Raw genomic sequence first — 576,716 nt, 5'->3', positions numbered from 1 at the left:
CGCACACGCACACCCACGCACACACACACACACTTATTACGAGTCTTTATCTCAGTGCAGGAGTGTAACCATTAGGAGTGTACAACCATTCCCCTCAGGAGCCTCACTCCTCCGTACACCCAAGCTGTTCCTCCTCTTCCTACATACACAGACAGATAGGCCCCGTAGCTGGGATGGGTTATGCCAAGAAAGATGATTCACACGTCGCTATAAACAACGTTGTTGTTTGGTTTGCATTTCTCTCAAGGCCTAGATGTTCTGAAAATGAATGTGCTGTATATTTAATGTGGTATTCAAACAATTGTAAATGATTGTGACATTTTGTATTATTTTCTGTCCTATTGTAACGGCGGTCCTCCTCCTCTTCGCCCGAAAAGGAGGAGTATTGATCGAACCAAGGCGCAGTGGAGTTTGAACACATATTTATTTAACGAAAACACGAACTTAACTAAACTAACAAAACAACAAACGGTGTAGACAGACCTAGACGACGAACTTACATGAAACAAGAAGAACGCACGAATAGGGAACAGACTACATAAACCGAACAAACCGTAAACAGTCCCGTATGGTGCAAACATATACACAGACACGGAAGACAATCACCCACAACGAACACTGTGACAACGCCTACCTAAATATGACTCTTAATTAGAGGAACGCCAAACACCTGCCTCTAATTAAGAGCCATACCAGGCAACCCAAAACCAACACAGAAACAGAAAACATAGAATGCCCACCCAACCTCACGTCCTGACCAACTAACACACATAACAAACTAACATAAATAGGTCAGGAACGTGACATAACCCCCCCCATAAGGTGCGAACTCCGGGCGCACCAGCACAAAGTCTAGGGGAGGGTCTGGGTGGGCATCTGACCACGGTGGTGGCTCAGGCTCCGGGCGAGGTCCCCACCCCACCATAGTCAATCCCAACCTCCATCTACCCCTAAAAATGTCCACCCATATCTTACCCCCACAAAATCCTCTTTGTAACATCCATGACAGGGACAGCACCGGGACAGAGGGATAAATCAAGACAGAGGGATAGATAAGAATAAAGAGGTAGATCAAGATAGAGAGGGAGATCATAATAGAGGGGCAACTCCGGACTGAAAGGCAGCTCCGGACAGAGAGACAGCTCTGGACTGAGGGGCAGTTCTGGGTATATAGCCATTTCTGGCTGAAGGGCAGCTCCTGGCTGACTGACGAATCTGGACGCTCATGGCAGGCTGACGGCTCTCGACGCTCATGGCCGGCTGACGGCTCTCGACGCTCATGGCCGGCTGACGGCTCTCGACGCTCATGGCCGGCTGACGGCTCTCGACGCTCATGGCTGGCTGACGGCTCTCGACGCTCATGGCAGGCTGACGGCTCTCGACGCTCATGGCAGGCTGACGGCTCTGGACGCTCATGGCTCTCTGACGGCTCTGGCCGCTCATGGCTCGCTGGCGGCTCTGGCAGATCCTGTCTGGTTGGCGGCTCTGGCAGATCCTGTCTGGTTGGCGGCTCTGGCAGATCCTGTCTGGTTGGCGGCTCTGGCAGATCCTGTCTGGTTGGCGGCTCTGGCAGATCCTGTCTGGTTGGCGGCTCTGGCGGATCCTGTCTGACGGACGGCTCTAGCGGCTCCTGTCTGGCGGGCGGCTCTAGCGGCTCCTGTCTGGCGGACGGCTCTGTAGGCTCATGGCAGACGGGCGGCTTTGCAGGCTCATGGCAGACGGGCGGCTTTGCAGGCTCATTGCAGACGGATGGCTCAGACGGCGCTGGGGAGACGGATGGCTCAGATGGCGCTGGGGAGACGGATGGCTCAGATGGCGCTGGGGAGACGGATGGCTCAGATGGCTCTGGGGAGACGGATGGCTCTGGCCGGATAAGGCACACTGTAGACCTGGTGCGTGGTGCCGGAACTGGAGGCACCGGGCTAAGGACACGCACCTTCATACTAGTGCGGGGAGCAGGGACAGGGCACACTGTACTCTCAAAGCCCACTCTATACCTGGTGCGTGGTACCGGCACTGGTGACACCGGGCTGAGGACAAGCACATCAGGATTAGTAGGGGGAGAAGAAACAGTGTGTACAGGGCTCTGGAGACGCACAGGAGGCTTAGTGCGTGGTGCCGGAACTGGAGGCACCGAACTGGATACACGCACTACAGGGAGAGTGCGTGGAGGAGGAACTGGGCTCAGGAGACGCACTGGTAGCCTAGTGCGTAGTGTAGGCACTGTAGGTACTAGGCTGGGGCGGAGTGGTGGCGCCGGAAATACCGGACCGTGGAGGCATACTGGCTCTCTTGAGCATTGAGCCTGCCCAACCTTACCTGGTTGAATGCTCCCGGTCGCCCGACCAGTGCGTGGAGGTGGAATAACCCTCACCGGGCTATGTAGGCGAACCGGGGAAACCATGCGTAAGGCAGGTGCCATGTATGCCGGCCCGAGGAGACGCACTGGAGACCAGACGCGTTGAGCCGGCCTCATGACACCTGGCTCAATGCCCAATCTAGCCCTACCAGTGCAGGGAGGTGGAATAACCCGCACTGGGCTATGCACTCCTACAGGAGACACCGTGCGCTCTACTGCGTAACACGGCGCCTGCCCGTACTCCCGCTCTCCACGGTAAGCCTGGGAAGTGGGCGCAGGTCTCCTACCTGCCCTTGGCCCACTACCTCTTAGCCTCCCCCCAAGAAATTTTTGGGTGTTACTCACGGGCTTTTTGGGCTTCCGTGCAAGGATCTCCTCCCATGTGTAGCAACCTTTCCCGTCCAATATATCGTCCCAAGTCCATTCCTCCTTCTTTTCCTGTCCCTTACTCCGTTTACTCCGCTGCTTGGTTCTGGAGATTTGGTGGGTGATTCTGTAACGATCGTCTTCTTGATAAACAGTGGACCAAGGCACAGCGTGTGGAAAATACATCTTCTTTTATTTTAGAAGAGAGAGAAAAAACAAGAAACGAACAACTATACACAAACTAACAAAACAACCGTGAAGCTAAATAACGTAAGTGCAAGGACAAGCAACAAACGTTCAAACATAGACACAGACACGGAAGACAATCACCCACAACGAACACTGTGACAACGCCTACCTAAATATGACTCTTAATTAGAGGAACGCCAAACACCTGCCTCTAATTAAGAGCCATACCAGGCAACCCAAAACCAACACAGAAACAGAAAACATAGAATGCCCACCCAACCTCACGTCCTGACCAACTAACACACATAACAAACTAACATAAATAGGTCAGGAACGTGACACCTATCCTGGAATCATGTGTCTGGGAGGGAAAAATACCTAGATTTTCATATTTCAACATCCACCTTCTGCACACAGTTATTTAATGTTTCAAGTTTTATTGTCACATGCACAGGATACAGCATGTGTAAAACAGTACAGTGAAATAAAAACGTACAGTGAAATGCTTAACTTGCGAGCGGTTTTCCAACAATACACAATAAAGGTAGTAATATAGATAAGAAATAAAACACGTGAAATGCAAGAAAATAAAAAAAGAATCAAGGTTAGTCAGTGCAGTGACATCACCATTATTACAATGTGCAGGGGTACTGCAGGGATTAAGGAAGGAACACACATGTAAATGGGTTCAAGTGGCTGGTAGCAGGATAAATACAAATAAACTCAGCAAAAAAGGAAACATCCTCTCACTGTCAACTGCGTTTATTTTCAGCAAACTTAACATGTGTAAATATTTGTACACATAACAAGATTCAACAACTGAGACATAAACTGAACAAGTTCCACAGACATGTGACTAACAGAAATTGAATAATGTGTCCCTGAACAAAGGGAGGGTTAAAATTAAAAGTAATAGTCAGTATCTGGTGTGGACACCAGCTGCATTAAGTACTGCAGTGCATGGACTGCACCAGATTTGCCAGTTCTTGCTGTGAGATGTTACCCCACTCTTCCACCAAGCCACCTGCAAAATCCTGGGGGGAATGGCCCTAGCCCTCACCCTCCAAACCAACAGGTCCCAGACGTGCTCAATTCAATGGGATTGAGATCCGGGCTCTTCGCTGGCCATGGCAGAAAACTGACATTCCTGTCTTACAGGATATCACGCACAGAATGAGCAGTATGGCTGGTGGCATTGTCATGCTAGAGGGTCATGTCAGGATGAGCCTGCAGGAAGGGTACCACATGAGGGAGGAGGATGTCTTCCCTGTAACGCACAGCGTTGAGTGTGCCTGCAATGACAACAAGTTCAGTCCGATGATGCTGTGACACACCGCCCCAGACCATGACAGACCCTCCACCTCCAAATCGATCCCGCTCCAGAGTACAGGCCTTGCTCATTCCTTCGACGATAAACTTGAATCCGACCATCACCCCTGGTGAGACAAAACTACGACTCATCAGTGAAGACCAGTCCTGTCTGGTCCAGCGACGGTGGGTTTGTGCCCATAGGCGATGTTGTTGCCGGTGATGTCTGGTGAGGACCTGCCTTACAACAGGCCTACAAGCCCTCAGTCCAGTCTCTCTCAGCCTATTGTGGACAGTCTGAGCACTGAGGGATTGTGCGTTCCTGGTGTAACTCGGGCAATTGTTGTTGCCATCCTGTACCTGTCCCGCAGGTCTGATGTTCGGATGTACCGATCCTGTGCAGGTGTTGTTACACGTGGTCTGCCACTGCGGGGGCCATCAGCTGTCCGTCCTGTCTTGCTGTAGCTCTGTCTTAGGCATCTCACAGTACGGACATTGCATTTTATTGCCCTGGCCACACCTGCAGTCCTCATGCCTCCTTGCAGCAAGCCTAAGGCATGTTCACCCAGATGAGCAGGGACCCTGGGCATCTTTCTTTTTGTGTTTTTAAGAGTCAGTTGAAAGGCCTCTTTAGTGTCCTAAGTTTTCATAACTGTGACCTTCATTGCCTACCGTTCTTAAGCTGTTAGTGTCTTAATGACCGTCCCACAGGTGCATGTTCATTAATTGTTTATGGTTCATTGAACAAGCATGGGAAACAGTGTTTAAACCCTTTATAATGAAGATCTGTGAAGTTATTTTGATTTTTATGAATCATCTTTGATAGACAGGGTCCTGAAAAAGGGACGTTTCTTTTTTGCTGAGTTGAGTAATAATAATCGTAATAAACATTAGAGCAACATCGAATGGTCATATGAATTACTATAATCAATCAATTATGGCGGCAGTGTATGTGGTACTTGCATGGTAATGAGTGAGTGTGAGTGTGTGTGATGTGTCAGTTGTGAGTGTGCGTGCATAGGTGCATTAGTGTGTCCGTATGTGGGTGTGTATACGTGAATGTGAAGAGTGTCAATGTAGGTGTGTGTAGCTATGGTATTAGAAACCTGAGGATGAGCAGGAAGTCAGTTGTGATAGTCTGTGAGAGAGAGGGAGGGCAGGGGTAGTTATCTATTCAACAATCTTACGGCCTGAGGAAAGAAGAGCTTTCAGAGCCTGTTGGTCCGCGACCCGATGCTCCGATACCGTCTGCTGGATGGGAGCAGAGAGAACAGTCCATGGCTCGGGTAGCTGTAGTCCTTGGCAGTGTTTCAGGCCTTACTCAGACAACACCTGGCATGAATGTCTTGGATGGCTGGGAGCTCGCCCCCAGTGATGCGCTGGGCCGTCCGCACCACCTACTGTAGGGCCTTGCGATTGTTGCCGGTGGAGAAATTGCCATACTAGGCGGTTATACAACCAGTCACGATGTTTTCGATGGTACATTTGATTTTGTCAGCCAAACATATTAGTTATTGTTCTGCTATGTGAGTCATGTTGACATTGACCAAGGAAAGATACAGAAATCCTGGAAAAGTGTCAGAAAACCCTTTATTTACTCCTCTATTAGTCTGTCACGGCTGTCAGCAAACAGCTGGCCATCACTGACAATAACTGCTTTCCAGTGGCTCACACCCCAAAATACATCTTGGCTTGGCTCAGGTCCCATGACAATTATGGCCAAATTGATGAGGTTGAGAGGTATAAAAATTCTGGCCTTCAACGAAATGGTCACAAGGGGTGGCTAGCTCTTGGAACAGCATTTAATTTAATTCAAGCAATACAATGTAATGCAACACTTTACAGACCATCTGCAGATACAGTATTTTGCATTCCATTCCACTCTGGGGATATTCAATCATCGGCTTGACTAAGGCTATTCTAAAAACACCAGTCTGTCGACCGCAAACCGCCTGGCTGATATACAGTATAAACCTTTTCAGCGGCTTTTTGAGGTCTGTAGACAGCTCATACTATTTCCACGGTCTATTGATGACCTGGGTCCTTTGGTTCATACACAGTAATGACTACTGTAAATAATCACACACACTCCGCAGGGCCAGTATGGTAATCAATCAGGTGCATGTCTGTGTGTGTGTGCCTGTTCCATGCATGTTGCAGTGTTTTGACACCACACATAGAGAGCCAGGCTGGATGTGGGAGGAGCACCATATGGGCTGGGACTTCATGGTCTGATCTGTTATCTCTGCTTCTTCTCCATAGGCTCCCTCCCTTGAATAGGAAACCGAGCATGAATGACCTTCAATGTGCCATGATCCTTTGTTTACAACACTAGCCTCCAACTGACAGAAACAACAAGAAATACCTGTATGTAAATGTAGATTAATCTGACCAACATGATAGAGGCCGGTGTTCAGTAAACAATCCCAACCAGTTCAACCCATTATGTTTTGATATATTTACTTGCTTTGATTCACCTCCAACACTACGTCACTCTTGAAGTTTAGGTGAGATGGTACAGGATCAAATGTTGATCGTGTCATTCAGATTTGAATGATTATTGTAAAGAGTCAATTTCAGATGGAAACAGTGTTGGAAAAAGTACCCAACTGCCATACTTGAGTAAAAGTAAAGATACCATCATAGAAAATAACTCAAGTAAAAGTGAAAGTCATCCAGTAAAATACTACTTGAGTAAAAGTCTAAAAGTATTTGATTTTAAATGTACTTAAGTATCAAAAGTAATGGTAATTTCAAAAATATACTTAAGTATCACAAGTAAAAGTATAAATCATTTCAAATGACTTATATTATGCAAACCAGACGGCACAATTTTCGTCTTTTTTTCTTTTACGGACATTCAAGGGCACACTCCAACACTCAGAAATAATTTACAAATGAAGCATTTGTGTTTAGTGAATCCGCCAGATCAGAGGCAGTAGGGATGACCAGGAAGGTTCTCTTGATAAGTGTGTGAATTGGACCATTTTCCTGTCCTGTTATAAATTCATAATGTAACAAGTACTTTTGGGTGTCAGGGAAAATGTATGGAGTAAAAAGTACGTCATTTTTCTTTAGGAATGTAGTGGAGTAAAAGTAAAAGTTGTCAAAAATAGAAATAGTAAAGTAAAGTAAAGTACAGATACACCCCCAAAAAACTTAAGTAGTAATTTAAAGTATTTTTACACCACTTGATGGAAAGATGTAATAATCTGAAAAACTGTTTATCACAACTCCTAAAAATAGAGAATCTAGAGAGCAGGAGATTCAATATTCAACACAGCTAATGAGCCATTCATTTTGCAAATAGGGATATTTACTTAATTACCTCAACTAATGATAATGACTTTAAGGATTCAGCATTTTGGTTAATTGATCTTGATTGATTGCACAACACCAAACAGGGAAAAAGGATAAACAAGGTAATTTGGATAAATGTTTGTCAGGCCTATTTAGCGTCTTTGATCTTATCTGTATAATAAATAGTGCTATATAAATTAAATTGATTATTATTCATGGGAATGCTAAAACATATATATTTCACATGTGAAGCTACTCCACCGCCCCTCTCATATTTTCATTGCGCTGTATTATTTGGACATTCTGAGCTATGCGGTCCCCATACTCTAGTCTAGCCCCTCTTGAAGGACACAATTGCTGTGAAAGCAACTAATCATCTACAACCTCTAATGAAACATCATTAAGGCCATTATCATTTCGTAATCATGAGCTTGTTCCACCCACATCAAAAGCAGTCAGGTTCTGATAAGAGTTAATAAATAATGTATTACCAAGTGGTTCTCATTCAAAACAATGTTGAATGCCCTTACCTTAAGCCCTATTCTATTTAACAAAGCTACAATATATCGACCTCCTGTAGCCTCTATCATGTCACCTCCCTGTAAAAAAAAACCTGGCTGCGGTAGTTTGTGTGCTGCTAAGTAAATATGTCTCAGTAGGTCCTGGCACAGGTCTCTCTCATGCCCCTCTGATGACACTTCTTCCCCTCTCTGAATACAGAGTACTAAGAACATTCATGCACACAACATGTATTGTATTGTATGGGAATAGCTATTGGCAGGGGGTAAATTATCTCATTTTACATAGCTCTGCCCATTTCTTTCTGCTCTTTATATTGTAATATTAGATAAGATCAATTAAAGTATTATGCATGTCTTTTCTTTAGTGCTTTTTCTATGAAAAGTATTAACATTACAAGATCGGAAAGTGTATGTGTAGCGGACATGAGTCAGGCTCGTGGTCGCATAATGAGGTACAGTAGCCCTGCCTGCGACTTCAAAATCAGTGTCCCCCTCGGCCCATAGGGAATTTCCTCTTGGTCTAAAGGTCAACACTTTGGTATCTTTAGTGAGAGGTCAGGGTTCAGACCCGCTGTGATATATGACCACTCTACAACACATTAAGAACACTTTCCATGAAATAGACTGACCAGGTGAAAGCTATGATCCCTTTTTAATGTCACTTGTTAAATCCACTTCAATCAATGTAGATGAAGGGGAGGAGACAGGTTAAAGAATGATGTTTAAGCCTTGAGAGAATTGAGACATAGATTGGGTATGTGTGCATTCAGAGGGTGAATGAGCAAGACAAAATATTGAAGTGCCTTTGAATGGGGTATGGTGGTAGGTACCAGGCGCATTGGTTTGAGTGTGTCAAGAACTGCAACGCTGCTGGGTTTTTCACACAACAGTTTTACGTGTTTGCCCCTGTGGAACTCTTTCGACACCTTGTGTGGGGGGGGGGGGGGGGGGGGGGGTTGGAACACCTTCCAAGTAAATATTAGGAAGGTGTTCCTAATGTTTGGTATACTCAGTGTATATGATCAAGCATTTCTCAGTTCATATAAATCAAGCAACTTGGTCGGTTGACAACTACACAATGACGATGCAATACTGACACCCTGTGTCAACTGTATTGTACTGCAACATACCTCAATATTTTACTCTCATTTTATTCATTAAAGAAAACTGCTGACTAAGTCACTCTGGAATGCAAGCAATATTTGGTAGTGTAGAGCTTGACATTCAGACAGAGGTAAGCTCCTGAATATAAGGGGGAAAAGTAGAGGCTTCCTTTTTTATTGTTCTTACAGTACGCATGGAGTGTGCTGCTGAATGCAGTTTGCCCATTGTTGCATTGTGAATAAAAGGCAGCGATGTTGATGATAGCGGGCAGATTCCCAAAGGGAATTCCATTGATACTTCTCTGCTGAGGTCACATGGGGCTTTGCTTCCTCTGCATTTTCATTGGGATTGTCAGTCAGTCACAGTCTGCCATATGACAACGGCAGCACTGCTATTTTCTGTCTGTATGTCTTGTGGCTGTCCTGTTTTCACCTCTACTTCAATAATATGCCAAACCTGTGGTAATACTAAACCTAGACTTGATGATGTATGGACATAGCTGTCTGGGAGTGCACGTTAACACATTTATCTTCCAGGCAGTTGAGCAGGTCACAAGAGCTGGGATTGCAGCAAAGATAAGTCTGTGGAAAGAACCGTAGCCTAAACCCAGCATAATTCTCATCCTGTTCTCCTCTACAGGGCCCCACTGGTTTCAAATGTGGGAGGTTGGACATTTTCCAAGCATATTGGGTCCAAAGTAATAGTGAGACGAGCATGCATTATGGGAAGGAGCTCAAAGACAAGGCCCTTTAGTAATGTCCCAGGGGAACAACATTCTGTTTCTCTTCACTTTTTGGGGAATTCAAACACAAGCAGATCATACAGAGGGAAGTCAAGCCAGTGGGAAAGAAAGTGAAACAGTCAGACACTTCTCGGTAATGTGTAAAAGACATCAGTTGTCACTAAAAGGGAAATTCATTCATTCATTGAAACCAAACCATGTTATATTGTGTACATTTTTAATTGTCATGTTGAACAAACTGTCATGTCCTCCATTCAAGGCAGTACCCTATCCCATCAGCATCAATAAAATGAACAATTGGACATTTCATATAATAACATTGTTTTTTAATATTCTTTTATATAACTCTTAGGAACATACAGCTCACTCACAATGGCCCATAACACTACAGACAAACTGACAGGCAGCAAACATCTCCGTGGTGTGCATACATACACACAGAACATTCCTCTGTGATTGGCGTTCATACATTATCGGTGGAAAGAAACAACAAACATAAATAGCTTGTAAATATTTCATCTTTGGGGGTTAAGCGAGTGATTAGACCGTGGATTATATGATAGAAATTTCACCTGAGTGGAATAAAGCCGGGAAACAAAAAGGCTGACCTGATTAATGTTAGTTGATCTAATAAATGGTTTCTGGGGGGAAAAAGCAAGTCAATAACAAGACAAAGATATTAACATATTTCTAGTGAATGACTTTGTTGGTAAACAATGCACATTGATTGAGTGTGAACAACTATACAGTATTTGCAAATAGGATGCATTCTGCCCTGGCATGACGGTCACAATCTAGTCAGGTGTGATTGTACGAGGTGGGAGAGTCTATAGGACATGTTAACGCAAGCAACACATACAAGGAGAAGACAACAGTACATTTCTAGAAAATTCTATACAATTATTTTCTCCCTCCACAGACAGAAAATGACATTTTCAAGAAACACTTGGCAGAAACTGAACTTTTCCTTGAGGCAGTGGGTGAACTTTAAAAAGGGATTGTCATCTGTACTATAGGTGGTCCAAACTGAAGACTTCTCATGTGGAGATTTACTTTGAACAGTAATAAGCTCAGCAAAAACATTTCCCATTCATACACTGTAACATGCACTGATAACATAACCATTTCAGAGGCTGGGCAATGGCAAGTGATCCATTATATTGAGCGAACAATCCAAAACATTCACTGTTCAACACTTACAGCTGACCCTGACAGAAAGCAGCACCCACATGAGCTCCTTTTAACCACAGGTTTAAGGACACTGCTGGCCAATCCATTTCCAATTCAAATCTAACAATGTGTATTTCAATCTACATATATTTAGAGAAAAATAATGTTAGGTTTAGCCTAATCTCAGTATGCCCAGAACTAAAATCTTGCGTAATTTGGTCAAATGCTCAACCATTAATGTTTATGTAGTCAATCTCTCAAAGACAATGTTTAGCCTTGTATTCTTTTTAACTATGCGCTAAATCATACAAGACATTGGGGAAAGGAATGTTGTTCCCAAAAAATGTCAGAGGCTGTACCTTAAAGAGGAACAATGCTCTTCCTTAGGAAATATATCCTAATATTGTTCTGTAATGAGTAATACTCAACATAAACCAAGCTAATAAAGCATGCCAGCACATTGTTCGAGAATACCACAGTGTTCAGACTGTGCAAAATATTCATGCTTTTACTGTAGATAAAACATCTCTTCTCCAACCAGCCAGCCACACAGTCCTTTAAACATTGCTCATAATCCTCCACATATATTTCATGAATGATTTAAGTTGGCATTGGAATTTAAAGAGTACCCACACGAGTTGATACAGTGTCTGCATCAGTAACCTTTGGTATATTAAAGTAAGGAGCCTTACAGGCTTCAGAACTAAAGCAGACAGTCAGTCATGCAAGGGTATCCATGTAAACAGAATGAAACGAAAGGCACGATAACTGGACACATGCTGATTACTGCATATTCTACAATACCCATTGAGAAAAGAGGGGAGGAGGTCTGTTATTGTTCAAAGATCGGTCAAAAAGACCCATAATGATTTCAGATCCTTCAAATCATTCTAACTACAGGAACTTCATTTTGTGGCAACGTTTCTGATGGATCAAGTCCTATTAATGTTGCCACAATAAAGCTCCTCACAATAAGACATTTTGGTTTTCAAATACATGGCCCCATTTACATTTGCAGAAAGAATAGTCTAGCTGTCAATCAAAACCCAAAAGATAAGAAATAAGAATCCATTCCGGAAGCCGGTCCTCTCCCTCAATGGCTTGGTGATTCTGTATGGTGCCAGGTGGGAGTGTGTGTAAGATTGTGGATGCGTGCATGTGTGTACTGCATACCGTTGGAATCATTTGTTGTTACACATTGCCTTTGGCAGTCCAGCTCTTTGGCAGCTGGGAGCCTGATTCTGTCTGAAGAGGTGTAAGTGGTCTGGGAGTCACCAGTAGAAAGAGCGGGACAGAAAGTTAGCAGCAGTGCCTAGCCAGCCTGCTCCGTCCTGCCCTGTGCCCACGCGGGTCACAGCCTTGTCTGGCTCCTGGGATGGGCTCTCCTCCTCTGGAAGATAGTCTGGAAGATCCACATTCTGCTTCACTGCTACAGAACCATCCTCTGGGAATGGGATGATTACCTATACAGCAAAAGGAAGAGCTCAATTCAATGTGCACTACAAGATAGATGATATTCCTGGCAAAAAAGGTCAAGGACCATGGTATTTGAATTTAGATTCTGATTAGATACCAAACTTCTTTTTGTAAGCTTTGTCCTTGAGAAAAGATCATTCCTTAATATTTGTAAAGACCTTCTCTGGGAATCAAATTGACAGACTAGAAAATAACAGAGATTCAACCAAGGCTCTGTTAAGACAACAGAAACATAAAACTGGAAATTAATTCAGAAAGACAAACCTCATTTCCATCCTCTCCCCTGACCACCTGTTGAGCTTTCATTACTTCAGTTGATGCGATGGCAGAACCCAGAGCCTACAGAGGAACCAGATATTTGATTTAACAACGACACACCTCAGCCATGATTCCCTCCTCAGCGAGTGTTACAGGGCCGCCGCAGGTTGTTTAACTCACTTTAAATCTCGTGGACATATGTTTAACATCTGTCCAAGGACTCTGGGATTTGATGAATAATGAGGAACAATTTTTCCAGTGCGCAGATTTTTCAAGGCTGGTTATTTGGATAAATCAAGATTTCTCAGGGTGTGCACCTACACCTGGCATCTTTCAACTTTGGGAAGGAGAGGGAACTTTTGCCCCATACACTTGCCCGAGACTTGCAGAGAGAGTTGGGTTGAGCTACCAAAGAGGATCCATCCAGGTTCTGACACTCAGTGTTATATCTCATATCTCCCCCTACCTAATCAAGCAGCTGCAAGATATTGGTTCTGGGTTGCTGAGATTAGACTCACCTCTGCCCTCCTCCATCTCCTCCCCAGAATATAATGTAATAGGACAGACAGAATGTGACTAACCTCTGCCTTCAGGTCTGAGCGGATTCTGATGATGCATCTCTTAACGGCCATCTGGAATGTGAAGCTGATGACACCTCGAATCTTCAACAGGGCCTCTTCACAAAGGCTCCTCCGGCTCTGGAGGAGATGAATGGGAATAACTGTATAAACTCAGCTTACATCAGGTAGTGGACTACCAGAACTGTCACCTTATCTAATAACTATAGCATAATGTATTACAGAACCCATCATTCTTTGTGTAACATATCAGGTTTATCTTAGTAAAGAAGTTACTGGAGCTAGCATGGTGTGCCGTTGATAATGGGATATATTTTAATAAATGATTAGAATATTACACTCTGAAACCATAACTCTGAAACCATATGATTGTATGAAATTGATTAGAATCATTAGATTATTTTAATGCTGTGTGTGGTTTTAGTCAGTAGAATAATATATCCTGGAGTGTAGTTCTTAGTCAGAATTAATGTTTTGGTGACAATATGTCTAGTATCTTGATAACAGACTGTCTGAGCCAGATTCGGTGCCGACCTTGGCTGGGGCACTGAGAACTTCCCAGGTCTCTCCCTATCTTGGGGGAGGGCGGAAAGAAGCTATTCTCACGGACTCCCCTAATCTGTCGGCTGGGTAGATACCTAATGTTGTGTGTGGAAGTATGTGTGTCACTATAAAATGAAGGTCTTTGTACTGTGCACGCCAGAACGTTCCCGTGAATAAACCTTTTTGACTATTTTAGCTGGGCCTCCGTCTGTTTCATTCGACCAGGATCTTACAAATTCTGGTTTGCAGACTGAGTAATATAATTAAATTGGATTATGTATATTGAGAACATAATTCTCATAACAGCCGTCTCCTTATCAATATACTTATTGATCAGTATATGGGCACTCACAGAGTCATCCAGGCCATCTATGTGGAGGACCACTGTTTTGGCCTGCTTGTTGGTGGAGCCCAGGAAGAACTGGGACTTGCGTCTGCAGAAGGGCTCCTCTGGCTTGTCTGCATCCTCACTGTTAGAGGCCTGGAGGAGTTCATAGATTTCTGAGGCCAGCAGTTTGGTCTCTCCCGGGGTGGTTGTCCTAAGGGGGAAAGGGATGGAAGATTTTAGTCATCATCTCAAAATAGTGTTAACGTACTGGCTCTTAAAGGCCCAATGCAGCCGTTTTTATCTCAATATCAACTCATTTCTAGGTAACAATTAAGTACTTTACTGTGAATGTTTTTATAAAAAAATAAATAAAGACAAACATATTCAAAATAAATTGCTCTCTGCATAGAAGTGATTTAAGTAACAATTTTCCTAGGACTGTCTGGGAGTGGTCTGAGTGGGGAAAACTAAAAACATAGCTGTTATTGATATAAACATGTTATTCCTGTATTATACTTAAGCTAAAATGTTTATTTTATTCTACTGAGCCATTTACTTTGTTGGTATTTTTATCTTTTTTTATTTCTTATTGTTTTTGCATTGTCAGAAGGAACCTGCAAGTTTTAAAATGTTTAAACCTTCAGACAATTGAGACATAGATTGTGCCTTTGAACAAGGTACGGTAGTAGGTGCCAGGCACACCAGTTTGAGTGTGTCAAGAATTGCAACGCTGCTGGGTTTTTCCATGCTCAACAGTTTCCTGTGTGTATCAAGAATGGTCCACCACCAAAAGGACATACAGCCAACTTGACAACTGTGGGAAGCTTTGGAGTCAACATGGGCCAGCATCTCTGTGGAACGATTTCGACACCTTGTAGAGTCCATGCTCTGACGAATTGAGGCTGTTCTGAGGGCAAAAGGTGGTGCCACTCAATATTAGGAAGGTGTTCCTAATGTTCTGTACACTGAGTGAACATTACAGCAAGTTATGATAGTCAATTGAAACAATTGCAAACTTCAGTGAACCCTCTCTAGGGTAGGGGGCAGCATTCAGAATTTTGGATGAAATGCATGCCCAAATTAAACTGCCTGCTTCTCGGGCCCAGAAGATATGATATGCATATAACTGGTAGATTTGGATAGAAAACACTAAAGTTTCCAAAACTGTTAAAATAGTGTCTGTGAGTGTAACAGAACTGATTTGGCAGGTGAAGACCTGAGAAAAATCCATTAGGGAAGTATTTTTTTTTGTTGGTTTTCTAGTTTTCTATTCAATGCCATTACAGTATCCATTGACTTAGGACTCAAATTGCAGTGTCTATACCTTCCACTAGATGTCAACGGTCTTTAGAAATTGTTTCAGGCTTGTATTCTGAAAAATGAGGAAGTAAGAGCAGTCTGAATGAGTGGACCCTAAAGTGTCACAGAGCTTTTTCATGCGCGAGACGGAGAGAGTGTGTTTCTTGTTTACCTTTTAAATTGACGACGTTATTGTCCGGTTGAAATATGATCGATTATTTAGGCTAAAAACAACCTGAGGATTGAATATAAACATCGCTTGACATGTTTCTATGAACTTTACGGATACAATTTTGATTATTTTTGTCTTCCTGTTTTGACTGCGTTTGAGCCTGTGGATTACTGAAGAAAACGCGAACAAAACGGAGGTTTTTGGATATAAAGAGACTATCGAACAAAAGGAACATTTTTTAAGTAAATTAATGTCTGCTGAGTGCAACCATATGAAGATCATCAAAGGTAAGGGATTAATTGTATCTCTATTTCTGACTTGTGTAACTGTTCTACTTGGCTGGTTACTGTTTGTAATGATTTGTCTAGTGGGCTATGTTCTCAAATAATCGTACGGTATGCTTTCGCCGTAAAGCATTTTTTACATCTGACACCGTGGTTGGATTCACAAGAAGTTCATCTTTAAACCCATAAAGGTGGTTTATGGTCAAGAAATTAACATTCAATTCTCTGGTAACAGCTCTGTTGGACGTTTCTGCAATCAGCATGCCAATTGCACGCTCCCTCAACTTGAGACGGTTGTGTGACAAAACTGCACATTTTAGAGTGGCCTTTTATTATCCCCATCACAAGGTGCACCTGTGTAATGATCACGCTGTTTAATCAGCTTCTTGATATTCCACACCTCGCAGGTGGCTGGATTACCGGGCAGATGGCAGATGCCGTCGTGTAGGCGAGCGGTTTGCTGATGTTAACATTGTGAACAGAGTGCCCCATGGTGGCAGTGGGGTTATGGTATGGGCAGGCATAAGCTATGGATAACGAACACAATTGCATTTTATCGATGGCAATTTGATCTGTAAACAATTCCTGAAAGCTGAAAATGTACCAGTTCTTCCATACTCACCAGACATGTCACCTATTGAGCATGTTTGGGATGCTCTGGATTTATGTGTACGACAGCGGGTTCCAGTTCCCGGCCAATATCCATCAATTTCGTCGGTTTTTAAACAACTTTGTTTCTATTGAACATGCCATACTAATAAAGGCATTTAAATTTATTATATGAAGAGTGCCTTGGTCCTCCTTTCTTTTTGATGACCTATTTACACCTGTTACCAAAGAGCACCTTCGATCTACCATAATATACTATAGTGTACCTCAGTAGCGCTTCCCTTCCTCCTCTTTCTACTAATTTCTCACAGCCATTGAAGATTGGGACAACATTCCACAATCAACGACCTGATCAACTATGTGAAGGAGATGTCTCACACTGCATGAGGCAAATGGTGGTCACACCAGATACTAACTGGTTTTCTGATACACTCCCTTACCTTTTTTTTAAGGCATCTGTGACCAACAGATGCATATCTGTATTCCCAGTCATGTGAAATCCATAGATTAGGGCCTAATTTATTTATTTCAATTGACTGAGTTCCTTAAATGATCTATAACTGTGAAATTCTGCATGTTTCATTCATATTTTTGTTCAGCATATAAAACACAGACTGCACTGGGCCTTTAACTGTGAGACCCAAGCAAAATTGCAAATGCGTTTTTGCAACAAAAATACCTCTAGCTCTTGCTCAGAATGTTTGTTTCTCTATTTATTTTATGCATACTCACTATGAGAAGACAGAACACACACAAAATGCTACTTAGAGAAACATCTGGGTCTAAGGAGATGAACTATGTAATGTTTGACATGAGTTTAGGACCTGTTGCATTTTGCAACTGTGCGTCTCACACGGAAAAAGAAGAGATGCAAAGAAACATTTGCAAATAATTAAAAATATTTTCTATTTGATAATGATATCAACAGAGAAGATGAGTGAGACAAGACCATCATGATTTGGGCTTCCACAAGGGCCATATACTCACTTTTGCATGACATTCTGAAGACTTAATATCATCCCAAGCTCTCCTCTCATTTTCTCCTTGTTTTGATGGCATTCTGCGAGGTAGCGCACAGCCTGAAGGAGACACAATCACAATTTAGGAACATAAGAAACGCATTCATCCCACAGCAAAATTACATTTCCACATCCAAGGTTAAGGAGCATGGTATTTGAATTAAGATTAGAAACAGACAAGTCACTTCAGTAACCAGGTCATTGACCAGCTCGGCCCGACTGTCTGCAGTGCACTACTACTTTTTCAGGCACATTTTTTTCACGAGAAGTACTGCACCAAATAGTTTAGCTAGATGTAAAATTGCACGACTAAGACATACCTGGCAAAAATGTCAAAGTTAATGATAGATTTCTTGATCTCATATTACTTCAGACTATTTTGAGGAAGTGTTGTTGCAACGGTGGCTCAAGAGGGACAGTAATATTGCAGCTTTTCTCTTGTTATTCAAGCGAAAGTCTTTAGGGAGTATGCCTAGCCGAGATCTGCTAGTAGCAAACCAAACGTATGTATGCAGACACTTTTAGAACGCAATGCGTCCGCTACTTGGGGCCTTACCAGGAGTGCTGAGTAGACAACCTGGGGGTTGGGGTGGTCCAGAAAAAGGATGAGTCCCGGTAAGCAACCTTGGTCCTGAACGATGGCTCTTCTGTTCATGGGATCTGCAGCAAGATCCCTCAGCTGGTTCACCACAGCCAAAGCGTCTGGCTCCCCACTCATGATGCTGCCTCTTACAGACCCATACAAGACTGAATCGACTGAGGGAGAGGAGAAGAGATGGAGGGGCTGACATTAGGAAACATGTCATCTGCTGCTGTTAAATGTCTTAGCTAACTCAATAGTAAATTCAATACTCTAGCTACTGTAACCCTAGTATGGAGCTAGATAGCTACCTTCCCCAGAACAACAGCGTATGACTTACTGCAATATAAATAATGTGTGTTTAGTAGACATACAGTGTCTTCAGAAAGTATTCTCACCCCTTGACTTTTTTCACATTTTGTTGTGTTACAGCCTGAATTTGAAATGGCTTAACTTGAGATTTAGCGTCACTGATCTACACACAATACCCCATAATGTCACAGTGGAATTATGTTTTTAGAAATGTTTACAAATTAAAAGCTGACATTTCTTGAGTCAATAAGTATTCAACCCTTCTGTTATGGCAAGCCTAAATAAATTCAGGAGAAAAAATGTGCTTCACAAGTTACATAATACGTTTCATGGACCGACTGTATGCAATAAATCAAATCAAATTTTATTAGTCACATACACATGGTTAGCAGATGTTAATGCGAGTGTAGCGAAATGCTTGTGCTTCTAGTTCCGACAATGCAGTAATAACAACAAGTAATCTAACCTAACAATTCCACAACTACTACCTTATACACGCAAGTGTAAAGGGATAAAGAATATGTACATAAAGATATATGAATGAGTGATGGTACAATAACAGTGTTTAACATTATTAAAAAAATGTATGACTACCCCCATCTCTGTACCTAAGACATATAATTATCTGTAAGCCGAGAAGTGAATTTCAAGCACAGATTCAACCAAAGAACAGGGAGATTTTCCAATGACTTGCAAAGGGCACCTATTGGTAGATGGGGGGGGGGGGGGGGGGGGGGGCAGACATTCCTTTGAGCATGGTGCAGTTATTAATTACACTTTGGATGGTGTACCCAGTCACAAGAAACCAAAAAAATACTGCCGCCCTTCTTAACTCAGTTTATGGAGGAATGAAATCATTCAGGGATTTAAAACAGAGTTTAATGGATGTGATAGGAGATTACAGTGGATGGATCAACAACATTCCACAATACTAACATGAATGACAGAGTGAAAAGAATAAAGCCTGTACATAAAAAAATATTCCAAAACATGCATCCTGTTTGCAATAAGGCACTAAAATAAAACTGCTAATAATGTGGCAAAGAAATTTACTTTTTGTTTGGAATACAAAAGCGGGGCAAATCTAGGACAACATATCACTGATTGTATCACTAAAATATTTTCAAGCATGGTGGTGGCTGCATCATGTTGGGCATGCTTGTGTAACAGTATAACTTTAGACCGTCCCCTCGCCCCGACACGGGCGCGAACCAGGAACCCTCTGCACACATCAACAACAGTCACCCACGAAGCGTCGTTACCCATCGCTCCACAAAAGCCGCGGCTATTGCAGAGCAAGGGGAAACCCTACTTCAAGTCTCAGAGCAAGTGACGTAACCGATTGAAACGCTATTAGCGCGTACCCGCTAAACTAGCTAGCCATTTCATATCAGTTACACTTGTCATCAGCAAGGACTAGGAAGTTTTTTAGGATAAAAAGTGACGAACTTGGTTAAGTCTGCTTTCCAACAGAAACTGGGAGACAAATTCACCTTTCAGCAGGACAATTACCTAAAACAATGCCAAATATACACTGGAGTTCCTTACCAAGATGACATTGAATGTTCCTAAGTGGCCTAGTTACAGTTTTGACTTAAAATCAGCATGAAAACCTATGTCAAGACTTAAACACGGGTGTCTATCAATGATGAACAACCAACTTAACAGAGCTTGAAGAATTAAAAAAAAAGAATAATGAGCAAATATTGTACAATCCAGGTCGTGGTCTTAAAGACTTAACGTTACCCAGAAAGACACAGTTGTAATCGCTGCCAAAGGTGATTCTAACTCAGGGGGTTGAATAAGATATATTAGTGTTTTATTTTCCATTAATAAAAAAAAAAATGTAAATCTGAATTTTTCTTCCACTTAGAGTATTTTGTGTAGATCATTGACAAAAAAAATGAAATCAAGTTTATTCCAACTTTGTAATAACAAAATCTGGGGGAAAAAATCAAGGGGTGTAAATAATTTCTGAAGGCACTATACCTATGTTAACTGTTACTGCCAGGATCAAAGTTAGACAAGAAGAGCTCTTGGTAGCTAGCTATCTACATAGCCCTCGACAACTAGGTGGCATTCTACATTCTCCCTACAGCTTTCAGCCATTGGTTCACCTTCTTCGATGAGGTTTAACGGCTTCCAATAAATGTTGCATTACTGCCACCTACTAGACTGGAGTATAACTCCCTTATATTTTCTTTGCTTAATTTTTTCTCTCAAAAGAAAATACAACAAATACCCTACCATCTAACACTACACTCACAAAAAAAATGTATAAATACCATACTATGCTATTTAAATGTATTTAGTCCTACTTCAGGCCAACAGCCTGAAAGGATGGGACACCACCACTTAACACACCCTGTAACTCTTCTGATTTTAAGTCTCGCATACCCAAATACCTCTCTGCAGCTGCCACCACAACCTCTATTTTCTGCGACTTACTACGTTCCATCCCTGCTGTGCAGTTGATAACTATTACTATAAATGCCAAAATTCCAATCTTACTGAAATATATCACTTGTTGGTTTATCCCTCTGTACTGGTACAGATCTACTACTCACCACTCCTCTCAGGATCCCTCCACCTTGACCCATCGTCTACTTTCTCAGCATATGACAACTTCTGCACTACTCTAACCCTGGAAACCTCAACCTGCCTCTCGCACGGGTCTGCCATTAGTTTCGCCCCCGACTACCTTATGTGAATTACAATCCCGAAGTTATGTTTTAACGTTTAGGAAACGTCAATAATCATTGCTTGGGTACAACATTCTAAACATATGGCCCTTATTTAAAAACAAAAACACTTACGTAGCCGTTTTGCACAGATCCATACAACTAGATGCCTCCATCTGATTAAACCTCCCATCCGCTACACTTGACGAGTTCATTAACACCCTCTTATATAAACAAGTACTGTAACATAGAGATATGGCCGTGTGTGAACACTAACCCATTTGAAAATAATTTCTCGCTGATATGAAAGATCGTTCCTAATAATAAATGTTAAGATTGAGCATCGGTGCTCCTAACAAAATTCCCCCCGTACAGAAGACGCCTTCGTCCAATGAGTCTTAGGGCTAGCTACGTGTTGAGGACAGGCGAGTGTATTTATAACATATTATTGTGGAAAATATATCTAGCTAACGTTAGTACATTTAGTTACCTAGATACTGTTAACTATTGGCTGAGTGTAACTTAATTGTTACCAAGCTTGCAAGATTATTCACCATTGTTCTGCATGCAATTCCAACAGTATTTAGCAAAACAAGAGCTCAAATCATTGAACACAGCCAGCTAGCTAACATTTTCTAGCAAAACAGCCGCATACCTTCAAATAAATGGCTCTTCCGACCAGCACAATGTGCACACAGCGTCCGAGAAAGACAGCATGAAGCAAATCCGACGGGTGAAATAACACATGTAGCCAAAAGCTTATTTTTTTGTACATGTTATTCCATTACAAAAATCTGGTATTCGGCAAGCCACAAACAGGACCTTTTTTCCTTGGTGAGCAGGGTCGTCAGTAGTTAACGCAACCACACAGTCATAAACCGTGCCTATTTTTTTTAAATGTATCTTCTTAAAATCAGATTTTAGAGCTAACATTAACCACACTGTTAACTTTAAATGAAGACCAAAAAGTACATTTTTGTTTTCATATTTTGTTTAAAGATATATACATTTTTACGGTATTTTGCCTTTGTTGATGTGTTGCTGAAGCGGCCACTCTCCACTATAAACGTCTCTGATTGGCGGTTGGAGGCGACATGCCATTCAGCTGCATTGTTCTTGAAGTGAAAAAGCCGACGCCCTGTGCTTGACGTCGGATGGTGGGCTTGTTGGAAGCGGATAGTGCAGCCGACTTCCGATGGACTAATCTGCGAATCACCTTCCATTATAAATAGCTACTAATTTTTATTTGTAGATCAGTCAGTCACATGATACATCTATATGCTCTCATTCAGTACTGTATGGTGCTGCCTGACAAAAATGCATACAGTTACACGTTTTTTAATGTTGTGACTATTGTAATCGGCTCAAGGAAAACAAGTGGGCTCAGACAGCGATTTTTTTTGGGGGGGGGTCCAAGGTTCCTTAAAGGATGTTAAAATCAAAGTTTATTTGTCGCGTGCGCCGAATACAACAGGTGTACTAGACCTTACAGTGAAACGCTTACTTACAGGCCCTAACCAACAGCGCAATTTTTAAGTAAAAAAATAGCTATTAGGTAAACAATAAATAAGTAAAGAAATAAAAAAAACAACAGTGAAAAGACTGATAAATAACAGTAGTGAGGCTATATACAGGCACCGGTTAGTCGGGCTAATTGAGGTAGTATGTACATGTAGGTATGGTTAAAGTGACTATGCATATGTGATAAACAGAGAGTAGCAGTATCGTAAAAGAGGGGTTGGTGGGTGGCGGGACACAATGCAGATAGTCTGGGTAGCCAATGTGCGGGGGCACCGGGTAGTCGGGCTAATTAAGGTAGTATGTACATGAATGTATAGTTAAAGTGACTGCAGATATGATCAAGAGAGAATAGCAGCAGCGTAAAAGAGGGTTGGGGGACACACACAATGCAAATAGTCCCGGTAGCCATTTGATTACCTGTTCAGGGGTCTTATGGCTTGGGGGTAAAAGCTGTTGTGAAGCCTTTTGGTCCTAGACTTGGCGCTCCGGTACCGCTTGCCATGCGGAAGTAGAGAGAACAGTCTATAACTGGGGTGGCTGGGGTCTTTGACACATTTTAGGGCCTTCCTCTGACATCGCCTGGTGTAGAGGTCCTGGATGGCAGGCAGCTTAGCCCCAGTGATGTACTGGGCCGTACTGACCCTCTGTAGTGCCTTGCGGTCGGAGGCCGAGCAGTTGCCGTACCAGGCAGTGATGCAACCAGTCAGGATGCTCTCTGTTGCAGCTGTAGAACCTTTAGAGGATCTGAGGACCCATGCCAAATCTTTTTAGTTTCCCGTGGGGGAATATGCTTTGTCGTTCCTCTTCACGACTGTCTTGGTGTGTTTGGACCATTCTAGTTTGTTGGTGATGTGGACACCAAGGTACTTGAAGCTCTCAACCTGCTCCACTACAGCCCTGTCGATGAGAATGGGGGGGGTGCTCGGTCCTCCTTTTCCTGTAGTCCACAATCATCTCCTTAGTCTTGGTTACGTTGTGGGATAGGTTGTTATTTTGGTACCACCCGGCCTCCTCCCTATAGGCTGTCTTGTCGTTGTCGGTGATCAGCCACTGTTGTGTCGTCTACAAACTTGATGATGGTGTTGGAGTCGTGCCTGGCCACGAGGTTGTGAGTGAACAGGGAGTACAGGATGGGACTGAGCACGCACCCCTGAGGGGCTCCAATGTTGAGGATCAGTGTGGCAGATGTGTTACTACCTACCCTCACCACCTGGGGCAGCCCGTCAGGAAGTCCAGGATCCAGTTGCAGAGGGAGGTGTTTAGTCCCAGGATCCTTAGCTTAGTGATGTATGTTGTATCCTTAGCCCCTAGTCTTGAAATAAAATCAGGGGGGCATCACATATTATCTTTATATTTTGCCTCAAACCGAATATGGCGTCAAAAGTCCTACATGGGTGCCATAACAACATTTGATGTCGGGTAAATGATCTGTAAGTAGGAATTGTGTACACAAGAGGCATTTTTACAGAATTGTGTACAAAACATTATACACTCTTGGTATATCTAGGACCAGGAATGGCACGGCCATGCCTCCCTTGTTTGAATAACCAAAGCCAACTGGTTTTTCAATGCGTGTTCATATTTTAATCTCATTCACACACTTACAGCATATCAACAATGGGCAATTGCACAAAATATAATAAGCCTGTCATGACACAAGTATCAATCAATCAATCAAATGCAATTTATAAAGCCCTGTTTACATCAGCCTGTCACAAGTGCTATACAGAAACCCAGCCTAAAACCCCAAACAGCAAGCAATGCAGATGTAGAAGTACGGTTGCTAGGAAAAACTCCCTAGAAATACAGGAACCTAGGAAGAAACCTAGAGAGGAACCAGGCTCTGAGGGGTGGCCAGTCGTCTTCTGGCTGTGCCGGGTGGAGATTATAACAGAACATGGCCAAGATGTTCAAACGTTCATAGATGACCAGCAGGGTCATATAATTATAATCACAGTGGTTGTAGAGGGTGCAACAGGTCAGCACCTCAGGAGTAAATGTCAGTTGGCTTTTCAAAGCTGATCATTCAGAGTTAGAGACAGCAGGTGCGGTAGAGAGAGATTCCAAAACAACAGGTCCGGGACAAGGTAGCACGCCCAGTGAACAAGTCAGGGTTCCATAGCCACAGGCAGAACAGTTGTAACTGGAGCAGCAGCATGACCAGGTGGACTGGGTGCAGAAAGGAGTCATCAGTACACAGTAGCGTAACCAAGTTACAGGAAAGCAGCCGTAATACAACAGTCAGCTACTCTAGTAGTGTATATGTACAGCCCTCTTTTAATCCACTAAGTGTGAAAGGCTGATTTAACGTCTTTGAGGTGACCAGGATATGACCCACTGGGAAAAAACGGATAAAATCAATGTTGTTTCCAAAGAATTTCATCCCCCAATATTAAATGTGATGACATTTACGTCATTTAGCAGACACTCTTATCCAGAGCAACTTACAAATTGGAAAGTTCATACATATTCATCCTGGTCCCCCCGTGGGAATTGAACCCTGGTCCCCCTGTGGGAATTGAACCCACAACCCTGGCTTTGCAAGCGCCATGCTCTACCAACTGAGCCACACGGGACCGTGTTGAAGCAACGTGTCCACGTTGAATCAACGTGGAAAACTGATTAGATTTTTTAAAAGTAATCAATGTATGGGAATTCCGTCTTTTTTAACCTACATCCAATGACATTGTGACATATTTTGTTGATTTCACATTGAATTCACGTTAGTTGACAACTTAACCAAATATAATCAAAACTAGATGTTGAACTGACATCTGTGCCAAGTGGGGAGTGTGTCCTATCAGGGTAGCCAGGGGTGGTTGTAGTTCTGGGGTTTGACCAGCTTGCACAGCTAACTGGTCATTCTGGGCAAGCTGCAGAAACAAGGGCAGTATCCTTCCTGTATGACTGGATGGGTATTGGGGCTGTGGGGTGATCAGTTTCCATTTTTATAGTTCGGTATAGGCAGTTAGTAGATGCAGCTTGCATGCCAATAAGACCCATTGACCAATTGGAATGTTATCACAGCCTTAATTATGCTGGGGATACTCCAGTTGTGGAATGGTTGGTTGTCTGTTTGTGAAGGAAATTCTATGAAATGGCTGTCACAAACATACTTGCTTTTAGATCTTTCCAATGCCTAATGTGTAGTAACCTTTATTTAACTAGGCAAGTCGGTTAAGAACAAATTCTTATTTACAATGACGGCCAAACCCGGCCAAACACAGACGGCGCTGGGCCAATTGTGCGCCGCCCTATGGGACACGCAATCAAAACCGGATGTGATACAGCCTGGATTCAAATCAGGGACTGTAGTGATGCCTCTTGCACTGAGATGCAGTGCCTCAGACCACTGTGCCACTCGGGAGCCCTTATTGGCCTGTGAGTGGAGTTTTTATGTTGAATGTGGCAAAAAGTCCTGCAGGTCACGTTCTACGTATTTCTTTATATTCCTTTGGAAGTCGGGTAGGATTATAATTTGGCCAATATTAATTGTGGGTGGTTGGCATTGATTACAGACTGGAGCACAACCAGCAGGAGATGTGGAGAGTGACAGAACATGTGAGGGTGACAACAGGTTACTTAGAGGTTAGTTAGTGTAGCGAGGTCATATACTATGACTAAGAAGTGTTGGTTGTGAGGGAAATAGCACAGCCCCACACACATATACACTACCGTTCAAAAGTTTGGGGTCACTTAGAAATGTCCTTGTTTTTGAAAGAAAAGCAATTTTTTTGTCCATTAAAATAACATCAAATTGATCAGAAATACAGTGTAGACATTGTTAATGTTGTAAATGACTATTGAAGCTGGAAACGGCAGATTTTTTATGGAATATCTACATAGGAGTACAGAGGCCCGTTATCAGCAACTATCACTGCTGTGTTCCAATGACACGTTGCGTTAGCTAATCCAAGTTTATCATTTTAAAAGGCTAATTGATCATTAGAAAACCCTTTTGCAATTATGTTAGCACAGATGAAAACTGTTCTGATTAAAGAAGCAATAAAACTAGTGTTCTTTAGACTAGTTGACTATCTGGAGCATCAGCATTTGTGGGTTCGATTACAGGCTCAAAAAGGCCAGAAACAAATCATTTAGCAAACTATTTTTTGAGGACTTGTGAGTTGAGGACTTGTGAGGCGTCTGTTTCTCAAACTAGACACTCTAATGTACTTGTTCTCTTGCTCAGTTGTGCACCGGGGCCTCCCACTCTTCTTTCTATTCTGGTTAGAGCCAGTTTGAACTGTTCTGTGAATGGAGTAGTACACAGCGTTGTACGAGATCTTCAGTTTCTTGGCAATTTCTTGCATGGAATAGTCTTCATTTCTCAGAACAAGAATAGACTGACGAGTTTCAGAGGAAAGCTTTTGTTTCTGGCCATTGTAGAGCTAGGGAGAGTGTCAGAGTCCAGGGTTGGATTATTTTTCCTTTCATTGGAGCCTCCCAGTTGCCTCATTGATCCTCAAAGAAGCTTGTGACATGAAATGCTTGGACTTGCCATGCCAAGCAGTCTGTTGCCTTTTTATATATCTAGACAAAGATGTTTTGAGTGTATATGGTGGCCATTTTGGATTCCTAACATAGTTGAAGTACACAAAAATATTGAGTACAGGTACACACAACAAAACAAATCTAATTTAAAACATTGAAACAACCATTTAACAGTATTGTAGCAGCCATATTGAATTTAGAGAAAAATCTAATGGGGGCTCCTAAGACTAGGGGCTGAACATGTAACAATCCAGAGGAACCTTAGAATGAATTTGTTTTAGTTTTCAGTGTCTGAGCCCACTTGCCTTAGAGCTGATTGCAATAGCCACAACATCAACACGTGTAACTGTATGCATTTGTTGTCAGGGAGGACCATACAGCATTGAATGAAAGCAAAGTTCATCATAAATATTCATAGTTGATATTTACACCTATTGTATCTGTGTGCTTACAGGTCTATAATCCTAAAATGATCCATATTCCCAAAATGCTATATCCTAATGCTGTGTGTATATCTATCAATTGAACCACTTTTGTAGTAAAATATTTGTTTACAACCATCCATTTCATATATATTCACAGTTCCTAGGCCATCATTGAAAATAAGAATTTGTTCTTAACTGACTTGCCTAGTTAAATAAAGGTCAAATAAAATTAAATAAAAATAGAAGTTAGATATGGGAAAAAGTCAGACAAAAACTAAAGTCCTTTTTGAGGATGGATATCTAGCCTACTAGATCTGTATTAATGGCAGACCTCTACAAAGTGATATGTCGATACAATAAAACCACAGATCAAAGGGAAACCTTTATCAGTATCTTTAATTAAAAAAAATCTATATCGACACTATCAAAAGCCAATCATGCCTTTGCACTCTTATTTATCCCTCTATGCAAAACCCCAGAGAGAATAGAACATTCTTTGTAGAACTGTAAAGAATGGCTGGGGCTTTAAACTGGACAGAGGAAAATAAATCAAAACACATAAGTGTGACAAGTTGTTTTATTAATGAAAATGTAACTGCAACTGGCATGTATCAAAATATCAATTTGTCAAAGCTTTTCACAAAATAGTTTGCCACAAAAGTTCCTACCCAAAAATGACTTACATCAAAATGGTAAACAGTTTTATCAAACAGTCTTGCAATAGTAACCAGAAAATACACATTTTTGCCATATGAAAAGCACCGGTTTTCATTCGATATACTGAAAGTCCAACCAGAGACACAATCGTGTCTTGTGTACAGAATCAAAAAACAATACCAAAAATAAATTAAATATGGAATGTTATGTTATGACTGGATCACTGTCCAATCTACTAATGCCAAGTCATTTCCTTTTCACACCAGAGGCAAACATTTGGACAATGCATTGAGAGAAGACGATCGACCTTATAAAAAAAAATATTTAAAAAATAACTGGTTTGGTCACTTATTTTTTTGCATAGTTTAAAAGGTATCTGTTGCCAGTCTGAAAAGTTGTCTGTTTGCATTCTAGAAAGGGCTTCGACTCTCTAAAATAACATTGTAGATCATGGCATAGCCCTACCTGAGGCAGACCACCTAATATCAACTTTAATAAGTAGTCATGCTGTTTCTACCCTCAACTCAGGTCATCTGTTACTAGTATGGAAGAGTGGTTATTCAAGTGTTGAAAGAATGTTAATGCCATAAAAATAGAATCTAGATTCTATGGTTAAGGCCACACGCATGCCCCGTTTCCCCATTACAAAACATTGTTATTAGGCTACGGTTAAATCCCCAACACTGTACACCATATCAGTAAAGAAATACATTGATTTCATACCACATCCAATGGCCTTTTTTCACACAAGTAGTCTCTGAGCTGACTGACTATTGGGTCATAAAACCCGTTATAGTTCACAGTGCAAGGAGCAACGAACGGACCATCACAGTCCTTTCAGGGCATTTGTGTTGTTCTGCAATCAGATGTTTGTTCAGTGTGTTGTCAATAGGACAAGTACTTCATGTGAGTGGTTATTCACATACAGTATGAGCTTTTCTTTACAGAACCAATGTTTAATATGTGAAATGCAGCACAAAAGACGCTTGTAAACAGTCTTCAGAGGCACCAGTGAAGTGGGCTCATCACATTTCTTGTACGAGGAAGTATTACTATTAGCCTGAAATGCAGCAACACACAGAAGCTTGTCTCATTCATTCAACATGAACCTCTCTCTTTGAATACAAGGTTTCCCCACTTTAAAAACATTAACAAAATGTTTGCAAATGGCACTTTAATCAGAAGGGTCTTGTTGAAAACATTCCCTTCAGGTCTCTGTTAAAAGGGTGACGTGTCAAATTAGTGATGTCAGAGCAGAACTACAGTACAAAATTAAATAAAAATACATACAGCAGAAGCAACATGAGGTATATATGTATTGCTCTATGTTAAAGTAAAAGGTCCAAATTCAATAAATTAAGTTAAATTACATAAAAAACAAAAACAGTGGTTAACCTAGATGCGGAGCGTGTGGCTGAGTTGCAGGGAGTGCTGGGTAATGTCATTTCTGTCGGATGCGGAGATTCATTTCACTCTTTCTCACCTCACCGTGGGCGCCAGTCATGCTTGGCATGTCATGACCCTTTGCTTCCCTGAGGTAATACTTTGGAGTTTGAGTCTTTGGTGGGAGGAGTCCTCTGTTCCTCTGAGGCCCTACTAGAGCTAACCTCCTGCTTGTCCCTCCCCTCCTTCCAGCCTTGCTTGTTCAGGCTCAGGTGGCTCATCATGGTCTGGGACAGCCGTGTGTTGGAGAAGCGTGACCATTCCACAAACAGAGGCTCTACCACGTACGCCATAAAGCCTACAGGAGAAGACATCTCTCATTCAGAGCAAGTTCTGACAATAAATCACACAATGCTGCTAAGGTCAGAAGCAGAAAAACCCAACCACAAGCAAATGTATAAATATTAAGTAGGAGCATATTTGAAATCATTGTCAGTAGCCTTATCTGAGCCAGAATCGGCCAGAGGCCAGGAGGATGACTGTAGCATGAGGCAGCTTGATGTACAAGTACACCCCTGGACAGGTCACTAAATCATAGTAAAATATAAATGAATTATATACTTAATCATATGCAGACTTAGATTAAGAGGGGTAACCTTACCAATCTGTATATTGGCAACCGAGTTGGATTGCCTGTCACAGAGTGGGGTTACTTCAAGATTATGTTTCCGCTCAATGTCACCTGATGAAAAGAAGGATTGGTTAATACTAGTATATAAACCGCACTGTCACGCTTGTGTGCACTCTTAATAAACACCTGGATTAAGATCAGAGAGGATTAGCCCAGTACAGAGTTTCGGGGTATAGTACCTTGGTGGAAGAACTCCTCTGTCACTTTCTCGCTCCACTGTTTGCTGAGTTTCCACGGTCGGCAGGGGTTGCAAATGTCCGCACACTTCAGAGCCATCTTACAAGGTCAATGAGGAAAACAGAGTGGAGACTCAGGAAAAGGACAACATATAACTCAGTTTGTCTCGGTCTCTCTCTTTCCTCTCCATCAGCCTCAACCCCATGGATGATTCACTTTTACTGTTTCAAGCTGCACATTTTGCAACACTTCAGTCCCTCAGAGATTCACATGATCTCTTAATGCCACAAATCACATCACAAAAGTTCAAAAGGGTGATGGATAGTACTGTGATTTATGCTGCTTTTGTTTGGTGGGAAACACCTTGCTCACCTGAAGGATAAAGTGTCGATGTCCTCCGTTAGTGAGGCAGAGGTCTCCCTTGTCCAAGTGTGTCCTGAACTCTGAAAGATAGTCATTCTGCCTGCTGATGTCTGTAGCCAGAATCAGGGATCCAAGCCGCTCCTCCATGTTCAATCTAAATGACAACAACATCCAATCAATATTTATTAGCATATACAGTAAAGAAACAGTTATTTTCATAAACAAACAAAAAGGCCTTTTTTACTGCAATGTTGCAATGGGTGATTACACAAGTCTGAAGATACATTTAAATGAGCTAAATCTGGGACCCCATAGTTAGTATTACACTACCGGTCAAAAGTTCCAGAACACCTACTGATTCAAGGGTTTTTCTTTATTTTTTAAACTATTTTCTACATTGTAGAATAATAGTGAAGATATCAAAACTATGAAATAACACATAGTAACCAAAAAAAGTGTTAAACAAATCAAAAGAGATACTTCAAATAGCCACCCTTTGCCTTGATGACAGCTTTGTACACTCTTGGTATTCTTCTCAACAAGCTTCATGAGGTAGTCACCTGGAATGCATTTCAATTAACAAGTGTGCCTTCTTAAAAGTTAATTTGTGGAATGTCTTTCCTTCTTAATGCGTTTGAGCCAATCAGTTGTGTTGTGACAAGGTAGGGGGTATACAGAAAGCCCTATTTGGTAAAAGACGAAGTCCATATTACAGTAAGAACATTGCAGCACAAATAAATGCTTCACAGAGTTCAAGTAACAGACACATCTCAACATCAACTGTTCAGAGGAGACTGTGAATCAGGACTTCATGGTCGTATTGCTGCAAAGAAACCACTACTAAAAGGACACCAATAATAAGAAGAGACATGCTTGGGCCAAGAAACACAAGCAATGGACATTAGACCGGTGGAAATGTGTCCCTTGGTCTGGAGTCCAAATTGGAGATTTTTGGTGTCTTTGTGAGACGTGGTATGGGTGAACGGATGATCTCCGCATGTGTGGTTCCCACTTTGAAGCATGGAGGAGAAGGTGTGATGGTGCTTTTCTGGTGACACTGTCTGTGATTGATTTAGAATTCAAGGCACACTTAACCAGCATGACTACCACAGCATTCTGCAGCGATACGCCATCCCATCTGGATTGGGCTTAGTGGGACTATCATTTGTTTTTCAACAGAACAATGAACTAACATACCTCCAGGCTGTGTAAGGGCTATTTGAACAAGGAGAGTGATGTGTTATTGACTGTACGTTTGTTTATCCCATGTGTAACTCTGTGTTGCTTGTGTTGCACTGCTTTGCTCCATCTTGGCCAAGTCACAGTTGTAAATGAGAACTTCTATTCAACTGGCCTTCCTGGTTAAATAAAAAATGCCCCGACCTCAACCAAATTGAGATGAGTCGGACCGCAGAGTGAAGGAAAAGCAGACAACAAGTGCTCAGCATATGTGGGAACTCCTTCAAGACTGTTGGAAAAGCATTCCAGGTGAAGCTGGTTGAAAGAATGCCAAGAGTGTGCAAAGCTGTCATCAAGGCAAAGGGTGGCTATTTGAAGAATCTCAAATATAAATACATTTTGATTTGTTTAACACTTTTTTGGTTACTACATGATTCCATGTGTTATTTCATAGTTTTGATGTCTTCACTATTATTCTACAAAGTAGGAAATAGTACAAATAAAGAAAAACCCTTGAATGAGTAGGTGTTCTAAAACTTTTGCCAGTAGTATACATAAACTAAATGTCTTAGTGGATGTAGATGTAGTTTTCAATAGACTAGATCTGATCACTGGCAGTAATCACATGCATCTCATATATCAAAATCAAGCACATTACATAGCGATCCTAATCCAATCAAACTTTTTTCACGGCACACATCAAAACACCAGATTTGAGGAAACTAAATTCAGAGGATGGCCTCTCATTCTCTGTATCCAGTAACAAAACAAAAATGTCTCTCTCCCCCTAAGGGGACAATTAAAGTTAATGTAATATAGCAGGTGCCCTGTCTGAACTGACCGGTCTTCAGTGGGGAGGTGGGACAGCAGGTCTGATTCGCGGAGCAGGCCCACCGCAGACTTCCAGTGGTGATTCTCCAAAACTGAGCTATTCTACAAAAGGGCAAACAGAACCCAAAAAATACTTGTATTACTCATTACAGAGGTCAATATATTGTACATGGGCTAGTTGATGTCTGATGCCAGCTATTAACATGTACTTCAAAGTCATTCAACATTTGATGGAAAACTACATCAGCATTTTATCCATCATCCATTTATCCACCATAATGAGTAGAGTAGTACTTTATTGACCCCAGTTTGGGAAATTGTTTAATCACCACAAGCATCAGCATTGAGCCCCTGTGTTATTTCCAGTATAGGGCCTTACCTTGTACAGTGCTGCTAGGTAATGGTCCGTTTTGATGAGGAAAGGCTGGTTGACACCTGGATGGTCCAGATCATGGGTGGCAGCAGCCAGCAGACCCAGCAGGAGATCACAGGAGGTCAGCGTCTCAGCAAGCTGCAAACACACAGAGCCCTCCTCATCAGACTCCTCACGAAGAGTCACAGTTGGAACAAACCTCTCCAGGTGTACTTGTAGAGTCATATTATTTTACTGAAGGATACAAGCTCAAATGTCTTACCAGAATCTACACATCCTTCTACAAAAACAAACAAACACAAAAACACATACAGGGTTTCGAGTATCGATATACTTTATGCCCTTATTCTCACAGAGTATATAATTCAGGTGAAGATGAGCAATTTGTTAGTGGTAAACCATGTCATTTTTTCTCACCTTGGGCTCCTGCAGGTAACAATACATGGCCTGAGTCACATCTGCAGCGTGGACTGCATTGTGGTAGGGGTTCTGGCAGCGGTAGTCCTCTTGAATCATGACTAATAACAACACAAACACATTGGTTATTCAGTTCATTTGCAGATGGTTTCAACTACGCATCACCACTTCATTCAAGTAGACAATATTGGGTTTAAATAAATCCATGTCCCAATGCAATATGGTGCATTTAATCATTTCAAAATGTATTTATTTCCTTACCTAAAAATCTTCTAAGTTTAACCATGTCCAACTGGAAGAGCTCAATTAACCCATAAGTGTTGAATAAGTGAAAGGTCAGGTTGACGAGGCTGTTCCCTGTCAGAAAGCAGAACAGAAACAATGAATGAACAAATGCACAATAACACTAGTCTGTAATAACAGACAAGGAACAGTCTTACTCTTCAATCTAAAGTTGAATTTCAACCACATATAATTAGTCTGACTAGCAAAACGCCATCCACAACAAAATCACATTTCATTCTCCAAATTTATACAAACTATTATGTTTCATGACTGAACATTCTCCAAATAGAGAATGGAGAGCAATGTGTCAAGGAGGAGCCATAAAGCCAAAATGTATTGCATCTGCTATTCTTAAACAGCAGAGGGCAACAATCACCTAGGAAAACACCGTACCGTTCGTAAGTCTGTCAAACAGGAAAATATCAAAGTTCCAGTTTCCAACCTTCTGCAGCATTAACTGAAACATATGAAATATTATACAGTTAGGCCTACTCAGGGATACTACAACACTAACATCTACAGAAAAGATGTACTGTTGCTAGAGAGATTGGCAGTGGCACTGACCTTGGCTTGACCTGTGAAGTCATCGTCAAGGATGTAGCCTAGAGGGTTGGAGGCTGGGATGCCGTGAAAGAACCGTGACGAGTGGAGGTACCTCTGAAAGCTCAGCAGCCTTCGGACATTCCTGGCAGACACAGGCCACGCAGCCTCAGGTCGGGCTATGGAAACATAAGTACAGAACCATTTACATTAGCTATGGTGAAATGAACCGACTCTCTTTTAAAGCTAAGCCAAGTTTATATAGCTAACAACTGAATCCATTTCAAGTTAGAGTAACATCATGCTTTGTTGCATTATCTTTCAAGAAGATTTCAGGAGATGTCCATATTTTCTTTCTTTTCCATAAAGTCTACTTTCAAGTTGCAGTTAGCTAGCTAGGTCACATGTTGTTAAAACAAACACCAGGATTTGTCTGTTGGCTTTTTGAGGTCTTGAACACTAAACAGTTTTCAAACAAAATTCTATCACAGAATTCCATACTCTTCATCTGCTTGTAAAACAAAGGAATGTACACTCTCTGTATTAAAAGCATAGCACTGCATATCATTCAGGACAACGTAAAATACACACCAATACAATAAGTCAATAACAAATCGGGCTAATACTGTTAGTTGGTTTATTGTACTAACATCAATATACAACAGATGCATTTGACAGAGTGTGAATAACCTATGTTTACTGTGAAACATGATGAAAAGACGAAGGAAGACTACCAAGCCAATTCAAACAGTGAGTAGCCCTAAAATTCCATCTGCACGGATAGAGGACAAACAGAGGATTTGAGCCTGCCATACCGTGGCCACCCCCACCACTGTGACTAGTGCAAAGGGGTGTGAGTGTGCAGACATGCTGCTGACACAACAGTCCATTCTCTAGCCAGCTGGCAGCCCACCAATCTCAGTCCTACATTGTCAACGCTCACTCACCAACCATGGCAGACTAGCAAGCCTCAAAAAGCTTTTTGCAGCAAACTAGCATTCTAGAAAATGATTCGAAAGATCAAGGCACCTACAGACAGAGCCAGAACAAATTAATGTCTAATGTCTAACAGGCGATGGTCCCCAACAATTCTAAAATGCAATATCGATTGCTGGAAAATGTTGCACAGTCAGCAAACACAATACATAAGATCACATCAATAGGACAGCCAGCTGGATGGCTTCCATTTATCAATTTGTTAGAGACACTTTGAACAATGGTATTTTTAGACCTTTTCAGACAATTCAATTTGACAAGTGACTAATATCATAAATGCTTTCATTTCATTAAATCAAGCAGATGACAGTTTAAAAGTAGCAAGAATAACACTCAAGTTTCATATCCATTAGATGCACTACCTACATTTACATGAGTGATGTTTAGTGTTTACTTCATACAATATCTGCCATTTAGTTCATACGTCTATGTATCAGACAAAGGGTTACTTCTATCATAAGAGCAACAAATCATGGATTGCAAAAAGGTTCAGCTTCTTTATTGATAGAAGAAATTTCAAGGGATGGTGGCACATTGAAATGGGAGTTTTTGGTTCTTACTTACAGTGCAAAGTTCGGAAATCGACATACAAGTAGGGATGAGACCCTCTTCGCTCTGGTTCAAACCCCACCTGGCTTCTGACTCTCACATCTCCTAGAAGGAATGGGAAAACATAGTCCTCAAGGTACTTGCAATAATGAGAGGTTTTATTTAGTAAATCATTGGGCCTGTTAAGACTGAGGCTCTGTCCCAAATGGCACCCTATTCCCTATGCAGTGCACTACTTCTGACCAGGGCCCCAAAGGCATCTGATCAAAGGTTGTGCACTTTATAGGGTGCCATTTGGGAAGCAAAGGCTGAGGCGACACAGACAAAAGCTAAGCAGGAAGCCTGGCTGTGACACAGTGCCAAAGTGACTATTAGTATTCACACTGGTGTCAGTGTAGAGCTGGAGAAGAGGCAGGCCTCTCTATTCAGACTAGATCAAAACAGACTCTGCAGTTTTACCAGATAAGAGTTATGTAGTTAATAGGTAATACAATATGTTATCTAGTTAGGAGACATCTTATATCTTACATTCCTCACCTGTGATATAACATATTTAAGTACTGTTATCCATACGGAATAAGAAAGAGTAAGTGTTTAAGAACCTGTATTCATAAGAGACCATGAATAAAGGATCTTAAAACAGAAACGCATACCTAGCTATACTGACTGAGAAAGGGTAAGAATACCCACAGATGTCTTTCATTTCCAATCTTTTGTGTACATTGCAGCAGCAGAGAGATTGCTTACAGGGGCTTGCGAAAGTTTTTACCCACCTTGGCATTTTTTCTATTTTGTTGCCTTACAGCCTGGAATTAAAATGTATTTTGGGGGGGGTTTGTATCATTTGATTTACACAACATGTCTACCACTTTGAAGGTGCAAAATATATATTTTTATTGTAAAACAAACAAGACCAAAAAAACTGAAAACTTGAGCGTGCATAACTATTCACCCCCCCAAAGTCAATACATTGTAGAGACACCTGTTGCAGCAATTACAGCTGCAAGTCTCTTGGGGTATGTCTCTATAAGCTTGGCACATCTAGCCACTGGGATATTTTTCCCATTCTTCAAGGCAAAACTGCTCCAGCTCTTTCAAGTTGGATGGGTTCCGCTGACGTACAGCAATCTTTAAGTCATACCACAGATTCTCAATTGGATTGAGTTCTGGGCTTTGACTAGGCCATTCCAAGACATTAAAATGTTTCCCCTTAAACCACTCGAGTGTTGCTTTAGCAGTATGCTCAAATCTCTGGAAGACTGAAACAGGTTTCCCCTCAAGAATTTCCCTGTATTTAGTGCCATCTATCATTCCTTCAATTCTGACTAGTTTCCCAGTCCTTGCCGATGAAAAACATGCTGCCACCACCATGCTTCACTGTGGGGATGGTGTTCTAAGGTGATGAGAGATATTGGGTTTGCGCCAGACATAGCGTTTTCCTTGATGGCCAAAAAGCTCAATTTTAGTCTCATCTAGCCAGAGTACCTTCTTCCATATGTTTGGGGAGTCTCCCACGTTTGCTTATTTTTTTCTTTAAGCAATGGCTTTTTTTCTGGCCACTCTTCCGTAAAGCCCAGCTCTATGGAGTGTACGGCTTAAAGTGGTCCTTTGGACAGATACTCCAATCTCCGCTGTGGAGCTTTGCAACGCCTTCAGGGGTATCTTTGGTCTCTTTGTTTCCTCTCTGGTTAATGTTCTCCTTGCCTGGTCCGTGAGTTTTGGTGGGCGGCCCTCTTTTGGCTGGTTTGTTGTGGTAACATATTCTTTAAATTTTTTAATAATGGATTTAAATCGTGCTCCATGGGATGTTCAAAGTTTTGGATATTTTTTTATAACCCAACACTGATCCGTACTCCTCCACAACTTTGTCACTGACCTGTTTGGAGAGCTCCTTGGTCTTCATGGTGCCGCTTGCTTGGTGGTGCCCCTTGCTTAGTGGTGTTGCAGACTCTGGGGCCTTTCAGAACAGGTGTATATATACACACTGAGATCATGTGACACTTAAATAAAGTCCACCTGTGTGCAATCTAACTAATTATGTGACTTCTGAAGATAATTGGTTGCACCAGATCTTATTTAGGGGCTTCATAGCAAAGGGGTTAATACATATGCACACACCACTTTTCCATTTTTCATTTTTTTTAAACAAGTAACTTTTTTCATTCCACTTCACCAATTTGCATTATTTTGTGTATGTCCATTACATTGAAATCCAAATAAAAATCTAGTTAAATTACAGGTTGTAATGCAACAAAATAGGAAAAACTCCAAGGGGGACGAATACTTTTGCAAGGCACTGTATCTACTGAATAACAAACACACATCAAACCATTTCTTAAATAATCAATATCCTTATGGATGGTGAAAAGGTAGGTGAAGGTCATACGATGTTAAAATATTAATGGAGTGCTAAAAAAATATCATACGTACCGAGCATCCGAATGTAGAGAGCCGTTTGATCCTCACTGTCATAGGAGATCGCCCCTCGTCTCTGCAAGAAAAGGATCATTTAGACAAAACTCTTAGAATAAAACAATTGTTGGGGTGTTTTGTTCCCCTCTAGGAAAAGGATGACGCAAACGTTGCAAATTCCCCTGTATTTCAAAAGCTCTCCAAATGAATTTACATAACTTAAATGACGTACATTTTAAACAGAGGGGTGGTGGTAAAATAAGCAGGTTAGCATTTTGTCACGAATCTTGTTCTTGCCAGTCACAAGCTGGCACAGCCAAAGTCATAATCAGATTTTAAACCTAACCTTAACCACACTGCGAACCTGCATGTCAATTAAGTCAGCCCCCTGCACCTCTCTGATTCAGAGGGGTTGGGTTAAATGCGGAAGACACATTTCGGTTGAATGCATTCAGTTGGACAACTGACTAGGTATCCCCCTTCCCCTTTAACCCTAATGCCTAACCCTAAAAGACCAAAAAGCATTTTTTTTTTTTTTTGCCAATTTGGACTTTTTGGCTGTGGAATCTGACTTTGTGGATGTGCTATCTAGTGAAAACCAGCACACCCCAGTCAGTTCCTCTCCGCTCTCCTCTCCCTCTGCAACAAATGCTGGCTCAGTGCCTCATCTGGGTGTCCCCAGATGGCATCAAATTCTAACTATGACGTCAATCTGCGCAACCTATTTGTATAAATGATATTCCTCCATCAGCCCATCCCTAGCCGCAAAAGTGTTGTTGAATGAAAAGGCATAAAACATAAATGCCATGCGGACTTCTTTGGCCAGTGGCTGTATTTATACCGCCTTGCATGTGACCTTGCATTGAAGTTAGATTACAAGACCTAATATCAAATTAACTGCTGGGCTATACCATACCAGTATACAACTGTAAGCCAAGTCAAAAAAGATCAGAGAGGGCTGACAGTGAGCAGGGGTGATTACAGAGTAATATGCTCCAGGGGGTGACCATGGAGGGAGGCCGAGGAAGGTTGACCTACAATATAGGAGCTGGGCCATTCAACACAAGATTGGCCCAAGGATAATTATGATGTTTTGGATCTTCCTGAAATGAAATCCATAGAAAGACCATTTGGGGGAAGGAGGTTTGGCATAACTTTGAAATCTGTATGCAAAATAATTATTGAGAAATAACTAATTCAAGTTGGGAGATGTGACAATTTGGCCTGCTTTCAGACACGACAACAATGAGTCTGTAGTTGCTTTAAAAATATCATTTTGGTGTCAAACTTACCGTGTGCTCTGAAATAGGATTAGTGTTTAGATTAAGAATACCATTTCTGTACAAACATTTGTCTAATAAAAACTACATATACAGTCGTGACCAAAGGTTTTGGCATGCTGTCAATTAACTTCTGAGCCACGTCCTGACTGGTGGCAGCCCATTCTTGCATAATCAACGCTTGGAGTTTGTCAGAATTTGTGGGTTTTTGTTTGTCCACCCGCCTCTTGAAGATTGACCACAAAATCTCTAATGGGATGGGGTCTGGGGAGTTTCCTGGCCATGGACCCAAAATATCAATGTTTTGTTCCCCGAGCCACTTAGTTATCACTTTTGCCTCATGGCAAGGTGCTCCATCATGCTGGAAAAGGCATTGTTCGTCACCAAACTGTTCCTGGATGGTTGGGAGAAGTTGCTCTCGGAGGATGTGTTGGTACCATTCTTTATTCATGGCTGTGTTCTTAGGCAAAATTGTGAGTGAGCCCACTCCCTTGGCTGAGAAGCAACCCCACACATGAATGGTCTCAGGATGCTTTACTGGTGGCATGACACAGGACTGATGGTAGCGCTCACCTTGTCTTCTCCGGACAAGCTTTTTTCGGAAAGGGGATTCATCAGAGAAAATGACTTTACCCCAGTCCTCAGCAGTCCAATCCCTGTACCTATAGCAGAATATCAGTATGTCCCTGATGTTTTTCCTGGAGAGAAGTGGCTTCTTTGCTGCCCTTCTTGACACCAGGCCTCTGTTCTGTTACCCATAGATAGACTGGCGATAAAAAAAAATTCAATTTAAGGAAGGCCAGCATCCTGGAGTCACCTCTTCACTGTTGACGTTGAGTGTTTTGGAGGTTACTATTTAATGAAGCTGCCAGTTGAGGACTTGAGGCGTCTGTTTCTCAAACTAGACACTCTAATGTACTTGTCCTCCTGCTCAGTTGTGCACCGGGGCCTCCCACTCCTCTTTCTATTCTGATTAGAATAGAAAGGGGGTATCTTCGGATGGGGCCACAGTGTCTCCTGACCGCTCCTGTCTCAGCCTCCAGTATTTATGCTGCAGTAGTTTGTGTCGGGGGGCTAGGGTCAGTTGGTTATACCTGGAGTACTTCTCCTGTCTTATCCAGTGTCCTGTGTGAATTTAAGTATGCTTTCTCTAATTCTCTCGTTCTCCCTTTCTTTCTCTCTCTCTGAGAACCTGAGCCCTAGGACCATACGTCAGGACTACCGGGCATGACGACTCCCTGCTGCCCCCAGTCCGCCTGGCCTTGCTGCTATTCCAGTTTCAACGGTTCTGCCTGCGGTTACGGAACCCCTACCTGTCCCAGACCTGCTGTTTTCAACTCTTAATGATCGGCTATGAAAAGCCAACAGATTTATTCCTGATTATTATTTGACCATGCTTGTCATTTATGAACATTTTGAAAATCTTGGCTCTCTCTAATTTTCTCCTTCTCTCTTTCTTTCTCTCGGAGGACCTGAGCCCTGGGACCATACGTCGGGACTGCCGGGCGTGGTGGCTCCTTGCTGTCCCCAGTCCGCCTGGCCTTGCTGCTGTTCTGCCTGCGGTTATGGAACCACCACCTGTCCCAGACCTGTTGTTTTTCAACTCTTAATGATCGGCTATGAAAAGCCAACTGAATATTATTCATGATTATTATTTGACCATGCTTGTCACTTATGAACATTTTTGAACATCTTGGCATAGTTCTGTTATAATCTCCACCCGGCACAGCCAGAAGAGGACTGGCCACCCCTCATAGCCTGGTTCCTCTCTAGGTTTCTTCCTAGGTTTTGGCCTTTCTAGGGAGTTTTTCCTAGCCACCGTGCTTCTACACCTGCATTCTAGCTGTTTGGGGTTTTAGGCTGGGTCTCTGTACAGCACTTCGAGACATTAGCTGATGTACGAAGGGCTATATAAAATAAACTTGATTGATTGATTGATTAGAGCCAGTTTGCGCTATTCTGTGAAGGGAGTAGTACACAGCGTTGTACAAGATCTTCAGTTTCTTGGCAACTTCTCACATGGAATAGCCTTAATTTCTAAGAACAAGAGTAGACTGACGAGTTTCAGAAGGAAGGTCTTTGTTAGCTAACACAACGTGCCATTGGAACACAGGAGTGATGGTTGCTGATAATAGGGCTCTATACACCTATATAGATATGTATTTTTTTATGGAATAAGAAAACCTGCCGTTTCCAGCAACAATAGTCATTTACAACATTAACAATGTCTACGCTGTATTTCTGATCAATTTGATGTTATTTTAATGGACAGAAATGTGCTTTTCTTTCAAAAACAAGGACATTTCTAAGTGACACCAAACTCTTTAATGGTAGTGTACATGTAGGTAGAGTTAGTGACTATGCATGGATAATAACAGAGAGTAGCAGCAGCGTAAAAGAGGGGGGAGGCTTATTCCCCCTCCCTGTTGCACACAACAAGCTTCCATTCCCTCTGTTACAAGGGGTCTTATGGCTAATTTAAGATGAACACGTCAACCCTGTTAAGGTCAACTCTATTACTTTATTTGGCAGCAATTACTATAGCAATTTAACGTCGATGGGAAAATTAGTTTTTTAATGAAGTTTAATTCTATGACAGAATGTTCAAATTAGTTGAAATTAAAAGTTCTATATGTCCAAGTTACACTTCTCAAAAGGCATCGAATTGGTGGAACAACCCGAATACTGGCTGCGACCCCTCTCTGTTTGCAGAGTTGTTTTCCTATTGTGTTTATGGAGCAGCTAATGACAAAGTATATACTGACATGGATTGGACATTGCGCTGCTTCTCTACTATTTTACTGAGTGAGAGTAATCTATTCCATTGTCTGACTCATCCTATCTCTAGTTTATCATCATCATTTCAAACCACATACTGCCAATTGCACAAGGTATTAGTTTATGGGCAGACAATACTATAACATTGCATATTGCCTAGGCTATAGTTTTAAAAAAGCTAATCTAATATGAACTAAAACAGACAAAGCAGTATATGAAGCCTTGGTTTGAAGGCAGTATTTGTAGTACCAACAACACCATTGTTAACACAAATCAGTTGTTTATGGCAGCCAGAGCCGGGGTATATCAGGCCCTCACACAAGGGCTGTAAGACATCCAAACTTGCTGTACCCAAATGTGCTTCAGACAAGCTATCCAGACAAGCAACTGGCATCTCCCTTTAAATGGCACTATGTGGGCTGTGTCGGCTTGCCTCGCTGTACTGCAAACACTGTGGCGTCTGTCAGGCTGGGACGGACATATGCCTCCATTCCTCACGCCACTCGCTCCTGTTAAAATGCTTGACCTTAGATGCTACATTCACAAGTCAACACACAACTGCTGCTCACGACTCTGCTCTCAGCGTAATCTCAATGCAAGTGGACTGGCTTCATCATTCAATAAATCTCAGTACGTCATCGTGATTGATTACTTTTGACAACAATGGAATCAGACACACACAACATCCTTTCAAACACAGGGGTACAGTTTCTTCCAAAAACCATCAGGTTTGGTGAATGAACAGAAATGCACTGTTATTCCTTACTACTATTTCTGTTACTACACATACTACCACTGTATTACTACTACTACCAGGGATCTAAAAATAAGAAATAAAAATTGTTGGTAACACTTAAAAAGTTAGGAGCACCAGAAAATATATTTTTTTTTAACTGATTGAGATACAGCCTATATTAATTCTAGCTACTTTTGAAGCACATGTTGTGCCCTAGAAACTAATATGTAACCCTGTAAAGGCATTTATTTATTATAAAAGGGTTTATTATTAAGGGTCCATGATTACAAGTTATCAAACCAGTTCACACAGTTGGTTAACTCTTGAGACACCTTTAGTGTCTTCAGAGTTAGGTAAATCAGCCTTTAGTTTTTATGCTCTATATGTTTGGAATAATCTCCCCAAAACAGTACTCAGAGGCCTTAGTGTCCCTGGGACAGTTTAGAAGGTGGACAGAAGAATTTGAATGAAGAATGTGTGTTAGTCGATTGTGTTTTGTACGAAAAGATTGTGCCGACAGATATTGCAGCTCTGCTTCTAGCCCCTAAGCAACGTTGCAGTGTTTTCTTGTGTGTGCTATTTCTTAAATCATTAGCCCAGAATGTTTTTGGTGTTATTACATACAGCCAGAATTAACTTTATATATTTTACAAGCATTTTATAACACCCGCAATAACATCTGCTAAATATGTGTATGTGATTTGATTTGATTCATTTATGTTTGTCTGTGCAATTTGTGTCGTGCTGTATTTTACATTGTATTCGATTTTTTTGTTATAAAATTGTATATGCAGGACTCTCTTGAAAAAGAGACACTGGTTTCAATGGTGACTCCTTGCTAAACGAAAATTAAAAAGAAAAGCTAAAATGTTGATACAAATACCTGTTCTTGAAATTCCGAAGTAATTTGTGGAATATTAGGTTTCTACATTGTGTAAAAAGCACTGTTTCCTATTGAGACGTACTACATTGACATTCTTAAATTGACAGTGTACAATTTTCAAGTTTGTGTGTGATCATTGATCTCCTGAAGAAGCTATCCCTTTTCCATTATTTCTGTGCCCCCAAATGTTTGGATATACTGGTCAATTTACCAGGTTGCTAGCTAGCCTAATGAGGTAATATGATGCAAGAAGGTGTTAAAGGCCTGCGAGTAATTTTAGAAAGGCTCACAACATGGTTTATAAATGTAAAATGTGGCCCACCAATGGAGATGCAAACAGCTCCAGCGCCAATGCGCAATAGAAGTAAAATAAAATACCTAGCGCCGGAATTATGGGACACAATTTTTGAACGGTTTGGGCTAGAAACAAGCGGTTTCCACACTGTAAACGAACGATATCCTTTAAGTTGAGCGTAATAGTGCGTCCCCTGTCTATCGAAAGTTGATGCTGTTGCTATGCAACTTCTTGCTACCTTGTTAACATAACAAATTCCTAGCTAGACATTTTATGACTTTGAGTGTGTTCTTAAATTCAAATCTGGAGTGCCAGCGTGTACTCTGGGCGTGCGTAAATTCAGAGTGTTGTCAGATTGTAAATTTGGAGCGTTCAGAGTGCACACTGGACGCTCTGGCTGAGGAGTAGGGTTGATTTGAGCATTCTGATCTTACAACGGCAGTCAAGCTAACTGGCTAACTTTGGCTAGCTACTTCCAGACACAAATGAGAGAACACCTCACTCTGACCATTTTACCTGCTCTAGCAGAGCTGGTTAGGTAGTTTTCATGTTAACCAGTGTTGGTGACTGTAACAACTGTGTTTTTTACCAACATTTATTGACACTAGCTATATTCAACTGGTGTTGAGCGTTTGTAAATTCATCAGTTATTCTACGCTCTGGTACACTCAGATGAGACGAGGTGAAAAATCGGGGTAGATAGCCAGTGCGAATTTACGAAAGCACCCAAATGTCCATTGAGAATGCACAACAAATATACCACTTAGCTAAACTAAGAATGACGGGAATAATCAAGTCAATAAACATTGGGTAGTGGGTTAGATATCATATAGTTAATATACATGCAAGTTTGATGTATTAGTAGCCAACTAACATTAGGTAGCTAGCTAACTTACCGGTACATACTGCGGTAATGATATGCTATGTGGTTTGTAACGATAGCATAGGTAGCCAATTGTCAGCCAACATAACGTGTAAGGTAACTTATTTGAAAAGTCATTACTTTATTACATTGCTCAACATTTTCTTAACATTTGTCATAATTAGTTAAAGCAATACATTTGTATCTGCTCTTGTTGGACTTCAGCTGCATATTTTCCACCATTTTCTTAAAATCTGAAAAAGATGTGAAGCCATGCCCATTTTCTGAAGAATGGCATTATGGGGCCTAAAAGCACAGAAATAGTGTATACTTGTATACTTCGTATTTTGGCGAATGTAGTATAACATCTGGGAACTAATGGCATACTAACTATATCAATACTATGACCAATAAGCATACAGTTCTGGACCTGTTAGTTGTTTAGCACCCCCTAGTGGAAGTTTAAGCGCAGCAGTGTAGCATTTACCCGTTTGTGTCATGTGACAGGAAGCAGTTTTCAGAAGTGAAGCAAAATGTAAGATGTGCAAGTGTGACAGAGTAGTTACAATTCTTCAACATCCTTCTTTATAAGCTTTGTATGACGCAATGTCTAAATACATTTGTTTATTAACACAAGGTAAATGTTTCACATAATTAATGTTTCTGTAAAAGACTAATAATCTAGTTAGCCGTTAGCTACTTTGCATTAGCTTCAATGCTATCTCTCTCTAGGGACACCTAGCTGAGCAATATCAAGCATACAGTTGCATTCTAGTAACTTTATTTTATATTTGGCTCTAGATTGAGTACTCGTATTCCTTATTTCATACAGTTATTGTGGAAGACATTCTGTGCTCTATACTACTGTAACTGAAAACATGTACTTTTGTGTTTGTTGCAGTTACAATGTGATTCAAGTAAACTTCCAAAACGGCACCCTGCTTCTCAGAGTTATTTGAATGAGTGTTTAGCTAACTGGATAAGGGCTACTGTACATTTAGCGAGTGCAGTATAGTGAAAAGACAAGCACGGCTACCCGTAAGAGAGGAACCTCCAAGTGCAGCAGCAAGGATTAAAGAGTTAACAGGCTGTCATCTCGGCGCAGAGCAAGCCATCACGACAACGCCAGCTTAAGTCTTCACCCTACATGCCACACTTACCTCACATCATCATGGCAGAAAGTAGTAAGGAAAATGCTACGCAGCAACCCGAAAACATTAAAGAGAAACATGGAGCATTCGATGCAGTCTATAAGTTCTCGCTCTTACAAAATCAGTCAGTCCGAGGTCGTCAGCCAGTTCAAGGGCTAGTATAGTGGTCGCCAAAGCGAGAGCCAAAGCAGAAGCAGCCCAAGCAACTTATGTGAAGAGAGAGATAGCCATTAAGGTTAAGAACGCCCGCCTCGAAGCTACCTTGGATGCCCTGCAGGAAGAGAAAAAGAAAGATGCTGCTCTAGCTGAAGCAGAAATCCTGGAGGCAGCTCTACAGAAAGTAGATATTTTTTCGGCCGGCAGGTTCTCACCCCCAGTCCCACGTCAGAAATGCCTCCTTGGAGCGCACCTTGGACTCTGTGATACACACTAGCCTTAGTTCAAGTCAGCAGTTCAACAGAGTGAGGGACAAAGAACCATGTGACTCTGCTGGCACAGTTACATCAGGTAACATGCAATGTGCCACCAACCAAACACACACAGATGAACAAACTACAGCAGGTCATACGACCCTCGCCAGCCCGAGTAAGGCCAACAACCAGAGGAATGGGGGGATAAAAGAAGAAAGTCACCAGCAGTTTCCTACTTATTCCCATGGGAACCCCTGCAGACCCTCTACTCAAGGTGAACATGGCCTAAGCCCCACCACCTATGACCTTGCCAAGTACCTTGCCAGCAGCCAGTTGGTCCCCACAGGGTTAACCACATTCGATGATGAACCTGAGAACTATTGGGCTTGGAAAGCATCATTCCGTAATACCACATCAGAGCTAGGCCTTTCAGCAGGAGAAGAGCTTGACCTGCTCATCAAATGGCTTGGCGCAGAGTCTTCCGAGCAGGCACGTAGGATAAAGGCAGTTCATGCCAGACATCCGCCAGCTGTGCTGATGATGCTCTGGAAGAGACTTGAGGAAAACTATGGTTCACCCTAAGCCATTGAAAGTGCTCTCTTTGCCAAGTTGGAGAACATCCCCAAGGTGGCAAATAAAGAACCACAGAGACTCTGACCTTAGAGATCTACCATTGGAGCTCAAAGCTGCGAAGCAAGATGGCTACTTACCTTGCCTATTGTACCTGGACACATCCAGAGGGGTAAGCCCTATTGTAGAGAAGCTCCCATATGGCCTGCAGGAAAAGTGGACATCATACAGGTCAAAATTCAAGCTAGAAAACAACGTCACCTTCCCTCCATTCTTGGTGTTCACCAACTTCATCCGTAGAGAAGCCAAAGTCAGGACAGACCCCAGCTTCAACCTCTTTTCCTCCCATGCAGCACCCGTCAGAAGAGACAAGCAAGACAGACACGGGAAGACATTATCTGTCCACAATACACAAGTATCTTCAACAAAGAACACGGGGGATCAGAAGAAACGAGTGGATTTGAATAAGCACTGCCCGATCCACAACAAGTTTCATCCGTTAAAGAAGTGTAGAGGTTTCAGAGAGAAGTCCCTGGAAGACCGCAAACAGTTCCTCAAAGAGAACTGTGTGTGTTTTCAGTGCTGAGCACCAAACGCTTTGAGCATTTCTCCAAATGGAACAGTCTCATAAGGACAGTAGCACGCTTAATCCACATGGCTTAGATCTTCTCTCAGACTGCACAAGAGAGCAGCTGCCATGGATGGCATATCTGTCTGAAGAATCGCACTGAAGAAGAGCAAGAAAGAGCCAAAGTCCTGTGATAGTGTGTCCAAGACAAGTGTTATGCAGAGGAATTTAGGTGCATAGCAGCAGAACGCAGTTTTCCTACCTGACAGCAGTCTACGAAGTCTGCATCCCATCATTGATCGTGACGGACTGCTCAGAGTTGGAGGCCGAATCTAGCAATCTTAATTAGGAACAAACGATGGCAACCACATCATCATTCTAGTTCGTCACCAGCTGGCAACCTTGCTTGTGCGTCACCCCCATGAGGCCGTGAAGCATCAAGGGAGATATTTCACAGAGGGTGCCATACGAGCAGATGGATTCTGGTTGGTTGGAGCTAAGAGATATCAGCGGTGCACTCTTCAAGTGTGTCACGTGCAAGAAGCTCCGCGGGAAGACAGAGCACCAGCAGATGGCAGAACTGCCAGCTGAGCGGCTACAGGTAGCACCACCTTTCACCTAAGTAGGCGCGGACGTTTTCGGCCCATGGGAGGTGGTCTCACGCCGCACCAGAGGAGGGCACGCCAATAGCAAAAGGTGGGCGGTGATATTCTCGTGCATGTGCACAAAAGCTGTACACATAGAAGTAATTGAATCACTAAGTGCTTCCAGCTTCATAAACGTCCTGAGAAGATTCTCCTCAATCAGACGCATAGCAAAGCAGATACGTTCAGATTGTGTTACAAACTTTGTTGGTGCTTGCCGAGACCTGAGGATAGATGGATCAAGCTCCAGTTCAGAAAGCGTGGAGAGGTACAGTTGAGGTCGGAAGTTTACATACACTTAGGTTGGAGTCATTAAAACTCGTTTTTCAAACACTCCACAAATTTCTTGTTAACAAACTATAGTTTTGGCAAGTCGGTTAGGACATCTACTTTGTGCATTACACAAGTAATTTTTCCAACAATTGTTTATAGACAGATTATTTAACTTATAACTCACTGTATTACAATTCCAGTGGGTCAGAAGTTAACATACACTAAGTTGACTGTGCCTTTAAACAGCTTGGAAAATTCCAGAAAATTATGTCATGGCTTTAGAAGCTTCTGATAGGCTAATTGTCAACATTTGAGTCAATTGGAGGTGTACCTGTGGATGTATTTCAAAGCCTACCTTCAAACTCAGTGCCTTTTTGCTTGACATCATGGGAAAATCAAAAGAAATCAGCCAATTTGTAGACCTCCACAAGTCTGGTTTATCCTTGGTAGCAATTTCCAAATGCCTGAAGGTACCACATTCATCTGTACAAACAATAGTACGCAAGCATAAACACCATGGGACCACGCAGCCGTCATACCCCTCAGGAAGGAGACACGTTCTGTCTCCTAGAGATGAACGTACTTTGGTGCGAAAAGTGCAAATCAATCCCAGAACAGCAGCAAAGGACCTTGTGAAGATGCTGGAGGAAACAGGTACAAAAGTATCTATATCCACAGTAAAACGAGTCCTATATCGACATAACCGGAAAGGCCGCTCAGTGAGTGGTGAGGAAAGTCAATGTGAGAGTCGTCAAGGAGGGAACTATGAAAGTCTTCTCTCGGCCTGCTCCAAAACTGCCATATATAAAGCCAGACTACGGTTTGCAACTGCACATGGGGACAAAGATCGTACTTTTTGGATAAATGTCCTCTGGTCTGATGAAACAAAAATAGGCCTGTTTGGCCATAATGACCATCAATATGTTTGGAGGAAAATGGGGGAGGCTTGCAAGCCGAAGAACATCATCCCAACCGTGAAGCACAGGGGTGGCAGCATCATGTTGTGGGGGTGCTTTGTTGCAGGAGGGACTGGTGCACTTCACAAAATAGATGGCATCATGAGGGTGGAAAATTGTGGACATATTGAAGCAACATCTCAAGACATCAGTCAGGAAGTTAAAGCTTGGTCACAAATGGGTCTTCCAAATGGACAATGACCCCAAGCATACTTCCAAAGTTGTGGCAAAATGGCTTAAGGACAACAAAGTCAAGGTAATGGAGTGGCCATCACAAAGCCCTGACCTCAATCCTATAGAACTTTGTGTGGGCAGAACTGAAAAAGTGTGTGTGAGCAAGGAGGCCTACAAGGCTGACTCAGTTACACCAGCTCCGTCAGGAGGAATGGGCCAAAATTCACCCAACTTATTGTGGGAAGCTTGTGGAAGGCTACCCAAAACATTTGACCCAAGTTATACAATTTAAAGGCAATGCTACGATGCATGTAAACTTCTGACCCACTGGGAATGTGATGAAAGAAATAAAAGCTCAAATAAATCTCTACTATTATTCTGACATTTCACATTCTTAAAATAAAGTGGTGATCCTAACTGACCTAAGACAGGGATTTTTTACTAGGATTAAAATGTAAGGAATTGTGAAAAACTGAGTTTAAATGTATTTGGCTAAGGTGTATGTAAATTTCCGACTTCAACTGTATCTCCAAGAACAGAAATGTATCTGGGTGTTCAACCCACCTCACTCATCCCATATGGGTGGTGCATGGAAGCGGATGATTGGCATTGCACGTCGTTTCCTCGACTGCATGCTCCTCCAATGTGGATCTTCCCGCCTTACACATGAAGTCCTGACAACACTGATGGCCGAGGTCACTGCAGTGATGAATGCCAGGCCTCTCATCCCAGTATCTTCAGACCCGGAATCACCCCTCATCCTCACTCTAGCTATGCTCTTGACCCAGAAGACTGGCGTCCCCCCTTCTCCACCAGGCAAGTTCGGGGAGGTTGAACTCTACAAGCAAGAGTGGAAGCAGGTACAAAGTCTAGCGGACACCTTTTGGAACAGGTGGCGGAGGGAGTATCTCTGCACGCTGCAGAGTCAACGCAAGTGGCAGGACAAGAGGCCAGATCTTAAAGAAGGGGATGTTGTCTTAATGAAGGACAGTCAGGGTAAAAGAAATTAATGGCCTATGGCCATCGTTGTGAAGACCCTTCCCAGCCGGGATGGGATAGTGAGGAAAGTCAACGTGAGTTGTCAAGGAGGGAACTATGAAAGTCTTCTCTCTGCCTATTTCAGAAGTGGTTCTCCTTCTTTCTTCGGAAGACCCCAGTGATCAGAGTTAGGTTTATGTGGGATCGTTAAAGACCCCAGGAGGGGAGTGTTCTGGACCTGTTAGATGTTTAGCACCCTTAGTGGCAGTTTACGTGCAGCAGTGTAGAATTTACCTGTTTGTGTCATGTGACAAGAAGCAGTTCAGAAGTGAAGCAATGTGTAAGATGTGCAAGTTCTCCCTAGGGACACCTAACTGAGCAATATCAAGCATACAGATGCATTCTAGTAACTTTATATTTGGCTCTAGATTGAGTACGCTTACTCCTATTTTCATACATTTAGTTCAGTTATTGTGGAACACATTCTGTGCTCTATTCTACTGTAAGTGAAAACATGTACTTTTGTGCTTGTTGAGGTTTCACAATGTGGTTCAAGTAAAACTCCAAAACGGCACCCTGCTTCTCACGGAGTTATTTGAATGAGTGTTTAGCTAACTGGATAGCTGGACAAGGGCTACTGTACATTTAATGAGTTCAGTATACAGTACATACTATATACTCAATTTTACATCACAAATAGTACGGTTAGTATGAGTATTCGAACACAGCTATAGTTTGATGCTCTTCCATTGGCTCCGTTTCAGCCATTATTATGAGCCGTCCTCCCCTCAGCAGCCTCCACTGCATGTGATACACCCTGGACTGAAGAGGTAGACAAATAGGAGAAATGTGTTAGACCATCTATTAAAATTACACATTTCTCGACATAGGAATATTGCAAAAATATTATCAAACGGCTCATTTGAGAGGAGACAACCTCCCGCGTTATGACATCGGTCAGTATTGAAATCTGACATGTATGATAGACGTTTTCACCATCTAAAAGTCATTTTCCTATTAACTTCCAGTTTAGTGAGAGTGGCTTTATCGCAATGCTACGTCATACCGGCCAAATTTCTGCCTGCTTGAACGGCAATAGCTGAGAAACACATGAAAACATGAAATTACCCAGGGAAGTGATAGAACATCGCCCAGAGATGCACAAAAACAATACAACATTCAAAATGGGTGAATTGTTACTTTAAGTAGCTGCTGGGATTTAAAGGGATCTGTGAAAGATTCCAGTACTGTTGGATAAACCCTTACCCAAGCTCAGTTTCAGCTAATGAAACAAAACACCGCTGGCCTGTGGGAAATTGCTTGCAGAGAGAAAGCTGTCTAATTAGCAGCAACAGGATTGGGTTTCAGGATTGTCCACTGGGAAAAATCACACAAACCACATGGAGCAAAGAGAACCACTCAAATGTCACCACTCACTTTCCCACCACCCAAAGAGTCAATGACACCTCAATGATTTTGGACATAGAGCTTTTGTCATTAAAGCCCCCATGCAGTATTTTTTAAATCATCACTGTGTATCTAATAAATCACTATGTATTTTTTATTGAAAATAACTCCAAATGTATTTTCAGCATTTATTTCCCTGAGCCTCCCTTTGCCATTGAAATGTTCAGTCTGATCATGTTGGCGAGTTGATACACATTTAAATATATTTACATACACAGCCCTGATTGGCAGATCGGTTCATCAACACTCTAGAGAGCCTACCCCCTTACCACTTCAAAGTAGGAGGACACATACGCAAATAAAAGATGACTTGTCATTGGTCAGAATAATCAGATCAAATTGTAATGTTATGCTCTGGACCAAAAACTCCATCCCACCTGAACAGGCTGAAATTCCAGACAAAATTCCTTACACCAAAATGGCATTATCATTATTTTCACAATTTCAGAGTATAATTTCAACCTCATAGTGTGGAAATATCAATAAATAAACAGGAAATCACTTCTGACAGCACTGCCCCATTAAATACTTAAATTATGACGGAACCCTAACATGTCCCCACTGGTGTACATAAAAGATAAACATCAAGCACTACAACATTTGACCATACTACTACGAAAACTATTTCACTAAAATACAATGTGGTATTCTGCTTATACTGTACCATTTGAAAGTCTCAACTGTTCCTGATGAAACTTGTCAAAATCAAAACAAAATATCAGTCCCTGAGAATAGCAGACGATCACAGTGTGAGCTCATAGTGACACACCCCACCTCCTTTCCCAGTAAGGAAGTAAACAGACACACAGTCCATCTGTCTGCGCTGGAGATATCCTTTTCAAAATCAAATCAGCTCAGTGTTGATAAAGAGGCAGCGATAGTTTACCTAGTAGTCCAAACTGACTGTCTGCTGGTGTCAGAGTCCCTACCGTACCTTGTGGGAAATCCACCTCATTAGAATCAAAACCAAGGACCAGATCAGTACAATTCCCATTGGACCTCGCGGCCGAGGATCATAGTCCCTCTCCCTGGCTGTACATGCGTGTGTTTCTGTGTCGTGGTTTCGGCCCTGATAAATATTAGCAGACACGCAGACGAAGGACAGCTCAAGGCCCAGGCAGGCAGGAGGGGACAGAGGGACAGACAGGGAGTAAGTGGAGCCTTGTGCAGCTGTCTTAACTCCAGTGCTAGCTATCACCTGACTGACTGCTCACTCCTAACACTCCTGGGACTGCCTGACTGGCTTGCTGTATAGGGGAATGCACCAGGTCACCCAGCTGCCAGCCAAGCAAAGGGCTGGTATGAGCGGCACACACCACGCTCTCTCCCTTCAGCCCTGGAAGGACTGTTCAGCACTTTGGCAATAGCCAAACAACATCATAAACACTGACACAGACAAGGGGTGGGGTAGAGGAGCCCGGTGTACATCACTCTTACACCTCTGTCACGTTATTCATGACGTAGGGGTTTGACAAACTAAAAAAGTGCCAAAGAGATGACTGCCTAGCCTGGCTTCTACAGTATGTGTGCCTTTCTGTAAGCATGGCAATTTTGGGAGTTGGTATACAATCATATGAATACTCAATATGAAACATGGAGCACATAATGAGAGCTATGCTTTTAGTCAAATCAATCCAGTGTTGATAAAGATAGATTTGACCTAGTAGTCAAAAATCCACCTTGTGGAAAATCCACTTTGTTAGAATCACAACCAAGTACCAGATCAGTACAATTCCCATTGGGCCATCTGGCAGAACATCATGAGTGTTCCCAGGCCTTACTGTACATGTACTTCATCTTGCCGCAGCAACATGAGTCCAAAATGATGTGCTGCCAAGGTTAAGACAAAAAGTTTATACTATGAGTATTTAACATGAGGGGAATGAGATCACTGACGTTCCCAAGTCTCTGTTTTACTATGCACTTAACGTCATCAGAACAATGTAGCTCCTTTCGCTACATAAAGAAAGATTCAGTTGTACTGTTAACATGTTACACAATACAAGTCAGTCTGGCAAGCTGTTGAAGAGAGAGAGACAAAAAGAGGGGAAAATTTCTCTGAGACGCTCTGGAGCTGTAGCCTTGAATAAGTTCAGTCCCAAAAGTGGAGGAGTTAGGTATGCCCTCATACCCAGGCAGTGCACAGCCCGAATTAGACTCCCAACCTACGTTGACATCACAGCTGATAAGTGTGGTGAACGGGAACCAGAATTAGAGCACCATCACAAGGCCTCTTCCATAAAGAGCATCAGACCAGGGCTGAGACCCACAGCACAGGAAGTCACATGTTCATGGCTTGGGAAACTGTCCTCCATGCAGCAGCAGAGTTCCTGCAAGGACAGCTATGCAAACATTCCACTCAAAAATAAAAAAGAGCTAACGGGACACTTGGGATGTTTCCTGATTATTCCCTCGACTTCAGCGTCATGGAGGGGCCACTAACACACGGGGATAGTAACGATTTCTCGACGATAAATGCTTATTCCTCGAAATGATTAATATGACAAACTCCAGACCTTAATGTTGAAAATGTCATATGTCAAAAGGTCAGTTGTTAGAAAAAGAAAAGTATAAAAGATGGCAGGCATTTGAAAGCAGGCCTAAATAGTAACCAAATGTCAGTTGTAACGTTAACTTCTTTTTCATATGTTGGGAATGGGAATACAAACACTACTTTTTCATAAGTGTGCTGTGTCCTACAAAAACAAACTGAGCAAGCTCTTTCAAAAGATAAAATGGAAATCCATTTAAGAGATAATAATCCACATAACACTTTCCAGGGTAATAATGTGACGACAACAAACAATCTTATACTGGACGGGTCTCCGAATGCGTCCCAAATGGCACACTATTTCCTATATAGTGCTTTACTTTTAAACAGGACACATAGTGCTTTGGTCAAAAGTAGTGCACTATATAGGAAATAGGGTGTCATTTGGGATGTAGCATCTGTCCCTATAGTCACGTGCGATGATGATAAAGCCATCCGAGTGCTGGAAACAGCATAACACAGGTGTGTTTGTTTTTCCAGCTCATCATGTTTCTGTCTATATGATGGGGCGGTTGGGGAAAGCTACAATAACAAGATTTTAATACACGTGCTAGGCCATTCATTTCAAAGATTTACAAGGTATTTCATTCTGAAAGCATGTGTGAGCTTTGAATACAAGACTTGTTTGAAAACACATGTGAGCTCGTTTTAAAGAAGACTTGTTTGAAAACACATGTGAGCTCGTTTTAAAGAAGACTTGTTTGAAAACACATGTGAGCTCGTTTTAAAGAAGACTTGTTTGAAAACACATGTGAGCTCGTTTTAAAGAAGACTTGTTTGAAAACACATGTGAGCTCGTTTTAAAGAAGACTTGTTTGAAAACACATGTGAGCTCGTTTTAAAGAAGACTTGTTTGAAAACACATGTGAGCTCGTTTTAAAGAAGACTTGTTTGAAAACACATGTGAGCTCGTTTTAAAGAAGACTTGTTTGAACTTTAATTCCAGTTTGGCAGGACACAAACATGCAAATGAAACTGGGTAAAAAATAAGGTCATAAGACAAACTTTTCTTTATAGTGCTGGATTTAGTCAAAAGACAGATTATTGTGACGCAACCTGGGCTTGTGTTTAGTCCCCCCTTAAGCTTAAGAAGCTGTCAAATATCATGCAAATTCAGACTTCATGCAAACCAAACTTGACCATATATTCAAATCTGATAGGACACTGGTCCGCGAACAGTGTGACAGGTAAATTTACCTGAAGCTTGAACAAGGCTATGCTATCAGCTACAGGCCCGTGGAATACTTAGGTATTGTATATTTGTAACAGACACATCACCATGTAGGGTACTGTCATCTCCCCCCTATTTTGCATAGAAGCTCAGGGTGTAGGCCACAACTGAAATGACCATTGCGCTGAAAGCTGAAATACGCTAAAAGCTGAAATGAATAATCACTTAACTAGAGACAGTACCTGTAGTCCAATAAAATAAAAAAATTGCTGCAGAGAACAGACAATGAAATATATGTTTTCAATGACTGTTTTTCATTCAGATCAAATGCCTTTGACATAGTTCAACTATGGACACATCACACAGTCACAGGGGCTTTGGCTCTAATGTCTCAACAGGCTCCCCAATTCTACACACGCCACTCAGACATCACTGGCCCTTCCCTACCCATTCAACAGCAGTCCCCTTATCTCCATCTGCATCATTCTTTATTATTCAAAGTTCTTAACACCTGAGCAAGGTTTAGTATACGCTTACCTTAGTTACAGACCTATCTGCAACTGTGCCCTTGACCAAGGCACTTAACCCTAATTGCTCCAGGTGCACTGTACAATGCTGAACCAGGCTGTGACCCCAGTCCCTCTGGGTGTCTCAGGGGAAGAAATACAAAGAAAAATTAAAAATCCATTACACATGTGTGTGTAACAGGACAAAAAAAGGCAAAATTATATATATATATATATATATATATATATATATATATATATATATATATATATATATATATATATATATATATATATATATATATATATATATATATATATATATATATATATATATATATATATATATATATATATGAAATATCAATTCTACTGGGCTGGCCAGCTTGAAAGATGTAACCAATAAAGCTGAGTGAGGAGAAGGACAGAATGGATTAACTCTCCCCTAGCCTCTATGTGTCCTGTCCCCAAAACACATGCTGTCTCTAAGCGGTAGAAGGGACAAAAGCTAAAACTGTTCTAAGGTGCTTCACAAATTCAAAGCCTCCCCATGAATTGTGGCACTTCAGTGTGGAAAGCAGTGTGAGAATCTCCATATTCCTCCCAGTGGGTTGCCTGTAGTAAATCATACTTCAGACGGTGTGGACTGGATGGACCCTTCTCTTAATGGAACAGACCCCGGGTCTGGCTCAGGGAGGGCCATAAAAGACAATCAGAGATATAGGGGGAAAGCAAACAGTCTTGATGGTAGCATTCTAGGGGTTCATAAAGTAATCACACAGCCTTACTGGCCTCTCAGATCCCAGAGTGATGCAGGCCTGTGAAGTCTGTGTGAGGTAAGGGCCGTCATGTCATGTCGGCCTCATGAATAGCTTCTATTTGGACTCTGTTATTATGTAAACATAAAACAAGTTAACATTCCTTTGAGTCATTACAATGAGGTCTTGAACAGTACAAAGTTATCTTAAAATGTTAAATACTATATCAGGTATTTCCAATATTCAATGCATTTCAGCAGCTCTGAATTTCAGCAGCAGAAACAGATAGATGTCAATGACCATAGCGGAAGCATTACAAGAGAATATCTAATTAACATCAGAAAACAACCCTATAAAATGTGTTAAACTGAAATATATAAACCCAAAGAAACTCCTGAGACCAGGCACCATACAGAATAATACAGTAGGCCTATGTTGTATTAATTACTGTGTTTAAAAAGTTGCCAAAATAGATTGCATGATGGCATCAAAACAACCCAAATCGCATAACGAGATTGAGTCACTCAACTCGGCCCCTAAGGCTCAGTCATTACCTCCTCTGACCAGAAATGCAAGGGTTAGGCTACACAAGTAAGTTGTGAAACACAAGTCACAAAGCATTCTTACCACATTGCACATTGACGACAGACTGACTAACTATCACAACCTTATCTAAACTCAAGAAAGATAATCAAACTAGAGTCTAGGGTTCTTTCAAAAGAAGTGAAACAACTGCTTGTTAAAATTATTTATCAACTACATATTACCTAATAATGAAGTCCCTATTAAAGGGATACTTCAGAATTTGGGCAATGAAGACATTTATCTACTTCCCTGGAGACTTGTGGATAGCATTTTCTTTGTCTGTGTCCAGTATGAAGGAAGTAAGTAAGTAGTTTTGCGAGCCAATGCTAACTAGCATTAGCACAATGACTAGAAGTCTATGGTAACAGCTAGCATAGCACTATGACAGAGATAGATGTCCAGTCATTGCGCTAACGCTAGTTAGCAACTTCCTTCAAACTGCACGCAGACAAAAGTGGTATCCACGAGTTCATTTGACTCTGGGGAAGACAAAGGGCTTCATTGCCAAATCCCAAAGTATCCCTTTAACTACTTACAGACCCTTTACAACCCCCTTAAAAAAAGAGTACCTTGAGGTAAAGTGTTACCCAATATTCTTTATCATGGCTACTTAGAACAAGCACCTTTGATTGAAATAATAGCTTTGTGTATACTGTGAGGTTATGCTGTGGTTATTATGTGTTTTTCCTTTTCTCTATGTTTGTTTGTTAAAGTGTCAGCAGGCTTCTACTACGGTATATCTGCCATATGCCTGCAAAGCATCCAGAGACATATGGGGCATAGAAACCTCCAGCGTACACCAGGCCATCCCAGCAAGCCTACCCAAGACATACCCCTTCTGCATGGATGGCTCAGCACTGATGATGGATGATGGACTTGTTCAGCAGTTTACCGTGTCATCCTTACAAGTTATCAGAGATGTTTGAGTTATACAGAAACTCTGTTCTCAAAAACTGTCTTGAAGGCATGAAAAACAAGGCCTCTACTATAAAATGTTGTCAACAGCCCAGACCAGACAGTACACTAAATATTGTGTATTTTTGGAGATAGATAAGCTGTTTTGGTTCACTACAATCAGGTTTAATGGCTCAATCTCTATGCATTACATATTAGGGGGGCTTAAAACATTAGTACAATAATATCACTAATGTTTTTCATTGGTCATATTATTATGGATGAGGGTTTTATCACACAGGTCAAGTCAGCCACCTCACTGATCTAAGAGACTTAATAACAAAGATTGATAAAGAATGTTAAAGAATAATAAATTAGTCCATTGTGAGCATTCCTGTGGAGGGGTCATATAGGTCAATATGAGGCTTAGTTGCTATAACACAATTGATTTGGTGGGCCACTCAAAATGTAAAAGAATAGCTACTTTGTTTCCATCAAAATATATCAATATTAAACTAATTATTGTAGAAATTTCCCAGCATCAAGCACTCCACAACCCCAACATTGATGTGATAGCTGAAAATTAAAACATCAAATTGCTTCCCCCCCCAGATTGCTCTTTGCATTGCGCTTACCTTGGACAGCTGTCTTGGGGCAGGTCCACCAAAAAGAGACGAACTGGAGCTGAAGCTAATGGCTCCCCTACGGCTGAGAACATGTTTAGGAACCGGCCTGTCTAGAGGCAAAACTGGTAACTGATAACATACTTCCATTGAACAGTCAAAGCTCGGTCCAGCTCAAATTGCAATAAAAAAGCAACATACAAATCATGTAAAAAAACCACCAAAAAAAGTGCATATATGCTGTTTGCACAACTGCAAATGTGCCAATTACAACAGCACCCCTTCCCTTAATTTGAGTCAAAAATATTTAGTGATTGTGACTACAATGGGCTGTTCTCTTTCTTGATGCTTCAAACTTGAACGAAACGTTATCGAAAGCAATCCCACTCCTCTAATATTATGTTCCAATAAGTCCCATGATATCCAGATTTTATCCATTTGGGTTGTTTACCATTTTCCCCTATTGAACTCAAATCCGGCCTTGAAAACGGAAAGGCCTCTTTCTTTTTGGTATCTCTGTAATAAATAGCTTCCTCATATAAAAAAAATCCTTATTTCCCGGAGACAGTGTAACGTCCAAGCAACCAAAAATCAGATGATGAAAACGATTCGGAGACGGAAAAAATATATTCAGAAAATAAGAGCGGTCATCTACAATGTTATATAAAACTTTCATTTACAACTAATCGTGTTTATTCTGTCCCTGCATGGAGCGGTGCCTTGGCGGTAGAGAAAGTAATCAGCTTGCATTCAGTCCATTTCCCCCTCATTGATAGCATAAATTACGGTAGCGCACAGACGGCAATCATTGTTCATATAGCATCACGGGGGAAATATGCGTTCTTCACCTCGAAACAAACAAGTAACCATGGGTCCAAAAATGAAAATTAAAGAAGCAAACGACAACAAAGGCTACAACGCCACCGTAGTCCGTCTATTTCGCTGTTCTACCCTCTTCCCAAACGTAAGTTCATACCAGAGATGGAGCTGTCGACTATCTGATGAGCCCTGTCTGAAGCATCCAATTGTATTTACTTACGTGATGTTACCCTCTTTGGGATTGGATGAAGATGAACTGCATGTATAATAGATAGAAGTCTATTGGCTGAATGGAAAGCACAGCACACTCCCGTTGCATTATTGGGCTATAGTTCATTGCACATCTGTATTTTATACAATCTTTTGGCATTGACCGACTATAAACCCTTTTGTCACTGAACTGGGCAAAGACGTCAGATCAACGCCCAAAGTTGGTTGATATTTGATTGAGTTGTCAACACGTGTAAATATAGCATATTTGAACTAAACCTTGATTGAACCTTGTATAGGCTATTGGGGTTAAAGCTGTATGAAAGAAAGAAAACTATATAATGTGGACGTTTTGAAGATTCAATCAAAAAGCCACGATGATGCAAGTGAGTGATTACGTCAATATGGTGAAACTGCTTAGAAATAATGTTGACTCAAACATTTTGGTCTATTTACTCCCCAAGACCATATCTGATTGAGTTTATCTTGATTGTTTACATTGCCCCAGCAGTAGGGTTTAGATTACCCCGTCACAGATGACCCTGTCACAAATATAATGTATTTGTATACTACATAGGCTTTTAAATGTTAAAATGCCAATTGTACAGTGTAAACTATAGGTAACATGATTGATGGATTATTGCAGAGATAACCTCTGCATCAATGGAGAACAGAATCATGTAATTGTGGCTTACTTTGTCATGATAGTAATAGGAGTACTTTGGAACAAATCCAGATCAGATATGTGTTATTCTGGACACATTTTAGTTGAAAACTATTGTTTTTACTTCATTGTACTGTTGTTCTACATTGTTCAGATTCTAAATGCATCAAGGTGGATGGCCTGAAAGGAGTAGGGCTAGGCAACCTTCCTAAACAAATATGTCATTTGGATGATACACAAAGTAATTTGACTAAAGCACTAAACAGGAAATACGCCTGACTGAGCATTAAAACTTTGCCTCCATTACAAATGGCACCCTATATCCCTTTTATGGGCCCTGAACCTTATCCTCCCTGGTCAAAATTAGTGCACATTTCAGGGTATCATTTGGGATGCAGATTTTGACTTTGAGAGAGAGAAAAAAAGTCCCTCATCCAACCATGAGGTCTGGTGTGTGTGTGTGTGTGTGTGTGTGTGTGTGTGTGTGTGTGTGTGTGTGTGTGTGTGTGTGTGTGTGTGTGTGTGTGTGTGTGTGTGTGTGTGTGTGTGTGTGTGTGTGTAAGAGTGTGAGAGTGCTCCAGTCCAAAAGTAGGCCATGTATGGGAGCTCCAGGCCAGAAAAAGCAGGATATGGGGCAAGGATTTACATCTGCAGCTACACTAAACACCGTTACAGTGCTGATAAAGTACAGGCCTACAATACGGATGCTGCATCATGAACTCACTGCATATTCTACAGCCCTATGGCAGCCAGCTCGTATTCACATAGAATAGATAAATATTCAGAGACAAGAGAAAAATAGCACAGGTCTTGTAGAATTAATAGAGGTACTCCATTTCACAAGCACAATTTTATGATTTAAAATAGTTTTAACGATTTTAATGGATTCAATTTAACGTTTTTTAATGGATACAATGTGTATTTACACATTTGGTTTCCCTGTGATTGTAATTTAAGCTTTACTACACCTGGTAAGGCCTACCACTGTGATGAGGCAAGTCAAAGGGCATCCATTTCAATTAATGATTTCCCCCAACAATGTCTACCCTGGGACACCACAGACTAGTCCCAGGGAAGACATTCTTATCATTGGCGGGACCCCTGAGGAGCCAGCCAGGAAGCCACTAATACAACACAGGTGAGCCTTTCCACCTGGGTGTTTCCTAGGAGACCCATGGCTGTGGTGTGTGTGTGTGTGTGTGTGTGTGTGTGTGTGTGTGTGTGTGTGTGTGTGTGTGTGTGTGTGTGTGTGTGTGTGTGTGTGTGTGTGTGTGTGTGTGTGTGTGTGTGTGTGTGTGTGTGTGTGTGTGTGTGTGTGTGTGCACTGTATGCTCAGTCACCACCACCACGTCATCCCACAGGGAGGAGTCCAAATAACAATTATGGCTCAGGGATTAGCAGAGGTGCACTGTAAACAGAATCAATGTTGTTGTTTTTTCCCCAAAGGAACATTTGCATTAACGTCAGAGGACATAGTTCATAAAACAGGAGGAACTAACTATTCACTCCTCCTGCCATATGTTCACTTTATCAGCCATATGCCCTATGTATTTTCATTTAAAATGTAATACTGTTCTAATTTAAAAAGTAATACTATATTTAAGCAATAAGGCCTGAGGAAGTGTGCTATATGGCCAATATACCATGGCTAAGGTCTGTTCTTAGGCACGACGCAACACGGCTATATACCACAAGCTCCACGGTTGTCTTATTGCTATTATAAACTGTTTACCAATGTAATTAGAACAGTAACATATATATTTTTTGTCATACCCATGGTAGATTGTCTGTTATAAACTGGGTGGTTTAAGCCCTGAATGCTGATTGGCTGACAGCCGTAGTATATCAGATCGTATACCACGGGTTTGACAAAACATTTATTTTTACTGTTCTAATTACATTTGTAACCAGTTTATAATAGAAATAAGGTACCTCGGGAGTTTGTGGTATATGGCCAATATACCACGGCTAAGAGCTGTATCCAGGCACTCCAGGCACTCGTGCTTAAGAACAGCCCTTAGCAATGATATATTGGCCATATACCACACCCCCTCGGGCCTTATTGCTTAAATATATATCAGCATTCAGAAGCCAAACTACCCAGTTTATAATCTAATTTAAAATGTGATACTGTATATGTAACTGGCATTACGTTATATGTACAACGTTATATTGGCATTACAATTTCATTTTGTCTATGTTATTCAGTCTCCTGACCTACTGTACTCTACTGCACTACAGTGACAGTGCACCAAAACATTCCTGTGTGTTTGTCACCACCCTGCGATGAAAATATGCTATTACATACAGTTATATTAAAAAAAGTGACAGTAAGTTACAACAAACCTTTGCACACTGGGAAAATGAGTTTTCACAACTATCCTCCACTACCCATGTCCATGTGCTAGGTGGCAGTATTTCCTTTGAAATTGTGAATATAAGCCTTAGCTAAAAATATTTTAATTTTGTAGTTAAATAATTATACATATATTCCTAATTTCCTCTTCATGCAAGTGCTGGATTTTCACCCACAATGGTCAATCCACCATTCATTCTGTTCTTGTCACGATCGTCAATGGGAGAGAGAGAGGACCAAGGCGCAGCGTGTGGAAAATACATCTTCTCTTTAATTGGAAGAAGGACAACGAAACAAAACAACAAAAAGACGAACGTGAAGCTATCAAAAGACTAAGTGCAAACATGCAACATAGACACAGACAATTACCCACAAAAACCTAGTGCCTATGGCTGCCTTAAATATGGCTCCCAATCAGAGACAATTAATGACATCTGTCTCTGATTGAGAACCATTCAGGCAACCATAGACACAGCTAGACTTCTATACTAAACATAAACCCAACTACTCTAATAAACCCCCTAAACCTTACAACCACCCTAGACACTACAAAAAACACATACATTCCCCATGTCACACCCTGACCTAACTAAAATAATAAAGAAAATAAAGAATACTAAGGCCAGGGTGTGACAGTTCTTAACTCCAACCCTCCGATGTCCACAGATAACCAATCTTTCCCAGTATAATACAATTGAGCTTTTTCATTTATCAAATCAAATCAAACGTTATTTGTCACATGCGCCGAATACAACAAGTGTAGACATTACCGTGAAATGCTAATTTAACCAACCCTTAACCAACAGTGCAGTTCAAGAAAGAGTTAAGAAAATATTTACCAAATAAACTAAAGTAAAAAATAATAAAAAGTAACACAATAAAATAACAATAACGAGGTTATATACTGGCGGTACCGAGTCAATGTGCGAGGATACAGGTCATTCGAGGTCATTTGTACATGTAGGTAGGGGTGAAGTGACAATGCATAGATAATAAACAGCGAGTAGCTACAGTGTACAAAACAAATGGGGGGGGGGGGGGCGGGGATCAATGTAAATAGTCTGGTGGCCATTTGATTAATTGTTCAGCAGTCTTATGGCTTGGGGGTAGAAGCTGTTAAGAAGCCTTTTGGACCTAGACTTGTCGCTCCGGTACTGCTTGCCTTGCGGTAGCAGAGAAAACAGTCAATGACTTGGGTGACTGGAGTCTCTGACAATTTTTTGGGCTTTCCTCTGACACCGCCTAGTATATAGGTCCTGGATGGCAGGAAGCTTGGCCCCAGTGATGTACTGGGCCGAACGCATTATAGTGCCTTACGGTCAGATGTCGAGCAGCTGCATACCAGGGGGTGATGCAACCCGGTCAGGATGCTCTCGATGGTGCAGCTGTAGAACTTTTTGAGGATCTGGAGACCCATGCCAAATCTTTTCAGTCTCCTGAAGGGGAAAAGTTGTTGTTGTGCCCTCTTCACAACTGTCTGGTGTGTTTGGACCATGATAGTTTGTTGGTGATGTGGACACCAAGGAACTTGAAACTATATACCCGCTCCATTACAGCCCTGTTGATGTTAATGGGGGCCTATTTGGCCAGCCTTTTCCTGTAGTCCACGATCAGCTCCTTTGTCTTGTTCACATTGACGGAGAGGTTGTTGTCCTGGCACCACAATGCCAGGTCTCTGACCTCCTCCCTATAGGCTGTCTCATCGTTGTCGGTGATCAAGCTTACCATTGTTGTGTCGTCAGCAACCTTAATGATGGTGTTGGAGTCGTGTTTGGCCACAGAGTCGTGGGTGAACAGGGAGTACAGGAGGGGACTAAGTACAGTCGTGGCCAAAAGTTTTGAGAATGACACAAATATTAATTTCCACAAAGTTTTCTGCTTCAGTGTCTTCAGATATTTTTGTCAGATGTTACTATGGAATACTGAAGTATCATTATAAGCATTTCAAAAGTGTCAAAGGCTTTTATTGACAATTACATGAAGTTGATGCAAAGAGTCAATATTTGCAGTGTTGACCCTTCTTTTTCAAGACCTCTGCAATCCGCCCTGGCATGCTGTCAATTAACTTCTGGGCCACATCCTGACTGATGGCAGTCCATTCTTGCATAATCAATGCTTGGAGTTTGTCAGAATTTGTGGGTTTTTGTTTGTCCACCCGCCTCTTGAGGATTGACCACAAGATCTCAATGGGATTAAGGTCTGGGGAGTTTCCTGGCCATGGACCCAAAATATCAATGTTTTGTTCCCCATGCCACTTCTTTATCACGTTTGCCTTATGGCAAGGTGCCTTTTGGCATCATGCTGGAAAAGGCATTGTTCGTCACCAAACTGTTCCTGGATGGTTGGGAGAAGTTGCTCTCGGAGGATGTGTTGGTACCATTCTTTATTCATGGCTGTGTTCTTAGGCAAAATTGTGAGTGAGCCCACTCCCTTGGCTGAGAAGCAACCCCACACATGAATGGTCTCAGGATGCTTTACTGTTGGCATGACACAGGACGGATGTTAGCGCTCACCTTGTCTTCTGCGGTCAAGCTTTTTTCCGGATGCCCCAAACAATCGGAAAGGGGATTCATCAGAGAAAATGACTTTACCCCAGTCCTCAGCAGTCCAATCCCTGTACCTTTTGCAGAATATCAGTCTGTCCCTGATGTTTTTCCTGGAGAGAAGTGGCTTCTTTGCTGCCCTTCTTGACACCAGGCCATCCTTCAAAAGTCTTCGCCTCACTGTGCGTGCAGATGCACTCACACCTGCATGCTGCCATTCTTGAGCAAGCTCTGTAATGGTGGTGCCGCGATCCCGCAGCTGTATCAACTTTAGGAGACGGTCCTGGTGCTTGCTGGACTTTCTTGGGCACCCTGAAGTCTTCTTCACAACAATTGAACCGCTCTCCTTGAAGTTCTTGATGATCCGATAAATGGTTGATTTAGGTGCAATCTTACTGGCAGCAATATCCTTGCCTGTGAAGCCCTTTTTGTGCAAAGCAATGATGACGGCATGTGTTTCCTTGCAGTTAACCATGATTGACAGAGGAAGAACAATGATTCCAAGCACCACCCTCCTTTTGAAGCTTCCAGTCTGTTATTCGATCTTAATCAGCATGACAGAGTGATCTCCAGCCTTGTCCTCGTCAACACTCACACCTGTGTTAACGAGAGAATCACTGACTTGATGTCAGCTGGTTCTTTTGTGGCAGGGCTGAAATGCAGTGGAAATGTTTTTTGGGGATTCAGTTAATTTGCATTGCAAAGAGGGACTTTGCAATTAATTGCAATTCATCTGATCACTCTTCATAACATTCTGGAGTATATGCAAATTGCCATCATACAAACTGAGGCAGCAGACTTTGTGAAAATATTCGTGTCATTCTCCAAACTTTTGGCCACGACTGTACACACCTCTGAGGGGCCCCAGTGTTGAGGATCAGCGTGGCAGACGTGTTGTTGTCTACTCTTACCACCTGGGGGCAGCCCGGTCAGGAATTCCAGGATCCAGTTGAAGAGGGAGGTGTTTAGTCACAGGGTCCTTAGCTTAGTGATGAGCTTCGTGTGCACTATGGTGTTGAACACTGAGCTGTAGTCAATGAACAGCATTCTCACATAGGTGTTCCTTTAGTCCAGGTGGGAAATGGCAGTGTGGAGTGTGATTGAGATTGCGTCATCTGTGGATCTGTTAGGGCGGTAGAGAATTGGAGTGGGTATTGGGTATCTGGGAGGATGCTGTTGATGTGAGCCATTACCAGCCTTTCAAAGCACTTTATGGTTACCAATGTGTGTGCTACGGGGCGGTAATCATTTAGGCAGGTTACCTTCGCTTCCTTGAGCACAGGGACTATGGTGGTCTGCTTGAAACATGTAGGTATTACAGACTTGGTCAGGGAGAGGTTGAAAATGTCAGTGAAGACACTTGCCAGTTTAGCAATATATCCCTCCATTTTACTGTGATGTCAAATGAGGGTCTTGAACCTCCCTATTTGTAACATTTATACCAATATTGGCTTAAAAATTAATACTTTACCTAATAGTATAATGTTGATTGACGGATTGTGGTTTTTCAGATCGCTTAACAATACAGTTTGCAGTTCAATCTGAACCCTGATATTATGACATGAAAACCATTCCTGGGCCTGGCTCCAAAAACGAGCCACCGATGGACAGTACCAGAAAAGATGCTCTATTGATTCTGTTTCCTCATGGCAGAGTCTGCACAGGACTGACTGTTCAATGCCTCTTATATATTGAGCATTCTTTTTGTAGCAAGTATTTTATACAACAGCTTCAATCGAAACAAATGGATTGATGTGTCAATTGTTGTTTTATCTACTATACCAGTTCATAGACCCGATGCCAAGGTATTAGGACATCAAAGACCTGTTCTCAACTCACTGGAATTGTATGCGGCATTGAGGTCAAACCTTTTGAGTTGAAGTGAAACTGATATATTTATACTAATCATTCTCCCAGACCCTTACCAAGGAGTTGTCATGCCTACCTTCAGTCTCACACAATACAAGCAGCAGACCATCTCAGCTGAAACCTGATCAAGCCTACACAGGCGTGTAGAGTAGACCCATTGGTGGCCTGGGAAACTCAAGACCTCTAGTTTATGAATGTTTCATTTCACCGCACCTCATGTCTGACAAACAGCTGCTAGCAGTCCAGTGCAAGTCCATCGCCACCATACACCTCAACAGGTAGGAAGAGGACTTAAACTGAGGACTTTGATACCATAAAGGAATAAGAAGGATAACTGCTGCATAAAATTAGGGAAGCCAGGTATTTATTTTGTCTCCTTGGATGATCATTTATTTTCTGTCAAAAGAGAGTTTCATGGTTTGACTGTTTTTTAATGGTTGTACTGGTATGAATCTAATTCCCCATTGTCCGCCCTCTTTCTCCAGCAGGTAATGGTGGTAGGATGTCTGAACCAAGGCAGCGCTCTCTGTCCACCTCTGGAGAGTCTCTGTATCAAGTGCTTGGGCTAGAAAAAGGGTGTACCCATGATGACATCAAGAAGTCCTACAGGTGGGAAATAAGGCACAAGCAATTCACATCTATCTATCTATCTATCTATCTATCTATCTATCTATCTATCTATCTATCATCTACCTACCTACCTATCTACCTACCTACCTACCTACCTACCTACCTACCTACCTACCTACCTACCTACCTACCTACCTATCTATCTATCTATCTATCTATCTATCTATCTATCTATCTATCTATCTATCTATCTATCTATCTATCTATCTATCTATAGAGGATTCAGAAAGTTTTCAGACCCCTTGACTTTCTCCACATTTGGTTACGCTACAGCCTTGTTCTAAAATCGATTAAATAAGTAAAAAATCCTCATCAATCGACACACAATACCCCATAATGACAAAGTGAAAACAAGTTTTTTGAAATGTTGCACATTTATTAAAATTAAAAAACAGAAATACCTTATTTACATAAGTATTCAGATCTTTTTCTATGAGACTTGAAATTGAGCTCAGATGCATCCTGTTTCCGTTGATCATCCTTGAGATGTTTCTACAACTTGAATGGAGTCCACCTGTGGTAAATTCAATTGATTGGACATGACTTGAAAAGGCACACACCTGTCTATATAAGGTCCCACAGTTGACAATGCATGTCAGAGCAAAAAAAAAGTCTACGGAATTGTCCGTAGAGCTCCGAGACAGGATTGTGTCGAGTCACAGATCTGGGGAAGGGTACCAAAACATTTCTGCAGCATTGAAGGTCCCCAAGAACACAATGGCCTCCATCATTCTTAAATGGAAGAAGTTTGGAACCACCAAGACTCTTCCTAGAGCTGGCCACCTGGCCAAACTGAGCAATCGGGTGAGAAGGGCATTGGTCAGGGAGGTGACCAAGAACCCGATGGTCACTCTGACAGTTCCTTTGTGGAGATGGGAAAACTTTCCAGAAGGACAACCATCTCTGCAGCACTCCACCAGTCAGGCCTTTATGGTAGAGTGACCAGATGTAAGCCAATCTTCAGTAAAAGGCACATGCCAGCCAGTCTCCCAGTCCCAGGCAGGGACTGGGAGACTAGTCAGGATCAAGGGAAAGATGAATGGAGCAAAGTACAGAGAGATCCTGGATGAAAACATGCTCCAGAGTGCTCAGGACCTTAGACTGGGGAGAAGATTGGAGAAGGTTCACCTTTCAACAGGACAATGACCCTAAACACACAGCAAAGACAATGCAAGAGTGGCTTCGGGACAAGTCTCTGAATGTCCTTGAGTGGCCCAGCAAGAGCCCAAACTTGAACCCGATTGACATCTCTGGAGAGACCTGAAAATAGCAGTGCAGTGACTCTCCCCATCCAACCTAACAGAGCTTGAGAGGATCTGCAGAGAAGAATGGGAGAAACTCCCCAAATACAGGTGTGCCAAGCTTGTAGCTTCATACCCAAGAAGACTTGAGGCTGTAATCGCTGCCAGAGGTGCTTCAACAAAGTACTGAGAAAAGGGTCTGAATACTTACATATGTAAATGTGAAATGTACGTTTTTTATCTTTTATAAATTCGCAAAAAAATATTGTCTGTAGATTGATGAGGGGGGAAAAAACTATTCAAACTATTTTAGAATAAGGCTGTAACGTAACAACATTTGGAAAAGGTGAAGGGGTCTGAATACTTTCCTGAATGCACTGTATATCTATCCCATCTACTGTACATCACTATCATATCTATTATCTATCACTATCTACATCATCTATATCTATCACTATCTATATCAACTATATATATCACTATCTATCACATCTATGTCTATCACTATCTATCACATCTATATCTAATCACATCTATATCATCACTATCTATCACATCTATATCTATCACTATCTATATCTATCACTATCTATCACATCTATATCTATCACATTTATATCTATCACCATCTATCACATACATGTGTATATCTAGCAATCACATCTACATGTGTATCTATCACTATCACATACTGTATACACTGACTATACCAAACATTAGGAACCCCTTCCTAATATTGAGTTTCATCCCCCCCATTTGCCCTCAAAACAGCCTCAATTCGTCGGGGCATGGACTCTACAAGGTGTCGAAAGCATTCCACAAGGATGCTGCCCCATGTTGTCTCCAATGCTTCCCACAGTTGGCTGGATGTCTTTTGGGTGGTGGACCATTCTTGAAAAACACGGGTAACTGTTGACCTTGAAAAACCCAGCAGCATTGCCCTTCTTGACACAAACCGATGCGCCCGAACTGGCACCTACTACCATACCCCGTTCAAAGGCACTTCAATCTTTTGTCTTGGCCATTCACCCTTTGAATGGCACACATACAAAATCCATGTCTCAATTGTCTCAAGGCTAGATCCATGGCTAGATCCAGACAAACAAGTGTGTGTCTAGATAAGTCAAATAAATGACCATAATGAAATCCATAGAGAACAGAGCTGTATGGTAAACACTAAACAGACAATACAGCCTTTATCTTTACACACCATCTCACCCAGTTTCTGAAACCACAAAGGAGAAATCCATATTTTTGTGTGTTCATTTATTTACTTTTGAATTACTTTCAGAAAATTAGCTCTGAGGTACCACCCGGACAAGAACCCTGACAACCCAGAGACGGCAGAGAAATTCAAGGAGCTCAACAGCGCCAATTCCATTCTGTCAGACGTCACCAAGAGAAACATTTATGACAGCTACGGCTCCCTTGGCCTTTATGTGGCCCAGCAGTTTGGAGAGGAGAATGTCAACACATACTTCATGCTGTCTACCTGGTGGGCTAAGGTGAGCTTTCCCAATCATCTGGAATCCCTGGATTGTTTTATTGTGCATGGAGGGGAAAGATTGGTGCGAGCTGCTGCGCTTGTGTTTGAGTCTGTCTGCGTGAGTGCGTGCATGTTTTTGTGTTGTGTTAACCTATAGTATATCTCTCTCCTGTCAGGGTCTCTTTGCCTTGTGTGGCGTGATAACGGGGTGCTACTGCTGCTGCTGCCTGTGCTGCTGCTGTAACTGCTGCTGTGGGAAGCTGAAGCCCATGCACCCTGCAGAGGGAACAGACAGCTTTGTCTCCCCTGAAGACCTGGAGGAGGAGATCCGCCACGACAAGGAGACTGGTGAGGGGACACAGTCAGTGGGTGAAGACACATATACAGAGACACACACACACACACACACACACACACACACACACACACACACACACACACACACACACACACACACACACACACACACACACACACACACACACACACATACACACACACACACACACACAGTTGAAGTCGGAAGTTTACATAAACTTAGGTTGGAGTCATTAAAACTCGTTTTTCAACCACTCCACAAATTTCTTGTTAACAAACTATAGTTTTGGCAAGTCGGTTAGGACATCTACTTTGTGCATGACACAAGTCATTTTTCCAACAATTGTTTACAGACGAGTATTTCACTTACAATTCACTGTATCACAATTCCAGTGGGTCAGAAGTTTACATATACTAAGATGACTGTGCCTTTAAACAGCTTGAAAAATTCCAGAAAATTATGTCATGGCTTTAGATACTGGAGGAAACAGGTACAAAAGTATCTATAGCCATAATAAAACGAGTCCTATATCAACATAACCTGAAAGGCCGCTCAGCAAGGAAGATGCCACTGCTCCAAAATCGCAATAAAAAAGCCAGACTACGGTTTGCAACTGCACATGGGTACAAATATCGTACTTTTTGGAGAAATGTCCTCTGGTCTGATGAAACAAAAATAGAACTGTTTGGCCATAATGACCATCGTTATGTTTGAAGGATAAACGGGGAGGCTTGCAAGCCGAAGAACACCATCCCAACCGTGAAGCACGGGGGTGGCAGCATCATGTTGTGGGGGTGCTTTGCTGCAGGAGGGACTGGTGCACTTCACAAAATAGATGGCATCATGAGGGGAAAAAATTATGTGGATATATTGAAGCAACATCTCAAGACATCAGTCAGGAAGTTACAGCTTGGTCGCAAATGGGTCTTCCAAATGGACAAAGACCCCAAGCATACTTTCAAAGTTGTGGCAAAATGGCTTAAGGACAACAAAGTCAAGGTATTGGAGTGGCCATCACAAAGCCCTGACCTCAATCCTATAGAACTTTGTGGGCAGAACTGAAAAAAGCGTGTGCGAGCATGGAGGCCTACAAACCTGACTCAGTTACACCAGCTCTGTCAGGAGGAATGGGCCAAAATTCACCCAACTTATTGTGGGAAGCTTGTGGAAGGCTACCCGAAACGTTTGACCAAAGTTAAACAATTTAAAGGCAATGCTACCAAATACTAATTGAGTGTATGTAAACTTCTGACCCACTGGGAACGTGATGAAAGAAATAAAAGCTTAAATAAATCATTCTCTCTACTATTATTCTGACATTTCACATTCTTAAAGTAAAGTGGTGATCCTAACTGACCTAAGACAGGGAATTTTTACTTGAATTAAATGTCAAGAATTGTGAAAAACCGAGTTTAAATGTATTTGGCTAAGGTGTATGTAAACTTCCGACTTCAACTGTACTAGCATGTTATCAGATACCCATAGACTTCCAGACTTTGCGCTAACGCTAGTTAGCATTGGATCGTGAAACTACCTCTAACATCCTTCATACTGGGACATACAAACGATATCCACGAGTTCTTTTGACTCTGGGGAAGTAGATAAAGGGCCTCATTTGACAAAATACGAAGTATCCCTTTAAGAAACACATAGGCTACTCTTGCCCTATGATTTCAACAGCACAATATTTATATAACATCCATGTTAGAAAAAAGATCCCTGCTTAAAAATTCACTGTTCACTTTGAATGGTAGTTAGAGGTTTATTACATGTTTGCAAATGTGTGGTAAGCAGTGTAGACAGATAAATAGCTAATTGTTTCTGCCAACGCATCAATTATGAGAAGTTGATGGGCAAATTTGTACAATGAGTTCATGTCTCTGGAGATTCAACAACAAGTAGTTGTGATGGCTTTGCGTTGATGTGATACATCATCTTTGTGCCATTCAGAAACATTTATTATAACATCTTGGTAGAATAATAGAAGATCAAATAATTTCTAAACATACCTTTACATCTTCTGCAAACAACAAACAAACTAACTATACCGTTAAGTAGTGAAAGCAAAGTGTAACATCAATGAATGGAACGAGCGAAAATACAACAATAAGGTTGACAAAGGTATCTATGTTGATCATTTGATATTGTAGGGAATTTTAGTGTCATTATTCACAATGTTGTTGTGTAATCCTAGATGTGGACACTCCGGTTGTGCACCAGCCAACTAATGCCAGTGAAAAGACACAGTTGATTGGGGATGGCCACCGAAGCTACACCTGAACCTGGACATCTACAAACCGTAGAGAGGCACTAGACTACATAAACACTACACAGTCCATTTCTATGTCAATGGATGTTCCCACACTCTAACGTCATTACATTCTCTGTAAATAAGTGCTTTTGGTAGTTTTTTTGTTTTTTTAAATCTTGATTTCTGTTTTCATTGGAGGTAGTTGATGTCATTGTTCTCCTGCAAACTAAATCCATCATCTCCTTTCACTTACCTAAACACTCTGGAGTGCATTGGCTTCACTTGTCACATAGTACAAATAGCTCAGTGTGTAAATATTAGAGTATGTGTATGTATAAAAATAGAACAAAAGTATTTTGTTGAAAATAAATGTATGATTTGATCTGTCTATACAATCAACATGAAATGGTATCTGATTTATTGGTATGAGTGTATATATATAGGGTATATTTGTTTTAATGCTGTAGGCTGATGACAGGTTCAGAATCAATGTGTGTCTGGGGCATTGCTTACAGTATCAGCATAGCGTAATTTATTCAAGGTCACATACTGGTATTTGCTTTTAAAATTAGGTGACCAATGTTTCGCAATAGATTATGTTTGTCATTGGGATATGGACTGGCGTCTTTTGACATTGATCCCAATCATTTCACAGATGTAGGCCAACTTGAATGTTTTCTACAAAAGCATTATTGCATTATAGGGCAATTATTGTTTATTGATTAACAACTCTAAACGAAACGGAGTTATAGCCCACTATTGTTCAAGAGTCAGAGCAGTGACTTGCCATCATGAGTTTGTTTGAAAGGCTCTGTCCGGGGGGAAGTCTAGGTACAGATCTAGGATCAGCTTCCCCTCCCCCAATCCTAACCTTAACTATTAGTGGGGAAATGCAAAACTGACCCAAGATCACTGTCTAGGGGCAACTTCAGCCCACTCTGTTTGATAGAGGTATGGGCTTACCCCTTCCTGTTTCAGAGGTGGTAACAGCTGGACCCCCTAACCCTTCTCGTGACATTTTCATATATGGGCAAGTAAGCATGGCAACCCTTGACGTGGGGGTTTCTAAAAACAGCCTGTGACACTCAGTGGATTGCCAGCTAGGGAGCAATGCGACCCGGTCGAAGGAACTTTGAGGACAGCAATGAGCGTCTAAGCAGGCCCAGTGACTCTGCATTGTTCTAAAGGAGTAGACATCTTTAATCTTTGCCAAGTCAGTTCTTTAGGGATTGAGGGACCGTTGGGGGACTGTTTGTTGGTATCCCTAAAGACAGCAGTAGTGGTTTTGTTTTTCCACTGTGCAATGAATATATCTCTGGGGTATCCACATTCCACAAAGCAAGACAGCACTATGGACAGCTTGGAGAAACAGCTAATTTGCCCCATCTGTTTGGAGATGTTTACCAAACCGGTGGTGATTCTCCCTTGTCAACACAACCTTTGTCGAAAATGTGCCCAAGATATTTTCCAGGTAGGTTGGTTATTTTACAGCTGAACTTTTAACCTTTAACCTTTACTGCTGTCTCTTAAAGGTTTATCCATTCATATACATTACATGTACAGAATTCTGACATTGTAGTGAAGGTATTGCTCATCCTTTAATTGTCAGTATTCAATTACCACTTATTCCATAATGCTGAAAAGAAACAACGTGTTTCCTCTTGACCCATGCCATTCCAGAATCAACTAACACACATTTTAACCAGTAAACAACGCAAATACTACTAACCAATATTAGACAACGGTAGGCCTATATTTAAACATTTCCACTGGCTTTATCTAACGCCATTGATACACTGATGTCCTGTGTAGGCCTCAAACCCTTATCTATCGACCAGAGGAACCACGGTATCTTCAGGGGGACGTTTCCGCTGCCCGTCCTGCCGACATGAGGTGGTCCTGGACAGACATGGAGTCTATGGCCTGCAGAGGAACCTGCTGGTGGAGAATATCATTGACATGTACAAACAAGAACAGGAGTCCTCAAGGTGAGACAATAAATGCCTAAAGGAAGACAGCAGGCCTAAGACAATTGGTCTGAGACAGACAGAATATCATTGATATGTACAAACAGGAGTCCTCAAGGTGAGACACTACAGGCCTTTTTAAAAAGATTGGCAGACAATTTAGTCCGAGGCACGCAGCAGCAGTCCTATGTAAATCTGGCCAATTAGACAAACAGCAAACCCTCACACCAACAAATCTGGACATCAAGAAGACTACATACTATCCTGAACAACACATAGAATGAATCGGAAAACTACTGATGAGAAATGGAAAATTGAATGAGAATATATATTTGTTTTTTTCATTGTGAAATTGGGTTTTACTCATGGGTGGCTGGACATATTGCCCATTAGTTAGATTTTGTTTTTATAATGTAGGCCAGTGAGGCAGCAGTGAGTTAAGAGAGTTCTATTTTTATTCCAATTTGAGCCGCACTACATTCTCTAGACATCAATATAGTATTTAGTCTGCTTTTAGGAGAGATAGACAGTACACAAGTAGTTGACAAAAATAGTTGACGTAGGAAAACCCAATGTTTTTAAAATACAACTTCTGTCATTAACTATCCATAGTAGATTATCTGCAACAGCTACATGTAAATTCACTTAACTACATCCTAATAAACCAAAACAGTAGATCTCTGAAAAGACGCCATCTGCTCCTGTCTTTTTAGCATATCATTTTTGCACAATCAATTTAAAGTTCTTGAGTAGATTACCGGGACAAGACAAATACAATTTTCACATGGACCTTTTGCTTGAATCTGGGAGCCAAGTGCAGAATGCGTTTTAGCCACAGTGGTGTGATAGGCTCATCAAGCAACTGTGGATTAGGCCTACGTTACGCAAGTGGACTATTAAAAACAGTTATTCAAAATGTTAGCATACTCTTGGTTGCCAAATAAACATAAATTATGGCTATTCTGAAATGCTAACATTCCATGAGGAGAAAGTATGGTTGTCTGTACTACATTTGTTCACTTACTTTGATGTTATAATATTATGGCTTGAACATTTTAGGCACTGTGGACACAAAGGTGTTTTTGTAACTTGCCAGTGTGACCGACATTACTGTGCTCGATTAACAGTATAGCTTCCTCGCTCACAAACTCTCACTGGTAACTCGATTTTTTTTAAAGGTCACCAGGAAGTCTTTGTCCAATATGTGGTGTAAACAGGATCCCTAAAGTATAACTGTCACCTGTTCTGTAGCAGCAAGCCTGAGCCTGAGCCTGCCAAGTGTGACCAGCCCATGTGTGAGGAGCATGAGGGTGAGAAGATCAACATCTACTGTGTGACGTGTGGCGTGCCCACCTGCTCTCTCTGCAAGGTGTTCGGAGCCCACAAAGACTGTGATGTGGCCCCACTCAACACTATATTCAATAAGCAAAAGGTTAACTTGTTTATTTCACATTTATATCTGTTTATTTCCTTTTTCATAATGATGCTTTACAGGTATATCAAATTGAAGTCAAACTTCCCCTTTTTCTAATGAACAGAGTATCAGAATTGGTACATAAAATCATAAAATGTCATTTAAAAAAAAAGTTATGCTGGACCTCTGTGTGTGCGTGTGTGTGTGTGTGTGTGTGTGTGTGTGTGTGTGTGTGTGTGTGTGTGTGTGTGTGTGTGTGTGTGTGTGTGTGTGTGTGTGTGTGTGTGTGTGTGTGTGTGTGTGTGTGTGTGTGTGTGTGTGTGTTCCAGACTGAGTTGACTGACTGTATAGCCATGCTAGTGGGGAACAACGACAGGATTCAAGGCGTCATGAGTCAACTGGATGAGACCTGTAAGACCGTTGAGGTAAAGCCTTCAACCTTTTCTCCTTTCTTATGTTTCGTCTATAACAGTATTTTCACATTGTATAAAACTTCAACAATATTGATGGTAAAAATGGTATGCTTAATTTTTATGCGCCCTCATTTTTGCTACTGACAATATCCATATGACCTAGTTATTTGTCAGTTTAACCTTACTGTACAATCATGGCTGTCTAACAGGAGAATGGCAGGAGGCAGAAATCCAGAGTGTGTGAAAGTTTCGATCACCTTTATGCCGTCCTGGAGGAGCGGAAAGGAGACATGACCCTGAAGATCAACGCAGAGCAACAGGAGAAACTGGACTATATAAACGGCCTCATGAGGAAGTATAGAGAGCACCTGGAGAACATGGCAAAGATCGTGGAGACAGGGATACAGACAATGGAGGAGTCAGAGATGGCTACTTTCCTGCAGGTGATGAAAAACATAGTTTTTGTCCAGAAAGGACAAATTACTACCACATAAAATAGCCATGTAAGCATCTGAAATTCTGTGTCAGTGATAAATCAATATCATAATTGGTTATGTACCATGTTAGAATAAAAAGTGTAACATGTTATTACAAACATGTTGCGCAATGTCTTCCGAGATGTTTTCTCAGAAGACATGTTGTGCAATGTCTACATCAGAGTTTTCTGAGAAGTAATTCCTTTCTCATCTTTGCTCCCACAGACTGCAAAGCCTCTTCTACAAAAGTGAGTACACATACCCTTTTTCCCAGTTTCAGACTATAGTTCTGGTCCTCAGAAACTACAGTGTAACTGTGATCTCTCTCTCGGTCTACCAGCCTCATTGCAGGCACTAACATCTCCCACCTGGACAAAGTGGAGCGTGGCTATGACAACATGGATCACTACACAGCTAACTTTGAGCGGGAGAGGAGGGTACTGCTCACTATAGACTTTGTGAAAGGTGGGGAGTATTGAGTATTGAGTGTGACGTTGGCATTTCAATGTTCTTTCACAATGTCCAAAATCACTTCTTCCAGTCCCACAAAAGAAACTATGCAAATAACAATTTCAAGATCAATGTAAAACTGAAGTCAAATTAAACAATTTACTATTTTTGTATTTTGAATTCTTGGTTGTTGTTCAGATGTTGAAGAAGATGAAGAATTTGAAGATGGAGAAGAGGAAGTAGAATTGAGGCGGATGACAGGGGAGACCCGTACAGATGTCTCCCCCTCTGCTGCAGGGCCCTCTGTCGTTAAGGCCAACCCTCCACAGCCCCAGCAGCAGATAGCAGCCCCACCCCTTCCTCAGAGACCTATTGAGACCCTAGGTGTCATGGCTACCCTGGCCAACCCACAGGGCCCCGCCCGTGCCACAACCCCAGTACAATTCCCATCCCTAACCCCAACACCAACTGCCACCGCACAGGCCAGCCCAGTCCACTTCCCAACCCCAACCACAACCCCTGTTCAGTTCCCAAACACAAATCTGGTTAACTTCCCATCAGCGGAGCCACCGACACAGGTGAGAGGAGCGTCTATGATACACTACAGTCTAGCCGTGAAATTGACTGAAAATGTCTATAATACATGATAGAATAATAACTCATGATCCCTGGCTAACTCCATCCCAGCAGCTGTCTAGTGCAGTGACAGTCAAGGTCACATTTGAGTTCACAAACCATATGGATATTTTTAAGTATAAAATGAAAATTATTATTGCTTGGCTTTTATCTCCCGCCCTCTGTATGTGGTTATTGAAACCAGTCAATATCCAATCTGTATCAGAATAGTTCAGTCATTGTTTAAAGCAGCTGTGCTCTGCTCAACTCAGAGTGGGCCTGCATGGGACCTGGCCTGTGTTACGTCAGTGGCTTTCACCTCAGCAGGAGGCTTTAATGATGAGACACCTGCCTGCTCTCTGGTTGCCGTAGCCCTGCGTGTGTTAGGGGTGAAGCAGGGAGGGGGACGCTGCTGTTTTCATAGGGATAATTATCAACCACTCTGTTACATGTCATCACCATTGAGTTTCATTTGCATGTGGAGTGCTAATTTGAATGAGCATAGAGTTTACACCAACATAATCATGTGGATTCAATTGAAAAGGGAAAAACCACCTGGAACAGTTTGTATTCATTCCAGAGGGAAAAAAATGAATGGCCTACAGATTCATAGAGGCGTTTACCAGAAAGGGTCTTCGTGTGTGTGTGTGTGTGTGTGTGTGTGTGTGTGTGTGTGTGTGTGTGTGTGTGTGTGTGTGTGTGTGTGTGTGTGTGTGTGTGTGTGTGTGTGTGTGTGTGTGTGTGTGTGTGTGTGTGTGTGTGTGTGTGTGTGTGTGTGTGTGTGTGCGTGGCATGTGCATAACCTAAAATCATCACTTGCATAACCTAAAATCATCTTGCTTACAAAAACTCTTATAATCCTGAAGAAATAAAGTTTGGTTGTTTTGTTTCCTCACAAGAAGTGGCTTTCTGTGTCACAGTTGTGGCTTTGTCTATTTTACTGCATCAGCTTTGGAGTCTGATAAAGTCTACCATTAGGATATGTTTATTTCTTCATTTGTGCACTGACTAATACTTAAGCACTCAGTCTATCACACTTAAAAGGTTACCCGCTTTAAATTGAAAACATGAGAAGTTTCAATTTAGTGCAATTTCAGGTCAAATTGCTGACTGATCTTGTATACTCTGAGGTTATTGTATGGATGTGGATATGGTAATTCAGGACATCATATTGATTGACACAGGACATATTGTGGGTGTGAGCAGGTGGGTATTAGTGTGGTGAGATAAATATGGTATACATTTCTTTTTATGTTAGAGTTATTTTGTATTTGGTATCTCAAAGAAGCTCTTTAGACTCTACAAAATATTTGATTTCCTTGTGTTAAATTAGTGCTTTGGAATATGTAAGCAACAATATTTTCTGTTGAGGCATGTCAGAATTCCTCCTTCATTTGACTTCTAATTTTGCATGGACCTGCTACAGATAACATAAATATTTCTTTATATTCTCTCTAAATTATACTTGACTTATTCAGTATGCATTGCGAGTTTTAATTTGATCCCATTTACAAACCCAATTCTGAACAATTTATACAACGAGTAGCTTTGCAATAGTTTGAGGGGACCTCTAATGTTTTTGCTCTTTGTTTTTCACAGATGACTTCTGATACGGCATCAAGTCAGCAAAACACAGATGACAAAGATGGAACCAAACACGTCTTCTCCTTTTCTTGGCTGAACAACCAGAAGTAGCTGTTAATTTTACCTCAAGACTATGACATTGTTGTAATACTAGGTATTGTTTTGGTTGAGTCAGCATCCCGCTGCAGGCACGGTTTAAATAATTACTATGTTACCGTTATATAACTGTAATTTATCTGTAAATCCTCTCGAGCATTTCTATACTACCGTAAAAACAAATGTTATTGGGCAGATTTCTGGCTTGAGAAATTCGTGCGTAATTTGGCACACCTTTTGGCAATAGATTTACGCGTGAGTCAGAAAAACGTCTCAATGTATCAAGACACTCAATTTAGTCTACACAGCAATGAAGCAATGAATATAACTTTGGAAACTTTTTTTATTACAAATATAAATATCAGACATTCTCTTGCACAACAAATATGATTGGTTGCTGATAGTCATATGATAGGCCTATTTTATTATCAAACTTGAAGCAGTTGTACAATGAGAGGGAATTCCAGAGAGAGAAGATGAAAGTTTGGACAATATATACAAAATACGTTATGCTTGAATACAAGTTAAGAACATTAAAGGATATTTGTGTTCACCATTTCAACTGGCCTTGCCTATTTCTCATCACACAATGTAATAACTACAAAGCGAATTACAACTCGATTTTACAAATCAATAAAAAATAATAACTGAAAGAACGAAACTTAACCAATTCAAGAGTAAAACAAAAATGGAATAGTAACGTACAGTTTATGTAAGATGTACACAACTTATTTGGTAAATGTATTTCTAACACTTTCATTTCCCGAATATGTCCATCATTTTCCGGTTACTATATGCCTGCTGAACTAATTGCTCGTCTCGAGCCATTTCTAGAACTTCCCTCAGCAGATGGAACGTCAGGTCCAATGAGATCGGTGGCTCTTCGCCCGGCCAGGTCCTCTTTCCTCTCTCCATGGAATCATCCATCTGGTTCGCGTAGCTGTTCAGAAACCGATTGCTGTTACCGACTTTACCTTGCAGAAGACGCTGCGTAAACTGAAGTAAAGCCCTGTTGACCGTTGTTGACCGCGCAGCAGCTCCAGGAGATGTATTCGACAATGAGGACTGGGGCGAATTTTGATTGGAGTTGTCAAGCCGAATGAAGTACTCCTCTCCTAGTCGCAGAAGAATAGGGAGTTGCTGTTGCAGCTCTGCCTGAAGATTGTGGAATGAATCAAGTGCTCCGGGGGTTTCAATAGCTCTACATTCATAGCGGGGTTGGAAGGCACCAAGTAGAGCCACAGCGGAAACGAAGACATTCACCTTCATCTCAGGAGAATGGGAGGAATCTGAGAAGGAAATGTAGGCTCATTTTCTCATGTTCATAATCACAATTAAATTAATTAAAGTGAAGATACATGTTGAGTAGCCTAGGATGTGGGTGACACTTTGACACATTTATTTTATTTTATCTGTATTGTATTTGCATTTATTGCCATTTGAAATCGAAAAACTAAATAAAAGCAGTTGCTTATGTTGTAATTGCTTATTTAATTACAATATTGTATTATTAACTTTTATGTTAACTATTACCACCTCATTGAATAATAGTTAATAGTGTATGAATCAACAGTTAAGTACTACAATTTATAGTAACTAGGATACATTTCTATCAATAATAAAATTATCTGCACACAACACCACAATTACTTCCCTAAAAGAAACAAACAATTCAAGTTTTTGTCAAATACCTGAGTTTAACTGTGACAGAAGATGTTCCTCTGAAGTTGTAACAAAAGTATATCCTATTCTACAGTTATTTTGCCTTCCAATGAGCCTGTAATAGTGCGTTTTTAAAAAAAGCATCGAAACAACACTTATATATCATAGACCTGAGGCCATGTCATCATGCTCTGACATGATGGTCTGCGCAAGCAGAGGCATCATGCCCGTAGGGGGCACAGTGGCATGTGCCCACTCATATTTGTCCTGTAAAAAATACAAATACAATATTTTTTTTATGTATTTTTTATTTTTGTTGTTTGTCTGTAATACTACTAGCCACCTAGCAATTTAATGAAGTTGGCTTTAGCCTTAGCTTTAGATAGGTTACCAATCTCCCAACCTCATAACTACTAAGAAGCCATTTCAGGCTATCAATCAAGTTAGAGTAGCTAGCTTGTCTAACTATCTTAGCTGTCATGCCTGCTAGCAAGGTTGGTAGTCAGGAGGATATAGACAGCTCAAGACATGCAGAAAAATAGACATATCTTTGTTTAAACATAGAATTAAGCATAATGACCATGGCTCTAGATTGCAGGAAAAAGCTGTTTCAGGTGTTTGAAAAATGTTCCAATTGATGGCCACAGTGGGGTTAATATCAGATGAGTCAAACAGTAGGTCTAATTGTGATGTGTTGTTTTCCGAAATCTAGAGTGCCATTGTTCAACTAACTATGGATGTGGCCTTGTTCCTGCATTAATTAATTAATTAATTAATTCATGTTATGGACAGTGGTACAGGGTGAATAGTAAAATACAATCTTCATCCTCTTCACCACCACCACCACCACGCTCTAGTAAGAGTCAACCAAACATCATACATTAGATGTCATGAATGTACATTTTCCCCCACAATAAAGTAAGGAATTTATTTTTAATTGGCTGCAGAGATCGATCAGAAATATTGTCTTTGCCCAATATTGTTTGATTCAAAATGGGTACCAAGTACCACTGTTATATTTAAACAACATGCAGTTTGGAAAGGGTCAACACAACGGCAAACGTCCAGATACACTTACCTGCCTGCCAAACTGGCAAGAGAGGTGGGTGGCCTGCACTTATGGAACACAGGAAAGACACCTGTGACCTTTTCCAACAGAAATTACTTGGATTGAATCACTAACATTTCAGACAGGACAACCTGAAATAGCAGAACAGATTACAAGGGAGAAGTAGCATTTCTGAGGGAGAAAATATTATATATATTTCACAGAATCATATTATCGCCCAGAGTAGGTTATGAATATAGTTCATTCATATACTATATAATGAAAGATATGAACTTGTAAGGCGTGCGTCCTGGCAGAAGAGAAGTCAGGCGCAGGAGAGCAAAGAATGTGTTACAACGGTGCAGTTTAATGATAAAAATCACAGTGAAAAAAAAACATATAAACAATGGGACAAAACCCCCAGACATAACGTGCACAAGCACTTACAATAAACAATACCGGACAAGGACATGTGGGGAACAGAGGGTTAAATACACAACATGGAATTGATGGAATTGAAACCAGGTGTGTGGAAAGACAAGACAAGACAAATGGAAAATGAAAGGTGGATCGGAGATGGCTAGAAGACCGGTGACGTCGACCGCCGAACGTCGCCCGAACAAGGAGAGGCACCGACTTCATAGGAAGTCGTGACAGTACCCCCCTCCCCCCCTTGACGCGCGGCTCCCTGCGCCTTGCGGAGGGCAAGGCGCAGGGCGATCCGGACGAAGATGGTGGAACTCCTGCAGCATTAAAGGGTCCAACACGTCCAAGACCGGAACCCAGCACCTTTCCTCCCGGGCCCCTCGCCCGACACCTCGAATCCAGTATGGAGCGAACAGAGTACGCTGGAGCCCCCTCGATGTCCAGAGGGGGCAGAGGAACCTCCCGCACCTCAGACTCCCGGAGCGGGCCAGCCACCACCGGCCTGAGGAGAGACACATGGAACGAGGGGTTAATACGGTAATCGGGGGGAAGCTGTAACCTATAACAAACCTCGTTCAGTCTCCTCAGGACTTTAAATGGCCCCACAAACCACGGACCCAGCTTCCGGCAGGGCAGGCGGAGGGGCAGGTTTCGGGTCGAGAGCCAGACCCGAACACTGGGGCCTCACTGCGAACACCGGGGCCTCACTGTGGTGGCGGGCTGCACTCTCCTTTTGGCGCAGTGCGGCCCGCTGAAGGTGAACACGGACAGCTTCCCATGTCTCCTCCGCGCACCTGAACCAGTCGTCCACCGCAGGAGCTCTCGGTCTGACTCTGATGCCAAGGTGCCAGAACCGGCTGGTACCCCAGTACGCACTGTAAGGGAGAGAGGTTAGTGGAGGAGTGGCGAAGCGAGTTCTGTACCATCTCGGCCCAGGGCACGAACGCCGCCCACTCCCCTGGCCAGTCCTGGCAATAGGACAGCAGAAACCTGCCCACATCCTGGTTTACTCTCTCCACCTACCCATTACTCTCGGGGTGAAACCCTGAAGTAAGCCTGATCGAGACCCCCAGACGTTCCATGAACGCCTTCCAGACCCTAGACGTGAATTGGGGACCTCGATCAGACACTATATCCTCAGGCACCCTGTAGTGCCGGAAGACGTGCGTAAACAAGGCCTAGGCAGTGTGTAGGGCCGTAGAAAGACCGGGCAGAGGGAGGAGACGACAGGACTTCGAGAACCAGTCCACAACGAACAGGATCGCGGTGTTACCCTGTGAGGGGGGGGGGGGGTCTGTTAGAAAATCCACCGACAGGTGCGACCAAGGCCGTTGTGGAACGGATAAGGGGTGTAGCTTCCCTCTGAGCAGGTGCCTTGGAGCCTTACACTGGACGCACACCGAGCAGGAGGAAACATAAACCCTCACGTCCTTAGCCAAGGTAGGCCACCAGTACCTCCCGCTAAAACAGCGCACTGTCCGACCGATCCCAGGATGACCAGAGAAGGGTGACGTGTGGGCCCAATAGATCAACCGGTCATGAACAGCAGACGGGACGTACAGACGCCCAGCGGGACACTGGAAGGGAGCGGGCTCTGCATGTAACGCCTGCTCAATGTCCGCGTCCAGCTCACACACTACCAGCGCCACCAGGCAGGAGGCGGGGAGTATGGGAGTAGGATCCATGGGCCGCTCCTCTGTGTCATACAGCCGGGACAATGCGTCTGCCTTCACGTTCTGGGAGCCTGGTCTGTAGGAAAGGGTAAACACAAAACGGGTGAAAAACATGGCCCATCTTCCCAGGCGAGGGTTCAATCTCCTGTGTGAAGGTGACATTAGAATGAACTGATCTGTAAGACCTTTCATGCATCCCTTCAAGAGCAAAGTTTCCTAAAATGTTCTTAGCACTAAGATCCTAATTAGAGCTGTTGAATGATTCTCTTCCCACAACACATACTGTAAGTCCAGGTTGTGTCCCAAATGGCACCGTATAGTCCACTACTTTCGACTAGGGCCCATGGCGCTCTGGTCAAACATATTGCACTTTAATAGGAAATAGAGTGCTATTTGGGTTGAATTGCAATATTCATATTGCATCAGACTATTGATTCAGCAATTACAGTCATATTGGCTCAATTGGGAACAAGACCAAGACACAAACTGCTGTTTAAACAAAATGTTCCACTAGATCCAGGAAAATAAATAGACAGGAATACCATTAAGGTAATATATGAATATGAGTGTTTCCAATTCATCATCTCTGCTTTCTCCACTCAGCTTTTCAAGACACAATGTTTCCCTCCCTACAACTTTCCACTCCCCTATCAGAATCGTAATCAGCTCCTTAGTTGCTGGACCGCCACTGGGCACAGATGGGGGAATGGATTTGTACGCTGTCCAATATTTATGTGTAACTATTTATGATAACAAGATAGATACAACATGTATTTTTGGTATCTCTTATCCTCGTACACAATTCACAAACAGCTTTTCAAACACCTGCTTCATAGTGTGAGATTGAACAATATAAGGGGATGTGTTCTTTTGCTTTGTGCTGATGTGGGATTACACATAGATGTTATGCTAAATTTAAGGGCATGGTCAGAATAGAGAAAATGTTCTGGTTAAAATCAATTAGTCTTTTGTATGTGCCTCATTCATTTTGAAGTTCCCTTTTGAAGGGTAAAATTTGGATGTCTCAGGAAGGTGTGTAAACCTACTTTGACCTTTTAGTCGGGAGTCTGATTCACATGCACAAACCACAGGTTGCTGATGTTGGTAAATTGATGCAGTGGTTTCCTAAGGTTCCTTATCCAAAAAAACCAATGAACAAGACATGTCAACCAGCACCACAACATGGTGGGTAAAAACAAACACACTCTGGGAAATAATTTCTCTGGTATATTCTTTAATATTAGCTACGCCAAATGACGTCTCTCAAAATGTAAGCTAATTGCTGTCTTGAAAAGTCTTAAAAAGTCCAGATGATTACGGCTCATATTTTTTTCATTGACTTTTTTATTTATTTGAGCTTAATAATTGCATTCCAAGGGTGGCGGTGGCAGTCAAGGGAAAACACAGGGTGTATCCCAAATGGCACCCTAGTGTGCTACTTTTGACCAAGGCCCATGAGTAGTGCACTATATATATGGAATAGGGTACCATATGGGACTAAACCATAAACGTACATTTACGTCATCACCAGGGGTTGGGGCCCTCTGGGCCGAATCCTAAGAGTGGAACCAGCTAACGATGTAGCCAGGAGGCACCCTGACAGTTAAGGTTAGTGGTGAGAGAAGACCGCTCATTTCTCTGTCATTGCACTCCTGATAATGCTCTGGTATACACACACACACACGCACGCACGCACGCACGCACGCACACCACACACACACACACACACACACTGAGTGACATGGAAGGTCACACTTGTTGTGTCACTCTATTGACCAGTAGGAATCCTTATGTTGACTACCTCACTGACATTGTCACTCTGTCTGTGGGGTCATGTCCAAGAGACTCGGGGTGCGTCCCAAATGGCACCCTATTCCCTATATAGTGCACTACTTTTGACCAGAGCCACCCTATGGGACATTTTTAGTATTATGTACTCTACATCGGATGGAATATTCAATTTAAATACAAGATTTGAATTACCTGGTGGGTGAAGAACTGGTAGAAGACTCTTCTAGTGTCCATTTGTCCATCAGACAGAGGTGGGATCAAGTCCCTATTATTTGAGTAAGTCTCAAGTCACAAGGTTCGAGTCTCAAGTCGAGTCCTAAGTAGAACAGGTCAAGACTGGAGTCAAGTCCAAGTCATGCATTCTGAAAGCAAACAAAAACTAAATCTATAAATGCAATGACTTGTTCAGCTACAAATCTTTGTCTATTTATTGAGTCTACCAGACAGCCCTTTTCATTATTTTGTCTATTTGAATCTATTAGACAGCCCTTTTCATTATTTTGTCTATTTGAATCTATTAGACAGCCCTTTTCATTATTTTGTGTAAATGTAAAATAGGGATCTTGTATCAGTCATAAGGTCATGAAATCAGCAGAAGGCAAGCAAGGCAAGATGACGTGCTCAGAGTGTACATTTATTTATAGATCTTGGTGATCCAGTGGTGAAAGCACCATATCATATAAAAAATACAAGTAGCTTTACCAAATATACGCAAGAATTGCCCAAAAGAAATAGCCTCTGTATCATGCTTAACATGTCCTATCTGAACAGACACAGGTAGAGGGAAAGACTGTACAGCCTCCTCTTGAGAAATTAAATTGAATCTGTCTAACAGGAGCTCAAACAGGTAGGCCTACATAATACACTAAACAAAAATATAAACGCAACACGTAAAGTGTTGGTCCCATGTTTCATGAGCTGAAATAATAGATCCCAGAAATGTTCCATACGCACAAAAAGCTTATTTATCTTGAATGTTGTGCACAAATGTGTTTACATCCCTCTTAGTGAGAATTTCTCCTTTGCCAGTATAATTCATCCACCTGACAGGTGTAGCATATCAAGAAGCTGATTAAACAGCATGATCATTACACAGGTGCACCTTGTGCTGGGCCACTCTAAAATGTGCAGTTTTGTCACACAACGCGATGCTACAGATGTCTCAAGTTTTGAGGGAGCATGCAAATGGCATGCTGACTGCAGGAATGTCCACCAGAGCTGTTGCTAGTGAATTGAATGTTAATTTCTTTACCAACGTTTTAAGGAATTTGGTAGTACGTCCAACCGGCCTCAAAACCGCAGACCACATGTAACCACACCAGCCCAGGACCTCCACATCTGACTTCATCACCTCCGAGATCGTCTGACACCAGCCACTCGGACAGCTGATGAAACTGTGGGTTTGCACACCACAAGAATTTCTCAGGGAAGCTCGTTTGCGTACTTGTAGTCCTGACCTGGGTCTTGACCTGACTGCAATTCAGCATCGTAAGCGACTTCAGTGGGCAAATACTCACCTTCGATGGCCACTGGTACGCTGGAGAAGTGTGCTCTTCAAGTATGAATCCCAGTTTCAACTGTACCGGGCAGATGGCAGTATACAGTATATGTATGGCATTATGTGAGAAAGTGGTTTGCTGATGTCAACATTGTGAACAGAGTGCCCCATTGTGGTGGTGGGGTTATGTATGGGCAGGCATAAGTTACAGACAACAAACACAATTGCATTTTATTGATGGCAATTTGAATGCACAGAGAAACCGTGATGAGATCCTGAGGCCCATTGTCGTGTCATTCATCCGCCGCCATCACCTCATGTTTCAGCATGATAATGGACAGCACCATATCGCAAGTATCTGTACACAATGCCTGGAAGCTGAAATTGTCCCAGTTCTTCCATGGCCTGCATACTCACCAGACATGTCACCCATTGAGCATGTTTGGGATGCTCTGGGTCGAATTGTACGACAGCGTGTTCTAGTTCTCGCCAATATCCACTAACTTTGCACAGCCATTGAAGAGGAGTGGGACAACATTCCACAGGCCACAATCAACAGCCTGATCAACTCTATGCAAAGAAGATGTGTCACGCTGCATGATGCAAATGGTGGTCACACCAGATACTGACTGGTTTTCTGATCCCCACCCCTACCTTTTTTAAATGGTATCTGTGACAAATGGATGCATATCTGTTCTCAGTCATGTGAAATCCATAGATTAGGGCCTAATGAATTTATTCCAATTGCCTGATATCCTTATATGAACTGTAACTCAGTAAAATCTTAAAAATTGCTGCATGTTGATTTTATATTTTTGTTCAGGGTACTTTGATCACTCTTTTGTTGCTGAGAATTTTCCTGCACTGCAGGAAATGCAGATTTATATAAATTCTTTGTGATTTATATAAATTCACTGAAAACTAGTGATGGGGGAAATAGATATAGTTGCATATCAGGCTATTATTTTTAATGATACATTGTATTGTTTTGACAATATAGCAATATTATTTTTGCGCTAGTTGGCTGTACCTGTACCAAAACCCCAGTATTTTCCTTCATAGCGTGTTCTCCAGCCTCTTTTCCTACATCTGTATTTCTAGGTAGCGATTCATCCACTACATCCACCCCTCAACCTCCTCCTCACGAGACAATTGCTACAATTGTGCATAATGACATTACAGAGTTCCAAATGGCACCCTATTCCCTACATAGGCCACTACTTTTAACCAGAGCCCTAGTAGTGCACTATATCGGGAATAGGGAATAGGGTGCCAAGAGGCAACGGTCATTCAGTCTTGATGGGGTCCTAGCTGAAAACCTTTATTATAGGCTAGAATGCGTATGCGGCTACCTTGGACAGAATAATTGCTGAATTGTTGCCAAATCCCCATGACTGTTTGTGAAGAATTGCTAACCACCAATATTATCCTGATACACGTGACAAGCATGACAAAGTTATGTTATAGTAATATAAAGTCACAAAAATAATCAAATGTCAATGGAAAAGAAAGGCATGGGGGATTTCTAAGGAAAGGTGCTGTTATCAATTCGGAAAAAAACGAATCCAAAAAAATCTACTACTGTAGTCGAGCCAAGATTCAGATGGCAGATTTCTAGTCCAAACTTATTTATTGGCTTGCTTGATGCAACTAAGATTTAACTTTTCTCAAAATTGCTCATACCTCATTGGCCTGTGACACACAATATAATTAATCTATTATCAAGCATAACCCAAAATTGTTCATATGACAAAGTGATAATTATCTTTATGGCCCAGAAACTATTAAGTGATAATTAAGATGTTTTGTGAAGATGATATTTTAAATGAATGGTAAAAGTAAAAACACATGTTTGAATCATCGCTGACATTCTTTGAAAAGAATGCTGCCATGAAATTGAGCAGATCTGAGTTTGTAAAAGCTAACAAAAAACAATTACTTTTATATCTCTCATCAACCCTCAGACATTTTACGCCCTTCTTACTAAAAACTATTGGGCGCAACAATCCATTCACTGTCAGCAGCATAGAGGTGCTTCCCTCTTTCTATTGCTCATTGACAGACCACTTTAGACAGTGACTGTGAGTGTGATCCTACTGTAATGATTTTGCGTTGTCACACTCCTCATGTAGGATTTTTATTTGAGCCAGTTTGGTACAGCAGGAAGATAATCCTAAAGCAACAGAAAAATGTGAATTATTATGTGGATTATAATTAAATTGACATTTTTGTAGTGGTTGACACCTTTTCGTAAGGGAAAATCAAGTCAAAAATTTCAAGGTGGAAATTACAAACTTTAGAAGCCTTTTTAAACCTCAAATACACTACAAGTTTTACATTTCCTGCACTGCAGTAAAATTCTCCTGCAACAGGTTGATCAAATTAAGATCCTACATCTGTAATTGATTACTCATAGTCACCTGGGGAGGGAGATACAGTGATAGGATCATTAAGAGAAGTAGTAGCCTAGCTCAATACAAAGGACAAAGCTATGGTTGCATCCCAAAAGGCACCCTATTCCCAAAATAGCACCCTGTTCTCTAACAGCAAAAGTTGTGCACTATGGTGGTACTTGGGATACACAATGCCACTTACTCTTGAGTCTAAGCACATGAAGACAGCGGGCCAAAATAAACTGTGTATGGTGGTGGTCATGCCCCTGAAGCAACCAACACATTTCTTCAAAATAGGTCAGTGATCTGACTATTTTTATAATACAAGTAATTTATATCATTCTAGGACAGCGTGTTGACAGGAGTGTTTCTACAAGGTCCCTTGTCTTTTACCCTCTCTCCACATATCTCTCTCCATATCCCTGTCTCCCAATCCCTCTGAGGGGTCCATGGGATATAGGTTGCCTTGATGAGTATTCAAACCCCCTGAGTCAATACTTTGTAGAAGCACCTTTGGTAGCGATTACAGCTGTGATCATGTCTGGGTAAGTTTCTAAGAGCTTTCCACACCTGGATTAATGCAACATTTTCCCATTATTCTTTTCAAAATTCTTCAAGCCCTGTGAAAATGTTTTTTGATCATTTCTAGACAATAATTTTCAGGTCTTGCCATAGATTTTCAAGTAGATTTAAGTCACTGTCTTTTTGGTAAACAACTCCAGTGTATATTTGGCCTTGTGTTTTAGGTTATTGTTCTGCTGAAAGGTGAATTCATCTCCCAGTGTCTGATGGAAAGCAGACTGAACCTGGTTTTCCTCTTGGATTTAGCCTGTGCTTAGCTCTATTACGTTTATTTTTTATCCTGAAAAAGTCCTCAGTCCTTACCGATTATAAGCATACCCAATAACATGATGCAGCCACCAATATGCTTGAAAATATGGAGAGTGGTACTCAGTCATGTGCTGTATTGGATTTGACCACAAAACATAACACTTTGTATTCAGGACAAGAAGTTCATTACTTTGCCACGTTTTGCAGTATTACTTTAGTGCCTTGTTGCAAACAGGATGAATGTTTTGGAATGTTTTTATTCTGTACAGGCTTAATTTCACTCTTTTCACTCTGTCAATTGGAAGTATTATGGAGTAACTACAACGTTGCTGATCCATCCTCAGTTTTCTCCTTTCACAGCCATTAAACTCTGTAACTGTTTTAAAGTCACCATTGATTGGCCTCATAGTGAAATCTCTGAGCGGTTTCCTTCCTCCTCTGCAACTGAGTTATGAAGGATGCCTATATCTTTGTAGTGACTGGGTGTATTTATACACCATCCATAGTGTCATTAATAACTTAACAATGCTCAAAGGGATATTCAATGTCTCCTTTTTTTTTACCCATCCACCAATAGGTAAAATTCTTTGCGAGGCATTGTAAAACCTCCCTGGTTGTTGTGGTTGAATCTGAGTTCTAAATTCACTGCTAGACTGGGGGACCTTACAGATAATTGTCACGTCTACTCCCGCTCCCGAGCTCCATCCTGGCAACCCATCATTATGCACACCTTTGCCCCATCATTATGCACACCTGGACTACCTTGACTATTAGGCACACCATCACTACCTTGATTACTTCCCCTTTATCTATCACTCTGTTGTATCACTCATCAGGCAGTATTGTTTCTGTTTTCATGTTCAGACGCTACTCCTGTTTTTCTATCCACTCTGTTCGTTCCGATGAAACTCACTGACTGCACTTGCTTCCTGACTCTCTGCGTCTTCGTCACAGCATACTGCCTCACAAAATCGAAGCAGCAGCCAACTGAGACATCTCCCAGATGGTTGACTAACAGGAGGACCTACTTTGCCAACACCACGACCAGCTGGCGCAACTGGGGACGGTGATGGATGAGGTCCTCCGTGTTATTCAACATCTAGATCTTCCTCAAGGGGCGTCACCCCCAACGAGCGGAGGATCCTCTACCATGAGTCGACCCAGCGAGCCAGCACCTCAGCCCATTCAGCAGTCCGCCCAGGTCAGCGATCCCTCCCGGACAAATATGACGAGACTCCATCCAAATGCAGTGGCTTCCTCCTACAGTGCTCCCTCTATATCGCTCATCAGATGGGAGCCCCCACCACAGAGAGGTCCAAGGTTTCCATGGTTATTTCCCGGCGGGTGTTGGAGTGGGCTACGGCCCGCTGGGAGAGAGGAGGGGAGGAGCTGGGTTCCTATGAGAGGTATGAGAGGTTCATGGCTCTTTCAGAGGAGTCTTTGATAATCCACCGGAAGGCAGAGAAGGGGGTGAGTGCCTACTCCAACTAAGGCAGGATGGCCAGAGCCTGAACCAATGGAGGTAGGGGCCACACACCACCCCGCGGCTGAGCAACGCCGTCGGAGACAGATGGGGCTCTGTCCCTGTTGTGGTTAGGAAGGGCACCAGCTTCAACGGTGTCTTCCACGTCCCAACCCGGGATTCACTACAGCAGAGGGACGGCCCATGATCATCTATCTCCTGGGGTAGGCATGAGTATTCCATCTTCATCACTTTCCGCCGAACCCTTTTTAATACCGATTTCACTAGCTGGCTGTCCCTCATGTGTTGTTTCTACAGCTCTAGTGGACTCTGGTGCCGCAGGGAATTTCATTGACTAGGCCCTTGCCTCCTCCCTGAACATAACCTCATACCCGCTCTCCTCTCCATTTCTGGGTTCAAGCACTGGATAATCGACCACTGGGATCTAGGACAATCACACACATCACAGCACCACTCACCATCACCGTGGGACCCCTGCACCAAGAAAGTCTTCCCTTCCTCATCATCGAGGCACCCGTACATAAAGTCAACCTCGGCCTACCGTGGCTCCAACGCCCTGACCCCACCATCTCCTGGTCGAGGATGGAGATTACTGCCTGGGCCCCCGGATGTTGGAACACCTGCTTTCCCTTACCCCGTGGTTCAACGTTGGTTGAGAGTCCTGTGGTTGCCTTCTAGGCCGACATCTCGGAGGTTTCGCTTACTAAAGGGGCGTTTCAGTTCCGCCCTGTTGCTGAAACATCCAAATCCTACACTGCCCTTCGTATTTTTTTTATTTTTTTATTTTTTATTTTATTACACCTTTATTTAACCAGGTAGGCTAGTTGAGAACAAGTTCTCATTTGCAACTGCGACCTGGCCAAGATAAAGCATAGCAGTGTGAACAGACAACAACACAGAGTTACACATGGAGTAAACAATAGACAAGTCAATAACATGGTAGAAAAAAGAGAATCTATATACAATGTGTGCAAAAGGCATGAGGTAGGCAATAAATCGAATAATTACAATTTAGCAGATTAACACTGGAGTGATAAATCATCAGATGATCATGTGCAAGAAGAGATACTGGTGTGCAAAAGAGCAGAAAAGTAAATAAATAAAAGCAGTATGGGGGTGAGGTAGGTAAATTGGGTGGGTAGTTTACAGATGGACTATGTACAGCTGCAGCGATCGGTTAGCTGCTCGGATAGCAGATTTTTAAAGTTGTTGAGGGAGATAAAAGTCTCCAACTTCAGAGATTTTTGCAATTCGTTCCAGTCGCAGGCAGCAGAGAACTGGAAGGAAAGGCGTCCAAATGAGGTTTTGGCTTTAGGGATGATCAGTGAGACACACCTGCTGGAGCGCGTGCTACGGGTGGGTGTAGCCATCGTGACCAGTGAACTGAGATAAGGCGGCACTTTACCTAGCATAGCCTTGTAGATGACCTGGAGCCAGTGGGTCTGACGACGAACATGTAGCGAGGGCCAGCCGACTAGGGCATACAGGTCGCAGTGGTGGGTCGTATAAGGTGCTTTAGTAACAAAACGGATGGCACTGTGATAAACTGCATCCAGTTTGCTGAGTAGAGTATTGGAAGCTATTTTGTAGATGACATCGCCGAAGTCGAGGATCGGTAGGATAGTCAGTTTTACTAGGGTAAGTTTGGCGGCGTGAGTGAAGGAGGCTTTGTTCCGGAATAGAAAGCCGACTCTAGATTTGATTTTGGATTGGAGATGTTTGATATGAGTCTGGAAGGAGAGTTTGCAGTCTAGCCAGACACCTAGGTACTTATAGATGTCCACATATTCTAGGTTGGAACCGTCCAGGGTGGTGATGCTAGTCGGGCGTGCGGGTGCAGGCAGCGAACGGTTGAAAAGCATGCATTTGGTTTTACTAGCGTTTAAGAGCAGTTGGAGGCCACGGAAGGAGTGTTGTATGGCATTGAAGCTCGTTTGGAGGTTAGATAGCACAGTGTCCAGGGAAGGGCCGGAAGTATACAGAATGGTGTCGTCTGCGTAGAGGTGGATCAGGGAATCGCCCGCAGCAAGAGCAACATCATTGATGTATACAGAGAAAAGAGTCGGCCCGAGAATTGAACCCTGTGGTACCCCCATAGAGACTGCCAGAGGACCGGACAACAGGCCCTCCGATTTGACACACTGAACTCTGTCTGCAAAGTAGTTGGTGAACCAGGCAAGGCAGTCATTAGAAAAACCGAGGCTATTGAGTCTGCCAATAAGAATATGGTGATTGACAGAGTCGAAAGCCTTGGCCAGGTCGATGAAGACGGCTGCACAGTAATGTCTTTTATCGATGGCGGTTATGATATCGTTTAGTACCTTGAGCGTGGCTGAGGTGCACCCGTGACCGGCTCGGAAACCGGATTGCACAGCGGAGAAGGTACGGTGGGATTCGAGATGGTCAGTGATCTGTTTGTTGACTTGGCTTTCGAAGACCTTAGCTAGGCAGGGCAGGATGGATATAGGTCTGTAACAGTTTGGGTCCAGGGTGTCTCCCCCTTTGAAGAGGGGGATGACAGCGGCAGCTTTCCAATCCTTGGGGATCTCAGATGATACGAAGGAGAGGTTGAACAGGCTGGTAATAGGGGGTGCGACAATGGCGGCGGACAGTTTCAGAAATAGGGGGTCCAGATTGTCAAGCCCAGCTGATTTGTATGGGTCCAGGTTTTCCAGCTCTTTCAGAACATCTGCTATCTGGATATGGGTAAAGGAGAAGCTGGGGAGGCTTGGGCGAGTAGCAGCGGGGGGGGGGGCGGGGCTGTTGGCCAAGGTTGGAGTCGCCAGGTGGAAGGCATGGCCAGCCATTGAGAAATGTTTGTTGAAGTTTTCGATTATCACGGACTTATCAGTGGTGACCGTGTTATCTAGCCTCAGTGCAGTGGGCAGCTGGGAGGAGGTGCTCTTGTTTTCCATGGACTTTACAGTATCCCAGAACTTTTTGGAGTTAGAGCTACAGGATGCAAATTTCTGCTTGAAAAAGCTGGCCTTTGCTTTCCTGACTGACTGCGTGTATTGGTTCCTGACTTCCCTGAACAGTTGCATATCACGGGGGCTCTTCGATGCTATTGCAGTTCGCCACAGGATGTTTTTGTGCTGGTCGAGGGCAGTCAGGTCTGGAGTGAACCAAGGGCTATATCTGTTCTTGGTTCTGCATTTTTTGAACGGAGCATGCTTGTCTAATATGGTGAGGAAGTAACTTTTAAAGAATGACCAGGCATCCTCAACTGACGGGATGAGGTCAATATCCTTCCAGGGTACCCGGGCCAGGGAGATTAGAAAGGCCTGCTCGCAGAAGTGTTTCAGGGAGCGTTTGACAGTGATGAGGGGTGGTCGTTTGACCGTGGACCCGTGGCGGATACAGGCAATGAGGCAGTGATCGCTGAGATCTTGATTGAAGACAGCAGAGGTGTATTTGGAGGGCAAGTTGGTCAGGATAATGTCTATTAGGGTGCCCATGTTTACGGATTTAGGGTTGTACCTGGTGGGTTCCTTGATGATTTGTGTGAGATTGAGGGCATCAAGCTTAGATTGTAGGACTGCCGGGGTGTTAAGCATATCCCAGTTTAGGTCACCTAACAGAACAAACTCTGAAGCTAGATGGGGAGCGATCAATTCACAGATGGTGTCCAGGGCACAGCTGGGAGCTGAGGGGGGTCGGTAGCAGGCGGCAACAGTGAGAGACTTATTTCTGGAGAGATTAATTTTTAAAATTAGAAGTTCGAACTGTTTGGGCATAGACTTGGAAAGTATGACAGAACTTTGCAGGCTATCTCTGCAGTAGATTGCAACTCCTCCCCCTTTGGCAGTTCTATCTTGACGGAAAGTGTTATAGTTGGGTATGGAAATCTCAGAGTTTTTGGTGGCCTTCCTAAGCCAGGATTCAGACACGGCAAGGACATCAGGGTTGGCAGAGTGTGCTAAAGCGGTGAGTAAGGCAAACTTAGGGAGGAGGCTTCTGATGTTGACATGCATGAGGCCAAGGCTTTTTCGATCACAGAAGTCAACAAATGAGGGTGACTGGGGACATGCAGGGCCTGGGTTTACCTCCACATCACCCGAGGAACAGAGGAGTAGTAGGATGAGGGTGCGGCTAAAGGCTATCAAAACTGGTCGCCTAGAGCGTTGGGGACAAGGAATAAAAGGAGCAAATTTATGGGCGTGGTAGAATAGATTCTGGGCATAATGTGCAGACCAGGGTATGGTGGGGCACGGGTACAGCGGAGGCAAGCCCAGGCACTGGGTGATGATAAGAGAGGTTGTATCTCTGGACATGCTGGTCTCAATGGGTGAGGTCACCGCATGTGTGGGGGGTGGGACAAAGGAGGTATCAGAGGTACGGAGAGTGGAACTACGGGGTCCATTGCAAACCAAAACAATGATAACTAGCCTGAACAACAGTATGCAAGGCATATTGATATTTGAGAGAGACATACAATAAGGCATAAAGTGATTGCAGGTCATGATTGGGAGAGCTAGCTAAAACAGCAGGTGAGATAACAGCAGCTAGTCAGCTAACACAGCAACAGAAGGTAAAAATGGCGACGACTGGGCAGAGAGGGTCGGATTAACTACACACAGATCCTGAGTTAAGGCACAGAGCCGACAGATAAAACACAAATAAACAGAATGGAGTACCGTGAATTAATGGACAGTCAAGCAGGCATCAGCTATGTAGCCAAGTGATCATAGTGTCCAGGGGGCAGCCGTAGATGGAGTAGTGAGGCCTCCACTAAGCTAGCACGCGTTTAAAGTTAGTAGCCCGGGGGGGTGGTCTGCTCAGACGGAGGGGGTCTGCTCAGACGGAGGCCAGTTGAGGGCACGTCTGCAAACCAGACGTGGTCGTGTCGACAGAGAATCCAAGCCGGATAGCGATGGCGAAAGAGAGGTTGTGAATTGTAGAATTGTGTTTGCTAACTGGTGCTAGCTTCCTGGCTGCGCTAGCTGCAAGATAAGCTAGCAGTTAGCAGACCGGGGAAGGCAAGTTAGCCTTTGGGGGACGTCGCGATGGGGGGGAAGTCTGTTTTTGCCTCTTCGTGCGGTGACGTCGATAGACCAGTCGTGGAATTAGTAGGGTTCCAGGTAGCTCTAGGTAGCTAACAGGCCTAGTAGGTTAGCAGAATGGGCCTTCAGCGGGCGTCACGCCTGAGGGGCCTGTTGGAGTCCCCGGGCAGATTATGTTGGTATTCCAGTCGTAGAGGATAGGCGGGGTTCCGTGCTCCGTACCGGCAGTAAATGGGTCCGGGTCTTGTAGCCCAGGAGTGGGCTTCAGTGGTAGCACAGGAGCCCTAGCCAATTAGCTTCAGGCTAATTGGTGCCTGCTCCGGTGCCTGCTCCGGGATGGAAACGCTAGCCAGGAGTGGTCACCCGGGATTGTGGTTAGCTAGTTGCGAAGATCCAGATGAAAATGTTCAGAGTTTGCGGTAGGAATCCGGGGATATGGAGAGAAATAGGTCCGTTATGCTCTGGTTTTAGTCACGTTGTTCGAACTAGCGAGAGCTTTCCGAGCTAAAGGTTAGCTGATGACCGCTAGCAATGGTTTGCTAACTGATAGCTGGTAGGCAGTTAGCTGGCTGTCTTCAGTAGATGGATTCCAGATCAGAAGTAAATAGAAATACTTTAGAAAAAAGCAGATCCCCGCCACATTGGGTGAGGCGGGTTGCAGGAGAGTATTTAGAAGTTGAGGTTTAAGAAAGTATTTTTAAAAGATATGCGAAGAAAAAGATGTAAAAAGATATATACAAGGGACACGGGACACGACAGGACAAAGACGTCTACACTGCTACGCCGTCTTGGAGCAATTGGAGTATTGGAGGTGAACGCCTCAGAAGTGGGCGTGGGGGCTGTCCCGTCACAACGCTAAGGTAACCCACAAAAATGTTATCCATGTGCATACTACAAAAAAATAACTGGCTCCTGCAGAGAGGAACTATGATGTCGGCGTCCTGAAGCTCCTGGCAGTGAAGTTGGCACTAGAGGAGTGGAGACACTGGCTGGAGGGCGTCAAGGACCCATTTCTCCTCCTAACCGACCATCACAACCTGGAGTACATACGGACAGCGAGGCGACTCTGCAGAGATAGCTTACAGAGTTCTGTCATACTATCCAGGTCTGTGCCCAAACAATTTGAGCTTCTACTTTTAAAAATCCACCTTTCCAGAAACAAGTCTCTCACCGTTGCCGCTTGTTTTAGACCCCCGTCAGCCCCTAGCTGTGCCCTGGACACCATATGTGAATTGATTGCCCCCCATCTATCATCAGAGTTTGTACAGTTAGGTGACCTAAACTGGGACATGCTTAACACCCCGGCCTTCCTACAATCTAAGATAGATGCCCTCAATGTCACACAAATGATCAAGGAAACTACCAGGCACAGCCCTAAATCCATAACCATGGGCACCCTCCTAGATATCATCCTGACCAACTTGCCCTCTAAATACACCTCTGCTGTCTTCAACCAGGATCTCAGCGATCCTGAATGTGTAATGGGTCCGCGGTCCAACGACCACCCCTCATCACTGTCAAACGCTCCCTAAAACACTTCAGCAAGCAGGCCTTTCTAATCAAACTGGCTCGGGTATCGTGGAAGGATATTGACCTCATCACGTCAGTAGAGGATGCCTGGTTGCGCTTTAAAAGTGCAGAGAAGGGAAGGAAGTGCAGGGAAGTCAGGAAGTGCAGAGAAGTGAGGAAGCAATTTACTCAGTCAGTTAGGAAAGTTAAGGCTAGCTTTTTCAAACAGAAATTTGCATCCTGTAGCACAAATTCCAAAAGGTTTTGGGACACTTTAAAGTCCATGGAGAATAAGAGTACCTCCTCCCAGCTGTCCACTGCACTGAGTCTAGGAAACACTGTCACCACCAATAAATCTATGATAGTCAATCATTTCAACAAGCATTTTTCTATGGCTGGCCATGCTTTCCACCTGGCTACCCCTACCCCGGCCAACAGTTCAGTGCCCCCTGTAGCAACTTGCCCAAGCCCCCCCCACGCTTCTCCTTCACCCAAATCCAGACATCTGATGTTCTGAAAGAGCTGCAAAATCTGGATCCCTACAAATCAGCTGGGCTAGACAATCTGGTCCCTCTCTTTCTAAAATGATTTGCCGAAATTGTTGCAACCCCTATTACTAGCCTGTTCAACCTCTCTTTCATATCGTCTGAGATCCCCAAAGATTGGAAAGCTGCCGCGGTCATCCCCATCTTCAAAGGGGAAGACACTCTTGACCCAAACTGTTATAGACCTATATCCATCTTGCCCTGCCTTTCTAAAATCTTCGAAAGCCAAGTTAACAAACAGATCACCGACTATTTCGAATCCCACCGTACCTTCTCCACTGTGCAATCTGGCTTCCGAGCTGGTCATGGGTGCACCTCAGCCATGCTCAAGGTCCTAAACGATATCATAACCGCCATCGATTAAAGACATTACTGTGCAGCCGTCTTCATCAACCTGGCCAAGGCTTTCGACTCTGTCAATCACCACATTCTTATCGGCAGACTCAATAGCCTTGGCTTCTCAAATGACTGCCTCGCCTGGTTCACCAACTACTTCTCAGACAGAGTTCAGTGTGTCAAATCGGAGGGCCTGTTGTCCGGACCTCTGGCAGTCTCTATGGGTGTGCCACAGGGTTCAATTCTCGGGCCAAATCTTTTCTCTGTATATATCAATGATGTCGCTCTTGCTGCTGGTGATTCTCTGATCCACCTCTACGCAGATGACACCATTCTGTATACATCTGGCCCTTATTTGGACACTGTGTTAACAAACCTCCAGACGAGCTTCAATGCCATACAACACTCCTTCTGTGGCCTCCAACTGCTTTTAAATGCTAGTAAAACTAAATGCATGCTCTTCAACCGATTCCTGCCCGCACCTGCCCGCCCGACTAGCATCACTACTCTGGACGGTTCTGACTTAGAATATGTGGACAACTACAAATACCTAGGTGTCTGGTTAGACTATAAACTCTCCTCCAGACTCACATTAAGCATCTCCAATCCAAAATTAAATCTAGAATCGGCTTCCTATTTCGCAACAAAGCCTCCTTCACTAAATGCTGCCAAACATACCCTCATAAAACTGACTATCCTACCGATCCTTGACTTCGGTGATGTGATTTACAAAATAGCCTCCAACACTCTACTCAGCAAACTGGATGTAGTCTATCACAGTGCCAACCGTTTTGTCACCAAAGCCCCATATACTACCCACCACTGCGACCTGTATGCTCTCGTTGGCTGGCCCTCACTACATATTCGTCGCCAAACCCTGGCTCCAGGTCATCTATAAGTCTTTGCTAGGTAAAGCCCCGCCTTATCTCAGCTCACTGGTCACCATAGCAACTCCCACCCGTAGCACGTGCTCCAGCTGTCACGACTTCCGCCGAAGTTGTTCCCTATCCTTGTTCGGGCGGTGTTGTCAGGTCGACATCACCGACCTTCTAGCCATCGCTGATCCATTTTTCATTTTCCATTGGTTTTGTCTTGTTTTCCATCACACCTGGTTCCAATCCCATCAATTACATGTTGCATATTTAACCCTCTGTTTCCCCTCATGTCCTTGTCGGTGATTGTTTATTGTAAGTGTATGTGTACGTCTGTACTGAAGTGTGTCGGGTTATGTTACCCATTGATTTTTATTATGTTTTCTGGTGTTTGTTTTGTAAATAAACTGCGCCATTGGAAACACAGTTATTTCTCTCCTGCGTCTGACTTCTCTGCCGCCAGTTAAACACCCCTTACACCAGCAAAACAATACCACAAACATACATCTAAATATGTCCACGTCTACCAGTGGAGTTTATACAAGCAGGAATAATTCATTGGTCATACCCAAAGCCAACACTTCTTTGGCCTCCTTTCCTTCCAGTTCTCTGCTGCCAATAACTGGAGTACTATATCTCCCTCTCTAACTTTAAGCATCAGCTGTCAGAGCAGCTTACCGATCACTGTACCTGTACACAGCCAATCTGTAAATAACTACCTCATTCCCATATTGTTATTTATCCTTTTGCTCTTTTGCACCCCAGTATCTCTACCCCAGTATCTCTTGCACATAATCATTTGCACATCTATCACTCCAGTGTTAATGTTAAATTGTAATTATTTCGCCTCTATGGCCTATTTATTGCCTTACCTCCCTACTCTTCTACATTTGCACACACTGTACATAGATTTTTCTATTGTGTAATTGACTGAACGTTTGTTTATGTGTAACTCTGTGTTATTGTTTTTGTCGCACTGCTTTGCTTTATTTTGGCCAGGTCGCAGTTGTAAATGAGAACTTGTTTTCAACTGGCCTACCTGGTTAAATAAAGGTGAAATAAATAAAATAAAATAAACTTACATACAACCTTAGCTAGCTTAGCTTGGCTTCACTCATATGAATCACTCGGTCAAAGCACTTCAAAATGACCAGAAAGTCATCACAGTTTAGATAAACATGTTATCTCTAGATTTTGAAGATGAAAGTGTGCTTATAAATGTTACAAACCTGAAAACAGGATAGATAAGGAGACAGGGTGTCACGCCCTGGCCTTAGTATTCTTTGTTTTCTTTATTATTTTAGTTAGGTCAGGGTGTGACATGGGGAATGTTTGTGTTTTGTTGGTTTTGGGTGTTTCTATGGTAAAGGGGTTATTGGGTGTAGTATATGGGTTTGTGTTGAGTTCAGATGTCTAGCGTTGTCTATGTATGTTTAGTTATCTAGGAGAGTCTATGGTTACCTGAATGAGTTCCCAATTAGAGACAGCTGATTTCGGTTGTCTCTGATTGGGAGCCTTATTTAGGGTAGCCATAGGCTTTCATTCTATGTGAGTAGTTGTCTATGTCAGAACGTTTGTAGCCTGTGTATGTGCACGACGTTTCTTAGCGTCACGATCGTTTGTTGTTTTGTTAGTTTGTATTAAGTGTTTCGTGTTTATTCTTCGTCGTCTTTAAAATAAAAGAAGATGGCTTATTTTCCAAATGCTGCGTTTTGGTCCGTCAATCCGCCACACGACCGTCAGACAGAACTACTCACCATTACAAGACCAAGCGGCATGGAAAGCGCAACAGGACCCACCTACACAGGATTCGTGGACATGGGAGGAGATACTGGATGGTAAGGGGCCGTGGGCACAACCTGGAGAATATCGCCTTCCTCGTGAAGAGCTGGAGGCAGCTAAAGCCGAGAGGAGGCGATATGAGGAGGCAGCACGGAGACAAGGCTGGAAACCCGTGAGTACAACCCAAAAATTTCTTGGGGGGGGCCTTAAAGGGAGTGTGGCGAAGTCAGGTAGGAAACCTGCGCCTACTCCCTGTACTTACCGTGGAGAGCGAGAGTACGGGCAGACACCGTGTTACGCAGTAGAGCGCACGGTGTCTCCTGTACGCGTGCATAGCCCGGTTCGGTACATTTCAGCTCCACGTATCGGCCGGGCTAGACTGAGCGTTGAGCCGTATGTCATGAAGCCGGCCCAACGCATCTGGTCACCAGTGCGTCTCCTCGGGCCGGCGTACATGGCACCAGCCTTACGCATGGTGTCCCCGGTTCGCCTACATAGGCCGGTGCGGGTTATTCCACCTCCCCGCACTGGTCAGGCGACGGGGAGCATACAACCAGGTAAGGTTGGGCAGGCTCGGCGCTCAAGGGAGCCAGTACGCCTGCACGGTCCGGTATTTCCGGCGCCACCTCCCCGCCTCAACCCAGTACCACCAGTGCCTCCTCCACGCACTAGCTATATGGTGCGTGTCTCCAGCCCTTTACCACCAGTGCCTAAACCACGCACCAAGCCTCCTGTGTGTCCCCAGAGTCCTGTGCGTCCTGTTGCTGCTCCCCGCACTAGACCTGAGATGCGTGTCCCCAGCCCGGTGCCACCAGTCCCGGCACCACGCACCAGGCCTACAGTGCGCCTCAGCCGGCAGGAGTCTGCCGTCTGCACAGCGATGCCTGAACTGCCCGTCTCCCCAGCGCCATCTGAGCCATCCGTCTCCCCAGCGCCATCTGAGCCATCCGTCTCCCCAGCGCCGTCTGAGCCATCCGTCTCCCCAGCGCCGTCTGAGCCATCCGTCTCCCCAGCGCCGTCTGAGCCATCCGTCTGCCATGAGCCTGCAAAGCCGCCCGTCTGCCATGAGCCTGCAAAGCCGCCCGTCTGCCATGAGCCTGCAGAGCCGCCCGTCTGCCTTGAGCCTGCAGAGCCGTCCGCCAGACAGGAGCCGCTAGAGCTGTCCGCCAGACAGGAGCCGCTAGAGCCGTCCGCCAGACAGGAGCCGCTAGAGCCGCCCGCCAGACAGGATCCGCCAGAGCCGCCCGCCAGACAGGATCTGCCAGAGCCGCCCGCCAGACAGGATCTGCCAGAGCCGCCCGCCAGACAGGATCTGCCAGAGCCGCCCGCCAGCCATGAGCAGCCAGATCCGCCAGCCAGCCATGAGCAGCCAGATCCGCCAGCCAGCCATGAGCAGCCAGATCCGCCAGCCAGCCATGAGCAGCCAGATCCGCCAGCCAGCCATGAGCAGCCAGATCCGCCAGCCAGCCATGAGCAGCCAGATCCGCCAGCCAGCCATGAGCAGCCAGATCCGTCAGCCAGCCATGAGCAGCCAGATCCGTCAGCCAGCCATGAGCAGCCAGATCCGTCAGCCAGCCATGAGCAGCCAGATCCGTCAGCCAGCCATGAGCAGCCAGATCCGTCAGCCAGCCATGAGCAGCCAGATCCGTCAGCCAGCCATGAGCAGCCAGATCCGTCAGCTAGCCATGAGCAGCCAGATCCGTCAGCTAGCCATGAGCAGCCAGATCCGTCAGCTAGCCATGAGCAGCCAGATCCGTCAGCTAGCCATGAGCAGCCAGATCCGTCAGCCAGCCATGAGCAGCCAGATCCGTCAGCCAGCCATGAGCAGCCAGATCCGTCAGCCAGCCATGAGCAGCCAGATCCGTCAGCCAGCCATGAGCAGCCAGATCCGTCAGCCAGTCATGGGCCGTCCCTCAGTCCGGAGCTGCAGTCCCTCAGTCCGGTGCTGCAGTCCCTCAGCCTGGTGCTGCCCCTTACCCTGGTACTGCCCCTTACCCTGGTACTGCCCCTTACCCTGGTACTGGCCCTTTGTTCGGAGCTGCCCCTGACCCTGGTACTGCCCCTTACCCTGGTACTGCCCCTTAGTCCGGAACTGCCCCTTAATGCAGTGTGGTTAATGTGGAGGGGGGTCTTTTGGAGGAAGCTAAGGAGGCGGTTAGGGACTGTGGTGACGTGGGGACCACGACCAGAGCCGGAGCCGCCACCGTGGATGGAAGCCCACCCAGACCCTCCCCTAGACTGGTTTATGGTGCGCCCGGAGTTCGCACCTTAAGGGGGGGGTTATGTCACGCCCTGGCCTTAGTATTCTTTGTTTTCTTTATTTTAGTTAGGTCAGGGTGTGACATGGGGAATGTTTGTGTTTTGTTGGTTTTGGGTGTTTCTATGGTAAAGGGGTTATTGGGTGTAGTATATGGGTTTGTGTTGAGTTCAGATGTCTAGCGTTGTCTATGTATGTTTAGTTATCTAGGAGAGTCTATGGTTACCTGAATGAGTTCCCAATTAGAGACAGCTGATTTCGGTTGTCTCTGATTGGGAGCCTTATTTAGGGTAGCCATAGGCTTTCATTCTATGTGAGTAGTTGTCTATGTCAGAACGTTTGTAGCCTGTGTATGTGCACGACGTTTATTAGCTTCACGATCGTTTGTTGTTTTGTTAGTTTGTATTAAGTGTTTCGTGTTTATTCTTCGTCTTTAAAATAAAAGAAGATGGCTTATTTTCTAAATGCTGCGTTTTGGTCCGTCAATCCGCCACACGATCGTGACACAGGGAGAGTTGGCTTCTTTTCACTGGGCTTCTCTTCCAAAACATGAGGTAGAGAGGCACGCACGCGCCTGTGGCAGTTGACAATTTATGTGGCGTGCACGGTCCAGACATTTCAAGAAACATATTAATGCATAATTGGAATTTACTATCCCAGATATTCCTGTATCACGCAAGTGTTTACGGATGTGTGGAAGTCTACAGCAGGGAATATCCAACCCACGACCACGCACCTCCAATTTCATGGGATTATAGCAGATCCGATTAACCCAAGAAACTCTTCTTTTTCCTTCAGTGTATGGCACACTATTTTTGACCAGGGCCAATTTAAGCCCTGGTCAAAATTAATGCACTACATGAGCAATAGGGTGCAATTTGGGTCACACCCTCAGTGATTCATTAATCACGACGGTCTGCTCTCATCCAAGGTGCCACCAGTCACAAGGTGTTACAATGCCATCATTTGTGGCGGAAGACATTTTCACCCAGGAGCTGCATGTGACAGCTTGACCTTTCGCGGAGCTATCGACTCTCTCCTTCCTCTCATTGCTCATCCAGAGAGAGAACTCATGGGAGAATCCAGAGAGAGAACTTGGGAGAACTTCTCATCCAGAGAGAGAACTTGGGAGAAACTCTCAGGCCATGCATTCAAATGCATGTTATTACTACTCATTCATTAACTGTGTCAATTCACTTCAACACACTTACTTGTGTCAATTCAAATCAACTGAACATTTATGTTAATTGCAAGATGAGCACTTGCATGGAGACTCCCTTCCATATTCTCACTATTTTGTGATATTAATATTGCAAATGCATCATGTGGCATGTCTATCCAATTAACATTGTTTCTTGTGATCCGTCTCATGTCAAAGGCCCTCCACTGACCAATAATGCACCTCTGTAATTAGATCCATGATAGTGTGATGGAGGGAACAAGACGTGTGTATCCCGCAGTGATAATCTTCATACAGTATGGATATCATTATCTGTGTTATAAAATTAAATGCTGTATTGATTAATTAAAGGGCCTCATACACTATTCAGCCTGATATAATCATGTATCTGATAAGAGGAAGGAACGAGTTAATCATGTATTTGAAGTATGCTCAACTGCATAAAAAATATGTATGAAAACAGCTATTTCAAATTCAAATCAATTATTGGCCAAATGCTGCTCAAGAACGCCACACCACAGAATACTACTCCAATAATAATATATTTTAATTGTATTTTTTATTCTAAGGCACTCATTTGTTGATCTGCTAGGTGCCCATGAAAAGGGGGGCCCCTCCAGCTGCATCATGTTGGGACTGTGATACTGTAGCATTGACACTGTGTGTGCATCCCAAATGGCACCCTATTCCCTATTGACCCTGGTCAAAAGTAGTATGTTATATAGGGAATAGGGTGACATTTGGGATGCCCCCCCGGTATCACAGTCTCAGAGAATTGGTGTTGGCTACCCCACGCTGATCCTGAAAGGGCACAGAAGAATGTATCTTTTTAGAGCTGGCTGAGGATATGGACTTTCTTTCGCTGCCTGGCTAGTCTGTCCACTCTGATAGCCATCATCACAGCTCAACACGGATCACCCCATACCTTGGTTAACACTGGTCATAGCTGACACATGTAGTGTAGCTGTGCAAGTGCACACAGCACAGGTACTAAATCAATGTGAGTCATTTCGGTGAAAAAACCCATCCAGCTGAATGAAATGATAAGAGTTAGAGGTAGGCAGGTAGCCTAGTGGTTAAGAGCGTTGGGCCACTAAACGAAAGGTCGCTGGCTTGAATGCCAGAGTGTACTATGTGAAAAAAAATATGATGATGTGCCCTTGTGCAATGCACTTAACCCTAATTGCTCCTGTAAGGGTGTCTGCTAAATAACTGAAAGGTAAAATGATAGATAATAGACTGAGGTCCTTTACAAGACAGTTACTACACAGAAAAGACTAAAGGGATCCTTAGGATGTCCCCTCTGATGTCACCCCTTTGTCTTAAAGTCTATTCTTAGTCCTTTATCAATTTAAACTGACTTTCCACTTATCATTAATTTAGTTACAGTAAGTAAATACTGTAAGTCTTGTCCAAGCCAGAACATCCCATTGGGCAGGAGCCTATCTGTTTCTGTAGCAAGAGGCAGCTTGATGCACAATCAAGTCGAGTTAAGTCAAATCTAGTCAAGTTTATTTGTCATATGCACAGGATACACATGGTGTAAACACTACAGTTAAATGCTTACTTGCAAAAAATGAAAGCTCAATAGAATAAAGTAGAATGGATTTAGCAGGAATATAAATATAAGGTAGGCTATCACATGATTAATATGAGGACAGCAACGATGAATGGGTTTTTCACAGCCTTTTCACTTTCTAGTGACAAGCACAAGAGAGGTACTGGCAGCCTACTGTATGTGGTAGGGCAACTTTGAGATGTTTTGGGGTTGGCGGTCCTTACTCTGCATCTTTTGCGTGAGGCCAGCCGTCTAAAGTGCTCTTCCTCACGTCACTTGATGTACATAGTGAGTGACATGCCTGAACGTCACTCCTAAGGAGTATGGGACATAGATGCTTTAATTCATTGTTATTCATCAAAGTATGAAAACTAGGATTCAGTTATAGTTTAAGATTTGTAGTGAATTCATCTAAGCCCCCAGGAGACAGGTTGTGTATTCAGCTGCCAGTCATCCTCCTTTTCTTATTATGAGTTGAACTTGATATAAAACATTCATATTTTGCCTACACTCATTTATATTGAAGGCCATCTTTCTCTTTGTGAACTGTACCCTACTGCCTGTTATGTTGTTTTCCTCATCATGATTAGGTTATGCAAAACGTGAGTGGTAGAGACTTGGGTAGACCTCATAGGCCTTACGTCTACCCAAGTCTCTACCAACTCCAGACTTCGACCCCCTTCGAGTTGAACCCATAAGTAAAGCCAAAAGCCGAAGGTTAAACACTTGGACATGGCAGGACTCAACAGGATTGTGCATTTGCTCAGGCAACTTGAAAAAAGCAGCATAAGTTGACTCCTAATCGCGAAAATGCACAAATGCAAGATTGTTAAATGCATGTAAACTTAGTTTAATTAATAGTTAATAGTTTAATATCTAACTTACCTAACTTGTTATCCAGTAGCCAGATGGCAGTGCATCATCGACATTAGCCCAAGATGTACTCTTATGGAGCTTACCGTTACTCCTTAAGGTCCAAGAACCGTATGTTATTTTCAGAGGTAGACTTGCTCTGGCAGGCAAAACAGCAAAAAACTCCATATAAACGTGAATCGATTCTCAATTGCAATACGGTTCAAGAAACATAAAGCCCTTTACTTTCATATCACATCAAAATCATTTCACACTGTTTAACCTGCTTTATCCCAGTTGCAGCCGACAGTATTTTTCAGTGGCAACACATTTCTGGCGGCCTTCTTCCATTACACACAGGTGTTCAGTGCACGCTAGATAGCTAATTAGCACAGGTGGTCCCTCTGTCTCCCATCTGTCTTCTGTAAACACACTCTGTAACATGGAGATATGAACATGTGGGAACCCTAACCATTCGAGGCTCTTAACAAAACTCCCCCGTACAGAAGACGCCTTTGTCCAATGACTCTTATGCGTAATGTAATGCAACTGAGAGTTAAGATCAAGGGCTACATCGACATCAACCCAACCTCATCGCACTAGGGTGTTTACTATGCACCATCAGGATAGGCTATTTACTTGTACTGATTACACAATGCTTTTTTCATTTACAGGTGCAGATGCCTTGCCCATTCTCATACAATCCATCAATGTAGTACTTGGATAAAATAAAAATAAATATTGTTACAAACAGCATTCTTGTTAATTAAGTACATTTTAAATTGTAACATCTAACACAACTTCAGGTACAAACACTCTCACCTGAACAGAAAGGGGTGCTTTTATAAATGTGATAATCTGTACCACTAAATAGGCTCCCCTGGGAAAACATGGACTGAAACTGTGGTTTCTACCCTTGGTTGTTTTAAAGATGTAATGTTTGTGCTCTAGCTTCAGGACATGACAGTGGGGGAAAAAACGAACTACGCATTTGTGGTAACTAGAACTATTAAACCATATTTTAAATCATCTGAATTTGAAGTGGTTCACAGAAGCTTTGCATGATAAGCCCTACAAATAGGCAGACACAGGTTACTCATGCATGATGAGGATAATTAATTAAACGCAATAAAATCAAAAACTGTCATGAGGCTCACCATATAACACTTTTAAAAACAGGGTGTGTCTGCAAGTGTGCACTATTTTCTAGGGCAGGGATCATCAACTAGATTCAGCCGCGGGCCTATTTTTTTCTTGAATGGATGGTCAGGGGGCCGGAACGTAATTACATATAATTTGTAGACTGCAAACTGACCGCAAGAAGCCCAAACAGATATAATGCTTGACTAAAACATAATAATTTCAAACCTTGCTTATATTTGTGTACGATCACATGTCCCTGTATTATGTATGGGAATACTTGGGAACAGATTTCTTAAATTAAAATGACTTGGAGCTCATTTCCTGGGGTTTTTACAGTCTTTTATGTCCAACAATGAAAATATATATTTTTATATATATATAGTTGAAGTCGGAAGTTTACATACACTTAGGTTGGAGTCATTAAAACTAGTTTTTCAACCACTCCACACATTTCTTGTTAACAAACTATAGTTTTGGCAAGTCGTGAAGAGGCGACTCCGGGATGCCGGCCTTCTAGGCAGAGTTGCAAAGAAAAAGCTATATCTCAGACTGACCAATAAAAAGAAAAAAATAAGAAGGGCAAAAGAACACAGACACTAGACAGAGGAACTCTGCAGAAAACAATCATTAAAGCCTCCAACTTTCTCTTGCTATTATGGTCTTCAAGACTTCAATTTATGAATTTCTCTTCATATACACGTATTAAATAATACGTGCTAATGGAGCACATTCAGAATAAGGTTTTTACATAAAAATATGTAAGTATAGTAAGTACCAGTTGTAATGAGTATGATGGGAGACTGGAAATGAGTGCTGGTTTCAAGCGCAGAGCGCAGCAGGTGTTTATTTAGTAAAGGACCACAGGGGGAAGCAGATAGCAGGTTCCAGGGACATGCAGAAGGTCATACACAGGGAATCCAAAAAGGTAACAGTACAGGCAGGGAAAAAAGCTAATAACGTAGTCCGGGAAGTCAGGCAAGAGATTGATGACAGGAAATCTGATAGGCAAATGTACAGGCAGGGAATAGGCCAAAAACTACGCTACACAGGAGGACTAAAACAGAAATAAACAGCGCTCTGAATAGAATGTGTACAAAAACAAACAATACCTCACAATGATGGGGTGCAAAGAACTGAACTAAATAGTGTGTGTAAATGACATACAGGTGTGTGAACAGGTGATCAGAATTCAGGTGATTGGGATCTGGAGAGTGAGCTGCGTTCAGGGGATCTATGTGTTTGAGAGTGTGAGCTGGAAAGTGGGCTGGAAAGTGAGCTGCGTTCAGGGGATCTATGTGTTTGAGAGTGTGAGTTGGAAGCAGACGTTACACCAGTATGTAAGTACCAGTATGGTTCATTGGCTACATGTGGTCATGTAATTTTCCTATTAACCTCTAAGCAAAAACAGACAAAGAAAAAATACAGGTGGTTGTTTTGTGTAAAAATAAAAGTAGGAAATCTGATGTTTTCTACCTCAGTAAGATTGCCTAGTACTTTTATACATCTGGGTAAAAATTATCTGAGTGACTTTAAGCTAGCTTGGTCCCAGATCTGTTTGTGCTCTCTTGCCAAGTCCTATAGTTAGTGTCAAGCCATACATCACAAACAGTAGGACCAGGCTAACTGTTGAGGTCCTGTCAGAGCACCAAGGTCCTGTAGGCACAGCCAGGTGTCTGGGAGCTGAGGAACTTTCTGCCCTGCTCATCTACTATCATCTGGTCATCAGTCTTCCCAAATACCACAGCCTCACACTCACACTCACAGCTCACCTGAAACGATGATACATTTGTCAGTGTTTCTGATGGTAACTTGAATACTGAATGATCTTCTCACTGATCCTCTCCTCTCACATTGAGGTGTTCTTGGGAGTAGAGTTGAGTACTGGCAGTCCTTACTCCAGGGTTCCACCGCCAGGGATTTCCTAACTCTCCTGGACGATGCGTCAACCTGGGTTATAACACATGGAATGGACAGAACCCTCATTTTATTTTTTATGTTCTATGTTTTATACTCATATATTTGTTGGACGGCACTTTGAAGGCCTTACCTCTGTGTTCTATTTAGTCTGCTTGTTTTTTGTTGAATGTGTCTGAAGCACAGCTATAACCCTAACATAATTGCCCTAAGGGGACAAATAAAGTTACTTGAATGGAATTGAATTACTTCATAATTACTGGGTGCAAATCTCTACGGATGATTATGGGGTTAGGATACCTCATGTTTTCAGGAGGAGCAGAAGCCAGCCTGTGTCTCTCCATTAATTAATATATCCACCTCAATCTCCTCTCTCAGCACCTCTTCCTCCAGGTAGGCCAGGGACCGGGGCTGCTGCATCTAACAGAACACACACACAGAGAAGCATGAGCAAGGATGTGCGCACACACACACACACACACACACACACACACACACACACACACACACACACACACACACACACACACACACACACACACACACACACACACACACACAGGTACAGTTTCATAGTACAGCATCCCCTCACACACTGAACAAAATACAATACACTAAATAGACAGAAGACATTAGTTATAAAGGTGTCATTAATGTGTTATAATAAACATACCATAATTTTCAACGGGCCCTGCATCTTTTCTTGGTTGGCCGTGGCAATCTTGAAGGGCTTTTGAGTTAGTGGCATGGAAAGCATGCTTCGGATGTTGGAATGGGGGCCATCCTGTCCCGGTGATCTGCCCAGGACCAGAAGCCTCATCCCTGTGCCTTCCTGTCCCATCGTCTCAATCCTGCTGAAAGGAACTACGATGTTGGCAACCGAGAACTCCTGGCGGTGAAGATGGCGTTGGAAGAGTGGATGCACTGGCTGAAAGGAGCAGAACAGCCGTTCCTGGTCTGGACCGACCATAGAAACCTGTAATATCTCCGTACAGCCAAGCCCCTCAACTCCAGGCAGGCCCGGTGGGCCCCCCTGTTCACCAGATTTAACTTCACCATCTAATACCGCACACAGTTAAAGAATGTGAAGCCTGATGCCCTCTCCCGCCTATACAGTTCCTCTGCCACACCATCGATCTCTGAAACCATTCTCCCTACGTCATGCCTTGCTGCCAATGTGGATTGGGGTATTGAGAACCTGGTCTGCGAGGCACAACGCTCCCGGCCTGGACCTGGAGGGGGCCCGGCTAACCGGCTGTTTGTCCCTAATCCAGTCCGGTCCTGGGTCCTGTAATGGGCTCATTCCTCCAGGCTGACCTGTCATCCAGGGTCCTGTCGTACACTAGCCTTCCTCCGACAATGTTTCTGGTGGCCCACAATGGTCCCTGACGTCTCTGCCTTTGTCGCCGCATGCACAGTGTGTGCACAGAACAAGACTCCACGGCAAGCTCCTTCTGGCCTCCTTCAGACACTACCGGTCCCTCATCATCCCTGGTCTCATATATCTCTGGACTTTGTCACTGGGCTCCCTCCGTCTGATGGCAACACTGTCATTCTGATGGTAGTCGATCGGTTCTCCAAGGCCGCCCATTTCATCCCTCTCCTCAAACTACCTTCTGCCAAGGAGACGGCCCAGCTTATGGTGCAGCATGTCTTCTGGATCCATGGACTCCCGATAGACATGGTCTCTGATCGGGGTCCTCAGTTCTTGTCTCAGTTCTGGAAGGCATTCTGCACCCTTATTGGGTCGTCGGCCAGTCTGTCATCCGGATTCCATCCCCAAACTAACGGTCAGTCGGAGCGAGCCAACCAAGACCTGGAGACCACCTTAAGGTGCTTAGTCTCAACCAACCCCAATACCTGGAGCCGTCAACTGGTCTGGGCGGAGTATGCCCAGAACACCCTTCCCAGTTCTGCCATGGGACTCTCCCCTTTCGAGTGCTCCATGGTATATCAGCCTCCACTCTTCCCGGAACAAGAGCAGGAGGTCAGTGTACCCTCGGCCCAGATGTTTGTCCGCCGCTGTCGACGTACCTGGAGAAGAGCCAGGGTGGCTATTCTCAAGACCAACTCCAGGTATCGTCAACAAGCAGACCGTCGCCGGACCCCAGCTCCCCGCTACCGCATTGGGCAGAGGGTATGGCTTTCCACTCGAGATCTGCCACTTCAGGTAGAGTCCCGCAAGCTGTCTCCTCGGTTCATTAGTCCTTTTCCCATCTCCAGAGTCCTGAGTTCCACTGTTGTCCGTCTTGTGTTACCCAATTCCCTCCGTATTCACCCTACCTTCCATGTGTCTAAGATTAAGCCCATGTGTCACTGTCCTTTGTCTTCTGTCTCCAGGCTCATCCCTCCCCCCGGATTATCGGTGGCAAGAGAGCGTATATGGTGAGACGCCTCCTGAAGGTTCGACCACGGGGCAGGGGTTTCCAGTACCTGGTTGACTGTGAGGGTTATGGCCCGGAGGAGAGGTGCTGGGTCCCGGCTAAAGACATCTTGGACCCGGCCCTCATCGCCGATTTCCACTGCCGACACCCCGGTCTGTCAAGTATGCGCCCTTGGGGGGAGGGGGGGTACTATCATGCCTTGATACAATGAGGTTAAAAAGAATCCTAGAGTGTCAGCTAAAGACTTACAGAAGTATCTGGAACATGCTAACATCTTTGTTTACGAGTCTACGATACGTAAAACACTAAACAAGAAAGGTGTTCATGTGAGGACACAACGGAAGAAGCCACTGCTGTCCAAAAAAAAACATTGCTGCACGTCTGAAGTTTGCAAAAGTGCACCTGGATCTTATTCTGAAATAAAATATTCTGTGGACAGATGAAACTACAGTTGAGTTGTTTGGAAGGAACACATAACATTATGTGTGGAGAAAAAAAGGCACAGCACACAAACATCAAACCTCATCCCAACTGTAAGGTATGGTGGAGGGAGCATCATGGTTTGGGGCTGCTTCGCTACCTCAGGGCCTGGACAGCTTGCTATCATCAACGTAAAAATGAATTCCCAAGTTTATCAAGACATTTTTCAGGAGAATGTTAGGTTATCTGTCCGCCAATTGAAGGTCAACAGAAGTTGGGTGATGCAACAGTACAACGACCCAAAACACAGAAGTAAATCAACAACAGAATGGCTTCAACAGAAGAAAATATGCCTTCTTGAGTGGCCTGACCTCAACCCGATTGAGATGCTGTGGTATGACCTCAAGAGAGCAGTTCACACCAGACATCCCAAGAATATTGCTGAACTGAAACAGTTTTGTAAAGAGGAATGGTCCAAAATTCCTCCTGACCATTGCGCAGATCTGATTCGCAACTACAGAAAACGTTTGGTTGAGGTTATTGCTACCAAAGGAGGGTCAACCAGTTATTAAATCCAAGGGTACACATACTTTCCCCACCTTGCACTGTGAATGTTTACACGGTGTGTTCCACAAAGACATAAAAACGTATAATTGTTTGTGTTTTATTAGTTTAAGCAGACTGTATTTGTCTATTGTGTCACGTTGGCATGAAGGATCGGGAGACAGATGCAGGAATGCGTAATAGTTTTTTTTATTAAGCTCAAATTACAGCGTACCGTGTAACGGCACAGGGACGAAGACCAAACAAACACGTAACAAAAACACAGGGTTGAAACCCAAACAAAAGAGCGAGGACTACCTCGAATAAATAACACCAACGGACAATGATTATCACACGGGACGAGACCCGTAATCATCTGCGCAATCCACAAGGGCACGAAAGCCCAAAACACACAGCAGAGGTACTCACACGCACCAACGGACATTGTAACAATAATCGACAGACAACGGAAACCAAAGGGCGCACTTATACAAGTACTAATCAGTGGGAATAGGGGACAGGTGTGCGTGATGAAAGTTCCAGAGGGATCCGTGACATATTGTTGTGACCTAGATGAAGATCAGATCAAATGTTATGACCAATTTATGCAGAAATCCAGGTATTTCCAAATGGTTCACATACTTTTTCTTGCCACTGTATATCACAAACGTACTTTGCTGTATTTCACAAACATACTTTAATTTCATACATCATAGATCAGTGGTTTGCATAATGACTTGATGGTGTTAGATTAGATATTATTTGAACAGGAAATCCTACCTGGGAGGGAGAGAATGGCAGTGCTTTGACAGGAGAGATCCTAGGTGAGGAGGTGCTGTTGTCCAAAAAGGAGGTGCTCTGACACTCACTGGCAGGAGACTGCTCCCCCCTCTCCCTCCACCTCTTCAGGATGGAGGGAGGTGTGCTCAGCTTGGTCAAGGTGGGTGAAGAGGCAGGCATCAGCTCAGTGTAGTTCTTACTCAGGTTAAATATGTATGAGTCATCAAAATGGTAGCTAGAGCCTTCTGGCATCCCCACCTGGGAAACAGACGACATCACTTCCTGTTACAGGGGCGAAGTAATTTCCTTCAGGCTGAAACTGGGCACCTCACTCCAAGCCACTGGGTCCTACAGGGTCAGTCCAGACAGAATGGGATATTATTGACATAAACGTGTATATCACAATGACTATGATTAATTGTGTTTGATTGTTAACCGGAAATACCCAACCTAACAGTGAAAAAAAAATTCAATGATGAAACAGTTCCTGAGTCCCAAATAACACCCTATACAGTGTACTACTTTTACCAGGGCCCATGGTTTTACAGTTTTACAACACGACAAAGAGACAGGAGGAAAAAGAGCAGAAATGTCACGAACAGGGACACTAGAGGAACACTGACTGAGTCTATGAGCTTCAGGGTCTCTGTGAACTCGAGGATGGTTTGTAGGGAGTAGAGGACAGCGCTGGCCTCCATGGTCAGGAACCTGCTGGGGGACACAGGGGTGTAGAGAGCTGAGCCATGGCCCTCCGTACTCTAGTCCCCCAAGCTGCTCAGGGTCGTGTTGGTCAGGCAGTCGAGTAGTGACACTGAGTGCTGTGGAGCAGGAGGAAGCGAGAGGTCAGGGATAGGTTAACTCTGGTCCATGGTGTTACATGCAGCTTGCTGATGCTGAAGGCTCAGCGTAAGCAAGCCGTACGTAATGCCCTGGACCAGAGCTAGGCGAAGGTTAGAACCAGAGATGAGTAGGGATGTGAGGGCCAGGAGTTTGCCAGATGAAATAATCTGCCCGGGGAAAACTCTTGGCCCTAAACAGGATAAGTACATTTACCAATGTAAATATAATGAGACTACAGGTGGACATGAGCAGGAGCAGGTGGCTCAGTTTCATTCCAAAACTTTAACATGAACTGTACATTTATGCACAGAAGGGAAAATCTATATGATTTTCATTAGAGGTCCACTTCTATCCAAAGAGGCCTCACAGGTGTTTTGAACAGCTAGCCTGGGTGCCAGTATGATTCTGCCCTTGCCAACTCCTCATGCAACTGTCATGCCAAGAGAGTAGCTGTTGCTTTGGCAGCAACAAATGGGGATCCATAATAAATACAAATACAAAAATGTTCATGTTTGGCTTAATCTCCCGTGGGCAGATTCTGCGTGTACAGTAGACCGAAAGAATCTGCCAGGACTGAATGGGATCAGGATTGGCCCAAAGGCGGTGCTTAAACTGCTTCGCCTCGAGTGCTTTGTGCGTTTCCCACACGGATGGTAAGGGGGGGCTTTGGCTGAGAGTTTGCGAGGGCTGCGACCTAGTTTTTGCCAATGAATCACGCAGCTGACCAAATTACGCATGATTTTACCTAGGTTAACAGAGATTATGTTTGGTTTGACAATGACAGCAATGGAGTTGGCAAGAGCAGAAACAGATGATGAACAGTCACTGCTACTATGAGAAGCTGTTAATGGTGACTCACTGCTAGATACTACAGTATGAAGCAGGGAGGGACAGGATGGTAGCAACTAAGAGGGGCAGCTAACCGGAGGTGAGTGAGATGGAGGATGGGGAGCCGGTGGGAAGGGTGGTAAGGATATGTTCTAGAGCGTATTACACTATTGACTACACATACAAGGGTTCTGTCTTACACAGGAAGCTGCCCGACTCCCGACATCCCTCTCAGCTGCCATAAGAAGCTACTTGAGTTCCTTAATTCTCTGCTCTTTATTGGTCAGTGAACGACTCCTGGGGTACATGCAGCCCGGGAGAGATTGGTCAGGAAAAGGAAAAACAGCTAATTTTCTCATTTACAAGTCTTATTCCTCTCCTACTGAATTACATAGGAGCTACTGTACGATGGTGGTAGGGGAGGGGTTCACTTGCAACATGGTTAAGCTAAGCTAAGTGAGTGCAGAGATGGGACACTCACTGGGACAAAGTAAGCAGTTTCAGGAACACTGTCCATGTACTGGCCATCCAACAAGCCAAGGGAATATCCTGAAATCTACCAAAACATAGCAAAAAAAACAGTGTCATAAGATCAACAAACAGTTTGGGATTGATTTCATCCTGATTTCAGTGGTGATGTTCAATTCAAACACTTGGCTATTGTTCAGTCTAGTTGTTTGTGCTGACTGGTAGAAACCATAGATGGGTGCTCAGTGATCACCTTTATGGGGATAATCATGGCATAATGATTCTGGCTCCGCAGGAGTCCCTAGAGGAGCAGGGGGACTTGGTCCTTCTCTTGATGGGAGCCTTGGACTTGTAGATCTGTGTCGTGACATCCTGCAGGTAGACCTCATGCTCCACCTTCCTACGCATGGTGGAGTTCCAGTGATTCTTATAGAGTTGTCTCTCCTATGGGGGGATTCAGACCAAAGAAATTGAATAAGAACAATATTATGTTCTATATTGTTAACAGTATATTGATTGTTATTTGTTATATATCTCTGCAATTCAGACAAATTAAATATTTGATCAATCTTTAAAATATATATATATATTTAAGAAGGCAAATCAAAATTCTTATTTACAATGATGGCCTATCAATCATGAGATTGACTGCATATCAGAGACTGCGTCCAAAATAGCACCCTGTTCCCTACAGATCCCTATGGGCCCTGGTCAAAATTTGTGCACTATATGGTGCCATTTGGGACATAGTTTGTTATAACAGTGCTCTAACTTAGAAGAGTGTTATTACCTGCCAGGCAGCAGCTTAGATTCCTCAGTCCAGCGGTTCCCGATACGTTTGTGAGCAGCGTATATGATCTGGTCCCCCTCCTGAGTCCAGCACGACTTCTTCACCTTAGGGTTAAGGTGGTTGTGCCAGCGCTCCCGGCACTGCTTGCCGATACAACCGTGCAGATGCTTGGCAATGATGGACCATTGCTTGGGGCCATACCTGTGCACAGATACATTTGCACACGGTGCATTTCAAAATTTAGCATGTGATAAACCTATTTGGTAGACAGAACACACAGAATAGAAACTGTCTTCACCCTCTCATCTTCCTCCTTGGTCCATGGACCTTTCATCGTCTCTGGGTTGAGCACCTTTTGCCATCAATGCTGACACTGAGAATCCATGTAAAGAATATTTGCTGGTCTGTGGTGTGTAATGAGGAGCAACAAGGCTCTGCACTTGACGCATTTATGAAACGACTTATTCCAGTTACTAATAAGCACTTACCCATTAAGAAAATGACTGTAAAAACTGTTAAATTCCCTTGGATTGACGAGGAATTGAAAAATTGTATGGTTGAGAGGGATGAGGCAAAAGTAATGCAAATAAGTTTGGCAGCCCAAATGATTGAATTCTGTAAAGTCAGTGTGGAAGAGGTGAAAACATTATTGTGACAAGCCACCGGGGTCTGACAATCTGGATGGAAAATTACTGAGGATAATGACAATATTTCCACTCCTATTTGCCACATCTTCAATTTAAGCCTACTAGAGAGCATGTGCCCTCAGGCCTGGAGGGAAGCTAAAGTCATTCCGCTACCCAAGAATAGTAAAGCCCCCTTTACTGGCTCATATAGCCGACCAATCAGTCTATTACCAATCCTTAGTAAACTTCTGGAAAAAATTGTGTTTGACCAGATACAATGCTATTTCACAGTAAACAAATTGACAACAGAATTTCAGCATGCTTATAGGGAAGGACACTCAACAAGCACAGTACTTAAACAAATGACTGATGATTGGCTGAGAGAAATTGATGATAAAATGATTGTAGGGGCTGTCTTGTTAGTCTTCAGTGCAGCTTTTGACATTATCGATCATAGTCTGCTGCTCGTAAAAATGATGTGTTATGACTTTACACCCCCTGCTATAATGTGGATAAAGAGTTACTTGTCTAACAGAACACAGAGGGTGTTCTTTAATGGAAGCCTCTCAAATATAATCCAGTTAGAATCAGGAATTCCCCAGGGTAGCTGTTTAGGCCCCTTGCTTTTTTCAATTTTTACTAACGACATGCCACTGACTAAAGCCAGAGTGTCTATGTATGCGGATGACTCAACACTATACACGTCAGCTACTACAGCGACTGAAATGACTGCAACACTCAACAAAGAGCTGCAGTTAGTTTCAGAGTGAGTGGCAAGGAATAAGTTAGCCCTATATATTTTGAAAACTAAAAGCATTGTATTTGGAACAAAACACTCACTAAACCCTAAACCTCAAAATAAATAATGTGGAAATTGAGCAAGTTGCGATGACTAAACTGCTTGGAGTAACCCGAGATTGTAAATTGTCATGGTCAAAACATATTGATGCAGTAGTAGCGAAGATGGGGAGAAAATGTTTTTGATGCATGCCAACAAAGCCACTACACAACACAACACTAAACAATACATTAATTGCACTATAAGGGTGACAAACGGTGCCGACAAACTGTTAGGACCTACATAAAGCTGTCCCAACATGACATAATGATGTCCCAACAGTCCCTTACCACTGTTACACCTAGCTATCACCAGAGCCTAGTCTGGTAGCAAAACAGCTGGTATGGCTGACTTGCTTAAACAAATGTGGTTTCTATTGACAATTGAGATATACAAACTATGGCATAAGGGGACGACGAGCGGATAAGAGGCAATCTGTAATTTCGATTAAGATATTACTGAGCGAGCTTGGACAGACGTAGTCAATATAACTATTTGTTCAGCACTTTTGAAATGTACAGCGACAGAATTCAGAACATGGGACGTTCTGACAATATTCTTCCTGTACACCAAGTCAGAACCGTAGGATAAATACAGGGGGCATATAAGCAGACAATAAAAGCTCTTACAATATTAAATGATTAAATTTTTCTAAAACAGGCTATAGGCTACATGTGCACCACCAAGTCATACCAGTAGGCTAAATTATGAGGGGAAAAGGGACCAAATTATTAGGGTGAGGCACATGGGCTACTAACAGCATACTACACAACATACACTTAGCATTACTTTCTTAGCTACAGTATACATATCTCCCTGGCATATTAAATCATTTATGCAGTAGCATACGGGACACTTTTGGACTCGCCTTGTTGTGCTGTGCTCACTTGAACAGGAAGGTGTCATCAAAGTCTGGCATTCTCAGGATTTTTGGCTCCCGAGTGGCGCAGTGGTCTAAGGCACTGCATCTCAGTGCTAGAGGTGTAACTATAGACACCCTGGTTCGAATCCAGGCTGTATCACAACCAGCTGTGGTTGGGAATCCCATAGGGCGGCGCACAATTGGCCCAGCGTCGTCTGGGTTTGGCCGGTGTAGGCCGTCATTGTAAATAAGAATTTGTTCTTAACTGACTTCCCTAGTTAATTAAAGGTTAAAAAAATGTATCTTCATTATTTCTCTTCATATGACAAATATTAAAAAGGATTTGCCAGTAGATTGTTGACTTGATTCATGATGACAGTTAGCTTGCTAGCTAAGATTTTGAAAGTATGATGTTGACATGATCAGTCCATTCAAAGCTACTGTAGATGTAACGTGGTCAATGACCTTGAGCCTTCTTGGATGGGCACTTCTAATGTAACTCTATTGCAGCACCCAAGGGGCTTAAATTTTCTAGCTCTACCTGTAGATTTTGCGGTGACATTGGGTCCCCATGAGTGACAGAACACTGAGCCAATCACGGCGCAACTAGAGAACATTACCAACCACTACGCTCCTTATTTTCTGCTGTCTACCCAACCATCACAGAAGGCACTGAGCTAGGCTGAAACATTTTGGAACTGCCTTACTCAAGAGAGCAAAAACGAGACCAAGTTTGTATGCGGTTTTATTAACTCAGTGATTTTTTTTTAATATATTTTTTTACCATTGTTTGCAAACTGATGTGACACGTATTAATGCCAAAATAACATGCAAAACAAGCAAAATAATAATAATAATGTTTAGCTAAATAGGTGCGGCTCAAAACAGGTGACCTGCCCTGAATGACACTGCATTAAATACTATTTTCTCAGGAGTTGACAAGACAACTCAGTCAGTGCAGGTATTACCTCTTCCCTCGACTTTCTGTAAAGGCTTCTTGGGACATCACCTCAATGCAGCCATGGGCATCCCCAACATCCATGAGAAAGGAAAGACCAATAAGGTTAATATTACAAGCCAGGAGATGATAATAATGTTCACAGGCGACAACATACACCTCAAACATACCAAAAGTATCGACTTCGTCTGCTGCAACTGGCCATGTTCAAGTTGTTTTATTTATGGAGAAAGCGGACAAGAAGCATCTTATATTGATTAAATGTAGTTTTCTGAAATAAGAGATCAGTTAAACTAGCTATGAAGTCATCAATTGTATATAGACTTATTTTTCACTGTATTATTGACTGTATGTTTGTTTTACTCCATGTGTAACTATGTGTTGTTGTATGTGTCGAACTGCTTTGCTTTATCTTGGCCAGGTCGCAATTGTAAATGAGAACGTGTTCTCAATTTGCCTACCTGGTTAAATAACGGTGAAAAAAAATAAAAAAATGTAGCTAGTTAGCAATAAACTAGCATGTTAGCTAGAAAGTTAGCTACAGTAGAGAACTAATCTGTCTGGCTATCTAGCTAAAACAAGACAGCTAGTTACTATACACTTTGCTAGCTGAGCGAATACAATTCTTTGAGGTTATTCATGTGGTTGAGTTTATGACTGATGATCAAAATCGATTCTGTATTCTGTTTCCAGCTAGCTAATGTCTTCATCTTGCCACTCACATCGCATCTCCTTTTGACAGCTCCATGGTACGAAAGATACTGGTAGCTAGTACTGTCTCTTTACGGGACACTTATTCAGAAATGTGTATATCTTCTTATGGCTGCAAGCCCGACGTCGGTACACTTATGACAACAGCCAGCTCAAGTGCAGGGCGCGAAATTCAAAATATATATTTTTTTAATATTTTACTTTCACACATTAACAAGTCCAATACAGCAAATGAAAGGTACACATCTTGTGAATCCAGCCAACATGTCCGATTTTTTAAATGTTTTACAGCGAAAACAGCACGTATATTTATGTTAGCTCACCACCAAATACAAAAAAAGGACAGACATTTTTCACAGCACAGGTAGCATGCACAAAGCCAACCTAACTAACCAAGAACCAACCAAACTAACCAACAAACAACTTCATCAGATGACAGTCTTATAACATGTTATACAATAAATCTATGTTTTGTTCGAAAAATGTGCATATTTCAGGTATAAATCATAGTTTACATTGCAGCTACAATCAGAAATTGCACCGAAAGTAGACAGAATAATTACAGACACCAACGTCAAATACCTAATTACTCATCATAAAACATTTCTGAAAAATACATAGTGTACAGCAAATGAAAGACAGGCATCTTGTGATTCCAGCCAATATTTCCGATTTATTTATGAAGTGTTTTACAGCAAAAACACAATGTAGCGTTATATTAGCTTACCACAATAGCCAGAAAGACAAGCCATTTCCCAGCAGTAAAAGTTAGCGATCGTAACAAACCAGTAAAATATATATAATTTTTGACTAACCTTGATATTCTTTATCAGATGACAGTCCTATAACATCAGGTTATACATACACTTATGTTTTGTTCGAAAATGTGCATATTTAGAGCTGAAATCAGTGGTTATACATGTTGCTATCTTAGCTACTTTTTCCACAACGTCTAAACAGCAACGATATTTTTCTGACACTTTTTCTGACACACATATTCTGACCAAATAGCTATTCATAAACATAACTAAAAAATACATGTTGCATAGAAAATGATAGATCCATTAGTTCTTAATGAAATCGCAGTGTTAGAATTCTAAAAAATAACTTCATTACGACATCCAGCTTCGGTATAGCTGAGTACCCCAAAGTTGGGCGCCGGCGACTAGTTCACATGCACGACAGATATATGAAATAGCATCATAAAATGTTTCTTACTTTTGGTGATCTTCCATCAGAATGTTGGACAAGGTGTCCTTTGTCAAGAACAATCGTTGTTTGGATTTAGAACGTTCATTTTCCCTCTCGATTTAGCAAGCGCACTAGCCAAGTGGCTCGAAGCTCTCCATGTCAACAAACGGAAGAGAACGGAACACGGCAAAACTTGCGAAAAATTTTCAATAATCTGATGAAACTATATTGAAAAAACATACTTTACGATGATATGGTCACATGTATCAAATAAAATCAAAGCCGGAGATATTAGTCGCCTATAACGGCAGCTAAACAGAAGGCAAATCCAAGTACCCCTTCGTGCTCTCCAGAAAACGGGCGGACACGTCATACAAAGAGCTTGTATTCCACTTCAGACCAAGATAAACACTAAATTTCTTCTCTCACTGCCTCTTGACATCCAGGGGAAGGTGTATGAAGTGCACGTATCCTAATACGTATCATGCCCATGTATAGGCAGGAAGTAGAACAGAGTCTCGATTTCAGACTTTCCACTTCCTGGTCAGGAAGTTTGTGCCAAATGAGTTCTGTTTGACTCACAGATATAATTCAAACGGTTTTAGAAACTAGAGAGTGTTTTCTATCCAATAGTAATAATAATATGCATATTGTACAAGCAAGAATTGAGTACGAGGCCGTTTGAAATGGGCACCTTTTATCAGAGCTACTCAATACTGCCCCTGCAGCCATAAAAAGATATACCACCGATTCTCGCGCCCACCCCCTTGGAGAGGTGCTTGGATCTGCAGCCACACGCAGACTCTCTTCCCATTGTCAAATATATCAAAATAATTTTCAGGCAGCCAGGTATTTTACAAAGCCCACGACAACACCTGTATTTTTAATTTAGCTGTTGGTCACCAAGTCATTCATGAAAATCTTACAATTACATTATGACATGGGATAGATGGAACGTGGAATGTTTCTGATATTTGAAAGTTGAAGCAATGCTACCATCTGGTGGACGACAGATAGAGCCCCATGTCCGTACGCCACAATGCAGTGACCCATCCCTGGTGAAATGAAGATATACCCGTCAAGTAGACAGACAGTGCACACTCACACTGACAACCCTGCACACACACATATTGACGCCCACACACATTCCCCATACCCTGCTGCTACTATTTGTTATTTACCCTGCTGTCCAGTCACTTTTACCCCTGCCTACATGTACATATCTACCTCAACTACCACTATATCCCTGCACATTGATATGGTACTGACCTTGTATATAGCATACATTGTGTGCTTTAATTTTATCTCACCTAGAATGTTCTATTTCTTTACCTTTGATATTGAACACTGCTTTGTTGAGGAAGAGCTTGTAAGTAAGCATTTCACTGTACTGTTTACACCTGCTGTTTCATGTGCATGTGACAAATAGAAATGGGACCAAATGTATGCTATTGATCAAGTGCGTCTACATGATTGATTTAAAAATAATAATTGTAAGTGAATTCAAAGGCAAGTAGTTAAGGAAGTATTAGTGACCACGATACAAAATTGTGAAGAAATTACTTTATTGTTTGGTTGAAAAGTCATCACACATGCAAACAGCAATGTTGTAGCCATGGTATCTTAAATCTTTTATTAGCAAACAAGAAGAAAAGTTAACAAAAAATTAAAGAACTTGAGTTTCTGTACAGAACAAAGTATACTACAATATATACTATTATAATACAACTGGCGTACAATACATATAATTAGTACAGCAGTCACAAAGAAACAAACTTCAAGTTTGTCAAAACAGTGTTGTCTGAGTTTAATATTTCCTTTAAATGTTTCCTTGGACTGACAATATCTATATTTGAGTATATCTAATATATGTTTTATTCTAATATTCCCTATTTTTCTGAAAGTGCTAAGTTTTACATTTTGTTCACTAGAAAGAAAAGCTGTGGAGCTCTTTAAAAAAAATGACCTGCAATTAATGTTTTTTTTTTAGGCAGGTACAAATATAACTGCTTTTTGCCATAATAAGAAACCTTGTCCTGAAGTCAGGCCAAGACTCAGTAAGACTCAAGGATTTAAGGCCATAAGCTGATAATGGCAGCATCCAAAGGTACCATGTCATTCTAGAACAAGGTGATTTGGAATACTCCAAAATCTGGGTTGGCAACAAAAGTGTAAACTCAATGTGGCCCATAATGCCTTTATCTCAATTGCCACTTAAATTAGTTAACAGTGAGGCCTCTGCCTTCCAATTTGAGGGCCTATAAAACACCCCAACTCACTTTTTGGTTGAAATTCCAACAAACAAACCAAAAGTTTCATTTTATAATGTCGCAAGAGGAATTAAATGCCACAAAACTGATCTGATTGCAACATGGTACTACACAGTTTGTCTATAAGTTTACAATCAACTGGAATGGCTGAACAACCAATTGGAAATATACTTCACACCACAGAGATGTAGTAGTTTGTTTATGAGATATCAAAATGTACAACCTCCATATCTCTTTCAAGGATTTCTCAAGGGATACAACAGATTCTGCACCAAAAGATCCGACATCTCATGTCACAATCGGCAACATAAATGTTCACAGCACTTAAAAATATCCCACTGTTCAAGTTCTCTTCTGAGTAATTCAAATTGTGGATGTTGTGTTGAAATTCTAGAGCTGAATAGCCATAACGTAACTGGACATACAGTACAATTCTTAGTAATACCAGCTGATTGTGGTTTCCATTAAATTAGAATGAATAACTATATTTCTATGGTTGGTTCATGCCAAGTTTATATCCTAATGAATGGTAAGAACACTAAAGGGAGCCTACAGGGATCAACACACCCCTGCATAACAACATTCAAGTGCAAACATAAAATGTATTAGATGGAATAATAAAATGCCAGCATTGCATGTTTACAAAACAACAACTGCAAGCAGTTCATGGAAAAAGAATTATCCGCTAATCTTGAAATGATTTATCATTCCTAAAAAGATCTGTAAACCTGGAAAATTCACAAATCAAGTCTTATACAATTCTAAAGTATTTCAAAAAATAATAATCCTACGCTGCATTCCATCTTTCACTAAAGGAAATTGCATACAAGTAATGGAATATACTCCCAGGTGTGTGTAGTATGTTATGCCAGTCCTTCCAACAGAATACAGCACCACATCAAGTAGTTCAGCATTTGCGCAGCACACTTAACTTGGGCCACTCGTTTGGGTTTTATGAGAAATCTCAAAAGTAACATAAATTACTCTTCAAATATCAGTAAGTAGCCTTGAACCCAAAAGTATCAACAGGCATTTTCCCCAATCAGTGCACACTTCAATGTCAATCTCTAAATTCCACCAATCAACTGGTTATATTTAGAACAGTGCTACACTTTCTTTCAAATGGCACTCACATTTAAATGATAATTTTAAACAGAATCTTTCAATTCTTATAAAATGGCCCAAATACAAACTAAAAAAGATCACAGGGGTTTCTGACAACAAATGTCAGTCGCTGCATATGCTTATCATAAGGGCATGTGACTCCTTCCTTCAGGAATTAAGACAGCAAACATTCACATGGAGAGCAAAGTTTAAGAAAAAAAACAACTACATTTGGAAAAAGTCACTGTTGTTTATAGCAAATATGTTGGTAAATCAGAAGATGTGATGATGGTACTCGTTACATTTACAGTGTGCACTTTGCTGAAGCAGATGTCTGCGGACATTACAATACTGGCGTGGGATCTCATCAACTCAAGCTGTTCTACTACCTCTTGTCTTAAGACATGGAAGGTATCTACAGGAATGCATTTCACGCATGAGAACCAGCTTCGCTCCTTGGAGCTTGGTGCATGTTTCTGTATAATAACATTAGTCTGTCACCAAAGGCAGTAATGGTCAACCTCTGGAAATCATGCAGTAAAGACAACAAAACACAATGAAAACCAAAGCTTTGATACAACCTGAAGCATTCACATACTAAATGTCAACCAGACAGAGGTGCGACTGATCATGACTGAGAAAACTATAGGACTGAGTCCTTTTTCCCATCAGGAATGATCCATCGGCTCCAGGGCGTTGGTATGCTCTGCATCCTGGCTATCCATTTCCTCCAGCTCCTCTGACCCTGCATCCTTTCCATCAGGCTTGTTCCCTGCCTTCACTGGTGTGCCATGAGCACCAGCAGTAGATACGTCCATAGAAGAGGCTTCCTGGTCACCTACCTCTGGGGCAGATTGGGAAGCACTCATCTTAGCCCCACTTGTCCTCTCTGCAGGGCCCCCAGTGCCTGCCCCTGCATTGCTCTGCTCCCTCAGGTGCCTGTCCATGGAGGCTTGGATGGATGAGACCATCTCCTGTAGTTTTTTCCTCTGTTCTTCGATCATACTAGGGTCTAGGTGTCGGCTGTCTTTCATGGTGACGAAACCAGGAGCCATGCGCACCAGCTCCTTGGTTGCATCTTCTGAGATGTCAGAGAGGTCAGGTCCCTTCGAGACGCTGGAGCTCAGGTCCACCCCGCTGCTGTGCTGGCGGGTGATGGGCTTGTGTTCAGGGTGAGAGCCGCCTGGGGCACTGCCCAGGGAGTGGCCCTTACCTTGGAAGGCATTGACACTCTGGAGCTGCTCCTTCTTGCGCACCACACCTCCACTTCCGAGCCTCAGCAGGCTGTGAGAGGGGCTTCCCTCCCGACTCCTGGAGGCAGCCTCAGAGCGGAGCTGCACCAGGGCCTCCTTGACGAGGTCCTCCACGTCAGGGCCCACGGGGAAGTGCCCCGCTGCATCCACACACAGCTCCAGACACTCCTCTGCTGCGTTGTACACAAACGTCTTTCCAGTCAAGTGTGGGAGGGTGCAGTGCTTGCCATCCATCAGGCCTGCAGATGAGACAAGAGCCATTATAGGTAGTCATAAACACAGATCAGTACATATCACACGCAAAAGTTGAATATAAAAAATATATACTGTAGTTTTCATTTTAGTTATGCAAAATGCAAAGAGCACAATAACAGAAAAGATGTCTACATACCCATATCTTTCTTCACAATGTTGAAGAAAACTCCACCTTGCTGGAATAAGTGAGGCAGTTTTTTTGCATATGACCAGACTTCTTCTCCTGCGTAGGAATGAAGAATACTGCAATTAGCATGTGAAATAGAATATAAATTAATAGAATACATGCTGTCATGTGGTTTTCCTCAGATAAAAATCCTAATTCTGTAGTAAAAATTGTTTGCCTTGCCACCCTTTGCAATTACCAAGGCTTCTATTCCAACTTACATTACTGGCCCTAATATTACAGGCCAGATAAGATTGCATGGCAATATGCTAGTAAGACGGTGAAGGCTGAAGAGTGTCCAGAGACTGGAACTCGGACTCTGTTGTTAGGTGAATGAGTGGAGATGACCACATCAGCACTTTCATACAGTCTGCCCTCTCCTCTCCGAGACTGCTGCTGCATGCAATGAATTCCAAAAGCCACGTCGCTGATGTACAGAAAAAGCACTTGAATAGATTATAATTATTTCAAGTGGAAAAAAGTCATTATCCCCAAAGATTAGGCCTTGATCCATCCCTGGTAAGCCCACCAGTCACTCAATACCTGTAACACTATCATTCATCCTGCTTCTTGTAACCAATCCAAGAACAGCATGCCCGTATGCTGTGTAAAGCTACCATCTGTAAAGCCTATAGGCCTATCAGTTACTAGCCTGATGATCTAAGAAGGCATGCCTGGTACTATAGTCAAAGGTGAATCAACAAACTGGTTCTCCCTCTACAGCAAGTATTTTTTTACTTTTTGTAATGACATCACAGCAGTGTTCTGCATAGCTCAAACAAGTACGTCACGTGTTGCTAGATTGTCAGTTTTTAACAGTAAATAATGATATAAAGTAAAGATAAAGATTCCTATTGATTTGAATAAGAAACTATTTTCCCACCCTTCCCCTTGCTTACCCATTAAGGTTGCTAGGAGACAGAGGGAGGACATCTCAAGGTCAATGTTGTCCTGCAGCTCTCTGCTAGTATTCATTCTGCTGGAAGTCACTGGATCATCACTCTTCACAGAGTGGAGGGAATGAAGGGATGAATGGGAACTGGAAGCACTTGGGGCAGAAACCTTGTGATCCTCTGGACCTCTCAGGATCTCCACAGTCACCCTGTCCCCATGTTGGAGAGCCACAGGCTCATTCTCCTCTCCATCCTTGGGAGGCAAAAGTTCTTTGGGGGGAAACCCATGTCGAATACATTGCTGGGCTGGAGACACAATGAACTCGTTCGCAATGCTCCTCTGGAGCTCAGAAAATGTGGTTTGAGCCTGTAGAGTGAGCATGGCCTGCCGCCCGTCGCTAGTGGTGACACGGATCTTCTTCTCCTTACTGGAAGTGGGGGAGAAGGAAGATTTGGTGGGCGTGGCTGGAGCGGAGGAGGAAGGTTCCTGAGCAGCACTCGGAGAGGACGGCCGCCCATGTCCCTGGACTCCCTTCTGCTCCTGCTTCAGTCGATCTGTCCTCCTTTTCTGGGTCACTAGGGCCTGTTCGCTGATGCTCTGCTGAAGGCTCCGCTCTGCTTTACTCATGGTCAGCTCCTCTTTATGAATGGTCTTTGATTTCTGCCCAGTTAGTATGATCTTAGTCGGTGGCTGTGTGTCAACAGCCTGTTGGGTTTCCACCACGTCTGTGAGTCTCTGAGCATGCGCACCGTCAATGGAGACTGGGTTATACTCATCTGGGTTCTTCTTGGCAGTGTGATGCAAAATGGTGTTCACCACTTTCTGCACTAGGAGCTCACTCCCAAACTCCCCAGGGAAATGCTTGGTAACCAGTTTCATGGCAACATCATAGACATTGCTGTTCAGGGTCACCTCAACCTCATACTGGAACCAGTACACTGTCTCCCTCACGACACGCCCACCCCACTCCAGAGTGATGGGGAAAGCCTCTGGCAGATTGTCATACTCCTTTCCCTCCCAGTAGTGCTTGAAGCCGCAGCCGCACTTCCCCCCCTGGGAGCGGGTGTTGGTTCTGTCTCCATCTAAGTACACCACAGAGCCGTTGCCATGGATGTGCCGCACTGAGGTGCCGTGGCACCAGTTGCAGGTGTTCAAGGTGCTTAGTTTGTAGTCAGGAATGAGGATGTCTTTCTCGGGGTCGTAAGAGCAGACCACATTGTTCAAGGGAAAGCTGTAGTTCTTGTCGGGTCTGAGCTGCCCGTGGGTGGATTTAGCCAGGTTGTAGAGCTTACCACTTGGAGCCAGCCACTCAGGTAGAACATGAAGCTCAGAGAGTGCATTGCAGATCAGACAGCGATGTAGCCGGTTTTCCATGACTGATTTCTTGGCAGCCTCCGTCACCTCTTCGGGTTGAACGCCGATCATACCGGTCCGTCTGTAAACGTACTGATGCACGTCTGCCACCAGGGAGGGGTGGATTCCATGCTTCTCCATGAAGATCTCCTCCATGGCATTGACCAGTCTCATCACATACTTGTCTTGTAAGCTCCTGTCTCCCGCGATGACGCAGCTCCCGTCTTGCTCCAAATTAATGTACTTCTTGATGAGCTCCTGCGGGACCCCCCAAGCTTTGGGGAGAAGCCTCGGCGGCAGTTTGGGAAGGAGGGTGTTTTTTATTCCGACAAGAGGGATGTAGTGGTTACGCCCCGAGCTACTCCAGGCGATGCATATAGGCTTGTTGAACTTTCCATCTTTTCCCTTGCACTGCTCTTCCGGTACAAGCCCAGGGAGAAAAGTTGCAGAGTAATCCCCAGAGCTCCTCATTCCACTCAGTGAATCTAACAAGATTATGGGGCGGTGCAGCACATTAGCCAAGCCAAATATGTGAATGTTTCGAAGTCCCAGTGGCACACCCTCCGGTGGGATAAAAAGGGGGTCACATTCGTTGATGATGTCCTCCCATTCAGCTGCATCAATAAAATCCTGAAAGAGTGCCTTGTAGCGATCCAGATTTTGCTTGAAATTCTGTTTCAAATTCTCTCTTAAGGCATGCCAGAACAGTTCTCTGCCTACCAGGGCCCTGGACACAGCATGAACAAGGCAATGTCCATCTCCATCCACATGAACAGGAATTAAGCATTCTTTGTTGCTGTTAGCTTTCTTAATCTCCTCCAAAGTGTCGTGAAGGTATATCAGGCTCCCGGATCTGTCCTTGCCATAGCCAACTGTAGATACATGCTCATGTTCGATTAGAAACGCCCGATCACCTAGAAGTGAGCAGTCGAACATCTCTCCTTGATTCATTTCCCTCAGCAGTTTCGCTTTTCCCGTCTGCTTATCCATTCCATACCTTGTGAGAATAGGAGAGAGAAGCTTGCAATGGTAGTTGGAAAGCCCCATCACTTTCACCAGCTCGGTTCCCTTCTTTGGGGCTCCAGTGACACCGAGTAGGGCATTTCTTAACAAATTGTGCAGTACAACGTCTGGATCAGTTACTTCTTCCACGTTTAAAAGATTATTCTGTTCGTGGCGTTGGCCACATTCAGTGCATTCAATGCTGATCGAGCCGTAAGCAGGGAAGAATAGCCTCGCCTGGCATTTCGGGTCTGGGCAGGTACCGGACAAAATACGCTTGTCCTTTTTCTTTGAGCCTTGTAGCAACGACATTCTGGCGAATAAAACTACACTAGGTATTGATCTTATAAAACCATTATGGTTAATTCCCAAATTAACTGGCTAGTAATTGCGCTTTGTCTCACGTATTACAAGCTAGCTATTTGCCAGAATAACAACACGGAAGCGGTTGTTTTTTTCTGTTGCGAAACCTAATTTGCAATGGATTGTGGTACATGTAGTTTTCTAAACTGCGCGTTGGTGCGTTCGAGTTGATCTTTTGGTAATAGTTCAAACCAGGCACATACCTGTGGTGTAAAGTGCTTAAGTAAAAAATAAAGTACTACTTAAGTAGTTTTTTGGGGTATTTATATTTTTGGCAACTTTTACTTCACTACATTCCTAAAGGAAAGAATGTACTTTTTACTCCATACATTTTCCATGACACCCAAAAGTACTTGTTACATTTTGACGGGAAAACTTTCCAATTCACAAACTTATCAAGAGAACATCCCTGCTCATCCCTACTGCCTCTGATATGGCGGACTCACTAATCACAAATGCTTTGTTTGTAAATTATGTATGAGTGTTGGAGTGTGCCCCTGGCTATCAGTCAATAAAAAATAAAAAAATTGTGCCCTCTGGTTTGCTTAATATATGGAATTTGAAATTATTTATACTTTTACATTTTAGCAATTCCATTTACTGGAATTTTAGCAATTCCATTTACTTTTGATACTTAAGTATATTTAAAACCAAATACTTTTAGACTTTTACTCAAGTAGTATTTTACTGGGTGACTTTCACTTGACTCATTTTCTATTAAGGTATCTTTACTTTTACTCAAGTATGACAATTGCGTACTCTTTCAACCACTGCATACCATAATTTAACAATACTAAGCAATACTAATTATCTTATTGCGTAACTATGCCTGCTTCAATAACGTTTGATAAATGAGTTGTGTATTTAGCTTCAAATTGACTACAAGTACCATGATGTATTTTGGTTTTGTTACGTTTCTGTTCAGAGGGGAAGAGGAGGAAACAGGCGGAGAATCTTGTCTCCCTCCATGTGGCGTTTTTTCGTTGTTTCGCTCACCAAGCAAGTTTTTGTAAAGTCAATGACAGTGTACCACGACCAAACCGTAACGACGCTTGGCCAATTGTGCACCGCCCTATAGGACTCCCAATCACGGCCGGTTGTGATACAGCCCGGAATCGAACCAGGATCTGTAGTGACGCCTCTAGCACTCATATGCAGTGCCTTAGACCATTGCGACATTCGGGAGTCATGAGGCTAGTAGCATCATAGAAATAAGAATTCATAGAAAAGGGCGTCTCCATTCAAGTCAAATATGGCATAATGGGTGGACTGGCAGCCATTTTGAGCGTACTCATGCCAAGAAGTAAAAGCAGGAAGTGTACCCTTCAATCTGTCCTGTGCTTTGTTAAGGGTGTTTTTATAAATTAAATATGGCGTGCCAGAGCTGGGCGTTCGTAAATTCGGAGCGTGTCGCTCTCGGAGCGCACACTGGACGCTCTGGCGGAGGAGTGGGTTGATCCAAGCGTTCTGACCTCACAACTGCACCCAAGCAAATTGGTTAACGCACTAGCTACTTCTAGCAGAGCTGGTTAGGCTGTTTTCATGTTATCCAGAGCGCTGGTGACTAACTGTGCTGCTGGCAACAATTTAATTACGCTTTTTTTTGCCGACGTTTACTGACACCGGGCATTTTCAACCTGTGTTCGTTCGTAAATTAATCGATTATTCTGCGCTCTAGCACACTCAGACGAGAGGGCTCTGTAATCGGAGTAGATAGCCAAAGGGAATTTACTAACGGACCCTCAGGTCAACTCAATTGAGTTTACAAAAAATACATTCCATTGCATGAGCCGCATCATTTGAATGAACATTCCACATTACAATGGCAATCCAGCATCAGTTGATTATTGCAGCCATTGCGAGTGTACCCATGAGTTTACCAGTTAATAGCCAGGTTTAGAGCTTCCAAGCACGTTCTATTCATTCTTATTTCTATGAGTAGCATAGCATCCATAGAAATGAGAATGAATAGAACGGACATCCCTATTCAAGTCAATGACTGCATAATGAGTGGACTGGCAGCCATTGCAAGTGTACCCATAGGAACAAAGCAGGAAGTTAAATCAACTCAAATGACATTACAAAAATTGGATTCCATTGCATGAGACACATCAGCTAGCATAATTTGAATTAACATTCTACATTACATCACAATACCAAACAGCCATTGCGAGTGTACCCATGAGTTAACCAGTCAAATTGCTAGAGTGAGAGGTTCCACGGGCGTCACTATTCATTCTTATTTATATGACAGCATCTCTCTCCATTGAATACCAGTGGTTGAAGTGAACAACCCTCATACCGCTTTGTGGACAACTACTCCCATAGAGCCCAACAGTGGAAGTGTCATAATACCCATAAAACCTAGCAGTCAAATAGGGAAATGGTTCCAATCATTTTTTCCACCATTCATTTCTCCCATAGGGGATTTTAGAAACACTTAAAATAAGGGCTGTGTTTCATGTAGGCTTATCCTGGTGTGACATTTTGATAACCACGTAAATATCTCTCGGACAAGTTGACTTATCAATAGATATGGCTCAGATTTGAAAATGCTAATTAGCATCAAGGTAGATGTCATACAAAACTACAAATCCCTGCATGTCATCTCTAGCTGACACCTTTGCTAACAGGTATTGTGTCAATTTAATACTTGCACAAGAAATTTCACAGAATTGTCCATTTAAATAAATGTAGCCAGTATATTCAGTACTATATTTAACAAACATTAGATCGTTTATTTTACCTTTTTAACTAGTCAAGTCAGTTAAGAACAAATTCTTATTTACAATGACGACATACCAAACGGCAAAAGGCCTCCTGTGAGGCTGGGATTACAAAAAATATATATATAAATATATATATATTGGACAAAACACATATCACAACAAGAGAGACCTAAGACAACAACATAGCATGGCAGCAACACAACATGGTAGCAGCACAAAACATGGTACAAACATTATTGGGCACAGACAACAGCACAAAGGGCAAGAAGGTAGACAACAATACATCACACAAAGCAGCCACAACTGTCAGTAAGAGTGTCCATGATTGAGTTTTTGAATGAAGAGATTGAGATAAAACTATCCAGTTTGAGTGTTTGTTGCAGCTCGTTCCAGTCGCTAGCTGCAGCGAACTGAAAAGAGGAGCGACCCAGGGATGTGTGTGCTTTGAGGACCTTTAACAGAATGTAACTGGAAGAACAGGTGTTGTATGTGGCGGATGAGGGCTGCAGTAGATACAGTTTAAGTCAGAAGTTTACATACACTTAGGTTGGACTCATTAAAACTTGTTTTTCAACAACTCAACAAACTATCGTTTTAGCAAGTCGGTTAGGACATCTACTGTGTGACGCATGACACAAGTAATTTTTCTAACAATTGTTTACAGACAGATTATTTGCCTACCTTCAAACTCAGTGCCTCTTTACTTGACATAATGGGAAAATCAAAAGAAATCAGCCAAAACCTCAGAAAAAAAATTGTAGACCTCCACAAGTTTGGTTCATCCTTGGGAGCAATTTCCAAACGCCTGAAGGTACCACGTTCATCTGTACAAACAATAGTACGCAAGTATAAACACCATGGGACCATGCAGTCGTCATACCACTCAGGAAGGAGACACGTTCTGTCTCCTAGAGATGAACGTACGTTGGTGCAAAAAGTGCAAATCAATCCCAGAACAACAGCAAAGAACCCTGTGAAGATGCTGGAGGAAACAGGTACAAAAGTACCTATCCACAGTAAAATGAGTCCTATATTGATATAACCTGAAAGTCTGCTCAGCAAGGAAGAAGCCACTGCTCCAAAACCGCCATAAAAAAGCCAGACTATGGTTTGCAACTGCACATTGGGACGAAGATTGTACTTTTTGGAGAAATGTCCTCTGGTCTGATGAAACAAAATTAGAACTGCTTGGCCGTAATGACCATCATTATGTTTGGAGGAAAAGGGGGATGCTTGCAAGCCGAAGAACACCATCCCAACCGTGAAGCACAGGGGTGTCAGCATCATGTTGTGGGGGTGTTTTGCTGCAGAAGGAACTGGTGCACTTCACAAAATAGATGGCATCACGAGGAAGGAAAATGATGTGGATATATTGAATCAACATCTCAAGACAACAGTCAGGAAGATAAAGCTTGGTCAAAAAATGGGTCTTCCAAATGAACAATGACCCCAAGCATACTTCCAAAGTTGTGGCAAAATGGCTTAAGGACAACAAAGTCAAGGTATTGGAGTGGCCATCACAAAGCCCTGACCTCAATCCCATAGAAAATTTGTGGGCAGCACTGAAAAAGAGTGTGCGAGCAAGGAGGCCTACAAACCTGACTCAGTTACACCAGCTCTGTCAGGAGGAATGGGCCAAAATTCACCAAACGTATTGTGGGAAGCTTGTGGAAGGCTACCCGAAACATTTCACCCAACAATTTAAAGGCAATGCTACAAAATACTAATTGAGTGTATGTAAACTTCTGACCCACTGAGAATGTGGTGAAAGAAATTAAAGCTGAAATAAATAATTCTCTCAACTATTATTCTGACATTTCACATTCTTAAAGTAAAGTGGTTATCCTAACTGACCTAAGACAGGGAATTTTTACTAGGATTAAATGTCAGGAATTGCGAAAAACTGAGTTTAAATGTATTTGACTAAGGTGTATGTAAACTTCAACTGTATCTCAGATAGGGGGGATTGAGGCCTAAGAGGGTTTTATAAATAAGCATCTTGCGACAGGTATACAGAGATGACCAGTTTACAGAGGAGTATAAAGTGCAGTGATGTGTCCTATAAGGAGCATTGGTGGCAAATCTGATGGCCGAATGGTAAAGAACATCCATCAACTCGAGAGCACCCTTACCTGCCGATCTATAAATTATGTCTCCGTAATCTAGCATGGGTAGGATGGTCATCTGAATCTGGGTTAGTTTGGCAGCCGGGGTGAAAGAGGAGCGATTACAATAGAGGAAACCAAGTCTAGATTTAACTTTAGCCTGCAGCTTTGATATGTGCTGAGAGAAGGACAGTGTACCGACTAGCCATACTCCCAAGGTACTTGTATGAGGTGATTACCTCAGGCTCTAAACCCTCAGAGGTAGTAATCACACCTGTGGGGTGAGGGGCATTCTTCTTACCACACCACATTACCTTTGTTTTGGAGGTGTTCACAACAAGGTTAAGGGTAGAGAAAGCTTGTTGGACACTAAGAAAGCTTTGTTGTAGAGCATTTAACACAAAATCCAGGGAGGGGCCAGCTGAGTATGAGACCATATCATTTGCATATAAATGGTTGAGAGAGCTTCTTACTGCCTGAGTTATGTTCTTGATGTAAATTGAGAAGAGTGTGGGGCCTAGGATTGAGTCTTGGGGTACTCCCTTGATGACAGGCAGTGGCTGAGACAGCACTCTTTGAGAGAGAAAGTTAGCAAACCAGGCCAAAGACCCCTCAGAGACACCAATAGCATCACAACATTGCTTGGAATCAAGGGCAATGGTGACATCATTGAGGACCTTTAGTTATCCAGTCTTACCTTTGCCTCGATTCGTCAGTCTCGTCCAGGTCATCATGGCATTTGTAGTTCTTTATGATAGCCACATTAGCTATTAGGTAAATACAGGTGACTCTATTTATAAAAGTCACCTTGTCCTAGAGAGAGTTATACTGTTATCAAAACATCACATCAGGGTAAGCTTACACGAAACACAGCTCTTATTTTAAGTGTTTCTAAAATCCCCCATGGGAAAAATTAATGGTGGAAAAAAACGATGGGAACCATTTCCTTGTTTGACCGCTATGACCAATGTTCCCTCTAAACTGCTTGTGTGAAAGTCAGAACATGAGGATTTATGGTTAGAAATAATAATGATGATGATGATGATGTTGTTGGGGTTACATTGAAATTCAGTACTGTTGGATTCCAGCTCATACAGGTGTGTATGGAAATTATATAGCAGATATAATAGCAAAAAGAGCAGTGAAAAATAATATTGTGGATATAAAGGTGCATTTGGGTAGAGGTGAAATTAAAACATTGATTTGTAAAAATGGGTTAGATTGCTGGCAGAGACAATAGGATGAATGTAGTAAAGGTAGAAATGTGTTATAGTACAAAGAAATCTGTACGGGAGATAGTGTCATGGGAACCGAAGGGAGGAGATTGTGTAGGATGTGTCTTGTCGGTATATCCATAATCTTTGCTGTTGCCACTTGGCAGCTTTTGGTAGCTTTAGCTACCTGAGTAGCAAATGTTAGCAAGTTCGCTAGCTAACTTGGTTGCTCAAATGGTGAGTATTGTTTATGCCATTTTAACTAACTTACGTTACCTAGCTAATTGACTTTATAATGAGAATCTGGCATGTTCGCTAACTCGTAAAAGTATTCATGTTTGCGTGTAACGTTAACGTCAGTTTGCTTGTTAGCTAGCTAGGTATGGTATAAATGCCAGTTAGCTAAAACCAATGCCTGGCCCTAATGTGTTTTTTTGTGCGCTTCCTAGTCAGAATAAACACCAATCAACGGGACCGCTGACTGGACATTCTATTTTTTGTTTAATTAACGCAAGAGTTACGAAGTACGGTCTCTCGCTAAAACATGATTTTTGTGTTTAGTGGTTGCTTGACAACGGAAATTAAAGAGACAGTGGGTCTTTGCTACAATTTGCAATGAGATGATCAGAGGAAATTACAACAGCATACGTAGATGGTTTAGTTACAGTAATGCTAGCTACCTAGCTAACGTTAGACTAGTTGAGTTCAAAGTTCTGTTTCGCTAACGTTACCGGTAGCTAGCTACTACTACTATTGTACGATAACGTAGCCAGTTAGTTACTAGTAGCGCCCAAATGTTTACAATTCAAGACCTTTCTTGCAAACGTCAACAACATCACTATTTGAACCATTTCACAGAAACATTTTAGTGTCTATTTACTAGCTAGATAACGTTATGTATGTTGCTAGTACAGTTGAGCTGTATTTATAAATTATTACATTTTGTCACTGTCTTTCAGTGAGCCTGTATTATAAATGGAGATGGATGATGAACTTGAGAAATTCATCCAGCAACAGAAGGCCAAAGTGGCAGAGGATAAAGCCAGCTTGGAACAGGATCCACCTTACCTTGAAATAAGGGTGTGTTTCAATGCTCCTTTTACTGTGGTGCTAGAATAATGAAAAGGTTAGACTTGGACATGAGTGCAATGCATGCTACTTTATGTGTTTGGTGACAGCTGAACAAATTATTGCAATTTTCTGACCTGTGACGAATTTACTGTCCAACAGACAAAAGACTACAAGGCCCATGACCCCACATTCACAAATATCCCAACATTTAAGTCGTCCACAGCACAAGGGAAGGGTACAGTATATATTTGAAGTTAGAAACCCAATTTGTAAGCACTTTGTGGTAGATTTAAATCCTGGCTGTTGGGGGGTCTTCTTATTTAATGTATGCCATCCTGTTTTTCAGAGGAGAATTGTTGTCTAAGTTTACCTTTGGGTGAAGACTATGAGAGGAAGAAACAGAAGTTACAGCAAGAGCTCCGTCTAGACTACAGACGCTACGTGGCTCAGGTAATAATATTACCAATGCCAAAAGTTATCGTTTTTACTACTTTGTAACCTGTCAGCATCCATGCATGGGCCACAGGATTTACTGGAATGTTGCGGGTGCAAGGAGTCAGTGCAGTTTTCTTCCAAATATTTTTCTACCAAATATATTTATTTTTACAATCTCTGATATGGGCTGATTTGGCCAATTTTGTTCCTTAATTATAGAAAAAACATCTCAATGCTGCAGAACCAGACCCATCCCTTCCCATTGGTGAGAGGAGTGCTGCTAAGGTAACCTAGACAGTTCTGCATATAGCCTATATTATACCATGCTCAGTCAACTGAGGCCGCTTAGAGTTCATTGAGAGAGAGAACTTAATACATCAGGTCATCTTAAACATGTCTCAGTAAATTAAGAGAACGTGCTCAACTCTATCTTCTGCAAGTAAAAAGGGTGCTTGGAACCAAAAGTCGATCATCTTTAAGCTGTCCTTTCCCCCTCATACACACAGGAGCAGCATGCTTCTCTCAGAGCTCCTTCAGACCTACCTGTTGTCCACTGCAGCCCCAGACCCCCGGTGCACCCCAAGCAGGCTCCCTCCATGAGAGACGCAGCCACGCTGACAGAAGGAAGGAGGGGGCTGCACAGGGGAGGACGCTGCCTAGTGGAGGGCAGGAGGATGGAGGGCCTGTGGCCTGAGGATGAGCTGCTGCTTCCCAGAGAGAGGGCCAGGTTGGTGAGAGTGGACTTTGACTCTGAGGCAGACCTCACAGAGGAAGAGCTGGACCTGATGGTGAGAAGGAGACCAAGGCAGACAGGGATAGAGAGAGAAGAGAGGACTTGGCAAAGAAGACACTACAAAACAGACTTAAGGTATTTTTTTTTTAACACTTCCTATGTGATTCAAATAAAATATTTTTTGTAATGTTTTTGGACATAAGGTCAAAACAAATCAATATTTATTGGTCGCGTACCCAGATTTGCAGATTTTAATCACCTGTGCAGCGAAATGCTTGTTTTCTAGCTCCAACAGAGCAGTAATACCTAGCAATACAAAACAATACACAACTAATCCAAAAAGTTTTAATTAATTAATATCAGAACAAGCAATGTCTTAAGTGCTTTGCAAACCTGGATTGCACAATAATTCCCCCTTTTTAAAATTCTTCAAGCTCTGTCAAGTTGTTTGTTGATCATTGCTAGACAGCCTTTTTCAAGTCTTGCCATAGATCTTCAAGTGATTTAAATCAAAACTGTAACTAGGCCACTAAGGAACATTCAATGTTGTCTTGGTAAGTAACTCCAGTGTATAATTGGCCTTGTGTTTTAGGTTATTGTCCTGATAAGTGGATTTGTCTCCCAGTGTCTGTTGGAAAGCAGACTGAACCAGGTTTTCCTCTAGGACTTCGCCTGTGCTTAGCTCTTTTCCTTTTCTTTTTATCCCCCCCAAAACTCCCTTGCCGATGAAGAGCATACCCATAATATGATGCAGCCACCACCATGTTTTAAAATATGAAGGGTTGTACTCAGTGATGTGTTCTATTGGATTTGCCCCAAACATAATGCTTTGTATTCAGGACATAAAGTTAATTTCTTTGCCACATTTTTTTAGTTTTAGTGCCTTATTGCAAACAAGATGCATGTTTTGGAATATTTGTATTCTGTATAGGCTTCCTTCTTTTCACTCTGTCATTTAGGTCAGTATTGCGTAACTACAATGTTGTTGATCCATCCTCAGTTTTCTCCTATCACAGCCATTTAACTCTGTAACTGGTTTAAAATCACCGTTGGCCTCATGGTGAAATCCCTGAGTGGTTTCCTTCCTCTCCGTCAACTGAGTTAAGTGTATTCTTCCTATCTTTGTAGTGACTTGGTTGTATGGATACACCATCCAAAGTGTAATTAAGAACTTCACTATGGTCAAAAGGATTTTCAATGTGTTATTTTTTAAATGTATTTTTATCTACCAATAGGTGCCCATCTTTGCAAGGCATTGGAAAACCTCCCTGGTCATTGTGGTTGAATCTGTGCTTGAGATGCACTGTTTGACTGAGGGACCTTACACTTATCTGTATGTGGGGATTACAGAGATGGGGTAGTCATTCAAAATCATGTTAAACACCATTATTGCACACAGTTAGTCCATGCAACTTATCGGACTTGTTAAGCACATTTTTACTCCTGAACTTATTTACGCTTGCCTTAACAAAGGGGTTGAATACTTATTGACTCAAGACATTTCAGCTTTTCATTTTTTATTAATTTATAAACATTTCTAAAAACATTCATTCCATAATGGAGGTGTCATAATACCCTTAAAACCTAGCAGTCAAACAGAGAATTGGTTCCAATAGTTTTTCCACCATAAATGTTTCCCATAGGAAATTTTAGAAACACTTAAAATAAGGGCTGTGTTTCGTGCAGGCTTACCCTACCGTTTTGATAACAATAAATCTCTCTCGGACAAGGTAACTTTTATCAATATATTGATAAATCACCAATGGTGACTTTTAGGCAGTATATGAATAGAAGAGGTGTGTACAGCAGTAGTTGTATAGGATGAGACATGACTAGAATACAGTATATAGATAAAGTGGATAAAACCGTATGTAAACATTATTAAAGTGACCAGTGTTCAATGACTATGTACATACAGCAGCAGTCTCTAAGGTGCAGGGTAGAGTACTGGGTGCTAGCTGGCAAGTAACAGTGACTAAGGTTCAGGGCAGGGTACTGGGCGGAGGCCAGCTAGTGGGGACTGTTTAACAGTCTGATGGCCTGGAGATAGTAGCTGTTTATCAGTCTCTCGGTCTCAGCTTTGATGCACTTGTACTGTCTCTGCCTCCTAGATGGTAGCAGGGTGAACAGGCCAGGGCTTGGGTGGCTGGGGTCCTTGATCTTCTTGGCCTTCCTGTGACACCAGGTGCTGTAGATGTCCTGGAGGGCAGGAAGTGTGCCCCCGATGATGCGTTGGGCTGACCGCACCACCACCCTCTGGAGAGCCCTGCGGTTGCGGATGTTGCAATTGCCGTACCAGGCAGTGATACAGCACGACAGGATGCTCTCAATGGTGCATCTGGAGAAGTTTGTGAGGGTCAAGCTGAACCTCTTCAGCCTCCTGAGGTTGAAGAGGTGATGTGGCACCTTCTTCACCACACTGTGTCAACGGACCATTTCAGGTTGTCAGTGATGTGCACGCCGAGGAACTCCACTGCAGCTCGCCGATGGGGATGTGCTCTCTGCTGTCTCCTGTAGTCCACGTTCAGCTCCTTCTGTTCGTTGACATTGAGAGGTTATTTTCCTGGCACCACTCAGCCAGGGCTCTCATCTCCTCCCTGAAGGCTGTCTCGTCGTTGTTGGTAATCAGGTCTACCACTATTGTGTCGTCAGCAAACTTGATTGATTTGGAGACGTGCGTGGCCACGCAGTCATGGGTTAACAGGGAGTACAGAAGAGGGCTGAGCACGCTCCCCTTGTGGGGCCCCTGTGTTGACGAGCAGCGTGGTGGAGGTGTTGTTGCCTACCTTCACCACTTGGAGTCGGCCCGTCAGGAAATACAGGTCCCAGTTGCATAGGGCAGGGTTCAGACCCAGGGTCCTGAGCTTAGTGATGAGCTTGGAGGGCACTATGATGTTGAATGCTGAGCTGTAGTCGATGAAAAGCATTCTTACAAAAGGTATTTCTCTTGTCCAGGTGGGATAAGGCAGTGTTTGGGATGCTGTCTGGGCCAGCAGCCATGCGAGGGTTAACACGCTTAAATGACCACGGCGAAGGAGAGCGCACAGTTCTCGTGAGCGGCGGGGGCTAGTGTCATCGGTTCAATGTTTTCCTCCAAGCGGGCGAAGAAGGTGTTTTAGCTTGTCTGGGAGCGAGGCATCAGTGTCTTCCACGTGGTTAGCTTTCCATTTTATAATGCGTGATTGTCTGCAGCCCCTTTCACGTATGTCTCTTGTCTGAGCCATTGAATTGCGACTCCACTTTGCCCCGTACTGTCGATTTGCCTCTTGATTTACGGAAGTCATAGACGGTCTGTTTGTACACGTCCATGTTTCTAGTCACGGTGCCATGGTCGTGCAATTCTTGACATGTGTAAGTACAAATATCGTTTTTTCTTACCTGAACAGCAAACAAAAGAAAAAGGCACAAAAACATATAATATTAAAACAAAATTACATTCTATCCCCTCTCTCCACCCATTCCCTGTTGGCCCAACTTGTTAATGTTACACTTACCTTTAATGGTTTCAGTTTTTAGCTATGTAATTGGTTAACCATTTCTACTGACATGGTATTTGCAGTATGTTTTTATGTCTATGTTTTGAAAAAGTATTCTTCATTGTCTTCCTCTTTTTTGCCCAGGGACATATCAAGGCTCCGGGACAGAGGTGCTGAACTGCCTGACTACACAGAGAGTAGTCAATATGCAGATAGGAAGGAGACTAAGGGGTCTGTTGTTCCTGATGAGGATTATTCGGAGGCAAGCCGGGGGACATCCTCTGTAACCCCCAAACCCAAGTACGTCAAGTAGTACTAAATCACTATACCTATAATTTTGATAACTTTAACTTCCAAAGGATTGTGCTAAAACCAATTTGGACAAATGAACATGATTGGATTGCCATGTCTCTTTGTTTTGGATTTTATAATGCAGTGCATTTTCTCTATGTAAATGTATGTAAACAGACAAAGTATCAACTTTAATCTGGATAAAACACATTTTTTGTTTTAAATTTTAAGGATATTGGATGGAAAAGTACAGATGAAAGGTCTGATGTCACACTGTAGCTGGATCATAGCTTGTTGATTTAGATTCCGCTCGTACAATAAGATCATATTAAATCCCTAGCCAGCCTGAAATCAGACAAACCAATAGTGGATCTTAAGCATTTTTTTACCCTCTAATTTTTTAAACTTCACTCACACAATTCAACCACTTGCTCACTAAACAAACATTGAAGAATACCGAGAGACAATCGTCTGTGAGGTATGATGTGAGTGCTGATTGATGTTATATCTGCCAGGCTGCAGGGACCAGCAGGGATGAGACACAGTGGAAGATCCAGATCCTCTACCAAGAAGGACGAGCTTGAATTCGTTACCGGGCTTATGATTGGTAAGACCAACTCTGTTCTGAAGTTCATTACTAAGATTAACTGCTGGGTTTTTTTCTGGACTAATTGAACATTTGATGATATTCCTCAAATGTGGTGACATGGCATGTCTGACAGGGGCTGCAGATGCAGCTGCTGCCTTGCAGGGAAGGAAGGAGAGGTACAGGCATGAGCTGCAGGAGCAGATAGCTGAACAGCAGAGGAATAAGAAGAGGTGGGTGTCAATATGTTTTTGATCCTGCTGTCCAATGAAGAACAAACCCTTACATTTTCCATCTTAGTGAGATGGGCTACATTTTAGCAGCTTTGTAGTCTGAGGTAGATTTGATTATAAGGCTGCCTTTATACAGGCAACCCAATTCTGATATTTGGACGAATCAGATCTTTTGCCAATAATTATTTAAATAGTATGGGCGACGAGAAAAACAATAATGCAGGCATTAGGGACAGGGGTGTGAGCATGCGTGTCTGGGCAGATGAGATAAAGTCATTGGGCGGCAGGGTAGCCTAGTGGTTAGAGCGTTGGACTAGTAACCGAAAGGTTGCAAGATAAAATCTGTTGTTCTGCCCCTGAACAAGGCAGTTAACTGACTTGCCTAGTTAAATAAAGGTAAAATAAGTTGTTTGTGTGCATCTGTAAGTTGTTTTTTATATGTATAAGTTTGTATATGGAGTAAAATATTTAAAATATCAGAATTGGGCTGCCTGTGTAAACGCAGCTTATAAACAAATCTACTTCTGACCACAATGCTGCTAAAATGTAGATCATGTAGCCCATCTCACTAAGATAGACAATTTAAGGTTTTCAAACACAGATATGGATACCTCATATGAGCTGTGTGTTATGTCCTTTGTTGTATTAGGGAGAAGGATTTAAAACTCAGAGTTGCTGTGACAGGGACGACTGACCCGGAGAAAAAGGCAGATCGGATCAAACAGTTTGGAGCAGTGAATAGTGATGACAATGGCAGAAAAAGAAAAGACAGCTGGTACCCACCAGGCCAAGCTGTGGACCTACCAGGGGATGAGTTGAATGGGAGACCCAGTGAGGAAAACAGAGAGAGGCTTCCCCCTGAGCAGCCCTGCGTGGCCTTCCAGTCCCCCCTGCTGGACTACAGCCACACCCTGGGCCTCAACAGTGGAGGCACCTCCCCTTACAGCCAGGCCATTCACAGGAGCATGGACATTCACAGGTAAAAAAAAGATTGTCACATAACGTTACACTGGATAGGTTCAGTGAAATGTGTTGTTTTACAGGGTCAGCCATAGTAGTATGGCACCTCTGCAGCAAATTAGGGTTAAGTGCCTTGCTCAAAAGGCAGATCGACAAATGTTTCACCTTGTCAGGTATTCGAACCAGCAACCTTTCACTTACTGTCCCAACGCTCAAACCACTAGGCTACCTGCCACCTAGGTTGCTATGACCGTAATCCTGGCCTGCGTCCCAAATGGCACCCGGGCTCCAGTCAAAAGTGGTGCACTATATAGGAAAAAGGGTGCCATTTTGAATAGACCAGGTGTGTTTTCAATCTGATAAATTCACTACTTTATTTTTTTTGTTTGACAATTTAACAGTGCTGTATGATTTTGAATTTGTGTTTCAGGATGGCAGGTTTCCTTCCTCATCCACCATCCACATTGGCAGATGCATATAGAAGTCCCTATGATGAGGCCCATCTCTACTATGGTGCAAGGAACCCACTGGACCCTAACCTGGCCTACTGTAAGCACCACCTACCTACCAGTCTATTATATATACAGTATATATCAAATCAACTGTTATTTGTCACATGTGCCGAATACAACAGGTGTAGACCTTACAAGCCATTAACCAACAATGCAGTTAAAAAAATACCAACAAAAAAAGAAATAAAAGTAACAAATAATTAAAGAGCAGCAGTAAAATAACAATAGCGAGGCTATATACAGGGGGTACCGGTACAGAGTCAATGTGCGGGGGCACCGGTTAGTCGAGGTAATTGAGCTGTACATGTAGGTAGAGTTAGTGACTATGGATAGATAAACAGAATAGCAGCAGTGTAAAGGGGGGGGGGGGGGGGTAATGCAAATAGTCTGGGTAGCCATTTGATTAGATGTTCATTTGATTAGATGTTCAGGAGTCTTATGGCTTGGGGGTAGAAGCTGTTTAGAAGCCTCTTGAACCTAGACTTGGTGCTCCGGTACCGCTTGCCGTGCGGTAGCAGAGAGAACAGTCTATGACTAGGGTGGCTGGAGTCTTTGACAATTTTTAGGGCTTTCCTCTGACACCGCCTGGTATAGAGGTCCTGGATGGCAGGAAGCTTTGCCCCAGTGACGTACTGGGCCGTACGCACTAGTGCCTTGCGGTCGGAGGCCGAGCAGTTGTGATACCAGGCAATAATACAACCAGTCAGGATGCTCTCGATGGTGCAGCTGTAGAACCTTTTGAGGATCTGAGGACACATGCCAAATCTTTTCAGTCTCCTTTGTCATGCCCTTTTCACGACTCTCTTGGTGTGCTTGGACCATGTTAGTTTGTTGGTGATGTGGACACCAAGGAACTTGAAGCTCTCAACCTGCTCCACTGCAGCCCCTTCGATGAGAATGGGGGCGTGCTCGGTCCTCCTTTTCCTGTAGTCCACAATCATCTCCTTTGTCTTGATCATGTTGAGGGAGAGGTTGTTGTCCTGGCACCACACAGCCCGGTCTCTGACCTCACTATAGGCTGTCTCGTCGTTGTTGGTGATCAGTCCTACCACTGTTGTCATCGGAAAACTTAATGGTGTTGGAGTCGTGCCTTGACATGCAGTCATGAGTGAACAGGGAGTACAGGAGGGGAATGAGCACACACCCGAGAGGCCCCCGTGTTGAGGATCAGCGTGGCGGATGTGTTGTTACCTACCCTTTCCAACTGGGGGTGACCCGTCAGGAAGTCGAGTCCAGTTGCAGAGGGAGGTGTTTAGTTCCAGGGTCCTTAGCTTATAGTCTATATTAACACATGAAGAGTTCCATGTTACAATACACTTAGAAAAAAGGAATGGATGTTGTTAGTTGGAGTGAAAACAATTTACTGTGTCCCAATGTCCATACTAGCATACTATTTAGTATGCGTAGCCAATGCATCACTTCATACTAAGTAGTGTGCACATTTTGGCATTGGGATATAATACATGTGTTCTCTGATCCAGCATAATGAGTGTTCTGTGTTTCTATGTTAGATGGTCAGATCGCGCTGACAGGAGGGGTGCAGCCCAAGTCCTACCTCAGCCTTCCTCCTGCAGGGCCTCACCCCAGCCAGATGAGTCAACACAGCCCTCACAATGGGAGCAGCCATCCAGAGCCCCCTCCACAGTATGTGTTGTACCAATCTCATCCTTTCTCTTCCCTTTAACACCTAGGCAACATTCTGATTATCTACCGTTCTCCTGAAGTGTGCACTTGTACACTCCCCCTCATTGATTGAAAAGGAATGGACTGCTGTGAGGAATATGGGGAAGTGAACGAGTGCCCACTTCTGGAGAAGGTTAGAGAATCGGGACTCTTTCGCTTCAACACCTACAATGTGTATCCCCTATTCACCAGTAGGGGGCAACTCCTCTAAAGGAACAAACAGAGCTGTTCCCCCTATCGATGGCTAGTGTTCTGTTATGAGAAGGTCATGCCCACTGGCCATCTGGACAGACAGGAGTGTTGACTCCCTGCTGAGTCACTGCTGCAGTCTGCACTGGTCTGGACAGCTCTGAGCTGTCTCGCTCTCGCCTCCTAGTGGCTGTATGAAGATATTTTTCACAGTGATACATTGACATTCATTACTTATGGCATGAAAAGTGACAAACCACATCAATTGTGTCTCCTGTTTCCCATACCTTTTTGCATAGTATTGAACATTTCAAATTGATCTGCTTTTTATATTAATGAATAGAAGGAATACATGAGCGTGAATTAACATTGTCTCTTGTTCAGCAGACCTGCCAGTGATGCTGCTACCATGGGTTCAGGGATTGGAGTATTCCCTGCAGAGCAGGTCAAACCATCTAAAGAGAGTGTGTTACGTTACAAGGAGGCACTAAGACAACAGGTACATTTAGAATGTGATTGTGGAAGTCAGCAGAATCTTTCGTCTCCATGCGTTTTGTCACAGAGTGTGCTATTTCGGCAGGGAGACCCCAGGAAAGGGAGGAGTCAGATTTTTTGCCAGGTAACAGATGAGTTGTAGCTTGATATAGAATATTACAAGTGTTATAAAAAGTATTTAACTGAATATGTTTAGACATTCCAACAGCAATATACCATTGCACTCCAGCCTCTTCCATTGCCCTCTGTGTGACCGGTTATGAATAGAAGACAAATATATTATTTGGTATTCTGATCAGTGTTCCGTCCTAACCTGACTACAGATCCAGGAGAGACGAGAGCGGCGGAGGCTGGACAGGGAGGAGACAGATCGCTACGAGGCCAAGCTGGAGGCAGACATGAAGAACCACGACCCCTGGGGGAGAGGAGGAGGAGGAGCCCCTCTCAGAGACAGCAGGGGCAACCTCATCAGTATGTTCCCTGTGGTAGAATTATTGTAATCAAAAGGAGAGAATTAGATTTTTTCAAAACAATCAAACTATTTAATTAGTGCAGTAATGTAGCTGGTCAGTAACAACTCCTGGAGGTGATCACCGAGAACTCAACCAGCTGGTTTGAGCCACAGCATTTTATAGCAAAGTCCAACCTCCTTCAGTCTACATGACACACAAGATGTATGGAATGGGTCACAAGGTTAAGATTTGTATGAAAGATATTTCTAATTCACAGCAGACAGTATCTGCTGTAAAAACTGTCCTCATCGTGTACAGACCAGGGTCTGGCCCCCCAACTCCATACTTGAGCCATCTCACCCTGGTACCTTATAGAACAGAAACATTAACTCAGGCTCTGGAATGCGGTATCACCCAAAGACATGGTAAATTTCCCAGAGGCCCATCCTCGGTAGAACACACACAGATGAGCGTTCTAACAACCCCTTATTCTGTTGCATAAAACCACCATTTGATGCAATAACAACATTATAACATCCAAGATGGCGTAGCAGTCAGACGTCTTTGTCCTGACGTGTCCCTTGTATAGATCTTTTTACATTTTTTCTTCGCATATCTTATTAAAATATTTTCCTAATCCTCAACTTCTAAATACTCTCCTGCAACCCGCCTCACCCAATGTGGCGTGGATCTGCTTTTTTCTAAAGTATTTCTATTTACTTCGGATCTGGAATCCCTCAACTGAAGCTAGCCAGCTAACTACCTACCACCTATCAGTTAGCAAACCATTGCTAGCGGTCATCAGCTAACCTTTAGCTCGGAAAGCTCTCGCAAGTTCGAACAACGTGACTATTTCTCTCCATATCCCCGGATTCCTACTGCAAACTCTGAACATTTTCATCTGGATCTTCGCAACTAGCTAACCGCAATCCCGGGTGACCACTCCTGGCTAGCGTTTCCATCCCGGAGCAAGCACCAATTAGCCTGAAGCTAGCCCGGCCAGGGCTCCTGTGCTGCCACAGTGGGGATGGCCGGGGTGCTTAACACCCCGGCCATCCTACAATCTAAGCTTGATGCCCTCAATCTCACACAAATTATCAATGAACCTACCAGGTACAACTCCAAATCCGTAAACACATGCACCCTCATAAATGTCATCCTAACTAACTCGCCCTCCAAGTACACCTCTGCTGTTTTCAATCAAGATCTCAGCGATCACTGCATCATTGCCTGCATCCGTAATGGGTCTGTGACCAAACGACCACCCCTCATCGCTGTCAAACGCTCCGTAAAACACTTCTGCGAGCAGGCCTTTCTAATCGACCTGGCCGGGGTATCCTGGAATGACATTGACCTCATCCCGTCAGTAGATGATGCCTGGCTATTCTTTAAAAGTGCCTTCCTCACCATCTTAAATAAGCATGCCCCATTCAAAAAAAATGGAACTAGGAATAGATATAGTCCTTGGTTCACTCCAGACCTGTCTGCCCTTGACCAGCACAAAAAAATCCTGTGGCGTTCTGCATTAGCATCGAATAGCCCCCGTGATATGCAACTTTTCAGGGAAGTTAGGAACAAATATACACAGGAAAACTAAGGCTAGCTTTTTCAAACTGCCTAACAGAAATTTGCATCCTGTAGTACTAACTCAAAAAAGTTCTGGGACACTGTAAAGTCCATGGAGAATAAGAGCACCTCCTCCCAGCTGCCCACTGCTCTGAGGCTAGGAAACACTGTCACCACCGATAAATCCACTATAATTGAGAATTTCAATAAGCATTCCTCTACGGCGGGCCATGCTTTCCACCTGGCTACCCCTACCCCGGGCAACAGCCCGGCACCCTCCACAGCAACCCGCCAAAGCCCCCACCATTTCTCCTTCACCCAAATCCAGATAGTTGATGTTCTGAAAGAGCTTCAAAATCTGGACCCCTACAAATTAGCCGAGCTAGACAATCTGGACCCTCTCTTTCTAAAATTATCTGCAGAAATTGTTGCAACCCCTATTACTAGCCTGTTCAACCTCTCGTATCGTCTATCGTTTGTTTCAGTACATACGTTTTGGAGACTGATAGCAGAGAAAAGCCATTGTGTAATGTTTTTTAATCTTTGTAAAGGATATTGCTAATCATAATCGTGTAAATTGTGTTAACAGCTGATCTGCACCAGATGCACAAGCATAATGAAGAGGCCTACATCAACCCTGAGACATGGCAGAAGAGTGCAAGAGCCACCATGGCAGTGCCCCGAGAGGAGGACGCTAGACCTCCCTCCACCCACAGAGTCTCAGGTAGATACAGTTGTTTTCACATTGATGTGATTCTAAGGACCGAGAGAAAAGCTGCGTCCCACAAGGTACCCTATTCCCTTCATAGTGCACTACTTTTGACCAAAGCCCTATGGGCCCTAGTCTAGGCTGCCATTTGGGAAACAACCCAAAGTGGTAGTGGCACCCTCAGTAATCTTGGTTAATCCAGAACTAAAGTCTTGTAATTGGTCAGATGCTCGATTTTAAGTTCTGGGTCCATACATGTTAAGAGAGAGAGCGAGAATCGGAACCGGAATGAAGAGCTCCACCCTCTTTGCAAGTTACGAGCAAGTCTATTAGCCCTCTGCTTCGGAAAGTCAGATGCTAACACCTGTGAAATTGTGATTTGTCCAAATAACCAGTGACACAAAACCTAAGCACAGGAACTAATGCTGCTCATTATGTCACGCATCCCGTTTGTATCATGACAGACCTACTGTACCATTTATGTTTACGTAGTCTGTCCATGAGCGATTACAGCTTCACCATCTTGTCCAACTCACTGTCAGGTTCAGCTACTATGTTGTTTTGTCTGGTGGGTTTCTCTACACAGGTTTTGCTCAGGCCCCTTCGTTTGCCAGAGGCAGTATTTTTGGGAACCTGCCCACACCACAGCAGCTCCATGAACAGGAAAAGTACAAGGCTTACCTCAAACAACAGGTACTGGATGTTACACATCAGTACTGTGTGAAAGTTGGCTAGAGTAGCGTTTTCATATTATCACCTGACAAACCTTCCCCTAAACTTGATCAGAAGTCACATTAAAAAAAGATTATTCCTGAGCTTAAACTTAAAGTTGTACTGATGCGCATTGATGGTTTGGTTAACCATACACTCAGCTTTGATATCTGATTGGATACACACATACAGACTGTCTCACTGATGACCTTGGTTGTCTGTCCTGCTGCCTAAAGATTGAGGAGAAGCGGAGGAAGGAAGCGGAGGAGCGAGAGTGCCAGAGGCTGGAGGAGGAGAAGGAGGAGAAGAGGCTGGCTGAGCAGAGGGAACGCATCCAGAGAGAGTATGAAGAAGAACAGGACAGGAAGAAACGCAAGGAGATGGAGGTCAGTATTAACTGGACCAGGGCTTTGGTTCACTAAGGGAGCTGTAGCATTAGATTACACTGCAATACTCTATCTACTACTACAAGTAACATGTCTATCAGCTGAATGCTATCGTTTGACATGAGTCATTAAGTTCAGCAAATCTTTATTGTAACTCACTCACTCATTCAGGGGACTGAGCAAAGTTTTTTTTTTTCTCCCTCCAGCAAAAAGCCAAGAATGATGAGCTGATCCGTTTGGCTGAGGAGCGAAAGAAAGAGGTGGAGAGGATGAAGAAAGAGGCAGAGGAGAAGGAGAACTCTGCCCTGAGGAAGCAGTATGAAAAGGAGAGATGGGCACGCCTACAGGAGGTGAGCTCAATGGAAGACTCTGTTTGACCCTCTGAGCATTGAGGGGAGGTTTACTGTTCACACATTAAGCCTAGTCTTAGATTAAAAAGCATGCTCAATGAACAATCTCTATTGAAAGTGCTTTTTAGTTAGGAAGCAGGCCCTGAGAGATTAATATGAGATAAGTGAGGACATTCATGTGGTTGTCTGTCTGAAGGTACCAAGGGAGCCGTCTCCCCCCATTCCCACCCTCCAAAAGAGGCATCAGGCTCCACAGTACAGCCCCAGACCTCAGTCCATGGACAGCCATCGCGGTACTACTGTCCCCCTGTCTGTGAGTGACTTCCAGAGCACACAGCATGTCCTCTTCCACACCACCATGGAGAGAAATAGTTTGACTGAGGAAGTATCAGTGGAGCACAATGACTGGATCTTGTCTTCCTCCCTCTCTTCCCCCTGTAGGAGCGCTCTCTGTCAGGCCTCCAGTCCCCCCCAGTCCCAGCTCGCAGGAACCAGCTGAGAGCTGCCGGTAACACTGCCTCACACTATAATACAGTACACAGCAGGTAGAAACTCAATTTTCTCTCAACGTCTGATGCTGACGTGTGTGTCTGTGCCAGAAGACCAGTGGGGTGTGATCAGCGAGCTGTCCGAGCTGCGCAGACAGCTGCGTAGCGAGCAGAAACGACTGGAGGGCCAGCTACTGCAGTCAGAATGGGAGGAGCTGGACTCTCCTATGAGTGACAGGTAAGACTGGTGAGGTGATGCCTTCCACTGTTTGTCGTGTGTTGTGCTGTGAGTTAGTGATGCATGGTTTGACTCATAACCCACAGTTCCCACAGTTATATCCATGGGACGGACAGATTTAGAGTAATTCAATATTGTGTGGATGAAGGGTGAGTGGGTGGGTTGAAAACAATACCTTAAATCAATAAAATGTATCATTCTTGTGCAATTTATATCCAGAGAGCTTTAGGGCCTAACTGTACATGTGCCAAATAGCCTACACACCAATCGCCAAAAGCTTTTGGGAATGGGCAGAAAAAGTTAACATCAATTCTGGAGGCAAAAATAACAATGTTGGAGTTTAATTCAATAAGAGAAACGTTGCAAAATGCAGAGTTGAAAATAAATAGAAGGGAGGGTCAGAAAAGTAATGTTTGAGAAACAGTCACAAGACGGGGACTGTAGCCTACTGTTCAGATGGGTTAAATGGAAACTGAAATCTGGACACTGACTGTAGGTCTATAACCTCTCACATAGCCTTAATATTAGCTCCTGTAGAATTAAGCATTTCTTGCAGTAATGTTCTACACCAAATGAAGGCTTAATCAGTCAAACTGATGTCATGTGGAAATTTTGCACAGAAAATCATAAAAAAAATTGAGTTATTGGCACTTTCTCCCCATTCCCTAAACATCTGTCATCCGCAAAAGAATAACTTTTTTTACTGAGTTACAGTTCATATATGGAAATGAGTCAATTGAAATAAATGAATTAAGCCCTAATCTATGGATTTCACATGACTGGGAATACAGATACAGTATGCATCTGTTGGTCACAGATACAGTGCCTTGCAAAAGTATTCATTCCCCTTGGCATTTTTCCTATTTTGTTGCATTACAACCTGTAATTTTAAATGGATTTTTGTTTGGATTTCATGTAATGGAAATACGCAAATTGGTGAAGTAAAATTAAAAAATGACTTGTTTCAAAAAATTATAAATAAAAAACAGAAAAGTGGTGCGTGCAAATGTATTTACCCCCTTTGCTATGAAGCCCCTAAATAAGATCTGGTGCAACCAATTACATTCAGAAGTCACATAATTAGTTAAATAAAGTCCACCTGTGTGCAATCTAAGTGTCATATGATCTCAGTATATATACACCTGTTCTGAAAGGCCCCAGAGTCTGCAACACCACTAAGCAAGGGGCACCATCAATCAAGTGGCACCATGAAGACCAAGGAGCTCTCCAAACAGGTCAGGGACAAAGTTGTGAAGTACAGATCAGGGTTGGGTTATAAAAAAATATCTGCAACTGAACATTCCACGGAGCACCATTAAATCCAATATTTAAAAAAATTGAAAGAATATGGCACCACAACAAACCTGCCAAGAGAGGGCTGCCTACCAAAACTCAGGGACCAGGCAAGGAGGGCATTAAATCAGAGGCAACAAAGAGACGAAAGATAACCCTGAAGGAGCTGCAAAGCTCCACAGTGAAGATTGTATCTGTCCATAGGACCACTTTAAGCCATACACTCCACAGAGCTGGGCTTTACGGAAGAGTGGTCAAGAAAAATACATTTCTTAAAGAAAAAAATAAGCGAACACGTTTGGTGTTCGCCAAAAGGCATATGGAAGGTACTCTGGTCAGATGAGACTAAAATTTAGCTTTTTGGCCATCAAGGAAAACGCTATGTCTGGCGCAAACCCAACATCTCTCATCACCTTAGAACACCATCCCCGCATGGTGGTGGCAGCACCATGCTGTGGGGCAGCATGGCAGGGAGGGGCTGGGAAACTGGTCAGAATTGAAGGAATGTTAGATGGCGCTAAATACAGGGATATTCTTGAGGGAAACCGGTTTCAGTCTTCCAGAGATTTGAGACTGGGCCGGAGGTTCACCTTCCAGCAGGACAATGACCCTAAGCATACAGCTAAAGCAACACAAGTGGTGTAAGGGGAAACATTTAAATATCTTGGAATGGTCAAGTCAAAGCCCAGACCTCAATCCAATTGAGAATCTGTGGTATGACCTCACATTTTTTATTTTTTATTTTTTTTATTAATTCAAAAATGTTTGTGGGCCTAAAAAAGCTACCTTTTGTCGACCCCTGGTCTAGGCTCTATGTTAGCCCCAGTGCTGTGTGTACATGCTGAACGATGTGACTGTGTGCTGGTGTCCATGCACAGGGAGCGGCCCCAGATGGATGTGTTTGACATGGCCAGACTGCGGCTACAGGCCCCCGTCAGGAGACCCTCCTCCAGGAACACAGAGCCCAAAAACCTGCACAGGATCCACGACTCGCTGCAGTTCAGATACAGAGGTAAAGATATACAGTGACTGTTTGAATAATGGGCCTGTCCCAAATGGCACCCTATTCCTTATGTCCGGGGTTGTCAAAGTGGGGTCTGCGGCCAGATCTCAAAATATATATATTTAAAAAAAAAAAATGGTATCCTCAGTGCTCTACCAATTATGCATTTTTCAACTTAACACTATTTGTATGCCACAAAATGTTTTGTTGTAATTTAAAGCCAGAATCCTTAGTTGCTACATCCATTTTCGGTATGAAAATAATGATATACAGTTGAAGTCAGAAGTTCACATACACTTAGGTTGGAGTCATTAAAACTTGTTTTTCAACCACTCCACAAATTTCTTGTTAACAAACTATAGTTTTGGCAAGTCAGTTAGGACATCTACTTTGTACATGACACAAGTCATTTTTCCAACAATTGTTTAGACAGTGAAATAATCTCTCAATTCCAGTGGGTCAGAAGTTTACATACACTAAGTTGACTGTGCCTTTTAAACAGCTTGAGAATTCCGTCATGGCTTTTGAAGTTTCTGATAGGCTAATTGACATCATCTGAATCAATTGGAGGTGTACCTGTGGATGTATTTCAAGGCCTACCTTCAAACTCAGTGCCTCTTTGCTTGACATCATGGGAAAATAAATCCGCTAAAATTGTAGACCTCCACAAGTCTGGTTCATCCTTGGGAGCAATTTCTAAACGCCTGAAGGTACCACGGTCATCTTGTGACGACCCTCCAACTCTGTCTGCCAAATTGTTTCTCTTTGCTCTTGTTTTCCTTAATAGGATGTCGGTGGGAGGGTCGTCAGCGAAATGGGACACACCTGGGTGTGTCCCAGGATAAATGCACCTCTTCCCCATTCATTGAGGAGACTCTCTCCATGCAGACACAGTTTTTGGTTGTGGCATTTTTGTGGCTGTTTGCGTTGGCACCTTTCAACACCCGTCATCACATTTATGCACGCAACCACTCACTTACACTACTGACTACACACACACACCATTGTTAATTATATTTAGTTTGACTTTAGTTAAATAAATATATTTTGTTGTTCCTTATCTCCACGTTGTCTCCTTGTACAATCTTCGGTAAAATCATTCGCAAGGAGATTCCTGCAAAAATATTAGAGAAAGATGAATAATGAACTAGAGTCGACCACAGCCCATATGAGTAGAGCCCTATCTAGTGAATAGTGTGCCATTTTGGACAAAGCTTAATAAATCAAATGGAAAAAGACTACATTTTGAGGATCAATTGTATTTTGTACACACACACACCACACACAGTTTGTAGATGGTAGTCAATAATTGTTTAGTTCTGCACAGATCAATGCAAAGGCACATTTATTGTTTTCTACATAATAAAAAAGAAAGATGTTTTATTTGAATATTTGGGCTTGTGTCAGATAGCACAGCACTATACAGTAGGCTGCAGTAAATCTTCAACAAAAAGGGTCAGATGACAATTAGGGGAAAGAAAAAATACATCTAATGAAGCTCCCTCTGAGGAGATCTGTGGTGCTGCACTTTGAGCCGGTTCGTGACAATCTGTACAAACAATAGTACGCAAGTATAAACACCATGGGACCATGCAGCCGTCATACCGCTCAGGAAGGAGACGCGTTCTGTCTCCTAGAGATGAACGTACTTTGGTATGAAAAGTGCAAATAAATCCCAGAACAACAGCAAAGGACCTTGTGAAGATGCTGGAGGAAACCGGTACAAAAGTATCTATATCCACAGTAAAAACGAGTCCTATATCGGCATAACCTGAAAGGCCGCTCAACAAGGAATAAGCCACTGCTCCAAAACCGCCATAAAAAGCCAGACTATGGTTTGCAACTGCACATGGGGACAAAGGTTGTACTTTTTGGAGAAATGTCCTCTGGTTTGATGAAATAAAAATAGAACTGTTTGGCCATAATGACCATCATTGTTTGGAGAAAAAAGAGGGACGCTTGCAAGCCGAAGAACACCATCCCAACCGTGAAGCACAGTGGTGGCAGCATCATGTGGGGGTGCTTTGCTGCAGGAGGAACTGGTGCACTTCACAAAATAGATGGCATCATGAGGTTGGAAAATTATGTGGATATATTGAAGCAACTTCTCAAGACATCAGTCAGGAAGTTAAAGCTTGGTCGCAAATGGACAATGACCCCAAGCATACTTCCAAAGTTGTGGAAAATGGCTTAAGGACAACAAAGTCAAGGTATTGGTGGAGTGGCCATCACAAAGCCCTGACCTCAATCCTATAGAACATTTGTGGGCAGAACTGAAGAAGTGTGTGTGAGCAAGGAGGCCTACAAACCTGACTCAGTTACACCAGCTCTGTCAGGAGGAATGGGCCAAAATTCACCCAACTAATTGTGGGAAGCTTGTGGAAGGCTACCCAAAACATTTGACCCAAGTTATACAATTTAAAGGCAATGCTACCAAATACTAATTGAGTATGTACACTTCTGACCCACTGGCAATGTGATGAAATAAAAGCTGAAATAAATTCTTCTCTACTATTATTCTGACATTTCACATTCTTAAAATAAAGTGGTGATCCTAACTGACCTAAGACAGGGAATTCTTACTAGGATTAAATGTTAGGAATTGTGAAAAACTGAGTTTAATATTTGGCTAAGGTGTATGTAAACTTCCGACTTCAACTCTGTGTGTGTGTATGTATGTATGTATGTATGTATGTATATATATATATATATATATATCTATATATATATCCATTGATTCTTTTAGAATATATATATAAAATGTATAAAAGATATATTCTAAAAGAATCAATGGATATATATATATATCCATTGATTCTTTTAGAATATATCTTTTATAAATGCCTCAGGAGCTTGGTTTAATTGTCGTATCCCATCGAACCCAAAATATGAGCTTGTTTTACTCCAATGTTTGTAAAGATTGTAAATGTAAACAAACATTGTATAGCCTCAAAACATTGTTAAAACTATAATTTTGTTATCATGGATGGTCCATCTTTGCATCCATAGCTCTGTCTATGAATTTGAGAATGGTTACATTTCTCCAGGCCCATCCCTCAACTTTTTTACCAAAAGAGAGTCATGTAGAATTGCAGGAAATTAGCTTGAAATTTGCAACATTTTCTTTCTTATGCCAAGAGTTGGGCCTTTAAAATGTTCCTTCCCAGGGCCTGAGACTTGGTTTGTCTGGCCATGCATTGCCAAAGTCATAGTACAATTATTTGTTTGCTATTTAAATCTCACTCGAGTTATGAGGGGTCCCTGTTGAATTTGCTATCACTAAAGGGATCCCCAAAACATTTGAGAACCCATGCCCTATGTCAGGGGTGTCAAACTCATTCCACGGAGGGCCTAGTGTCTGCAGGTTTTTGGTTTTTCCTTTCAATAAAGCCCTAGACAACCAGGTGTGGGGAGTTCCTAACTAATTAGTGATGTTAATTCATCAATCAAGTACAAGGGAGGAGCGAAAACCTGCAGACACTCGGCCCCCCGTGGAATGAGTTTGACACCTGTGCCCTATGTAGTGGTCTACTTTTGACCAGTCCCCATAGGGTCGGGTCAAAAGTAACGCACTGTATGGAATGGAGTGCCATGTGGAACGTAACCCAGGCCATTGATTGTTAAGGCTTAAAAGGGCAATTCTGACACTTCAACCTTCTATTCATAATTTCCAGCACGAAACCAGTCTACATGTGTAAAAACTGCGCATTTCCATGATCTGTGGTTAAAAAACGTAAAAAATAAATAAATAATTGTCACATCACAGGGTAGGATTAAAAGTGATTTTCAAAACCTGAGTCTCCCTTTTTGGTGCACTACTTTTGACCAGGGTGATCAGTATTGTCATGTTTGTTTTGAGTGGAGAAGCCTTGTTTGTACTGCAGATGTTGACTCCAGAGAGGTGGAAGGCCATGGTTACTGTGAGCAGCCTAGCGACAGGGATGGACAGAGTGTGGACATCCAGAGACAGGCAGACTACAGGGAGGAGCTACGCAGGATCAACAACAGCCTGAGGAGGAAACCTCCCGCCGGTCAGTAACACACACTCTCAATATCAAACTCTACTCGCTGACTACACACTCAATATCAACCTAACTGCTTAAATACTCAGTGCTCAACTCTGTTCACTGCTTTATCACTAACTAACATGATATTTACAGGTGGAGTACTTGCACTTTAAGGGCTTGGAAATCATTTGTCTTTCTATTTTACAGATTATTTTCACTTGTCACCACCCCAGCAACAAAACCATTATTTGGTGAGTTTCTACTTGCCAGTTTAGCTATCGCCCTGAACTACAGAGTGGTCTCTTTGCTGTACAGTACATGCTTGTCTGTGTGTGACACAATGCCTGTACACTCTTCTCCCCAGAGGAATGCAGTAGGGGATCCTATGAGATGTTCCCTGTTGGAGTCTGACAGTGCCTTCATTGGGAAAGCCTCTGGTGATTCACTAATATCATGTGTAGTATGGGATGGAGCGCCTTGAGAATCACACGACTAAAGCTGCGTCCCAAATGGCACCGTATTCCCTAAATAATGCGCTACTTTTGACCAGAGGCCGATAGGACCTGCTCGAAAGTAGTACACTATAGGGAGCCATTTGGGATGTACACCAGTTGTTGTAAGGGAAGGAGTGTCTTGAGAAGCACACCACTAACTATTTACCTGTGGTTTGTGCCAAGATCCCATGGGTGAAGCCTTCCCAGTGTCCGCCCCAGCTCTCAGCCAGGGAGAGGAGGAGGCTGGCCAAGAGGGCAGAGCTGCACAATGTAAGAACCCTACATAACTCAGTTCAAAGTTCAGTCTCTAATATCTGGGACAGTATTCTCCAAGCATCAGAGTAAGAGGGCTGATCTAGGATCAGGTCCCCTTTGTCCTTGTAATCTTTTTCATCATGATCTGAAAGGCAAAATGGATTCTAAATCTGCACTCTGAGATACTTGATACATACAACCCCTGATCCCTACATCATGAATATATCCTCACTTCTTAAATAGAGGCCAGTGGCAGCTCTACATTGAAAATGCTATATTCCTCTACCATCATTATACCTTGTGCTCTGGCTTGTTTAGGAGCGGGGGAGCTCCAGAGAGCTTGTTGGCCAGCCAGAGAACTACTCCCGCCAGTCAGAGGCCAGTCTCAACATACAGCAGCATGGTAGAGAGCGTAACCACCATAGGACCAAGAGGCTGCTGGCTATGAGCCGCCATAGCCTCAGAAGAGGTGGGTGTTGCATAAAGATTAAACTGAGGCTGTCAGTGCCCCAATGTGCCGGAATGGAACAATTTGTCAGCCATCTTACCTGGGAGATCTGTTAGGTTGATGATATCTGTTTACGGTTTCTCTCTTCCAGCAGACCTGTCTGGTGATGAAGATATCTCTCCGCAGGTTTCCCCTCGTGCGCCGCACACTCAGGGCTCCGTGGATACGGTTGCCACGGAGCCGTGGATGAGGCCGGGCACCTCGGAGACACTGAAGCGCTTAATGACTGGTCAGACCCCCTGCAGGGAGAGGCTGGCCAGCAGAGAGTCTACCGTGCAGGACTGGGAAGGCCCCTCTACCTACCATGGCTAATCTAACCATCTCCGCTCTAACACGGTCACTCAAAGCACTTTGGTCCTGTACACACTCAGGTTGTACAACTGATGCACAATGCTTTTGACAGAACAGCAGTGTTAGACCTGAGATTTCTGTGCAAAAATAGACACACAATGGTGGTGTAAACATTTCTGTGAAGAAACTGTTGTGTAAAATATTGATTTTGCGTTGTACAACCTGAGTGTGTAGGGGACCTATGTTTGTACACTGCCCTCACTTGGCTTGATGCATCCACATCAGTGGTCACGCTGACAGGATCATCTGCTTTAGCTTCTAGATCGATGTGTCTACTAACTTAACCCTTTACTTTTGCGGTGCTTGACTTGTGTATCATGGTCTACCTCAAAATACCTGTTGCAATGCAGAATTATGAGCTTCTTATGAAAATTGTACTTTCATGGACCTGTAATGAAAAATATGCAGATTGTCTCAGAATGGTTAGTAAGTACAGGGGAGAAGAACTCAATTCCTATAAGGACACTGTGCAGGCATTTTCTCCAGTCAAGTACTATTAAAGTTGATTTAGTCAAATCAGGTGTGTAAGAGGTGGGCTGGAACAAAAGCCTGCAGCCTCAGCTGCCATCCTCTAAAAGGACAGTGTGCTAGGGTTGCCTTGGGACTTAATTCTGTATCGCTGATTGAGCTGACATGCAGCATTTACCGTAAATGCAGTCTCCGAACATTGTGTTTAAATTTCAGTCACGCTGAATTTCCGCAGTACAGATTGAATAGAGCCCTTAGTCTTTGAAACAGTTCAGGACATCATTGTATAATAATGGCACTACATTTGTCATGTAAATTGTTCAAATGGCATGTTTTTATATGTAAAATGTTTAGCCAAGATGTGACCTCATTTTCAACTTAATAGAATAAACTATATTTTAAATAAGGAAGTTTTGTACATTGTGTTTCAGTTCACCTGATAGCAGTTTAATTTGCGACCGGCTCCTAAGCCATGCATGACAAGTAGCAAAATAAGCATTTTCGTCTGTCAGTTACTTCTATTGCATATCAATGCAAAGACAAACCTTTATTGACTAATGAGAATGTTCCTGGTGGTAATTGTGTCATGTACACCACTTGTTTCCCAATATAACTGACTTGCCAAGAAACACTATCCTCAAAGTACAGCTTCAAACACCATGTGCGTCTTGATTTTCATAACTCAGCAGACATCTATTTAACCTCCATATATTCAATGTAGCATTGTTTTTTCTTTTTTTAAATGACAATACATCAAACGTGGTGACTGCTGACAAGATTTAGCAAATTCAAATGTGTTTAAATTGAAACAAAGTACTACAGTATATACATAGAATGAAATAACATTTACTCATCTTCATACATTAGTGTCATGGTAAGGTTGAAATGACAAGTGCTGTTAGATTTCAAAAGAAAACGCATGACAGGTTTTAGGCTGCATTTACACCGGCAGCCCGATTCTGATCTTTTTTCCCAATCAGATCTGATGTCATTAGTGGAATTTAAAAAAAGATCAGAATTGGTCTGTAAACACAGCCTTAGTATATTACAAAGCTACTTTTGAATTGTCTAGTTGTATTTGGTGGCTGTGCAAAAGAAAATCACTGCTAACGTTACTCATCCTTTTCACTAACAATTTCATACCTCCTCAGTTCCATAAAATAATGCCAAGAGAAACCAAAAAGCACATATCACAGCCTCCACAATGTTAGTTAGTCCTCTGGTCAGAAATGACCAGAATAATTGCACTGTTATAACCATCATCTGTATGATCTTGTAGGGTATTTCTATGCTGTACAAGGAAGCCATACTGCAGCAATTCATTCACAGCTTTTCTGGGCCCCACTCACCACACTACTGTCAATAGTTAACATCACTGTGCAGCTTGGAGGATCCATGGAGGAGCTTCCAGTACCATAATGTAGTGCCATTTGGGATGCACCCTTCCCCTCTCCCACCCCAGAGAGAGACTGAGCAGCCTGTGTCCTGTGCTGGTCCACTAGTGATGATGTCACTGGCTCCCAGCAGGACCTAGCTCCTCTCGGTGACTAGGCAGCAGTGAGATGTCGAAGGCGTTGCCGATGCGGAGAAAGAACTTACGTAGCACGGACCGGAGTTCTGGAATCAGGTCAAACTGCATGATCTCACAGAGAAGCGGGAAGTACCTGGATGCATGGGCCTTGAACTGGATAGTACAGGGATACAGGAAGGGACCCAATTAGCTCATTCTCCATCAAAGACATGGGAAGGAAAAATTACAACTTATTTTTTGGTACAGTGTTGTATATGGGGTTTAGGGTGAAATTGCCCCTAGACGCTGATCTTGTGTGAGGCTTACATTTCCCCCACTATGGTTAAAGACTGGGGGAGGGGAAACTGATCCTAGATCTGTACCTAGGGGAAACTTCATGTCAGAGGTGTATGTGGCTCTACTTTCTGATTGACTCACCCTGTCATCACTGATCTTCAAAACCTTGGTAAGGAAGAGGAGGAGGAGATTGGTCCAGGCTTCCCGGTGGCTCTCTGACGTCAGAGTGAGGAAGTAGGCCAGGGCCTCCCCACACACACTGCAATAGACAGAGAGACGTTACGGAAGTGAGTGAGTGTGGAACGTATTTCCAGATCCGAGCAGCAGAATATTAGCCTGATGGAACCCAGCCTGATCTGGGGATGTTTCACTTTAAACAAAATGTGAGCGCAGCAGTCAGTCTGATTGACCAGACTAGCAAAATATATGGTTGTTGTCTCAAAGTCTGTACTATTCACTCTTGTCCACAATGTTTGACTAAAAGGTGCTGAACAGACAAACTCTTAACACAAGTCAATAGCACCATTTCCTCTAGAAAAGGTCTTACTTGAGCAGTATCTTGTTAAAGAACAGAAAGAAAACATCTTTATGTTCTTACTTGAGCAGTCGTCTCTGCACCTCCTCCCAGGCTGCCTTGCGGCTGTCGTCTGTGTACATGCGGAACAGGATGCGGAGGCCACAGGCCAGACTGTTGGTCTCCTGCTTCAACAGGTTGGGTTTGGACTTCCCCTTGAAACCTTAGAAACACCAACATGCTGTGAGACAACTGCTACTGTATGTTAGTCTGGGGCCGTATGTATCAAGTGTCTCAGGGTAGGAGTGCTGATCTGGGATAAGATCCCCCCCGTCCATGTCATTTCACTCATTGTGATCTAAAAGGCAAAAAGGATCCTAACTCAGCATTCCTACTCTGAGACGCCTGACACATACACCTCTAGATTAGAGTTTGCTGTGACAGTGTGAAGGTATTGAGCAGGGGTGTCGAACCCGGCGGCGAACCCCCCGGGGAACGCATTCGGTCTTCAACGAGGTCTGGAAGGCCGCACTGAACATTTGTTAGATTTCCTTGGCATCGAAATATTCCTCTATCCGTAGTTTTTTACATTTTCGATGATCCCTGACTGTCTAGTGATTATTAGCGAGCTGGACAGTCAAGAAACGGTATGAATATAGGCCCACTATCATTTCTACACAGTTTTGATTCGGTTTTAATCATTTTAAAGTATATTAAATTAGTACATTTTTTATGTTGTTTACTTATTTCAATCTTTTACTCAAACCACTCTCGGGCCGGATTGGACCCCCTCGCATGCAGGATTCGGGCCGCTTGACACCCCTGGTATCGAGGGTCCTGAGTCACATACCTGCCTTCCACAGGACAGTCCTCTGCTCGTTGTTGGAGTTAAAGGCCTTGGCGAAGCGGTGGGACTCCAGCAGACAGTCCAGCAGTTTGAAGAGCTGATCCGAGGTCAGATAGTGGTACATTCCCTGGTCCTGGGCTTTCAACTGGACATCTGCATCTACTGTGTCTCTCTGGAGAGTGACAACACAATGCTCAGTTATAACCAAATGTTAGTAAGCCATACTGATTCAAACTTTTTTGTTGTTGTTAGTTGTAATAACATTGACAGCCCCTCTCAAAATATTATTTGCCATAAAATAAATGTTGCCCTTAATGGCTTTGCTTCAGTTATTGAAACAGAGTGACTTCAACACAAACTCTTTGGTTACCTGTGCAGAAGCCAGGTTCTCTGCGTCCTCCTTCCTGCTGGTGGCGGGAAAGAAGACGATGTTGTCTATGGTCTGGATCAGCTCCAGCTGCACAACACACTTAATGAGCAGCGCTGAGAATAACCTCTGCTCCTGCATCTCTGCAACACATTGACAGACACAGCACAGCCAGTTTGAGGGGCAGGAAGAGAGGAATAGGAGGCAGGAGGAGAGAAACATGGACAGAGGGAGAGATTTGGAGGGGTAGGGATGGTGACAGGGGAGAGAAGGTGAAAGACAGGGGGGAGAAGGTGAGAGACAGAGACAAGAGAAGAGACCGTGAGAGACAGGGACAGGGGGAGAGAAAGTGAGCGTCATGGGTCATTGGCAAGGGAGAGACAATAAGGGGAGAGACAATAAGGGGAGGGCTGCCTAGGACTTGCCCATACACCTCCACACAAACTCACTGGCTGGGTTCCTAGCCCTATGGCCGTCCTCATATGTGCCCGAGGAGCCGCTGTATGTCCTCTGCCTCTGGTTCTCCAGGGAGATCCTATCCACACTGCACACTGACTGCTGGTCCTCCGTACGAGTCTGAATGTCCACTGACTTCTGGGATATGGAGTCCTGAGAACACAAGAGAGGGACCAGTATGTAGCCTAGATTTTTAACACATCATACATAATCACAACCAATGATTCCTCTAAACTGGGCGTGTACGCGCAGCTCCCCACAGACTTCCGCTCAGAAGAAAAATCAGCCCGCTCAGAGAAGTACGAGATTGAACTTCATTCAACTTTCTAGAATTTTCCCCGTTTGTTAACACAATCAACGTTTCACTTTAAATGTGGGAATTGTGTTTGAATCAATGCAATATTAGCCACTTTCAATGCAACATACCGAAACAAAAACCATCCAATACTTAGTAGGCAAAACTAACTATGCAAGAGATTTAATTGTAGGATTCTTTTACATTGACACATCCTGCCCCTACTCTACACAGACCGGTGCGCATAACCAATCAGAGCTGTAGTAGGCCTATATGCAAATAAACCATGGCCATATATGGATTTGTGTCATTCACTTTGAACTGGACAGTTTTACAGCATGAGCGGTCACGATTATTATGCGCTTGTTTTGAGATAAAAGTGAGAGCTGCATGTAGCCATTTTTGCACATTTGTTCATATTATTTACTAGTTAGTGAGTTATTAGCCCAGTTATAGATAATTTCTAGTCAACAATGGGGGAGTGATTGCTTCCTACAAGAGCACAAAACGTGTACATTTCTAGCCATCTTTGAAATGCGATTCAGGTAAAGAGCTTTTTTTATAAGGGGCAGTGTCGAGACAATAGGCAGAGGGTAGCATAATTTGTCTTAATCTCTGTAATAATGGTATGGGAATAATAATCCATTTTATTTTGTAAAGTGGTTTCTTGCATCAAACAACAACAAAATGTCAGTCACCTCCTCGTCCGAAGGACAAGTGAATAAACAGGTTAGTGTCAAGCCCTGCATGTAGGCTTACATTGAACACCACACATTGGTTGATGCTGAATTATAGAACTGCTATTTCCATGTTAAAATGTTATGTGATGCATTTTCTTCATTGTTTTTTATGCTAGTCCCCTCTGGTAGGCCTACATTATGATCAGTTAGGTCATTATGATCAGTCAGTGGCTTAAAATACTAAATAAATGGTCAAAGTGGAATGGTGAACACACGAGCAGTAAACCTACCAGGTTTGAGAGGTCGTACTGTGGCATCAGCTCCCCCTCTGCTCCAGCTGGTCTCCACGTCAGTAACCTAAGGACAGCAGACCCAACACAGAACAGAGTCAATTTACCCTTGCTATGAATTCTGCACACTTACAGTGGTTCAACTGCAGTAATAATTTACTGTAATTAAAAAGGGTCTTACGCATGAGGGATGGTTGTTTTGAAGATGTCCAGCATACAGTTGCAGGTTTTGTCCCATATCTCTGGGCTGAACTTCTCCCCGTTCAGAATGACTACATTTTCCAGACAGTTGGTCCCTGAGCGAGCCAGCTGCTCATTGTCTGAGGAGAGACAGAGGTCAGAGGGACAGAGAGACAGACAGAGGGTCAAAGGAAGACAGGAGGGAGGGAGAGAGAGAGAGGGGGGGGGGGGGGGGGGGGGAGCAGATCAAAGATAGAGTGAAGAAAGAGAGAGTCCTAATCCCTGAGGTGTTTTAGATGAGACAGGGAACCAACCAGCCCTCTCCTCTCACCTTGTTGTACACACCAGTACAGTTGGGACAGGATATCATCCAGGAGAATATCGCTGAGAGGCTCAAAGTACTGAGTGAAGACATCACAGATGGCATAAAGTGCATGGTTACAGGTGGTGGTCATCCATTCAGCTTTCTGGGTTTGAAGAGGAAAACGAAGTTCGTGAAAATGCAGCAGCTGGCACCTTATTCCCTATGTAGTGCACCACTTTTGACCAGTACCCATAGTGCCAAACCATTTGGTACACACACTATGTATTTTATGGCTGTGACACAAAGTTCCGGAAAATTAGGTTAGCTTAGTCTAACCTCAGTCTGCTGCTCTGGAAGTTTCATGTTGTCAAAGATCCTAAAGATGATCCTGAACAGATCCTGCCACCAGTGTTTCTTGTAGGTGTGACCATATGTCTTCATCACCTCAAACATCACAGTCAAGCCCCTAGAGCAATGGCAAGGAAACAGGGATGATTTATTAGTAGAGGGTCCACACTCAGAAAAATATGTTCTGCTATTTTACTCATTAAGGCAACAAAAGCAGGGATGATCACATCACTTGTGAAACTCATTCATTCATGCCAGGTTGACAAAATAAAGACTACTGCTGGTAGTTCATTGTGCATACATTGATTTGACTAATTTTCCTCCAGTCAGGAGATGAGACAAGGACTAGGGACACAGGTATTCAATCAAATAAATTAATTTTATAAAGGTCTTTTTACATCAGGAGTTGTCACAAAGTGTTTTACAGCTACCTGGCCTAAACCCCAAAGAGCAAACGATGCAGAAGCACAGTGGCCTGGGAAAGATGTTTGTTCCAGGTAGGATGAGAAAGGCCTTACCTGGTCCTGACGTCCAGTTTACACCGGTTGATGATGCAGGAGAGCTCAAACAGGATGGGGAACCATCCTCGCACCCACACCCTGTCCTCCGGGGCTACATTCATGTCATCGCTGGTGTAGTCTTTGAAGGCCTGGCAAGAGAGGGAGGAGAGGTTTACATCCATGGGTAAAAGAGGAATCTCATGGCCATTCAGAGTTGGATTGTCCTGAATAAATGATACCTGAATCCATACATTCCCTTTTCGTCTAGGTGATCTCCATTATCACTTATATCACCCTACAATAGTTTTTGGTTTGTTTGACTATTTGATACTTTATAACTTCTGCCCAACTACTAAACATCTTAGTTTTATCTCTGATATACACCAAACTGTTAATTATTGGAGTATTTCAAGTCCTTCTCAATATAGTGCTCACTGCTCACCTGTGGCCTCTCAGACACATATTTGGCACAGTGGCGTATGAGGCGGATGGACTCCATGCTGGTGTCAGGGAAGGAGGCGTTGCAGGCAAACTCAGACAGACACTTTACAGCATCCTGGAAAGAGTCAATGGTGGCCGGGAAGTGCTTCTCAAATACATTCGCTGAGAACAAAAATATAAAACAGAGAAATGACTAGATACAGGAACGGGTAATAAACAGGTTTCTCTTTGAACTACCATCCTCTACTATTCTTCATGTTTACATCAGTAAGTCATGTCATTGCCCAAGGAGTAGCTAGTGTTAGTCAGACTCAGAGAACCCAACACTTACTGACGATGTAGCCGGTGGTTTGGAAGGCAAGCTCTACGATGCTCCCGTCTAGGTCCGAGGCTGCCAGGTGGAACACTGAGAAGATGTTCTTCCACCCCGACCGGATGTTCCCAGCCTGGGAGTTCACCATCTGAGCTATACACCTCACCACCATGTCTCGAATGGTAGGGGACCTGTTGGAATTACAGTTTGAATCATTATGGAATAATTTCAAGGTTTTAATAATTTTCCAGGTTTGAATTGTTGAATAATTTCAAGGTTTAAATCGTTGAATACTTTCAAGTTTTGAATTGTTGAATCATTTCAAGATTTGAATAAGTGAATTGTTTCAAGGTTTGAATAGTTTTAAAGGTTTGAATCATTTAATTGTTGTAGAAGGCCACAAAGGATACAATTGCAGCAATTTTGACAAGCACTAATTAGTGCAGGTTACAAAATAAAACAAAGCTGACCTGTTCTTTTTCATGATATGTTCGAAAGGCCTCAAGAAATCCTTCTGGAAACGGAAGTTGGCGAGCTCTCCTTTTTCTAAGAATTTCATAGACAGCTGCCTCAGGGAGTCAACAGCAAATATAGCCACATCCTCATTGGAGTTACATCCAACCTGTACAGATACAAATGCATCTCAACCACTGTTGTCTCACCCAAAAACCAGCAAGAGAACAGCTCCATATAAATACATGCAGATTATGAATTTTTTCAACAGAAATTGCTACCTAATTAAAAATACAAAAACCTTGTTAAAATGGTCCCCGATGACCTCCCAAATTCTAGACCATTGAAGCCTGATGCGGCCCATGTTGTAGTAGGAAATCTCCACAATCTTCTGAAGGCTGAACATACGCGGATGTGTCGGTGAGGCAAGCTCGTCCATTGATACAGCACACAACCACCGGACAAAATCAACTGCAAAAAGACAACAAATGCATATCAAGCTGTTAATATTCATGTATATTCAAACAATAATGATCAAATATATCACACATTTACCCTGTATAACTTCAGAGTACAAACTACCTACCTCGATTCAAACTGATTTATTTAGTTGTTTCAACCATTATTTTTGTTCAACCATTATTACCTTCAGCACAAATGAGGTTAAATCTACACAGCATTTTTTTGTAGAGAAATATCAATCAATACCAACCTATTGCATTGCCATCGAGTCTGGTAGAACCAGTAAATATCCTGAGGGGGAAAAACCATAAGATACATTTTTCTCCATTTGCAATAGTGACTTCTTTTAGAGGTTTATTGAGTAATAAAACTGGAGAGAGGAAACAGCATATTGAATAAATTCCATCATAGGGCCCATTCTATCAGCCTACCTGTCAACAGCAACGACTACACTCTGGGAGCTTGCCTCTCCAATGGACTCCTGAATACTGGCTATTTGTTTACGGTCCACATTACCTCCAACTGCAAGACAAACAATGTGTAATGAGAAATAGCGAAAGGTACATGTTCTAAGAAAACCCCAATAGTCAGACAATGATACATAAGATTATATTACACATTATGAACAGAATATAAAAACGAAACCAGGCATTGTGACAATAGCCCAGAGACTCATCTAAAAGCCTTGTGCATTCCAAATGGCACCTTAGTATATCCCATATAGCGCACTACTTTTAGCAGAGCCCTATGGGGTTAGGGTGGAAAAGGGAATAGGGTGCCATTTGGGACGCAACCTCTGACATGGAAAGGCAAGAGGACTGACCCAGTCCCAGGTACTCTGAGTTGTCTGAGGCCTGCTCTCTCAGGCTGGCCAGGAGGCCCCCTTTGGCCGGGACCGTCCCTGAGATGTAGCGAGCCTTCACCCCTGTCCCGATAAGCTGGGCCAGCTCCAACTGACTGATACACTTCAGGATCTGTGAAAGACAGGACAGAAGAGTCGGGGTTAATACTTTTTTGTTACTATTCAACCTTTATTTAGCCTGGTAAGTCATTAAAAAACATTCTCATTTGTGATAACTAGCAGGAGAGAAGTGAGAGTTACTACTATTCAACCTTTATTTAGCCTGGTAAGTGATTGAGAACAAATTAATTATCTGACAACGACGAAGTCGGTCAACAATTAAAAGACAGTGATGCCTCCCGTGTGGCGCAGTGGTCTAAGGCACTGCACCGTGCTAGCTGTGCCACCAGAGACTCTGGGTTCGAGCCCAGGCTGTCGCAGCCGGCCGCGACCGGAAGGTCCATGGGGCGACGCACAATTGGCCTAGTGTCATCCGGGTTAGGGAGGGTTTGGCCGGTAGGGATATCCTTGTCTCATCACGCACTAGCGACTCCTGTGGCGGGCCGGGTGCAGTGCACGCTGACCAGGTCACTAGGTGTACGGTGTTTCCTCCAACACATTGGTGCGGCTGGCTTCCGGGTTGGATGTGCATTGTGTTAAGAAGCAGTGCGGCTTGGTTAGGTTGTGTTTCGGAGGAGGCATGGCTCTTGACCTTCGTCTCTCTCAAACCCGTACGGGAGTTGTCGCGATGAGACAAGACAGTAACTACTAATAATTGGATACCACGAAATTGGGGAGAAAAAGGGGGTAAAAAAACAAAAACAGTGACAATACTGGGAGAGAGAAGCCATTGAAAACGTTGTCTTAATATCCTGGTTGATCAAGAGGTGAACCATTGACTTAGAATATGTGGACAACTACAAATACCTAGGTGTCTGTTTAGACTGTAAACTCTCCTTCCAGACTCATATTAAACATCTCCCATCCAAAACTAAATCTAGAATCGGCTTCCTATTTCACAACAAAGGCTCCTTCACGCACGCTGCCAAACATACCCTCGTAAAACTGACTATCCTACCGATCCTTCGACTTCAGTGATGTCTTTTACAAAATAGCCTCCAACACTTTACTCAGCCATCCGTTTTGTCACCAAAGCCACCCACCACCGCGACTTGTATGCTCTCGTCGGCTGGCCCTCGCTACATGTACGTTGCCAGACCCACTGGCTCCAGGTCATCTATAAGTCTTTGCTAGATAAAGCTCCGCCTTATCTCAGCTCACTGGTCACAATAACAACACCCACCCGTAGCACGCGCTCCAGCAGGTATATCTCACAGGTCATCCCCAAAGCCAACACCTCCTTTGGCCGCCTTTCCTTCCAGTTCTCTGCTGCCAATGACTGGAACAAATTGTAAAAATCGCTGAAGTTGGAGACTTATATCTCCCTCACTAACTTCAAGCATCAGCTACCTGAGCAGCTTACCGATCGCTGCAGCTGTACACAGCCCATCTGTAAATATCCCATCTAATCTACCTACCTCATCCCCATATTGTTTTTATTTACTTTTTTGCACACCAGAGTTTCTACTTGCACATCATCATCTGCACATCTACCACTCCAGTGTTAATTTGCTGAATTGTAATTACTTTGCTACTATGGCCTATTTATTGCCTACCTCCTCACGCCATTTACACACACTGTATATAGACTTTCTATTGTTTTATTGACTGTACGCTCGTTTATTCCATGTGTAACTCTGTGTTGTTGTTTGTGTCGCACTGCTTTGCTTTATCTTGGCCAGGTCGCAGTTGTAAATGAGAACTTATTCTCAACTAGCTTACCTGGTTAAATAAAGGTGAGAAAAAAAAGAAAAAAATATGTAATGCAGTGACAATATACTATAGAACAGTTTCTTAATCCTGGTCCTGGGGAACGAAAGGGGTGGACATTGAATGTTTTGCCCGAGCTCTACACACCTGATTTAAATCATCAAAGCTGAATGATCAGTTGATCATTTGAATCAGCTGTTTACTGCTAGGGCAAAAACCAAAGACGTGCACCCCTTTGGATCCCCAGGACCAGGATAGAAGATAGAACAAAACTAACCTCGTGCCAGGAGTTGCCCAGGTAGTTTCCATCAGTGTGGGCGACGGTGATGAGAGTCTTGATGGTGTCGATATTCTTCTGCTTCATCTCAGAGATACCAGAGCTGGCTGTGAGCAGGGTGAACCGCGCCAGGGCCTGGACGTACGCATCACGCTCCAGCTGGATGGTGAAGATGCAGGCTATCCTGATGGCACAGCGGATCCCCTCCAGGCACAGAGAGGCTACCTCAGTGTCATCACAGTCCTGAAGACCCACACTGAACGCTGCTAAGAACGGGGTCCATGCCAACTGGGGAAAAACACACAAAGTCAATACACAAAGAAGGATTTTATGAGGGTTGTAATATGATCTTAAAATGGTATTCTGCATTTGGTTACAACATCAGCTACATTTCCATTTTATACTGAAAGGAATGCATTAGTACTGTGAGTAATGGTGACATATGTTAGACAGCAGTGGGATGTTGTACCTTGAACATTGGTCTGAATATATAAATAGAATGAGTTTCATTCTAATGTTTGTCCTACTGGTAATTCATTCTAATGGTCTGACGTGGTCTCTGTGAGTTACCTTGAACATGGTTCTGACGTGGTCTCTGTGAGTTACCTTGAACATGGGTCTGACGTGGTCTAGGTGGGTTACCTTGAACATGGGTCTGACGTGGTCTAGGTGTGTTACCTTGAACATGGGTCTGACGTGGTCTAGGCGTGTTACCTTGAACATGGGTCTGACGTGGTCTAGGCGGGTTACCTTGAACATGGGTCTGACGTGGTCTAGGCGGGTTACCTTGAACATGGATCTGACGTCGTCTAGGTTGGTAACCTTGAACATGGATCTGACGTCGTCTAGGTTGGTAACCTTGAACATGGGTCTGACGTGGTCTAGGTTGGTTACCTTGAACATGGGTCTGACTTGGTCTAGGTTGGTTACCTTGAACATGGGTCTGACGTGGTCTAGGTTGGTTACCTTGAACATGGGTCTGACGTGATCTAGGTGTGTTACCTTGAACATGGGTCTGACGTGGTCTAGGTGTGTTACCTTGAACATGGGTCTGACGTGGTCTAGGTTGGTTACCTTGAACATGGGTCTGACGTGGTCTAGATGTGTTACCTTGAACATGGGTCTGACGTGGTCTAGGTTGGTTACCTTGAACATGGGTCTGACGTGGTCTAGGTGCGTGGCGCTGGTGAAGGGAGCCTGGACGTGGCTGACTGCTTCCATCAGGGCCTTGGCTGTCTTAGCCATCTGCTCCATCTCTACGTTATACAGCAGACGCCGCTGCTTCTCACTGGCTACACCTGGAGGAAACAGAGACTTGGTGGGCATGCTCTCACATACAAAACACACCTAATGTACACACACTGCCAACAACTAACCACACACGACCCTATGTTGATGCCATCACTGTGCCTCTGAGGACAGATTTGCTTTGAATCCATTTAGTGTGCTTGTTTCTTCTTGACCCATGTCATTTTGTCATCCAGCAACTTACTTTGTTTGCTGGATTTGAGGGTTAATTTTTTGGTTTCATTCATGGCTATTTTCTTCCCTGCGATTTCATCGTAAATAGCTGACAGGTATTCCTCAGGTAAATCTTTGCTGTCGTTGATTCCTCGGTTCATCTTGATGTATTGCTCTTTTGTCATTTTATTCTTCACCTACATTTTTTTAAATAAAAAAAATAAAAATAAATGTTTGGTCACAGCTCATGTTTTAACATATGAGAAAATGACCTCTCTTAATCAAGAAACCGTTTGCTTGAGATACTTACTTGGGGACTGTGAAGGTCTGTTGTCAGCATAATGATTGAATAAGCCAGGACATAGGCCGTATCTGCACTAGCGAACTCAGTTTGCCTGAAGGAACAGAGAAAAACCCCAATGTCATAACATGTACTGTGTAATAACATTATGGGGGTGGCTGCGGATAGGAATTCTCTGGGACCCACTTCCTGACACCTAAAAGTCAGAAGCTTTACGCACAGTCTCTGCTCTACTCGTTCGGCTGCCCAGAGAACAGGCTACTCTGGTGAATTTCAGAGATGAATGGAAAAAGGTGCTCGTTTAATAAAGTTAGATCAAAGTTGAATCAATATCTGCAAGATCCCATTATTTCTCTCATGCGGCCAAAACGAAACAGAGTGTGCCACTGGGCTTACAAGATCTTTGTAACAACACTGTACATCTCGAGATCTAAATGCACATTCTCATTAAGCTGATTGAGATCAAATGGTTGGCATGCAGACATATGGGTAAAACTTGAAGAATTATCATACACGATTAACAGTGAGAAATGTGAAGGGAGGGTGACCACAAACATTTGTGAGTAAAGTACATGAGGTACATGAACAGAACGTGATCCGGATCTTCAGCTCTGGGGAAGAGGCTTCCAGGGGGGCGGAACATGCCGGTTACCTTCGGATCCGCAGCCTCGGTCTAACATTAGAACAACCTACATCTATTAAAGCCACACCATGGACTGCATCCCAAATGGCACCCTATTCCATTGTCAAAAGTAGTGCACTATAAAGGGAAAAGGGTTCCACTTGGGACGCAGGCCATGCAGTCTGTCTACTGAGATGGAAAGCAGATAGAGACTCACCCTTGGTTACATTCTAAATATCTGGCCGCAAATTTTTCCATGAGACGATCAATCTTCTGGGCCTCTCCGGGCAGACGGAAGCCCTCCAGGAATAGACGCAGAGCCGAGACAAAGTCCTTGCCTTGGAAATCCATCTGGTCAACATAGGCGTACATCACCTCTTTATTAATGCGCTCGTTATCCCCGATGAACTCACCCACCTGAGTCTGATAAGCAAAGAAGGAAGTCCATACAGAGGCATTTCAATATACACAATCACAATGTAAATGCAGTGTATATTCAATATGTTTTTGGACATCAGTAAGAAGAACACACGTTAGATATCTCTTTTTACAAGCTAAGAGGAAGTTAGTCTCATTCATTGCATGTCATTTCAGCAGGTGCTTACAGAGTCTAGCCTCTCCTCCTGGTGCAGGAACTGGGCTAGGTCCTCTGGTGTGGTACCCAGCATCCCTTGCTCCTGCAGGTACTGGATGCCCCTCTTTGGCTTCTTGTTGAACCTGCACAGGAAGAGAGAGAGGGGGAAATTACACATCTGTATGACAAAGGCATGTTTGAGAGCATCAACTATGCTCAGTCACTTATCACAGACTGAGCGGATTGACTGATCTACAAATCATAACGATTAGTTATTTAGGATGCAAGGTGATTTGTAGATTAGCCAGTGTGCTCAGTCCGACTCTCAAACACAGCCACACTGAGCACTCTGGGCCACTGATAGCTGCTCTGACTACACTTTAAGTCTCCAACACACTTACAGGTCGATGCCTTGCTCGATGATCTCTTTCTGCTGCTTGAGGACCTCGAACTGCTCTGCGTTGTCCGTTCCTGACATGAGGGTGCTGTAGGAGCCGATGCCTGAGGAGGCGCTGGAGTCCAGGGAGTTGAGGCTGCCGTAGCGGTTGATACTCTCTGGTGGCTTGGTGCTCTCACTGGGCTCCTGATCCACGGGCTTCTCCTGACCTACAGAAGAGGGGCGGCACGTAGGGACATCCCATAATATTAAGAATAACTCCCTAGAAAGGCCAAAACCTAGGAAGAAACCTAGAGAGGAACCAGGCTATGAGGGGTTGCCAGTCCTCTTCTGGCTGTGCCGGGTGGAGATTATAACAGAACATGGCCAAGATGTTCAAATGTTCATAAATTACCAGCATGGTCAAATAATAATAATCACAGTAGTTGTCGAGGGTGCAGCAAGTCAGCACCTCAGGAGTAAATGTCAGTTGGCTTTTCATAGCCGATCATTAAGAGTATTTCTACCGCTCCTGCGGTCTCTAAACACTGTTAGAGGTCGCAACCTGGATCATCTCAGGGGCTCACTACTGTACCAGGTCTGCAGCTGTAAGCCTGAACACCACCTGTGTTCACAGCGGGTTAACAAACACAAGGCCACACAACAAACTGAAAGGTAGCTACTACCTAACACTAAGGCAGGGGGGATTTTTTCTAAAACTGATTATCGAGATCAACCTCAGGCTCTAACTGGAACAGTGGGTGTTTAAGGCTAGGAATACATTCAGGATTTACCTGCTCTTCCTTACAAGATCAAAGATAGAGAGCAAAACAGATCCAGATCAGTGATGGAACACGTAACGATAAACAAAAATGTAGTTCAGTGTGAGCTGGAGAGAGATCTCAGATATGTAGTTAAAGCCTCAGCAGGTTTGCGTGTCAGTAAGAAGGGCCTGGGCTATTGCAGAAGCTCTGGTTATGAATGAGGACAGTTTGGTCTCAGGAGAAACACAGAAGCTCTTATTCAACAGTAGTAAGTAAGTGGTATCTTACCTAGACTGGTCTGAGAGTTAGGGTTCACATACTGATCATTGCTCCACTCCACCATACACTTGAGAATGGACACCAGACACTCTAGACCCTTTTTCCTCAAGCTCAGCTCCTACAACAACAACAAAAAACAACATTAAAATGGTCACACAACAGGAAAGGAGATCTATGGATAGTGAGTGTCCATTGGAAGCATCTCTTACCTGAGAAGGTGTGGTGCCAAGCTCATGCCCCACTCTACCCTGTGCTATCTTCGATAGGTAATTGACCAGCCTCTCAAATATATTAGCAGCATTCAGGTCACAGTCGTAGTTGACATAGATATCCACCACACTCTGGGCGTCTGTGAGGAGAGGGAAGAGACAGAGGTGAGTGTCTGTCAAAGCCCCAGTAGTGGGAGGTTGTACTATACCTGGGGCCGGGGAAACAGAAAACCAAAGAGAAAGGAGTACTGCTGCTACCTCGCTCTCCCTTCAAGGTACATGAACAGAGGAGCAAACTGAAGTGAAGAGGGAATCCAGCAGCTTTTTTTTATTGGTAAAACCAACGTGTTTCAACCCTTCATCAGGGTTTTACAGATAGACAAAGCCCTGGTAGTGTGAAGTATAGTAGACAAACCAGACACCAACCTGCACAGATCCTGGTGAGGCTCTGGATCACCATCCATTTATGATCATAGGAGCTGGTGGACGTCTCCAGAATGTAGAGGAAGATCTCCTTGAAAAACACCTGAGGGAAAAAAACTCAGTGATGAAACTCCACCATATCTGTTAACAAAACTCTGTCTAAATCATTTTGTAATGATTCAAAGGGAATAGGGTGCCATTTAGGACAGACCCATAATGAATCGAGACAGTTCCAGTACCTCGATTTGCATCTTGAGGTGAGTCTTGAAGTGGGAGAGGAGGGTGAGGAAGATGGAGAGCGAGAGCGAGAAGACCTCGGGGACAGAGGAGACGCCGTTCTTAGACAGCGCCACACACAGGTACTGCTTGATGGCGTTGATGAACATCTCGTTGGTCTTGAAGACGGGCCCCGCGTTCTGCAGGATGGACAACAGCAGCTGGAGGGACAGCACCTTGGAGCGCAGCTCGTGAGATCTACAGAGACAAACAGAAAACATTTACTTAAAGCAGCCAAATATAATGCATGTTAAGACTTGCCATGAGCACGTATATAATGTCATACTATCATCTCATAATGATGCGGACTAATACAGTGGACAATGTCATGCATAGAGCAGGGCAGTTCAATCCTGGTCCTGGAGGGCTGAAACACTTTGTGTTCATCCTCTCCTTCTAATCAGGGACTAATTCAGACCTGGGATACTAGGTGAGTGCAATTAACTACCAGGTAGAAACAAAGTGTTTCAGCCATCCAGGACCAGAATTGGACAACCCTGGCATAGAGGGACGTAACATACTATTGGCCTCATACTATTAGCCTTATTACAAGACATTATAAAAAAAGTTTAGAACAAGTTATAAAGCTAAGTTATTATACCTGTAGGCTTTAAGTAAAGTTTTAACAAGAGGTTAAATCGTACAGTCATTTCCTGTGGACCTATCCTACCGGTCTATTCATACAGTAACTAGGTGTGACAGGGTATGAAGGAGAGCTAACTTAGGATCAGGAGGTCCATCAGACAGTGGCTTCATAGAGAGTTTGCAGAGAGAGCGGAAAACTAGAAAGGCATCCTTCTGGAGGATATGGGAGAACTTAGCAACAGGAGACGAACCACTCGTAGCTCCAGATTCCTAGAAAACCAAATGCACAGATTCATCTGAGATTAATTTAAAAAATAATACATTTTCATATGCACAAATGTACATGAATACACCAAACCGACCGATGTTAAAACTCCACAGACAATCTATGAATCCCAAATGGCACCCTATTCCCTATATAGTGCACTAATTTTGACCAGGGCCCATAGGGCTGTGGTCAAAAGTAGTGCATTATAAAGAGAATAGGGTGCCATTTAAGATGCATACAACGCTATTCTATGTTGGGGAGCAGTGTGGGTGGGCACCTGAGTGTCGTTGGAGGAGACAGAGATCCTGTCATCTGTCAGTGAGGGGGTGAAGCTGGCAGATATGGGTGTGCCAGGGATACCATTGGCATGGACGTTCTCTGTGTCGCTGCCCAGCCCGCCCTCCTCCACCGGGACTGGCATATCGTCTACACACTCTGTAGCGCTGCACACACTCTCCCTGCATTCTACACACACACACACACACACACACACACACACACACACGTCAATCTCTCCTGGCTCAAAGTGGAGGAGAGATTGACTTCATCACTACTTGTATTTGTGAGAGGTATTGACATGTTGAATGCGCCGAGCTGTCCGTTTGAACTACTGGCACACAGCTCAGACACCCATGCATACCCCACAAGACATGCCACCTGTCTCTTCACAATCCCCAAGTCCAGAACAGACTGTACTGTATGAGGCGCACAGTACTAAATAGAGTCATTACTACATGGAACTCTATTCCACATCAAGTAACTGATGCAAGTAGTAGAATCAGAATTAAAAAAGATACAAATACCTCTTATGGAACAGCGGGACTGTGAAGCAACACAAACAAAGTCACAGACACATGCATACACACACACACACGATAACATACGCACTATACACACACGTACACATGGATTATGTGTTGTAGATATGTGGTAGTAAAGTAGTGGCCTGAGTGCACATGCTTAATGTGTTGTGAAATCTGTTGTCAATGTATTATAATGTTTTTAAAATTGTATATCTGCCTTAATTTTGCTGGACACCAGGAAGAGTAGCTGCTGCCTTGGCAGCTAAAATAGAACTCAGGATCATCTCAGAAAACATAACCATGGGGATAAAAATGTATGATAAAGAAAGATAATTTCTATTTCAAAATCCATCCTCCTTGTGCATGGTCAACAACTTTCTCAAGGAACTAAAGTGAGTCCAATTTTCTACAGAGAAGACAGACTATATAAGAGTATAAAGTTAAGAAAATGGCGTGTTACCTCCAACAACTGTATTGACATCTTCCTGCAGCATGGTCTGGACCATCTCTTGAGCCTGCTCCTCCTCATAGTTGAATGGTTCTTGCTCAACAACCCCTTTAGCATCTGTAAACAGCAATGTAAACACACTTCACCATACTTACTTAAATCAGATTGACACAGATTGAGCTGCAATGGAATTACTTTCAAGTTTCAGGAGAGGACAATATCCTGAGGATTTAAATGTAAATTGTAGGATTTAAGGGCGGCACGTAGCCTAGTGGTAAGAGCAGTGGGCCGGTAACCGAAAGGTCGCTGGTTCGAATACCCCAGCCAACAAGGTGAAAAATCTGCCGATGTTCCCTTGAGCAAGGCACTTAACTATAATGTGCTCCAGGGGCGCCGTACTACTATGGCTGACACAGCAAAACAACACATTTCACTGAATATATCTGGTGTGTGTGACAGTAAAACATTTATACCAACAACAAAAAGATAAACCAATGCACATAAGTCTTTGAGAGAGTTATTTTACCATCACTCCACTACTGCTACCACGGCACAGCTATATGTGTACAAAACATATTAAACTGCAGAAGTCTCTGAAGACCATTTCATTATGAATACCAATAAAGGACCTCTGCCTTGTAATACCTTGTAGAGTTTAACTGCCTCTGGAATGTACACCATATTCAGACATCACCTATTTTCTATTAAGTGCACTACTTCTAAGTGCACTACTTCAAAAGTAGTGCACTATAAAGGGAATAGGGTGTCATTTAGAACATATTCCTTGAATTCTGATGGAAGCTTCATTACCTCCTTCCCGCCATCTAAGAGCTCTGTAGCCCTTTACACTCGTGGTAATTGGGCTGTATAGATAGGGCTAAATTGAAATGTTCCTTACAGAAGAAATATGAAAAGAATATGCATAAGCATGGAAGAAATTGAAAGGGACAGTTTGGAGATTATGGAGAAATTATTAGTTGAGAACATAACAGTTCAACTGACAAGGCTGAATTCAAACATTACACTGTTAATTTCATGTGCATTTTACATTTACTGTACTTTTCGCCAGTGTTGTAAAAAATACTTTAAATACTACTTAAGTAGTTGTTTTGGGTATCTGTACTTTACCATTTATATTTGACAACTTTCACTTTACTACATTCCTAAAGAAAATAATGTACTATTTACTCCATACATTTTCCCTGACACCCAAAAGTACTCATCACATTTTGAATGCTTAGCAGGACAGGAAAATGGCGCATTTCACGCACTTATCAAGGGAACATCACTGGACATCCCCATGGCCTCTGATCTAGTGGACTCACTAAACACAAATGCTTTCATTTGTAAATTATTGTATGTCAGTGTTGGATTGTGCCCCTGGCTATCCGTAAATTTAAAAAACTTGTGCCGTCTGGTTTGCTTCATATAAGGAATTTGAAATGATTTATACTTTTACTTTTGATACTTAAGTATTATTTGAAACCAAATACTTTGACTTTTACTCAAGCAGTATTTTACTAGATGACTTTCACTTGAGTCATTTTCTATTAAGGTATCTTTACTTTTACTCAAGTATGACAATTGGGTACTTTTTCAGGCACTGCTTTTCACCACATTTGTTGACAAATAAATGTGAAAATACTCTGGATACATTCAGTAACATGATAAGAATATTTCTGGAAAATGTAGGGTGGGTGCAACATAATACAACAAAATGACAAGGGTTTGAGTGAGAGGAATAACTGGTGTTTCCAAGTGGCCACACACCTCTCCAAAGTGTGTACACTTCCTAAGTCCTTTCAATGCACTTATGAATCAAAGAAGAGCCTTGAGCTATAAGATGTTTTTTTTTAGCTCTCCTAGCTGTGCCATTGAAGAGCTAGAGAAAACACACTTGTGGTTCTTTTGTTTGGAACATCCCCGCCATCACACAATGACTGTTGTTGTTTACGCAATCCAAAAACAGCCTATTATAAATCGCAATATGAGTCAAGTGAGGATCAAATCGCAAGGCAATTCGGAGAAACAGATCATCCTTTTGGTGTGCATAGAAAGGAGTGCATTCAGGTGCGTGTTCTGCAGAGAACTTCCTTCCCAATAGGCTCATTCGCTTTGGAACAACCCAGGCTATGGCGCCATGTCATCTTGTAACTGTACATCCAACAGTGAACAAAAACGTTGACACTGTATATGACATCAGTTTATGATATGGAAATGTGATGTGCACATTTGGACTCATGGATGTATGGCTTGCTTGTATGGCATCAAAGCGGTATTCATTATAATCCTCAACGTCTCATCTTTCAAAATAAATTGAGTCATCTTAATTTACAGCATTACTCTCACTCAGACAACAAAACATTTTGCCCAATTACTGGGAGGGATGTGGGCAACTTCTTGTCACGTGTGGTGCTCAAGTTCAGAACGTCAGTCATTCAAAACCCATTCAGAGCTGTGAAGCGCAGAGCTCTGACATAATTTATAGCATGTTATTATACAGCCACTGCGTTCCAACTTAGGCGCTTATCTGTGACAAAATCTGCCATTCTCAGACTGTGTAAAGGGCTACCATGGCAAACCTCTCAGCAAAGAATGTATAGGAATACTAATTCACGTGCATAGATTTTACGTCTCCTAATCGAATGCAGTGATGAAGGTGAAACACACTGAAATATGGAACAGTGACTTCCATAGAGACAGTAGACAACTTTCCATAGAGACAGTAGAGTGATTTCCATAGAGAGAGAGAGAGACTTACCCTGTGCAGCAGCTGCGGTAGCTTGGTCCGCCTCAGTCTGCTCATTCTCAGCACTGCAGAACACAGAGCCGTTCTCAGGCTCCAGGTCCTCACGAGTGTTCTGCTCAGGCATCTGGGTGGCCTCCTCCTGAGGTGGGGGTGAGGTGGTGTGCTGCTCCTGTTTAGGGGAGGCAGGGGGCTCCAGATGAGGGGAGGCAGGAGGCTTCTGCTGGGGCGAGGCAGTGGGCTCCAGATGAGGCAAGGCAGGAGGCTCCTGCCCCTGTTGGCTGACTGGTGACGGCTGCAGATGCTGCTGTCTCAGACGCTCCTTCTCCATCTGTCTGGCCTCCTGGAGCTGGTGAGACAAGGGAACACACGCACACACACAGACACGGACACAAACGGAAACACAGACACAAGTTATCACTTAATGCATAGCCTTAGACGGCACAAAACATAACGATAGGCCAAACAATTTTAGACCATGCACTGTCAAGCCAAGCACTAAAACATCACTGGGTATCATTTGATTTTTTTCATGGTGTCTGGTATACAGATCATTATAAGGAAACCAATCACAATGTTGGTACTAAGCACATACATTGTTTTCTGAATCCAGTGTCTTCAAGTCGTAAATGATAAACAATGTTACATTCTTGATTTCTGACTGGCATTGTGAGATTAGGTTTAAATGAACTCAACTGGCTGCCGAGTGGTGACGTCACAGCTCATAAAAGGTCAAAGCATTCAGTGCAGCAATGCAAACACTGACCATGGCAACATACTTTAGGGAATGCTATACTGTATCTCTTTAATGCAGGGGGCTTAGTCAGGGTTGGTTCCCTGGTCGGGTCAGCAGCCAGCTGATAGGCAGGCCTGCGCGTCTCTACTGGAAAAAAGATCCCACTTGGCAAAGATAGCAGAGAGACGAGTCATGCCAAGATGCACACATACCCAGAAGAGAGTTCATATATCATCAGCCACTTCAACACCAAGCAGCGGAACGCAACACACTTCCCTGCTGCAAGCTGTACCTGACGCATTTGCTTTCTGGACGACCCAGAACAATTTATCCTGTGATTTGAATGCCAGATATCATCGGAGAGTTTAAACAAACTTGAAAAATTCTATAATTATGTTCAAGCTTCTTTTCCATTGATGCCGGAATCATAGAAATATAATTACTGGAATGGGAAAAGGCCCTCAGAATACACTTATGGGTACACTCAATATGGCCACTGGTCCACCCGTCATGGCACATTGACTTGAATGGGGACACCTGTTCTAGTTATTCTATTTCTATGGCCCAATTATGACAGAACGAGAGAGAGTGCTTACTGCTTGGTTCTCCATACGTGCAAAGATAACATTGAGCATCTGTGTGAGTGTGGCCTTGGCCGTGGTCTGGTTGATGAGGTTCTTGCTGGCCAGGTAGATGTTGTAGCAAGTCCTGACAGCCTGCAGCACTGTGCCCTCGTGGATTTCGATGTGTTGAGAGGTCACCGATGTCAGCAGAGCCTGCAGAGTGACAGCACCCATTGAAATAGAATGGTTTACTCCTATGGGTACACCCTAAATTACTGCTAGTATACCCATTACGGCATCATTGACTTGAATGGGGAAATCCATTCTATTTCTATGGCACCGAACTAACAATCACTACCGCTCACAGTTAACAAGATAAGCTTTTTATGACCAAACACAAAACATTATAACAACATGAGAATGTCCATTTTCAATCATTCCTATCATTAACAAATCAATTATGGTTGCCTCCTGTCTCTGAAAATCATGATTTTGATGCTATTGCTTAGTGGGCAGTAATATTGAACAGTAAAAACCAATAACTGAGGATTACGTCCGCTATATATATCTGTCAAATGTTAGATCAACCAGTTTGGCACAACCTTGAAAGGAAGGGCCTGAACACACCATTGATGTGTGTTATCTGCTCAGTGGCGAGACGACAGAAAGACAGGCAGACACAGGCCAGTCAGGCCTGACACAGGATTAACACTGAGGGGAGGAGAGGCAGGCTGGGGCTGGTGTGTCTGTCACACACAGTGTGGAGGAAAGGAAGAGAAGAGGGGAGCTCATACCTTTATAATTTGTAGCTGAATACCTTGGTCTGTCTGAGGGCCTTGAAAGCAGCCACATATCGTCTCGATGATTCTATCGATCAACCTCTTACCAGGTGTGGTGTTGTCTGGTGCGTTTCCAGTGAGGTGGCCATAAGCAATGAGTTTCTGGAGAAATAAAAGTCAGGTTAACCCTCAATGGTGCATGTATTGGACAGTAATACAGACACATTCTATAGACATATTTTGATCAGTGCCATTTGCCAAAATAAGACATACATCTAATGAAGCTGTTTGTATTTGGGTGTGTATACAGGTGTGCACGTCCATGCGTGTAGTGTACCACTGACCTGTAAACAATCTAAAGATGTGATGACAATGCGAGGACATTTGGACTGGCAGGCTAACTCAAATGGCAGGAAGTACTTGTCTGCTTCAATGATGGTATCCTTGGACTTGACCGGTGGTAGGGTACTGGAATCAGCATTGTTGTCTCCAGGAGGGGGACTGGGGGGTGGGGGGTACACAGTGGCAACTAAATGTTTAAAACATTAGGCCAAACAACATGTCTGAGGAATTCAACCACCTAATATTGGACATTTGTGCCTCAGTGAGCAATGGCAAACTGGTTACAGGGGTAGAGAGGAGGACAGGGGAGGGGTACCAGTGTCTGCTAGGTGGACAATGACACAAACACAATAGCTGCATTCCAATTCTTTACCCTTCTCCAGAAGTGTGCACTTGAACACTCCCTACTGCCAATGCTTAGTTCAATCCAATGCTTTTAAATCCATGAGGGGAGATGTACGAGTGAACACATTTTGGGAGAAAGGTAGAGAATCAGGATGTAGCCAATGTCAGTTACAGTAGCTGGGGGAGCCAGTCTACTGAGTCAATATTTGTATCACACTTCTCGTTTCAGCTCCATCCACCCTCCCTCTCATTTCCTCAAACATTAATTCAGTTGGCAACGAAGCAGATTAGCCAAAACTTTAATTGAGAGGCGTTCATCTCCCCAAAGCATATTTATTTTTGTCAATACATGTTAAAAAGTGTATTGTTTTTAACATTGAGTGAGAAGTGATGAAAGCTTTAGACTGCTGTGCTACAGTGTGTGTGGGAGTGTCCCAAATGGCACCATTTTCCCTATGGGCCCTGGTCAAAAGTTGTGTACTATATAGAGGGTAGGGTTTCATTTGGGAATCACATTCTGTCTGGTCAGTGTTCCAGCCTGGGGCCTGGGGGTGGTGACTAGGACATGTGAGAGCTCAGGTGTGACGGGGATGAAACCTCTACACAGAAGCCAACAGGAGATGTGCGGGTCACTGAGCTGCACTGAACTTCAGGCCTGTCTGGCTTACCAACCAACAACATATTCAGAAAGGAAGATTGTTGTTCTCAGGAGCCAAGAGAAGGAGACACATCAAAACAACTCATTATTTACTACAGACGACATTTCAAACATACATGCATGCACACACACACACACACACTACATCTCAAAGTAAACCTACCTCAGCTTCTCTGTTTCTTCTTTAATTTCCTCTGAAAACAGAAAGAGAGAAACAATTAACCAAATACCTTTGATATTGGCCCTGCATGGCCTGTATAATGCTGTACATCAACAGCCAATGTTATATGGCATTAGTAGAGGGTTTCATTACATGAAGGCATGGGCACTTTGTCAAATTAGCCCATGTCCTCCACGACTATACATTCCTGCCCTTGAACTTCATAGAAGATCCTGCCAAATTAAATACTCCATACAGATATTGATGTCCGCTGGCAATACAATTACAGTTGAGATGCTCTGTGAACAGGACAGAAAACATCCAATTCCGTAATATAATTTCATAGGAGCTACTGTCCATTTTATGATTACTTCATGAGTCATGATGAGATCATCACCAATGGCCTCATTATCAGTGACATCATCACCCCTGGCCTCTACCAACCAGGGTTGTATTCATTAGTGCACACAGTAGCAAAACATTTAGCAAAAATTAAAAAAGAAAACAAGAGTTTCTTATTGGACAAATTCAGGTAGGTCCATCCCTAAAACGTCCCCTAAAACGCAACATGTAAAGTGTTGGTCCCATATTTCATGAGCTGAAATAAAATATCCCCGACATTTTACATAAGCACAAAAGTTCTGCACAAATTTGTTTACATCCCTGTTAATGAGCATTTCTCCTTTGACAAGATTTTAATGTATTTTATTGAACCTTGATTTAAGATAATCCATCCACCTGACAGGTGCGGCATATCAAGAAGCTGATTAAACAGCATGGTCATTACACAGGTGCATCTTGTGCTGGGGAAAATAAAAGGCCACTCTGGCATGCTGACTGCAGGAATGTCCACCAGAGTTGTTGCCAGAGAATTGAATGTTCATTTCTACACCATAAACTGCCTCCAAAGTAATTTTAGAGAATTTGGCAGTGCGTCCAACCAGCCACACAATCGCAGTCCACGTGTAACCATGCCAGCCAAGGTACTGCACATCCGGCTTCTCACCTGAGACCAGCCACCCGGACAGCTGATGAAACTGTTGGTTTGCACAACTGAATAATTTCTGCACAAACTGTCTGAAACCGTCTCAGGGAAGCTCATCTGCATGATCGTTGTCCTCAACAGGGTCTTGACCTAACTGCAGTTCAGTGTGGTAACCGACTTTAATGGGCAAATGCTCACCTTTGATGGCCACTGACACATTGGAGAAGTTTGCTCTTCAAAGATGAATCCCAGGTTCAAATGTACCGGGCAGATGACAGACAGTCTGTATGGCGTCTTGTGGGCGAGCGGTTTGCTGATCCTGAGGCCCATTGTCGTGCCATTCATCCGCTGTAATCACCTCATGTTTTAGCATGATAATGCACAACCCCATATCGCAAGGATCTGTATACAATTCCTGTAAGCTGAAAATGTCCCAGTTCTTCCATGGCCTGCATAATCACCAGACATGTCACCCACTGAGTATGTTTCGGATTCTCTGAATTGGCCTGTACGACAGCGTGTTCCAGTTCCCGCCAATATCCTGCAACTTTGCACAGCCATTGAAAAGGAGTGGGACAACATTTGAAAGGCCACAATCAACAGCCTGTTCAACTGTATGCTAAGGAAGCAAATTATGGTCACACCAGATATCGACTGGTTTTCTGATCCCCACCCCTACCTTTTTTTAAGGTATCTGTGACAAATGGATGCATATCTGTATTCCCAGTCATGTGAAATCCATAGATTAGGGCCTAATGAATTTATTTAAATTAACTGATTTCCTTATATGAACTGTAACTCAGTAAAATCTTTGAAATTGTTGCATGGTGCATTTATATTTTTGTTCAGTGTATATGCAATTGCATTTTCGTTATTGTTGTCAACGGCTGGCAAGCATAAACCTCCTGGCACGGGCTGTTTTTCAGCACTACCACAGACTGACTTCAAGGAATTATGGATCAGAGCTTTCTGTGGACAGTTCACTACTTGGGACATTTTTGGGATCATAGCCTATTATTACTATTACTATTACTATTACGGCTAGAGATCAAAACCGTTGACACAATTAGTGGGTTAGTGGTGCACCCACAAACGCACACAAGTATAGTGCAATACTTTTGACCAGGGCCCATAGGGCTCTGGGTACAAGTAGTGCACTTTATAGGGAATATGGTGCCATTTGGGATACATACCTTATCTAGTTTTGTTTAGCAAACTCTTGTCCCATTGCCACAGTCCCGCCCACAGTACCCTTCTTGAGCCACATCATTCACTGTAATGTTGTTGTCTGTCTCCACAGGGTGGGATCAAACTCTCAGTGAATAATTGCATCAATTGCTAATGTTAATACTGAATTAAAATAATGTAATATATTTTTACCATGTTTCCTCTCCCCAAAGAATTACATCATAATCTATACAATCTTTGTATCTGTGTGAATCTGCCTATTTATAAACAATGAATCTGCCAATGTAAACACTGTCAACATTATTAAAGCAATGATGGCAGCATACAAATAGGCTTGCGCTGATCAAAATTTAAAACGAATAATTTAGTATGGTTTCGTAACTAAACATGCCGTCTATGGAAGGCACAGGGTAATTACGGGATACTGGTGTGGTCACAATGGAGTGGACCACCCCTCTAACACCTGCGCCCTCTCCCAGGCTACACCCCAGACGACAACAAGCATACATATCCTAACAAACTAGATAATTGGTATTGATCATGCTTGATTTTGTTTTCGGCCCAGTATTTGAATCGAATCTCGATTCTGCAGAGATTTAAAAGCAATACTTGTTTTGAACGTTACTACAATGAACGAATTGCAACGATGTACCCAAGCACTTCATGTATCGAACCGATAGTCATTGGTGCAGTAGCACAATGTGTGTAGCCTATGACAAATGATGATGACACCCCAAACTTACACATTGCCACAATATAACTCACCTAGTGCCACCTCACAGGCTTTGCGCAACTGGGAATGGTGAGCTTTTTTCACCTCCTTATCGGCTAAAATCTTCTCCAGTGCTCGGTTTAAAAACATGTTTCTCGTTTTACTCTCATACATGATGTGATGGAACTGTATTCAAAGCTGCTGTCCCGTGGACAGAATAGTGTTGTTGTAGTCTTATTTTTTTACAGAGGGTAACATTGGAGCACTAAGAAGAAACATAAAAATATCCTTTATTCCAGAAAGGAAATCACACCGATTTCTGTTAGCAACCTGTCAGCGCCATGTTGAAAGGAAGTAACGTCATTCCGTCACTTACGTCAGCAATGAAATCTTGTTTCTGCCGGTTGGGGGAGAGAATTACTCCAATGCCATTACTTTACATTGGGTCATTCCACATAGATATATCACAGAGGGTTAGTTATAAAAAATATTTGTCTATATGCTGCTGACTGAGGCAAATCCCCCGACGCTGGCTATACGGTTTTGGAAACATTTGGAACTTAACTTTCATATGAGCAAGACATTTATAAACATTAAAACAGAGCTTCTGGATTGTAATTCAAATGGAGCCAGCAGTGGTCCATACCTTCAGTTGAGAACCCCTTGGGTTCAAGAGCTAGGGACATCAAAAACTTTTGCACCACTGTGGATCACCAATGTCCAGTTTGATCAATGTTCCAACATTAAGTTTCACTGTATTATATCCAGAAAAACAACATATTACACATGTACACACTGTCCAAAGACAACTGCCTTGAAAACCCATACAGTTTAAACCATCTCCTATCAAATACAATATCACTCCCATTAAATAGGAGCTTAAAGGAATAATTCACCCAAATGCAGTGCTTGACTTGGACTGAAATAGGTGCCTGTACTAGTTTCGGGTGCCAGTACTGTTTATATTTAGGTGGAGGAGCTCCACAATACTTTTGATCTAATATTCTACAAGGGGAACAAGAACTCAAGCAGTGGAAAATTTGAGGTGCCGGTGAGCTCCTGCCCAAGTCAAGCACTGCCCAAATTACAAAATGCGTTCCTCACTTTTGGCAGCAATTAGAGCTGTGGATCAGTTTGACTAGGATTCTACCAACTTTGCTTAACTCTTCAGGCAACATATAGTTTGATTGGTAGAATATATTTATGTTCAGATTTTTTGGTCAACATTTGTTGTTTGTAAAAGTTGTGAGAAAATAAGTTGTGGTTACTAAAATAGGCTGTATCATTTGATTGATAGAAGATATTTCTGTTCTGATTTCAATTTTGAATAGCATAAAAGTAGACTAAGACTTCTGGACGCTCGAAGTTTCTGTATAATTTGTTGGAAAAGTTGTCAAAAATAACTGATTTGTGTCATAAGTTACATTGTTGGCCTCCTGAGTGGCACAGCGGTCTGCATCGCAGTGCTAAATGCGTCACTACAGACCTGGGTTCGTTCCCGTGCTGTATCACAACCGGCCATGATCGGAGTCCCATAGGGAGGTGCACAATTGGCTCAGCGTTGTCCGGGTTAGTGGAGGGTTTGGCCCGCGGGGCTTTACTTGGCTCATTGTGCTCTATGGACTCCTTGTGGCGGGCCGAGCGCCTGCAGGTTGATCTTGGCGGTCAGTTTAACGGTGTTTCCTCCAACACATTGGTGCGGCTGGTTTCCGAGTTAAGAGGGTGGGTGTTAAGAAGCGGGGTTTGGCGGGTCATGTTTCGGGGGGCGCATGACTCGACCTTCGCCTTCCGAGCCCGTCGGAGAGTTGCAGCGATGAGACAAGATCGAAATTAGGGAGAAAAAGGAGGGTAAAAATAAAAGTTACTTTGTTTACAGTGAATATAATGTTAGAAGTCATGGAAGTTAACAGTTGAAGCTTTAGAATGTTGAATAAATCCCATTAAAGTGAATAGAGATGGACAAAGAGACAAAAAGTAATAGTTTAAAAAGTATACATGTTATCAAAAGGTTGTATACAACAACTCAATCCTGACCAGTCTGCACTTTAAGTGTGAATGATGTTTCTAGCTTCAACAGTGTACAAAAAATAGTTCTAAAGAATAATAATACTTTTTACAATATTTAAATTGTGACTACATTTGCAAGTCCCATTAAAAAATGTATCATTCATCATTACATGCTTACCTGTCAGGGTCAATGGAAGAAGACAGCCCACAGTCCCAGACAGTGTGTGGATCCCAAATGGTACCGTATACTAAATTCCCAATCTGGCCCTCAAACCATCATGGTCACCTAATAATCCCCAGTTTACAATTGGCTCATTCATCCCCCTCCTCTCCCCTGTAACTATTCCCCAGGTCGTTGCTGCAAATGAGAACGTGTTCTCAGTCAACTTACCTGGTAAAATAACGGTAAAAAAAATAAATAAAAATATCCTACCTATATACTGCACTACTTTTGAGGGTCCACGGGTCAAAAAGTAGTGCGTTGTGTAGGGATTAGGTTACCATTTGGGACTCAACCCATGACCAGCTTCAATCATGACAAAATGCTATCTTTATTACCTGCTCCAACAAGCTCTTCATTAACTATCTCCCAGGCTTTTTGTTGCATCAGTCAAAAATCACATTTCAATACACAGGATGTTTATTTTTCACATTTTTATTGACAGAGATCAAGTATCCAAGGCATTTGTAAACATTGTGTCCGCAAACAATTTCAATTTTTCTTCCTATGATGATGTTGACCATATAATTGAGCCATTAACTTGTCATTAAACACTCATTTGAATTGAAATAAAAACAATACAACTACAATCTACCTGAAATAGTCTTTATCGTAGCATCCAGGTCAAGTCCTCGTTTTATGCCACATACAATGACAGCACTACACAAGGAGGTAAGAGAGAGCTCCTCGCTCCAGAGGAACAGTAGGTTTGAGGGGGAGTATCACAAGATTACCGGAATTCTGCAGCAAACATCCTGGTACTGTAGGTACAGGTTGAAAAGGTCTATTGATGGCAGCAAGTAAACAAAAAGTCCTAGAGTTAAATTCTTCAGCCAGTCAGTCATATCATTTAGTGTCATTACTTGAAGTCAAGAGCATTTCAGAATCTCCAAATAAAAATATAGCATAAAAGGTGAAATAAACACTGACGTATTAATCCATCTCAACTGTAATCAATGAGTAGGAAAAGTAGGCACTGAGAAACATAACATTGGATTAAATAACACTAAAGTTAGCATCCTTGATTCAAAATGTAGCTAGAAATATAATACATTTGCCCCTAAATGTGCACTACATACACTGCATTTCATGTGAAATAATATGTAATGTTTGACCAAGAATTGTGATTTCTATCCTTTAGTGTATTTTCCCACTGAGTACTGAAAATGATTACACCAATTAGCCTATGTCTGTCACTACTATTGGCAGATACATGGTCATCTAGAATAACATTGCAATGTCAGTTTAATCATTGAATAATCACTTAATCATTCCGTTTATTATAAAGAGCTATGGTAACTTTCCATATTAAATCGTCAACATCTTATATACTGAACAAAAATACAAAACGCAACATGTAAATTGTTGGTCCCATGTTTCATGGGCTGAAATAAGATCACAAAAATGTTCCATGTGCACAAAAAGCTTCTCAAATGTTGTGCACAAATTTGTTAACATCCCTGTTAGTGAGCATTTCTCCTTTGCCAAAATAATCCATCCACTTTACAGATGTGGCATATCAAGAAGCATGATCATTACACAGGTGCACCCTGTGCTGGGGACAATAAAAGACCAACCGGCCTAACAAGTTAAAGTAGCGTGCAATTGACATGCTGACTGCAGGAATGTCCACCAGAGCTGTTGCCAGAGAATTGAATGTTCATTTCTCTACCATAAAATGCCTCCAACGTCATTTTAGAGAATTTGGTAGTACTTCCGACCGGCCTCACAACCACAGATCACGTGTAACCACGCCAGCCCAAGACCTCCACATCCGGCCTCTTCACCTGCGGAATCGTCTGAGACCAGCCATCCGGGCAGCTGATGAAACCAAGGAGTATTTGTGTCTGTAATAAAGCCCTTTCATGGGGGAAAACTCATTCTGATTAGCTGGGCCTGGCTCCCCAGTGGGTGGGCCTATTCCCTCCCAGGCCCACCCATGGCTGTGCCCCTGCCCAGTCATGTTAAATCCATAGATTAGGGCATAATGAATTTATTTAAGTTGACCGATTTTCTTATGTGAACTGTAACTCAGTAAAATCATTGAAATTGTTGCATGTAATTTAATTTTTACTTTAGTTTATTTAGTCAATATTTTCTTAACTCCATTTCTTGAACTGCATTGTTGGTTAAGTAAGTAAGTATGTGACTAAATCTGATTTTCATTTGTTGCGTTTATATTTTAGTTCAGTACAATATCCCAAAGGCAACACAAACCAGAGCTTTTAATGCTATTAACTTTAACCCAACTGCCACATTGTATCGTGTAAGTGCTCTCCCAACTGCCCAAACTCAACATAGGTACATAGAAAAGCATAATTTAACTTCCAACATTAAAGTGTTAGATTGAACTGAAAATTAAGATTATTCCACCAAATAATTGCCTAGTTATTTTACTTTGGAAAACACTAAAGTTTAATTTGTCTTTCTACAATATTGCTTACCACATCTGACCAGCAGGTGTCCTCAAACACCCTGCAAAACTAACAGCAATATGTACTTGAATATATTGCATGTTCCACCCACAAGCTACCTGAATGTTTCAACAATCTTGTTGCCCTCCAGCTCATGGGCCTTCTGTATCAAGTCTTAAAGTAGGAGTGGTGATCTAGGATCAGGTCCGGAGCTTTGTCTAAAACAAGTTCTTAGAGACTGGTAAGCAAAATACACCTTTGTTCTGTAAAGCCCATGGTACATGAAGCAAAATTGGGGAGTCATCATGAGTGTACTAAGCTGGTGTCCCAAATGGCACCCTATTCCCCATGTAGTGCACTACGTTTGACCAGAGACATATGAGTACTTGTCAAATGTATTGCACTATATAGGTATTAGGGAACCATTTGGGATGCAAGCCAACTGTCTGAACTACAACTACGGCGAGGGAGGAATTTGTGGGCCTGTCTATGAGGTTGCCACAGAATACAGAAGAAGAGGTTCCAATTCCAAATGTTCCAAAAATATCCTTTCCAAGTCAACCAGTCATCATTACACGCAGGTCTGGGGCATTACTGAATGACGTTTGCACATTGTATGGGAAGGGAAGGCAACACTCACTGTGTGCCTTTAATACTGCTTGCCATTGTATAATAGGGCAAAAAGACCTTGCATAGTACAGGATTTAGTTGTGCTAGCCGGCCAAGCTTCTTAGCTCAATCACCTCATTCTGCTGAGGTCTTAGAATTAACAATAAAACTGAGCAATGAAGGATATTATTCATGTCATTTTCACATAGCACCATCCCATAATACCATCATTACAATCATACTTGCAATTTTCTAAAGAAATGATATGCAGGGATAATACTCATTCACTTCCATGATGAAAACGAAAAAGCACAAAAAAACTAGGCAGAGGGAAGAGGGGATTAGCTAAGTCGAGGTATCCATTCCAGTGTCTTCCTGTATACGTGTTGACCAACCGCTGACTGTTTGAGTGACGTCCAGTGCCTGTGTGTGTGTGTGCACACTATAATACTATACAAGTGAGAACCAGAATGAGAAAGGTACACATTGAAGACTGATGCTAGCAGGGAGGGCTGGAAACAACACCCAGCCCTCAGATATGGGCAGACACCTGTTCCAGAGAGCGAGTGGGAGGGCGAGGGGCCGGCGGGGTTATTGCTTTCAAGCTCTTCAGGCTGTTTCCCGGGCAGCTCTGGCTGCTGAGGCCCCTGTTGAGGATGGGAATGATGGGAGGTTCGTTGCGTGGTATATTTACGGGACAGGAGCGGGTGCGGGCGTGCCCCTTGTGACCCCCGGCGTGGCAGATGAGGTCGCTGACCGTGTCCATGGGCGAGAGGTGTTTCAGCCAGCGCTCCAGACGCTCTTCCTTGTACTTGATGGAGTACCAGGTGAGGAAGATGAAGATAAAGCCAATGAACTTGAGGCTGGCAGCCAGGCCAAAGTAGACGAAGCGGAAGGACGTGACATCGTACTCCCAGCAGGAGCCGTGGATGCCACAGTCCTGCTGCCACAGCATACAGGTTGTGTCGATCACGGCCCCAAAGTAGATGGGAGTAGGGATATAGGCTGGGGAGACAGTTAGAACACAGCAGAAGTAAGATTGGTATAGGGATGTAAGCTGAGGGGAACATCTTTCAGAGCAGGAAGCCAAACACATATTCCCATTTCTAAAACCTAATATCTTCAGCCTAATTACAGTAAGTTTTCAACTTGATCTTCAGATATTTAATATCAGCAATTAGGGCTGTTAAGAGATTTTTTTTTAAATGTAGCTAGTTAATCGCAGGGGTTTCTGTATTTATTTTAGAAATTGTTCAAATTTGACACTATTTAAAAGAGGTTCAATTTAAAACTCATTCCATTGGGTTGTAGGTGTAATATATTTTGATTATAGGGTTAGGAAACACAAAATAAACTCAGCCTGGTCTAAAAAAAGGTCAAATATCATACAGCTCGGGCTCCAGAGTGGCGCAGTGGTTTAAGGCACTGCATCACAGTGCTAGAGGCATCACTACAGACCCTGGTTTGATCCTGGGCTGTATCACAACCGGCCGTGATCGGAAGTCCCATATGGTGGCGCACAATTGGCCCAGTGTCGTCCGGATTAGGGGAGGATTTGGCCGGGGTAGGCCATCATTGTAAATAATATGTTCTTAACTGACTTGCCTAGTTAAATAAAAGGTAAAAATAAATAAATGAACAAATATTAGATCTAGCCTGGGTTACTTCCTATCCATGTCCAACATGAACTCGTCACAAGCGGCTACTACACTAGAATTGGGATCATTTGCTTTCATCTTTTGAACTGAGATCTACAACAAAAACCGTAGCTAAATGGAATGGAAGTTATTTTCTGATTAAAATCATTGTGTTAAATCTAGAGGCATTAAGCCATGGCATTGTAAACATTCTTGTTCGATTAGCATAACTAATGTTAACATAACTGGCTAGCTACCTCTGTGCAAATTACATTTTTGCTGTTATCTTAACATCTGGCGTTTATGGTAAAACTGTCTAAGTTTTCCTTTCACTTTGTTGCTCAAAGCTGAGTGCAGAGTGGATGGTTTAAGCATACAAGAGACACCACTCCAGTGTTTACCCTACATTCATTTAACAGCAGTGGCCTACCATTCCAAAATGAAAGGCGTGAAAAAAAACTAAAAGTTAACTAATTAACATGTTAACTTTGACAGCCCTATCACCAATACATGTCTCAAAATGCACAGAATTAAAAAAACAATCATTTTCTGTTCCTCTTAGTAATGCTCTCTGACAGGAAATGGGAGCCTGTCTTCCCAAATTACATTTCCCTTTCATTACTCCTCATGGAGGAGACAGTCAGATCACACTTAACAGAGTACCTAACCCGGATCCGGGAGCACCCCCCCCCCCCCACACACTGATTAGCATCGCTAGCATAGCGTCACAATTAAATAGTAGCATCTAAATATCATTAAATCACAAGTCCAAGACACCCAATGAAAGACACAGATCTTGTGAATAAAACCACCATTTCAGATTTTTTAAATGTTTTACAGGGAAGACAAAATATGTAAATCTATTAGCTAAACACGTTAGCAAAAGACACCATTTTCTTACTCCAACAGTTTCTTACTCCATCAGGTGCTATCACCAATTCGGCTAAACTAAGATATTGATAGCCACAAACCAACAAACAAATTTATAAGATGACAGTCTGATAACATATTTATGGTATAGCATAGTTTTTTTTTTTTTAAATGTGCATTTTTCAGGTATAAATCACAGTTCTACATTGCAGCTGCAATCTGATATAGTGCTGATGCAGCTAGAACAATTACAGAGACCAACGTTATATAACTAATTACTTGTCTTAAAACATTTCAGAAAAAATACACAGCGTACAGACATTGAAAGCCCAACATCTGGTGAATCCAAACAATATTTCAGATTTTTTAAATGTTTTATAGCGAAAACAAAATGTATCGCTAAATTAGCATAACCAGGCCAGCCAGAACCGGCTGGACGCGCCCGACCAGTTCACATGCACGACAGATATATGAAATAACATCGTAAATTGGGTCTTACTATTGCTGGTCTTTCATCAGAATGTTGATCAAGGTGTCCTTAGTCCTGATGAGTCGTTCAATCCATTCACAATGGCAACCTCCCCTCTTCATTTAGCCTGGGTACTGGTCGACTGGCACGGTCCATGTCCAAAGTTAAAAAACTCAAAGAACGGAACACGGCAAAACTCCCGAAAAAATTCTAATAATCTGATTAAACTATATTGAAAAAACATACATTACGGTGATATGGTCACATGTATCAAACAAACTTCGACACGGAGATAGTTTTCATCCGTAACGTCAGCATAACAAAAGACAATGTCACCTCTGAAAACGCGCATCTCAGAAACCGGAAGTTGTCGGTCACGCTAAAGAAATAGGTCTTATTTCACGTCAGTACAAGATAAACAAAAAATTTCTCCTCTGACGTCTTCCAGACACCCAGAGGAAGAAGAAGGAAGTGTGTTTCGGGTCATAGGTCGCGTGACCATATATAGGCAGAGCTTTGAAGCGAGCATACACATCTTGCAATTTTCTTCTGGCTCAGGGAAAGTGCTGTGAAATGACCTGTGTTTGACTCAGAGACAAAATTGGAACGGTTTTAGAAACCATAGCTTGTTTTCTATCCAATGGCATATGGTTATATGCATATAGTAACAGCAATAATTGAATAAGAGGCAGTTTAATCTGTAGAGGCAATTATGCTAATGCGAAACAGCACCCCCTGTATTCTCAAGAAGTTAACTCAAAAAAAATAAACTCTCAGAATGGCACATTACTGTATTTCACTGGTTAGCCTAGCTGCATCCCTCACCAAGGGTCCTGAGGAGAACAAACTGCATCCCAAGTGCAAAGGGTCTCTCCTGCTCTTCTACTGACCTAGAGGAGAGAAAGAAGGGATGAAACAGTCAAGAGAAGAGTGCTCACACTACAACTACTACTTCACACAATAACATCTTGTTTGTACATTTTGTTTTGTACCGGGATGGGTCCATACCTCAACCTCATACCTTACAAAATAGGTGTGTCTATTAGAGGTCGACCGATTAAATCGGAATGGCCGATTGATTAGGGCCGATTTCAAGTTTTCATAACAATCGGTAATCGTCATTTTTGGACACCGATCATGGCCGGTTACTTTGCACTCCACGAGGAGACTGCGTGGCAGGCTGACTACCTGTTATGCGAGTGCAGCAAGGAGCCAAGGTAAGGTGCTAGCTAGCATTAAACGTATCTTATAAAAAACAATCAATCTTAACATAATCACTCGTTAACTACACATGGTTGATGATATTACTAGTTTATCTAGCTTGTCCTGCGTTTCATATAATCGATGCGGTGTCTGTTAATTTATCATTGAATCACAGCCTACTTCTCCAAACGGGTGATTTAACAAGAGCATTCGTGAAAAAAGCACTGTCGTTGCACCAATGTACCTAACCATAAACATCAATGCCTTTCTTTAAAATCAATACACAAGTATATATTTTTAAACCTGCATATTTAGTTAATATTGCCTGCTAACATGAATTTATTTTAACTAGGGAAATTGTGTCACTTCTCTTGCATTCTGTGCAACAGAGTCAGGGTATATGCAGCAGTTTGGGCCGCCTGGCTCGTTGCGAACTGTGTGAAGACAGCCAACGTCGCTAAACGGAGGATGATTTATCAAAAGCGCATTTGCGAAAAAAGCACAATCGTTGCACGAATGTACCTAACCATAAACATCAATGCCTACACAAAAGTATATTTTTTTAAAACCTGCATATTTAGTTAAAAGAAATTCATGTTAGCAGGCAATATTAAACTAGGGAAATTGTGTCACTTCTCTTGCGTTCATTGCATGCAGAGTCAGGGTATCTGCAACAGTTTGGGCCGCCTGGCTCGTTGCGAACTAATTTGCCCGAATTTTACGTAATTATGACATAACATTGAAGGTTGTGCAATGTAACAGCAATATTTAGACTTATAGATGCCACCCGTTAGATAAAATACGTAATGGTTCCGTATTTCACTGAAAGAATAAACGTTTTGTTTTTGATTTGACCATATTAATGACCTAAGGCTCGTATTTGTGTGTTATATTATAATTAAGTCTATGATTTGATAGAGCAGTCTGACTGAGCGATGGTAGGCAGCAGCAGGCTCATAAGCATTCATTCAAACAGCACTTTCTGCATTTGCCAGCAGCTCTTCGCAATGCTTCAAGCATTGCACTGTTTATGACTTCAAGCCTATCAACTCCCGAAACTAGGCTGGCAATAAAATGCAAATTAATTACTTAAAAATCATACAATGTGATTTTCTGGATTTTTGTTTTAGATTCCGTCTCTCACAGTTGAAGTGTACCTATGATAAAAATTACAGATAATGCAAAAACAGGTTAAGAACTGCTTGCAAAAAAAACACACAAAAAAACACACAACTGAAATACATTTATATAAGTATTCAGACCCTTTATTCAGTACTTTGTTGAAACACCTTTGGCAGCGATTACAGCCTCGAGTCTTAGGGTATGACACTACAAGCTTGGCACACCTGTATTTGGGGCGTTTCTCCCATTCTTCTCTGCAGGTCCTCTCAAGCTCTGTCAGGTTGGATGAGGCGCGTCGCTGCACAGCTATTCTCAGGTCTCTCCGGAGATGTTTGATCGGGTTCAAGTACGGGATCTGGGTGGGCCACTCAAGGACATTCAGAGACTTGTCCCGAAGCCACTCCCGTGTTGTCTTGGCTGTGTGCTTAGGGTCGTTGACCTGTTGGAAGGTGAACCTTCACCCCAGTCTGAGGTCCTGAGCACTCTGGAGCAAGTTTTCATCAAGGATCTCTCTGTACTTTACTCCGTTCATCTTTCCTTTGAGCATGACTAGTCTCCCAGTCCCTGCCTCTGAAAAACACCCCCACAGCATGCATGCTTCACCTTAGGGATGATGCCAGGTTTCCTCCAGAAGTGATGCTTGGCATTCTGGCCAAAGATTTCCATCTTGGTTTCATCAGACCAGAGAATCTTGTTTCTCATAGTATGACAGTCGTTTAGGTGCCTTTTGGCAAACTCCAAGCGAGCTGTCGTGCCTGTTACTGAAGAATGGCTTCTGTCAGACCCCTTTACAATAAAGGCCTGATTGGTGGAGCACTGCAGAGATGGTTGTCCTTCTGGAAGGTTCTCCCATCTCCAAAGAGGAACTCTGTCAGAGTGACCATCTGGTTCTTGGTCACCTCAATGACCAAGGCCCTTCTTCCTCGATTGCTCAGTATGGCAGGGCAGCCAGGTCTAGGAAGAGTCTTGGTGGTTCCAAACTTATTCCATTTAGGAATGATGGAGGCCACTGTGTTCTTGGGGACCTTCAATGCTGCAGATATTTTTTGGTATCCTTCCCCGGATCTGCGCCTCAACATAATCCTGTCAACCTCATGGCTTGGTTTTTGCTCTGACATGCACTGTCAACTGTGGGGATTTATATAGACAGGTGTGCCTTTCCAAATAATTTCCAATCAATTGAATTAACCACAGGTGGACTTCAATCAAGTTGTAGATACATCAAGGATGATCAATGGAAACAGTATGCACCTGAGCTCAATTTCAGAGGGTCTGAATACTTATGTAAATAAGTTCTGTTTTTGTTATATTTTCTCTTTGTCATTATGGGGTATTGTGTGTAGATTGATGAGGAACAAAATGTATTTAATCAATTTTAGAATAAAGCTGTAACGTAACAAAACATGGAAAAAGTGAAGGGGTCTGAATACTTTCCGAATGCACTGCAAGTGTATTTTCTTTTGGTCTATACCTGAGAGTGACGATAATGGCGGAGGGCTGAGCGCAGGCGGTGATGAGTGTGACGATGAATAGGAAGATGAGGAAGGGGATGAGTGTGCTGCAGGTGCGGTCACACTTCCCAGACACTGCGTAGCCGTTCTCATTCAGGTAGGTCTTGACGATGACCAGCTGCAGCTGGTTGACCTGGCCGTTGGAGGAGGGGGTGATGACCTGTCTGCTCTGGACACACGCACAGTCCGAGTAGTTCCGGATCTGAGAAAAGGAGGGAGGGACACAAAGCATCACACTCAGCTCATCTTATTGTACTATGGATGTGAACTTCTAAGGAGCAACTGTGCGTACCATTAGGAGTGTGTTATTCAAGTACTACCAATGTGGGCTGTACAGTGTAAATAGATGCTTAACGAATGTTTGTTCTATGAACAGTTAGCTATAACTAGGGCCTAACAATATAGTTTTTCCTGGTCAAGTCACGATGGCCAAGAAGAACTCTTGGCCCTAGCTTTAATGCTCTCACACACATCACTCCGAATGTTGATCTGCCGATCGTTCAGCTCACTGTGTTTTACGAACCACCCGCTGTGGACATCTTACTGACGACATTTTTCACACAATTCTACATGTAAAATCGGTGCGCATTCGGTTCGCAAATTACATTCAGAGGTGCTATGTACTCTAGGCCAGCAAACACTCTTGGTGAGTCTGAGCCCTTAGGGTTAGCTTTAGGTTGCAAATTTCTGGTAAATTTCCCCAAATTCTCAGAAATCCTATTTGGAATATTTCTGGAATCTAGAGGGAATAAATAGGAAATCCGGGAGAACGTGTTATTATTACGTTATCCTTTTGCAACCCTACTGTGGTGACTGAGGGACTCACTCCTTTGCTGTTGTTGCCCACACTGCTACAGCCTGCCAGGCAGGGGTTAAAGTATGTGATGCCATCAGAGCCACAGACCGGAGCGTACTCATGGATCTTACAGCCACAGTTCACGTTACACCCTCCAGTCAGGTTACGATGGGTCATAGTCAGAGTAGGACTGAGGAGAGGGAGAGAGATATATATTATTTAGAGAGACAGAGTATAGGGAAGGAGAGGGAGATGAAGGGGGAGAGTATAGGAAGAGAGAGAGAGAAAGCAAGAAGGGGAGAGAAAGGGAAAGGGATGAAGAGGCCTAAATACCCTTAGAGGAAAACAACCATCACAGCTTTATCCGAAGACTGATTAAAACATAATATTAAGTCAGAATATGTTTCCTTGCTGCTATTCAAATCGGCACATTTACACTGATATTAGTTGCACCGAAACACATTTCCCAGAACAAGGGCAATTACAACAATTGAAGATATATCAGGGAGGGATGAACAAATCATAATTGGATCAGGGACAAATGGGTCCTGGTCAAAAGTAGTGCACTAAATGGGAATAGGGTGCCATTTGGGATGCACATAAGAGAAAAAGAGACAAGAGAAATAAGAAATAAGAGACAAGGCCCCAGGACTGCAGAACAGAGAGTTCCCTTCTAGATCGAGCCCCACCGATAAATCAGTTGACCAATATTAAAATCGTCTGATACTAGCCTTTCATTGAGATACGTGTATCGATCTTTATTCAACAGATAAAGCGCCGGTATTATATACATATAATAAACGAATCTGCAGTAAAAAAAAATCAATGTTAACTGTTTGCCTGAAGAGGGCGCTCTACCAGCTGCTCATTGAACATCATTCAGCTCTATGTCACAATGTGAGAGACTAGGCATGGTGGTTTGACGATGAGCAGCTTGCCACAGCCAGCCTATTTGAGTAAGTAACTAATCAAAATGTATACGTCACCAAGCAAGCAGGCCTGTCCTCAGCACATTCTCACTTAGTTAATGTAAGCTAGCCAGCAAGGTAGTTAGCTTAGCTTGCTAGCTAGCAATATGTGCCAACACTGGACTTGCGCTAAAGTGAACACTCGTCCTTGATACAAAAAGAACACTGCAGTGGAAGTCCAGTAGCGGGTAGTAGGAGAGGATGGAACTAGATGAAACTGGGCCGACATTCTGCTAATTTTTGCAATCAGTGAAACAAATCTCAATACATTCCCCAGACCCAAAACTAGAATCTGTTACGAACATAATGCTTTACCAAAGTATATATATATATTTTTTAAAGGCATTCCCTAACGGAAAAATGCAAATACACGCCACAACGCACCAATAGGGTCTCGCTAGCTCATGCTTGACTTTGCCCACATCATTGCTTGTTCTGCCCTCTATGCCTAATTTTCTCCCACTAAACAACACAGATGAACTACAGTATCTTGGGTTAGTAATACATATCTATGCTGTTACTTTCTGGGCCCCATTATGTTATCTAGTGGGCTTATTTGGTTAGTTTTTCCTGAAATATACAATCTGCAAACAGCAAGACAGTTGGCGCGGATCTAAGAATCTAATGTTTGCTAGCTAAATTAGAACGTGTGACTAAAACCAGTGCGACAAGCATTTGGCTGCATAAACGTTTTCAGTCATCGGCACATGCAATTTGAAGTTGAAATCTAGCCAATATATTTTGTATTGAATAACAGTGCAATGTACATGTGCTTTCTGTAAGACAAGCTTGTGCTTGTCATAACCACTGAGGTGTCATCAAGTGTTTGTTTACATGACCTTCGACTGTTGTAACCGCTGTAGTAAATCTACTCAAGACAAATGCTGACACCAGTGGTGACATTACGAATGGCATGCTACTGCATTTCAATGCTTATTTGTGAACGGTGCAGTTTCAGATTTACCTTGAGACAAAGTTTAATTCGTCAGCCAGATACCCCTTGTGGTGGTTTAGCACAAACACTTTTGCATACTTCTTATCCACTTCCATCGATATACACATCTTTACATGGTACCTAAGAAGGTAAACTAAACAAGGGTTGTATTTATAGAGGATATATAGTTGCTTCATGTTAAACCACAAGTAAAATGTTCTTAAATATATCTAAGAAATCATCATAATTTAGAGTATGTATTAATCCTTTTGAGCACAATGTGTTAATTTGTTTTTTATTCCACCTCTAAAAAATTAGATATCGGCAGATATCGGTAATCAGTGACTTTTGCCTTCCTAAAATCAGTAACGGACCCAAAAATCGCATATCGATCAGCCTCAAATTCTAGATAACAGTTTCATGCATCAAAGTTGTTCAGTCTGGTGACAGCCACAGGGGCCTTCTGCCTTTATCATGACCTTCACCACAAATTCACGCATACTGCTGAGTGTACAAACCAAAAACAATCCTCACATTGCTTAATTCTTTGATATTGGTTTTTGGAGGCTGGAATGTTTACAGAGAAAGAATCAAAAGATTCAGAGAGGGATATTGAGTGAAAGAAAGAAAGGAAGGAGGGCGGTCTCCATCTTACCCGGTGGTGTATGGAATGTTGATGCCTCCCAGGTTGATGCTCTCACAGCCCACTATGAACAGAGTAGAGAAGCAGAGCAGAGAGACCCCACTACAGATCATGGCCAGCTTGGCTGACTCTCTGGCTCCCAGCTTCAGCTTCTTAATGATGTAGCCCCCCAGTACTATCCCCACCCCAGCACTGGGCACGATGATCACACCTGGGCCAGCACAAGAAAGATAGTCAATGGTGTTCTCTAGAACGGAAAGATTAGATCACGGCAATCTGTTTCACATTTACACGTATACAATTGTACAACAGAATTTACTTCGGCCTTCTGTTCACTTCCAAACACACCATCCAAAGTACACATGACACAGAGTAGATACTCCTTTCTAGGGGAGTGGTGAGGGAGCTTTAAGACACCCCCTCAAATAAAGGGGGCATCTGGAACATGGTCAAGTAGTGAGTAGTGAGTGTGAATCTCACCGTGGCCCCACTGATGTGGAGTAGTCTTAAAAGATACAGGCTGAGGTGTCCCAGACTGAGGTGCTTGTGAGGAATGGGAAGGCTCTGACTTCTAATTGATCTCTGTGGTGAAGCTGGAAGTCATTTAGATCCAACAGACCTGTGTTCCAAGCTATGCGCTTCAGAGTGCAACTCTAGTACAGGTGAACAGTTAAATTGGATACAGTTACCCGTGTAGCTACTAGGGGCGCCTTTACCCGTGTAGCTACTAGGGGCGCCTTTACCCGTGTAGCTACTAGGGGCGCCTTTACCCGTGTAGCTACTAGGGGCGCCTTTACCCGTGTAGCTACTAGGGGCGCCTTTACCCGTGTAGCTACTAGGGGCGCCTTTACCCGTGTAGCTACTAGGGGCGCCTTTACCCGTGTAGCTACTAGGGGCGCCTTTACCCGTGTAGCTACTAGGGGCGCCTTTACCCGTGTAGCTACTAGGGGCGCCTTTACCCGTGTAGCTACTAGGGGCGCCTTTACCCGTGTAGCTACTAGGGGCGCCTTTACCCGTGTAGCTACTAGGGGCGCCTTTACCCGTGTAGCTACTAGGGGCGCCTTTACCCGTGTAGCTACTAGGGGCGCCTTTACCCGTGTAGCTACTAGGGGCGCCTTTACCCGTGTAGCTACTAGGGGCGCCTTTACCCGTGTAGCTACTAGGGGCGCCTTTACCCGTGTAGCTACTAGGGGCGCCTTTACCCGTGTAGCTACTAGGGGCGCCTTTACCCGTGTAGCTACTAGGGGCGCCTTTACCCGTGTAGCTACAAGGGGAGCCTTTACCCGTGTAGCTACAAGGGGAGCCTTTACCCGTGTAGCTACAAGGGGAGCCTTTACCCGTGTAGCTACAAGGGGAGCCTTTACCCGTGTAGCTACAAGGGGAGCCTTTACCCGTGTAGCTACTAGGGGCGCCTTTACCCGTGTAGCTACTAGGGGTGCCTTTACCTGTGTAGATACTAGCGCTGGACGCTGGGATGCCGAACTGAGACTCTATGAACTTGGGTATGAAGGTGATGAAGGCGGTGACGATGGCGCTCTCTGCAGTGTAGGACAGGCTCACAAACAGGAAGGTGACATTACTCAGGATCCTCACTGCAGCCTTAGGCAGCTCTACACAGGGACAGGGAGGGAGAGAAAGAGAGTGAGTGAGAAAGTTTGAGAGACAGAAATATAAAGAGAGAACACCGCGCGTTAGCTAAATGAGCATCACAGACAGACTCAAAGGCTAAAGGTCCAATTATATTATGGAGTTATCCAAGGGCACATCTGCTCACCAGGAAGACAAAGGATTATGTATAATGTAATTCACTCCCTATTCAGATTACACATCACCTTAATAGGAACTACATTTCAACTGCCCAGATTAGTATGAAACCCCATACAGTAGTAGCTTAATGAAGTGGACTTTATTAGAACTTAAGTGGCAATAAGCTGTGATTGTGTAATAAAAATGTTTTTGTGTGTGACAGCAGTGCAGCTCTAGCTGTATATAGCAGTCTGTGGCAGCAACAAACCATGCCGAGCGCTGATAGACTATCATCAGTAATAGTATGAGAGGCAAGAGTCATTAAGATAACCCTGCTTTTAATAATAGCCTCAGTGAGCGCCCCAAATTGCACCCTACCCTAGCTATATATAGTGCACTTCATTTGACAAGGGCACATAGGGCTGTTCAATTCTGGTCCTGGATGGCTGAAACACTGTTTCTACCTGGTAGTTAATTGCACTCACCTGGTGTCCCAGGTCTGAATTAGTCCCTGATTAGAAGGAGAGGATGAAAACAAAGTGTTTCAGCCCTCCAGGACCAGGATTGAACTGCCCTGACGCAGAGAATTGGGTGCCATTTGGAACGCATCTGCTTTCTGTATAGCATACCTTTGATGTCTTTCCCAAAGCCCATGGACGATGTAACTGTCTGGCTCTTGCTGTTGGTCTTCTCCTTGGTGATCTCATCATCACTGGACACGTTGTCCAGGCTGATCTTTTTCCTCTTCTTCTTCTTGTTGTTTCTGGGAGGCAGCTTCTTGGGGAAGGTGAACATGGGGAAGATGACCAGCAGCATGGCGACAGAACAGAGCAGGAATCCGCTCCACCTGAGAGCAGTTACAAAACTAAATTTATGTTCAGTGTAATGTACAGTATTTATTATGTATACAACTACTGTGTGTCTAAGACAATCTATCCTATTATCTGCATTGAGTTCAATAGCACATTCCCACAACATACAAGCCCCACATTAAACACACCATGGAACACGACAATAGTAATATGCATTTCAAAGTCCAACACCATTTGACAAGCTAACATGTACATTTGTAATATATCCAATCATATTTACATATTAGGCCTTGGCAACCAAACATGAAATTGGCTAATATCTTTATTTAATCTCATAATTTAACATATTCAGTGAAAAGTCTGGAACATTACCAGTTGCCAATAAAGCGAGGGTCGCTCTGATCTATGTTGACCACAGTCTTGGGGTCGACGTAGAAGCCGATGAGAACTCCTCCTAGCAGGTACCCAGCAGCCGGACCCAGGGCTCCCATCACATACATGACAGCTGCAGAGAGAGACAGGCATGAGGCATCAGGACAAATGGATATGTAACTTAATGGGTTAGAAGAGTATGGATGCTAAGAGAATGGATCAACAGAATGGAGAATCAAGAGCATGGGTGCGTCAAATGGCACCATAGTCCCGATATAGTTCACTCCTCTTGACCAGAGCCCTATGATCAGAGGTAGTGAACTATAAGGAATAGGGTGCAATTTGGGGTGTAAGCCTATGTTCTACCCCTGACTCAGTCATGTGAGGCATCTAAGGGTATTTTCACATATAGTCCTCTTTAAAATAACTGATCTCGGTGAACTCTGGGGGGGGGGGGCCTAAATAACAGTTATCTTTGTATTCAAAACTGCCGTTGCCTTTGAATGAGGACTCAACTCATATTTTTGTGGACAGAGTCCTCTTTGTATTAACATTTCTAAACATAGCAAGGAACCAAGATATTTTTCCAACATGCAGGTTTTTACAAAGTGCAGGTCAAGCCATTCAATCAGAATGTGTTACTGGACAGCTAGATATACCTACTTACATTTTGGAAGCTAATAAAATGAGACATAATTGTAATCAGAATATACAGTCGTGGCCAAAGGTTTTTCACAAATTCTGCTGCCTCAGTTTGTATGATGGCAATTTGCATATACTCCAGAATGTTATGAAGAGAGATCAGATTAATTGCAATTAATTGCAAAGTCCCTCTTTGCCATGCAAATGAACTGAATCCCCCAAAAACATTTCCACTGCATTCCAGCCCTGCCACAAAATGACCAGCTGACATCATGTCAGTGATTCTCTCGTTAACACAGGTGTGAGTGTTGACGAGGACAAGGCTGGAGATCACTCTGTCATGCTGATTGAGTTCGAATAACAGACTGGAATCTTCAAAAGGAGGGTGGTGCTTGGAATCATTGTTCTTCCTCTGTCAATCATGGTTACCTGCAAGGAAACACGTGCCATCATCATCATCATCGCTTTGCACAAAAAGGGGTTCACAGGCAAGGATATTGCTGCCAGTAAGATTGCACCTAAATCAACCATTTATCGGATCATCAAGAACTTCAAGGAGAGCGGTTCAATTGTTGTGAAGGTTTCAGGGCGCCCAAGAAAGTCCAGCAAGCGCCAGGACCGGCTCCTAAAGTTGATTCAGCTGCGGGATCGGGGCACCACCAGTACAGAGCTTGCTCAGGAATGGCAGCAAGCAGGTGTGAGTGCAACTGCACGCACAGTGAGGGGAAGACTTTTGGAAGATGGCCTGGTGTCAAGGGCAGCAAATAAGCCACTTCTCTCCAGGAAAAACATCAGGGACAGACTGATATTCTGCAAAAGGTACAGGGATTGGACTGCTGAGGACTGGGGTAAAGTCATTATCTCTGATGAATCCCCTTTCCGATTGTTTGGGGCATCCGGAAAAAAGCTTGTCCGGAGAAGACAAGGTGAGCGCTACCATCAGTCCTGTGTCATGCCAACAGTAAAGCATCCTGAGACCATTCATGTGTGGGGTTCCTTCTCAGCAAAAGGGAGGGGCTCACTCACAATTTTGCCTAAGAACACAGCCATGAATAAAGAATGGCACCAACACATCCTCCGAGAGCAACAATTCCTTTTCCAGCATGATGGAGCACCTTGCCATAAGGCAAAAGTGATAAAGAAGTGGCTTGGGGAACAAAACATTGATATTTTGGGTCCATGGCCAGGATCCTCCCCAGACCTTAATCCCATTGAGAACTTGAGTCAATCCTCAAGAGGCGGGTGGACAAACAAAAACCCACAAATTCTGACAAACTCCAAGCGTTGATTTTGCAAGAATGGGCTGCCATCAGTCAGGACGTGGCCCAGAAGTTAATTGACAGCATGCCAGGGTGGATTGCAGAGGTCTTGAAAAAGAAGGGTCAACACTGCAGGGCGGGTGGGTTGAACAAAGAAAACAATACTTTAAAAAAATCCAGAAATGTATCATTCTTGTGGAATTTATATCTATAGGCTACATTGAGGTTTTTCTTTCATTATTTGAGTCTATCTGTGATAGTACATAAGCCTGCTTTAGGGCCTAACTGTTCGCGCGCCAAATAGCCTACACGCCAATCACCAAATTCTTTTGAGAACGGGCAGAACAAGTCAACTTCGATCCACACAAACTTCGATCCGCAAAATGGGCAATGCCAGAGTGTAATTCAATAAGAGATTGGCTGCAAAATTGAGAGTTGAAAATAAAGAGAATGGAGGGCCAGAAAAGCAATGTTTGGGAAATATTTGGTGAAGTGGTAAAAGCGAATGATAGCAGTGCCGGTCGTTTATGTTGTGTGTGATGATGGTTAGGCACTATTCGAGAGGCACAAGAAGGTGACTTCAAATATGGCACGTCTAGGCAACTGCAGTATACTATTCAGATGGGTTAAATGTAATAGCCTGACAGAAATCTGAACACTGACTAAGTCTATAACCTCTAACACAACCTAATAAAAATATGAACTTCTGCAGGATTAAGCATTTCTTGCAGTGAAATTATACACCAAGTGGACATTTTTACTTAGAAAAAGGAGATGAGAAATATGATTGAGAGAATGAATGCACGGTTAGGGACCGTCTGTAAAGATGCTATCTTTATCAGCGTCAAAAGTTGATAGTATGTCAACCACAAAGTTAAAAGAAACCACAAAGTTAAAAGAAGTCCTGCAATCCCTGAAAAAATATTGCATGTCTTCACACCCCAGACTTAGCCTAATACTTGATTGAATCACCTTTTGTATTCATTACGGCTATGAATCATATTCTACTAACTTTTCACAACTCTTAGGGCAACATTTATCCATTGTTTTTGTCAAAATTGCTCAAGCTCAGGAATTTGTTTTACTGAGTTTCCAATCATTGATGGACAGCAATTTTCAAACCCACACAAGAACACTCAACACTTTTTGGAAAATCCATTCTGCTGATAGCATTGAAAATAATGTAATTGTCCCGCTAAAAATACATCTCTATCCCAGGGTTAACTTTTCAGAAGAGCGAAGGCAGCAAAATGTGACAACTGCAAGGGATGTATAGACATTCATTAGGCACTGTACATGAAGCCATTGTGATTTTCAATTGCACTTTGTAGGCCTAGGCTGACATTTGGTCATGGTACTTGACGATGTATGAAGCATGCATGTCTAACAGTAGGACTATAGCAGGGATCATCAACTAGATAAAACCCCGAGCCAATTTCTTTCTTGAGCAGATGGTCAGGGGGCCAGAACATAATTACAAACAATTTGTAGACTGCAAATAGCATAAAAAGATATGACTAAAACTTAATAATTTCAAACCTTGCTTATAGTATATGTGATCGTATACAAATGTATCTCCCTTCATGCGCGGGAATACTTTGGAACAGATTTCCAAAATTAAAATCACTTGGAGCTGATTTGATGGTGTTTTTACAGTCTTATGTCCAACAATATAACTTGAGGGGCCAAATAAAATCACCCGCTGACCACATTCAGCCCCTGGGCCGTCAGTTGGGGTCCCTGGCCTATAGCTTTATTGCATATGTGCTGGGTCGGATGACTTCACACATGTGCAAACCACTGCCACCTCTCTGAGTGTGGGAGGGAGGAGCTGGTGTAACACAGCTGGTGTAATCAGACTAGGTGCTTTCACACCTCAGTTAGCCTTGTAAACCCTGGAGCATTATGCTCTGGTTTCTATGGAAATAAAGGGGAGGGTAGAGGCTACAGTTCCTTCAAGAAGTATTTACACCCCTTTTTCCATATTTTGTTGTGTTCCTGCCCGAATAAAAAATTGAGATGTCACTTGTCTACACACAATACCCAATAATGTCAAAGTGGAATTATGTTTTTAGAAATTGTATTAATTAAAAGCTGAAATTAATATTCAACCCCTTTATGTCAAGCCTAAATAAGTTCAGGAGTAAAAATGTGCTTAACAAGTTACATAATATGTTGCATGAACTCACTGTGTGGAATAAGTGTTTTTAACATGATTTCTGAATAACTCTGTCATCTCTGTACCCCACACATACAATTATCTGTAAGGTCCCTCAGTCGAGCAGTGAATTTTAAACAGATTCAACCACAAAGACCAGGGATGTTTTCCAATGCCTTGCAAAGGTTACCTATTGATAGAGTAATTTAAAAAACTGACATTGAATATCCCTTTGAGCATGGTGAAGTTATTAATTACACTTTGGATGGTGTATCAATATACCCAGTCGCTACAAAAGATGCAGGTGTCCTTCCTAACTCTTTTGCCGGCGATGAAGGAAACTACTCAGAGATTTCACCATGAAACCAATCAATGGTGACTTTAACAGTTTAATGGCTGTGATAGGAGAAAGTGAGGATGGATAAACATTGTAGTTACTCCACAATACTAACCTAAATGACAGTGAAAAGGACACCTGTACAGAATTTTAAAAAATATTCCAAAACATGCATCCTGTTTGCAATAAGGCACTAAAACTGCAAAAAATGTGGAAAATAAATTTCCTTTGTCCTGAATACAACACTTTATGTTTGGGGCAAAGCCAACACAACACATTACTGAGTACCACTCTTCATATTTTCAAGCATGGTGGTGGCTGCATCATGTTATGGGTATGCTTGTCATCGGCAAGGACTAGGGAGTTGTTTAGGATGACACGGAATAGAGCTAAGCACAGTCAAAATCCTAGAGAAAAACCTGGTTCAGTCTGCATTCCAACAGACACTTTGAGACAAATTCACCTTTCAGCAGGACAATAACCTAAAACACAAGGCCAAATCTACACTGGAGTTGCTTACCAAGATGACATTGAATGTTCCTGAGTGGCTAAGTTATATTTTTAAGACTATAAGTCAAAACTATATGGCAATAATTAAATGGCTGTCTAAGAATGATCAACAAACAACTTGACATAGTTTGAATAATTATTTAAAGAATAATGTGCAGATATTGTGCAATCCAGGTGTGCAAAGCTCATAAGCAACTTACCCAGAAAGACTCACTGCTGAAATCTCTGCCAAGGGGGATTTTAACATGTATTGACTCAAGGGTCTGAATATTTATGTAGTCAAGATATATTAGCTCCAGCTGTCAAGTTGGTTGTTGATCATTGCTAGACATCCATTTAAGTCTTGCCATAGCTTATTAAGCCGATATTAAAAAAAAATAATCAACTACAACCTCAGTAACAGAGTTGTGTAGATTGTTGACAAAAAATTACAATTAAAATCAAGGATTGTGAATACTTTCTGAAGGCACTGTAGGCCTATACTTTGACTTTTGAGGTTTGTTCAAGATGAGTCCTCCTGGCAGGCTGTGATGTAAAACCATACGTGGGTCATACAGGCAGTTCTCTATCAGTTGGTGTGATGGGCTGGCCTTTTCTGTGGGAAAGATAGCAGGTTAGTTGGAAAGTTGCAAGAAGACGGTGCTGTGTCAGCAGGTTGCCATGACGATGAAGTTATCCCACATTTAGTTGTGCCTGTCCCTGCTGCCTGTGTCTCCCTCTCTCCAGCAAGGTCACATGGTCCAGCTGCCAGGTTGAGAGTCTCATCACTTTCCTGTAACGTACGGCCCTGGCCCATTACTCCTGCATCAATCTCCTTTGAGTACAGGACAGTAACACACCTAATTTCACTCATCTGAGCTCATGTACTCAAGGCTGTAGAGACATAGAACATATCTTCGCTGCCTGATGAAAACCTTGTAACTCCATATTTGCCCAATTTTTTATTTATTTATGTATTGAAAGCAGTAACTTCCCCCAATGTAATCTGAACAGTTCATGACTCTAGGACCAAGGACATGTATTCAAAATAGCTTCTAAATTGTCATAATTGTATTTGGTTAATGGGAAAATATGTCAGTGTTTTCTGTTTTGGAGAGGAGGTTTTCATCTGACTGTTACATGTAATTAGGCAATACCATAAATATGAAAGGTGCAAAGCCCATTAATGGTAATTATGACAAGCTAGTTCACCAGTCTGTTCCCCATTGAAAATAAATTGGCCACACTCAGTACATTAAAACCAGTTCAAAACCCGTACATGTCTCTGACTCTCCCCTGGTCTCGGTGACAGACAGATGAGCAGTTGGTGAACGGGGTCGCTTGCCATTGTCTTGCGCTCTGTTGAACTGTATTGATCCACATCCACCTGCAGATTGCCTGGTGGGTGCTGTGAATCTGTGAATCTCCATTGTCCCTAGTCTAGCAGGTCAATGGAAACGGGCGGATAGTGTGGCTGCAGCAGAGAGAGCCTAGCGTTCTGTTCATACTCCCGGTATGTGCTGGCCATCCGATCCACATGCTGAGTAGTCAGCAGCATGTCCCTCACAGAAAGACAGTCATACCTTTTCATAATGTTGATCTTTTATTAAAGAACATTCTTGGTGAATTTGTGGATTGATACGAAAGCTGAATTTGATTTTAAATTTGTTGATAGGTTGTAGCTGATAGCTCCCTGTAACACACTGTTTTGGTTGGAAACAGTAGGAAAACTTTGAGGCTTTTTAGATTTATTTTTTCATTTTGACCTCAACAAAGCAGCCTACTGACACCGGAAGTGACTTTGATGGCTAATGCACTCAAAGAACTACAGTACCTATTGAAAGTCTGCACACCTCTTGCACAGTTTTCACATTATAATTTTTTCTACCAATGTACATAGGTTACTCCACATTTACAAAGTGAAAAACATGATCAAAGTGGCTTGGGTGGTGGGAGTGGCAATTTGAGCGGTCGGCTCGGCAACATTTTAGAGGCCCCCATCTTGACGGTGTAGAGATGTTTGCATTTTTAAGCAAATATCCTGCAATTCTACACAGTTTGCTATTCAGCTGAGATTTTTTTTGTTGCACTTTTAAAGCTGATTTACTGCGGTTCTACATATTCTGGCATGGAGCTGAGAGAAATTTTCTGTTTTAAAGCTAAATTCCTGCAAGTCTATGCATTTTGCCATGGCTAATGCTGTGTTTTAGTTTTTTGCTCAAACATAATAACAAACACTTAAATTCATTGTTTTAGGAATTTTCAATTCTCATTGACTGTCTAGATTTTATTTTGGTGATTTGTTAGTTCTCAAATAGTATATTATGAAAAATATAGGCACATTATCTTTCCTACATACTCCATGTCTGGGTTTAGCTGTTTAAGTTGTGTTTTTCAATCCCGAAAATGTATTTTTTCTTTCACTGTTTGGATTTAGGCATCCCGAAAAAGCACTTAGGTAACCTGCCCAAGGATTTAAATGGGAGAAAAATCCATGCACTCCAAATTACCTGCCTGTAGGACAAAGTGAAAAGAACTTAAGCCTGTGTTAAAAAAAAAAAATCAGCTCCAAATCCACTGTAACAAGGCTGTTAATTTCTTTGCCATGTCCTGCAGTATTACTTAACTTTTTGGCCTAAATGTAAAAACCTACAAGCTTGGGCTACATCCAATACCACACAACACAATGAAACCCGGTGTATTGTTGTGGGTACTGTATGCTCGTCAACAGCAGTGATTGGGGATTTTGTCAGGGGTCAAAATAAATATGAAAGGAGCAAAGCCCAGGTACAAAGTTTGAAAACGTACCTCAGTCATCTGAATACCTAAACCTGGAATATACACTGCTCAAAAAAATAAAGGGAACACTAAAATAACACATCCTAGATCTGAATGAATTAAATTTTCTTATTAAATACTTTTTTCTTTACATAGTTGAATGTGCTGACAACAAAATCACACAAAAATTATCAATGGAAATCAAATTTATCAACCCATGGAGGTCTGGATTTGGAGTCACACTCAAAATTAAAGTGGAAAACCACACTACAGGCTGATCCAACTTTGATGTAATGTCCTTAAAACAAGTCAAAATGAGGCTCCGTAGTGTGTGTGGCCTCCACGTGCCTATATGACCTCCCTACAACGCCTGGGCATGCTCCTGATGAGGTGGCGGATGGTCTCCTGAGGGATCTCCTCCCAGACCTGGACTAAAGCATCCGCCAACTCCTGGACAGTCTGTGGTGCAACGTGGCGTTGGTGGATGGAGCGAGACATGATGTCCCAGATGTGCTCAATTGGATTCAGGTCTGGGGAACGGGCGGGCCAGTCCATAGCATCAATGCCTTCCTCTTGCAGGAACTACTGACACACTCCAGCCACATGTGGTCTAGCATTGTCTTGCATTAGGAGGAACCCAGGGCCAACCGCATCAGCATATGGTCTCACAAGGGGTCTGAGGATCTCATCTCGGTACCTAATGGCAGTCAGGCTACCTCTGGCGAGCACATGGAGGGCTGTGCGGCCCCCCAAAGAAATGCCACCCCACACCATGACTGAACCACCGCCAAACCGGTCATGCTGGAGGATGTTGCAGGCAGAATGTTCTCCACGGCGTCTCCAGACTCTGTCACGTCTGTCACATGTGCTCAGTGTGAACCTGCTTTCATCTGTGAAGAGCACAGGGCGCCAGTGGCGAATTTGCCAATCTTGGTGTTCTCTGGCAAATGCCAAACGTCCTGCACGGTGTTGGGCTGTAAGCACAACCCCCACCTGTGGACGTCGGGCCCTCATACCACCCTCATGGAGTCTGTTTCTGACCGTTTGAGCAGACACATGCACATTTGTGGCCTGCTGGAGGTCATTTTGCAGGGCTCTGGCAGTGCACCTCCTGCTCCTCCTTGCACAAAGGCGGAGGTAGCGGTCCTGCTGCTGGGTTGTTGCCCTCCTACGGCCTCCTCCACGTCTCCTGTTGTACTGGCCTGTCTCCTGGTAGCGCCTCCATGCTCTGAACACTACGCTGACAGACACAGCAAACCTTTTTGCCACAGCTCGCATTGATGTGCCATCCTGGATGAACTGCACTACCTGAGCCACTTGTGTGGGTTGTAGACTCCGTCTCATGCTACCACTAGAGTGAAAGCACCGCCAGCATTCAAAAGTGACCAAAACATCAGCCAGGAAGCATAGGAACTGAGAAGTGGTCTGTGGTCACCACCTGCAGAACCATTCCTTTATTGGGGGTGTCTTGCTAATTGCCTATAATTTCCACCTTTTGTCTATTCCATTTGCACAACAGCATGCGAAATTTATTGTCAATCAGTGTTGCTTCCTAAGTGGACAGTTTGATTTCACAGAAGTGTGATTGACTTGGAGTTACATTGTGTTGTTTAAGTGTTACCTTTATTTTTTTGAGCAGTGTATATACACTGTGTATACAATCTCAGATTATAGATACTGCAGGCACCCTCTTAATCTGGTAAAGAACATTGGTTATCTAGCCTTTTTTGGACTAACTATAGGTCCATTCTCTCATTTCCAAAGTTTATAAATGGCTCTTCCTGGAACTCCATGAACATTCAATTAATAAACCGTTGCTATATTACCCAACAGTCACGTCCTGTCCTCACAGAGTAACTGTCTGTGGCTATACTGATCAGAGATCTGTCAAGTACCATTAGTGTTGTCCACTCTAGGCTGTCTCAAATGACACCTCATTCCCTATGTAGTGCACTACTTTAGACCAGAGCCCTGATGGGTGTCATTTGATACAGTGTGTTCCAGCCAGGCGGGTGGGTCCTGATGGGCCATCCCCTCACATCCTGGCCAATGCATAACCAGCCAACATACTGCTGGTTGGCACCAACAGACAGACCGCATGATCAAAGCACCAAGTCCTTTGTGAACTGGCCTTCCACAAAGAACATCATTAGAGACAGGGTCGAGGAGAAGAAAGCCGACTTTGGGGCTGTGTCCCAATTGGCACCCTAAAAGGCTCTGGTCAAAAGTAGTGCAGTATATATATTTTGTTTTAAATACGGTGCCATTTGGGACACATCCTAGGAGCTAATCCCTTTGTGTAGGTTTTTTTCTTTGAGTGTAGTGGAGGCAGGCACCAGGCCACCACAGAATACAAGCCTGTTTCATAACTATTCTTTTATTTTCAGTGTTAAGGTCTTAATGAGTTCACATTGTTTCAGAGCACTGGAAGGAGAAGATCTAGGACGACAGTTGAAAGGAACAAGGATTGATTGAACAACTGAAGTCAAAGTTTAAGCAGCCGGGCCTCCCGAGTGGCGCAGTGGTCTAAGGCACTGCAGCGCAGTTGCTAGCTGTGCCACTAGAGATCCTGATTCGAATCCAGGCTCTGTTGCAGCCAGCCATGACCGGGAGACCCATGGGGCGGCACACAATTGGCCCAGCATCGTCCGGGTTAGGGGAAGATTTGGCCAGCAGGGATATCCTTGTCCCATCGCGCACCACCGACTCCTGTGGCGGGCAGGGCGCATGCACGATGACACGGTCGCCAGGTGTACGGTGTTTCCTCCGACATATTGGTGTGGTTGGCTTCCGGGTTGGATGTGCATTGTGTCAAGAAGCAGTGCGGATTGGTTGGGTTGTGTTTCGGAGGACGCATGGCTCTCGGCCTTCGTCTCTCCCGAGTCCGTATGGGAGTTGCAGCGATGATACAAGACTAACTACCAATTGGATACCACAAAATTGGGGAGAAAAAGGGGTAAAAAAAAACATTTAAGTAGCTAATTTCGTAGTAGACAAATGTGTATTGTAAGGCCTTGTGTATAGGCAGAGGCAGGTGGAAAGGCAGCTAGAATGGCTAATGCTACTTTGTGATGTTGCGCCCAGCATTCAGCAGAGGTAAACAGACTGCTGCAACCTGACTGGCTGAACGCAGTGTGCAACAGCAGGAAAATGTGGTTAAGACAGTACGCACATTTTTCCCGTTTTTTCCGGCGGCACGCCATTAAAGCTAGTTGCGGAAACCCATACCTTAGTAGCCTTCATGTTGGATGTTATGTACGAACCAGTCGTTGGAGACACGTGTATTACCAGCTGAGCACATTAAGCCTAGACAATACTGGAGATCTAGTGCCCACTAGCGGCTGCCTAGACTAATTCTGGAGCTCTATTTTAACAGTAAAATATAACAATAGCATAACTGTCTACCCAAAATGCATGACAATCACCGGATTAGGTTGCACATTCATATTTTGAATCACAACATGAAAAGATGATTAAACAACTTATTTCTTCAATAACATCTCAGTAATCTCTGGGCCCGACATTAACGCTTGCAAGAAGAAAAAAAATAGTTGGACAAGTAGATTTAAGCTGTCCGAATGGACAAGTAAAAAACAAAGTTCATGCAATAATCACAATATCAAAGAATCAGGCTAGTCCGATCAGAATTGGATCTAAGGGTCCTCCGGATGCGATGTGTTGGGCACTGTCCTTCCAATCACTGCAGAGGGCATCGGAGCATAATTGTAGTTCTGCATTGGCAGGCATGAGTAGTCTTTCAACCATGCAGTCGTGAGACACGTTTGAGTTCAAAGCAAGCCTAGTGTGTGCGCACATTTGTTGATATGCATTGCTCGTTAGTGAATTATTTGCTCAGTTAAAGCACATTTTGGGTCAGCAGTGTGTGCATCACCTGTGTATGTGCCAGTGGGCCATTGAGAAAGAGGAGACATTGCACAGCAGGTAAAATAATGATATACTGCACAACAGACTAACTAGATAGCCAATTCAAAACATTGTGTAGTTTGGCTGGTAATCTTGCTGGTTAACTATTTAGCATGCATTAATGTCATTGCCATGTCTTAAAATACCTTTCCACCGGTACTCGAGAATAACTGCAAATGGCCAGTTGGTACAGGTGCACAGTTGATGAAACCAATGCTGCATACTCCAGTAATAGAACAGTCTCAAGAGCTCAAAATTAGGTGGTCAGAAATAATTCTGACACCGTTGCTAAGCCAGGATTCTCCTCCATTCAATATTGGCCAAGTAATTCTGACAAAGTAAAAAAGAAAATCTTAGAAAAGCCTAATTTACAAGTAACTATGCTGTCAAGATCTACCCTGAACATTTTAACCTTACAAAAAGACAAACATGTGTTAGTCATTAACTACACCGCCCACCTCAGCCATTTGATCCCTGGTTCATTGAATGAGTGAATTATTTCATAAAGACATAACAAGAATTTGGTTGTGATTGTAATGCTGCAGGGTGGAAAACCATTCTCCAGGAGAGCTACTGGGTGTGCAGGCTTTTGCTCCAGCCCTGCTCAAACACATTGTAAAAAAAATTAAAAAAACATTATCACTGGACGATGGATGGCTCCTGGTCTCTGATACCATGAATTATATCTCCTGCCGTTGTGGCCTTGAGCAAGGTACTTAACTGCACTGATGGGCTACTGTATAAAACACGTAATCCGTCAACCCACCATCTGGAGAGCTACTGGGTGTGCAGGCTTTGATCCAACCCTGCTCATCAAACACAAGTCTGCTTATCAAGGTCCTGTTGAGCAGCTGATTTATGAATGTTATTTTGTGAAGTGGTTCCTTCCGTCAACCAACAATTTTCATGCTGTTACAGACCATTTTTTAGGGGGGAGGGGGGGGCGACAAGTGACTTGAGCTTTCAGACAAGTAAATTGATCCTAAAAAGTTTTATAAGATGATACTTTTCTATTACATGATACAACCAAATCACGGGATGCTGCAACCAACTGAAAAACTTAGTGGTACCAGTGCCACCAGCGGAAAACGTTGGTCTGGAGCCCTGGGCCAGATCAATACACATTTGCTAGCTGAGCTACCTTCCTTTATGTCATAGTAGTTTATTAACTTTGGTTTGTGTAATCTTCACATCTTTCAAACCCCATGACAGACACACAGTTACTTACCAAGATAAAGTGAGGCGTTCTCTTTCTTGACGTTGTCGTCCAGGTAGGTGGGTCCCAGGGTGTAGATGGGCGTTGACCCCATACCCACCAGAATCTGTGCTATGATAAATAGGGCCACGTACAGGTTGTGTCCATTACCCTCTTGGTCTCTGGGGCAGGAGGACAAATCCAGGAAGTCCTTGCCACTGCCGTTGTTGTTCATACACAGGCCTTCATTGCCCCGTGATGAGTTCACCTCCAGGATTTGGTACGGAGGGGAGATGAAGTGAGGCAAGGAGAAGAGTGCTGCTCCGACGGCTATAAACACTGCACCCACGGCCAACCATCTGGGCCTCTGCCCTCGGCCTCCGAAGTAACTGATGAAAACCACCACCAGCAGACTACCTATGTCAAAGCAGCTGACGAGCAGACCAGACTCAGAGCTCCGGAGGCTGTACCTCTTCTCTATGGTGGTGATTACACTGCTAAGGTAGCCAGACACCATCAGTGACTGGAAAAATGTCAGGTAGCACATGCAGCATAAAAAACAGCGTGAGTCTTCGAGAATCACACTCATGTATTTCCTAGTGGGTAAACGCATCAGGGGTAGTCTCGAGGCAATGAAGCCTTGCCTCGTAGGATTTTTAATTGAACGACTCATCCCCACCACACTAGACCTGGAAGGGGAATAGTAAACATTAGTCCTGGTGGGGGATTCAGGTAAAGGTTGGTTCAGGTTGATCCTCTGTGGGAGTTGGATGAATTCAGTACTCTTGTCCTCCGTTATTGACACCTGTTGCTGCATTGACTTAGTCAACAAGGTCTTGCTTTGCTGGCCTGAGTCATTCAGAGAGGGCAAACTTTTGGACTTGAAGTTAGTCCCAGCAGGGTCCTGATTTTGACTCAACTCATGATCCATTTGAAGGTGTTCTGACAGTTCATTCCCTGTCTCTTTGTGGTCACCGGAAGCCATTGTGTTTTGTGGTTGTTGAGCTGGCTGATTTCACAAGTGTAGGTTTAAAAGTCCAATCACTGCATTTCTGACACCACTTACACTATAATATACACATTTCATCCAGTAAAAAAATAAGATTCAGGCTGCAAGCCAGGTCCAATAAAATTGAGAAAATATGGGCATATGGTTTCTGCATTGGCTTATCAGTGTTGCTGTAAGCAGCACTGCCTCTGTTTATCTCGCAAACACTTGTGCTCTGCCAGCATGTGATTCTGAGCTCGAGGCCGCTAGTTTCGTTGACTCTCATGCCGTCAGCTAGCTAGATATGCTGCAGGATCTCACCATCACTACTTGGCAGGTGGTGGAGGATGTTGGTGTTTTGATTCAAGCAGAAAGAAAATGGCAGACAGTGGTGTTGACATGGTTCCCTTGTTATCACCTTCAATTAAGAAAAAAAAGATACATTTCACACATATTGAATGTCTTCACCTCCCTCCATACCCTCTAGTTAGATGTCATCATTGTCAAACTGTATAGGATTAGGGTTCCCACACTGCCATTTTTTTTCATGTTACAGCACGTCTTTACAGAGGACAACCAACCACCTGTTCTAATTAGCCATCAAAGCGTCTCTGAACATCGATGAGTAACGAAAGGAAAACGCCAGAATAGTGTTGTAAATGAAACCGTATATAGCAAGTGTATATTTTGCATTTGTGAAATTATTTTGATGTGAAAATATGTTTATGTTTCCAAAACCATATCGCAAGTGAGCATCATTGACAAACGTTAAAACAGAGTGTCGGGATTGTAGTTCACATGGAGCCAGATTAGCTACACCAGATAATGTGATTGAACCAAATATTTTTTTGTATCGATTACTGAGTTACAGGTTAGGTACCGTTTAGTGTTGCAGATAAAAAAAATTAACCAACCTTAACGATACCATCTTTATTCTCGATTAGGCCAAACATTCATTTTCTAAAATGTTACAGGTGGTGCGTTTGAATTTAGAAAACGCTCCGTTAAAATAATTGTTTTGCTCCATTTAGTAATCCAACAATGTGTACACCGCCATCTTGTCAATTTTAAATATTGAGTGAGTTCTATTACGCTGGTCCCGGTTGAACAGGGCAATGGCCCGTAACATCATCGGGCGTAAGAGGAGACGCGCGCCCATCTCAAATCAAACAGTAAATCTACACCAATCGGACATGTCAACAAGGCAGCATGGTGATCATCCAGAAACATACATTTTCATTGGGAAGGCAGATAAAGCGTTTAATATCAAAAGCAATCATTTCTGGATGTGAAAAGGCAGAATCCTGCTTATCACTTCACGTGCATAATTACATCGCTTTTGTTTTGAGTCAACTTCGCCATAGCGGGGCACCTGGCTCACGCCGGGAGTCTGCTCAGTTCCAAAACTAATGCAAATCACTTTTCACCCGCTCCAAACTCCTCCCAACGGGTAAACCGGTCCAGATAGACTAAAATCTCTCATGGATAGAGACGAACCCCAAAGTGCGGCATGTCATTTTGACACTTACCTGTCTAAATAGAACGAGAAAATATTTTAAAGACAAGATAGCAGCGTACACATTGTAGGGTTTCTTTATTTAACAAAACAATTATTTTTACTTTAATAATGGAGCATTTTCTAAATTCAAACACCACTGGCAATTGGACACGGATGTTTTAGATAACGTTACACGTTTGCCCAAATCGAGAACGAAGATAGCATCGCCAAATTAAGGTTGGTCGAAATTGATCTGTTACACCAAACAGTAACCTGTAACTCCCAGTAATGGATAGCAAAAATATTTCTTAAATCACATCTGGTGTAACAATTTTTAGTTATAGCCAGCTGTGGTCGATACGTCAGCTGAGAACCCAGAGTAGGGTAAACTGTAAACCCTTGGCTTCTCCAAAGTCAACGTTAACGAGTAACTAGGTACTGGAACTACCAGTACCTAGACATGAAGACGAACTAATTAAACCAGTCTTGACATTGAATAAAAACGGACGTGTTACTAAAAAACGGTGACCGGCTAGTTAGGATTTACCGACGTGAACCTGTTTTCAATTACAATCCCTTCAGAGTAGGCATAGCCTACCATTACGCTAAGTAACTAAAACCGCGGCTAGCTCGGGTGAACGGCTGATGATCTGCTGGTGGCAGGCGTTGTAGCTATGAATGAAAACATTTAACGTTGGCTAACAAATTTTACTTACCAACCTGACGATTTTAAGCAATATCAGGGCCCTTAATTCCTACGAAAATCCCATTTGACCGCCGTTATCAAATTGCACCAGATAAAACCATCGTCATCCTATATCGTAGAAAGCTGTACATTATAACCCTCTCACTGAAGAACATCTAAGATGTTTACCACAACCCAGGTTATAGGCTTCTGCAGCCTCCGCCTGAGTGAGCCACCTTATTGGTTCGATTTTACTGGGGCGGAAGTGTCGTCGGGAATGAGAGGGGGGACTTGCCCCTAAAAACCGATCTAGAATCAGCTTATTGTACAAATTCCAGTACTTGACCATACAGCTGTTAATGGTCACTGCAGACTTGTGATCACTTGTCGGTTTGCTCCTGCATCTGGCACCTGCCAGTGAAAACATCCTCTCAGTTCATGCGTGACTTTGTTGCATTCGGAAACATGTTCACTTCGTACAATTTTTTTTAAATACTGATATAGTAGCATTTACCAGCTTAACTGGATGGCAGGTCATTTTCAGTGGTGTAAATTAAAAATACTTTAAAGTAATACTTAGTTTTGTTGGGTATCTGTGCTTGGATGGCCCAACCATGTCATGTACAGTACCAGTCAAAAGTTTGGAGACAGCTACTCATTCAAGGGTTTTTCTTTATTTGGACTATTTTCTACGTTGTAGAATAATAGTGAAGGCATCAACACTATGAAATAACACACATGGAATCATGTAGTAACCAAAAAAGTTTTAAAAAATCAAAATATATTTTAGATGAGATTTTTCAAAGTCGCCACCCTTTGCCTTGATGACAGCTTTGCACACTCTTGGCATTCTCTCAACCAGCTTCATTAGGTAGTCACCTGGAATGCATCTCAATTAACAGGTGTGCCTTGTTAAAAGTTAATTTGTGGAATTTCTTTCCTTCTTAATGCGTTTGAGCCAATCAGTTGTGACAAGGTAGGGTTGGTATACAGAAGACAGCCCTATTTGGTAAAAGACCAAGTCCATATTATGGCAAGAACAGCTTAAATCAGCAAAGAGAAACGACAGTCCATCATTACTTTAAGACATTAATGTCAGTCAATACAGAACATTTCAAGAACTTTGAAAGTTTCTTAAACTGCAGTCGCAAAACCGTCAAGCGCTATGATGAAACTGGCTCTCATGAGGACGGCCACAGGAAAGACCCAGAGTTACCTCTAATGAATTTACCCTCTGCAGTAGTTAACAGCCTCAGAAATCGGCTAGTAACTGCACCTCAGATTGCAGCCCAAATGGTCAAATTGCTGCGAAGAAACCACACCAGTAAGAAGAGACTTGCTTGGGCCAAGAAACACAAGCAATGGACATTAGACCGGTGGAAATCTGTCCTTTGGTCTGATGAGTCCAAATTTTTGGTTCCAACCGCCGTGTCTTTGTGAGACGCAGAGTAGGTGAACGGATGATCTCCGCATGCATGTGTGGTTCCCACCGTGAAGCGTGGAGGAGGTGGTGTGATGGTTTTTTGCTGGTGACACTGTCAGCGATTTATTTAGAATTCAAGGCACACGTAACCAGCATGGCTACCACAGCATTCTGCAGCGATACGTCATCCCATCTAGTTTGCGCTTAGTGGGACAATCATTTGTTTTCAACAGGACAATGACCCAACACACCTCCAGGCTGTGTAAGGGCTATTTGACCAATAAGGAGAGTGATGCATCAGATGACCTGGCCTCCACAATCACCCGACTTTTTGGGATGAGTTGGAGCGCAGAGTGAAGGAAAAGCAGCCAACAAGTGCTCAGCATATGTGGGATCTCCGTCAAGACTGTTGAAGCATTCCAGGTGACTACCTCATGAAGCTAGTTAAGAGAATGCCAGGAGTGTGCAGTGTGGCTACTTTGAAAAATATTTAGATTTCTTTAACACTTTTTTGGTTTCATAGTGAAGACAAACTATTATTCTACAATGTAGAAACATTTTTTTTAAACCATTGAGGTGTCCAAACTTCACTTGTACTGTATGTCAAACACAAATAAATGTATTAATTCAATATCTATGATAACCTTAAATTGGGGTAGTATTTCAACTGTTATTGAGAAATATTAAACTTGTCAAACTTTACATTAAGTTGCAACGATACCATGTAACACATGCACAGTATCTTACAGTTAGTACGTTTGGCTAACTGATTTTATAATTTGTTCAGTCTTATTACAATTCAGTTTTATGTGGTTCCGTGTACAACTGAATAATTACATTCTGCAAACCTTAGTTAAATGTCTTACCAAACTGTAACGGCGTTCCTCTCTCTCTTCATAAGAAGAGGAGGTGTAGTGATCGAGCCAAGGCGCAGCGGGTTGTGAATACATGATTATTTATTAAATAAACAAAAGACCAAACTAATACGAAAACGAACTATACTTGATATAACTAACAAAATAACAAAACGATGTAGACAGACCTGAACAAACGAACTTACAAATACACGAAGCACGCCGACACAGGAACAGACTACATAAACGCACGAACAAACCGAAACAATCCCATATGGTGTAACATTGACACAGAAACAGGAGACAATCACCCACAAACAAACAGTGAGAACACCCTACCTAAATATGACTCTTAATTAGAGGAGAACGCAAAACACCTGCCTCTAATTAAGAGCCATACCAGGCAACCAAAACCAACATAGAAACAGATAACATAGACTGCCCACCCAAAACACATGCCCTGACCTAAACACATACAAAAACAACATAAAACAGGTCAGGACCGTTACAGAACCCCCCCCTCAAGGTGCGAACTCCGGGCGCACCAGCACAAAGTCCAGGGGAGGGTCTGGGTGGGCAGTTGACCACGGTGGTGGCTCCGGCTCTGGCCGCTGTCCCCACACCACCATAGTCACTCCCCGTTTCTGTCTTCCCCTCCCAATGACCACCCTAAAACTCACATCCCCTAAATAAACGGCCAGCACCGGGACAAGGGGCAGCACCGGGACAAGGGGCAGGTCCCGGCTGATATACTCTGGCAGGTCTATGCAGGCTGACGGCTCTCGACGCTCATGGCTCGCTGGCGGCTCTCGACGCTCATGGCTCGCTGGCGGCTCTCGACGCTCATGGCTCGCTGGCGGCTCTCGACGCTCATGGCTCGCTGGCGGCTCTCGACGCTCATGGCTCGCTGGCGGCTCTCGACGCTCATGGCTCGCTGGCGGCTCTCGACGCTCATGGCTCGCTGGCGGCTCTCGACGCTCATGGCTCGCTGGCGGCTCTCGACGCTCATGGCTCGCTGGCGGCTCTCGACGCTCATGGCTCGCTGGCGGCTCTCGACGCTCATGGCTCGCTGGCGGCTCTCGACGCTCATGGCTCGCTGGCGGCTCTCGGCGCTCATGGCTCGCTGGCGGCTCTCGGCGCTCATGGCTCGCTGGCGGCTCTCGGCGCTCATGGCTCGCTGGCGGCTCTCGGCGCTCATGGCTCGCTGGCGGCTCTCGGCGCTCATGGCTCGCTGGCGGCTCTCGGCGCTCATGGCTCGCTGGCGGCTCTCGGCGCTCATGGCTCGCTGGCGGCTCTCGGCGCTCATGGCTCGCTGGCGGCTCTCGGCGCTCATGGCTCGCTGGCGGCTCTCGGCGCTCATGGCTCGCTGGCGGCTCTCGGCGGATCCTGTCTGGCTGGCGGCTCTCGGCGGATCCTGTCTGGCTGGCGGCTCTCGGCGGATCCTGTCTGGCTGGCGGCTCTCGGCGGATCCTGTCTGGCTGGCGGCTCTCGGCGGATCCTGTCTGGCTGGCGGCTCTCGGCGGATCCTGTCTGGCGGGCGGCTCTCGGCGGATCCTGTCTGGCGGGCGGCTCTCGGCGGATCCTGTCTGGCGGGCGGCTCTCGGCGGATCCTGTCTGGCGGGCGGCTCTCGGCGGATCCTGTCTGGCGGGCGGCTCTCGGCGGATCCTGTCTGGCGGGCGGCTCTCGGCGGATCCTGTCTGGCGGGCGGCTCTCGGCGGCTCCTGTCTGGCGGACGGCTCTCGGCGGCTCCTGTCTGGCGGACGGCTCTCGGCGGCTCCTGTCTGGCGGACGGCTCTGGCGGCTCCTGTCTGGCGGACGGCTCTGGCGGCTCCTGTCTGGCGGACGGCTCTGGCGGCTCCTGTCTGGCGGACGGCTCTGGCGGCTCCTGTCTGGCGGACGGCTCTGGCGGCTCCTGGCTGGCGGACGGCTCTGGCGGCTCCTGGCTGGCGGACGGCTCTGGCGGCTCATGGCTGGCGGACGGCTCTGGCGGCTCATGGCAGACGGGCGGCTCTGCAGGCTCATGGCAGACGGGCGGCTTTGCAGGCTCATGACAGACGGGCGGCTTTGCAGGCTCATGGCAGACGGGCGGCTCAGACGGCGCTGGGGAGACGGATGGCTCAGATGGCGCTGGGGAGACGGATGGCTCAGATGGCGCTGGGGAGACGGATGGCTCAGATGGCGCTGGGGAGACGGATGGCTCTGGCCGGATACGGCGCACTGTAGACCTGGTGCGTGGTGCCGGAACTGGAGGCACCGTGCTAAGGATAAGCACCTTCCTACTAGTGCGGGGAGCAGGGACAGGGAACACTGTACTCTCAAAGCCTACTCTATCCCTGATGCGAGGTACCGGCACTGGTGACACCGGGCTGAGGACAAGCACATCAGGATTAGTAGGGGGAGAAGATACAGTGTGTTCAGGGCTCTGGAGACGCACAGGAGGCTTAGTGCGTGGTGCCGGAACTGGAGGCACCGAACTGGATACACGCACTACAGAGAGAGTGCGTGGAGGAGGAACTGGGCTCAGGAGACGCACTGATAGCCTAGTGCGTAGTGTAGGCACTGTAGGTACTAGGCTGGGAGGTGGTGCCGGAAATACCGGACCGTGGAGGCGTACTGGCACTCTTGAGCATTGAGCCTGCCCAACCTTACCTGGTTGAATACTCCCGGTTGCCCGACCAGTGCGGGGAGGTGGAATAACCCGCACCGGGCTATGTAGGCGAACCGGGGAAACCATGCGTAAGGCAGGTGCCATGTATGCCGGCCCGAGGAGACGCACTGGAGACCAGACGCGTTGAGCCGGCCTCATGACACCTGGCTCAATACCCAATCTAGCCCTACCAGTGCGGGGAGGTGGAATAACCCGCACTGGACTATGCACTCGTACAGGAGACACCGTGCGCTCTACTGCGTAACACGGCGCCTGCCCGTACTCCCGCTCTCCACGGTAAGCCTGGGAAGTGGGCGCAGGTCTCCTACCTGCCCTTGGCCCACTACCTCCTAGCCCCCCCCCCAAGAAATTTTTGGGAATTACTTACGGGCTTTTTGGGCTTCCGTGCCAGATGCGTTCCCTCATAGCTCCGGTTCCTCTCTCCGGTAGCCTCTGCTCTCCTCAGTGCCTCCAGCTGTTCCCATGGGAGGCGATCCCTACCAGCCAGGATCTCCTCCCATGTGTAGCAACCCTTTCCGTCCAATATATCGTCCCATGTCCATTGCTCCTTCTTTTCCTGTCCCTTACTCCAATTACTCCGCTGCTTGGCTCTGGAATGGTGGGTGATTCTGTAAAGGCGTTCCTCTCTCTCTTCATAAGAAGAGGAGGTGTAGTGATCGAGCCAAGGCGCAGCGGGTTGTGAATACATGATTATTTATTAAATAAACAAAACAGACCAAACTAATACGAAAACGAACTATACTTGATATAACTAACAAAATAACAAAACGATGTAGACAGACCTGAACAAACGAACTTACAAATACACGAAGCACGCCGACACAGGAACAGACTACATAAACGCACGAACAAACCGAAACAATCCTGTATGGTGTAACATTGACACAGAAACAGGAGACAATCACCCACAAACAAACAGTGAGAACACCCTACCTAAATATGACTCTTAATTAGAGGAGAACGCAAAACACCTGCCTCTAATTAAGAGCCATACCAGGCAACCAAAACCAACATAGAAACAGATAACATAGACTGCCCACCCAAAACACATGCCCTGACCTAAACACATACAAAAACAACATAAAACAGGTCAGGACCGTTACACAAACTGTCAACCATGTGTCTTTTATGGGACAGTGACATGAATTGTAGACCAAGTCAATCAGTAATTACACGTCAATCAACAATAAAAAATAATTTATTTACAATGACATAAATCATAAATTAGCAAGCAGCATTGGCAAATGCAATATTAGTCAACAGCTTGCATAAGGTGTAAATATAACTTTTTACATAAATGCTCCCACTCTGGATAAACATTGATGCAGGTGAACAGTGATATTTAATATGAACATCACACCTCGAAAAACATCTCTGAACTGCAACACTGAGCTTTCTACACAAAACCTCATGTTTTACAATATTGCTTTGATTTACCATTGTTTACATACTCATCTTAAAGTCAAAATATGAAACAATTGTACAAATAATAATAATAAAACCCACTGATCACAAATAAAATGTGGGGGAAAGAAAAATCTGAAAACCAACTGAAAAACAGGGGTGTAGTAGTCTAACCATAGCACAAGTACATTGTCTGCGTCTGAAATGGCACCCTATTCCCTAGAGGCCCTGCTCAAAAGTAGTGCACTATATATAGTGAATAGGGTGCCACTTCAGGTACGGCCACTGAGTAACAATGCACTCTTCAGTATTGTCACTTCACTATACATATATGATACAACTTTCAACTTCACAGCAATACACATGACAGAAAAACAGATCTAAGGCATTATGCTAGGTCTTTAGCATGTTAAGGTACTTGCATGTAATATTTACCAATTGATCAAATAGCAAACTATAAATTAATAACATATTTTACAAAATAAATGTCTTGATCAGTCAGAATTGAAGACAAAAAGCAATTCAATTCAACCAAACTTTGTGAGTTATATTTGTATGCAAACTCTTTCCTTAAAAACTTGTCATCATGATTGCCAAAATGCATGCCTTACAAAAGGCTGTTAACACAGTAACACTTCATGGCTTAAGTTTATTTTAGAAGGTAGTAATGACATCTTTGGATTTGCAATGAGAGCAGTGCATCGTTCTAGAATTACTTTTCTTGAATATATATATCAGAGCATCCTAATCTTCAAACTGCTGAACTCTTTAATAATGCCTTGTTTAGGAAAATTTGTAATTAATTGGGAGAAATTGGCCATCACAAAAAAAAAAAATTATCCTTTGCATCGTCAGTGACATCATAATAACCAGTGCAAACCTACAAAATAGATATTTTCTGGCCACACATTTTTAAACACATGATTATGTGAGCCCAACTTCATTTCAGTGTTTGCAGACAATTTGGAATTTTCACATTCTACAATTTTTTTAAATAAATTCTATGAGCTCATATTTGCTATGTGCTTACAGACGATAAACAAAAATGGGAATAGTACAGGAATATGGCTTGAAAAATACATATTACCTGTTCATTTTACACTTCCAGCTTTTTTATAGGGCAGCACACAAAATCAGCACAGTCAGAGCACCCTAAAGTATTCAGTTATGCCTGTTGGTAGGTCTGTCCATTCCTTTCATTGTAATGAAGTCGAAATGAAGTGCAAGGAAAAATCCTTATGCAAATTGGTTGAAACCCTGATAAACAGTCCTTTGTTAGTTAATCCAACACAAATGGTATGACTGAAGTCATATTTCAGTGGTCGTAACACCAGGCTAGAGAGAAAAAAAAACATCTTAATTAATTAATCTATACTGTAATATATACAAACTATGAACATTCACCTTCATACATATCGCAGCAGGGGGATTAATTTGACAATTTCATCTGAAACTACAGGACCTAAAATATGTAATTCAAATAGACACAATAAGGTACCATTAAGGGATACTTGTTAAGAAACTTAACCCTTGCCCCCTTTTTACAGTTTCATACAAAGAAAGTTTCTCAAGTTTAAAAACTATAAATACCTGTAAAACATTTATTTTATAAACCTTTCAAGTGACTACTTTAGTCAGGCTTTACAATGTAACCATTCAAAATCAACATCATTGTATAGTTTATGCTCTTCAAACCATTTCTAATATCACTTATTTAATTTTTGAAATCATGTGATATAATTTTGTCTCACACCTGTGCATACAAAGAAACGATCAAATAAAATATTGTTATTAAGAAAATAACTAAAAAGAGGAGTAGAGAGCATTTGAGGGGAGCCATAGTCTGCGTTCTATCCCCTGAAATGAATACATTTATTTGACCAGATGCCTGCTGACAGGATCAGTTTTGCTTCTATATTGTGTGAATATGACTCCATTATATATATATATGTGTATATGTGTATATGTGTATATGTGTATATATATACACACACACACACACACACACACACACCACACACACACACACACACACACACACACACACACACATACATACATACATACATACATACATACATACATACATACATACATACATACATACATACATACATACATACGTAAGTGTGTGTGTGTGTGTGTGTGAAGCCTATTTGGGAAGGACCTAAGTCACACTAAGGTGAATGCAGTTGGTTGGTTCAGGGAGAACTGCAGGAGCAGTTGGTTGGTTGGATGCCAGTGTTTTCATTGGGTGTTGACCTTTTGTAAACCGTGTTGTCCAACAATAGACCGGGGTCAGCAATAGTTCTGAAAAAGAAAATGTTTCTTTGATTTAAACAAGGCAACATTTCAGTTGATTACTATACTGCCCCCCTTAGGCCAATCAGTGTAATATTGTAAATGCCAGATCTCTATGGCAAGACACATCATTCACCCAAGTTTAGTCAAAATCGGGCCAGTGGTGTCAGATGTTACATCTAACTAACATAGGACCGGACAGAGACAGATCCAGTCTCCCACCCGATTTCATTGTGGGGGACAAAAGGGCAGAATTTAGTGAAATACGACTGACAACATTCTAAAAGAGACACAGGGGATTATAAGGACATGGGAAGAAGGCCCTCATTGACAAATCGGTGCTGTCTGTTTTAGTGTGTAAACGTTTTTAAATACACTAATCCCTAATGTTGGGCAGACAACAACAGAAGATGAAACGTTACTCACTGGAGTTGCGTCACTTTGTGTTAACATGTCAATTCCAGCCAACTGGTCTAGAATGATGCTATCCCTTCATCTCAAGGCATTATCATGATTCACCTGTGGTAGTAGGAACACCCAAAGACTTGTTTGATGTTCCACTACATCACCACACTACAGCTGCCTCCCAAACGGTACCCTATTCCTCATACAGTGCCTTTGGAAAGAAAATCAGACCGCTTGACTTTTCCCACATTTTGTTTCGTTTCAGCTTTATTCTAAAATTGATTAAATAAAACAATTTCCTCAGCAATCTACACACAATACCCCATAATAAAGCCCTTTGTGCAGAAAAACTAATTCTGATTGGCTGGGCCCTGGCTCCCCAATGGGTGGGCCTGGCTCCCAAGTGGGTTGGCCTATGCCCTCCCAGGCCAGCCCAGCCCCTGCTCAGTCATGTGAAATCCATAGATAAGGGCCTAATTTATTTATTTATATTGACTGACTGACTTCCTTACAGGAACTCTAACTCAGTAAATCTTTGAAAATGTTGCATTTATATTTTTGTTCAGTGTATTTCCTGTTACCAAGTCATTTACGGTTGATATACCTTTAGTTTTTCCATGTGGACCAATTTATCTGTGAATTCTGAAAGGTTATCCAAGGATTGTTTCATAAGGATGTGGTTTTAGAGAGTGATATTGGTTCTTGTAGAATACGTTTCATATTGTTGTAGTGTTCTTAACTATGAAGTTGTTAAATGTTCTTAGCTTTATCCTTTGAAAATAGACACGTAAAAATATTCTGGGGATGAGCGTGCACATCTTCAATATGTACCCATTGTTCCTCTTCAGTGAATTTAACTATATGCCGCAAGTAAAAGCTTTGGGTAGCAAGTTGATACAATTCCAAGTCTGGAAGGTTAAAACCACCCTTAGATTTAAGAAGCGGTTCAATTGCCAGTGCAAATAGGAGGGGGGAGAGGGGACATCCCTGTCGTGCCCAATTCTAAAGCAATTTAATCAGATAATGTATTACAGTTGAAGTCGGAAGTTTACATACACCTTAGCCAAATACATTTAAACTCAGTTTCACAATTCCTGACATTTAATCATAGTAAAAATTCCCTGTCTTAGGTCAGTTAGGATCACCACTTTATTTTAATGTGAAATGTCAGAATAATAGTAGAGAGAATGATTTATTTCTTTCTTTCATCACATTCCTAGTGGGTCAGAAGTTTACATACACTCAATTAGTATTTGGTAGCATTGCGTTTAACTTGAGTCAAACGTTTCGGGTAGCCTTCCACAAGCTTCCCACAATAGGTTGGGTGAATTTTGGCCCATTCCTCCTGACAGAGCTGGTGTAACTGAGTCAGGTTTGTAGCCCTCCTTGCTCGCACATGCTTTTTCAGTTCTGCCCACACATTTTCTATGGAATTGAGGCCAGGGCTTTGTGATGGCCACTCCATTACCTTGACTTTGTTGTCCTTAACGCTAGGGGTCAGATTTATTTTATTTTTGAATAACGTTCCCAAGGTAAACGGACTATTTCTCAGGTCGAGATCATAGAATATGCATATAATTTACAGATTAGGATAGGAAACACTCCAAAGTCTACAAAACTGTCAAAATATTGTCTGTGAGTATAACAAAACTGATTTTGCAGGTGAAAACCTGAGGAAATCTAACCCGGAAGTGATTTTTATTTTAAAAATCTGTGTTTCATTGCCCGTCTTTCTTCCATTTAAAGGGGTATCAACCAGATTCCTTTTCCAATGGCTTCCTCAGGCTGTGACCAGGCTTTAGACATAGTTTCAGGCTTTTATTTAGAAAAATTAGCGAGATTCTTCAAAACTAGTCAGGTGTCCTTTGATTAGTTCCTGCGCACGAGAGGGGTAGCTCTCCATTTTCTTTCTCTCTTTTATTGAATAGGTTACGGTCCGGTTGAAATATTATCGATTATGTTTGTTAAAAACAACCTGAGGATTGATTATAAAAATCATTTGACATGTTTCTACGAACATTACGGATAGTTTTTGTAATTTTCGTCTAACGGAACGAGGCTGTGGTTTTCTGAACATAACGCGCAACCCAAATGGCGTTTTTTTGTTATAAAAGTAATATTTATCGAACAAAAAGAACATTTATTGTGTAACTGGGAGTCTCGTGAGTGCAAACATCCGAAGATTATCAAAGGTAAGCTTTTCTGACTTTTGTGACCATGCTAATTTGGGGCTAGCTGTTCTAGCATTGATTGATACTCACAAAAGCTTGGATTGCTTTCGCTGTAAAGCATATTTTCAAAATCTGACACGATAGGTGGCTTAACAACAAGCTACGCTGTGTTTAGGTATATTTCACTTGTGATTGCATGATTATAAATATTTTGAGTAATATTTGGTGCCCTGCAATTCAGCGGTTGTTTAGGAAAATGATCCCGCTAAAGGGATCCGTAGCGCAGAGAGGTTAAGCCCTTTTGCCACAGCTTTGGAAGTATGCTTGGGGTCATTGTCCATTTGGAAGACCCATTTGCAACCAGCTTTAACTTCCTGACTGATGTCTTGAGATGTTGCTTCAATATATCCACATAATTTCCCCTTCTCATGATGCCATCTATTTTTTGAAGTGCACCAGTCCCTCCTGCAGCAAAGCACCCCCACAACATGATGCTGCCACCCCCGTGCTTCACGGTTGGGATGGTGTTCTTCGGCTTGCAAGCATCCCCCTTTTTTCCTCCAAACATAACGATGGTCATTATGGCCAAAGTTCTATTTTTGTTTCATCAGACCAGAGGACATTTCTCCAAAAAGTACGATCTTTGTCCCCATGTGCAGTTGCAAACCGTAGTCTGGCTTTTTTATGGCGGTTTTGGAGCCGTGGCTTCTTCCTGGCTGAGCGGCCTTTCAGGTTATGTCGATATAGGACTCGTTTTACTGTGGATATAGATATTTTTGTACCTGTTTCCTCCAGCATCTTCACAATGTCCTTTGCTGTTGTTCTGGGATTGATTTGCACTTTTTGCACCAAAGTTCATTCATCTCTAGGAGACCGAACGCGTCTCCTTCCTGAGCGGTATGACGGCTGCGTGGTCCCATGGTGTTTATACTTGCATACTATTATTCGTACAGATGATAGTGGTACCTTTAGGTATTTGGAAATTGCTCCCGAGGATGAACCAGACTTGTGGAGGTCTACAATTTTTTTGCTGAGGTCTTGGCTGATTTCTTTTGATTTTCCCATGATGTCAAGCAAAGAGGCACTGAGTTTGAAGGTAGGCCTTGAAATACATCCACAGGTACACCTCCAATTGACTCAAATGATGTAAATTAGCCTATCAGAAGCTTTTAAAGCCATGACAATTTTCTGTAATTTTCCAAGCTGTTTGAAGGCAGCAAACTCTTTCCCCCCCCTTTTTTCTCTCCAATTTTGTGGTATCCAATAGGTAGTAGTTAGTCTTGTCTCATCGCTGCAACTCCCGTAAGGACTCGGGAGAGGCGAAGGTCGAGAGCCACGCGTCCTCAGAAACACAACCCAACCGCACTGCTTCTTGACACAATGCACATCCAACCCGGAAGCCAGCCGCACCAATGTGTCAGAGGAAACACTGTACACCTGGCGACCTGGTCAGCGAGCACTGCGCCCGGCCTGCCACAGGAGTCGCTAGTGCACGATGAGACAAGGATATCCCTACCGGCCAAACCCTCCCTAACCCGGATGACGCTGGGCCAATTGTGTGACGCCCCATGGACCTCCCGGTCGCGGCCGGCTGCGACAGAGCCTGGGCTCAAACCCAGAATCTCTGGTGATGCAGTGCCTTAGACCACTGCGCCACCCGGGAGGCCCAGGCACAGTCAACTTGTGTATGTAAACTTCTGACCCACTGGAATTGTGATACAGTGAATTATAGGTGAAATAATCTGTCTGTAAACAATTGTTGGAAAAATGACTTCTGTCATGCACAAAGTAGATGTCCTAACCGACTTGCCAAAGCTATAGTTTGTTAACAAGAAATTTGTGGCGTGGTTGATAACGAGTTAATGACTCAAACCTAAGTGCATGTATGTAAACTTCCGACTTCAACTGTATTTGTGTATATTTTTGCTTAGGGACAATTATACAATGTTTTTATTAAATATATTATTTCAGATGGAAAGTTGAAAGCTTCCAAAGTTTTGAATATAAAAGGCCATTCAAGACAGTCGAACGCCTTTTTGGCATCAACAGCCATTATTGATAAATCTGTATATCTTTGTTGTTGTTGTGTATTGTATTAAACTGACATGTTCTTGTTTGTGTCTAATTTTAATAATTCCTGTTTGATAAATGTTTATCAAGTCTGGTAAGACTTGCCATTCTATTGCTTGTAAGTTTTGTTATTATTTTGTCACAATTTATTAAACTTATCGGTTTATAATCAGCAGGGGACTACAGATTTTCCTGGTTTTAATATAATTGAAAACTTTTTGATACATGGAACTAGGAAGCACTGATTTGAGTGTTGTGTAAATAGGGAGGCTACTTTATCCCAGAATGTTGAATAGATTTCTATAGGAAAGACATCCATTTCTGGTGCTTTTTTCCATGCAAATGTTTTAACAGTTTCTAATATTTCTTCTTGAATAATCTCTGTTTTTAGTGATGGTACTTTTTCTGTTGATAACTGCTTCAGAGTTGTTGAGTCTAAGAAGGCTATAGGATCCATCCAACTGTTTAATGTTGATTCATATACATTTTCATTGAAGATTTAAAAAAATGGTCAAAATCACGTTGTTTCTAAATACAGAGTTTATATCTTTTAAAATTCTAACTGGTTTAGCATGTATTTGTTTTGTGAGAGGTGAGAGATATTTTACAGCTTTATTTGCCATTAAGTAGTATTCTTTATTTGAGTTTAACCTGTAGTTGTTGGCTCTCTTCAAAAGTAAAAGATCGTAGTTATGAAATTGTATTTTCCTTCTTTAGCTTGTAAAGATTATTTATTGGCTTTTTCTAAGATGGTGTTCTTTTTTTCTTTCATTTTAATTTCTAAATCAGATTTAACTTTAGTTTCTCTAAATGATAAAGAGAAACTAAAGTACACAAAGGAGTGGGTGGAACTTGAACTGGACACACACCTGCTCAGGCTCCATGGAAGACAGGCTTCCTGTAGGCATGGTGATCTGGCCTGCTGACACTTGGTTCATGTTGTTCATGCTGCCGTTGGCGTTGGAGGCCATGGGGACACCCTGTATGTTCAGGTTTGTGCCGGTGTACATTCCACCATTAGACTGTTGGGGCATGTACTGCTGAGATTGAGACTGTTGTGTGAACATGCTGAAACATAGCATGGAAATCAAAAGGTACATGTTCAATCACAGATTTTACCACAGGTTGATGAAAATGTGTATCATGAGAGCATACTGGATATATCCTACAGACAGTGTAGATTCATGCAGAATCAAAACATAAGTCTATGATCATAACCATGACAACTAAATACAAAGGTTAGCAGTCGGGTTGCAACCTGGATGAAGAATTACATATTTCTGTTAATTTCCTCCTGATTCAGGGAATCCTCCAACCAGGACTTCCTGGAAACCCTTTCTGAAGTTACTTGAATTTTGCAACCAAAAGGCTTCTTAACAGCTTCTACCCCCAAGCCATAAGACTCCTGAACAGCTAATCAAATGACTATTTGCATTGCCCCCCCACCCCTTTTTACACTGCTGCTACTCTCTGGTTATTATCTATGCATAGTTATTTTAACACTTTAGATCCCGAGTGGCGCAGCGGTCTAACTCACTGCATCTCAGTGCTTGAGGCGTCACTACAGACACCCTGGATCGAATCCAGGCTGTATCACATCCGGCCGGGTTTGGGAGTCCCATAGGGCGGCGCACATTTGGCCCAGCATCGTTTGGGTTTGGCCGGGGAAGGCAGTCATTGTAAATAAGAATTTGTTCTTAACTGACTTGCCTAGTTAAATAAAGGTTAAATAAAAATTTGACGCATGTGATAAAATTTGATTTTGATCAAAGATCCAGTTAGAGCTGCCAGTCAGTCTCACCTGTTTCCTGACATGTTGCCCTGAGGCCAGCCGTTCATCTCAGAGGAGGGCTGGTAGGAGGAGTTGGCCTGGGCCTGCTGTTGCATCATGGGCCTCTGGGCGTGACTCATGCGGGGGGACATGAGGGGGCTCTGGGGGGTGGTGGCTCCTGTGAAGCCTGCGTCCTGCTGCTGCTGGTTTATACCTGAAAGGACCAGGGAGGAGACATTTGTTATCAGTACTGAGGGGTGGAGAGTACAGTAGACGTTACCTAAACATTCATTTCATTGTCAAGATAAAATTGTTTGAATGCCAGTCTGTTTTTTCCAGCCTTCCAACTCCTTGTCATTCATCGTCATGCCATGTTTAGCTTGACAATGACAGAAATGGAATTGCCAAAAGCACAAATAGATGTGGGACCAGGCTAAAGATAAGCTATGTGTTGTAGTTGACTACTGCAGATATGTTAATGAAGAAACAGAAATACATGAAGAGCCAAAGTAAAGTAAAGTACATGCAGTTGGTCAAAAACGTTGCACAATCAAATCTACACAGTCACATAAATGGGTAAGAGAAGGAGAAGAAAAATATGAAAATTCTACAGCTCAGCCACCACCAACATCTTTGTGAACACCAACATGAAGCAATCTGATAATGCTATTGGTAATTCTTATCCCTGTATCATATGTAATGGATTGTTTTGACTAACATGACAGAGACAATGAGTTGTTAATACTATGGATCACAAGTCCTCTGATATCTTTAGGTAGATATACCTGTGAGATTACATGAGGCATACACTACCAGTACAAAGTTTTAGAACACCTACTCAGTCAAGGGTTTTTCTTTATTTTGACTTTTCAACATTGTAGAATAATAGTGAAGACATCAAAACTATGAAATAACACATATAGAATCATGTAGTAACCAAAAACAGTGTTAAACAAATCAAAATATATTTATATTTGAGATTCTTCAAATAGCCACCCATTGCCTTGATGACAGCTTTGCACACGCTTGGCATTCTCTCAACCAGCTTCATCTGGAATGCTTTTCCAACAGTCTTGAAGGAGTTCCCACATATGCTGAGCACTTGTTGGCTGCTTTTCCTTCACTCTGCGGTCCAACTCATCCCAAACCATCTCAATTTGGTTGAGGTCGGGGGATTGTGGAGGCCAGGTCATCTGATGCAGCACTCCATCCCTCTCCTTATTGGTTAAGTAGCCCTTACACAGCCTGGAGGTGTGTTGGGTCATTGTCCTGTTGAAAAAAAAATGATTGTCCCACTAAGCGCAAACCAAATGGGATGGCGTATCACTGCAGAATGCTGTGGTAGCCATGCTGGTTACGTGTGCCTTGAATTCTAAATAAATCGCTGACAGTGTCACCAGCAAAGCACCATCACACCTCCTCCTCCATGCTTCACGGTGGGAAATACACATGCGGAGAGATCATCCGTTCACCCACACCGCATCTCACAAAGACATGATGGTTGGTGCCAAAAATCTCAAATTTGGACTCCAGACCAAAAGGACACATTTCCAACGGTCTAATGTCCATTGCTTGTGTTTCTTGGCCTAAACAAGTATCTTCTTCTTATTGGTGTCCTTTAGTAGTGGTTTCTTTTCAGCAACTCAACCATGAAGCAATTCCTGAGGCTGGTAACTCTAATGAACTTATCCTTTGGTTCCTCCATGATTCCATGTGTGTCATTTCATAGTTTTAATGTCTTCACTATTATTCTACAATGTAGAAAATGGTAAAAATTAAGAAAAACGCCTGAATGAGTAGGTGTTCTAAAACGTTTGACCGGTAGTGTACCATTTCATTGGCAGCTGTTCAGCTAAACCACCACGGAGTATGTATGAGAAACAAATACCACTACAGTCATGCAGCCACCGAATTAAACCCACGTATGATTAAAATTATTATCAATTGAAATTAAACCAAAGCTGTGACAGGAAGCCACACAGCGAGGTGACCGGGCAGCATTATATTACATTATACCTGAGCTGGGAAACTGGAAGGCACGGTGTTGCTGCATTTGTGGATTCACTACGGCTCCAAACTGGCCACCTACGTTTCCCATCATCCCTTGCTGGTTAGCTAGACTCATCTGGGAGGAGCCATGCGAGATTGAGGAGGAGTGGAGAGGGGAGAGAAGCTGCTGAGCCCCAGGGAGACCAGGGGACAGCGGGGGGAAGGGGCTGGTGGAGGGTGGCGGGGACGTAAGACCAGTACCGTAGCTGGCCGGGTAGGGGAACTGCTGGGGGTTTGCTTGGGGGATCCGAGGGTTGGTGCCCATGGAACCGGGGGGCATGCCAGGGGACTGTGAGGGCTCCACTGCCCCAGCCGCTGAAGCCATGTTGGGGGGGGTGTTGAGGCCCTGGGCCCGCATCAGCATGGCTCTCTGGTGGACGTGCTGCTGGCGCTGGCGCAGGATGTTACTCAGGTACTCCCTCTGTCTCTGGGCCAACATCTGAGCATTCAGGGTTCCCTAGGAGGACAGACAAGACACATTTAGACTTCAGGCATTTAGTGTGCAGCCCAAATAGAATCCTATTCCCTATAAAGTGCATTACTTTTGAACAGACCCCTATAGGGCCTGGTCAAAAGTAGGACACTATATAGGGAATAGGCTGCTGCCAAAAGAAGTACACTATATTTGAATTTTATTTTTTATTTATTTAACCTTTATTTATAGGGAATCAGGCGCCATTAAGGATGCAAACTCACACACGCATGGAGCTGTAATAATAATGATCTGCTACAGTATTCTGACTAACCTGGTTAGGTACACTGGGTCTGAGAGGTAGGTTCATGTTGGACACACCCATCTGATTCATCATTGGCTGACGATTCTGCTGAGGAAATAAGAAAAATATTTTTTGTTGTTGTTGAATTTAACCGACTTAAGTGTTAATTACATAGCCCTTGCCATTATATTAGACCCATTACTTGGTGAAGTCCAAAGACATTTATGATACTGCACTTCATTGATAATGTAATGAAATCCCGCTACGACCTCTGACGAGCGATCAAACAGGCAGTGTCCATACAGAACCAAGATGGATCCTACTATGCCAGCTCTGATGCGTGTCAGATGTGGCAGGGCTTGCAAACTATCACGAATTACAAAGGGAAACTCAGCCACGAGGTGCCCAGTGACGCAAGCCTACCAGACGAGCTAAATGCCTTCTATGCTCGCTTTGAGGCAAGCAACACTGAACCATGCATGAGAGCAATAGCTGTTCCAGACAACTCTGATCTCACTCTCTGTAGCCAATGTATTGGTATTTGGTATTTTATTAGGATCCCCATTAGCTGTTGCAAAAGCAGCAGCTACTCTTCCTGGGGTCCACACAAAACATAATACAGAACATCATTAGACAAGAACAGCTCAAGGACAGAACTACATACATTTAAAAAAAGGCACATGTAGCCTACATATCAATGCATACACAAACTCTAGGTCAAATGTGAGTGAGACCTTTAAACAGGTTAAAGGAAAATCCACCCTAAAACACTAATTCCTTTAATTTACAGTGTTAAATAAAACTAATATGTGAGAATAGTTTTTGCGATTTTTTTTTAACCATTTTGGCGTTATAAGGTTTGTGGGAACCTGGAAAATCGTTGTGGAAATGTGTTGCAGCTCAAGTCGACTACAAAATACACAATGCAATGCTCTCTATCTATGGGCTAGCTAGGCAGGTAGCAAGCAAACATAGCTAAACACAGTAATACCAAGGACAATATCAGCATGTAACATAGCTAGGTATCTGTAAAATCACCTAAACAAAATGCACTATCAATTTAGGAGTCTACAATCTCGCCATGTTCAACCTTACGCTCAACCTAACATTCGCAACAACAGATATACTTGAGGGGATGGGAAACGTTGCCCATGCTACGTCAATGGGCCGCACGGTGTATTCTGTGCGATTCTGGGACAAGGAGCTTTGGAATCGTGAAATCACGTACTTTAGAGGAAAATAAGCACGTTTCTCGTCATACACACTGACTTTGAGAAGGGGTTGCATGATGATTAGCTTAGCTTGGACTCCTATCTACTTTCTATAATATCTCTGGCAATGGCAACATGCAATGCACCCTGGACTAAAAAGGTAGACAAATGGGAATAATGTGCTAGACCCTCCGTTAAATTACACATTTCTCGAGGTAGGAATATCGTTAAACTATGATCAATGGCTCATTCGAGAGAAGACAACCTCCCGAGTTAAGACATCAGTCAGTATTGAAATCTATGATAGACGTTTTTCGCGATCTAAAAGTCGTATTCCTATTAACTTCCAGTATAGTGAGAGCGACTATCACGGTGCGATGTCATACCGGACGGATTTCTCCCTGCTTGAAGGCCAATAACTCAGATACACATGAAAACATGCAATTATCCAGGGAATAAAATCGCACATCACTCAGAGATGCACAAAAACGATATATAACATAAAAAAATTGGGTTAACCTTTCCTTTAACATTCACAAGGCCTCGGGCCAGATGGATTACCAGGAGGAATATTCAGAGCATTCACTGACCAGCTGGCATTCACTGATGAGTGTCTTCACTGACATGTTCAACCGCTCCCTGACCCCATCTATAATACCTACATGTTTCAAGCAAACCACTACAGTCCCTGTGCCCAAGAATGCCAAGGTAACTGTTTCTGTATGATAGGATGGATAAAGGAATAAAGACAGACACCAATGTCAAGTCAGACACCAATGTCAAGTTCAACAGCCTTGTTAAGCATTGTACAAATCCCTACGCGTGGAGTCTGGGGAACAGTCCAGCTAGTCGATTACCTATCAACTAGACTCCGTAATAGTAACCTGTCTAAATGACTATCGCCCCTGTAGCACTCACATCTGCAGCTATGAAATGCTTGGATGGTCATGGCTCACATCCACACCATCATTCCAGACACCCTGGACCTATTCCAATTTGCATACCGCCCCAACAGATCCACAGATGACGCAATCTCTATTGCACTCCACACTGCCTTCTCCTAGTTGGATAAGAGGAAACCCTATAAAGAGCATGTTGTTAATTGACTACAGCTCAGCATTCAACACCATAGTGCCCTCCAAGCTCACCACTAAATCAGGACCCTGGGACTGAACACCTCCCTCTGCAACTGGATCCTGGACTTCATGACGGGCCGCCCCCAGGTGGTAAGGGTAGGTAACAATACATCCGCCACGCTGACCCTCAACATGGGGTCCCCTCAGGGGTGTGTGCTTTGTCCCCTCCTGTACCCCCTGTTCACACACGACTGCGTGGCCACGCACGACTCAAACACCATCATTAAGTTTGCAGACGACAAGAGGGTAGGCCTGATCACAAACAACGAGACAGCCTATAGGGAGGAGGTCAGTGACCTGGCAGTGTGGCACAATAACATTTCCTTCAATGTCAGCAAGACAAATGAGCTGATGGTGGACTACAGGAAACGGAGGGCCAAGCACGGCCCATCTACGGGGCTGTAGTGTTGCGGGACGAGAGCTGGAACTCCCTCTGTGTCCACATTACTAAGGAATTAACTTAATGGCCCACACACCAACAAAGCCTCTTCCACCTCAGGAGGCTGAATATTTGGCATGGGCGCTCAGAGCCTAAAAAAATTGAGATCATCTTGACTGGCTGTGTCACAGCTTGGTATGGTAACTGCTTGGCATCCAACCGCAAAGAGCTACAGAAGGGAAGTGGGGACGGCCTAATAAATCACTGGGTCCAAGCTCCCTGCCACCCAGGACCTCTACACCAGGCAGTGTCAGAGGGCCCTAAAAATTGTCAAAGACTCTCTGCTACTGCAAAGCAAGCGGTACTGATGCACCAAGTCCGGAACCAACAGAACTCTGAACAGCTTTTACCCCCAAGCCATAAGACTGCTAAATAGTTAATCAAATAGCTACCTGTACTATCTGTATTGACCCCCCTTTGCACAGACTCTTTTGACTCATCACATATACTGCTGCTACTGCTTATTATCCATGCCGTTGCCTAGTCAATTTACCTCTACCCATATTAACATTTAGTATTTACCTCAATTACCACATACCGCCACACATTGACTCAATACACTGTGTATATAGTCAAGTTTTTGTTCCTCATTGTGTATTTATTCCTTGTGTTATCTTTCTATAAGTTATTTCTCTGCATTGTTGGGAAGGGCCCCTAAGTAAGCATTTCACTGTTAATCTGCACATGTTGTTTACGAAGCATGTGACAAATCTCACAAATTATCAAATGAACCTACCAGGTACAAACCCAAATCCGTAAACATGCGCACCCTCATAGATATCATCCTAACTAACTCGCCCTCCAAATACACCTCTGTCTTCAACGAGGATCTCAGCGATCACTGCCTCATTGCCTGCATCCGTAATGGGTCTGCGGTCAAACGACCACCCCTCATCACTGTCAAACGCTTCCTAAAACACTTCAGCGAGCAGGCCTTTCTAATCAACCTGGCCCGGGTATCCTGGAAGGATATTGACCTCATTCCATCAGTAGATGATGCCTGGTTATTCTTTATGTGCGTTCCTCACCATCTTAGATAAGCATGCCCCGTTCAAAAAATGCAGAACTAAGAACAGATATATCCCTTGGTTCACTCCAGACCTGACTGCCCTTGATCAGCACAAAAACATCCTGTGGCATACTGCATTAGCATCGAATAGCCCCCGCGATATGTAACTTTTCAGGGAAGTTAGGAACCAATATACACAGGCAGTTAGGAAAGCAAAGGCTAGCTTTTTCAAACAGAAATTTGCACCCTGTAGCACAAACTCCATAAAGTTCTGGGACACTAAAGTCCATGGAGAATAAGAGCACCTCCTCCCAGCTGCCCACTGCACTGAGGCTAGGAAACACTGTCACCACCGATAAATCCACGATAATTGATAATTTCAATAAGCTTTTTTCTACGGATGGCCATGCTTTCCACCTGGCTACCTCTTCCCCGGTCAACAGCCCTGCACCCCCCTCAGCAACTTGCCCAAGCCTTCCCCATTTCTCCTTCACCCAAATCCAGATAGCCGATGTTCTGAAAGCGCTGCAAAATCTGGACCCCTACAAATCAGCCGGGCTAGACAATCTGGACCCTCTCTATCTAAAATTATCCGCCGCAATTGTTGCAACCCTTATTACTAGTCTGTTCAACGTCTTTCGTATCATCGGAGATCCCCAAATATTGGAAAGCTGCCGCGGTCATCCCTCTCTTCAAAAGGGGGAGACACTCTAGACCCAAACTGTTACACACACACATATATATATATATACATATACACATACATATGTGTATATATATATATATACACATACATATGTGTATATATATATACACATACATATGTGTATATATATATACACATACATACATACATACATACATACATACATATACATACATACATACATACATACACACACACATGTATATATATACACATATGTGTATATATATATATATACATATATGTGTATATACATGTATATACACACACATATATATACACACATATATGCCATTAATACAGGTAACGAGTGGAGGACAGAGGAGCCTCTTAAAGAAGTTACAGGTCTGTGAGAGCCAGAAATCTTGCTTGTTTGTAGGTGACCAAATACTTATTTTCCACCATAATTTGCAAATAAATACATAAAAATCCTACAATGTGATTTTCTGGATTTTTTCTCTCATTTTGTCTGTCATAGTTGAAGTGTACCTATGATGAAAATTACAGGCCTCTCATCTTTTTAAGTGGGAGAACTTGCACAATTGGTGGCTGACAATACTTTTTTGCCCCACTGTATACTACCCTGCCTTTCTAAGGGTTATGCCAAAAGATTACATTTACATTTAAGTCATTTAGCAGACGCTCTTATCCAGAGCGACTTACAAATTGGTGCATTCACCTTATGATATCCAGTGGAACAACCACTTTACAATAGTGCATCTAACTCTTTTAAGGGGGGGGGGGGTTAGAAGGATTACTTTATCCTATCCTAGATATTCCTTAAAGTGGTGGGGTTTCAGGTGTCTCCGGAAGGTGGTGATTGACTCCGCTGACCTGGCGTCGTGAGGGAGTTTGTTCCACCATTGGGGTGCCAGAGCAGCGAACAGTTTTGACTGGCCTGAGCAGGAACTGTACTTCCTCAGAGGTAGGGAGGCGAGCAGGCCAGAGGTGGATGAACGCAGTGCCCTTGTTTGGGTGTAGGGCCTGATCAGAGCCTGAAGGTACGGAGGTGCCGTTCCCCTCACAGCTCCGTAGGCAAGCACCATGGTCTTGTAGCGGATGCGAGCTTCAACTGGAAGCCAGTGGAGAGAGCGGAGGAGCGGGGTGACGTGAGAGAACTTGGGAAAGTTGAACACCAGACGGGCTGCGGCGTTCTGGATGAGTTGTAGGGGTTTAATGGCACAGGCAGGGAGCCCAACCAACAGCGAGTTGCAGTAATCCAGACGGGAGATGACAAGTGCCTGGATTAGGACCTGCGCCGCTTCCTGCGTGAGGCAGGGTCGTACTCTGCGAATGTTGTAGAGCATGAACCTACAGGAACGGGTCACCGCCTTGATGTTAGTTGAGAATGACAGGGTGTTGTCCAGGATCACGCCAAGGTTCTTAGCACTCTGGGAGGAGGACACAATGGAGTTGTCAACCGTGATGGCGAGATCATGGAACAGATCACCGACCATTTTGATTCTCACCGTACCTTCTCCGCTATGCAATCTGGTCATGAGCTGGTCATGGATGCACCTCAGAAACGCTCAAGGTCCTAAACGATATCATAACCACCATCGATATGAGACAATACTGTGCAGCTGTATTCATCGACCTGGCCAAAGCTTTCGACACTGTCAATCACCACATTCTTATCGGCAGACTCAACAGCCTTGGCTTCTCAAATGACTGCCTTGCCTGGTTCACCAACTACTTCTCAGATAGAGTTCAGTGTGTCAAATCAGAGGGCCTGTTGTCCGGATCTCTGGCAGTCTCTATGGGGGTGCCACAGGGTTCAATTCTCGGGCCGACTCTTTTCTCTGTATACATCAATGATGTCGCTCTTGCTGCTGCCGATTCTCTGATCCACCTCTACGCAGATGACACCATTCTGTATACTTCTGGCCCTTCTTTGGACACTGTTAACAAACCTCCAGACGAGCTTCAATGCCATACAACTCTCCTTCCGTGGCCTCCAACTGCTCTTAAATGTAAGTAAAACTAAACGCATGCTTTTCAACCGATCGCTGCCCGCACCTGTCCGCTCGTCCAGCATCATTACTCTAAACGGTTCTGACCTGGAATATGTGGCCAACTACAAATACCTAGGTGTTTGGTTAGATTATAAACTATTGGTTAGATTATATCACACAACAAAGCATCCTTCACTCATGCTGCCAAACATACCCTCGTAAAACTGACCATCCTACCCATCCTCAACTTTCGGCGATGTCATTTACAAAATAGCCTCCAACACTATACTCAGCAAATTGGATGCAGTCTATCACAGTGCCATCTGTTTTGTCACCAAAGCCCCATATACTACCCACGACTGCGACCTGTATGCTCTCGTCGGCTGGCCCTCGCTTCATATTCGTCACCAAACCTACTGGCTCCAGGTCATCTATATAAGTCTTTGCTAGATAAAGCTCCGCCTTATCTCAGCTCACTGGTCACCATAGCAGCACCCACCCGTAGCACGCGTTCCAGCAGGTATATTTCACTGGTCACCCTCAAAGCCAATTCCTCCTTTGGCCGCCTTTCCTTCCAGTTCTCTGCTGCCAATGACTGGAACGAATTGCAAAAATCAATGAAGCTGGAGACTCATATCTCCCTCTCTAACTTTAAGTTCCAGCTGTCAGAGCAGCTCACAGATCACTGCACATAGCCCATCTGTAAATAACCCATCCAAATACCTCATCCCCATACTGTTATTTATTCTTCGCTCCTTTGCACCCCAGTATCTCTACTTGCACATTCATCTTCTGCACATCTATCACTCCAGTGTTTAATTGCTAAGTTGTAATTATTTCGCTACTATGGCCTATTTATTGCCGTACCTCCCTTATCTTACCTCATTTGCACACACTGTATATAGACTTTTCTATGGTGTTGACTGCATGTTTATTTATTCCATGTGTAACTCTGTTGTTTGTGTCGCACTGCTTTGCGTAATCTTGGCAAGGTCGCAGTTGTAAAGGAGAACTTGTTCTCAACTGGCCTACCTGGTTAAATAGAGGTGAAATATATAAAATAAAAATAACATTTCATTTGAGTCATTGCTATAAAATAGTTTATCCATTTCTCAACCTCTCCAGCAGGTGGCAGTAGAATCCTCAGAGTTTACTGCAGAAACTGAGTAGACTATAAACAGTTATTTTCAGATGTCCAGTTCAGTTTGCAATGTTCTTAAATGTCCAGTTCCTTTAGGTTTATAAATTATCCATGTCAATATTGCAAACTACTCAATACCATTTCAAGCTTTAGCTTAGCACTTGTCCTTTCAGGTCAGGACTTCTATATGCCCTATGATTTACATTGAGGGCTCTAGGGGTGGTGGGTCTGATTTTGAAAGAGGCAAGTTTGTATATTGTGCCTTAGGTCTAATATGTAAACTTTGTAAAGTATTTATCATTTCAAACAATTTCAAGCTTTTTAAATGTTTCTTTGCAGATGAAGACATTCATTAGGATAGGGCCTATATTATTAACAGTGAGGGCTCCAGGGATGGTGTGTCGCCCTACCAGCTGTGCCTGTAGTCGGTGCTGCAGCTGCAGCCTCAGGTTGTTGGGCTGGGCAGGCACCGGGCCTCCTGGTCGGGCAGGGAGTCGGAGCATGGGGTACCCCATCCGCTGGCCCATCTGACCGGGCATACCGTGGAAGCCAGGGTCCTGCTGGCTCATGTAGTTGCCCTGTGCCATGCTACCAGCCTGGGGGTACTGGCTATACATGGGTGGCTTCCTTATGGGTGACTCCTGACTGGCATACTGCTCCTGCGCCACTGGCTGGCCCTACAGAGATCAAACCAAGTAAGAAATTGAGTCACATAGCAGGACGTAAAAAAAAAAAAAAAGCTACTGTAGGTCAGTGTTCATTTGGCTGTCTTCCTTCCGTTAATAAGTAATGGCTTGCTAACTAGTCAGTTAATTTCATTTGAGATTTTGTAGTTTCTACACCAACTTCCTTAATATCTCAATCCATTAAAATGACAGAAGCCACAGCAACATACAAATTCCCTGTAGTAACTACTGTACAGCAGTCAGTGAATTACAGTACTACAGTAAGGCCTCAGGAGAAAATGAGCTGAGTCCAGCTGCCTGGTATAGGCTTGTTGGCCTGGGCCATAGAGTTGGAGGGCACACTTGACCCAAAGCCAGTATTAGCATGGACAGCGCCATTGACAGCACCTTTTGAAGTGGCCATTGCAAAGATAGGAGATGAGCTTTCTAGTACAGGGTTTCCCAAACTCGGCCCTGAGCCCGCCCCGGTAAACATTTTTGTTTTTGCCCTAGCACTACACAGCCGATTCAAATAATCAAAACTTGAATCAGCTGTGTAGTGCTAGGGAAGAAAACTAAACGTGCCCCCGGAGGGGCTTCAGGACCAAGTTTGGGAAACCCTGCTCAAGTACATATGTGGCCTGCGCAGATTAGAGTGGCTAATAGAGATTACCTGACTAATCAGAGTGGGGATTCCCAGGGCCCGGTCAATCTCCTCCAGGCCGTCAAAGTCTTTCAGCACTGAGTAGAGCTGGCTGAGCAGGGCATCCCCGTCCGAAGGACCCTCCCCAGGCCGCAAGGGAGAACACAGTACCTCATCCTGGGGGTTACCATAAGCCTGTCTGTGGGGAACACAACGTTTCATTACATTAAAGAAATTTAGCAGACGCTCCGATCCAGACTAAGGTTCAGTAGGAAAATACAATCACATACAGTTATTGCAAGTAGACCCTCTCGAGGTAGCCGCTATCGGTAGAATCGGTGCGAGACAAAAAAAAATTGTGGGTGTTAAGAGCAAGAACACAACACAAGGTCTGAGGTTAGAGGTCAAAGGTCAGACTGGAAACGGCAGTGTGGCCAAGGAGATCACCACGGTGAATCTGCTTCTCATCATACACACACCATCATGTGCATACCATACGACTGTCATTTTGACTCACTCAACAGCCCCTGACTGAAGTTGTTGGAGCATGTGTCGATACTGATAGGATTGAAGGAAAGGGAAGGGGAGTGCTGCTCTCGGATCAGCTTTATACCTTAAAATATTTCCTTAACATTACAATTATTTCACAATACGGACGACGGATCAGCGCCTAGAGACATATCACCTATTGGAGGTGGCTTTTTCTAATGTTTACCCAATAAAAATGCACAAAATCACAGATTTGGCACATCATTGTGCACATAGGCTACACATCTTGAAATATTTTGAGACTCATAGCAGTAGCCTACAAGTAGCAAAATAGTTTATAAATATATATTTTCTTTAAAAAAAAATTGCCCCCTTTTTCTCCCCAATTTCATGGTATCCAATTGTTAGTAGTTACTGTCTTGTCTCATCGCTACAACTCCCGTACGGGCTCAGGAGAGACGAAGGTCGAGAGCCATGCGTCCTCCGAAACACAACCCAACCAAGCCACACTGCTTCTTAACACAGAGCGCATCCAACCCAGCCGCACCAATGTGTCGGTCAGTGTGCACTGCGCCCGCCCCGCCACAGGAGTCGCTAGTGCGCGATGAGACAAGGATATCCCTACCGGCCAAACCCTCCCTAACCCGGATGACACTAGGCCAATTGTGCGTCGCCCCATGGACCTCCTGGTCGCGGCCGGCTGCGACAGAGCCTGGGCTCGAACCCAGAGTCTCTGGTGGCACAGCTAGCACGATGCAGTCCCTTAGACCACCGCACCACCGGGAGGCCCCTACTGTTTATATTTTAATGCAGTCATCTCAGTTTTCATTTAAAGCATATTTTTATACAGTATGTTGGTTGTATCAATTGCAAAGACATTGGCAACTTTGTATTTGTAGGCAACTTTGTTTTAAAGTTATCGGTGGTCACAGAGATGGATAAAGCATGTGATTTTATGTTTAGCGGAGATCTGTGTGGGAGGTCAAAAAAAAAGCACCCATTGATGCACTTCTACTAGTGGTCTGAGGCAGGCGTTAGATTACAAGCATTTAAGTGCAACGTTATTAACAATCGTTTTGGGAAACAGCTCGGAGATTTAACGATACTCCTACTAAGATTCTAACGATGAACTTAGCCTTAAGATGCTTTTGGTAAACCGGGCCCAGAGTAGGTTCAGACTGAGTTAGTTTAGTCCCAAATGGTACCCTATATAGTGCACTACTTCCCAAAAGAGTGTGTCAGACAGCAGAGAGGTGTATTGTACTGTCACTGAGAGAAGGGGTCTGTACGGTGTGTAGCTAGTTACCGGTTCTGGTTCCCATAAGGCCCGTGATCCACTGACATCATGCGGTCAGGCCACGGGGCTGTCTGATTGGGCGGTGCCTGCTGTCCTGGGTAGGGAGGACCAGCCATCTCCATATCTGATTGCACTGTTCAACAGACATTATGAAAATACTCAGAATAACTTAAATTATGGGCTTCATATGGCTCTAGATGGATACAGAGACAATGGAGACATTTGTGTGTTTGGAGAAACGGCGGCAAGTTGTAAATGTGTGCGTGGAGAAACAAGGGCAAGGTGTGCGTGGAAAAACGGGCAAGGTGTGTGTGGAAAAACGGGCAAGGTGTGTGTGGAAAAACGGGCAAGGTGTGTGTGGAAAAAGGTGGGCAGCACCAGCACCTACCGTTTCCCATCATCTGCATTGGGACCATCTGTCTGAGTCCAGGCTGCTGGTTACTGGTCCTCATGGGGACTCCAGCTGAGATGTTGGGCACCATGCGACCATCAGGCCCCATTCTCTGCTGCAGAGCCTGGCACATTGGCCCCCGAGGACCCCAACCCTGCTGCATGCTAGCCTGGGGCAAGCCTGGGACAGGGGGAAAGAAGAGGACAGACTAGAAGTGATCCTGGCTCAGCTTACAAACACTGAAACTGGACCCTACGGTCCCTGGTCAAAATTAGTGCACTATATAGGGAATAGGGTGCCATTTGGGACTGATCCTATATCTAATAACACAGAGCACATATCTTAAATTTGCACTAGACATTTTGATGGTAATGCTTAATGAATTTTTAGACTCCTCACCTGGGTTGCCCATGTTAGCCTGGTTCTGCAGCATTCCGTGGTTTCCCATCATTGCTTGCTGCTGCATGACAGAGTAGGGGCTGCTGTTCCTGGGAGGAGGGAAGGATCGGGGAGAACCGTGGGCAGACATGTTGGACTGATCCAGGGACATACTGCGGACAGGGGGCCGTTGGCCTACCTGACCCATCCTGGGACCATTGAAGTCTGGGAGCACAAGAAAGAAAAAGTTACACAATCTTATTAAACTATACTGGCTTGACCTAACAATCTTTTCCCCAAAAGTGGGACAAAGTAGGTAGAAATTGCCCCTAACACCAGGTCAGATATTCTTTATGATGAAGGTTATTAAGATTTGGGGAGGGTAAGCTGATCTCAGATCTGTGGTTAAGGGCTACTACCATCTCATGCTACTTGGGTTGCTTCCCAAATGGCACCCTATTCTCTATACAGTGCACTATTTTGTCCAGGACCCATAGGGAAGAGGGTGCCATTTGGGATGCAACCTAGAACAGATAAGAGCAGGGGTGTGGTTAACTCACGTCCTGGGCCCATACCTGGGAAGGCCTTCTGCTGGGTGTTGGTGCCCGTGGGACTGCTGTTGTTCTCTGTCATCTGCAGGATGTCGTTGATGATGGACTGCTTGTCTACGTTGGCGGGCAGAGACACGGGTCTGGACTGCTGGTGGTGCTGGCCTGAGAAGAGCTGCTGCTGCTGGCGACACTGCAGATCATCCAAGATGTCTTCCAGCACACTAGACTGCATGCACATCCAAGCACACACACAGAAAGACACAGACAAGTCTTATATGCATTAAAGTAGACTTCGGGAGCAGACATGAGTAGGATAGTAGAATGTGGGAGACTGTGTCCATGAGCATTTAGAACATCTGAGTACTACGTACATAAATATATAGATATTATGGAACATATTTTCTAGCGCAGGAAAACACTGAATACTCCACATTAAAATGTGGATCGCTTTCAAATCAACGATTCCAGTGCATAGCTAGCCTCGGCTAATTACTGTACCCATCATCACTGAGAATGAGCTACATTTTTCATTTCAATATGATAGCAGAGAGAAAGCTAGAGAGAGAGAGAAAGAGGAGAGAGGCCTACAGATGGGAATGGAATCTTCCTGCCCAGGCCATTTCATACAGGCAGGCCAATGAATAGAGGGGAGGATATAAATAGCAACCTGAACTAATGAGGTCATGTATGATGTAAGGCTGCTCTGCCCTCCGATCCGCACGGCTCGCAGCTCTACTCTGCCCTCCTCCCTGTGCACTGCACGTCTACATGCCAGGGTGACCTGCTGTTGGTTAGTTCCTGTTCCATCTCCTGCCTCCTCTCGGGCAGTGTCCCGATTCTCTAACAATCTCCCAAAGTGTGCACTTCCCGTCATGATCTAAAAGTATTGGATTGGAGTAAACATTGACTGGAGTGGAGTCTTCACCATTGTTAAAAATGGTGTGTGCAAGTGCACCCTTTGGGAAAAGGGTGGAGAATTGGAACTCACATATTGTGGCTATGCTAAAAGAGATATCTGAATGTCGTGTATTTCAGGAGATTTTCAAAACAAATATGGCATAAAACAATATGTTATATTATGCTCAATATTCTCATCTGAGATTAATCTCTGTAGTTCCCCTAGAGGAAATGTGTAGCCTAACTTACAACTAAACTTACAAGCTGTAGTTTTTACCTCCCCATCCATCCATCCACCTCTTATCCTCTGAACACAGACTTACTACAACCTCTACCTCCTACTTCAGACTCTCGATCAGTGGTTGTGTCCCTATTCCCTATATAGCGCACTACCTTTGACCAGGGCCCATAGGGGGAATAGGGTATAATTTGGGACTCAGCCAATGTATCACATTGCTGCTCTACTGACCTGGTCTGCCATGTTGTATCCCGGGTCGTGCTTCTCAGTCTTCACATTGGCCAGCTTCATCTCTGTTCCGGGCTCAATCTTGATGCCTTTCTCCTGCATGGTGTTGTCGTCCTTGTCCAGCAGGTAGCGCAGCAGAGCGTTGTCCTTCTTCTTGGGGCTGGTGGGCTCCTGCTTGGTGGCCATCTCAGCCATGGTGGCAGCCTTACAGTCTGGTCCTCCCTGGTCCTGCTGGCCCTGACCCAGCTCCTTCCCCGTGGCCTCAGCCGTCAGCTTGGCCAGCTCCACCGGGGACGTGCTGTTCTGGAGGAGTCTATGGAGGATCTTGTGTTTCTCCTTCAGCGAGGTGGAGTGGTTGTTGTGGCCCCCTGGTCCCATCCCGGGATCCTTACAGTTGGGCTCGCCTCCCCCAGGGGCCCCGTGGGGCGAGCAGGGATCCATGTGCTCTGACTTGTTGGTGAGTAGCTGCAGGAGCTTGGTGTGGCCCTTACTGTTGAGGAGCCTGTTCTGGGCCTCGGTCAGCTCTCCTCCTGATCCTCCAAAAGGCTTGAGGGTGTCATCTTTCGACTTCTTCTGTTCCACGTCCTCCCTCTCCTCCCCGTCTGGCTGGGACTGCTCCCCATACGCTCCAAACATCTCTATCTCAGACGTGCAGCTGCTGCGGTTGGCCAGCTGGCTGGAGTTGAGGTTGGGGCTACTAGTGCTGCTAGCTCCACCACTACCAGGGGGACTCTGCATCTGCAGCATGTTGCCTGGCTTCCTGTCAGGTGACCCTATGGACTGCCCCTGCTGGGAGACCCTGTGGCATTCGCTGAGGGCCTGAAGGGCATTGAGGGAGCTGTTACCAGTGTAGACACTGTGGTTGTTCCCCACCCCTGTGCTGTTACACACCCCTAGTGGAGAGTGCAGGCTGCCTGTCGGGGAGAAGGGTCCTGTGGGAACAACGTGGGGGCAACCCGCCACACTGGGGCTCTGGCGGTGGCGTGGGGACAGCATGGTGCCACCGCCACCTTGACCCCCCTGAGAGGTCACACTGGGGCTGCCCTGCGACGGGCTGCTCATCCCCATCTTGAGTGCATAGTTGCTGCTACCCCGAGGAGTGGGAGAACGGTTCATAGCCCCCTGGCATCTGTAACGCCCACCCGTGGTGGCCATGTTGGTATTGCTGCCAACCATTGTGTCCTGTCCCCCCAACCCTGGTGACAGCCCACCCACACTGGGAGGAGTCAGTGAAGACACAGTGTTCATTGGCTGCTTCCCCATCCCCTGTCCCTGGGCAGACATGTCTGGGTTCATCCCACACATCGTCTGCTCCCTGGAAGAGGGCAAAACAAATAGACACACAGCTTTAGGGATGGAGATGGACATAATCATAGGCTCAATCCCAAATGGGACCCTATTACCTATATAGTGAAGTGATCACAGCCCTATGGGCTCTAGTCAGAAGTAATGCACTATAAAGGAAATAGGGTGCCATTTGGAATGCAAACATACTTAAGGAAGCTGTTTTCAGTCATTCTGCCTAAACTATAGAAAAGCATAAAAAAAATGGCATTTACTGTCAACGTTTTCCATTCACACAGTACTACTTCCATGACGGACACTGATAAAAGATAATGTAGGCGAATAACTAAAGTTCCCTCCTATGAGACAGCGCAAACTCAAAACGCCAGTGGGGTCTCCAGTCCACAGCTATAAAGCAGTACGCACCGAGCGGGCTTAAGCAGCTTCAGGCACAGTTAAAAACACAAAGGCGTCATTGTGCACGGCACTGAAGCAACATTATGAGTTTGAGAATTAGACAAGAAAGCGTCAAGTTTGCAGTTGATCCACTCATTCTCAACAACAGTCCTGTTATTGTTTCCCGTTCCTGTCGCGCTCTGCCCCAAGGCCGCCAGATAAAAGGGTGAAACACTGGGGTTGCTTCCGAAATGGCACCCTATTTCCTTGATAGTGCACTACTTCAGATTGCAGCTCATAGAGCTCTCGTCAAAAGCAGTGCACTATACAGGGAATAGGGTGGCATTTGGCACACAGCCCCTGACTATGTTTAAGAGGTGGGGCACATCATATTAGCTGTGGCAAGGGATGAACTGAGCCTCCGTTGTGTGGATGCACCCATAGAATTAGAATCAGTAGAACGGCCCAGGGTCAATGTCAATGGCTGCTGAGGCCCAAACATTGGGGGTTGAACTAGAGCAGGGGTCTTCAACCTTCTCTTGCCCAGGGACCCCCTCCCAGGCAAACCAGTGACTCCAAACATTCGTTAGCATTTTTTTCTGTCATGTCTTATCAGGTAAATGATAATTACAAGGTAATCAATTTTTTTTTTTAAATTAATAGATTTGGAAGATAATGTAGGGAGGGAAAAATAATGACACTATAACTGTAAACAGTAATATTACCTATTAGCTAGAAAAGTAACTCCAAACACATTTTCGCTAACAGCAACTCTTTAAACAAACGTTAGCCATTTGTTGGCAAAAATGTCCAATTCAAGAAAGCTTACCTACACTACCATTCAAAGGTTTGGTGTCACTTAGAAATGTCCTTGTTTTTGAAAGAAAAGCAAATTTTTGTCCGTTAAAATAACATCAAATTGATCAGAAATACAGTGTAGACATTGTTAATAACTGTTGTAGCTGGAAACGGCTGATTTTGAATGGAATATCTACATAGGCGTACAGAGGCCCATTATCACCAACCATCCCTCCTGTGTTCAAATTGCACGTTGTGTTAGCTAATCCAAGTTTATAATTTTAAGTCTAATTGATCATTTGAAAACCCTTTTGTAATTATGTTAGCACAGCTGAAAACTGTTGTTCTGATTAAGAAGCAATAAAACTGGTCTTTAGCCTTGTTGACTATCTGGAGCATCAGCATTTGTGGGTTCGATAACAGGCTCAAAATGGCCAGAAACAAATAACTTTCTTCTGAAACTCATCAGTCTATTCTTCGGAGAAATTAAGGCTATTCCATAAGAGAAATTGCCAAGAAACTGAAGATCTCGTGCAACGCTGTGTACTACTCCCTTCACAGAACAGCGAAACTGGCTCTAACCAGAATAGAAAGAGGAGTCGGAGGCCTTGGTGCACAACTGAGCAAGAGGACAAGTACATTAGTGTGTCTAGTTTGAGAAACAGACGCCTCACAAGTCCTCAACTGGCAGCTTCATTAAATATTACCCGCAAAACACCAGTCTCAACGTCAAGTGAAGAGGCGATTCCGGGATGCTGGCCTTCTAGGCAGCATTGCAAAGAAAAAGCCATCTCAGACATGCCAATAAAAATAAAAGATTAAGATGGGCAAAAGAACAGGCCAGCATCCCGGAGTAACCTCTTCACTGTTGATGTTGAGACTGGTGTTTGCGAGTACTATTTAATGAAGTTGCCAGTTGATGACTTGAGGCATCTTTTTTTTTTTATTATTATTATTTATTTTTTACAGTAGTGCATGTCATATACTCCAGTGAGTGTAATTGGCTCCAATTAGTGTCATTTGATCTACAGTTGAAGTCAGAAGTTTACATACACCTTAGACAAATGCATTTAAACTCAGTTATCCACAATTCCTGACATTAAATCAGAGTAAAAATTCACCGTCTTAGGTCAGTTAGGATCACCACTATTTTAAGAATGTGAAATGTCAGAATAATAGTAGAGAGAATTATTTATTTCAGCTTTTATTTATTTCATCACATTCCCAGTGGGTCAGAAGTTTACATACACACAATTAGTATTTGGTAGCAATGTCTTTAAATTGTTTAACGTGGGTCAGACATTTCGGGTAGCCTCCCACAATAAGTTAAGTACATTTTGGCCCATTCCTCCTGACAGAGCTTGTAACACTGAGTCAAGTTTCTAGGCCTCCTTACTCGCACACTCTTTTTCAGTTCTGCCCACAAATTTTCTATGGGATTGAGGTCAGGGCTTTGTGATGGCCCCTCCAATACCTTGACTTTGTTGTCCTTAAGCCATTTTGCTGCAACTTTGGAATTATGCTTTGTGTCATTGTCCATTTGGAAGACCCATTTGCCACCAAGCTTTAACTTCCTGACTGATGTCTTGAGATGTTGCTTCAATATATCCACATAATCTTCTTACCTCATGATGCCATCTATTTTGTGAAGTGCACCAGTCCCTCCTGCAGCAAAGCATCCCTAAAACATGATGCTGCCACCCCCGTGCTTCAAGGTTGAAATGGTGTTCTTCGGCTTGCAAGCATCCCCCTTTTTCCTCCAAACATAACGATGGTCATTATGGCCAAACAGTTCTATTTTTGTTTCATCAGACCAGAGGACATTCTCCAAAAAGTACAATCTTTGTCCCCATGTGCAGTTGCAAACCGTAGTCTGGCTTTTTATGGTGGTTTTGGAGCCGTGGCTTCTTCCTTGCTGAGCGGCCTTTCAGGTTATGTCGATATAGGACTCGTTTTTACTGTGGATAAATATACATTTGTACCCGTTTCCTCCAGCATCTTCACAAGGTCCTTTGCTGTTCTGGGATTGATTTGCACTTTTTGCACCAAAGTTCGTTCAGCTCTTGGAGACCGAACGCGTCTCCTTCCTGAGCGGTATGACGGCTGCATGGTCCCATGGTGTTTATACTTGCGTACTATTGTTTGTACAGATGAACGTGGTCCCTTCAGGCGTTTAGAAATTGCTCCCAAGGATGAAACAGACTTGTGGAGGTCTACAATTTTAGCTGATTTCTTTTGATTTTCCCATGATGTCAAGCAAAGAGGCACTGAGTTTGAAGGTAGGCATTGAAATACATCCACATGTACACCTCCAATTGACTCAAATTATGTCAATTAGCCAATCAGAAGCTTCTAAAGCCATGACATCATTTACTGGAATTTTCCAAGCTATTTAAAGGCACTGTCAACTTAGTGTATGTAAACTTCTGACCCACTGGAATTGTGATAGTGAATTATAAATTAAATAATCTGTCTGTAAACAATTGTTGGAAAAATGACTTGTGTCATGCACAAAGTAGATGTCCTAAACGACTTGCGAAAATGATAGTTTGTTAACAAGAAATGTATGGAGTGGTTGAAAACTAGTTTTAATGACTCCAACCTATGTGTATATAAACTGAAGCTGACATCATTAGAAATAATATTTTCTCTTCTTTTCTACTGTAGATAAGTAACAAAAAATGTGTTTATTCTGTTGTTGCAAGCAATATAACTAAAGACAATGAAATTAAAAATAAACACTTTTTTTATATTTTCGCAGCCCCCCCCTGCAGTACCTCCATGATCCCTGGTTGAATAACCCTGAACTAGAGAGGTGGTGTTCAGGGGAGACGTACCTCTGGAGGATGTGGAGGGACATGTAGAGCTGAGGTTCGTTGGTGGCAGGGGAGCGCACCAGCTTGCTCTTGGTGTGGGCCGACACAATAGTACCGTCGGACAGGGAGAAGCGATACAGAGGGCTGAACGCATGGCCCTGTCTCAGGACTGGAGAGATGGATGAGAGAGAGTGAGAGATATGGGGGAGAGAGAGATTTCCTGACATGCTTTCAAATTTGGGCATTAATCAACAGAAGATCAAAGGCCTAGAGAGCCCGTGAGACGTACCTTCTTGCTGATGCTTTTTGGCAAATGACATCTCCCCGTCGTTCTGCAGGTGGAACATTTGGATGCACCTCCTGACCAGGTCTTCCCAGCCTGGCTTCATGGAGGCTCTCAGCAGACTTGTGTCCAGCGACGTGATCTTACCTATGATTACAATGCTAAGTTAGTTTCCCCAGCTTCAATCAATGAAACAACTTTGTTATTAATACATTTTTACATCAGCATGTTGTCACAAAGTGCTTTACAATTACCCTGCCAAAAACCCGAACAGCAAGCAAAGCAGAAAGAAACACAATGCTTCATTGCATTGTCTTACATCAGATCGCATCACTCCTACGCGACGCTCGTCCCTCAACCCATCTTTCTTGTAGGACGTGGAACTCAGCTCTAAAAATCAAGATTATGCTCATCCGCCTAACACTAGTTTCTAATTCTGAAAATCACTCCGCTCTCGGAAGCTATGACGCACTAGCTATTACGACAAACCATGCTGCAACTAGCAGCCTAGTGCAAGCTTGTTTGACTGGCCATATAGTAGCTAGTTTGCCAGCTTGTTGATTAAGATGTAAGGCACCAAAGTTATGGAACTGTTCTCAAAAATCAGCATCTGATAGCTGGAACTGTGCCTCGCTACTTTGTATCATTTGGCCAACGCAATAACGTCGCAGAGAGCAGTCAGCTCTGCTGTAGAACTCGGTGCACTAATCACAACAGGTATCATGAAAACTTAGTGAAGTTCTAGCTAATGCACAATGCTTAGTGGGAGTATTCAACATTGAGTATGTGAATTGGCATTGTTAGCATTAATTTGAGACTGGTTCAGCCAGCAAGCAGACACATTAGCTAGCCAATTTTTGTGCACATTTTGAATTTCATAGATACTGATTCTACCACCGTGAAGACGTGCGCTCATGAAAAAAAAAACGTATATTAGTTACAAGTTTATGGTAAGATTTACGCTGACTCTTGAGGATGAAAGGGGGTTCAGTGGACGATATCACCTTGGTAACATTTTCAAATGTTAGGACAGTATTTTGTAGACAGACTTCTTTTTAGCTATCCCATCAGTACTTGCAAGTTATCAGACAAACAGCCTTCTGACATGAGACAATGGCTTCAATGCGCATAGGCTATTCAACTGGTGTCAGAATTGTGATCCTAATGTAGATTTCAAACAAACATTGAATGCGAATGATGAAACTCTGAGACCCAACCCACAGAGGTTATGAGACTTGTTTAGAACAGATGAATACAGTACAGTAGCACCGTAGTAGTTGTCCCCTACCTTGGAGATCCTGCCTTGTGGTAAAGCTCTCGTATGTTGGGAGCATGGGCCTCTCTTTGACAGGAACCCTTCGTGCTACACAGATCAGGCAAGACTGGAAATCTTTACGAGGAGAACCAAAAACAAACATATTAAAATATTTACCTCGAAGTAGCCCAAGTTCATGAACATGACCTCCAAGTTATCCGCTTGGTTGGAGGCGGTAGGTGATAAAACTTGGCGATGTTCAGTTCACACCCTGCCTCAACTCTCTTGGCTACTGTCCTTACTCAACATCAACACGTCTCCATTGAATTTGCAGCTATGATGCGGTTTTAATGTCAAAATACATTTTTTGCGGAATATCTTGGAAGCAGCGGCGGATGGATGGCGGTACTAAAATTAGACAAGACATATTTCCCTGGGAGCTCCAAGGGAAAGGAGGAAGTGGCAGACACTAATTAGACGTCCCATGGTCCTCTCTGAGGATGTGTCTGACGGACGACAGGAATCTAAAGGAGGACAGGACACTGGAGAGATGGAGATGAAGGGAGAGGAGAGAAGACACCCAACCACATAGAGCTGTATTCACTAGGAACGAACGGAAACAAACAGCCCGAAAAGGGGAGGGACTACCTTTACATGTCCAATAAGGAACGCTTGTTTTTCATTGTAAAATGTTTTGCACTAATGAACGCGACCCAAGTCTGTGATTTCTGTCCAAACCAAAGCTTCAGCACTCCAATATGGCTGACCACAAAGTGTATTCTCGTGATAAATCATACTAATAATAGCATCCAAAATTGGAAAAACTCTAAAACTAATCATTTTAGGAATGTAGAGTGTAGTGCTCTTGAAGTGCACATGTAACATCTGACACAAACATTAATGTTCCATGTTGGAAGATTTAGTGACATTTACTCAGACAGAAGACATCATTCCAAGAGTTCAGCATTAACCCCTCATGGGAAGACAGGGGAGTGGATAACTGATCATAAAGGTACTTCATGATGACAGTAAACATCCTTTCTCTTTTATTCACCTCTTATGTCAATCATTGAATTTTCTTTAGTGTAAAGTGAGTTTTCAACTCAAGTTTGAGTTGATGGTAAACAAACATTTATGTACCTTCGCCCTCCTCTTTGATGGACTTTGGCTCGGACACGGCGAAACACTGCATGGTCTCATACTTCTGCTGCACCTCCTGGTCCTGGGGCTCCTGCTCACCTCCCTCCCAGGGCCCGTGGGGGTTGATCATCATGCGGCAGTTAAACGTGTGGCTATTCCTGTTGGGGTTCTCACTGGACCGCGGTGCTCTGCAGTTCACTAAGGGGCACACACAGTGGGCAAAAGGTCAAAACGATCAACTTACTGTCCCCATTGGCACCGAATATCAAATCATAATTTCCTGTCTAATTCATGATTGACTCATTCACGGGCAATCTAAAATCTTCTAAAAGAAGGTATAACAGCAACCTATGCTTTGGTTTTGTTTACCTGGCCACTGTTTTAAATGCTATCTTTTTAGAATTTGTGACACAAATCCAATGCAAGTCAATGGTACCTTGGTATCACACTTCATGTTCAACTCAATTACTTAGATGATTTAGACATTAATCGCAAAAGTGTATATATTTGATAGATGGATCACAGTGAGTGTGAGTGGGTACATCAACTCACCCAGGGACTTGGGCAGCAGAGATGGATTGATAAAGGAGTGAGAGAAAGGTATAGTATAACTCACCCAGGGACTTGGGCAGCAGGTTCTTGATGAACTCTGCGTGGTCTCCTACGTGCAGGATGCTGTAGACGCTGGTGTTCATCAGCTCCTCCTGGTTATACTGCAGGTACTGGGTCACGTTCTCCGACACAAACACAATGTTCCCCTCCATGTTCACCACAAAGAAGAACCCGTCCAGAGCCTGTGGAGGAAGGCATTGGGAGAAGATGAGGTTTATTAGAAGACTTAACTGATCCATACAAGACAGAAATGTGTATTTTGATATACACACACATACACAAATTAGGTCGGCGAGGGAGTAGAAGAAGAAGGTTATTAGTGAATTGACAGAAACTGTAGACAGAGTATAGAAAATGGGAGAAACATTAGCTACCTTTGGTATATTCAGGGTTGTTATCTATTGTGTCCCAAATGTTCTATTCCCTATATAGTGGATTTCTATGGACCAGAGTCCTATGGGGCCTGGACAGTAGTGCATAGGGAATAGGGTACCATTTGGGATGCAAGCATGGTGTTGATCCAGGGCCTGGGTTCCAATGGGTTAAGAGGAGAATTATGTGATATTACTGAGCCATTAGCCAAAGTGTTCTTAGAGCCATTACAGTGAGGATACAAAAGAGAGCCATCATCTACGGAATATTATACTTATTTTTTTTACAAACACCCGTATTTCTACTTTACAGCCATTACAAAGAAAAGGGCATAAGTTAAGTTCCACACAAAATTAGTCAATTACGGCTGAGCAGCACAAAGCTACCATACTAAAGACATGCTTCGAGATCAAAACTTTAGCAGGGAATGATAGGACGTAAAATGGGCTAGCTAACAGCATGTGAAAAGTGAGTCTTAGTTCCAAATGGCACCTTATTTCCTTTATAGTGCACTACTTTTTACCAGGGCCCATTGGCTTCTGGTCCAAAGTAGTGCATGATATATAGGGAATAGGATGTCATTTGGGATGTATCGTGGGCTTCATCATTAAAACATGACAGCACGCAAGTCGGACAGTCAAGTTGGAATATAACCATAGAGTATAACCATGCATTACTGCATAGCGAACCGACTCAACTGAGAGCATTGTGTAGCAATTGGCTCATCCTCAGTGAACTAAATAGCTTAGAGAAAAGGAAGTCTGAGCCAGAGACAGTGTGTGTGTGTTAGGACGGGAGAGTGTGTACAAGACAGCTAGGCCATTAAACTCATTCCCTGAGCCTAAGCCTGTACTCGCTTATTCTGGCCTGGCAACAATTCACTGTCATATTAGTGGGTTTGGGTTGTACACAATGTAACTAAACTACAATGACAAATGGGTCAAACTAGGGTAAAACTATGCTTGAAACACTAACACGATTAAAAGAGGAATACTCTTCCACTATCAACTTGCTTTAGCCATGGTGCTACTGCAGCTATTCTGTGTGCAATAGAAAACACAGTTGAACTCTTCATAGACAGAAACTGGTTTTAAAAGCTATGATTTCGGGTAAATCGCCTGTCCTCTTGGTAGCTACAGAGAGGTTTCTCAGAGTTTGCTTTATGACCCATGGTTGGTTACCGTCAGGACTGATGAGTAATCCTCTCCTCCACCACGTCAGCAGCCCGGCTGTGAATTGTCCCTGCTCCCAACCTGCACCACTTCAAACAGCGCGGACAACCGGCCGCAGCAGTTATATTTAGAGTCTACTGTGTCAATGCCATGACGTAGGTCATTTCAAATGGCACCCTATTCACTATGTGGGGAATAGGGTGCCATTTGGGACGCAGCCACTGTCTGAATGCAGAGACGTATGAGCCAGAGGGAGAATAAATACCCACTGACAACAGATTAGACAGAACTGGAGAATAACAATGGCAGCCACTCACTGATGACCACTTTCCCTGCTTATAGACAGAGGGACCTCTCTGTCTGTCATCATATGAGGACCAGGCTAGTGCATTGGTGAACAACTTGTCCTGCCGAAGACCCAGTTTTGAGTCGAAATGTTGTCTTATTACACATTTTGGGAGCAATATACCAGTGTGAGGATTTACTTTTTGTTCTATCGTGCATTACCAAACTTGCAGGGGCGTTAGCTACAACCCTATGCAGGGGAGTTATACACCCCTATATATTTTAAAGGTGTCGATTTCACAAGTCCTGCTAATCATGTGACTTGTGTGTGTTCAAGGTAAAGGATCACATGATCCAAAGTGAGTCAGTGTTGTGAATAGTGTGCATTGCTCACACCCACCTCAAGCATCATTGGTCCAAGAGCGTCTTTGTCAATAACACTTTGGCCTGTTGACGAGACGTGTGCTTTCTGTACCTCCTCTACATTGGCAGTAGTTGTTTTCTCTGCAGGGTTGGAGAGATTGGGGGGGGAGAGGGAGGAGGAGAGCGAGGTTGTTAGACATGTTTCACAAGTTAACATGTAATCATGTCAGCCCCAGCACAGCCATTGCAAAGCGAGTGTTGTGTTGAAAGAAAAACACGACTACTTAAATATACCATAATCTAAACAAAAATCCTGAGATGGGAGGATCAAAAAGACAATGAGACTAATTTGTCATTCAAACTAACAGAATCTTGTCAACAGAAGAAAAAAATTATATTTTTTAAATGAAGGCCAATTAAATGTGGTTTGTGTGGGTGCTGATTCATTTCTAGGAAGCACTCATTTTACCAATCCTGAGAATGACTTACAATGACTTGGACGCACAGCCCTCCATGTGCTTGCCAGAGGTAGCCTGACTGCCATTAGGTACCGAAATGAGATCCTCAGAGCCCCTGTGAGACCATATGCTGACACATGCACATTTGTGGCCTGCTGGAGGTCATTTTGCAGGGCTCTGGCAGTGCTACTCCTTGCACAAAGGCGGAGGTAGCGGTCCTGCTGCTGGGTTGTTGCCCTCCTATGGCCTCCTCCACGTCTCCTGATGTACTGGCCTGTCTCCTGGTAGCGCCTCCATGCTCTGGACACTACGCTGACAGACACAGCAAACCTTTTTGCCACAGCTCGCATTGATGTGCCATCCTGGATGAGCTGCACTACCTGAGCCACTTGTGTGGGTTGTAGACTCCGTCTCATGCTACCACTAGAGTGAGAGCACCGCCAGCATTCAAAAGTGACCAAAACATCAGCCAGGAAGCATAGGAACTGAGAAGTGGTCTGTGGTCGCCACCTGCAGAATCACTCCTTTATTGAGGGTGTCTTGCTAATTGCCTATAATTTCCACCTTTTATCTATTCCATTTGCACAACAGCATGTTCAATTTATTGTCAATCAGCGTTGCTTCCTAAGTGGACAGTTTGATTTCACAGACGTGTGATTGACTTGGAGTTACATTGTGTTGTTTAAGTGTTCCCTTTATTTTTTTGAGCAGTGTATATATATATTTTTTAATCAGCTCCTACTGAAACAATGTCAAATTCAGAGAGAAGTGAAATGAGTTGTGTACGATTGGTAGTTCCACCAATATATACGCCTTTTGAACTTTTGTATACGTGAAATTGAAGATTTAATATTAAAATCAGCTGTGTTGGTTCTTTTCTGGTGTTTTATGGAAGCATTACATGTAAACAATATTGCATTTACAGTAGTATATAGAAAATTACTTTTTAATATTCATTTGTGAAGCTTGCACTCAATTGCCACGCCCTTTTCACATGAAATTCAGTTCTTGCACACAGAGAATAAAAATAACCATCAAAATAGCAATTTATTTTAGAAATTAGTCACTTTTACTCAGTACTTTTTACTTTAGTTTTTATTTTCACCAATATTTTTACCTCGACTTGATTACAATTTCATTAAAGTAACAGTACTTCTACCTGAGTAGGATTTTACAGTACTCTTTCCACCCGTCTAAATGTAGTCAGTCAGGTTTCAGCACAAGCACCATCTCTGATGCATCCATGGTTTTAAACGTGGTTATTTCAATTGCATGGATAAAAGGAAATTGTGCTGCCCTCTTCACTGGCTTGTCTAAGGAATTCGATACTGTTGATCACTTATTGCTTATTCAGAGGCTTTCATCAATTGGCCTGAACCAGGCTGTGTGTAGCTGGTTAAAAAAAAATCTGGACATAAGGTGTCCCACAGGGATACATTTTTGGTCCATTTCTGTTCACCATTTACATGAACACTTGTGTATGCTTTTGACCCCACAGTCAACCAGGTTCTTTGAGCTAAAGTCTCCATTCATTGCTTTACAGAAAGTCTTTGTTGAACTGAAATTGGTGCTGAATGCAGATAAAACCAAGTATATGTTGTTTTCCAGAACACTTAAAAATATCTGATGATTTAGGCATATGTATTGTGGATGGTGCCCAAATTGATCGTGTCTCAGCTTATAAATATAGATGAAAAGCGATCTTTTAAAAAGCATATTGAAGAGTTAAATAGGTTGTGAATAAAAATGGGCTTATTCTGTAGAAATAGGTCATGCCCCTTGTTAAACAGCAGAAAGCAGGGGTACTCGCAATGCCCCAAGGGGTACACCAGATAAAAATGTGATTCACATTTATTTATATACACACACACACACACGTGTGTATGCATACATGCATGTATATTTTACTTAACATTTTCAAACTGTACATTTATATTTTCCAACAGGGCTATACATTTGGGTGAGGTCCCCCCTCGCCTGAGTAGCCTCGTTTCACTGCCAAAAAAAAACATTAGTGTTCAGCGAAATAACAACAATGTCAAATACAGGTAGCCTTGTCAAATAATTAACATCCAATCCCATTAACCGTTACGCTCTCGCGGGAAACCTTCACTCTTTGCGCAGACATTTGGAAACAAAACATGACAAGGCCAAAAAAACTATACAGACAACGCCTTCATCAAACACTGTTTCACGTCACATCAGTGACATGGCAGGAGATGTTTTGAAACAATTACATGCCTTACAGCTGGATGAGTCAGATGTGGCGGGCCTGGTACAGCTCCAGGTATATGTCCGTTACGTTTAGGGGGGGGGGTCAATTAAGGAAGACATCCTCGTCTGCAAACCGGGACAACATGAGGATATTTTTAAAAAGTACTGGACAGCTTTGTGACATCAAATGGACTTGTGGTCAAGATGTGTTGATATCTGTACTGATGGTGCAAAAGCCATGACAGGGAGACATAGTGGAGTGGTACCGCGCGTGCAAGCAGTCGTGTACCGAAGTGGCTTCGGGAACTGCAGCATCCACCAAGAGGCTCTTGCTGCCAAGGGAATGCCTGACAGCTTGAAAGATGTTTTGGACACTACAGTGGAAATGGTTAACTTTGTTAAAGCAAGGCCCCTGAACTCGTGTATTTTCTGCATTATGCAATGATATGGGCAGCGAACAAGTAAGGCTTTTACAACATACAGAAGTGCGCTGGTTATCAAGGGGCAAAGTATTGACACTTTTTTTTTTTTTATTAAGAGACGAGCCTAAAGTTTTTACTGACCATAATTTTCACTTGTCTGACCGCTTGCATGATGAGTTTCTCACACGACTAGCCTATCTGGGTGATATTCTTTCCTCGCCTGAATGATCTGAATCTAGGATTACAGGGACTCTGCAACTATATTCAATGTTCGGGACAAAATTGAGGCGATGATTAAGATGTTGGAACTCTTTTCTGTCTGCATTAACAAGGTTAACACACAGGTCTTTCCATCACTGTGTGATTTGTTTGTGTGCAAATGAACTCAAGCTTACTGACAATGTCAAATGTCATATAGCGAAGCACCGGCGTGAGCTGGGTGCGCAATTACACAGGTACTTTCCCGAAACGGACGACGCAAACAACTGGATTTGTTATCCCTTTCATGCCCTTGTAACGGATGTGAAATGGCTAGCTAGTTAGCGGGTACGCGCTACTAGCGTTTCAATCAGTTACGTCACTTGCTCTGAAACCTAGAAGTAGTGTTGCCCCTTGCTCTGCAAGGGCCGCGGCTTTTGTGGAGCGATGGGTAACGACGCTTCGTGGGCGACCGTTGTTGATGTGTGCAGAGGGTCCCTGGTTCGCGCCCGTGTCGGGGCGAGGGGACAGACGTAAAGTTATACTGTTACATTGATGCTGTTGACCCAGATCTCTGGTTGCTGCGGAAAAGGAGGAGGTTGAAAGGGCGGTGAGTGTAACGGATGTGAAATGGCTAGCTAGTTAGCGGGTACGCGCTAGTAGCGTTTCAATCAGTTACGTCACTTGCTCTGAAACCTAGAAGTAGTGTTGCCCCTTGCTCTGCAAGGGCCGCGGCTTTTGTGGAGCGATGGGTAACGACGCTTCGTGGGTGTCAGTTGTTGATGTGTGCAGAGGGTCCCTGGTTCGCGCCCGTGTCGGGGCGAGGGGACGTACTAAAGTTATACTGTTACACCCTGCCTCCAGTCCACGATATCTGAACAATAGAGCCTCATCGAAATTGCAACAAGTGGGTCTAAAAACTGATTTTAAAAATCAGAAGCCATGGACAGATTTCTGGATTGGGCTGCATGCAGTTTCTTGGCAAATCGCGCTGTTAAGATACGGATGCCCTTTGCAACCACGTACTTATGTGAGACTGGATTCTCGGTCCTCACTAGCATGAAAACTAGGCACAGACTGTGTGGAAAATGATTTAAGACAGACGCTCTCCAATACAACGTTGCATAGTTATGTGCATCCTTTCAAGCACACCTTTCTCATTAACCTGTGGTGAGTTATAAAACCTTATTTGTTCATCAAATTGTGAATATGTAAAATGGCTTAATAAAGAGCAAAATGATTTATTATTATTAGTGCCCGTGTCCTATAAGAGCTCTTTGTCACTTCCCACGAACCAGGTTGTGACAAACTCACTCATTCTTATGTTTAATAAATGTATCGTATAGTGTGTGTGTGCGGCAGGCTTACAATGACGGCAAAAAACAACATTTGAGAGTGAGCTGACCCTGGTACGCAGATGGAGGTTGAATGTTTGAAGGGGTACGGGACTATAAAAAGTTTGGGAACCACTGACCTATATGAATGCAGTTGCCAATACATTAAAGCCTATAGATGCAGTCTAACATAGTTCCACTTTATTAAAAGGTTAGTGCGCTAACAGCCCTAACAACTTTGCGGATATAAAAGTCAAAATCAAATTCTCAGTTCATGCTACAAAACTAACTTTATAACATGTTTTAAAAATAGGTTCTACTTGACTCAAGATTGCATGATGGCAGAATAGATGGATGCAGTTCAACGCACAGCTTATACAATTTTCCAATACATTTCTTTGTAGCCCAAAAAAATATTACTATCAGGTTGTAAATCACAGCTGGCCTGGTACATTGTTTGCTGCCTCCACCCAGTCGGGATGTACTGTTGGTTTCAATGACAAAAAATGGACGAACGTAACTAAGTCCGAGATTGTCAATAAAATCAAACTAGCAAGGGCAATAATCACAAGTCAGTTATAACATGGCTAATAAGCTAGCATATCTATTTATCTAGCAAGCTAAAAACCCAGAGCCTAACATGAGCTAGCTCCTGGGAGGATGTCATCGAAGGAGTGGGTGAGTTATCCTTTTAGACATTCTTTACTAATTTAAAAATGAAAAGTTAAAATGTCTTGAGTCTAAGTATTAAACCCCTTTGTTATGGCAAGCCTAAATAAGTTCAGGAGTAAAAATGTGCTTATTTGCTGTAATAATAGTGCTTTAATGTGTTTGCGTTTTTTTTACTACCTCTCTGTACCCACACATACAATTATGTGTAATGTCCCACAGTTGAGCAGTGAATTTCAAACACAGATTCAACCCCAAAGACCAGGGAGGTTTTCCAATGCCTCACAAAGAGCACCTATGGATAAAGTTACTAATTATACTTTGGTTTTTGTTTCAATACACCCAGTCACTACAAAGATACAGGCGTCCTTCCTAACTCAGTTGCCGGAGAGGAAGGAAACTGCTCAGGGATTTCACCGTAAGGTCAATGGTGACTTTAAAACAGAGTTATGGCTGTGATAGAACTGACGATGGATCAATTATTGTAATTCCTCCACAATACTAACCTAAATGACAGTGAAAAGAAGTAAGCCCATACAGAATACAAATATTCCAAAACATGGATGATGTTTGCAAAAAGGCACTAAAACTGCTAGAAAAAAAAATCTACTTTGTCCTGAATACAAAGCATTATGTTTTGGGCAAATCCACAACAACACATCACTGAATACCAATCCATGTTTTTAAGCGGGGTGGCTGCATCATGTTATGAGTATGCTTGTCATCAGCAAGGACGAGGGAGTTTTTTAGGGTAAAAAGAACCTGAATAAAACTAAGCACATCCTAGAGGGAAACCTGGTCAGTCTGCTTTCCAACAGACACTGGGAGACAAATCCCCCTTTCAGCAGGACAATAACCTAAATCACAAGGCCAAATATACACAAGTTATTTACCAAGATGAAATTGAATGTTCCTTAGTGGCCTAGTTACAGTTTTGACTTAAATCGGCTTGAAAGTGTATGGCAAGACTTAAATTGAATGCATTTCAATTAACAGGTGTGCCTTAAGTTAATTTGTGGAATTTCTTTCCTTAATGCGTTTGAGCCAATCAGTTGTGTTGTGACAAGTTAAGGGTGGCATACAGAAAATGGCCCTATTTGGTAAAAGACCAAGTCCATATTATGGCAAGAATAGCTCACATGAGCAAAGAGCAACGACATTCCATTACTTTTAGGACATGAAGGTCAGTCAATGCGGAAAATTTCAAGAACGTTTCTTCAAGTGCAGTTTAACCAAGAAGGAGAGTGTTGGAGTGCTGCATCAAATGACCTGGACTCCATAATCACCAACCTCAACCCAATTGAGATGGTTTGGGATGAGTTGGACCGCGGAGTGAAGGAAAAGCAGCCAACAAGTGCTCAGCATATGTGGAACTCCTTCAAGACTGTTGGAAAAGCATTCCAGGTGAAGCTGGTTGAGAGAATGGCAAGAGTGTGCAAAGCTGTCAAGGCAAAGGGTGGCTACTTTGAAGAATCTCAAATATATTTTGATTTGTTTAACCCTTTTTTTTCTTCTTTTTTTTCTCTACATGATATCATAGTTTTGATGTCTTCAATATTATACAATGTAAAAACCCTTGAATGAGTAGGCGTGTCCAAACTTGACTGGTACTGTGTTTCATTGACAACTAAGGGTGCGTTTGTATATTGCCTCCAGTGGGTCGTTCATAAATTCTGAGTATTTTGCTCGCTGATCGCGCAGCGCACACACTGCACTATTGGACACTGGACACTCTGGCCGATGAGTAGTGTTGATCCGAGCGTTCCTCACAACGGAGGTCAAGCACCCAAGCTAACTGTCCTGAAGTTGGCTACTTGCAGACACAATTCAATTTATTTAATTTTTAAAAACATTTTATTTAACTAGGCAAGTCAGTTAAGAAGAATTCATATTTTCAATGCCGGCCTAGGAACAGTGGGTTTACTGCCTTGTTCAGGGGTAGAACGACAGATCTTTTTACCTTGTCAGCTCAGGGATTTGATCTTGCAGCCTTTCGGTTACTAGTCCAACGCTCTAAACACTAGGCTACAAGCCTCATCCTTCTTCCTCCAAACATAACGATGGTCATTACGGCCAAACAGTTCCATTTTTGTTTCATCAGACCAGAGGATTTTTCTCCAAAAAGTACAATCTTTGTCCACATGTGCAGTTGCAAACCATAGTCTGGCTTTTTATGGCAGTTTTGGAGCAGTGGCTTCTTCCTTGCTGAGCAGCCTTTCAGGTTATGTCGATATAGGACTCGTTTTACTGTGGATATAGTTACTTTTGTACCCGTTTCCTCCAGCATCTTCACAAGGTCCTTTGCTGTTGTTCTGGGATGGATTTGCACTTTTTGCACCAAAGTACGTTCATCTCTAGGAGACAGAACGCGTCTCCTTCCTGAACAGTATAATGGCTGCGTGGTCCCATGGTGTTTATACTTGGATACTATTGTTTGTACAGATGAACGTGGTACCTTCAGACATTTGGAAATTGCTCCCAAGGATGAACCAGACTTGCAGGTCTACAATTTTCTTTCTGTGGTCTTGGCTGATTTCTTTTGATATTCCCATGATGTCAAGCAAAAAGGCACTGAGTGAAGGTAGGCCTTGAAATAAATCCACATGTACACCTCCAATTGACTCAAATGATGTCAATTAGCCTATCAGAAGCTTCTAAAGCCATGACATCATTTTCTGGAATTTTCCAAGCTGTTTAAAGGCACAGTCAACTTAGTGTATGTAAACTTCTGACCCACTGGAATTGTGATACAGTGAATTACAAGTGAAATAATCTGTCTGTAAATAATTGTTGGAAAAATGACTTGTGTCATACACAAAGTAGATGTCCTAGCCGACTTCCCAAAACTATAGTTTGTTATCAAGAAATTTGTGGAGCTGTTGAAAAACGAGTTAATGACTCCAACCTAAGTGTATGTAAACTTCCGACTTCAACCTTATAATACAGTAGGCCGTCTCTCTCACTCTCTCCTAGTTTCCTCTGAGTCTTCCATCACATTGCTCATCATTATGTAATCCAGTCAGTGAATAACAGCCTGCTTTTCATTATCATCAAGAAGAGTGTCTCATCTGATCTTCCACTGTGTGTGTGCGCGTCTGATCGGCTGTTGTCTGCCCTTCAAGCACAGACACACACACACACAACGCAGCTGACTGAAATACCCGCGCTGTCCTACTCGCTCACACACATGAAATGTACATTAAGTGTGGTATTTTGAAGAAATCAAGTGATTGCTGTGACAGAGGAATGTGTGTGCTTACAATGGAGGGGAATTAACTCAATATTAGAAAGGGTCAATAAAGTCAAATAAAGCCTTACCCTGCTCTTTTATTTGACGAATCTGCTTCACAGTTTCTTTCAAGATTGCACATTTGTCAGGCTTGACATTGAAGTTGTCAATGTCGTTGATGTTTGCAAAGATCAACTCCGCCAGTTCTTCAATGTATTTGTTTTCATGCTCCCGGTTCGGCTTTTCCGTGCTCCGCTTGGGGCTGTGGAGACAGAGACCGAGGTAAGACAACCGGCAACCCAGGGCACGTGAACAACACTGATTAGGAAAAATACTTTCACAGCAATACGTGTGGTGTCTTTTAATCAAAACTTAAGCAAGCAATATAGATAGCCTATACTTTAGATTAATAGACGGCAAGAAAAAAAACATGTCATTCTGTATTCTGTCATTGCATGATGGCACCCTATTCTCTACAAAGTGCAATTATTTTGATCACGTTCTGATCAAAACTAGTGCACTAAATAGGGAATAGGGTGCCATTTTGAACGGTGACATGCTCTCCGTATGACCGGTGTATAACCTGACTGCTGAATGACCTTCTAGAGCTTTGCATCGGAAAGGGATCCGTAACTAAGGTTGTGTTGAGGCGTAGGTGTGCGCGCACCTTTGGAGAGGGATCTGTAAGAGCCCTAATCAAAAGTTGTGCACTATATAGAAGGAATAGGGTGCCATTTGGGACGCATACTATGGTTGTGTGTGTGTGTGTTTGACAGCTGATCTTACCTGGGCCCCAGGAGGTCCGGGCCACATTCTTTCCGCTTCAGAGACTCTCCCCTGGCAGCAGGGTCGGGGGTGTTGTCCCCCGCACTACTCATCTTCAGCAAATATCACCAACTACAGAAAGAGAGAGGAGAAGACACCATTAAGGCTCAAGCCTGATGAAGACCTTCAGGTTGAAACGTTGCAATAAACCGCTGGAGCATTAATCAGTATACGGGTATCTACCAATATTTTATCCATACATTTTTTCTACCCTAGCACCTGCAAGTTACTGGATGTCTGTACAATACATTTGAAACCAGATACATTTTAGGACAATGAGCGACCCAGAGACTAGCTACATCATTCAATTACTTGCTACTTATTCTTAGTGCAGTTTCAAAAAATACGGCTGCCCCCCCCCCCACTAGTCTGTAAGTAAGCATTTCACTGTAAGGTCTACACCTGTTGTATTCGGCACATGTGACTAGTAAAATTTGATCATGCCGTTAAAATTGAATTGCAGATATGTTGAGGATCATAATTGTACTAACAAAATGTGTTGACAGCAGCTAGTGAACCTATGAGAGACTGAGATGGGTGTTAAATCATGACTGTCAGCCACAGATCTAGTACACAGCATCCCACAATAAGCTACATTGTGTGGGAAGGCTAACTGTAAGAGGTGTCAATGTTTACCTCAACATAAGGCAATTTGTGTGGCTGTGTTATAGCATGGGCTTCGGTTTAACACGTCTCATCAAATCCAGGCAGAAGGTGATAGACCCGAGAGTATGGCCACCTTGTGTTTCTGCTCCATTTGCAGCCGAGGTACCCCTCCCCCCCACTAGTCTGTTTGTCCAAGACCCTTCACCGGTCAATGCTCTGTTTGTCAATTACAGAAGTAATGCCGCATTTCCCCCAGTGTTTTACCCAAAATGCTCAGCTTCCATCTACCCGGGTCGGCAACCGTATCACACTGGGCCATGGCTCTGGTGGATCTGCTTTCACTTGAGGCCAAAGCCAGGCCACTGGTTCTGTTCAGCCTGCATTTACATAACAATGGCTGACTGACTTTTAACACCTTCTCACAAAGCAACTGTTTTGATTATGCAGAGGTTGTTTATTCTGCTCTTCACAAGTCCTCACTGTCAGCTCTAGCTATGGAAACAATTTCCCTAGTATAGTATATACACTGGTGTTACAGTCAAAAAGCAGCATAAGAGCGCCTCTAAAAGGGTGTATTACCAGGCCAGACTGAACAATATTGGAGACTTCACCCTGCATGGATCCCACATTGCACTCAATTCCCTTTAGAGTACAGTACTTTGACCAGGGCTCTGGTCAAAAGCAGTGCACTTTAAAGGGAATAGGGTGCAATTTGGGACACACAACCTTAGTAGCCCAAACAGAGCTCTTTCCTTGCCATCCACACATACTGGGCACAACTAGGCTGACATTCAGGTCCTGCATTGGCTGATACTTGAAAAGTAACAATAAGAGACCTGTCAACATCAAGGGGCTGTGAACTATTGGTTTGTTCAGATCTCCACTTGCTTTTGCTGAATCAGTAGCTATTCTTCTTGGAGTCCACACAAATACATGAAACAGTGGTACACAGAGACAAGAACAGTCACGCAAATAACGCTTAAAAACAGAGGATAATCACAACTGATCTGAATAGACAGATTCGTGGCCACATTCAAAATGGAACTGCTTTAGCCAGAACGATGGTTGTAAGCAAAAAGCATCACAGATTTCTGACTAACTTGTGAAAATACAATCCTACGGTGATCTGTATCTACCCGGAGGACAATTTAAATAAGTTAATCACAATAAATGCCCCAATTCCTGAATAAATATAAATAAAAACAGCAAAAGCATATTATGTACAGTGAGGTTTCATTACATATGCGACAGTGTGGCCACCTAGCTCGTCTTTAGGGCAGTGGTGGTGTCAGCTAGCCTAGCGTTGAGCTGATCTGCTGGTGGAGCAGCAGAATAAATTACTAACAGGCCAGCACCTGATCATTATATAACACACAGCCTGGACCTGCCACTGAGCAGATGAGAGGAGTAGAGGGCCGGCTGGAGCAAATCTCCCTGCTCATCTAAATGAATAATCAGCCCACAGATCCTTACTGAGAGTACAGTGGCCCCATTCGATCAGGAGGATGAGAAGGAGGAGGGGAGTAGGAGGAGGAGCGGGGAGAGGAGAGGAGGAGGGAAAGAGGATGAGGAGTGGGAGCAGGAGGAGTCTCAATCTACTTCTCTCATGTAGGCATGGTTAGCAAATTTATACAGGAAGGAATCATTAGGGCTAATCACTTGATCAGTTAAATGAGAGAGAGCTCATCAAAGCTCATGAAACGAAACAGATCATACAATCATCTTGAGACGCTGTCAACTGATTGGGTATGTATGTAAAGCTGTACTCTAGGCATTAGATAACAGTGAGAAAATTGAAGACATCAGCCACCGTCCCATTTAGATTGTAGCACTTTCCATGATGCTGAGAAAAGTAGCTTGCCGAACTTTTGAGTTTAAAGTCAGAGCAGGTGTTTGGGAGAATATAATATTATGTAATAGAACGCTATATAGCCTACCCTGTGAAACAGCCTCTGATCCTGATGAAGAGACAACAAGAGATGCCCTCCTAAAGGTAATGGTAGTACAATACAACAGAGGCATGGTCACACATGACTCAGTAAACAGAGACCTATAGGTCCTGGTCAAAAGTAGTGCACCACACAGGGAATAGAGTGCCATTGGGACGCAGCCCATTGTAAACAGCCTGCTATTTGACTGGCTGCTTGCTCTAAATGCATAGACAGAGCCTACATCCTCATTCCATTACAAGGTAGCAGCTCAATGCATTCAGAAGTTACAAATCATTTCAGAATGTTGGCCATTCAGCCATTTCCACCATTGAGTAAAATAGCACACTATGGCCTTTGACTATTGTGATTTGGAGCAAGGTCTTCCAACTTATAATACTTTTCACATAAAAAAAAAGGGCAAAAGCCCTTTAAAAATGGTCTGATAACGTAGGAGTAACCTTGAGCCGGGATTCAATCTGATCGTGGGTTGTAGACGATGCAGCTTTTAATGATTTGCAGAGATTTAGTGACGACATCTTACTCCTCCTCGAAATGCAATGGAGGAAATGGATCTTTATGACGCCTTACATGCCGACTACACCAGGCAAGCGCATCTCATGCATATCGATTTTACCCACTCACACCAGACACGATCATTACACGCAGGTTGAAATATCAAATCAAAATCTAAACCAACTATATTAATTTGGGGACAGGTCGAAAGCATTAAAACATATGGCAATTTAGCTAGCTAGCTTGCTGTTGCTAGCTAATTTGTGCAGGGATATAAACATTGGGTTGTTATTTTACCTAAAATGCACAAGGTCCTCTACTCCGATAATTAATCCACAGATAAAAGGGTAAACAGTTTGTTTCTAGTAATCTCTCCTCCTTCAGGATTCTTCTTTGGAATGTATATTACAGTTGGCAACCAACTTTAAAGGTGCAACTGGACCTCAGTTCATCTTTCAATAACCCACATGGGTATACGCTCCTAACGCAGATGCTCGTTGACGCACTCGAGCAGTGTGGATGCAATGATTGAATAACACGTGTACATTTATTTTGCAATGCTCGCGCACGTAACGCAACCAGTGTGGCCAGCACATTAGTCTTCCAATTTCCACAGGTCCATAACACATGAGGGAAAGTAGGCGTAAGACTCTAAAAATGTCCTTAATTTAAATGTATGAATGTTTTAGGCATGCTGCACAAGACGATTAAAACAATTGTAATTATTTTATGGTTGAAAATAACACACTACATGACAAGTGATTCTCCCAAAAGCAGAACAGTGGTTTGTGTTTTGATCAGGAAGATAATCCTGCTAGGAAGCAGTGATCAATCCAATTGTTCATTCTTTAAATGGCTCAGTTGATCTCTGAACTGTTTTCTTCTCTCTGACGAAATTGTTTTTAAATGGTTTTACTTTTGAGGCACTTGGCTCTAATTTCATTAGCATTGGATTGGAAGGAGAAGACGCTGGGGTGTTAGCATTTTGTGGTAGGCTTCATCACTGTTAATTCATCAAGAGTGTGCCTGCCTCGAGCGGTGATGGAGAAATCTGTCCCAGCATGCTTTCTGTGAGGTCACCACCCTCCTGGGAGCTGAGAATGGGGCCACATCGGATCAACGCCATGATGTCATAATCAGATGTAACTGCTCTCTTCATCATCATCATCCTCCCTGGAGAGTCAAGTGCTTTGACAAGAGTATCAAGGCTGGCCAGCACAACCAAATATAGGAATATATAAATCAAAATATTTCTGATCACATAGGCCTGCGTAACTGAGTTCAGAAGAGCCTTATTGAGGATGTTGAGATACCACGCATGCAGACTGACATGACGTGGACCCTCTTAGTCAGTGAGATATATCATTCAGTTTGACTGTTGAAAGAGGTCGAAGCCTGTACAGAGACGGAGGTCTAAGCCTGTATAAAACCTCACCGTAACAGGGCTGAAGCCCTCCCATCAGACATATACACTGGGTATTAAATCTTTAGTGTACATGCAGATTAGGAGCCTTCATTTTTCTGTAGCTACGTATGTTTGTGCGCAATCTCTGTTTGCAGCTGTTGTTTATCCTGTAACCTCTTCGCTGTCTGGGAGACAAAAGACATATGGACCAAAATAGACTAACACACACAGCCCAACACCACCACATTGGGTTGGCTAAAACAATGAAAATGTTCTTACTTTTTCAATTACTCTTGAAAACTAGCCCTTGGTGGGCTAAAAGATCCTAATAAACAAAACCAAATTAAATACTGTGGTTTTTCCATTGTCACGCGAGTCAATTCCTAAACTGTAAATGACAAAAAGGGACAACTAACTCAACTCGCTGCTGCTCTGTTCTTTATTCTTACTCTTATTATCCATCCTGATGCCTAGCCACTTTACCCTGCCTTTATGTACATCTTTTTTTATTTTGTGTTATTGACTGTACGTTTGTTTATTCCATGTGTAACTCTGTGTTGTTGTCTGTGTCGCACTGCTTTGCTTCATCTTGGCCAGGTCGCAGTTGTGAATGAGAACTTGTTCTCAACTGGCCTACCTGGTTAAATAAAGGTGAAATATAAATAAACAAATACCTTGTACCCCTGCACATTGATCTGATACTGGTGCGGCCAGGGAGGCAGCAGACTAAAATAATCAATTCAACGAGACGTCGGATGAGAGCTGGAGCCAGCCATTATCAGGCTGATCCCTCAGGTCAAATTGAATCAGGGCTCAGCCCTGGCCTGCCGACGTCCCCTGGCCCACTCACACTACCTGGGTATATCCCAAATGGCACCCTATTTGGTGCACTACTTTTGACCAGAGCTGTATGGTCCCTGGTCAAAAGTAGAGCACAAGTATAGGTAATAGGGCACCATTTAAGATACACACCCCTGCCTTTGACCCCTAGCCCCTCTCCCCTATAGTAAGGGTACACACTTAGCATTGCCAGCCGAGACAAAAGTCAGACCTAAATAAAAAAGGCACTTTAATGGCTATCAACCCTGGTCCAAGAGGCTGGCGTCCCTGCTCAGTCTTCAGTGGACAGCTATGGTACGTCCCAAACAGTACCCTATTCCTGTTGTAGTGTACTACTTTTGACCAAGGCTCATATGCACTATATAGGGAATTAAAATGGGGAATAGGGTGCCATTTGGGACACAGCCCATGACTCACACCCCGTAGCGGAATTAGCAAACACTTCTCTTGTGAATTAATGGTGATATCATAGAATATCCAGAAGAAATGAGTCACTCCTAATAGACAGAAAGCATAGGACCAACCAGATGTTCTGCTCAGCCCTGGCTGCTACCATTGGTAAAACAGGATAGGCATTTATAACAGTCTTTTGTGTTTTCCTAATTTACTGATGCCTTGTGACACTTGTGTGCTGGAATGTGCACCAAACGACTGACTGGGTGCGCGCTGTGAAGTGAAGTGTAGTCCAAGTGTGCTCATCGTCAATGACCCACTTCTGTTCCATTAATACATCCCAAATTGCTATTTGAATGAAGCGAACAGTCAATGTAATTTACTTAGAATTAGTCCAAATTATTCTCTAAGAAATATTTCTGTACACTGACTGAGCACACAAAATTGGTTCAGATTTTGCTCAATCGGCCGATTGAAGGCAACATGAAAATAACAGGCTGACCTTACATTACAGCCTGTGTGGGCTTGACAATGTCTGTGTCAGAAATGGCACCATATTCCTTATATAGGCCTATTGGGCTCTGGTCAAAGGTAGTGCACTACAAAGGGAGCCATTTGGGACACACCCAATGTTATAATGCATTGATCATGGAACCAGATCAATACCATTGAACACACTTACACTGTGGCAAACTAGTTTTGGCCTGGGCCCACCTGTTGCTGTCACCTGGCCTATGCTTTTCTATGCCAGGCAAGAAGCCGGCAGGGTGAGAGGTGTGTTAAAGAGCCAGGTTCACCTTCCTCAGCCCTCTACTGAAGAGATGCCCCATGACCGACAGCTAGGGGCCTACTATATGACTTGGTCAAAAAAACAAATAGTATGTAGTACACTACTTTGACCAAAGCCCAATGAAATGCACTTCTGAGCCCTCGTGTCTGATGACAGGATCCAGAAGCCTAAATTCATTACTGTCAGTTAACTGTACACATTTATTTGGCCACACATTCACAGCTCTATATACAAAGTTAATTTAGTATCCCAGCCCCCTCACCAGACTGGTGGCCCTCTGGGTTGTTTACAGAGGGGCTTGTCCTGTTCATCTCCGGTGGCATCAGTAGGACTGCTGACAGCACACAACAAAGAGCTAATGGAATGTTCTGTGGACATCTAAATTCCTCTCAGGATACCGTAGGAAGTTTGAAATACACAACATATATAAAAATCACACACAAAACACTCACCTAAAAACAGCAACAATTCTATACCAAGAAACAAACAATTCTAAACTTAATATAATCTCCTCCATTGGGAAACAATAGCTATTTATTCCATTCCTTGATTACTTACCCCTTTGACCAAACATGGGTCCATAAATCAACAGTATCTGACCCATGGCTACTGTAGATTCAGTTTCACAGCAAAAACAGGAGAAGCCCTCCCATATAGCCTGGTTAACGTTGAGCCCAGGCAGACAGGCAGTCACAGCGCTGTACACGCTACGCAGCGATGTAGACAGAGACACATGCTGGAGCAAGGACATGCACAAACAGCAGATTACCTCCTGTGTCATCTGCTCCTAATGACAGCTGACAAACTACAGCACAAATCCCCTCAGAGCCGCAGCCGATGATCTCCAATCCCCTCCCCCACTCTTCCCTGGCCCCGCCTCCGGAAATCCAGCAGCTAGAAAGAGCAGAGAGCACTCGAAAATTCCAATAGTTTGATGCCAGGCCCCAAAAAGTGGTTTCCCTTTTCACCAAGATAATGGCCTGCTCTTGTCACATGAGACAAAGCAGAGGCAACAATGGGCTGGCAAAAGACAAAAGAAGTGTGTGTGTTTTAAACACAGCAGGCAGCTGGCTTTAGTTTCACTAGCCAGTCAACCTGCAGAGGCCTGTCGCTTCTCTTTACTTTCACTTTGCAGATCATTACATAACATCAATATTTGGTTTATAACAGTTCTATAGAACCAACAAATGGCTTGTTGTCATAGAGGTATGTATGTCAGTAATTGCCAGTAAATGTAGATTGTTGTTAGATACAAATATAGTATACACTATATTATACACCGTTGGCTAGCGTCCTGTACAGGGGTTGTACTTGTACATCAAACAGCCTCACGCCCTCGGAAACACGAGACAGGCTCCTACTGCCTTATGGCTCAAACAAGGCTTAAGTGTCTTATAGTAAACAGGACGGTTCCAAAGCAGAAATGGCACAATATCAGGGAGGGAATGAGAACGGTTGATTCAGCTGACTCACCTTGGCTTATGAAATGCATCCTTCTTAACGAACTTCTGCTGCAGGTTTCCTTCAGGTATCACCCACTCCTCTCTTTGAAGGCCTGAACAAGAAGAGGCATACTACAGTTTGATGCAAACCTAAAGACACATTTACTGTACATTCAATTGACTCGAGAGCTATAGTTAATTTTTCAATGCAATCAGCCAAGTTCCACAGACACATTGCTAATTGGCATTAGTTGAACCTGCGAGGACCGGTAGCTATACCATGATTACCTCACTTCAACGTGTGAGCAGCATGACATGAAATTGAAAGCGACAAGTCAGAAAGCACTGCAGTAAGAGAAAGAGTAGAAAGGGGAAGCACATTTGTTGGTGACTGGTCAACTGTATACATCTGCTAGAGCTTCCCCGGTGGTGTTTGTCTGATTTGTACTGTATGACAGACGCTGTATGACAGACGCTCAGCAGGCTGCAGCCTCAAACCACAGAGAACTTAAAGATGCACCTGGTCCCAGAGAGACCAAAGGGAGGTGTGGGGAGTGGGGCCTACAGCTGATCCTAACACACCATCCCATTCAGAGGGAGGAGCAGGGCCTAGGACCTAGCACACACTGGTTGTATTTCAGGGTTTCTTCTTTCATTGCATATTGATGTAGGCCTACATCCATCACATCTCCTGTTAAGTGAATTTCAAAAATATGCAGGACAAAAGCAAGTCAAATAGTCTTCAAATGAGAACAGGTGCTGTGTGCGCACACAAAGCAGTTGCAGACACAGTCCAGCATTGAACAGGGACAGGTTAAATCTCCCCAAGTCAGTCAGGACTATCATGTAATGCTGTGTGTTGAAAGCAGCAGTGCTTTCCTCCTGCTGTAACATGATCTCCACCAACCACAGGGCCCCGAGAGAGAGGGGATGGGTGGGGGAGCATGGCCAGAGGACATCAGCTTTCTGTTGATAGTCAATCAGTTAAAGGAAGAATTCACAACAGAACAATGAGCTATGCTTAGGATGTACACTACCAGTCAAAAGTTTGGACACCTATTCATTCTGGGGTTTTTCTTTATTTTTTTACTAATTTCCTACATTGTAGAATAGTGAAGACATCAAAACTATGAAATAACACATGGAATCATGTAGAAACCAAAAATAATTGTTAAACAAATCAAAATATGTATATATATATTTGAGATTCTTCAATGACAGTTTTGCATTGGCTCATTCCCACCGGAATGAACCAATGACAGGGCAGCTTGAAGAGCAATGCTGGCTCACCCAGATCAATTCATTTGATCCAGTCATGTGATCTGAACACAACACACATCAGGATAAAATGGCACCTCACTCAGATGGAATTTCTCTCCTGGTTGATGGCTTGAAGTTACAGTAGATACCCGAGCGGATCTCTCAGACCTTTGGCCGAGCGCTTACAAGTCATTACTCAATCGACACGGAATGCTGTCATGAATTTTAATTTGTCCAATTGGCTCATGGTAGACTTTGCCCCCTGCCTGCACAGATCTAAAATCAGATTTTTCTCAACCAATCCAAGCGTTAGCAATTACACAGTACAGCTGATCTTAGATCTGTAGAAAGTAAATATTGTTTTCTCCATAGTGTTTTCTAGGTGTCTAGTTTCACATCTGTACACCAACATAGTAAACCAGAGAAGCACATGCGATAGTAGTGATCCTTAAACCATTTTACACACACACTTCCAGGCTATGATTAATTTGTGTTACCAAGCAACCAGATGGTAAGCATCTAGCCTTAGAAGACTTTTGTCATTATGGTATTGCAACAAATACTACTTGCCTTCCGATGTCAGCAGTGATGACAGTTAGGATGTTAAATGGTCGATATCATGATCACATTGTAATACCTGATGATTTTACATTGATCCTAACTTAAAACCATCATAACCAAACTTATTTTCATAACATGGCACAATTAAGCCTTGTTCACAATGGTAGTTTGAAATCACTCAAATCCTTTTTTTTTTTGCATGTCCGACTCAAATCTGTTATTTTTCCTGCAGTCTAAACAGCCAAAAAGCATATGGAATCTGATATTTCAAGCCACATTTCAAACCACCTTGGCCATGCGACTGGTCTCTGAAAGGTCAAATTTGATTTATTTGCCCTCAAGTGGTTTTTAAACTGCTATTTGGAATACCTTGTTGCTTGCTAGCTATTCTGTTGACAGTTTGCCAAGAGCATGTGGTAGCTAACTAGCTTGTTAATTGTTTATAAAACAAATGAGTGAATGTGATAGAAAGCTAAACAGCTAGCTAGCTAGTTCAGTGCTGTGGCTCGCCAAAAATGACTAGTTTTGAAAGTTGGATCATCTTATCCTTTGAGGCTTTAAAAAAAATACAAATAAAAAAAATAAGTTCTTACACAATGATTTTGAACATTCAAAGCAACTGGGAAACATCCATGACAGACATTGTTGTCACTTTAGCTTGCTACATAACATCTGAGTGATCAGAAGCATGAGAACCACTACCAAATCAGCCTACACCACTCGTTACTATAATAACTATTGTAGCCATGTCAGCAAATAACTGCTGTCTGAACACACACAAATCCAGTTTGGTCACTTGTAACTTGGTGTTTGGACAGTCAATATTCCAAAACAGAACTGAAAAACAAAGCTGATTTGAGCATTAAGGCCTGCAGTGTGAACAAGGCTTCAGAGTTTATTGGTAGGCTTTTCACATCCATACTACCTAATATTATTCCAGGCTAATTCATGCAACCACTGCCTCCAGGTTTCTCTACACATGCAGGCAAATACTGCAGAACAGTACTTGTCCTAACCACTGGTGGAGTTAACATGCGAGCACCTACATGAAAATGCTGCTGACCTTTCTCACAGCAATGTGGGATTCCCGAAGAAGAAAATAACATTCTAAACAAAACAGAGGTTGGATCCAAGCATGCAGGCTTAGCTGCTAGTCATGTTAGCCCACAGTGCTTCACACAGGGTGTAGCACAGGGGGACTTTACCACCAGGGCCCTGTCACATAGCTGCAGAATTATGGCCACAGCTCAAACCAAATTAGCACTTGTTATGCAACCCTGGACTTGGCTCCCTGGCCACTGGTTCATTCTGCTGCATTCCCTCTTGTTTGCTGGGTGGCCTAGAAACAGTTTACCATGGTGGGTTGTGACTGTATGTGTACACCATTGCTGCATTTACACAGGCAGCCCAATTCTGATATTTTTTTCACGAATTGTGTCTTTTGACCAATCAAATCAGCTCTTTTGACAACAATTTGGCAAAATATCAGAATTGGGCTGCCTGTGTAAATGCAGCCTAAGTACACTTATTCGACTGTGTGTGTGTGCGGACTGTACACTGAGGGGTTCACACACACAGATACACCATTTGAACCAGTCTCCTCCTCAGTCCAGTATGTTACATCCACCATTTCATGACAGTAATTGCTATTTTTCTGCATTGCTGAATGCTAGAAAGGAATGGACTGCTTATTGTAAGATGACAGTCCACCCATGAACCGTCATTGAGGTATTTGAGGAGATGACTGCCAGAGGGTGGCAGCACCATATACACACACACTCTGTCCTGGGAAGTGCCCTTGTAAGCAGCACTGGCCTGCATGCACTTGGAAGAAAACTGTAATGTGACTAATTCTCCAGTACCGAGGTCCAATCATTTAGAATTGTAGTCACCCTACAGAGCCATTCTGTCCCACAGTATGGTAGACAACATATAAACAAACAATGCTGTTGTATCATAACCTGGTCTGCATTGTATACAAAGACAAAAGGTAATGAAATGAATCCATATGAATAGATCAATTGAACAACTGTGACAGGAACTGGGCACGCTAAAGTAAAAGAGAAAATGTATGTCCAAAAGATAGAATTCCAATAGTAACATGAACACAGAATGGACATTCAAGGGCCCTGGATAAATTAATAATCATACTGTAGTAGTACACAGCCTCTCATAACTAGGCCACATAAGAACAGATATACAATACAATTACTGAGAAGCAGAGCATTACTCTGGAATTTCAATGGCCAGTGGAGGAAAGCACAAGGTGAGATGTAGGTTAGAGCACTCAATTTACTGATGCAGCACTTCAAATATCAGAGTTCTGATTACTTTGAAATGAGTAAATAAACTCAAAGCAAAAGAAATAACTGATGTTGCTGTGCTTTTAGCAGACTTAACCCTGAGATGGGATTTAAGTTCAGGCAGGGCTGTGACATCAAGGAATTTTCAATAATGGTTATTGGTCAGCCAAATGATCGCAGTCACTGTTATAATCGTTTGAATAGTATTGTTTCCATTAAAAAAATATATATATGAAAAGGCACACATTTTTCTCCTCTCCTGACTGCATATTCTGCTGCTGAAGTGAAGGTGGCATAGCCTAGGCAACCAGACTCCTTTCCTAAAGCACCTAGGTTGTTTCAGCAAGGAGCAACACAGTTTCATCGCAGCTGTAAAGAGTTCATGTTACCACAGACAATAGAGTAAACTGCAAGACTGCCTGGCCTGTCTTCAGTCAGCTGTTCATTCCACAAATAAACAAAATATAATAAAAACGGTTATGACGGTTATTTTATTTTAGTCGGTTACACGATAACTTTGCAAGCCCTAAATTCATGTTAAGCCTGCAGAAACCTGCTTGAGAAAAACTGCCCATCGATCAAAATGTGCAGGCAGGCATGTTCCCATTCAGTTGTCAAAGCGTGGGTTGGGACAAGCATGCATTGGCAGGCAAGCTGCAGAAGGGCGAGCAGGCTACTATTCCCATCGTTTATCAGTTCAATTATGACAGCCAACTACAAGCTTAAACTTTGAGAGGGTTTATCTACTGTTCCCTCATTAGATTGTAGCTAATTTCATTCTGGTATTTTGGCGAATGCTTTTCTAATTATCAAAAATTTCGCTGTTGCTACTGCCTGTAAACACAGTCAAAGTTCAAAGTAAATGATGACAGGCCCATGTGGAAAATTGCTTATTTGCATCTGGACCTACTGTAGCTCCGATTGGCTATGGTGAACCGGTCTGTGTAGAGTCCGGTCCTTGACCAGACTGACACGTTTTTATTAGGTGTTATTTACTGAATTGTCCAAATGCATGGCCGCTTTCCCACTCTATATTGCATTAGAATTTTTCACAAAAGTCTTCCTCTACGTCATTCCCCAACATTCTATGGGAGTATGAAAACGTGAAAATGACCATAGCTAAGTGCTCGCTACTCAGAAAATGTAAAGTAAAAGTTTTTCTTTTTTTAAAGGCATCATATTCTTCCTCGGGGTGAATATGAACAGATTTAAATAAGATTTCATGCCAAGAGCGTTGGGTCAGTAACCGAAAGGTTGCTGGTTTGAATCCATGAGCCAACTGGGTGAAAAATCTACCAGTGTGCCCTTGAGCAAGGCACTTAACCCTAATTGCTCCCATATGTTTCTCTGGATAAATGTATTTTAAATGCCTAAAATGCTAAAACACTGTCAGTTCCACTTTAAATGTTAAGTACAGTCATCGAGCTTTGCAATGAAATGGCATCCCTTTCAAATCACTCGCTGTGTACTGTATGTTTGAAGCACATGCCAAGTCTTCTGCATAGCTTACTAAATAATGGTAAATGAACAGGCTAAAAGGCACTAAAGCGATAAGCAAAATAAGATCGAAAATACTATATGTTCCATTACTAAACAAATATAAAGTTGCCCATCTCTGTCAACAAAGTTCAGTTTTTCATGTAAGATTCGTGCATTTAATACTGAAAAGATGGACAATGACAGGACAAGGAAAGCAGCTGTGTGATGCAATAGCTTTCCAAGTTCACTGGTGTGTAATACAGAAGCAGAGAATAAAGTCTTTAAAGGGCCACTAGTCCAATATTAAGAGATTCTCTACCAATAGATCCAGCCTTTCGTCCAATCTTTATATTTCTACTCTAATAGCAGTTTGACTTTTAAGGAAATATCTCACTATGGATAACACTACACCTGCCATATGGTCAACCTTCTGCAGGACAATTTATTGGTGGCCCACTGGCCCTGCTCAATGTGAACTGTATTCGATTTTGGAGCCATTCCTTTCTCCTAAAATTCTTTACTAGCAATTTAAAGCTGATGATTCATTAACACACAGTAACACAGAGATTCTCACAACAAGGCAAGCAATAAAATAATACTATGATTGAGATATTTGTTTTAACCGTTTAGGTGATAGTCACTGATAAACCAACAGTTAGGTTATAGGAACGAATTGCCAAATATTTGTGTTTTGGAACAATTATTATTTTTTTGAACAGTTATAGATAACTCCTGTGGGAAGACTTGCGTCACGTTCGCCATATGACGTCACTCAAAGGTTGATGAACAGTTAAAATCAAAATGATATTTCTTTGAATGTGTCAATGTGATTGATATATTGTTGCACTTCTCAGATCGCAAAAGTTTCTAACAGTGTTAAATAGTTGATAAGACGGATTACCAATCGAAAATGTGGTGCCTTGCTTGCTGAGGATTTCCTACTTGAAATCATACGCCAGTGACGTTTGGTTTCTTCAACCACATCTGTTCTTTTGGTTTCAATAAGCTATTTTGCATTATGCAAAAACCTCGAACTACGTGCAATGTTTACCACTATATCCGCTATCGATGTCGTTGTTCAATCTTCAAATGAATTTGCAAATAGAAATCTCCTTCAACTTCTCTCTGAAACTCAAATACAGTAGCCTATAGACTCACAAGCCAAAACAAATGTGATTTACATTGATTAGTAGCCTAAACAAAGTTAAACTTCAGCAACGCTTCAAAACAAAACTAGTGTGGAAGTAATCTTCGAACCATCTAAAGAAATATCTCGCTTCAGATAACAAGCAACAACGCAGCTCCCCAATGGTAAACCTAAACTGACATTATGGATTATAGCATATATATCTGCACAAAAACATATTTCTTCACTACAAAATGCATATATTGTAAGTTACTTTCCATAACTTACCGTAACTTGAAGTCCCATAAATGTGAACTGCTATGTCAGGACCTTCGTACTCGTGAATCGGCAATGTAACAGCACTGCCGCCATGTTCCTCTGCGATGACTGGGTGCTTGTTTATCATGCCCGTAGTCCTCCCCCACACGCGCAGCGCACCAGCCCTCATTACCACAATAGACTTTGCTGCTCACAGAACAGAAGGACAAAATAATGACACTGCAGCCAGCCATAACAGCTTAAAGGCAGACAGACTCATGGTATCAATGCGGCCGATTAAAGTTTGTTAACAATGTATTTTTTTAACTTGAATAGGTTGACCCTGCTGTGCTTACTCAGAAGTGTTTTAGTCATATCGTCCTTTAAGGTTGAATTTAAATAATGAAACATTACATTTTGGAGTCTTTCAAATGTAGGCTACCAACAAACACCCCGTCATTTTAGGCCCAAATTAATGAGTGAAAAAGTGTGCCTTACTCTTCAGGTTTGTATTTGATGTTAGGCTTTGTATTTGCCATGCAGCCCAAGCTACAACACATTAATATAAGTAGGAGTCAATTAACATGCCTCCACACAAACACAGTAAGATAGTGCCTCTCTTCACATTCGGAATTTTGTCTCTATGGCATGGTAAAAATGTCTCAGGCAGATGTTCGAACTGCTCATAAATCATCTTGGTCCAAACCATAGAGCTAGATAGAGGACTCTAGTGCCCAAAAGCCAGTTAACATGGGCAGTGCCATTGAGGACTTTCATAATTCTTAACTAGTCAACTGGGTGGGACTTCCCATGAGTTAAGGAACGATCACAATTCCATCCACATCAGGAGGGATCAGCCAATTAATTATACTCCTGAGCAAACATTCCATAAATGCAAGTGGCAGTAAATCGACAACTTTGGTTTTATACCTGTTCAAACAACACAATCCAGGTGGTAGTATGTCCCCTTTCAGTTTGTTTACAAACTCATAGAAGTAGTAGAAGACAAAAATGTACTACTTCAAAATGGAGATGGCTTCAATGGTGCTGCCCATGCTCTCAAAGACACCATAAGGGGACAGATACAGTGTTGCATCCTCAAAATATCCATAGAACCAATTAGGCTACTTACTTTCCCCCGTTTCTGCCTTTATAGTGGCCATAGCCACTTGCTAATTGGCCAAACCTGCTGTTGATAAAATAAATTGTTGTTAAATAATGTGCTTCAATTAAATGGAGATTGTTTGGGGAAGGTAAAGGGTTTGTACATTTTGAAAGAGGGACTCGTGTAGCTATTTCTCTGCCTTATGTTATACTCGTTTCATGCTTTTTAGCAGTATTTTACACCTTTTAATTCTCTATCCTATAAATATAATATTTATGTAGTTTGAGAAATTTGGGGGATTTAGTTCCATACATTTCATAGGGTGGAATCAAGGGCAGCCAATCATTGCTTTGGTTGCCTATTACAGTTTCAAAATCACAATTCAGTAGTACATTCAAAAGCCACCCCAACCCACATTGAGTGGGTTGTCTCTTGCTTCCACTTCCGTCTCTGATTCTACTCCTCTTTCTCATTTTCCAGTTCGTTTATTATTTCTTTGATAAACACTGCCACCTTGTGAGTATTTCTCAGAGTGACGTTAGCGCATGCATTAGCGTTGATCATGGGCCCCCATACAAGGTTTAAATTGCACAATCAGCAAAAGGCAATGAATGATGAAATTAGAACGTTCAGTCGCGTTTTGCTCTATTTTGAAAAAGTATAATTTATTAGGCATCTGCACATTTTGCATTATGGAGTCATATAGTTTGATCTTGGTGTTTCAATTGGAAAATCAGCGTGATCTTGGTTGAAATGAACTCTTTGCACAGGGTTTCAATTTATATGTGCTTATCTTGAGTTCAGCTGTCCCTAGGCACATACCGAAGTTCAAACGATGTCCTCAAATTTCCAAAGTCGGCATGTTAAAAATGGATGAAAGGTGGCCACCAGTACATTGGTAGCGCCCTAAATTGATGTGCCGGGCCAGCTATACTCTTCTTTCACATTTCAACTTTCTCCTTTGGCTGTATTCAGACAGTACAGACACAATCATTTAATTGATATGAAGAATAACTTAATATTCTTGCAAAATACTCTTCATATCACACCAAACCAAGCTCATTTGTGCGTTGCACAGGGAAATCCAAGATCTTAAGTGTCCTTTGTCGTATTAAAGTGTGGATCACAAACTACTCTTCCATTTATTTGTGTGAGAAGATTCATCACTGGCTGAATGAAAATTGGAGACAAAATTATAAACATCCAGAACATAGTATTACAGTACATTAATCAAATAGTGTAACATAAGATGACAATTTAATTGAGAGAAATTAAGACAAACCAAAAGTTTTCTTCCCATCCTTCTCAAATTCCTTAAGGTGATGCACAAGGTGTCTCCTAAATGTTACAAAGTGAGATACAAAGTAGAGTATAGCACAAGATTACACAGATTTGTAAATGTTCATTTCTATAGGCAAAGCAGTGTTAGTTAGTATGTTTTGAATGACTTAACATTCTTGGGTCAGCATCTACGCATACTGTATATCAATCTTACGGTTACCAACAGAGGATCATAACTTTAAGTTACAATTCTCACACCTTGTAGACGACTTTGACCAGTTCCATAGAAGTCAATGTGTTCCCTTACGGCTGCCTGGAGGACAGTGAGGAACTGTTGCTTTCTGAGGTTTCTATGGCTGATGTAATGCGGGAACTTAGAAGCTGCATCTTGGACCACAGGGCTATGGCCTGCAGATATTAGATAAGGAAGAAATTAATGACTCTTATAGAAGATGTTTTTGTGTTGATTTCTATACATAAAGAGCCTTCAGAAATCATTCATACCCCTTGACTTATTCCACATTTTGTTGTGTTACAGCCTGAATTCAAAATGGATTAAATAAAAAAAAATCTCACCCGTTTACACACAATACCCCATAATGAGAAAGCGAAAACATGTTTTTAGACAGTTTTGCATAATGTATTGAAATGTAAACACTGACATGTATAATTTATTCACACCCCTGAGTCAATACATGTTAGAATCACCTTTGGCAGTGATTACAGCTGTGAGTCTTTCTGGGTAAGTCTCTGAGCTTTGCACAACTGGATTGTTAAATATTTGTACATTCTTTTTCAAATTCTTCAAGCTCTGTCAAGTTGGTTGTTGATCATTGCTAGACAGCCATTTTCAAGTCTATTTATTTTCAAGCCAATTTACACTGAAAAAATATATAAATGCAACATGTAAAGTGTTGGTCCCATGTTTCATGAGCTGAAATAAAAGTTCCCAGAAATGTTCCATACGCACAAAAAGCTTATTTCTTTCAAATTTTGTGCACAATTTTGTTTGCATCCCTGTTAGTGGGCATTTATCCTTGGCCAAGATAAACCATCCACTTGTACGATGTGGCATATCAAGAAGCTGATTAAACAGCATGATCCTTTTACAGGTGCACCTTATGCTGGGGACAATAAAAGGCCACTCTAAAATGTGCAGCTTTGTCTCACAACACAATGCCATAGATGTCTCAAGTTTTGAGGTAGTGTGCAATTGGCTTGCTGACTGCAGGAATGTCCATCAGAGCTGTTACCAGAGAATTTAAAGTTCATCTCTCTACCTAACTCCAACGTCGTTTTAGAGAATTTGGCAGTACGTCCAGCCGGCCTCACAACCACAGACAATGTGTAACCACGCCAGCCCAGGAACTCCACATCTGGTTTCTTCACCTATGGGATGGTCTGAGACCAGACACCCGGACAGTTGATGAATCTATGGGTTTGCACAACTGTAGAATTTCTGCACAAACTGTCAGAAAGTCTCAGGGAAGCTCATGTGTGCTCGTCGTCCTCACCAGGGTCTTGACCTGACCGCAGTTTGATGTCATAACCGACTTCAGTGGGAAAATGCTTAACTTTGATGGCCACTGGCACGCTGGAGAAGTGTGCCCTTCACGGATTAATCCCGGTTTCAACTGTACCGGGCAGATGGCAAACAGCGTGTATGGCCTCAATTGGGCGAGCGGTTTGCTGATGTCAACATTGTGAACAGTGTGCCCCATGGTGGCGGTGGGATTATGTATGAGTAGGCATAAGCTAGGCACACACAGTTGCATTTTATTGATGCCATTCATCCCCCACCATCACCTCATGTTTCAGCATAATGCACAACCTCATGTCGCAAGGATCTTTACTCAATTCCTGGAAGCTGAAAGAGGCCCAGTTCTTCAATGGCCTGCATACTCACCAGACATGTCACCCATTGAGCATGTTTTGGATGCTCTGGATCGACGTGTACGACAGCATGTTCCAGTTCCCGCCAAAGTCCAGCAACTTTGCACAGCCATTGAAGAGGAGTGGGACAACATTCCACAGGCCACAATCAACAGCCTGATCAACTCTATGCAAAGGAGATGTGTCGCGCTGCATGAGGCAAATGGTGGTCACACCAGATACTGACTGGTTTTCTGATCCCCACCCCTACCTTTTTTAAATGGTATCTGTGACCAACGGATGCATATCTGTATTCCCAGTCATGTGAAATCCATAGATTAGGGCCTAATGTATTAATTTCAATTGACTGATTTCCTTATATGAACTGTTACTCAGTAAACTTTGAAAATGTTACATGTTCCATTTATATTTTTGTTCAGTGTAAGTCAAAACTGTAACTAGGCCACTCAGGAACATTCACTGTAATCTTGGTAAGCAACTCCAGTGTATATTTGGCCTTGTGTTTTAGGTTATTGTCCTGCTGAAAGGGGGATTTGTCTTACAGTGTCTGTTGGAAAGCAGACTGACCAGGTTTTCCTCTAGAATTTTGTCTGTGCTTAATTTTATTCAGTTTCTTTTTATCCTAATCCTTTTTATCCTTGTGGTTGAATCTGTTTGTAATTCACTGCTCGACTGAGGGACCTTACAGATAATTGTATGTGTGGGGTACAGAAATTAGGTAGTTATTCAAAGATCACGTTAAACACTATTATTGCACACAGTGAGTCCATGCAAATTATTTTGTGACTTGTTAAGCAAATTTGTACTTCTTGCCATAACAAAGGGGTTGAATACTTATTGACTTATTGACACTTCAGCTTTCATTTGTAATACATTTGTAAAAATGTCTACAAACATAATTCCACCTTGACATTATGGAGTATTGTGTATGGGCCAGTGCCACACATCTCAATGTAATGCATTTTAAATTCAGGATGTAACACAACAAAAAGTCAAGGGGTGTGAATACTTTCTGAAGGCACTGTAGCTAATGTGAACTAGCCATTTGAAGGTGTGACTGACAGTATAATTTATGTAATGTAATGTGTCTTTTCTAATGGATGATATCCATGCCTTTTTGAGCACTTTTCATTCAATTATACCATTCAGTGTTTCAGAGTTGAGTATATTAGGTCAGCCTGTGAGTCCAACAGGATTTGCAGAGATTTCACATAGTCATAGAGATCTTCAAACACGGCAGTTCCCTCCCCCAGAATACAGTCTCCTGAGAAGTTGGCCTTCTCCTCCTCCAACACGAGGACCTCTGTGTGTCCTGGGGAGAACAGGACCATGCACAGACAGATAGACAACCATGCTCAGACTGTGGATGAGACAGTGCACATACATACAGCCACAGAGATAGACAGACATACAGACAGACACACATGACACTGGCTTTGGCCAATATATTACTTAAAAGGGCACATGCATGCACATACTAGTAACACATAGTAACACTAGACAATCAACTCACTTCAGTGTGGCCCCCTCTATCTCCATGCTTCAGGTAAGTGTACATCTTACTTTGCACTATTATTTCGTCAGTTGGGGGAGAGCGAGGAAGTTTACTGACTTTTAACTCTGAACGTGCATGCAAAAATAAAAGCATTGGCCTCTAGCTCTGGTCCAGGGCATTACGCTTGCTGACACAGAAGCTCAGTCTCAGCAAGCCATAGGTTATGTCCTGAAAATGAGCTAGTCTCTGTAGAGCTTCAGCGCTGTCAAACTGGAGCTGACCAAATGACAGAGAAGCTTATCCTCAGGTGTCACTCTTACCTCCAGTGATGTCCCTGCTGATGTCTATCCACCTGTATGGCCGTGCTGCTAATGGGTGACAATGATCTCCTGGATGGTAGTGTTGAACTGACTCAAGGCTTGTTTGAGACTGCTGATGTACTCAGGGACAGCAGGCTCTCCGGTGTCTATCAAAACTTGTCTGAAAACAAGTACAGTACTTCATTCATGCATCTTGACACTTTTGGTCAATTTCAATATCCATACAAACAATAGCTGCCTACAATCTTACCGCATTTGACCCAGCCCATTCATAGACGCTAACTACGTCTATTGACGATAGTAACTTCTGGTCGGGGGTGTTTTGCCTTGACACTCATTATGAACCTAAAAACGCATCGCTTGCAGTACGGTTTTGGAAACATAAGGAACTGAAATCAGCGAGAAATACTTTTCTAAAATAAAAGGTTAAATTATTACAAAAATCTCTGAAACTGGAAACACTAATCTCCCTCACTAGCTTTAAGCACCAGTTGTCAGAGCAGCTCACAGATAGATTACTGCACGTGTACATAGCCCATCTATAATTTAGCCCAAACTCTTCCCCTACTGTATTTATTTATTTTGCTCCTTTGCACCCCATTATTTCTATTTCCACTTTGCACATTCTTTCACTGCAAATCTACCATTCCAATGTTTTACTTTCTATATTGTATTTACTTCGCCACCATGGCCTTTTTTTGCCTTTACCTTCCTTTGTATATAGACTTATTTTTCTACTGTATTATTGACTGTATGTTTGTTTTACTCCATGTGTAACTCTGTGTTGTTGTTTGTGTCGAACTGCTTTGCTTTATATTGGCCAGGTCGCAATTGGAAATGAGAACTTGTTGCCTACCTGGTTAAATAAAGGTGAAATAAAATAAAATAAATCACACATTTATAGGGTTAGAATTCCCACACTGCCATGTTTCCATGTTACAGGGCATGTTTATTGAAAAAAGAGGAAGACAGGATTACCTGTGCCAATTAGCTATCTGAGTCTGAGTGTAAATGTAAGTAACGTTAGAACGTGTTGTCACTGAAAAATACAGTCGCATTCAAATGTGTAAAAAACGGTTAAGTGTATATTTTGCATTTGTGAAATTATTTAGAGGTGATACAAAAGTAGAGAGCTTTAGCTATCTTTATAGAATTGTTCAGCAATTGAGAATCTATTCATTTAGATGTCGCCGATTAAACTCCAACTCCGCGATTTAAGATGGAGTTGAGCGGTGACTAGTGTGGGCGGACTGAACCTCACAATAAAGAAAGTTATCAAAAACGATAGATTTCAAAAGAACAGCCCCCGATTACACATGACGTTGTTCTGTGTAATTGCGCGCTATTCTTTGCGTGCTAAAATACGTATTTTATGTAACTTTGGAGCTCCAGTGCGCTCACACAAGTCGCACACGGTGGAGTTTAGTCGGCTAGTTTAGATGGGAGTATTTGTCCGTTTTGGCTGCCAGAGCCAATTCGCCTCTAAACAGAACATGTAAGGTCCTTGGACTATAAGGAGTAACGGTAGGCTCATTTAGTCCATTATTGGGCTACATTAGACAACCCAGAAAGAATGGAACCCTCTTTGCTACAATAGCACCTGGAAAGCTGAGCCGATGCTCTCCAAGAGGGGCAAGCGCGGCTAGCAACTGTAGTATATTTTACTAAATGAAAATCGCATTTTTTCGTTTCCACTAAATATTTATTGGTTTCTTGTACTGTCATTGAACCAGGGTTGCATGCCAGAATTCACACAACTGGAAGACAACTGATCGATACGAGGGAGTATGGCAGTCATGGTCCGATTTACGGCAAACAACCAGGTTAGAATATAAATCTCAATGTAAATTCAAAGGTGCAATAGGAAAAGTCGAGGCCAAAGACACGGAAGTTTCAGCTAGAAATTTGCTTTGAACTTGGAAATAGTCACCCAGTGGAAGGTTACTACCTGTATAACGTATCGCCTCGTTTTCAAAATAAAAGTATTGTGGGAGGAAAAAAGCACAAGCTGGTAGGTAGATCAGTAGGTGGAGCCATTGTCATTTTATTCAGAGATAATATACGTGTGCAGTCTAGACTTGGTTCCATAAGTCTTAATCAGTATGTTTTAGAATATATAAAGTGCTACAGAACAATAAAATGAAAAACTAATTTCTTTATCTGTGAAAAAAAAAAGATGAACACATATTTTTCTATAAAATGTTGGGTTATAAATTGTGTGAGCATTAGGTTTTCCCATCTTAAAAAATGTCCATGGGTTTGTCCAGCCCACAGAACAATAATTATTGTATTTCTATGGTTTAGCCTCTCTAAGTGGATTGACCAAGATTCTTTAGAATGAGTAAAATCAAATTATTTTTGTCTGCTAGATAGACAGTCTCAATATGCAATAGGAAATAGATACATTTCTTATAGGATTTAACAATTTCCATTTGTTTTGGCTTTGCAGTTCCCCTGCATTATCCCCCTTATTGTCAGTAGGCCCATGCACAAGATAAAGAACAGCATGATCTTTTATGAAGGGAATTGATTAGAGGATTGATTTTATTCATTCTATTACCCCCTTAGTGCATCATGAGTAATACTGCATGCATTACAACACAACAGGATCGATACATTCAAATGAACCCATAAAACTGAGATAAAGATGCAGCCATGAATCGTACAATGGGGCCAACAATCCATCCCACTGAATGCTGTGTTTTGATATAAAAATGGCTGCTTGGTCTATATACTATTTACAGGAGCATTGAGAGGTAGCAGAGACCGTTCCTAAATGAAATGGATACTGCCATCTGAGCATCAGGGCCCTTTACTTCTCCTCTCTCCCTCTGTAATTACAACAAAATGGCTGTGCAATCTGCCTGTAATCTCACATTATAATCACTCTGCTTTCCTTCCCTCCATACCTCACTCTCTCTCCACTGCCGCCTATTCAATACAAATGTAATAGACTTAGAGAAAGAAAGGAGAAAATAAATATAGAAATTATATTTTTATTTACATGCCTAATCACAATAAATTGTTCTGTGTGAATTTCTGTGAAAAATAAATGGGGTAGTAGAGGGTAAGGGGGAAATGAGAGAAAGTTGAGGATTACTGAAGGCTCCTTTGGTTATAGCATTTTGTTACACAAATCCATCACACTGCCTTTGTTATAGCCCTGCAGAAGCATAGTGCTATTCAGACATTAACCCAAGAAAAAATTTACACAGAAAAAAATATCATAGAACCCTTCATAATTCATAAAAAGAAGAAATATAATGGCACTAATCTTATCATAATTTATTATTCAAAATGCAAAAAAACGTGGTGTAATTACGTTTCCCATTTAGAAACTTAATTTACCAATGGATTAAATGGAGAGAGAGAGAGAGAGAAAGAAGCAGAGAGAGACAGAGTGAGAGAGAAGCAGAGAGAGCGAGCGAGAGAGAGAAGCAGAGGAACCAGCTCATTGGACCGAGACACCGGTTGTTAATAATGTATGACCAAGCAGGTGTAGCAGGATGAGTTTTAAATATGGATCATAGATAACAGCCATTTTAGGATAAATGCCTGATGTGTAATCTCTCCCCCATCCTTCAACACTTCGCTGCGATCTACGCCCATTAATCTTTAATGGAAGCAGACAGTCGTGAGGATGCTGAGTCACAATCATCTCTTCAATATCCCACTTTGGAGTATGTTGTTATCAAAGTATTATTATCCAAATACAGCCTCCCGTTTGCCTATGTATCTCTTAGAATATTCTGACTGCACTCTATATATCGTCTGTTTACTGTTTCACCATTCAGAATTCTTGTATTCAAGCAATATGCCACCATTTATTGCACTCTACCCTGTCAGTTCTGAGTCCTTTCAAATAGAGAAAGAAGCAATGAGGTATGCATGAGCCATGAGTGCAGCTAAGGACTGTTTCGGTCAAAGTTGTGATACAATTTTCTGTGCATGTGCATCAACCATGTCCTAACCCTGTATGATGTCCCCACCAATGAAGGATACTACCCCTCCTCATGCTGTGGTGAAGCTTCTTGTACTGTAGTCTACGGATACATCCCAAATGGCACCCATCAGTAGTGCATTATATAGGGAAAAGGGTGCAATTTGGGATTCAGTTGTAAAATATGTTGTTCTTTAAAGTTCTGTGGCTAGAGGTCATATGGGGGGACTGATGAGAGTGCTGAAAGGCAGAAGGGACATCAACACATTCTGATGCAAGATACAAAATATACACTGAGTGGACAAAACATTAGGAACACCTGCTCTTTCCATGACATAGACTGACCAGGTGAATCCAGGTGAAAGCTATGATCCCTTTTTGATGTCACTTGTTAAATCCACTTCAATCATCGTAGATGAAGGGGAGGAGACAGATTTAGTTTCAAGCCTTGAGACATGGATTGTGTATGTGTCCCATTCAGAGGGTGAATGGGCAAGACAAAAATTGCCTTTGAACAGGATATGGTAGTAGGTGCCAGGCGCACCGATTTGAGTTGTGTCAAGAACTGCAATGCTGCTGGGTTTTTCATGCTCAAGAGTTTCCCGGGTGTATCAAGAATGTTCCACCACCCAAAGGACAGCCAGCCAACTTGACACAACTAACTGTGGGAAGCATTTGAGTCAACGTGGGCCAGCATCCCTGTGGAACGCTTTTGACACCTTGTAGAGTCCATGCCCCGATGAATTGAGGCTATTCTAAGGGCAAAAGGGGGTGCAACTCAAAGTAGGAAGGTGTTCCTAATGTTTTGTACCCTCAGTGTATATAACACAGTGGGATTGACAATTTACACCAGCAATGAAAGAGCATGATGCTATTGAGCTGTCCTCCTACCTTGGCCACAGCATCGTGTCAATATTGCCAGCCAAAATCAATATGATGTGTATAACAAGGCTCTGCATGAGATATGTGGGCAGACAGACTTAGGTTTCAGCCCAAATGGAACCCTATTCCCTATATGGTGCACTACGTTCGACCAGGCTTGACCAGAGCCTGGTCGAAAGTAGCACACTATGTGAGTGCCATTTGGGACATTGCCAGACTCAGTTAACCTACCTTACCTTACTCTACCACATCAGCATTCTCAATGTTTCCCTGTCTAACCGCTCCTGGCTCTTCATTAGAGTGGAGGGTTAGCTAGATATTGCTTAATTAGTTTCGTCAGCTGGAATACATTAAATCCGGTTACACCAAGAGACAACGAGACCCTTTGTAAAAACATATTCAAGTGTATTGATTTTCCACACTGAATAAAACCTCCATTTGATTGTACTTGAAAGAGTTGCTGTTTGGGTACTGCTATTGAATTTCCAGACCTCATCATGTCCTACTCATCCCTTCCTTCTCCATGCTGCTCCTTAATTACCATAGTCTTTTATAACTGCTTGACTACAGTAGCTGCTTGTACTGAACACAACCCCTGACAGTTAGATAACTTTAGCTTTTGAGCATGGTGCTATAGCATTGTAATATTCAATATTGTATTTTCTGATAGTTCCATGTTGTCTGAAAACTGCAGCTTCTTCATGTTTTAATTTAAATGTAGGCTCTAGTACTTTGGTTTCATTCTTGTTTCATGTGCAGAAGATCCAACATCTAATTTTAAACATATTCTTCGACCCGATTGTGTTGTTGTTATCAGTTGTTAAATCCTGCTGTCAAGGAGATTCACACTCCTTTCATATGTGCAGGTACCAACTGCCATGTTGGGTCCTTTTGTTGTCTGTTTGAATAATTCAAAACAGTGTTGAAACAAGGGGTGGAAGTGAGAGATTGTTACTCAGCAGCTTGTATCCCCTCAGGACTAAATTACAACTGTTCCATTTGCCAATATGCTGATTCACGGCAGGCTCGTGTCTCAGGCTGATCTGGACCAGAGCCAACTAGGGGAAAACTGTCAGACAGCGGCAGTAAACTGCTGATTAATCTAAGCAGTCATGGAGAAAAACAATCGTGAGTGAGTGAGAGAGAGAGAGAGAGAGAGAGAGAGAGAGAGAGAGAGAGAGAGAGAAAGAGGATATCCTGAAGTGCGACCATGGCATCCATTGCTAAATTGTTAATAGAAGAAGAGCATAGACTGAGGTGTTGAGACATAAATTGCTGCCTTGTGAAATCCCGAAAGCTAGGGCAAATAATGTGCACCATACGGAACCTGGCAAGGATCCATGGCAGCGTTTTACATGTGAAGAATCAGACATAGGAACATTGAACTGAAGTAATAGGAAAATACTGATCTATTCTATGCTAGGACAGGTTATTGCATGGCTGGTTACCCAATCCGTACCGCTTTTCATTCGTCCATGCCATACCATTCTGATGGGATTTTTCTCACCCGACTAGCACATTCAGAGTCATTACCTTTTAAAATAGAAAGGTGACTATTGTTGGCTAAGGGGAAATGATGAACTGAATTTGCAATTCAGATTTTTATCACATTTGTGAAAGTTTTAAATATTGAATATCTATGGGACTCCAAAGTGTGATCCTTGCTGATTGCATAGATGTCAACAGCGAGACCCTATAATTTTAATTTAATCTGGAGATGATGATTCATTCTCCCTCATTTAGAACTATATATCTAGGTCCCAAATGACACCCTATTTCCTATGTAGTGCATAGGGCTCTGGTCAAAAGTAGTGCACTATGTGGGGAATAGGGTGCCATTTGGGATATATCCTGTGTCTGTATATGATTCAGTGCAGTGTCCTTATTTCTAATAGCACATTGAGAGACCACCACCTGTCAGGGGACCTGCAGTTTTCTGATCTTGATCCAAATGAGCCGTGTGTCACCCAGTCGTTGCACGGGCCTTGCTAGCCCTTTAATGGGGTCTCTACCCACACACTGTCTCATCTAGAATTGTTTCAATTACACGCTCTCTGAATTCAAATTTTAAAGAGCGTAATATTCCTCCCTACTTCCACATTTTCCAAAAGCAAGGGGATGGTGGTAACGATGAGATCTGATGAAGTTCAATGTCACTTTCAAATGAAAATATTGACATGTTTTTTTTTTCTCTCCAGATAGGAACAGCAGTTTTAACTTTCTGGAGACAGACAATATAACAACTGGTAACACTAATTAGCTGCTGTTATATCTGTGTAATATTGCTGTAATTACTTAAGTAACATTTTACTAACATGTTATTTAGTTGCAGCTTTGTAATTACATAGTGGTAGAGTTCAGCGATTTTATTGGTTGACACAACTTGATATTCCCCCACAGGTCTCTGGTCAAAAGAAGTGGACTGTATAGGTGCCATTTGGACTCCACCAAAGTAATAGCACATTATCTGTAGCTGATGCCCTGGATGGACAACACAGAATATAACACTGACACACCCTTTTCTGTATCATGGACAAGCCCTTTAAATCACATTACAAACAACAGCTCTTCTATTTTTATAGAAATCATCTGAGATGAAAGTGTCTGTGATAGATTGCCTGGTAGAGAATGGAGGCATGAATGAGCAGTGTTAGCTTTTGAAAGAGCAGGTAAGACTCCCATTTTCATTTTTTGATTAAGCCAAATAATACATCTCTAGATAATACCCACCTCTGGCCAGGAAAGAGAAAGACGCTGTTGTGTCTGTCAGATGCAAAGCCATATTGGATTCAGTCAAAGAAGTTCAAGTTAAATGCAAGCTTTTCCGCCTCATACCATAGAATGTCCCTGGGCTGATTGTGGCCCAATTGTGGACTGATTGTGGCTTGATGAAATCCTGCAGGAAAAAAGATATCCTGAAGGAATTTAAAATATCTTGCACATCTCACGTATATTCCTGCAGGAGCCTGTAGAAGTAGAACCACTAGGATTTATGATATATTGTGGGACATGCTCATTTCGATGTTTCCTGAGGGATTCTGCTGGGATTTCCTGAAATATTCTTGCAGGAACTTTTTGGAAGGGAGATATTAAATCTAAGCACATTATATTAAAAAAATATTCAGGGTTCCAAATGTTTGATGTGCTACCATATACTAATAAACAAACCTGAATAAATGTGTCTCCAGGTATTTTTGCAATAGCAGAGAAAGTATAATATCTGCTTTGCTTTCTGTAATCTTTAATAATGTTCATGTTCATGTTTTGATCAACATGGTCTACGTCATGACAGTTGTTATTATTTTTGTCCAGCCTCTGTACCAAGGTGGATATGTGTAAAGCACTCTCTATTCATAAGTGTTTCTCCAACAAACATGGTATTTGTCTGTGTGTGTTTGTGTGTGTGTACCTGAGCAACAGACACAGAAAGGTTGTGAGTTAGTGGTATGTCCACACAGCTGGGGGAGAAAGGAAACATAATTTTTCCCTCAGTTCCTTCCCTCTCTCCATTGGCTAAATTGGATCAGACATGCAGGTTCTTGATAGGGTGAGGGGGTGGTTGTTGCTGTTGCTAGGATTCTGTTGCTAGGATCACCTCTGTCGCTAGGCTCTGTAGAAAATGTAATGAATTATGGATGGTTGATTTTTCTCATAGAAGCCTCATCTGAAATGCAGATGAGCTCAATCCTCCCTCCCTCTCTTTCTTCCCTCTCTCCACTCCCCGCTCCCTGCTTTCCCAATACACAGACTTTATTCTGGGTTCATTAAAGAAATCTGGAGTTTGGAAATCGGGAGACGGCCATTGTGTAAAGCCATTTGCCTCTGTCGGTACGCTAGAATATTGATATTCAATTCAATTCTAATGCAAAAAGGGGTCAGAGGTCAATATATATTTTTTTGTCTCTGGAAGGAAGGCATGGATGATGACTCGGAACAATCCCCTCAAACCCCCCCCCCCCCCCCCGAGGGACAAAACACTGGCACAATACAAGAGGCATTATCTCACAGGAAGTGGTCAGTGAGAGCAATGTGGAGAATGAATGCCAGATGAACAGATTCTACCTAATGGTCAATGTGGCAGTAGCTGTCATTTACCTTATATAACAATATCTAAGGACTGAGCAACATAACCTATTATAAGCCTTATAATAACACAATATCGAAGGTTCTTAAATGCTTATAACAAATAATATATCCTTATACTTGCATATCAAATTCAACTAATTTCAGAGTTACTGTTGAATTTGCAGCTTCAATAAATAGTATCCGCAAAACACCAGTCTCAACGTCAACAGTGAAGAGGCGACTCTGGGATGCTGGCCTTCTAGGCAGAGTTGCCTAGAAGGCCAGCATCCCAGCCAATAAAAAGCCAATAAAAAGAAAAGTTTCAGATTGGCAAAAGAACACAGACACTGGATAGAGGAACTCTGCCTACAAGGCCAGAAATCCGGAGTCGACTCTTCACTGTTGACGTTGAGACTGGTGTTTTGCGGATACTATTTATTGAAGCTGCCAGTTGAGTACTTGTGAGGCGTCTGTTTCTCAAGCTAGACACTCTAATATACTTGTCCTCTGGCTCAGTTGTGCACCGGGGCCTCCCACTCCTCTTTCTATTCTGGTTAGAGCCAGTTTGCGCTGTTTTGTGAAGGGAGTAGTATACAGCGTTGTATGAGATCTTCAGGTTCTTGGCAATTTCTCGCATGGAATAGCCTTCATTTCTCAGAACAAAAATAGACTGATGAGTTTCAGAAGAAAGTTATTTGTTCTTGGCCATTTTGAGCCTGTTATCGAACCCACAAATGCTGATGCTCCAGATACTCAACTGGTCTAAAGAAGGCCAGTTTTATTGCTTCTTTAATCAGGACAACAGTTTTCAGCTGTGCTAACATAAATGCAAAGGGGTTTTCTAATGATCAATTAGCCTTTTAAAATGATAAACTTGGATTAGCTAACATAACGTGCCATTGGAACACAGGAGTGATGGTTGCTGATAATGGGCCTCTGTACGCCTATGTAGATATTGCATAAAAAATCTGCCATTTCCAGTTACAATAGTCATTTACAAAATTAACAATGTCTACACTGTATTTCTGATCAATTTGATGTTATTTTAATGGACAAAAAATTGCTTTTATTTCAAAAACAAGGACATTTCTAAGTGACCCCAAACTTTTGAATGGTAGTGTATATATACACCATACATACAAAAGTATGGGGACACTATTTCAGCCACACCCGTTTCATGACAGGTGTATAAAATCGAGCACACAGCCATGCAATCTCCATAGACAAATATTGGCAGTAGAATGGCCTTACTTTCTAATCGACCTGGCCCGGGTATCCTGGAAGGATATCGACCTCATCCCGTCAGTCAAGGATGCCTGGTCAATCTTTAAAAGTAATTTCCTCACCATCTTAGATAAGCATGCCCCGTTCAAAAAATGCAGAACTAAGAACAGATATAGCCCTTGGTTCACTCCAGACCTGACTGCCCTTGACCAGCACAAAAACATCCTGTGGCGGACTGCAATAGCATCGAATAGTCCCCACGATATGCAACTGTTCAGGGAAGTCAGGAACCAATACACGCAGTCAGTCAAAAGCAAAGGCTAGCTTTTTCAAGCATAAATTCGCATCCTGTAGCTCTAACTCCAAAAAGTTTTGGGACACTGTAAAGTCCATGGAGAACAAGAGCACCTCCTCCCAGCTGCCCACTGCACTGAGGCTAGGTAACACGGTCACCACTGATAAATCCATGATAATCGAACATTTCAATAAGCATTTCTCAACGGCTGGCCATGCCTTCCTCCTGGCTACTCCAACCCCGGCCAACAGCTCCGCCTCACCCGCAGCTACTCGCCCAAGCCGCCCCAGCTTCTCCTTCACCAAAATCCAGAGAGCAGATGTTCTGAAAGAGCTGCTAAACCTGGACCCATACAAATCAGCTAGGCTAGACAATCTGGACCCTTTCTTTCTAAAACTATCCGCCGCCATTGTTGCAACCCCTATTACCAGCCTGTTCAACCTCTCTTTCGTATCGTCTGAGATCCCTAATGATTGGAAAGCTGCCGCGGTCGTCCCCCTCTTCAAAGGGGGTGACACCCTAGACCCAAACTGTTACAGACCTATATCCATCCTGCCCTGCCTATCTAAGGTCTTCAAAAGCCAAGTCAACAAACAGATCACTGACCATTTCGAATCCCACCGTACCTTCTCCTCTATAAAATCCGGCTTCTGAGCCGGTCACGGGTGCACCTCAGCCACGCTTAAGGTACTAAACGATATCATAACCGCCATCGAAAAAAGACAGTACTGTGCAGCCGTCTTCATCGAACTGGCCAAGGCTTTCGACTCTGTCAATCACGATGTCGCTCTTGCTGCAGGCGATTCCCTGATCCACCTCTACGCAGACGACACCATTCTGTATACTTCTGGCCTTTCCTTGGACACTGTGTTAACTAACCTCCAAACGAGCTTCAATGCCATACAACATTCCTTCCGTGGTCCCCAACCACTCTTAAACGCTAGTAAAACCAAATGCATGATTTTCAACCGTTCGCTGCCCGCACCCGCCTGCCCGACTAGCATCACCACCCTGGACGGTTCCGACCTATAAATACCTAGGTGTCTGGCTAGACTGTAAACTCTCCTTCCAGACTCATATTAAACATCTCCAATCCAAAATCAAATCTAGAATCGGCTTTCTATTTCGCAACAAAGCCTCCATCACTCACGCCGCCAAACTTACCCTAGTAAAACTGACTATCCTACCGATCCTCGACTTCACCGATGTCATCTACAAAATAGCTTCCAACACTCTACTCAGCAAACTGGATGCAGTCTATCACAGTGCCATCCGTTTTGTTACCAAATCACCTAATACCACCCACCACTGCGACCTGTTACGATTGGTATGGTATCTACAGTTGAAGTCAGAAGTTTACATACACCTTAGCCAAATACATGTAAACTCAGTTTTTCACAATTCCTGACATTTAATCCGAGTAAACATTCCCTGTCTTAGGTCAGTTAGGATCACCACTTTATTTTAAGAATGTGAAATGTCAGAGAATGATTTATTTCAGCTTGCATTTCTTTCATCACATTCCCAGTAGGTCAGAAGTTTACATACACTCAATTGGTATTTGGTAGCATTGCCTTTAAATTGTTTAACGTGGGTCAAACGTTTTGGGTAGCCTTCCACAAGCTTCCCACAATAAGTTGGGTAAATTTTGGCCCATTCCTCCTGACAGAGCTGGTGTAACCGAGTCAAGTTTGTAGGCCTCCTTGCTCGCACACTCTTTTTCAGTTCTGCCCACAAATTTTCTATGGGATTGAGGTCAGGGCTTTGTGATGGCCATTCCAATACCTTGACTTTGTTGTCCTTAAGCCATTTTGCCACAACTTTGGAAGTATGCTTGGGGTCATTGTTCATTTGGAAGACCCATTTGCCACCAAGCTGTAACTTCCTGACTGATGTCTTGAGATGTTGCTTCAATATATCCACATAATTTTCCTATCTCATGATACCATCTATTTTGTGAAGTGCACCAGTCCCTCCTGCAGCAAAGCACACCCACAACATGATGCTGCCAGCCCCGTGCTTCACGTGTGGGATGGTGTTCTTTGGCTTTCCTCCAAACATAACAATGGTCAATGGCCAAACAGTTCTATTTCATTTCATCAGACCAGAGGACATTTCTCCAAAAAGTACGATCTTTGTCCCCATGTACAGTTGCAAACCGTAGTCTGGCTTTTTTTATGGTGGTTTTGGAGCAGTGGCTTCTTCCTTGGTGAGCAAGGATGTTGATATAGGACTCATTTTACTGTGGATATATAAACATTTGTACCTGTTTCCTCCAGCATCTTCACAAGGTCCTTTGCTGTTGTTCTGGAATTGATTTGCACTTTTCGCACCAAAGTACATTCATCTCTAGGAGACAGAACGCATCTCATGGTGTTTATACTTGCGTACTATTGTTTGTACAGATGAACGTGGTACCTTCAGGCGTTTGGAAATTGCTCCCAAGGATGAACCAGACTTGTGGAGGTCTAACATTTGTTTTCTGAGGTCTTGGCTGATTTCTTTAGATTTTTCCCATGATGTCAAGCAAAGAGGCACTGAGTTTGAAGGTAGGCCTTGAAGTACTTCCACAGGTACACCTCCAATTGACTCAAATGATGTCCATTAGCCTATCAGAAGCTTCTGAAGTCATGACATCATTTTCTGGAATTTTCCAAGCTGTTTAAAGGCACAGTCAACTTAGTGTATGTAAACTTCTGACCCACTGGAATTGTGATACAGTGAGTTATAAGTGAAATAATCTGTAAACAATTGTTGGAAAAATGGCTTGTGTCATGCACAAAGTAGATGTCCTAACCGACTTGCCAAAACTATAGTTTGTTAACAAGAAATGTGTGGAGTGGTTGAAAATCGAGTTTGAATGACTCCATCCTATGTGTACGGTATGTAAACTTACAACTTCAACTGTATATAATTCACAGTTGTTTTAAATGCTCATAAGTGCGGTAAATGTGTACATTTTCTTGTTTCAAAAATATATTGTTCAAAATAAGCTGTTCAGGGGCTTCCCAAGTGGCGCAGCGGTCTAAGGCCCGGGTTTTATCCCAGGCTGTGTAACAGCCGGCCGTGACCGTGAGACCCATAAGGCGACGCATAATTGGCCCAGCGTAGTCTGGGTTAGGGGAGGGTTTGGCCGGGCGGGATTTCCTTGCGGATCTGGTCAGACAAAAAGCAGATCTGGTTGGACAAAAAGCATGGCCAATTTTATTGAATTGTTGTTGTTCAGTATAGTATCTGACTAACTCGGAAAATATTACGTTATTTCAGAATGAATGTTAGCTGGGTAGTGCATCATGCTTTGTGACATTATGTTAACTAGCTATCCCCAGTTAGATAATATGTTTTCACTTATTGCGTATGCATGCTTGTTGCGTTCTCCCTGATGCGCTCATTCTTTTGTGAGCTGGCTGCTCGTTCTAAAAAGAGTATAATCTAATCTGTTCAAAACAGTGGCAGCATTTGCAGCAGTGGTCATTCAGCCAATCAGCGGCTGCCGCTGCGCCCACCCAACCATCCTACTTTCGTTTTTGCCTTAAGTACCAAACGAAAAATATACTAATTTGAATGTACCGGATTTTTGTTTACTATGTTACGTCTGATCTATGAGACCAGTCTGGCATTGCTTGCTCTTTCGGGTTTAGGCTGCGTAAGTACTTTGTGACAACTGCAGATGTAAAAAGCGATTTATAAAATAAATGTTTATTGATTGATACTTATGAACTGTACTATTCTGAAAATGACCACATCCAATATTAAACCCGACCTCCAATAAAACCTCATTAGCAAACTGTCCTGATGCTGTGCGTGGGTACGAACTGAGTCCATTACAAGTCTATTCATTCAGGCGGTAACTGATGATCAGCTTCCAAGGTAAATAATACGAAGCCTTAGAACTGCTTCATACAGACTGTGGGCTAGTAGGGCTAGCTATCTCGGGCACAGAACGGGGAGATCCAGCATCCATGCAGTGAGCTACCAGCCAACCAACAATGGGCAACCTTGGGAACACAACAGTATAGTGAACAGCCCTGCGCTCTAGCCAAGTTACAAGCATGTATAGCTGCCTTTTTCAAAGTACTGAAAACTTTAGCATACGTGACTGGGTGGCAGCACTAAACTATCCCCTTAACAGTGCTGTCCCTTCAGCAAAAATATAAATAATAGACTACAGACAATGCTTCACTACAGGCAATGTTCCAACTCCTAAACATGAACTGTTCCTTTTTAACAGTAAACATGACCTACAGTGTAATAAAGAATGTGTCCATTACGTATGTCAACAGTCTATGTTTCTTTGTGTCAAGAGTCAGCTCTGGAGCTGAGCAGGTCTATTTATAGACCTTCCTCTCAAAATCGTTGTCTCCATAACTTCAGTCTCTTTCTCAGACTCAGATGTAGTCTGTTGGGACTGTGAGCTGCAAGTTTGGTTTTGCTCTTTGGCACCAGCGTTGTGCAGCAGGTCGGGTGGTGCGGCCCTTTGTGTGAGGCGTGGCAGGCCCTTCCATAACACCAGCGTGGGAACAGGAGGGAGAAACACTGGGAGACCTTACATGTGCATCTTTGCTTGTGGAGGCTGGTGCTTCTGAGGCTCTTTCTAGGTCCTTGTGGTCCATGTTGCTTTCCAGCAGGGAGTGTCTCAGCCTCTTTATCCATCCAGGTATGATGCCAGAGGAGCAAGGGAGCAACCGGTCATGGTGCTAGACCTTACTGGTTTTCTGATCGAACACCTGGTGAAGGACTCTACCCAGGCACTTTATGACCAGACACGGTACCTTCTAGGGAGGTTCAGCTTTGGGCTCTGGCCCTTGTTCTTGGCACTGTCCCTGATATAAACTATGTTACCCGCTTTGTAAGCTCACTTTCTCGCCCATAGAGCATGTATTTTCTTCTGCCTTATCTGTGTGGACTGTAGGTGTTGTCTAGCCAGTTCATGTTTGTTTTAGTTGCTCTTGCAGGGTTTTCACAAACTCTGAGAGGGTTTCACTGGGTAGATGCCCAGCGAGACATTCTGAGGTTGGTGTATTTCTCATCCCAGCAACAAGCGGTTTGGTGTGAACCCTGTGGAGATGTGTGGAGTTCCGGTATGCTGCTGTCAGTAAGAGGAAGTACTTCAAAGTAAGTCAACGTTTTTATGATTTCCATTCACGTAGCACATGACCATCTGAAGGAGCGTCTTATTGAAACGCTCCATTAGCCTATTAGTTGAGGGGTGATATGGAGTCGTCCTCATCTTTGTCACCTGCAGCAGATGACATACTTGTGCAAAGAGTTTGCTGCCTTGGTCTGTGTGTATTTCCAGAGGAGCTCCAAACCTGTCAATGAACTCATACACTAGCTTCTTGGCTGTTGTCTCTGCACATTGTTCTGGAATGGGGTAGGCCTCCACCCATTGAGTGAACTGATCTATCATGACCAGTATGTATTTGTTTACTGCACTTGAGAGGGGAAAGGGGCACAAATCAAATCAAATTGTATTGTCACAAAGAGAAATTTAGCAGATATTATTGCGGGTGTAGCGAAATCCTGTTTTTTCCTAGCTCCAACAGTGCAGTAGTGTCTAACAATTCACAACAACACACACAAATCTAAAAGTAAAAGAATGGAATTAAGAAATATATAAATATTAGGACGAGCAATGTCCGAGTGGCATTGACTAAAATATATTAGAATATAATACAGTATATACATATTAAATGAGTAAAGCAGTATGTAAACCTTATTGAAGTGACTAGGGTTCCATAATTAAAGTGACCAGTGATTCCATGTCCATGTATATAGGGCAGCAGCCTCTAAGGTGCAAGGTTGAGTAATCGGGTGGTAGCCAGCTAGTGATGGCTATTTAACCGTCTGATGGCCTTGAGATAGAAGCTGTTTTTAAGTCTCTTGGGCCCAGGTTTGATGCCCCTGTGCTGACCTCGCCTTCTGGATGATAGCGGGGTGAACAGGCTGTGGCTCGGGTCGTTGATGTCCTTGATGATCTTTATGGCCTTCCTGTGACATCAGGTGCTGTAGGTGTCCTGGAGGGCAGGCAGTGTGCCCCCGGTGGTACGTTGGGCAGACCGCATCACCCTCTGGAGAGCCCTGCGGTTGAGGGCGATGCAGTTGCCGCACCAGGCGGTGATACAGCCTGACAGGATACTCTCAATTCTGTATCTGTAAAAGTTTGTGAGGGTCTTAGGGGCAAAGCCAAATTTCTTCAGCCTCCTGAGGTTGAAGAGGCGCTGTTGTGCCTTCTTCACCACACTGTTTGTGTGGGTGGACCATTTCAGATTGTCAGTGATGTGTACGCCAAGGAACCTAAAGCTTTTCACCTTATCCACTGCGGTCCTGTCAATGTCGATAGGGGCGTGCTCCCTCTGCTGTTTCCTGAAGTCCACGATCAGCTCCTTTGTTTTATTGACGTTGAGGGAGAGGTTATTTTCCTGGCACCACGCCCTCACCTCCTCCCAGTAGGCTGTCTCGTCATTGTTGGTAATCAGGCCTACTACTGTTGTGTCGTCTGCAAACTTTATGATTGAGTTGGAGGCGTGCGTGACCATGCAGCCATGGGTGAACAGGGAGTACACTTCGCTGATCCTGTGTTGAGGACTTTGTCTCTGAACTGGCGTTTTGCCTGTTTGATTGCCTTATGGAGGGAATAACACTATTTGTATTCAACCATATTCCCAGTTACCTTGCCATGGTTAAATGCGGTGGTTCACACTTTAAGTTTCTCTGGATGGAGATCCTCGCCCTGAGCTCATCTACTTTATTGTCCAGAGACTGAACATTAGCGAGTAATATACTCGGAAGCGGTGGATGAAGTCCACTCCGAAAACCTCTTCTCCACTGGCGGCGTCTTGGAGCAGCTTCTGGGATAAGTTCAATTGCCCTGGAGGGTACGAACAAAGGATCCAATTCGGGAAAGTCGTATTCCTGGTCGTTAAGCGAGGTGAGTTACCTTCGCTCTGATATCCAAAGTTATTTCCAGCTGTATGTAATAACACAAAAAACAAAAACAAAATACTGCAAAGTTGCTTGGGAGCTAGAAGCAGAGCTGCCATGTCTGTCGGCGCCATTATTACAGGACACTATCACAACGTTCTATCTGAGGCCAGCAGAGCCAGTATTTTCAGTGACTTGTGACTTGTTATTGTGTAGGTACAGTTGAAGTTGGAAGTTTACATACACATAGGGTGGAGTCATTCAAACTCGTTTTTCAACCACTCCACACATTTCTTGTTAACAAACTATAGTTTTGGCAAGTCGGTTAGGACATCTACTTTGTGCATGACACAAGTAATTTTTCCAACAATTGTTTACAGACAGATTATTTCACTGTATCTCAATTCCAGTGGGTCAGAAGTTTACGTACACTAAGTTGACTGTGCCATTAAACAGCTTGGAAAATTCCAGAAAATGATGTCATGGCTTTAGAAGCTTCTGATAGCCTAATTGACATCCTTTGTTCATCCTTGGGAGCAATTTCCAAACGCCTGAAGGTACCACGGTCATCTGTACAAACAAGTATAGTAGTACACAAGTATAAACACCATGGGACCACGCAGCCGTCATATCGCTCAGGAAGGAGACGTGTTCTGTCTCCTAGAGATGAACGTACTTTGGTGCGAAAAGTGCAATTTATCCCAGAACAAGAGCAAAGGACCTTGTGAAGATGCTGGAGGAAACAGGTACAAAAGTATATGTATACACAGCAAAACGAGTCCTATATCGACATAACCTGAAAGGCCGCTCAGCAAGGAAGAAGCCACTGCTCCAAAACCACCATCAAAAAACCAGACTATGGTTTGCAACTGCACAAAGATCGTACTTTTTGGAGAAATGTCCTCTGGTCTGATGAAACAAAAATAGAACTGTTTGGCCATAATGACCATCGTTATGTTTGGAGGAAAAAGGGGGATGCTTGCAAGCCGAAGAACACCCTCCCAACCGTGAAGCACAGGGGGTGGCAGCATCATGTTGTGTGGGTGCTTTGCAGCAGTAGGGACTGGTGCACTTCACAAAATAGATGGCATCATGAGAAAATAAAATTATGTGGATATATTGAATCAACATTCAAGACATCAATCAGGAAGTTAAAGCTTGGTCGCAAATGGGTCTTCCAAATGGACAATGACCCCAGGCATACTTCCAAAGTTGTGGCAAAATGGCTTAAGGACAACAAAGTCAAGGTATTGGAATGGCCATCACAAAGCCCTGACCTCAATCCCATAGAAAATTTGTTGGCAGAACTGAAAAAGCGTGTGCGAGCAAGGAGGTCTACAAACCTGACTCCGTTACTCCAGCTCTGTCAGGAGGAATGGGCCAAAATTCACCCAACTTATTGTGGGAAGCTTGTGGAAGGCTACCCGAAATGTTTGACCCAAGTTAAACAATTTAAAGGCAATGCTACCAAATACCAATTGAGTGTATGTAAACTTCTGACCCACTGGGAATGTGATGAAAGAAACAAAAGCTGAAATAAACTACTCTCTCTACTATTATTCTGACATTTCACATTCTTAAAATAAAGTGGTGATCCTAACTGACCTAAGACAGGGAATTTTTACTCGGATTAAATGTCAGGAATTGTGAAAAACTGAATTTAAATGTATTTGGCTAAGTTGTATGTAAACTTCTGACTTCAACTGTAGCTCCTCTGAATCTTTATACAGATCCAGCACCAAAAGAGAAGGATCCATCCTTTGCTTATTCTCCAACTCTCTTTTCCTCTGCTCCTGGTCTACTTTGTGTGTGTTCAGTTGACCTTTTATGTCCATCCTCTGAGCTTTCGTTGTCATGAGCTGAGTCTGAACTTGCCACTTGTGGATCTTCTTCGTACCTCACAGTACATCTGACGGCCAGCTGCACCACATTGTCCACATCATTTTCCACTGCTGGTATACTCTTCGGCAATGTGAACATCCACTGCAGGGTAACATGGTCACGTCTTTGCCTGCATGGTAACAATCACATGCAGAGTCTGGTTCCTTCTGCGACAACGCATCAGCGTTTCCATGCCGAGCTCTGTGTTCTATCTGACGGTCATACAGGCTGAGTTCCTCTAGCCACCGTGCTAGCTGCCCTTCAGGGTGTTTGAAGTGGAACAGCCACTCCGAGCTGTTGTGAACCATGCAAAGGACAATTCGTCGACCCATTAGGTAGTGTCTGAACTGCCTGGTGAACTTCACCACTGATAGGAGCTCTCCCCTGATTACGCAGTAGTGCTGATTGGTGCTCAATTAGGTGGGAGCTGGCATATGCTTTCTCCTCCCCCTCTTGAAGTTGAGACAAGACAGCCCCTATGCTGAAGTTCGAGGCCTCTGTGTCCAGTATGAACAGCCCTTTAGATGTAGGGTATGACAGTATAGGAGCTGCTATATGTCTGCCCTTGAGCTCCTCGAAAGCTTGCTGGTGTGCCTCACCCCACTGGAAATCCACATCCTTTCTCTGGAGCTCATTCAATGAATTGCAGATCGCTGAGAACCCTGGCGATAATAGTTACAGAGCCCCATAAATGCCTGCAGCTCCTGCAGGTTGGTGGGTGTGCTCCATTCCTTGACATCCTGGATGAGCTTTGGGTTTGGCCCGATACCTTGACCATTGACCACATGACCAAGAAAGAGCACTTCATCCTTCTGGAGATGGCACTTTTGATCGTTTCAGTTGAATCCTTGCTGTTTCATGTGACAAGACTTCTGCTAGGTTCTGTAGACTGTCTTCAACTCCTTTGCCTAGTATGATCACATCGTCAAGGTATATGAGGAGAACAATCTCCATGGCTCTTTGGAACGTACTCAGTGCGTTACACAGCCCGAAAGGCATTCTTGTGTACTCAAACAGCCCATACCTTGTTATGAAAGCAGTCTTGCAGCAGTCTTGCAGCAGTCTTGCTCATGGACAATCTGCCAGTACCCGCTTTCCAAGTCTAGGGTGGAGAGAACTGAGGCACCCCCTAGTGTGTCCAAGCATTCTTCAATCTTTGGAAGTGGATAGGCATCCTAAGGGTCAATTCATTCAGCTTGCGGTAGTCTATGCACCACTTGTCTCTTCCATCCTTTTTGCGGACGAGCACTACTGGAGACGCCCACACTGAAGTAGAAGGGTTGACAACACCACTATCCAACATTGCTTGAAGGTGCTGTTCTTCCTCTTCTTGGAATGCAAGTGGTGTGCGCCGTGTTGGTTATCTCACATGCCGTGCATCTCCAGTGTTAATGCGATGGGAGACTGTAATGAAGTGACCCAGATTTTTGTCACTGGTGGCGAAGACTGACTGATACTCCAGGTGTAGGCTGATGAATTTCTCTTGTTGAGTATCGCTTAAGTCTTTTCTTGATGTAGTGAACAGCTCACGCAGGTTATCAGGTAGGTCTAGAGCATTTACTGGCTGAACCCGTCATATCTGTTGCTGAGGGGAGTTGCTGCTGGGGTGCACTTGTTATTTCAGAAATTGACTCTGTGGGCTGGAGGTCAGCCTCAATGAGGATTCCAGGGCAAGTACCCTCTGGTAATTTTGTGCTTACAGGAGACAGGTTACAGAAACAGATCCATTTCCATTTCGATGAGTACACTGCCCGAGAGCCTGTCTGCTAAGCCTGCTGGCTCTAGAACTACTGCTACTCCAGGCATTGGGTCTTCTACAACACCCCACACATGGCATTCACTTTGAGTTGTAAGGTTTGAGTAGATAAGTAGGTGAACTCAGGATACTGCATAAGTCTGAACTGATCCTCCAAAGATATAGCTAGGTACTGACTCACCGGCAATGGCAACTCTACCTCCTGCCTGTATGGTCATTTCAGATTCATTAAGGGCACAAGGTGAGATCCAAATGCAGACACAGGAGGCAGATGGTTGAGCTTTGATATTTATTACACCAAAAGGAGTAGGCAAAAGGCAGGTCGGGGACAGGCGAGAGTTTATTAACCAGGTCAGAGTCCAAACAGTACCAGGTGATAGGCAGGCTCGAGGTCAGGACAGGCAGGGGTTCAGTGAACAGGTCCGAGTCCAAACAGTACAAGGGGATAGGCAGGCTCGAAGTTAGAACAGGCAGAGTGGTCAGGCAGGCGGATACGGCGTCAGGACAGGCAAGGATCAAAACCAGTAGGGCTAGGAAAAAACAGAGACTGGGAAAAATAGGAGCTAGGAAAAACGCTGGTTGACTTTGCAAAAGAAGATGAACTGGCACAGAGAGACAGGAAACACAGGGATAAATACACCAGGGACTAATGGGGAGAACAGGAGACACCTGGAGGTGGGGGGAGACAATCACAAAGACAGGTGAAACAGATCAGGGCGTGACAGATTCAGATCCAGATCAACGTTATTATCCCACCAGGGGGAAACATGAAACACAGAAACAACACAATATAATTAATTGAAAGTGCTATAGATACACATTTAAAGTGAAAGTGCAGTATGCTGTATACTCGAGGGACCAAAAGACTATCCATTATACAGCCCAATGGCTGTTGGAATAAAAGAGTCAACATATGTATCTATCTGTTTTGAAAGAAGTCTCATTTCTCTTGTCTGGATGCTGCTGTGACTGAGTTTTGGGTGAAGGGGATGAGTACAGTCCTGTAAATTTGTTAATTTTTAATTGACCCTTTATTTAACTAGGCAAGTCAGTTAAGAACAAATTCTTATTTACAATGACGGCCTACCAAAAGGCAAAAGACCTCCTGCGGGGACGGGGGCTGGTATTAAAATAAAAATAAAAATAACATATAAATATAGGACAAAACACACATCATGACAATAGAGACAGCACAACACTACATGAAGAGAGACCTAAGACAACAACATAGCAAGGCAGTAACACATGACAACACAGCATGGTAGCAACACAACATGGTAGCAGCACAAAACATGGTACAAACATTATTGGAGACAGACAACAGCACAAAGGCCAAGAAGGTAGAGACAACAATACATCACACAAAGCAGCCACAACTGTCAGTAAGAGTGTCCATGATTGAGTTTTTGAATTAAGAGATTGAGATAAAACTGTCCAGTTTGAGTGTTTGTTCCAGCTCGTTCCAGTCGCTAGCTGCAGCGAACTGAAAAGATGAAAGACCCAGGGATGTGTGTGCTTTGGGGACCTTTAACAGAATGTGACTGGCAGAACAGGTGTTGTATGTGGAGGATGAGGGCTGCAGTAGATATTTCAGATGGGGGGGGAGTGAGGCCTAAGAGGGTTTTATAAATAAGCATCAACCGGTGGGTCTTGCGACGGGTATACAGAGATGACCAGTTTACAGAGGAGTATAGAGTGCAGTGATGTGTCCTATAAGGAGCATTGGTGGCAAATTTGATGATCGAATGGTAAAGAACATCTAGCCGCTCAAGAGCACCCTTACCTGCTGATCTATAAATAATGTCTCCGTAATCTAGCATGGATAGGATGGTCATCTGAATCAGGGTTAGTTTGGCAGCTGGGGTGAAAGAGGAGCGAGTACGATAGAGGAAACCAAGTCTAGATTTAACTTAGCCTGCAGCTTTGATATGTGCTGAGAGAAGGACGGTGCACTGTCTAGCCATACTCCCAAGTACTTGCATGAGGTGACTAACTCAAACTCTAAACCCTCAGAGTTAGTAATCACACCTATGGGAAGAGGGGCATTCTTCTTACCAAACCACATGACCTTTGTTTTGGAGGTGTTCAGAACAAGGTTAAGGGTAGAGAAAGCTTGTTGGACACTAAGAAAGCTTTGTTATAGAGCATTTAACACAAACTCTGGGGAGGGGCCAGCTGAGTATAAGACTGTATCATCTACATATAAATGAATGAGAAAGCTTCCTACTGCCTGAGCAATGGTATTGATGTAAATTGAGAAGAGCGTGGGGCCTAGGATTGAGCCTTGGGGTACTCCCCTGGTGACAGGCAGTGGCTGAGACAGCATATTTTCTGACTTTATACACTGCACTCTTTGAGAGAGGTAGTTAGCAAACCAGGCCAAAGACCCCTCAGAGACACCAATATTCCTTAGCCGGCCCACAAGAATGGAATAGTTTACTGTATCAAAAATGTTGGCCAAGTCAATAAAAATAGCAGCACAACATTGCTTAGTATCAAGGGCAATAGTGACATCATTGAAGACCTTTAAGGTTGCAGTGACACATACATAACCTGAGCAGAAGCCAGATTGCATACCAGAGAGAATATTATAGACATCAAGAAAGCCAGTCAGTTGATTATTGACAAGTTTTTCAACACTTTTGATAAACAGGGCAAAATAGAAATAGGCTTATAACAGTTAGGATTAGCTTGATCTCCCCCTTTAAATAAAGGACAAACCGTGGCTGCCTTCCAAGCAATGGGAACCTCCCCAGAAAGGAGAGACAGAATAAAGAGGTCGGATGATAGGGGCAACAACCTTAAAGAAGAAAGGGTCTAAACCATCTGACCCAGATGTTTTTTGGGGGTCAAGTTTCAGGTGCTCCTCTAGCACCTGGGACTCAGTGACTGCCTGCAGGGAGAAACTTTGTAGCGGGGCAGGGGGAAAAGAGGGAGAAGCATCGGGGATAGTCACATTAGAAGGGGTGGGAGATGAGGAAATGTAGGACGGGCAAGGAGGCATGGCTGAGTCAAATAGGGAACCTGACTTAATGAAGGGGTGATTAAAGAGCTCAGCCATGTGCTTCTTGTCAGTAACAACCACATCAACTTTAAGGGACATGGGCAGCTGTGAGGAGGAGGGTTTATTCTCCAGGTCTTTAACCGTTTTCCAGAACTTCTTGGGGTTAGACCCACAGAGAGAGAACTGCTCCTTAAAGTAACTAACTTTGGCTTTCCGGATAGCCTGAGTGCACTTATTTCTCATTTGCCTGAACGAGAGTCAGCCTGAGTATGCGTGTGCCAAGCCTTTCGCCAAATGCAATTCTTGAGATGGAGTAACTCTGCAAGATCACGGTAGAACCAAGGGCTGAACCTGTTTTTAATTATAATTTTCTTTATAGGGGTGTGCTTGTTAACAATACCACTGAAAATATATAAAAAATAAGGTTCAAGCGTCTTCGACAGAGGGGATCAAGCTGATTCTATAGCATTTTACAGAGGCCAGTTCATAAAGGAAGGCTTGCTCATTAAAGTTTTTTAGCAAGCCTCTATGACAAATCAGAACAGGCTAAAAAACAATGATCACTAAGGTAATTACAGAAAACACCAGACTGATACCTATGAGGATTATTTGTGAGGATAACATCAAGAAGAGTAGCCATTTCTGGGTGTTTGGAGTCATACCTTGTGGGATTGGTAATAATCTGAGAAAGATTTAGAGAGTCCCATTGCTTTAGGACTTGGTCAGGTGGTTTAAGCATGTCCCAGTTTAGGTCACCTAGCAGGACAAATTCAGACTTGGTGTAAGGGGCCAAGAGAGAGCTTAGGGCAGGTAGGGTACAGGCCGGTGCTGATGAAGGACGATAGCACCCAGCAACAGTCAACAAAGAGCTATTTGAAAGTTTAATACTTAAAACCAGCAAATCAAATTGTTTGGGAACAGACTTGGTGGAGACAACCGAGCACTGAAGGTGATCCTTGGTGAAGATTGCCACTCCCCCAACTTTGGAAGATATGTCTTGCCGAAAAAGGTTATAACCAGAAAGGTTAACATCAGTATTCAAAACACTCTTCCTTAACCACGTCTCAGTAATGACCAACACATCTGGATTGGACCTGCGAATCCACAATTTCAATTGATCCACTTTAGGTAATGAGCCTCTAGTGTTAATGTGCAGAAACACAGGCTTTTACGGGAGCAGAAATCAGTGAAGCAGATATCAGAGCACAAGTCAGAATAGTAGATGGACCAGGGTGTACATGCACATTTCCAGATATCATCAACAGTAATACAATCAAGACACGGCAGAGGACAGGGAGAGCTCTGCAGTGCTGATTTATGACATCTGAATGTGCATCAGATGGCAACAAGATCATATTGTACAGCAATTTCATCAGGTAACATGACTACAAAGCCGGCGAGAGGTGTTTAGAATGGGATGGGAGGTCAAAAGTGTAACCAATAGAGAGTCAGAGTCCCGAGTGTGGGAACAAACAGTCTGTCCCACGGTTGGGTAAAGAACGTTTGTAGTCAACAAAGCATGATGCAGGAGTCATGAGGCAAATAGCAAAATAGCATAATGCACACGAACAAAATAAAATATATAACTACTTGGGGCTAGCCATTATAAGTTCAGAGTAACTCGCCCCAACACTGCATGTGTGTTGGAGGCGAGTGAGGGGGGGAGTGTGGTGGGGGTACCTGTACCAGACAGGTTGGAGACCAGGGCAGATGGTGAACAGATCACCAGGTGGAATCCAAGCAGCAGTGCAGCAGGCAATGGGAGTAGGTGTCACCCACTTGAGAGAAGCTTTTATTTCTGAAGGCAGATTTCTTGTAGAAAATGCCAGTGGATGGCAAAATGCTTTCAGGTTTTAGGGGGATGAGTTTTGTGTACAGGTTGGTGGCCGATTCTTGGATCTATACCAATTATCCTTCTGCCCTGCACTGGTAGCCCTACCTAAAGCAACTACTGGTGAGTTGTTGGCTTTTCCGTTCTCTTTGACAGTGTAGCCGCTGGAACTGTCGGCCAGGCCCAGGCCATGGGACCTGGCCTCTATTCATTTCCCAGAACCGCAGGGCTTGGGGACCTGGAACAGACACGCTTGTAGTGTTCAGTCTCACCACAGTAGTAAGAAGGTCCCTTAGTAGCAGCTGTGGGACTTGGGGACCGGAAGCAACTACCTCAGATGGGGCTGGCGTGTGGTAGACCATCCTCTTGATGGGTCCGATTTCAGGCTGTAAGACCTACTGTATATCCATGACTCAGGAGAGTTGTGTCAGTCATGACAGTTTCCAGTGTGACTTGGAGCTTTTCCACTTTATCCATCAGGGACAGCAGCTGCTTGGTGGTAGCATAGCTGTCTGTTTGGGTCACTGGGGGAGTCACTGTTGTAGGCCTCACTTCCATGGCGACATTGTCTTCTGCCCAAGATATGCGCCTCATCTTGCCTCTGTTGTCTGTCACTCCCTAGTGTTGCTCAGCTGATCCTCAGCTGATCCTGCAGTTCAAGGTCAACCCCTGGGTATACCAATGTTACCAGGCGTCTCACTTCCTCTGCAAACTCTGCAGTGGTCTCCTTTTGCTCGCGCAGTTCACTCAGGCAGTGACAGACTGTGGTTGGAGGAGACATCTGCCCGTAATGCTGTTAGCTGCTCAATGAGGAGGGCGTAGTCCTCTCTGACTGTAATCGATCTGTGTGTAGCTGGTGTAGAGAGTCAGGCGCAGGCGCAGGACAACAGATATGAGTAATCAACGTATTTACTCAAGTAAATCAACAAATACAACACAAATTACCGAGCCCACAACAACGGACCGTACACAAGACAAACCATCACTCACAAACAAACATGGGGGAACAGAGGGTTAAATAATGAACAAATAATTGAGGAATTGAAACCAGGTGTGTAAGACAAAGACAAGACAAATGGAAAATAAAAAGTGGGTCGGCGATGGCTAGAAGGCCGGTGACGTCGACCGCGAACGCCACCCGAACAAGGAGAGGGACCGACTTCGGCGGAAGTCGTGACACTGACATGCTCCGGCAGAGAGCAGACAAAGTGGATTGCGGAGCCTCTGAGTCTTTCATGGAGTTTATCCACTCTTTCCGCGCTAGTCTGTCTCTGAGCCTTCCGGTCGAACGTTATGAAAAAGGTGTTCCAGTCATTTTTTCCCATCGAAAGTGGTGATGAGTTTGGCGCTGCAACAGCAGGAGGCAGAGCGTGATGTGCCATGAGAGCCACTGAAGTTGCTGTGTGGCGGGTTACTATCTCTGAAGTCATCTTTCTCTCTACCGACTTGTACAGGTGGGTGCTGGTAGAAGGAGGAGTGGCCATAGTTGGGGTCGGAGCTCCGCCTCTTCTCTCCGTGTTGCAGTGGTCGGACGACAGGCTCTGTGTCTGGGTACTCAGGATTCCACGTATGGCGTGATGGTGCTGAGGTATGGGACCGTTGTCAGATGATCTGTAGCTCTGGGGCAAAGTCTGGAGAAGCATTGGCGGAAGCTGATGAGGTGTCATATGTGATTAGATGGGGGGGGTTTACCTTATAGAGTCATCATGGGAAGGTGTGAGAAACTCGTTTGGAGTGCCATTCTATCACTATCAAGCTGGCCATGATGGGGCTTTGGATCCAGGTCATGAATGCTTTTTACAGCCGCTTCAAACAATGTTATTCAACAATAGGTGTAGCCAGGCCTCGGGCTGTTCTGGGTTAGAGGCTGCAGTAGCATTTTTCTCATTGTCTCCAGCTGTCTCCATTTTGTTGGTGATTTATTCATTTTGCTTGTATCTCCTGTGATTTTTACAACTCTTTATTTACAGTTGTTAGCTAATTATGTATCTTTACTTTTGAATGAATTTGCTTTCAATTTCATGCATTTTCTCCAATGTCCCTTTAATGAATTTTCCCAGATGGCCTTTTAATTCATTGTCCCTTTAAATCACGTTTATTTTGTTTTTCAACTGTTATAATACTGAACTTCCACTGTCCCATTCACTGAAATTATTTTCCCACAGGAATGACCAAGAAGGCAGATTTTTGTGCTTGTGATTTGTTACTGGGGGTGCAGAGCAGCAAAGATATCTCTCCTTTTCTCTCCCCATCTAAGGTTTCTCTCACACTCTGTACTGCACAGTGGTTTCTCTCCGTACAGCGGGACAGTCTCTCTCTCTTTGCATACGACCCGCTCATGATGTTAATCATGTGACATTGCAGCTTTATCACAGGGGGCTCTCGCTTTGGCCCAAGGGGCTTCGCTAGCTGTTTAGCTCTGTCTGACAGGCTCAGTTACATACATGATGCGAGCTAACAGTCCACAAGCAACAATTGAGGTCGTTGGCTAGCTTGCTTCAAAAGCTTCCTCTCTGTCCAGAGCTAGCTATTCAATGTTCACAAGGTCCAGTAATAAAATACAAGCACTTCTAATGTCAACTACTAACATTTAGTACCTGTTTGGGCTAGCTAGGCTAGCAGTCCAACTTTTGACACCAGTCGTCATGCTGCTATGCGTGGGTACAAACTGAGTCCATGACAATGATATTCATTCAGGTGGTTTTCAGCTTCCAAGGTAAATAATACAAAGCACCAGAACTGTCTTATACAAATTGTAGCCTAGTAGGGCTAGCTACGCTACATGACCGAAGTATGTGGACACCTGCTCATCGTACATCTCATTCCAAAATCATGGGAATGAATATGAAGTTGGTCCCCCCTTTGCTGCTATAACAGCCTCCACTCTTCTAGGAAGGCTTTCCACTAGATGTTGGAACATTGCTGCGGAGACTTGCTTCCATTCAGCCACAAGAGCATTAGTGAGGTCAGGCACTGATGTTGGGCAATTAGGCCTGGCTCGCAGTTGGCGTTCCAATTCATCCCGAAAGTGTTCGTTGGTGTGGAAGAACTTGACTGGCCTGCACAGAACCCTGACCTGAACGCCCATAATAAATATAAATACAAATATCATACTCTTTTTGACCAGACAGAAAAAGATAGATGGGCTACACATAGAAATAAAGGGGCGCTGTTTCGCTCGACTCGTATGCTTTCTCCTGTGAGATACTGTACATTCAGCCTCTTGCCAATTGAAGGAAAATTCTGAAACACAAAGAGAGATACATCATTTTATTTAAAAAATTATTGCAACATTTTTTGGGGTAGCCTGGCTTCCCTTGGCATCCATGAATACACGCCACTGTAATGATTGTAAATAATGATTGTGAAAAAAGAAAGAAGCAGTAGTACAATGTGACGTCATCTGTAAATATGGGTGGATGTCTATTGTTCTCCAAACGCTGATGAAGGCTGCCTTCGAAAAGCATCTGTTAGTTTTGACCTCTGCTGCTAAAAAATAACTTAAAGAATATTTTGGTGGGTGCGGGTTTTTTCTCTCTTCCAGCTGAACATATCTCCCTTTGATTCCAGCATAGAAGTCAGTAGACACCTGATAGACAACATGATGACAAGCCCACTGTGCTAAGCTCTAATAGCTGTTCGGTTAGGGTTTAGGATTTTACACACACACACACACACACACACACACACACACACACACACACACACACACACACACACACACACACACACACACACCACACACACCACACACACCACACACACCACACACACACACACACCTTTAATGGGCAATACTTCTGACTTCCAGTCTCTAATCAAATCACTATCAGACAGTTTGATTCTCATAACTCTTTGCAACTCTTCTTTTAGGTTTTATTTAGCTGCTGTTCTATACATTTATTCTTCAAATCAGTCCAAATTATTTTAGATCATACAACCAAAACACCCTTCATTCAGCTTTCCTTCAATAAGATAATTAGAGTTCTTTGTCCTCCTAAAATAATACTTTCTACAATAGAAAAGTTAACCATCCTCGGCTCCAACTTGACCTTTTGCTTTTAGACAAAGAAAGGATTTAAGAGCCCTTTAAGATTCTATTAAAATAACTTAAGGAAAAGAACATGCATGGTGGTCAATGTTCTGACATGATTCCACTCATTCTAATGGCCAATAACAAGCTGATTACCAGCAGCGTAGGAGGTACGCTTACTTATAGACCTAAATAAGAGGAATTTCTTCATGACCTCTCCTCATGTCTTGTAGTGTAGCTTTTCTTTTCTATTATAGTAATATTTTTCCTCCTGATTCCCCAGTACACGGTTTGTCTGAGATCACTGTGTCATTTGTAATTATGCAAAGCAGTCTTTTCATGCCATGCAGAAGGAAAGCAATTTTTGTATGCAAATAGTTAAACGGCCTAATGATGAGTGACACCATGCGATATTGGGGTCACCACACGTATGACAGCAATGAAAATGATCAACTAAATGCCAGAAGTGTCCAGTACGGACGCGTGGGGGATGAGATGAAACAGAGTGAAATGCCATGGTCACTTCGACGCCTATTAATAATCAAATTGGATTGGATTTAATGAGAAAAGATTTTCATAGTGATTGAAGTGAGGCTGAGTCTTTGTGTCCCAAATGGGACCTATCCCTATATAGTGCACTACTTTTGACCAGAGCCCTGGTCAAAAGTAGTCTACTATATAGGGGATAGGGTGACATTTGGGACTCAGACTTTTACCTGTTCATTCCCCGAGATGTTGGCAGCCTGTTAGAGCAACAGTCATTCAAATATTCCACAGCGGTTTCATTCAATTGACCCCTCTGAAGACCCATCAGCCTTCTGTTCTACATCTGAAGCCTCCATCACTGCAGCCAGCCTCATTCAGAGATTGGACTCAAAACCCAAAACATAACACAGGCAACCATATCATGGAGCTGAAGCTGTAACCTAACTGTGGCTCACAGACCAATAGCAAACTACAACTGTTGATCATTTTGCATTACACTATAGAAAACGAGACCATGGTCGCTGTGTGGAATATCACATCATTCTCATGATCAGATAAGGATGAAAACAGGTTGACATTGAACAAGGCTCTATTTCAAGTATTCACAATATTGACATGATGTTACAAAAAGGGGGAGTGGCTGTTTTCAGGGTCAACCACCAGCACCTGTAGCTAGCTGTCAAATGACAAATCTTAGTGGTGTTTCTGTAAACAGGTTGACGTTTAATAAGAGCCTGTTCCAAGTATTCCAGTGAGATACATACACCTGTTGGATTGCTCTTACATAACATGCAGTAGACTAGACTAGAGCCCATGCTTGGAAGAGAGTTGACCATGGTCCTGAAAAGGCTCCTTATTTGTAGGGTAGAATAATATAATATAATAGAATGACTTTTTTTTTGGTGGTGATAATTACAGCACAAGCAGATAGTGGTGGAAAGAAGAACAGCATCTGGGAGTACAAGTTGCAATACAACACACCACGGTCATTTTTATTAGCTAGGTGTCACTTCTTAGAGGGACCGAAGGAGCAAGATTAGGACTCAAATAGTTTTGTACTGTTTATTTAGTGTGCTTATCCTGGCAAAACAAGGGCTTTATCCCTGAGATAGGTACATACCGTATTGTATCTAGCTGAGATGTTGACTTAGAAAGCATAAAACAACACATCGATGTCTTGAAAGACTACAGTAGGCCCTCAAAGATGAGGCATAAGGGATTTAGTTTGCAATCTCACCATGCCACCTGTCAATCTTTTTAAATGAACTTTCTACTATGAAAAGCAGAATAATTTTTGTCTATGAAGCTTGTTCTTTAATTCTATGTTTTAAAATATCCCTGTGATATTTCTCATGGTGACTTCTTTTTCTTCATTCTGCGTGTGTGTGTGTGCATGCGAGAGTGTGGTTATGAGACAGGAGACAGTCAGTGTTCCATCCTGTTACTGTGTGGTTGGTAGGAAGTGTTGATAGCATAATGTACACTCTGAAGTAGCATGAAGCTGCCAAGCCATGTGAATCACCATGCAGATTGGAGATCAGAATAGACCCAGCCATTCAGACACTCTGGCTAAGAAAAAAGAACCTTTGAACCAGAAGGAAACTTTGAATTTTAGAAAGAAACTAAGGTTTCTTTGAGACCATTTTAGAGGTATTGGGAAATAGGATCAGGTCTTTATAGAGGTTCCTTGCCTACTCAGACAATGCAAAAAAATAAATAGGTACTGCCCAGCAGATAGTGGTGGAAAGAAGAACAACGTCTAAGGTTGCAATACAACACGCCATCAATAATGGGACTTTATTCACAATAGTTTATCTTCACTGATAGAACAAAATATTTTTTAATTTTTAATAATCATATATATACAAATCAATGGAACAGATCAGCCAGCTCTTGCAATAAATTAGTTGAAAGCTTTTTGCAGTGGTGACAGTATGGGACACATAACATGCCCCGCTTGAACTCTGAATGCCTTCCAAATGGCACCCTATTCCCTTTATAGTGCACTACTTTTGACCAGGGACCAAAGGAAAAGAAGTGTAATAGAAAGGGAATCAGGTGCCATTTTGGAAGCACACCTGTGATAGGTAAAATAAGCTTATGCCAATATGTAATATAACAATCCACTATCTTCCCCTCTGTACTTGCACTACTATTCTTCAGAAATGAATGTCTCAAATGATTATATATCCTTGGCTTGTCAAAGTAAATAGTAAATCATATCCTTGGCTTTCTTCATGGTGACATGATATATTTTGAGGCTGAAGGAGATACATTTGAGGAATAATAGTTTCAAATAGCCATGTGCGAGTGTATGCTAAAAAAGCAGGTCATATCATCTGCAATTCAGAAAATATTGGGTGTACAAAACACAGAATCCAATGGACAAACATGAAAGCTTGACACAAGATCTTGTGATCTAATGGCATGAGTCTAGTCAAAGCAGAAAGTGTTGGGGTAGAGCTGTATGCCCGCGTGACTGTACAGGATAAAAGCGTCTGCTAAATGGCATATATTATTATTATTATTTAGCTGACAGTACTCCTGTAGTGCAGACAAACCTGCCTGGTCAGCATCCAAAATGGCAACCTATTCCCTACATAGTGCACTTGTTTTGACCAGAGCTCTGGTCAAAAGAAGTTATCTATTGTATATAAGGAAAGGGTTGCCATTTGGAACGCAGATATGGACTCAGTTGTTAATAAGACACAGGGACATCCAGTGGCAGCTTATATTCACACTTAAGCCACTTAAGCCATTGATGCTACATGTACATCTAGGGCTTTATTCAATCCGTACTGATGATCCACTTTATAGCATGATTGAAAATTAAAGGCAATGTTCCCGTGGTTGCGGAGACTGCATTCACGGTAAAACTGCATTAACGGTAAACGCTGCATATGTCGGCTAAATTAGAAATGACCTTTACATTTTAACACAAATCTTCTGTGATACTTTGGCGATACGGATTGAATCCAGACCCTAGATTAGATGATCTGCTTTATTTACAAAATGACAATATCGTTTTCATTGTACATACAGTACACCAATTCATAGAACTGCTTTACTTGAGGCAGGCATTAGCTAGTTTAGTTTACTGACATTAGTTAAGTTTACTCACAATCGTTGTCCACAACATACAATTACTTGTCCAGGTCTGGACAAGCTGAAAAAACACATATTGCTTGGTGTAATTATCACTATGGTAACTAGAGTTAACATCAGCATCATTGTTATCAGTGTTCACTTGACCTAATTAAGCAGTTTTCCTTTTAATATACATTACATGGTATGATTTAGTACACCGCATAATAGGATCAAAGTAAAAAAAAAAGTTTACTTAAATATGCCATATGATACAGATGTTATGACCAACATCATCATTTACACACACGAAAACAATATTTCTGTCATTGATATATTCTAGTAACTTAACAGATTAACATGTTTTTCAATCAGTAAAAGTCTTGACGCACTAAATTGTCTGTTTGGAAACAAGCTCCAAAGGTTCACAATAGATTTTTTTTTAATACACAACTAAGATCAGGTCATGCTCTCTCGCACAACATCCACAAAGACAGAGAGGTGGAGAGAAGGAGTGGGGGAAAGAAAGCGTGGGCGAGAGAAGGAGAACAGGAGGGAGATCCCTGGGGAGGTCTGCTGAGGCTTGGTAGTGGGTCAACCTCTCACTGTGGAAGAGCTTTGAGTATGGCGTTCACCTCCTCCGCAACAGCTGTCAATGCAAACTCAAACTGCTCCTGAGGTGGAGTAAGAGAGGGAGGAGAGAGAGAGAGAGAGATAGAGGAAGGGGAGAGCGAGAGAGAGAGAGAGAGAGAGTGGGGGAGGGGGAGAGAGGGAGGGAGGGGAGAGAGTCATTGTAGAGTTAATGCCAATGTTCTTTCCAGATGAATTGCAATACAGAAATAGACACAGATCAGACTTACAAAGCAGCTATAGAGCTATAGAGAATCATGTGAAAGAAGTCTAGAAAACAATGACTTCACTGCGATTGGTCACTTGATACTGAAGTTATTCAATAAGCAAGCACTAGGGGGAGTACAACTGTAGCGCTTACTAACGAAACAAATGACAAACATTTACAATGCATGTAGAACCCTTAACTAATGAAATCAAACTAAACACAATAAGCTTATATGATATTGAAGAAAGCAAGACTTATACTTATAAAACATTTTCTCATCACCAATAATAGTGAAAACATGAGTCACTCATTGAAGATACATGGTTTAATAAAGAATGGATTGATATGACTGCTGGACCAATCGAATAATTCTCAGGGAATCCACACTATGATTGATGTTTCCAAACTGGCTGTCGATTGTCTGACCAGAACACATATTGTTAATTATTTGTGTTTAGTGTTGGGGAATAACTTGGGTCTCATTTGAGCTGATACTCTGGAGAGAGAGCTCTGCTTTATGAAACAGACATAAAAGCTCCACATTTCTGGAGGACACAGAGTGTACCTGTGTTACCTATCCCAAAACAACTAACTGAGCCTGCCAGTTCTCTCTCTCTCTGTAAAATTATTTGGGAAGCACTATACACCCACTACAAACCTAGCACTGCACTAAATCAAAGGCTTTGAAAATGTGACCGCTACTAGTGCGCACCGCTAACTAGCTAGCCCATTTCATGCCCTCCCTCCATCTCCTTTCAGAAATCACAGTCCATTAGAGTTCCCAGCAGAGGTGAGGACATTACCTTTGTCTGGACCATAGCCGGCCGCTGATCCCTCAAGTGCTCCAGGGTGGCAGCAATATCAATCTCCTTAGCACCTGCAACACAACACCAGCAACAAATTGGACAGAGTTCAAAGCCAGGAGATAATCCAGGCAGCGTCTGTCAATCTCCTTTTTACTCGCTCCCTTTGGAACCTCTGCCATGCAGCGATTGAAAATTATTACATTCATCCCATATCCACACAGATGCTACAAACAAGGCTCCGATTGTTTTAGTTGCCTAGATGAAAAGGAGAGGGTGGGGAAAGAGAATGTTTGCAAAGGTATTTGTAAAACCACAAAATGTAAGATACAGGAATCAGAGGGATTATTTTTGGATAAAATAAAATAAACACTTCAAATAAGGATTTGTTTTAACCAAAGCCTTGTCCCCCCTGTTGCTTTCTGAGCTAACCAAGGTGCCCCATAGGCTGTCGTAGTCTCAAGCAGCGAGCGATGGTGAGTGACTGTCTGTCTGCCTGCCTATTTGCCTGTCTGTCTTTCTGCCTGCCTACTTGGCAAGCTACCACCCAGGTGAATAGCTAGATGTGTTGGATACTGGGCAAGAAGAGTGGAGAAGCCTCTCTTCCCTATCCCTGCAGCACCAGTGCCCAGTCAGCCTGGCAGCGGGCCCTGCCCTCAGACCCAGTGCCCAGTCAGCCTGGCAGCTGGCCCTGCCCTCAGACCCAGTGCCCAGTCAGCCTGGCCCTGCCCTCAGACCCAGTGCCCAGTCAGCCTGGCAGCTGGCCCTGCCCTCAGACCCAGTGCCCAGTCAGCCTGGCCCTGCCCTCAGACCCAGTGCCCAGTCAGCCTGGCAGCTGGCCCTGCCCTCAGACCCAGTGCCCAGTCAGCCTGGCAGCTGGCCCTGCCCTCAGACCCAGTGCCCAGTCAGCCTGGCAGCGGGCCCTGCCCTCAGACCCAGTGCCCAGTCAGCCTGGCAGCTGGCCCTGCCCTCAGACCCAGTGCCCAGTCAGCCTGGCAGCGGGCCCTGCCCTCAGACCCAGTGCCCAGTCAGCCTGGCAGCTGGCCCTGCCCTCAGACCCAGTGCCCAGTCAGCCTGGCAGCTGGCCCTGCCCTCAGACCCAGTGCCCAGTCAGCCTGGCAGCGGGCCCTGCCCTCAGACCCAGTGCCCAGTCAGCCTGGCCCTGCCCTCAGACCCAGTGCCCAGTCAGCCTGGCAGCTGGCCCTGCCCTCAGACCCAGTGCCCAGTCAGCCTGGCAGCGGGCCCTGCCCTCAGACCCAGTGCCCAGTCAGCCTGGCAGCGGGCCCTGCCCTCAGACCCAGTGCCCAGTCAGCCTGGCAGCGGGCCCTGCCCTCAGACCCAGTGCCCAGTCAGACTGGCAGCGGGCCCTGCCCTCAGACCCAGTGCCCAGTCAGCCTGGCAGCGGGCCCTGCCCTCAGACCCAGTGCCCAGCTGGCACTGCTCTATGCTCCCCAGTCGACCAAACACGGCCGTGATCACAAAGAAGACGGCTATCTGAGGCCCTTGAGTTGGGGGCAGACTACATGATCGCCTGTCTGGCGCTGAAGGCCTACTGTGAAACCTTTGGAGAAAATAAATAAGTAACAGAACGAGGGAGACAAACACAACAAAATTACATTCATGAGGAGTGGTGAGGAAAATGGAAAAAGAAAAGGATTTGATTAGTTTTCTGTAGCTAACTACATCAACCTCTCCCACACTTTCCTCAGAAAATCTTTCCTGTGCATCAAAAGAGCAAACATTTTTGTTTTACAAATCAACAAATGAATAAGCAAGAATAGCTTATTCAAGCATTCTCTTTCAATGACAGTTTTTACTCTACAGTTACAATATAGTAACTCAAGTCTATTCCTCCCACCCAAGAATGGCGCTTGCACAGTTCTACGAGCACCACACTGATAAGTTCTTCATTTTCTAGGACTTAACAGCCAGGCTATTGTGCTGGTTGTAATAAACCAGACTGTGGAGGGAACAGTATAAACGGCTCATTTGAGTTTCCCTCGCAAGATTCCCTTCAAGGAGGGGAGCTCTGAGAAGAAACAAGAGAAAGCACCAAGTCCTTATGGGAGCTGTGAAAGAGACAGAGCCGTGGCTAGCAGCTGGACCCTGGGCTGAAAGAGACAGAGCCGTGGCTAGCAGCTGGACCCAGGGCTGAAAGAGACAGAGCCGTGGCTAGCAGCTGGACCCCGGGCTGAAAGAGACAGAGCCGTGGCTAGCAGCTGGACCCCGGGCTGAAAGAGACAGAGCCGTGGCTAGCAGCTGGACCCCGGGCTGAAAGAAACAGAGCTGTGGCTAGCAGCTGGACCCCGGGCTGAAAGAGACAGAGCCGTGGCTAGCAGCTGGACCCCGGGCTGAAAGAGACAGAGCCGTGGCTAGCAGCTGGACCCCGGGCTGAAAGAGACAGAGCCGTGGCTAGCAGCTGGACCCCGGGCTGAAAGAGACAGAGCCGTGGCTAGCAGCTGGACCCCGGGCTGAAAGAGACAGAGCCGTGGCTAGCAGCTGGACCCCGGGCTGAAAGAGACAGAGCCGTGGCTAGCAGCTGGACCCCGGGCTGAAAGAGACAGAGCCGTGGCTAGCAGCTGGACCCAGGGCTGAAAGCACTCCTGCACTTGTGCTGCCGATTCTTAAGTTAGAGCGAACATTACAGCAGGAGAAAAAAAGAAGAGGCTTTGGTAGTAAGGCATAATAAAAGGCATAATTCTCAGCCTCCGAATTTACAATTCATTCCTTGGGAGAAAGGTAAAGAGGGTAAAAAAAGAGAGGAGAGTGATTTTGTGTCCAAGGGCATACAGGTCTTTGATCAGGCTGAGGGAACCTGGGCCTCCTGCTTCTCAGGAGACAGACAAAGAGAACCCTAACCCTAACTGGCCGGGCCCAGATTCCACCCCGGCACAGAGAAAAAAGCCTTTGGACTGCCTCAGTGTGACAGCCTGGGAAAAGCCCCTCTCAGCAGGCCTAAGATGCCTGCTTTGGCCTTTGATCTTTCATTAAGGCCAGGGCCACAGCACCGGTCAGGAGATTGACATGCCTAATACACACAAATGTAAATGCACGGGTGAACACACACACACACACACACACACACACACACACACACACACACACACACACACACACACACACACACACACACACACACACACACACACACACACACACACACACACACACACGACAAACCAAGAGGAGAATAGGTCTTGAACAAATGCGTGTGTGTGTGAATGCCATGCTGAAGCAATTGGTGTAAGGTGCTTTCAATTTGAATGGAAGAGCACATTCCAACAAAAGTGCATGGGAGACTACATGAACACAATTAGGTATACTGTTTGCTGAAAAGAAATGGCATTAAATTCCAATAAACAGTATGAATTTATCTGCATGAACAAATTTACAATTTGCTTGACATAAATTGCCAGAATAGGAACTCTTAAACTACATTTACATCTGACATCATCAATGTGAATAGGAATACTGATATATATCTCATATTGTTTTCTCTCCCATCGATCATTAATTCAGTGAAGCTGCACCCGAGCCAGTCACCCTCTAATGCTTTTAAAGACCCACAGCTGAAAAAGTAAGGCTTTAACGTTGACATGGCGATGCTGCTTAACATGCGTAAGGAGAAAAGAAAAGCTGTCTGACTCCCACCTTTAGCCATCTTATTGAGAACCATGTCAATCAGAATGTATGTTCCACTCCTCCCGGCGCCGTTGCTGCAATAGAGAGCGAGAGGGAGAGACAGAGAGAGATGGGGTGTCATTAGCATGACTTAACAGACACAAGACTATTTCAATGTATTATCGTTTTGGTCAATACAATTTTTACTTATAGCCCTAAATGAGTTGTTAATTTTGAATGCAATTTTTTGTTGTTTGATATTGTATCAGCTTGTAAAAATGCGAGCTGCTTTCAACAAGTGGCAACATAGAGGAGGGTTTAATATTCCAAGCATATACAATTACTAACGCTATTTTGAGAGGCTGAACGACATCAAACCATGATGATTTCTGTATAAAAAGGTTGTTCTGGGGTTTAAATGTAATAACAGGAATAGTAAACCATCCTCAAAAGTGGCAAAGCTGCAATATGATGCAAAGAAGAGTACATTTATTTTATTAAAATTGCTGGTGAAAAACTAACAAAAACACTCCATACATGTAGAAAAAATAGGGGGTAAACTGAACATTTAGTTTGATGAATAGAGATGCAATACTATTTGAATCTATGTTTTTAATCTATGTCTTTTCATTTCTAAATCTGGTGTTGGTGCTGTAAAAAAAAAGAGACACCAAATCCCCTTAAAAAAGCACGAGAGGTGTACATACACACACAGTAAACACACGGTTGTGTATCTGAACAAACTAGGCAGAGATAATTGGGCACAATCCCGCTACAGTACACAGGATGTGCTTCTCAAATGCCCCCTTATCCCTTTGTAGTGCAGAACTTTTGACTAGGGTCTGGTAGTACCACTATGAATAGACTAGGGTGCCATTTGGAACGTACACAGGGACTCTGGGGCAATACTGCTATCTATGTCTGGGATCTGAGGTCTGCAGTTTGCAGTATGTATCGATACCTAGCAACGCCTAGCACGGGTCATTATGAACTGTTCAAAGATAAGGCTGAGGACAAAGCCCTGGGCCACAGAAAACACATTTTAAGATGTTTGTTTGCCTGCCTGGCCTCGACTGGCTAGCCTCTCAGAGCTGAGCTAAACTGATCTGAGCTGAGATAGAGACCTGTGATTTATCTGCAAGGTGCCTCTGTATAGTCAACTAGGCTATAGCTATGCTAATGTTGCTGCTTGTGCTATTGGCTATATGAAAACTGAAAACACAAGCTTTAAACTACACTGAACAAAAATATAAACTCAACATACAACAATATCAAACATTTTAGTGAGTTACAGTTCATATAAGGAAATCAGTTAACCCTTATAATTTATTTAGGCCCTAATCTACAGATTTCACATGACTGGGAATACAGATATGCATCTGTTGGTCACAGATACCTTAAAAAAAGGTAGGGGCGTGGATCAGAAAACCAGTCAGTATCTGGTGTGACCACCATTGCCTCATGCAGCGCAACACATCTCCTTTCCATAGAGTTGATCAGGTTGTTGATTGTGGATGAGCTTCCCTGAGACGGTTTCTGACAGTTTGTGCAGAAATTCTTCAGTTGTGCAAACCCATAGTTTCATCAGCTGTCCAGGTGGCTGGTCCTTGACGATCCCGCAGGTGAAGAAGCTGGATGTGGAGGTCCTGGGCTGGCGTGGTTACACGTAGTCTTCGGTTTGAGGCCTTTTGGACGTACTGCCAAATTATCTAAATTGACATTGGAGGTGGCTTATAGAGAAATGAACATTACATTCTCTGGCAACAGCTCTGGTGGACATTCCTGCAGTCAGCATTCCAATTGTATGCTCTCTCAAAACTTGAGACATCTGTGGCATTGTGTTGCGTGACAAAACTGCACATATTAGAGTGGCCTTTTATTGTTTCCAGCACAAGGTGCACCTGTGTAATGATCATACTGTTTAAACAGCTTCCTGATATGCCACACCTGTCAGGTGGATGGATTATCTTGACAAAGGAGAAATGCTCACGAACAGGGAAGTAAACAAATTTGTGCACAAAATGTGAGAGAAAAACATTTTTGTGCGTATGGAACATTTCTAGGATCTTTTATTTCAGCTCATGAAACACGGGACCAACACCTTTCATTTTGTGTTTATATTTTTGTTCAGTGTATAAACTACACTGCTCAAAAAAATAAAGGGAACACTTAAACAACACAATGTAACTCCAATTCAATCATACTTCTGTGAAATCAAACTGTCCACTTAGGAAGCAACACTGATTGACAATAAATTGCACATGCTGTTGTGCAAATGGAATAGACAAAAAGTGGAAATTATAGGCAATTAGCAAGACACCCCCAAAAAAGGAGTGATTCTGCAGGTGGTGATCACAGACCACTTCTCAGTTCCTATGCTTCCTGGCTGATGTTTTGCTCACTTTTGAATGCTGGCGGTGCTCTCACTCTAGTGGTAGCATGAGACGGAGTCTACAACCCACACAAGTGGCTCAGGTAGTGTAGTTCATCCAGGATGGCACATCAATGCGAGCTGTGGCAAAAAGGTTTGCTGTGTCTGTCAGCGTAGTGTCCAGAGCATGGAGGCGCTACCAGGAGACAGGCCAGTACATCAGGAGACGTGGAGGAGGCCGTAGGAGGGCAACAACCCAGCAGCAGGACCGCTACCTCCGCCTTTGTGCAAGGAGGTGCACTGCCAGTGCCCTGCAAATTGACCTCCAGCAGGCCACAAATGTGCATGTGTCTGCTCAAACGGTCAGAAACAGACTCCATGAGGGTGGTATGAGGGCCCGACGTCCACAGGTGGGGGTTATGCTTACAGCCCAACACCGTGCAGGACGTTTGGCATTTGCCAGAGAACACCAAGATTGGCAAATTTGCCACTGGCGCCTTGTGCTCTTCACAGATGAAAACAGGTTCAAACTGAGCACATGAGCACATGTGACAGACGTGACAGAGTCTGGAGACGCCGTGGAGAATGTTCTGCTGCCTGCAACATCCTCCAGCATGACCGGTTTGGCGATGGGTCAGTCATGGTGTGGGGTGGCATTTCTTTGTGGGGCCGCACAGCCCTCCATGTGCTCGCCAGAGGTAGCCTGACTGCCAATAGGTACCGAGATGAGATCCTCAGACCCCTTGTGAGACCATATGCTGACACATGCACATTTGTGGCCTGCTGGAGGTCATTTTGCAGGGCTCTGGCAGTGCACCTCCTTGCACAAAGGCGGAGGTAGCAGTCCTGCTGCTGGGTTGTTGCCCTCCTACGGCCTCCTCCACGTCTCCTGATGTACTGGCCTGTCTCCTGGTAGCGCCTCCATGCTCTGGACACTACGCTGACAGACACAGCAAACCTTTTTGCCACAGCTCGCATTGATGTGCCATCCTGGATGAACTGCACTACCTGAGCCACTTGTGTGGGTTGTAGACTCCGTCTCATGCTACCACTAGAGTGAGAGCACCGCCAGCATTCAAAAGTGACCAAAACATCAGCCAGGAAGCATAGGAACTGAGAAGTGGTCTGTGATCACCACCTGCAGAATCACTCCTTTTTTGGGGGTGTCTTGCTAATTGCCTATAATTTCCACCTTTTGTCTATTCCATTTGCACAACAGCATGTGCAATTTATTGTCAATCAGTGTTGCTTCCTAAGTGGACAGTTTGATTTCACAGAAGTGTGATTGACTTGGAGTTACATTGTGTTGTTTAAGTGTTCCCTTTATTTTTTTGAGCAGTGTATATTCCAACCATTTATTTCAGGTTTCAGGGTTGAGCTATTTTTGGGAACTGTGGTTTGGAGCATATACATGAAAGGAAACACAGTAGATCTATGCATAATAGATCTACGCATAATAGTATGACTCTGAGAGAGAGGGATGTTATAATCATAGATGTAAGACCCACCTTAGACACATGGCATTCTGTGATTACATCATTTACTTCCTCTATTGAGGTACAATACTGTTTATACTTGCCTGCAGTGGACTATTATAGGACAAGACCTTCCCCGGTAGCACTTGTTAACCTTTCTGCAACAGAACAGACAGACATAAAGCATCATAAACCTTATGTCAAATCACAACATCAAAATGAGATCAAATGAAATATAAAATAATAGAGTACACCCAGTGATTGGTCAACACTTCTCATATTAATAAGGCCCTGAAGACTAGAACAAGTCTACATCAAGGTTAAATATTATACTGATTGTAACGGTCCTGACCTGTTTTATGTTGTTTTTGTATGTGTTTATGGTCAGGGCGTGTGTTTTGGGTGGGCAGTCTATGTTTTGTATTTCTAGGTTGGGTTTTGTGTTCGGCCTGGTATGATTCTCAATTAGAGACAGGTGTGTATCGTTTGTCTCTAATTGAGAGTCATACTAAGGTAGCCAGGGTTTCACTGGGGTTTTTGTGGGTGTTTGTTCCTGTGTCCTCACAGGACGGTTGAAGGTTAGTCACATTTGTTGTTTTGTAGTTTTGTAGTGTCTTGTTTGCTGTTGTCATTAAAAGATGGCTTATTTCCCTCAATCCGCATCTTGGGCCTATCCATGCTCCTCCTCGTCTAAGGGGGAGAACAACAATGACTGCCTTTACAGAAACACCCACCACAACAGGACCAAGCGAATTGAGGAGAGAGAAAAGGAACTAAAGCAATGGAGAGAAGAGGAATGGAGTTGGGAACAAATATTCAACGGAGAAGGACCCTGGGCTAAGGTTGGTGTGAATCGCCGCTCGCGGGAGGAGAAGAAGGCAGCCACAGCCCAGGAGCGGTGGATTGAGGAGGCAGCACGTATGAGAGGCTGGAAGCCCGAGAGGCTCACCCAAAAATTTCTTGGGGGGGGGGGGGGGGGCTAAAGGGGAGTGTGGTGAAGCCGGGTTGGATACCTGAGCCAACTCCCCGGGCTTGCCGTGGAGTAAGAGGGCGTCGTACTGGTCAGACACCGTGTTATGCGGTAAAGCGCACGGTGTCCCCAGTACGCGTGCTTAGCCCAGTGCGGGCTATTCCACCTTGCCGCACTGGGAGGGCTAGGTTGGGCATCGAGCCGAGTGCCATGAAGCCGGCCCAACGTATCTGGTCTCCAGTACGTCTCCTCGGGCCGGCGTACATGGCACCAGCCTTACAGGTGGTGTCCCCGGTTCGCCTGCATAGCCCAGTGCGGGCTATTCCACCTCGCCGCACTGGCAGGGCTACGGGGACCATTCAACCTGGTAAGGTTGGGGAGGCTCGGTGCTCAAGAGCACGTGTCCTCCTTCACGGTCCGGTATATCCGGCGCCACCTTCCCACCCCAGCTCAGTACCACCAGTGCCTACACCACGCACCAGGCTTCCAGTGCATCTCCAGAGCCCTGTTCCTCTTCCACGCACTCTCCCTATGGTGCGTGTCTCCAGCCCGGTACCTCCAGTTCCGGTACCACGCACCAGGCCTAGAGTGCGCCACGAGAGTCCAGTGTGCCCAGTTCCTGTTCCCCGCACTCGCCCTGAGGTGCGTGCCCTCAGCCCGGTACCTCCAGTTCCGGTACCACGCACCAGGCCTATAGTGCGTCTCAGCCGGCCAGAGTCTGCCGTCTGCCTAGCGCCAGAGCCGTCCTGCCATGACCAGCCGGAGCCGTCCTGCCATGACCAGCCGGAGCCGTCCTGCCATGACCAGCCGGAGCCGTCCTGCCATGACCAGCCGGAGCCGTCCTGCCATGACCAGCCGGAGCCGTCCAGCCATGACCAGCCGGAGCCGTCCAGCCATGACCTGCCGGAGCCGTCCAGCCATGACCTGCCGGAGCCGTCCAGCCATGACCAGCCGGAGCCGTCCAGCCAGGACCTGCCGGAGCCGTCCAGCCAGGACCTGCCGGAGCCGTCCAGCCAGGACCTGCCGGAGCCGTCCAGCCAGGACCTGCCGGAGCCGTCCAGCCAGGACCTGCCGGAGTCCGTCCAGCCAGGACCTGCCGGAGTCCGTCCAGCCAGGACCTGCCGGAGTCCCTCAGCCAGGACCTGCCGGAGTCCCTCAGCCAGGACCTGCCGGAGTCCCTCAGCCAGGACCTGCCGGAGTCCCTCAGCCAGGACCTGCCGGAGTCCCTCAGCCAGGACCTGCCGGAGTCCCTCAGCCAGGACCTGCCGGAGTCCCTCAGCCAGGACCTGCCGGAGTCCCTCAGCCAGGACCTGCCGGAGTCCCTCAGCCAGGACCTGCCGGAGTCCCTCAGCCAGGACCTGCCGGAGTCCCTCAGCCAGGACCTGCCGGAGTCCCTCAGCCAGGACCTGCCGGAGTCCCTCAGCCAGGACCTGCCGGAGTCCCTCAGCCAGGACCTGCCGGAGTCCCTCAGCCAGGACCTGCCGGAGTCCCTCAGCCAGGACCTGCCGGAGTCCCTCAGCCAGGACCTGCCGGAGTCCCTCAGCCAGGACCTGCCGGAGTCCCTCAGCCAGGACCTGCCGGAGTCCCTCAGCCAGGACCTGCCGGAGTCCCTCAGCCAGGACCTGCCGGAGTCCCTCAGCCAGGACCTGCCGGAGTCCCTCAGCCAGGACCTGCCGGAGTCCCTCAGCCAGGACCTGCCGGAGTCCCTCAGCCAGGACCTGCTGCCCCTTGTCCCGGTGCTGCCCCTTGTCCCGGTGCTGCCCCTTGTCCCGGTGCTGCCCCTTGTCCCGGTGCTGCCCCTTGTCCCGGTGCTGCCCCTTGTCCCGGTGCTGCCCCTTGTCCCGGTGCTGCCCCTTGTCCCGGTGCTGCCCCTTGTCCCGGTGCTGCCCCTTGTCCCGGTGCTGCCCCTTGTCCCGGTGCTGCCCCTTGTCCCGGTGCTGCCCCTTGTCCCGGTGCTGCCCCTTGTCCCGGTGCTGCCCCTTGTCCCGGTGCTGCCCCTTGTCCCGGTGCTGCCCCTTGTCCCGGTGCTGCCCCTTGTCCCGGTGCTGCCCCTTGTCCCGGTGCTGCCCCTTGTCCCGGTGCTGCCCCTTGTCCCGGTGCTGCCCCTTGTCCCGGTGCTGCCCCTTCTCCCGGTGCTGGCCGTTCATTTAGGGGATGTTAGTTTTAGGGTGGTCATTGGGAGGGGAAGACAGAAGCGGGGAGTGACTATGGTGGTGTGGGGACAGCGTCCAGAGCCTGAGCCACCACCGTGGTCAACTGCCCACCCAGACCCTCCCCTGGACTTTGTGCTGGTGCGCCCGGCGTTCGCACCTTGAGGGGGGGGTTCTGTAACGGTCCTGACCTGTTTTATGTTGTTTTTGTATGTGTTTATGGTCAGGGCGTGTGTTTTGGGTGGGCAGTCTATGTTTTGTATTTCTAGGTTGGGTTTTGTGTTCGGCCTGGTATGATTCTCAATTAGAGACAGGTGTGTATCGTTTGTCTCTAATTGAGAGTCATACTAAGGTAGCCAGGGTTTCACTGGGGTTTTTGTGGGTGTTTGTTCCTGTGTCCTCACAGGACTGTTGAAGGTTAGTCACATTTGTTGTTTTGTAGTGTCTTGTTTGCTGTTGTCATTAAAAGATGGCTTATTTCCCTCAATCCGCATCTTGGTCCTATCCATGCTCCTCCTCGTCTAAGGGGGAGAACAACAATGACTGCCTTTACACTGATACTGTGGACTTTGAAAAGATACATCCCTTCTCAATCTATAAAAATATATATAAATCCACATTTCACAACCATAATTAATGAAGATATGCCATTGCAGTGGTGATATATTGGATTGTGGTAATGAGGTGTGGTGGCTGCTGGGTATCTGCATCAAAAAATGACACATTAGTGCTCTGCTTTTGACCAGGGTGCCATTTTGAGATGCAGCCCCTTGTCCGCCATGCATTAACCTTGTACAATTAAAGACATTACACAGTGGCGAGACACACTCCTGGCAACAGCACCGTACAGCGGCCCTCACATTGTTAATTGGCTGTTGTTGTGGGGGTGAATTATGCTGGACCAGATCTTTTCATCATGGAGCGCAAGAACTAAAATGTTAAAGGGGAAGGGGTGGTGGAGGTTAGGGGTCACTCACTCCCATAAAAGTACATGCAGTAGACTAATGATCTTACTGAAACTTCTAGAACTAAATAAGAATCCAACTTACATCTGTATGTATACTACAGTGTAGGGTTGAATGTATAGGGTTGAAATCCCAGTAACCAAGCTTTACCCGGAATTTACTGCCCAAAACCATTCCCTTTTCCAAGGATAAATAACTGCAAGAAACCAGTAAATTATAATACATTATTTATATGAACAGCATGGCATGTAATGGAACTGTTAAATTATGTGCAATGTCTAAATATGGCTTCTCTACGGCCTCTGCATGATGAATCAACGCTCAGGGTGGGGACAGACAGCCCATCTCAGTATAGAGCGCACTTCACAATGCATGTAGACCTATTACCTTATCATTGTAACTGTTTTTCTTGTGACAGGTAGGCCTACATTTGCTGCAGCATAGCCTATGCTACAGTAATATAAAGACTGAATGCGCGTCTAATTTACCCATCTCCGTCTGGCTTTTTGGGGTCATCTTGTTTTTTAATTGCAGCTCCAGAGTTTTAAAACAGCCTGTCACTAGAATATCATTGCTTTAAATCAGTGCACACGCGAGCACTCTTTCGCAGTCTTTCTCTCTCTCCATCAACTCCATTCAAATTGCATCCAAAATGTTTAATCCTGTTCTAGATTGATATATAGCCTTATATATAGATGTTCCAGCCTCCATCTTTCAGGTAATACATTCAATGCAGTATTAGCCTTATATTTAGCCTTATATTTAGTTAATGAATGATGGGTTATGCATCATAAGCTTCTAACTTATAGCCTCTGACTCTTGCCGCAATACACACGCACCTGCGCTTCACTGGCCTCTCCTTAAAAAAACGCTACTTAGCTCTTGGAGTCCCATGCAGGAAAAGCTAGACTAGAATAGCTTGCTGGACATAATCTTTTGGGCATTTCTTATACCAATAGACTATTCAAAGAGGGACGCACACTCTTTTTTGCTGAATGTTAAATACAGCAACCAATAGAACTCACGGGTAATTTGAAAGAAGAGGGAACGAGGGAAGATGGCTTTAGAAGTTATTTATTCAGGCCGATAATCATTCAATCGTCATGAAGAGAAGTGAAAGCCTTCTGCAACTAATTCTAGTCCTATAATATTGAAGGATGTCATTAGAATGATGAAGATAAGTACAACAAAACTTGTTTCATTTAACTGTTGACAGAGAGGAAGGAATGAAGCATCAATAGAGAGAGAAAGAGGAGGTAGGCTAATAACATTATGGGAAATATTATGAAAGGTATATATGCGTCAGTCTACTAATTATACAAATAGGCTCTATTATATTTCAAAATTAAAATCAAAATCGCTAGCCTATACTTGTAACTTTGTAGACCGCATTTGCTGCACCAGATTTGCATGTTCTCTTCTGCTTTATCATGGCTTGAACGATGTGCGTAATTCCATTCCATATAATACAGTATAATACAATACAGTACAGTAATACAGTTCACACTCAAAAAGATTAGCCTACTGGAGCTAGTTTCATTTATTTACCCAAGAGATCATATAGCTAGCTACATCTATGGGCTGTTATGTTTTTCTGTTGTGCGTAATGTGCAGTAGCCTATATCATAGGTTATATGTATTGGATAATGGCACAATCATTTGTTTTTTTTTAGGCTTGGGCTCATTAAATGTAATTTATGTAGGGATTATAAAAATTGTATTTAATACATGACTCATCAGGCTCAGGTAGCATCAGGTTTAAATCTTTTCATCCTGATCAAAGCTCTAATCAAATCCAGACATATTTATATGCTCTATACTTCTTTTGAATGACACATCCGGTTTTGGTGGGAAATACCGATTTACCCGAGAGAAAAGTGATTTACTTTCAGGTTGGAACATTTGTAAAATACCAGGAAAATATTCAACCCTACTACAGTACTTACAGTTGAAATCGGAAGTTTACATACATCTTAGCTGAAAATATATTTCAACTCAGTTTTTCACAATTCCTGACATTTAATCCCAGTAAAAATTCCCTGTTTTAGGTCAGTTAGGATCACCACTTTATTTTAAGAATGTGAAATGTCAGAATAATAGTAGAGAGAATGATTTATTTCAGCTTTTATTTATTTCATCACATTCCCCAGTGGGTCAGAAGTTTACATACACTCAATTAGTATTTGGTAGCATTGCGTTTAAATTGTTTAACTTGGGTCAAACGCTTCCCACAATAAGTTGGGTGAATTTTGGCCCATTCCTCCTGACAGAGCTGGTGTAACTGAGTCAGGTTTGTAGGCCTCCTTGCTCGCACATGCTTTCTCAGTTCTGCCCACAAATTTCTATAGGATTGAGGTCAGGGCTTTGCGATGGCCACTCCAATACCTTGACTTTGTTGTCCTTAAGCCATTTTCCCACAACTTTGGAAGTATACTTTGGGTCATTGTCCACTTGGAAGACCCATTTGCGACCAAGCTTTAACTGCCTGACTGATGCCTTGAGATGTTGCTTCAATATATCCACATAATTTTCCATCCTCATGATGCCATCTATTTTGTGAAGTGCACCAATCCCTCCTGCAGCAAAGCACCCGCACAACATTATGCTGCCACCCCTGTGCTTCACGGTTGGGATGGTGTTAGCCGCCCCCTTTTTCCTCCAAACATAACAATGGTCATTATGGCCAAACAGTTCTATTTTTGTTTCATTAGAGGACATTTCACCAAAAAGTACGATCTTTGTCCCCATATGCAGTTGCAAACCGTAGTCTTGCTTTTTTATGGCGGTTTTGGAGCAGTGGCTTCTTCCTTGCTGAGCGGCCTTTCAGGTTATGTCGATATAGGACTCGTTTTGCTGTGGATATAGATACTTTTGTACATGTTTCCTCCAGCATCTTCACAAGGTCCTTTGCTATTGTTCTGGGATTGATTTGTACTTTTGCATCAAAGTACGTTCATCTCTAGGAGACAGAACACGTCTCCTTCCTGAGCGGTATGACGGCTGCGTGGTCCCATGGTGTTTATACTTGCGTACTATTGTTTGTACAGATGAACGTGTTATCTTCAGGCGTTTGGAAATTGCCCCCAAGGATGAACCAGACTTGTGGAGGTCTACAAAAATTTTTCTGAGGTCTTGGCTGATTTCTTTTGATTTGCCCATGATGTCAAGCAAAGGGGCAATGAGTTTGAAGGTAGGCATTGAAATACATCCACAGGTACACATCCAATTGACTCAAATTATGTCAAGTAGCCTATCAGAAGCTTCTAAAGGCATTTTCTGGAAATTTCCAAGCTGTTCAAAGGCACAGTCAACATAATGTATGTAAACTTCTGACCCACTGGAATTGTGATAGAGTGAATTATAAGTGAAATAATCTGTCTGGTAAACAATTGTTGGAAAAATTACTTGTGTAAAGCACAAAGTAGATGTCCTAACCGACTTGCCAAAACTATAGTTTGTTAACAAGAAATTTGTGGAGTGGTTGAAAAAACGAGTTTTAATTACTCTAACCTAAGTGTATGTAAACTTCCGACTTCAACTGTATACATTTACTGTATGTGCGGCAGGACACTGAATACTTATGCCTAGGGATTTATTTCAAGCTCTCACTATAATCCCCAATTATTATCTCTTTAAGAAACTGGATTTAAATGAATAGTATTCCTTCATCGATCAAAAGTAAATTGACAGAAAATGTTACGCAACAAACCGAAAAAACAATTCACAAGTACCAAACCCACCATGAACCAAATTACCATAGGAACAACAGCAGATCACCAATGGGGGGTTGGTTGGGGGGAAGTGGGGGAATTCAAAGGAGGGAGGTGATCCTTAAATAAGTTAAACGTATAGAGTATCAGTCAGAGGAAGTCAAGCAAATCATGAGCAAGCAAAGGGTGAGAGGTCATTAGAGAGAGGAAGAGAGGCTGAGGAGAGAGAGGAGGAGCAGGGGGGTTCCGCAAGGCCCCTGGTTGCAGAGTCACAGTTTCCAATGATCACTTTTGTGACTATGCAACTGGGCTCATATTACTAGCTGCAACATCACAAAAATGACACTGGCAACCGCTAATTAGCTGGCAAAATAACAAAAGGAAGAAAACAAATCAAAACAGGTAGGTAGCTATGAAACTGAGAAATAAAAGAAAGTGCTGCTCGATCAGAAGTAAGACTTGTTAATTAAATACATGGCGGCATACAGAGAGAGGAATTAGCTCGCAGTTTATGATCTCGAACCCTCAAGTGTGATAATTGCTGTTGAAACCACAAACTAAGATTCAGATTCAAGTGTTACTGCAATAGCATGTGATAAGAAATTGAGCGAGAAGACCTTTTTAATCCTAGTATTTCTCCTCACCATTCCCTCACCCCATGAGAAAAAAAATGCCAACACTGACCACAGTTGGTGGCTTGATGGCAGTATGATGTGTTTCACCACAAATCCTGGCCCTGCTCTTTCCCGGAAGATCTCACCTCATAAGTGTGCAGCACAAATACAATACCACCAGGATATATAACATCACAGTACTCAGACTTGTCCTGTTATTTGAAAAATTCCTCAGTGGGCCTAAGAGAGCAGCATGGCTAGCAATAAAGAGATTTACTGAGTCATAGTATATCTTATATCTATGTGAAGACTGGCACATAAAGTAAGAGGAAAATAAGGGAACTAAAGGTTTAATCCCACAAAATACCTTATTGTTACCATATCAATCTGACAGCAATAGGGTTGCAAAAGTCTAGTAACTTTCCCAGGTTTTCTAGAAATCCATGTTTTCCGAGGAATCTTCCGATAAGGATTTCTGGAAAACCTGGGATTTCTTGGAAAGTTTGCAGATTTTTACAACTGTAGATAGTGGTGAGGACAGCCCTGTGGAGCCCTGACTCTAGGAAGTCCTACCTGCGGAAGTCCAGGAGTGTCCGACTGGACTCAGGGACATTCTGGTTGAGCCAGGTAAGGAAGTGGAACTGTGTGACGGTGCGAGTCTCGTTGGTCTGCATGTTCTTTAGGTAGAAACTACGAACCAAGAAGTCATCACACCAGATGTGCTCCGACACCAGGTTCACCTATAGAGGAAGTTATGTCAGAGTCATAGAAATATAATGAGTTCTCATTCTTATTCTATTGTAAGTTATCTGTGAATACACAGTAAAACATGTCATTATAAGTGCACTTGATTTTAAATATGCAGTGCACTGTGCACCTTACAGAAAAGTTAGAAAATGTGTATTACTGACTGTGCTATTACAGTATAGAAGTAAACGGTTGAATGCAATTCAAACTGAGTACAACCAAATGATGCTGAAATTACACATGAATTTTAAAATCAAAACGACTATAACCATATTTCCAATTTAGAACAGCAACAATAGATAGGACTAGAAAAACAAAAAATTGACATTTTCAGCGAACATCAGACATTGGATAACCAGGCCTTGTACCTCGTAGATGTGGTAGAGGTTGGACCCCTCGTCAGGCCAGTAGTGGTAACACTGTTTGACTCCACTCTCAGTGAGGGGCGTCAGCATGACAATGACCACACAGCCATTCTCCCAAACCATCTGCACACAAAAGACAGAGAACGGCCATTTTGTCACAAGGCAACACCCGGTAATTGCCTCGTGACATGCAGCCTCACGCTATTCTATTGAGACGCTCCCCCACACACTTCAAACTTTTATGCATGAGCCCATTTACTAGTATTAGAGGAAAAAGACAAAACATGACAAACAGGAATATGGAATAAAATGCTTGATTAAAATGATGAATTATCATCCATTCCTTCTTATTGAATCATCTGCATCTAAATTACAGTACAATCTACTTTCCATACTTGGGGAAAACACTTAGCTGTCGCTGTGGAATTCTTAAAGTATTTTTGTAAACTTTAACAATAGTAAAACAGTTAGGTTAAAAAACTAACAGCTTCATATGTAGGGGGGGACTGATGGTGCAAATTAGCGCGAGCTAAAGCATGTCGTAGATTCAATGTATCAATGTTTTAATTGTATCTGTCCCTTAACAAATAAATACAATATTGTCCCTATTGTGTCCTTCCAGAACTAGGAGTGTCTGTTTAGGTGTATTTTTCTCGCTAACATACAGTCTAGATGGCGCTGGTCAGAAGGTAGGTAGGCTTTAGAGAGCCATTGGTAGGATAGAAAGACAGCAGCCAGGTTAATGAAGCTAATAAAACATTATTGTTACACTCATCAGATGACCAGGATGATCTCTTACCTATGGCTCATGATTTCACAGTTACCAAGAGCATTTGCTAATGTTTAGCACATTGAACAAAGTTTAGCATACTTGACACAGTTCAAATATAGTTTAATGATGTAGAGTGTGTTGTGACCCATGTAAAATGCACTTTAAAAAATTATAATTTACTAAGACAGGAGGGAGAAGATTAGGAAGAAGAGAGGAGAGAGAGAGAGCCTCCACCCCCCCCTCTCAGATTGTGTTCAGAGCCAAACAGGGATTAGGCAGAGAGGGGGCCCAGGCCGAGGCCCATACTCCGGTTGTCATGTTGGGCCAGACATTCCGTCCACCCAGAAGCACAATTCAAGTAGCACACGGGTGACAGAGGATGCATCCTAAATGGCACCCTATTCCCTACATAGTGCTCTACTTTTGGCCAGAGCACTATGCACCCTGGTGAAAAAAGTAGTGCACTATATATGGAATAGGGTGCCATTTGGGATGCGGACTGAACAATTCCATCCTCGGAATTCTCCCATTATCATGCACCTTATCGATTGCATGAAATAATCTAATATAATTCAAGACAGCCTCCCTTTCTCTCCTATAGTTTGACACAACCAGGCATATCTGTATACATAAAATGTGCAGCAATATTTGATTATCATTTGCAAGTAGATTGTGTAGTGGTATATATGGAGGCCATGGTGGGATTACAAAAAGCACTTGTCTCCAGTTTGACTTACACTTCTAATAACACTGTTCCCTTGTTGCTTAAGTCTGGAGAAGATATTGATTTTATGAAAGAGAGGAGTGTACCTGCCAGAAATCAGCCACCGTGGAGGGAAGAGGGCCTTGAGTAGCGATGTAGGCTGGGTTCCGTGGGTCATGATCCATCTGGGAGAGAGACAGAGAGAGAGATAGAGAGAAAAAGCAATGTTATTACTTAATTATTGATCAAGTAAAGGACCACAAGGTTTACCCTAGTGAGTGCTTTGAGAAAGAACAATATTCTTAAACTGGATATAGTGAAAAACATACCAACTTAAAGTCAAATACAAAATGATGTTGCAAAATGTTGAAATAAAGGGGCAATCCATAGTTGCTACATTCCACTCATAAATGAATGATATTTACCCATTGATTCTTGAAGAAAATAACTTATAAATGCCTCCCGAGCTTAGTTCAACTGTCATACCCAATCAGATCCCAAAATATAAGCTTGTTATACTCCAATGTTTGTAAACAAACACCATGTAGCCTAAAAACATGGTTAAAACTATTATTTTGATGTAATGGATGGTCAGTCCTAGCTCTTTCCATGAATTTGAGAGTGGTCACGTTTCTCCAGCCCCATCCCACAGCTTTTTAACGAAACGTGGGCGGGGAGAACGCTATTGTTTCAACCGCTTATTGCCGCTTTAAAGTAACACCCACATTGGCTGTAGAAAGAAGAAATTCAGAGTATTACTGCCTACTCTTCCCTCCCTGAGAAATAGTGTAGGTGGTCAGTGAAGCGTTCAAGGTTTAATACAGTGTGCAAAGCCATTCACTTATGTTCTGATCTTCATTTTGGATATGTTTGAATAGGTATTCAATGGGAATGAGATCAGAGTTTTCCCATGTATTGTTAACCAAATGTTTGTGGAAGAACTCCTTCCTATGAATCCCAAATGTTGTCTGTGTGCCGTCTTTTCTTATTCTGCAGTGGTTAAAACAACAAGGCTGCTAAACTCTCACAAATTGGAGAGCAATGACATCTTTAAAAAACAAAACGTGGTCCAGAAATGTGTGGTGAATACGAGAAGAGAATAGTTGAGTGTCAGTCATACATATTACCATGCAAATTGTATGGAAAATGTTATAATTGGATAGGCCAATTTATCTGGAAGCAATTATGGGAAAAGACAGATAATTCCAAGGCTTGCACACATGGTGTTAAATAGTCTTCTGTTGCTTTATGAACTAAAATAATATAATGTTTTAAATAAACTCGGGTTTACACTGAAGATTACGCTTTTAACGTAAATGTATTAACTGGGGAAAGAAAGGCAGAGTTTTAACTAGGGGTTTGCATTTCAATTAAAACAGAAAAACTGTCACTGCAAAGTGCATTTGTTAACAGATGGAGGAGAATAGAGGAGGGGCTGTGAATGGGAGAGTGCTTTTATGTCCTTTTATATAATTGTCAATGATGACGAATGCTAACAACAAGTAAAACATTTTTGCTTTGGCAGAAAAAAGAAAACAGAAATACAACAATGTCTAGTGTTTGATGCAGTACCCCTGGAGAGTATCTGCTGCTGCAACAGAGAAACGGACTGTCATTGGTCTAGACTCAGTACTGAGAGAAACTCAGTGTCTGCAGTACACTTAGTACAGAGAAACTGTACTCTGTCGCTCCCTCTCTCGGTCACTCCATTTAGCTCTCTCTCTCTCTCTCAAATTCAAATTCAAGCTGCTTTATTGGCATGAAAAACATTGTGTCAATATTGCCAAAGCAACAATGTCTACAATATACATTGTAATAAAATTATAAACAATGACAAATAATAATATAGAATGGCAGTAAATAATAATACAAAATTAAATATAAAAATAGTAACAATAAAATGGTAACAGTCAATAATCGAATGTAATGTAATAAAAAAAGGAAACTATAACTAACTTATAACTAAATAACGGTCATCTTCACCATTACATTGGTACTACAACTACTATCATCATTACCACTACTACCACCACCACCATCATTAAACTGCTATCATTACCATTACCACCCATACCATTACTACTTGGAATGATAAACAACAATAATAATAGTAATAACAATAACAGTAATAACAATAACAGTCATAATAAGTAACAGTCATAATACTGCTTACTATGCAGATGTTATTACTCAGTGTCCCTCAGGCTATGGCAGGCAAATACATATTTGGCTGCAAGAGGAGCCATTGCTCCTTCGCCCATGAGTATTTTTAGTTTTTCCTCTGGGTTTAATAAGTTAAAATTTGGAATAAATGTAGACATTTCTGTGAATAATGAATCTCTTGGTGAGGAATATTTATCACAGTAAAGGAGAAAGTGCATCTCTGTTTCTACATCCCCTGTCGTGCAGTGACCACATACACACTCCTCTTTGGGTAGCCATGTCTTTTTATGTCTGCCGGTTTCTATTGCCAATCGGTGGTCACTCAGCCTGTACTTGGTAAGGATCTGTCTCTGCTTCGTATCTCTGACAGAGTAGAGATATTCAGCCAATTCATATTCTCTGTTTAGGGTCAGATAGCAATTTAGTCGGCTTTGGGATTTTGTTTCGTTTTTCCAATGTTGTATATATGAGTCCTTTGATTGGTTCATGATTTTGTTCTCTCTCTCTCTCTCTCTCTCTCTCTCTCTCTCTCTCTCTCTCTCTCTCTCTCTCTCTCTCTCTCTCTCTCTCTCTCTCTCCTCTCTCTCTCTCTCTCTCTCTCTCTCTCTCTCTCTCTCTCTCTCTCTCTCTCTCTCTCTCTCTCTCTCTCTCTCTCTCTCTCTCTCTCTCTCTCTCTCTCTCTCAATTCAATAGACTTTATAGACGTTAAATTACATACATTGTCAAAGTATACATATCTCTCTCTACCTTTCTCTCTCTCTGATGCTCCCCTTCTGTCTCTCGCTCTCTCTCTCCAATCTCTTGGAGACACAATGTTTCCTGACAATTTCAAGTGTCTGCTGTCTCTGAACTAAGAACTGGTGCTAATGACATTCTTGAGTGTGTCCGTTCATTCAGCCGTCAGTAGGCTGAGGGGCTAATGCTGTTGATGGGTCTCCAGGAACCCATTGTCCCTCATCCATCCCTCCCTCTTCCACCCACCCAACTTCTTGGTTGGAGTTGCAGAGGGAGAGAGAGAGAGAAAGAGAGAGAGATTAAACATTGTTTACCAGTGGATGCATTCCCTGGGACCTAATGAGGAGCAAGCGGCAACGTGACAGGCGTAATCATGGCCGTTTTGTTCTGCCCAGCCAGGGTCTGTGTGCTGTAATTATCAGCCTTTCTTCCCTACTGGCCAGTGGCGGCCAGTGGCTGCCGGTGGCAGCAGTAGTTATTGCAGAGCACTGCTCTGCCTCTGGTTGTCTGTCACCACTGCACCGTGGGGGACCAAGGCTTGTCAGCTCTTTGTTTCACCCACCACACTGTGAGACCAGGGAGAGGGAGGGAGGCACAGATACTCTCTCACAGGAGATTCACTTCTGTTCTGGTCCTCATTTCAGAGGTGTTTGAATAGGTTTCCCATGTATTGTGAGGGGCTAGTGGTGATGATGTGAAAGCAAGAGTCCATAAGACGATCTAGAGCGCCCATAGAATCTCTACTTCATCAAAGTAACACCAACAGTAATGTTTTCCAAATGAAGCCATACAATAACAGCTCAATTAGCTTGAAGCCAGATATCCCACAGTTGCGAGAGAAATAACAACAAGCTCTTTAAAGCGGCAAACACAAGGGAGTTACACAATTCCTCTTATAAGATCGTCATAAGTTTTACAGTGATTCACAGTATTACTTTGCAGACAAACATTCTCAGAGTGCCGACAACAAAGTTTTGCGCTGAGCCAGTAAGTGTTGTTGTTGAGGAAATCAAATTGCCAGCAGCAGAGGTATTTCTGTAAATATCTAGTTGTACCCATCCCGCTCGGTGTGTAGGAAAAGGTTCTTCTGTGTCGTCACATCCTGGCACTTTGGTGCAACGACAACGGGCCAGTGTCCCGAATGACCTTGGATTTGAAATGCATAGCATTTCCGTTTCTTATGATGGAATACTTCTGTATCTGCCTCCAGGGGAAGATAACTGCATCTATTTGATTTGATTTGACCACCTTTTTCAAATGGGTATGCTCAGTTCCTGAATTCACAAGGATCCTATTTCTCTCTTTCTTACAAATGTTTAGTTCTTGGACATTCACAGTTGAGTAAAAAAATTGTTTGCTCAAAATGTATTGTTTGATGCTTAAGTGTGTGTAAATTACCCAATTTATACACTGGTTGTCATTTGTGAGTGACGAAGGTTCAAAAATAACCGGAGTGGGTCTTTAAACTCCTGATTTAGCCTTTAAAAATGCACCAGTAGAAATGGTATACATAAATGCATCAGCTCCCATGCTGATTCCCTGCTGCCAATGTGTAGGCTTACATGTAATCAACTAAACCTGAATATATACACTGAGTGTACAAAATGTTAGGAACACCTGCTCTTTACATGACATAGACTGACCATATGAATCCAGGTGAAGGCTATAATCCCTTAAAGATGTAACTTGTTAAATCCACTTCAATCAGTGTACATGAAGGGGAGGAGACAGATTATAGAAGGATTTTTAAGTGAGTGTACAAAACAGCTCACCTTACTAATATTGAGTTGCCGCCCCTTCACCTGCCCTCAGAACAGCTTCAAATCGTCAGGGCATGGAATCTACAAGGTGTCGAAAGCATTCCACAGGGATGCTGGCCCATGTTGACTCCAATGCTTCCCACAGTTGTGTCTAGTTGGCTAAATGTCCTTTTGGTGGTGGACCATTCTTAATACACATGGGAAAGTGTTGAGCATGAAAAACCCAGCAGCGTTGCAATTCTTGACACAAACCGATGCGCCTACTACCATACCCCGTTCAAAGGCACTTGCCCATTCACCCTCTGAATGGCACACATACACAATCCATGTCTCAATTGTCTCAAGGCTTAAAAATCCTTCTTTAACCTGTCTCCTCCCCTTCATCTATATCAACTATATCAATGGGCTCCTGAGTTGCGCAGCGGTCAAAGGCACTGCATCTCAGTGCAAGAGGCGTCTCACATCCGGCCGTGATTGGGAGTCCCATAGGGTGGCACACAATTGGCCCCAGCGTCGTCCTGGTTTGGCTAGGGTAGGCCGTCATTGTTAATAAGAATTTTAACTGACTTGCCTAGTTAAATAAAAATAACAAAAAACATCAGACAGGACCTGCAACTACCTACTGAATGTAGCTGGTTTGAGTTGGAGAGTCCATGTGACTTAAACAATCGTAAATGACTTGGGTTGATGCATCTAAACACTAGGAGCTTACTTCCTAAACTTAATTACATCAAGATCTGGGCTACGCAGACAAATTTGGACATTCTAGTATTGACTGAAACTTGGATCTCTGGGGATATTCTGGACTCCGATATTAATATTGAGTGTTATAATTGGTTCAGAGCTGACAGACAGGGTAGAGGTGGTAGAGAGGCTATTCTTATTAAAAATAATTTCTCTCTCTTGACTGAAATCCATTTCCCTTGGCAAAAATGTTTAGCTACTATATTTAAGCCTTTGTCTGGGGAAAAATGCATCCATAACTATTATAGGGGTCTACAGTGAGGGAAAAAAGTATTTGATCCCCTGTTGATTTTGTACGTTTGCCCACTGACAAAGAAATGATCAGTCTATAATTTTAATGGTAGGTTTACTTGAACAGTGAGAGACAGAATAATAACAAAAAAATCCAGAAAAACGCATGTCAAAAATGTTATACATTGATTTGCATTTTAATGAGGGAAATAAGTACTTGACCCCCTCTCAATCAGAAAGATTTCTGGCTCCCAGGTGTCTTTCATACAGGTAACGAGCTGAGATTAGGAGCACACTCTTAAAGGGGGTGCTCCTAATCTCAGTTTCTTACCTGTATAAAAAACACCTGTCCACAGAAGCAATCAATCAATCACATTCCAAACTCTCCACCATGGCCAAGACCAAAGAGCTCTCCAAGGATGTCAGGGACAAGATTGTAGACCTACACAAGGCTGGAATGGGCTACAAGACCATCGCCAAGCAGCTTAGTGAGAAGGTGACAACAGTTGGTGCGATTATTCACAAATGGAAGAAACACAAAATAACTGTCAATCTCCCTCAGCCTGGGGCTCCATGCAAGATCTCACCTCGTGGAGTTGCAATGATCATGAGAACAGTGAGGAATCAGCCCAGAACTACACAGGAGGATCTTGTCAATGATCTCAAGGCAGCTGGGACCATAGTCATCAAGAAAACAATTGGTAACACACTACGCCGTGAAGGACTGAAATCCTGCAGCGCCCGCAAGGTCCCCCTGCTCAAGAAAGCACATATACATGCCCGTCTGAAGTTTGCCAATGAACATCTGAATGATTCAGAGGACAACTGGGTGAACGTGTTGTAGTCAGATGAGACCAAAATGGAGCTCTTTGGCATCAACTCAACTTGCCGTGTTTGGAGGAGGAGGAATGCTGCCTATGACCCCAAGAAACCATCCCCACCGTCAAACATGGAGGTAGAAACATTATGCTTTGGGGGTGTTTTTCTGCTAAGGGGACAGTACAATTTCACCGCATCAAAGGGACGATTGACGGGGCCATGTACCGTCAAATCTTGGGTGAAAACCTCCTTCCCTCAGCCAGGGTATTGAAAATGGGTCGTGGATGGGTATTCCAGCATGACAATGACCCAAAGCACACGGCCAAGGCAACAAAGGAGTGGCTCAAGAAGAAGCACATTAAGGTCCTGGAGTGGCCTAGCCAGTCTCCAGACCTTAATCCCATAGAAAATCTGTGGAGGGAGCTGAAGGTTCGAGTTGCCAAACGTCAGCCTCGAAACCTTAATGACTTGAAGAAGATCTGCAAAGAGGAGTGGGACAAAATCCCTCTTGAGATGTGTGCAAACCTGGTGGCCAACTACAAGAAACGTCTGAGCTCTGTGATTGCCAACAAGGGTTTTGCCACCAAGTACTAAGTCATGTTTTGCAGAGTGGTCAAATACTTATTTCCCTCATTAAAATGCAAAGCAATTTATAACATTTTTGACATGCATTTATCTGTATTTTTTTGTTGATATTCTGTCTCTCACTGTTCAAATTATAGACTGATAATGTCAGTGGGCAAACGTACAAAATCAGCAGGGGATCAAATACTTTTTTCCCTCACTGTACCTACCGTCCTCGCTCGGCTAACCGTTGTGCACTTGAAGAGTTAAATAGTTTGTTGTATTATTTTATTAAACCCTAAGTTATTATCCTGGGTGACCAAAATGATGATTGGGAAATGCAGGCTTCAGACAACAAAAATATTTGTTGTTTGTCTAAGAGATGTAAGAATACAAAAATCTAAGCCTCGTGTTATCACAAAGAGGAAATTTAAAAACTTCAGTATAAAGGCTTTAAACATTTTTTTTTTTTTTTTACATGATCTTTATTTTTGTGACCTTAATTAAATTTCAGCTATCCCTGAACCTGATTTATCTTTGAGCCCTTTTGCAGATGTCTTCAATACTATTGTGGATAATCATGCTCCCTAAAGGTAGATCAAATGCCTGGTACACTCTTTATCAGAAGTAATTCATAAAAGAGATGATGTTGGTGTCACGCCCTAACCATAGATTGCTTTGTATGTTTGTATGTTTTGTTTGGTCAGGGTGTGATGTGGGTGGGCATTCTATGTTGTATGTCTAGGTTGTCTATTTCTGTGTTTGGCCTAGTATGGTTCCCAATCAGAGGCAGGTGTCAGTCGTTGTCTCTGATTGGGAGCCATATTTAGGTAGCCTGTTTTTCTTTGTGTTTTGTGGGTGGTTGTATCCTGTGTTAGTGTTTTCACAATACGGGACTGTTTCGGGTTGTTTGTACTTTTGTTAAGTGTTCGTTTTGATTTATTAAATATATCATTATGGACACTTACCACGCTGCGCATTGGTCCGACATTTCATACTCCTCTTCAGAAGAGGACGAAACCCGTTACAGTTGGGGTCAAGGCCAGGAACACAAGCCTTTAAGATACTAAGGAATTATTGGGTAAGACAAATCCGAAAGTTTAAATCTGATTATAATGTAAAGACTTTCAGATTGTAATTGAACCCGGCTAAATTCTGGAAAACTGTCAAATCCCTGAAGAGTTCTACTTCCTCCTCTCTGCCACAACAAATTCATTCAGACAATGGCCTTATTACGTAAAATAATGCCATCATTGATGCATTTAATCACCATTTTATTTCAGCGGGCTATCTCTTTGAAATAACTTCTAAGCATATTCACAATGATATTTGTCAGGATGCTAATAGGGAAAACTTGCTGAATGACTTGCTGAAGGATCAGAGGATTTATAGTCAAAGCTTTTCTTTTAGGCTATTTACAGAAAAAGAGGTCCTGGATGCTTTGCTAGCAATAGGCAACAAGAAATCCACAGGGGCTGACAAATTGGATCCTGGTCTGCATAAGTGTGCAGCGCCCATCATTGTTTGCTCAATAACCCACATTTTCAATTTAACATTGTTATCAGGAAATATTCCAAAAGTATGGAAATCAGCTCTTGCTCTGCCACTCCACAAGCGCAGGGATAGTAGTGATCTTAATCATTATCTCTCCATTTCAAGACTTCTTTGTCTTGCTAAGAATCTTGAATCCTTGGTAAATGTAGACCTTTTCTCAGGGTTTAGGGTTTAGGCCTGGGCATAGCACTATTACAGCAACCACTTCAGCTGTTATTGATATTGTCAATGCGTTAGACACTAAAATGAAATGTGATGCTTTGTTTGTAGACCTGTCAAAAGTTTTTGATACTGTTGATCATGCTATTTTATTGAATAAGTTGTCTTCAACAGGCCTGAGCTCTGACGCCTGTTCATGATTTCATGATTATCTTAGTGACATAACTCAGGCCATCGTGATTGATGGGGTTAAGTCTGAATTTCTTGAATTACATAAAGGTGTACCACAGGGGTCGATTTTGGGACCTATTCTCTTCACTTCTTTATATAAACACCATTGGTCAATCTGTTTAAAATTGTAAACTTAATCTATATGCGGATGATAATATTATGTATGCTACTGCCCCGACTGTTGATCTGGCTGTGTTAAAACTACAGTCAGATTTTATAGCTATGAAGGAATCCATTCCTGATTTAAAATGTGTGCTTAATACAGGCAAAACAAAATCCATGTTTTAAACATGTCATAAGAATGTTTCCGATGAACTACATGTTCACTCATTAGAGGGTTCTCCAATCAAACGTGTTCCCGCATATAAATATTCAGTCATTTGGATTGATATGGATTTAACGTTCAAAAAACATATAGATGAGCTGGTTAAGAAGCTAAGATTAAAAATTATTTTTTTCTACAGCAACATTTCCTGCCTTCAGGAAGCAGATCCTTCAGTCAACGTTTTTATCTGTTCTTGATTATGGTGTTGTTATTTATCAAAGTGCAGCTGCTACTACTCTTAAACCTTTGGATGCCATCTACCATAGTGCCCGTAGTTTTTTTACAGGTGACAGTTTTGATACTCATCACTGCAGGTTGGCTGGACTTCACTAAAGACCCGTAGAGCTCTACATTACTCCCTTTTTGTTTACAAGTCCCTACTTCATAAACTTCCATCTTATTTAACTTTGCTGTTGAAGTATAGACACCTGATTTGCCTAAACCAATCCTGTGAACGGATAACTCTTGAGGTTTCTAGCGTCTCCAACGAGCTAGGCAAAATTCAAAATAAATGTAATATTGATGTTCTGGTGTCATTTGGGCAATTTCAAGTATTGATTTGGGACTTATTTGTGGATGAATGTAACTGTTTATCTGGGTGATTTGTGCTGTTATATTTTGTGATTCCTATGACTATGTTTTTGTATTTTAATGTGTTATATATGTAACAGTTTAACTTTAGTCCGTCCCCTCGCCCGACCCGGGTGCGAACCAGGGACCCTCTGCACACATCAACAACAGTCACCCACGAAGCATCGTTACCCAGCGCTCCACAAAAGCCGCGGCCCTTGCAGAGCAAGGGGAACCACTACTTCAAGGTCTCAAAGCAAGTGACGTCACCGATTGAAACGCTATTAGCGGGAACCACCGTTAACTAGCTAGCCATTTCACATCGGTTACATATACAGTAACAGACAAACATTTGGACACACCTATTCATTAAAAGGTTTTTCTTTATTTTTATTATTTTCTACATTGCAGAATAATAGTGAAGACATCAACATTATGAAATAACACATATTGGAATCATGTAGTAGCCAAAAAACTGTTACACAAATATACAGTTGAAGTCGGAAGTTTACATACACCTTAGCCAAATACATTTAAACTCAGTTTTTCACAATTCCTGACATTTAATCCTATTAAAAATTGTTTTAGGTCAGTTAGGATCACCACTTAATTTAAGAATGTGAAATGTCAGAATAATAGTAGAGAGAATGATTTAATTCAGCTTTTATTTCTTTCATCACATTCCCAGTGGGTCAGAAGTTTACATACACTAAATTAGTATTTGATAGCATTGCATTTAAATTGTTTAACTTGGGTCAAATGTTTCGGGTAGCCTTCCACAAGCTTCCCACAATAAGTTGGGTGGATTTTGGCCCATTCCACCTGACAGAGCTGGTGTAGCTGAGTCAAGTTTGTAGGCCTCCTTGCTCGCACACGCTTTTTCAGTTCTGCCCACATATTTTCTATGGGATTGAGGTCAGGGCTTGTGAAGGCCACTCCAATACCTTGACTTTGTTGTCCTTAAGCCATTTTGCCACAACTTTGGAAGTATGCTTGGGGTCATTGTTCATTTGGAAGACCCATTGTGACCAAGCTTTAACTTCCTGATTGATGTCTTGAGATGTTGATTCAATATATCCACATCATTTTCTTTTCTCATGATGCTATCTATTTTGTGAAGTGCACCAGTCCCTACTCAGCAAAGCACCCCCACAACATGACGCTGCCACCCCTGTGCTTCACGGTTGGAATGGTGTTCTTCGGCTTGCAAGCCTTCCCCTTTTTCCTCCAAATATAACAATGGTCATTATGGCCAAACAGTTCTATTTTTTTTTCATCAGACCAGAGGACATTTCTCCAAAAAGTACGATCTTTGTTCCCATGTGCAGTTGCAAACCATTGTCTGAATTTTTTTATGGCGGTTTTGGAGCAGTGGTTTCTTCCTTGCGGAGCGGCCTTTCAGGTTATGTCGATATAGGACTTGTTTTACTGTGGATATAGATACTTTTGTACCTGTTTCCTCCAGCATTTTCACAAGGTCCTTTGCTGTTGTTCTGGGATTGATTTGCACTTTTCGCACCAAAATACGTTAATCTGTAGGAGACAGAACGCGTCTCCTTCCTGATCGGTATGGTGGCTGCGTGGTCCCATGGTGTTTATACTTGTGTACCATTGTTTGTACAGATGAACGTGGTACCTTCAGGCGTTTGGAAATTGCACCCAAGGATGAACTGGATGTGTGGTGGTCTATAATTTTTTTTCTGAGGTCTTGGCTGATTTCTTTTGATTTTCCCATGATGTCAAGCAAAGATTCACTGAGTTTGAAGGTAGGCCTTGAAATACATCCACAGGTACACCTCCGATTTGCCAAAACTATAGTTTGTTAACAAGAAATGTGTGGAGTGGTTGAAAAACGAGTTTTAATGACTGACTTTAACTTCCGACTTCAAATGTATATTCTTCAAAGAAGCCACTCTTTGCCTTGATGACAGCTTTGCACACTCTTGGCATTCTCTCATCCAGCTTCACATGGAATGCTTTTCCAACAGTCTTGAAGGAGTTCCCACATATGCTGAGCATTTGTTGGCTGCTTTTCCTTCACTCTTCGGCCCAACTCATCCAAAACCATGTCAATTGGGTTGAGGTCGGGTGATTGTAGAGGCCAGGTCATCTGATGCAGCACTCCATCACTCTCCTTATTGGTCAAATAGCCCTTACACAGCCTGGAGGTGTGTTGGGTAATTGTCCTGTTGAAAAACAAATTATAGTCCCACTAAGCGCAAACCAGATGGGATGGCGTATCGCTGCTGAATGCTGTGGTAGCCATGCTGGTTAAGTGTGCCTTTTTAATTCTAAATAAATCACAGACAGTGTCACCAGCAAAGCATCCCCCACACCATCACACCTCCTCTTCCCTGTTTCATCCATTCACCTACTCTGCGTCTCACAAAGACACGGCGGTTGGAACCTAAAATCTCAAATTTGCACTCATCAGACCAAAGCACATATTTCCACCTGTCTAATGTCCATTGCTCATGTTTGTTGGCCCAATCAAGTATTTTCTTCTTATGGGTGTCCTTTAGTAGTGGTTTCTTTGCAGCAATTCGACCATGAAGGCCTGATTCATGCAGTCTCGTCTGAACAGTTGATGTTGAGATGTGTCTGTCACCTGAACTTTGAAGCATTTATTTGGGCTGCAATTTCAGAGTCTGGTAACTCTCATGAAATTGTCCTCTGCAGCAGAGGTAACTCTGGGTCTTCTTTTCCTGTGGCAGTCCTCATGAGAGCCAGTTTCATCATAGCGCTTGATGGTTTTTGCGATTGCACTTGAAGAAACTTTAAAAGTTCTTGAAATTGTCCTCATTGACTGACCTTCATGTCTTAAAGTAATGATGGACTGTCGTTTCTCTTTGCTAATTTGAGCTGTTCTTGTCATAAAATGGACTTGGTCTTAGTCCTATTTGGTAAATCTTCTATATACCAACCCTACCTTGTCACAAGACAACTGATTGGCTCAAACACATTAAGAAGGAAAGAATTTCCACAAATTAACTTTTAACAAGGCACACCTGTTAATTGAAATTAATTCCAGGTGACTACCTCATGAAGCTGGTTGAGATAATGCCAAGAGTGTGCAAAGCTGTCATGAAGGCAAAGGGTGGCTACTTTGAAACATCTCAAATATAAATATGATTCCATGTGTTACTTTATAGTTTTGATGTCTTCACTATTACTCTATAGTGAAAAATAGTAAAAAATTAAGAAAAACCCTAGAATGAGTAGGTGTGTCCAAACTTTTGACTGGTACTGTATACAAAAGTATGTGGACACCCCTTCAAATTAGTGGATTTGGCTATTTCAGCCACACCCGTAGCTGACAGGTAAATACAATCGAGCACACAGCCATGAAATCTCCATAGACAAACATTGTCAGTAGAATAGCCTTACTGAAGAGCTCAGTGACTTCCAACGTGGCACCGTCAAAGGATGCCACATTTCCAACAAGTCAGTTCGTCAAATTTCTGCTCTGTTAAAGCTGCCCCGGTCAACTGTAAGTGCTGTTATTGTTAAGTGTAAACATCTAGGAGCAACATCAAGGCAAAGGGTGGCTACTTTCAAGAATCTAAAATCTAAAATATATTTTGATTTGTTTAACACTTTTCTGGTTACTACATGATTCCATATGTGTTATTTCATAGTTTTGATGTCTTCACTATTATTCTACAATGTGGAAAATAGTGAAAATAAAGAAAAAGCCTTGAATGAGTAGGTGTGTCCAAACTTTTGACTTGTACTGTATATTTGGGGTATAATGTGTATATTTATGTTGTATTATACAAGGCGCATTTGTCTCAATATGTCTTCCCTGTTAAAATAAAGGTTAAAGAAACATTTTAAAATCTACACTGATTGAAGTGGATTTAACAAGTAACATCAATAAGGGATCATAGCATTCACCTGGTCAGTCTATGTCATGGAAAGAGCAGGTGTTCTTAATGTTTTGTACACTCAGTGTATATAGGCAACATCAAAGCACAACAAAACTGAACTGCATAGCTGTGAAAAACTGTACACAGTAACACAGACATCAACATTAGCATAATTCAAGGTCAATAACAGTCACAGATCAACGGTGCTTTCAAAATGGGGGAATGAATAGGGTGAATCATGCGCGGTACCCTTCCCCACCCATTCCCCATGTGAATATTCACTCATTATTTCTAATAAAACAATCATTAATATCCAACGCACGAAACACAGTGTGCATAAGCAATACCAGGCATCTTACTAAAGCTAAGCAATCTGTTTCATCAAATTGTATATTGTAAAGCACTGCTTTGCTTTAGTTCGTTCTAAAGTACAGCATCCCAACACTATAAAGCAGAGTTTAGTATACTGAAAAGGTACCGGTACTTACAATTGGGCTGGCATTGATGTAATCTGAATTGCTGTGGCTGTTTTCAACCTTCAAGGCAATTCTTGAGTGATCATCTGAAATATAAATGGAGGAATTTATTGCACCAACTCAACCTCCTCTACAAGGACTCATCACTGTGCTCGGCCTGCCTGCAGTGTGTTATAAGCACTGGAATGCTCAAATACTCAAACATAACCTTTAAGCTATCACGCAAACCTGCTCCATATATCTTATCATTTGAAATAGTCTCAGATGGGTGCAATTGACAGTAGCATGATATCTAACAGGAGGAGAGCTTACAGGCCTTGTGACCTGGGGTGATCTAGTGGTCTAAGCTGCTGCCTGATGTACTGCTGTGAGCATGGGTTCAAATCCCATTCACTGCTCTTTTAGCACACTCTCTTCTAACTTTCCTCTCTATCCAATAAACATGGAACAATACAGAAGGAGTGGGACTGCCCCACTCCTTTTAAAAACAGAATAATAACTTACAGGCCACCACAGCATTGGAGCGGTTCTTCTTTGTGTTCCCGGCCCCCAGGCCTGTAGTGGAGGCGTTGGGTTCAGCCTGATACGCACACAGAGCCTCCCACTCCTTCTCCAGACGATTCTTGTTCTTCAGGTGGTCCTCCATGTAAGACTAGGGAGGAAAAAGAAGACATGGAGTCAATTTGCATTCAATAACTATAGTTGTACCCATCATGTCAGTTGGTGTGTATTCCTCCTCAATGTAAGACTAAGGAGCTTGAGGAAAGAGAATATATTAACCAGGTAAGTCAATTGAGAAGACATTTTCTTTGACAATAATGATCTGACCAAGAAGGAGCAATGCAAAGAAAGACATACAAACAACTCAAAATAGAATATTCCTAATTCAGCAGGAGTAATTATGAGCTAGTAGAAATGTTCTTATAATTATATGAATAATAATGCTAATGTTTTGTGCCATTTGGTTCCGAGGTGTGTGTGTGTGTGTCTTATTGTTATCTATGGTCTCTATTATCTATGGTCTCTATGTGGTCCTAGCGGTATAGATGTAGGATCAAAATTGTATCACTCTTTTGTTGCTGAGAAATTTATTTCACAGCAGGAAATGCAATCTTCTACTGTATTTTAGGTTTAAAAAAGATTTCAAAAGTTAGTAATTTCCACTTTGAAATTTGACTTGATTTGCCCTAACAAAAAATGTATCAACCCCTACAAAAATGTCCATAAAAGCTGCAATATGTAACTTTTTGAGCAACCCTACCAAATCCACAGAGAAATGTGTTATAGACATTTTATTCTCATTGAAAGCAAGTCTAAGAAGTGGAAGATCTGTTCTATGTTTGCGTTCAGAAGTTTTGTTTTTGCATTTTTTACTTTCGGTTTTGAAAATATATTTCACCGTTTAGATGGTACAATGATTCTCTACAATATATTACTTGTTTTGTCACAAACTGAAATTAGGCGAACTATTCGAATTTTAGCAAACAGGAAATGGCGGAGAGATTTCTGCATAGTGCATCTTCAATTATAATCCACATAATAATTCAAAATTGCTGTTGCTGCATGATTATTTTCCTGGTGTAGAAAACTCAGCAGTTTCAAATGAAGAAACTACATCTGTAATCAGGAACAGGAATAGTTCCCTCACAATGATAAGCCATTCAACCGAGCCCATTACCTCTCATACTGTATTCATCATTAAGTCAGGAGCACTGACTTTGATTAACTGCCACTAATGAGATTGTCAAAGCTAAATGTGAAACCTACTGTAGCATGTTTTAGCACGGGGGCCAAAAGGGTAGACTAGCTATTGTTCCTCTCTGTTGATAGAGGACAGTTGGACTGAGATGGTTGTTGGACATCAATGATTATCCAGGGTCCATACACAAACAGGCAGGAAACAATCACCAGAAATGTCTCTTTAAAGCTGCATTATGTCACTTTTTGGGCGACCCAACCAAATTCACATAGAAATGTGAGTAATAGATCTGTCATTCTCATTGAAAACAAGTCTAAGAAATGGTAGATCTGTTCTATGTGGGCTATTTCTACGCTTCCCAATCTTAAATTTAGTTTTTGCGCCTTTTACTTTCGATTTTGTACAATATTTTTGGTTATTGAAAGATATTTCACAACGTTTTAGATGGTACAATGATTCTCTACATTTCTTGTTTTGTCACATCAACTTAAATTATGTGAACTATTAGAATTTGTATTAATTAAATAAAATATTCTCCTAAAACGGACTCAATGTCTGCGTCAGAAATGACACCCTATTTCCTATGTAGTACACTACTACCATACTACCCATAGGGATCTGGTCAAAAGCAGTGTACTATATATAGTAGGCTGCCATTTAGGACACAACCCTAATGTAATTCTATTAATAACATAAGATTACAAATGAGTGGGGACATAATCTGGATTCATGTTCATTACTCAAAGAGGCTTAATAGACTTTCTCTTAACAGGGCACTACTTGACCAGAGCCGTATGGGCCCTGGTCAAAAGTACTGTAGTGCACTAGGGAATAGGGTGCCATTTTGGATGTATCCTTGTCTGACTCTTACTCACTATGATATTGAAAAAACAATGTGGAATACAGCATACAGAGATGATCAACACACAAACACACACAAACACACACACACACACACACACACACACACACACACACACACACACACACACACACACACACACACACACACACACACACACACACACACACACACACACACACACACACACACACACACACACACACACACACACACACACACATTCCATTTAACAATGCTACTTTAATCCCTGCCCACACTTCCCCGGCACACCTCGGTCTCCATATCATATCAACACATATTACATTATGTGCTGACACACTGAACACAGTCTGGGAAATGGGCTACATTTTTTAGCAGGGCACGAATTCATGGCCCTTCCTTGATTTAGCCCCTTATCGAATAGCAGCTTCGTTCTGTACTTATCTCCTTCCCAAATACCCCCTCCTCCACCAGCCCTACCTGCCAGGGCATCAGAGAGACACACTCTCCTCTGTGCTAATGCCAGAGTAATGGGGTTTTGTACTGTGTAAAGGGATTATTGCAATCCAATCAGGAGGTGCTGAGATCACCATGTGTCAGGCAAACACTGGCTAATCCCCTTACTGCTGGGTTTACAGCTGCCAAAGGTGCTCAATAAAATCAGAATGAAATAACGCTCGATGAGGAACTAGCGCTCGGCTCAGGGCTGCTCAGAGCTGTCGATGACGTTGAGGCAGGGCTAGAGCCTCGTAATGAACTAGAATAGAGCACCTGGGTAGGAGAAGGACATATGCACATACTGTATAAGCAGTTTGGTTTGACACTGATGGAGTGGTTCACAAATGGCACCCTATTCCCTATATACTGTAATGCACAACTTTTGACCAGAGCCCATCAAATGGAGTGCACTAAATAGGGAATAGGGGGCCATTTTGGACGTAGACATGGAGATGCCAGGAAAAGGAACTAGCGTACAACTGCAACTTACACAGTACAGTGAGGTAGCTACAGTATAACATGGTTCCAATAAAGCAAGTTTTTTTTTAAAATCCTGGATTAAGTTTATATGGGATATGTCCCAGATGACACTACTTTTGACCAGAGCCCATCAAAGAGAGTGCATTATAAAGGGAACAGGGTGCCATTTGGGACACAGACATGGAATAGGGGGTATCATGGAAGATTAAGACCTGCTCCTGAACACATACTGTGCTTTCCAACATAAATGTTCCCGATAGGCTTTTCCTCTGACACTGTCCTGTATTAAAGTGATTAAACAACATATTACTTCATATACACATTGTGCCTGTGACATTGTGGTGTAAAGTAACACGCCAAATTACACCTCAGCACACACCCTCACACTCAAAATAACTTCCGACTTGGCGGCTTCGCAAACCCCTAATCCATATAGACTCCAAGCAGTATAATCTATAACACTTACTGGGCCAACAACAAAAGACAAGATAATGTGCTTTATATATAGGGCAAGTTAATCTGCTTAAAGCACAGCCAAGTCTCTTTATGAAGTCATATTCTGAACAAGTCACATGGGAAAAAGTAATACATTAACATGATAAGATGGTGCAAGCCATTTCTCAGATTAAAATCAGTTGGGGATCATGATGTTGTGGGATTTGCAGCTTTACAGAAGGCAATTCATTTTGAGTGTAAAAAACTTAGTAAGCAATTATGCTTTTTTCTGACACCCACAGTTTTAATACAATGTACTGTAAGTATGCAGCTCGTACTGTTGGTACTGTCTTTCTGTACTGCTTGTGAAAACTCAATATCATTTCAGAATAGTGCTGGTCTGACTCTGGTCATATGATATGTCTGAGAAAACTACTCAGAACATTTACTGTGGCTAGATGAACAAACATTTAAACTAAAATACAGACTTCTAAAAACATTTCAACTAAAATACAGACTACTAACAACATATCAACTAAAATACAGACCACAAAAAACATATAAACTAATATACAAACTACTAACAACTGAACAAAGAAAAAGTATCCCTTGACCTGAAAGCTTCAGGAAAAACAAAAAAGGGAAACATCAACCCTTCTCTATCGAGAAGATGGTATTATTTTTATTTTACTGGATCACAGTAGCAGTTGTTGTTGTTGACTGCATTTGGCCTGTAGTTCTATCTCTAAGACAGACAGTTCAGCTGTGAAAGAGGGACCCCATGTGAGGAGATGAAAATGGGAGGGAGAGAAGAGCGGGGAGGGAGAGAAGAGTGGGAGAGGAGAGAAGATAGAGGAAAGGGGGAAGAGGAGAGAGAGGAGAGGGGGAGGAGGAGAGAGAGGAGAGGGGGAGGAGGAGAGAGAGAGGAGAGGGGGGATTAATTGCAGAAGAGAGAGGCGTGCCCCTGGATCTGCCCAAGTCTCTTGCAGAATGTAATGAAGCAGGGCATTCAAGATGGGGGGCGGGGCCAGGGGCACAGTCGGCAGTGGGAAGGCAGGGAGCGTGGCTCACACCTCCTGAAAAATTTGCCAGTATAATGAACACTGAACAGAACCTCTCCAATGACGACCTCATGGCCCAGTTCATTCTCATATTTAAACTGGCGTACATGAGAGGACGGGACAAACAATTTGACAGATCCGTTGAAAATGGGCTCAGTTGAGTAGCAGCACATGTTACTATCTGCTGCCAAGGAGATGTCCAAGGTACTGAAGCTCACAGAGCTTTCTCTCATGTTACCCTGCTGCTCCACTCACTGCCAGTCAGTCAGAATAGCACAGCCAGACAGAGGGTCAACCGTTGTGTGTGTGCGTTCATGTGCATGTCTGTGTGTCTCATATACTCCCAGCGTAAATCTCAGGGGCAATTAAGAGCTTCATGCCAACTGAACACATCCCATGGCCCTTCTATCACTGTGAGAAACATATGATGCATGTAGACTCAGAGCAGGAGGACAGAGTTATGTGAAGAATAGCTATGTATTGCAATTATGGTAGACTGAGTTTTTCAGAATCAATGGATATTTTAATCTGTGGGAAAAGAAGACATGTGGAACAAGCCTGCTCATGAAAATGTGGCTGTAATGAGATTAATAGAAACAAAGAGAGAGATGGTGCCAGAGAGAGAGAGACGGAGTAGGAGGAGAGGAAGAAAGAGACTATGTGCGAGAGAAAGAAAGAAAAAGAAAGACAGACGGGATAGAGAGAGATGAGACACAATGACAGACAGACAGACAAACAGTCAGACAGTCAGACAGAAATAAGGAAATTGTGATGTTTACCAGGATCATGTGTCCAGTGGAGATGTCCATGTTGGAGTGGACGGGTTCCTCAGACCAGGAGGAGGTGGAGCTTCGTGCCGAGGGGCTGACCATGGGCCCCCCGTCGCTGAATTGGGACGACACACTGTTGAGCCGTGACGACACACTGTGCATCGGCTCTGGACGCTCCGCCGGCGGCTTGACCGACATCCGCTGACGACACAGCTCCTAGGAGCAGAAAGAGGGACACGGGTAGACTATGAGCACAGTAACAAAGTAAACTCACTTATTACGTGAAATACATGTTTTCATATCCTAATGTTTCTTAAGACCTCCCTATACAGAAACAATGTATTTTTATGGTATACATTAAATTGATTATTAATAGGCTGTTTAAAATATAAACTCAGCAAAAAAAGAAACCAGAACCCTGTCTTTCAAAGATAATTCGTAAAAATCCAAATAACTTCACAGATCTTCATTTTAAAGGGTTTAAACACTGTTTCCCATGCTTGTTCAATGAACCATAAACAATTAATGAACATGTACCTGTGTAACGGTCGTTAAGACACTAACACCTTACAGACGGGTAGGCAATTAAGGTCACAGTTATGAAAACTTAGGACACTAAAGAGGCCTTTCTACTGACTCTGAAAAACACCAAAAGAAAGATGCCCAGGGTCCCTGCTCATCTGCCTGAATGTGCCTTAGTCATGCTGCAAGGAGGCATGAGGACTGCAGATGTGGCCAGGGCAATAAATAGCAATGTCCCTGTGAGACGCCTAAGACAGCACTACAGGGAGACAGGACGGACAGCTGATCGTCCTCGCAGTGGCAGACCACGTGTAACAACACCTGCACAGGATCAGTACATCTGAACATCACACCTGCGGGACAGGTACAGGATGGCAACAACAACTGCCTGAGTTACACCAGGAACGCACAATCCCTCCATCAGTGCTCAGACTGTCCGCAATAGGCTGAGAGAGGCTGGACTGAGGGCTTGTATCCCTGTTCTAAGGCAGGTCCTCACCAGACATCACCGGCAACAACGTCGCTGGACCAGATAGGACTGGCAAAAAGTGCTCTTCACTGACGAGTCGCGGGTGATGGTCGGATTTGCGTTCATCGTCGAAGGAATGTGCGTTACACCAAGGCCTGTACTCTGGAGTGGGATCGAATTGGAGGTGGAAGGTCCGTCATGGTCTGGGGCGGTGTGTCACAGCATCATCGGACTGAGCTTGTTGTCATTGCAGGCAATCTCAACGCTGTGCGTTACAGGGGAGACATCCTCCTCCCTCATGTGGTACCTTTCCTGCAGGCTCATCCTGACATGACCCTCCAGCATGACTATGCCACCAGCCATACTGCTCGATCTGTGCGTGATTTCCTGCAAGACAGGAATGTCAGTGTTCTGCCATGGCCAGTGAAGAGCCCGGATCTCAATCCCGTTGAGCATGTCTGGGACCTGTTGGATCAGAGGGCTGGGCCATTCCCCCCAGAAATGTCCGTGAACTTGCAGGTGTCTTGGTGAAGAGTGGGGTAACATCTCACAGCAAGAACTGGCAAATCTGGTGCAGTCCATGAGGAGGAGATGCATTGCAGTACTTAATGCAGCTGGTGGCCACACCAGATACTGACTGTTACTTTTGATTTTGATCCCTCCTTTGTTCAGGGACACATTTTTCCATTTCTGTTTGTCACATGTCTGTTAAACTTGTTCAGTTTGCGTCTCAGTTGTTGAATCTTATGTTCATACAAATATTTACGCATGTTAAGTTTTCTAAAAATAAACACAGTTGACAGTGAGAGTACGTTTCTTTTTTTGCTGAGTTTAGATGTTCCTAAGGCGACATAGGCTGCTTCTTGCTTCCAAATGGTTTTGGTGTTAATGACTATGTTAATGACCAACTCCAAGGAAACGGCTGCCGTCGCTAAATTTACGTCACTATTATAGACTACCTTTGGGAGTGCACATTCACAATCAATGAGGGTTTGACTGATGTCATATAATTTTTGCTATTGCGCACGTTAACATTTACAGTTTGCATACTATCAGCTTACATGATGTTAGTGGCTTGGCACGTCTAATGAAAATACAAAAGGCCTATATAACAGGCCCTTCTGTAGAGTCATTTTAGTATTTTGTATTCAAGCATGTGTTCAACCTGTTATTTCAGTAATACTGAAATATTATTAGAGGAGTATTTAAGGAATACTGAAATAGTTATTACATTTTCTCCAAGACAATGTGTTCAAATTATTATTTTTCTCTGCTTCATGATCTGGTCTGCATTCCAAATGGCACCATATTCCTTTTCTAGTGCACTACTTTTGACCAGGGCCCAAGAGGGAATATGTAGGGAATAGGGTACCATTTAAGAAGTAACCCTGGAGTCAGTATGTTATACTGTATATGGTTGATCACCATGTTGTATTGTAGGATGTGGAGGAATGTTGAAAACAAAAACCCTTCGTCAAAAAATACATCTGTTCTCCAGTGTGAGCCAGAGACAGACGATGGAATGACATTTTCTTTAATAATGAGTTCAAATTATACTTTTTCTCAGTCACAGCTGAGTGAGGATATCTGTTGGGGTAGCAGTGATGTAGCCTAGCTAATGTCAGAGGACATCTAGCTACACATGCTCCAGTCATTAGGAGAGAGATAATCATGATTAACACTTGCTGTGAGTGACAACACAAGTCATTTCACCATCCCTTCATTATCTCACTACTCCTCATTCTCCCTCTGACCTTGATCTATTGGCTGTCGTCTAAACCATAACCATGGCAATTAGGTCTGTCTGTGTTTTACCAGCAACCATACACTTAGTACCATTAACTGGTAAGGGTATATGGTGTGCTTACACTCTGCTTCAGCGTAAACACACACAATATCTGCAACGTCATACAAAAATACAGGAATCCAGCTAGTCTTATTTCTATTAACATGCTAGAAGTCTGGTAACTTATAACCACTCAATTCAACAACAATATCTCCGTCTGCCTGCGTGACCGTCTATCTGCCTGCCTGCCTGCCTGCCTGCCTGCCTGCCTGCCTGCCTGTCTGTCTGTCTGTCTGTCTGTCTGTCTGTCTGTCTGTCTATCTGTCTGTCTGTATGTCTGCCTGCCTGTCTGTCTGCCTGCCTGTCTGTCTGCCTGCCTGTCTGTGTGACCGTCTATCTGCCTGCCTGCCTGTCTGTCTGCCTGCGTGACCGTCTAACTGCTTGCTTGACCATCTATCTCCCTGCCTGTCTGTCTGTCTGCCTGCCTGCCTGCGTGACCGTCTATCTGCTTGCTTGACCATCTATCTCCCTGCCTGTCTGTCTGTCTGCCAGCGAGCTCGCTTATCAGTCCCCGTAGCCACCAGGGAGGGCCTGCCTCTCCCCCATCCCCCTGCTACAACCCCATTACAGCCAGACAGCAGTGTTACTGCAAGCGCTAACATTCACATTAGAACAACTCTACATGCTGAACTTTGTACCAGTTAAAAGTCCTAATAAAAAAAGACCCATATGAAAATGGCCTCTCCTGAGATATTCAATTAGCTGCCTGCAAAAAGCCCAAATGAACCATGCGAGGAGAAAAAAATGAAAAACGTTCCACCAAGGTCGGGTTTACATTGAATAAAACATTATTTACAGCTTCAGTATGGCACTGCCCAGGCAATGGAGAAATGTCCCAAATAGTACTATATTCCCTATATAGTGCATTAATTTTGATCAAAACCTGGTCAAAAGTAGTGCACTATATAGGGAATAGAGTGCCATTTGAGATGCAGTTCAGATGTATCCTAATTTATGGGATATTGATTTTCATCTATACACTTAATCAGCAATTTATGCCTCTGCATTCGAAATGGCACCATATTCCTTTTCGAGTGCACTGCTTTTGACCAGGGCCCAAGGGGGAATATGGAGGGAATAGGGTGCCATTTAAGACGCAACCCTGGAGTCAGTCTGTTATACTGTATATGGTTGATCACCATGTTGTATTGTAGGATGTGGAGGAATGTTGAAAACAAAAACCCTTCGTCAAAAGATACATCTGTTCTCCAGTGTGAGGCAGAGACAGACGATGTTTCATGTTTCATGTTTCATTATTCATGCTTCCAAATTATGTTGGAAAACAAGCTATGGTTGTGTTATGTTATATTTCTCACACACAAATCTGGAATTGAACACAGATTTTTTTGTTTAAGCGTACATTGTAGAAATTAAGAAAAATGTTTCATGATGGAAATGCATTCCAATTGGTTAGGTTCAGACAATACAGAAAGCACTATTAAATTAAATTAAATTCAATTCAATTTACTTTATTGGCATGACGTGACAATGTACATATTGCCAAAGCTTATTTTGGATATTTACAATATAAAAAATATTTAAAAAATTTGAATCAAAATTGTCAACGGGACAACAGTAACAACAATAACCAAGTGTCAAAATAACCATACATTCAACAATAACAATAAGCATACAGTAGAGGACATGTGCAGGTTGATTGGTCTGTCAGACACTGTCCCTCAACTTATGGCAGGCAGCAATGTAGTGCGCTGCCAGCCCACAGCTTTCTGCGTCCTCCCCCAACAGGACAGGTAGCCTACTCTCATCAGAGAGGTCTTTGAAACCTTGAATAAGGGTTTCAAATTTGGGGAAATGACACTCTCTAATTGTTTTATATTTTTGACATTTTGTCAGCTCCGTCAAATGCAGCTCCGTCTCAGGTTCTGCTGTTGTGCAGTGGTTGCACAGCCTTTCCTCTACAGGGAGCCAGGTTTTCCTGTGTCTACCCTTCTCAATGGCAAGGCTGTGCTCACTGAGCCTGTACTTTGTCAAGGTTTTTCTAAGGTTTTGATCAGTAACCATGCTCAAATATTTAGCCACTGTGTACTGTCGATTTAGGGCCAGATAACACTGCATTTTGCTTTGTGTTTGTGCTTGTGTTTCCCAATAAGCAATATAGTTTTGTTTTGACTGTGTTGTAATTTGGTTTATCCTGATTGATTGGATGTTCTGGTCCTGAGGCTTCAGTGTGTTAGTAGAACAGGTTTGTGAACTCAGGACCAGCTGGATGAGGGGACTCTTTTCTTTGCTCAGCTCTTGGCACTGCAGGGCTTGGTAATGATATGAGAGTGGGTAACTGTATTTTAGATGTTTCCAAAACTTAATTGCTATTTTTTGAGTTTTTATTATTAGTGGATATTGGCCTAATTCTGCCCTGCATGCATTGTTTGTAGTTTTCCTCTGGACATGTAATATAATCTTACAGAACTCTGCATGCAGGGCTCAATGGGGTGTTTGTCCCATTTGATGAAATCTTGTTTTGCAAGTGGACACCACACCTCGCTGCCATAAAGTGCAATTGGTTCAATGACATATTCAATTAGTTTTAGCCAAATTTTAATAGGTATTTCAATTTGAATTTGCTTTTTAATGGCGTAGAATGCCCACCGTGCTTTCTCTCTCAGTTCAATCACTGCCTCATTAAGGTGTCCAGTTGAGCTTATTTTTAAACCTAAGTAATTGTAGTGTGTGCAGTACTCTATATATTTTGTACCAATTGAGAACTCTGGTCTAATTCCCTGAGATCTGGATCTTCTCTGGAAAATCATTATTTTAGTATTTTTGGGGCTTACTGCCTAGCTATCTCACTAGCTATCTCACAAAACAAAGTCTGGCCTGACATAAAATAATAACATTAAAAAAATGAGACACAAGAGGCCTATGAGTCATGTGACTACCAAATGGCACCCTATTCCCATAGGGCTCTGGTCAAAAGCAGTGCACAAAATAGGGATTATGGTACCATTTGTGAAGCATCCATACATCACCCTGGGCAGTGGGAGAGTCTGTGAAGAGTGGCCAGTGTGGGCGAGCCTCCAACACCAGTCCATAGCTGCGTCTCAAATGGAACGCTATTCCATTGGGCTCTGGCCCAAATGTGTGCATTATATAGGGAATAGGGTGCCATTTGGGATGTAGGCCATCTATAATAGAGTGCTAATAGGGAGGGTGGCAGAGGGTAGCAACGCTACAACAACACAGGGTTTGCAAGCCCTCCAACAAATGTAGGGGCCATTCTTACCGCTTTGCCCTCATGCTAAAACAAATAATGAAACAAACAAACCCTCTGGCACAATGTGGTGGAGAGACAGAAAGAGAGAGGAAATGGAGAGATAGACAGACAGAGAGCAAGAGAGAGAGAGAGGGGAGAGAGGGAGGAGGACACAGGATGAAGGCCAGAGAGGGATAACATAAGCCTCAGTAGACTCTTCAACAGTATGACAGCAGTTCCCATGTCTCGCTTGGCTATCAAGGGAGAAGGAGACTGACAGAGAGGTATCATCCACAATATCACCCAAGATGAAAGCCAACAGCAAGCACTCAGGTATGACAGGCAACCTGTCAATCAAGCTTCTCTCTCTCAGTGTCAACATCATACTTTCATAACACAGGAAAATATGCCTGACAACTTGGAGACCTAGCTAAGGCTCAGAGGATTCTGTGATAAACAGAAAGCTGGTTGAACACTAACGCAACGGGAGCGTTGTGTGTGGGGGTATATAGACGTGTGTGAGTGTGTGTGAGCATGGCCTCAGACAGATGCACCCAGGGCCTGGGTCATTAGCATGCAGCAAGGCTGTGAGAATCTGTGTGTGTGTGTGTATGTGTGTGCTGTGCGTGTGTCAGGCTGCCCGCTGCTACCCCTCTACTTGAATTGCATGTTGCTCTAAAGAGTCCCCTGCTACTGGGCCACACACACACACACACACACACACACACACACACACACACACACACACACACACTTAAAATATTTGCGTTTTAGTTGCATGGCCAAGGTGGTAAATGCATTAGGAAAAGGCACAGTAAACATCAATTAAGTGGAAATGTGCAGGAGCCCGGCAGTAAGTGGATCATGAAAATGATTTAAGACTAATAAAACTATCCAGCCACCTTGTTGGTTAATATGAAATACATCCTATAATGTCACAGTAAAACATATATATTTCAAAGTAGAAACCCCACCTCTTTAATGAGTATCTTAAATAATCCCACGGCACACCCCCATCCCCCCCTCCCTGAAAGAAAACCCCAAAAAGAACTAACACCCTTGCCTTTCGTGAACTAACTCTCGCACTTGGCTTTTTTCTGCTAGCACTGACTTGGCTGATAGCTACTTTATTGAGAAGAAATGTACTTAATATGACTGTGATATGTTGCTTCCCACCTAGCTATCATAAGATGAATGCACTAACTGGAAGTCACTGGAAAAGAGTGTCTGCTATATGACTAAAATGTAAAAGCAGATTGAAACAAAGTTGAATACCCTACATTAGTATTATTTATTGAAATAAGAATGACGTGAGAAAAGCACCTACAGTAAAATGTAAATACTAAAGAGAAGGGCATTCTTAAATCAATGCTCACCGGACTGCCCTCATTTAAAAACGTAAGGGAGAAATGGTCAGTGGTGGAAATGTAAATCTAACTCTTTGCTTAAAAAGGCACTTAATATTGTATTATATTAATTGGACTTGTAGGCCATTGGATAATTACGCCAGTTAGAGAGGGGAATTTAAATGATTTCCAGCACAGACAGACACTGCCACCCGCAAACCTGTTGGGTTCATATCATTTTACATTTTCCCAATTCCCAAACACTCAGAATGAAATGGAATCTACTCCACAGTAAGAAAAATGGCAAATACAGACAGAAATTACACCACATAAAATGTATCTATTATACAATCCAAGTAGATTAACAAGTGTACACACTCAAAACAATCTAACATACAGTGAGATTCTCCATCTTCATCAATGGAAAAAAAAAGACCAAACAGATCAAGTCATCTGTATTTTTTTGTGTCCATCACAACTGGTCCCCTATTCACTAAATAGTGCACTACTTTTGACCAGGGCCCACAGGGATAGGGTACCATTTGGGATGCAGATATTGAAATAAAGAATAACTAACGTCTGACTTATATCTTCTTACCTGATAGGTGGAGGTAGCATCGCTGCCTGTGTCTGTTCCCAGGTTGGTGAGCTTCTCCTTGAGCTTGTGGTGAGAGCGGTGTCGGAGGCAGTAGACCACAGTGGAGGCCAGCAGCACAGCCACGATACACAGGATAGACACCACTGTCAGGATCATGTACTTGGTGGACTCGGCCGTGCTGTACTTGGTAGGTATCTGGTTTATCTGGCTTCTCTGTAGGGAGGGGGACCGAGGGGGGGAAGAGAGAGCGAGAGCGAGAGGATTACACATTATTACATGATGAGAGGATGTTTTAAGACTTCACACATTTTCTTTATCTAAAAATGTTTATGTTTTGGTTGGAAATACAGTTGAAATCGGAAGTTCACATACACTTAGGTTGGAGACATTAAAACTTGTTCTTCAACCACTCCCCAAATGTCTTATTAACAAACTATAGTTTGGGCAAGTCGGTTAGGACATCTACTTTAGGCATGACACAAGTAATTTTTCCAACAATTGTTTACAGACAGATTATTTCACTTATAATTCAGTGGATCACAATTCCAGTGGGTCAGAAGTTTACATACACTAAGTTGACTCTGCCTTTAAACAGCTTGGAAAATTCCAGAAAAAGATGTTATGGCTTTAGAAGCTTCTGATTGGCTAATTGACATCATTTGAGTCAATTGGAGGTGTACCTGCAGATGTATTTCAAGGCCTACCTTCAAACTCAGTGCCTCTTTGCTTGACATCATGGTCAAATCAAAAGAAATCAGCCAAGACCTCAGATTTCTTTGCCTGGTTCATCCTTGGGAGCAATTTCCAAACGCCTGAATGTACTACGTTCATCTGTACAAACAATAGTACGCAAGTATAAACACCATGGGACCACGCAGCCGTCATACCGCTCAGGAAGGAGACGCGTTCTGCCTCCTAGAGATGAACGTACTTTGGTGCAAAAAGTGCAAATCAATCCCAGAACAACAGCAAAGTACCTTGTGAAGATCCTGGAGGAAACAGGTACAGAAGTATCTATATCCACAGTAAAAACGAGTCCTATATCGACATAACCTGAAAGGCCGCTCAGCAAGGAAGAAGCCACTGCTCCAAAACCACCATAAAAAAGCCAGACTACGGTTTGCAACTGCACATGGGAACAAAGATCGTACTTTTTGGAGAAATGTCCTCTGGTCTGATGAAACAAAAATAGAACTGTTTGGCCATAATGACCATCGTTATGTTTGGAGGATAAACAGGGAGGCTTGCAAGCCGAAGAACACCATTCCAACTGTGAAGCACGGGGGTGGCAGCATCATGTTGTGGTATGCTGCAGGAGGGACTGGTGCACTTCACAAAATAGATGGCATCATGAGGAAAGAAAATTATGTGGATATATTGAAGCAACATCTCAAGACATCATTCAGGAAGTTAAAGCTTGGTCGCAAATGGGTCTTCCAAATGGACAATGACCCCAATATACTTCCAAAGTTGTGGCAAAATGGCTTAAGGACAACAAAGTCAAGGTATTGGAGTGGCCATCACAAAGCTCTGACCTCAATCGTATAGAACATTTGTGGGCAGAACTGAAAAAGCGTGTGCGAGCAAGGAGGCTTACAAACGACTCAGCTACACAAGCTCTGTCAGGAGGAATGGGCCAAAATTCATCCAACTTATTGTGGGAAGCTTGTGGGTTACCCGAAACGTTTGACCCAAGTTAAACAATTTAAAGGCAATGCTACCAAATACTAATTGAGTGTATGTAAACTTCTGACCCACGGTGAATGTGATGAAAGAAACAAAATCTGAATTAAGTAATTCTCTACTATTATTCTGACATTTCACATTCTTAAAATAAAGTGGTGATCATAACTGACCTAAAACAGGGAATTTTTACTAGGATTAAATGTCAGGAACTGTGAAAAACTGAGTTTAAATGTTTTTAGCTAAGGTGTATGTAAACTTCCGACTTCAACTGTAAGTATGCACATCGATGTTGCAGATAAAAATCTGATTATGTTTTTGTTCCATCATCTGTGCGTAATAGTAATTACATACTAATTATGTAAACTCCCCAAATAGAAAAACAAGATTATTTAGGTACACATTTAATGAAATAATATATTTTGAAATCAGTAACGCAACCACTGTTTGCTTCATTGGACACAATAGTTTCCCTACTGTATTTTTCCTATGACATCATTACAAACAGTAGAACCTGTGACTCGTAGCCAATGACTAGTTGACTAGCTACAACCTGTCAAGCACTTAATCCACTGCCAAGAAAAATACATCTAAAAGCAAACATTGGGATGTGAAACAGCCTACTTCATTTTGCACAGTACATTGCTAGGAAGAAAGCCCAAAAATATAGAGAGTACTAAATTAAAACACCATATAAACCTACACCCAAATAGGCTACATATGGAAAAAGCATTACATGTACAAAAACATATTAGACATGGGAAATTCATTATGTTATTCATTAAAAGCAGACTGTCTTACTGCTACATGGAATTAATTTCAGAGGCCAGTGATCTATGGATAATGGCCCTGCTCCATTCTAACTGGCATGCATTCCAAATGGCATCCTATTCCCTTTATAGTGTACTACTTTTGAACAGGGTCTCTAGTGTCCCATTTGGGAAAAGGAATAGAGTGCCATTTGGGACACAGGCCCAGCCACAGTAAATCAACAATAGCCTGATAATTATCTCTCATTAGAGACAGCATAAATGATGTTAGCAACAATACGGAGCAGTGGGAAGAATGAAGAGACGAGAGCTGCAAATTGCAATCCCAACTACCAGACCTACAATATCCCCTTTTTACAGGATTTTCAAAAGAAATCAATAGTGAGAAAGGCTTGGTTGCTTGGCTTGACTCTGTGCTGCTTGCTACAAGATGGGAATAATTCGTTAACCGATTTTTTTCTTCTTTTTTACATCCTCTTTGTAGTGTTACAAAAAATATATATTTTCCAACCCCCTCTCTCTCACAATTATAAATGTCTCACTATGCTATTCATTATCTTGTTCTAATAGTATTGTAATATGTAATGCTATGTATTCAGCGTGCCACATTCTATTTTCTACCCTGTATTACATTGCAGAAATGCAAGGCCCTCATTTACAGTGAAGTTTCTTTTTATCCCTGCGTCATAAAGATGATAAAGGCAAGCAAATATTGTGGGTCTAAAAAAATGAAAAAGGCCCGGTGGAACCTGGTCGGTCGGTGGCAGGCCAGGGGTCATTGGGATTAGGGCCGGACCAGTCTGCATCCCAGTTAATGGAAATGTGTGTTGAAAGAGGCTGTGATGGCATCCCAAATGACATCCTAGTCCCTATATGAGCACTACTTTTGACCAAGCCTTTGGTCAAAAGTAGTGCATTATATAGGGAATAGGGTGCAATTTTGGACGTAGCCTGTGAGATGGGCTCTGCTTGGGCCTGCCTGCCTGTCACAGACGTGTAAGCCCCTGGGAGGTGGAAGGGAAGGGGCGGCCAACGAGCGCTGCACAAAGATAGTTCTGGAATGCCTTGTGTTGTGAGGCTGTGAAGCAGGGTACCCCACCACTACACTGAGCGGTGTAGATCTGTTCCCCCTGATTTCATTCATAGCTGGCTGCATTCAGCACCTTGAAAGAATGAACACAGAAATCCCCACAAAGGGAGACAACAGTTGCCCAATGCTTTGAGGGGTCCAACTTGCCTGGGAGCATTAAGTCCTACTGTAAAGCCTGGTTGAATGGTAATGTGATGGTCTTAAAAGGAAACAGTGGAAAGCTCTCTTATCTCTTGTCTCACTAAGGCCCTCAGTGCTATGATGAAAACTAGCATTTCTCAGTCTGGGAGGTAGAATCCAAAAAATACTATATTATTTCTAAAGATTATATTCTAAAAGATTCTTAACATTCTATTTCCACTGACCTTCTCTCAGTCCCTGGGAGAAAAAAAAGAATGTAAAGCTGATGTATCTAACAGAAATATTGCAAAATGAACTGAGCAGAATGTTTATTGTAAACACCCTCATTAATAACACATTTTAACTGCATGACACACTTGCTTTGATTCCAATGATCTTCTGCAAAATGTATTTTTACTTGCTTGGATAGTAATGGCCATATTTAGTCTTAAATCTGTAACTGTTCACTCATTCCTCACTGGACAGATGCTTTAACTTCTAATACTTACTCACTCTCTTCTTCATAGCTGCCTTCTTATGCCTCTCTCTCTCTCCCTCTCTCTCTCTCTCTCCCTTTCTATTGATTCAAACAAATGTAGTCTGACTTCCCCTGCTTAATCAACATTGGGTGCGGTTGTCAGTGAAGTAGGGACGTTTTAAATCACGTCTATGAAAAATTAGGAGCTGAGGTTCTGATTGTGGTGCAGAACCACAGAACCAGATGCTGTGGCATAGAGCAAAAACATAATAATAATTGAAAAGCAAAAAGCTTCCAGAGGGAGAATGTTCCAAATAAATATGCCTATACAGTGTGTGTGATTATTATCTGAAGGCCACATGTTTTCCTTCATGCATTTACAAATAAAATTGAACACCAAAAGAATGTGTTATCTTATATATATTCGGTACAAAAGCAACATAGAATAGAGATGACCAGGCAGGCCAGACAGACATACAGACGGACAGACAGACAGAATCTTCTGTTTAATACTGCAGCTCCAGGGCCTTCATTTCCTACTCTCTCTCCAAAGGCTTAGCACTTTCAATCAAATGACATGGCAACATCTTGACGCACAGAGGACTGTGTAAGACTGAATCACATTATATATGGAAATAAATGCAGAAACATTTGCATTTCTTAATTATGTTTGGTCAAAAATAGATCAACAAAAAATATATGTGCCAGTATGAATATATATATATATATTTTAAATCAGGAATTGACACAGATTTCCTTGAAAACAAATGTGATTGGTATAAAGATAATTTGTAGTCTGACATCTAATGTTTTACATAATATAAATCACTTAGGCTACTGTTGGGTTTTTAACTTACATTTGTCTAGCTCAATTTTAAGAAACAAATATTTAGTTTCAACCATATTTAATGGAATGCAAAAAAATATAGAGAATAAACTGAAAATAATGTCTGAGAGCAAAAGAGAAGGGAGTTCCTTTTATGACGAGAGGTCTATTGTCCATCTGTCCTAAAGTGATTGTACTTGCAAATTTCCATATCACACAGGCAAACGTCATCTGACATACACAGTTCCTCCTCAGCATGCATTGGAGAAAAACATTAGCATAGCCGTCAAGGATGGATGCTGCACACTATGGCTTCAAGCTTTTCATTTCAACACATATCAGATGTAGGCGAGTCTGCCCATAATAACACTGATTCTCCTGAGAGAAAGAATATCCTATAGGCTGCAATAATCTCAAGAAAGAGAGAGAAAGGATACTTAATTAAAAACCATTCAATTCATGCAGATAAATTCATTCAAATAGATGTATTATTGCTGCAAAATTGCCAACATATAAGACAAGTGTATTTCTCATACAATCCATAGGTTATACAGGTTTAGAGTATGATGAGAGAAAACTGTTACGATTCTGTTCTATAGCGAAACATACAAAATAAAGTTACTAAAACATTTGAATTAAATGTGCAGAAAAACATGGGCAATACAAATGCAGAGGTGGATTTGAGTAATGGGCTCTTTATTTTCACCTTTATTTTAATGTAGTCATACCGAGACAAAGGTCTCTTCTTCTCTCTGACAAAATTAGAGACCTCCTAAATCCCATCCAACATGTTTTTCAATTCTTAAATTTGAAATAGAAGGCATAGAGAGAGGGCTTGAGTTGAGGGATGTTGGTTGGCTTGGTGAGGGGGTATGACGGATTAGGGGGCTCCCTTAGATAAAAGGCAGATGGATTTCTACAGCTCTGGCTTACTCAAAATCATTGAAAAAAGGTCAGGGGGGAGAGAGGCGCCTAACTATTGTTCCCAGCCAGCTACTTGTGAGGAAACAATGATCTCTCCCTAACCTCGGATAATACAATGCCTTTGAAAAGTTCACCCCATTTACAAAACCTTTCAGCAAACAGGCGTGTGCGTGCACACACACACCCACGCCCACTTTTCAAGAGAGCAATTTAACAATTCAAGAGTGTATAAATTGGAAACACAATTTTCACACACTTTACCACACATAATATCAAATATATATAGACCTACTCTACTGGACGTTGCTTCTATTTTATTCCGTTCTTTGGATCTCTGTCTGGTAAACATAGCTATACAACTTTGCTATTACGCACTCATATTGTGATTCATGATGGTCGTCCAAATGAATGATATGTACACAACATTAAAACAAGTAAATGATCCATATAAATGACAACATGAAGTGCCACTATTGCATGCATAATAACTGTTCTATATTCAATAAGGTCTGCTCACTTCAATGTATCAGAATACCCGATAATAGTGAATAGACTAGACAAAAATAAACCCGATAAATATAACGTTATGAATATTTTTTATTAAAAAAATCTAGATTTGCTAGGCTACAGAAATATGCACGGAGATCACCACTGGCAACTGTGACCCATCAAATCTTCGTGATGCGTAAAGTAAACTCCAGGTACTGAACCGCGCTAACTTCTGATTGCTATCAAAGTGTTGTCAAAATAGATCGAAAATGTGAGAGACGTTAATAAAAATATTATTTTTTGATTTCAGGCTTTGGTTAATTAATATACAATATTACCACAGGAAGATTACGCATGGTCATCATATGAAATACAAAAACGCAATGCATGTTGCGCAATTATCCATATTGAGCAGTATCCTAGGCTATAGCCTATGCATGACAAAACACGTGAATAGATAAGCATATGAACTCAAAGCACAATCAAAATGATGATCAATACCCTACACAACATACGCCTGCTGAACATGAGATATCTCGAGATAGCGAGAAGCGAAGCCGAGTGGTGTTGCAATAACGCGTAATCAGAAGCGTGTATTTACCCAAATCCATGTTGAGATGCTACAGAGATTCCTTGAGTTTCAGCTATTCCCTATTCCATCTGAGAGCACGCGCGACACGGCTGCCGATGCACAGACACTAGCAGCCGCGGCGACATCAGCATGAATGACTCTGGTCTTTCGTCTCTCAAAAGTTCACAGCCTCTCTCTTCCATTCATTTCATCTGTGACAAAGGCGCACACACGGCAGCGGTTGCACTGCTCCGTACTCCTCAAATGAGGTGAAAGCTTGGAGAAAAATGTAATACACCAACATATTTTTTTTCTCTCGACAAACTCAGAAGTAAGAGGAGCCTCAACTGTACCAGCACGCTGAAAGCTGATCCAATGGAAAGGAGAAGCCTTTGGGTGATTTTATCGCTTTGGAAGACTAGAAAGTGAGAGGCTCCTTATATTCAGCAGTCCTTGAGTCGGTGTCTGTAACACACCACGTCACATCCACTGGTTGCTATGGTGATGCCTCCACATGTTGCGGACAGTGCAGTGAACATAGTGAAAGCTTGAGGAGAGCTCAGAGCTGGCTGTTGAAAAGCTTGTCGGGAATATGAATGGTCCCTGCGCAATTGCTTGCCTCTCATTTATAAAATTGTTTAGGGTTAGCTTATGGAATAGCCAAACTAGGCTTTCTTTCTATTTATTTTGTTTCCTTCTTGGACATGATTACTAATTGTTTCATTCCACGAAATTAGTACGTTCTGCATCTCTTTGATATTTTAAGTCGAAATTGTGCACCAATATTGAATTTTAAATGCCTGTTATATTAAATGAAGTGCCCTTTAATATAGACCGCATGGAAAATGTAATAAATCTGATGTTTAATATGAATACAAATGAAGCATTGTGTCAAGTCCTTCTGTGCACTCTGTGACTTCCAGGAAGATTTCTAACACCCTTAACAACCAACATTTCTCCAAGTTTTCCGCATCCTTGTGAAGCCCTAGTTATTTTGTTGCTTTGACAAATTCATTTCTGAAGTTAATTATTTATTTCATGTGACTAGTGATTCATTTTAAGCTAAAAAAATATATATAGTGAAACTATTCCTTTAAAAAAAAAAAATTCCCCAAAAGAAACATTGAACATCTAATAGTCAAATCATAGTGTAAAAGCAGGTGAGCTGGTTCTACTCTTTTAGCACTTTTCTGGTGTTTTGTGGCGGAAAACTGTGGGTCAACCATAACATGTCAACCCTGTTACACATAACATGTCAACCCTGTAACCCATAGATAGACAGGCTAGACATTTCTTTACAATGTCACATTTTTTGTATAGCTTGCATTCAATTGCCCCTCCCTGTTGCACACAACAAGCTTCCATTCACTCTGTCAAAAGGGGATTTATAGCAAATTTAAGATTACATCGTCAACCCTGTTACGGTCAACCCTGTTACGTTATGTCACTTAGTAGGCACTTACTATCGTATTTTTAAAATTGAACCTCGAGATCGGAAAATATGTTTTTATTAAATTGAACATGTGCTCTTCATGACAGAATGTCAACGTTTTTTCAACCTTGTTACACAACCCCAAAAGGCACTCATTTCGTGGAACAACCAAATTAATGGAAGTAAATGGGTGAAACCTAATAATTAGTTTTACATCTATGGGTTGAAAATCATCCTTTAGCATTCACCTGCTCCCCCCAAAAATGCCATCATAAAAAGTGAAACCTGACAACCATCATTCTTGCTGTCTTATGCCAGTCCTGCTGAGACACAAAACTAGGTATCTGGTTTTTGGTATTGCAGGTGTCAGCATTGACCATGCACTGCAGTAGTGACTCACAATTTCCTATCCTCAAAAGACCACAATATGCAGAGAGAGGGAGCAGAGACTTATTCCACTACAGTACACACAGGGACAAACATCCCCTCAAAAAACAATCAACAAATACTGGTAATTAGTTATTAGCACCAGAAAGGACTGATCCTATGTAGGGCAACAGCTGCAGCAAACATGGGGGAAGGAAGGCTGGGTTGCTGGGTCTGAGAAACCAGGAGGGGGACAAGGGGAGCGGTGGAAGGGAGAGAAAGAGTTCAAGAAGGTATGTGTCCTGAATGGCACCCTGTTTCCTATATAGTGCACTACTTTTGACCAGGGTCCATAGAGAACAGGGTGCCATTTGGGAAGCAGACTTAGATAGGGGAGAGAAGGAGATCTTGTCTAATGCAGATGACAAGTCTTGGTGGGACGCTTCAGTTTATCTTTCTATTCAGGCCCCACTCTTGCGTTCGTTGGTCCATTGTTCCCCTGTGTGACAGCTGGAGGTGACAGGCTCAGCTCTTGGACAAAACAGGGCCCTTTCACGTGCACCGGGCCAGACTCGGACAAACAGAAAGGATGCCACAGCCAGCTACAGCTTACATCTCCAATATCTAATTTCCCCCTTAGCAGCATGCAAACACTCTCCATTCGGACAGGCTGGCTAGCACAGGGGTTTTCTAACTCTAAGCAGCATCTTAAAAGGCAGGACACAGCAAGAAGACTCTACGGTGGATTAATTGTTGGAGTTAAAAAAGGGTTGTTTTGGAATGTATTCATTTATATTGATTTACTATTCATAGCTTCCGCTCCAAATGAGGTACAAATATAAAACCAACTGCGGCGAGTTCCCTGACCTCTCTTGTCCATAATGCTATGGCAATACATTTGATATGAGAGATGGGGAAAAATAAGTGCAACTTCTTTTGCCAAGCCGAGAGCACAAATTCAGTAGCAGCCCACCAAACTAATCTCTCCACCTGTCAAAGTCTCTTGGTATTCTGAACAAAACAAACATGCAAAGCAAAAGCCTGTATGAGTCTCAAACGGCGCCCTATTCCCTATATAGTCCACTACTTTTGACCAGGCCCATTGTTAACCTTCGTAACCCCTCAACATAGACTGCAGTACACCATTATGCACCTATAACACTTCGCCTCCACATCCTCTCTCCGCTGCTGAAAAACCAACAGTGACGAGGCACTTCATAAGGGCAGAGAGGATTTATAGTGATATTGAAAAGGATTGGACACAGAGAGAATAAGCAAGCAAAGGAAGCCTATTTTCTCTGCAGTCCGGGTGCTTCTTCACGCTGCTCAAGCTGTACCTGTCCAGACAGCCCACACAGAGCCTGCGTCCCAAATGGCACCATATTCCCTATATAGTGCATTGCTGTTGATCAGAGTAAGCTCACTTCACAAGGTGGAACATTTTTGACAAGCAAGCCCATATAACCAGCCTGCGTGGGTGTGTGTGTGTGTGGGTGTGTGTGCTGGAGAGACTGGCCGGGCTCAGGCTCTGTCTGCAGTCTGACAGGTGTCTCCAGGATTTCCACTAAATTGAGCATTTCATGCTGTGTGCTTGATTTCATATCCCAGGTCACATAGTCCTTGGTTGGTCACAGAATAGTGTGATCAGTCCTTTAAAAAAAGGGGCTAAAAAGGGTAGGCTTTAATTTACATCTGAAAACATACTCCACCCCTTCAATATGCCACTAAGGTACTCTAGCTGTTTTCTCACAATGAATTCTCAAATAAATAATCAAAAGATCATCTTACTGTCACCCCCCTTATCCCATCGTTATATAATCATCAACTGTATCCAGAATGTACCATTTTAATTAATAGAAAAAACTGCTAGTGCACGAGAGTGTAAGAAATGAGTAGCTCAGATAAGGTACAGTTACTTAGCATATTCTGCCACTACACAGTATAAGAAGAGTAGTAGTAGACTGGTACTGAGTAGACTGAGGTCTGGCTCCATGAGTACATCATAAAGCAAAGAACTACCAGATGTAAAAAAAAAAACTAGAATTGTCAGGAACCGTATTTTTATCACAATCCTCTCAGCCTGCCAGGAACAAAGAGAGCCAATTCATTCAGGAGACTCTGAGGCATTCTCAGCTGTGTGTGCAAGCGCGCATGGGCGCTCTATGTTGAAAAGATCTATGCATGCTACGAACACAATTAGAATTCTGAAAACAGTTTTTGTTGGGAGGAGACGTTGTCTCCCCCAAGTGTCTTTTGACTGACCACCTGTGTATCTGCCGGGGTGAATGAAGAAACCTTGAAATTAAGTGAGCAAGGATGTTCAATGCTTATCCACTGAATGGGATTGCTCTCCAAGAGCATGCATTTCACTGGCATAATGTTACAGGTGGCTAGCTGGGGATGTGCTGTTGTCAGTGGAGGGGGTCTTCTACAGCTGTTCGTCATATACTTTATACAGAACATAAGGAAAAATGATGTTATTCTATTCTATTGTAAAGATATAAGAGTCTCACTGAAATACAGCAAGGAATACAATAACTAAAATATAATTCAACTTACAGAAACAAAGAAAGAGTATACAATATTGACTTAACGTTCTCGTACTGTGACTGAGATAGGATAGGTGTCACGCCCTGGCCTTAGTATTCTTTGTTTTCTTCATTATTTTAGTTAGGTCAGGGTGTGACATGGGGAATGTTTGTGTTTTGTTGGTTTTGGGTGTTTCTATGGTAAAGGGGTTGTTGGGTGTAGTATATGGTTTGTGTTGAGTACATGTGTCTAGCGTTGTCTATGTATGTTTAGTTGTCTAGGAGAGTCTATGGTTACCTGAATGAGTTCCCAATTAGAGACAGCTGATTTCGGTTGTCTCTGATTGGGAGCCTTATTTAGGGTAGCCATAGGCTTTCATTTGTTGTGAGTAGTTGTCTATGTGATACGTTTGTAGCCAGTGTGTGCACATCGTTGTTTTAGCTTCACGATCGTTTTCTTGTTTTGTTTAGTGTTTAAGTGTTTTTGTTTCGTTTGCCTACTTCGTTAAATAAAAGGAGATGGCTTATTTTCCTAAAGCTGCGTTTTGGTCCGTCAATCCTCCACACGATCGTGACAGAACTACTCACCAATACAGGACCAAGCGGCATGGAAAGCGGCAACAGGACCCACCTACACAGGATTCGTGGACATGGGAGGAGATACTGGATGGTAAGGGGCCGTGGGCACAACCGGGAGAATATCTCCTTCCTCGTGAAGAGCTGGAGGCAGCTAAAGCCGAGAGGAGGCGATATGAGGAGGCAGCGCGGAGACAAGGCTGGAAGCCCGTGAGTACAACCCAAAAATTTCTTGGGGGGGGCCTTAAAGGGAGTGTGGCGAAGTCAGGTAGGAAACCTGCGCCTACTCCCTGTACTTACCGTGGAGAGCGAGAGTACGGGCAGACACCGTGTTACGCAGTAGAGCGCACGGTGTCTCCTGTACGCGTGCATAGCCCGGTTCGGTACATTTCAGCTCCACGTATCGGCCGGGCTAGACTGAGCGTTGAGCCGTATGTCATGAAGCCGGCCCAACGCATCTGGTCACCAGTGCGTCTCCTCGGGCCGGCGTACATGGCACCAGTCTTACGCATGGTGTCCCCGGTTCGCCTACATAGGCCGGTGCGGGTTATTCCACCTCCCCGCACTGGTCAGGCGACGGGGAGCATACAACCAGGTAAGGTTGGGCAGGCTCGGCGCTCAAGGGAGCCAGTACGCCTGCACGGTCCGGTATTTCCGGCGCCACCTCCCCGCCCCAACCCAGTACCACCAGTGCCTCCTCCACGCACTAGCCATATGGTGCGTGTCTCCAGCCCTTTACCACCAGTGCCTAAACCACGCACCAAGCCTCCTGTGTGTCCCCAGAGTCCTGTGCGTCCTGTTGCTGCTCCCCGCACTAGCCCTGAGATGCGTGTCCCCAGCCCGGTGCCACCAGTCCCGGCACCACGCACCAGGCCTACAGTGCGCCTCAGCCGGCAGGAGTCTGCCGTCTGCACAGCGATGCCTGAACTGCCCGTCTGCCAAGCGCCATCCGTCTCCCCAGCGCCATCTGAGCCATCCGTCTCCCCAGCGCCATCTGAGCCATCCGTCTCCCCAGCGCCGTCTGAGCCATCCGTCTGCCATGAGCCTGCAAAGCCGCCCGTCTGCCATGAGCCTGCAAAGCCGCCCGTCTGCCATGAGCCTACAGAGCCGTCCGCCAGACAGGAGCCGCTAGAGCCGCCCGCCAGACAGGATCTGCCAGAGCCGCCAACCAGACAGGATCTGCCAGAGCCGCCAACCAGACAGGATCTGCCAGAGCCGCCAACCAGACAGGATCTGCCAGAGCCGCCAACCAGACAGGATCTGCCAGAGCCGCCAACCAGACAGGATCTGCCAGAGCCGCTAACCAGACAGGATCTGCCAGAGCCGCCAACCAGACAGGATCTGCCAGAGCCGCCAACCAGACAGGATCTGCCAGAGCCGCCAACCAGACAGGATCTGCCAGAGCCGCTAACCAGACAGGATCTGCCAGAGCAGTCAGCTAGCCATGAGCAGCCAGATCCGTCAGCTAGCCATGAGCAGCCAGATCCGTCCGCTAGCCATGAGCAGCCAGATCCGTCAGCCAGCCATGAGCAGCCAGATCCGTCAGCCAGCCATGAGCAGCCAGATCCGTCAGCCATCCATTAGCAGCCAGATCCGTCAGCTAGCCATGAGCAGCCAGATCCGTCAGCTAGCCATGAGCAGCCAGATCCGTCAGCCAGCCATGAGCAGCCAGATCCGTCAGCCAGCCATGAGCAGCCAGATCCGTCAGCCAGCCATGAGCAGCCAGATCCGTCAGCCAGCCATGAGCAGCCAGATCCGTCAGCCAGCCATGAGCAGCCAGATCCGTCAGCTAGCCATGAGCAGCCAGATCCGTCAGCTAGCCATGAGCAGCCAGATCCGTCAGCTAGCCATGAGCAGCCAGATCCGTCAGCTAGCCATGAGCAGCCAGATCCGTCAGCTAGCCATGAGCAGCCAGATCCGTCAGCTAGCCATGAGCAGCCAGATCCGTCAGCTAGCCATGGGCCGTCCCTCAGTCCGGAGCTGCAGTCCCTCAGTCCGGAGCTGCAGTCCCTCAGTCCGGAGCTGCAGTCCCTCAGCCTGGTGCTGCCCCTTATCCTGGTGCTGTCCCTTACCCTGGTACTGCCCCTTAGTTCGGAGCTGCCCCTGACCCTGGTACTGCCCCTTACCCTGGTACTGCCCCTTAGTCCGGAGCTGCCCCTTAGTCCGGAACTGCCCCTTAATGCAGTGGGGTTAATGTGGAGGGGGGTCATTTGGAGGAAGCTAAGGAGGCGGTTAGGGACTGTGGTGACGTGGGGACCACGACCAGAGCCGGAGCCGCCACCGTGGATGGAAGCCCACCCAGACCCTCCCCTAGACTGGTTAATGGTGCGCCCGGAGTTCGCACCTTAAGGGGGGGGTTATGTCACGCCCTGGCCTTAGTATTCTTTGTTTTCTTTATTATTTTAGTTAGGTCAGGGTGTGACATGGGGAATGTTTGTGTTTTGTTGGTTTTGGGTGTTTCTATGGTAAAGGGGTTGTTGGGTGTAGTATATGGGTTTGTGTTGAGTACATGTGTCTAGCGTTGTCTATGTATGTTTAGTTGTCTAGGAGAGTCTATGGTTACCTGAATGAGTTCCCAATTAGAGACAGCTGATTTCGGTTGTCTCTGATTGGGAGCCTTATTTAGGGTAGCCATAGGCTTTCATTTGTTGTGAGTAGTTGTCTATGTGATACGTTTGTAGCCAGTGTGTGCACATCGTTGTTTTAGCTTCACGATCGTTTTCTTGTTTTGTTTAGTGTTTAAGTGTTTTTGTTTCGTTTGCCTTCTTCGTTAAATAAAAGGAGATGGCTTATTTTCCTAAAGCTGCGTTTTGGTCCGTCAATCCTCCACACGATCGTGACAATAGGCCTTCCCCTTGGTACAGACATGTATTCATCACCTGACCCTCACAGTGTTGTTAATGTGGCTCTGGTGGTGTTTAATCAGCCACATTAGTTGAAGAAGAAAACAGACAACTGGGTGACTTTTAAACACTGAAGACCTGAGAGCACTAGTAACAAAATCTGCTACACAGCCAGAGGGTAACATTGTGGCACATTTTTCACAACAATTTTGTGGCCATTATCAAAGTCGTGTTTTTTTTTTTAAACACTACAAGCCAGGAAGGGGGTGAGGTCACATTTTTCACAATGGGAAGGAGAGAAAAAAAGAAAACATTAAAAGCTTGCATAATTATTCATCATTAGCTGCACCCCCTCTGGACCAGGCCCATGTCATTGTCATGACAACAATATTCCCCACCCCCACAGCACCCTCCCCACCCCACCGCTCAAACACCAAACACCAATGTGACACGCTCTCAACTGAAAATGTCCTCCAGGCAAGCAACTTATGTCTGCTTCCCAAAAGGCTCTCTATCCCCTACATAGTGCACTACTTTTGACCCGAGCATAGTGTACTCTATATGGAATAGGGTGCCATTTGAGACGCATACTGTACATTACCCCATGTCTCTGATGGTTAGGAAGGGGAGAGTGGCAGTGGGCCAGGGTGCTTGAGCCTGAGCCATCCCCTCCCCTGCCACCCCTTTCTCTGGCCAGCCAGCCTGGCTCATGTCTCATGGTGTCTCATGGTGTACAGAGTGACTTAAGGCAATGGCTCTGATTTCACAGTTTAATTAGTGCTAATCTGAGGAAGTGTGGCCAATGGTAATGGGTTGGCACACACAAAGTAGCAACACAGGGGAATGTCAGGACAGGGTGTTGGGATAAGAAACCAGGATTCGTTTCTGAGCTTGATATTCTTTTTACATGAAGACTTTGTACCCTTAAGTCAGTAAACATGCATTTGTAATGAAGAGTGCTACTACATACTATATTGCACAGGATCCTGCATTTTACGGCACAGTAGCTCTCTTGCACAGCTCTGCAATGCGCAATTCAAATATATTTACAAACAAAAATGAAAAACAAATAATATTCCATATAAATGTTGCCTCTCTTTTATTACTCATTGACTGACGGATTTGTGGGAAGAAAGGAGGAGGTGATGAGGGAAACTCCTGAACCTTCTATTTTAATTTAAGAAACATTCTAATCAAATTTCTCTAGATGCATTTATAATTGATATGCAATCAGTCACTTGAGACAGATACCTCCGACAGGTATTCATCCATTACATTTGGGCTTGTGCTCATTTCATGGTGCCTGCCTGTTCTACTTTTGTTGTTTATGCGTATTCAAATAAAAATATGTAATTATTAGTTACTCATTTGAAATGTCTCTCTTGGTAGTGAAAGTGCCTGATCTCCACAGAGACCTTTCTATCCTACAGGGGTGTGTTAAGATGCCCTTTGAGAGGAAACAGATAAAACTACATCAACATTTAAATCTTTTCACTGTGATCCAAATGATAACTTGATCAAATCTGTCAAAAGTTTTTTTTTTTTTTTGTGCTCTGGGATAGGATAAATGTAGTGTTTGGTGGTGAGCAGTAAATAGTTATATTGCCGTCAAAATTATTACATCTTTTCAGTAATTTGATAAAAACTACCAAGGTCAATCCGATGGGAGATTGCTCTCTCTCTATTATTCTCGGTCTCCAACAACCTCTTCTCTCGCTCTCTCTAGCTCTCTGTCTAGCTCTCTGTCTAGCTCTCTCTCTCTAGTTCTCTGTCTCTAGCTCTGTCTCTAGCTCTCTGTCTAGCTCTCTCTCTGCCAATGCTTCTGTCTTCCCTTCTACAGCAGAGATTGTTTTCGAAAAAAAAGTATAGTTTTTTAAAATGTTGGTGAAATGTCTGGCACACGAAGTACCAATTGCTATTCATAATATAGATGTAGACATCCTACATCAGGTAGGATCAGGTAGGGAATATAACAGAAACCAGTAATACGCTAAATGGAAAATTAACTCCAGCTAATTGTTCAGCATACACTGCATGCTCCGATTAAAAACAACTAAATTTGCCGATATAGGAGGAAGACAAACAACAATATTATGTCAGGACCCGGTGTGAGAAACAGTCAATAATAGTCGGCAGAACCCAGAAGATGAGGCAGACACAGCAGTACTAGAGATGGTGGTTTAATAAAAGGAAAAGATCTTCAGGCAAAGAATCTAAATCCACAACGACAAAAATAAAGCCAAGAGGAAAAAATGGATATCCTCCAAAATACAAAGAAAATCCACAAAGTGGTAAGAACAGCAGGGAAAAAACAAACCTCAAAAGACTAATCAAAAATAAACAAGAACAAAACCAGAGAACCTCTGGAAAATCCAACAAGAGAAATATATGTTCACAACAAGGCTGGGGCTGGGTGCTAACATACAAACACTGAGCAAAGAACTGAGGAACACACAGGGTTTAAATACCAACAAGGAAACGACACACAGGTGCAAACAATAATTAGAGCAAGGAAAAAACAAAAGGTTCAAAAAGGGTGCAATGGGGACATCTAGTGACCAAAACCTGAACAATCCTGGCCAAATCCTGACATATTACGATTAAAGTAATGTATTAAATGCATATGTAAAACAACTGAGCAACAATACCAGTATAAGCCTACAACTGAACAAATGTTACCTTGACCTTTTATGATTTCAATTACATTAAATTAATATAATGAGAAATTCGTGCAAGACAACGCCGTAATGTTGATTATTAAATCAAAGGGCTCTATTCAATCTGTAAAGCTGAAGCGTTACAGATTCCGTGATAGAAATTTAAAGGTAATTTCCGATTGAGCCAACATAGCCAGCGCATAGCATGAATGAAGTCTCCGCTAAAGCGGGAAAATTGCCTTTCAATTTCAATCACGCTGTAAAACTGAACTTTCCGCCATGCAGATGAAATAGAAGTCCAAGAAGAGACACATAATAAACAAATAAACAACATCGGAAAGTATTCAGACCCCTTGAATTTTCCACATTTTGAAATGTTATAGCATTATTCTGAAATAGATTCAAATGTTTTTTTCCCCACAATACCCCATAATGACAAAGCAAAAACAGGTTTGTTAAAAAACTGAAACATCACATTTACATAAGTATTCAGACCCTTTATTCAGCACTTTGTTGAAGCACCTTTGGCAGCGATTACAGCCCAGAGTCTTCTTGGGTATGACGCTACAAGCTTGGCACACCTGTATTTGGGGAGTTTCTCCCATTCTTCTCTGCAGATCCTCTCAAGCTGTCAGGTTGGATGGGGAGCGTTGCTGCACAGCTATTTTCAGGTCTCTCCAGAGATGTTCGATCAGTATCAAGTCCGGGCTCTGGCCGGTCCACTCAAGGACATTCAGAGACTTGTCCCAAAGAGTTGTCTTGGCTGTGTGCTTAGAGTCGTGGTCCTGTTGGAAGGTGAACCTTCACCCCCCAGTCTGAGGTCCTGAGTGCTCTGCTGCAGGTTTTCATCAAGGATCTCTATATACTTTGCTCAGTTAATTTTCTCCTAGTCTCCCAGTCCCTCCCGCTGAAAAACATCCCCACAGCACAATGCTGCCACCACCATGCTTCAGATTAGGGATGGTGCCAGGTTTCATCTAGACGTGACTCTTGGCATTCAGGTTAAAGAGTTCAATTTTGGTTTCATCAGACCAGAGAATCTTGTTTCTCGGTCTGAGAGTTTTTAGGTGCCTTTTGGCAAACTCCAAGCGGGCTCTCATGTGCCTTTTACTGAGGAGTGGCTTCCGTCTAGCCACTCTACCATAAAGGCCTAATTGGTGGAGTGCTGCTGAGATGGTTGTCCTTCTGGAAGGTTCTCCCATCTCCACAGAGGAACTATAGAGCTCTGTCAGAGTGACCATCAGATTCTCGGTCACCTCCCTGACCAAGGCCCTTCTCCCCCGATTGCTCAGTTTGGTCTGGCGGCCAGCTCTAGGAATAGTCTTGGTGGTTCCAAACTTCTTCCATTTAAGAATGATGGAGGCCACTGTGTTCTTGGGGACATTCAATACTGCAGACATTTTTTGATACCCTTCCCCATTTCTGTGCCTCGACACAATGCTGTCTGTCTGCCTGTTGCCGACTCTTAGCAAACTTTTTGAAAAAATTGTGTTTGACCTGATACAATGCTATTTCTCTGTAAACAAATTAACAAAAGACTTTCAGCATTCTTATAGAGATGGGCACTCAGACTGTACTGCACTGACACAAATGACTGATGATTGGTTGAAAGAAATTGATAATAAGAAGATTGTGGGAGCTGTATTGTTAGATTTCAGTGCAGCCTTTGATATCATTGACCATAACCTGTTGAAAAAATGTATGTGTTGTGGCTTTTCAACCTCTGCCATAGAAAACATAGGGTTTTCTTTAATGTAAGCTTATCTAATGTTAAACATGTAAAGGGTGGTGTACCGCAGGGCAGCTCTCTTGGTCGTCAAATATTAAACTTTTTTTTTTACCAATGACCTGCCACTGACATTAAACAGTCTGTGTGTCTATGCATGCTGATGATTAAACCCTATACTCATCAGCAATCACAACTAGAGAAATCACTGCAACCCTAAACAGAGATTTGCAGTCAGTTTTAGAATGGGTGGCTAGTAACTAGTCCTGAACATCTATTATACTAGTCCTGAACATCTATTAAACTAAGAGCATTGTATTTGGTACAAATAATTCCCTAAGCTCTAGACCTGAGCTGAATCTGATCATGAATAATGTGGCTGTTGAGCAAGTTGAGTAAACTAAATTTGTCACGTGTGCTCCCTCTCCGGCCTCTAGGTCAACCAGGCTGCTGATTATTGCGCACACCTGTCACCATCGTCACAAGCATCAGCGCCTCATGACAGTCACCTGGACTCCATCACCTCCTTGATTACCTGCCCTATGTATGTCACTCCCTTTGGTACCTTCCCCAGGCATTATTGTTTCTGTATCAGTTTCATGTCTGTGCGTTGTTTGTATTTCTTGTTTTGTATTATGTTTTGTTCATTTATTAAATTATTCACTCCCTGAACTTGCTTCCCGACTCCCAGCTTTACAAAATGACTTGGTGTGCAAACTGTCATGGTCAAAACATATTGATTCAATGGTTGTGAAGCTGGGGAGAGGTCTGTCTGTGATAAAGAGCTCTAGTTTTACCTTATCTTGATTATTGCCCAGTCATATGGTCAGGTGCTGCTCTTCACTGTAATCAGAGGGCTAATATCAATACTGCGCATGCCAGTCTCTCTTGGCTAAAACAAACACTTCTTGTTTTTATAAGAAACATTCATGTTATGAAAAGTCCAAATTGTTTGCATGGTCAACTTACACACAGTACTGAGACACACACTTACCCCACCAGGGGTCTTTTCACAGTCCGCAAATCCAGAACAAATTCAAGAAAACATACAGTATTATATAGAGTCATGATTGCATGGAACTCCCATCAAAGTGAACAGCAAAACTGGCCTCAAAAATCAGATAAAGCAACACCTCACCGGACAACGCCTCTCCCCCATTTGACCTAGATATTGTGTGTATGTACACACATGTAGACTATGTGTGACCTTTTACATTTATATAGTTCTGTCCTTCTCTAATAATGTTCTGTATTATTTCATGTTTTCTATGGACTCAAGGAAGAGTAGCTGCTGCTATCGCAACAGCTTATGGGGATCCTAATAAAATAGAAAAAAATACCAAAGAGGCTTGTATAAGTTTTTTCTTTCTTTTCAGATTTTTCTCAGCAGAAATCATCTGATGAGATCCCCTCCTGAGTCACATGATGATGATGATGCTTAATGTGTTCACAAAGCAGAAGGGAAGGAGTTGATGATAACAAACTGTCTCCTCATACCGCAACAGCCCCGGGAACCCACCTGCTCTAAAGGTCAGGAATTAACTCACACTGCTCAGCCCCTCCCTCCCTCCCTCCCTCCTTCCCTCCCAATAATGAAAATAGTGAGTTGTGAGGGCTGTTAAGAAGACCAAAAATGTATCCTATGAGTACATACCAATACATTACACACTACAGACCCAAAACACATGTCAGTACCAACAGTGAGTCCCTGCTGAGATCACTGAGGGTGAGATGGTATAACACGACAAATGGTACAACACGACTAATACAGTACAGCTCTTTGCATTACAGCTCTAAAATACTGTGATAGCACAGAAATGAGACAGAGATTGAGATAGAGATGGAGATTGTGATCGAGAGTCTATATGTGAGTCTGTTTGGTTTTGAACTGTGAGAGTCACCTACCCGTTGTATTTATAGTTATGTGCAACAGCACCATAGCGATCCAGGAGCAGCATCTGATGTGGTGAACAACTCTAGAGCTATCCCAGCATGCCCCAGGCCACAGGCCTCATAGTGGATATGCATCCCAAATGGCATTCTATATGGTGCACTACTTTTGACCAGGGGCCTGTAGGGCTTTGGGAATAGGGTGCCATTTGGGACACAACCAGTCTCTCCCAGGATAGGTTACTTGTAGCCACCATGGTTGTAATCAATTCAAATGGCTGTGTGGGGCTATCTAATCACTAATCACGCTCCTGTGTTTTCTTTTTGGTTAATTCCTTCCCCTTGGTGTCTAAAACACAGTTTTGAGGACAGATTGGAAGGAGAAGAACTCAAGCTGAACAAAGCAGCGCAGGGAACTGACTGGGATTAGTGGTAGCTACTTCAGGACAATTATAATCTGGTTTCTGCCCAGATTCCTTATATAACACTACTCATAATTGGACCTGTGTTGAAGAAGTGTGGAAACAACAATGCCTGTGTCCCAAATGATAACCTTGTCCGTATATAGTTCCCTTAAAGGGCTTAGGTCAAAACTTTTAATTTTTTTCTGTTATTTTACCAGGGAAATTGACTGAGAACACGTTCTCATTTACAGCAACGACAGGGGAGAGGAGGGGGATGAATGAGCCAATTGTAAACTGGGGATTATTAGGTGACCATGATGGTTTGAGGGCCAGATTGGGAATTTAGCCAGGACACCGGGGTTAACACCCCTACTCTTACGACAAGTGCCATGGGATCTTTAATGACCTCAGAGAGTCAGGACACCCATTTAACATCCCATCCGAAAGACAGCACCCTACACAGGGCAGTGTCCCCAATCACTGCCCGGGGGCATTGGGATATTTTTTAGACCAGAGGAAAGAGTGCCTCCTACTGGCCCTCCAACACCACTTCCAGCAGGACCTGGTCTCCCACCCAGGGACTGACCAGGACCAACCCTGCTTAGCTTCAGAAGCAAGCTGGCTACTTGAGCACTATATAGGGAATAGGGTGACATTCGGGAAATAGGGTGACATTCGGGGAATAGGGTGACATTTGGGGAATAGGGTGACATTCGGGGAATAGGGTGACATTCGGGGAATAGGGTGACATTCGGGGAATAGGGTGACATTCGGGGAACAACCAATGCGTGTGTTGTCTAATGGTATAGCTATAACATCAAATGTGAATTTTTGTTTTATTTCAAACTCAGATATTGACAAATTAAATGGGTGCTCTACCCGTCATCACCTTTTCTGACCTACAATCTACAATGAGCAAAATATAGTATATCCAGCAGAACATACAGTATGTAGAATATAAAAACCTTGAAGGTGGGCACTTTGAAAAAACTTAACTCAGTCTCTGTCTGATTACAGTAGACATGATCCATCTCAGTTTTCTCAGAGAATCCATTTCAGAGCAGAATCGTGAAATGGAGTAGCACTCTCCACCCGACCCAGGCTAGGCAAAGAAGATTGAGGTAGCAGTGCAGCACCAGACATAATCTGAATAGGCCTTGTTTGTGTCCTAAATGCACCCTATGCCCTACATAGTGCAATATACATTTTTTCCAGGGCCACTCATATGTAAAATGTATACATTTGACAATTTTTTTTTCAAAAAACAGATAAAGCAACACCTCACAACGCCTCTCCCCTATTTGACCTAGATAGTTTGTGTGTATGCATTGATATGTAGGCTGCCTTTTATTTATTTTTTATGTAGTTCTGTCCTTGAGCTGTTCTTGTCTATTGATGTTCTGTATTATGTCATGTTTTGTGTGGACCAGGAAGAGTGCTGCTTTCGCAACAGCTAATGGGGACCCTAATAAAATACCAAATACTAGGAAATGTGATCAGACCCCTATGGGTCATGGTCAAAAGTGGTGCACTACATAGGGAATAGGGTGACATTTGGGACACATCCCCTTCCCTCTCACAACAGCAGTTCAATTGGTGATATTAGGCTCCATTCAGGCCTAGTATTGAATTTTTTCTCTCTCTCTCTCTCTCTCTCTCTCTCTCTCTCTCTCTCTCATCTCTCTCTCTCTCTCTCTCTCTCTCATCTCTCTCTCTCTCTCTCTCTCTCTCTCTCTCTCTCCTCTCTCTCTCTCTCTCTCTCTCTCTCTCTCTCTCTCTCTCTCTCTCTCTCTCTCTCTCTCTCTCTCTCTCTCTCTCTCTCTCTCTCTCTCTCTCCTCTCTCTCTCTCTCTCTCTCATCTCTCTCTCTCTCTCTCTCTCTCTCTCTCTCTCTCTCTCTCTCTCTCTCTCTCTCTCTCTCTCTCTCTCTCTCTCTCCATTGAACTCATCGCTGCCATTTTGATTATTGGCCTAAATGTAACACAGTCATCGAGACATACTTACTGCTAAATCAGTAACAGAGATAGGAGAGAAACTCCATGGTATGTTTAATAGAGACGTGGCAGAGAACGGTAATGCTCACGACTTGAGCCCAGGAAAGCCAGCCAGAAAAACTAAACGTGGGTCCTGAAAATGGAGGTTCGGTGGCAGCCGGTGCTGTTTCAACTGACACGTCCATCATCATAAAGGTGCTTTATATTGCTGACTGCTGAGCACAGAAAATAAAGAGTTTGTCCAGTTTATTTGCTCTGTCATGTTCGCTGTTTACGTGTATGTTCGACACAAAATCTGTCAAAGTATGTCTTTATGCTCTCAGGAAAACAGACACTCTCACAAATATGCTTTGCTGTAGCAGCCCATGAGGAAACCACTCAAATCAATGTCATAGGACAACTCAAAGACAAATAATAAACTCAACAGAGTCTAACATCATAGCTGATTCCCAAAATGTATTGCAATATTTCGGTAAAAGGGTGCCATTTGAGACGCAGCCCATAGAAAGAAGGGTACTTACATCTGTGATTCCAGCCTCCAGAATGATCACCTTGGCCTCCTTCTCCACTGCATCCTTCTGGTGAACTGGGAACGGGAGAAACAGGAGCTTGTGTGAGACTAGACTGCTGTCAATTTTTTTATTTTATTTCACCTTTATTTAACCATGTAGGCCAGTTGAGAACAGGTTCTCATTTACAACTGCGACCTGGCCAAGATAAAGCATAGCAGTGCGACAAAAACAACAACACAGAGTTACACATTGGATAAACAAAAGTACAGTCAATAACACAATAGAAAAATCTATATACAGTGTGTGCAAATGGAGTAAGGAGGTAAGGCAATAAATAGGCCATGGTAGCGAATCAATTACAATTTAGTAAATTAACACTGGAGTGATAGATGTGCAGATGATGATGTGCAAGTAGAAATACTGGTGTGCAAAAGAGCAAAAAAGTAAATAAAAACAATATGGGGAAGAGGTATGTAGTTGGGTGGGCTATTTACAGATTGGCTATGTACAGCTGCAGCGATCGGTAATCTGCTCAAATAGCTGATGCTTGAAGTTAGTGAGGGAGATATAAGTCTCCAACTTCAGCGATTTTTGCAATTCGTTCCAATCATTGGTAGCAGAGAACTGGAAGGAAAGGCGGCCAATCACTCTTATAGTAGAATATGTGAAGCAGGTGGTTAGAGGAGCAGCTCCAAGGAGAGACAGTCTATGTCGAAATGGTGCCCTATGCCAATATAGTGCGCTACTGTTGACCAAGGGCAAAAGTAGGGCACTCAATAGGGAATAGAGGGTCATTTGGGACACACACCACTGTCTACTAATCTATTTCTACGCAATTGGTTAATAACTAGCACTAGTTTAAATAACGTGCTTAAGGCATCGAGTGCATTTCAAATAGGCCTGAGGGTATTTGATATAAAAGCAAAATCAAGGATTATTTTCCTCTTGGTGATTGAACTAGCAATAACGTATGTATATTTTGTTACTGGTAAATTATATTTCCATCTCTTTTGCAACTGTTGAATATATTAAGGCAAATCGTACCCGAAATAGATTTATAAAACTCATGTTGAAACCTTCCTTCCTTCTTTCCTTCCACTGCCTTAAGAGGAAATAATTGTGAGGTTTAATTGAAATTCATGGAGGACTAATATTAAAGGAAGAACAAAATGTTATGAAAAACTGTGCATAATTGGCATCACTTTGTTTTCCATGTGAAAGCACCTCCTTTGTTGACACATCCGGCAGATGAAGGATATGCAAATAACCTGGGGAGAGTTCTTCTAAGTCCCAAATGGCATCCTATTTCCTATTGTACACTACTTTTGACCGGGGCCCATAAAGCTCTGGTCAAAAGAAGTGCACTATGTAGGGAATTGGATGCCATTTGAGACAACACTCAACTCTATAACGTTCTCCAAATCCATCCAATAGCCTATCTAATGAGTGTTTTAATCTATCACAGTAATTCTTTGCTCTCGTCAATTTATGCAGAATCCAGTATAATTACGCTGGGCGGCTTCAGATGGGTGATTTGATTGAACTGAACTAAGCTCTGAACCTGAGGAGGGGAGCGTGACCACCATGTCTGCCATGGACCAGGCTGTCAAAAAGGATGTCTTAATAATGCTGTCAGAGCCAGACCACCTGGGCTACACACATACGTAATGACCACTGGGCCATTTCTACTGAACCACAGCCACTGGAGTCAGTCTACTCCATAGCCATTACACCACTGTCCAGTGGAGCGGACACTTGTGTGCAGCCAGTGGTAACGTACTGCCTTAGCAAGTGAGACATGCCCACAAAGACAATGACATAAAAACCCAGACAGTCAATTAACTACAACCATACATCGCAACATGATGAGCATAAAATAAACAATCAAACAAGTAAACAGACAAATGAACATGAAGACTCCCAGTGCTGTCCATGGGAGGGATCCAACAAGCACACAGCAACAAGTGGGACTTCTCTTCCTGGTGCTTGAATGTGATGTTAACAGTAAGGGTGAGATAATTACAGCCAGACAGTCTTTCATTAGACAATACATTTGGCATCGCAACTCCACATTGTGGAGCGTTGCTTCCCCACATCCAGCCTCGTCTCCTCTCCTCTCCTCTCCTCTCCTCTCCTCTCCTCTCCTCTCCTCTCCTCTCCTCTCCTCTCCTCTCCTCTCCACTTCCACAGACTCTTAATGAGCAGCTGCCTAACTAGAGCACGGCAACTCAACAGCCAGAATGAGCATGTTCATTTGTACCACACTGAGTGAATCCCAAATCGCAACCTGCATGCTTGGATCTTTGAAACTACTAACAAACTACAAAGCGGGCAATGGTAAATTGGCTATTTTGTTTACAGTTTGCATACCTGCAGGTTTCGAAATGTCTGAGGTATGATGAGACATTTTGAATACAAATTGCAAAAGTAAACTAGATACAGGTTTTCATTGCATGTATTATATTATTTCCATATCCCCATCATTCCATTTTATATATACCCTTTTCAGTGTGCTCCATCTTTTGTTACACAGTATCACAGGCCAGATTGTTGTATAAGAAACAGTGGGCAGCGGAAGAAAGATCTCACTCTATGAGCGAGTAGCTGCCTTTTTTCCTTCGAGAATACATAGGAGTTTCATTTGTCACCCCGTGTCCTGAGTTCTGTTTCATGTTAACTCAATGTATCAGAGGCACCTTGAGGGGAACAAAACAGCCTGGATTCAAAAAACTCTCAATATTTAACCATTGAGTGAAGGAAAAGGCCTGGTTCTATGAGGTCTATGAGTTCAGAGCCCAGAATGGGATGCTGTGTCGCACCGGGGACTGTTTCTGAGCACATTTGGTGGGAATAACAACCCCATCACTTTGTGATACAGTACACAGGTGTAATCACATTACCTGATCATGATAGCAGTGATCCCTGAAAAAAATTGAATATATTGCGGTGTGTTTTCTGCTCTCTGAAATATTTGACAGCATGAGAAGGAAGGAGACTTGATAAGTAATATTTATAATATTTTGTGTCTAAAGACCATGTCACCATCCCCAACATCCAGTTGTCAAAACCAATTCCAGAGTCATTTTTCAAATGCTTTTAATTACATATTGTATTCGGAGGTCTCACTTGCATTAATTTGATTTCTGATATCAACATTTCAGCCTTCAATCTCTTTCAAATGATGTTTTTCTCCAATCTCCAACACCCTAGCCTTATTGCCTCCAGTAATTTAAACTGCAATATGAAGCAATGAGCAATGCGAGACGACTTAGAGCATCACAAAGACAATGCAATATGTAATCAAATTAAAAGCAGGGGGGAGAAATGGCATCCCAGGCCACCTGGGGCAAGGAGCCATTACCTCTCTGTGGAGGGAAGAGAGCAGTACTCCATCATACACTGCCTGCATCCCAAATAGGCACCATATTCCAGTTATAGTGCCATAGGGCTTTGGTCAAAGGCAGTGCACTATGTAGGGAATAGGGTAACATTTGGGAAGCACCCACTATCTGCCAGCTGAATAATGGTAAACAAGCTCCATCTCTATCGAAACATTTATCATCACTCTCCACTGCTTGGAGAGTCTGGCTAAAACTGGGAATGGAAGGATATTCATGTAAAAATGTACACACTGTATGTTACTGTTACATGGTTCCACTTTGAGTAACGGTTGTAATACCAAATATCTAAGAATATTTTTTTTGTTGTGTAATGTGCTTGGTCTCAATATGAAAATGATACCGATTTTCTTAACACAGCAGTTTTGTTGTTGTTCATATTTGATTTGAGTATTAGATGTTGCCGTTCATATTTTATTTGGGTATTAGATGTTGCCGTTCATATTTTATTTGGGTATTAGATGTTGCCGTTCATATTTTATTTGGGTATTAGATGTTGCCGTTCATATTTTATTTGGGTATTAGATGTTGCCGTTCATATTTTATTTGGGTATTAGATGTTGCCGTTCATATTTTATTTGGGTATTAGATGTTGCCGTTCATATTTTATTTGGGTATTAGATGTTGCCGTTCATATTTTATTTGGGTATTAGATGTTGCCGTTCATATTTTATTTGAGTATTAGATGGTGACATGTTATGTAATGTTGTCACTCCACACTGGCAGTTATTTTTCTGTTGCATTCAGGTGTAGGTACTAAACTGTAATGACAATGTACAGTATACAAACATCTGATTTTATAGGGCCTGGTTAAAAGTAGTGCACTATAAGGAATAGGGTGCCATTTGGGAAGCAACCTATGACACAAACAACCCTCCTACAGAGGGTAAACAACAACAACACCCGCCAACAACAATTAATGACCCTGCATAAATGAATTGAGGTTACTGCACTAAGATGTAATACAGACTACGACATCGCAGCCTCGACTTTCAACAACAATCAGCATCATATTACAATCTGTAATGGAAACTTTAATACAGTGCTGTTAACGCTGTCAACTCATTTTTAACCAAGAATAGAGTGATGGGTAATGAACTAAGTACATACATTTATGCATCACACTAATGCTATATAAGAACTAAGCCCAAAGATCTATGAATATCTATACATTCTCATGAAGGATCTCACAGACTAAAAGAAGATCTCTTTAAAAGTAAGAGAATGTCTAGTCTACACAGAGTCCATGTGGGCTCCCTGTCCTCATCTGAATTCTGCCCATCCATCATGGTTCATAGAATAGGGATGTCTCTCTTTTCTTTGTGTGAGGGATAGACGGATGGTGGGCAGGTAGCCTAGCGGTTAGAGCGTTGGGCCAGTAACCGAAAGGTCGCTGATTCGAATACCCGAGCCGACAATTTGCTCCAGGAACTCTGCACTACTATGGCTGACCATGTAAAACAGGGTTCCGCAACTGGAGATTTTGGTCCTCCCGTTGAATTTATTTGGCCCCGCAAGTTTTCTTAGCAAAACTTTTTTTGGGGGGAGGGGGACATAAAAGACTGTAAAAACACCAGCAAAACAGCTCCAAGTGATTTACATTTTGGAAATCTGTTCCAAAGTATGCCCAAGCTGACTCATCAAATACGCTGCTGTTACAGTTTATTATCTATCTGTTGCCTAGTGACTTCATCCCTACCTATATGTACTGTACATACAGTATCTACCTCAATTACCTTGTACCCCTGCACATCGACTTGGTACTGGTACTATAGCCAAGTTATCATTACTCATTGTGTATTTATTCCTTGTGTTATTATTTATCTTTTTGTTCTCTCTGCATTGTTAGGAAGGGCCCGTAAGTAAGCATTTCACTGTTAGTCTACACCTGTTGTTTATGAAGCATGTGACAAATAACATTTGATTTGATCGTATACAAATGTAAGCAAGGTTTGAAATTATTATGTTTTAGTCAATCATTATATCTGTTTGGGCTTCTTGTGGTCAGTTTGCAGACTACATATTATTTGCAATTATGTTCAGGCCCCCTGACCATGCGCTCAAGAAAAAAATGTTCCGCAGCTGAATCTAGTTGATTATCCCTGCTGTAAAATAACACATTTTACTGCACCTATCCGGGGATGGAAGGAGAGAGACAGAGAGGGAGGGAGGGAGGGAGAGAAAGAGAGAAATAGAGATGGAGGGAGGGCTGAAGGGAGGGAGAGATGGGGCATAGAGGTTTGATAAGTGGAGGCAATGATAATTCACTGGCAGCAGAAAAGCAACAAAAAATGGGACATAAAGTATCAGCCCGTCCACAGCAGGGATCTGATCCACCAGGACAGACAGTATCAGCCCGTCCACAACAGGGATCTCAACCACCAGGGCAGACAGTATCAGCCCTTCCACAGCAGGGATCTGAACCACCAGGACAGACAGTATCAGCCCGTCCACAGCAGGGATCTGAACCACCAGGGCAGACAGTATCAGTCCGTCCACAGCAGGGATCTGTCCACCAGGACAGACAGTATCAGCCCGTCCACAGCAGGGATCTGAACCACCAGGACAGACAGTATCAGCCCGTCCACAGCAGGGATCTGATCCACCAGGGCAGACAGTATCAGCCCGTCCACAGCAGGGATCTCAACCACCAGGGCAGACAGTATCAGCCCGTCCACAGCAGGGATCTGAACCACCAGGACAGACAGTATCAGCCCGTCCACAGCAGGGATCTGTCCACCAGGACAGACAGTATCAGCCCGTCCACAGCAGGGATCTGTCCTACCAGGACAGACAGTATCAGCCCGTCCACAGCAGGGATCTGAACCACCAGGGCAGACAGTATCAGTCCGTCCACAGCAGGGATCTGTCCACCAGGACAGACAGTATCAGTCCGTCCACAGCAGGGATCTGAACCACCAGGGCAGACAGTATCAGTCCGTCCACAGCAGGGATCTGATCCTACCAGGGCAGACAGTATCAGCCCGTCCACAGCAGGGATCTGAACCACCAGGGCAGACAGTATCAGCCCGTCCACAGCAGGGATCTGAACCACCAGGACAGACAGTATCAGCCCGTCCACAGCAGGGATCTGAACCACCAGGGCAGACAGTATCAGCCCGTCCACAGCAGGGATCTGACCTACCAGGACAGACAGTATCAGCCCGTCCACAACAGGGATCTGATCTACCAGGACAGACAATATCAGCCCGTCCACAGCAGGGATCTGATCTACCAGGACAGACAGTATCAGCCCGTCCACAGCAGGGATCTGAACCACCAGGGCAGACAGTATCAGCCCGTCCACAGCAGGGATCTGTCCACCAGGGCAGACAGTATCAGTCCGTCCACAGCAGGGATCTGAACCACCAGGGCAGACAGTATCAGCCCGTCCACAGCAGGGATCTGAACCACCAGGGCAGACAGTATCAGTCCGTCCACAGCAGGGATCTGAACCACCAGGGCAGACAGTATCAGCCCGTCCACAGCAGGGATCTGAACCACCAGGGCAGACAGTATCAGCCCGTCCACAGCAGGGATCTGAACCACCAGGACAGACAGTATCAGCCCGTCCACAACAGGGATCTGAACCAGCAGGACAGAGCGTATCAGCCCGTCCACAATAGGGATCTGAACCACCAGGGCAGACAGTATCAGCCCGTCCACAGCAGGGATCTGAACCACCAGGGCAGACAGTATCAGCCCGTCCACAACAGGGATCTGAACCAGCAGGACAGAGCGTATCAGCCCGTCCACAGCAGGGATCTGAACCACCAGGGGGTGCTCACATTGAGAAACATAAAGACACTGCATCTTCAACTTCAAAAATGAATTCTACCTTTTCTGTGTTCCGCAAGGTACTCTCATTTAAAACATTACTGTAAATCCCTTTTTTTTTTTTGCATAAAAGGTCAAATATAACATAATACTGGTAGTACCAGCAACATAAACCATGCCTATAAGAGGGCAGTGACAGAGAGAGTAGTCTGGCCTGTTACCCAGTTCCAGTACACGAGCATCTGTAGACTTTAGACCACAGGGACTCCTGGTAAAGCAACGTTCTGGATCTCGACTGGCACCCTATTCACTACTTAGTGCACTACCTTTTGACCAGAGTCCTATGGGCCCTTGTCAAAAGTAGTGCACTATATAAGGAATAGGGTGTCATTTGGGATGTAAACAAAGCGTTTGGTCTTATCAGGAGTGTTTGTCCTAGACACCCGACTGTCAGGAACCATTAACACACCACTTCCCACATAACCAGATAGATACTGGGAGGAGGAGGGAGATAGAATGCATCCCAAATGGCACCATATTCCCTATATAGTGCACTACTTTTGACCAGGGCCCAAAGAGAATAGGGTGCCATTTGTGATGCCACCATAGCCTGGGACACAGTACAGTACAGTATCTTTCCAACTGAGTAGTGGAAAAATTTAGAGACCACTTATTGTTCATGACAGGAAAATTCACACGGACTGGCAACACTTAACGCCTCGCTCGCTCTCCTCCCTCTCTCTTTCTCTCTCCTCCCGCACCCTCTCTCTCTCTCTTTCTCTCTCCTCCCTCTCTCTTTCTCTCTCCTCCCGCACTCTCTCGTTCTCTCTCCTCTCTCTCTCGTTCTCTCTCCTCCCTCTCAGCACGTCCGAGGGGTGACTTTTAGGTCTGACTCATCTCTCATCTCTCCAGCCGATTGAGTGAGTGAGGACCGACCGACCGGCTGGCAGCAGCCGCCAGCCAGCTCCAGCTCGCTCAAATATGATTGCTGAATGATCACTCAAGCATTTTAAAGACTCTCTGCCAGCCCCATGCATGTCAATAGTTTAATAAAAGGCTAGATAGATGGTTCATTCGTAGTGTAAGAAACCTTGTGGTGTGTGGATTGCATATTTGTTTCAGTAAAATTTAGAGGTTATACACAGTTGTAAGGAGCAAAATAGACAAAACATTACACAAGGTTATCTGGTGCTTTCAAATATGTTGTAGCTTATCCTTGTGTGTGTGTGTGTGTGGGTGTTGGCGTGTGTGTGTGCATGCTACGTGCGTGTGTGTGTGTGCCGGTGTACGTGGGCGTGCACGTGTGTCTGAAACAGAGAGGAGACTGAAAGCCTTCTAGCACAGTTCCATGGTCAAGGCCATCTCACTGGGGAGCCTTGCAGTGCAGTCAGAGCCTTTCCACTTGAAGGAAAAGTCTCCTGTTACTGCTGCAGGGAGGACAAGGGCTGACATACTGGGAAAACCTTGAACTTTCAATTGTTTCCAAGCACTGGAAGCTCCATACCCAATGCAGGCTATTTCTTAGATTGTGCTGGGTTTTTCAGACAGCGTATATCAGCTGATGTTTATTACAAACAATCCCTTCTGTATGACAGTCTTTAACATGTCGGTGACCTTTTGTGTCAAATAATCAATATGTGACTGAATGTGTGGATAGGATGGGGTAAGCTGTAAAATGCTTTTGCACACGATTGAAAGTGGAATACTTGATAATAAGAAAATAAACACTGAAGGAATTCATTCAACTTGCATAATGCTCAAGGCTCTAACAATGGTGTTAGACATGCTTGGCATGTCCAGTCCAACCAGATTATTTCACTGGTATTTTCGCACAGTCATCCATTGTCCTGAGGAGGTGTGTGCACTGCCTGCGGTAAAGACCTTTACTAATAACATAGTAATAATAGCCTAGCACCCTGGGACAGCTGTACACTCAGTTGCGTGGACACCAGGAGACCATGACAATGTCACTATGCTGGGAGGACAGCAGCGGAGCACGCCTGTATCACCCCAGCCCAGGGCTACAGACGGACACACGGGCTGATGGGTAAATCTGTGATAACAGAGGCCTCACTTCACTATGCTATCCTCCACGGACAAGTCCTCTTGTCCTGCGGCACGTAATTACAAACCCGGCTCTTAGCTGGACGTAGAAGAAGAGAACTATCTGATTGACCGTTGAAAAGTCCCCCCAAAACCAACAGCGGTGGATGGAACTATCAAGGGACATCTGTGTAAAGAGATATCAGTGGAGGACTGTCACTTTATTTCGCCACATGCAGCAGCCAAGAAGAAGAAAAATTAAAGCCTGAAACCATATAAATGCCTCCAGGAAAAACTGGAGGCATACGGGAAACTGGAGACTGGCCAGACGCCCAGGGGCCGTATGCGGCCTGCGACCTGATTCAATACGGCCCGCGGAATCATGCTCAGATCTCTTAAGGAATTTGCGATTAGTAAAGTTTTGAAAAACGTATTTGTTATTCAAATTAAAAGCCCAGTGAATACTCGCCTTTGTGTAATGATTTAACACCCACCGCTTGTGGGACATTTATTTTGAAGGCACGTATAAATAACAACTGCACGAGGACAGACAGTGACTGACAGGCTGATACACAGTTACAAATAGTAGCTAGCTAGAAATGAGATTTTTAAAAGAAAAGGAAAGTAGACAATGAATGTAGGGTGTTCCAGCAAGAGTGTCAAGATGAACAGTGACACGACGTGTTGATGTCATCGCAGAGAAAATGGAACAACAGTTGAAAGACAAGGTAAAGGATTGCACCTATTTCTCCTTGGCCCTGGATGAGAGCAGTGACACACGTGACACGGCGCAGTTGTTGATATTCTTACGAGGCATAACCCCTGACTTTGAAATTACAGAGTAGCTTGCATCAGCTCAGTCAATGAAGAGCACAACCACAGAGAAATATTTATTGGAGGAGGTTAATAATTGTCTGGCAAAGCTGAGACTGAGTTTTGAAAAGTTATCCAGTGTGACCACTGATGGGTGCCAAAACGGGAAAGGATACAAGATCAAGTAGCTGAGCTGAACCCAGATCAGAAAATTATTTTCCTGCATTGCATTATTCATCAGGAGGTGCTCTGTAAATGTGTTCTGAAAATGAGCCATGTTGTGGATACAGTCACTAAAGTGGTAAACTTCATAAGAGCAAAATCTTTAAACCACAGGCAGTTTGTCTCAATGTTGGAAGAGACAGAGTCGGGTGATGCAGATCTCCCCTACCACACAAACGTGAGATGACTGAGTTCGGGGAAGGTGCTTAAAAGGGTGTGAGACCTGATGTCAGAGATTGCTGAGTTTTTGCAAACGAAAGGAAAATGTGGATTTCCCTCAACTGCAAGATAAAGAACGGTTGGATGATTTTGCCTTCACCATGGACATCATGGCCCTCATGAATGAACTGAATTCCAAACTACAAGGGAAGGGCTTTTTTGCACATCAGATGTACAGCCTTGTCAAAGTCTTCAAGGGAAAATTACTCCTCCCGACCCGCCAAGTAGAAGCCAACAATTTCACCCACCTTCCAACACTACTAGTCTGTTCTATATCAGATGACCAGCAGGAGAAGTAGACATCCACCTTCCAACACTACTAGTCTGTTCCCTATCAGATGACCAGTGGGAGAAGTATACATCCACCTTCCAACACTACTAGTCTGTTCCCTATCAGATGACCAGCAGGAGAAGTATACATCCACCTTCCAACACTACTAGTCTGTTCCCTATCAGATGACCAGCGGGAGAAGTAGACATCCACCTTCCAACACTACTAGTCTGTTCCCTATCAGATGACCAGCAGGAGAAGTATACATCCACCTTCCAACACTACTAGTCTGTTCCCTATCAGATGACCAGCGGGAGAAGTATACATCCACCTCTCAACACTACTAGTCTGTTCCCTATCAGATGACCAGCGGGAGAAGTATACATCCACCTTCCAACACTACTAGTCTGTTCCCTATCAGATGACCAGCGGGAGAAGTATACATCCACCTCTCAACACTACTAGTCTGTTCCCTATCAGATGACCAACGGGAGAAGTATACATCCACCTCTCAACACTACTAGTCTGTTCCCTATCAGATGACCAGCGGGAGAAGTATACATCCACCTTCTGACACTACTAGTCTGTTCCCTATCAGATGACCAGCAGGAGAAGTATACATCCACCTACCAACACTACTAGTCTGTTCCCTATCAGATGACCAGCGGGAGAAGTATACATCCACCTTCCAACACTACTAGTCTGTTCCCTATCAGATGACCAGTAGGAGAAGTATACATCCACCTTCCAACACTACTAGTCTGTTCCCTATCAGATGACCAGTGGGAGAAGTATACATCCACCTTCCAACACTACTAGTCTGTTCCCTATCAGATGACCAGCGGGAGAAGTATACATCCACCTTCCAACACTACTTGTCTGTTCCCTATCAGATGACCAGCGGGAGAAGTAGACATCCACCTTCCTACTAGTCTGTTCCCTATCAGATGACCAGTGGGAGAAGTATACATCCACCTTCCTACTAGTCTGTTCCCTATCAGATGACCAGCAGGAGAAGTAGACATCCACCTTCCTACTAGTCTGTTCCCTATCAGATGACCAGCGGGAGAAGTATACATCCACCTCTCAACACTACTAGTCTGTTCCCTATCAGATGACCAGCAGGAGAAGTAGACATCCACCTTCCTACTAGTCTGTTCCCTATCAGATGACCAGCAGGAGAAGTAGACATCCACCTTCCTACTAGTCTGTTCCCTATCAGATGACCAGCAGGAGAAGTAGACATCCACCTTCCTACTAGTCTGTTCCCTATCAGATGACCAGCAGGAGAAGTAGACATCCACCTTCCTACTAGTCTGTTCCCTATCAGATGACCAGCGGGAGAAGTAGACATCCACCTCTCAACACTACTAGTCTGTTCCCTATCAGATGACCAGCAGGAGAAGTAGACATCCACCTTCCAACACTACTAGTCTGTTCCCTATCAGATGACCAGCAGGAGAAGTAGACATCCACCTTCCAACACTACTAGTCTGTTCCCTATCAGATGACCAGCGGGAGAAGTAGACATCCACCTTCCAACTCTACTAGTCTGTTCCCTATCAGATGACCAGCGGGAGAAGTATACATCCACCTTCCAACACTACTAGTCTGTTCCCTACCAGATGACCAGCAGGAGAAGTAGACATCCACCTTCCAACACTACTAGTCTGTTCCCTACCAGATGACCAGCAGGAGAAGTAGACATCCACCTTCCAACACTACTAGTCTGTTCCCTATCAGATGACCAGCAGGAGAAGTAGACATCCACCTTCCAACACTACTAGTCTGTTCCCTACCAGATGACCAGCAGGAGAAGTAGACATCCACCTTCCAACACTACTAGTCTGTTCCCTATCAGATGACCAGCGGGAGAAGTATACATCCACCTCTCAACACTACTAGTCTGTTCCCTATCAGATGACCAGCGGGAGAAGTATACATCCACCTTCCTACTAGTCTGTTCCCTATCAGATGACCAGTGGGAGAAGTATACATCCACCTTCCAACACTACTAGTCTGTTCTCTATCAGATGACCAGTGGGAAAAGTATACATCCCCCTTCTGACACTACTAGTCTGTTCCCTATCAGATGACCAGTGGGAGAAGTATACATCCACCTTCCAACACTACTTGTCTGTTCCCTATCAGATGACCAGTGGGAAAAGTATACATCCCCCTTCTGACACTACTAGTCTGTTCCCTATCAGATGACCAGTGGGAGAAGTATACATCCACCTTCCTACTAGTCTGTTCCCTATCAGATGACCAGCGGGAGAAGTATACATCCACCTTCCAACACTACTTGTCTGTTCCCTATCAGATGACCAGCGGGAGAAGTAGACATCCACCTTCCTACTAGTCTGTTCCCTATCAGATGACCAGTGGGAGAAGTATACATCCACCTTCCTACTAGTCTGTTCCCTATCAGATGACCAGCAGGAGAAGTAGACATCCACCTTCCTACTAGTCTGTTCCCTATCAGATGACCAGCGGGAGAAGTATACATCCACCTCTCAACACTACTAGTCTGTTCCCTATCAGATGACCAGCAGGAGAAGTAGACATCCACCTTCCTACTAGTCTGTTCCCTATCAGATGACCAGCGGGAGAAGTATACATCCACCTCTCAACACTACTAGTCTGTTCCCTATCAGATGACCAGCAGGAGAAGTAGACATCCACCTTCCTACTAGTCTGTTCCCTATCAGATGACCAGCAGGAGAAGTAGACATCCACCTTCCTACTAGTCTGTTCCCTATCAGATGACCAGCAGGAGAAGTAGACATCCACCTTCCTACTAGTCTGTTCCCTATCAGATGACCAGCAGGAGAAGTAGACATCCACCTTCCTACTAGTCTGTTCCCTATCAGATGACCAGCGGGAGAAGTAGACATCCACCTCTCAACACTTCTAGTCTGTTCCCTATCAGATGACCAGCAGGAGAAGTAGACATCCACCTTCCAACACTACTAGTCTGTTCCCTATCAGATGACCAGCAGGAGAAGTAGACATCCACCTTCCAACACTACTAGTCTGTTCCCTATCAGATGACCAGCGGGAGAAGTAGACATCCACCTTCCAACTCTACTAGTCTGTTCCCTATCAGATGACCAGCGGGAGAAGTAGACATCCACCTTCCAACTCTACTAGTCTGTTCCCTATCAGATGACCAGCAGGAGAAGTAGACATCCACCTTCCAACACTACTAGTCTGTTCCCTATCAGATGACCAGCGGGAGAAGTAGACATCCACCTTCCAACACTACTAGTCTGTTCCCTACCAGATGACCAGCAGGAGAAGTAGACATCCACCTTCCAACACTACTAGTCTGTTCCCTATCAGATGACCAGCAGGAGAAGTAGACATCCACCTTCCAACACTACTAGTCTGTTCCCTACCAGATGACCAGCAGGAGAAGTAGACATCCACCTTCCAACACTACTAGTCTGTTCCCTATCAGATGACCAGCGGGAGAAGTATACATCCACCTCTCAACACTACTAGTCTGTTCCCTATCAGATGACCAGCGGGAGAAGTATACATCCACCTTCCTACTAGTCTGTTCCCTATCAGATGACCAGTGGGAGAAGTATACATCCACCTTCCAACACTACTAGTCTGTTCTCTATCAGATGACCAGTGGGAAAAGTATACATCCCCCTTCTGACACTACTAGTCTGTTCCCTATCAGATGACCAACGGGAGAAGTATACATCCACCTCTCAACACTACTAGTCTGTTCCCTATCAGATGACCAGCGGGAGAAGTATACATCCACCTCTCAACACTACTAGTCTGTTCCCTATCAGATGACCAGTGGGAGAAGTATACATCCACCTTCCAACACTACTAGTCTGTTCCCTATCAGATGACCAGCGGGAGAAGTAGACATCCACCTTCCAACACTACTAGTCTGTTCCCTATCAGATGACCAGTAGGAGAAGTATACATCCACCTTCCAACACTACTAGTCTGTTCCCTATCAGATGACCAGTAGGAGAAGTAGACATCCACCTTCCAACACTACTAGTCTGTTCCCTATCAGATGACCAGTGGGAGAAGTATACATCCACCTTCTGACACTACTAGTCTGTTCCCTATCAGATGACCAGCGGGAGAAGTATACATCCACCTCTCAACACTACTAGTCTGTTCCCTATCAGATGACCAGCAGGAGAAGTAGACATCCACCTTCCAACACTACTAGTCTGTTCCCTACCAGATGACCAGCAGGAGAAGTAGACATCCACCTTCCAACACTACTAGTCTGTTCCCTACCAGATGACCAGTAGGAGAAGTAGACATCCACCTTCCAACACTACTAGTCTGTTCCCTATCAGATGACCAGCGGGAGAAGTATACATCCACCTCTCAACACTACTAGTCTGTTCCCTATCAGATGACCAGCGGGAGAAGTATACATCCACCTTCTGACACTACTAGTCTGTTCCCTATCAGATGACCAGCGGGAGAAGTATACATCCACCTCTCAACACTACTAGTCTGTTCCCTATCAGATGACCAGCAGGAGAAGTAGACATCCACCTTCCAACACTACTAGTCTGTTCCCTACCAGATGACCAGCAGGAGAAGTAGACATCCACCTCTCAACACTACTAGTCTGTTCCCTATCAGATGACCAGCGGGAGAAGTATACATCCACCTCTCAACACTACTAGTCTGTTCCCTATCAGATGACCAGTGGGAGAAGTATACATCCACCTTCCAACACTACTAGTCTGTTCCCTATCAGATGACCAGCGGGAGAAGTATACATCCACCTTCCAACACTACTAGTCTGTTCCCTATCAGATGACCAGTAGGAGAAGTATACATCCACCTTCCAACACTACTAGTCTGTTCCCTATCAGATGACCAGTGGGAGAAGTATACATCCACCTTCCAACACTACTAGTCTGTTCCCTATCAGATGACCAGCAGGAGAAGTAGACATCCACCTTCCAACACTACAAGTCTGTTCCCTATCAGATGACCAGTGGGAGAAGTAGACATCCACCTTCCAACACTACTAGTCTGTTCCCTATCAGATGACCAGCAGGAGAAGTATACATCCACCTTCCAACACTACTAGTCTGTTCCCTATCAGATGACCAGTGGGAGAAGTAGACATCCACCTTCCAACACTACTAGTCTGTTCCCTATCAGATGACCAGCAGGAGAAGTATACATCCACCTTCCAAAACTACTAGTCTGTTCCCTATCAGATGACCAGTGGGAGAAGTAGACATCCACCTTCCAACACTACTAGTCTGTTCCCTATCAGATGACCAGCAGGAGAAGTATACATCCACCTTCCAACACTACTAGTCTGTTCCCTATCAGATGACCAGCAGGAGAAGTATACATCCACCTTCCAACACTACTAGTCTGTTCCCTATCAGATGACCAGCAGGAGAAGTATACATCCACCTTCCAACACTACTAGTCTGTTCCCTATCAGATGACCAGTGGGAGAAGTAGACATCCACCTTCCAACACTACTAGTCTGTTCCCTACCAGATGACCAGCAGGAGAAGTATACATCCACCTTCCTACTAGTCTGTTCCCTATCAGATGACCAGTGGGAGAAGTATACATCCACCTTCCAACACTACTAGTCTGTTCCCTATCAGATGACCAGCAGGAGAAGTATACATCCACCTTCCAACACTACTAGTCTGTTCCCTACCAGATGACCAGCAGGAGAAGTAGACATCCACCTTCCAACACTACTAGTCTGTTCCCTATCAGATGACCAGCGGGAGAAGTATACATCCACCTCTCAACACTACTAGTCTGTTCCCTATCAGATGACCAGCGGGAGAAGTATACATCCACCTTCCTACTAGTCTGTTCCCTATCAGATGACCAGTGGGAGAAGTATATCATCCACCTTCCAACACTACTAGTCTGTTCTCTATCAGATGACCAGTGGGAGAAGTATACATCCACCTTCTGACACTACTAGTCTGTTCCCTATCAGATGACCAACGGGAGAAGTATACATCCACCTCTCAACACTACTAGTCTGTTCCCTATCAGATGACCAGTGGGAGAAGTATACATCCACCTTCTGACACTACTAGTCTGTTCCCTATCAGATGACCAGCGGGAGAAGTATACATCCACCTCTCAACACTACTAGTCTGTTCCCTATCAGATGACCAGCAGGAGAAGTAGACATCCACCTTCCAACACTACTAGTCTGTTCCCTACCAGATGACCAGCAGGAGAAGTAGACATCCACCTTCCAACACTACTAGTCTGTTCCCTATCAGATGACCAGCGGGAGAAGTATACATCCACCTCTCAACACTACTAGTCTGTTCCCTATCAGATGACCAGCGGGAGAAGTATACATCCACCTTCTGACACTACTAGTCTGTTCCCTATCAGATGACCAGCGGGAGAAGTATACATCCACCTCTCAACACTACTAGTCTGTTCCCTATCAGATGACCAGCAGGAGAAGTAGACATCCACCTTCCAACACTACTAGTCTGTTCCCTACCAGATGACCAGCAGGAGAAGAAGACATCCACCTTCCAACACTACTAGTCTGTTCCCTATCAGATGACCAGCGGGAGAAGTATACATCCACCTCTCAACACTACTAGTCTGTTCCCTATCAGATGACCAGCGGGAGAAGTATACATCCACCTTCTGACACTACTAGTCTGTTCCCTATCAGATGACCAACGGGAGAAGTATACATCCACCTCTCAACACTACTAGTCTGTTCCCTATCAGATGACCAGCGGGAGAAGTATACATCCACCTCTCAACACTACTAGTCTGTTCCCTATCAGATGACCAGTGGGAGAAGTATACATCCACCTTCCAACACTACTAGTCTGTTCCCTATCAGATGACCAGCGGGAGAAGTATACATCCACCTTCCAACACTACTAGTCTGTTCCCTATCAGATGACCAGTAGGAGAAGTATACATCCATCTTCCAACACTACTAGTCTGTTCCCTATCAGATGACCAGTGGGAGAAGTATACATCCACCTTCCAACACTACTAGTCTGTTCCCTATCAGATGACCAGCAGGAGAAGTAGACATCCACCTTCCAACACTACTAGTCTGTTCCCTATCAGATGACCAGTGGGAGAAGTAGACATCCACCTTCCAACACTACTAGTCTGTTCCCTATCAGATGACCAGCAGGAGAAGTATACATCCACCTTCCAACACTACTAGTCTGTTCCCTATCAGATGACCAGTGGGAGAAGTAGACATCCACCTTCCAACACTACTAGTCTGTTCCCTATCAGATGACCAGTGGGAGAAGTAGACATCCACCTTCCAACACTACTAGTCTGTTCCCTATCAGATGACCAGCAGGAGAAGTATACATCCACCTTCCAACACTACTAGTCTGTTCCCTATCAGATGACCAGCGGGAGAAGTAGACATCCACCTTCCAACACTACTAGTCTGTTCCCTATCAGATGACCAGTGGGAGAAGTAGACATCCACCTTCCAACACTACTAGTCTGTTCCCTATCAGATGACCAGCGGGAGAAGTATACATCCACCTTCCAACACTACTAGTCTGTTCCCTATCAGATGACCAGTGGGAGAAGTAGACATCCACCTTCCAACACTACTAGTCTGTTCCCTATCAGATGACCAGCAGGAGAAGTATACATCCACCTTCCAACACTACTAGTCTGTTCCCTATCAGATGACCAGCAGGAGAAGTATACATCCACCTTCCAACACTACTAGTCTGTTCCCTATCAGATGACCAGTGGGAGAAGTAGACATCCACCTTCCAACACTACTAGTCTGTTCCCTACCAGATGACCAGCAGGAGAAGTATACATCCACCTTCCTACTAGTCTGTTCCCTATCAGATGACCAGTGGGAGAAGTATACATCCACCTTCCAACACTACTAGTCTGTTCCCTATCAGATGACCAGCAGGAGAAGTATACATCCACCTTCCAACACTACTAGTGTGTTCCCTATCAGATGACCAGTGGGAGAAGTAGACATCCACCTTCCAACACTACTAGTGTGTTCCCTATCAGATGACCAGTGGGAGAAGTATACATCCACCTTCCAACACTACTAGTCTGTTCCCTATCAGATGACCAGCGGGAGAAGTAGACATCCACCTTCCAACACTACTAGTCTGTTCCCTATCAGATGACCAGTGGGAGAAGTAGACATCCACCTTCCAACACTACTAGTCTGTTCCCTATCAGATGACCAGCAGGAGAAGTAGACATCCACCTTCCTACTAGTCTGTTCCCTATCAGATGACCAGCAGGAGAAGTAGACATCCACCTTCCAAAACTACTAGTCTGTTCCCTATCAGATGACCAGCAGGAGAAGTAGACATCCACCTTCCAACACTACTAGTCTGTTCCCTATCAGATGACGAGTGGGAGAAGTATACATCCACCTTCCTACTAGTCTGTTCCCTATCAGATGACCAGCGGGAGAAGTAGACATCCACCTTCCTACTAGTCTGTTCCCTATCAGATGACCAGCGGGAGAAGTATACATCCACCTTCCTACTAGTCTGTTCCCTATCAGATGACCAGCAGGAGAAGTAGACATCCACCTTCCAACACTACTAGTCTGTTCCCTATCAGATGACCAGTGGGAGAAGTATACATCCACCTTCCAACACTACTAGTCTGTTCCCTATCAGATGACCAGCGGGAGAAGTATACATCCACCTTCCAACTAGTCTGTTCCCTATCAGATGACCAGCGGGAGAAGTATACATCCACCTTCCTACTAGTCTGTTCCCTATCAGATGACCAGCGGGAGAAGTATACATCCACCTTCCAACACTACTAGTCTGTTCCCTATCAGATGACCAGTAGGAGAAGTATACATCCACCTTCCAACACTACTAGTCTGTTCCCTATCAGATGACCAGTGGGAGAAGTAGACATCCACCTTCCTACTAGTCTGTTCCCTATCAGATGACCAGCGGGAGAAGTATACATCCACCTTCCAACACTACTAGTCTGTTCCCTATCAGATGACCAGCGGGAGAAGTATACATCCACCTTCCAACACTACTAGTCTGTTCCTTATCAGATGACCAGCAGGAGAAGTAGACATCCACCTTCTGACACTACTAGTCTGTTCCCTATCAGATGACCAGTGGGAGAAGTATACATCCACCTTCCTACTAGTCTGTTCCCTATCAGATGACCAGTGGGAGAAGTATACATCCACCTTCCAACACTACTAGTCTGTTCCCTATCAGATGACCAGCGGGAGAAGTAGACATCCACCTTCCAACACTACTAGTCTGTTCCCTATCAGATGACCAGCAGGAGAAGTAGACATCCACCTTTCAACACTACTAGTCTGTTCCCTATCAGATGACCAGCGGGAGAAGTAGACATCCACCTTCCTACTAGTCTGTTCCCTATCAGATGACCAGTGGGAGAAGTAGACATCCACCTTCCAACACTACTAGTCTGTTCCCTATCAGATGACCAGTGGGAGAAGTAGACATCCACCTTCCAACACTACTAGTGTGTTCCCTATCAGATGACCAGTGGGAGAAGTATACATCCACCTTCCAACACTACTAGTCTGTTCCCTATCAGATGACCAGCGGGAGAAGTAGACATCCACCTTCCAACACTACTAGTCTGTTCCCTATCAGATGACCAGTGGGAGAAGTAGACATCCACCTTCCAACACTACTAGTCTGTTCCCTATCAGATGACCAGCGGGAGAAGTAGACATCCACCTTCCTACTAGTCTGTTCCCTATCAGATGACCAGCAGGAGAAGTAGACATCCACCTTCCAACACTACTAGTCTGTTCCCTATCAGATGACCAGCAGGAGAAGTAGACATCCACCTTCCAACACTACTAGTCTGTTCCCTATCAGATGACCAGTGGGAGAAGTAGACATCCACCTTCCAACACTACTAGTCTGTTCCCTACCAGATGACCAGCAGGAGAAGTATACATCCACCTTCCTACTAGTCTGTTCCCTATCAGATGACCAGTGGGAGAAGTATACATCCACCTTCCAACACTACTAGTCTGTTCCCTATCAGATGACCAGCAGGAGAAGTATACATCCACCTTCCAACACTACTAGTGTGTTCCCTATCAGATGACCAGTGGGAGAAGTAGACATCCACCTTCCAACACTACTAGTGTGTTCCCTATCAGATGACCAGTGGGAGAAGTATACATCCACCTTCCAACACTACTAGTCTGTTCCCTATCAGATGACCAGTGGGAGAAGTAGACATCCACCTTCCAACACTACTAGTCTGTTCCCTATCAGATGACGAGCAGGAGAAGTAGACATCCACCTTCCTACTAGTCTGTTCCCTATCAGATGACCAGCAGGAGAAGTAGACATCCACCTTCCAAAACTACTAGTCTGTTCCCTATCAGATGACCAGCAGGAGAAGTAGACATCCACCTTCCAACACTACTAGTCTGTTCCCTATCAGATGACGAGTGGGAGAAGTATACATCCACCTTCCTACTAGTCTGTTCCCTATCAGATGACCAGCGGGAGAAGTAGACATCCACCTTCCTACTAGTCTGTTCCCTATCAGATGACCAGCGGGAGAAGTATACATCCACCTTCCTACTAGTCTGTTCCCTATCAGATGACCAGCAGGAGAAGTAGACATCCACCTTCCAACACTACTAGTCTGTTCCCTATCAGATGACCAGTGGGAGAAGTATACATCCACCTTCCAACACTACTAGTCTGTTCCCTATCAGATGACCAGCGGGAGAAGTATACATCCACCTTCCAACTAGTCTGTTCCCTATCAGATGACCAGCGGGAGAAGTATACATCCACCTTCCTACTAGTCTGTTCCCTATCAGATGACCAGCGGGAGAAGTATACATCCACCTTCCAACACTACTAGTCTGTTCCCTATCAGATGACCAGTAGGAGAAGTATACATCCACCTTCCAACACTACTAGTCTGTTCCCTATCAGATGACCAGTGGGAGAAGTAGACATCCACCTTCCTACTAGTCTGTTCCCTATCAGATGACCAGCAGGAGAAGTATACATCCACCTTCCAACACTACTAGTCTGTTCCCTATCAGATGACCAGCGGGAGAAGTATACATCCACCTTCCAACACTACTAGTCTGTTCCCTATCAGATGACCAGCGGGAGAAGTATACATCCACCTTCCAACACTACTAGTCTGTTCCTGATCAGATGACCAGCAGGAGAAGTAGACATCCACCTTCTGACACTACTAGTCTGTTCCCTATCAGATGACCAGTGGGAGAAGTATACATCCACCTTCCTACTAGTCTGTTCCCTATCAGATGACCAGTGGGAGAAGTATACATCCACCTTCCAACACTACTAGTCTGTTCCCTATCAGATGACCAGCGGGAGAAGTAGACATCCACCTTCCAACACTACTAGTCTGTTCCCTATCAGATGACCAGCAGGAGAAGTAGACATCCACCTTTCAACACTACTAGTCTGTTCCCTATCAGATGACCAGCGGGAGAAGTAGACATCCACCTTCCTACTAGTCTGTTCCCTATCAGATGACCAGTGGGAGAAGTAGACATCCACCTTCCAACACTACTAGTCTGTTCCCTATCAGATGACCAGTGGGAGAAGTAGACATCCACCTTCCAACACTACTAGTGTGTTCCCTATCAGATGACCAGTGGGAGAAGTATACATCCACCTTCCAACACTACTAGTCTGTTCCCTATCAGATGACCAGCGGGAGAAGTAGACATCCACCTTCCAACACTACTAGTCTGTTCCCTATCAGATGACCAGTGGGAGAAGTAGACATCCACCTTCCAACACTACTAGTCTGTTCCCTATCAGATGACCAGCAGGAGAAGTAGACATCCACCTTCCTACTAGTCTGTTCCCTATCAGATGACCAGCAGGAGAAGTAGACATCCACCTTCCAACACTACTAGTCTGTTCCCTATCAGATGACCAGCAGGAGAAGTAGACATCCACCTTCCAACACTACTAGTCTGTTCCCTATCAGATGACCAGTGGGAGAAGTATACATCCACCTTCCTACTAGTCTGTTCCCTATCAGATGACCAGCGGGAGAAGTAGACATCCACCTTCCTACTAGTCTGTTCCCTATCAGATGACCAGCGGGAGAAGTATACATCCACCTTCCTACTAGTCTGTTCCCTATCAGATGACCAGCAGGAGAAGTAGACATCCACCTTCCAACACTACTAGTCTGTTCCCTATCAGATGACCAGTGGGAGAAGTATACATCCACCTTCCAACACTACTAGTCTGTTCCCTATCAGATGACCAGCGGGAGAAGTATACATCCACCTTCCAACTAGTCTGTTCCCTATCAGATGACCAGCGGGAGAAGTATATATCCACCTTCCTACTAGTCTGTTCCCTATCAGATGACCAGCGGGAGAAGTATACATCCACCTTCCAACACTACTAGTCTGTTCCCTATCAGATGACCAGTAGGAGAAGTATACATCCACCTTCCAACACTACTAGTCTGTTCCCTATCAGTTGACCAGTGGGAGAAGTAGACATCCACCTTCCTACTAGTCTGTTCCCTATCAGATGACCAGCAGGAGAAGTATACATCCACCTTCCAACACTACTAGTCTGTTCCCTATCAGATGACCAGCGGGAGAAGTATACATCCACCTTCCAACACTACTAGTCTGTTCCCTATCAGATGACCAGCGGGAGAAGTATACATCCACCTTCCAACACTACTAGTCTGTTCCTTATCAGATGACCAGCAGGAGAAGTAGACATCCACCTTCTGACACTACTAGTCTGTTCCCTATCAGATGACCAGTGGGAGAAGTATACATCCACCTTCCTACTAGTCTGTTCCCTATCAGATGACCAGTGGGAGAAGTATACATCCACCTTCCAACACTACTAGTCTGTTCCCTATCAGATGACCAGCGGGAGAAGTAGACATCCACCTTCCAACACTACTAGTCTGTTCCCTATCAGATGACCAGCAGGAGAAGTAGACATCCACCTTTCAACACTACTAGTCTGTTCCCTATCAGATGACCAGCGGGAGAAGTAGACATCCACCTTCCTACTAGTCTGTTCCCTATCAGATGACCAGTGGGAGAAGTAGACATCCACCTTCCAACACTACTAGTCTGTTCCCTATCAGATGACCAGTGGGAGAAGTAGACATCCACCTTCCAACACTACTAGTCTGTTCCCTATCAGATGACCAGCAGGAGAAGTAGACATCCACCTTCCAACACTACTAGTCTGTTCCCTATCAGATGACCAGTGGGAGAAGTATACATCCACCTTCCAACACTACTAGTCTGTTCCCTATCAGATGACCAGCGGGAGAAGTAGACATCCACCTTCCAACACTACTAGTCTGTTCCCTATCAGATGACCAGCGGGAGAAGTAGACATCCACCTTCCAACACTACTAGTCTGTTCCCTATCAGATGACCAGCAGGAGAAGTAGACATCCACCTTCCAACACTACTAGTCTGTTCCCTATCAGATGACCAGCGGGAGAAGTATACATCCACCTTCCAACACTACTAGTCTGTTCCCTATCAGATGACCAGTGGGAGAAGTAGACATCCACCTTCCAACACTACTAGTCTGTTCCCTATCAGATGACCAGCGGGAGAAGTATACATCCACCTTCCAACTAGTCTGTTCCCTATCAGATGACCAGCGGGAGAAGTATACATCCACCTTCCTACTAGTCTGTTCCCTATCAGATGACCAGCGGGAGAAGTAGACATCCACCTTCCAACACTACTAGTCTGTTCCCTATCAGATGACCAGTAGGAGAAGTATACATCCACCTTCCAACACTACTAGTCTGTTCCCTATCAGATGACCAGCAGGAGAAGTAGACATCCACCTTCCAACACTACTAGTCTGTTCCCTATCAGATGACCAGCGGGAGAAGTAGACATCCACCTTCCTACTAGTCTGTTCCCTATCAGATGACCAGCAGGAGAAGTATACATCCACCTTCCAACACTACTAGTCTGTTCCCTATCAGATGACCAGCGGGAGAAGTATACATCCACCTTCCAACACTACTAGTCTGTTCCCTATCAGATGACCAGCGGGAGAAGTATACATCCACCTTCCAACACTACTAGTCTGTTCCCTATCAGATGACCAGTGGGAGAAGTATACATCCACCTTCCTACTAGTCTGTTCCCTATCAGATGACCAGTGGGAGAAGTATACATCCACCTTCCAACACTACTAGTCTGTTCCCTATCAGATGACCAGCGGGAGAAGTAGACATCCACCTTCTAACACTACTAGTCTGTTCCCTATCAGATGACCAGCAGGAGAAGTATACATCCACCTTCCAACACTACTAGTCTGTTCCCTATCAGATGACCAGCGGGAGAAGTAGACATCCACCTTCCTACTAGTCTGTTCCCTATCAGATGACCAGCAGGAGAAGTATACATCCACCTTCCAACACTACTAGTCTGTTCCCTATCAGATGACCAGCGGGAGAAGTATACATCCACCTTCCAACACTACTAGTCTGTTCCCTATCAGATGACCAGCGGGAGAAGTATACATCCACCTTCCAACACTACTAGTCTGTTCCCTATCAGATGACCAGTGGGAGAAGTATACATCCACCTTCCTACTAGTCTGTTCCCTATCAGATGACCAGTGGGAGAAGTATACATCCACCTTCCAACACTACTAGTCTGTTCCCTATCAGATGACCAGCGGGAGAAGTAGACATCCACCTTCCAACACTACTAGTCTGTTCCCTATCAGATGACCAGCAGGAGAAGTAGACATCCACCTTCCAACACTACTAGTCTGTTCCCTATCAGATGACCAGCGGGAGAAGTATACATCCACCTTCCAACACTACTAGTCTGTTCCCTATCAGATGACCAGCGGGAGAAGTATACATCCACCTTCCAACACTACTAGTCTGTTCCCTATCAGATGACCAGTGGGAGAAGTATACATCCACCTTCCTACTAGTCTGTTCCCTATCAGATGACCAGTGGGAGAAGTATACATCCACCTTCCAACACTACTAGTCTGTTCCCTATCAGATGACCAGCGGGAGAAGTAGACATCCACCTTCCAACACTACTAGTCTGTTCCCTATCAGATGACCAGCAGGAGAAGTATACATCCACCTTCCAACACTACTAGTCTGTTCCCTATCAGATGACCAGCGGGAGAAGTAGACATCCACCTTCCTACTAGTCTGTTCCCTATCAGATGACCAGCAGGAGAAGTATACATCCACCTTCCAACACTACTAGTCTGTTCCCTATCAGATGACCAGCGGGAGAAGTATACATCCACCTTCCAACACTACTAGTCTGTTCCCTATCAGATGACCAGCGGGAGAAGTAGACATCCACCTTCCAACACTACTAGTCTGTTCCCTATCAGATGACCAGTGGGAGAAGTATACATCCACCTTCCTACTAGTCTGTTCCCTATCAGATGACCAGTGGGAGAAGTATACATCCACCTTCCAACACTACTAGTCTGTTCCCTATCAGATGACCAGCGGGAGAAGTAGACATCCACCTTCCAACACTACTAGTCTGTTCCCTATCAGATGACCAGCAGGAGAAGTATACATCCACCTTCCAACACTACTAGTCTGTTCCCTATCAGATGATCAGCGGGAGAAGTATACATCCACCTTCCAACACTACTAGTCTGTTCCTTATCAGATGACCAGCAGGAGAAGTAGACATCCACCTTCTGACACTACTAGTCTGTTCCCTATCAGATGACCAGTGGGAGAAGTATACATCCACCTTCCTACTAGTCTGTTCCCTATCAGATGACCCGTGGGAGAAGTATACATCCACCTTCCAACACTACTAGTCTGTTCCCTATCAGATGACCAGTGGGAGAAGTAGACATCTACCTTCCAACACTACTAGTCTGTTCCCTATCAGATGACCAGTGGAAGAAGTATACATCCACCTTCCAACACTACTAGTCTGTTCCTTATCAGATGACCAGCAGGAGAAGTAGACATCCACCTTCTGACACTACTAGTCTGTTCCCTATCAGATGACCAGTGGGAGAAGTATACATCCACCTTCCTACTAGTCTGTTCCCTATCAGATGACCAGCAGGAGAAGTATACATCCACCTTCCAACACTACTAGTCTGTTCCCTATCAGATGACCAGCGGGAGAAGTATACATCCACCTTCCAACACTACTAGTCTGTTCCCTATCAGATGACCAGCGGGAGAAGTAGACATCCACCTTCCAACACTACTAGTCTGTTCCCTATCAGATGACCAGTGGGAGAAGTATACATCCACCTTCCTACTAGTCTGTTCCCTATCAGATGACCAGTGGGAGAAGTATACATCCACCTTCCAACACTACTAGTCTGTTCCCTATCAGATGACCAGCGGGAGAAGTAGACATCCACCTTCCAACACTACTAGTCTGTTCCCTATCAGATGACCAGCAGGAGAAGTATACATCCACCTTCCAACACTACTAGTCTGTTCCCTATCAGATGATCAGCGGGAGAAGTATACATCCACCTTCCAACACTACTAGTCTGTTCCTTATCAGATGACCAGCAGGAGAAGTAGACATCCACCTTCTGACACTACTAGTCTGTTCCCTATCAGATGACCAGTGGGAGAAGTATACATCCACCTTCCTACTAGTCTGTTCCCTATCAGATGACCCGTGGGAGAAGTATACATCCACCTTCCAACACTACTAGTCTGTTCCCTATCAGATGACCAGTGGGAGAAGTAGACATCTACCTTCCAACACTACTAGTCTGTTCCCTATCAGATGACCAGTGGAAGAAGTATACATCCACCTTCCAACACTACTAGTCTGTTCCTTATCAGATGACCAGCAGGAGAAGTAGACATCCACCTTCTGACACTACTAGTCTGTTCCCTATCAGATGACCAGTGGGAGAAGTATACATCCACCTTCCTACTAGTCTGTTCCCTATCAGATGACCAGTGGGAGAAGTATACATCCACCTTCCAACACTACTAGTCTGTTCCCTATCAGATGACCAGCGGGAGAAGTAGACATCCACCTTCCTACTAGTCTGTTCCCTATCAGATGACCAGTGGGAGAAGTAGACATCCACCTTCCAACACTACTAGTCTGTTCCCTATCAGATGACCAGTGGGAGAAGTAGACATCCACCTTCCAACACTACTAGTCTGTTCCCTATCAGATGACCAGTGGGAGAAGTATACATCCACCTTCCAACACTACTAGTCTGTTCCCTATCAGATGACCAGCGGGAGAAGTAGACATCCACCTTCCAACACTACTAGTCTGTTCCCTATCAGATGACCAGCAGGAGAAGTAGACATCCACCTTCCAACACTACTAGTCTGTTCCCTATCAGATGACCAGCAGGAGAAGTAGACATCCACCTTCCAACACTACTAGTCTGTTCCCTATCAGATGACCAGCGGGAGAAGTATACATCCACCTTCCAACACTACTAGTCTGTTCCCTATCAGATGACCAGTGGGAGAAGTAGACATCCACCTTCCAACACTACTAGTCTGTTCCCTATCAGATGACCAGCGGGAGAAGTATACATCCACCTTCCAACTAGTCTGTTCCCTATCAGATGACCAGCGGGAGAAGTATACATCCACCTTCCTACTAGTCTGTTCCCTATCAGATGACCAGCGGGAGAAGTAGACATCCACCTTCCAACACTACTAGTCTGTTCCCTATCAGATGACCAGTAGGAGAAGTATACATCCACCTTCCAACACTACTAGTCTGTTCCCTATCAGATGACCAGCAGGAGAAGTAGACATCCACCTTCCAACACTACTAGTCTGTTCCCTATCAGATGACCAGCGGGAGAAGTAGACATCCACCTTCCTACTAGTCTGTTCCCTATCAGATGACCAGCAGGAGAAGTATACATCCACCTTCCAACACTACTAGTCTGTTCCCTATCAGATGACCAGCGGGAGAAGTATACATCCACCTTCCAACACTACTAGTCTGTTCCCTATCAGATGACCAGCGGGAGAAGTATACATCCACCTTCCAACACTACTAGTCTGTTCCCTATCAGATGACCAGTGGGAGAAGTATACATCCACCTTCCTACTAGTCTGTTCCCTATCAGATGACCAGTGGGAGAAGTATACATCCACCTTCCAACACTACTAGTCTGTTCCCTATCAGATGACCAGCGGGAGAAGTAGACATCCACCTTCTAACACTACTAGTCTGTTCCCTATCAGATGACCAGCAGGAGAAGTATACATCCACCTTCCAACACTACTAGTCTGTTCCCTATCAGATGACCAGCGGGAGAAGTAGACATCCACCTTCCTACTAGTCTGTTCCCTATCAGATGACCAGCAGGAGAAGTATACATCCACCTTCCAACACTACTAGTCTGTTCCCTATCAGATGACCAGCGGGAGAAGTATACATCCACCTTCCAACACTACTAGTCTGTTCCCTATCAGATGACCAGCGGGAGAAGTATACATCCACCTTCCAACACTACTAGTCTGTTCCCTATCAGATGACCAGTGGGAGAAGTATACATCCACCTTCCTACTAGTCTGTTCCCTATCAGATGACCAGTGGGAGAAGTATACATCCACCTTCCAACACTACTAGTCTGTTCCCTATCAGATGACCAGCGGGAGAAGTAGACATCCACCTTCCAACACTACTAGTCTGTTCCCTATCAGATGACCAGCAGGAGAAGTAGACATCCACCTTCCAACACTACTAGTCTGTTCCCTATTAGATGACCAGCGGGAGAAGTATACATCCACCTTCCAACACTACTAGTCTGTTCCCTATCAGATGACCAGCGGGAGAAGTATACATCCACCTTCCAACACTACTAGTCTGTTCCCTATCAGATGACCAGTGGGAGAAGTATACATCCACCTTCCTACTAGTCTGTTCCCTATCAGATGACCAGTGGGAGAAGTATACATCCACCTTCCAACACTACTAGTCTGTTCCCTATCAGATGACCAGCGGGAGAAGTAGACATCCACCTTCCAACACTACTAGTCTGTTCCCTATCAGATGACCAGCAGGAGAAGTATACATCCACCTTCCAACACTACTAGTCTGTTCCCTATCAGATGACCAGCGGGAGAAGTAGACATCCACCTTCCTACTAGTCTGTTCCCTATCAGATGACCAGCAGGAGAAGTATACATCCACCTTCCAACACTACTAGTCTGTTCCCTATCAGATGACCACCGGGAGAAGTATACATCCACCTTCCAACACTACTAGTCTGTTCCCTATCAGATGACCAGCGGGAGAAGTAGACATCCACCTTCCAACACTACTAGTCTGTTCCCTATCAGATGACCAGTGGGAGAAGTATACATCCACCTTCCTACTAGTCTGTTCCCTATCAGATGACCAGTGGGAGAAGTATACATCCACCTTCCAACACTACTAGTCTGTTCCCTATCAGATGACCAGCGGGAGAAGTAGACATCCACCTTCCAACACTACTAGTCTGTTCCCTATCAGATGACCAGCAGGAGAAGTATACATCCACCTTCCAACACTACTAGTCTGTTCCCTATCAGATGATCAGCGGGAGAAGTATACATCCACCTTCCAACACTACTAGTCTGTTCCTTATCAGATGACCAGCAGGAGAAGTAGACATCCACCTTCTGACACTACTAGTCTGTTCCCTATCAGATGACCAGTGGGAGAAGTATACATCCACCTTCCTACTAGTCTGTTCCCTATCAGATGACCCGTGGGAGAAGTATACATCCACCTTCCAACACTACTAGTCTGTTCCCTATCAGATGACCAGTGGGAGAAGTAGACATCTACCTTCCAACACTACTAGTCTGTTCCCTATCAGATGACCAGTGGAAGAAGTATACATCCACCTTCCAACACTACTAGTCTGTTCCTTATCAGATGACCAGCAGGAGAAGTAGACATCCACCTTCTGACACTACTAGTCTGTTCCCTATCAGATGACCAGTGGGAGAAGTATACATCCACCTTCCTACTAGTCTGTTCCCTATCAGATGACCAGTGGGAGAAGTATACATCCACCTTCCAACACTACTAGTCTGTTCCCTATCAGATGACCAGCGGGAGAAGTAGACATCCACCTTCCAACACTACTAGTCTGTTCCCTATCAGATGACCAGCAGGAGAAGTAGACATCCACCTTTCAACACTACTAGTCTGTTCCCTATCAGATGACCAGCGGGAGAAGTAGACATCCACCTTCCTACTAGTCTGTTCCCTATCAGATGACCAGTGGGAGAAGTAGACATCCACCTTCCAACACTACTAGTCTGTTCCCTATCAGATGACCAGTGGGAGAAGTAGACATCCACCTTCCAACACTACTAGTCTGTTCCCTATCAGATGACCAGCAGGAGAAGTAGACATCCACCTTCCAACACTACTAGTCTGTTCCCTATCAGATGACCAGTGGGAGAAGTATACATCCACCTTCCAACACTACTAGTCTGTTCCCTATCAGATGACCAGCGGGAGAAGTAGACATCCACCTTCCAACACTACTAGTCTGTTCCCTATCAGATGACCAGCAGGAGAAGTAGACATCCACCTTCCAACACTACTAGTCTGTTCCCTATCAGATGACCAGCAGGAGAAGTAGACATCCACCTTCCAACACTACTAGTCTGTTCCCTATCAGATGACCAGCGGGAGAAGTATACATCCACCTTCCAACACTACTAGTCTGTTCCCTATCAGATGACCAGTGGGAGAAGTAGACATCCACCTTCCAACACTACTAGTCTGTTCCCTATCAGATGACCAGCGGGAGAAGTATACATCCACCTTCCAACTAGTCTGTTCCCTATCAGATGACCAGCGGGAGAAGTATACATCCACCTTCCTACTAGTCTGTTCCCTATCAGATGACCAGCGGGAGAAGTAGACATCCACCTTCCAACACTACTAGTCTGTTCCCTATCAGATGACCAGTAGGAGAAGTATACATCCACCTTCCAACACTACTAGTCTGTTCCCTATCAGATGACCAGCAGGAGAAGTAGACATCCACCTTCCAACACTACTAGTCTGTTCCCTATCAGATGACCAGCGGGAGAAGTAGACATCCACCTTCCTACTAGTCTGTTCCCTATCAGATGACCAGCAGGAGAAGTATACATCCACCTTCCAACACTACTAGTCTGTTCCCTATCAGATGACCAGCGGGAGAAGTATACATCCACCTTCCAACACTACTAGTCTGTTCCCTATCAGATGACCAGCGGGAGAAGTATACATCCACCTTCCAACACTACTAGTCTGTTCCCTATCAGATGACCAGTGGGAGAAGTATACATCCACCTTCCTACTAGTCTGTTCCCTATCAGATGACCAGTGGGAGAAGTATACATCCACCTTCCAACACTACTAGTCTGTTCCCTATCAGATGACCAGCGGGAGAAGTAGACATCCACCTTCTAACACTACTAGTCTGTTCCCTATCAGATGACCAGCAGGAGAAGTATACATCCACCTTCCAACACTACTAGTCTGTTCCCTATCAGATGACCAGCGGGAGAAGTAGACATCCACCTTCCTACTAGTCTGTTCCCTATCAGATGACCAGCAGGAGAAGTATACATCCACCTTCCAACACTACTAGTCTGTTCCCTATCAGATGACCAGCGGGAGAAGTATACATCCTTGAAACCAAGGTGGCTTAGCAGTTCAGACGTATTTTTCCGTGTTGTCGTGTCGTGTCCTGTATATATATATATTTACACCTTTTCTTCACATATCTTTTATTTATTTTATTATCCAAGAACTCAACTACAAAAGCTTTCCTGCAAAAGCTTTCCTGCAACCCGCTTCACCAATTACAATAAGTACTATTTACCTCAATCTGAAAATCCATCGTGGAAGATAGCCAGGGGCTAATTCAGAAGCTAGCCTGAAAGCTAATCCAGAAGCTACTCCGATAGCTAGCCAGAAGCTAATCTGTAGCTGCCCCGAAATTAGCCGGTTTGCTGGCTAGCGTTGGTGTTTCAGCTGCCCACGTTTTTGCGGTCATCAGCTATTCCTCTAGCTCGATAATCTACCGGCACTTTTGTGCAACGCGACTCGGACCGGATCATTCCGGGACTTTTTTTCTCTCAGTTTCCCCGGATTCCAACCGCAGCCTCTGGACACGTGCACCTTGATTTCGCAGCTAGCTAGCTGCATACCGTGTGACTATTGGCTTACGTCGACCCCGGAGCTAACTCAAATCATGCTGGAGCTAGCCAGCTGAGGAGTTCCATCACCATCCGGACCCGCTTCTTTGTTGCTGCTGCAGATACGGAACCCCACCGGGCCTTCACGACTGACTGCCGACGTTATCTGCCCGAGGGATTTATCCAACCGGCACCTCCGTCCCGGCGTTACCTGATCGCTCATCTGAGGCCCGCTAATCGTTAGCTGTCTTATCGGCTGCTATCTGAACAAAACCCCACTACACGGAACCTACCGACGGAAACGCACGAGGTATCTACAAACAGACCTCCATCCTATGCTGCTACCGATAGCCATATACCCGGCCAGCTGTCTGGATCGCCACGACCCCAACCAACCTCTACTCACTGGACCCTTATTTATCACTTGATTAAGCTTGCCTCTCCTTAATGTAAATATGCCTTGTCCATTGCTGTTCTGGTTAGTGTTTATTGGCTTATTTCACTGTAGAGATTCTAGCCCTGCTCTCTATACCATATCCAACCCTGCAGTTCCACCACCCACATATGCGATGACATCACCTGGTTTCAATGATGTTTCTAGAGACAAGATCTCTCTCATCATCACTCAATACCTAGGTTTACCTCCACTGTATTCACATCCTACCATACCTTTGTCTGTACATTATTCCTTTAAACTATTTTATCGCCCCCAGAAACTTCCTTTTACTCTCTGCTCTGGTAGCTCTAGGCGACCAATTCTCATAGCTTTTAGCCGTACCATTATCCTACTTCTCCTCTGTTCCTCTGGTGATGTAGAGGTGAATCCAGGCCCTGCAGTACCTGGCTCCACTCCTATTCCCCAGGCGCTCTCTTTTGATGACTTCTGTAACCGTAATAGCCTTGGCTTCATGCATGTTAACATTAGGAGCCTCCTCCCTAAGTTTGTTCTGTTCACTGCTTTAGCACACTCTACCAACCCGGATGTTTTAGCCGTGTCTGAATCCTGGCTTAGAAAGACCACCAAAAATTCAGACATTTTTATCCCCAATTACAATATTTTCAGACAAGATAGAACGGCCAAAGGGGGCGGTGTTGCAATCTACTGCAAAGACTGCCTGCAGAGTTCTGTTATACTATCCAGGTCTGTTCCCAAACAATTTGAACTTCTACTTTTAAAAATCCACCTCTCTAAAAACAAGTCTCTCACCGTTGCCGCCTGCTATAGACCACCCTCTGCCCCCAGCTGTGCTCTGGACACTATATGTGAACTGATTGCCCCCCATCTATCTTCAGAGCTCGTGCTGCTAGGTGACCTAAATTTGAACATGCTCAACACCCCAGCCACCCTACAATCTAAGCTTGATGCCCTCAATCTCACACAAATTATTAATGAACCTACCAGGTACCACCCTAATTCCGTAAACACGGGTACCCTCATAGATATCATCCTAACAAACTTGCCCTCCAAATACACCTCTGCTGTTTTTAACCAAGATCTCAGCGATCACTGCCTCATTGCCTGCATCCGTAATGGGTCAGCGGTCAAACGACCTCCACTCATCACTGTCAAACGCTCCCTGAAACACTTCAGCGAGCAGGCCTTCCTAATTGACCTGGCCGGGGTATCCTGGAAGGATATTGATCTCATCCCGTCAGTAGAGGATGCCTGGTCATTTTTTTAAAATGCCTTCCTCACCATCTTGAATAAGCATGCCCCATTCAAGAAATGTAGAACCAGGAACAGATATAGCCCTTGGTTCTCTCCTGACCTGACTGCCCTTAACCAACAGAAAAACATCCTATGGCGTTCTGCATTAGCATCGAACAGCCCCCGTGATATGCAACTTTTCAGGGAAGCCAGAAACCAATATGCACAGGCAGTTAGAACAGCCAAGGCTAGCTTTTTCAAGCAGAAATTTGCTTCCTGCAACACAAATTCAAAAAAGTTCTGGGACACCGTAAAGTCCATGGAGAATAAGAACACCTCCTCCCAGCTTCCAACCGCCCTGAAGATAGGAAACACTGTCACCACCGACAAATCCACTATAATTGAGAATTTCAATAAGCATTTTTCTACGGCTGGCCATGCTTTCCACCTGGCTACCCCTACCCGGGACAACAGCACTGCCCTCCCCTCTGCTACTCGCCCAAGCCTTCCCCATTTCTCTTTCTCCCAAATACAGTCAGCTGATGTTCTTAATGAGCTGCAAAATCTGGACCCTTACAAATCAGCCGGGCTAGATAATCTGGACCCTTTCTTTCTAAAACTATCTGCTGAAATTGTTGCCACCCCTATTACTAGCCTCTTCAACCTCTCTTTCGTGTCGTCTGAGATACCCAAAGATTGGAAAGCAGCTGCGGTTATCCCCCTCTTCAAAGGGGGGGACACCCTTGACCCTAACTGCTACAGACCTATATCTATCCTACCCTGCCTTTCTAAGGTCTTCGAAAGCCAAGTCAACAAACAGATTACCGACCATTTCGAATCACACCACACCTTCTCCGCTATGCAATCTGGTTTCAGAGCTGGTCATGGGTGCACCTCAGCCACGCTCAAGGTCATAAACGATATCGTAACCGCCATCGATAGGAAACAATACTGTGCAGCCGTATTCATTGACCTGGCCAAGGCTTTTGACTCTGTCAATCACCACATCCTCATTGGCAGACTCGACAGCCTTGGTTTCTCTAATGATTGCCTCGCCTGGTTCACCAACTACTTCTCTGATAGAGTTCAGTGTGTCAAATCGGAGGGTCTGTTGTCCGGGCCTCTGGCAGTCTCTATGGGGGTGCCACAGGGTTCAATTCTTGGACCGACTCTCTTCTCTGTTTACATCAATGATGTCGCTCTTGCTGCTGGTGATTCTCTGATCCACCTCTACGCAGACGACACTATTCTGTATACTTCTGGCCCTTCTTTTGACACTGTGTTAACAACCCTCCAGGCGAGCTTCAATGCCATACAACTCTCCTTCCGTGGCCTCCAACTGCTCTTAAATACAAGTAAAACCAAATGCATGCTCTTCAACCGATCGCTGCCTGCTCCGGCCCGCCTGTCCAACATCACTACTTTGGACGGCTCTGACTTAGAATATGTGGACAACTACAAATACCTAGGTGTCTGGTTAGACTGTAAACTCTCCTTCCAGACCCACATCAAACATCTCCAATCCAAAGTCAAATCTAGAATTGGCTTCCTATTCCGCAACAAAGCATCCTTTACTCATGCTGCCAAACATACCCTTGTAAAACTGACCATCCTACCAATCCTCGACTTCGGTGATGTCATTTACAAAATAGCCTCCAAAACCCTACTCAATAAATTGGATGCAGTCTATCACAGTGCCATCCGTTTTGTCATCAAAGCCCCATATACTACCCACCACTGCGACCTGTACACTCTCGTTGGCTGGCCCTCGCTTCATACTCGTCGCCAAACCCATTGGTTCCAGGTCATCTACAAGACCCTGCTAGGTAAAGTCCCCCCTTATCTCAGCTCGCTGGTCACCATAGCAGCACCTACCCGTAGCACGCGCTCCAGCAGGTATATCTCTCTAGTCACCCCCAAAACCAATTCTTCCTTTGGACGCCTCTCCTTCCAGTTCTCTGCTGCCAATGACTGGAACGAACTACAAAAATCTCTGAAACTGGAAACACCTATCTCCCTCACTAGCTTTAAGCACCAGCTGTCAGAGCAGCTCATAGATTACTGCACCTGTACATAACCCATCTACAATTTAGCCCAAACAACTACCTCTTTACCTACTGTATTTATTTATTAATTTATTTTGCTCCTTTGCACCCCATTATTTCTGTCTCTACTTTGCACTTTCTTCCAATGCAAACCAACCATTCCAGTGTTTTTTTTAGTTTTTATTTTACTTGCTGTGTTGTACTCACTTCGCCTCCATGGCCTTTTTATATTTTTATTTATTTATACATATATCTGTTTGCCTTCACCCCCCTTATCTCACCTCACTTGCTCACATTGTATATACTGTAGACTTATTTTTTTCACTGTATTATTGACTATATGTTTGTTTTTACTCCATGTGTAACTATGTGTTGTTGTATGTGTCGAACTGCTTTGCTTTATCTTGGCCAGGTCGCAATTGTAAATGAGAACGTGTTCTCAATTTGCCTACCTGGTTAAATAAAGGTTAAATAAATAAATAAAAAAATAAAAAAAACATCCACCTTCCAACACTACTAGTCTGTTCCCTATCAGATGACCAGCGGGAGAAGTATACATCCACCTTCCAACACTACTAGTCTGTTCCCTATCAGATGACCAGTGGGAGAAGTATACATCCACCTTCCTACTAGTCTGTTCCCTATCAGATGACCAGTGGGAGAAGTATACATCCACCTTCCAACACTACTAGTCTGTTCCCTATCAGATGACCAGCGGGAGAAGTAGACATCCACCTTCCAACACTACTAGTCTGTTCCCTATCAGATGACCAGCAGGAGAAGTAGACATCCACCTTCCAACACTACTAGTCTGTTCCCTATCAGATGACCAGCGGGAGAAGTATACATCCACCTTCCAACACTACTAGTCTGTTCCCTATCAGATGACCAGCGGGAGAAGTATACATCCACCTTCCAACACTACTAGTCTGTTCCCTATCAGATGACCAGTGGGAGAAGTATACATCCACCTTCCTACTAGTCTGTTCCCTATCAGATGACCAGTGGGAGAAGTATACATCCACCTTCCAACACTACTAGTCTGTTCCCTATCAGATGACCAGCGGGAGAAGTAGACATCCACCTTCCAACACTACTAGTCTGTTCCCTATCAGATGACCAGCGGGAGAAGTAGACATCCACCTTCCTACTAGTCTGTTCCCTATCAGATGACCAGCGGGAGAAGTAGACATCCACCTTCCTACTAGTCTGTTCCCTATCAGATGACCAGTGGGAGAAGTATACATCCACCTTCCAACACTACTAGTCTGTTCCCTATCAGATGACCAGCGGGAGAAGTAGACATCCACCTTCCAACACTACTAGTCTGTTCCCTATCAGATGACCAGCAGGAGAAGTATACATCCACCTTCCAACACTACTAGTCTGTTCCCTATCAGATGACCAGCGGGAGAAGTAGACATCCACCTTCCTACTAGTCTGTTCCCTATCAGATGACCAGCAGGAGAAGTATACATCCACCTTCCAACACTACTAGTCTGTTCCCTATCAGATGACCAGCGGGAGAAGTATACATCCACCTTCCAACACTACTAGTCTGTTCCCTATCAGATGACCAGCGGGAGAAGTAGACATCCACCTTCCAACACTACTAGTCTGTTCCCTATCAGATGACCAGTGGGAGAAGTATACATCCACCTTCCTACTAGTCTGTTCCCTATCAGATGACCAGTGGGAGAAGTATACATCCACCTTCCAACACTACTAGTCTGTTCCCTATCAGATGACCAGCGGGAGAAGTAGACATCCACCTTCCAACACTACTAGTCTGTTCCCTATCAGATGACCAGCAGGAGAAGTATACATCCACCTTCCAACACTACTAGTCTGTTCCCTATCAGATGATCAGCGGGAGAAGTATACATCCACCTTCCAACACTACTAGTCTGTTCCTTATCAGATGACCAGCAGGAGAAGTAGACATCCACCTTCTGACACTACTAGTCTGTTCCCTATCAGATGACCAGTGGGAGAAGTATACATCCACCTTCCTACTAGTCTGTTCCCTATCAGATGACCCGTGGGAGAAGTATACATCCACCTTCCAACACTACTAGTCTGTTCCCTATCAGATGACCAGTGGGAGAAGTAGACATCTACCTTCCAACACTACTAGTCTGTTCCCTATCAGATGACCAGTGGAAGAAGTATACATCCACCTTCCAACACTACTAGTCTGTTCCCTATCAGATGACCAGCGGGAGAAGTATACATCCACCTTCCAACACTACTAGTCTGTTCCCTATCAGATGACCAGTGGGAGAAGTATACATCCACCTTCCAACACTACTAGTCTGTTCCCTATCAGATGACCAGTGGGAGAAGTATACATCCACCTTCCAACACTACTAGTCTGTTCCCTATCAGATGACCAGTGGGAGAAGTATACATCCACCTTCCAACACTACTAGTCTGTTCCCTATCAGATGACCAGCAGGAGAAGTATACATCCACCTTCCAACACTACTAGTCTGTTCCCTATCAGATGACCAGTGGGAGAAGTATACATCCACCTTCCAACACTACTAGTCTCTTCCCTATCAGATGACCAGTGGGAGAAGTATACATCCACCTTCCAACACTACTAGTCTGTTCCCTATCAGATGACCAGCAGGAGAAGTATACATCCACCTTCCAACACTACTAGTCTGTTCCCTATCAGATGACCAGCAGAAGAAGTAGACATCCACCTTCCAACACTACTAGTCTGTTCCCTATCAGATGACCAGCGGGAGAAGTAGACATCCACCTTCCAACACTACTAGTCTGTTCCCTATCAGATGACCAGCGGGAGAAGTATACATCGCCGCTGCGTGATTTGAACGGTGACTTTTCTCGTCGTTTTTTCAAAGTGTTGGAAAATGACATGCTGTTGGTTTCCTCTCCTTTCACCTTCAATGTGGATAACTCTCCCAATGACCTGCAACTTGAGCTCATCGATCTTCAGTCTGATGCAGTGATTGGAGAACTATTCAAAACAATGTCACTGATGAGGTTCTATGCATCTCTCAATGAACAAAACTTTCCAAAGATTTTGAGTCATGCTCAGAAGATGTTTGTACTGTTTGGGTCAACCTATGTATTTGAACAGACATTCAGTGATGAAATCAAGGCACAGATCATCTCTTGTTGGCTCTCCCCTCTTAGCAATCATGCGCATAGCGACGTCAGAAACTATATCTGACTTCACTGCTGTAGTGAATGCCCATCAGAGACTTCACTCCTCACACTGATTGAGTAGTTTATATGTAATGTTGAGCTCTCTCTCTTTCTTATGTTTTTGTGCATACCCGTTAACAAGAGTTCTGTCCATGGTGCTGAATGCACAGTGTACTTTTCCCTCAGTGTAGTTCATTACAGTGTCTCCCGACCCCTCCAGTCTCAACCTCCAGTATTTATGCTGCAATAGTTTGTGTCGGGGGGCTAGGGTCAGTCTATTATGTCTAGAGTATTTCTCCTGACTTATCCGGTGTCCTGTGTGAATTTAAGTATGCTCCCTCTAATTCTCTCTCTCTCTCTCCCCTTCTCCCTCCCCTCCTGGAGGACCTGAGCTCTGAGCTGCTGACCTGTTGCACCCTCTACAACCACTGTGATTATTACTATTATCTGACCCTGCTGGTCATCTATGAACATTTGAACATCTTCTGTTATAATCTCCACCCGGCACAGCCAGAAGAGGACTGGCCACCCCTCTGAGCCTGGTTCCTCTCTAGGTTTCTTCCTAGGTTCCTGCCTTTCTAGGGAAAGGATTGCTTGCTGTTTGGGGTTTTAGGCTGGGTTTCTGTACAGCACTTTGTGACATCGGCTGATGTAAAAAAGGTCTTTATTATTTCTGTGCATGTTAAAAAAGGAAAATAAGTAGCATATCTGGACGTGATTTACAGTAGATATATCTGTCAACACAGTCATACACATGTTGTCACGTCCTGACCTTAGTTCCTTTTTTATGTCTATTTTAGTTTAGTCATCGCGTGAGTTGGGGTGGGCAGTCTATGTTCTTTTTTCTATGTTGTTGTGTTTCTATGTGTTTGGCCTGGTGTGGTTCCCAATCAGAGGCAGCTGTCTATAGTTGTCTCTGATTGGGAGCCATACTTAGGTAGCCTGTTTTCCTACTATGATTTGTGGGTAGTTGTTTTCTGTCTTTGTATTAGTTACCAGACGGAACTTTTTCGGTTGTTCTTTGTTTGTTTATTTTGTATTTTAGTGTTCAGTGCATTTTAATAAAATGACGAACACTTACCACGCTGCACATTGGTCCGATCCTTCCTACTCCTCCTCAGACGAAGAGGAGATCCGTTACAGAACTACCCAACACCAACGGACCAAGCAGCGTGGTAACCAGGAGCACACGGGAGATTGGCGGTGTCAGATAGACCTGAGCCAACTCCCCGTTATGCGGTGGAGCGCACGGTGTCGCCAGTACGCGCTCATAGCCCGGAGCGCTATAGGACAGCCCCCCGCAAGTGCCATGCGAGAGTGGGCATCCAGCCAGGGCGTGTTGTGCCGGCTCAGCGTGTCTGGTCTCCAGTACGCCGTTTCGGCCCAGGGTATCCAGCGCCGGCTCTGCGTGCTGTGTCTCCGGGGCGCTGGGAGGGTGCAGTGCGTCCAATGCCTGCGCTCCGCTCGTGCCGGGCGAATGTGGGCATTGAGCCTAAGGGAGAGGTGCGAGTGGTATGCACCAGATCTCCAGTGCTCACCCACAGCCCGGTTCAACCGGCTGACAGGCCGGAAGGCAGTGCCCACTCAGTGTAAACTACCTAACTCTGTGAGATGGTATCAAAGGATGAGAAGCAGAGATTCATACCCCCTGAATAACATATCCAAGGCCTAGCTACACTTGCAGGAAAGGAGAAACCAGTTTACCACACTGTTGAATCCAAGTGGAGATCTGTACTGGTCCAGTAAAAATACTGGTCCAGTGACTGTACTGTGACAATATTATTATTCATAAAGCAGATTTTTCATAAATTTAATGTGAATATGTTCATGAATATTCTTCTCTGCATTAGGAGAATTTGATGTCCTCTAAACCCTTCCCCCACGCTTCTCTTCTCCTGCCCCACCTCACTGGTATTTTTTCTGGAGTGTATGTGTGTGCGTGCTTTCAGACACTGAGATGAGCTGCCTCTGTTCCCTGTCTGCCCATCGGCAAGTGGGCACTACCTATATGTTCAGACAGTGAGCTGAGCTGTACACGAGGGTCTTTCTCTCTCTGTCTCACACACACACACACACACACACACACACACACACACACACACACACACACACACACACACACACACACACACACACACACACACACACACACACACACACACACACACACACACACACACACACACACACACACACACACACACACACACACACACACACAGCCAAATGAAAGGTATTAGCTAGCCTGCTGATGCCCATGGGAGAGAAGGCAGTAGAAGTGAGTTGTGTACCGAAGCACACCCACGTTCTAACCCTCAGAACTGAGTCAGGAAAGGGCTCACAGACAAAAGGGAAAAGACAAGAATACAAAATATAACAGAATCCTAGAAAACATTATATTTCTATTTCAAGATGGAAACAAGGTAAAAATCTAAATCCACAGGAAGACATCAAGCCAGAACAGTAGACCCCTGTATCAAGCGGTAGACATTACATTTTCATTTAGATGACTCTAAGACTATGTCTGAAATGGCACCATATTCCCTACTTAGTGCAATACTTTTGACCAGAGCCCAAGTAGTGCAGTCAAAAGTAGTGCAGAGAATAGGGTGCCATTTGGGGCACATCTTAACATGGTGGGTTGTGAGACATTTGAAGTCAGACAGTTGATCTAGAACCCAAGGTGACTTCATTAACAGAATTTGTTCCGGTTGTCATGATAAATCACATGCAGTGTCACTCAAACCCAGGAAGCCAATAGGAAGCCCTGACGCTGCAGACACCAGTAGAGACAGACATTACTGACATCTCATGATCAGTGACCCTGGAGTCAGAAGAATCTGTGATCTCATTTTCCAGTTGGAAATCTCTCTGTCCGGCAGAGCTAAGCTACAGTATAGCTGTGTCCCAAGTGGCACCCTGTTTCCTATATAGTGCACTACATTTTACGAGAGCCCTGGTCAAAAGTAGTGCACTATGTAGGGAGTAGATTGCCATTTGGGACGCTATCCAGGAAAGGCAAAGATGACCCGTAGCTGACCAGGCTGTATCAACACTCGGCTACATTCATAAGCTAAGGTTGCTAAAGTTACACACTTTGTCTGATCCTCTAGGCTGCCAAGCAGAGAGTTTATTTATCACACAGTTAGGCAGTCTTCACAGCACCTTGTGATCTCCAGAATGGCTATGCTGTGATATATCACTGTAAACTCCATAAAAACTGACTGTTACTGTATTACAACATTACAGTAACAACCTTATGAGCTTTACTGCTGAATTTAACCGGGGAAATGTACATATATTACAACTCTGAATGACCTCATTGAAATCCATGAAAAGGGGAAGGTGGAAACTATCTTCCATTGCACTTAGGTTACTTAATAGAATGAGCAAATGGTTGTAACTTTTCATATTTTCTACATTTAGTTTCAAATAAATGATATAAATAAATATAAATATTAAATCAACTGCAGTGGCTCACACTGTGCAGTGAACAGCCAGGCCAGCAGTGTTCTAAGAATACAGGGTTGCTGGGCTCAGTGGCTGTAGTAGCTGTTCAAGGCTTCTGCCTGTTCAAGCAGCAGTGTATGTGTGCGTGTGTGCGGGCATCCGTGCGTGTGCATGTGCGTCTGCGTGAGTGCGTGCATTCATGTGTTTGGTAGCAGCAGTGTGAGAACCTGGCAGTTAACTTCCTAACATATTGGCCTTGGCTGAGCCATTATGCATTACTTGTTCTCCTGCCAGCCAACAGTGGAGCCATGAGAGGGTGTGTGTGTGTGTGTGTGTGCGTGTGTGTATGTACAGGTGTAGGATCTTAATTTGAGCCAGTTTGCTACAGCAGAACAATTATCCTTCAGCAACAGGAAATGTGAATTATTATGTGGATTATAATTAATGGACATCCAAGTCTGACATTTGAAAGTGGAATGTATGTACACTACCAGCCAAAAGTTTGGACACATCTACTCATTCAAGGGTTTTTCTTTATTTTTACTATTTTCTACATTGTAGAATAATAGTGAAGACATCAAAACTATGAAAGAACCCTCTCAACCAACTTCATGAGGTAGTCACCTGGAATGCATTTCAATTAACAGGTGTGCCTTGTTAAAAGTTCATTTGTGGAATTTCTTTCCTTCTTAATCCAGTTTAGCCAATCAGTTGTGTTGTGACAAGGTATGGGTGGTATACAGAATGATAGCCCTTTTTGGCGAAAGGCCAAGTCCATAATATGGCAAGAACAGCTCAAATAAGCAAAGAGAAACGACAGCCCATCATTACTTTAAGACATGAAGGTCAGTCAATGCGGAAAATGTCAAGAACTTTTAAAGTTTCTTCAAGTGCAGTCGCAAAAACCATCAAGCGCTATAATGAAACATGGTCTCATGAGGACCGCCACAGGAAAGGAAATCCCAGAGTTACCTCTGCTGCAGAGGATAAGTTCATTAGAGTTAACTGCACCTCAGATTGCTGCCCAAATAAATGCTTCACAGAGTTCAAGTAACAGATACTTCTCAACATGAACTTTTCAGAGGAGACTGTGTTAATCATGCCTTCATGGTCAAATTGCTGCAAAGAAACCACTACTAAAAGAACACCAATAAGAAGAGACTTGCTTGGGCCAAGAAATACGAGTAATGGACATTAGACCGGTGGAAATCTGTCCTTTGGTCTGTATTTTGGTTCCAACCACTGTGTCTTTGTGAGACGCAGAGTAGGTGAACGGATGATCTCCGCATGTGTTTCCCACCGTGAAGCATGGAGGAGGAGGTGTGATGGTGTGGGGGTGCTTTGCTGGTGATACTGTCTGTGATTTATTTAGAATTAAAGGCACACTTAACCAGCATGGCTACCACAGCATTCTGCAGTGATACGCCATCCCATCTGGTTTGCGCTTAGTGGAACTATCATTTGTTTTTCAACAGGACAATGACCAAACACACCTCCAGGTTGTGTAACGGATATTTGACTAAGAAGGAGAGTGAGGGAGTGCTGTATCAGATTACCTAGCCTCCACAATCACCCAGCCTCAACCCAATTTAGATGGTTTGGGATGTGTTGGACTGTAGAGTGAAGGAAAAACAGCCAACAAGTGCTCAGAATATGTGGGAACCCCTTCAAGACTGTTGGAAAAGCATTCCAGGTGAAGCTGGTAGAGAGACTGCCAAGCGTGTGCAAAGCTGTCATCAAGGCAAAGGGTGGCTACTTTGAAGAATCTGAAATATAATATATATTTTGATTTGTTTAACACTTTTTTGGTTCCATATGTGTTATTTAATAGTGCTGATGGCTTCACTATTATTCTACAATGTAGAAAATAGTAAAAATAAAGAAAACCCTTGAATGAGTAGGTGTGTCCAAACTTTTGACTGGTACTGTATGTACAGAGTATTTATGTGTGTGTGTGTGTGTGTTTGTGAGAGCATGCTTGCATTTGTTTGCATGTGTGTGTGTGTGGTGGGTTAAAAGGGGAAGGGGTGATGGTGGTGGCACTAAAACAGGTGGCACACTCCTGCCAACGAGCTTCCTGAGTATCAGGTGGCAGAGGGGGATACAATGGACTGCACACGTGTCTTAAGGAATGTGTTATCACAGATCCAATACACTACAGCTGCACCAAAACACAGCACTACAGCTGTACCAAAACACAGCACTACAGCTGTACCAAATCACAGCACTACAGCTGTACCAAATCACAGCACTACAGCTGTACCAAATCACAGCACTACAGCTGCACCAAATCACAGCACTACAGCTGCACCAAATCACAGCACTACAGCTGTACCAAATCACAGCACTACAGCTGCACCAAATCACAGCACTACAGCTGCACCAAATCACAGCACTACAGCTGTACCAAATCACAGCACTACAGCTGTACCAAATCACAGCACTACAGCTGTACCAAATCACAGCACTACAGCTGTACCAAATCACAGCACTACAGCTGTACCAAATCACAGCACTACAGCTGCACCAAATCACAGCACTACAGCTGCACCAAATCACAGCACTACAGCTGTACCAAATCACAGCACTACCAAATCACAGCACTACAGCTGCACCAAATCACAGCACTACAGCTGTACCAAATCACAGCACTACAGCTGTACCAAATCACAGCACTACAGCTGCACCAAATCACAGCACTACAGCTGTACCAAATCACAGCACTACAGCTGCACCAAATCACAGCACTACAGCTGCACCAAATCACAGCACTACAGCTGCACCAAATCACAGCACTACAGCTGTACCAAATCACAGCACTACAGCTGTACCAAATCACAGCACTACAGCTGCACCAAATCACAGCACTACAGCTGTACCAAATCACAGCACTACAGCTGCACCAAATCACAGCACTACCAAATCACATCACTACAGCTGCACAAAAACACAGCACTACAGCTGTACCAAATCACAGCACTACAGCTGCACCAAAACACAGCACTACAGCTGCACCAAATCACAGCACTACAGCTGCACCAAAACACAGCACTACAGCTGTACCAAATCACAGCACTACAGCTGTACTGTCACGTTCCTGCCCCTCAGTCCGGAGCTGCCCCTCTGTCCAGAGGCGCCCATCAGTACAGTGGGGTTATTTTGGTGGGTCGTCATTAGGAGGAGGCCACGGAAGCGGGGATTAACTATGGTGGAGTGGGGGCCACGTCCAGCGCCAGAGCCGCCACCGTGGAGAGACGCCCACCCAGACCCTCCCCTATAGGTTCAGGTTTTGCGGCCGGAGTCCGCACCTTTGGGGGTGGGGGGGGACTGTTACGTTCCTGACCTTATTTCCTCTGTTTTGTCTTTGTTTAGTTGGTCAGGACGTGAGCTGGGTGGGTGTAGTCTATGTTTTGTGTTTCTATGTTGGGTTTGTTGTTTGGCCTAATATGGTTCTCAATCAGAGGCAGGTGTTTTGCATTGTCTCTGATTGGGAACCATATTAAGGTACCCTGTTTGCACTGTTGGTTTGTGGGTGATTGTTTCCTGTCTTTGTGTTCTGCACCAGATAGGACTGTTTTCGGTTTTCAACTTTAATTGTTTTGTTGCTTGTAGTGTTCACGTTATTATCTTTATTAAATCATGTTGAACACTAGCCGCGCTGCGTTTTGGTCCTCTCCTTCATCCCAGGAAGAAAGCCGTTACATGCACCAAATCACAGCACTACAGCTGCACCAAATCACAGCACTACAGCTGCACCAAAACACAGCACTACAGCTGCACCAAATCACAGCACTACAGCTGTACCAAAACACAGCACTACAGCTGCACCAAATCACAGCACTACAGCTGCACCAAAACACAGCACTACAGCTGCACCAAATCACAGCACTACAGCTGCACCAAATCACAGCACTACAGCTGCACCAAAACACAGCACTACAGCTGCACCAAAACACAGCACTACAGCTGTACCAAAACACAGCACTACAGCTGTACCAAATCACAGCACTACAGCTGTACCAAATCACAGCACTACAGCTGCACCAAATCACAGCACTACAGCTGTACCAAATCACAGCACTACAGCTGCACCAAATCACAGCACTACAGCTGCACCAAAACACAGCACTACAGCTGCACCAAATCACAGCACTACAGCTGCACCAAATCACAGCACTACAGCTGCACCAAATCACAGCACTACAGCTGCACCAAATCACAGCACTACAGCTGCACCAAATCACAGCACTACAGCTGCACCAAATCACAGCACTACAGCTGCACCAAATCACAGCACTACAGCTGCACCAAAACACAGCACTACAGCTGCACCAAATCACAGCACTACAGCTGCACCAAATCACAGCACTACAGCTGCACCAAATCACAGCACTACAGCTGCACCAAATCACAGCACTACAGCTGCACCAAATCACAGCACTACAGCTGCACCAAATCACAGCACTACAGCTGCACCAAATCACAGCACTACAGCTGCACCAAAACACAGCACTACAGCTGCACCAAATCACAGCACTACAGCTGCACCAAAACACAGCACTACAGCTGCACCAAATCACAGCACTACAGCTGTACCAAAACACAGCACTACAGCTGCACCAAATCACAGCACTACAGCTGCACCAAAACACAGCACTACAGCTGCACCAAATCACAGCACTACAGCTGCACCAAATCACAGCACTACAGCTGCACCAAAACACAGCACTACAGCTGCACCAAAACACAGCACTACAGCTGTACCAAAACACAGCACTACAGCTGTACCAAATCACAGCACTACAGCTGTACCAAATCACAGCACTACAGCTGCACCAAATCACAGCACTACAGCTGTACCAAATCACAGCACTACAGCTGCACCAAATCACAGCACTACAGCTGCACCAAAACACAGCACTACAGCTGCACCAAATCACAGCACTACAGCTGCACCAAATCACAGCACTACAGCTGCACCAAATCACAGCACTACAGCTGCACCAAATCACAGCACTACAGCTGCACCAAATCACAGCACTACAGCTGCACCAAATCACAGCACTACAGCTGCACCAAATCACAGCACTACAGCTGCACCAAAACACAGCACTACAGCTGCACCAAATCACAGCACTACAGCTGCACCAAAACACAGCACTACAGCTGCACCAAATCACAGCACTACAGCTGTACCAAAACACAGCACTACAGCTGCACCAAATCACAGCACTACAGCTGCACCAAAACACAGCACTACAGCTGCACCAAATCACAGCACTACAGCTGCACCAAAACACAGCACTACAGCTGTACCAAAACACAGCACTACAGCTGCACCAAAACACAGCACTACAGCTGCACCAAATCACAGCACTACAGCTGCACCAAATCACAGCACTACAGCTGCACCAAAACACAGCACTACAGCTGCACCAAATCACAGCACTACAGCTGCACCAAATCACAGCACTACAGCTGCACCAAATCACAGCACTACAGCTGTACCAAATCACAGCACTACAGCTGCACCAAATCACAGCACTACAGCTGCACCAAATCACATCACTACAGCTGCACCAAATCACAGCACTACAGCTGCACCAAAACACAGCACTACAGCTGCACCAAATCACATCACTACAGCTGCACCAAATCACATCACTACAGCTGCACCAAATCACAGCACTACAGCGGGTAGGGCAGGCTTCTTCTGGATTCACAATGTGTGTGTCCCAAACGTCACCCTTAATCAATCAATCAAAAATATTTTATAAAGCCCTTTTTACATCAGCATTTGTCACAAAGTGCTTAACAGATACCCAGCCTAAAACCCCAAACAGCAAGCAATGCAGATGTAGAAGCACAGTGGCTAGGGAAAAATTCCCTAGAAGGCAGGAACCTACCTAGGAAGAAACCTGGAGGAACCAGACTCAGAGGGGTGGCTACACTTGAATATCGGGTCACCTCTACCTCACTGAATTAAGCCCACTGTGTATGACTGAATTGCAGGCCACAGTAAATGACAAACCAAACACAGTTTGTCACGGTTGTTGCTGTTCTGATAAACTGAAACAAGACCGTTATTAGATCTGAAACCACTCATCCAGAACTCAGGAAAATCACTTCTCTCTCTGCTGCAAATATGTTCACGTGACTTGCATGCCTTAAATTAGATTTTTGTTATGCAGTTCAGGAATTAAGTCAACAATGTAATTGTCTGCTGTAAAGGTCATTGTGTATTGTGCATCTCAAATGGCATCCTATATTCCCACTACATACTGTAGGGATCTACTACTACCAAAGGGCACTTGTCAAAAGTACTGCACAATAATGGGAATAGGGTTTCATTTGGGACACACTCTTGTCTGGGACAGGGGATTGTTGTCATTTCACTTTGGGTTGTAATTCCTCTTTCCCGTAATAAGATTTGGAAAGTGTTGCATAAGCACCTTGAAGTATAAATAGCCTTCATATTGTCTATTGCACTGTGGTAACAAGAGGACAGTTCACACAGGAGTAATAGTAATTTAACTGTCCCAAAGCAGAAGAAACAACTCGACAAGATTATAAACAGATTATAAACAGATTATAAACCGTTATCAGTTAGACAAAACCCCTATGAATCAGTTCATGCAAATAAACAACAAATAAAATACTCCTTATTTGTTAAGCCAGACACATATTCTATGTAAAATTATGTCACTAGGGCTGTCACAGTAAACAATTATCTAGTACTTTCCCAATGGTTGTGCATTATAAAGGTTTTATCTGATTCCTCCGCCAGGTTTAGGCTCAATATTATTATCATTGTTTAATTGCTACACCGTTTGAACAGCCTCCTTTCTCCTCTACCATGATCAATAAGACTGCAGCCTTTCAACATTACATACACATCAGCCAACAGGACAATATTGCTTTCCTCTGAACCGGCTCTCTAATTAAAAAGATAAGCAGACCCATTTGAAGCTCACTTTAATAGGCAGTTTCTTGTTTCTAGGAGTGAATATTGAATAGAGCCAGTCAGATGGACAGAGTCATTGGTGCCAGGTGTTCATTCAGTTTCACATAGATTATTTGAGGTAACTATGGGACTTCCCTGTCTCTACGATGTTGGATCAAGACCAAAAACGCTATCTGTACATTCTTCGATAAAAAGGTGCTATCTAGAACCTAAAGGGGTTCTTCAGCTGTCCCCATTGGACACAGGTGTCAAACTCATTCCACGGAGGGCCGAGTGCCTGCGGGATTTTGCTCCTCCTTTGGACATGATTGATGAATTAAGGTGACTACTAGGGAACTCCCCACACCTGGTTGTCGACAGCTTAATTGAAAGGAAAAATGTAAAACCTGCAGACACTAGGCCCTCCATGAAATGAGTTTGACATAGGAGAACCCTTTGAAGAACACTTTTTAGTTCTAGGTAGAACCATTTTGGTTCCAGGTAGAACCCTTTTGAGTTCCATGTAGAACCCTTCCACAGAGGGTTCTACATGAAACCCAAAAGAGTTCTACCTGGAACCAAAAAGGGTTCTACCTGGAACCAAAAAGGTCTCTCCTATGATAGGGGTGTCAAACGCATTCCATGGAGTGCCTAGTGTCTGCTGGTTTTTGTTTTTTCCTTTCAATTAAGACTTAGACAAGCAGGTAAGTGGAGTTCCTTACTAATCAGTGACCTTAATTCATCAGTCAAGGACATGGGAAGAGCGAGAACCCGCAGACACTCTGCCCTCAGTGGAATGAGTTTGACACGTGTCCTATGGGGACAGCCGAAGAACCGTTTTGGAACTCTTTTTTCTAAATGTATATGATGCACTTTATATTGAAGAAATGCAGCCTTTATTTTTGTCAGACCACATGGCAGCCACTGTCCATCAGGAACGAGATAGGAATGAGTTTCATCATGTGATGTTGATCCCTTCAGCAGGAAGAGGAAATGGGGTGTATGGCCTGAGTTGAGCCATAGGCTGTGTACCAAATGGAACCCAATTCTCTATAAAGTGCACTACTTTTCACCAGAGCCCTATGGTCCCTAGTCAAAAGTAGTGCACTACACAAGAAATAGGGTGGCATTTGGGACATGAGCCACATTGACCTATATCACCCATGGCCACATACAGATCAATTTGAACCTCGATCCAGGGGGTGAGAATGAGCTGAAGACTCGTCTCTCATAACCCATACATAATTCACCCCTTCCTTTCTTCCTTTCATGATGGGGAGAAAAATAAACCCTTTCAATTTCCAGACAGATCTGTTCTTGCCCTTTGGAAAATACTTGATCTATTAAAAAAGAATGAACAGATCTGTTCTTGCCAGTGGAAAACACGTGATCCATTCACGCAGAATGAGACAGAGTAATGTCCATATAGTTCAGGTAGGAAAACACATAAGTTGCACATTGAGTCAGTACAACCTCATAAGAGAAAAATACAGGTCCTAGGCTGCCGTGGGCACATGCATGTGATACATAAAATTATTGGATCAATATGGATGTTACCAATAAGATAAATGCCTAATCTTACCAAAACCTAATTTATAGCTACATACATACTGTACATACATAATTAGAGCTAGGACGATAAACCAAAAATGACCGACACTGATTTTGCTACACAACGTTCCTGCAGATGTTTCTGTTTTCTTAAACCATTATTTGGACAACAGTAATAGCCTATGTGTAACCGATGTGAAATGGCTAGCTAGTTAGCGGGTGCGCGCTAATAACGTTTCAATCGGTGACGTCACTCGCTCTGAGACCTTGAAGTAGTTGTTCCCCTTGCTCTGCAAAGGCCGAGACTTTTGTGGAGCGATGGGTAACGATGCTTCGTGGGTGTCAGTTGTTGATGTGTGCAGAGGGTCCCTGGTTCAAGCCCAGGTAGGGGCGAGGAGAGGGACAGAAGCTATACATATGCAGTATGTTGATTCCTGCTATGAAAGTATCTGCCTGGCCCTGTTTCACTGTTGGCTGCTTTGTGAGCGAGCCTCTCACGCCCTCTCCCCACAGGAGGGAGAGATGCTTTTCTGCACAAGCATATGACTGTTGCTCAAAATGCAATTGCTGGACAAAGACAGTTTTTAAAGCAAGTACTGTTGTTTTAGTTACAGAGAAGAGAGTCACAGCTTTCTGTGAGTATACAATTTATTTCTTACCTCTTAAAATTGAGTTCATCGCACCACTTTACAACCGGAGTATGGTTTTGATGCGCCCGCAGAGCGGTGTGCACCATTTGCGCTGAATAGGCCTACATCAAGTAGACTAGGCGTAGTGCTGGAAAGTTCTGTTGGACATTACATTTACTGATAGATTGATCAATTAGCCTACATGGCTATCAAGCAACAAAATCGCATTTAGAGTTAGCAATCTAGGTAAGTGCTTTGAGTTCCCACTTCCTCAGGTGGTGAATAGTATAACCTAGGCCAATAGGCGTCGGCAAAATCATCTCTGAAGAGACAAAAATATTTGGATCCTATTTTGACAGTTTGCACATAAAAATATCAATCATGCCTTCCCTGGACATGTTAGATGAAATAGCTTACTTTTTAATCATACTGTAGGCTAAAGTCTTGGCACTGGAAAAAAAACTTCATACTAATGGTAAGTAGGCCTAATTGTCCATAAAACAATAATATACAGTATTTCTTTGTATTTATCGAGCAAAATAGTTACATTTATCATAATATTACTTTTTTGTCCATATCACCCAGGTCTAACATACAGTTGAAGTCGGAAGTTTACATACACCTTAGCCAAATACATTCGAACTCAGTTTTTCACAATTCCTGACATTAAATCCTAGTAAAAATTTCCTGTCTTAGGTCAGTTAGGATCACCACTGTATTTTAAGATTGTTAAATGTCAGAATAATAGCAGAGAGAATGATTTATTTCAGCTTTTATTTCTTTCATCACATTCCCAGCAGGTCAGAAGTTTACATACACTCAATTAGTATTTGGTAGCATTGCCTTTAAATTGTTTAACTTGGGTCAAACGTTTCGGATCGCTTTCCACAAGCTTCCCACAATAAATTAGGTGAATTTTGGCCCATTTCTCCTGACAGAGCTGGTGTAACTGAGTCAGGGTTGTAGGCCTCCTTGCTCACAAATGCTTTTTCAGTTCTACCCACACATTTTCTATGGGATTGAGGTCAGAGTTTTGTGATGGCCACTCCAATACCTTGACTTTGTTATCCTTAAGCCATTTTGCCACAACTTTAGAAGTATGCTTGGGGTCATTGTCCATTTGGAAGATCCATTTGCGACCAAGCTTTAACTTCCTGACTGATGTCTTGAGATGTTACTTCAATATATCCACATAATTTTCTTTCCTCATGATGCCATCTATTTTGTGAAGTGCACCAGTCCCTCCTGCCGCAAAGCACCCCCACAACATGATGCTGCCACCCCCGTGCTTCATGGTTGGGATGGTGTTCTTCGGCTTGCAAGCCTCCCCCTTTTTCCTCCAAACATAACGATGGTCATTATGGCCAAACAGTTCTATTTTTGTTTCATCAGACCAGAGAACATTTCTCCAAAAAGTACAATCTTTGTCCCCATGTGCAGTTGCAAACTGTATTCTGTCTTTTTTATGGCGGTTTTGGAGTAGTGGCTTCTTCCTTGCTGAGCGGCTTTTCAGGTTATGTCGATATAGGACACGTTTTACTGTGGATATAGATACTATTTACCTGCTTCCTCCAGCATCTTCACAAGGTATTTTGCTGTTATTCTGGGATTGATTTGCACTTTTTGCACCAAAGTATGTTCATCTCTAGGAGACAGAACGCGTCTCCTTCCTGAGCAGTATGACGGCTGTGTGGTCCCATGGTGTTTATACTTGCATACTATTGTTTATACAGATGAACGTGGCACCTTCAGGCATTTGCAAATTGCTCCTGAGGATGAAGGTCTCCAATTTTCTTCTGAGGTCTTGGCTGCTTTCTTTTGATTTTCCCATGACGTCAAGCAAAGAGGCACTGAGGTAGGCCTTGAAATATATCCACAGGTGCACCTCCAATTAACTCAAATTATGTCAATTAGCCTATCAGAAGCTTCTAAAGCCATGACATAATTTTCTGGAATTTTCCAAGCTGTTTAAAGGCACAGTCAACTTAGTGTATGTAAACTTCTGACCCACTGGAATTATGATCCACTGAATTATAAGTGAAATAATCTGTCTGTAAACAATTATTGTAAAAATGACTTGTGTCATGCACAAAGTAGATGTCCTACCCAATTTGCCAAAACTATAGTTTCTTAACAAGATATTTGTGGAGTGGTTGAAAAACGATTTTTATTGACTCCAACCTATGTATATGTAAACTTCCAACTTCAACTGTATACACTTACATACATACACACACATACTAGTCCTATCAATAGATCATGCAAAGACACTACCAATAAATCCCCCCAGTGCCTGGTGATTTGGTGCTTAGTCTCTGGGATGCAAATTAAAATTATGAGGAGGACGATCAATTCTAATCTGGCGCTCTAATCCCGCTTGGAATTAGAAAGGAGGAATAGAAGGAGTACATTAATTATAGACAAAAAGTACAAAAGCAGGGAGCAGGCCTTTGAAGATGCAGAGCCTTAAATGTCACCCAGCAGCTTTGATGTTCCTGGGCTGCCTTTGTCTCTCTGTTAGAATACATAAAACGCTCTAGAACAGACAGACAGAAAACCCAGACGGGTTTCAATGGGACATTTCATGTTGGCTCGAACCATCAAACGCTCTTCACCTCCTACTGTAATCTTATGGAGACAGCTACAGTACCTCTACCTTTCAGTGGCAAACAGCTATTGTATGGACCAAGCGTTCTCTATCACTCACTCAGCCAGGACACGTTGACATTTGTGAATCACACTGTAGAACATACTGTGCATACTTAAAGAAACTACAGTAATAACATATTATTGAAGCCATCAATCACTATATGTTATGTTACTCATTCAAGGTAGGCATCAATATTTTCAAAGTGAGGAAATTACAAGAAAGATGTCTTATTCTGGGAGCAGAACAGTACATACAGATACTTTGGCATTATCCTAAATCTTTAGCCTACCTATGTGCAACTACAGGGAACTGCATTGGTTTGTGTGTTCATGTTTCGAGGGGAACACAGCTAGCTGGCTATATGCAGCATGCAGACAGACAGACAGCCTAATCCTTGTGAGTCAGTCTGCTTTTCTCTCCTCCTCTCTCCTCTATCTGCTCTGATGAGTGGAGGAGCTGTGGAGAGAACAGAACAACACTTGAATGTGGCTGTAATCAAGGTCCATACGCTGAAGTGGGCCAATCAATTCAGCTGTCTGCTTCTGTTCTCATCAGGGATCTCAGAGCACACTACGAGTAGCGGGCTGCTGCCTGATCAGGCCACTAAAGGTGAGCGAACAACAGGAGCATTTCAACAGCCTCTAATAATGTTCTTCACTGCAGGGAGAGAGAGAGAGAATGAGAGAGAGAGGAAACATGACTAGGAAGTTTGGAGGAACATGGCTTTTTTACTGAACCAGAGAGAATACTGTCATGGCTGATGTGACAAGGGACTCTGCATGGTGTTTTATCCATCCTGCAGTAAAAAACATAGTGATGGAATAGTACAAAATTTCATAAAAATGTTACAGAAACAGAAACACTAGTATTAATGTTATGTTATACCATGGCATCAGTGGCGGTCGGTGCCGTTTAAGATGAGGGAGGATGATTAAAAAAAAATTATGAGCATGGCATATTTATATTACAGCATATTGGATGACTGTCATTCATATTCATTCACCCAGTTTAATGTAACAGTGATAGGGTTAGGCTACTACATGGCACTCAAATGTTCCCTATACACATTATGAGGTTGCTACAACCTAGCTTATGAATGAAAGTTTACAACGTAGGTACACAGGTCGAGAGAATTTAGAGTAATCAAGATGACAAGACAGTGACATATTCAATACCGCCTTGCACACTCTTGCCTGCATCTAGCTGATCTAGGGTATAATCACTAGTCCAATAGTTGCAAATTAGTGTTTCTATTGGACAAATTCAGGTATGTTTATCCCCGTTTCGTTCCGTTTGCTTCCGTTTAAGAAACCTTTTTCAACAGAATTGGCAGAATTAATATACCCCTGATCAAACGCAAACATTTCACTTTCAAGAGCAGCCACATAAAAAACGCATGATCACTTTGCTCATTGTATATATAATTCCTTCTCGCAACTATTTACATGCTCTCCTCCTCTCACCTTTTTCTTTCGCTCGTGGACTACAATCCTGCAGTGCAGTGTACAGTCAGATAGCAATTTAGCAGTTACACCGGTGTGACCCGGGGCTCAGGCTGGGCCACTCAAGGACATTCAGAGACTTGTCCTGAAGCTACTCCTGCGTTGTCTTGGCTGTGTGCTTAGGGTCGTTGCTCTGTTGGAAGGTGAACCTTCGCTCCAGTCTGAGGTCCTGAGTGTTCAAGAGCAGGTAGAGCAGGTAAAGGATCTTTTTGTACTTTGCGTCATTCATCTTTAGCTTGATCCTTAATAGTCTCCCAGTCCCTGCCGCTGAAAAACATCCCCACAGCATGATGCTGCCACCACCATGCTTCACCGTAGGGATGGTGTCAGGTTTCCTCCAGACGTGACGCTTGACATTCAGGCCAAAGACTTCAATCTTGGTTTCATCAGACCAGAGAATCTTGTTTCTCACTGTCTGAGAGTCCTTTAGCTGCATTTTGGCAAACTCCAAAATGGGCTGTCATGTGCCTTTTACTGAGGAGTGACTTCCGTCTGGCCTCCGTCTGGCCACTCTACCATAAAGGCCTGATTGGTAGAGTGCTGCAGAGATGGTTATCCTTCTGGAAGGTTCTTCCATCGCAACAGAAGAACTCTGGAGCTCTGTCAGAGTGACCATCGGGTTCTTGGTCACCTCCCTGACCTTGGTCAAGGCCCTTCACCCCCTTTTGCTCATTTTGGTCGGGCGGCCAACTCTAGGAAGAGTCTTGGTGGTTCCAAACTTCTTCCATTTAAGAATGATGGAGGCCACTGTGTTCTTGGGGACCTTCAATGCTGCAGACATTTTTTGGTACCCTTCCCCAGATCTGTGCCTCAACACAATCCTGTCTCGGAGTGCTACGGACAATTCCTTCGACCTCATGACTTGGTTTTTGCTCTGACATGCACTGTCAACTGTGGTACCTTATATAGACAGGTGTGTGCCCATCCAAATAATTTATCACAGGTGGACTCCAATCAAGTTGTAGAAACATCTCAAGGATGATCAATGGAAAAAGGATGCATCTGAGCTCAATTTTGAGTCTCATAGGAAAGGGTCTGAATTCTTATGTAAATAAGGTATCTGTTTTTTAAATTTTTATACATTTGATAACATTTCTAAAAATCTGCTGTAGCTTTGTCATTATGGGGTATTGTGTGTAGATTGATGAGGATGATTTTTAAATGTAATACATTTCAGAAAAAGGCGTAAAAAAGTGTGGAAAAGGGGAAGGGGTCTGAATACTTTCTGAATGAACTGTATAACAGCACGGTAAAATTCAATGGTTTACATGTTCTATGTTCGAGCTGTTTTCGAAAGCAAGAGTCGAATTGAAAACATTATTGGCATTGCTGAGTTCGATTTTCATAATAGCAAGCTAGGACTGATGGTTTGGTTAGCTAAATTAGCAAGTCTGTTTGGTTACCAAGGTAACTACTGTAGCTATGTAGTAAACTTGCTAGCTTGTTACTTCAGTGGATGTTGAACACATTTCTACCTGCAAATTTACACATTTCTAGCGGCAAATGTGCTACATTTTAGCCATGGTATAAAAGGGATAATCAACTCGGGGCTCTATGCATTCTCTGGAAGATATTGCTACTCCTTGGAAGGTTAGTTCCACTCCCTGCTAGCGCGTCATCGAACACCCTTCCCACGTCGTTCAGTATTTTCCATTGAACGCATATCCCCTCATTGATTATCCCTTACTTATGTTATGCCATCATCTTCATATGTGAGCTAGGCCTACATCCAAGCTTAGAGCATCCATTTACACATCCCACACATACTGCCTTTTTAGAACAGAGAAACAGACCGCAGCAAAATGGAAGCTTTCCCTCTACCTCTCTCTCTCTCCCAGCCAGCCAGTTGCTGACGGCCATAGAATGATGCAAGAGTGGAACCATGCAGGCAGCAGAGCCAGCATGAGATCCAGTCAATCAAGCCATCTGTAGGAGTGCTAAGGCTCAAATGGCATCCTTTTGGCTATATAGGGAAATAGGGTGCCATCTGTAGGAGTTCCGAAGCTGGAGGTCCAGAAGCAGGGTCTACACAGAAGCAGCATCCCAAATGGCACCCTATTATATAGTGCACTACTTTTTGTGCCATTTGGGACGTAGCCACATTAGAGCTGTCAGCTGTGAGAGTTGGACCCTGAGAGGCCTGCCCAGAGAGGCCTTCCCAGAGAGGCCTGCCCAGAGAGGGCTGGCTGAGGACCATGACGCCCGCGCTGCCACTGCTGCTGAACAAACTCAGCTTCCACACAACACCTGTGTTCCACCTTCTCTACAGCAGGACTCACAGATGCTCCCAAAGCTCTGGTGATGCCACCACACACCTCACACCCTCCCAGCTCTCTCTGAAGTGACTGAACCATGGGAAAAACAAACGATCAGGGTCTCGCTAGTAGGGATTTCACAGAAATCACAAAACACAACCACCACCATACGATAATAGAGAATAAAGATGAAGCACCAACCTGTTAATTCAATAAACAACAGGAAACCCTATTTTCGTCATTTTATTTTCCACTAATTTGGTTTGAGCACATTTTGACCAAAATCTAGCTATTAGCTACTAGCTAGAGAAAATCCTGAATTGACTATCCTCCAGCATTAGATGAGAACTGATCAACAGGCATGAAGTTACATGAAGTTAACTTCATTGGATCTGGTGGCTCCTGTAGGGCTTAAGTGGGCCCATAGTCCCACTGGGGAGACTTCCAATGCAATCACACAGGAAATCAATGGAGACAATTTAAGAGTTGAATCGAAACAGAAATGGCTGATGACAAACAGTGCCAAATGGCACCCAATTCCTTATATAGTGCACTAATTTTAACCAGGGCCCATAAGGCTCTTATCAAAAGTAGTACACTACAGGGAATATAGTGCCATTTGGGATGCAGCCTTGTTGCTACTGATGAGGATTATGCGAAAGGGAACCAAGGATTGGCCTGCTTGGGGGGAGTAGTTTGGATCTGGAAAATGTGTTTTTATACACTAATGTGTTAGGCTTGTATGTTGGCTTGTATGTTGTATGGTCAAAACAGACAAGCATACAGGGATTTAGGAAGACCTCAAAATGTAATGTATTTGGTACTTTTATGGTAGGCATGCGACTTCTCTCAGATAACGCAAAAGGCTAAGCTGCTGCTGATGATAACCATAGAGAAGTAACGTTATGACAATATTTGCAATGCCATGTCACAAATTTCACTTTGTACATCAACATCATGCACGTTTACAGAGTCACACGGATTACAATAAATTTGCTTAAACAGGTATACATTATATTCCCTTTTTCTGTAGAGCAGCATGGATGACTTGTCACGAAACCAGGACAAAAAAAGACCATGATGTTGGAGACAACATTTAATCCATAGAATGGTCGTTTGGAGGAAGGTTTGCTGACATACATTTTACATTTGTATTTCAAAGCATAATTGAGAAATAATGAATCAAAGTTGGCATTTTTGGCCATTTTGGCCTTACCCAGGCCTCCTTGAATACTCCATAATGTTTCATATGTAGGTGTTAGTCAGCGCCCTAAAGCTAACCACTAAGGCTTTCTCCACATCAATAAGGAGAAGATAAGTTAGGTAGACAAACCACATGACTTTTTCCTAAAGAGCCAGGTAATTAGATTTGAGATTTTGACAGCTGTCAGCATTATGAGATCTATGCTAAACCACTGAACTGCGAAAAGACATGAAAAGAGAGAGAAAAAATACAACCAATAGTCTTTGTAATAATCAGAAGAATTGGGGTCTCATTTCAACTCCTGTATTAACCAGTGATCAGAAATGACTCATGGTTCATAGTGGATGAGGTGATTGAGATTCAAGGCAAGGTTAGGACAAGAGGCTACCAGAGATAGGAAGTGAATAAGAATAGGTGTAAAGCGGAAAAACGGTGTTGGATACACCATATTCAAAACAACAACAGCTCTACAGAGCTGTCTGCATAAGTGAGGAACTGACAGAAGAAAAGCTGGTTTGATAGATGTATGTGAAAAATATCAGAATGATCACAATTTCTTGACTTTTTAAAAGGGGTCATTCCATCAATTAGCATACAAACTCAGTCATTCACCGATGGGAAACTGCCTTTATAACTTATTGAACTGTGTGTGACCTCAGTGACAAAGACTTATTTCTATGACAAAACACAAATCACATCTCAGATATTACACTCAGCCAGTGAATGAGTAACTAGCTATTGTCAGGGAAGACAATGCATGTACTCAGTTTAATGCATGTACTAAGAGACTCTACTAATGGTTAGTAATACACAATCAGTCAAACTATTTGGGGCTTTAAAAATATATAACATTCATGTCACGACTCCTACCGAAGGTGGCTCCTCTCCCTGTTCGGGTGGCGCTCGGCGGTCGTCGTCACCGGTCTACTAGCTGCCACCGATCCCTTTTCCTTTTCTGTTGGTTTTGTCTTATTGGTTACACCTGTTTCTTGTTTGGGTTTTAGTTGGGCTATTTAAGCCGGTAGGCCCGCCTGTTCTTTGTGCGGGCTTATTGATTTTCCACTGTGTTATTGTGTGGTAGTGCGTGTTGTTTTGGGGTTTTCCCTCCGGACTGGTTAGGTCCTGGTTTTGGGCATTTGTGTATGTGCGCCCAGTATCTTGGCGAGTACTATTTTTCCTGCACGTATAAAGCCCTATTTCTGTACCTCCTGCCTCCTGCGCCTGACTCCGCACCCACTACGCCCAGTGCGTTACAATTCAAAGTGGAGACAGTTTATAGACAACACATACATGCATTCTATTCTGGATTTGTTTCATTAAATTAATGATATATAGCTATTGATTCTTGAAAAATATAACTTAAACACGCCTCATGAGCATACTTGCTTTACTCCACTGTTTGTTAACAACAACATGCATATCTACAGCAGCCATCTGAGGCTGATAAGGGTTGGGTTTCAGATAAACAGCAGGGTGGTGTGTGTCTGTGTGTCTTTCTGCTTCTTAGTGTCAGTGGTCCTCAGCTGGTGTCCTCCTGCTTAAAGTGCTAATTACGCTGCCGGCTGGCCTGACCCTGACCTCCAGCCCATAGAGAAGGCCGGTTCTCACGGCCGGGATGCACCACTGGAAGTGGCCTTTAGGCCTGCCACTTCACAACATTGTAGTGCGCATGAATAGGCCTGACAATGAGGGTCATCACCCCGCTGCCCACCATCTTGACATCCCCCCTGACAATGGCCCTCGCCTGGCCCTGGGTGCCTAACAACGGTCGGGTACGCGTGACAGAAGCTCCACTCCAGGGCTCTTTACTCAGCAGGTCAGGGCCATACAGGGCTGCATCCTAAATGGCATCGTATTCCCTATATATTGTGCACTACTTTTGAACAGGACCCATAGTGCTAGTCCTATGGGCCTTGATCAAATGTAGTGCATAATATATAGAGAATAGGGTGCAATTTGGAATGCAGATTGGGCCATGCTGCTGCACCTCTTTGTCAGACAGCAAGCACCCTCCTCCACCATGGCCCTGGAGGCTGGCTCTTTATTGATCAAGTATTGTTCATATGAAGGAGAAGAATGATAAGGCTGACTTCTTTGTCCAGCCGGTCCAAGGATGTGTCCTAAATTCCCTATATAGTGCACTACTTTTGACCAGGGCATTGGTCAAAAGGGTCTCAAACTGCTTAAAAGATGGGCACACAGATTTCTCCAATGCATCTGGAAGAATCTGTAAAATTATGATAAAATTATGGCCTTGTATTGCTTAATGTCTCAGAAAAACAACAGAAACTGGGGATATTGAAATAATCTCTGCCCATATTCTTGTTGAATATGACAAATGATGCCTTAAATACTGCAGCTCACCCACAATACTGCATTTGAGGTAAGAAGCAGAGGTATTTCATTTTGAAGTGCGGTTCTGTCAACTGTTTGCATTAATATCAATCAAGGCTCATCCATGACCTCTCATAACAATTTAGTCGCAGCACTGGAAATGAGAAACGAGGGCGCGAACAAGAACAATTGCACTTTCGAAACAGGTGGGTGAAGTAGCCATTACATAATCACATCATCAAGAGTGTGGACTGTGGAGTTCAATTATCAAAGCTGTCATCAATAAGGGGAAGAAAACTAGGTTTAGCTATTAATGTAACTTGTGTGTGTGTGTCTGCGTGTGTAGGTGATTTTGGAGGAGGTAATCTCAGCCAGGCCCCAGCCAGGGATCATTTTGAGAATCTAGCCAGGTCCCTCCCAGGGAATGACATTCCATTTATATTGCTATTCCCTTTACAGTGCACACTACTTTTGACCAGAGCTAAAAAGTCCTATACAATAATGGTAAGCATGTCATATTTGTCTAAGACAATCAGGAAAAACATTACCGTCTCATTTATATATCCATATTTTCCTGGTACCTGTTGAAGCAGCCTTGTACTTTTGTCAGTAATACTAACCACACGCAGCTCAAATACAGCTATTCTCTCTAATTTCCATGGAATCTTTGACAACGCATATCTGTACTTAATTCACCATAGAGGAATGTGATTGGTGCATAGTACAGAGGTCAAAGCTACAGCATATTACACTGAAGGGAGGCTTCCTAAGAACGCTTAATGGATGTCATTCTGACTTTAGACTTCTTCCCAATGACACACATCTCCATTACCAGTGGTCTTTACGGAGAGCTTTCAATAGGAACCCATCAAAACTGTGAACTACACTCAGCAAAAATAGAAACGCTCCTTTTTCAGGACCCTGTCTTTCAAAGATAATTCGTAAAAATAACCAAAAACTTCACAGATCTTCATTGTAAAGGGTTTAAACACTGTTTCCCATGCTTGTTCAATGAACCATAAACAATTAATGAACATGCACCTGTGGAACGGTCGTTAAGACACTAACAGCTTACAGACGGTAGGCAATTAAGGTCACAGTTATGAAAACTTAGGACACTAAAGAGGCCTTTCTACTGACTCTGAAAAACACCAAAAGAAAGATGCCCAGGGTGCCTGCTCATCTGCGTGAACGTGCTTTAGGCATGCTGCAAGGAGGCATGAGGACTGCAGATGTGGCCAGGGAAATAAATTGCAATGTCAGTACTGTGATATGCCTAACACAGCGCTACGTGGAGACAGGACAGATAGCTGATCGTCCTCGCAGTGGCAGATCACGTGTAACAACACCTGCACAGGATCGGTACATCTGAACATCACACCTGCCGGACAGGTACTGTATGGTAACAACAACTGCCCGAGTTACACCAGGAATGCACAATCCCTCCATCAGAGCTCAGACTGTCCGCAATAGGCTGAGAGAGGCTGGATTGAGGGCCTGTAGGCCTGTTGTAAGGCAGGTCCTCACCAGACATCAGCGGCAACAACGTCGCTGTCGCTGAACCAGACAGGACTGGCAAAAAGTGCTCTTCTCTGACGAGTCACGGTTTTGTCTCACCAGGGGATATGGTCGGATTCGCGTTTATCGTCGAAGGAATGAGCGTTACACCGAGGCCTGTGCTCTGGAGCGGGATCGATTTGGAGGTAGAGGGTCCGTCGTGGTCTGGGGCGGTGTGGCACAGCATCATCGGACTGAGCTTGTCATTGCAGGCAATCTCAACGCTGTGCGTTACAGGGAAGACATCCTCCTCCCTCATGTGGTACCCTTCCTGCAGGCTCATCCTGACATGACCCTCCAGCATGACAATGCCACCAGCCATACTGCTCATTCTGTGGGTGATTTCCTGCAAGACAGGAATGTCAGTGTTCTGCCATGGCCAGCGAAGAGCCCGGATCTCAATCCCATTGAGCACGTCTGGGTCGTCTTAATGCAGGTGGTGTCCACACCAGATACTGACTGTTACTTTTGATTTTGAACCCCCCTTTGTTCAGGGACACATTATTCAATTTTTGTTAGTCACATGTCTGTGGAACTTGTTCAGTTTATGTCTCAGTTGTTGAATCTTGTTATGTTCATACAAATATTTACACATGCTAAGTTTTCTGAAAATAAACGCAGTTGACAGTGAGAGGATGTTTCTTTTTTTGCTGAGTTTATTTCTCTGAGAGTAAACAACAAAACCTTGGATATTTGATAAAAGGTCAAATGTCCATTTCAGATCCAACATGTTCCACTAAAGCACAAGATATTTATTTTTTTGTAAAGTTATATATAAAGAGTTTATTTCCAAAAGCTTTATCCAACAATTTTTCACATTTGTGTTTTTTTCATGAGAAATTATTGCTTATTGGTACCTTTATGTGTGTGTAAAAAATATTACTGTCCTCAGATTTTTTATTCATAGATTTTAGATGTGTATAACAATTGGTTTTGTTGCAAAACTCTATATATCACGTGTTTAGCTGGAATGGAATGTTCGTATCCTATACATTTAAATTCAACACATCATAAATCTAGCCTCATGTTATAGTACTTGATGATTAGAGTTGGGCCTTGTCCCAAATGACACCATAATCCCTATTGTGCACTACTTTTGACCACAGCCCAGATGGGATCTCATATTATTTCACAGATCATTTTTTGTATATAACGATGTTACAAATGTATCATTTGTGCAGTTCTTTATATTATTATATTTTTTTTGTCACATTTGACAGTGTAAAACCTTGCAGTGCTCCCGAGTGGAGCAGCGGTCTAAGGCACTGCATCTCAGTGCAAGATGCGTCACTACAGTCCCTGGTTCAAATCCAAGCTGTATCACATCAGGCTGTGGTTGGGAGTCCCATAGGGCAGCGCACAATTGGCCCAGCATCATCCGGGTTGGGCCGGGGTAGGCCGTCATTCTAAATAAGAATTTGTTCTAAACTAAATTGGTAGTTAAATAAAAAAATAAAAGTATTTTCTCTGAGAGTTAGGCGGATATATCTTGTTTTGCAACAAAATGTGATTGTTTGTCTCTCTGAAATGAAACTATCTAGTGATAGGTTTCAAATCAATACATTTCTGTCATTTAACACCAATCTCTTTTATAAGTTCTTTAAACAAAAAAGCATATTTACCAACATTTCTGAAATTGTATATATAGTGTTTTCGAATGAAATTCTTCATACATTACATCACATTTATCTGTCAGAAAAGCTCTGACCTACCTGCTACATTGGCCACATCTGCGGTGCTGACGTTCTGGGCATTAGGTCGCACTCTGAAGGTCACAGCTGGGCCTACCACTCTGGAAAAAAAAACACACACACACACAGTGAGATGAGACACTCCAAACACAAGCAGGAATCTATTTTTCATGGTGGTGAAGCATTATTTTTCTACCGTCTTGCCTTAAAAAAGCAGCTCAGGTCATTAAAGCAGAGCCGTACACACACGGTGCTTGAATACTATTTCACCTCTGGCTTCCCCGCCTGTTAGATTCCCTGTAGCCACAGGAGCCGCCAGATACCCTCTTGAATCTCAATGTGCCTCCAGGCATTTTACAAACAACAAATGACAAGGATGGGGGTTTTGGTCTACAATGAGATACACATACCTAATTCTTGTCCCTTCACCGACAGTCATAGGGACAATTTCTGATGTACAGAGCTTTATGAATTTTGTGCGTAATGAAAAGTGCTGTGCAAATAAAATGTACAAATGTTATTTTCCCCTCACAATGTCTTTCCAAAGAGCAAAACTAGGGTGGACACTGGCCAGGTACTATATTGAGCTTAAAATGGCTAAAAGTGATGGAGGAGGGCATGGGTGAACCACCCTGAATAAAAACAGGTAATGGCAACATATCGAATATAAAATGCTGGAGATTTTATTGAACAGAAAGTGCTTTGCTCTATGTTGAAGTCAAAGACTCAGAATGTATCCAGCCAGGAGGTTAAGATCTCTTGCAATGTGTGGAGAGTACCTCAACCAGCAGCCAGCCATTCAACCATAATATCATATTTACCTCCGTAAAGCTCTAGATGTAAAGATGTTTCACATATTTTAGGAGATAGATCAACCTGCCATAGCGGTCTATTAGCGGTTGAAGAGGAATATCACTCATTGTGACTTTATAACACATTGATATGTTTCCTGACCTACGCCACAGCCACCCACTGAACGTTTTTCAAAATTCAACACTGCAAAAGTAAAAAATGACTGTGGTTTTCAAACTGAAGCTCATGCTTTTCTTTAGTACAGTATTACTCCACTGTCGAAGCGAAAAACTCAATATTAGTCTGTTAGAACACAAATATAATCATTTTTGACTGGCCAGTTACTGTACATTACAACATCAAGTATCGGAATGTCAAACTGTCATTGTTCATCAACCATCATAATCTATGATTCTACTGTGACAGTAAATGAGTTCATGTCTGTTCAGTATTATATAGACCGCATTACAAGCAGCCAGCATTGATGCATCTCCCCACCTAGTGGTTATTCTTTGAAATGAGCTGAAGTCAGACATTACGTCACCCCCATGTTTTTTCAAATTGGAGTCTGACTGAAGTCAGTAATGGTTGCAAAACAACTATTATTCGGAGGGAACTAATGCTAGATGGTTCTGAAGCAAACCACCCACATTCACACATCAAAACTAACGTCTCTGCTTTCAACCGCTCAGGCCTGACATGATCAATTCCAGATATTATGAGACGATTCTGGCAGAGTCTCCTCTGTGAATCATCAGTCATAATAAATAATAATGGATATTATGATTGATTAACTTGTGTGTGTAATGTTTGGCCTTGTGTCTTGCATACTGTGTTAGTACTACAGTAACATTGAATTACCCTGTTTGTATGCATCTATATTTTCCTTCAATATGAAAAACATGATAGACACTCATTTCAAAGCCCTACAGGACTAAGTCATGCTTACACAAATGAGTCAACATGAAGGGTGAGAGGAGCCATGCTGGGAGGGCCATTCTCCCAGGCTCCTAGGTGGAGTCGTGGTCTAGCAGTGGCAGCGGTTAGCTGCAAGGAGCAGGAAATAAAATAAGCGTGGCGGCTTCGACAAATTGTCCAGACTGCGCCCCCTGTTGGGCCGGCTCGGAGCTCTAACAAAGGGCCCCGGCTCTCTCCCACCCAATCTATCACTCTCCCATGCCAACGCCCTTTCAGCTCCAGAAAGGGATAAAGACAAAAGGTACATTAGTCCGGCCCTGTAGGGCCACCCATGAGCAGTGTAAACCGCCCTAGTGCCGTGAGGTGCTTCAGAAACAATGTCATTTTCAGAACCTTACAAACAGCGTTATATGATACAGAGTCGGCCAATCGCTACCTGTACCGCCAACAATCAAGCTTAGTAGTTAGAAAGACACAAAGGGGTCCTACCAGCCCATACAACACTCTCTTTCTTATGCCTTTCATCAGCATGTTACGTCACCATTGCATTTATGGCGGTAAATTGTTACTGCATACATACTGCTACGCTTATTAAGTATAGCAGTGTATGTTCATCTGATGAATGAATGCATTACAATGACCACAATGTCAGACTTGAATATAAGTCATGAACAATGTGGCCCATTGTAAAGCTGCGTGTAGTTGTGGGGTACAGGGCATGACAGTTGGGGAAGTAAACATATGACATGTTATGGCATCATGTTTCTATAGAACGTGGATATGATTTTCTCTTTGATGTTATTTTGAATGTCATCTTTGTATAATGTGCTTCGGTGCAATATATAGCTGTGCATTTGTATGTCAAATGTGTGTAGAGTAGCTGTTGGTGAGAGTATTTGAAAGAGATGCCACTGAACACACAGACCATCACAGTATGTCAGTAGATTCTCATTTCTGTTGTGGATGGCTTTAAAAGCCTCATTGCATGTGTGTATGTGTGCGTGTGCGCGAGTGTGTGGTGTTCAAAGTCAGATACCTGCGTGGAAAAACATAACGATTTTGGAGAAAGAGAGGGAGGTTCATGAAAAGTTCATTCTCGTTAATAAATGATTGCAGCCACGACTCAACAGTATATGGCGCCTCATGTCAATAATGTGCATGAGCAAGTTCCCCATCTTCACCCTCCAGCTCGAATGTTTACAGAATAAGAATAAGACAAGTGTCCCTGGATATCTTATTTCTCACTAAGGGTGCATTTCTTAGGCTTTCAACCTGTTAGACGGTTTAAATAATTTGAGTGTTCCTGTTTTATTATATTCATTTATTTTTGGCAAAAAAGTTTTTTAAGCCCCTCAGGTAACGTTTGACATGACATGGTGCACTTGCCACCTAAAACATAGCTGTTTGGTTTTAGGTATTTTTCTACAGTATATTGTATAAACTCTCTCCATGCACTGCTCTGCACTTCAGTCTGCATTATTCAGTGGATGTTTACCTATCTACAGTGCATTTGGAAAGTATTCAGACCCCTTTTCTACATGTTGTTACATTACAGCCTTATTCTAAAATGGATTAAATAAAATAAAAAAATCAGCAATCTTCACACAATACCCCATAATGACAAAGTGAAAACAGGGTTTTAGAATTTTTTGCAAATGTATTAAAAATAAAAAACAGAAATACCTTATTTACATAAGTATTCAGACCTTTTGCTATGATACACAAAATTGAGCTCAGATGCATCCTGTTTCCATTGATCATCCTTGTGATGTTTCTACAACTTGATTGGAGTCCACCTGTGGTAAATTCAATTGATTGGACATTATTTGGAAAGGCACACACCTGTCTATATAAGGTCCCACAGTTGACAGTGCATGTCAGAGAAAATACCAAGCCATGAGGTCGAAGGAATTGTCTGTAGAGCTCCGAGACAATATTGTGTCTAGGCACAGATCAGGGGAAGGGTACCAAAAATGTCTCCAGCATTAAAGGACCCCAAGAAGACAGAGGCCTCCATCATTCTTAAATGGAAGAAGTTTGGAACCACCAAGACTCTTCCTAAGGCTGGCCACCCAGCCAACCTGAGCAATCGGGGGAGAAGTGCCTTGGTCAGGGAGGTGACCAAGAACCCGATGGTCACTGTGACAGAGCTCCAGAGTTCCTTTGAGGAGATAGGAGAACCTTCCAGAAGGACAACCACTCCTGCAGCACTCCACCAATCAGGCCTTTATGGTAGAGTGGCAAAACGGAAGCCACTCCTCAGTAAAAAGGCACATGACAGCCCGCTTGGAGTTTGCCAAAAGGCACCTTATCGACTCTGACCATGAGAAACACGAGTCTCTTGTCTGTTGAAACCAAGATTGAACTCTTTGGCCTGAATGCCAAGCGTCACATCTGGAGGAAATCTGGCACCATCCCTAATGTGAAGAAAGGAGGTGGCAGCATCATGCTGTTGGGATGTTTTTCAGCAGCAGGGACTGGGAGAATGGTCAGGATCGAGGCAAAGATTAACAGAGTAAAGTACAGTGAGATCCTTTTTAAAAAACCTGCTCCAGAGCGCTCAGGAGCTCAGACTGGGGCTAAGTGGCTTCGGGACAAGTCTCTGACTGTCCTTGAGTGGCCCAGCTTGAGACCGGACTTGAACCTGATCGAACATCTCTGGAGAGACCTGAAAATAGCTGTGCAGCGACACTCCCCATCCAATCTGACAGAGCTTGAAAAGATCTTCAGAAAAGAATGGGAGAAACTCCCCAAATACAGCTGTGGCAAGCTTATAGCGTCATACCCAAGAAGACTCGAGGCTGTAATCGCTGCCATATGTGCTTCAACCCAGAACTGAGTAAAGGGTCTGAACACTTATGTACACTACCGTTCAAAAGTTTGGGGTCACTTAGAAATGTCCTTGTTTTTGAAAGAAAAGCGCATTTTTTACCCTTTAAAATAACATCAAATTGATCAGAAATACAGTGTAGACATTGTTAATGTTGTAAATTACTATTGTACTTGGAAATGGCAGATTTTTTTAGGCGTACAGAGGCCCATTATCAGCAACCATCACTCCTGTGTTCCAATGGCACGTTATGTTAGCTAATCCAAGTTTATAATTTTAAAAGGCTAAATGATCATTAGAAAACCCTTTTGCAATTATGTTAGCACAGCTGAAAACTGTTGTCCTGATTAAAGAAGCAATAAAACTGGCCTTCTTTAGACTAGTTCAGTATCTGGAGCATCAGCATTTGTGGGTTCGATTACAGGCTCAAAATGGCCAGAAACAAAGACCTGTCTTCTGAAACTCGTCAGCCTATTCTTGTTCTAACAAATGAAAGCTATTCCATGCGAGAAATTCCAAGAAACTGAAGATCTCGTACAACGCTGTGCACTACTCCCTTCACAGAACAGTGCAAACTGTCTCTAACCAGAATAGAAAAGGGAGTGGGAGGCCCGGTGCACGTAAATGTGATAACTGTTATTTATTTATAATAAATTAACAAAAATAAAAAATACATGTTTTTTGCTTCGTCATTATGGGGTATTGTGTGTAGATTGATGAAGAATAAAACCAATGGAATCCATTTTAGAATAAGGCTGTAACGTAACAAAATGTGGAAAAAGTCAAGGGGTCTCAATACTTTCAGAATGCACTGTACCTGCTACAGGGAATTACTATTTAAAGATGCCCATTTTAGATTCTGCCCTGAATCGTATAAGCTTTCTGAGGAAAATCTAGTCATGCCTTTTAAGCATGCAACCAAAAATGAATAGAGTTGAATAAAAAGGTTAAATACATACAAGAGTGGTGTTGACTCTGTTGGTTGGGTCTGTACTGGTTGTTGTTTGTATTGAGTGTGTGAAAGATTTATAAAACAATCACCACCAAAAATACGTACGAGAGCTCCAGGAAGTCAGTCATCTGCAGCTTGGCGCGTCGTGTCAGAATCTCCATCAAGTGGAGGCCCTCATCAGTCTGCAATGCGCTGTGGAGAGAAAAATAGAGTTCATCAATACTGGCCTTTCTCCTAAAGGTCCCCACAGAGTTGATACCTAAGCCTGTTAAGTGTGGGTGAGCGCTCCCACACATTACATTCCTGTCACACACAGAAGAGAGGAATGGGGACATGAGTGGGGAGACAGGCACGGAGGTCAGGGGGATGGAGGGAGGGAGGGAGGGAGGGAGGGAGGGAGGGAGGGAGGGAGGGAGGGAGGGAGGGAGGGGGAGGAGAGGAGGGAGGGGGGAAGGGAGTGAGGGAGAGAACCCTGGTCAAAAGTAATGCACTATATAGGGAACAGGGTGCAATTTGATACACAGGCCCTCTCTCAGACTACAGGCCAGACAGAGAGGTGCAGATGGGATGGTGAGGAGGTGTAATGGTGTAGCCACACCACAGTGGTTCAGTTCAGCCCTGCCTATAGCTTATAGGGTCTGAGTCCCAAATGACACCCTATTCCCTACTATACATAGTAGTAGTACACTACTTTTGACCAGGGCCATTAGGAGTACCTGCTACCAGGCTACTGTGCGTACAGTATAGCAGTACATGTCTCAGTATCCTCGATTATATTTCCTACTGTTGGTGGTGATAAGCCATACTGTTTAGAGCTATAAACCATACTGTCCTAGTGTATCACATAACAGGAGTATGGAGATTAAAGCAAGAATTCTAGAGACTTTATATATTAAGATAGCAGCAGCACAGCCCCCATCCCCAGCCCCAGTGAAGGGACATGGGCACCAGTACAGCGTGGCCTGATGGACTGTGGGTTCTGTGCCCTGGAGAAGGACTTGAACCTGAACACCATCAAATCATGATCTAATATTTACTGAATGATACGCTTGTAAGATGTTTATTATACATGCATATGATATACCACACTGGGGTATGGTCTTGATAAATTGAAATAAAATTGCAAATACTAAATAAATGAATGATAAACATTCATGCATAAATGAGTCCAGTATTGAAACTTAAAATAATCTATGGTAATAAATTAAAATATACAGTATGTCAAACAGCGCGAGTAAAATACTTTTTTGAAACATCATGGAATTACTTTCACAAAAGTGACACATACACTTTGTTAAAATGAGGAATGAGAAATGCCAATGTTTTCTTTTCAAAATGGTTCCTGGGAAATGCAGGGCACCGCCAGGTTGGATAGGGGGCAGGAGTGGAGTAATGAGAACATCTCTGTTGGCAGACACAGGGTCACAGTAGACCTCTGGTTGTCTAGCATCTAAAACACATTTCTGTCTCCATTTGTAATGGTTGGTTTTACAGCAACTTCAGCTATGCTTATTCAAAACAAAAACAAAAAGACCATCAAAAGTATAAACAGAACTGCACCAATGGAGCCAAATTGTTGCTACTGATCAAACTTACCCAATCGTCGCTGTCTGATGAAAACATCTCCAAAACAGAAACTTTTCAGGAAATGTAGAAAAATTACCATATATGAACAAACATACATTTATGAGACTTCAGAAGCTATTTTGAATACATTTCCTTGGTCCCAGAGTCATGAAATGTTCAGAGTACATTGAGGGGAGTTACTGCTTTCATTAAATGTAATGTAAAGAAATACATGCGTTTTCATCAGACAGCGACGCAATGCAACATGTTGACACCTGTAAATTCACCACAGATGACCCTGGACTAAAAAAAGACTCCTTTGTACTGTACTAAATGCAATTCCATAAAGACATACTGTAGAACATTGATTGATTAGCTGTGGTTGCCTCATTCATTGTTTATGACAGGCACTACTCACTCAGTGTCGGTGATGACATAACCGTAGTCATCATCAGTCTTCTTCGTGTCCACAGCAGCTTTGACATCTAGCTGCAGCTCCTGGACGTTCACTTTCTTCTTATGGGGCTCCTGGTAGACCACCTTGGCAGCAGGAGGCTCCATTGCCTGGATCCAGCCCTCCACGGCAGCCACCTCCTCCATGTCCGTCGAGTGGGTCGACTTCTTCTGCACCGCCACCTTGATTTGATTCGATTTATTTGACCATTTAAAAACACAATTCAACCACACATGTGGATACAATGCATTTAAAGAAATTGAGGTTAAACAAAAAAGTTGAACAACAAAAATGTATTTAGTATGTATAATCTAGAAGTAGAAACCTAAGTGTTGTTGTCCATTAGTTTACTCCAATTAGGGGAGGGATGGTAGAGTTAGGGAGGGGGGGGGGGAATATATATATTTAAAAAATGTTTTATTTATATGGGGAATTGGAAATTATGCAGATAATTACATTGATGGAAGCCACAATCGATCTGCAATATTGAAGCTGGTCTACCTCTGTACTTAGTCCCTTACTCATTGTGGTCCTCACCTCAGCCTGAGTGGTCCTACTATGTACGTTCTCCAGACCAACACCTCTCCCCTCACCCAGCCCTGCACCCACACCAGCCCAGCCTGGGGGCTCTCTCTGGGCTGGGGACTCAATCTTATCCAGGTACACCAGCAGCTTGCCAAATAAGCTGCCGGCATCTTGGGGCTGAAATAACACAGAACAATGTCATGGTGATCCCAAGTCATGGAGATCCCAAGTCATGGTGATCCCAGGCCATGGTGATCCCATGTTGATCCCAAGTCATGTTGATCCCAAGTCGTGGTTATCCCAGGTCATGGTGATCCCAAGTCATGGTGATCCCAAGTCATGGTGATCCCAGGTCATGGTGATCCCAAGTCATGGTGATACCAGGTCATGTTGATCCCAAGTCATGTTGATCCCAATCATGGTGATCCCAGGTCATGGTGATCCCAAGTCATGGTGATCCCAAGTCATGGTGATCCCAGGTCATGTTGATCCCAGGTCATGTTGATCCTAGGTCATGTTGATCCCAGGTCATGTTGATCCCAAGTCATGTTGATCCCAGGTCATGGTGATCCCAGGTCATGTTGATCCCAAGTCATGGTGATCCCAAGTCATGGTGATCCCAGGTCAAGGTGATCCCAAGTCAATGGTGATCCCAAGTCATGGTGATCCCAGGTCATGTTGATCCCAAGTCATGGTGATCCCAAGTCATGGTGATCCCAAGTCATGGTGATCTCAGAAAGAGAACAAATACGACTCAAATAATTATTGCCCCATGGCTTTTTCTCATCTTGATTATGATGAGACAAATATTTTCTAGTACTTGTGTACTGAATAAAGGAACTGTTTTGATAGAGGAGAAGAGGCGATTTGCTTCTCTCATCAAAGTCTAAGAATACATGGAGCGATAGGATACAAGTCAATAATCATAATCTGAAAGATAGGACTGCAAATTGACAGCATCAACTTTCTCAGATGAAAAATCAGTCAATACAACACTTGAAAAGCTTTTAATCAGTTTAAAAAAATCGACTTCTTCTCTAAGTTGTGTATACCAACTGGTTTACTGTCTACATTGCAGATGTAGCATCAAATTACTAAACTCCCTTTGAAAAACATCTTATCTGGATGATTGATACCCTACACACAGTATAAAATTACCGTTTGGAATGTAAGTCTTCCGTTTGACATTTTACACTCAGCTTTCAAACCATTTATCTCTTTAAGAGTCCAAATGTGGTACCTTGTCATTGGAGTCTGCTGGCTCTCTGTCTCCCTCCATTTGTCGCTCTGTCAGGAAATTACACAGAATTACTATGTTTACTGACAACAAGAATAATATTAAGCAGAAAGCACACCAACTTTGCATATCTCAAATAACATGCAGATACAGTATACTCTCCCTTTCACCGTTTTCAGCGGATTCTTTTTGCTAGTAAGTCTGACTGCATTTAAAATGAACAGAACAGCCCATCTGAAGCAGTCACCCTGAAGTTGGCATCGATAGACAAGGAGCAGATAAAGGTGTTGGAGAGAACTATAGGATAATACTACAGATGGAGGGCTCCTCCCAGTCGGTCAGGGTTGAGTACCTTGGACCACAGCCTCCTCTACTGGAGTGCTCTCCGGAGCCGTTTTCTCTGTGGTGGATGGAGGGACACTCTCCTCCTTCTCCTCCTGTTCCTCAGGCCCCTCGTTCCCTTCCTCCCCCAGGTCTCTGGGTCCTGCTCTGGACTGGGCTTGGGTATGTTCTTGATCCACTACCTGCATTTACATGTATTATTTTATCCAGAACATCTGCAGACAGTGCGCATTCAACAAGGTAGCTAGGTTAGGCAACCACATTTCACATTCATTCCAAGTAAAACCTTCCTCAAAAATCAGCTAAATCAGTGAAATGAAAGCTAGTAAGAAAAGTGGGAGCATTACAGCAAGAAGAAAAGTATCAAGATGTTATTGATTATTTTACCTGTAGGGCGTCAGTGATCAGCGTAGAGAGTTGGTCCAGGTCTGTAGGACTCAGGTCGTCCACGTCCACGTTGTGTCTGCCCACATTCTTCAGAACCTTCTGGATGAACACCTCTGTGGAGGAGAGAGGAAGAAAAGTGGGGATAAGAGGAGGAGAGAAGAGGGATTAGAGATAGGAAGGGTTAAAACTATGGGAGAGTACCTACAGTATATCAATGGTTGCATCTCAAATGGAAGTATATTCCCTATAACACACTACTATAGACCAGGGTACTATCAAAAGCAGTGCCTTATAGGGAATATAGTGCCATTTGAGACACAACCATTGACATAGGTACTCTAACCTTTCCTCTCTCTCATTCCCTCTTCTCTTCCCTCCTCTCATCCCCCTTCTCCTAATCCCTCCTGCACAGAAAGGGAAGATTCACCCATTTCAAATGTTATATCGTTTTTGTGCATCTCTGAGAGATGTTCCATCGAAAACATTTCCTGTTTTCATGTGTATCTCAGCTATTGCCGTTCAAGCAGGCAGAAATACTAAATGCATGACACCGGCAGTGACGATTAGCGTTTTGAAAGTTCTATATCTTGATTGCTGACATGCAAAACATTTTGGGACTGTATCAACAGTGGAATAATAAAACACATTTTGAGTGGATTATTCCTTTAACAACTAATAGCATGCTATACCATTATTTCCAGTGGATGCATACATGACTACTAATGGTGATCATCTGTTCACAGTGAAATAATGAGGAACAACTTGTACAGTAAAAGCATTTTTAATGAGGCACATACCATCCACTGTACTGAGAGGGTCCTTGGGAGCAGAGGGTTGGCTGGCTCCAGCTGTCTGGAGGAGTAGAGGTCTGTCCAGGTTAGGTGTTTGAGATTGAGAGGTCTCTTTAGGCCCAGTACTGTCTATACTGTTGCTGTAGGAGGGGCGTAGGCGAAGGGTGGGCAGGACCGGGCCATTGGTGGACACCCCGGTCTGAGATGGTACCTGCCCAGACAGATAGTGTCTGAGAGCAGCCACAAGGAGGTCTCCATCCCCCGCAGAAGATCTGTCCTGGTAGGGAGGCTGGAAGGACGTCAGTGGGGAGAAGTTTCCCTCTCCCTGGGACTTTGGCCAGTAGTAGTCAGAGGAGACCCCAGATGGGTAACGGTCACTCTGCAAGATAATAAATAAACACATTATAAGTGTATTATAAGGCATCATAAATGACATTATAAAGCACAATACACATACTTCATAGAAAGCGTTACCAAATCATATATAATAATAATATGTACCATTTAGCAGACCCTTTTATCCAAAGTAACTTAAAGTCCTGCATGCATAGATTTTAAGTATGGGTTGTCCCGGGAATGGAACCCACTATCCTGGTATTGCAAGTCCCGTGACCAAATAAACAAATGTGTTCGTCTTTACTTAGTGCTTCACTTAAATCCCCAGGTAATACAACAGCATCAAATGAAAGGTTAATTGATAATGTTAACAGTAAAATAAGCCTATATGATCTACTATTGAAGTACAGTATAGGGATGGGTCAACAACATTCCAAGATCCATCCATCTCCCGCACGTTCGTCTTAAACAAAAGGCAACTCCCCCTTGTTTCCCATCAACCCTATCCTTTATAAATAAAGGGGTACCCTTCCCAACCCCTCAATGCCTGGCCCTCAGCAGGGGTTTGGCCCTCTCATTCAGCTAGGCCATGTTGGTGACCCCCCTGGACAAAAATGACACAGAGCCCATCATGTGGACGTTATTAATTAAGGAACTGAACTCCTGAACCCTCGGTGGGCATTATCTCCCTCATAATAATCCAGCAGGAAACTATCCCCGTCAATCATCAACCAACAGCCATTCATTCACCAACCTTCAGAAGTGGGATAGATAATGATACAGAGTACTAAAGATGATCCACAGCTCCCGCTGTGTCAGTTTGTGTGTGTCTATGTATGTACATTAGTGTGTTTGTGAGTGTGTTTGTGTGTGTGTGTGTGTGTGTGTGTGTGTGTGTATATAGAGATGTCCATGCATGTAGAAGTAAAACATGGTCCAGCAGCTCATCGCAGGCTAAAGCAGGTGCAAGGAGGGGTCTGAAGGGGCCTGAGGATGGTCAGTGGCTCCCCTCACCTTACTGGGGCTCTTGGGTCTGGCGGGGGAGGCGGCCTGGGGAAGGAGGCCCAGACGTTGCAGGTAGTTCTGGAGGTTTCTACTGAGCTCCACCTCCACTGGCTTGATCCTCCGGTCTCCTGGGTCCATAGCCTGGGTAGAGGGCCTGGACCAGACAAGCAGAGGTAGAGAGTAAGAATGAGTGGTGTGGCTGAGTGCGACAGAGACAGCGAGAACTAGATAGAGAAAGAGAGAGACAGAAAGGGACACATGAAGACACGGAAAGAGAGAGAGAAAGAGAGAATGAGAGAACGAGAGAGAGACAGAAAGAGACACATGAAGACACAGAAACAGAGTGAGAGAGAGAGACAGATAACGTGGACTATCCAGAGATAGACTAGACCATTCAGACCTAAACCAGTGGTGGGCAGGGCAGATACTGTAGCCCATCAGTCATCCCATTGCATGTGCCCTCCTGGAGTCTGAAGCGTAAATCAATGTCCTATTGAGGTCTGCACTATATGTTTGTGTGTGTGTGTGTGTGTGTGTGTGTGTGTGTGTGTGTGTGTGTGTGTGTGTGTGTGTGTGTGTGTGTGTGTGTGTGTGTGTGTGTGTGTGTATATATGTTTGTGTGTGTGTGTGTGCATACGTACGTGCATGCCTGACTGTCTGTAGGTGTGTGTCCGTGTCACAGGAGGTTGGTGGCACCTTAATTGGGGAGGACAGGCTCCTGGTAATGGCTGGAGCGGAAATAAGTAGAATGGTATCAAATATATGGTTCCCATGTGTTTGATGCCATTCCATTTGTTCTGTTCCAGCCATTATTGTGAGCCGCCCTCCCCTCAGCAGCCACCACTGGTCCATGTGTGAATGCACATGTGTAATGGATTGTGCTGCCTGCCAAGAACAGTGACCTGGATTTGCTGCTGCTGTAGACAGGGGGGCTGGAGTCCTGTAGGCGTCTGTAGGGGATCTTCCTCAGCTTAGACAGCTCCTTGGACAGGATCTGCTGGGCGGTCTCATCCTCCCAGGTCAACCCTGGAACATAACACATTAACAGGAATAACACTTATAATGTCATACTAGAACCAGCTAATATAAATATATTGAGCATGTATTTCATTATGTGACAAACAATGGAAGGAAGAAAAGACAGGTTAGGAGAAGAGACTACCGTAAGAGGTGTCTGATAATAAATGTTATATCCTCCCAGTTCAACCCTGCACACAACACATCAAAAGGAACACTCAGAATGTATAGAATGACTAGAACAATTGAAGAGTTTCTTTCCAAAATGCTACACAGTATATCTATTTTCAGACATGTTGGTAAATTAGCTTTGTTTAAAGAACAATTCTTGGGTACATAGCATTTTGCAGAAAACACATTTTAATACACACCTAAAATCTATTAATTGAAAATCCAAAAACAGTGATATTTTACACAGACATGAAGGTACCCATAAGCAATCATTTCTGGTGAAACATTGGTGGATTTAGTGTTTTGGTAATGAACTCTTCAAGTGGTTGAACATGTACTATTTATTGCATCATATGACTAATCTCAAAGGGAAACAGAGAAAGAGGTGTTTAAAAATGTTATCCCTGGGGGATAAGGTCAAAGTTCACTAAGAAGCAGAGGAGAATGCATATGTGGCTCTCATCATGTAGACTTTAGTGCACCTACTAACGTGCTGAGAGAATATTACAGGATGAGAATGACTTAGGGTGTGTCTCAAATGGCAACCTATTCCCTATAGGGCTCTGGTCAACAGTAATGCACTATCAAGGTAATATGGTGCCATTTGGGACATATCCTAAGTCCTTCTCATCCTGTAATATTCTTTCATCATGTTAGTAGGTGTACAAGGCTAAAGGCGACATCATCAGCCACATATGTATTCCCCTCTGTTCCTTTAACTACAGCGCATTTTGGCAACAGAACTGAGGACTGGTGCCAACACCAGATGGGCTGGCGGAACCAAATGTAACCCAGAATATGGCCACGCACACTTGAACAATTTAATAGAGACATTCCACAGATGAGAGGCAGCATCCATGAAATATACAAGCAACACTAGAATGCAGGGCAAATAGCATCTGCAATGACATCATTATCACTTTGCACAGTGCATCTTACTGTTTAAAGTGAGCATTTTGGCTAGATATGCTTGGCTTGCATAAATCACATTTGCCCAAGAAGGCATGTGGGTCGTTCCACAAAAAGAGTGTAACTTTTAAGTAGAAATTGTACACCATTATTGAATGTTAAAAGCCTGTTATATTAAATGAAGTACCCTTTAAAGAGGTATTGCCCCTAAAAAAGCAACTTCTTGTTTTGAAAATGGCCTATATGGCATCCATATGAGACAGAAACATTTATTCTAGTGTCAAAATTTACTATAAAGTGTAAATAGGATAATTTTGGTCATTTGCGAGAGGATAAGAAAAAAAATGTACGTCACAGAATGAACGGTACGGTAACAGTTTTCCGTGGGTTGGGTTTATTTTAATCCTGCCCACATGCCCACACCTGGCAGCACCCAAGTAATCATCAATTCGGAGCGCAGATACACTCGACCCAATCGTAATGCTTATGGTCAATTTGGTTTGACATTTGATATCCCTTCGGGGCTAGTTAGGGACCATCAGTAAATTACACAGCTGGTACCACTAGGACAATATTTTAAAAGGTAAATAGCTCTAAATTTCAATGACTTAATTAACAACCTCAAACCAAATATAAATTATTGAAAATGTTTAAATAATAATAATCTAATCTAATAGTCAAAGTGTAAAAGCAGGTGAGCTGGTACTACTCTTTTTGGCCATTTTGCGGTATTTTGTGGTGGAAAACTGCACGGGTTGAGCATAACACATCAGCCCTGTTACGCATAGATAGACATGCTAGAAATGTTTTAGCAATGACATTTTTTTTGTGAAGCTTGCATTCAATTGCCACACCCTGTTGCACACAACAAGCTTCAATTCGTCCTGTCAAAATCGTCCACCATGTTACAGTCAACCATGTTACTTTATTTGGCACTTAATAGGGACTTACTATATTCACGAGCTGAATTAGATGAAATATATATATTTTTAAAGCACTGAATATATATATATATATCAGTAAAGTATCCCAGGGAATAAAAGTATGGATCGATATGGGCACAGTGGTCTGAAATGATCTCTCCTTTTTACATACTTAGGTATGCAAATGTGCTATCATGGCTACCAGATGAGAGCATCAAGCAATGCAGATCTCTCGGTGGTGGGTGCGTCCCATGATGCTATTGAGCGGAGCACAGAAGGTAGAGTCCATGGTTCTGGAATCCAGCCAGCCACTAGATCCACCACAGCCTGAGGAGGGAGGAGCAGCGGAACACACTGAACACATAGAACACTCGGAATCCACCATACTGCTGTCTGCTGCTACTGCTTAGCCTGCCTGCCACACACCTCTCAGAGCAGTGCCTTGCTCAGTAAAACACAGAGTACTATCAAACACAGAAAATAACTGTGCTCAATGATGGCTTTAATGGGGGCCCTGATGGCTTTCTGTGTGAGAAGAGAGCATAGGCAGTGTTTTCACAGGAGCAGACGTTATGTGGCACGGCAGCTTGATTAACGGTAACCCCCGCCAAGACATTCACACACAGCTTAGGTTTTCACAACCATCAGGCGAGACGGGTCCATAGCAATGGAACATAAAGAACAGGTCCGCTTGGTTGGGCATCTGGGGTTAACAGAGATAGAGCTGTGAGAAGGAGGGGGTCAGGGTTAGGGTATTAGACGTACAAACTATGGGGCTGATTTAACAGAAATAGTGTTGGGAAATTCCAGTTACTCCCCAAATTTCCAGCTTTTCCAGAAAATCATGACCGATCATGAGGGATAAGCAGGACATCCAGGAGTCTCCCAACCAAGATTTCTGGAAAACCTCAGTGTTAAGTTAAAGCCCCATAATGCTGTGCTCCATCAGCAGGGTTTATGTTTTTGGGATGAGGAGAAACAAGAGGCAGCTTGGTAGCTTTGAAAATATGGAGGTGTTTCTGTTTTGTTGTTTTATCCGGCCAGCACTTGGAGGGTCAGAGCAGAGGCAGTGGTGGCCGTTATGTTGAATATTCCGAGGCCATTAGTTCTTCATCCCAAATGGCACACTATTCCCTACATCGTTCACTACTTTTGAGCCCATAGGGATCTGGTCAAAAGTAGTGCACTGTGTAGGGAATAGGATGCCATTTGGGATGCACTCTAGGTTTGTGCTGCTCTGCTCATCGTGTTGCTCTGCTGTGCTCTGTTCTGGGATTGAAATGCAGATGCTCTTTGCAGTTTTGTTCCCCTAATGGTTTTTCAGACAGCAAGGATAAATAACCTATTAGCATTTTTCATTTCAGCTGGATAGGTTGATAAAATTAATCAGCACTGTGCACTATGGAATCTGAATATCATTATGTAGCTTGCCCGTCTAGAGCTGATTTCTAGAAATGTATGTGGATTTCCAGGGCTTGCTAGAGGATAAGGTATTTGATCTATATAAAACAACTATTATAATTTTTCAATTGTTCAGTAACTATTAAACATGATTACTTGATGGCTGTGTAAAATAGGATTTAACTTCAAAAGTCATGTCTTTCTCCATTTCTGCAATTTTGCTCTTCATGTGCTGTATGAACATGTCCTTACATTTTTTCTGTCTGTATACATCAATAACATACTGCTGTTGGGAGGATGGAATACACAGCATGTATGGTCTATGATACACAGGCATTGATCACCCTCTGGTGGTTATTTATGGTCATTACAGCACTCTATGCCAAGCACAGTCTGGGGTGTGAAGTTCATGGCATTCTAGCATATTCTGTAGAAAATCTGTTGTCAGTATACCTTTGTCTGTGGAATAAAAGTCAGTGGATGAATTTTAAGGTTATGCTTAAAGGTTTACGAAATGTACCTGATATGATCCACACAAAAACCCAACTACATTAGTGGTGCCAGGACAACAACCTCTCCCTCAATGTGAGCAAGACAAAGGAGCTGATCGTGGACTATAGGAAAAGGAGGGCCGAACAGGCCCCCATTAACATCAACAGGGCTGTAGTGGAGCGGGTCGAGTTTGGACCAACGAACTATCATGGTCCAAACATACCAAGACAGTCATGAAGAGGGCACGACAACACCCTTTTCTCCTCAGGAGACTAAATATTTGGCATGGGTCCCCAGATCCTCAAAAGGTTCTACAGCTGCACCATCGAGAGCATCCCGACCGGTTGCATCACCGCCTGGTGTGGCAACTGCTCGGCATCTGACAGTAAGGAGACTCCAGTCACCCAAGTTATAAAGTGTTTTCTCTGCTACCGCACGGCAAATGGTACCGGGGCGCCAAGTCTAGGACCAAAAGGCTCAGCTTCTACCCCCAAGCCATAAGACTGCTGAACATTTAATACAATCGCCACCGAACTATTTACATTGACCCCCCCCCCCTTTTTGTACACTGCTGCTACTTGCTGTTTATTATCCATGCATAGTCACTTCACCCCTACCTACATGTACAAATTACCTCAACTAACCTGTACCCCCGCACACTGACTCGGTACCGGTACCGCCTGTATATAGCCTCGTTATTGTTATTCTTATTGTGTTACTTTTTATTATTATTTTTGACTTTAGTCTATTTTGTAAATATTTTCTTAACTCTTCTTGAACTGCACTGTTGCTTAAGGGCTTGTAACTAAGCATTTCACGGTAAGGTCTACACTTGTTGTATTCGGCGCATGTGACAAATAAAGTTTGATTTGATTCGATTTTTGATTTGATTTCATATGTATATACTGTATTCTACTGTATTTTAGTCAATGCCATTTACTTTTTAGATTTTTGTGTATTGTTGTGAATTGCTAGATACTACTGCACTGTTGGCGTTAGGAACACAAGCATTTCGCTACAACCGCAATAACATCTGCTAAACATATGAATGCGACCCAAAAAATATGATTTGATTTGATCACGGGTGTATTCATTCCACCAATTCTGTTGAAAAACTTTTCCTAAACAGAAGCAAACGGAACGAAACGGGGATAGACCTACCTGAATTTGTCCAATAGAAACAAATTTCTGCAACTGTTTGTAATGACTACACCCTAGATCAGTTAGATGCAGGCAAGAGTGTGCAAGGTGGTATTGAATGTGTCACTGTCTGTCACCTTGATTACTCCAATTTGTCTCTCGAAATGTGCACCAACGTTATAAACTTTCGTTTTAAACCTATCGATGTTACATTGAGCTGGGTGATCCAACAGTCATCCAATATGCTGTAACAGAAATAAAGCCATGCTCATAAAAATAAATCTTCCTCCCTCATCTTAAACGGCACCGACCGTCACTGTATCAAAGCGTTCAAACTGCCGCTTTACCAATGTATGTTCTGGCGCTGGCCCAACCCATCGGTTTCTGGACCAATCAGACGGTCCAGAATGTGTTTGCATTCTGTGAAGGTGTCGGGGAGGTACTCAGATCCTGACTCATTGCGGAGAAGAAACAAACATCCGTGAGTGTTGTGTAGTGTTTGGCCGGAGCAAGGACTCTGGGCAGCCAGGCAACATTACATTGACATACTCTAATGACTCAGGGGTGGATGATAGTGATGGCAGCAGCAGCAGAAACTGTAGTGGTAGCGTTGGTGTACTGTACTGTACTTACCTCTGTGGGTGAGTTTCTGCAGTAGAGTCCTGAAGCGCTGAACCACAGATGGAGACACATCATACGTATACACCTCTGCTACCGGAACGGGTGTGGATTGACACCTCCCGAACATTCCATCTGGGGAAAGAACGACAAAGAGAGTCAGGAACATACTGTATAGTATGGTAATATACAGTATATGCCATTTATCCAAAGCGACCTACAGTCATGCATGCATACTTTTTAGGTATGGGTGGTCCCAGGAATTGAACCCACTACCCCATGCTCTACCTATTGAGCTACAAAGGACCACTACTAAAGTCTGCCTTTCATGTTCCCCACCCAGAGTCTACAAACAGTAATAATGTTAGGTACCAATAAAAATACTTTGATACAATTCATTATTATGAGTTGCCTTTTTTAAAAGTATTTATTTTGATAAAAGCTTCTCACCAAGAAGCACAACATTCTCCCTTCAGTACCAACCTTGCTAAAGCAGCGTTTGTCAGAGATTTAGATATTCTTCAATGGGAGATAATGCTTCTCACTTTAGAGGGGATGCTATCAGCATGATGATAAGCACCAGCTCATCAATAGAGAGACGTTATCAGTGAAGGTTCATCTAGCCTTCTCTCCATATCAGCGGGCCTGGGCCCAGTTGCATAAAACATCTTAAATGTTTCCCTTAAGGAATCATTTCCCCTTACCTAAGGGAATTGTTTAAGGAATGTTGCATAGAGCCCCTCAAATATTTCCTTATGTAAGGAAATCATACTTAAGTGGTTTTACGGTAGTTTGAAGGCATGTATGGCAGAAAGAGTAACTGGTTACCATGGAGACGGCCTGATTCACTGACTAAAAGTCTCCATCAAAAAGATCTCGCTTTAGTTTTATGAGATAGCAAAATAGAACAGGATAAACAGGATGAACAAATTGCTTCAGAAGATAAACAACTATGTTTTTGTAGTTACTTTTTCTCAACTTGTTTTATTACTTTCTAGTATGTCAAGCTAGTTTACAGAGTAGCCATCGCTAACTAGCCAGCTAGCTTTGTAGCCATGGATTGTGCACCTTCCATTGTTAAAGTTAAGGAAACCAAGGGAAAAGATAAGGGGAAAATTAACTTAAGTTGTTTTATGCAACTGGGCCCCTGAGCTCTACTGTGACCAATGGGCTCTGGGGTGATGCACTCTGTGGAACAAATACAGCAGGATTCATATTTCAACAACCCACTATCTAGACAAGATTAGAAAGCCAACACTTATTGGTGTGTATACATCCCAATAGGCACCCTATTCCCTATATACAGTATTGTGCACTACTTTTGACCAAAGCCCTATGGCTGCCATTTGGGACGCAGACTTTGTCATAATACTGCACAATAGCATAATGTGAGACAGTAGAGTAACACTGCATTGCAAAATCTTTGAATTCTTCATTGTTTTTAGCTCACAAATATCACTTCCATCGTTGAGTGAGATCCAATTCAAATGGTGCAATGCAGACATGTTGGAAATGGTCCATGTTGGTAAGGGACTGGATGCTTTTTTGTTGTTGTGATTTTTTTAAAGCAATTTAGTCCAGGGGAGGTTCATGTAATTTGTAATCGATTAAATATCAGTATTTGATCAGTCCCTCTTTGTGCTTGGCTTATCCAGAATGTGGGCGTGTAGCGTATCTGGCTAATCAAATAGCGCTTGTAGTGATGAAATGGGAAGCTAGCCTGCAACAAGAACGGATGTGGGTAGGCCAGGTCTACATAAGGGCGCAAATTTTTTTAAATCACAAAAGCTCTGACGAAGGCCGTGAGGCCGATACGTAAGCTTATTAAATATCAGTGATACTATCAAGAGTAGTGTGCGGTTTCCTTTTTCCTTCAACAAGAACATTGGTAGAAATGCCACATTCAAAACAACTGGGAATTAGGAAATCTCCTTATTCTGACTTCAGTGCGTTCAAGATAACTGGGAACTATAGCCCCAACTGGGAAAATCGTTTTGAACCGTCATCCAACTCGGTATTCAAAGTCGGAAACTCAAGCATCTTTCTAGAGCTCCGACTTTCCGACTTGAAGATCACTGACGTCATGATTTGACATACATTTTTCTTTTGAGTTCCCAGTTGTCTTGAAAGCACCAAAAACCTCTGTGATTTATTGCAACAACAAGCATGGCGTCGCACAATTACATAGCTCGTGAAAAAAAAGTTATCTTCACAATAATGTAGGGGTTTATTTGCAGTCTCTGTCTGCTGAAGATAGTCTATAAACGTTCAATGGAATTTTTGAGTCGAAAGGAGATGGTTCCACAATGGGGAAAAAAGTGAATGGATTAAATCTGGTGTTGGAGGAGTTGCTACCGAATGGGGAGGACAACAGTCCATGTGGATGGCCGTACTATCTGTATGCCTACAAGATGTTCTCTTCCTTTTTCTAGGCTGCCTGATATTTCATATTATTCCTAATAATGACTGTTTAGCTCTTGAAGTCCCAGGAAAAGCTAGACTATGCCTACAACAGCTTGTTGTACACCTATTTAGAGCATTGTATTTACTACTACAGCTTCCTCTTGTTTGCTGAATGTAAAATACAGAAACCAAAAAAACTGGGGCGTATTCATTACGCAAATTCTGTTGCAAAGCGTTTCTTAAACGGAAGCAAACAGAACGAAACGGGGAGGGACCGACCTATTTTGCGCTGTTTGCTTCCGTTTGGTTAAAAACGCCCCCGGTTGGATAATTTATTTATTTATTTACCGTTATTTTACCAGGTAAGTTGACTGAGAACACGTTCTCATTTGCAGCAACGACCTGGGGAATAGTTACAGGGGAGAGGAGGGGGATGAATGAGCCAATTGTAAAGTGGGGATTATTAGGTGACCATGATGGTTTGAGGGCCAGATTGGGAATTTAGCCAGGACACCGGGGTTAACACCCATACTCTTACGATAAGTGCCATGGGATCTTTAATGACCTCAGAGAGTCAGGACACCCGTTTAACGTCCCATCCGAAAGACGGCACCCTACACAGGGCAGTGTCCCCAATCACTGCCCTGGGGCATTGGGATATTTTTTAGACCAGAGGAAAGAGTGCCTCCTACTGGCCCTCCAACACCACTTCCAGCAGCATCTGGTCTCCCATCCAGGGCCTGACCAGGACCAACCCTGCTTAGCTTCAGAAGCAAGCCAGTAGTGGTATGCAGGGTGGTATGCTGCTGGCATAAATGTTAATGTATAATGTTAAAGGGGGGGAGAGATGGTGTGATCAAAATACACCATATGAGTAGCCTGCTAATGTACCTTTCTGGACCTTGTAAACTGTCGAGAACAGACCCATAACGGATCCAAATGGTTGGATAATCAGGCTGAGGCTGTATGGTACTCCCTGCATATAGCTCCAGTTTGATGTATTCCTGTTGTTGATGTTTTGGCATCATTGGGAAGGACTCTTAAGCAAGCATTTCACGGTAAAGTCTACACAGCTGTATTCGGCACGTAATAAATACAATTGTATTTCATTTTATGCAGTTATATCGGCATGAAGCATTCAAAACGGGATGTTTGAGCGGTTATTGTCTTGCTCTTCACCGTAATCAGAGAGTTAATATCAATACTATGCATGCCAGCCTCTCTTGGCTAAATGTAAAGGAGAGACTGACTGCATCACATTTTGTTTTTAGAAGAAGCATTAATGTGTTAAATTCCTAATTTTTGCATAGTCAACTTACACACAGCACTTACCCCACCAGCAAGGTGTGGCGTTTTAAATGCACATAGTTCTGTTCTTAAACTGTTCTTGTCCATTAATGTTCTGGATTATGTCATGTTTCAGGTTTTGTGTGGACCCCAGGAAGAGTAGCTGCTGCAATCGTCACAGCTAATGGGGATCCTAATAAACCAATGAGCCTACATCACTGCGGTTTACAGACCTAGCCAATAATTGTTTGCTCACTTGATAACAATGTTGTTGTAGCCTAGGTAGAATTATGTTATTGTCTAAAAACGTAGGCCTAATCAATAGTGCAGATTTGCATGCCCAACTGCTGCAGAGTGCAGCCTGGAGGAACGCACAGACCTGCCATTTCATAATCTGTTAATAAAAAATATTTGACAGGTAAATACTGTATTTATAGCCCTAATATTTAGCTAATGAGTGGCCTAATAGTTAGCTAATATTTAGCTTCTTTGGCTACACAACTCTAGCCTCTCTTCCAGCTATTCCCCATGACACAGGCCTCTCCGCTATTCCTCTTCTCCTGAAATCCCAGGATAAGCTATAGGCTACAGACACAGGCCTCTCCGCTATTCCTCTTCTCCTGAAATCCCAGGATAAGCTATAGGCTACAAAAACTATAGCAGATGTATTATTATTTTTTAAATTTCATACATAAATTTTCATACTAGGCCTAATAGCCTTTTCGTGGAGAGAAGCAGGCTTGCTCTTGCTAATTTGCTGAATGTAAAATAGGCCAAGGCCAAATGAACTGTCAGGGAAAGTTGCGGAGAGAGAGTGCATGTATGATGTATTAAATGGCTGCACAGGAGAGACAGTGATGAGCACAGTGAAAAAGATGATCCAAACGATTTGACAACCATTAAAAAAATGGAAATCACTTGCAAACCACTTGAGCAACGAGGCAATGACATGATGTAAAAGATGCGCTCGACAAACAGCATTTGTTGTTGAATATCTACATTTAATTTAAATACAAGTTTCTTTATCATTATTTTCATTAGGCTACATGTAGCTTACATTGACTATGACAATGAACACACCCTGAAGCACTGATGAATGATCTGTGTTACCAGCTTATTAATAGGGCTACAGTAGGACCCCTCTCGCTCTCTCTGTCTTCATCTCTGAATGCTCGGCTATGACCTGTCGGCTATGACCTGGTGCTGAACTGTTGCACCCTCTATGACCACTGTGATTATTATGTGACCCTGCTGGTCATCTATGAACGTTTGAACATCTTGAAAAACTATCTATATTTAATAGCCAGCCAGAAGAGGACTGGCCACCCCACATAGCCTGGTTCCTCTCTAGGTTTCTTCCTAGGTTCCTGCATTTCTTGTGAGTTTTTCCTAGCCACCATGCATTGCTTGCTCTTTGGGGTTTTAGGCTGGGGTTTCCGTAAAAGCACTTTGTGACATCTGCTGATAAAAAAAGGGCTTAGAGGATGCACTTCTGATGGAGTTGCATAATTGCAATCCTCCATGGTAAATGCCCAGTCTTTTTTTACCACCCATTGTAACCATCGCAATCAAACGGAGAGGAGCTACATTCACTAGGCAGTTGAGTGGCCTGGCTCTATGGCGTCAAATCAGTCTCTCTACTGCCTGTAACAACCATTCACTCTCATTCACCACCTCTGTTCTATAATGGAAACATTTGTTTATTTATTCGTTTATTTGTCAGGGACCATGTACAACATGCCATTGCATCAGATTTGGCTAGCTAGCTAATTTTCTTCTGTAGTCCCTGAGAGATAAGAGACTGAAACCTACTGTATGCACTTAGCACTTCTACTTGTGCAATGACACATTTTATTATAGTGTATGTATTGTCAATATTGTGTAATGTATGTTTTGTACGACCAGGAAGACGACTTTCATGTTTTTGACAATTTCTGACAAATGATTTAATCTAATTTAATCCAATCTATTTTCACAAAACATAGCATAGAATAATCTACTGTATCCTATCAAATGTCATTCAGTAAAGCATCAGTTGTATCAGGCTTGCATCTTTGGAGCCCCTTTTCATATCTTCTGTTTGCTATACTGTACTCTAGTTATGGCAACATTTGAATTATTACTCATAATTACAGTATCGCCGTCCATATTTAAGTCAGGAACAGCTTCTCTCTCATCCATCTTCGTCCTTGTATCTGGAGCTGTACTTCAGAGCCCCCTCCCTTCCACTTGATTTACGGCGTGGATTACAGCCAACGAGAATTTAAAGGCCTTTGTCATGGGAGTGGTGGCATTATGATTGTGGAGATGCTCGTTGGTTGGAATCTAGAAATGCATTGTTGGATTGTCCCTGATGTATTATGTCTGCTTATAAGTGGTCAAGTGGTCATATTTTGCTGTGCTACACTGGTCTGTACAGCTGGAGCAACTGTAAACAACTCCCATATTCAACCAATTCAATAGGATGCAACTTGACCAATCCATCTATCTATACGATATCATCAAAAATGATAAGGGTAAACCAATAAATGAATGATCAGGAAGTGGATAAGTGCACTGAATTCTGATTGTCTCGTCCAAAAAAAAGATGATGCTTCAAACCTAAATAGAAAAAAAGATCTCTGCATTGCACTACACTTCAGGTGTTCCTCCAGTGTGTGGTAGACCAAAGCCATGCACGGCATCAGTCGATGCAGCTAATCAACTGTGAGTGATGCTATAGCTAATAGAAGGTTCTCTGAGTGGGAGGCTGTGAGTTAATGGACCATGGTGATGCTAGCTGCTGCCAGAGTAGGAGGACTTTTATTTCCCATCCAGCTCAGTGTCTGTATCCCAAAGGGCACGATATTCTTTCTCTATATAGTGCACTACTTTTGACCAGAGTCCAGCCTGGGGTATGGTCAAAAGAAGGGCACTATGTAGGGAAGAGAGTGTCAGTTGGTATGTAGACCGTGTTAATAAACATGTCAGATTGTGCCGGGGGAGGCCAGAGTAATCAATCTGGTTGAGTGGTCTGGGAAAAGAGGGACTCTGTATGGCTCTAGTCTGGTCAGGCTCTGGTTGGCCCGGTAAAATATCTTGTTCCAAGTCATTAGGCTTCAGTGTAGAGATATGGGTTGCCTCCCAAAAGGCACCCTATTCCGTATTCCCTATATAGTACACTACTTTCGATCAGGGCCCATAACGGATGCAGACATGGGCTCTTTTCTAGCTCCCCTACCCACATCCCACAGCAGAGTAGCCGCACTCAACACAAAGCAGCCAGGAAAACAGCTTGAGTCTGCTGCTGTGGTGGCTCTCTATGGTAAATGATTAAACAAATATGTTCGGTTCCTGATGATTTCAGAGGTGGGTATTCGTAACGGAAGGCTTTCCATGCTAAATACAAAGCATTACATCTGTGGCCATTGAAGCATTTTTCCATTAATGAGCAGTGCATCCAAGCAACCACATTTACCACAGAGCTGGCATGACAATTCTCATAACAGAACATTTAATGTGACAGCAAGAGCATTACAGTAGCCTAAGCAGGAGGGGCAGAATAAAACAGTTATTGTCTCAATATAGCCTATGTATTATGTTATTTGTGAAAAGAAGAAAAAAATGTGTATATATATATATATATATACACACACTACCATTCAAAAGCTTGGGGTCACTTAGAAATGTCCTTGTTTTCCATGAAAACATACATGAAATTAGTTGCAAAATGAATAGGAAATATAGTCAAGAAGTTGACAAGGTTATAAATAATGATTTTTAATTGAAATAATTGTCACGATCGTGTGGAGGAGAGACGGACCAAAACGCAGCATGAGGAAAATAAGCCATCTTCATTTATTATTGAAGAAGGCAAAACGAAACAAAACACTTTCAAACTAACAAAACAATAAACGACCGTGAAGCTAATAAACGTAGTGCACACACACAGGCTACAAACGTTCAGACATAGACAATTCCCCACAACAAACTAAAGCCTATGGCTACCTTAAATATGGCTCCCAATCAGAGACAACAGAAACCAGCTGTCTCTAATTGGGAACCCATTCAGGCAACCATAGACTTTCCTAGACAACTACACACAACATAGACACAGCTAGACAACTATACTAAACATAAACCCAACTACTCTAAATAAACCCCCTAAACCTTACAATCACCCTGGACACTACAAAACCCACATAAATTACCCATGTCACACCCTGACCTAACTAAAATAATAAAGAAAACAAAGAATACTAAGGCCAGGGCGTGACAATAATAATTGTGTCCTTCAAACTTTGCTTCGTCAAAGAATCAGCCTTGCAGACCTTTGGCATTCTAGTTGTCAATTTGTTGAGGTAATCTGAAGAGATTTCACCCCATGCTTCCTGAAGCACCTCCCACAAATTGGATTGGCTTGATGGGCACTTCTTACGTACCATACGGTCAAGCTGCTCCCACAACAGCTCAATAGGGTTGAGATCCGGTGACTGTGCCGGCCACTCCATTATCGACAGAATACCAGCTGACTGCTTCTTCCCTAAATAGATATTGCATAGTTTGGAGCTGTGCTTTGGGTCATTGTCCTGTTGTAGGAGGAAATTGGCTCCAATTAAGCGCCGTCCACAGGGTATGGCATGGCGTTGCAAAAGGGTTTTCTAATGATCAATTAGCCTTTTAAAATGATAAACTTGGATTAGCTAACACAACGTGCCACTGGAACACAGGAGTGATGGTTGCTGATAATGGGCCTCTGTACGCCTATGTAGATATGCCATTAAAAATCAGCCATTTCCAGCTACAATAGTAATTTACAACATTAACATTGTCTACACTGTATTTCTGATCAATTTGATGTTATTTTAATGGACAAAAAAATTGCTTTTCTAAGTGACCCCAAACTTTTGAATGGTAGTGTGTATATATATGATATATACAGTACCAGTCAAAAGTTTGGACACACCTACTCATTCAAGGGTTTTTCTGTATTTTTACTATTTTCTACATTGTAGAATAACAGTGAAGACATCAAAACTATGAAATAACACATATGGAATCATGTAGTAACCAAAAAAGTGTTAAACAAATCAAAATATATTTTATATTTGAGATTCTTCAAAGTAGCCACCCTTTGCCTTGATGACAGCTTTGCACACTCTCTGCATTCTCTCAACAGAAGTGGGATACATACAACACACACACACAACCCCTTTCCCACACAAACAACCATAAGCTCAGATGCTCAACAGTTGTTCCATCCCTGAGCCCAACTCAAGAAAGGACTTGATTTACAAATGCATACAGTTGCAGCTGTTTGAGAAGGCATGCAAAATGTAGCAAAAATGGGGATATTTTATTAACCATTGTCAGGTCCTAGGTGATGGAGATCAGATATACTCCCTTTCCCTGAAACACACACACGCTGAACCCCCGTTGTGACCATTTTCCCAAGCATCTCTGTGCAGTAAGACCTTTGATTATTTTGGGCCACCAGGGCTACAATAATATGCCCCCTCTCTGATTGTCTGAGTGTGACCTGCAGCTAGTGTTGCCAGCACTGCCACTACCTGGGTGGGGGCACCCCACCAGAATTCCCACCGTATAGGTACAAGGTCATCAAGGTTCTCATTAGTAGCTTTGAGAATTTCCTTGTATATTATGCTCTCCCATCAGTTGGTCCTACAATGCTCATCAGGGGAGAGCATTGTAGGACCAACCCTGCCAGGCAGGCTCAGAATCTTGAGGGGGCGGTGCTGCTTTAGTAGGTCTCTGACCGCATTCATCTTTCTGATTTGACTACGTATAGGCTATTTATAGTAGGCCCATAAAACAGATAAGGACTTCTCTTTAGTGTATGGGTTGCTCAGGTGGCTGTCCAGGGTATAGGGTTGGGGACCGTTCCATCATGATAGGACAATAAATAATATTGATTATTTATTTAAAAATCTATATCCCATATCTGCACAGTTGAAAGCTCTCTCTCACAACCCCTGCTTACAAACACACATGGGCTCTGGGATTTGCAACCGTTTTCCTTTTTCACTCACTTAACTCCACACTTTTCCAAACACAAACACATACACCCCACCTTCCATCACAATACATCTGCACATACCCACATACTGTGCCTTCTATGTCCTCTGTTTGCTGTGTTTTATCTCTACCATGTTGATTGAGTACTTTTGTGTTCCAGTTCCTTGTATTTGAAGATGTATTATTGAGCTAATTATCCTTTCTTCTAATAATGTCTTATGAATTTATAAAAATACTATAAAAGGGAAGTCTAATACTAATTATTTTCCAACATTCCCTATCTAGAATGTTATAGTGTAGTTGTAGTTTATTTCTTTAACAATTGTTGAATTTTATTGCTTTTCTATATATATTTATAAATCTGGTTGAGATTTATATCAGTGTTTTTCCCCCTCCTCCCCCCTCCTCCCTCTCTGCTGATGACTTCGTCAACCATTTTGAAAAGAAGGTCGACGACATCCGATCCTCGTTTGCTAAGTCAAACGACACCGCTGGTTCTGCTCACACTGCCCTACCCTGTGCTTTGACCTCTTTCTCCCCTCTCTCTCCAGATGAAATCTCGCGTCTTGTGACGGCCGGCCGCCCAACAACCTGCCCGCTTGACCCTATCCCCTCCTCTCTTCTCCAGACCATTTCCGGAGACCTTCTCCCTTACCTCATCTCGCTCATCAACTCATCCTTGACCGCTGGCTACGTCCCTTCCGTCTTCAAGAGAGCGAGAGTTGCACCCCTTCTGAAAAAACCTACACTCGATCCCTCCGATGTCAACAACTACAGACCAGTATCCCTTCTTTCTTTTCTCTCCAAAACTCTTGAACGTGCCGTCCTTGGCCAGCTCTCCTGCTATCTCTCTCAGAATGACCTTCTTGATCCAAATCAGTCAGGTTTCAAGACTAGTCATTCAACTGAGACTGCTCTTCTCTGTGTCACGGAGGCGCTCCGCACTGCTAAAGCTAACTCTCTCTCCTCTGCTCTCATCCTTCTAGACCTATCGGCTGCCTTTGATACTGTGAACCATCAGATCCTCCTCTCCACCCTCTCCGAGCTGGGCATCTCCGGCGCGGCCCACGCTTGGATTGCGTCCTACCTGACAGGTCGCTCCTACCAGGTGGCGTGGCGAGAATCTGTCTCCGCACCACGTGCTCTCACCACTGGTGTCCCCCAGGGCTCTGTTCTAGGCCCTCTCCTATTCTCGCTATACACCAAGTCACTTGGCTCTGTCATATCCTCACATGGTCTCTCCTATCATTGCTATGCAGACGACACACAATTAATCTTCTCCTTTCCCCCCTCTGATAACCAGGTGGTGAATCGCATCTCTGCATGTCTGGCAGACATATCAGTGTGGATGACGGATCACCACCTCAAGCTGAACCTCGGCAAGACGGAGCTGCTCTTCCTCCCGGGGAAGGACTGCCCGTTCCATGATCTCGCCATCACGGTTGACAACTCCATTGTGTATTCCTCCCAGAGTGCTAAGAACCTTGGCGTGATCCTGGACAACACCCTGTCGTTCTCAACTAACATCAAGGCGGTGACCCGTTCCTGTAGGTTCATGCTCTACAACATTCGCAGAGTACGACCCTGCCTCACGCAGGAAGCGGCGCAGGTCCTAATCCAGGCACTTGTCATCTCCCGTCTGGATTACTGCAACTCGCTGTTGGCTGGGCTCCCTGCCTGTGCCATTAAACCCCTACAACTCATTCAGAACGCCGCAGCCCGTCTGGTGTTCAACTTTCCCAAGTTCTCTCACGTCACCCCGCTCCTCCGCTCTCTCCACTGGCTTCCAGTTGAAGCTCGCATCCGCTACAAGACCATGGTGCTTGCCTACGGAGCTGTGAGGGGAACGGCACCTCCGTACCTTCAGGCTCTGATCAGGCCCTACACCCAAACAAGGGCACTGCGTTCATCCACCTCTGGCCTGCTCGCCTCCCTACCTCTGAGGAAGTACAGTTCCCGCTCAGCCCAGTCAAAACTGTTCGCTGCTCTGGCACCCCAATGGTGGAACAAACTCCCTCACGACGCCAGGTCAGCGGAGTCAATCACCACCTTCCGGAGACACCTGAAACCCCACCTCTTTAAGGAATACCTAGGATAGGATAAAGTAATCCTTCTAACCCCTCCCCCCTTAAAAGAGTTAGATGCACTATTGTAAAGTGGTTGTTCCACTGGATATCATAAGGTGAATGCACCAATTTGTAAGTCGCTCTGGATAAGAGCGTCTGCTAAATGACTTAAATGTAATGTAATGTAATATTTCTTATTACAATCCCTACCATGGCTAGTATTAGGTGTTCCATTATACGACTCTGGGAACTTTTGTAATATTTAAAATAGCCATGGAGTAGTCTTTGTGTCTTGAAACATTTGGTTATCAATATCAAGTTTATAGATTACGAGAGCTACACATTTCCCTTTTAATCTATTCTCCTTGAAGATTGGCTACAGAACTTTGCCTCTGTCTGCAATGTCCTTTGGGAACTGATCATTCATGCCTATTCTTGTGCCAGCAAGTCTTTTACCAGGGCATTTGACCATTATTTTATCTTTAAAGAAAGCAAATTTGGCAACGTTTTGGCACTCATATCCCTGTCCTCTCTGTCAGAAACGGTGTACACATTCGAGTTGGATTTGATTGACAGCTTCGCGTGGGTTCAGAAGCGCTGTAAGAAGGAACTCCATCAATATTTTTTCAAAAACTTTGCCTTCATTTTCTTGAATACCAGTAAGTACTAGATTTTCTCTCATAGATCTAGTTTGTGTATAAGGCTTCTCTCAGAAAGATGTTATCCTTTTTAAGTTCATTAATGTCCCTTTCAGCTTGATTGTTTCTTTCTCCATTGTCGCAGCTTTTTCGTCATTCAACTCGAGGCTTGCCTTCAACTCCTTTATATCTTTACTGACTAATTCAAATATGCCCAGTTTGTCATTTATCGACTTTACCAGATCGCTTTCCACCCTTACCAGTCCCGGTGGTCAAAAGCATAAATCGTCTGTGTCCGTCGGGGAGTCGCGTTTTCTTTGGGAGATTGGTTCTCCTTGTTTACTCTCCGTCATGTTTGGGTGTTGCTTGTTTTCATAATATTTGTCGATACATTTCTCTAGCCTTATGATTTGATATGTGTTGTTGTACAGACTGAAGGTTATTACCCACGAGTATAAAAAGTGCTAATATTTAGTCTAACTTACAGATATTGAATATTACAATTTTATCTTGTAGCAATCTGCACCGCTGTGTTCAGTCCGCCATCTTACCTCCACCTCCGCCCTAGCAGGCTACTGTTACTACGTGCTTGATTCTATATGGGAAATGAAGAGAAGCTGTGGTTCCTCCCTTTTTTAAATGTATCTAATCAGTATGAGTTAGTAAATTTAGAGCTGGTAGAGACCAACATGCTTTCTTGTTATCAGAGACCAAAACCTACTACAGATCTTAATTGAATCACTCTTTAATTGCTGACAATTTTCCTGCATTGCAGGAAGTGCAGATGAGCTTTGTCATTTACATGAATTCACTGAAAACCCACACTAACACACGGTTATATGAACAGTATTGCACTTTTCATGTAGCCTACTTTTGGCCAGCTAATAGCCTAACCACCAATCAAGCAACATTATGGACTAAACGTTAAAATCATGTTGCTGTAGGATAATTTTGCTGTGAAAATATACAGATAGCTAGGTCAAGTTAAGAGCTTACACCTGTAGCTGTGAGGAGTCACACAGCAATCTGAATCAGTCTGCGACATGTTGGATGAAGACATGCTAGGACACAGCTGGGTAATGGGCCAATTTAGTTTTGTTCCCTGTTCCGCCAGTTGCCATGGTGATGTGTTGGTTCCCTACTCCCCTTTAGCTAATCAGAGTAGGAGCTGGAACAGAGCAGAGCATCCTCTTTTGTTTGTGTGGTGCTCCAGCAGGTTTTCAACGGGCATCAACATCTGATGCCTCTTTTCCTACTCGTCTCAAAGAGCACCTAGAGTCTGTTGTTTTACTGAGAGGGGGGAGGGGTTGGAAGCCAACTTCAGGCACTTCTAAGGAAATCACAGTATGCGCTTCTACTAGCAGAATCTTTATGATTTTATATTAATCATAAATAAACGGAAATGATCATAAATTGGCACTAAATTGTGGAACATCTGCCTTCCACGGTTCTCCTTTGTTAGGATAGAATACATTGTCTATGTGTGTTTGTGTGTGTGTGTGATCCTACTTGACTGATTGAACATTTTATGCAAATGTGCTTTTCCTTCTTAAGCAAGCTAAGCATACATAAATGACTCATCTCAAACCATCTTTTTGCAAAGACAGCAAAACTATGGACAGGTGCAACAGAGAGATCTACATGTATAGGTCCTAATGTAATAACTACATTATAAATATATAGGTTATAAAACCACACTAAGACCTTCAGTTATAAAACCATACCAAGACCTGTTCTTCACAGTGATAAAACCATACCAAGACCTGTTCTTCACAGTGATAAAACCACACCAAGACCTGTTCTTCACAGTGATAAAACCACACCAAGACCTGTTCTTCACAGTGATAAAACCACACCAAGACCTGTTCTTCACAGTGATAAAACCACACCAAGACCTGTTCTTCACAGTGATAAAACCATACTAAGACCTGTTCTTCACAGTGATAAAACCACACCAAGACCTGTTCTTCACAGTGATAAAACCATACCAAGACCTGTTCTTCACAGTGATAAAACCACACCAAGACCTGTTCTTCACAGTGATAAAACCACACCAAGACCTGTTCTTCGCATTGATAAAACCACACCAAGACCTGTTCTTCACAGTGATAAAACCATACCAAGACCTGTTCTTCACAGTGATAAAACCATACCAAGACCTGGTCTTCACAGTTATAAAACCACACCAAGACCTGTTCTTCACAGTGATAAAACCATACCAAGACCTGTTCTTCACAGTGATAAAACCACACCAAGACCTGTTCTTCACAGTGATAAAACCATACCAAGACCTGTTCTTCACAGTGATAAAACCATACCAAGACCTGTTCTTCACAGTGATAAAACCACACCAAGACCTGTTCTTCACAGTGATAAAACCATACCAAGACCTGTTCTTCACAGTGATAAAACCATACCAAGATCTGTTCTTCACAGTGATAAAACCACACCAAGACCTGTTCTTCACAGTGATAAAACCATACCAAGACCTGTTCTTCACAGTGATAAAACCACACCAAGACCTGTTCTTCACAGTGATAAAACCACACCAAGACCTGTTCTTCACAGCGATAAAACCACACCAAGACCTGTTCTTCACAGTGATAAAACCACACCAAGACCTGTTCTTCACAGTGATAAAACCACACCAAGACCTTGTCTTCACAGTGATAAAACCACACCAAGACCTGTTCTTCACAGTGATAAAACCATACCAAGACCTGTTCTTCACAGTGATAAAACCACACCAAGACCTGTTCTTCACAATGATAAAACCACACCAAGACCTGTCCTTCACAGTGATAAAACCACACCAAGACCTGTTCTTCGCAGTGATAAAACCACACCAAGACCTGTTCTTCACAGTGATAAAACCACACCAAGACCTGTTCTTCACAGTGATAAAACCATACCAAGACCTGTTCTTCACAGTGATAAAACCATACCAAGACCTGTTCTTCACAGTGATAAAACCACACCAAGACCTGTTCTTCACAGTGATAAAACCACACCAAGACCTGTTCTTCACAGTGATAAAACCACACCAAGACCTGTCCTTCACAGTGATAAAACCACACCAAGACCTGTTCTTCACAGTGATAAAACCATACCAAGACCTGTTCTTCACAGTGATAAAACCACACCAAGACCTGTTCTTCACAATGATAAAACCACACCAAGACCTGTCCTTCACAGTGATAAAACCACACCAAGACCTGTTCTTCGCAGTGATAAAACCACACCAAGACCTGTTCTTCACAGTGATAAAACCATACCAAGACCTGTTCTTCGCAGTGATAAAACCATACCAAGACCTGTTCTTCACAGTGATAAAACCACACCAAGACCTGTTCTTCACAGTGATAAAACCATACCAAGACCTGGTCTTCACAGTTATAAAACCACACCAAGACCTGTTCTTCACAGTGATAAAACCACACCAAGACCTGTTCTTCACAGTGATAAAACCATACCAAGACCTGGTCTTCACAGTGATAAAACCACACCAAGACCTGTTCTTCACAGTGATAAAACCATACCAAGACCTGTTCTTCGCAATGATAAAACCACACCAAGACCTGTTCTTCACAGTGATAAAACCATACCAAGACCTGGTCTTCACAGTTATAAAACCACACCAAGACCTGTTCTTCACAGTGATAAAACCACACCAAGACCTGTTCTTCACAGTGATAAAACCATACCAAGACCTGTTCTTCACAGTGATAAAACCATACCAAGATCTGTTCTTCACAGTGATAAAACCACACCAAGACCTGCTCTTCACAGTGATAAAACCATACCAAGACCTGTTCTTCACAGTGATAAAACCACACCAAGACCTGTTCTTCACAGTGATAAAACCACACCAAGACCTGTTCTTCACAGCGATAAAACCACACCAAGACCTGTTCTTCACAGTGATAAAACCACACCAAGACCTGTTCTTCACAGTGATAAAACCACACCAAGACCTTGTCTTCACAGTGATAAAACCACACCAAGACCTGTTCTTCACAGTGATAAAACCATACCAAGACCTGTTCTTCACAGTGATAAAACCATACCAAGACCTGTTCTTCACAGTGATAAAACCATACCAAGACCTGTTCTTCACAGTGATAAAACCATACCAAGACCTGTTCTTCACAGTGATAAAACCACACCAAGACCTGTTCTTCACAGTGATAAAACCACACCAAGACCTGTTCTTCACAGTGATAAAACCACACCAAGACCTGTTCTTCACAGTGATAAAACCATACCAAGACCTGTTCTTCACAGTGATAAAACCACACCAAGACCTGTTCTTCACAATGATAAAACCACACCAAGACCTGTCCTTCACAGTGATAAAACCACACCAAGACCTGTTCTTCGCAGTGATAAAACCACACCAAGACCTGTTCTTCACAGTGATAAAACCATACCAAGACCTGTTCTTCGCAGTGATAAAACCATACCAAGACCTGTTCTTCACAGTGATAAAACCACACCAAGACCTGTTCTTCACAGTGATAAAACCATACCAAGACCTGGGCTTCACAGTTATAAAACCACACCAAGACCTGTTCTTCACAGTGATAAAACCACACCAAGACCTGTTCTTCACAGTGATAAAACCATACCAAGACCTGGTCTTCACAGTGATAAAACCACACCAAGACCTGTTCTTCACAGTGATAAAACCATACCAAGACCTGTTCTTCGCAATGATAAAACCACACCAAGACCTGTTCTTCACAGTGATAAAACCATACCAAGACCTGGTCTTCACAGTTATAAAACCACACCAAGACCTGTTCTTCACAGTGATAAAACCACACCAAGACCTGTTCTTCACAGTGATAAAACCATACCAAGACCTGTTCTTCACAGTGATAAAACCATACCAAGATCTGTTCTTCACAGTGATAAAACCACACCAAGACCTGTTCTTCACAGTGATAAAACCATACCAAGACCTGTTCTTCACAGTGATAAAACCACACCAAGACCTGTTCTTCACAGTGATAAAACCACACCAAGACCTTGTCTTCACAGTGATAAAACAACACCAAGACCTGTTCTTCACAGCGATAAAACCACACCAAGACCTGTTCTTCACAGTGATAAAACCACACCAAGACCTGTTCTTCACAGCGATAAAACCACACCAAGACCTGTTCTTCACAGTGATAAAACCACACCAAGACCTGTTCTTCACAGTGATAAAACCACACCAAGACCTTGTCTTCACAGTGATAAAACCACACCAAGACCTGTTCTTCACAGTGATAAAACCATACCAAGACCTGTTCTTCACAGTGATAAAACCATACCAAGACCTGTTCTTCACAGTGATAAAACCATACCAAGACCTGTTCTTCACAGTGATAAAACCATACCAAGACCTGTTCTTCACAGTGATAAAACCACACCAAGACCTGTTCTTCACAGTGATAAAACCACACCAAGACCTGTTCTTCACAGTGATAAAACCACACCAAGACCTGTTCTTCACAGTGATAAAACCATACCAAGACCTCAACTTTATCTTGCTTCAATGTTGCTTCAACTTATTCCAAGAAAGCATGAACTTACCAAGGCTTTCTCCACCTTGGGAAAATTGTATTAATTCTAGCAACACCTTAATTGATTTAATTACAATCAGTTCTGCATTGAAGCTTTGCAAAAGGACTCCATAAACAATGTAAAAAAAGCACCTAGTACACGTCTATGTCCAAAAGGAAAGTCAAAGCGTATACTTTACTGAACACTTATTGACTACAGTCTTTCCTGTATCAGGGAACACATTGTTTGAATTTCACTGTTGAGCACACAGAGGGTGTTCCTTGTGGAATGAAGACATGCCGAGGAAGCGTTCTGCACTACCGGTATTACATTATAAGTCACACAGTACACCATACAGCCTAGGAAACTGATTAACATTTACAGAGAAATTAATCAAACAGAGGAAAATAATCAAGACACATCCAGCACACTTTCAATATCATTGTATATATTTATACATAAACTATTAATGTAGCAATAATTCAGAACCAGAACCACCCTGCTCCTGGAGAGCTACTGTCCTTTAGGTTTTTGCTCCAACCTTAATCTAGTGCACCTGATTCTAATAATTTGCTGGTTGATAAGCTGAATCAGTTTAGTTACAACTGGGGTTGAAGTGAAAACCTACAGGAGGGTAGCTCTCCAGGAGCAGGGTTGGAGTGAAAACCTACAGGAGGCTAGCTCTCCAGGAGCAGGGTTCGAGTGAAAACATACAGTAGGCTAGCTCTCCAGGAGTAGGGTTGGAGTGAAAACCTACAGGAGGCTAGGTCTCCAGGAGCAGGGTTGGAGTGAAAACATACAGTAGGCTAGCTCTCCAGGAGCAGGGTTGGAGTGAAAACATACAGGAGGGTAGCTCTCCAGGAGCAGGGTTGGAGTGAAAACCTACAGGAGGCTAGCTCTCCAGGAGCAGGGTTGGAGTGAAAACCTACAGGAGGCTAGCTCTCCAGGAGCAGGGTTGGAGTGAAAACCTACAGGAGGCTAGCTCTCCAGGAGCAGGGTTGGAGTGAAAACCTACAGGACGCTAGCTCTCCAGGAGCAGGGTTAGAGTGAAAACCTACAGAAGGCTAGCTCTCCAGGAGCAGGGTTGGAGTGAAAACATACAGTAGGCTAGCTCTCCAGGAGCAGGGTTGGAGTGAAAACATACAGGAGGGTAGCTCTCCAGGAGCAGGGTTGGAGTGAAAACATACAGGAGGGTAGCTCTCCAGGAGCAGGGTTGGAGTGAAAACATACAGGAGGGTAGCTCTCCAGGAGCAGGGTTTGAGAGCCCTGCTATATATATGTATTGAGTATTTTGTGTTAAATTGATGAAACAGTACTTAATTGCACCACTAGGTGGAGACTAACTGACCACACAAGTGAACTTTATTGTGTCAAATGCTGTAGCCTAGAGAGTGCTAGAGAATACGATTTCCCGTTGCTGCACATTACTTATGTTTGCCATGCATTCTGTCATTTTATAAATATGAATATCAATTCTCAAGTAGCACAGATCACCCTATTCACCACATATCCTGTTGGCGGCAGGTAGCCTAGTGGTTAGAGCGTTGGGCCAGTAACCGAAAGGTTGCTGGATTGAATCCCTGAGCTGACGAGGTACAAATCTGTTGTTCTGCCCCTGAGCAAGGCAGTTAACCCACTGATCCCTGAGCGCAGAAGACATGGATGTTGATTATGGCAGCCCCCCACACCTCTCTGATTCAGAGCGGTTGGGTTAAATGTGGAACATGCATTCAGTTGTACAACTGACTAGGTATCCCCCTTTCACATATTCCTTTTCCAAGCAGAAACTAAATCTTCATCCCATGTGAAACAAACATGAAATATGAACCATGAGTGTGTGTCAACCTGCACATTTATGAGAATCCCAGTCAAGCAAATAAAACAGCAGGACCCAGCAAACCAACAAACCAAAAGATGAATTGTCTTCCACACATTTCTAGTCTAGTATCCCATCTGAAAGTATTACAACAGCCTGGATAACCTTGGGTTTGCTCATGCACAACTTTTTAGCAAACTGGCAACAGAAATATTGTCCTTGACCTCCATGTGTAATCACGTCACTAGGGGAAGGATAATCAATTTCAAGGCTCAATGATCAACAGAAAACATCCAAGAAGAGATTAGGGTGAACTTGCACTTGACTAGAAAATGTTTAGTAATGTGTTTTGACAACAGTCAGTCACAGAGTAATATAACATGCCAAATGAACAAAGACTATACAGTACATTAGAAACCATTAAAAGTCTCAAGAATGACGCATTAAAATAAGACATCTCAACAAATGCAGACGTTTTTATATCCATATCAAATCATTTCTGGTTAACAATTAAGGTCCTTACTAGCTAGGTTTCCATCCAATTGGGACAGATTTTCATGTGAATATTCTAAAATCTGCATAAGTATGCACATTTTCCCAGAGATGTGTTTTCATCAAATTGACTTGTTGCTGATAAAAGTCTGTGCGTGATGACGTAGTCAATCAAGTGTATTTATAAAGCTATTTTTGTGTAGTGCACACAAAAATTACTTTTGAGGTTAAATTGCCATGTACCAAATAAAACAAAGGTTAAATGGGTTTCCATCGCATTTTCAGCTCTACTGATGGTTTTGTCACAAAAAAGGTTCCATTATATAGCAAATGTGCACATTCTGGTATTGGCACGTGCTCTCTAGCCAACAGCTCGCAGATACAGTACATGTTAGCCTACATGATGAGATTATTATAGACAAAAGAGCGAGATAATTTTAATTTGTCAAATGGCAGCCAAGCATCAATCATCATGTCACCAGAATAAGACCCTCTATATTTATTGGAAAGGAGCATCAAGCTCATCACCTTGTACTTTCACCACCCTGTGAAGTTCATAACATTATTCTATATGTAGCCTAATAAACTGCATTCTTTCCCGAGTCGTAAGGGGAGGAGCACACAACATGTCATCATGTGAAGCCAAGTTTACTTCGATATGATGGTTATTATATCAATATTTGCGCATTAAAATCATTTCTCGCATAATTAATTTTACAGACACAAAAAGATCCCACCTTGTATATTGTATTTTGTTTGGTTGACATTTGGAAAGTTTACATACAAATTTGCTGTTTCCATCAGGCCTGTCGTGCCCTTTTTTGTTCAATGTACTTTACTCGCATAAAAAGGTTGGATGTAAACCTGGTTACTGTAATTGTTTTCAATTAAATTCAAATAGCTTCGTAGCAAAGAGGAACTTCTCAAGCAATACTTTTTCTTGGACTGTCTGGGAGTGGTCTGAGTGGGGAGAGGAAAACAGAAAACTAGCTGTTATTGGCAGAGCGGTTTGGAACTCTCTTTCTCATTTGTCTACTAACTAATTTACTGCGTCACCAGGCAGACCAAAACTCCATCCCACCAAAATAGGCTCAAATTTCAAACAGCTCTTTCACTAAAACGGCTTTATCATAATTTTCACAATTTCACAGTATTATTCCAACCTGGTGGAAATATATACAAAGCACGGGGAAATCAAGTTTCTGACTGCACTGGGCCTTTATCAAAATATGTAGTCATATAGTCAAATACATTGTTATAGGCATATACGATTAGGAATGTACATGTAAAGTTATGACATACAATCAGTATTCTAATAAATTACATCACTACAAAATTATCAATCATCATTAAAATACACTTCAGCAGTGGTGTAAAGTACTTAAGTAAAAATACATTAAAGTACTACTTAAGTCATTTTTTGTGGTATCTGTGCTTTAGTATATATATTTTTTTGAGAAGTTTTACTTTTATTCCACTACATTCCTAAAGAAAATTATGTACTTTTTACTCCATACATTTTACCTGACACCCAAAAGTACTCGTTACATTTTGAATGCTTAGCAGGACAGGAAAATGGTCCAATTCATGCACTTATCAAGAGAACATCTCTGGGCCTCCCGAGTGGAGCAGTGGTCTAAGGCACTGCATCGCAGTGTTGAGGCGTCACAGCTGGCCGTGACCGGGAGTGCCATAGGGCCAGCGCCGTCTGAGTTTGTCAGGGGGGCTTTCCTTGGCTCATCGTGCTCTAGCGACTCCTTGTGGCGGGCCGGGCGCTTGCAGGCTGTCGTCAGTTGAACGCCGTTTCCTCTGACACATTGGTGCGGCTGGCTTCCGGGTAAAGCGAAAGAGCGGTTGTTTAGAAGCAAAGCGGCTTGGCGGGTCATGTTTTGGAGGATGCATGTCTCGACCTTCGCCTCTCCCGAGCCCGTTGCGGCGATGAGACAAGATCGTAATTGGATATCACGAAAAATGTGGTAAAAAAAACGATCATCTCTGGTCATCGCTATTGCCTCTGATCTGGTGGACTCACTAAACACAAATGCTTAATTTGTAAATGAAGTATGACTGTTGGGGTGTGCCCCTGGCTATCCGTAAATACAACAACAAAAAAGAAAATCATGTTGTCTGGTTTGCTTAATATAAGGAATTTGAAATGATTTGTACTTTGACTTTTAAGTATATTTAAAACCAAATACTTTAAAACTTTTACTCAAGTATGATTTTACTGGGTGACTTTCACTTTTACTTGAGTAATTTTATATTAGTATGACAATTGGGTACTTTTTCCACCACTGCACTTCAGATATGTTATCTGATAGGAACATCACACGTACTACATCAAACTGAAACTGGGTTAAGCAAATAGGGTGTGCATAGTGCACTCATTCCACCACCTAAGCTGATTTTCCACAGCTTATTTGCACCTTACCTGACCTGACCACTCCAACACCTAGATCAGTGGTTCAGGCTCTTTTCCCAGCATGATATTCGCCATCTTCAACACAGCTGGTTCTATGAGTGTTTCACCAATGGTGTGTGGTTTGCCTCAACACTAAACGTAAGCAACTTCGTACGATGCTGTGAGGATCGGTTTGTTGATGGGTACAAAGCCGAGAACAGAGAGTAGCCTTTTCATCGAATCTGGCTCTCTTCGCGTCATCACGAATCATATGAGTCGGATGTGTGTCTTGACCTCCGCCGAACCCCTGAAACTGACTCACCGAACCCCTGGGGTTCGATCGAACCCAGGTTAAGAACCACTGACCTAGATAGAACCAACACCCTGCCTTTTAGCTGCCCTGACAACATTGGTCATATAGGCCAGGGTTTCTTAAACAAAGAGTGGGGACCCAAAGTAGGCGCTGAGCATGTGAGAGGTGAGAATAAATCTATAATCACACACTGTTTCTTCTTAATTTGGGTAGTTTGAGGACGATTTGGGTCACAGGATGGTTAATTGCTCATTTGGGTAAAAAAATGATATAGACTTCTGAAAATCTTGGGTCACATACAATACCTGTGAGTGACCACTAGGGAACAGTTTATAGAACAACAATTAGGTCCCAAATGACAAAAGTAGTGCACTATATAGAGAACAGGGTGCAATTTGGGTCAGATCTTGACTGCAAACCCCTGCAAATACCATCCATGCTGTTGAAGCCAGGTAACTGAGAATCATGAGATGTGCCTGTGCCACAGGTCATCCTGCTCCAAATTCAGGACTGCTCATCCTCAGACGACTATCACAGTGAAAATGTCAAGTCACTGATCAAACTTAGCCTCTTCACTGCCGACCGACCATTCAGACTGCCCCTTCCTTTTGTGTTCTATATCAAACCTGGGGTGCATCCCAAATGACACCCTATTCCATTTATAGTGCACTACTTTTGATCAACACCCCTGTTGGTGGGGAGATGTGATCTAGAACATCCAAATGGCCAAACCCACTAATATGCCTCTCTATCTCAGGATCCAGGAAGCTTCATCAGAAGCTGATGTTCAGTGCAAAGAAGGATTTATGTCAGTGTCTTTGATTACAAAAAAATGCAGAATTCATCTGTCAGTTTTTCCAAATCCTCATTTGTTTCACATAATAACCAAATTATAATGGTTTACAATAAGTTTCTCTTATGCCTGTGTAGTAACCCTGTTACTCTATCAACATTGTATTATTACATAGTAGCCTACTGAGCTGTTGGGCACAAACCAAGAACAACTGAGAGTCGTGGGCTGGCAAACCACCAGTAGCTTATCAACAAGCAGGAGATAAGAGGGGCTGTGTCCCATTATCAACCATTAGCCTCTCAGTGTGCGTCTCATTTCCCTGCCTGGAAACAAAAGTATTAGTGTTTGTACCAAATGGCACCCTATTCCCTATATAGGGCATAACTTTGGGCCCTGCTCAAATGTAGTGCACTATATAAGGAATAAGTTGCCATTTTGGACGTCTATAGTTCTGGTTCTGTCCTGGGGAGCATGCGTGTCCTGATACTGCCACTCAGACAGACAATGTGCCTATCAGGCAGCGGCAGCGGCCCAGGGTCATTTGACAACTGTCATTAACACTGACTTGCTGTCACTGGCACACACCACATAGAGAAAGACAAGGGCTGAGCTGGTGGTGCTCACTCACTGTAGCTTTCCCACATCGTGGTCCAAAACTAACGTGTCAGCCAAACCTCAGCTCAGTTTACCTAAGTTGACAGTTATAGTAGCAGCTTCAAACAGGTAGTCAAAGAGAGAACGCGTCAGAGTGGCTGGCATTCACTCAAAGCAGCACTTCCACCCTGTTGCTAGGCAGCACGTCAATCTACGCAGATCTTTTTTTGTTGTCTGAAGGTTAACCATATTCAGCCATTAGGAGTGGCGTAAAAATATGTACCATATCAGGCATAAAATACTGTATGCGATGTTGTTCACATCAAATAAAGTTTTATGGCTCATATGATCTCAATTGCCAATACAGTATAGTTTAATTACTTTTGAAAGAAGGATCACCTAAATATGGACAGTGTGTTGCTTTGATGTGTAGAACTACTTTGGTGCTGTTGGTGACTCATTGGTAAGTGTGACTGAGTGCGTTATGAAGGGTGTGAACAGCAACACCTACAATACAACCTACCTCCCTGTACTTTAACCCACACAGAATGAATACAAGTCAAGTTTTGAGATAACTTCACGAGAAGTTTAAAAATGTCTCCCACCTGGCATACCTCTAGGTCATCAGTTACATCAAATGAATAACAATATCCACAAGAGAAAAACATGTATAATAGTCAACAGAACCATCAAATTATGGTCTGATAGGATATGTCAATTCAAGTGATTATATTTACATGGGGAGAACAATATTCATGAAACTATGTTCACCTCAAGGACATAGTGTCTGTCTAATATAGCCCATCAGACAGTATGCACTTTCCTCATTGGAAATGAGTGAATCCCTGACATAGGAGTGTGTTCCTATGGCATATGGCCTGTTAAATGTAATAACCCAGGCGACAACCAGCGCAGACTAAACACAGACTGAGAGCTGACTGGGCCAAAAATAGTTTAGCTATGAATATGATTTTTCCCCAGCAGCACAGGGCATTGTTTTATTCCTATCAGAGACAAGGCCACATTTCAAATGAGGAAAAGGTCCCAAATGGTACCCTATTCCTTATATAGTGCACAAATTTTGACCAAGTCGGAAAGGGCTCTGGTCAAAAGAAGTGCACTATAATGGGAATACGGTGTCATTTGGGATGCAACCAAAACTAAAGAATTCTGAGGGAGTAGAGGCCCAAAGAGAGCACACAGGAAGAGAGGTGGACCCCATCTCACCAGCTGTGTCTGTGGCGTTCCCTTATCTATTCTTTCCTGTGGTTGCACCTGTGCATTCTGAACTGACCAGCTGTGGTGTTGCATTCTAAACCATAGAAATAGAATCTAATTCTAGTCCTGTGTTTTCTAGTCCTGTGTTCTGAACCAACCGTTCAAAGAGGAGAAGTGAGGAGAAAAGAGTCAGTTCAATAGATTTTCTTCTCCAATTGATCATCATCACTTTCGCTGATATTGTGCCATGAATGTCCACTTCCTTTTAGATTAAAAATATTTCAGCGTCTACAGATGGCTTTGATTTGTGAGCTCTACTTTATAACAGTATGGTATCTGAATGAAATGAAAATGGCTTACCGTTGACACAGATCTCGTATGGTGTGCACAACTCCTTCTCAAAAAGACAACCTGTTGGAAAAGAGGAGAGAACAATTTGTACATTGCAACTTTATAATATCATGCTATCCTAAGACCCATCAACAATAGCCTACTGTACATACATGTATTGTACATCTCAGCTTTTTATAGATTCAGCTATTCTATAGGCTATATCTGAATCTATAAAAAAGAGCAGAGATATACAATATAATATCCCACTTCCTGCGTGGGCGAGGCGTCATGGATTACAATGTCATGCACCACTGCGTTTCACAGCTACAGCAGATAAACAGCACAGCCACGGGGCCATTATTCTAAGTTAACATTTAGGCCAGTCGTAAAACACAGACTGTTTCCCAAATGGCACCCTATTCCCTACATAGTGCACAATGATTGACCAGAACCATATGGGCCCTGGTCAAAAAGTAGTGCACTAAATAGGGAATAGGGTTCCATTTGGGACACAGCGACACAGTGTTCCAGGGTGATCCATCAACACAGAGGAGCAGGCTGCTGGGGGATGCTGTTTCTGTATCCATCTCACTAGGTGCTCCGGCAGCGGCAACCGGTCGTAACTGACATTTCTGCTTAACAGGGATCTGACAGAACACACTGCCCTTAGGCCATTTTATACACATCTTTGTACCATACATACAGCTAGAGGAGTGGAGAGGGAGAGGAGATGAGAAGGGGAGAAGAGAGAAGGGGGGATAGGAGAGGAGGGGAGGCCAGCCAGGAGAAGAGCAGGCCTAACAGGGCACAAAGTTCTCTCCATTTGACAACCCCTTACCCTCACTAAGAGGACACGATGTATAACCCTGTCCATATATCCAATTGAACTGCAGTATCAAATCGGTCTCAGGCCGGGGCCACAGCAGCTATACGGAGTGGGGGTGGGATGTGGGCGGCTGCATGGATCCACCTTCCTCAAGTTTATATAAATAATTGTTTTGTTATCTCTAGGTTTTTAGTGATTCCTTTTCTCCCTAGTGGTTCCTAATCACATTTTTTCATCATAAGGGATTTAGGAAGATACACTGTTTATTGCGGTCGGGAGCTGCTGAACCAAATGGCACCCTATTCCCTATGTAGTGCACTACTTTTGACCAGACCCCTATGAGAACAGGGTGCCATTTGGGAGCCAGTCTAGGATACTATGCTATATAAAGCAGTCTTGTCACAGCATGTGGTCCTCGGATGCGGGCTGAGGAAAGGGTCAGGGCCTGGGTTTACAGTACACACAGCCAGCCCACCCACCATCCCCTGCAGTGTTTCTGGGGGTGTTTTGGGCTCAATATGTCACATTGCTGTCATACCACAGCAGCACCACTGGTGACACACTCCATAGGACACCCACACAGGACACCCCAGGCAGAGAGGCGTGGCCAATTAGCACTCTGACATGGAGAGCGAAAACAAACCTGGTGCTGTGCATCACACATAAGTCGCCACCTTCTGTAGGGGTTTATACAGCCTTGGTGCTCATGTGACTGCATTACACATGCTAGCAATACTGACAAAAAATTGTATGTGTGTCTTTGAAATTGACATTTTTCCAAATCTGACATTTTTTAACATATTGAAAAATAGCGTACTTTTGAAGTTGAGTTTGAAAGATTTTGGGTGTACTTTTAAGAAGGGACCCACGTACTCATTCTTAGTCAGACACAGACAGACAGACTCAAACTCCTTCCATCGTGGACCTGCTACTGATGAAGGAGTCTGCTTTACTCTGCTCCTTCCTGTGTCTGGGAGTGAGCTGGTAGTGTGTAGGCAAAATAGAAGCTTCTCAGAAGGCCACAGCACCAAAACCAAACATCAAGAGAAGAGTGTGCCTGCCATACTGATCAACCTAATGAGCCTAGAGGTAACCTTGGGGGAAACTAAGTGATAGGTGAAGTTGAATGTGAGGCTGATAACATCAAGACTTTTTACTTAGAGTGGTGATATAGGGCATTATGACTCTATATGCCATGCATATAAAGGCTTTATGACTGCTTTATGAATGCTACATATCAACACTAAGTAAAGTATTACCAAGATGTTATTTTTATAGGCACACAAGTGAAGGATGAAGCTACTAAAAAAGGAATTCTGACAAATTAATAATTTAACAAAACTGTGGGTGGTTTTCAACATGGCTGTCTTGGATTTGCTCTTTACTTGCAAAGGAATAAAGTTTGTACATCTGGAAAATTAGATCTCTGTGTAAAAGACAGATACATGTCTCTACGTTTATTGGTATCTTATAGGTGCATTAAAGATCTCATCCCAATATACTAACAGTTGTCACGCCTACTCCCGTTCCCTCTCTCCGGTGCTGGTCTACTAACCATTGGTCTTGGCAACCCACATTACGCACACCTGGCAACCATCATTACACACACCTGGACTTCATCATTACCTAGATTACTTCCCCTTTGTTTAGCCCTTAGCATCCTCAGTCTTCAGGCAGTATTGGTTTTCTTCCCTTTCAGTATGCTTCTCTTGTTTTGTTCATCTGCTTTATCTCCTTATTAAACTCACCTTTTGCACCTGCTTCCTGACTCCTAGCGTATACGTTACAGCCGTTGTTGCTCAAATGGCTGCTGCCTGTAGATTGACATTGTCAGACGTATACACTGTGTCTATATATTCTGTGTCTGTGTTCCTTGACTGTCAACATTAGCTTAAATAATTATTGAAGACTGAAAGAGCGTAGCCACACCATGACTACACCTACAGAACACACAGAGGCTAATCAAGAGATCAAATAATATTTCTGGATGCTGCTGAATTATTTACCAAACAAAGTTATATTAAAAAAGCTGCCACAAGTCATACTGTGCACATTACTGTCATAACTGATAAACACATCTATATTTCCACTGACTGTCAACCTTGATAAGACCTGTGTAGGGAGTGAACAGGGAGAGCGCCAGAGGGTAAAGTATGCCCTTAAGGAAAAACCACATGACTTTCACGAAACACAGGATCTTATGTGAAGTTAATGTGATAACATGTGACAACATGTGAAATAACATGTGAAAACATGAAACTACACATGTTAAAATATGTGATCACATATGAAGTTTCACGTGAAATGTCATGTTATTTTCCACATGTGAAATGATGTGATTCTCCACATGTGGTTTTTCTGTAAGGGGGAGCTGTAACCATTGTGGTAACTGCTCTGCGGTACGCCCCTGTAACTATATCTGCTGTTGTGATTCAAGACAGATCAAACAAAGACAACAGTAACGCCCTCCCCCTCCGCCCCCCCCCCCCTCCTCTCCATTATATTTGTCACTAGACATTTAGTTTGTCATTGCATTCATGCCCACCCCTTATTGTAAAGAGAATTATTAATAGTAGCCATCCTTTTCCCTGAGGTGTGCCCTTGTTTACAACCCATGTCAGTTCCTGTTACATTTTCTCTTGTTTTTAACATGGCCCTATTTTGCCTCTGAACACATACAGTAAGATGTTACCGTACAATATTTCAGAGACAGACATACGCTCTACTGTACAGCATGTTACTACCTATAGTTTCATCCTATTTTTGTGTTATTTTGAAATGCACAGCTGCATGGGTTTTACTCTCTCTGGTCACAGATTGTTTGTGGTGGTCTTTGTAATACAATTTAAAGATGCACTCTAGGATCTTATGCACAAGAAATGTGTAACATATTGCACGAATTTGATTAGTAACCTATCATATAAATTGCTAAATTCTTAACATATCTGTCACGCCCTGACCTTAGAGATCCTTTTTATGTCTCTATTTTGGTTGGTCAGGGCATGATTTGGGGTGGGCATTCTATGTTTTGTTCTATGTTGTCCGTTTCTATGTTTGGCCTGGTATGGTTCCCAATCAGAGGCAGCTGTCAATCGTTGTCTCTGATTGAGAACCATACTTAGGTAGCCTGTTCCCACCTGTGTTGGTGGGTAGTTGTTTTCTGTTTTGTGTATTGTACCTTGCAGAACAGTTCGTTTGTCGCTTTGTTGTTTTTGTTCTAGTGTTCGTATTTATTAAAAGTATTATTTATTTTTTTATTTTTTATTTTACCTTTATTTAACTAGGCAAGTCAGTTAAGAACAAATTCTTATTTTCAATGACGGCCTAGGAACAGTGGGTTAACTGCCTGTTCAGGGGCAGAACGACAGATTTGTACCTTGTCAGCTCGGGGATTTGAACTTGCAACCTTTCGGTTACTAGTCCAACGCTCTAACCACTAGGCTACCCTGCCGCCCCGATGGACACTTACCACGCTGCACCTTGGTCCTCTTCTCCTTCTCCCGACGACGTTCATTACAATATCACACAAATTGGATGACGTAGTATACAAACAACGGGGGATTTGTTTTGGCTCGTGAACACCACTTTCAAAACTACTGGCTGAAATTATACAAAGGTTTGAGAGTGAATCTTTAACATGCCAAATAACGTATTACAAACAGAGCAACACATAGAAACATAGAAACCAATGTGAATTTGGTATTTGTGTCCTTCTGAGCTTTGCTCTGTGGGTTTTATGGCCATATGCCTGTGGAGTGTGAAATAGGTTGTGGGCGGAACACCAGACAAATAACAACTGGTAATAGGGGATGGATTTTTCAATCAACTTCACCCTGTGTGCAAAGAGCACTGTCCTTACCCTGGCTTAAACGCTGCCAAGCAGCATAACCCTTTCAACCTGTTATCTCTCTAACAAACAAGAGTCCAAGTCCACTTCCCAAATGGCACTATTCCCTTAAAATAGAGTGCCATTTGGGATGCAGTCCATAAGTTTAAAGTTATTATCTTTGTGGAAATGGAGTCACACACTCCAAATAACTTAACCCATCGGCCTGACTAGAAATACTTAGAATAGAGGGAAACCAAATCAAATATTGCAATCATTAGCTCACCAAGGCCTCGGAAAAGGTCTTCCCATGCATGCCTGTGCACCCGTGTCCATAGAAACCGGCATTAACATCTTTACTGATTGTTCAGTTGCATATGGCACGACTGACGACTATCGAGGCTGACATCACCTGGCTGCAGTGTATACAGGGAAACTACATGGACAGGAAAATATACCCTGATATGACCCAGTCACAGCATATCAACAGACTGTCCTCATGAAATACCAAAGCTGCAGAACAGTCTGAGCAATATGAAAAAGCCCTTACCTATTGAGATAGGCATTTTACCAATTCCTGAGGTAGTGTTATATATGGAGCCAATTTAATGCCAATAATATTGAGTTGAAATGCTTAATATCCATAAACTAAACAACTAAAAACTGAACGCAAAAGGGAATAAATGTGCCTTGAGATCAAGAAAAGTGAACAGTGGATACAAGCTTTGGCTGAGACTTCAGAGGATTGAGAAAAGCTTTGTGTATCGTGTCCATGCTCCAGTCTGGTGGACCAATGCTGTAGCTTTGGATCAGGCAGTCAGTCTCAGGATGTGAGAGGAGGAGATGAGAGCAGGAGGGTGTTACAGGGGGCAGTTAGTCAGGCACCATGAACACACAGAGATTACTATCAATTTAAGGAGCTTTGTGTGAGCACACCTCCTGATTGAAACGGTTATTTTCCACGGTAGTTCTGTCAAGGTCCACAAACAATGGAGCAAATTTCAGGACTGCTATTCCAAACCACTATCTGTGTACTCCTCTAAATTGACCAATTGAAAGTTGATTGTTTTTCACCTTCCAGTTTAACCCTGTACTCAGACAAGTTACATCTCTGTAGGCTGTTGATTCCCAGTCACTATAGCTACAGTGGGGGTGATAATGCCCTCTCTTCTTTCTCCTTACTGTTATTGGGGAATTGATCCAAGTATGCTTTCAACTTAAGCCACCAATCCAGGAAGAAACTCATTACTTAAAGAAGCAACACAACAACATAGGTTTAGTTTAACAGTAGGCCTCTTCATCTGATTGTAAATCAGCAATCACACATAAGTGACACTACAGCCAATTAAGAAATGCTTTTGATCAACTAATGCAAGAAGTGAAAGTGACTCAGCCAGTGGAGCATAGGCGTCCAAAAATAAACACAGGAGCTTTTAAATCAGCGTATTATTGTTCTCCTCTGAGTGTGCTGGCAGACCGACCACTCCATTAACTGCAACCAAAAATAACATTTAGAACATTATGGGGCTCTTTCCCTGACCCTAAAACCTGGACTAAAAGGCAGACTCAATGGAGATTCTCTATGAAAGGGGTTTTTAGGCCAGGACTAGACTAAATCTGTGTCTTGGAAAACGGCCCTACATCCCATGCAATAAAACCACTGGGAAGTGATACAGGCAAGGCAGTGTACTGTACAATACGGTTCATAATAGAGTAAATGCTATGGAGGGTAGAACAGCTAGAGTGACCTGGTGATACAAAGGCTGCTCTTGTACATGTGCAGTAACCCTGTAATTACTAGGCTACATGGCTACAACATGTTTGTACAATATTAATATGGTAATAATAGCGTTATTACACAGGTGTAATCAGATGCATAATGTTAAGTGTTGCAGATTAGTCCATGGCATTGTGTATATATTTCTTAACAACTTTTCTAACACAGTATGCTATTACTGTACTTGCACTTTACAATATAGTATTTATAACAATTCCCTGAATTATTGTGTGTCAAACAAGGGCAAGTTATCAAAGTCAATGAAAAATCCACACTCTAGCATGGTGGCAGTTATCATAAATGCAATGACATTTTTTATAAGGTTACAACATTAAATTGAAAGGTGAACAACTGAAATTTAAATAAAGGGAAAATATTGCTTGATATGACACGGTTTGATGTGAAAAATATGGTTTCTAAGGCCTGAGTATTGCATTACATAGCCTATACAGAATAGTAGCCTATGTAAGTAAAAATAATAAAGCATTTAAACTATATAACAAATGGTCCACCCATAGCCTAACACTAAAAGGAGGAGGCGTTTTAAAATCGGATTTCTTTACATCTCTCTTCTTAAAATGCGTCTCTGTTTAATCATAGATATGGCTACAAACTAATGGGTTTTGGAAGGATTGGAGCCTAATAATGTTTTGGTTTTCCTCCTAATGAGCATAGCTACCCTTCATGGTCGCCATAGCAGGCATGTTGCCTCGGATACTACCACAGCTTTTTCCTCACTGACTCTCACCATCTTCGTGATAGAAAGACATTAGACAGCAAACGCACCACGGTGGCCTAACGTGATTCTCTGCTATTTCTCCCAGCAAAATAGCTATGCTGTATCCTAAATAATGGTATTTATTCCATTAGAAAACAGTTAGGCTACTCAGTAGCTATTAAAATAGTAATCGTTAAAAGTAGCAAACACTTGACATTGATATATTGATAGGTGCGTTTTAGCTTGCACATGTTAAATACGTACATGCAAACAACATGTCTAAACAATAACATAGGCCTACATCATAGCCTATTTAATGCACATTTTTCTATATTACACCGAACCCCCCCTCCCCCCATATTATAGATATAGCTGTTAGCCTCTTAAACAAGAGCTGCAGTCGTACAGTAGGCTATTCCGCGCCTTTCCCAGCTGCCAAATGACCAATAAAATATTGACAGACCCAAAATAACCGTATGTGCGTCTCCTGGCAGCTGATACAGTATGGGATCATTATGATCCTTCAGATAAATAAATGTAGGCTACTCACCGAATTTCCTGTCTGCAGAAGCTAAAAAATAGGGTTGGGGAGCAAGGAGGACGAGAATAATGTAAATCGAATCCATGTTTCTCATTCTTGATCCATGACACATATGCGGTAGTTAACAATCCATGTCTATGGTTTCGTTTCGTTTTATGAAAGGAGAGAGGAGAGACAGAATCAGGGAGAGAGATGGAGGTTGGAAGGTATGGGGAGGATGCAGGACGATTCAGGCAGCTCCATTGGTCTCGGCTCCTGCAGTAAGTCTCACTACGATGATCAGCACTATGAACAGACAAGCATTGGCCCCTCCTAGCTGACGCCAAGCAGAAGCGCACCTGCGCGTACACCATAACACAGCCTACCTAAATGTCTTTAACCAATTATAAGAGGCACATGTCAATAGAAGATGTTCACTGATAATAAAAATAGTGATATTATGATTGTAGTTTGGTACTGTACTAAGTAACCTAGACTGTTTCACTTTGTAAAATGTTCCTGAAAAGTATTGAAGTATTGAAAGTATTGAATTAATATGTGCCAATTGCCAATATGCGCCTTCTGTTATAATGTAGGACAGGGCAGTTCCATGTCGGTCCTGAAGGGCAGAGACACTTCTGGTTTTCATCCTCTCCGTCTAATACGGGACTAATTCAGGCCTGGGACACCAGGTGATTGCAATTAACTACCAGGTAGAAACAAAACGTAAGTGTTTTGGCCCTCCAGGACTTGAATTTTAAAGGACCTGATGTACTATAGGAAGTATAACCAGTTGGCCTACTGCATGTATACTATGAGGGCACGTGAAGAAAATCCCAATGAACAGCATTTGTTCCAGGAAATCCCTTTGAACATTAGATATACCTTTCTAGCATGACTCACCCTCTCATACCCTCAGCTCAGGGTGTGACACCCCATCATCGTTCTGTGGCAGCTCATAGGTTCCCTCTCTATCATGCAATAACACATCGTCACATCTGTTATTCGCGCGTCCTGCCTTTGTATCCTCTTCAATTTGAGACCTTAATTCTGTAGAAGACCAAGGTCAAGTTAGTTTTATATAAGATATTCGGCAGATGTGTTTTCTCTCGTCAATAGCTATTGAATCAAGCATGCCATGAATATGAAGATGAATAACGTTACCTCGGTTAGAAGACCTACTGTAGACTTTGAAAAGAGAGAACTGAGGAATGTGGGAATGGAGAACAGTCAGGTGGTTTGAGTTGACTGATACATATATCTCCCTGAAATGAATAACCAGATAACTAAACGTAAACCAAGGTCATACAAATGCGTCAATGTTTGACTCATCCAATCAGGGAGTCAGTCATCGTGAGCACACCGACACACCATTTACAAATAACTATCCCTCAAAATGTTTGCACATTACATATTTTTGAAGGCGCTTGTGACTCATGTGTTCACATCGTATCGGAAACTTGGAAATATATTACTTACTTACTCATTGTAGAAAGAGCGCTACGTTTACACAGGACCACAACTCTGCAATTTGTTCCCCATGAATTGATCTTTGAACAACCACATCAGATCTTTTCAAAGCAGCTCTTTCCAGTTAAAGAAAAAATTATCAGAATTGGGTTACCTGTCTAAACGCAGCACATGATAGCCGAGTTTCCCACTTGGGAAGTATCAGAATCCACCAATAGGAAGCTCCAAGCAAATAATTTACGTTAAACTAACTGGGAGGTCCCGAGTTCCCGACGAGACATGAACACGGCATCGTTTGCAGTGAGCACGCTCGTATTATTAAAAGGGCCCACAAGATGGCATCAATACACCTACATTGATTTGATGAAAACAAGACGAATACGATTAAATGAATGAAAACAAGAAACATGAAAATAAATGAAAACAAGCATTTGTGCAAAATCAGCGCAATAACGTTTGATAAGTGGTACATTAGAAAGAAGTCCATGGAGTCAAAGTAATATACAGCGTATTGCTGTGCATACAGCAAAAGCTCTTTATTTTAAAAGACATAAGTAGAAATTCTCAAACATGGAAACCGTAACAGCTTCTTTATACTTTAAAATATCTTAATATTTGTGGATTTAAGGCACAAGATAAATAAAGTACATGGAGAAGGCAAACCAGTTCAGAACAAGAGGATAGGAACTTGACTTCAGAGACCGTTTTCATTTGATGGCTTACACATAGGTAGGCATCCAACTAGTTTAAAAAAGGACAGAGGTTTGAGAACACAAATCATAACTAATACATTAGGTTACACGCCACTATGGTACAGTCTAAACATGGTACAATCTAAAATGTTCTCCATTAATATGCATCATTAATGTGGTAACCGGATACAATATGTTCATACCCACAACGTAAACCAAAACAATTCCTTAATCCTTATCATGTGTTTTTCTTTTTTGCAAGCGATTGCATTAGAGAAGCTTTGACTAAGATATGCATGCTGAAATGTGTTCGTAATACAAAAACAGAATTAAGACTGGTATATTTATTGATCACAAACATGATACATATATTTCACCAAACATACATAATTGATCTGTCCTGATTTCAGAGTTGGAAAATCAATTATCATAAGCCACAATGACTTGAAGAAGGCTGGAATATTCCTGTGAGGTTAACTAGAGCAAGTTGTGTTATTATTACTGTTCCTAAACACTATGCTTCGAAAGACTTGAAATAAAGGAAACAAATACTGTGCAAACATGCATACATATTTGGCTTAGTTAAAACCCCATGTAGGCAATAAAATGAAACACTTGTGTCTTTGGTGGCCAAGTACTGTACTTGGTGCACTATTTAACTTAGAGGGGAGACTGTCAACTTGTAGCGCCATGCTCTGACAAAGTTCATATTTTTAGATTGTAGAGTTTATATGTAGTTTGTTTAATTATAAAAATGAAATGTTAATTTTGACCAAGCGAAACCTCCCTCTACTAACACTATAATAAACCTCATCTTTAGTCCTCATTGTCATTGTACATATATGTTGTACATTCCCCACATAAACCAAGGTGGTTGAACCTGCTGTCACAGCCGTAGCAAGAAAATAGATATTTTGTTACGGTCCTCAAAATTTCCTCTTTAAATATGGAATTCTTTTTTCATAAATTTTTCCTCTTTAAATATGGAATTCTTTTTTCATTCATTTTAACACCACATACTCCCTTTCTTACTATTGCACTGGAGAGTTTCTAAGTGGGTAGCGATAACGATGCAAATTATGTGTATAAATGAATATCAAAAGCTTTTTTTTACAATTGCGAGTCATGTAAATAATAATAACCGTAATTAAAAAAGGGAAAACAAATAGAAGATTTGCCCACGGGCTTAAAAGCAACTGTATGGAAAAGGCAGTTACGTTTGTAAAAGATTTGGGCTGTATGTATCATGTGTCTCAGAGTAGGAGTGCTGATCTACGATCATGTCCCCCCTGTCTATGTAATCTTATTTATTATGGATTCATGTCCATATTATCTTATTTATTCTGATCTAAAAGGCCAAACTGATCCTAAATCAGCACTACTCTGAGATGCTTGACATATGCAGACTCTAGTGGCAATGATACATGGTTGAAGACTTGGTTAGGTCCTCCTCTAACTCTCATGGTGTAGTCTATAGCTGCTGAAGAGGTTTTTTCAGACCATCCTCACTCAACTCATACCTAGTGGCAAAGACAGACACATTGTTATAAAGCAGGAATAACAAACACACATTTACATTAACTACGCTTAATTCTTTGTACCTCAAATGGTGTGGTGAGAGCAAATAAACGTGACTGCATTTTTCAGTCATTTTCACTAACCATTGTGTCCATCCTTTTGCGATATCCTCGTAAGTCAGATCCACTAGAACCTGTCAGGATGACATGATATGAAGGAGGAAGGGTGAGACATGGACAGGTAAATTAGAAAAAGTGATTGCAAAGTTTCACTGTGAATCAGCAATAATGTGAAGTCACAGTTACGTCATCCAATAATGGACACAGTGCTGTTGTAAGAGGACAGGTCCAGTCTTACCTTCCCCAGCAGCCCTTTGTGTTTGGAGAAGATATTTCCTCCGTTCTTTACCGCCACGTCCAGAGTCCTCCTGTGTAGCTCCACGATCGACACACTGAACTCAAATCTGACCACACACACAAACACAATTACACAATGAATACCAGTACACCACCAGTAAATCCATTGATGTCTGATGGTATGAGTAGTAAAGAGGAATGTCAAAACTTACATCTGGTCGTAGACAGGGTTCAGTGTCTTCTTGTGCGTGTGGGTTTTCCTCCTCCCAGACCTTCGCTTGTCAGGTAGAAGATAGAGCCGCACGTATGGATCTGACAAGTGATCTGTGAACGCAATCAGGTTTCTGTGGGGAGAGAGAGACATGAAAACACAGAAATAGAGAGGGACAGACTGATAACGTGGACTATCCAGGGATAGAATAGATCCATTCAGGGCAGCTACTGTAGCTCATCAGTCATCTCATTACATGTGCCCTCCTGGAGTCTGAAGTGTAAATCAATGTCCTATTGCGAACTGAGCAGTTTGACATAATTAAGTTAGCTGGATCACATCCTTTAAGTTAACAGAAAACAACTATCAAAACTATTGAGTATTAATTATGTGATCAAATAAAAAAAAGCTTGTACTGTACATTTAAAATAGAGTGGATACAGCTGATACAAACGACGCCTTGTCCAATACTTAGTGTATAGACTAACTATAGTCCTGCATGCTACAGTCCTGAGTGTGTCCCAAATGGCACCCTATTCCCTATATAGTGCACCACTTTTAACCAGAGCCCTATTTGCCCTGGTCAAAAGTAGTGCACTATAAAGGGAATATGGTGCCATTTGGGACTCAACCTAAATCTCCCATTATGTCTCTTACCGACAGGTGTGCACCACCACGATGAGCTTGTTCCTCTGAGAGCTGTGTCTGACAGTCAACTGTACTTCACCCAGGGGGAAATGACTGGCTGAGCCACTATGGACAGAGACACACACATTAGTCTCTTTGTTCTGATCACATTAGGTCTGTAATATAATCTGCAAGTTAGTAAATAAATCTGTATTTTATGCTTTAATTATGTCACAATGTGTTGTGTATGTGCACATGCCTGCATGTATCAATGTGTTTTTGTGTGTGCTTGGTTTCTGCATTCTTACTTCTGCAGCTCTCTCAGCCTCTGCTGGAGCTCCTGTGTGGCGTAGGGGTTGGAGATGTCTGAGGCGATGCTGGGGGTTGACCCCCTGTGGGCCAGGTGTTTCTGAGAGCCAGAGATGGCCAGGTTGGAGGTGCTCCTACCTGCGTCGGCCAGGCCGATGCCTACCGGTCCCCCTGAGTAGGGCTCGTCATCCCCCCCTCTCCTGTGGAGCTCCTGGGTGGAGGCGGCCACAGAGCTGGGGAGGTCCAAGACAGGGACAGGGTTGGGGGGTTCGGAGACTGACGGTGTCTTCATGGGGATGGGGTTACTAGTGCTAGCCTTACGAACCTGCACCGAGGACGTCTGGTCTGATGCTATCAGCTTCTCCAGACACAGAACCTGCACAAGTGGGACATAGAGGTTGGAGAGGGTTAAAAATAATCATACGAGACACATTGCTTGTCTTTATTGAAGAATGTATCGTTTCTTATTTTTAAGCAAAAATGTAAAATAATTGCAGTCAGGTTAAACATTTAGCAGTGTGAATATGACTACGTACCAAATGGCAACCTATTCTCTGCATGGGCCCTGGACAAAAGAAGTGCATCATAGGGAATAGGGTGCTAATTTGGGACATAGACAATGTAGAAGAGCCCTATTCAGACCCTTACCCTCAGTGCAATCTTTATCTTGAGGGTGCAGCTGGGCCCAGAGTTCTTGAGAGGGAAGCGCTGGTGTAGTGTCATGTCCTCAGCCTCTAGGAGACGGACCAGGGGCAGGTTCAGAGTCCCCAGGGAACACTCATGCTTCTCATCCTTCACCTGAGGAGAGGAAATGGGACACACAATCACAGCACAAATTGCATCAAACTTCACAGCAAAACAATTAAATGAGGCAAACTAGAGGTAAAGATGTCTTAAAACAGTAAAATCATTGATGAGCGTGATTTAAAACAGCAGACAAAATCAACTCCATCTCACATCATAGCCACAGAGATCAAATCAGACACAAAAGCCATACTAAATAGCTGACATGTTGATGTCACTCAGGAGGGAAAGCATGCTTATGTACCTCGACCTCCAGCTCTTGGCATTTGGGGTTGTGGATGAGGAAAGTAAACGCCTCTTCCCATACAGGCTCGTTGGTCTTATACCTCGTCTGGTTAGGGAAGGAGGATAATGTTAGAGACTGTATATCAGCAAGGACATATTCTATTCACATTGCACTGGAAATACCTCTATTTTATATGGTTAATGTAACCAGTGGTAGAAAAAATACCCAACTGTCATACTTGAGTAAAAGTAAAGATACCTTAATAGAAAATTACTCAAGTAAAAAAGTGAGTCACCCGGTAAAATACTACTTGAGTAAAAGTATAAAAGTATTTGGTTTTAAATATACTTATGTATTTTTGGGTGTCTAACATAGGCTAATGCGATTAGCATGAGGTTGTCAGTAACAAGAACATTTTCCAGGACATAGACATATCGGATATTGGCAGAAAGCTTAAACTCTTGTTAATCTAAATGAACTGTCCAAGTTAGAGTAGCTATTACAGTGAAATAATACCACGCTATTGTTCGAGGAGAGTGCACAGTTATGAACTTGAAAAGTTATTAATAAACTAATTAGGCACATTTGGGCAGTCTTGATACAACATTTTTAACAAAAATACAATGGTTCATTGGATCAGTCTAAAACGTTGCACATACACTGCTGCCATCTAGCGGCCAAAATCTAAATTGAGCCTGGGCTGGAATAATACATAACAGCCTTTCTCTTGCATTTCAAAGATGGTACCAAAAAAAAAAATGTCTTTGTATTTTCTTTAACAGATCTAATGTGTTATATTCTCCTTCATTAATTTCACATTTCCACAAACTTCAAAGTTTTTTCTTTCAAATCAAGACCATGCATATCCTTGCTTCAATGCCTGAGCTACAGGCAGTTATATTTGGGTATGTCAATTTAGGAGAAAATTGAAAAAAGGGGCAGATCCTTAAGAGATTTTAAGAATGTAGTGAAGTAAAAGTTGTCAAAAATATAAATAGTAAAGTACAGTACAGATACCCAAAATACTTAAGTAGTACTTTCAAGTATTTTTACAACTGAATGTAACATACAAATGTAGGATCTAAAAAATGTGTTATTTTGCTCGAGCTTACCTTACTCTCATAGGTTTTGTGGCCGACTGTGAATTGTACAAAGGGACTCGGGACGCTGCTCACTTTCTTACCAGACTGTGAAACAAGAACAGGTATAAAACACATAACAACCTCTAGCCCTGTGAGATGCTAACTTCATAGGTACTACTGTATCACCTTAGCCTAGTATCAAGTTCAGTATTTAAATACCTAATCACTTAAAGATCGATTCCGCAATTGGGGAAACAGCGCCACTGTTCGCCCCCCAGTGCCTTTGTTACAGTTTTTGTTTTATTGATGAAATGCAGAAGTGTGTCCAGCAGCATGGTAGAAAAAAATTGCAGTAGATATTCTGCTGTTCTATCACACATGCAATGATGTCTGAGCTAAAAAAAAAACAATAGGTGTTCGTCGTTTGCAGTTTTTCTTTGGTGTTGTAATATCCCAAACTGACGTGGCAGTTTCACCAATTAAGAATTGTAGCTTAAATAATTTATTTCATTATGTAGAATGGGTATATTATCAACAATATAATTCAAATCAAATGTATTTATAAGGAAGATGCTCTATATTTGTGAAATAAAGATTATTTTCAAAGTGATTTATGTAAAACTAATCATGTGGATTGATCACTCATTGGCTAAATATGGCAGCATAAAGACTTGAAATCAGGATGTATTGAAGTTACATAAATGTATATCGAAGAACCCCATAACACCAGGAAATAGAGTTGAAATTGGAAGAGAGGAAATGCTTACATAAAGATATATTTTCTTGGTGCATTAATCTCATACAACACATCAGAATATTAGAATATAGTGCATGGAATGCAGTTTTAGTCCACAAACACAATTAGTAGAGTTTGGGGTTTGTTAATAATTAATTTCACAAAACAAGGAACACAAATCAACTTGCAAGGCATTTTTTATGCTCCAGCAGCAGTCCTGTAGGAATACATGGGTGGGGAACAACTTGTAAGCAATATTACTCACTGAGATCTAATCAATCGATACAGTTGATGCCAAATGGTAAACTTAATTGCTTTTCACTAAATCCACTTCCTAATAGAAAAGCACAGTACTGTACGTGCTTCCTGTCCTACAGTGTAACTCTCTGGTCACAGGGGAAACAGCAGTGTGTTTCTAGGCCCTGTTCAAATACCTTACATTCTATAAGTGAGTGCACAGATGAAAACATAGCTTCCACCCCATTGCTTTCACCAGTCTTAATGTATTACAGGAAGGGTGTTTTTTTATAAAAGTATTTAACAGGGCCTTTAGTCTTCCTCTGTCTGTCTGGATGGCTCTGCATGCTCGGTTGTTACATTACCTTGATGGCCTTACTGACTGAGGCCTTCTTCAAACCGTCATGGTTGAATTCTAAAGGATTGCGCTTTTTCCCCAGGGCAGGAGAGAATGAACACACCAGGTTGGTTATTAGGAGAGGGCATGCAAGGAGGAGGAGGAGCAGGAGGAAGAAGGAGGAGGTTAAATCATGATTGGAGCGACGATGAAGACCACACACCAGACGACCCCAAAACCAGGACGCCAGGGCAACAGGTAGAGACAGAGACAAAAACAACATGATGAGCACAAGGTTAATAAATCATGAAGAGTATTGACAACGACATACCCAGGAAAACCCCAATGGGAGATAAAGAGGAGCATTCATTATGGAGAAAACAGAAGCATCATTCCAACCCTGACAAGGCTGTCCACTAACAGGAGTGAGATGGTGTTTGTGAATAGAGAGTAATAATTGGGGGTAAGGTTGCAAAATTCTAGTAACTTAACCTAGGAATTTTGGGCTTCTAAAAATCCCAGTTGGAGGATTCCAAGAATAGGACGGAATCTGGGAATCCTCCAACCAAAAATGGGGATATTCACGTTTGTACTTTTTATCTACATCTATGGAATTCCAGATACATTATCATCTCTTTATGGGTAAATGGAATGGAGTCATTCTCTTGATGAGTACTTTCGTACAACACAGACAACATCATTTCTATCAACAAATACATCTACAGTTAAATGAATACAGTTCATCCACAGAGCGAAGCATTTCATTTAGGACGTAGCATATCCTTGTATTCTATATCACATTAGTTATTCATTATCTGTTGTTAAAAATGATATTTTTGTTGTCAGCTACACATCTCTGGAGAATTGTTAACATGGCTTGACAGGTCATGTCACTGACTCCTTCCCAAATGGCAAACTAATCCCTATATAATGAAAAGGGTGCCATTTGAGACAGACATGCCTTGACAAGTCATGCCATTGCTTTTGGACTGAGTAGTGTGGGAGGCATGTGTAACAGGAGACTGGCATCGGGAGATGCTTTGAGATGACTGGTTATGTCTGGAGTTTGAGACAAGGCGAGGCAGGGTCAGTGTCCTGAGGACGCCCGTGTTACAGGTAAGAGAGCATTTGTTGCTGGGGCAACAACCCACTAAGGGGCGGGTAATGGCTGGGTGAGCAGGATGGAGGGAAAGCAATCTACAGACAAGCCTCCTAACATGCCTCTGGCTCTTTTGCACCGATATCTTTCTCAAGTTTTGGCTTCATAGTTATGACTGACAGCCTCACTATGTTTTATGCAAAATATTAAGACCTTATACGTGCATAAGTCAATCATACGACAGTCAACATGCTTATTGGAATTTCTCTCTACTTTCAATCGTCATAATTACAAACAAAAATCACACTGTGGAAAAAAACTATAACTAGGATGCAAAATACCAGAGGACTCACAAATAAGGTCCTATAGAGAGAGGCTGTATTCTCACAAAAGACTAGGCCCGAAGCTCTCCTCTCTTTTAAGTAGCCAGAACCCAAGTTCCCCTCGAACACACTCTTCAGAGGAGGAGGGAAACGGAGAGAAGAAAGCAAAGAAGAAGAGGCTGAAAAGAAGACATGTGAAGCAGGGTTTGCCTATGCATTTATGCAAAAAGAGTCAAAACAAATTCTGTGATTTCACAGGTATTATAGAACAGTATATCAACTTCAGCTACAATTATGTAGCCCTTTGGCAGACTATTAGTGTGAGTGACCAGTTGAGACGGAGGGAAGAGAGGTAGAGAATAAATATTTACATGATCACAAGGATAAATATTTACATGATCACAAGGATAAATATTTACATGATCACAAGGATAAATATTAACATTATCATGAGGATCAATAACATGAAACGAGGAAAGGGAAGGAGTTCAAGCAGGAGAACAATCAGAAGAAGAGGAGGAAGAGGAGGCAGGTGAGAGAAGCTGGGGTGAACTGGGAGGCTCATACTGTCTGATGACTGGTAGACTGGCACAATAATACCTTGTTTTATGGCCTTTGAGGAAACTTGACATTACCATCTACTAACTAACGCATTAAAGAAGTTGTGCTGAGTTAATGCAATGTAGTGCGGTTTTTTTATAGTTTAAAATGGGACCAATGATTGATATTTAACCTCTGCTACTGTACACAGCAGAACGGATGATCAATCTTAAGGATATAGTAGCTGTTGTGGTTCTTCCTATTCTTACAGTGAGTTTACCACAGGTGAAGTGACTTACTGGAAGGTTCCTTGCTGAGTCCAGGTAGACCACCAGAAGGGCAGACGACAGGCCATCGTTAGCCTGGCCTTTATCAGCCTTAATACTGGTCAGCACCTAGGAGAGAGAGAGCGGAAGAGGACCAGACCATAATCAATAGTTACAGTTTGTCACTCAATTCAAACTGTATTTGTCCCCTTAGTACAATGGTATTAGGGTTATAGCGGTCCTTCAAACAGGCACAGAGGCAGTAAATAGGAGACAAAGAATGAATGCTGCGCTTTAGCCAATACTGTAGGAGGTGCAATTTGTACTGTTGGCCAAACATGGAATGATGTGAGTTATCTATTCTTGGCTTCAGAGCTGATATAATGGACTGCAGAAATGCAGTTTGTGTCCCAAAATGGCACCCTATTCCATTTTTAGTGCATTACTTTTGACCGGAGCCCAATAGGCCCTGGTCAAAAGTAGTGTACTGTATAGGGAATAAGGTACCATTTGGGCCGCACCCACAGCATCAGGTGTTACAGGGATCTATGAGTATACTACTGGAACAGCTGTTAAATAAGCACCACAGCACTAGTTCAAACAGCGTGACTCTTGGATTCCCCAACCTATCCCTCTAATCTGCATGTTTCATTTACTCACTCTCACGTGGATGTAGAAGGGGAATATGTAGACCCATTAATGTTAAGTCTTAACGCTGAAGGACTGAAAGGCCATTAACATACAGAATGATCTAAAGTAGCACTCAGAAAGACTATATAGTGCACTACTTTTGAACTGATCAAAAGTATTGCACTACATGGGCAATAGGGTGCCATTTTGGATGCAGAGTAGATAAAAGTGTACCTGATCCAGCTTTTCAGGAGTGGGGAGCAGAGACAGCCACTCTAATTTTAAATGCAGCTTTCCGGTGTTCACCTCCTCCATGACAAACCACTGGAATGGAACACATTGTGCTGGGTGATCACATATACTGTCTTTACAATTGAGTGTTTTTATTAAGAACGAAAGAAGTCACAAAATAAATCAACTTTACCTCATCAACTTTCTGTTCCTTCTGAAGCTCAGCCACATCTATCAGTAAACTGCAAGGGAAATATACACATGCTGTGAGTTCGTTGGAGAGAGGGGCTAACCAATGATAGCTTTATGCACTTCAGCAGAGGTCACGCTTGATGTTCAAGTGATTTTGATGGCTGAGGAAGGACCCCAAAGGATTTGAATCTATCATTAACCTTCCTAGGAAATCATCCTGGTCTGTGTCCTCATCAAACAGCTCTATCTCCAGGTTCTGTGGTCCTGAGTGCTCATACACCAAAGCCTGAGGGTCACATTCACACATACAGTATTTACAGACCTTCTGTGTGGCATACAGGACAACATATTGGTAATGTACTGTAAGTATGTATCTAATGTCAGACAACCCACCCACTCCAATATTGTAAAAGAGTCCAATTCAGTTTCTTCAATAAGACAGTCAATAAGACAATAAGACACTCAAACTGCCGACATAAGAATCATCCTAAGAACACTTCTCGAACCTCCCTGTGGACACTTTAAAATGTTCTCTACCTCATAGACTTCGTTCCACTTGGGATGGATGTTCTCCTTGACCACCTTGCTCTGGAAAAGCTGGTTGCCGATGTGAAGGACACCGTACGGGTCTGACTTGCCCTTGATCAGGCCCCCCAGGAACTTATCCTTCCCTAACAGGTCCTGGGCCTCCAGGAAGTGAATCCTCAGGACACCCTAGAGGAGAGAGAGACAAAACACTAAGTTCATACATACTGTATATCATAGTGATTTCATGTATTACATTAACATTGGAATTCAATAATGCCACAAGGGATGTGTTGCATTTGAACATAACAAAACAACAGTAAAAAATGCATTGATTCATTTATCAGGCTTGGCTTCATATAGTGGAATATGTGTTTTGCTTTCTGAGTGGGAATCCTCCCTACTTTAGGTATTGGGAAGCGTAGCTGAGCCAGCTGAGCCTCTCCCACCAGAGGAATGGTGATGCGGTTGGGCAGGACCAGGTAGCTGTAGATGATGTCTTGGATCAGGTTATCACACAAGCCACTAACAGGGGACACAGACAGGGATACAGGTTATAAGACACACAGTCCAGGGGACACACAGAACCACTGATAGATGTTTTCTATCTTCCATTCAAGCTGCTGCTACCTCCATCCTGTTTCAACCAACATTCTGCATCTCAAATGGCACTCTATTCCCTATATGGGTCATTCTACAGAAGTGGAGTAAATTGGGGGTAAACATTTTTTATCACATTTGTATCCTATTTTTCCCAAACTTTCAGCACACGCCTTCCAACATGCACTATATATACAAAAGGTATGTGGACACCCCTTCAAATTAGTTGATTCGGCTATTTCAGCCACACCCGTTGCTGACAGGTGTATAAAATCGAGCACACAGCGATGCAATCTCCATAGACAAACATTGGCAGTAGAATGGCCTTACTGAGGCGCTCATTGACTTTCAACGTGGCACCGTCATAGGATGCCACCTTTCGTCAAATTCCTGCCCTGCTAGAGCTACCCTGGTCAACTGTAAAGGCTGTTATTGTGAAGCGGAAATGAAGGCTGAAGCGCGTAAAAAAAAAAACTGCCCTCGGTTACAACACTCACTACCGAGTTCCAAACTGCCTTTGGAAGCAACATCGGGCCCAGGAACTGTTTGTTGGGAGCTTCATGAAAAGGGTTTCAATGGCCGAGCAGCCGCACGCAAGCCTAAAATCATCAAGCGCAATGCAAAGCTTTGGCTGAAGTTGAGTAAATCTTTCCGCCATTGGACTCTCGAGCAGTGGAAACACTTTCTCTGGAGTGATGAATCACGCTTCACCATCTGGCAGTATGATGGACGATGCATAGCGCCAACTGTAAAGTTTGATGGAGGAGGAATAATGGTCTGAGGCTTGTCATGGTTTCGGGCTAGGCCCCTTAGTTCCAGTGAAGAGAAATCTTAACGCTACAGAATACAATGACATTCTAGACAATTATGTGCTTCCAACTTTGTGGCAACAGTTTGGGGAAGACCTTTTCCTGTTTCAGCATGACAATGCCCCAGTGCACAAAGTGAGGTCCATACAGAAATGGTTTATTGAGATCGGTGCACAGAACCCTGACCTCAACCACCTTTGGATGAATTGGAACACCGACTGCGAGCCAGGCCTAATCACCCAACATCAGTGTCCGACCTCACTAATACTCGTGGCTGAATGGAAGCAAGTACCTGCAGCAATGTTCTAGTGGAAAGCCTTCCCAGAAGAGCGGAGGCTGTTATAGCAGCAAAGGGGGACCAACTCCATATTAATGTCCATGATTTTGGAATGAGATGTTCGACAAGCAGGTGTCATGTCTTCACACTTTTGGTCATGTAGTGTATGTCAGGTAGACATACAGTATATACTACTTACACACTTTGTATTACATATTTGAAATATTTACCCGAATTCCTTACCACCCCATAAACGTTACTGAATAAAATAAAAAATTGCAATAAAAGGGAAAACCATGCACAGTAGTGATCATTTTGATAAACCGATTATAGATTAATTTTATGAATTTCATTTGGATACAAAAATCAACAAAATAGTAAAAACAATGTTTAACCAAACCTTTCAATTTAATTGAGTTTTCTGTAAAATGTTCAATATTGATTGTATGAATCTGAAACTTGTTGATTGATTTAATAACTTATGCATTGTTGGATTCTGGGTGAAACTTTGAACATTGTTATACTCAGAAGTATAGGAACAGTTACAAAAGAGACATGAGGGGTGCCATAATGAAGGTTTGGAGGGGGTGAGCACAGGGAACACGATCGCATGAGGCAGTACTGATAAGGGGAGAAACCGTTGAAGGATCATACCACTTAGCTCCCTGGTCAGCAATAATGATGCAATGTTTAGCGATAATGAGGAGACTCCACCCAAAGTGGGGTATGAATACTACCATGGGGGAAGCCATGTCTGTGTCTGAATTGGTTGAGCTTCTCTAGTGTCTGTGGGTTATTTACTCTGAAAATTAGAACCTAACAGCATCTAATTATTTATGTTGTTAGATGTTTAAATTATGACTTTACATATCTTTATTTTGGCAAAATAACAAGCGTTTCAGATGGTAATATCCAGGAGCCAAGACGTATATCAGGACATTGGTCCTGTTGGAAATCAGCTAAACTTTGAACATTGAGATATTAAATAAATGATAGAGACGAAGCCTTGAATAGAAAGAATCTGTAGCAACCCAGAAGGCTTTGGAATGTGTTTGGTGGAGGAGAGGAGAGCGATGTGTTGATATAGGGAAGACAGATGGATATCTGTGGATTAGGTGAAGGTGGTGAGGTCAGTTCCCCTTAAGGGAGTAATCAGGGTTAGTATCTGGTTACCTTCTTTTCTGTGGAGCCATAAACTGTAAAGAGGAGGAGTGTCTTAAGTAGGATGCATATAAACTGTGATGTCTGAAATATTCAGCTGGTCAGAACCTTTGGGGAATGATTAAACTTGGTGAAAGCTTCTCTAGTGTCCGTGGGTTATTTACTCTGAAAAATAAGGACCTAACAGCATCTAATTATTTATGTTGTTAGATGTTTAAATTATGACTTTACATATCTTTATTTTGGCAAAATAACAAGCGTTTCAGATGGTAATATCCAGGAGCCAAGACTAAGATGTATATCAGGACATTGGTCCCAAGATCCAGACCTAGACCCAGTGAGTTGAGACCATGACAAATTAAAGCCAGAATTTGTGATCTTGAGTGCTCTCAGCACCAAGACCACTAGATCAAAAGTCCCTGGGCCCTTTCTCCTATTGTAAGAAACTCAAGTAGAGTAAACTTGAGTACATTGTAGAACATTAGAGTAGGGTACAGTACAGCACAGAACAGTAGAGCACCATACAGTAGAGTATAGTACAATATAGTAAAGTACAGTACATTATCGATGTCTATGTTTTGACCAAATACATGGCCAAAAAATTGCAGGGTTAAAGCCTCCCTGCTGGCTATGCATTTCAATACTCTACATTTTTCCTCAAGTGTGCACTTTTCCACTACCCACAGTGGTCCTCTGTAGCTCAGTAGGTAGAGCATGGCGCATGCAACATCAAATTGGAAATAGCCTCAATGGCGCTGCCCATGCGGTCACAGAATCGTTTATAGCAGAGACACAAAGATGAAACCTCTACATACAGTATCTCTATTGTGTCAATTGTTTCGGTTGTGATTTGATTTATTTTGGACTTTAAAGACTCCCCATAGCTAACATATGGCTGGCTATCTTTCATTTGGACAGATGTACACGCCAACAAACATATTTTAGTCACAAAACCGTACTTTACATATTTCATATATGTTCGGTACTAGTGACACTTCTTAAAAATACATTAAGATTGACCAATTTGTTATCTAATTTTCTCTAAAATGTTTGCAGAAATGTGGCCATAGTGGAGAGGGGTGCAATCCCATCACCTAGTGATATTTGTAGGGTTGCAGCTTTAGCTCTTTTAAAGTCAGTAGTGACATCAAAAGTGGGGACAGTATTTTTCAGAGAAAGATGTTTATAAATTATTAATTAGATCAGTATCTTTCAAAGTAATAATAAAACTCAAGATGTTCTACCAAAATAATTTTTCCACATTTGACTACAAATGATCTATAACTGGGCTAATAGGCTAATAACTCACTAACTAGCAAATAATATGAACAAATTGGCACACGTGGCTACATGCAGCTCTTGCTTTGATCTCAAAACAATGCCATTTGAAACAAGCCCTGTGTCACTATGTTTGACAGCAGAAATCAAGGGCACTGTCACAGTCTGAAGTCCAGAGGCCCAACTTCCCTCCCTGCTCCCACCCCCACCTGACTCATACCATAGACCTGTGCCAAGAGACATTACACTACCATCTGCAGCTGGCACCATCTGTCTGTGAAGTTGAAACTAGACATGTGACAGTGGTGTGCACACACAGAAACTTCTCCACTTCCTAATAGTCTATTTATGGGCTCAGCGTAGTATCCCACAACTTTCAATGGCTCCACTACTAATCCTTACAGGAATATGGATATCCTGTATTTAAATTATGTATTTAAACTGGAGCCAAGACGAAGCTTATCGTAAAAGGGGAATCAAAACAACAGTCAATGTTACGTTTTTCTAATACCCACTAGATGGCAGCATTGTAGTGAATGGAGAACACCCTAAGTGGGTGTGTTACTCCCTCAGAGCTGGGTTTAATGGTGCAGCCGGGCCTCCCCCATCCCGTCCTCAAGATTCCTCTGAGGTTACGACATATTCTATCTTGTCTATAAAGGGAGGTTGCTTTTGGTGCTGGGAAAAAAAAGTGTGGATGCGAAATATGTGGAGGCCAGCCCGCTCATTTCTGGGTTTATTGCAGAAGGAATGTATTCATTGCTGGTGTTCAACTGCAATTGACTCAAATTATAATTGATAACACATGTTAGTGACTTTACATTTTGTCCTATTTCTTTACTTTTTGTCTGTAGGAAGAGATCAGCAAAGCCACAGTTCAACTTTCCAGACTTTATACCTTCAGAGTAGGTCTGTGTGTTGGGGGAGGAGGAGATACCACTTCCATTCCAAGAATGAAAAAAGTGGTCCCAGACAGGGGCCAAACACACACACTTAGGGGTGAGCTGAGGTGCCTGCTGTTTGAGAGTGAGATGCAAATCATACCAGAGGAAATGTGAGCCTCATACACAGAACCCTCTGTCTGTTCAGACACACACACTCTCCTGGTAAGCTACAATTAAACTTTTCAGACTCTTTAGACTCAGAGCGTGTCTGTGTTGGGGGGGAGGGGGGGGGGGACAACTGTGTGTGTGTGTGTGTGTGAGAGAGTGTGTTTGAGGCAAGGCTTTCAGGTTTCAGGTTGTTTCCTGCAAACCCATATAAAGAGGAAGGCTACATTTCACAGGAAGGAGTGTCATACAAAAACAAATAACACATCAGGCACCATACTTATTTGTTTAACTGTGGACCTCGATCAGGGACCAAAACTTACTATCAAACCACTGCCATATAGGCCTAAACATACAGGTAACTGCAAAAATAAAGGAAACACCAACATAGTGTCTTAATAGGGCATTATGCCACCACAAGCTGCCAGAACAGTTTCAATACACCTTGGCATAGATTCTACAAGTGTCTGGAACCCTGCTGAAGTGATGTGACACCATTCTTCCACGAGACATTCCATAATTTGGTGTTTTGTTTGATGGTGGTGGTAAACGCTGTCTCAGGTGCCGCTCCAAAATCTCCCATAAGTGTTCAATTGGGTTGATCTGGTGACTGACACACACACCCTTTAAACACCCTATGCTATTTTGAGACCCCTCTTTCAAAGTCACAGATCTTTTCTTCTAGCCATGGTGGAAACAAATATGGGCAACTGGGCATTTTTATACATGACCTTAAGCATGATGGGATGTTAATTGCTTAACTCAGGAACCACACTTGTGTGGAAGCACCTGGTTTTAATATATTTTGTATCCCTTATTTACTCAAGTGTTTCCTTTATTTTGGCAGTTACCTGTATCTCTGCATGGCTCTTCATTGAATTTAGTATATTCAATGGCCAAACATTCACTGTAGCATTTTAACACATATCCCATCCAAGCTTCAAAACACAAGCACCTATTGAATCACGTCAACTTCTCTGACCACTCCATCATCACCTTCTATAAATATCAACACTTAGATAAAATAAACTAGTTATAATCCCCATTCTAATCTATTCATTAATTCAATCATTTCAATAGCAGCCCTAAGGGATTCCAGGGGCTTTTCAGGAGGAGGGCTAGCTCGGTTTAAATGACTATTTATAGTTTAAAGTTCATCATAAACAAAGGAAGCTGGAGGGCCCACATCACTACAATGGGGATCCTGTCTGTGTGGTTAGGGAAAGGAAAATGGGGGGATACCTAGTCAGTTGCACAACTGGATGCATTCAACTGAAATGTGTCTTCCGCACTTAACCCAACCCTTCTGAATCAGAGAGGTACATGGGGCTGACTTAATCAACATCCATGTCATCGGCGCCCGGGGAGCAGTTGTTGTTGGGGGTTAACTGCCTTGCTCAAGGGCAGAACGGCAGATTTTTACCTTGTCGGCTCTGGAATTTAATCCAGCAACCTTCCCCGTGGCCTAACGCTCCTACCCGCTAGGCTACCGGCCGCCCAGTTAGTTGCTCATTTCCTTTTTTCATGTGACTTCTAACAGTATTTTTCAGGGAGACTACCCTTGACAACTGTATTTACACTGTATTTCCATTGGTCCATTTAGCTGTGTTTTATTTGATCCCACTTTTGGGATAAGTGAGCATATCACATGCGGACAGTGACAGCATTTGACAGAACTTGAAGAGTGAGATGTTGAAACAAGCTATTGGGTCCAGTAGTATATCCATGTGATGGCTTCTTGTCCTCTAATTGCAGCCCTCCACCACATGGCTGCTTTGCATAGAGCTGTAAATGCATGATTCATGGTGCTGTGACTTCACAGTGGTGTAGTTTTAACACGCAGCTACAGGGCCAGCTTCCCAAATGGCACCTTATTCCCTATGGGCCCTAGTCAAAAGTAGTGCACTATATAGGGAATAGGTTGTCATTTGGGATGCAAGCAGGGAGAGCTATGCTGACCATTCTCCCTCCTTATCCCTCACAGACAGCAGCTCTGTCTGAGAAGGTGGACTGGCTGTTAATCATTTATACCTGCCATGGTGTCATTACCGACATACAGTAAAATGCTACTAACACGTACGCGTGCCATACAAGTACAGGCATGCGCATATGGGTGCACTCCCTCCCTCCATCCAGCCCTGAAAGCTGCCACCTGGCTCTCTCTCTCCACAGAAATGAGGCCTTCATGTTAAATGTTCCCTAGCGCCTGTCTGTTTGTGCTGCCTGGGCAGCGTTCAAAATAGCATCCTAATTCCCTACATAGTGTATACTTTTGACCAGGATCTGTCAACACCGGAGGGACAGAGCTGTTTTAAAGCCTGACACAGGAGCCATAAACAGCCTAAACAGCCTAGTAAACCTTAGCCTTTACGCTCTCACTGACACAATGAACTTCATGATATAGATACCTTTCCCCTTCTCTACCTCCTCCTTTCATCCCTGGTAATTGGTGCTCACATAAAAAAATGTTTTGCCTCTAATCTATTAGCCTATTTAGACTGATAACAAGGTGTGTCCCAAATGGCAACATATTACCTTTATAGTGCAATATTTTTACCAGGACTCAGAGCACTGGCCAAAAATAGTGCACACTCTAGGGAATAGGGTGCCATTTGGGATGCCCACAAGGATAAAATACAGATATCCATTTACTATGAATGTGTACTGTAACTGTAGACAACACCCTCTGAGTAAACCAATACCAGAACTAATTTCCCTACCATACCTACAGTGCCTTTGGAAAGTATTCAGACTCCAACTTTTTCCATATTTTATTGCATTACAGCCTTATTCTCAAATGTTTTAAAGTTTTAAAAAATATCCTCAGCAATCTACACACAATACCCCATAATGACAAAGCAAAAACAGGTTAAGACATTTTTGCAAATGTATTCAAAATTAAAAGAAACAGAAAAACCTTATTTACATAAGTATTCAGACCCTTTGCTATGAGACTCAAAATGGAGCTCAGGTGCATCCTGTTTCCATTGATCATCCTTGAGATGTTTCTACAAATTAATTGGAGTCCACCTGTGGTAAATTAAAATTGATTGGACATGATTTGTAAAGGCACACACACCTGTCTATATAAGGTCCCACAGTTGACAGTGCATGTCAGAGCAAAAAGCAAGCTATGAGGTTGAAGGAATTCTCCGTGGAGCTCTGAGACAGGATTGTGTCGAGGCACATATCTGGAGAAGGGTACTAAACAATTTCTGCAGCATTGTAGGTCCCCAAGAACACAGTGGCCTCCATCATTCTTAAATGGAAGAAGTTTGGAACCCCCAAGACTCTTCCTAGAGCTGTCCGCCCAGCCAAACTGAGCAATCGGTGGAGAAGAACCTTGGTCAGGGAGGTGACCAATAACCCCATGGTCACTGACAGAGCTCTAGAGTTCCTCTGTAGAGACGGGAGAACATTCCAGAAGGACAACCATCTCTGTAGCACTACACCAAATCAGGCCTTTATGGTAGAGCAGCCAGACAAAAGCCACTCTTCAGTAAAAGGCACATGACAGCCCGCTTGGAGTTTGCCAAAAGGCACCTAAAGACTCTCAGACCATGAGAAACAAGATTCTCTGGTCAGATGAATCCAAGATTTAACTCTGTGGCCTGAATGCCAAGCATCACATCTGGAAGAAACCTGGCACCATCCCTATGGTGAAGCATGGTGTTGGCAGCATCATGCTGTGAGGATGTTTTTCAGCGGCAGGGACTGGGAGACTAGTCAGGATCGAGGCAAAGATGAACAGAGCAAAGTACAGAGAGATCTTTGATGAAAACCTGCTCCAGAGCGCTCAGGACCTCAGACTGGGGCGAAGGTTCACAGCCATTAGCACACAGCCAAGACAACACAGGAGTGGCTTCGGGAGAATTCTCTGAATGTCCTTGAGTGGCCCAGCCAGAGCCCGGACTTGAACCTGATTGAGCATCTCTGGAGAGACCAGAAAATAGCTGTGCAGCAACGCTCCCCATCCAACCTGACAGAGGTTGAGAGGCTCTTCAGAGAAGAACAGGAGGAACTGAGGAACTCCCCAAACACATGTGCCAAGCTTGTAGCATCATACCCAAAAGTGCTTTAACAAAGTTCTGAGTAAAGGGTCTGAATACTTATGTAAATGTCATATTTCAGTTTTACATTTATAATACATTTGTTAATATTTCTAAAAACCTGTTTTTGCTTTGTCATTGTGGGGTATTGTGTGTAGATTGATTCAAAAACCATTTGAACAATTTTAGAATAAGGCGTAATAAAAGGGATCTGAATACTTTGAACTCTATATTGTGGGTTAGGCCAGTTCTAACTATTTGGGGAGACCTCTTCTACGATATGTTACTCCAAATGTCGAGATATCCGATATAATAATTTTGCACCATTAATGGCAAAATAATTCCAGACTGAAAATTGTGTGCGTATTCACAATATTATAGTCACACTCATTAAATAATATTTTGTATAGCGAAAAAAAAAAAGTCTTCATTTAGACTTCATTTTCAACATACAGTTTAACAGATACATCTGCACAGTTTTGATTTGTAAAGTTCAAAGAGAGTATAGTCTTCCACATCACAATAAATCGTCAATATCAAATATACCGATATTTGATTTAATCATATCGGCCCAAACCTACACCCCACCCATCTGGAGTGAAAGAGAGTGATAAGGGCTTGGTAGTGCTGACAGAAGCCATGTAACCGAGACCCATTACAAGCAGGGTTTGCAATCTTGCAGTTGTCACTTACTTCAATCCTGGAATGTCCAGCATATTTGTGAGGCCTGTCCAGTTTATATCCAGCAACTGGAAGAAAAAAAGGAAACATGCCTTGAATGACAGAGAAGAAAGTAAATGTTGATAAACCCATACAAGGAACACATGACCACAAACACGAGTCCTTTTATTTCATTGAATTCATTACAGTTATTTAATTTAGAAAGTGACTCCACAACTAGCTCTTGTCCTTGTCCTCTAAACTTAGGGAGAGCATTCTCACTAAGAGGGCAGCAGCCTGCTCCATGGAACTGCTCATCAATATGACTCGCTATTTCAGTACAATGCAGAGAGGATATGTATATGGTGGGCAGGCTCTAGCTCTGTGCGTCTCCTGCCTTGGTCTGCATCACTCACTGGGCTCCTAAGCACTGAATGATAAAGCTACTGCAGCACATCTTTATGAGGTTCTAATCCAGCTACTGTTCTCATCTAGCTAATCATTGTAATAAAATGTAATGAACGGATTAGAAATGAGGACAGACTGGACAGACCCAATTAGTGCAATAGTTCAAATTGTTACATACAAGTTTAACAAAGCAGAAACATTCACAAAACTGAGAAAATAGAGACTAATCAATATTGATGAGTTAGCTCTGTTTTAATACGGGAAGCTATAGAGTAGGCAAATAGTAAATCAAAGTCCAAACAAAGGGAGTAATTTCAAAGCACTTTAAGATCGGTTCTCAGTGACTCATTATCAGGAGAAGAGGAATTTCCGATGGCTAAAATGCAGTAACTTGAAAGCAGCTCAACAGCTAATGAAAGCTCTCAGTCCGTGAGGAGTACAGTTTCCCAATGAAAGAACAGTTAATGAAAGCTCTCAGTCCGTGAGGAGTACAGTTTCCTAATGAAACAACAGCTAATGAAAGCTCTCAGTCCGTGAGGAGGAGTTTCCTAATGAAACAACAGCTAATGAAAGCTCGCAGTCCGTGAGGAGTACAGTTTCCTAATGAAAAAGTGCATTCAAGACATTCATTTGAATTGGTTCTAACTGACATTTCCAAAGCAAAGCATTGATTTATACTTTATAATAGAATATGTTATCTACTTTCATCATGTCATATCTTTGTAGACTGCTACAATGACCACTCCAGTACCTGGTAAGACAGTTATCACTTTGACCTGAACAGTGAACACGGACATTAACTTTAAAAACACAGTCTAGAGCAAAAAGCAATTTCTTGAGGAAAATTAGCATTCTCAAAAAGAATGCAATACAGTACAGGCCCAGGAGACAGATAAGGCTTCTAAGATTCTCACTACAAAAGGGCAAACTATACCAAATCAGTAACTGTTCATTCTGCACAGGTTTTATGGAAGGGATGACTGTAGGCTGTACAGTATGTGGCAAGCATAGTCTGTATCCTAAATGGCACCCTTTTCCATATGTAGTACTTTTCACTACTTTTGACCAGGGTTTTTACCAGGGAATAAAGTGTCATTTGGTACACATTCTTAGTGCGGATTGGATAACAAAACAAATACTGTAACGCCAACTAGAAGTTTTCAGGACAATGCCAGAGTCTGTGTGCAGCAACAGTGCACTAAAGCATCACAATACTACACAGACTGCAAAACCACTCAGCACAATGGTAAACATTTAGTAGGCTCTGGAATGAGTAGGTACTGGACAGTGTTCCAGGAACGTAAACGAAGGAATGAAACTCTGTCGTGACAGTCTCTATGGGAACGTGACCTGACTAGCTATGTTACTGGGTTAGTCTGTGCACCCCAAATGGCACCCTATTCCCTGTATAGTGCATTACTTTTGCATCCATTTGGGATGCAGCCCATGTCTTTCTCTGTGCCAGTAACCAAGCCAGGAATCCTGCCCACTGAATCATAGGGCACTGAAAGTCTCCATCTACGCTATGCTCTCTTACTTTATGAGTCATAGTTGCAATGAAGAAAATGTAATGATAGTTAAGCAATCTATGACTATTACCTAGCACATCAAATTAACTCGGTGTTCACTGTATCTAAAAATAAAAACTGACAGACATGGTGTTTGAATATGGAGGGTAGGCCTAACCCAATTCTAGATAAGAATCATGGCATTGTCACGTTAACGTTTCCCACCACATCATTTAGAATAGTCGAAACCTATTTACCATAAAAGGATTTATTAGTCAAATCAAATCACATGTTATTGTTCGCATCCACATATTTAGCAGATGTTATTGTGGGTGTAGCGAAATGCTTGTGTTCCTAGCTCCAACAGTCTACCAGTTGTCATGGTTACAAAATATAAGTAAACCAAACATGGGGTAATATGATGTCATGTCTCATGTGCCAGTGGTCAGGGATATGCCTCTGAACTGTGGGATGTGTGTGTGTCAGGAGACTCAGGGTGAGATTACGTTTCTAACTTTGTTCACGTTTAAGCTGCTCTTAAGAATATCTGCAAAGGTGAGCAACCGGCCATTAAGCAAATCAGAATGTCAACATTTGTGTGATTTTAAGATGAGGACGTACTTAGTATGAAGAATAAAGTTGTTCAAGTACACCTTAAAAATACTGTCTAAATGTGTGTCTATGGAACGAGAGAGTGATATAGACTACGGCTAAATTCAGGCTTGTCAATCATTTCTGTTTGTTCAATTGTCAAAGGAAAATTTCCAGAGACCAGAGGTGACATTCAAACATGCACTCCCACATTCTAACAAGTAAAGAGCTGCAGGCACAAGCTTTGACACGATTATATTCTGACTGCGACACAGCAACATCCCTTCCCATAAAGCTCTAATATAACCTAGCCCTAGGCTACACAAGGTGAACACGTCATGTTGTGCTGTAGTATGATCATGTTATTCAACTTTTAAAATCAATCTAGAGAACTCTGTCAGGATAAATTCAGGATACCCGAGTTCTGGTAACATGAGCCCAAGCCAACCCAGTAATGTTTAAATGAGAAGCATGCCTACTTGTTCAGAATACAACCAGGAAGAGTGAACTGAACCGACTTCACAGAGAACAAAGGCTGATTCACACCTACAGTGAGCTCCAAAATTATTGTTTTTCTTTGTACTCTAGCAATTTTAAATGATAGGTTAAAGTGTAGACTTTCAGCTTTAATTTGAGGGTATTTTCATCCATATCAGGTGAACCATTTAGAAATTACACCACTTTTTGTACACAGTCCTCCCATTTTAGGGGACCAAAAGTATTGGGACAAATTCACTTACCTGTTTATTTAAGTAGTAAAAAGTGAAGTATTTGGTCCCATATTCTTAGCACGCAATGGCTACATTAACCTTGTGACTACAAATTTGTTGGATACATTTGCTGTTTGTTTTGATTTCGTTTAAAATTGTTTTGTGCCCAATTGAAATTAAATGGTAAATGTGCCATTTTGGAGTCACTTTCATTGTAAATAAGAATAGAATATGTTTCTAAACACTTCTACATGAATATAGATGCTAGCATGATTACGGATAGATGCACAAATGTCATACCCACCCAAAATGCTAACGTCCCCTGTTAATGTAATGGTGAGAGGTTAGCATATGAATTTTGTTCGTCTAACTTTCTCACTCATTATTCACAAGCTTGATGTAGTCATTGCGTGCTATGAATATGGGTCCAAATACTTCACTTTTTACTACTTTAATACACATAAGTGAATTTTTAACAACACATTTGGTCCCCTAAAATGGGGGGGACTATGTACAAATATTGCTGTAATTTCTAAACGGTTCACCCGATATGAATGAAAATACAGTAAAATTAAAGCCAACCTCATAGCTATTTGGGCTCCCGAGTGGCGCAGTGGTCTAAGGCACAGCATCTCAGTGCTAGAGGCGTCACTACAGACCCTGGTTCGATCTCGGTCTGTATCACAACCAACCGTGATCGGGAGTTCCATAGGGCAGCGCACAATGTGCAGCCTTGAAGCCAGCAGCATACCACCCTGCATATCACTGCTGGCTTGCTTCTGAAGCTAAGCAGGGTTGGTCCTGGTCAGTCCCTGGATGGGAGACCAGATGCTGCTGGAAGTGGTGTTGGAGGGCCAGTAGGAGGCACTCTTTCCTCTGGTCTAAAAAATATCCAAATGCCACAAATCAAATCAAATTTTATTAGTCACATACACATGGTTAGCAGATGTTAATGCGAGTGTAGCGAAATGCTTGTGCTTCCGACAATGCAGTAATAACAACAAGTAATCTAACCTAACAATTCCGCAACTACTACCTTATACACGCAAGTGTAAAGGGATAAAGAATATGTACATAGAGATATATGAATGAGTGATGGTACAGAACGGCATAGGCAATGGTGCAGTACATGGTATAGAGTACGGTATATACCTATGAGATGAGTACTGTAGGGTATGTAAACATAAAGTGGCATAGTTTAAAGTGGATAGTGGTCCATGTATTACATAAGATGGCAAGATGCAGTAGATGATATAGAGTACAGTATATACATATACATAAGAGATGTGTAATGTAGGGTATGTAAACATTATATTAGGTGGCATTGTTTAAAGTGGCTGGTGGTACATTTTAAAGTGGCTGGAGTTGAGTCAGTATGTTGGCAGCGGCCGCTAAATGTTAGTGGTGGCTGTTTAACAGTCTGATGGCCTTGAGATAGAAGCTGTTTTTCAGTCTCTCGGTCCCTGCTTGGATGCACCTGTACTGACCTCGCCTTCTGGATGATAGCGGGGTGAACAGGCAGTGGCTTGGGTGGTTGTTGTCCTTGATGATCTTTATGGCCTTCCTGTGACATCGGGTGGTGTAGGTGTCCTGGAGGGCAGGTAGTTTGCCCCGGGTGATGCGTTCTGCCGACCTCACTACCCTCTGGAGAGCCTTACGGTTGTGTGCGGAGCAGTTGCCGTACCAGGCGGTGATACAGCCCGACAGGATGCTCTCGATTGTGCATCTGTAGAAGTTTGTGAGTGCTTTTGGTGACAAGCCGAATTTCTTCAGCCTCCTGAGGTTGAAGAGGCGCTGCTGCGCCTTCTTCACAACGCTGTCTGTGTGGGTGGACCAATTCAGTTTGTCCGTGATGTGTACACCGAGGAACTTAAAACTTTCCACCTTCTCCACTACTGACCCGTCGATGTGGATAGGGGGGTGCTCCCTCTGCTGTTTCCTGAAGTCCACAATCATCTCCTTTGTTTTGTTGACGTTGAGTGTGAGGTTATTTTCCTGACACCACACTCCGAGGGCCCTCACCTCCTCCCTGTAGGCCGTCTCGTCGTTGTTGGTAATCAAGCCTACCACTGTAGTGTCGTCCGCAAACTTGATGATTGAGTTGGAGGCGTGCATGGCCACGCAGTCGTGGGTGAACAGGGAGTACAGGAGAGGGCTCAGAACGCACCCTTGTGGGGCCCCAGTGTTGAGGATCAGCGGGGTGGAGATGTTGTTACCTACCCTCACCACCTGGGGGCGGCCCGTCAGGAAGTCCAGGACCCAGTTGCACAGGGCGGGGTCGAGACCCAGGGTCTCGAGCTTGATGACGAGTTTGGAGGGTACTATGGTGTTAAATGCTGAGCTGTAGTCGATGAACAGCATTCTCACATAGGTAGTGATTGAGGACATTGCCCTGTGTAGGGTGCCATCTTTCGGATGGGATGTTAAACGGGTGTCCTGACTCTCTGAGATCATTAAAGATCCCATGGCACTTATCGTAAGAGTAGGGGTGTTAACCCCGGTGTCCTGGCTAAATTCCCAATCTGTCCCTCAAACCATCACAGTCACCTAATAATCCCCAGTTTACAATTGGCTCATTCACCCCCCTCCTGTCCCCTGTAACTATTCCCCTGGGGGAGGGTTTGGCCGGCGTAGGCAGTCATTGTAAAATAAGAATTTGTTCTTAACTGAGTTGCCTAGTTAAATAAAAAAATATATATAAATCCAAAATGCTGGTGTACAGAGCCAAAACATTTGTCACTGTATGTTGTCTTGTCATGCAAGGAGTGGCCCCTGATGCCTTACCCCAAAATGCACAACATAAAAACAGGACAAGCAGGAACGTGATGAAAGGGAAGGAAGATCAGCTTGTGAGCATCAAGTGATGATGCTCTCATCATTTGTTGAAGACATGGGCAGGGCATTTATGATGATTTTCCTGTCTCCAGATATTGACACAAATGAGTTTTACAGCCTGCTCCACTGTTCTGACTGATATAAAAGAGCAGTGGTTGGCTGACTGGCACGTAGGCTGCACAGCAATACGAACCGCTGTCGGCTTTTATCTGGCGAGGCAGGGCGGGGTGGCAGAGTGTGCGTGCACTTCCTGTGTGCACCACTTAGTCTTCAGAACAGGCCACACCACCACACTGTGCTAGCGCTTACAGGAACAGACAAACATCAACACGCAAGGGCTTCTGCACTGGCCCTGTCACTAAGCCTTCTGTACAACACTGGAACATACTGTACCTGGCTGTACTAAGTCATAACTCCTATCAACAACAACCAAGTACCAGTAAAAAAACATTGATTATCCAAAGATAATTGTTTTAACAACAACATTCAGTGATATTTATAGATGAGAGCACATGATAGGTATCTCACTGTAATTACATTGGGTTGAACAAATATCATCCGTTAGTCAGTGGAAAGAAAAGGTGGTTTCCTCTTTGGTTATGACCGCATGGCAGGAGAATGCTGCAGCATCAAACAGTCCTGGTGAGGCCTTTTATCCTGGCTGGCTGCTCTGCTCTACTTTCAAACACACAGCCGCTACGCTACGTAGCCACAGCAACGCTGCTCACATTTCCACCACACTCTTGGCACGCTCCTCCCTCGCCTCCAGCTCAGACGGGGCACTGCTTACCAGCCAGTCGAATAGGCTGTCATACCTCACTGATGGTAACTCTGAGAACAAACGTCTACACAACTCAGGGGACAGATAGACTGTCTGTCAGGGTAGAAGGGCAGGGGGAGTATGAAGGCACAACGGTTTACAGGTAATACCTTCTTCAAGGGGCGGTAAATTCAAAAACAAATTCAAGACAGGGTAGAGGGGTGGACCTTACATTCATTCTTAAGAAGGTCTCCATGACTGGACCACAGGTCAGAGGCCATTGTGGACAAGAACCATGTGCTCTATAGCAGTCTAGCCTGGTCCCAGATCTGTCAAGACAGCACAAACAGATCTTGGACCAGGTTAAAAACAGTCCAGTTGAGGAGAGATAGCAGAACTCCAGAGGTTAAAATAAGACTTCGATGGCTGTCTATCACTCTAAAGGGCTCTCATTACACCCCAGTCTTTATCCCATGACTTCTAACCAGGCCTCTGACTACATCAGGGGGAAATAACTGTGGCTCTGCCTCAGCCTGGTCTGTGTTTATAGGGATGATGACAGTCTATCCCTGATGCAACATATCTATTCAAACTGTACTGTATTATACTATATAAGTGCATCACAGCTCTGATACTAACAGTGAATTGGATTATGTTTTACAATGAGCGTACAGTTATAGACTGGCTGGGAAAATGCAGGATGTTATTGTAGTCATCAAGACTAGCAGGACTGGACTGTGTGAAGATTATCAAATTGAACTAAACTGGCAAGAAATAATTCAACTCCGCTCACAGCATTGGTCCAACACTAACTGACTGTAGTTCATTAAGGGGTTACGATGTATTAGGCCAAGAGGGGAGAGTTGTATGAGATGGTATAGACTGGATGTCCGGCTGATTTACCATAGACCTTTACTGAGTAATAACAAGGCAATGAGCATAGAGGAAAGTCTATATAAATCCTACCCAATGAGAAAGACGCAGCCTCGACAGCAGAAGAGCACAGAGGAGGCTTAAGATAAAGCAAATCTGCTCTCCCCACCCAGACACAGAGGCGATATGACCGAGACAGAGGCGATACGACCCATATCTTGACAATAACACAGCAATGCTCCTTGAGACCCATAACTTCACACCACTAAAAATAAAACATCTATTGTCAAAAAGACAAACGACATGTGACTACTGGACTGGTAATCAACACCGCCCCAAACTGGGTCTGTTTAAAATAAGACCTGAGTATTATTACCCATCTAGGAAATATATCCAAGCTATTGTACACCAGTTCATTATATTTTCAGCTGTAATGAATCCAGCAGGAAGCTACAGTGCCCCCTCATTGTCCTTTTACTGGAATGTACCATCCTCCTAAGGGACCCCATATCAAACCCTCAATCTATAACACATGCTGACCCACAGGAAGACAGCTGCTAAAGAGCAGGGTATCGACTAAGGCTGAATCTCAAACAGCCCACTATTCACTATAAAGTGCACTACTTTTGTCCAGGGCCCATCAAAAGCAGTGCACTATAAAGGGAATTGGTAGCCATTTGTGTTGCAAGCCTAATTATAATTAGTCTTGGTGGGAATGGGCTTTCTGGAACAGGAGCTCAATACAACATCCTTCACATCCAGCGGTCTGCTGACCATTCCCTCCCCAGAGGTTCCAACCACTGCAGTAGTTCTAGAATAAGTCAAAATGGCTGACAATACTTACAGGCTTCTTCAGGAAGAAAACTGACAGGGCTCCGATCAATGGCATGTCTCCGAGCAGGGGCTCCATGACGACCCTCAAGACACCGTGAAGCTGCAGAAAACGTGCCAATCAGTGACTTTTCAATTGCAGATCATTGTAACATACAATTTATAGGTCTCTATCTTATTACATAGGAAACAGCAGTACAATACACTTTTGATTAATCTATTTGACAAATTCTACATGACTGTCTTGTTGTCTCAAGGAAAAGTCTGACCTGTTGTATTACTAAATGTTCCACTACTTTTATTAGTATCCATCCTGACTGAAGTGACTCTTTACTCAGAAATATAGACTGTCTAGAGCTCCAAATTTGAATGCAAGGACAAGCAATTAAACACAGAGTCATCCCTTAACATGCAATGGAAATATTGGACATTTTCAATACCCATACTGCCATACTGATTAACCATACTGCCATACTGATTAACCATACTGCCATACTGATTAACCATACTGCCATACTGATTAACCATACTGCCATACTGATTAACCATACTGCCATACTGATTAACCATACTGCCATACTGATTAACCATACTGCCATACTGATTAACCATACTGCTATACTGATTAACCATACTGCCATACTGATTAACCATACTGCTGTAGTCTTATTCTCACATTTACTCAAAACAGTGGCTTGGTCAGAATCAAAACATATGAGATTGCAGGTTGCCACATTTAAGGGCTTCATTTTGAACAAAAATGGTCACAGTGAAAAGCCAGCCATCTATTAGGAGCCAACAAAACCGTATGAAATCTGGACTGATTCCAAAACAGCCTAACAGATTTGACTGCAGTCTCAAATCTGGCCAATCAGAATGGGTTCGCAATGATTACTGTAGACTACCCTGCATACAACTGTCTCGCTCTGATCAGCAAATATGCTGGTTGTTTGCAAGGGCAACCTCTTGTAATGTTGTTTAATCAACCTTCACCCTTATCTATGAAGTGTCAACATATTATGTAAAAAAAGAAAAATGTAATTTTCATAATGCATAGCCAAATACGGAGGGGGCTAATGGTTAGTCTCATGCACCAGACAGATTTTCATCAAGCTTGGTAGGTCTGGTATATCAACTGAATAGTCAGAGAAAGTCACAACATTTCCCAATAGAAAGTAGTGTATGCATGTGTATGATATAAAAACATGACTACCTGTATACTTTTTATACCAGCTCTGCAGTAGTATTTCTTGATGTCAACATCAATCTCTGTATTTCCAACAAAGCTGAAAATAAAAATAAAAATAGTCTTGATATATAATGATATAAAAAAGTATCTCCAAATTGAACCACAGTGCATGTGACTATACCTAATCTCCAGGTCCATTATAATCTGTCGTTTGTCCACATTCTCAGTATACACTTTGACACCATTCACCCTTAGAGGCTGTAGAGAGAGAAGGAGAGAAAGATGGAGAGAGAGAGGGGCGAGAGGAAAGGATGACAAAGCAGAACCCAATGGTTGACAGGTGCCTCTGTGTGCTCAAACCCAAACCGCTTGTCCAACCATACTTTAAGCATGTGTTTCCTAAGTTCCCTTACAAGGTTAACAAGTTTGAAAACTTACACACAGGAAAAATTGCTGGACATTGTTGATAGGGCTAATGACGGTAAACAACAATAAAACACCTATGAACTATATTATACAGAATAAACACCTACAGCATATAACAAGATATAGAACATTTTCCACACTGCTCGACATAACAGTAACATTGACCCCAGAACTCATCACTGGAAACATACATGTATATTTAAACGCCTCAGTCTCACCTTGTCCCCCATGTCGATCTTGGTGAAGCAGAAGGAGCTGAGGTGAGCGTTAGCCCCCTTCACAGCCGGCTCAATGGTCTCTCTGAACAGCTTGTCAACAAACTGACAGATGTATGGCCACATCTGTTTCACTGTCTGGGGAGGGAGACAGAGAGGAAGACTCAGGGTTACACAGGTCATATTCTCAAAGCTCAATGTCTGACAGAGACACTACATAGGTAATGGCCCTGTTCTCTGCATGGTTTGATTGAATAAGACTTGAATTAAGATAAGAAATACTTTATTTTCCAGAGGGAAAATTCTTAGCATAATTTTGTCATAGATAATAGGTAAGAAACGCCCTCATAATTGCCTAACACACATAACATTACCTCAACTGACACATCTATTTGGTTTGGGTGTGGCCCTAGTGTAGTTTATGGGCTCTACTTTAAGTACTGATGCATGAACTCCTTACCACATAAACCTACTACAAAAACAATAGCATCTATAACACTCCTGCAAAACAAATAGAGCTCAATCTCTCGTTTTATTATCTAATGTGTCTTTGAAACATTGTGGACTAAATCCCTATACGTCTGGTTTTTACAGTAACTGTAAGAGTAATGACTCCTCCCAGTTCCTGGAGTTAGAAGGGTCCCCAGGGAGGCTGGTACTGGAGCTGGGTTAGCAGAGCTCCAGATTAGGGCCTATTTATAAGAGGATGCTGCCCTCCCGCCCGCTTCCCTGCCTCCACACTGTACCACTTATCTAGAGCAGGGCAAGTGCTGCTGCCGGGAAAGTTGGTATTGGACAGGGTTCAAATACTATTTGAAATCATTTCAAATATGTTATCTGTGCTTGACTGAGCTTGCCTGGCTTGATGGACCAATACGATAGTCCCAAAACTGCAAAAACCCACTAATCTGGCACTAGGCAGGCTAGATGAAACAAAGTATTTAAACGATTTTGAACGTATTTGAAAGATCGTATTTGAACCCAGGTCTGGTTGGTGTACTGTAGGACAACGCACTGCAGTGAAGACGTTCAGTACCTTGTTGAGCCATTCCACTCGCTCCACATCTGGAAAATGAACCTGGAATGAAGAGAATAATGGATCAGTTCATATTCGTTCAAAATGTGAGCTGTCTGCAGAGATGCTGTGGGGTAGATGAAAAGAATGTCACAATGTCATTACAGGTTGGTCAACAGTTTGACATTAAAACAGACATTCAATAAAGACTATAGGGACAATAGTCTAACACAATTGACATATTGACAGGATCAATCAAATAAAATCTGTCACATTCTTCGTAAACAACAGGTGTAGACTAACAGTGAAATGCTTACTTACGGGCCCTTCCCAACAATGCAGAGAGAAAAGTTATATTTAATACAAGGAATACATACACAATGAGTAACATTAACTTTGCTACATAAAACGGGATACACCTGTACTTTGAGTTGTATGATGATTGTATACTAGTAATACAGTCTAATTACATCTATATGAAAACACAACATATCACCTTCGTTTGGTTTGGTAGTAGTGTTTAATGGTGCTAAAGCAGCACGTCTAAAGCTCAGATGAAAGGGCTGATTCTGTGCATTGATTCAAAGACGAGGCTGCAGTATTTGGGGTCTCAGGCTGACAGCATGAGAACAGCACCAAGCCGCTCAGAGATAGCTGAGGCAGGGAGTCGACTGTGACAGATAAGCAGTTAGATTTACATAACTACCAGACAGACAGAGCTTCTGCAGGCAGGCTTAGGCTGAGTCCCAAATGGTACGCAATTCCCTATATACAGTGCATTCGGAAAGTATTCAGACCCATTTCATTTTTGCACATTTTGTTACGTTACAACCTAATTCCATAATGGACTCAGTTTTTCCCCTCATAAATCTACACACAATACCTCATCAGGACGAAGCAAAAACAGGTTTAGACATTTTTGCAAATGTATTAAAATTAAAACTGAAATATCACATTTACATACAGTACCAGTCAAAAGTTAACACACCTACTCATTCAGGGGTTTCTTATTTTTACTATTTTCTACACTGTAGAATAATAGTGAAGACATCAAAACTATGAAATAACACATGGAATCATGTAAACAAAAAAAGCGTTAAACAAATAAAAATATATTTTATATTTGAGATTCTTCAAATAGCCACCCTTTGCCTTGATGACAGATTTGCACACTCTTGGCATTCTCTTAACTAGCTTCATGAGGAACGCTTTTCCAATATTCTTGAAGGGGTTCCCACATATGCTGAGCACTTGTTGGCTGCTTTGCCTTCACTCTGCGGTCCAACCCATTCCAAAACATCTCAATTGGGTTGAGGTTGGGTGATTGTGGAGGCCAGGCCATCTGATGCAGCACTCCATCCCTCTCCCTCTTGGTCAAATAGCCCTTACACAGCCTGGGAGGTGTGTTTTGGGTCAATGTCCTGTTGAAAAACAAATGATAGTCCCACTAAGCGCAAACCAGATGGGATGGCATATCGCTGCAGAATGCTGTGGTAGCCATGCTGGTTAAGTATGCCATGAATTCTAAATAAATCACTGACACTGTCTCCAGCAAAGCAAAGCACCTCTTCCTCCAAGCTTCACGATGGGAACCACACATGCGGAGATCATCTGTTCACCTACTCTGCGTCTCACAAAGACATGGCGGTTGGAACCAAAAATCTCAAATTTGGAAAAAGCACAGATTCCCACCGGTCTAATGTCCATCGCTCATGTTTCTTGGCCCAAGCAAGTCTATTTTTATTGGTGTCCTTTAGTAGTGGTTTCTTTGCAGCAATTCGACCATGAAGGCCTGATTCATGCAGTCTCCTCTGAACAGTTGATGTTGAGATGTGTCTGTTATTTTAACTCTGTGAAGCATTTATTTGGGCTGCAATTTCTGAGGCTGGCAGCTCTAATGAACTTATCCTCTGCAGCAGAGGTGACTCTGGGTCTTCTTTTCCTGTGGCAGACCTCATGAGAGCCAGTTATCATATATGTAGAAAATAGGAAAAATAAAGAAAAACCATGGAATGAGTAGGTGTCCAAACTTTTAACTGGTACTGTAAGTATTCAGACTCTTTACTCAGTACTTTGTTGAAGCACTTTTTGCAACAATTACAGCCTTGAGTCTTTTTGGGTAGTGCACTACAAGCTTGGCACACCTGTATTTCGGGAGTTTCTCCCATTCTCCTCAGTAGATTCTCTCAAGCTCTGTCAGGTTGGAGGGGGAGCGTTGCTGCACAGCTATTTTCAGGTCTCTCCAGAGATGTTCAATCGGGTTGAAGTACGGGCTCTGGCTGGGCCACTAAAGGACATTCAGAGACTTATCCAAGACAATGCAGGAGTGGCTTCAAGACGTGTGCTTAGGGTCATTGTCCTGTTGGAAGGTGAACCTTTGCCCCAGTCTGAGGTGCTGAGCGCTCCGGAGCAGGTTTTCATCAAGGATCTCTGTACTTTGTTCCGTTCATCTTCTCCTTGATCCTGATTAGTCTCCTAGTGGGCTGTCATGTGTCTTTTACTGAGGAGTGGCTTCCATCTGGCCACTCTACCATAAAGGCCTGATTGGTGGAGTTCTGCAGAGATGGTTGTCCTTCTGGAAGGTTCTCCCATCTCCACAGAGGAACTCTGGAGCTCTGTCAGAGTGACCATCGGGTTCTTGGTCAACTCACTGACCCGTCTCCCCCAATTGCTTGGCCCGGTGGACAGCTCTAGGAAGAGTCTTGGTGGTTCCAAACTTCTTCCATTGAAGAGTGATGGCCCCTGGGTTCTTGGGGACCTTCAATGCTGCAGACATTTTCTGGTACCCTTCCCCAGATCTATTCCTCGACACAATCCTGTCTCTGAACTCTACAGACAATTACTTACACCTCATGGCTTGGTTTTGATCTGACACGCACTGTCAAATGTGTGACCTTATATTAGACAGGTGTGTGCCTTTCCAAATCATGTCCAATCAATTTAATTTATCACAGGTGGACTCCAAGTTGTAGAAACATCAAGGATGATCAATGCATTCAGAGCTCAATTTTGAGTCTCATAGCAAAGGGTCTGAATACTTAAGGAAATAAGGTATCCGTTTTTTTTTTTAATACATTCACAACTTTTTTCCCTCGCTTTGTCATTATGGAGTATGGTGTGTAGATTGATGAGGAAATGTTTTATTTATTCCATTTTAGAATAAGGCTGTAACGTTAAAAAAATGTGGAAAAGGTCAATGGGTCTGAATACTTTCCGAATGCACTGTATAGTGCATTACACTGTATAGGGCACCTTTAGGAATGGACAAACATTCATGCCAAACACACACACAGATGTTTGAAGAGCAACCCTGGGCTCATTTTGAGGTAGAGAGATTAACTCAATGTGCACTGGGCAGGGTCCTTAGGATGTACTCAACACAGACTACATCAGTTCAATGATGAAAGGAACCATACTGTATCATAGTAGTAATGAAGTGTTACTTAAACTAGCATTGATGTGTATGTTTGGCTCATATGTAAGAGTCTCAGCATGACTCCCTGTATAAATAAATGTTAAAAGGCCTAGTGCAGTCAAAAACGTGATATTCGGCATCCCGAGTGGCGCAGTGGTCTAAGGCACTGCATCGCAGTGGCAGCTGTGCCAATAGAGAATCTGGGTTGGAGTCCAGGCTCTGTCGCAGCCAGCCGTGACTGGGAGACCCATGGGGCGGCGCACAATTGGCCCAGCGTCGTCCGGGTTAGGGGAGGGTTTAGCCGGCAGGGATGTCCTTGTCCCATCGTGCACTGGCGGGCCGGGCGCAGTGCACGCTGACACGGTTGCCAGGTGTACAGTGTTTCCTCCGACACATTGGTGCGGCTGGCTTCCGGGTTAAGTGGGCATTGTGTCAAGAAACAGTGCGGCTTGGTTGAGTTGTGTTTCGGGGGACGCACGGCTCTCGACCTTCGCGTCTCCCAAGTCTGTATGCGAGTTGCAGCGATTAGACAAGACTTACTACCAATTGGATACCACGAAATTGGGGAGAAAAAGGGATAAACATTTTTTTACATTTAAATGTGATATTCCTGTGTCTTATATACACAGAGTGTACAAAACATTAGGAACACCTTACTAAAATTGACTTTTTTGTTTCCCCATCCCAACTCAGACCACTCCCAGTCCTACCAACCCCTTTTGCCCTCAGAACAGTCTCAGTTCGTTGGGGCATGGACACAACAAGGTCTCAAAAGCATTCCACAGGGATGCTGGCCCATGTTGGCCCATGTTTTTAATCCCAGCCCCCCATCCCCGCAGGAGGCCTTTTGACTTTGATACCGTCATTGTAAATAAGAATTTGTTCTTAACTGACTTGCCTAGTTTAATAAAGGCTAAATAAAATCAAAATGTTGACTCCAATGTTTCACACAGTTGTGCCAAGTTGGTTGGATGTCCTTTGGGTGAAGGAACATTGAGGCACATGGGAAATTGTTGAGTGTGAAAAACTCAGCAGCATTGCAGTTAACACACTCAAACCAGTGTGCCTGGCACCTACTACCATACTCCGTTCAAAGGCACTTACATCTTTTGTCTTGCCCATTCACCCTCAGAATGGCACACATACACAATCCATGTCTCAAGGCTTAAAAATCCTTCTTTAACCTGTCTCCTCCCCTTCATCTACAATGATTGAAGTAGATTTAACATCAATAAGAGCTGCCCCAACTGGCAGCTCGCGAGCCAAGGTGGTTTTATTTGCCCCCTTCCAAATTTTCTGAGTCCAAAAAACATTTTGTTGGTGTGGAATTTTCATTGCTGGACATAAGACTAAAAACACCAGGAAATCAGCACCAAGTGATTTTAATTTAAGAAATCTGTTCCCAAGTCTTCCCACGCATAATTGAGACACGTGATAGTATACAAATGTAAGCAAGGTTTGAAATTATTTTGTTTTAGTGAAACATTACATCTGTTTGCAAATTGACCACAAGAACCCCAGTCTACAAATTAGAAGAAAAAAGAAATAAAAAAAATCGGTCCACGGCTGAATCTAGTTGATGATCCTTGGTCTATTTCATGGAAATAGTTCCTAATGTTTTGTACACTCAGTGTATTTTTCCACACTAAATTGTTGGAATAATACTGTGAAATTGTGAAAATTATGATAATGCCCTTTTAGTGAAAGAGCTGTTTGAAAAGACCGCCTGAAACTTCAGCCTGTTTTGGTGGTATGGAGTTTGTCTGCCTGGTGACAACACCAGTAGGTAAATTAGTTAGAGAGTTCCAAACCACTCTGCCAATAACAGCTTGTTTTCTGTTTCCCCATCCCAACTCAGACCACTCCCAGTCCTACCAAATTCTTGCTTGATAAATTGCTCTCGCAAAGAAGCTTTTTTTACTTGACTGTAAGATCATGTTTATAAAACGCAATACCATGAACACAAACATCCTGGCATAAGTCTGAAGAATACTGTACAATGACATTTTTGTTTTCCATGACAACTCCGATGCTGTGACACAATGAGGAAACCTATTAATTTCACAGACTAAAAAAAAAAGATACAAAAAAAGAGTTCCCCCTTCAATTACACATTGCCAGACCACTTTTCATTCCTTTTTAGGGTCTGTAGAATAACAGTAGAGGTTGCCTAGCAGCATATTCCAGCCTGCGTTGAGAGTGAGAGATCCCCACAGCTAGTGGAAAAGAAAAGCAGAAGTTCACAGTAATTCCTCACAGGAGGAAAGCCAGCAGCTCTGACTCATTGTCAAGCTATTTCCTGGTTTGACTGAACAGTCAGTCTGATGGAATATGGTTTCCAACCAACAGACTCAGAGTGCATCAGCTTTAGTACCCCAGACAACACACCACAGTCAACAACAGAGTAGTCTGAATAACAGAAAACTGTCACACAATTAAACTGTGTGAAACTGTCAGACAAGTCACGATGCAACTGCTAAAACTCTTTCTGATTCTGAACATAAACTTGTCAGATATTTAGAAAACTCATTCAACCCTGACTAATCTTAGCCAGTATGAATATACTGAATAGCTCATGGAGCTGTGTCTTCTCAATGTATGTAAATATAATACTAATCTCATATCTCAGCAGCCATGAAGAGGAGCAATGTGGTCATCCCTCTCCTTATGACAGCTCATGGGAGAATCAAGCTGGGATGTTTCCCAAATGGCAACCTATTCCCCATATTGTGCTTAGAAACCTGGTTAAAACAAGTGTACTATATAAGGAATAGGGTGCCATTTGGGAAGAAGCCCTTCTGACAGCCCATGGGAGTCGTTCTGGCCTGGTGGAACCACAATCCCACAGAACAGCTGTTTAGAAATCCAGACCAGGGCAGCTAGATAGGGGTCATCGTCTCCTTCACTCACACACAAACACTATGCAATACCATGCTAAATCAGTGGACATTTACCATTAGAGGACTAATTTATGAGTTTACAGTATATTACAATTTCATTATTGTTGTTGGAGGGAAACTGTATAACAAAAATGAAATTGTAATATACTGTAATGGTGCTAGACACGGCAATACAAACTGTCTTGCTCTCACCAGCTATTTACATTTTGTTGGGTAGGAGAGAACAGAACATGTGACTGGTGGTTCCCTCAGAATAATGAATTTGTGACAGAGGTCACTATTATTATAGCCTAGTACGAACCGTCCTGATCTCGCGAGCTTAAGACGAGGCTAGTATTATTATATCAGATTGCCATGGCTTCACCAAAACAAAGGTCCTAGTGTCATGAAACTATCACACATGCACTCATATATTCTGTTCTGTAACGAGGTCAAAAGTGACTCTGACACAGGCCCGAACTGTGTCAGAGGCATTACAGATCAGGTCAAAAGTGACTGCTTCAATTTCCAAGGGAGATTCTCGTTTGTCCTCTCTCCTCCATGACCCGGAAACCAATAAGTGGTTGAGGAGAGAGCCAATTTGTTTATAGGCGAACAAATGAGGTTGCTCCCCTTCTCCATTACCTACTTCAGAGGATTCACAATAGTATCCTCACGGCAGGTAGCGCAGAAGTGTTTTATAATCATCCACATCCCCTTTAAAATCAGCTGTTGTCAAAGGAGAAAAGCTAGCACACATTTAAGTTTTACGCTAATTATCTTTTAATCTATAAAAATGCCTTGCACAACTACCTACAGAACATTTGTTTATCATTTTACACATTTATTTTGGTATTCCACCCCTGTAACTCTAATTTGACTGATGATGCACAAGTGGAAAAGGAGAGTCATTACATACAAGCGCATTTATTTCCTCTACTCGATTACCTTTGACATTTTTCAAAAAGAGGCAAGGACAGGAAGGAGTTAGCAAAACTAATTAAGAATCGTCCAACTCAATCAGAAGATGCACATTCAGCAATTTCTGTACCATGGAAAATAGTCAGGTCAGTCGGATAGCAATATATCATTGGTGGACAGTCAATAGCGCAGGACAAGTCATACTATATCACAAGACAGTTGTTCCCACCTATATTTAGGCCCTCAGGGTGGTGTGGGGCGGGACCCATAATCACCACAGGAGCCAAAGAGAGCCATTGTGGGGGGTATCAAATCACAGGCAGAACTTCACGGGCCTTTGTGGAAAATGATCTACGGTATGGCAATTACATAGTAACGGAATTATGCTGAGATTGGTATACATTTTAAAATAATCTCAAACAAAAACCATTGATTTAACAAAACCATACAACGCTATGCACAATGAGTACTTAACAATTTACACTAAAAGTTTTAGAAAAAACATTTACAGGAAGAACTGTGGGAATAAAGTTGTAACAGAATAAAACTGAGGGAGATTTTACCATATTTCTATTACCAAATTTTGCATCCGTATAATTTTTCCAGTAAATGTTTTTTAAGCAGCAAATAGAGTTGTATGGTTTGTTAAACGTTGAAATCAATGGTTTTAGTTGAGCAAACATTTTAAAGTGAAAAATCTGAGTCTCAGTGGAATTGCCCAGTATGTACCATACCATTAGAGCAACTAGAGCAGAACTAGATCACACACAACAGTGCATTCGGAAAGTATTCAGACCCTTTCACTTTTTCCACATTGTTACATTACAGCCTTATTCTAACATTTATTAAATCGCCCCCCCCCCCCCCATCAATCTCCACACAATATCCGATAATGACATATCCTATTTTTGCTTTTAGAAATTTTAGCAAATTTATTACAAATAAAAAACTGAAATAACACATTTACATTAGTATTCAGACCCTTTACTCAGCACTTTGATGAAGCACCTTTGGCAGCAATTACAGCCTCGAGTCTTCTTGGGTATAATGTTACAAGCTTGGCACACCTGTATTTGGAGAGTTTCTCACCTTCTCTGCAGATCCTCTCATGCTCTGTCAGGTTGGATAGGGAGCGTCACTGCACAGCTATTTCCAGGTCTCTCCAGAGACATTCAATCGGGTTCAAGTCCGGGCTCTGGCTGGGCCACTCAAGGACGTTCAGAGACTTGTCCCGAAACCACTCCTGCGTTGTCCTGTTGGAAGGTGAATCTGTGCCCCAGTCTGAGGTCCTGAGCAGATTTTCAAGGATCTCTCTGTACTTTGAGGGGACAAGTCTCCCTCAATACTCACTAGTTTCCCAGTCCCTGCAGCTGAAAAACATCCCCACAGCATGATGCTACTACCACCATGCTTTACCATAGGGATGGTGCCAGGTTTCTTCCAGACGTGACACTTGGCAATCAGGCCAAAGAGTTCAATCTTGGTTTCATCAGACCAGAGAATCAGACCAGAGAATCAAACTCCAAGCGGGCTGTTTAATTTATTTTATTTAACTAGGTAAGTCAGTTTAGAACAAATTCTTATTTACAAACCCTAACCCCTATTGGACACCCAATCATGGCCGGATGTGATACAGCCTGGAATCGAACCAGGGTCTGTAGTGACACCTCTAGCACTGAGATGCAGTGCCTTAGACCGTTGCGCCACTCGGGAGCCTGGCTGTCATGTGCCTTTTATTGAAAGTGGCTTCTGTCTGGCCACTCGACCATAAAGACCTGATCGGTGGAGTGCTGCATAGATGGTTGTCCTTCTGGAAGGTTCTCCCATCCCCACAGAGGACCTCTGGAGCTCTGCCAGCGTGACCATCAGGTTCTTGGTCACCTCCCTGACCTTCTCCCCCGATTGTACAGGAAGAGTCTTGGTGGTTCCAAACTTTTTCTAATAAAGAAGGATGAAAGCCACTGGACCTTCAATGCTGCAGACATTTTTTAGTCCCTTTCCCAGAACTGTGCCTCGACACAATCCTGTCTCGGAGCTCTATGGACAATTCCTTCAACATCATGGTTTGATTTTTGCTCTGACATGCACTGTCAACTGTGGGACCTTATATAGACAGGTGGGTGCCTTTCCAAATCACGTCCAATCAATTGAATTTACCACAGGTGGACTCCAATAAAGTTGTAGAAACACTTCAAGGATGATCAATGGTAACAGGATGCACCTGAGCTCAATTTCAAGTCTCATAGCAGGATCTGAATATTTATGTAGACATGGTATTTTAGTTAATTATTTTGTATACATTTTCAAAATGTATAAAAACCTGTTTTCACTTTGTGATTATGGGGGAAAATGGAATTTAATCAATTTTAGAATAAGGCACAAAGGTAACAAAATGTGGAAAAAGTAAAGGGGTCTGAATACTTTCCCGATAGCACTATATTGTATACAGACAACTCAGGAAAGGGATTTAATCTTACGGTAGTAAATACACATAGTAGGCTAATTTAACAAGGCTCTAAATCACCTTGTAAAACTAACTTCACATAGGCCTAAGTGTCCTCCCTTCCTCTTCAGTGACAAGAAACTTTCATTTGTTTGCTTCAGTTACTGATTTGCCTGCCTGCTTAGAAGACACTGTGTGTGTGACACACCTCTGCTCTTGGCAAGTCACAAAGCACAGGGCCACAAGCTAACAATACAGGCCTAGCAAATAGAACATGATAGGTCTACTGGAACGTTTGAAATGTGATACAAATATCTAACCGTTATCAACTCAAATTCAAGCCTGTAAAAGCTTTGAGATGCTTCCGTCACAGCTCTCTATTTTGCTGTGTGTGTTTTCCCTACATCATCCATAAACTCGTCACAGTCACATTATCCAGTGAGTGAGCACTGTGATGACTGGACTGTCTTTTTCTCCAAAGTCACTGACAGTCTCATCACTCCCATGAGAGGAGACTGTGTGTGGAGGGGGTCTGGGTCATATTCAACAGCAGTACATGACTTCTGTTTGAACACGACTGCAGGTTTGAGCGAGTTAAACAGGGCTTATTCTCTACTCCCTTTAGTCAGAGGCAGAACTCAAGAGCACAATGCTCTGTTCAACACTCATCGCTCCCATAAGACTGTGAAGGAAGTCACGGTCATAAAACAGCACAGGACCTGGATATTTGAAAGACTCAAACAAGGCCTATTCTCCCTGTAGTCAGAGGCAGAGCACAGCAGCATAAGGCTCTCTGTTCGACACACCACTGGACTGACTGCCCCACCCTTTGGCACATCACAGAGGGAGGCCCCACCCATGGCCATTATGACACACCATTAGAGAGCATAACAGAACAAGAGAGAGAAACCTCTACTCTATATAGACCATTTGACTAGACCAGTGCTTTCCTATGGTACACGGAACCCCAAGTAGTGCATGTTTTGGCTTTTGCCTTAGCACTACAAAGATGATTCAAATAAATCATCTAATCATCAAACTTAAATTATTTGAAAGAGCTGTGTAATGCTAGGGTAAAAACCAAAGCATGCACCCTTTGGGGTCCCGAGTACCAAGTTTGGGAAACGCTGGATTAGACCTATATTTTGGAGGATGTATTTTGCTACACTTTAAACAGTTTTTTCCCCTTGACAGCTTTACCTAATTACAGTCCAGCGATCCTGTTGTAAAAGAACTGAGGCCCAGTCAACCAGGGACAGACATGCCAGTCATGAACAGATTTATACTGACCTGAGCTCTACCCTCAGATATCAATCGTCTGTCTTTTAAAAGGTTTCAAACTGAAAAATTTGCCAATCTTAAGATTGCCAACTACTACTTGCATTGTTTTTGTGCATTATGTTCACAAAAGGATAACATAATATGATAACATAAAGCTTCACAGTATATCATAATAGCAATATTGTAATATGTTAACATGCTATTCAAATGTACTGTACATATACACTACCATTCAGTTTGGGGGTCACTTAGAAATGTCCTTGTTTTTGAAAGAAAAACATTTTTTTTGTCCATTAAAATAACATAAAATTGATCAGAAATACAGTGTAGACATTGTTAATGTTGAAATTACTATTGTAGCTGGAAACGACAGATTTTTTATGGAATATGTACATAGGAGTACAGAGGCCCATCATCAGCAACCATCACTCCTGTGTTCCAATGGCAAGTTGTTAGCTAATCCAAGTTTATTATTTTAAAAGGATAATTGATCATTAGAAAACCCTTTTGCAATTATGTTAGCACAGCTGAAAATTGTTGTCCTGATTAAAGAAACAATAAAACTGGCCTTCTTTAGACTAGTTGAGTATCTGGAGCATCAGCATTTGTGGGTTCAATTACAGGCTCACAATGACTTTCTTTTGAAACTCGTCAATCTATTCTTGTTCTGAGAAATTAAGGCTATTCCATGTGAGAAATTGCCAAGAAACTGAAGATCTCATACAACACTATGTACTACTCCCTTCACAGAACAGCGCAAACTGGCTCTAACCAGAATAGAAAGAGTGGGAGGCCCCGGTGCACAACTGAGCAAGAGGACAAGTACATGAGTGGGTCTAGTTTGAGAAACAGACGCCTCACAAGTTCTCAACTGGCAGCTTCATTAAATAGTACCCACAAAATACCCGTCTCAACGTCAATAGTGAAGAGATGACTCCAGGATGCTGGCCTTCTAGCTAGAAAATACAGTTCTTGGGAAGTGTGTGCTTCTTTCTGTCAAATTGTTTTAACAAAACAGTCCACAAAACTACCACATCGCCTATCATGCCTCATTCCAGGCATATTTGCTGAAACAACTAGCATGCCTGTGTCCCAAGTAGCACCTTATACCCTTTGTAATGCACAGGGCCTATAGGACTCTGGTTAAATGTAGTGACCTATGTAGGTAATAGGGTGCCATTTTGGACATAGTCAGAGAGGGCATGGGTCACCGATACCAAGGCCTGCTGCATTTGTTTAATAAAGCTCCAACAATTGTATTGTGGATCACATCACAATCAATGCCACCAATCCTGACAGACAATCACTAGTAAGAAACAAGCACTTTCTAAATGTCAGACTCTGGAGCAGGTTTCTGACAATAACCAAGACAAGTTGTGTCTGGAATTGATTGTGCTACATACTTAACCAAAGCTGCCCGTACTTGCCCTAGCTTAGAGTGAAATGTCAAAACCTGTCAGATCTACAATAAGTACCCATTACAGGGCATAGAAATACCTGAATAAATTAGGTGGGTTCGGGAGAATAGAAAGTAATAATCCCATCAGATCACATAGCCTATCAGAGCCCTAGCACACACAAACTGCATAAGTATTCAGACCCTTTGTTTAGGCAACCCTAAACTAATTCAGGAGTAAAATGTGGCTTAACAAATCACATAATAAGTTACATGAATTCAATCTGTGTGAAATAATCAGGGTTGTCAAGATATTTGAATGACTAACCCTTCCTCTGTCCCCCATACATGCAACATCTGTAAGGTCCCTCAGTCAAGTATTGAATTTCAAGCACTGATTCAACTACAAAGACCATGGTCTTTCGAAAGCCTCATAAAGAAGGGCAGTGATTGGTAGATGGGTAACAATAACAAATCAGACATTGAACATCTCTTTAAGCATGGTCAAGTTAATAATGCTGTGGATGATGTATTAAGCCACCCAGACACATCAAAGATAGTCTTCCTTCTGAACTGAGCTGCAGGACAGGAATTAAACTGCTCAGTTATGTTACCATGAGGCCATTGGTGATTTTAAAAACAGCTAGAGTTCAATGATTGTGATGGGAAAAAACTGAGGATGGATAAATAACACTGTAGTGACTCCACAAAATACAAATATACAGAATAAAAATATTCCAAAACATGAATCTTGTATGCATCAAGGCACTAAAGTAATACTGAAAAATATGTAATAAAACAAACACAGCAAAGGAATACACTTTTTGGCCTAAATGCAAAGCCTTATGTTTGGGGAAAAAAATCCAACACATCACTGAGTAACTGCCTCCTTATTTTCAAGCATGGTGGTGGCTGCTTGACATGGTACAGTATGGGTATGTTGACATCAGCAAATACTGGAGAGTTTTTGCAGAATAAAAAGAAACATGGAGCTAAACACAGGCAAAATCCTTGAAGAAAACCTGCTTTACACCAGGGACTGGGAGAGGAATTCACCTTTCAGCAGAACAATAACCTACAACACAAGGACAAATCTTCACTGAAGTTCGTTACCAAGAAGACAATGAATTTCTCAGCGGCCAAGTTACAGTTTTGAATTAAATCTGTTTGAAAATCCCCAAGATCTTGACAGAGCTTGAAGAATTGAGGGGGGAAAAAATATGGACAATTATTACACAATCCAGGTGTGCAAAGCTCTTAGACACCCAAGAAGGCTTACAGCTGATCGATGCTGTAAGGTGATTCTAACATGTATTGACACAGGTAGCTGAATACTTATGCAACAATTATACTTTAGTTATTTCATTTTTATTCGTCTTTAAAAAAAAAATATATATAAATAATAATGTCTTCCACTTTGACAGAGTATTTTGTGTAAATTGTTGACAAAAAATTACAATTAAATCAATTTGAATCCCACTTTTTAACACAAAATGTGAAAAAATCCAAGTGGTCCAAATACTTTCGCAAGGCACTGTATATGTGCATAGCTACCTCAATTACCTCGTACCCCTGCACATCGACTCAGTACTGATACTCACTGTATATGTGCATAGCTACCTCAATTACCTCGTACCCCTGTACATCGACTCAGTACTGATACTCACTGTATATGTGCATAGCTACCTCAATTACCTCGTACCCCTGTACATCGACTCAGTACTGATACTCACTGTATATGTGCATAGCTACCTCAATTACCTCGTACCCCTGCACATCGACTCAGTACTGATACTCACTGTATATGTGCATAGCTACCTCAATTACCTCGTACCCCTGCACATCGACTCAGTACTGATACTCACTGTATATGTGCATAGCTACCTCAATTACCTCGTACCCCTGTACATCGACTCAGTACTGATACTCACTGTATATGTGCATAGCTACCTCAATTACCTCGTACCCCTGTACATCGACTCAGTACTGATACTCACTGTATATGTGCATAGCTACCTCAATTACCTCGTACCCCCGCACATCGACTCAGTACTGATACTCACTGTATATGTGCATAGCTACCTCAATTACCTCGTACCCCCGCACATCGACTCAGTACTGATACTCACTGTATATGTGCATAGCTACCTCAATTACCTCGTACCCCCGCACATCGACTCAGTACTGATACTCACTGTATATGTGCATAGCTACCTCAATTACCTCGTACCCCCGCACATCGACTCAGTACTGATACTCACTGTATATGTGCATAGCTACCTCAATTACCTCGTACCCCCGCACATCGACTCAGTACTGATACTCACTGTATATGTGCATAGCTACCTCAATTACCTCGTACCCCCGTACATCGACTCAGTACTGATACTCACTGTATATGTGCATAGCTACCTCAATTACCTCGTACCCCCGTACATCGACTCAGTACTGATACTCACTGTATATGTGCATAGCTACCTCAATTACCTCGTACCCCCGCACATCGACTCAGTACTGATACTCACTGTATATGTGCATAGCTACCTCAATTACCTCGTACCCCCGCACATCGACTCAGTACTGATACTCACTGTATATGTGCATAGCTACCTCAATTACCTCGTACCCCCGCACATCGACTCAGTACTGATACTCACTGTATATGTGCATAGCTACCTCAATTACCTCGTACCCCCGCACATCGACTCAGTACTGATACTCACTGTATATGTGCATAGCTACCTCAATTACCTCGTACCCCCGCACATCGACTCAGTACTGATACTCACTGTATATGTGCATAGTTACCTCAATTACCTCGTACCCCCGCACATCGACTCAGTACTGATACTCACTGTATATGTGCATAGCTACCTCAATTACCTCGTACCCCTGCACATCGACTCAGTACTGATACTCACTGTATATGTGCATAGCTACCTCAATTACCTCGTACCCCTGCACATCGACTCAGTACTGATACTCACTGTATATGTGCATAGCTACCTCAATTACCTCGTACCCCTGCACATCGACTCAGTACTGATACTCACTGTATATGTGCATAGCTACCTCAATTACCTCGTACCCCTGCACATCGACTCAGTACTGATACTCACTGTATATGTGCATAGCTACCTCAATTACCTCGTACCCCTGCACATCGACTCAGTACTGATACTCACTGTATATGTGCATAGCTACCTCAATTACCTCGTACCCCTGCACATCGACTCAGTACTGATACTCACTGTATATATAGCCATGTGTCACTTTTTATTTTTAATTGGATCTTTCTTTTATTGTTGGAAAAGGACCCGCATTTCACTGTTAGTCTACATCTTTCGTTTATGATGCATGTGACAAATTATTTGAGCATAAAACCATTATATATATTTTTTACTTAAGCCAGTTAAAAGGAGTTGGGTGGATCACCTCTTAGTGTCAGACTGTTGCTCGATTGATATATTGCCGAATCTCAATCTTTTGGAGTTCAGCCATATTCTCCTCCCTCCCTTATAGTATAACTAAACCAGGCCATCCTCAGAAGAAACTCAGAACTTCTGACACAGCAGGTACATGGGGTCAGTACAGATCTAGATAGCTACTCTGATTGCCATGGGCTATATGGACCGTTTACAATTCGACTGTCCATGAGGGCTGTTGAGCAGTATACTGTCAACCACAGTGATGTGGGGAAAGTGAACTGCGGTTTCAAGTTGTGAAACAATCACGTTGATTAGCAACACTAATCTGGATGGGGGGGATACCATTGACAATACTATTCATCTGTAACACCTGACCAGGAAAAAAAGTTGTTAGCTATGTTAGAAGCTTTAAAATGTTTAACTCAATAAAACAAAGTCATTCTTACCCATGGTGGCAACTCAGAGGTCGACAAATGTTGTTTGACAGTTTTCTCTTCATGCTCCAAGAACGCCAAGGCACGAGTCAGTCTGTTGTTTTTATGCCCTTGATTTTTTCTCCACCAGAAAAAGATGGCAAGCCCTATTAGAACCCAACTGAAGCTGAACTCAAAATATCCCAACACATAAATGGGAAAAATAACGATGAAGGTCTTGGCAAATTTCATCCACATCCGAGTGGCGTCTGTGACGGAGGACTGTGGCTCATCTCCCAGTTCCACCGGGGCGATTGGGGTCGTAGGGCTGACTGGAGGGCTCGGCGTTGTCGGTCCATTTTCCTTGGCTGTTGTTGATCCTGTGGAAATTGTCTTTCCAGAATCCGCTCCTTGAGCTCCACTGTTTGCCGCTGCCGCTCTTCTCATTTCCACTCTACAAAGAAGTTTCAGAAGAGAGAGCAGAATAAGCGATAGACATAAAACATTTTACATACACAATGTATATTCTACAATGTAACAACAACACGCTGACAAGTCAAAATGTTGCAACCACAGGCGCTGGAATAATTATGATTGATGTAATCATAGTAGTTAGTTCAGAGCGAAGGGCTCAGCGACCTGTCAATCTGCTCCGTGGTTTATGAAGGAGTTTCCTAACAGTCGCAAATTAACCGCTATTTCGCCAAACTTGTGTTAACCTTTTTTATTAAATAACATAAATACTCTTCCTCACCCGTTTCCGTATTCGACATCCGTAATCCTTTGAATTCAGTGTACCAGTCCCGTACACTGTATGGGTTCCTTCGACTAGTTAAGTTTCCAATGTAGCCCAATAATCCCTTAACCACATCCTGCTTTAGAGTGCGTTTCTCTTCTACACGCACACAACACAATATGACCAGCCCCCTTCTAATTTTTCTAACAGGAAATTGTCATTGTCAAGATAGGTCAAACACAGGGAGGGATTTTTGAAAATAGGATTTCCAAGCGCCATCTCGTGGATACTTGGCTCGTGCACACTCGTACAGTGCAATTACTTATTATTCTGAACCAACAGAATAGTCTAATAATCTATTTTCCAACATCAAATATTTAGGGTTGCTATAAAAGTATGGTAGTACAACTAGTAGAGAGTATGGGATGCAGCAGTGGCTTTTTACTGTGTACTGTACCTGTCATCTATGATCACACCGTGCACAAAACATAATGTACTAAGGTATTTTGTCCACTAGATGCCAATAGAGACTTGAAACTGTGCCGTAGCCTATAACTAAGCACTATTGAATGTGCCAATTACCAGTTGTTGGTAAGTTGCATGGATAATAGTAGTTGGAACAGATCATTCATTACCAAGGTATAATCATACTGAAATTATTAGAATGATAGATTCCAATGATCTAGGCTACAATATAGGGACCCTGTGATAGTATCACTGTCTACACAGTCCGTTGCCTATGCCATATAGGATATTTTGAATGGGCTATCAGTTAAAATAGTAGACAGGACAGCAGTCCCTGAATGGTAGAGTATGATACAAGATGTCAAAGAATCTGATGGTCTTCGAATGTTGAAATGACATTGTATACATCTCCAGCTACATTAACCATACATGGAAGCTGATAGAGTATAGGTATAGACATCCTGAATAGAGCCCTCATAGGACTGATGCAGTGGATTAAATATATATGCGCAGTGCCCACTTATCCCAGAAGCCAGCAGCACCAATGTGTGGGAGGAAACACCTTACACCGTGTCAGCGTGAACTGTGCCCCGCCGGCCACAGGAGTCGCTACTGCACGATGGGACAAGGACATCCCTGCTGGCCAAACCCTCCCCTAACCCGGACGACGCTGGGCCAATTGTGCGCTGCCCCATGGGTCTCCCGGTCACGGCCGGATACGAGGGAGTCTGGACTCGAACCTAGAATCTCTAGCGGCACAGCAACTACTGCGCCACTCGGGAGGCCGCAGTGGGGTAAATACAACCACCATTGAAACACACAATTGTGTGGCATCCCTGTAGCCCTATTGACATTCATATAATCTGATACCATCTGATATGGTGATGCATGAACAAATATAATAAAATGATTCAATTTCTATGGCAGGAACAGTTCTATTCAAGAAATGCCTGCAATGGATTTAACTGATTGCAGTTGTAGGTGCATTGCTATATATCTCATATGTAGAATTTGAAGTGAATGTACAAGCTCTTTGTATAGCCATCATCAAGCAAGGTACACTCTTAGAATTTTTTTTTCAAATCAAATCAAGTACAACAGGTGTAGACCTTTCCATTAAATGTTTACTTACCAACAATGCAGGTGTAAGAAAATAGAGTTAAGAAAAAATGTATTAAATAAATAAAGTAAAACCATTTTCAATAATAAGTAACACAAACAGTATCAAGTCAATGTGCGGGGTACATGTTAGTCGAGGTAATTTGTACATGTAGGTAGTGGTAAAGTGACGATGCATAGAAAATAAACAGCCAGTAGCAGAAAAGTAAAAAGAAAGGGGTGGGGGGTCAAGGCAAGTATTCCGGGTGACCATTGTATTAATTGTTAAGCAGCCTTATGACTTGGTGGTAGAAGCTGTTAAGGAGCCTTTTGGACCTAGACTTGGCCCTCCGGTACCACTTGGCGTGCAGTAGCAGAGAAAACAGTCTATGACTTGGGTGATGGTAGACAATGACAATTATTTGGGCCTTCCTCTGACACCGCCTAGTATATAGGCCCTGGATGGCAGGAAGCTTGGCCCCAGTGATGTACAAAGATGTACGCACTACCCGCTGTAGTGCCTTGCGGTCGGAGGCCGAGGAGTTGCCATACCAGGCAGTGATGCAACCAGTCAGGATGCTATCGATGGTGCAGCTGTAAAACCTTTTGAGGATCTGAGGACCCATGCAGTCTCCTGAGGGGAATAGGTTTTGTCGTGTCCTCTTCACGACTGTCTTGGTGTGCTTGGACCATATTAGTTTGTTGGTGATGTTGGTGATGTTCCAAGGAACTTGAAGCTCTCAACCTGCTCCAATGCAGCCCCGTCGAATAGAATGGGGTGTGCTCGGTCTTCCTTTTCCTGTAGTCCACAATCATCTCCTTTGTCTTGATCACGTTGAGGGAGAGGTTGTTGTCCTGGCACCACACGGCCGTGTCTCTGACCTCCTCCCTATAGGCTGTCTCATCGTTGTCGGTGATCAGACCTACCACTGTTGTGTCATCGGCAAACTTAATGATGGTGTTGGAGTCGTGCCTGGCCGTGCAGTCATGAGTGAACAGGGAGTACAGAAGGGGACTGAGCACACACCTCTGAGGGGCCCCTGTGTTGAGGATCAGCATGGCGGATGTGTTGTTACCTACCCTTACCACCTGGGGTCAGGAAGCCCATGATCCAGTTGCAGAAGGAGGTGTTTAGTCCCAGTGTTCTTAGCTTAGTGATGAGCTTTGTGGGCACTATGGTGTTGAACACTGAGCTGTATTCAATGAATAGCATTCTCACATAGGTGTTTCTTTTGTCCTGGTGAGAAAGGGCTGTGTGGAGGGCAATAGAGATTGCATCATCTGTGGATCTGTTAGGGTGTAATGCAAATTGGAGTGGGTCTAGGGTTTCTGGGATAACAGTGCTGATGTGAGCCATGACCAGCTTTTCAAAGCACTTCATGGCTACAGATGTGAGTGCTTCTGGTGGGTTGTCATTTAGGCAGGTTACCTTAGTGTTCTTGTGCACAGGGACTATGGTGGTCTACTTGAGACATGTTGGTATTACAGACTCAGACAGGGAGAGGTTGAAAATGTCAGTGAAGACACTTGCCAGTTGGTCAGCGCATGCTCGGAGTACACATCCTGTGAATGTTGACCTGTTTAAAGGTCTTACTCCCAACGGTTGTGGAGAGCGTGATCACACAGTCGTCCGGAACAGCTGAGGCTTTCATGCATGTTTCAGTGTTGCTTGCCTCGAAGCGAGCATACAAGTGATTTAGCTCGTCTGATAGGCTCATGTCACTGGGTAGCTCACGGCTGTGCTTCCCAATGTAGTCTGTAATAGTTTGCAAGCCCTGCCACATCCGACGAGTGTCGGAGCCGGTGTAGTACGATTTGATCTTAGTCCTGTATTGACGCTTTGCCTGTTTGATGGTTCGTCAGAGGGCATAGCGGGATTTCTTATAAGTTTCCGGGTTAGAGTAGAGTCCCGCTCCTTGAAAGTGGCAGCTCTACTCTTTAGCTCAGTGCGGATGTTGCCTGTAATTCAGCTTCTGGTTGGGGTATGTACGTACACTGTGGGGACAGCATCATCAATGCACTTATTGATGAAGCCAGTGACTTATGTGGTGTACTCCTCAGTGCCGTCGGAAGAATCCCGGAACATATTCCAGTCTGTGCTAGCAAAACAGTCCTGTAGCTTAGCACCGAGTCACTGGTGCTTCCTGCTTTAATTTTTGCTTGTAAGCAGGAATCAGGAGGATGGAATTATGGTCAGATTTGCCAAATGGAGGGCAAGGGAGAGCTTTGTAGTCGTCTCTGTGTGTGGAGTAAAGGTGGTTTACTCCACTGGTTGCACATTTAACATGCTGGTGGAAATTTGGTAAAACAGATTTAAGTTTCCCTGCATTAAAGTCACCGGCCACTAGGAGCGCTGCCTCTGGATGAGCGTTTTCCTGTTTGCTTATGGCGGTATACAGCTCATTGAGTGCAGTCTTATTGCCAGCATCAGTCTGTGGTGGTATGTAGACAGCTATGAACATTTACAGATGAAAACTCTCTAGGTAAATAGTGTGGTCTACAGCTTATCATGACATACTCTACCTCATGTGAGCAAAACCTTGAGACTTCCTTAGATATCGTGTACCAGCTGTTATTTACAAATATACAAAGACCGCCACCCCTCGTCTTACCAGAGGTTGCTGTTCTATCCTGCCGATACAGTGTAAAACCCGCCCGCTGTATGATATTCATGTCGTCATTCATCCACGACTCGGTGAAACATAAGATATTACAGTTTTTAATGTCCCGTTGGTAGTTTAATCTTACTCGTAGGTCATTTATTTTATTTTCCAATGACTGCATGTTTGCCAATAGAACGGATGGCAGTGGGGTTTTACTCGCTTGCCTACGAATTCTGAGAAGGCCGCCCGACCTGCGCCCCCTTTTTCTCTGTCTTCTCTTCACGCAAATGACGAGATGTGGGACTGTTCCCGGGAAACAGTATATCCTTCAAGTCGGACTCGTCGGACTCGTTAAAGGAAAAAGCTTCTACCAGTTTGTGGTGAGTAATCGCTGTTCTGATGTCCACAAGTTATTTTTGTCATAAGAGATGGTAGCAGCAACATTATGTACAAAATAAGTTAAAAAATAAGTTAAAAACAACGCAAAAAAATTAACAAAAGAAAACATCAACCATTCTCTCTCTACAGCTTATCATGAGGTACTCTTATCATGAGGTAAG

General features: G+C 43.1%; 12 protein-coding genes and 2 pseudogenes across 32 annotated transcripts; 3 read left to right on the top strand and 11 right to left on the bottom strand.

Annotated features, from left to right (window-relative positions):
- Nucleotides 1-10,089: 10,089 nt before the first annotated feature.
- Nucleotides 10,090-22,361, bottom strand: LOC129823997 (armadillo repeat-containing protein 1-like). Of its 2 annotated transcripts, none has more exons than XM_055883234.1 (7): nt 22,206-22,361; nt 18,182-18,381; nt 17,594-17,685; nt 14,267-14,453; nt 13,375-13,491; nt 12,800-12,874; nt 10,090-12,522 (listed from the first exon to the last, which is right to left on the bottom strand). In XM_055883234.1, exons 2-7 carry the CDS (start codon nt 18,341-18,343, stop codon nt 12,331-12,333), a joined length of 825 nt encoding a protein of 274 aa, XP_055739209.1. In that variant the 5' UTR covers nt 18,344-18,381; nt 22,206-22,361; the 3' UTR covers nt 10,090-12,330. The 2 variants fall into 2 exon arrangements, with proteins under 2 accessions (XP_055739209.1, XP_055739208.1); XM_055883233.1 differs by having other exon boundaries at nt 21,854-22,359.
- Nucleotides 22,362-28,197: 5,836 nt separating this feature from the next.
- LOC129823996 (high affinity cAMP-specific 3',5'-cyclic phosphodiesterase 7A-like) lies at nt 28,198-60,598 on the bottom strand. 5 transcript variants are annotated; one of them, XM_055883227.1, is made up of 14 exons: nt 59,617-60,598; nt 38,510-38,570; nt 37,956-38,036; nt 36,095-36,184; nt 34,559-34,713; nt 34,388-34,451; nt 33,971-34,066; nt 33,710-33,810; nt 33,299-33,430; nt 32,930-33,021; nt 30,919-31,063; nt 30,549-30,645; nt 30,340-30,420; nt 28,198-30,036 (listed from the first exon to the last, which is right to left on the bottom strand). In XM_055883227.1, exons 1-14 carry the CDS (start codon nt 59,752-59,754, stop codon nt 29,810-29,812), a joined length of 1,560 nt encoding a protein of 519 aa, XP_055739202.1. In that variant the 5' UTR covers nt 59,755-60,598; the 3' UTR covers nt 28,198-29,809. The 5 variants fall into 5 exon arrangements, with proteins under 5 accessions (XP_055739202.1, XP_055739204.1, XP_055739205.1 ...); XM_055883229.1 differs by having other exon boundaries at nt 36,095-36,181; XM_055883230.1 differs by lacking the exon at nt 37,956-38,036 and having other exon boundaries at nt 36,095-36,182; nt 38,502-38,570.
- A 7,708-nt stretch (nt 60,599-68,306) lies between these two features.
- Nucleotides 68,307-74,307, top strand: LOC129824534 (dnaJ homolog subfamily C member 5-like). Its single transcript, XM_055884223.1, has 5 exons — nt 68,307-68,425; nt 68,551-68,674; nt 71,228-71,441; nt 71,599-71,770; nt 73,936-74,307. Exons 2-5 carry the CDS (start codon nt 68,568-68,570, stop codon nt 74,019-74,021), a joined length of 579 nt encoding a protein of 192 aa, XP_055740198.1. The 5' UTR covers nt 68,307-68,425; nt 68,551-68,567; the 3' UTR covers nt 74,022-74,307.
- A 797-nt stretch (nt 74,308-75,104) lies between these two features.
- On the top strand, nt 75,105-81,352 carry LOC129823994 (E3 ubiquitin-protein ligase TRIM63-like). Of its 2 annotated transcripts, none has more exons than XM_055883225.1 (9): nt 75,105-75,463; nt 75,805-75,980; nt 77,214-77,391; nt 77,703-77,798; nt 77,996-78,229; nt 78,488-78,510; nt 78,603-78,727; nt 78,911-79,290; nt 80,927-81,352. In XM_055883225.1, the coding sequence occupies exons 1-9, from the start codon at nt 75,296-75,298 to the stop codon at nt 81,020-81,022; spliced, it is 1,476 nt and encodes a 491-aa protein (XP_055739200.1). In that variant the 5' UTR covers nt 75,105-75,295; the 3' UTR covers nt 81,023-81,352. The 2 variants fall into 2 exon arrangements, with proteins under 2 accessions (XP_055739200.1, XP_055739199.1); XM_055883224.1 differs by having other exon boundaries at nt 77,211-77,391.
- On the bottom strand, nt 81,333-82,785 carry LOC129823995 (corticoliberin-like). Its single transcript, XM_055883226.1, has 2 exons — nt 82,699-82,785; nt 81,333-82,296 (listed from the first exon to the last, which is right to left on the bottom strand). Exon 2 carries the CDS (start codon nt 82,274-82,276, stop codon nt 81,764-81,766), a length of 513 nt encoding a protein of 170 aa, XP_055739201.1. The 5' UTR covers nt 82,277-82,296; nt 82,699-82,785; the 3' UTR covers nt 81,333-81,763.
- Nucleotides 82,786-112,486: 29,701 nt separating this feature from the next.
- Nucleotides 112,487-120,201, bottom strand: LOC129824600 (myb-related protein B-like; annotated as a pseudogene).
- Nucleotides 120,202-126,545: 6,344 nt separating this feature from the next.
- LOC129823992 (deubiquitinating protein VCPIP1-like) lies at nt 126,546-133,778 on the bottom strand. The gene is made up of 3 exons (XM_055883223.1): nt 130,950-133,778; nt 130,021-130,107; nt 126,546-129,868 (listed from the first exon to the last, which is right to left on the bottom strand). The coding sequence occupies exons 1-3, from the start codon at nt 133,609-133,611 to the stop codon at nt 129,045-129,047; spliced, it is 3,573 nt and encodes a 1,190-aa protein (XP_055739198.1). The 5' UTR covers nt 133,612-133,778; the 3' UTR covers nt 126,546-129,044.
- Nucleotides 133,779-139,637: 5,859 nt separating this feature from the next.
- On the top strand, nt 139,638-164,063 carry LOC129823991 (centrosome and spindle pole-associated protein 1-like). The gene is given in 30 exon segments (XM_055883222.1): nt 139,638-139,947; nt 140,670-140,790; nt 140,941-141,016; nt 141,128-141,231; nt 141,436-141,501; nt 141,723-142,084; nt 145,570-145,725; nt 146,232-146,323; nt 146,439-146,535; nt 147,185-147,514; nt 147,926-148,044; nt 149,519-149,651; nt 150,267-150,378; nt 150,460-150,498; nt 150,698-150,845; nt 152,982-153,116; nt 153,688-153,794; nt 154,049-154,198; nt 154,405-154,548; nt 154,745-154,861; nt 154,990-155,056; nt 155,148-155,274; nt 157,446-157,579; nt 161,455-161,601; nt 161,785-161,828; nt 161,942-162,014; nt 162,255-162,279; nt 162,281-162,341; nt 162,645-162,795; nt 162,926-164,063. Coding segments are annotated over 29 exon segments (3,642 nt in total). The 5' UTR covers nt 139,638-139,947; nt 140,670-140,685; the 3' UTR covers nt 163,147-164,063.
- A 102-nt stretch (nt 164,064-164,165) lies between these two features.
- Nucleotides 164,166-191,827, bottom strand: LOC129823990 (brefeldin A-inhibited guanine nucleotide-exchange protein 1-like). The gene is made up of 38 exons (XM_055883221.1): nt 191,515-191,827; nt 188,580-188,610; nt 187,416-187,572; nt 187,087-187,233; nt 186,326-186,505; nt 185,009-185,342; nt 182,260-182,364; nt 181,274-181,461; nt 180,865-180,998; nt 180,107-180,341; nt 179,871-179,970; nt 179,445-179,584; nt 179,245-179,353; nt 178,218-178,422; nt 177,848-177,959; nt 177,460-177,665; nt 176,630-176,714; nt 176,351-176,516; nt 176,005-176,156; nt 174,859-175,146; nt 172,734-172,884; nt 172,342-172,432; nt 172,161-172,201; nt 171,750-171,919; nt 171,466-171,617; nt 171,014-171,186; nt 170,684-170,844; nt 170,260-170,390; nt 169,730-169,859; nt 169,421-169,556; nt 169,091-169,229; nt 168,910-168,976; nt 167,638-167,797; nt 167,192-167,331; nt 166,825-166,993; nt 166,059-166,197; nt 165,602-165,719; nt 164,166-165,337 (listed from the first exon to the last, which is right to left on the bottom strand). The coding sequence occupies exons 1-38, from the start codon at nt 191,633-191,635 to the stop codon at nt 165,164-165,166; spliced, it is 5,637 nt and encodes a 1,878-aa protein (XP_055739196.1). The 5' UTR covers nt 191,636-191,827; the 3' UTR covers nt 164,166-165,163.
- Nucleotides 191,828-194,107: 2,280 nt separating this feature from the next.
- Nucleotides 194,108-225,976, bottom strand: LOC129823989 (solute carrier organic anion transporter family member 5A1-like). 4 transcript variants are annotated; one of them, XM_055883218.1, is made up of 10 exons: nt 225,779-225,976; nt 222,610-223,982; nt 209,795-209,927; nt 209,240-209,457; nt 208,310-208,474; nt 206,877-207,075; nt 204,350-204,509; nt 203,484-203,725; nt 200,513-200,577; nt 194,108-197,716 (listed from the first exon to the last, which is right to left on the bottom strand). In XM_055883218.1, the coding sequence occupies exons 2-10, from the start codon at nt 223,559-223,561 to the stop codon at nt 197,244-197,246; spliced, it is 2,607 nt and encodes an 868-aa protein (XP_055739193.1). In that variant the 5' UTR covers nt 223,562-223,982; nt 225,779-225,976; the 3' UTR covers nt 194,108-197,243. The 4 variants fall into 4 exon arrangements, 3 of the variants coding, with proteins under 3 accessions (XP_055739193.1, XP_055739194.1, XP_055739195.1); XM_055883219.1 differs by having other exon boundaries at nt 225,783-225,976; XM_055883220.1 differs by lacking the exon at nt 225,779-225,976 and adding an exon at nt 224,479-224,655.
- Nucleotides 225,977-231,873: 5,897 nt separating this feature from the next.
- Nucleotides 231,874-292,165, bottom strand: LOC129823987 (nuclear receptor coactivator 2-like). 9 transcript variants are annotated; one of them, XM_055883209.1, is made up of 23 exons: nt 292,017-292,165; nt 285,031-285,112; nt 284,327-284,451; nt 277,041-277,151; nt 276,344-276,516; nt 267,768-267,871; nt 265,543-265,720; nt 264,927-265,124; nt 263,820-263,921; nt 262,538-262,678; nt 262,270-262,417; nt 256,958-258,269; nt 255,601-255,817; nt 255,062-255,265; nt 254,660-254,842; nt 254,281-254,404; nt 252,516-252,684; nt 251,588-251,854; nt 243,611-243,688; nt 242,832-243,321; nt 240,846-241,029; nt 239,914-240,112; nt 231,874-233,432 (listed from the first exon to the last, which is right to left on the bottom strand). In XM_055883209.1, exons 4-23 carry the CDS (start codon nt 277,130-277,132, stop codon nt 233,406-233,408), a joined length of 4,590 nt encoding a protein of 1,529 aa, XP_055739184.1. In that variant the 5' UTR covers nt 277,133-277,151; nt 284,327-284,451; nt 285,031-285,112; nt 292,017-292,165; the 3' UTR covers nt 231,874-233,405. The 9 variants fall into 9 exon arrangements, with proteins under 9 accessions (XP_055739184.1, XP_055739183.1, XP_055739190.1 ...); XM_055883208.1 differs by lacking the exon at nt 284,327-284,451; XM_055883215.1 differs by lacking the exon at nt 284,327-284,451 and having other exon boundaries at nt 243,066-243,321.
- A 2,459-nt stretch (nt 292,166-294,624) lies between these two features.
- On the bottom strand, nt 294,625-299,878 carry LOC129824599 (endoribonuclease LACTB2-like; annotated as a pseudogene).
- Nucleotides 299,879-330,161: 30,283 nt separating this feature from the next.
- Nucleotides 330,162-521,738, bottom strand: LOC129823986 (receptor-type tyrosine-protein phosphatase N2-like). Its single transcript, XM_055883207.1, has 25 exons — nt 521,454-521,738; nt 513,784-513,834; nt 487,850-487,969; nt 482,066-482,189; nt 481,173-481,317; nt 479,829-480,201; nt 479,032-479,144; nt 478,655-478,826; nt 478,306-478,352; nt 477,078-477,242; nt 476,505-476,722; nt 474,626-474,712; nt 469,050-469,129; nt 403,456-403,520; nt 379,569-379,781; nt 371,586-371,792; nt 366,294-366,441; nt 365,802-365,875; nt 351,697-351,774; nt 350,118-350,237; nt 349,576-349,742; nt 340,698-340,751; nt 336,778-336,842; nt 333,127-333,200; nt 330,162-332,159 (listed from the first exon to the last, which is right to left on the bottom strand). The coding sequence occupies exons 1-25, from the start codon at nt 521,554-521,556 to the stop codon at nt 332,088-332,090; spliced, it is 3,135 nt and encodes a 1,044-aa protein (XP_055739182.1). The 5' UTR covers nt 521,557-521,738; the 3' UTR covers nt 330,162-332,087.
- Nucleotides 521,739-523,390: 1,652 nt separating this feature from the next.
- On the bottom strand, nt 523,391-572,192 carry LOC129823985 (extended synaptotagmin-2-B-like). 4 transcript variants are annotated; one of them, XM_055883203.1, is made up of 25 exons: nt 572,009-572,192; nt 571,288-571,708; nt 555,100-555,141; nt 554,067-554,201; nt 553,604-553,680; nt 553,447-553,519; nt 552,247-552,336; nt 543,751-543,806; nt 534,239-534,359; nt 533,847-534,023; nt 533,510-533,595; nt 533,311-533,359; nt 533,121-533,210; nt 532,290-532,385; nt 531,481-531,582; nt 530,057-530,119; nt 528,749-528,823; nt 527,655-527,741; nt 527,255-527,404; nt 526,606-526,982; nt 526,328-526,423; nt 525,672-525,803; nt 525,461-525,566; nt 525,247-525,296; nt 523,391-525,105 (listed from the first exon to the last, which is right to left on the bottom strand). In XM_055883203.1, exons 2-25 carry the CDS (start codon nt 571,699-571,701, stop codon nt 525,057-525,059), a joined length of 2,793 nt encoding a protein of 930 aa, XP_055739178.1. In that variant the 5' UTR covers nt 571,702-571,708; nt 572,009-572,192; the 3' UTR covers nt 523,391-525,056. The 4 variants fall into 4 exon arrangements, with proteins under 4 accessions (XP_055739178.1, XP_055739179.1, XP_055739180.1 ...); XM_055883204.1 differs by lacking the exon at nt 530,057-530,119; XM_055883205.1 differs by lacking the exon at nt 531,481-531,582.
- Between the last annotated feature and the right edge of the window lie 4,524 nt (nt 572,193-576,716).

The sequence above is a fragment of the Salvelinus fontinalis genome, chromosome 26 (genome assembly GCF_029448725.1).
Source record: "Salvelinus fontinalis isolate EN_2023a chromosome 26, ASM2944872v1, whole genome shotgun sequence".
NCBI classification, from domain to species: domain Eukaryota; kingdom Metazoa; phylum Chordata; class Actinopteri; order Salmoniformes; family Salmonidae; genus Salvelinus; species Salvelinus fontinalis.
This window is presented reverse-complemented; position numbering and strand designations above follow the sequence as displayed.

Coding starts and splice junctions, on each gene's coding strand:
- LOC129823990 (XM_055883221.1), bottom strand. CDS start 191,635: ATGTATGAGAGTAAAACGAGAAACATGTTTTTAAACCGAGCACTGGAG. Junction 182,365..185,008: donor TACCGCAGCTGCTGCACAGG/GTAAGTCTCTCT, acceptor TGCTGTTTACAG/ATGCTAAAGGGGTTGTTGAG. Junction 168,977..169,090: donor AAAACAACCATCCCTCATGC/GTAAGACCCTTT, acceptor TGCTGTCCTTAG/GTTACTGACGTGGAGACCAG.
- LOC129823996 (XM_055883227.1), bottom strand. CDS start 59,754: ATGGAAGTATGTTATCAGTTACCAGTTTTGCCTCTAGACAGGCCGGTT. Junction 38,037..38,509: donor TCTCTACATTCGGATGCTCG/GTACGTATGATA, acceptor CTGTTCTGAAAG/GCCCCAGAGTCTGCAACACC. Junction 34,067..34,387: donor GTTTGACAGACTTACGAACG/GTACGGTGTTTT, acceptor GCTTTCTGACAG/GGAACAGCCTCGTCAACCTG.
- LOC129823989 (XM_055883218.1), bottom strand. CDS start 223,561: ATGGCTTCCGGTGACCACAAAGAGACAGGGAATGAACTGTCAGAACAC. Junction 207,076..208,309: donor CAGCGCTAGTATCTACACAG/GTAAAGGCACCC, acceptor GTGCTGGCCCAG/GTGTGATCATCGTGCCCAGT. Junction 197,717..200,512: donor TGTTCTCCTCAGGACCCTTG/GTGAGGGATGCA, acceptor CTGTCTCCCCAG/CCTATATCCCTACTCCCATC.
- LOC129823997 (XM_055883234.1), bottom strand. CDS start 18,343: ATGAGTGGGGAGCCAGACGCTTTGGCTGTGGTGAACCAGCTGAGGGAT. Junction 17,686..18,181: donor TTGTCTACTCAGCACTCCTG/GTAAGGCCCCAA, acceptor TGTCTCCTTCAG/GCTGTGCGCTACCTCGCAGA. Junction 12,875..13,374: donor GCTCAGACCTGAAGGCAGAG/GTTAGTCACATT, acceptor GTTCCTCTGTAG/GCTCTGGGTTCTGCCATCGC.
- LOC129823986 (XM_055883207.1), bottom strand. CDS start 521,556: ATGTGTCATGGATCAAGAATGAGAAACATGGATTCGATTTACATTATT. Junction 479,145..479,828: donor CCCTCTCAGTACAGTGGATG/GTATGTGCCTCA, acceptor TCTCCTCCACAG/AGGTGTTCATCCAGAAGGTT. Junction 371,793..379,568: donor ATGCTACCTCCACCTATCAG/GTAAGAAGATAT, acceptor TTCTGCTCCTAG/GAGCTGTGTCGTCAGCGGAT.
- LOC129823995 (XM_055883226.1), bottom strand. CDS start 82,276: ATGAAGGTGAATGTCTTCGTTTCCGCTGTGGCTCTACTTGGTGCCTTC.
- LOC129823994 (XM_055883224.1), top strand. CDS start 75,296: ATGAATATATCTCTGGGGTATCCACATTCCACAAAGCAAGACAGCACT. Junction 77,392..77,702: donor CTATATTCAATAAGCAAAAG/GTTAACTTGTTT, acceptor TGTGTGTTCCAG/ACTGAGTTGACTGACTGTAT. Junction 78,230..78,487: donor AGATGGCTACTTTCCTGCAG/GTGATGAAAAAC, acceptor TTGCTCCCACAG/ACTGCAAAGCCTCTTCTACA.
- LOC129823992 (XM_055883223.1), bottom strand. CDS start 133,611: ATGTCGTTGCTACAAGGCTCAAAGAAAAAGGACAAGCGTATTTTGTCC. Junction 130,108..130,949: donor TCTCCTAGCAACCTTAATGG/GTAAGCAAGGGG, acceptor ATTCCTACGCAG/GAGAAGAAGTCTGGTCATAT. Junction 129,869..130,020: donor CATTGTGAAGAAAGATATGG/GTATGTAGACAT, acceptor TCTCATCTGCAG/GCCTGATGGATGGCAAGCAC.
- LOC129823987 (XM_055883209.1), bottom strand. CDS start 277,132: ATGAGTAGTGCGGGGGACAACACCCCCGACCCTGCTGCCAGGGGAGAG. Junction 262,679..263,819: donor CACAAGGCAGGATCTCCAAG/GTAGGGGACAAC, acceptor TTGTAATCATAG/GTAAGATCACGTCGCTGGAC. Junction 258,270..262,269: donor TCCCTCCACATCCTCCAGAG/GTACGTCTCCCC, acceptor GCCCTCTTCCAG/GGAGCAGACGATGTGTGGGA.
- LOC129824534 (XM_055884223.1), top strand. CDS start 68,568: ATGTCTGAACCAAGGCAGCGCTCTCTGTCCACCTCTGGAGAGTCTCTG. Junction 68,675..71,227: donor GACATCAAGAAGTCCTACAG/GTGGGAAATAAG, acceptor AATTACTTTCAG/AAAATTAGCTCTGAGGTACC. Junction 71,442..71,598: donor TGTCTACCTGGTGGGCTAAG/GTGAGCTTTCCC, acceptor CTCTCCTGTCAG/GGTCTCTTTGCCTTGTGTGG.
- LOC129823985 (XM_055883203.1), bottom strand. CDS start 571,701: ATGAGAAGAGCGGCAGCGGCAAACAGTGGAGCTCAAGGAGCGGATTCT. Junction 554,202..555,099: donor GAGTGGAATGGCTCAACAAG/GTACTGAACGTC, acceptor CTCCCTCCCCAG/ACAGTGAAACAGATGTGGCC. Junction 532,386..533,120: donor CTCCTGAAAAGCTGGATCAG/GTACACTTTTAT, acceptor TCTCTCTCCTAG/GTGCTGACCAGTATTAAGGC.